We start from the raw sequence: 468,259 nt of genomic DNA, 5'->3' as shown, positions 1-468,259 counted from the left end.
GCCCTAATCCCGCTCGCTGTCCTCCTTCGGTGATGTTGATCCACTTTCCCTCCTCCTCCCCCAGCCCCCCCCCCCACCCCCCCCTTTACCCCCCCTTCTTCCCGCACACCCCCTCCCCGAAAGGATTATTCAGCCAAAAAAAAAAAATCACAGCTGCTGACTCCGAAAACAAGGCGGCTGCAGCCCTCGCCCCCCCCCACCCGCCCCCCCAAAGCCCCTCTCCCGCAGAGATGCTCCGGGTGTTGTCCGCAGAAATGCTGCCTTTTAAAACAAGGAGCGACCCGCCGGGAGAGAGCCCGCAGCCCTGCCCAGCTCCCCCCCCACCCCGCAACCCCCCCGCACCCCGTGCCCGGGGAAAGGAGGAGGAAAAAGAGTGTGGGGGGGGGGGAAGCCCCTGCCCCGGCCTCCCCCAGCCCCGCTGCTGCTGCTGCTGCGGAGAAAGGATGCTGCAGAGCTGGGTGCAGCCTTGCAATAAAAAAAAATCAAAAAAAAAAAAAAAGAGGAAAAAAGAAATCAAAAAAAAAAAAAAGCAAGCCCGGTTTGGGATGAGGCTTCGCTTCCCCCCCCCCCCCCCCCCCCCCCCCCCCCCCCCCCCCCCCCCCCCAACACCGATGGTTTCATGGCTGCGCTACTGTAATTATGAATTCTTCTTCTTGCGACTTGTGTGCGTGTGCGAGGGGGCTGGGGGTGGAAGTGGCTGTGTTTTGCGGCTGACATCACTGCAGTGGCGTGGAGCTGACAGCTCCCAGGGCTGCATTCGGGCTGCAGTGGCTCCCGAGCCTTTTTTTTTTTTTGCAGCCTCTCTGCTGACGATCGCCAGTGAAGCGGGTGGGTGGGTGGGGGGAGAATAATAATAATAATAAATAATAAAAAAAAAATGCCAACAGAACAACAAACCCACCCCGTCTCAAGGTGAATTTCAAGGAGAGGAGCGTGGGTTTTGTTTATGGTAAGGTCCTGATGTATGCCTGTGGTAAGCAATGCGCAGTATGGGTATCTATACGTCTACGCAGGGGGATATCTACGTGTTCCCAGCATCACCAGTCCTCGCTGAGCGCCCCATGAGACCCCAGAACCCTGTCGGGGCACCGTGCAGAATAACCCAGGCTAAACCCCTGGGCAAAGCGGGGCTGCGAAGACAGGAAATCCTTTATTACTCGCCAGGTGATTTCGCACCGAGGGCATGTGCCCGCTGCTGGGATATCTGTACAAGCCGCAGCTACTGCGCTGCTGAGATCATTTCGGCTACGTATGGCGCTGCACCGCGCGTATATTCCTTCCGACTGCGCGAAGAGAGATGCTTGCTGCTTTTTTTTTCCTTTTTTTTTTTTTTTTTTTTTTCCCCCAGCCGAGGCCTAGAAGTCGCTGAGAAAAAGCCGCATGGAAGCACGAGTGCACGGCTCGTGCCCGAGCGTGTGTGCACGCCGAGCTCTGACCAAGCACAAGGGCCCCGACGTGCTGGGACCCCCCCCCACCCCGATGCGCTCGAAATCTTCGTGCTGAGCCGGCTGAGAGCCGCAGCCCTTTCTTCTCAGTGCTGTTGAACAGCAGCAGTACCATTTTGTTTCCATTACGTTAATGACATTTCATCTAATGCACCAAATCAGAGGAGTTTTCAAGGAAATACTTGAAATTAGACGGCGAAAATCGTTGCAGAGGGTCACCAGCCCGGGCACAAAAATCCGCCAGCCTGCCCTTTACGCCGCCACCCCCCCCCCCCCCCCCGAAAAAGACGGCGCAATATTATTTGATTAAAGAAAACCCCACCGCAACCCCTATTTACCCTGAATGAACGACTTCCCATATACCTGCTCGAAACCCTTTGCAATTCAAATAAGCGATCGTATAGCAGGGATTTTAAAGGTCTCGCTGACAGGAGCCAGCAGCGTGAGCATCCCTCTGAGACCGCCGCGCCGCAGAGCGCAGCTGGAGCCGCGGGAGCGAGTGGGCAGCGCGCTAACGGGACCTGCCCGGCAGGCAGCCGCCCTGGTGGGATCACGCCAGGGCCAGGGCCTCAGCATCCCGTTATTTATCTCCTTGTTTTTTATTTTTTATTTTATTTTATTTATTTTTTTTTTCATTTTTAATCTTTATAGGTTTACAGAGAGCTGAGCTATTTGCTCCCTAAATAAATACATGCCGTATGGGAGATAAATCGAGGGCGAAAAGTAGTGGTTTCAGCACCTTCCAAAATGATTTCGGCTTTTCTTTTTCAATAGGTATCGGTGCTTCCTCTCTCTGTAACACCTTCCTCTGGAGGGTCCCAAAGTGCTGTGGGAGCACAGACCCGAAGCGGCAGGCTGGAGGAGGCAGATGCCATCCCTCCCTTTTCACAAATGGGGAAACTGAGGATCCGGACTCGGGGAGATTTTGGGGCTTCGCGTGGAAGCAAGGTGCCTGCGGAGCCAAGGCACGGAGATGGAGCCACTTCTGAAAGCCCTGGCGATGGAAACAGCCCGGCGGGGACATCTCACCCCAGATGTCTTTGGCCATGGGGATTTTCAGCTGGAATTTCAGCCCGCTCCCTTTTGGCCCCCTCCAGGGGCTCTTTCTGGGTCTTTTCTAGTTCACGCTCTTGCCCGCTCCCCATCGAGCTTGCAGAGGTCCTTTAAAACCCACCTCAACGTGCCTGAAAATACATCATGCTCACTTAAAACCACAAGCCCTTGGGCTTACCCGGTGATCCGCTCCCTCCCTCTGCACTATTAGCACATTAAGAAATTAAACGATAAAACTCCTAAAGATCCGATTGACCAGGAGCGCGGCGCTCCATATGGCACAGCATATGTGTGCGGCCCTCCTGCGCGCCCCGCGCGGCAGCCTGGGACGGTAAAAGGGTTGCGAGGCAAATTCAGCTGGGTTCAGAAATGATTTTTTTTTTTTTTTTTTAACATTTCAACCCTCCTCTGCTCCACCTCCATCTGTAGAGGGAAGGCCAGGGAGGTGTTGAACGCCCCTAAACACGGATCCAGAGCTTCGCCTCGCAGGGAGGTCAGGTGAGGCTATTTAACACTTCGCAGCACGGCTCCTAAAAGGCGAAGGGCTTTGTAAAACAACCCCTGAACCCCAAGCTCCATCCCTACAACCAGCTCACAGAGATGCCACTGGGAGGACAGGTACCCGCAGGGGCGAACGTCCCTTTCCTGCCCGTGAAAAATCACCTCACAGCAAACAAGGGGAGCTGGGCCCCGTGCCCAGCTTTCCCTGCAATGACCTCACGGTTTCTGAAAGCTTTGGGGAAAGCAAATCCTCCTTTTTGGGTGCTGGGTTTGCTGGGGTGGCAGAGCCAGGGCCGCAGCACCGCGCCGTGTCTGTCCCCGTGCTCCGCACTGCGGGGCGAACGCACAGAGCCCACACCGAAAACTTTACCTCTAAGCACGACCTAAACCCGATTAGCTGGGATGTACCACGAAGGAAGGGATTAACCCCCCCGTCCCTCCCATCCAGGAGCACCAAATCCCATTAACTCCCCATCCCTAGGAGGGGAAACCGGCCCCCGAGAGAAGGACTGGGTGCATTTCGGGACTTATTTCAAATAACCACCCCCCAGCCTGCAGCCATGCCTCCCGCGGGAGGACCGTCCTGAGAATTTGCGATGGTTTCTGCGGGAAGCATCAGCATCGCAGCGAGCCGCCGTCGGCTGCTCGCCTCCTAAACGGTTAATTCCTGGAGACTGCAGAAGGTTAAACACGTATCGCCCCCGTCGCCTGCCTCCAGCCGCAGTCACCTATAGCTCCCCTTCCCGCAGGATTTCTCGCCAAGAAGCGAAATGCGGCGGGAGGGGGACGAAGCAGCTCCCTCGTCCTGCCAAGCCGGCTCGCTCCCCCCGTTGCAATTTGCTCTCAAGCCGGCGAATCGCTCCCAGGGGCGGTGGGTAGGCACCGCGCAAAATAGCGGGGGGAAAAAGAAGCTGTTGGAGACAACAGCAGAGGAACAACTCCGTTATCTATGGTAACAGTCTGGAGGCTGATTTATACGGCATATAAATAGAGCGGCAGGAGCTCGCTGGGTAGACACCCTGTGCGGGAGCGAGAGTTGAGATTTTATTTTTTCCCCCTTCCAGGTTCAGCTTAATACAGAAATTCCCCCTCCGTGGGGCATCTCGGGCAGCGTTCATGGAGGCTGCCGTCGGAAATGGGCCCAAACTTTGTCCCCTCGAAGCTGTGGGATGAAAACATGGCCCTTCGTTTTAACTAACCCCCCTCCTCCCCTGAGCATCCCTCTCCAAGCCCCCAGCCATCCCTGCTTTGTTTGGTTGCGGATGGAAGCTGACGGACCATAGCCCCCTTCCACACTTTGAATAATATTTCATCTGCTGGGGAGAAGCTGAAAAGAGGGGAAAAAAAAAGAAAAAAAGAAAAAGAAAATACTAACAAAAAAACCCTCCCACCCCACATCTCGCTGTGATTTATTTCTGAATTTTCCTCGAGGGGGGAAAAAATCATCTGAAGGTCTCCAAGCTGAGGGTTTAAAATAAAGCATCGTATTTAAGCAAATTGTATCGGAGTAAACAGAGGAAAAAAGGGACAGACGTCCTTTGGAATGATGTTAAGCATTCCGAGTATAACACGTATTTTAGAGAATAAAACGTGGGGGGTGGTAGAGGGGTTTCAGGGCTCTCCTCCTAAGTATACCTGGGCTGCTCAAATCTGGGAGCCACAAACCCTTCTGCGCGGTTTGTCCCCTCTGCATTCGGTGCCTCCGTCGTTTTATGACTATTTGCAAAGCAGATTACATCTGAAACTCGCCTCGCCTTGCTGGAATTTGCTATTTATTTTCCAAGCTGCTCTGGTACAGCAGCGCCGGCCTTGAAACCCCGCGGCTTCAGCTTCCCGGTGACATCTCTGGGTGTATACATTATCTCGGCTCCTATTGTTCTATAGGTCAGTGAGGGAGCCCTGAAGCAGGTAAAAGCACTTTTCCTATTCCCTTTCGTGCCGGACGCCGGAGTCTGAACGCCTGCCTGGTGCGCGCTTCCCGCCCGCAGATTCGGTGGGCATCGAGCAGCAGATGGCCCAGGTAGCGGGTGGAGAAGCGCTTGCACCCGCCCGCAGTCCTGCCCCGCGCCGCGGGACGCATGCCAAGCATACCTCTGCTTTTCCCTACCTCAGTCCTATATCTGCACAGGTTTTTTCCCCCTTCAGCTGATTAAAAAAAAAAAAAAGGAAAAAAAAATAGGACCTGCAATACCTTCCTGGCTGGTATTTACACAAGTGAATATTTTTTATGTGTATACAGTCAGGACGAAATGATTTTTAATGAATTATCCGTGAGTGAAAACAGTTCTGTAAATCAGCAGGGCTGCAGGCAATTTTTACCATATGTCGGCTCGCATTTGTATTACAGAATTTGTTTTTTGTGAGGACCAAAGATCTGCTTTTCTTTCCTTGCTTATGTGCTAGAATTAGGAGCTACATAACTCAGCGCATGTAAGCAAGAATACTGTCTGCCTTTATTGGGCTGTTATTAATGCAAGGGAGAACGTATCCTGCACCGCACTGCACGCCGGCAAGCAGGCAGGCAGCAGGAGCTGCATGTTAGCAGGGAGAAGCTGAACAATTTTAAAAATCCTTTTTTTTTTTTTTTCCCCCCCCATAAAGCTGTCTTCCGACCTTTCTCCAGTAGGATTCCGCGAGTAAACCAGCAACAGCACAGCAAAAAATCTGCGAAATATCAGCTGCGCCACACGCATCCCCTTCCTTCCCCCGCCATAAAATAGCATCTGAATTTGTAATGGCAATAAGGATGAATTGCTTAACGTATGGAGGGGGTGCTCAGGCTAAAAATGCGCTCCGTAATAACCCCGAGCTTTATTATCACTGTATTTACCAATAGAAGTGCAAACCTCGCTATGAGTGTTATTCTACACAACAGAAGCCGCAGCCCGAAATGAGAAATTGCCGCCGTAATGCCCTGCAAAATGAAGGCTTAAACTTGTGCACGACACAGGTTAGGAACAAATCGCCGTCCTAAATTTGGTTACGAAACCAAAATGAAAAGTAACCAGGGGGAAAAAAACACACACAAAAAAAACCCACAAAACAAAATTGCTATGGAGATCTCTTACTTGGGCTTTATCCCTGAACTCTGGGGATTTTATTCCTGAGCTGGTAACGCCGAGGAAACATTTTAATTATCTTTAAGAAATATTGCTGCGGTAAAGAAAATAAAAATAAAGCCAGCTCCTCCTGTCATTGACCGGGGGGGACCTCGCGCAGGTTGCGCTGATGCTGGTGGGAGGAGAAGGCCTTTGGCAGCGGCGGTCCCTGAACAAAGAGAGGTCACCCCGGTTGTGCCCACCGGGGCACGGGATGCTTCCCGCTTGCCCATGGGAATATTTGTGGTGATGCCGTCTCGGGCAGGGGGAGGGAGGTGGGAAATATTTCAGTAAGAGGGAAGGGGGGGTCAAAATAAAAGGAAAAAATCCCAATCCTTTCTCCTCTGCCCTCGTCTCCATCCCCTCCCCTTCCTCTCGCTGCGTGCAGAGGGTGCAGCCGGGAGGCAGGGGACGGCGATCGTGGAATAACGTAATGCTGACAGGAAAAATGTCAGCACCGTTTGTCACCAAATGCCCCACGTACCGAGATGAAGCAAACAGTGTGAGACTGACAGGGCTGATGAAAAACAGCACTTAAGATAATTTTTTCTGCTAAACTCTGTTGTGCACTATGCAAATATGATTGCAAAAGTGGGACATTATCAACACTTTAACGCTAGTTAACTTTCCGAGATGATGCTCGGAGCAATCAACATAAACTTAGCATACAGTAACTTAAATAACAAAAATGTTTCGCCGCTCGGCGCTGATGTTTGGCTGGAGCCGGTGCGAGGCGGTGTGATGGATTGCACCGTGCCTGCGAACCAAATTAAAAATACATTGCTTCAGATCACTTGTGGCAGCATCGAAGAGGAACTGGTTTTAAACCGGAATAACAATAATAGCAATTATAGAACAATCTGGCCTGAATCATCTCACCCTGCTAGCAGTTATTGATTATTAATAGGATAATATTTGCTCGAGCCCGCCTTAGACCCTATCCCTCATCCCACTGGCTTCTGTGCCCGCATGCAGCAAGAAGCAGCGTGCTCCTGGCGGGTTCACTATTAACTTATCAAGCTCCCCACCAGCCTGCTTTTTTCCCTAAAGCTCTGGTTCCTAACACCATGTGACCTTGCTAGAATCATGGTTTTCCTTGTACCTTTTCCCTCTCCTGAAAAATAAATTTATCTCTTTTTCCAGAAGAGCTCTTGCGTTGTGAACCCTAAAGGTCACCCTCCGAGAGAAAGGAAGAATAAGGCGCAATTTGTTATTTTAAAAAGCTCCTGACAGCGGGAGAAGCGGTGTATGAAAAGCTGAATGGATTTGCCATGTGAGAGAGGATGGGGTGCTGAGCATCTTCGTTAGCATTCACCCCCTTCCCCGCAGCAGTGGCTTAATACCTCCCAGCAGCACTGGAAAAATAGGATTTGGGGTGCTAGCTTGGGAAAAATGTGCTGCAGCTGAACGTGGGGAGAAAAGATGAAGCTGGATTTGATGTCGTGGGATTACCGATGGGGATATTAACAAGGCCGGGGAGCACAGGGAGGTCCAGGCCTGGAAGGATGCCTGCTCAGAGGAGGCCAAAATGCTCCGTGGCCTAGGGCTTCTTCAAAAATGTTAATTAAGAGTAGCACACTGAGTAAAGTACAGAGCATTAGCCCTATTTTGCATATGCAGAATAGATGTGGGGAGGAGAAGCACCTTAAAGAGGGTGGCCCAAGGAGTCCACCCAGAACTGAGCCACGTCTCCATGGTCTGAGTCCTTCTCTTCACCCATCCTTTTCTGTTCTTCTCCTTAATCAAATTGCTAGTGATCCTATCTAGTTCATTAACAAAACACAAGAGTCCATAGCAAATATAGACTGGAGGAACAAATCACACCTTTTCCAAAATTCAGGACGTGTGCTAACATGTGTGGTTGATGTAGGACTGGAGAGATCGCCAGTCTACCACGGGAGTTCTGGTAGAGGAAATAATTATACTGAAGGAAAAGGCTTCCTTCTTGTCTCAAGGATTGGCTGTTCTGTCCCTTTCAAGGCCAGGGCAGCCATTTTATGTGTGAGGAAACCAAGAAGGACCCAACTCATCGTGGTAGATCAGCTCTGAATTCACACTAGCCCCATGGAGCATGGGCCCGGCCTGCTGCTGACAGCATCACTAGAGAGAGCAAAGAAGCCCCCAGCTAGGCCATCCAGCATGACTTTATTCATTAAAAATAGTAAAATGTGCTTCACAGTTTTGATAGCACTTCTCCAATGAAGAAAGGATGAGGTTATTTAGCCCGGGGAGGAGAAGGCTCCGGGGAGACCTCCCAGCGGCCTGCCCGGGCCTGAGGGGCTGCAGGAGGGCTGGGGAGGGACTCTGTGTCAGGGGTAGGGACAGGACAAGGGGGGCGGCTTTAAACTCAGAGAGGGGAGGTTTAGATCAGACATTAGGAAGAAATCCTTCCCTCAGAGGGTGGCAAGGCCCTGGCGCAGGGGCATATATGATTTATCCCAGAGGGCCTTCACATCTGCTCTGGTCCCAGCCAGGGTGAAAGAGAGATGGGAAATGGAGTGGTCCAACATTTTGGGTCTGGGATGGGGCATTTTAGGTTCATTAGCTTGTGCTGCCTCAGCAGCTCAGCTTGATGCTTTACTCCGTGTCATCTCCCTGTGCTCTGCTGGAAGGGCATCACCAAGGCAGTGACCACAGCTAGGGTCTTGCAACCCCCAAGGTATCACCAAGATGGGTGTGCAGCTCCTCCCGCCTTCCCCCATACCCCAGATCTCCCTGAATTTAACCCACTTGCAGCTCCGTACCTCCAAAGGGACGATTGACCCTGGGAAGTAACCGGAGACAACCTCATCATGGCAGAAAGCCTTCTTCTGCAGCTGCGGCTGCTCTGGAGGGGAGCTGAGGTCAGCCAGCATGCTGCTGTTTGATGAGAGAGCTCTCCTCGTTCTCACCCAACGCAAAGGCACTTCACTGCTGAATTTCTGAAGCTGTAACAAGCCCAGTCCTAGTCCCCGGCTGCCTCTCAGGGCCATCAGCAAGTCCTGGAGTGAGAGCATAAATGCACTTGTTCTGCTGCCTGAGTGCAAGGAAACTGTCTCAACAAAGAGGATGAAATATTTCTGGTGGCTTTCTGTAAATGAAGGGAGAGAAAGCAGGGCAGACGGCAGCTACTCGAACCTCTCCACCCGGCAATTCGTAGCCTACAAGAGCTTTGCAGGACCACTGGGACAAGACTTTTCTGCCGCGGATGAACCCTCTCCTTTATCATCTCTGCCCAGATTCCCCTTTTTGCTCTTCCAGCTCCTGGTTCTGTAATAAATAGCAGCCAGGTCTGTGCAGGGTGAGCAAGAACAGCACCAATATCCCGAAATCCTCACCCCTCTCTACAATGGGTTTTTCTTTTGCCAGAAGAATTGGGATGCTGCTAATCTCAAATATTGGGAATTGTGTTATTGGGGTTTCACCTGGTCACGCTTTCAATAAGGCAGAGGTTTGGACACAACAAACTGACATCCACCCCAAAGAATCTCTTTCAGAGTCCCTTCCTGCACCTGTAATACAGGCCAAGGAAATGTCCCAATCACCCCCACACTGTCTCAAATTGCTGGTTTTTTTTTTTTTTTCACTTTGAACAACCAGCATCCACTCTCGTCTTGTGCTTTATACATGGTCAGCAAGAGACAAGTCAATGCCTTTGATAACAGGGCAGTTGCACATCCAATTATGCTGGCAAACAGTATTACATTTTCCTATTACTTCGTGGAGAACATCCTTTCTGGTAACCCAGAGGTTATAGAAATTTTAAGGATTTCTTTTTCAAACTTTTCCATGGCTAAACCTGTGATCTCAAATTGACCTAGGCAGTCCCTGCTGTTTGGGCTGTTTGTTGTTAGGTGTCACCGGCGATGGTGCTCCCAGAAAGCCTTGGACGCAATAGACTCAAAGGGATCTGAGGTCAAGGGTAATAAAGTTTAAAATGCAACCTCTTCTTGTTTGGAGATATTTTTATACATATGTATCCTGAAAAGAAAACTCAGAAGAATAATCCTTTCAAATGTGATCTGAAGAAAGTTGCAGGGAGAAAGGCAATATATTTTGTAATGAATTCGTTTAAGCAACTCAGGTGATATAGTTGATTTGCTGCTCCCTGGATTGTAATTTATTAGAAATTGCTTCTGATGTTTACAGGATGCATAAAGAGTAGTTCAATGTAAATAAGGGGCTGCTGTATGTTTAAGTGTCCCTTCTGGTGAATTAAATAACTTTGTGAGAAGACTTCTTGCATATATTTATTCCACTTGCCACTTCAATGTCATCTTGGCTCAGCTAACTGGAGGAGAAAAACCAGACTGCACGTGAATATTTTACCGTTCCTGACGGCCCCGCACTTCAATACAGCTTGGAAAACCCCAAATCAGGGGGCTGCATGCCCTGGGTTTCCCCCTAACCCTCTTGCCCTGGGGACTGGGTGCTGCATTCTGGTGGGGTGGGATGCCAGAGTGTGCAGCAGGAATAAATGTGCTGTCTGCTTCTCCCCTTGCTCTGGTTGCTTTGCCTGTGCTGAAATGCTGAGACCAGTGGAGGAAAAGCTTGTGCTGCCAGCCAGGGGGACTGTGGCATGCAGCCGCTGCTGCCCGAGTACACAGTGCTGTTCAAGAGTCACCTTTTTGGCATGGTGATTTGCTTCATGTGAGGGTTGCTTTCATAGTAGAAATAAATCTGAAAATCTATATATGACCGTCTCCAATTGATCAGACAGATCTTACATAGCTGGGGCTAATCAGAAGGAGTTGTAATGCATGGATTCCTTAAAGCATCTTACAATTAATGGCAGGATCTATCCCTGGGCTATATGTATATATATATATATATATTTTTTTTTTTTCTGAGTGCTTAAAGGAGGTTATGCAGACATAACTCAGCTGGATCGAACGGTCTAATCTGAGATTTACATGATTGGAAATGCTTACTTCTCTGGTAATCGATTCTTGCCGTGCAAGACAGAGCTCTGAAACACGCAGCCCTGGTGTGAGGGAGATTCATTCTTTCTGACGGCTTTATTCCTCCACCATTTGTTTGTGGAGCAGGATGTCATGTTATACCCCTTGCAGACAAACCCAACAACGCAGCCCTGCTTATTTCAAGGATTTACACCCAAACTTTAAACAGGCATTTTAGCCTAGAGAAGGGGATGCTCCGGGGAGACCTCACAGCGGCCTGCCAGTGCCTGAAGGGATTCTGCAGGAGAGCTGGGGAGGGACTCTTTGTCGGGGGGTGCAGTGATAGAAAGAGGAGTAATGGATTTAAACTAAAAGAAGGCAGATTTATATTAGATATTAGGAGGAAATTATTTACCATGAGGGTGGTGAGGGTCTGGCACAGGCTGCCCCGAGGAGCTGTGGGTGCCCCATCCCTGGCCGTGCCCAAGGCCAGGCTGGATGGGGATGGGGGCAGCCCAAACCGTCCTGTGATTCTGTGATTCTATGATTTGCTTCTCCTATTAACCATGGCCTTAATATAAAAACACCTTGCAAACTCTGAGCAACGTCCCGTGTTTTCTCTCAGCAATGGTGCCAGTTCCCTCGAGCAAGCCCTTGGCTGGTCTGCCGCATGTGGTTGTCCCCACTGTCACCCCCTTCTCGGACCAAGGCTCAGCCCCTCCTATCCTGTGTGGCCTTCAGCACCTAGATTCTGTGTAGGCGACACGTTTTGTGCTTTTCTACGGGACTACATTTTGGTGGTCACCCATACAAACAAAGGAATTTTTAAGCACCTCAGGCTCCTGTTGGTGGTGAGTCTCCCAGCACATCCTGACCTTGGAACATTTGGGTTTTAAAAATAAATACTTGTACTAGCTGTGCTGTTTTCACACTAGGTCATTTATAAGCCTTCTTCCTGATGCCTCTGTGGAGGTTTTACTCCACACTGGCACTGTGAAAGGGACTCAAAGCAGGAGTAAGCCAGGGCTGAATCCAGCTGTGACTGCACTGTTGCCGGTGGTGGTCGAGCAACGATGCTGCTCCATCTTCTTCCCACTATCACATGTATGATGACATGGCTGCAGGTTCTGCGAGCTTTCTTGCAAGACTTGCATTTTCTTTTGAAATCACAGCTTCTCGTGCTCCCTTCCGAACAGCTTTCTCTCTGAGGGTGACGATTGCGCATGAGCAGCTGGTCGAAGAGGAGCATCATGTGCAGAGCACTCTGCGTCAACGCAAATGCTTCTTCGCTCCAAGCTTTTGTGCATGATGAGAAAGAAAAAAAAATCATTTCCTCCCACTTAGCAGATGCATCCAAAGCTGATTTTGTCCTGATTTGTCCCCGTGCAGGTATTACAGAGAAGCTGCTGCATGGATGAGACGGGGGGGGACTTGTCACCAGGCTCCTGCAAGCTCAGGCTTGAGGGTCAGAATGCAAAGCAGCCTCCCCGGTCAGTGCTCAGGACAATTCTTCATTTAAAGAATGATATAAAATGGTTTAAATCAGACAACAAGCTCCAAAAATGTCCCCTATTTATGCAGTTAAAACCTTCTTTGGTATTTCAGTTTCCTGGCTGAGATTTCCATCCCCAGGGGGTGTTTCAGGAGTTGGCCCCCAGCATGGTTTACAAGCTGGACTGGGAGTGCACATGTCCCCCAGAAGAAATGTTTAGCCAGAGGCTGTTTAAAAAAATGAGAACCTGCAAGGTGGCGATGTGGGAAACATTGAAAATGTGTTCTTAAACCAGAAGAAAATGTGGAGTTGTACAGTTATGGTCTGGCATCTCCTCTTCTGCTGGTCCGGTGGCAATGGCAACATGGCTGTGTGTGCCCTGCCCAGGGGCGGGCGCGTCTGTTTGTGGGTGATGTGCTTTGAGTTTGCTTTGGGTTCACAATGGGTTAAGAGCACCGGTTTGGGGGAATTCATTGTACCAGGGAAGCTTGATCATGTCGGAGTTCAAAATGATGCTAAAAAGAGATCCTGGGGTTTCCCGGTGATTGTTCTGTGTAGTTTCAGATGAGCTGAATTCAAATAAGCCCCCTTATAGATACAAATCTTTAAACTCTGCTTCAGGTCATATGGAAATCAAAATCTCCTCTCTTTCAGCCTCTTCTATCCTCTGTGGTCACACGCTGGGTTTGAATTCAATCCCCAGTGCTGACACCTGAAGCAGGAGAGACTCCAACTTCCTTCCCCCTCTGTATCTACACAAAGGGATGTTTATGCCACAAGCTGAGTTAGAATTACTTATCCATATTTCCATTTTTCTGAGCAGAAGTGTAGAGTCGCTTAGGTTTGATCTCGTGAAATGCTCGTCGGTTTGGCCCAGATCCATGAAGAAGTCACGCGTGGTAACTTGTGGCATGTCTGGGGGATGTTCACAACATGCATATACAGTCTGGAAAACACAGAATGCATTGCTAACATGAAGCCACTTTTCATAGTGCTTGTGCTGGCTCAAAACCGGAGCAGGAGCTGTCTCCAACCAAGGAAGGACCATGCCTAAGAACAACGTCATGCTTGTGGAAGAGGGAATGCCAAAGTCAATCATGTGTGCTGTGAAGAAAGAGGAAGGATGACATTTGCCACTGTTGATGCTAATGAGCTTACACAACCTCATTCATCTGAAATTAGTGCTCTTTTGTGACTTTGTAAATGATCCGTAGTGACACAGAAAGGAAAAGCGGTGCTATCCCAGCAGGATGGGGAGAAGCATTTGGACCTTATTGTCTCTCCAGATCCTCATCCTCTCCAGATCCCCATCCTCTGTGTGCAGCACTTCTGCTGATGAAGCCACGCTTAATGGCAAAAGGCATGATCTTAGCTCTTAGGAGCTCTTAGATTTGGCTTTTCTGGATTCTCTGGTGGGACAAGAGAGAAGAAAGCAGAGAGAAATTAGAGAGCGAAGGAGCTCATTAGCAGGCAGAGTGATCTTTCTCCCTCCTTTCTTCTAAATCCTGATGAATGCCACACACAGGAGAAAAAAAATCAGGAATCAGCTCCAGGAGAGCTGTAAATACCTTGGTGTTATGCTGGGATCCTGCCATCCCACAGCTGAATGATGGCACCACGGAGCAAGGACCAGCAAGTGAAGACTCCCCTCTACCCTCCCCTGGTTCAGCTGAGTTGAGCCTGTCAGCAGGCAGCATGGAGAGTTTAATATTTACAACGTTTTGACCAGTAACATATTCAGCCCATTTTTAGGCTGCGTGGTTCTGCACAGAGGGACATTTCGCATCTCTGAGCCCTACAGAAAGCTCCTGGTTCCTGGAGGCAGCCGGAAGAGCTTTGCAGGTGGTGTCCGCAACTGGAGGTATCCAGCCTTGCTTTGGTCATCCAGCACCTGGGAAGAGAACCAGGGTCAGGGATGGGATACTGCATGGTTCCTGGGGTGGTAGAGGAAAATTGCAGGTCCAAATAACCATCAAATCAAGATTTTAATGCCGGAGATTATTTTCCAGCAGTGACAAACTAGTTAACATTCTGGTTCCGACGAGAGGCCAGAAGGAAAATCTATAGCAAGAGATGAAACCTGTCTTGTTTGGATTATGTGATTAGAAGTTTTACTATTTTCAGTATCACTAATCTGAAAACGTAAGCAATGTCAGCAGAAAATTAGTCAACGTGGGAGGGAAATTTGTTGGATATTCTGGGTTTTATTTCTGCATTGAAAATCAGTTGTTAGCTGAAAAACACACAGGGAAATTCAAGCAGTTTATGTTTCACTTCTTCTGTTGTATGCAGAGCCAGGAGGAATCAGTGACTTTTTGGATGTGAATTTGCGTGGGACATGACAGCAGTCCCTTTCACACAAATTCTGACGTCTGTAAATACAGATTTTTAATTTTTTTTTTTAACTTAAATTTTTGGGGCCTGAAAATTTTTCATAATTAAGCATGTGAAAGACAAGCGACTGGTGATGAGGAGGTTTTACTTCATGTCTCCAAACGGGCCCTCACTGAAATGGGAGTTGTGTCTACATGGCTCTTCACAAATGCCCATGCATTATTTGAAATATAAATGATCAGATAACTGAAGGGAGGGAGAGAGCAGTCAATGAGATGGCCAAATTCATGGCTATGCCAGAAGGCGTGAGCGCAGGTCTCCTGGCTTTCTGTCCCGTGCCTCATACAGCATGCAGGAAACAACAAGAGATTGGGGAATTGCTTTCAAAATAGAGTCATGAAAGCTTTGAGATCAGAGCTCTTGATTTGTGTTTATACTGAATTATTTCCCATCCTGGTAACAACATAAAAACAACATAAAATGACTGTGCAGTATTAAATTCTCCCTTTTTTTCCCCAGCAGTGTGAGGTCTCCAGGGGCAGGCCACTGAGTGAACGTGTTGAGCAAGGACTAAAGCAAAGCCTGGGGATTTAGGCTTTATCTCAGAAATAGCATTTGAGTGCATCACCCCGAGTGAACTGGTGCCGGAGCTGCTGGCAGGTCACCGAACCTCAGAAACAGGTGAAACACCAGGCAGGGCTGGGAGCATCGTTCAGCCCAACTTTGAAAATAGCACTACCCGTAACGGGATTAAACGGCGCCCACCAATACGGGGGAAGGCTTGAAGAGATTATGCCAGGCATACGAGAGGAAGGATTAGCGGGAGACACAATGAAGATGGAAGCCAGGAGAGAGCACTTAGGGCCAAGGGTGAGCAGTGCCATGTGCTGTGCACGCCTGGGGTTAACCTCTCCACCTCTCCACACCCATGAGAACGGTGCCTGTGACGTGCCTTGGGGTGCCCCACCATCGCTTGGACACCAGCTCGTGCCCTGCACTGGTACCAGCAAGGTCCGGGACTCCTGGGTCCCCCCTGGGACTGGGAGCACGGACAGCTGCATGCACCAAAAATACGGTGTTTAAGGCCAATTCTCTGTGTTGTCTCAACCACGCTTAGCCTTCTCACCCCAAAATGCCCTAGCAGCTGTGGCATCAATCTCAGGCAATAAGAACAGTCATCTGATTGTGGCACCAGAGTCATCCTTTAGCTTCCCCTTTACCTTCTGAAAAATGAGTCTGTTAATGTATCTGTTCTCCACGTGATACTCTTAATGGACCGCATGGAAAACATCCTTTCCCTGGGCGTCCTCACGAGATGGAGATATCCACAGTACAACAATCTCAGACGTGTAAAGTTGCAATTTCTAGAGGTAGGGTTTTAGCTGCTGCCGCTGAACTTGAGTAAGAAGTGCACGCCTTTCCTGCTGTATGGGGTGTGCTTGAATTTCACGGTGACTTCAGTGACTCAGGGTGGGTGAAGTCTGAGTCTGCACCTTCATCCCTCATCAGTCCTTTTGCCGTACAAATACGAGGCTTTGCTACGTAGCTTCAGGCATTATCGTGTATTGTTTCCTGCAGAAGATGGGGTTTTGTGCTCTAGGAAACCACATGGCAAAGCCTCTTTCAAATTCAAGGAATGTGGGGGGCTTTTTGGCATTCTAATTTGAAATATAGTTGCCAATAAGCAGAACTTCCACTATTTTAAACTTACAGGTTTTTTGTCTGTCCTTCCTGCTGGGTTGGGGCCAGGATGTTCTTCTCCATACCTCTGAAAATGTCTTTCCAGCTTCCCCAGGGCTGTCAGGGCAGCCTGACTGCAGCCTTCTGCAATCTCTGTGCACCTGATCCTCTAAAACATTATTTCCCTTTACTGATCTAATGCATGCTCTGTACACTTGTCCACCAGCCTGGGACCTTCCTGGTGACACGACTGTCACGGTGACAGCTAACTCCTGACATGCAAAGCAGCCAGCAGGTACTTTGAAATATCTTTCTTTGTTAATAGCATCAACAGCAGTATTGGTATGCATCAAAGTGCTTTACATGAGTGAATTTTAATGACTGATGGATGAATGCTCTGCAGCACTGGGTCTTGGTACTGATCTGTATTCACTAAAGAGACATGCGTTCGTATGTGCTAATGTTTTTATTTATCTGCTGCATCTCTGGGCCTCTGCTATGCCTGCCCTTAGATGTTTTCCCAATACAGACATTTCCAATGGAAAATGAAATGATTACATTTGCAAGGAGCCTTGGTGTGGATGCAGATATAACGGCAATTTGTATGGAGTAGTTTCTCCTTTTTCTGGTGTGCTGCGTGCCCTTAAAGATCACTCTAAAGCCCGCTTATATGACACATGTGCATCTGTTACAGAAAGCTGCAATTTTCTGCGTATAGCATGCAGTAAACACTGCACTGATCGCATGGTTATATATTTCTTATCAACACGTGCAAAGCTTTGTACGCTCTTGGGCCACTTAGAATTTGGGCTGGCAGGGACCTTAAAGCCCACCTGGTTCCAGCCCCCTGCCATGGCAGGGACACCTCCCACCAGCCCAGGCTGCCCCCAGCCCCATCCAGCCTGGCCTTGGGCACTGCCAGGGATGGGGCACCCACAGCTCCTCGGGACAGCCTGCCCCAAAGCATCCCGCACCCCATTAGCTGTCCGTGCTTCAGCTAATGGGCTGCAAACATGAAGGGAGCCGCATCTTTAGCTCCTTTTAACTAAATCCATGATCTCCTGTGCACTGAGCTATCCCTGTGTCATCCTCTCAGGCAGCCTGCCTGCAGCGTCAAGGACAGCTTTATGGGTCTGCTGAGGTCACATCCGAGCATCCCGAGTAATCTTCGCCAAGGCACTGAGTGATGCAGGGATGCTCGCCTCTCTTGGAAAATCGCTGCAAGGGCCAGTTACCGTGGTTTAAGAAGTAGATCTGATTTCACCTCCATACAAACTGTAAGCAAGACTGAGTCAGCCAAGGTGCTGTCACTAAGATTGTATTTTTTATATAAGAATATATGTATATATATATATGAGATTAATGACCTAAGGTGAATTTCCATGGAAAATATTTATTTTGGTAAAAACAACAACCCTATTCTTCAATGAAGACACTGGGGAGAAAGAGAAAGGAGAAGTGCACATGAAAAAACGAAAAAAATCCCTCTTTTTTTTAATGTAAAGAAAGCCTTGAATACCCACAGAAGCAAATGGTATAAATTACATTTTTGTTTGTTTGTTTGTTTCCTTTTGAAATGGCTTTGGAAATATGTCTTGGAGCATTTCTGACAAGCTCAGAAAATTAACATAACTAACCAAAGCTTAAGTCGGTCGTCTACAGAGATAGGAAATAAGGCAGGATTCCTCAGTCTAGATCCAAACTTTTCATTTTTTTTCAGTGAATAGAATGAGATCCTCTGGTGACCCATTAATATAATATGTGAGCTTCAGCTTGGTTCTGACTAGAAGCTGAGCATCACTGCAAGAAGCAGAGACTGTCCTTCCATAGCATTTAAACAGCTCGCATTCCTCCTAACAATTCTTCAGCATCTCATGGAAAGTCACTTATTCAGACTGTTTTCTGCCAACCCACGTCTCTCTCTGAATCCAGCCAGGAGTCACAAGACGAGGTTTCCAAACGTCAGGTGAACACGCAATGCTGACGACTTGTGGGAGGTGAAGAAGAAGCGCGGTGGTACCCACACGAGGTGCTCTGCAGAGAGGGGTGATGGATCTGGCTGGCTGCTCCTCCGGGCTTCTGCTGCTCCATCACTTCGTGGGATAAAAAGGCCTTAAGAAGGAAAGAGCTCTCCAGGTGAGCATTGATTTCCTTCCTAAGGATGTGCTCATAAATGTAAATTGGAGGGATGGGAAGAGGAAGCCATCCCAGGAGGACAGAGTTGGCTTCTGGAAGCTCCTGATCGCCTGAGTGCCATCCCTGGATGTCCCGAACCCATCCAACACTGGGAGCAGGGGGTTTCTTCCTGACCTCGAGGACAGCACAGCCATGTACCCCACCTTGGCCCTGCTTATGGCAAGGAAAAAAAAAGGGTTTCTGCACCATGCGGCTCCACAGGTTCTGGGCTGGGTTGGGGACCAGTGATGACCTCCAGAGCTCTCACCGCGTGTGGCTGTGCTGAATTTCAGAGGTTGATTTCTCCAAGTGCTTCTTGTCCATGGCTTAATCTTCCTTGCAGACTATTAGGGAGGGAGGGACTGTGACATATAATAAGAGCTTGATGCAGGCTGAAAGGCAGTCGCGTTTTTACTGACGCTTATTTAAATTGAATTTACGCATTACTGCACGTCCCATAAGCGAACAGCTTATTTTTACCCGAGTCTGAGTGTTAGCCAGAGGAGTGGCAAGTGGCCCTGGATGGCTGATGGGTCTGCTGGCTGAGATGAAGCCCTGCCATCCTGAGACCCTCCTGTTGCTGCCGATGCGTGGGCCATTGCACGCGGCCGCAGTGAGATGCTTATCTCTCCTGCTAAACCGGCTCTAACATAATCTTCTTGGCAACTTGGGGCTAGGGGCAGGAGATGTCACGCAACTCTTCGCTGCTCAGGGAGCCTCGCCTACAAATTGGCTGAACGTGGATGCAGCTGGCAGGCCCTCGTGGTATGCTCTGGGTTATTTCTGGAAGCTGAGCCACGGAAAAATGCTGAGGACTTGTTTTGATCACTGCTGCTCTACCTCATTGGCCTCGCCAAGTGCAGTTTTGCGTCTACAAAAGCTGTCCAAAATGTCCCCCATTGCACGGTGATGTTTTCCACGGTGTCTGCCTTGCTTAGAGCCCCACAGAGTTCGTCCTACTCCACGTTAGGCGCAGGCTCCTCATCCACATCTTAGCATCCTGCTAACCCCTAATTATCCAACAGATTTATCCATGTGGCCACCCAGCACAAGACCTCTTCCACTCCTACTGACGATATAGGAGACATGAATCTCCTCTGAAATCAGAGTTTTGGGCATTGATGCTTTATCCCCACTCCTCAAAAAACCCCAAAGTACCCCCAACCCCCACAACTGTGCAATCTGAGTGGAGGCAGGTAGACCTGAATAAGAGGGTGCAGCTGCTCCATGACGGAGATGAGTCGCAATCCTGGCTTTTTGGCTTTTTGGCTCCCTTTTTTGTAACTTCATGCCTAGGTCTGGGAGCCAGCTGGCACAGTCGGGCCACGTCCGTGTCATCAGCCTCTCCAAAACCAGGTGGGCACATCCAAACTGCCTTTTGGGACTGGCACTGGTCCTGCTGTACTGAGCAAGCCCCTGTTCTGCCACTGTATAATTTACCGTATAGAGATGGGGTTTGAGATGTTCGTCTCCATCCTGCATGTACCGCTCCTGAATTCCTGCACTGTCTCCTACAACTGGGATTTCTCCCTGTCTTTCCAGCTCAGTTTTCTTCAATGCACGTTCCATGTCACTTCAGCCTCTATATATGGGTACACATCCCCAAAAAAATGCCAGTATAGCAAAAGGGAAGAAAAAAAAAAAGAGCTGTGAAGGTGCACATCTCTTAATGACTTAAAAAACCTTTTTAAAGGACTGCAGTTGATTTAATTTTTTATTATTTTTTTTATTTGTATTTATTTTTTATTTATTTATTTTTAGTATAGAGGCATTTCTTTGGGACCTACACTTGGTATAAACCTGTGCTGATACAATCTGTCATCTGAAATAAACCTAAAGTTGAGGTAATCCTTTCGAGCTCAATCTTATAAAACACAGAATCCCATCTCCACCTGGAAGGATTGTGTTTCTTTATTCCAATTCTGGGTGCAACAGAGGATCTTCCTGACCTTTTACATATGGCTAAACACCATGTTACCATCTTCATTTTGCTCCTGTTGTGAACCTTGAAGGTGGCTCTGACACTTGTTAGTAACCTCTCACGAGAAACACAGGCTACAAGCTCTCTCTGAGCAGCCTCTTCTTATAAATAAATACTTTATTATTTTTTTTAAACAAAATTCCTTTGAAATGTGGCAAGTAGAGTACTTTCACCTGTTTACTGAAGTGCATATCATATTACCTGTATCAACATTAAGGTATAACTTACATATAGTAAAGACCTCTCAACACGTATCAAGGGTTTACTCAGTGCCTTCTGTAATAGTCGAATGAGCCTTAGCACATTTTAAAGTGGGAAGGCCTTATCAGCCTAAATGTTAATGCTAATAATTTCCCCACCAAGCAGCCCGACTGAGCTCCGTGCTGCTTGACTCTGCTCTCCCATCGCCTGCGGGCTCATGCGGATATGGGGTCTCCATCTCCACCGCCTTCTGCCTCGGGTAGTTATTCAAAAATTGGGTGCGAGACCCAACTCTCACGTCCCCGGACATGATGGATCTGATGGACCGATGTCCGTTTTGCTTTAGGGTCTGCCCAGACTAGCGAATTTAACGGGTGTTGGAGCCCAGTGGTCACTGGTAGCACGTCCCCAGCATGGTTTTGATATGGGACAAGTAACGTTGACCTAAATAATCCCCAAACCCAGATTAGCGCGGGTTAGAGATTATTCTTAATAGCTTCTCTGGGAGCAATATTCCCACTTGCTGGAACAAGGGGTGGCTACACCACCCCAGCTGGGCTGGGGCCAGAGGACAGACCCCTCTATTTTACCAGGATAAATGCAGTCTTAGCGTTACCCTTCCATGTGCTGGCATCCCAGCCTGTTATTAGAGTAGCCATCTTCCAGTGCTATTGTGCATTTATTCCATGATGGGCTTTGGCTGTGCTTTCTAAAGCTGTGCTGTGAGAAAGTTGTAATTGGACTCTTGAAATTTAATTTAATGGTTGCCTGGTTGTCGGGCAGTTTTTCTGCCCGTTGTACGCCAGACGTAATCATATTCCATCAGAGGCAGAATAAGCTAGTACGTCCTGTATTATCAAGTGTAGCACGAGTTTATTGCCTGATGGGTTTCCTTGTCTTTTTTTTTTTTTTAATTATTATTTTATTATTTTCCGTGTTAGATGTACACATTTGTTTTTGTAGCTCCTGTATGCGGACCTTGGTGTGTTGAGTTATGGTGGGTTATTTGTTACTGGGGGATATATTGAGAGAGGATTGTGAAAATACCGAGTTAGAAAGGCCAAGGAATGGTTTAGGTAAGATAAAAGAACTGAGAGCCCCGACCCTGGGGTTGTCATATTGCTAATAACATAGATTCTGCCCAGACGAGGAAAGGGAGGGAGGACAGAGCTTGGTAGGTAGGAGCTGATGATAGAAATGAATCTGGAGCAGAAACAAAGTGATTTAGTGTCTGTCTACATAGCTAGTCTTCACTTTGCCAGTACTCTGGAGGTAAGATCACCTCCAGGGGACGTGGCAGCCCTTGGCAAAGAGGGACATGGTCACCCCTCCTGGCCACACCAGGTCGTCCACGGCTGGGCTCCCTGCCTGGTTCACATCAGCTTGGAGCAGCAGTGGGTACATCAGTCTGCACCCACCTCTGTCCAAATACCCATAGAAACCCTACACACCCACATTGGGAAGTTACCTGGGCTCAGGCACGTTTTCCAAACCTGCAGAGGAGGGAAAACCACCGTGCTTACTCTGTTCCTCTTTTTGCTATGCATTCTGTAGCTTTGAGTAAAAATGGATAAAACTGAAAGTTTAAAAGGAAGCACCACTGAGCCAGATAAGTTCAGTGCAAGTTTTCTAAAAAGCCATTAAAAGTGAATTCACTGTTCTCTCTGTCCAACTTAAACTTTTCAATAACTCCTGAAATTACGAAGCAACAACAAACAGCATCGTTTAAGCAGTGATTACTCAATGAGCTGCTACCAGGGAGCATGACCCAGACTCAGGGAAGTGTGGATTCAAGTTTTGACAAAAAAAAAAGAAAAACAAAACAAAACAAAGCAAAAAAAGAAAACAACAACACCTTCTTCTGTGGGTGCAAAGAGCATACTTTCTGCGCTCACTGAGGTCAGCACTGGAGTACCATGGGGAGATGCTCCTGGCTGAAGAGCTGCTGCAAAGCCGGTGGAAGGCATCTGGATCCCTTGGAGAAACTCGGCTGTGGTCCCCCAGCAGCTGCCTGCTCCTGCCAGAGGTTCTCGGGCAACGTTGTCTGCTGGGCTTTGCTTCTGGATGCTTCTCTGCCCTCTTTGTGCTGCCCGTTGGAAGCCCTCTCCCTCTGGTTAGCAGGGTTGTCCCCGGTGGCTGAGCTGCCGTCTGTCCCCACACCACCGGCACAATCTGGAGACGAGGACACTTTGGGATGGGTTCCCCAAGTGCTCCCAGGGGATGGTTTTCCCTGTAATGACTGCTGAGCGGAGAAAATGTCTCTCTTGGTGGCATGAAAGGACCCGAAAACGATGCCCAACCATGGGAGTCCTGCCCATTTAATCCCCAGCGGATACAGCGGGGCTTCCCCTTAGCCAGAGGGTTCGCTCCAATCTGTTACAAGAAAATAACTTGTCCCAGAATGATCCGCTCCCTGGTTCCTCTTCTGGCTTCATCTTTATCCCTCCCCGTGGCTTTTACATCCCCTGCCTGCTGCTCATCAGTGAAGCAACTGCTGATCTGAGTGTGTAGGGTGGTGGGCATCTCCCGGCATCTCCTGCACGGGCTCCTGCAGCACCCAACCACCCCCTCGCCAAGCTCAAAGCCTCCGTGGCAAAAACACATCAACCTGGTGCACCCAGCCCTGCACCTAAGAGAAAAGCTGTTTCTCAGCAATTGCAATTTAGGTAGAAAAAAAAAAAAGTATTTGTATATGTGTATGTGTTTGTGTGTGCGTGCGCCTGTGTGTATATAAATACATATATATATTTTCCCCTCTGAAACGACTCGCTTCCCTTTGGGAATAAAGGGGATCTTTAAAAATGCAAAAAAAAAAAAAAAAATCCTTCCAGACAGTTTGTCATGTCTTACTAGAAACAGCCGACCCTATTAGCAATTTAAATGATGCCTCCTATTAGCATAATTTTTAATGAAGCTGAGCACGTGTCTCACATTTGTGTTTCCGATGAGGTGGGGAGGAGGCACTCGGACACTCGGTGAACGTAGGAGAAACCGGCTTGGGGAAAATAAGGAGTGATGCCGTGGCCTCGAGAGGATTTCGGCACTGACCCAAGCTGGTGCCATGAAATTCAGTGTCGAGGGGGGGTGCACAGACCCCTGCTAAGGGCACTGATCGTGCCCACGGGGCTGCTGTAACACAGCTGCCTACAGACAGCACATCCCAATTCAGCGTGGCACCACGTAGGTGCTTGTGGAAGATTCATACTGCATGCTCTTGACCTCCTCTCGTGGTTTCCACGCCCTGCCCTGACTTTATTTTAGATAGTTCTCTATAGGCGGGTTTGTGCTTTGTGTATTTTCTCCCTTATAAATATGAATTTGGTGGAAAACCTGCACTGACAAAAACGTCCACGGGAATAAACCACGACAGCTGTGCCTTCTAGGATTTTAGGTACAGGTGGGGCAGACGAAGTAGAAGAGTGAATGTGCATGGGGTGTGTGGCTGTGCTCCTCCAGCAGCAGCTGGGAGTTATAGGATGCATGCCCCAAAGGTCTGGGCGTTATTTCTGCACGGGCTATGGCAGGTGAAGAGATGAGCAAAGTCATCTGCATGGTGTGGCTGGCCACACTGGTGAAAATACAAAAAAGGTCTGCTGGAATATTTTTAGCATTCAGAAAAGTTTGCAAATCACCTACTGTACTACGGACAGAGGAGCCGTGGTTTTCTCTTATGTATTTTTTTCTTATTGTTTTGATCCCAAACTATTGGGACTAGTAGGATTTTTTTTTTCCCTGCTGTCATTGATAAAGCCTTCGGTAGCTTTTAAGTACGATCCTGAAGCTTCCTCAGGACTTTGCCCTACAAATCAGACCGTGGTTGCGAACCAAGTCCTCCCTACCCACTCGGCAGCAAGAGTAACAAGCACAGAATGACTGACAGCAATAAATGCTAAATAAAATTGCTTGCCACCCTGGATCTGTTGTCATCATTTCAAATTCTTGTTTGCTTTGCAGTACCCTTGTGGCAGCGCGCAGGAAGGGAATGCCAACGGGTTTTCAACTCGATCAAACATCAGATAAAGCAGGGCTTTTTGGTGGGAGCTAAAAACCTCCGTGATTTCTCAAAGACGAGATGGGAACTGAGCTTTGCCCGCATTTTCCTCTCCGTGGTTTCGCCCTGTTTTTCCCACCTCTCCCTGCTTGCAGTGCTGATCCCATGCACAACGCCAGGTCCCTGCGCACGAGCCATTTGCGACGATAGAAGGGAAATTGTGCGTGGGTGTGAAATATTGTGTGCACACATGTTCCACATTTTGTTTGCTTAAAAGCCCATGCAAAGCTTTTTTTTTTTTTTTTTTTTCCCCCCATTTTTTCTTAATGGGAAAATCCTCCTGGGAACCGAAGTTGCACAGGCAATAACACCCCACACAAACCAGTAACTGACCCCTTATGGGGAGGACAGGAACGCCCTCGTGCAGGGCACCCTTTGGGAAAGCAGGAGGTCACTTGGAGCATCCATCCCCTGTGCCAGCTTCCCCGGCTCATGCGCGAGTGGTCTGCCACGATACGGAAACATCCTCATTAGGGTAATAGGCAGATTTCCAGGATCCACTTCTGATTCCCTCGTCCTGGAACGGTCCCAAATATCACAGATGTTTCGACGGCTCTCCCAGAGGGCGGCAGCAGCTCGCTCTCCACTTTCGGCATGCTGCGCCCTGGCACGCCGCGAGCTGCTGCCTTGCTCCCTGTTGGGGACAGCAGCCACCGCGGTGCTCCCAGTGACCCCCAACACCTTCAGCTGGACAGACCGAGGTCCCAGCATGGAGTAGTGTCAAGCTGGGTTCCTCAAAGCCCTGCGTCATCCTGGGAATCCAGCCTGCACATGCTACAGTGGCTTTTGGGGAAAAGCACTTTTTTTTAGGACACTCTGCATGAGTGCTATTTCTTCAGAGGGACCTTGATGATAAAAATTTCGGAGGAGAAGTGAGGTGAGAAGGACGGAGGTAGGGTGGTGACTCCTTTCCAAAGCAAAGAACTGAGGTGCATTAAGGACAGGTTGAGCATTAGGAGAAAAAATAAGAAAAAACCTTCAGCATCAAGGCGACCTTCAGCAAGACGATGACCTTCCTCAGTCCGCCCTAGTGCAGAGCAAACACCAGCCTGATCTCCATGCTGGGCCCCATCCTGGCGGCTACAGGGTGGGATGGTGAGTCAGGAGATGTGAAACCACATCTCGATTTGTGGGTAACCTCAGGAAATCATTTCCCCTCCACCTTCTGTCCTATCCTTCCCCACCTGCCTCAGAAGAGGCTGTGAAGCTTATTTCACTCTGGATTGCAAAGTGCTCGGGAAAGTTCAAGTGAAAGACAGCATGGAGCTATTATTGTTGCTGATCTTTTATTTCTCTCTGCCAGTCAATTAAGGGGGAAAACTTGACAATCAGAAGTTATTCACTGTGCTATATAACAGCCTCTTGTAGGGTATATCTTCCCCGGGAAGGAAACAAGAGCTGCCTGTTTATGAGACGACTGGAAATATCAGACAATAAAAGAGAAGCATCTCTGCGCATTGCTTACCTGGCCTGTCTCCCACCTGGTGCCCTCACGCACATTTGCTCGAAGCGATCGCAAAGTGGGTGCAGAGTGCTCTCCTGGCAGGGTCGCGGCGCTGGCTGGCGCGGCACTGACGTCAAGGTGCCGGTGAAGTCAGACCCCCAGCCAGAAAATGTGGGGCTCGTCCGCATCTGCAGGCAAGCCCAGGTGGGACAAGGCGGCATCTGAAGGGCTTTATGGCTCCCAGCCTGAAAACCTGGTGCTGGGGAATGGGGGGGAACGCAGCTTGTGCTGATGCGGTGATATGGGACTTGCCACGGGTCAGGTCGGAGCGGCAGGGTTGGAGATGTTGTTCAGCTTTTTTTTTCCCCCATTCATCGGAAAGAAGTTAAAAAAAAAAAAAAGTTTAAAAAAAACCACCCAAAACCGTGTGCTGCTCATCTTTGCTGCACTCGGTTGACGTGTCCTGGTCAACGAGATGCCTGCAGATTTTGTGGCATGGAAGCACATTCAAGGCTCTAACACAAATAAAAGATAACTCGGAGAATAACCTTCCGTAGTGCTGCATGCCTCACGCCCTTGCTGCGCCTTTATTCATAGCCCTTCACAAATATTAATCAAATAAAGAGCGCTGAAGTGCCCTGTGAATTAGGTCAGGGAGATGAGGGCTGCGTCTCTAACGCTGTGCAGAGCACTCACCGCTCCCTGCTCCTACAGGACAACCCATCCCCAGGGCAGTCCCGGTGTTCCTGCGGAGAGGTCTCGCTTGGTCCCCAGGTTGTCCTCTCACCTGTGCTCTCATTGCTCCTGGACCTCGTGCTAGCCCTCAGAGAGCTTCTGTTGCATTTATTAACTTGGAAAGCGCTGTGTCCTATGGCATGGACTCGGACATAAAGACTCCTCGCTGCCTTAGTGCTAGGCTAGAGCTCTGTGCCTTCCTTCTCCACACAGCTTTTTGCTTTGAAAGAGGTTTTTCTGTAAGAAAGCCTACGGTCATTCATGACGGGGAGGTGGACATAAACCCCATGACTTGGGATCCCCAATCCTCAGGAAGAAGGAGAGCCCCTTAGAGGTCTGAACTGAATTACAGTGCCATAGAGGAATTCCAGGACAGACCACAGTAATTCAAGTCAGAGCTTGGCCTGAGCACTGGAGTTAAATCTGTTAATCAGACCATGTGTGCTGGCACCGCAAGGGAGAAGCCAAGCTTGGTATCGGCTTTGGACGATGCTGCCATCAGCAGCACAGACCTTCCCAGGACTGCTCAATATAAGGTGTCAGCCAGAGACTGCAGATCACAAAAGGAGGTACAACCACCCAGCACAGCCCAGTGAAATGTCTGAACTCTCTCTTGCTTCTTGAGAGGCCAGTTGACCTGAAGGGATGTGGTTCTGGCCAGCACAGGGATCTCCATAGGTACTCTCTGAAGCTAACAAATTTCGACAGTACACTCTGCCCCAAAAGGATGCTTAAACAGGAAAACATCTTTGATATTGATAGCGCTGCCTTGGTAATGACTACGTAGGTGAAAAAAAATAATAAGGATTAGCTAACAACTCAAAATGGGAAGAGTCCTTTCTTCATCGTAGCTTGAAACAGTTCCCGTTGAAACCACTGTTAAGAGTCTGCCTTCTTCCCCCAGAGACCAAAACAAGCCTTTCATGAAGATTTGATTTATATATCCCATCGCTGAAGGAATGGCTTGGATTTCACGGAACTAGGAGGGAAAATGTGGAGTTTTTGCAGACATCACCTGCAGATGTCTGGAGGTACCCATGAGGGATGCTTATAGGTACAAGAATATGGGTTTAGCCTTCGTTGATAAACAGGTCTGTAGCAAAGATTCATCTGCTTCGTGTCATCAGTCTCTCTGTCCTGCAAACGCCATGCTACCAGCTTGCTGCTTATGCCAGGCGAGACAGCACAGTCCCACAGCTCCCAGTAAGGCACTGGGAATGGCACAACAAGGCCAGTGTCCTGCTCAGCCACAAACACCCAAGAGGGCCATGGCGATGTGCTTGGAACTGGTGGAGAAGTGGCTGTGGTGGTGATGGTGGCAGTGTTCACGCTGTCCAGCTGTGATGAACACATCTATAGTCTGAGTTTCAGCTCAGGACCACAATCAGGTCTCCAGAAGACCTCAGCAGTGGACGAGGACACATCACGCTGCCTGTGCCTCCTGGTCCTTGCATTTCCAGGCTTCTCTTGGCTCTCTTGCAAGGTCTGGCACAGAGAAAAGCCTTCGCTTTCCTCCCACAGAAGCTGGGCTGGTTTATTATCCCTGTTAGACTAGCTGTCTCCCCCATCACCTGCGCAGAGCTTTGGGGAGATAAGTGTTTTGAGAGCAGGAGTGAATTTCATTAATTTCATTGTCCTCATTTTATCTGCCGGGTGGAGGTCAAGTGGAAATATTCTACTTTATTTTGGATTTTAATTTAGGAATATCTGAGCTATCTTATCTGATTGAAGCTGACCCCAGCAAAATGCTGCCTGCTAAATATTTCAGATAAAAGGTGCAAGGAGTCAATCAGCAGGTGAAGATGAAATTCCTTGGCTGTCAGTAAAGTTTTTGCAAACCACTTGATCAGAGCTTATCTTACAGCTGGATGATTACTTAGGTGGGGGCTGTAACTAGCGCTAGTGGTGCTAGAATATATTTATCCTGCTGCTACATTCCCCCAGTTGCTCTCCACTTTCTCCCAGTGTTTGTTTGCTATTGCTGTGCTATGCTTTCATCTGGAAAGCAAAATTATGGCAATTGTCCTTTTAATAACATCAGCACGTTGTCCAGCATGACCAAGAGCCAGGTCTGATTTGGGCCCCTAACAATTTATTATCATGCAATCCTCCAGAAAATGAATAGCTATCCCTGTGAGTGGTAACCCGGACTCTTGAAGATGAGTATCTCTTCCTGATTTAGATAGCAAACTTACTGGAAGAAGGGTTGCCTTTTGCTTTATGATGGCATGTTGAGAGATTCTGAGTCCAGCAGCTAAGTGGTAGCACAGTTTAAAAAGTCACGTTTCAAGAAACAAGATTTAAGTCGCGCTAAGGAAGATCAGTGTGAATGAGAGTTGAATTTCAGAGGATGAAAACTGTTTTTTTAATACGACTTTTCCTTCCTTCCTTCCTTCCCTCCTTCCCTCCTTCCCTCCTTCCTTCCTTCCTTCCTTCCTTCCTTCCTTCCTTCCTTCCTTCCTTCCTTCCTTCCTTCCTTCCTTCCTTCCTTCCTTCCTTCCTTCCCTCCTTCCCTCCTTCCCTCCTTCCTTCCTTCCTTCCTTCCTTCCTTCCTTCCTTCCTTCCTTCCTTCCTTCCTTCCTTCCTTCCTTCCTTCCTTCCTTCCTTCCTTCCTTCCTTCCTTCCTTCCTTCCTTCCTTCCTTCCTTCCTTCCTTCCTTCCTTCCTTTCCTCCCTTCCTTCCTTCCTTCCTTCCTCCCTTCCTTCCTTCCTTCCTTCCTTCCTTCCTTCCTTCCTTCCTTCCTTCCTTCCTTCCTTCCTTCCTTCCTTCCTTCCTTCCTTCCTTCCTTCCTTCCTTCCTTCCTTCCTTTCCTCCCTTCCTTCCTTCCTTCCTTCCTCCCTTCCTTCCTTCCTTCCTTCCTTCCTTCCTTCCTTCCTTCCTTCCTTCCTTCCTTCCTTCCTTCCTTCCTTCCTTCCTTCCTTCCTTCCTTCCTTCCTTCCTTCCTTCCTTCCTTCCTTCCTTCCTTCCTTCCTTCCTTTCCTCCCTTCCTTCCTTCCTTCCTTCCTTCCTTCCTTCCTTCCTTCCTTCCTTCCTTCCTTCCTTCCTTCCTTCCTTCCTTCCTTCCTTCCTTCCTTCCTTCCTTCCTTCCTTCCTTCCTTCCTTCCTTTCCTCCCTTCCTTCCTTCCTTCCTTCCTCCCTTCCTTCCTTCCTTCCTTCCTTCCTTCCTTCCTTCCTTCCTTCCTTCCTTCCTTCCTTCCTTCCTTCCTTCCTTCCTTCCTTCCTTCCTTCCTTCCTTCCTTCCTTCCTTTCCTCCCTTCCTTCCTTCCTTCCTTCCTTCCTTCCTTCCTTCCTTCCTTCCTTCCTTCCTTCCTTCCTTCCTTCCTTCCTTCCTTCCTCCCTTCCTCCCTTCCTCCCTTCCTCCCTTCCTCCCTTCCTCCCTTCCTCCCTTCCTCCCTTCCTCCCTTCCTCCCTTCCTCCCTTCCTTCCCTTCCTTCCCTTCCTTCCCTTCCTTTCACCCATCCATCCATCCATCCATCCATCCATGCATCCATCCATCCATCCGTCCGTCCATCCGTCCATCCACAAAAGACAAGTTTCCCACTGAAGAGAAGGCTCCAGGGACCAAATCGGAGCCTTTGCCCCAATCTCTGCCACGTTTTGGCTGACGATCCCACACGGCTTCAGAGGAGACCCCACGCACCGTGTAGCTCCTGCGTATAGGTTCTGCGCTGGCCGGTTTGTTAAATGCACGGGGAATGCCTTTTCAAATGTGCTACAGAGTAAATGTTTTTTCTTACTCATTTGTTGCTAGGCTAATGTTGTGAAACACTACAACAGGCCATTTGCAATTGTAATGCTGAGCAGTCAAGCACAAGCATGTTAGCATCTAATGCTGGCTGCCGTGCCTGCAGATTGGCAACCGGCACTTTAGGTATAGCCCTTAAAGCTTATTAAACTGAACGGTCTCTGGAGGTTTTAAATCTTTCCTGCAGTGTCGTATTTATGGGAACTCATGCCTACCAGTAGCTGGGCTGAGAGTAATTGACGTGTCTTTATGGAAACTTAGACTTTGGTCCAAGCCATACGCAATATTGCCATCTCCACCAAGACTTCTGAAGAGACTTTGTAGTTAATAAACTAATTATATTATAAGTTCCTATTTTTGACCTCTCTTGTACAGTTATCAAAAGAGGGAGAGACTGGCTCAGGACATTTCCATGGACTGTGTATCCAGAGCTTTAAAGCTCCATGCCACAGCTTCAAATTCAGAGTCAAGTTGCTAGGAATCAAAATTTTCACTGAAAAAATCTCAATGGAACAAAATATGAGAAAAGAGCTGGTGAAGAAGTCTTTTCTTCACAGATAGGTGCCCACGGCAGCAGACTGCCGGAGGAAAAGTACTGTGCTGATGACCCGTTCTTGGCAAGGCAGATAAAACTGTTAATTTGAAGTTAAATGAGTCCAGGTTGGAGATCCATCCAAACCCAACAGTCTCATGGTATATGGCATGCTGATGCGTGAAACAGCCATGCGGTGGCTTACAGCCAACAGTGAGCCTCCATAATGGTGGTCCTCCAGAACATATATTGTCTGACTTGATGCCATGAGAGGACCTCAAGTCTTAAAATTTGACCTACATGTATTTTTCTTGCAGATGTAATACAATAAGGTCCTTAAAAAGCCCTTTATGCATTCTCCGGACTTCCATTCCATATGTTTTGACAGCTTCTTAAGCTTTTTGAGTACCACAGTTGGATGTTGTCTCCTTCCCCAGCAGAGGGAGATTATTTCTCTTTCTTTTTCTTGTTCCACATTGCTGTGGCCCAGAAAGAGGAGAGTCACTGGGCTCTTAAAAGGTTTACAGGGGATTGCCCTGCACGGTGATTTTAGAGAAGCAATGAGAAGATTTAGGGGCCTCATTCGAAGCTTCTGTGCTGTTCATGGGGGACGCAGCACTTGCCCTGTGAAAGCTGCTTGGCAGGAGTGCTTCTTCTCCTCCACAAGGAAGGTGGGAGGCACATCGTCTTCCTCTCCGTGCAGTCACTGGTGATGCCAGTGAAATTAATTTGACCATATGGAAGTAGGCTGCAGATCTTGACTGTCTATCACACTCCAGTTTCCAAAATCATGCTCCTGACACAGCACAACCATAGGCTGCTCCAAACCTAAGGCTTGTAGCAAAATGACATTTTTGTTCCTCTATCTCCGCCAAGGTACTCTTAGGTGTGAAAGATAAAGGTCTCTAGCAATTTATAACTGCTAATGTTCTGGCCCTGAAATGATCGTGGAAGACATTTTATTTTCTGTTTATTCATCCTGACTTGAAGTGAATCAACTTCTGAGCTCACGTCATGTGATGGTGGCACTAGAGCATGTGTTTTCTGTGCGAGGAGAGAGTATCCAGGCAACTAGACCAGATATCAAAATCTTGTCAGATTTTTCCCACCCTGTATTTAGTCTGTCTTGCAGCCCTTATTACCACTGAATTTAGGACCTTGTGATCTCTAATGAATTTAATCTCGCAGCCACCTTTTGCAGGCAGAGCAATGCCTCCATCTTGCAGACAGAGCTGGGTAGGAAACCCTGCTGAAGTAGGGCATGAATTGGGGATGTCCAGGTCATCAAAGTCAACAGAGACCTTTGTTTAAAGGTGAGAACAGTTCTCAGCGTGAGGGATTCAAATCCAGAAAAGGAAAATTAACAGCAAGATGGTGCTCTCTTGCTGGACCATAGCAGTATTTAGGCTGGAAGGGGCCTCAGGAGGTCTCTGGTCCAACCTCCTGCTTGGAGGTTCAGACCTGCTGGTTCAGACCAGGTTGCCCAGGGCTTAATCTGGTTGGGTCTTGAAAATGTCCAAAGACAAAGACTGTATAACTGCAACCCGCTGTTTGTACCTTTTGCATCCATCCAGAAGACTTCCTGCCTCCGTCTGCCGTGCATCAAGCCAGTCAATCCCCACGGCTAGAACCTGAGAGAGGGACCAAACTCACTGGAGAAAGGCTTCTGCTTTTTCTGCTGGAACCAGGGAGTTTTAGTCCTGGTGACAAAATATGGATCCCTGTGGATGAGTTAAAAGATTGAATATACCTAATAAAGGCACCCAATTTTCACTCATGTTTTATTCATGTCCTAAAATACATGCGTACTTGCTACCTGCTCAGGCCAGAGAGGCAGATACTCTGAAGGTCTCCCCAAGAGGATCTTTAGACTGTCCATAGCTTCGCTTATGTCTGTCGCCTATCTATTCCTTGGCAGGAAAACCAGATCTGTTCACCTGTCATTTTAGTTACTCCCCAGTGAGTGAGAAGCAAAAGCCGAATCCTACAGTGTTAACTTTTAATTCTTATCTTTTTTATTCCTGCTTTTTTGTTCGACACTTCGTTGTCAAGAGCAGAAATTGAGGAAGACAGGAATCACTTCTTGTATGATCAAGCAGCCAACGGAATATCCAACTTTTCCCCTAGTCATTAGGAATATGGAAGTCAGTCATGGACAGTGTCACGGCACAATGGTGGGTGGATACAGAGCTAAACTATAATTTACATAACTGGAATTTTGAGACCTGAGAATTATTTATTAAGTTGCAGTGATTCATCTTCCACTCCTGCCTAAATAGGGAAAGAATAAAGTTTCTTGTATTTTAAGTTAAAAAGTGTTGTTGATGACCCAACAATCTCAAAATATTTCCTGGGGGGTAAAATCAGGAAAATCATGCATTTTTAATTCCTTGTCATTTTAGGTTAATGTCCTAAGGTTTTATTTCTTTAGCAATTCTTCTTAAATGTGCTTATTCCAAAGCCTATGTCCTAATTAAAAAGCACAGTGCCCTGAAATAAGAGATGGCATGCGTGAATGTCCTAAATAAAGAAAAATAAATAAATAAAGGGCTTGTTAAATTTTCTACATAATGTCCACGAATGAGGAAGCATCCCCCTCTTGCTTTTTTTACCTATGGATATCATTAATACGGACTGTTCCAGCACAATGAACTGGAAAGAATGGTAATATTTTTAATTTCCTCTCCTCGGCAGAAATTGTTGCTTTAACATATTAATGTCCACATGGGTAATACACTGACTCCTGGCCGATGTGAAATGGGACTTTATCTTGGATTTTGTGGGTACGTCAGAATAGAGTCTGATTATCTTGGGAAACAATTTTCATGCTGAAAATTCTGATGGGGCTTCCAGAGACAACAACTCACAAAGTTTCTTCTCAAGTGACCCGGAGTGAGAAACAGCTCAAAATTCCCACGAGCAGCTTGGCCACCCTCTTTGCAGAAGGTGGCCACGTATTTAAGGACTGAGAAGTCCGCAGTTGTCTCAATTTGGTAGCAAGAAAATGATTTTGCAGTAAGCTCTAAGTGTAATTCAGCACTGAGTTGAGCTGGACCACAAACCCAGTCTTCCCCAGGGCAGCTGTTTTTTCCTCAGTAATAGTTTAGAGAGAACTGCAAGTGATACCAATGAGCTAGAAATCAGCTATTCAACTGCCTTTCTTTGACCAGAAACACTGCAACGGGGCACAGCAAAAGGTGTGAAGCAAAGTGGATTCAGGAGTTCGCAAAGGAGCCTAACTGTACTCTTAGTGCAGCTCTCAGCCTTTCATTTTCCTTCTTAAAATTATTTTGCTAATAATCTTACCGAAGGAACACAAGAATAACAACAAAATCAATAATCCTGTTCCCTTTTAGTTACAGGATTAAAAGGAGCTGGTCTGTTATCTCGTCACTTTGTCCTTTCAAAAGAGAGGAGAAAAACAGTTGTGCCTGGAGTTTAGTTTGTATGCAGAAAGACACGGTGTAAGTAACACAGTGCAATCTTCAAGGCCCCAGTGGACACATTATGTTTGATCTTTCTTTGTTATATTTAAAAAAAAAAAAAAAAAAGATTTATACAAGGAATTATTTGGGCTGAAAAAAAAGCCTTTTGCTGCCCTGCAAGGCTTCAGTGGGGAAGGAAAAATGGAAGAGCAAGAGCACCGCTTCCACGCAAGCCAGGAAGGGAGATTTGTGGCAGGGTCCCCAAGGAAGATTTGCCCAGCCCCATGTCTGAGCTGGGCACTGAGCTCCTGCGATGCCTCTGTGCAAAGGCATGGCTGTGACAAGAACAGCAGTGTGTGGACTGAAACCCAAACCCTCAAACGAGGGTACCCCAAACAGGCAGGAAAATTGCAGATGTAACCCAGGGTGGGAGCTCGGGCTGAGGATTGTTTTTCTACGGAAGAGAAAATAAGATGGTGGGACATTAGAAGAGTATGCACTTGGTAGAAAGCTGTTCTGGAGCAAATGTAGGTAGTTCCCCAGGAAAAGGACTGAAAGAAAGAGGCTTTGTTTAGGGGAAGGAAGATTTATGTTAGATATTAGCAAAGCTTTTCCACTCTAAGGGTGGAGGGAGGCCTTTTCGAAGGTCTTGAAAGAAAATGCATTAGTATGACCTCCTTTTCAACATGAGCCTTTATAGCTTGAAGGGGGATCTTCACAAGCCTAACAGGGCTCGTGTCACGTTTCTGACAGGCCCTGGCCGCAGGTGATCGCCTGGGACCATGCTTCACTTCTGGTGTGTGGCCTGGGGAAGGCCTCGAGAGCCCCACGTGGGCTGAAGGCCCGAACCAGACACACATTAGGTGTGGCTTGAGCTAGCTTTGGTGCGCGGGGAGGCCGAGCACCAGCCAGGAGAGCCTCTGGAGGAACATCCCTCGGGCTCCCAGCTCTTGGAGCAGCACCGAGAGCTTTCCCTGGCCGCCCGGCCGAGGCACAAAGCCGGGGAGATCTAACACCAGCGCACAGAAGGGGGCACGGCTGCGAGCATAAATGATCAAAGGGCAGAGCAAGCTGATGTGCGTAAAGAGGCCCTGCTACAGCTGAAGAGATCCCCTCTAGCCCTCGCCGATGCTAATGCATATATTTACCTCCTGATTGACTTCATAATTAATTGGCTACATGGGGGTAGATCCTTCTCTCTCCTCCTTTGCTCTAAGTGAGGCTGCAGAAGCCCACAGACGGACCCGGGAATAAAACAGAGCCACACAAGGCCTTTGTTCTTTATTTGCTCTGAAAGTATAAAAGAGCCTGTATAGATATAAATGAGGGCAAAATATATATATTTAAATCCCCAAAGTGCAGCAGGCAAAAGGCAGCATACGGCAGGGCTTAGGCAGTTGTTAAAAAGAAGAGGGATTGTATTGTTGACTATAAGGTGGATATATTTAAAAAAAAATGCAGTAGAAAGGTAGGGGAAATTAATACTTCTATCCCAAACAGAACAAGGAGAAGAAGCATTTGTTATGCAAATCTTTTCATTATTGCAAATCCCGAGTGCTGATAAGAGATAAGCGTTGTTCTAGCTTTATTTCAAGTAGCTCCTGCACAGACGTGGGTACGTGATTATATTGCTGCGAAAGAACGAAACAAACACACACATTTTCCCTGTACATTTATTTCTGTTACTGGAACATGAATTCTGGAGCCTGCCTGAAAAGGCATTTGGTCCATTGAGGCTTGTTCATTTTACCGCTTTGTTTTCCGCTAAGGTGACATCTGCTCCTGAATGACCTTAGCATCCTTTCTCTCCGCAGCCTGGCCCGGGTGGCCGCTCCTTTTATGCGCATACATTAATGTTCGGGTGAATCGCAGCTTCATGAGGTCTGTTCTTTATTCTTTTCATTGCCACTAATCCTGGAGTCTGCGGGGAACAAAGGGCTGGATCCTCGCGGTGTAAGCGGCCAGACCCCACCATAGGGATTTACACCTGCCACGGCACGACACCAGTTATCTCTGAACCCCATTCCCCACTTTGCCATCTCCGCCATCAAATTCCTTGTGTGGCTGCTGATAATAAAGCAGCATGGGATGCTTCTTTTTGCAGCAGAATGAGCCCCAGTGCAGGATCTGCCCCCAGCTGCTGCTGCCTCCGCAGAGGAGCTCCCATGGAAATCAGTGAGGTTTTCTCAGACCTGCGTTTTGCTGAGACAGAGCTATCTGTCTGTTGGACTATTAAATTATTTCCCCACGTGACAATGAAGCTTCCAAAGTTTGCAATATGATTTTCAGTTTCTTATGCAGCTCTTTGAGCCTTTTTCCCCCCTCTCCCATTGTTTTACTGCTCTCTCCCCATTCAGAGGCTCGGTATTGCCACAGGAATATTGCATTTGCCCTGTCTCCTTTGTCTGGCACCTTTGTTTTTGCATCACCATCAAATGAAATCAATTCTATAACTGATTTCTCCAAGCTGGCACCAGAATGACATGCCTACAGTTTCTGCTACCAATTCTTCTTGCTGCCTGTAATAAGTTACTTAACCATTCCATTATTTCATGCCGGCTCCCGATGGGTTTTAGCTGCACAAGACATCTTTCTGATGAAATTGGCAACAGCTTTGAAAAAATCCAAATCAATTATATCTCCTGGGCCCTGCTCAAGACTTTAAAAGAGGTTAGTTAGGCAGGATCTTCATTTTACACATCTGGGCGGAAAATGCACAGGCATTTTTTTTTCCTGCCTGCATGTACGGACGGCTGGCATCGTCTCTTTGATAAAATTGTTTGCTGTTCAGAGAGTCAGGGGCTCGCTCAAGGAGGAAATTTGGCTGGTATATATGGCATGGCTCCAATGGCTTTAATGAATGCAATGTTGATCACTTGAACAACAGGATCAGCAATATGGCATGGACGTGATAGCCCTTTTTTCCAGTCCTGGTTATAAAGTACCAGATAACACTGTTGTGTCAGAGGGCAACTCCCATTAGCGGGGAAGAATTACGACCCGCTGGCTAAAACACCAACCTGGGTGTTAGATCTGGTTTCTTCTCCCATCTCCTTCCCAGCAAGGCTTGGTCCCTGGGGTTGGTCCAATTCTATTTCCATTCAAATTGATATCAAAATCCAGCATTACCTCTTCTGGCAAGCTTTCTGGCAAGGAAACAATTAATGCCAATGAACTTTTTAAACAACAGTTTTAACAGATTTCTCAATTTCCTCAACCAAGTCTTACTTCAACAATTTTCTAAATGAATACTGAAACATTCATTTATGGAAAGGAAAAAATTGACTCTCTCACTCCTTTGAGGTCAAATCGTTATGCAAAAAAACACATGTGCACAACTTCCCACCTTTTTAAAAAATCAAACCTAAATTTGACTTGTTCTAAGTACCTAATGGGAGCTGCAATTTCTTGCTAATTATATAATTACTCCAGATTGTTATGTAGCACTGGCAATTAAACACTCGAAATACTTTTAGCTTGAAGAAAGTAATTGCGTAATTCCAGCGGATCCGTGCAGACGAAGCTGCATTGGGTGCTGCTCCCTTTCCCCTGTGACTTCATGGCCGTGGCCGCTCACACGGGGACGCGATGGTGAATTCCTCTGCAAAGCAGCAGGGCTCGGCCAACCTCAGCCTGACACTTTATACCATCTGAAGGCCAAATTGTGTGTCATGTATTGGATTAACATGAACAAACATCTTATTTATACACATGGACAGGGTGATATGGATGTGTGTGTGTGCCTCTATGTATTCCATCCTGTTTTTAGAAGCGTTTTCCATTTTATGTCCTGGCAAGGCCATGCTCAGGAGAGCAACCCATCATTAGAGCTCCCCAGGGGACTTCCCCGTCACACTACCCAATGTGGTCCCACTCCTGGGATGCCCCAGTAGGTATTTGCATGGGAAACACTTGCCCAGACCCAAGGGGTACATTTCATGTTTCAGCATCTCCCATACAGATGCAGAGACAGCTCAAGAGTAGCCGGATTGCCATTCACCACCTTCTGTGTGCCTAGACCAAGGCCCCACAGTGCTACTTGTATGGCCAACACGGGAAGAAAAATGTCCTTGTCCCCAACGTCTTGGTGTATTGTCCCTTGACTCCTAATGCTTTCAATTCAGGTGACAGTTCTGTCTCTATATTTTCCTCAGTCCCTGCTCTCTGTGCCAAGGCACTCAGAAGGCCCATCAGTCTTCAGTCCTACACTTTAATTTCTTCCTCCATAACAGCAATGATAATAATAATAATAATAATGAAGTCTGGAGTGTCTTTTAGGTCTGGTCCTGGAGGTTATGTGGTACAAAATCCAACTGCAAGTAGCAATGCTACTTGCCAAATACTGTGACTTTTTACTGCATCCTTCACAGAGAAAGAAGCTGTATTTGTGTGCAGGGGAGCTGCATGAGATCCCAACATTGTGTTAACTTGTTGGTTTAGACTTTAGGTAGGTTTTGAAGACAATTGTGCGGCTTCTTATAGGGAGAAGGGGAAAGGAAATGTGTTAAAAATGAGTAATAAGAACAAAAATAATTAGACAGGAGGCTGAATTTTCCACAACCCTCCAGAAAGTAAAAATGCTGGCACTTGGCACCATTCAGCTGAGAAGAATTTATTGGTGTCCATGGATTTTCAACAAGAACCTTCCTGCTTCATCGCATATATGGAAGCTGTCATGGTTCAAAGACAGGATTTTTCATGGATTTTGTTCTGTCTTTCTTTCTGTCCTAAGGTTCAGGTCACTTTTCCCTTCTTGCTTAGTACGTATGCCTTTCATGAGAATAAGGGATGAGAGCAGAACCTATAAAATATCTAATCCTTGGCCTTTTTTGGAAGAGGACAGCATGGACTTTGTCCAAATCCCAGCCTCTCCATGCCACCCTCACATGGATTTACCACCTCTCCCCTTTGGGAAGCCCAAACTCATCCAACCTCTTTCTGGACCTGGAAGGTAGAGCAGTGGCCCCCAACTTCAGAGGGAAAAATCTCATCCGAACCTTGAAACCTTGATGTGATGTTTTCCTGTATGCCACATGGGGACCACAAGAAGGTTTCAAGCAAGTAACAGGAAATCTTCATCCCAAGTTCTTTGTTTCGAGGGAATTATATGGCTTGACTCAGGTCCAGCAGTCTTTGATTAGTCCTTGGATTATACATACATATATACGTATACATACATATATGTATATATATATAAATGTATACACTGGTATATGTTGTGTGTATATATATATTTATATTTATGCATATACATGTGTACTACTGGTTATTTCAGAGCCCTGTCTTGCTGCTTTGATGCAAATAATACCCTCACTGAAGTAGAGTAGGCGCAGCTTTACTTGCTTGAAAACCAAAAAGTTTAACCCTGACTTTGCTAGAAAGCATTTCCAGCCAAACCCAGCTAGCGCAAATTGACCTGGAAAAAATACCTCTGTCACTGAGATGATCAGAGATGGTCTGTTTTGACTTGAAAGAAAAAAAAAAAAAAAGCAAAACCAAAACCCATAACCTCTTTCATTTTCCTTGCCCCTCCTAAGGCAGGGGCAGTCCTCTGTTTAGTCATTCCTAGAGCTGAAACCAGCATGGAATGCTAAATGGATTAATTAGTACTACATCACTCTAAATTTAGACAGCTTCCTTTCAGAATTAGATTTCTTCAGGTTTATGCCATTACATTTCTTAAATGTACATTCTCAATCACATTAGCAATTATGAATACATTACATTTATTTTCTTTTTGAAATATTTTACTGTTGTACCTTAGGATATAAAATACACACACTGTCCTGCCCAGGCAGAAATGTGAGGTCAATATAGCTCATGATTTTATCACAAATCTCAGTATTTTAAGGATAACCTTGAGACCTATCAGTATCCTCTTGCCTGAAAATACCAACTTTCATCTTTCATGCAAGTTTTTATCTCGTAGAATTGCAGAGCATCTGCACTGAGCCAGCTCAAAAGGTGAGGGGTGAACAAAAATGTATTTGCTATTCAAACTAAAACTCTCTTTATTTAAGGTGATAATTCTGGGCACTAATCTTATGACTTCTCAAGGTTGGAAGTTAACGTTGCTGAAAAGGATATAAATTATTATAGCTTTCACATTAAGTATTTCACTTATACTCAAAGTCAATATCATAGAATCATTGAAGTTGGAAAAGCCCTCCAAGATCACCTGGTCCAACCATCCCCCTGCCACCAATGTCACCCACTAAACCATGTCCCTAAGCACCACGTCCAACCTCTCCTTGAAAAACCACGGGGATGGTGACTCCACCACCTCCCTTGGGAACCCCTTCCAGTGCCTAAATATAAGGTCTGGTGTCTTCTTCTGGCTTTTGGGATAGAACACAAGCCTTGTTTGCCTGGTTTTCTGCTATCATGGGTAGAACAGAAAAAAATTAGTAATGACTTTGTTTATCAACAAAGAGGCAACCCCCTTGTTAGCCTGGACTTTTTTAGGTGCTATGCAAAAATAGACCTTGATGATAGCTGTTGTCCCAACACCACCATGGCCTAACGGTGCGTAGTTGAGCACAGATCATGGATATCTGCCCTCTTCAAAGAAGCTGCCTTCAGTGGGGGAAGCAATATACGTGCTGGGCAACCATTCAAGCCTGTTCAATGCTTTCAGGTAAAACAAACAAACAACCGAAAAAAACAACAACAGGTCTTTAGACTGAACATTATATAAAACACGGAGCCAGGGCACAGCAAATGAATTTGGGATGATCTTGTGAGGCACTTCAATGGTCAGCTGGTGCCAGCTGGGACAATCTCAAATTCCACATTTTTCTTAGGCACACAGGGTGGACCATCATTGCCTGGCTATCAGGGTGGATGCAGAAGCACTTGTTCAGCTTTATCACACCTAATGGAAGGCTTGCTATGGGTGGGATTATCTCCTCCTACAAGACACCGTGGAGGTAAATCATACCAAACAGACAACAACGTCGTAAGGTTTGTCAGCAGGCAGTCAATGCCAAAAATGAACATTGCTTTTTGAGTAAGTGCATTGTCCTTGGACTTCTGTAAAGCACCGTGTAGTACTACAAAGTCAGTGAAATCTGTTTTTAATGGATTCAGTACAGGAAGATCTCACAAAGCGCTCTGCAGAGGAGAATTGCTGTCAAAAGGAGGGATGTTTATGGAAGATTCACGCAGATCAAAACAAGGTCCGACACCATCCCACATTTTTGTAAGTCACCGAGAAACAAATATAGAAGCACAGCTGATGAATGGGGCAGGCATCCCTTAGATTTACGGCAGAATGGTAAATCATGATGATGAGAGGAGAGCCATTTTTACTGCACCCTAATCCAAACTTGAATATGTTATGAACAAGAAACAGAAGATGATACCACAAAAAGGTGAATTGCTCTTGGAAAGCACAGGCTCCAGTGAGATGTCAGAGGTTCTAACAGTTGGTGAATGAACAGCAGCTGTTGTGCGATATACTGTTGTGATAAATCAGTAAATGGGAGGCACACAAGGGAGGCGTGAAGGGATCAGCTTCTCCCCATCCCCCTGCATGCAGGAAGCCTGGACATTTGGGATAACCAGAGATTTTCCTTTCCATGGTTGTGTTCCTGCTACATTGCAATGCTCTGGTTTGAGTGAGAGCGGTAAACACGGCTTCTCTTTTTGTACCATTTAAAGGGCATAAAGCAGATAAATTACCAACTTGGACAATGATGTCAGATTTCCAACAAAATGAATGTTTTTTTACTTTTTAAGCAAAAACCAGTGTGTGAGTGATATCTGGGTGTATTTTCAGTGCAAAGGTGTTTCTGCATGGTACATCCTGATTTTCCCTGTGCAATGTCCCTCTGCCACAATCTGTCCCCCCAGGGTTCCTATATTTGGCTGTCCCCCAGTATCAAGATGCAGAAACTGTCCCAGCTGAGCAGGATGGCAAAAGTCTCTCCCCAAGCCAGTGATCACTTGCAGCACCTTGAAGAAGGAGGCACCTGGCTGGATGTACGGAGAAATGCAAGCCTGCTTCTGTAGGCAGGAAAAATCACAGAATCACAGAATCGTCTAGGTTGGAAGAGACCTCCAAGATCACCCAGTCCAACCTCTGACCTAATGAGGTAGAGACCTCTAAATGAGGCAGAGAAACATTAAAAGCAAGAGTGACATAAGTATTTGGGTAGATCTTATGGGTCTAATGGTGGTGTTAGATGATAGATGTTCCTTAATCTGGCTCATCAGAGTCCCAGCCAGGTTGTTGTATAACGCAGGAGGCAGATAATGTTTGGAGATGCTCACGTTGGTGATATTTGCATTCTCAAGCACCTAAGGGGCCTCTGCACCAGCACAGTAAACAGCGGGATGCCAGGGGATGCTATTAGGCACCGAACCTGTCATGATCCATACTTCAGGTTTCCTCCATCAATCCTGTTTCAAAGGTTCAGTCTGGTAGGAAGACTTTACTAAGTCAGGACCAGCACAAAACAGACCCATGGAGGACTGGTCTTCCTTCATTGATTCTGGTGTTAGGGCTCTCTGTCAGCAAGCCTGATACCATGTTTTTCTGCCTTTCTTTGAAGTTTTTTGAGCCCCCATCTCCCAGCAATGCTCTCAGGCCTCAACCCTGGGATGGCGTGTAGGTGTGTTATAGAAGAAACTTTCCACCTTTACTTGCCATTAAACACTAATTGCACCAGTGAGAGGAAGAGAAAACACGATCCTTTAGCCTGACCCTGAAAGGAGGAGGGTTAGGTCATGCCTGTAGCAGTGGGCTACCAGGGTGCAAGGGCAGCACTGAACTGTCAGCATGCCTACTGGCATAGCTTTGGTCTGTGCCAAAAAGCATCGACCTGAACAATCCCCACGCACAGCAGAGCGTATAGCACAAACCCAGTGAGTGGTGTGGACATGGCCACCCTGTTCTGGGACTGAGAGCTTCGCCGTACTGCCTGGCCTCAGGGCAAAGAGACATTCCCTCACCCTCGCTATGCCTCATTTAGTTTGTTAGTGTGGAGGAAAGTTGGGGATTAATTTATGGAGCAAGGTCCGGGTCACAGGTCTCTTCCAGCAGCTCAGTGAACATATGGCCCATTAGAGACCCATCTCAGCAGCTTCAGCAGAAGGAGGCAGAAGCATCCCCTCCCCAAGAAGAGTCTGGAGTGGGGTCAAAGAGGAAGGATGGGGGACAAGCCTGCTCCCTGTGACAAAGGTCTTGCTTGTCCATCCCAAGTGCTGTGAATGCTCTGAGAGGTGTATGCCGCTTACTTGCTGTGTTTGGAAAGAAGGACCCTTCTTTCCTGAAAGCAAAGTCTTGAGCACCTGAAGTAGGTACAGAACAGTGAAACCTATAATGGGGAAGGCCCCTCTAAATTATATGTTGTAACATGTGGTTTTATGATGCCATGGACATGGTGGCAGAGGCTGACGTTGCCCAACCCAGCTCTACCTCACTGGTGGGGTACAAGCCATCGCTGCTGTCAGAAGGGGATGAAACAACCCTTGCTCACGGTTCCTGGTATAAACGTATGCCAGGCCTCCTTTGAAAATTTAGTTGTGTTCCAAGAAATTTTAGTTACAGGTCTGTGGTCAAAGAAAAGTGGTGGTCCAGCAAGGAAATGAGTTGAGTGCATATGTCCCAGCCATATGTTTCAGATCTCTTTTGTGATAAGGCTGTATATGGAAGTACATATGCATGTAAGTACATTAATATATTTATACATTTTTCTACATGGGTGTATGTAAACAGAACTACACAAACTCATTTTCACACACACACAAAAAAATCATTGAAGCTTTAAAGTTATTTCATAAAAAGGGGTAAATAGGGACTTCTGTTTTATTCAAACCATCTAATATAGCAAAGAACTTCAGGACGCAGCAACTTCACCATGGTTTCACTAGGCTCACACCCGCCTTGTGACTAAGGCAAAAAAAATGGAACCCAACACCTTGCCAGACACATGGAAGTCCCACGTCAAATACACCTACAATGCCCTATTTTTTCCAGTCTTGGACCTGCTGTTTTCTACATCATACTTAGGGCTTGTATCTCTGGTCAGCTTTAGCCAGGGTCAAAACCTTGTTTCCCACTTGAGATTTAATTTTCTGTCTCTTTCTTACATCAGTAAGTGAATCTTTGACGTTCTCTCTGCCAGCCATTGTGCCTTCCTGCAGCTTTATATTTGGCTTGATTGTACTATCTTGCAAACGTGAGTGTCTTGAAACAGAATAGCATTGATGCACAGACTGTCAGTCAGAGAGAAGTCAGTCTTGTTCGGCTTTTAATCATGTGGGCTTTCCCCTTTCCAATTCTTGGTGACTTTCCTCCTACAGGAAATGAGTAGGATCTTTTGGCTCTGAGTATTGTAACATTTTACCGCATGTGTTCTCTTTTGTTCCTAATTTTTCTCCAAAGTGACTGCCTGCATTGCTTTTCCGATGTTAATGCCAGCAAAAAAAAAAAAAAAAAAAGGCTTTTATTTCTCCCTCAGCAGCTTGTAACAGATCTTGAAACCTGTGCTCACTGTGGTGCAGTTAACCACTGCACTATGTATTGTTACTCATATTATTGTTGTATCTCCAGCACGGATGAATTTTATGAATTTTATTAATTGCCTTTGCAAGAGAAAGAATAATTAGTGCTTGCCCACACTTCATTGATGTGGTGTTAGGCACAGAGAGTTGGGTCTCACCCAAAGAGCATGGGAGAGGCATCGCAATGCCAAGAAGCACGACTCCAGTGCTCGTCTTGGGGGCATCACCCCAAGATCCTCTCCCATCACTGTTGGCTCTATGGAGCTACCTAAAGAGGAACCCAAAATGTGGGCATGCCGCATTACCTGTAATACTCCGCACGGTTGTACGGTTTTAGCAGCTCATCATCTTACGGCTGCTGGTAAGTGCACGTATCAGAGCGATAATCAAGGTAGGATTCTGCTTTTAATTATACCCTTCGCGACACATTGAAATCAGCAGCGTCGCGCAGCCACGTCTGAATGCGCAAATGAGAAAACGGGAAAAGTGTAAATGGAAGGAATTTGGTAAAACTTTCATTTTCTGATGGAGTAATCAGGAATTGAGTTTGGTTTTATGGAATGCTCACGGAAAGCAAAATTTGGTCTTCTTGCTCTCTTTTTCTGCTTTTTCTAATTAAGTTTTTTATCATTTTGGACATGCAGGTTTAAAAAAAGACCGAATGTCAAAATTACTAAGAGATAACTTTGAAAACCAAGTAATAATTCATTTAAAATCAGCATCAAACCAATGCCTCTCCCTAGTGTTCTGTATAAACTCCTCAAAAAGTAGGTGTTTCAACAAGAACGGTTAATTATACAGACATAATGTGGAGAAAGACATCTATAAGATCTTCTAAAGGCTGATAGGAAGATCAGAGAATCACACAGCATTTGCAATTAAACACAGAAATAATCTGGATTTCTGGTCGTGAGTTGCACCATTGGTGGTAATCCTATAGTGGCATATAATAAAACAGTTGTAAAAGCAAAAAAAGCCCCCCTGGAAGATCAGGTGATGAAAAAACACATTGCGATTCTGGGATAACAGAAATCTGCATTGACTCAACGTCAGCATTCGATGAATTAACCATTTCCTTCCTTATGCACTTTCCTGAGTTTCTCATTGAGACAACTGCATATTGTCAGGCAACATTGCAGCTTAATAGAAGACATAAAAAAAAAAAACACTAAGTATTTGTATCCAAAGATACTTGGCATAGAGTAAAAGAGATGTCCCACTTGAAAATAAGTGTTTTGTTGTTGTTGTTGTTGTTTCATTTTTCTCTTTGTTTTTGTTTTTCCTCAGGTAGAAATGGCTCTTTTCCTTTGGAAAAGTGGTCTAGGTAGTAAGAAATACTCATGCCTCCTCCCCCCCCCCCTTTTTTTTTTTTGATAAGGATCTCACATGTTCTCCATGTTTAGTTTATAAATCCCAGATTAACATCAACACAGATAGAAACTGACTACGAATTTTGGGGAAAACGTCCTTCTGTGTGAGCTCTGGGAGCTGACAACCTTGTTTCTACAAGATTGTGAGGAAGTCGAAAAGCTTTCACAATATCCCATGGAGACACACAATTTATATTCTGAACAGGCTTCAGAAGTGACAGCAAGATTTTCCATCGGAGATTTCCTCAATTAACCCCAAGACATGCAAATTGGCATTTTCACTAATATTCTCCCAGGTCTCAGGCTGGTGATGAGCAGAGCGCTGTCTCTCATTAGCACACCTGTAGGAGCACGCACAGCTCCCCGCATCCCAATGTTTTCCCACTCTATTTCCAAGTCAGCAGCTCCACTCTCGTGGGAGGGAGAAAATGATGCTCAGGCCCCAGCAGAGCCTTACGCTGGTCAAGAACGTCCAGATTGACAAGGCCACCGGGTTTTGGTGGCAATCATCTCCAACGTCTGTTAGGAGAGGGACTGAGGAAAGATTTTACCCTCTGAAACATGAGCAAGGTGCCCGTTAGGAAATTATGGCCCTTGAGCAGCCCTGCTCATCCAACCAAGGGGCTGTCTAATCTTCAAGGAACCTCAGCTGGCAATTTGAGTAGTGCAGCCATCTGTACATCAGCTTTTAGAAGAAGCAGAGGGATGACAGGCAATAGTTTCTGTTTAATGAAGAACTGCTGAAAAAATATCTCTGCTAGCTCTTTCCCAGACTCCATATTTTTACCTTCTAGCTGCTGCTTCTCTGTGGTCAGCACCTGCTTTATGTGGCCATGTGGTGAGCCAGGATGAGGCCCAGATCTGTGTTAAAACTAACAATTAAGTATATATTTTCACAGGGTTTATTTTATTCTGGTTCAGCTTTGTGGTCTGGCTCAACCTGTGGCCACCCAAATGTTTGGGGTGGCAGAAAGAGAGGAATGATGCTTCTGTGGGAAGGAACAGCCAGAGAAGGAGGGGCAGCTTTGGTAAATGATTAAATTTGTGATTAAATATGTCTTTCACAGGGCTGATCTGCTCAACAGCTTCTTTGAACCTCACAAGGAATGGGGAAAAAAAAAAAAAAAGCTACTCTGAGTTTTCCTGGTGGGCTCTGTTTGGGAGCAGGTTTCAAGGCCCAGCTGCAATCTGAAGTCCCCAGAAAACGCGGCCTACCCTAAGCTGGTTGACCTCTCTACCCCCTCAAGTATTAAAGAAAGGCAGAAATCCCTCCTTTTCTCCTTGTGCTTTCAGGGGGTGCCTTTCCTTAGTGGTTAGACAAAACAACACATCTACGTGTGAGGAAGCTTCCAGTCTGCACATCACGAGGGTATGGGAAAGGCCTGCAGCGTTGTATGAAACCTCACTGCTCTGGAAGAGAGAGACATGGCTTAAGGCCCCTTTTCCACAGGAAAGGTCTGGATGACGGGCAGACCAGGCCTATGGGGCATGACAGAGAAATATGTGCAGGTGTAGCTATCGGGGTATCACTGGAGAAGGCAGGCCTCTAAAAGCCGGGTGCTGTCAGATGGGAGGGGAGTCTTGTGCCTCTTGATTTTAGGTGTCCTTAAATGAATTTCATAAACAGCATCAGAAGCAGGAACTCCCACCCCCAAGGCTGTGTCCTTTTCTTGCCATGAGACGGTATGAAGCTGCCAGCCGTGAAGTTGCTCTCTTGAACTTCAGCTTGTCCTTTTTGGTTGTACAGTGGCCCAGTATGAATGTAAAGGGTGCTTTTAGTCTGGAAACTGGAGAATTGTGTATTCTGGCCAAGAACTGTGTATTCTGGAGAGATGGATAAGACTGAAGGTGAGAAAGCTAGAAGAGGAAGCAGTGAAGGTCTCCTTGGGTAATTCAGATCCAGTGGGTACATAAAACAGGCATTCGGGGCATACGCTGACGTGCTTCTCATATCAATACAGCCAGTATAAAAGACAAGATAGCTGAACTGGGCAATCTGCTGTTGAGTGCAGATATGAACATAATAGGCATCATAGCAAATTACTGGGGAGAAGATAATCAGGACACTATCAGAGCAAACTACAAATTGCGCAGGAGTAATTTGCATTCCTGGAGGAATCATGCCACAGTAAAGAAAACTTAAGTCACATCAGATAAGTAAGTTAGCTGTATCAACCAGTAACACTGGTGACAAAAAAAATGAAATTCCACCCCAAGAGGAGACTGTAACAGTTGTTCCTCAGTTCCTTGACCAAGGTAGGGACAACATCCAAGATGTTCTAAAGGAGAACAGAGACACTGTGGGAGTACAAGATGCAATATGAAGAGGAAACATCACATACACTAGGTAAATATAACAGCAAAACACAATGCCTGAGGCTAAATTTTTAGTCATCTGTGAACAACTACTTCGTGGAGACATGTAATCAGGGGAAAAAGAACTCCTTGTGCAGCCCGGGTTTGCTATAGTGCTATCAAAGAGCTGCTTTTTATAAGAAGGTGTATTACACTGATATTCAGTATTGTTGTAGGAACAAGAAAGCCAAAAATATCCCCAGCACAGTCTTGGATTTAACAAGTGGCCCTACAAAAAATGAGGCAACTTGTTGAAAGGAAATTAGTAGGAGCCACGAATGGGTGAAATGTTTGCAAGCAGCACAGATATTGTTTAAAGACACCATATTGAAGGCTCAGAGAAAATACATGGTGTGTATAAAAAAAGACTTTAAAAAGACCAGAAGAAAGCTACTGTAATTAAGGATCAGAGCGAAGGAGGCTATTACAAGTAAGAAGACTTCATGTTCAAACAAGGCAAAAATAGAGAACACACATTCTATTAAAAAGGTAGGCTAAAAAGATTTGAAGAACAAATTTCTAAGAGCGTGAACAAATTATCAATCCCTTTCCAGACATGACCAGATTAGGAAGCTGCCAGGCAGTATGAAGGGCCAGCAGAGGACCAGGGTGTAAGATGAATAACTTCAGAACTGCAGGCTGCAGCGCATGCATGGAAGAACACTGAATGAACCTGAATATGAAACTACCAGGCTGGCAAGTATGGCGTTGGACTTCTGCTTACCGTGACATTTCACAGAATCACAGAAGGGAAGGGATCTCTTGGTACACCTGGTCCAACCGCTGCACAAGCAGGGACACCCAGAGAGGGGTAGCCAGGACCTTGGGCACTCCGTTTGAATGGAAATGTGACACCAGGCTTTTTATTTTTTTAAAGTATTTGAGGAAAAAAAAACATAATTTTAATCCCTTCATAAAGAAAATTGCTAATAAATAGAAACAGTGAGTGCATGAACATGGGGAAGAATCTACATGACTTTTGCAGGTTGGAATCTTGCTTAACAAAACCACTAGCACTTGTTGCTAGCACCAATCATGTCAATCTGGTTGGTGTTGTCTATGTGGCCTTCAAAAGTCCAAAGACTGCTGAGAAAAGCAAGGAGCCATGGGCATGAGAGGCTATAGGAGCTATCTTTTCACTGATGAAAGAATGAGCAGCAAAGAGCAAGACAGGGACTGTTAACAGTATCCTAGTGCTGAGACGTGGACTGCAGAGCACGTCTGATGATGCCGGGTTATTTGCTGGTGCTGTGGGATTATTTGAGGATGTGCAAATGAAAACCAGTTGCAGAAACCTCAAAACACTGAGAGGGCAGGCAATAAAATGGCAGCTGGAATTCAGCGCCTGTCATGGCAAATTAAAGTGCATGGGGAAATGCAGCTCTGAATCTCTGACAAGTGCTGGTGCTGAGTGAGGCGTTGTCAGCGGAGATGTGGTCTTACAGCTAGGGCAGATAGGGCCATGAAAATGCCAGAAAACTACTGCCTAGTTGGAAATAAAAAGATAAAAAATTATTTCCTCCTGCAAATGATGAATTAAATGTTAGGAAATGTCAGGAACTGTAAAAAGAATAAAAACAAGCCCATCATTTCACATGTGTAAGATCACATCTGGGGAACTGTGTCCACATTTTAGTCTCCCCAAGAAATACAAGAAATATGCTGGCAAACTGGAGAGAGTCCATTGGTGTCATCAATATGTCTAGAGAAGTGAAGCGGGTGAAATATTTGGAAAAGGTGAAGGAATTGGGTCTGTTCAGCATTAAGAAGAAGAGACTGAGTGGAGATTTTATTGCCACTTTCAACTATCTTAATGGAAAATGCTCAGAAGATGGAGCCAAACTGTTCTTGGAGGTGCACAGAGAAAGGATGAGCTTGAAGTGCACGCAAGCTGCAGCGAAGGAGGTTCTGGTTAGATACATGGAAAAATATCTTCCCTATGGGGTGGTCAAATATCAGGACACTGAACCAGAGAGGCAGCGGAATTGCCATCCTTGGAGATATCAAAAAGACAGGTGAACAAAGGCTACGAGCAAGCTGGGCAAAACTGGTCCTACTTTGAGCATGGGATTTGAGCAGAGACCTTCAAAGGTCCTTTTGCTCCAAACCCACTCATAATTCCAGGATTGCTTTGCACCTGTGGTGACCCCACACCTCAAAAAATCTGTCAATACATTGTCAAAAAGTAAAAAGTGTCAATAAAAGCAGTAAGGATGCTGGAGGCTATGGGACCACACCGACACGAGAAGAGGTGAATTTGACTGAAATGGCTGGTGGAGCCTGGAGAAGGAGGGAGAGATGTCTGCAGACTGACAAGTGTTGTAAGGACATGAGCACAATTATCATTTCAGGGTTCAAGAACAAGCTGGCATCTGAGGAAATGCCTGAGCTGGGTTCACCAAAAGCCAGGAGGGCCTGGAGAAGTGGCCGGGCACATTCCTCCCTCCTCAGTTTTTTTCCTACAAGTGTTTGCTAATGGGATCATCAAAAAGAGTGGAGTTTGGCCTCTCCTGCCTCTCCAAGGCTGGAGCAATGCGAGGCTTGGCCTGGCCTAGCATTTTCTTTAGGTTGTTACTTAGGGGAAACAGCGAGCTCAGTCCTTTCTCTGTCCTCAAACGCTGCTTGCATGTGTTGGCACATCTCTCGTGTTTCTGTAGGTGAAGTCAAGATTAATAAAAGTGTTCAAGGTGGAAGCTCACGGCGGGTAAAAGGAAAAGCTGCTGCCAGGGCCTCTGGGCCTTGTGGCCCCGAAACCTCCTCCCTTCCCCATCTGCCCTGTTAACTAACGGAGCACTCTGCAACGTCTGTGGTCTCGTCTGGCAGGTTGTGCAGGGCAGAGGGAGGAGAAGTGGTGGGTTTTGCACCGGTTATCTTTCTATCTAATAAATGTAATTTACTTTGGGGAAAGATGACTATTGCATGCTTTTGTGACATCAAGTTAGAGCTCGGAATGTTTAAAATAATAGGGAAAATGCATTTCCCGTTGACTTCTCTGGGAGCAGCTTGCACATTTCTGAAAGCAGATGGCGTGATGTATATTAAATTATCACTTATGTCGGGGGGCTTATTTTAAGGATGGAAGTGTCGTCTCTTGGTATTTGTGCCAGAACTGCTCATCCCCAAAGAAGGATTTTTGTATCCCTCCAGCTATCCTGGAAAATACTTGAAGGAACATGTCCTTCCCAAATACAGGTTAAAAATGTATCATTTTGTTACTTGTTTTCCATTTTTTAAGGAAAAGGGAAAGCAATTTTAAAATTCCACTTTAAATAAAAAAAGGTCCAGACTGGCATTAACTGAACCAAAGGCAAAAGTCCCCCAGACTTCATTGTAAATCTCCTTCACTTAGGGTGAAGGTTCACGCTGACAGCGACAACATGAATAAGCGGTGCAAAATGCCTCGTAAAGGCCCAGAAGTCTAAAGCAACTGCTGAGTCATCAACAATATTTATAACCTCCCACACTCAGAATAGAAGATACCAAGGGACTGCAATTACTGAGATATGACAAATGTTGAATTTTTAATGTCTCCAGCTGTAAGACCCTTCATCGTCCGAGAGCGTTGCTGCTGAAAGGCATAACCTTAGTTTAATCCATGAGCGTTGGCTGTAAGTTATACTCTATACAGTGTCTCCATTAAAAAATATTGCTGTTGACTACCTAAGGAGTATTCCTTTTTTTTTTTTTTTTTTTTTTCCACTTTGTTCTACTTGTCTCCATAATCTGGGCTCATAATAGACGATATAATAATACTCTTCTGTTCACTTGCAAGGCTGCTACACTTCTTTTGATGCCTTACACCATATGATTGTTGAAACACTCTTCTGTGAATGAACTGTACTTTAATCCTCTTCATGACACTGTGCCTAAACTCGTCTAGCAATTCTACCCCATCTACATCCGAAAAATGGCTCCTGCATGGGGCTCATTATGGCTGTGAGATATTCGCTCGCGTTTAGAATATGAGTTCCTCGGGGCAAAAGAAGTGACTAGGTCCCACTGATTGCCCTAGGACCTAAATATCTTGAGATCCGACAGAATTCCAATGCCTAAGTGGCTTTGGAGATCTGAACCTGTGCCTTCCTGTACACACTGCATAGCAATCTACTGCACGGCAACCCCAATAAAGAATGGAATTAAATAAAGCATGATAAGGATGTATGATAAGGATGATAGATAATTTAATAGGTGGTCAGATATTTTTTAAATATGCTGTTAATTTATTTACTTCCAAATAAAATACTACATGGTATTCATTTTCTCTCAAGGATGCTGGTGCTGACAGAAAACGTTCTGCTATTTTTATTTAAAACCAATCGTTTCAGGGGTGTCTCTGTCCATTTTATGACGATTTCCCCAACGAAACGATCTCGGATATGCAACCTTTCCGTTTACATCAGCACCTGGGTGCTTTCGCCGGGCTGCAGCTCCCTTCCCACGGGCGCTCCCTGCAATGCAATCCAACACCCACTGCTCTCGCTGGATGCCGGGGCAAAAGAAGACATCTGCGGGCAAAGCCCCGACAATTTCTCATCGCCCTTCACGAAACCCCAGCTTGGTTTTACTTCCACAAGCCGGGATGAGGAACCGGCTCGCCTGTCGCTGCGGCCACCCGGCGGCTGCAGTGGGGGCAGGAGCCCACCAGGGGGCTCCGGGGGGCAGCAGCAGCCCTGGGCCAGCATCCCTGCACGGCTGGGCAGCCAAAAAGGGTCCCCCGGGGATGCTCATCTCTTCTCTCATCTTCACCGCACTCCTTCAAACAGGCTCACGCAGGGTAAGCAAATAAACAGGCAGCCCCGACAACGTCGGTTATAGCACCGCGGATAGCACCATCCATGTATTTTTAATCTTCGCCTGGGTATTTTCTTACAAACTTCATTAATAAGGGGGAGCGCTGCTGTATGGTAATACACGATAGCACTTAGAGCTTATGAAGCTCCCTTTCAGTTTTATAGCATCAGCACAGCAGGCTGTACTGAGCACCACATGAGCACATTTATAAAAAGCTTATTACAGCGTATAGCAGGAGAGCCCTTTTTTAAAGCCCTGTATGGGGAACCAGCGCTGTTAAATGTGATTATTTCCTTTAGTAAAGGCAGCGTAAACAACTCTGTCATTTGTTTTTATAAAGTCATCAGTGCCACTGCATACAAACCAGCACCGGCTGACAAAGCCAAGGAATCTACTAGACACTGTGCAATGCATTTAGAAAACATCATCAGCCCGTGTTGACGTTGCAGAGGCCTCCAAGCATTTCTAAGGAACCACATCTCGTGAATGTGATCGATGCAGAAGCTTTAACCTTCCACTGGCAGAATTTTCCACGCAAAAAGCTGTAATCGATTCCATTAGCTTTTGTTTGTTTGTTTGTTTTGTTGTATTTATTTTATTTTATTTTATTTTATTTTATTTTATTTTATTTTATTTTATTTTATTTTATTTTATTTTATTTTATTTTATTTTATTTTATTTTATTTTACTGCGGAGCTTTAATATCAGGTGAAAACAGAACCACAAAGCCCCAATATTTAGACCAAGTACATATCTACGCATATAAGCAACACAGGCTGCCAAACACGCACGTCAGTTGACATGCAATACTTTTTCCACTATCTAATCTATTACAAGCCAGCCTGATAGGAAAAAATATCCTTGCTTTATTGGTTAGAGAAGTGATGTTTTTACAGATTTTGAAGATATTCTATGTTATCTGCAGAATTTAAGTGAGCCTTCCTTGTTACGGAAGATTATAACGGAAATCTAGTTATACACCATTTGTCTGCATTTGCAAGACAGATCCTATCAGTAGCTCTAGCAGAGCAGCTGCCTTAGCACAATGTTACCCTAAAGTATAAGGACAGCTTCCACGTTGGCATTGCTTATTTTTTTCACTATCGGCAATTTAAATAAGTAAAAGTCCTTAATATACTTTAGCCACTTGTATGGATTTCTGTGAATGGAATTAAGACTTTCAATGACTTGGAAGAACATAGAAAAGACAACTACTTTAGCAAATACTAATTTGGGGTTCGGGAATTAAAAAGGCCTTAGGAGGGAGGAAATAGAAAGACCTGGAGGACTGAGATCAACAAGGAAAAGCTGGAGTGGGGAATGCAAGATACTAGTTGTGATGGGGAATATGAAGGATAGTGTGCTAAATGAGGCAATTTATTTTGGAATTGCTAATCAGCGTCTAATACAAGTAAAGTTTTTATGGGGTTGAAATTTGCTCTAAAATCCTGCAGCTTTTCCTAGGTAAATAAAGGAGGATAAACTTGCCTCATTTCAGTTATCAAAAAATCAAGCTTTCTATTCTAAGCTACTCACGAGGGCACCTTCTGCTGTGGGTTGAATGAAGCAAACCTCTCTGCAGAACACGCCAGCCTATCTGCTCTATTTTAAGACGAGATGAATCTAATTAATCTAATATCTAGATGCCCAGCTTGGATGGGATGCCACAGCTAAAGTTGGGTGATATCAGTCGCACCCAAACTATGTGTTTCTGCCCCGCCTGCAGCAGCAATTTATTTCTATCCATAAAGCCCATCCTGCAAAACGAGCATTCAGGGAGATAAAAACACAAAAATCCCAAAGTGAACCGTACAGAGGATATTTATTGAGAAATCCTCTACTAAAGTTTTACCAAGGGAAGGGCTGCGTCATGGTGGTTTCTAGTGAAATCCGTGTTGAATTTTCAGATTTTAAGTAGGGAAAGATGCTAACAACAATCTAAACTGATTTGTGCAGCACAGGCCACCGAATGTACCCAGTAATTTGTCCTCTCAGACCAGAAATTGGAACTGACCTACAGAGTATTTTGTACCACAGCTGGAAATCGTGATTTAAAAACCCCAGGGCTGAGCCTCAGCTGCTGGTAACTTCATTTAAGCCCAGTACGTTTATGGAGCTGAGAGAAGCCACACCATTGAAGGAAGTATCTGCAAACTGGCCAGCTGCTCACTCTTGGGCCACCAGCTACCTGGCTGCAAAGTGTTAATTCAGTGCTGGCAGGTGGTTGCTTCACCGCAGGACATGAGCTCGGTGGTGAGAGCCAACCCTGAGCAAAGCTGTGTGACAGCTAAAGCCTTTGACTCTTTGTGTCTGGGTAGGATCGGGATCAGGAGGATCTGGGTCAGGATCCAGAGATGTTTTAGGTGTCTGCATATGCACAGGGGATCTGAACTCCAAAGACGAGCAAGGGTTTTCTGTTTGATGGTCACTGGAGTGAAAGAGCTCATAAACTGGTGATGATTTCTCAACAAAACTGCTCTCCACACGCTGCTGTTGGTAAGACTTAATCCAGCCGCTCCCACACAGGTGCCGAGAGCCCTTTGAAATGCTCCGCAGCATCTGAGATATACGCGTGGAGCTTAGAGATAAGATATAGGATGTTGATGAGACCAGTGCCAGGCTGGGGAAGCACCTGAAGCGCAGGTGGTGCACCCCAGGGCACTGTGAGTGGCATTGTGCACCCGTGTGCAGGCAGCCGCACCAAGCCCTGCACTGACCAGCTCTCCAGTGAGTATTTTGAGAGCTCAAAACCCATTTCACGCAGAAACACTGATGGACAAACCCCAAAACGCATGTGTAGGCGTCACCTTGGCTTGTGTCACCATGTGGGTACCACCTGTAGATGCATCCTGAAGCTCCAGTGAAATAAAGAGAACCAAGGTTTACGCATGCTGATAAGAAGACTTGCAGGTAGCTGGCTTGTTGCATTAGCTCTTTTTTTCTGTATTTGGAAAACATAAAGAACAACCTGTATAAAGAGGCTGCTTGTGTCTTGCATTTTCACCTCCTCCCTGGCATGTATGGTACTCTGTTCCATTAAATTGCCCATTGTTTTTGACATTCCTCTGTAAATCCCAAATCACCGCATTATTCCGAGGTACAGTGCTGATGGCTCTTCTACGTCAGTTCCATTTTTAGCGTAATTTATGTAGCTTAATCTGTATCTAAATGCTCATCTAGATCCCAAATGGAAGGCGGATGAATGACTGATTAATCTTCTCTCCTCTCTCTAGAAACCGTCTCATGTAGATTGCTTTACTGTATTACCGTCTTGGCTGTCCTTCTGGGGTAACAGATACAGCTGTTGATACAGGAATTCAGGTCTGTTGTTTCCAGAAAGAATTGGGGCACTTAAAGTCTCCAGTTCCCTTGATTATAAAATCTCCTGAGAAGCAGTTCGTGTCTTTTTGCTAAAATTGGGGGAGCAGCAGGATTGTTCTGATGAAAATACGTGCTGTTTGCAGAGATCGTTACCTGACTGGCCACAAAATGTGATTGCAAAGAAGCAATCATGGCAGGGTTGGTGTGTTTACAGCGCTGTCATGTAGGCATCAGTTCTGAGCTCCGTGATTTGACATTTGTATCAATTACGGTGAAGAACATGGACAGCAATTTCCAGCTGCCAGCAGCTGGCCCCAAAACTGCAGAAGTGGTAGCGACGAAGATTGGGGATTGGTGCAAGTCTATACCAGTAGTTTAAATGGTGCCAATGACGAGGCACCGAATACCATTTTCTATATATTTGCCATAATCTATGTATTTCTATACATTGGTAATAAATTCCTGAAGAGCCCTTGGGAATCACAGCGGTGAACCTCGGAGGCTGAAAGGTCTAATACTGCCCTGGAATATACGAATGCAAAACCAAGCAGGAATCAGGAAACCCTATTACACCTGTACTTGCTTCGCTGTGACCCGTACCAGAATTCTCTACTAATTACTCGTATCTTCACCAAACTGGGCAGTTAAAAAAAAAAAAAGAAGGATCAGAAAACACGTCAGCTGAAAACCCGGAGAGATTCAGAGAAGGGCAATGACAATACTTACAGAATTAGAAAACACACTTCACTGTGATGAACTCCAACAGTCCCGTTTATCTGTCTTGAGGGATGACCAGTCTGTAACACTAAGTGTGAAGAAGAAAAGCAAGAAAAGCTGGATAGAAGAAAATCTCTACGTTCTAGGAAAGATATGCTGGGATTTAATGGGAGCTGAAGCTAAGCTAAAAATAAGGTGCATATTTTTCACAGTAATTAAGCACTGAACAACCCACCAAGGCCTGTGGAGAATCTTCTATTGCTGTGTATCTTAAATCAAAAAGGGGAAAATAAAGGTTGCTTTCCAGCAGATGCACCCTGCAACACAAACCTGACTTCGTATTAGTTTCAAGACACGGCAAATCTTGTTACACTGGAAAAACAAATCAATGCAAAACCACAAGGGCTAGCAAATCCAACCCCAAATGAAAGGACGATGTGTTGTGTTAAAGGGCATCTATCAGAGTCCAGCGTTTCCCTGTTTCAGAGCAGCAACCTCTCACGCCAAGCCTGCGGGCCTCCACCCCCAGTTTGTACAGGAGAGAAACAAGAACAAGCTGCTTAAATCCCCTCTGCTCAAGGCTGGCGATTATCAGAGCAAGTCTGACTGTTCTCCACACTATGTACCGTAAATGTCAAGTTCTGGAAAAAAAAAAATGTATTTCGCTTAAGTTCCTAAAACTGTATGACTAGGAATCTGTGTAGAGCCCTGCCTGAAAGGACACAGGTAAGCCCACGTCCCTTTTCTTGCTGTTCTCTCACTCAAATCCTTTTCCTTTTTCACACTGGTTTCTTGAAGGTTATCCACATATGCTGTGAAATTGCTGTGCTGGAAATACTGTGATTATTAGATGGGAATCCAAGCACCACGTAGATACCTTAACCCAGGCTTTTTTCTGTTATCCAACACTTTTTGATTCAATCTGTGTGTTGGCATATATAAAGCCTATGTTTAAATGCGAAGCACACGACATCACAAATACAAATATATCAGTTTCTGTTGCATGCTCAGACAGGCAAATCCTTATCAAGAAAACTTTAAAAAGTTAGGGTGTGATTTTTACTCTCCCACACAGATATTAACCTCTGGAACAAGAAAAGAGGATAGTCCACATTTTCCTGAAAGGTAAGGAAATGTAGTTTTTATTGAATTAAAAAAGTATTCTGTTTCCACGGAGCGAAGAAGCACAAAGCACTTCTGTAAACCAGCAGTTTTTGTTAAGTGGCATCATGGCTTATTACTATTTAATACTTAGGATCCAGTTACGAAGCAGGAACACAGTGTGTGAAGTGCCATACAAACACAGAATGAAAGACTGCTTCCTGCCTGTAATAGCTGTAATTGAAATGCATCAACAGCCCTGCTGTCTGTCACTGCTCTAACCACTGTTTTGGAGTCCCACCGCCAATCTCTTAGTGCCCTGCTCTGCTGTTGTCAGCCTCACAAATGAGGCAGCTGAATGCAACGGGTGACAAAGCAATTTTTCCTGTAAGAATTAATGTAACAGAAAGCTCACCTATGATTTAAGACACAATTTAAATCATGGGGACAGCATACATGGCGTGGAAGATCACTGGGAACTGAGTGGAGGAGATGCTGGCTTTTCAGCTGCTGGCCTTTCAGAGCACATCAGGGCTCTGAAACGTTTTAACCACTTCATCTGCAAGACCGAATTGCCCAAACATTAGTCTGTTTTTCTGTCCTTCACCTCTGATTGACCTTGGTACACGCAAAGAAGATGGCAATGAAAATGGAACCATTCACAGAGGCAGCAGGAATGCTCTCAGTAAACGATTCGGGTTGAACATTCAGCCTCGCCGGTAGAAATATTAACTCTTAGGGGAAAAACTGCATTGCTGTCCATGGTAACATTAACTGCTGGATTTTTTAGAAACATGCTCTTGGCAGGTAGAGGAGTGAGTATAGATATATGTGGTGAACCGAAGAAATGGAAACAACGGTGGAAGAAGAGTATTTCACTACCAGTCTGTATAAAAACAGTGGATGTCATCATCGCTAGAGGCTTCTTATGAAGGAAGCAAGAGTTGGAAATCGTCAGCATGGATGATATAAATGAGAAAACAGTAATGAGGTGAATATGTTTCAAATGAAATCCACACTTTATTATTGAGCATTTCCACTTTTTAGTAACTTGTATATTCAAAATATCAGTTATATGCTGTATGCATCTCTATATTCACTCCTTTATTTAACCGGTTTTCTTCTGGTTATTGCAGATTTTTTAAAAGTCACTTGAGGGCCTCTCTGGTCTTGTTTCTCATTGATCTAACTGTATCTACCTCTCCTTATATATATATACAGAAAAAATGGACTGTAATCGTGGGACTACTTGTGCTCAGATGATGTTGTTTGCCTTTCATGTAGAGGAACAATGGTAAACCTGAAGACAGAGAGGACAGCTCGTCTCTTAGGTTCCCATGTGAGCTTTTCATTTTACGGGAAGCCTGGCTCCTACAACATGGATTTCCTGCTTCTCCAGATTCTTTTGTGAGCATCTGGGAATTCTTAATATTGCTGTAAACACACAATTCCTTTATAAATCTGAATAAATTGTCTCTCAAGAGTATATCCTTGCAAATTCCAGTTTGATTAGGAGCTGAATAGAACTGCATTCCTTTGTCATAGAGTATTTCTGAGAGAATTATCTGGCCTTCCTCTCATAGACTAGGCATTGATCTGTCATTTCAACACATTTTCTCCTATTCAGCCAACAATCCAACTTTTTCAGGCCCCTCCAGATGAATTTTGTATTGAATTCCTTGTTTCCTTTCTATAACCTTTGCGTCCTATCTGTGCATTATCTTTTCCCTTGCTCTGAAATCACAGTGCAAGACTCACGTCTAGTTCACATGCCTTCTTTGCATTCTACAGTTTTTCTAAGAACTTCCCTTCTATTGACCATGACTTCACAAATAGATTGAGCTTCTATTGTCTGAAAAAGAAAACACCATTGTTCTAGCTTCTGTATGTCTTCTGTGTTAAAAACCCATACTGGTTGATGGCTTATCTTCAATATGCAGTGTGTGTATCACTCCCCAAAATGTGGTGGCTTTTTTCTACAAGTACTTATACTCCGTTCACTTTTTGTTTCTTTATTTTTATTGCAAACATACATAGAGACACTGGTATCTGGAGATGCATTACTTACAGCATCTTCTTCATACATATAAAAAAAATCAAAACTCTGCATGATTGACATGAGGCAGTGTGATGGCTAAACATAACAGAAGTGACTGCTACACATAGCCATAAACTCTGGAAAAAAAAAAAGAGATTACTGGATTAGGTTGTATTACTGCATGAGGAATCTGTGTAGCACATTTTCCCGAGTATGTCTGCACACTTCTCTCCCCCCTGGCCCAACTGGGGGCACAGCCAAAAACCCAGAGGGTGGTTGTGGTGCGTAGGCATACCCCAAGAGGAACAGGCATACCAAAATCGCCCCTGAAGCAGCCCGCTTTCAAAACCACCGTGTATTAAGTGCACAGAGAGAGCAAACAGCACATCACACGGGTGTTTTATGGTGCTCTGAGCAAAAGGCCAGGGCCAAAGTGCAGCGGGCAGAGCTAACGTGGGGTCGAGCCCACACAGCACACGCCTCCAGAGCGCAGCAAGCCAGGGCGGCCTCAGCGCCGCCAGCACCCTTCGGAGCACCCAAGGGACACCCGTGAGTGAAAGGAGAGGGGGCTGCCCCCCTCAGGGCGCCCTCCCAGACCTCGCAGCACACCAAGGCCGGGCGGGAGGCAGCCCCTCAGGGCACGGTGCCCTCGGCGGCTCGGCAGGGGGCGATCCTCTCACCTCGCCGCCTCACGCCCGCCATTTTCTTCTTCCTCCTCCTCCTCCTCCTCCCGCCGGTCCCAACGCCCCGCGCGCCGCTCCCGCTCCCCGCCCCGCCGCCATTACCCCCCCCCCCCCCCACGACTCCCCTCAGGGGCGATGCCAACGGCGCCGCGACGCCCCCTCTTCTTCCTCTTCCTCCTCCGCAGCTCCACCTTCAGGATGGGCGAATCGGCCTCCCGGCTGCCCCTCGAGGGAGAAGCGCTCCCCGGCAGGAGCCAGCGCGTCCCGGTGGCAGGTAAAGGCGATTCCCCCCCCCCCCCACGCCCCGCCGCCCCTCAGCCCCTCATGCGGCCCCGGCTCCCTCAGGCGGCCCCGCGCATGCGCGCTGAGGCGGGACGGGGGCGGGGAGGGAGGGAAAATGGCGGGCGCCGCCTCGCAGCCGTGTGGGAGGGGCGGGCGGGACGCCCTGGGAGGGGATTCGTGTTCGTAATTCAGCCGCGCAATGGTGTTTCCTGGGTGGGCTTGGGGTGAGAAGAGCAGCTGATCGATTGGTGGAGCGGCCAACGGGGCTGGTTTTCGTTTGGTCGGACGTGGGTTTTGTGGTTAATTTCTGCTGAGGGCTGCAATAGACTTGTGCGGGGTTTTAAAAACATTACCTAACCCTTAACGTCTCTGTTACATAATGCCTAATAATGACATCAAAACGTGGTGCGGGTGTTCTAACCCTAGTGTTTGGAAAACTTAACTTCGTAAAAGATATTTCAGTGGTTTTGCAATGATCTTCCCTTCATTCTGCATAAATGGGAGCTGTTAGGTAAGCAAAGTAGCAACCTCGGGCTGATTTTGCCTTCTGTCAGCCGTCCTAGGAACAGAAAACATCGCAACATCATCATCACTGCTAAATAGGAGTTACAGGGGCACCCAGATGCTGCAGTATTTGATCATTCCTCCCTTTTACAAGGCAGTTTTACAGAAGTATTTTTGTGCCAGGCATCTTAAGGTCTTTCATGAAACCTGTGAACTTTGGAAAAAAAAATAAATACATAAGGTCCATAAGTGCTGGAGGGAGAATTATAAATGTCTGGTGGTGTAATCTGAGTGGAAAGAGTGTTCAAGAGCGTAGAAAAACACTGGATTGTACAGGTGCTTGGTAAAATCCTGGAGTTGGCAAGAAGGTGAAGATGAAATTAAAGGCAGCAGGAAGAATGTTTATGTCTGATGTGGAGAAGTTGTAGTCAAAGGGGTGCAGAGAGGGGCTGATGTCGTTAGGGCAATGAACTTCAGAAATAGTACCAAGGGTAGCGTATTGGATAGATAAAATCGGCACCTTCCTGTTGCTTGTTGATAAAAGCTTGGGCAAAAGATAACACCAGACCCTGTTTATGCTCTTCAGCTCTATAGATAGAATACTTTTGTGCTGTCATACAAAAAAACGTTCTCATAACGCCAATTACAATTTCTTTTGGCATTTTTATTCTATGACTAAGCATGGTATCATGTACTTAATAACAGCTCGGAGCTCCACTGAATTGCAAAAGTTAAAATAAGATGTTAACTACTTTGCGAAAAGAATGGCAAGTTAAATTTTAAACATTGTGTAACATTTCCTCAGAAATATTTCCTCTGTTTAAAGTGGTTTTAGACTGCGGATCTGGAGAAACATGTACTGGAAGGGATCTTCAGTCCAGCTCCTGTTCCAGTGCTGCTCTGGCTTCTAGTGAGCGTTTCCTTATATCTAATGTGAACCAAGGCACAGTTTGTGGTTGCTTCCCTTTCCAATACTGGTGCTACTGAGAAGGGCTTGCTCAGCTGTCATTCTCACTTCTGTTCAGCTGCTGTGATATAGCCCCTAAGTTTTCCCTTCACCTGCTGAAGCAAGCCCAATTTGTGTGCTGTAGGCTGCTGACCAGCTTGACCGTTGACCTTGCAGATCCCTGCCAGTCCATTAACATCTGTTTTGAACAGATGACCCCAAACCAGATACAGTATTCCTGGTGAATTCTTACCAGTACAGCGTAGAGGAGAATACTTCTTCCTCGTTTTGCTATCTGTGCTCCTTGTAATGCAGCCCAATACAGAGCTTTATTTGCAATGAGAGCACATTGCTGGTTCATATTTAACCTGGCATCCAGCAGCATAATCCCAAGTCCTTTCCAGCAGGGCTGAGATTATTTTGCAGCAGTGCAGAACCTGCACTTCTCATTGTTGACCTTCACGTGGTTTCTGTTGGCACAGACCTGAAAATTTTCAAGGTCTCATTGGACTGAAGGTCTGTTGTTTGGCATGTCCACTCTCACCTTCAATTTAGTGTCATCCTCAAACCTGCTGAATGTGTTTTCTGTCACATCATTCATGTTCTTGTTTAAGGTATTGAGTGATATTGGCCCCAGCATCAGCCCCTGGCATAACCTGCTACACACAAGAAATCAAGATATTGATCACTGCCTTCTGATTTTGGTGATCCTGACAGTTTTTGACACGTCTAGTGTCTAGCAATCTGTTCTTCGAGCCTGTACTTTCACAGTTTCCAAATGCATATACCGTAAGAGATGGTGTCAGAAGCCCTGCTAAAGTCAAGATGTATTCCATCCACTGCTTCGCCCTAATCTGCGTAGCCGTCATTTAATTGTGAAAGGCAGCCTGTCTGGTCAAGCATGACTTACCTTTGGTAAATGTGTTGACTATTCCTGATTACTTTCTTGCTCTCTTTGTGTTGGGAAATGTTTTTTTGAGAGGACACATTCCATGATCTTTTCTGTGGCTGAGCTGAGGCTGACCAGCGTATAGTTCCTCAATCCTCTTTTTGCCTTCCTTAAAAATGGCTGTTATTGTAGCCCATTTCTAGGCATCTGAAATCTCTCCCAATCACCTAGATTTTTCTAGATTCTACTACTACTACTATTCTATAGATACCCTATATCTGTCACAGCGCTGTGACAGTCACAGCAGTGAGTTTGCTCCACAACCTTGGACAAACTTCATGTGACTCTTTGGATTTTAACACCTTTAGCTTCTTTAAGTAGTCATAACCTGTTTTCCCCCCACATTGTTTGCTGCTCTCCTTTCTGTGTGTGCTGGTGCATGGGAGGATTTGGAACAGTCTTTGTGAAGACTTAGGCAAAAGAAGTGTTGAGTACTTCAGTCTTTTCTGTACTGCTTCTAGGTTGCCTTCTGTATTCATTAATGCACCTAATTTTTTTCTTTTTTCAACTGTCATTTTCTTGGAATTGTTTCTTACTGCTGTTTATGTCCATAGTTAGTCTTAACTCCAGCTTCGGCCTTTTCGATTTCATGTCTAAAAGCCTATGAAATGCTTTTCCATCCTTCTTTTGTTGCTTGTTATTGTTTCTACTTCTTGTATGCTCTCTCTTTGTGTTTTAGTTCACTAAGAAGCTATGTGCTTCTGATGAAGTTCCCAGTTTTCCTCCATGCTGTTTTATTCCTTAACTCTCTTAGAAAGTTTTCATCAAAGACCATACAGCTCTGGAGGGCACCTTCTCCCTTTGGCAGCCTTGCAGGACCTTCTATATAGCAATTACCTAAGTAAGCCAGTCTGCTCTTTGAAAGTCCAAAATGCTAAATCTGCTGTTTGCCTTTCCAGCCTTCCTTTGGATCCTGAACTCCGTCATCTTGTGGTTGCTGCAACTCTCTGCCATCTATGGCTGCAATGCCGCCAGTTCTTCCCTGCTTGTGAACAGCCGGTCAAGTAAAACATTATCCCTGGTTGGTCCTTCTGGCAGTTTTGTCAGGAAATTGTCACGAGTGCAGCTTCCAGAATTGCTTGCACAATTTTGTGTTACCCTCCTAGCAGATGTCTGGGAACTGAAGTTTCCCAGGGGGACCAGGGGCTGTAGTCTGGAGACTTGTGTTGGCTCGTTGCGGACTTCCCTCCTCTTGGTCAGCAGCTCTGTAATGGACCCCAAACCACACCATCTCCATTGTTTCTTTCCCCATGATCTTGACACAGAGACGCTCAGCAGACGTGATTCTACGTTCACACTGGAGCTTTGTGCCATCAAGGAGCTCTTTCCTGTAGAGTGCAGCTCCCCATCCTAGCCTGCTGTGCTAACTCTTCCTGAGAACCCCATTCCTATCCATGACACAGCTCAAGCTGTGTGCGCTGCGCCACATCTCCAATTCTGATCACATCGTAGGTCCGTGACCACACTTGGGCATCTAAGTCGTCTTCTCTGTGAGCCCAACTTTGTCTTAGCGTGTGGACGCTTGAGGAAAACGTTGCCAGACCTTTCTATGAAGCAGGAACTGGCACTGGTCAGTGACCTGAGGTGTCCATCGTGTTCAGCGGTGATAAGGGCAGAGATGAAGAGCTGCAGCCCCTCGACCATGCGTTCCCTTTGAAGATGCTGTTGATTTGCTCCTTCTCCCTCATGCGACGTAGCCTCTTCACCCCACTGCTGCCATCCCCGTGGAGGAGGTTGCGTTGCACCTGCTTGCACGTCTTGGTCCCGATGCACCAAGCTCCTGCTGCCTTATAGGCGTCTGATGGGCACGGATGCGTTCTGCCCCTCTGGGGGATTTGTTATTTTTGGGGAACATCTTGGCTGAGGGCTCCTGCTTGTGAGTGCAGAGAGCAGCTCAGGCTGTGCTGCAGCCCAAACGAGAGGAAAAAAAAGCCAAGTGACAGCTTCAGCTTGGAAGTTGCATTTAATCCAGCCTTGCAAAGAGCTACGTGGCATTCCTGTCTCTTTAAATTGCTGACCACAGGATTATGTGAGGCTTGACCTTGTCTGCCTTTTTTTTTTTTGTGTTTTATCATAAGGTTGTTGCTTATTTAGGGTCTGAGTCTAAGCAAATTACGGAGTTAAACCTTTGCTATGACGTGTAATTCTGTGAAGTGACTGGAAGTAGTTGGTTTGTGATTCAGAGGATTCAGTGGTTCGGTTTGTAAAAGTGAGTGAAAGTTTGATAAAATACCGAGCTGTGAGTTGAAAACAATGCAAACACTAAACTTCACTTTTTTGTAATGTAGTTGGATTTATCTGATCTTCAACAAATTTCATAATCTGGGAATGATGTTGTGCCTTTTCTGTCCTTGCAGTAGAGCTGCTGCATTCGTTTTTGAAAATTATGTCTTTCATAGGATTTCTATGTAACGGCGCAGTACGATGTCATGTTCCATAGTAAAATTGCATATTATTTATTGCTTCTGCCTTTCTAGTAGAACTCCAGTTTTCAGAATTAATTTTAGTTGCAGTGTCGTTGAAACATTTTCACGTTTTTGTGAGTATATATTGCTCGCTTTATTTAACTGGCTGTTTTATTTTATGATAGGGGTAGGAGCACTAGTCAAGGAGCCCTAATAACGCAGAGGGAACCCCCTGTGTCAGACATTATGTAATCCTATATGTATATATGCACACGGAGTTTTTTCTCAGCTACATAGCCTGAGATAGCAGAGTACTGCTAATTTAAAGGAGTATTTTGTCCTACTGGTCCAGGTGAGCAGTGCCAGGATGTATTTTCTGCCCGGTCTCAGCCGTGCTCCTTGCAGAGACACTCAGGTACATCTGGGGTGGGTTAACTTTTCCTGAGGCAGTAGAGGTACAACTCAGGGGTAGACAGTCTTACAATTATTTAAAGCTGTTAAAACTTTTAGCTTTATGTTTGTAGATTAATAGAGCGATAATTACACATTTTGGGGGTGGTCATCGTGAACTTCAGTCTGACCTGCATAAAAAAGAGCACAACATTTCCATGAATTAATTCTCACTTGAATCAGATCATGCTCTTTAGAGAAAATGTCCTCTGACAGAGAACCCACTGCAAAATTTCATAAATTGCTCCAGTGTTTCTTATCTCTCTCCATTAAAAAATGCATATTTTGAATTGGTTTGTTTTGTCTGATCTTCCAGCTATTGACACTTGTTACGGTTTTCTTCATGAGGATGAAAAGCATGGTAGTATGTGTTTTCTGGTTTTCCAGAAGTACATTTAGATGGTAATTAAATTGCTGGTCAACCTATTTAAAAAACAAAAAAAAACCAAAAAAACAAACACAAAGACTTAATCAGACATAAACCAAGCAAAGTAAATTCTTCTATTCTCTCAGCAAAAGGCATGTTTTTTTGTCCTCTGTTCATTCTTGTTTCTTTTTCTTAAGCTGTCATCACTTAGTTAACATCTTTCTTGACTTGTCACTATCAGCAGCAGTGACAAAGATTTTAGTAGCGCTAGCGTTGGTGTCAGCTGCAGTCTTGTTACTACCCAATATTTTCCTGTTTGCATATCAAAGGATAACTTACATTTTAGACCAAAACATTGCTCTGGGAGCTCTGTGTACCTAAGAATTCTTAAAGTCATTGGTACAGTGTATGGTTCTGTTATTAACTGTTTAATTCCAAGTCTGTATATTTTACATAAAATAAAGAGGTGGAGCAAGACTCTTGCTGCGGAGAGAGCTGAAATGCAGGAAATTCCATTTAAACTTAAGAAGAAAACTTTTTTTGTTTCGATTTTCTCCAGGCTGAGCAGAGATAGGTCATTCTTGTAAACCTCCTGGTGGAGGTACTGAAGTTTTACAGCCGAGATCACTTTCTCTTCCTTCAGAGAAACACTTCTTTGTATTTACATTCCTGCACAGCATGGACAGGTATTTTATGGGAACTCCTTTGCTCTTCTTGTTCTGTCCCCTGCCTCTGGAAGTATCCTATGCTTTTCACAGGATTTAGACAGATTGGATTCCACCCTAACTGACTCTATAGGCATGAAGGATGGTAGATCTTACATTCTTACAGGGAGTTTACTTCACGAGAGGTTTTCAAATGAGACGATATATCCCATCAGGACCCATTTAGCTGATTTCTAATACAGCATTTAGTTGGAGATCTTTTAAAGATTTATACTTTATGAACAGTAAAAATAAACGAACATTCAGAAGCAGAACTCGCCCTTTGAATTGGTTGCTTCTATACCCGTTTGCTTTAGAGGAATTTCAGTCCACACTGAACTATTTTTACCGTTCTTTAAACGCTAACCAAATTATTGGGGTCAGACTGGTTCTGGTGGTCCTGATGCCATCGCCAGCACCAGGAGGCAGCCAGCAGGACTGCCCACGGCAGTGAGCTAAGGCTGAAAGTGTGTGACTTCTCACTCATGTTCATGGCCTGGTGGGAAGCCCCCCCAGTGGAATTAAGTCGTTAGGGGCATGGCCATGGGATCATCCAGTCATTTTCTCAGCAGCCGGTGAATCCGGCATCATTAAACTTTAAATTGTGCTGAGTTGTAACGACAGAGGGGCACTGCACTGGCAAAGCATGCTGGAAATCATCGAGTTGGGATCATCAGCTCTCTTATTCATAAGTCATCAATACTTTCCTACCAAGGGTGAGTGGCAAAAGGGAGATCAGCTGAATGGGACAGCCCGATCGCTTGCTGCTTGTCACTTAGTATGTCATGGAAACGTCCGTGTTTCTGTAACCTGTTTGTCCTGTCCAGCGTTACGGAAAAATCTGGTACCTCATGCTTATTGTGTGCCTAAATATGTACGCGCTGTTAGTTGGAGAAGTTTTAAATAGATTCTCCCTGATATTCTGACAGTTTGCTGAATTGTGTAAGATGCAAGATTTTGTAAGAGAATTGCAAACTATTATGTATGCTTAAGGTTTTTTAGGATGCTTTTCAGTAAAATATAAGGAACAAGCGGAAAAACGTTAAATGTTTTTTCCTTTAATGATTTATAAAGTTTGTTAAGCATGGGCAAATATAAAACTTATTTGTGGATGCAAATTTGATACCAGTGTACTTTAGACTGAAGGTCTCAAATTCTTCAGCTTTAGACTGAAAGTCTAAAATAGAGAATATTGAGTGAGATTATGCCATAGAACAAAGACTACAAGTGAAATACAGTTTCTCTTCAGGTTTATAATGATTAATTTCATAAAGTTTTCCACCACTTTATTTACATGATACGGTGTGTTATATACAGAACCAACTGGTTACCCATTTTTTACTGAAATTTAGATGGAATGTGGGTTAAAAACAATGAGATCTGTCTTTCATCGAAGTACAGTTCAGGACCATGTTGAGTAACAGTGTCGGATGTGGTCTAGCATTTCTGAAATTTCAATTTACCTTTCTTATTCAGCAGGGTTAATTACTTATTTCTTCATTGTAAGAAACGATCTTTGCCTCAAATATGCTCAAGCCATCAATTTCCATAAATTATTAAATTTCATTACAATTCCACTCCTTATGCCAAGATTCAAATCAGAAAGGATGTAAAACAGAGTATGCTTCCTCGTGGAAGCACTTCGCATCCAATAGCAGTTTATTATCTGAAAGACAACTTCTGAAATTTGGGGTTACCACTTCTTTACAGGTAGACATGGGATGAATTTGTTTGGAAGTCTTGTCGTGATAGCGTACCATGACTTTTTCTCTTTCCTTTTTCTTTTTTTTTCCTTTTTTTTTTTTTTTTTTTTTTTCCCTTTGTCAGGTATTTATGCCTAAACACTAAACAGCTTGTATGCAGGCCAAGTGTTTGGCTATAAATATTGTACTGTCATTGGAAAAACAGGAATTACTTTTGAACCACCCATTGCATTTGCATTTTGGAAGGTGTTGCAAGGAGAAGCAAAGGTTAAGTCAATCTAAAGGGATTTTTTGTTTTGTTTTGTTTGCATGTGCTTTTTGCTCTTGGCAGCTGGAAAGCAACAACAAAAAACGAAGTTAGCATGCACACACAATGCTGGATAGATTAAAAACATCCAGCAAATATGTTTACAGAGCTGCACATCCAGCTGTCAAACGCTGCTCCCAAGACAACGCCGCCCCGATGAAAAAACCCCGCGCTTCCTTATCACCTCTAACTGCACCGCGGCATGAAGGACTACGTCATTCATCAGTAAGCCTTCTCCAAAAAAAAAGAAGAAAAATCAAAAAAAAAAAATCCAAAAATCCCTTGCCGAGTCCCCGGAGCTCCTCGCCGGCTACTTAGCATGCTTCTCACGGGCGGCCGTGCGTCGACACGAAGCGGCGCCGCACAAAGCGGCACCCCCAGGACTGCAGCGGGGCTGGTGCGCAGGAAGCTCTCCCCGGGGTTTCTCCTGGCAACAGCGCGGGTTGCTGGGAGACAGAATTACTGAAATGGGAGAAACTTTCCCCAACTGGCAGCCTCTTGAATGCAAATCAGGCTTGAAGGAGACTCCTCTTGCCGATAACCGCAATTTCCCTCGCTGAAATGAAAAATGAATCCAGAGGTTCGTTATGCAGGGGATTATGCGTGATGCCACTCTGAGGAATCACTCAAAGTTGTGTAATAAAAGCGGATAATTATTTCTAGGGAAAGGTAGTGGCGTGGTACATGGGATTCAACAGCTTCTCGTTGCTGCTACGAGCTGCTCTAGCTTCTCGTTACATCCCTACATAGAAAAGGGATATAATGTGTGAATTTGCTATATTTGTGTCGTTAAATAAACCTGTCAGAAGCATGATGCTTGTATTTACATGGGTTATTTTTTCACGTTTTTCACTATTCACAAAGTAACATACAATATTATTGTGTGAAGCCTGGGATACTTTGAACTCCTTCAGCTAATTGTGGCCATTTTATCTTTAATGCAATTTTTGCATGAATGGCATTGACCTGACATTTTGGTAATGTTGTGACTTTAACTCAGAAAAACGGACGGTGGAGAGAAGCATCTCACTTTCTTCACTTGCCTCCACGCTACTGTTTAAAACCTTTTGGACTTAGATGCTAAAGATCTGTGGAGCCAGTTGTGTCTTCAGTAGTGTCAGTGTAATTTGAATAAATGAATTTTCTTCTTTTTAAATACAGTGTTTGGCTGACTTTGCCATAGTCACGTTAGCACAAAGTTAGCGTATATGGGGAATACTAAGTTGGCTTTAAATAATGGGCTGTCGTGGCTGTTCACGTACAAGTAGGCATTGCTAAAATGGTGCTTATCACAGGTAGAGGCGCAGGATTGGGCTGCCCACTGCTGCTTCTCTTTCTTTATCAGAAAGGGGAGCATGGGGGAAAGGCCGTGGTTTGTCACTACATGGCACCAAGCACACAGCAGGGACGGAGCACTGAAAGGGACGGTCGGGATCATTGACATAATGGATGTCAAAAGACGTCACAACCAGGTGAACGGCATCCCCAAAATGCCTCTTTCATCCCACAACCACTGATGGGGTGAGTCCTGCCTTGGCTGGCTCATGCAACCAGGCAGTGCACACTGGGCACAACGGGCAACCATGGGCCCATTGGCTTGTGTTTCATCAGCGTAGCTCTATGCTGCTGGTTAAATCGTGGACGCTTCTGTCCCAGTCTTCCATTTCAAAGGGTTTTCCAGAAATAAACTGCTTTGACTATTTAAAATGTTTCAATGTTGACCCTACTATTTATTGCTCTTTTTCTCCCTTTGTTTATTGTGTCTACCTAGTCATTTAGCACCTCCGTTTTCTGTCATTTCCTTAATGAGAGAAGAGAGAACTTGTCACATGCCTTTGCATCCTGTGCTCTGTTAAAGAGTAAAGCTATTTTAATATCTTCCTACAAAATAGGTCACTTTTCAAAAAATATAATTACACTTTTCAACATGGTTGAGCTCTGTTATATATGGCATTCTTAAAGCAAAGGGTAACTGGTATGGACATCCATTCAAACCAGATCTGACCATGATTTACGTTACGGTTACAAGAACAGATTAGCATGGTGTAAGCCAGGTGTGGATTTACAGCATAATAACTACTCCAGGTAACTGCCTATGTGCATGCCTTTGTTGTGCACCAAACTCTAAGTAATCTGTCTGGTTTCATGGAAAGGTACATGCTTCGTTACATTTACTCTGGGGGTAAAAAAAAGTGCAGATAACACGAAGAAATGCTCTGGTATTTTGAGAATTTCGTTTGTGTGAGTCATTTTTGTCTTCCCTGTTTTTCCCAGAGCACCACAACCAAACTTAATTGAGGGAATGTTATTCAATGACCTATTCCTGTAGTTGGTGTAAAGCCTTGAAAATTTTGTGTTTGATGGAGTCAAAGCTGTCTTATTTTTTTTTCTACTCACTTCATCGTATGCCGGTTCACAGAATTATAATTTACTCTTTCTTTTCTTTGATTTTCTTGGTTCATGTACATGTACAACACTTCCAATAACGAAGAACAGAATTTCCAACGTCAAGTTATGCTGAAAGAGAGTTCAGTTGTTCACATATGTAACTGCAGAAGTGCAGCTTTAGTTCCCTCAGAACCTTGTTATACGGTGATGCTATAAAGAAAAAAGGGAGTACGATATTAAAAAACCTGCATACTTTAATTGATTTGAAAGTAGGTGAGTGCAAAATAGACCTTGCATTAGGTTACCAAAAAGCAGTTTTAAGGTTGTTAGAATGTTTTAGTTATTAATCTGTATCTTAGTCCTTTTGTGTTTCTTTGATATGTAGTATTTACTTCCATTTTTTTGGGGTATGAAAAGCTTTCTGTGCTTTAATTAAAGTCTTCTTGTCAAATTTATACCTTCAAATTACAATGATGTACCTTGCCTTAACTACCATTTTATGTAATGTTCATTTAGAAGTTTATTTTTTATTTGCAACTCTAGAATTGTTTGCCTTGTAATTTGTTGTGTGATAGGTTCTGTTTTATCTTGCATGTTAATATTTTATTTATTATGCATAGGCTTTCAGTGGTATGGATACATTTGTATATTGCTCATTGTGATATTTGCAGATTTTTATGATCCATATGAAACCTGCATTTAAATTTCTAGTACAATTAGAATAATACATATAAATAACTCCTAAGCTCAAATATGATAAAAACCCATGCAATATATAATGATGTTTATTGCAGTTTCTTATTTATTGCTCATAGTTCCTTCTTGTTGGAGATATGCAAAATTATCCATAGTGGAGTTTCATCTGCTTGGGTAAGGAGATTATCTGGGTCTTAGTTTCAAAGATGGGATCATATTTTCTATTGAGTCGTGTGGCCAAGTCGATTGTATCTATTTTTTTACTGTAGTTTGGGCTTGCTTTTTCAGGAATTTGACTTTCTAGGAGCCTCTGAGGATGGTGTAAGGCCTGCCCAAATTTCAGGAATGGCTGAGAAGCAGAACTCTGGTGGGAAGCAGTTTTTTTGGTGCCTCTCAGTGTGAGACAGAAAGCTGTGATCATGAGGACAGAAGCTGTTTTTGCAGGTCAGAGCTTTGGTGCCTGAGACACTGGCTGTTAACTTCTGCTGGGAACCCAGTGAGAAGGCAGCAGTATCCTGCAAGGGAGGATTATTCTGATTAGACAGTGAAGTGGTCATTGCAAGCCTGAAGGTTAGCAGCAAAAGCATGCCACATTGTGGGCTACTGCTTTGTCATCAAAAATCACTTGATTTCCTTTCCATTTCCATTTCTATGCTCAATATTTCCCGTGAACTGTATCCATCTCCATCCCTTGGGTAGAAGAAATGTTTCTGTATCTCACTGCTTGCTCTCCAAGGGAAGCATGGGTTGGTTCTTCTTGATGACAGCAATGTCCACTTTTGTTGGACATCCAAGGCGTAATCCAGATTATGTTGATGGTTCTTCAAAGCTCCTTCTGTTTGATGTTCCCCATTCATCTTTTCCTCCTTACAGGCTCAGAAATGCATTTTTTGTTTCAACATTCAGCATCTACAGATCTTAGCCCAGAACCTGGTTCTATATCTGTGGCTACTTCAGTCCATGCTCGGTCCACTCTCCCAGCAGGAACAGGAGCTGGGGAGCACAGTCGGTGGAGGGAACAGGGAGGAGAAGGAGGGCTCCAGCAAGCCCTCTGGGACAGCAACACAAAATGCAGTGGTGTAGGCTGTTACCTGCTTGGCTTGGAAAGCAGTGCCATAGGATAGTTGAGGTTGGAAAGGACTCGAGGAGATCGTTGGCTCATGAGATCAGCAGATTGGTGGCTGATCTACTGGTCTTGTAGAGGACAGATCACAGATATGAGGATGGCTGGTACAGCACATTGCACGAGAGGCAGTCTCCCACAAAGCTTTCTAAACCGCCTGGCTGACACTAGAAAAAGTCTGCTCACTGGTCATCAGGAGAAAGGAAGACTTAAGAATGTGTTGTTTCACCTACATACTTTGGGTATAGGGATTAGAGCATTGCCAGAAGTGGAGCATGCACCTCTGCAAAGTACCTGTGTTACAAATGGAAGTGGAAAGCTGCTCTTGCTCTTTGGTACTGTGAGTTGTAAGTCACACAACTGGCACTTCTAGGTCTGACTGTGGAGCCTTGCTACCCTTGGCAGACTCCTCAACATTTTGCGTTTTTCCTGGACAACCTCTCTAGGTGGCAGGCGGTTGGAGAAGATGACCTCCAGACATTCCTTCCAACATTGACCATTCTGTGATTCTCTGCTTCGGTCATCCTTCCGTTCAAGAGCTTTCCTCCAGATGATTTTCCTAGCCCTCAAGTTTGCCAACTCTCTCAGCTTGTGATTTAGATTAGCGTGATTTTCCCGCTCTACTCTGCGCTGGTGCGGCCTCACCTCGAGTACTGTGTGCAGTTCTGGGCACCACAGTACAAAAAGGACATGAAACTGTTGGAGAGTGTCCAGAGGAGGGCGACGAAGATGGTGAAGGGCCTAGAGGGGAAGATGTATGAGGAGCGGCTGAGGTCACTGGGCCTGTTCAGCCTGGAGAAGAGGAGGCTGAGGGGGGACCTCATTGCAGTCTACAACTTCCTCGCGAGAGGGAGTGGAGGGGCAGGGGACCTATTCTCCGTGATCACCAGTGATAGGACCCACGGGAACGGTGTTAGGCTGAGGCAGGGGAAGTTTAGGCTGGACATCAGGAAGAGGTTCTTCACCGAGAGGGTGGTCGCACGCTGGAACAGGCTCCCCAGTGAAGTAGTCACTGCACCAAGCCTGTCTGAATTTAAGAAGCGATTGGACTGTGCACTTAGTCCCATGGTATAAAATTTTGGGTAGACCTGTGCAGTGCCAGGAGTTGGACTTGATGATCCTTATGGGTCCCTTCCAACTTGGGTTATTCTATGATTCTATGATTTTATGATAAAAAGGTACAAAACGTGGTCTCAACGTGGAGATGCCTACGTGGGTAAGGTTCAGTAGTGTTCAGACCACAGAGGGTGATGTTGCCCATACAGAATGGGGATGAGAGCCCTTAAGATTTTTCATAGACACTGTGTGCAGGCACTGTAGTTCGATTCCCGGGATAGGCACTGAAGGTGCATGGATTTTTCTTGACTTTAAATATTACCTGTTTTCTTAAACTAAAAAGATCACAACCCTGAGGTGGGACTGGATTATTTCCTCGTAAATGTGGCTTGTAGTTTAGAAGAGGGCATTTCAACTTTTGTAATCATGCAGAAAGCATTCAGCTATGAATTAAATAAATGCAACACAGAGGAATTTTTTTTTTGTAGTAGGTATGTAATCATCTGCTATTTCTCACAAGTTGTGCTTACATTTTAAAAAAGGACAAAAAGCTACGTTGTGGAATCATTGGATGATGTCCTGATATGTTTTACCAAACCGTGATAAGAATTCTTCTAAGAGTATCAAAAGCAAAGTATTTGCACCAGAGATTCCATTATAATACGTAGAGTCTATGGGGGCTATTTTTATTGCTTGCTTGCTTTAGTTTGAATTCCTCCCCAAGGACTCACCCTCTCGCCCTGCACTTACCAGGGCTGACCTGACGTGCGATGCGAGGAGCAGAACTGAACTTGTACAGAAGCTGCATGCAAACAACTTCTAACAAATTCAACTTCACGGAATAATAACGCTTAATTTTAGTAGTATCTTGAGTGACGGTTTTCAAAGTTACTGCTCAAAAGGGAATGGGAAAGAGGAGGAATTAGCAGGTGAACCAAATGTAGAGGGTGGATTCTTAGGCAGAATGTACTAATACATCTTTGTATGAAGAAGAGAAATATCAATAAGATGACCCAAAGATATGTTTACAGTTAGTTCTTCTTTAGGATAATAATTTAGCCAGTGATCTTTTCTGTTTCCTTTTAATGATTCTGGAATGCTATGCTTTTTTTCTTTCTTTCTTTCTATTTTTTTTTCCCCATCATATCTCCCTTAAATTCATTTGTAAGTTCAGCATTTTGGATGTAATTGCTTGCTCTGGAGTGCAGCTGCAACCTATTGGGGTTGGACCCGATGATCTCTTGAGGTCCCTTCCAACCCCTACAATTCTGTGATTCTGAAATTAAGCAGTACAACTAAGAGGGTATCAGGTTTTCATGTTCATTTCTTCAGAAATTGAACATTCTGTTTTTTAAAAGTGTCTCTTGATGTTGTTAGCAACTGCACACGATTCCCATTAAAACGGTGTTGAGCAGAGGAGGGATTTGGCGTAGGACTTTATACCTTGCTTCTTAGTATTGAGTGGGTTAACAAATATGTTTTTGCATCAAGTTGTCTAAATTCTGTACTATTTGATTTAATTTGGTCCCCTGTGCTGTACTGTGTCATCAAATTGCTTTTCAAAGCACCTGAAGGATGTTCTGTTTTGTGGAGTAGGATACCATCCCACTCGGTAGGTTGGATTCAGACTCTTGAGTACCAAGCATGGGCACTGCAGGCTCTTTCTATGCCAATAAATTAAACTATATTGGGGCCCTGCCCTGTAGATGTTGAGGACTGTAGGTGTAGACGCCATCCTTTGTGGCATACAAGCGTGGTGTGGCTGTGGCTGGGCTGGTGGCAGAGGTTCAGAGGATGGGACCTGCGGCCACGAAACACCCATCAGCGGGACTTTGGTGTCTCCACGCATTGGTGGTGCAAAGTGCAGACTTTCTGAGCTGTCCATTTAAATGACTAAATTTCTGCTTGAGGCGTCATTAAGGAGTCACAGGAGTCATCGTTGTGTTGAGCATTTCACATGCCAGTATTTAATTTAATTTACAACAATTAAAAGTAAGCTTTTTGAATGAGAGAGAAAAAAGAGACCATTGAATATATATCCTATGTGTGTGGATATATGTGCACAGGCATTCCTGGGTACTGCTGTTGTAAAAATAAGTCATTCTAGTTTCATTAAATATAATGCCGATTTAGAAGTGGAAAATGAGTAAAAAATTGCTCTCTCAGGGCTGATTACTGGATGCAGGTGAGGAATTGTGAGATACTAATCTCTGTAGAACCATTTAAAACATTTAGATTGTGAGAATATAATTGTTGAAAAGAATGTTGAACACAAAATAAAGCCCTTTGTACTTGAAATTTACAACAAAGCTCTTGCTCAGTGCATAACAAAGAATATGTTCTTATTCCTTACACATGGACTGGCAATTATGAGAGGGTAACCTGACCGCATTTTGGAAAAATTCTCTGTCTTGTTAATTTGATTTTTCAGAGAATCCTTCTTCATAATCGCTGAAGATATTGAGACTTTCTATCCACTTCATTACAAGTCTATTTTCAATATACCCAAGTTAACTGTAAGTGGATACCATTACGAATAACTACCTCTACCTAAAGTGCTATGCATATATTTTTCATGTTGCACACTGTAATTGCTTTTCTAAATGACAGTCACAAATGCCTGTGAAGCTGAGTTCCTAACATTTTGATTTTTCTAAGTATCTGTTTTTCTCCTGAGATATGAAGGAAAATTATAAACAGTTAAGGGTACCAATGATGTTTAAACTTCCATGTAGTACTTTATAAATATGATGCATGCATCTAAAGTGTTCTGAGTGGCACTGGACAAAGAGAATGGGAAGACATTTTAACCTATGAACACAAATTCTCTTAGATATACTCAGGAAAAAAGAACTATCCACATTGCTGGAGAAGAATACACATAGTGAAGACTAATCCATGTATTCTGCACTTTCAGACTGGGGCATCATGCCTGCAGATGATGAGTTGTTGAAGTCTATTCCCACACTGAAATATTTAGGATGTTGTTGATAGCTTCCCATAGGGTTTGGACTTGCCATCTGTTTGCCTTGTGAAGCTGAAGAACACTCACCAGTGTCACATTTGGCCAGCCCTAAAGCCACCGCACTGCAGTGCTGTCTAGGCATGCAGATTTGTTGTGTTGGGTTTCAACGGGATTTAATTGGAACGATCCAGTTGTAGCGTTAATCTTTTTCCACGGTGTCGCTTGACTACTGCAGCCTCCCACAGAAGAAGCTCCAATCGCGCATCCATTATGTTGTCGAAATGATAAATGAAGGTGGTAAGTGGTCAGCTGCCAAGGAAGACCGTCTGTCCTCTAGGAAAGTTAATTGGGTGCGTGCACAACGATGCAAAAGTGGCTGTCACAGAATCATAGAACGGCTTGGAAGGGACCTTAACGATCCCCCAGTTCCAACCCCCTGCCATAGCAGGGATGCCACCCACTAGATCAGGTTGGCCAAGGCCCCGTCCAACCTGGCCTTGGACACCTCCAGGGATGGGGCATCCACAACCTCTCTGGGCAACCTGGGCCTCACCACCCTTGGGTAGTCATAGGTTGCCCCTGCCAGGAACATCTCATCAGGCAGCTGATGGCTCACACTGGGAGCCTGAGGACCTGAGGAACCCTCTGGAGGTCCACATGGGTCTTGACCTTCATGCTGGGATTGCTCATGCATTCAGAGGCCTTTTCTCTTGTTTTCTTTAATATTTTTTCCATTTTTTGTGGTTAAACCTGGAGATGTCCACTTACTTCAGCTGTTGCTATCTCCATTTGCTTGTTCTGCATTGTCACTATTTTTTTTTCCACATACTTCTGTCAGTATTCCTTGTTCTTTCATATTGTTCTCTGTTATAGCTACATTCACTTATTTATGGAATCTTAGATCTTTACCAATGTTTGGCTATTTAATAATAAATGAAAACAGAAAAGAGGAGAGTCATTAGGCAATTGTTACCATCTCCCCATAAGAACGGCCCAGGCAAAAGTAACATTTTTCCTGACACTTAATGTATTTCACCTTTTAATAATACATCAAGAAAGCATCTGGCTCCAAAGTCAGACTCCTAAAAAAATCTCTGCCTTGTTCTCAGAAGAATTGTTTCACTTATATCTAAAGGGAATGCCTAGACCTGCTAACAGAAGTGTGAGAGCAGAAATACTAGTAGAGGTAGCCCTGACTTGACAAAAGTGCCATATTAAGAATGTGTTTATTCTTAAGAATAAAGTGTCCGGGGGAATATCATGCACATGCTGCTTATGAGCAGTGTTCTCATTCCAGGTGTTCAGAGCGACGTTCATTGATTCACAGTGGGTAGGTGGGCTGCCAAGGAAGACAAAAAGGGAGAGGGGAAATGCACCCAACATTTTTTTTTTTAAGTAGCTGTTTGGGATTAAAGTGTCTTGATGAGTTTTCCAATGGATAAAGTCTGCTTTATGTGTACAAATACTAATTAGCATTTGTAGTTTATATTATCTTTATTTAGGCGTGCATTTACTGTGTTTCATGTGAAAATGTAGGCCTGTGTTTTTGACTTTTGTACAGCATTCCCATACATTGATTTTCCTCATAAAACTTGCCAGGTAGCCTGTATGTTTGCCTTCTCTGCAAGCAAAGAAAATAAGTGTACTTCCTTCCAAATGTGACAGCTTAAGTGAATGGCTTATTTCTACACGTAAGTTTTCCACTTGCTCATTTGACAGGTGTACTGCTATGGGTAGCCAGGTGTATGACTTTAGTGAGACACAGGTGTGCTTGAGTGAGGTGGAAAAATAAGTGAATAAAGGAATTTTGAGAAAAGACGGAGTAAGAAGACATCAGGAGGCTTTGGGGAGTAGAATTTTACGTGAGCAAATTGCAAGGGGACAAAGTGAAAAAGACAGAAAAAGAATTTGAATTGAGTGATGACCAGGGCACAGATAAATATATATATATATATATATATATCTAACAAATTCAGAGAAGAAAATATGAAATTAATATCTAAGATACTGAAAAAGAATAAAGGTGTGGATTTTTCTTTGAGCGTGTGGATTTAGATGGTGTTGAAGGACAGAGCTATGCGTTGTTTTGTAATGGTAAGCCTGAAGATGATCAAGTTTGCACTGGAGATGGATAGGAGAATATTTGGGAAGAAAGATGAGGAATCCAACTTTATATATTGTGCACTGCAAGAGGATGACATTGAAGAAATATCAGGAGGATAGCTGGAGGTATGAGAATGTTCAAGAGAAAAATGTTGGAGTCAGAGTACTTTATACAGTCCCTAATGTAGAGCCTGGTGGCATGGGAGTGGATCAGGTTTCATGGGACTTGAGTGGTGTACCAGAAGGGAAGAGGAAGGGGCTGACATTAGGATGGTGGGAAGCCAAGGGGCAACAAGGAGAAAATCGAAGAAGCCAGTGGTAAGGCAAACGACTGGCAAAGAACATTGAAAAAGTCACAAAACAAAATGTGTGGAGAAAGTTTTGCAGTTTCTTTCCATCTGAAGGTTATTGGATTTAGTGGTACGCTAGATAAGTTGGGGCTGGGAGCTTATTTATGGAAAAGCAGAGGAATTGTTTGTGTTGAGAGCTCAGAGATGAGGAAGATGCATCTTGGAAGGTGTTACTGAGGGTGGTGTAAGCAGTGCTGGTGGAGTGGAGCAGAAATGCAATCGCAGAGTATTTAAGAGACAAGAGTGGGAATTAGGAGAGTTACAGTAAAGTACACAGTTGAAAACATGCTATACGACAGGAAGAGGGTAGTCATTTCTGCAAATGAGACCCCTTGTGTTTGGAGCAGTGCATATTGAAAGATAAAATAAGGCTCTTCATCATATTAGCAAGGCTGTCCACTTCTGGAAAGTACTTGGCTGCTGGGAAATACATTTGGTTTTCCTGCCTTACTTTCAGCAAAAATAATGTTAAATAGTTAAAATTGTTCATCTCGACTGGAATTGCATACTTTTTGGAACATACCCAAAATACTGTTGTCAATACATACAGCTTTTGGAGGAAGACTAATTAAAAGATGAGTTTCTAATGATGACTGTTGGAGTAGTGTAGCCTTTCAAAAGTAATCCCACTGACAGTAATTTCTGTGAGATCTTTTTGTTCCCATGTTGATGCCTGACGGTCTTTCAGTAGAGGCGAACTGACATATTAGAGTTTTCTGTCAAGTTCACAAAGAGAAGAAATAGAAAAATTATATATAGGTGTTTTTTTTTCCAACTTGGCCTGTCATAGTGATGCTAGATGTTAACTAAGTTGATAGGATGTGCAATATTTTGAGACAAAAACATTATTTTAAAGTTAACGGTGATTTTTTGGGAGTTGGAAGGCTACTGGGAATAACATGGGTAGATCTGTTATGGTCATTGGAAACTGGGAACTTGGCAGGATGTCCCATGTATCCACCTGTCTGCAGGTTGGATAGTTTTGCCTAATTCCTTACAGATGTTTGTTTAACGTATTTTTGAAAAGTGCCATTAGTTCAGAGTACACAACCTCTTGTACATAGCAGTTGTTCTCTTTATAAAGTTTTTTCTTAAGGCCTAAACTAGACCTGGTTTTGGTTTAATTTATTTTGTGTGTGCTTTTCATGGTAGTTACATCGAACGAGTTATGTTCTCCCTTTTAGTACCTTCTTTGTACCTTCGTCTGTTCTCTTGATAGGATAGGGGTAGTGCGGGATTTTGTTCTGCTTTCAGAACTGAGATGTGGGTGTCTTCGTATGGGTACCTCAATGTGCTCTGGGTGAGCTCCCGTCGTGTTCCTCGTACTACGGGCTTCCTTGGGCTGCTCCTTGAGCCAACCGAACTTCAGCTCTGAGTCAAAGCCTTGGGAAGACTGGAGCCTTGCATCCCAAATAACAACCGAGCTCAAAACATCCGGGACTCTATACTGAGCCTCTTAACAAAAACCCCACTGGTATCCATAAACTGTAAAAGATGCACTGTTAGGGAAGTTTATTTTGTGCATAATTTATTGTGCTCGTGGATATAAATGCATGTACTTAAAATCTGGCATTCTGCCTTGGCAAATAGCTTATAGATAAAGGAAAGTGTATTCCTGTAATTCTCCTCGTACGAATCCTAGTCATTTCAAGCATCTTGAATGGAGCTCGAAATATAATTTCCTATCCTTAAAGTTTTGAAATGAATCGAGTGATTTTCCCCCAAAGGTAGCTGTCCATGCAGAGCAGTTTCTCCTGTGCATGCCACAACAAGAACTTGTGCTTTCGAATTGACGGATGACATCATTGGCATCTAGAGGTGTGGGGAGTTTGCAAAGCATTGCTTTTGTATTTGCTGGCTGGGATCAGATTGAGTATTAACTTTCAGCTGATTTTTAATAACGTTGGCATTTAGAAGGACAAGTAGTTTTCAGACTGGAGTTCAGAAAGTTAAAACGTGCACGACTTTCGAATGTGATCTTAATTCAAATCTATACGTCTCCTGCTCCTGGCATCTTCCCATGATTCTCCGGAGGAGAGAAGGAAAACATATTATTTTAAGGAGTATTTGGTACTTATTAAAATTACACATACGCCCGCCTTCAAAAGAATCTTGATTTACTGCAGGTTGTTCATGTGTCGCATGCGGACATTTTTAGAGAACAGATTTCTTATCACTGTGAACAGTGAATGGCTTCCGGAGCTCCACGATCAGGGAGCAAAAAACGTTATATCCCTTGTAAAAGGTAGGAAACCATGAAATCTATAAGCCGATTTGGCAGAAGCAGCGCGTGTTGGTGCCAAGATTTGGTGACTGACCCACAGTTTCCTGTTTTTAAATCTATTAATTGATTCGCAAAGAGCATCTTTTGGAAACAAGAACTCCGACAGCCTGGCACAGGCTGGAGCTCCGCCAAGACTGCGCGGGAAGGTTGCCATGCTGGGAGCGAGCGAGCGAGCGAGAGAGCGAGCAGCCGAGGAAAGAAAAAAAGGCAAGACTTGGCACGGCTCAGTCAAATCAGCTTCTTTTGTCTGCTTTCTCGGCTTGAGCTTCGGGAAAGAAAACCGTCCTGGGGTACAGAAAAACTCAGAACTTTCTGGTTTTCAAACTTAGCTAGCTTTTTAAGTCTCTTGGGCTGTCTGAAAGTGGTGGTACATGAAATGATGCTCAGTTGCCAGTGATAAGAGAAATAAAAGACTTCTTTAATGAAGCCTCCACAATGTCAGTTTACACATATGGGAAATGCGATATTTGATTTTTTTTTTTTGTGTGTCTGATTAAACTGTAAGGGAGCCGAGTAACTTGGAAGATTACAGAGGGAATACCTCAATAAAGAGGGAGAATTTTCGTTTTCTGCAACAACAAAAAAGTTTTCATCGACACGAATGTGCTTTAAAACCAAATCTGACCTCCTTCGGAATATGTTCAGAATGGGAATTTCGGCGTTTCTCCCACGTGTGCTACAGATGCTAACTTTTAATGGAACGTCCTTAAAGATTTCATCTGACCCAGCAGTGGAGTAAGAGTAGAGGGAAAGTTGTGACATCTTAACATAAAAGTAAGTATGTTCTTAAAGCAACAATATTTATTTTTGCTGCTTCATGCTGTCCTAGCTCCATCTCCCAGCTATTAGTGACAACACTGAAGACCAGCAGGGCAAGCCGAAGACACCCAGACTACGCCTGAAGGGCAAAACAAGAAATGAGAGCCTGGTTGTTTTGTTGCTGCTCTGAAGCATCTCTTCCAGAGCATCTCAGTAGAGAGCACAGGAAATTGCTGAATTTTCTTCTGTTGGAGGAAATAAGGGGTGGAAAAATATTGACTTCTGCCAAGTGAGGAATGTTTGAAGATGACAGAGCTGGATTTGAACTGATGACACTGGATATAGAAACTTCAATTTGTAGTTACAGTACCTGTTTGCTGTCAACTGTGAAAAAATCTGCTCTTTTTTCATACGTGGATTAAAAAAATCTGTGACGACTGAAGCGTGGATGTCTTTTGATTTCAATAAAATTAAGGACCTAGAAATCCATTGTTTGTTTTCTCCAAGGGTGCCTGGATTTTCAGTGAGACAGGTACCTTATTTCTGATTTCATAGGAACAAATACGAGTATCCTGCCTATTAGGCCTGGATGTGGTTGGATTACACTACTTCTGCTGTGACAATCAGCATTATTATTTCAGAGAGTAACTGTAAGGCATAGATTTTTATGGATCGTCTTCTCTTATAGTAAGTATCATACTATCCTTAAAGAATAGATTGTTCAGTCTGTAAGATGTGTAATTTCTAACGTGCTGCAGAAGTACATTTCCCTAATTCTTCTTGTATGCTGAAGAAAAGTAAGAAACAACATTAATGAAAAGCATTTTTGCAGTGATGTGTTTTTATTTTAACCTGTACATCATGGGATTTTGATTATTAGACGACAGAAATAATTGGCCTTTTTGATTATGGGAAAGAGCTTACTTAATATTAAATTAAATTGGTTTTATAGCAAGACGTGTCAGATTTTTACTACATCAGTGAACCTTTTGAAAGATACTATAGCTAAATAGTGGTTAAGATGCTGTTGTGATTGCCATGTGATTTACTGAAGCCTTTTAATATGGTTTGTTAGTGATTTTTGAAGAAAGTGTCTCCATCAAATGATCTATCTAGCTTATAAAAATAACAATCCTGTCTTTCTAAATTGTTGTATTCTACACAGAATTGTTAAAATAGGCATCCGCAACAGATTGCAAATTGATTACGCAGTGGAAAGGAAAGGTTTGAGTGAGTCCAGTTTTGCTTTCTGTGTGGGTAGCTAGTGTGTTGTTCATTCCTGCACAGGCATTAACATGTGATGTGATCGGGGAAACAGAGCTGTGATGGATGCAAGTTTGCACTCCGAATACTATAGTAAGTTTGTCTATCTGTGTACTTATTCTGAAAGGAATTTCCTGTATTTCTCTGAAATACTATGTAGTCTCAAAGCATGTGCTATTTTCTTTAATTACCATATGTTACAAGAAATATTTTAATGGATATTCCTATTAAAAGTAAAAAACAAAACAAAACACCAAAAAAAATTGAAAACAGTTATTGTGGTTCCTCTAAGTGAAAACAAACTCTAAATATTAGAAGAATATCCATATTTTCTTTCCTGAGGATTTGTATAAATTTCATAAATGATTTCTCAGGTTTTAAACATGATCAACATGTGGGTCTTTGCAGTGCATTTACAAACGGTAATGTTTGTGCAAATGCTCGAACACATACTGCCACTGAAGTTATTTGGAAAGCAGATACTACAGTTTTGAAAATTTTATTTTTCTTTGAAATGTCCAGTCAGGGCACTTTGTTTTCTTAAATGAGATGTACACTATTGCAGATTTCTTTTGGCTGGCCCACATAATGAGGAAAGTATTTTTTCTTTCTTTTAAAGGTACACCTAAGTCTTATTTTCATAAAATATCCCAATTTGGCAAATGAAAATCAAAATTTGAACTGCATAGCTTGAACTGTTGGGTTTGGAATGTTGATGGAATTGTATGAAAATTTACTTTGTGGGCGTAATTTGATGTGGTTTGTCATGTCTGTGTATTTTATTTAGGAACTATCATAATTTGGAGATTTCCGAATACTTGAGTCAGATCATTCATTATCACAGTTCATTTATGATCCTTAATTTTTGGTTAAGCTTAGTAACTTCTTAAAGGAACAATTTTTGTTTAATTCTTAAAAATCATTAACAGATTGATTAATAGTATTGAGTTGAATAATTAAAAATTAAAAAAGTAAAAAATTAAAATGCCTTCAGGTGATATATTTCAGTGTGGAGGTGAGGATTAAGGTTTAGGATTTTATTTGATTTCTCTTATTAAATTACAGACGCTTAATATTATTTAACGTTTCATACTGTAAAGGGCCCGTGTCTCATCCCCATGCATGGTTGCAAGATTGAATTGAGCGCTTACTGTGAACCAGTGTGTTTATAGGACAGGGAAGAGAGAGGCAGTTCCTCCATGTGACTATAGATTTTGCCTAAATATGGCCGTAGGGGAATAATGGAAGTGTTAAAGTACAGTGTATGCAGACTTATCATATTGTTTTACATAAAATGCCTAAATCCATGGAAAATGTTGAAGATTGCCTCAATATTCTGTGCATGGTGGGACTCCAGATCCTGCCATTGGTGAGGTGCTCTTGTCCTGGTAAATGGTAAAAACCATTAGTGCATTGCTAATATTTTAACCGTAATTGCAGGAAATCAGGGGAGGTTCAGGTTGGAAATGAGGAGACATTTCTTCTCAGAAAGAGCAGTCAGGCATTGGGACGGGTTGCCAGGGAGGTGGTGGAGTCACCGTCCCTGGGGGTGTTCAAGGGAAGGTTGGACGTGGTGCCTGGGGACATGGGTTAGTGGGTGACGTTGGTGGTAGGGGGATGGTTGGACCAGGTGATCTTGGAGGTCTCTTCCAACCTTAATGATTCTGTGATTCTGTGAAAGTCCAAGCTGGAAAACTGCAAGGAACCGCAGGAAGAAGGCTGTGGTATTCTCTTTCTTATCATCTATTCCTTACCATAATTTGACATCAATTTCTTCTCCAGTTGTCCAGTTGTGTTGAAAGCAAACACAGACCTTTTGTTTATTTTCCTTAAATCATTTGCCCAGTACTGTATGTGCATGTGCTGGTTAGATTCTCAAGACTGCAAACGTGCGTAGGGTATTGACTTTGGTGTGATTCCACTCGTTTATTCCAGCTGAAGGTATAGGCCACAGTCTTTATCTGTGCAATAGAAATGTTGAGTGAAATCAAAAGTCTTTTAGCGCGTAAGTGGGTTAAGCCACTTTTGTAACGAATGGGAAGCCATGAGCATCCTTAGGTGATTTAGAGACCTGTCAAATAGGTCATGTAAATCACTCTCTTTATTGACCATTAAAGCAACCCAGGGCAACTAGTTTAGACTAAGACATCTGAAGTATAGATCTTTAACTTTCAGCGAGGTCAGATACTTAATAAGATAGTTTACATAAAAGGAAGACTTAAAAAAGAAAAGTGACAGCAATTATCTATACAGGCTTGTGCTCCACTACAATGCAGTATTTGCTGCGCCCAATTTCAAGGTTAAGAAAAGAGGAAGCAAGGACACTAAATTAAAAGAAGACGAAAACACTAATTCGTAACATTTTAAAGTTGTTGAAATGAGAATTTCCTTGGCTGTCTAAACTCTGTAGGTCCTTCGTTTGCCAACGGTATCACTTAAGTCTAAAGGAATACTGGAGAAAGTAGGCAGCTGCTGCTGAAGCTTAATGCCAGGAGCACTGAGGCAGGAGTTGTGAATCTCAGCATCTCTCCTACCAGACTGCTGCCATTTCGGCTGAGCGTGGACATATCATAAAACAACAGCACTGCAGTCTTTGCATTGCAAGTTTTGATATCTAGGTGGAGAGACACCCTCAAAAGCAAAATAAAATAATTTAAAAAAATTGTTCCCTTCTCTTTAGTATTTTTTCAGTGAAGGTAAAAAATATCCTTGAAGATGTGAAGGAGTGGTGACACTTCTTATGTTTTCCGTATTCCTAAATATCTTGAAATGAATTAGTTTCTTTTTTTTTTTTCTAGTTAGAAGCCTCATACACCATATAATTTTCCCAAGTATATATGAAGGGGATACTTTACACTCAAGGCCATTCCTCCTCTACCCCAGGTGTTTTTTCTATTTGATTTTGTGTTACAATTTGATTGTTTTAGTAGTGGTAAATTCAGACACAGAATAGCTTTGAAAGATTGCTGACTTCTTTTGAGAACAACATGGCAAGCTCCCTCCTTTGGCATTCAGAGTCCAGGCGGTCTTCTGCAATCTGCTGGTCCCGTTTCGTTCTTAATACCTATGTGTAAGTCCAAATGTAGTCCTCTATGAAATATAGGCCTAGATCTAAGGCCCTTGTAGAGGCTGAAGGAGATATTCAGGTCTTGACACCTGAGTTGGTCTCCACCATTTCTCCTCTTCCACTGCCCTCCTTTGCGACTATTTCTGACATAGCTTTAATATCACCTTATTCCCAGCACTGATGCTATTATTATGGTGTCATGGGTGTGAAGGAAACTCTGTCTTTACAGAGAAATGGAATATCTGTTTTTCAAAGAGAATCTGTGCATTGCTTTTCCACAAACCCTAAAGTACCAGCTTACCAGAAGTTCCTCTTGGTGCCATCGTCATTCTTCTGAAGAATGGTGGATAGGACAGGATAAGTGGATAATGGTGGATATGACAAGAGCTTTTGAGGGAAATCACTTATGAACTCTGGGGAATTCAGGTGCCGAACAGCAGTATCTAGTATCATTTTAGACATCCTAGGCTCCCTGAGATGTCTCCGTGGAGCTGGCAGGTATGGCCCAGGGCATGCAACAGGAGAACTTTTGGAATTACAGCTGAAGCCAGGTGAGATGCCGTGGAGCCCCTGAAATGGTACAGGGCATCTGGAGTTGTGTTCTTCTTTGTCATTTCACAAGTGAAGACTAGATACATTTTGTAAACATTATTATTATTATTATTATTATTATTATTATTAATAATCAAATATTTGATTCCCAAAGTCAGTTTATGTAACACAAAGGACCGTGGCCTTACCAATAAGGTAATCTATCTCCTGAGACAACGGCAAGAGGATTCATGAGTATAGGATCAGGATTCCTCGTGGCATGTCCTCTTAGGCTTATATTTTTGTATCCTAACACCAGCCTTAACACTATTTGTTCAAGGAAGTGCATTAATTTGCATGTCTCAGATTCTTTTTTCTTTCTCTTTTCAACATGTCTGCTTTTCTCTAATCTCTACAACTTTCAGTTTCAGGAAGACTGATTTAGTTTGTGGCAATTGGTTTAGCTAATTCTGCTGTGTCTCCAGTCTTCCCCCGTTCCTTTTCAGTTATTCAGCAGATAAAGAAGTTTGTTTAAAAAAAAGAATTCCTTTCGCAGTGAGGGACTCAGAGAGGGTTCACGGGGTGACCAACGCATCCTCTACCTATTCCAGGTAAAGAGTTAAGTTGAAGAGTTCAGTCTTGGGCTTCAAAAATCCCAAGAGGTTGGTAAAGGTATCTGAGTACACTGTGCTTGTATTAGGACTTCTGTACTCTGCAGCCATTCTTTGCCAGCCTCCGGAGGTGTTTGTGTTTCCAGGGCAATTGGTGGTGTGGTACACGAGAGCACAAAAAGAAAATAGGGCTTGAAATGTATGTGTTAATGTGTGTGAATTAGGATCATTTTGGCCAATAGCACAAGAAATTGCAGAAATAGCACAGAAGTGCACAGTGTTGCAGAAAAGTGGTGGGCTCTGATTTCCCCAAAATATTTTGATTCAGCCAGGACAGCGGGTACTGCCTGCCTGTGCTGTCGGGGTATGGTAGGAAATGCACTGCGTACAACTTCTGGCCTAAATTAGATACCAAGAAGTATGTGTCTCTCCACCTTGGCAACCTGTTCTGAAGAACAGCACGATCTGTCCTTACACCATGGCCACTTGTGATCAATGTGACTGCTAATTTGCTTAGGGAAATTGTCCCAAACAGAAGACTGTCATCTCTTCTCCTAACCTCTTATTTCTGGTGACCTCTTCAGCCTACGTAAAAGTCTTGCCTTGTCTGAAATTGAAACCTCTGTAGTACTGATTTTTTTATTTTTTATTTTTTATTTTTTAAATCAGAAAGTATAAAGCATCTGTACGACACTGCTCTAACAACTTGCTTATGAAGTGTGTTGAGAAAATTAGAGAATAGTCATGGAACTGGAACATTACTATTTATTCCTTATTTATCAGAAGACTGGATGGAACATCTGCGGGGACTTTAGTTTGCTCTTTTCTCAGATGTATATTGCTGTGTGTAAAGCAGTTGTAACAGGTAGAAGTTTCAAACATGGGATCCCATACTAGCAAGCTGTTATTGGGGCTATTAATATACATTCATCATAGTATTAAACACAGAATGGTTTGGGTTGGAAGAGGCCTTAAACATCATCTAATTCCAACCACCCTGCCACGGGCAAGGAGTTTGATTTAATCTTTCATATTAATTACTATTAGAGGAATGAGAGGAGAGGGATACAGAAAACATTGTCTATGATCTTGCATCAAAACGGAGCATTTCCTTACCTGTGCCTGTAGACAACACACTTAACAGTTTTCCTGATACGTCACAGGGGTTTAATCCCAGTTTCCCTACTGCAAAATGCCAGCTTTTGCTTTCCACACTGATAGATTTCCATTGGTATTGATTTTACAAAGCAAGCCATCATCCCCGTTACATCTCAGCACAGCACCAAACGTGCAGGGGAAGAGTGCTTATGCGAGATGAAAGGCTTTTATGTGGATTTTGTTTTGGATGCCCCACAGCTGTGTTTTTTTCCAGTCCCACACACAGGAATAGGAATGAGGTCTGGTTTGCTTGTTCATCTAAAACGTAGCCGAGTACAAACGGAGAAGTCTCCGGGGTCCTTACTTCTACGTAGGTAGTACAGTGATGTGATGTCTCAAACTTTTATTTTCCAGTGACAGTGATTTGGTAACGTGGATTGCTGTCCATTTAACATTAACGTTTGCAAAGGCTCTGAGGAGAGGACACAGACAAACGCGTATAGTCAGGAAAAGCATATTCAGAAAACTCTTAATGATGTGTTTGCAGCTCTTTGATAGAAATATTTGGAACTGAGCATCAGAGGATAGGAAGTTTCGCACTGAATTAGGCAGTGTCCACTGATAGAAAAATCTTCTCCAAGGAATGTATTGCAGCATAGCATCAAAGGCTTGTTTTGGGAAGTTGCCCTGTTTGTAAAGGAGCAGGGTAGAGTTTGCTGCCTGGCTTGCCATGAATTTATGTTGTATCCTGTTCCTAGTCGGAGAGCGTTGTGTTGTTCCGTCCTTGGTTATGGATTTACGAATTATGTTCACCGTCTTTCAAGGAGAGCACAACGTGCTGCACCCCATATTGAGGAAGCAGGGTGGATTTCAGAGAAGAAAGAGAGGACCTTTTCTTTACTTGTAGCTATTATTTTAAAAGGCTTGCTACGGATAATGTCAGGTATTTGCAGTGTGGGAAGTGGAGTAGAAGCAGTGGATGCTCTTGGTTGTTTGCTTGTCTGTTGTTATACAAAGACAACGACACCACCTCGCACAAAGCCTCCCCAGTGCCCTGTGCTGGGATGTTTGTGGTTCCATGTGAGGTTGAAGCAGCCGCACAATCCTTGGTTGTGAAAGCCAGAGCAAGCCAAGCTCCTTGGCTACAGCCAGCTGTGATTCCAGGAGACAGCCAGTGATGACAGAGGATTTGCCTTCGGAAGGCAGGTGTTTCTTCAGAGATTTGGTGGTGGTGGTGCTTCAGGATAAGAAAGCAGAGACGGGATCGTTAGCGGTGTGCAGGCGAATGCCGTATGGAGCCTGCTGCCAGCAGCGGCACGTTGCTGCAAGTGCTCTGCTCTTTGCACGACAGCTAACACTGGCTTATTTCTGCCGTTAAAAGAGGCCAGCACATGTAGTACTTTGTCCAGAGCTTTATCTAGCAAGCGAGAATGTTGTAAGAGTAATCCCGTATGGCTGCATGCTGACCTGGTGCCAACGTATCCGTCTGTGGCACTATCCAAGGAATTTGGGCATAGGCACCTGGTAGCAAGCTGGGAACCAACCATTATAACCTATAGACAAGAGGTTTATGGTCTCCAGACAACATGAAATTACATATAGGTGCCTTTCTATTAAATTTAGTACAGTTGTGATGCCTTTGAGGATCTTGAGATGCTTTCTTCTCACACGGTTACATTTACGGTTCTTGTTTTCTGTTTTTGAGCTCCTACATTTTGTACTACCCAATGTAGTAACTTTTTATAAAGGAGTTTATGCAATGTCTGTATTCTTTTTTTTTCCTTTTTTAAGCTATGATTAAATTTGTAACCTCTAGCATTAGTGTAATTTTGAATTTAAGATATATTTTGCTATTGTAATAAGATACATTTTCTTAGTGTAAAGTTTTTCCTTTCATATGGATTCACGCTGCACAATATAATTCCTTATATGCTGTAATAACACTTTTCTGTATAAATTAATCTGAAAGGGCAATGTTAAAAGTTGTTATATATGTAGTGAATGAACAAGTTGGAGGAGAGAAAGCAATATGATTCCCTGCAATACTGTCACACTATCTCTTCTTTAAATTGCTGTGTTGCGGGAGGCTATTGTGCTACTTACTTTTGTAGTTGGGAAACATTTTATTCAGATGCTGACATAATGAGTGCTCTGCTGTAATGAATATTTGATGTGCTTATGTTAATGTAAATGCACAACTGGCTTGCCAGTTCTCCTCAACCATTATAACTTTTCAGAAAACAATTTTGAGAGTGATGCAGTTTGTCTGCACGATGCATTTTGATGAAAAGGGAGAATATTTTTATGGACATCTAGTTAACAACTTTTAGAATTCATTTTCTCTTGTGGTCTTGGCTGTTATTCAGAGAGATTTTAACTTGAAATAGTCTCTTTGGGCTCTCATGAGAGAATTGGGCCAGGATCAATATCTACAGCGTAGGTATGTGGGACTCATTACTCTCATTTTCCTTCATAGTCAGCAGACAGACGTAGGCACTTTCAGGCAAATTTATTCATTATATAATACAATGCTATTGGAGCCTCAGGTGGAATAGTTCCTGGTAAAACACAGTATCTTCTCATTAATTTGCTTGTGGAAGTGCTGAATTATGGCTGAGGTGCTCATAAGCAGTGAGTTTGTAAATCAAAGGCTTTCTTTAGCTTTCCTAGTCTGGACCAAATAAATATGAGTAGTAACCATGATGCTTTGTAGGCACATAACTACAACTAGCCCGTTGTGTGCCCATGTGTGTGCACGAGCGCGTGCCTGTCCCCTCTGGGTGATGCCATCAAGACGCTCTGTCCCATGGGAGACACTGCAGGAGATGGTCTGTGAGCAGATCTGGCACCTTCTCCAGGTCTTTGCCCCGTTGTTCCAGTGCCCTGCCAGTGGTAGGGCACGCTTTGGAGAACTGCACATTTTTTGGTTTGGGTTTTGGCACCGAATTTCCAGAAAAATACGGTCCAACTGGAAACAGTCCAGAGGACAGCAATGGTAGCGATCAGAGATCTAGAAAATGTAATCAGTGAGAAAGCAAATTTGAGTTGTTTAGCCTAAGGAAGAGAAGACTGAAGGAGAACATGGTAACACTATTCAGTTATGCACGAGGCTGTAGCAAATCGGAATAATCTGCTGTCTGTGCCTGTGGTGGCTAAACCAAGGCATAGTGGGTTTAAACCGTGGTAAAGAGATTCGGGTCAGATTTTAGGGAAAATGTTCAAAAGATACGGGCAGAGCAGTACTGGACTAGAGGATCTCAGGGCCTTTGGAGCATGCATCTTTACCAGTCTTTAAACTCAGGTTGGACAGACAGCTGTCAGAGATGACAGCAGGTTACCCTACCTTGAGACAGGTCTGCATTTTCTCTTTAGAACCTCTGGATCTGTTTTTTATAAAATACATGAAAGACGAGAGATAAAATTAGGTCAACAAGGATGCTTCTTCAACAAACCCTTGTAACATTTCTAAAACTGCGTTCCGCCAGCTGGACTCGCTCCCAATTTGTTCTGCTTCCCAAATGAATCCCTTCGGTGACTGTTGCGGCTGCCGAACGCTGCAGCCCAAAGGAGGCGAGGCTGGAGCAGCTCCGTGCCCGGAGGCACAGGCAGCACCGTGCACACGGGTGGCCACACCACGCCGATCAGCAGAGACAGAAGTGCTCAGCATTCGTGCAAACAAACGCTATCGACGGCCTCATCCTGCTCACTTCTGTTGAGAAGGTGCATTAATGGGAATCCTGCACAGACATAAAACACAGATCCCTGCAGGAGCTAGCACAGACACGCAGTCTATCCAGTATGAGGCCAGTATTTCCCATGCAAACTTTCAGTCTGTTTTCTTACTCTAATTTGCTTTAAAAAAAAAAAAAAAGTTTATTCTGTTCTCTCTTATCCTTTTCATACATGAAACTCTGTAGCTCCTGCTCCTGACTATTATATTGACCCCTATCATGAATGCAGACGTTCTCAGTGATCCTGACCGCACACATTGCTTCCTTCTGGGCTCTGTGTTGGAAGGTGTGAATTTTGCATGTTTTATTTTCCCTTGACTGTTTCATCCTCTGCGATCAGGCTCAGTCCCAGTGGCAGGAATTATGCGTGATATTACTGGAAAACGTTATGACTGACCGTGTCTCGTAATGAAAGGGCACGGTGTTGTGCCCTGGAGTGGCCAGGCTTATATTTGCTTTGTGAATTCCTTTATAAGAAGCTCATTGAAACTAATCTTCTGGGTATTCAGCAGCCAAATGTAGTTTTCAGATGAAAAATTATTTTTAACATGATCAGGTAGTGAGAAAAATCAAAGAACAAGACATAAAAGGTAGGAAGAAAAAAAAAAGTAAAGAAAGGAGGGATACGAACAAATGTTTTTAGGTGAGGTCTTCCGAGAAGTGCCTACATAGATGTTTTCTGTGTTCACCTTTCTCTTGCTATTAGGAACAGAAATCTGTTGATTACAAAAAGTTGCGTTACTACTATAGCATTGATTTCCTTTGCCCTGCATGCCTGTGTAGCAAATGAGCAGCCTTTTATGCTGACAGAGAAAGAAGGGTTTTTCATCTTTGTCCTCTACTGCTGTGGTCTGAGGGAATCTAGCCTATTAAAATAATTTAATTTTGGATGACATTTTAAGTGTCAGTAATCCTAACTGTATTGTTATTGCATATCAGAGTTACTTGCACCCTTTACTTGCTTGGCCTTGTAGCATATTTGAAGTTTTCATTTTGTTTGGTATAAACTTGTTGTTTGTTTGCTTTGGGGTAGCTGCAAAATACTTCTAAGCATTTCTGATTCCTCACTTACTGATGTGTGTTTTTGAACTTATCTTTCGCATATATTTTTTTTTTTATAAGAGGAGGAGTGTGTGTGTCTGTACAAATGTATAAATATATGTGTCTGTGTGTAGTGAAAGTAAAACGTTCTGCTTGTGTGCCTCTCTGAGATAATTAAATCAATTACAGTTTTCTTTATCGTCATCGGATATCATAGAGCTTGTTTGAATAATGTTTTTGGTCGTAAATTTTCCAGACGCTCCGGTATTCAACATAGCTTGTATACTTGTTTAAGTTTTGAGTGACATTTGCATCAAAGGCTCTGTAATTATTTTATTGTAAATCAATGCAGTTTAATTAGTAATAGATAAAAATGAGACAAACGAATTTGGAAAGTCCTTGTCTGCCCACCCTGTAGAAATATATTTATGCTGGAACTTGGAGTTTCTTACGCTGTCTCTAATTCACTGTTTTCCTAAAAAGTCACTTCTCTTTTATGTATAAAAAGTTTATAGATTTAGTTAGCTAATGCAGTTATTGGTTTTAAAATGTGCTTTTAGGCTTCACACAGCCTTTTGTGTAATGCTGTTATATATGCGAGTGGGGAGCATGCTGCATGCTTAACTTGCCTTTCAGAAGGATATGTGAAAATAAGACGTGGTATTTGCATACCTTTTAGGATGAAACCAAAAATCCTGTGAGGCACAAGTGTCAGATATCTGATGGAAAACTGAACGAACTCCCTATGATCCTAAACATTGATGAACTGAAAAGCAGGACCTTGATTTGCCTAAGAGAATCGCTAGCCCCTTTGAGTACCAGGAAGGGGACAATATTTAATAGGGAACAGCCTGAGAAAAGGCATAATTTCTTTTGGCATTTCAACTAAAGTGGGTGGGTTTCATCCTACCTTTTTCATTGGATATGTTTGTGAGTGTGCATATAGGTCTGTGGCGTGCTACTTAGCATGCATGAATTGGAGACTTCTGGCTGTGGTTTCATCCATAACTTCAGCTAATGTCATGCCTCCGAATGCTTCTCATCCTCTTTAAGGGTACTTTGGGATACCAGCAGCACGAAAAAGTCCTTCCTGCTACTGAATAGCTGTGAAGCTTCACTATGAAGGTCTCTCCTTCCATCCTGCTTGCATCTTTCCCCTTTCAGAAACATTTACATTACACCCATGTAGATCCACTTGTAGCCCTGGTGCCTAATGCTGTGGCATCGGGAACAAAAGCAGTGCGGTTGGTACCAGCAATATGACAGATGATACGTAGCCGTGGATTTATGTCGAAATATTTTAAATGACATTTATTTGCTCTTTCATTGTTTAGAAGGTAAAAGGAAATCTGTCCCACACGAAATTGCATCTAACTGCTACTAAGAGCTTTTATTAAATTTGTGCTTTATTTAATCTCCTTACGTCTCTAATTTTCCTTGCTTCATTTGTACTGGCCACGATAAAGGAGGTGATGATGTTTGTTTATTGATCACAGTACCACTCTCCCCTTCACTGTAACGAAACTCAGTAGACCTTCACTTAGTAGCATCAACATCTGAGTTAATTTTTCTCTTGCTTTCCTTTTTATTGAGAATTTAGGTCTTCAAACATTAGTGAGGTGGGCATGGGTCTCTCCTCCCAAACACCAAGAGACAAGATGAGCGGAAATGGCCTCAAGTTGTCTCAGGGGAGGTTTAGGTTGGATATTATGAGACATTTCTTTACTGAAAGGGTTGTGCGGCATTGGAACAGGCTGCCCAAGGAAGTCATTGAGTCACCAGCCCTGGAGGTCTTCGAAAAATGTGTAGATGTAGATGTACAAAGCCAGTGATACACCTGAGAATAATACAGTTTTATGTGTCACCTGCAGATTACTTATGACAGCCTTCCACCTGCTTTGGTGGGTCCACTAGTGGTTCCACATGGTTTGGGGGCCATGATTTGGAGAACCTCAGGGTAAAATCCTTGTCCAAGGAAGTCCAGTAACCCCGTGTAATGGTACAAGGACTTTAATATTGGTGCGTAGGCTTCCTACAGTATCATTTAAATATTTTTATTACTAACTTAAGAATACCGCTTAGCAGTTTTGTATAAAATCGGCTTTATATAAAATTAAGTGGCTCGGAAGAATTTTTCCAGATGTTGATAACGCAGTTTTGGCCGAGTCTAAACTTGCATGTCACAAGTCATGCCGCGACTTGACTGCAATAGTGGCACTTGAACCTCTTCTGTCCACACACAGCTTCTTGTTTGCTTCTGTCTGTATTACACAAAACTTCATCTTGTTTGCCAATAAGTGAGATAAAAACCTTCTCCTCCCACTCGCAGCCTAGAAAGCATCATCTTTCTTTTAGTTCTTGATCAGAATTTTTGTCAACTGATTGCACATTTCTAATTCACAATATTCTTAAATGGACAGCTTATGTTTAACATGATGTAAGGATGATTAGAGATATTTTGTGCAATTCAAATATTTTGAAATCAAGCTGTAGTTTTTCCATTGATGATAGTAATTACTCTGAAAATACGTTCATGAAGCAGTTGGAACCCAGCAAGTTCCATGCCTTAGGTAGCAGGAACATGCTTTTGGGGCTTTCCAGATTTGATTTTTGCAGCGTGGCCAAATTTCCAAGCACATATGTTTGAAACTGGGTTTCTAAATCTGTATTCAGGCTTTGATGTTATTGGAAGGTGTAAGAGACTTGTCTTTTTGAAAATCAGGCTCCTCTAATTATCTAGGTAACATATTTTAAAATGTTAGATTCTGTCTATGAATCATTCTCTCCCATTATTAGAGATGACATTTCCATTTAATTTCCCAGTGGGATTCCATTTAATGTTTTCAAAACAACATCAGTTGAAATCATATTTGTTTTGGTTGTTTGCCTTTATAAAGAATTTTTTATTAGAGGAATTGCAAAATTTCTAAAAAAAGAAGAAAGAAATGTATTTGGAGATGAAATATTTGTGTAAGTCCTACTTGTTATTTTCTTTTTAATTCAGTATCTTGAATATATGTCAAACTTGTGAGGCAGCTGTGGAACATCTAAACATAATATTGGAAACAATTTGGGAGTTTGCTGAATTTTCTTATTTTGATCATGTTGTTATTTAGTGAATCATATATATTAGCTACTATGCGTGAAGCTAATATGCTGGTTTTAAGTTACAGATGATGAAGTCATTTTTGAATGATTTTCAAAGTTATTTTTGGCCTTGAGACGAGGTGGCTTGGACTGACTTATGTCGGTCAGGCCAAGGTGTGGACTCAGGCATCGAGGCACGATGCTCTGAATTCCCCACGCGTTCTGTTCGCCCACAGTGCTGGGACCAGTCCTGGGCCCCCCAGCACAGAGAGAGCTGGGCCCAGCGGGGAGAGCCCAGGCCGGGGCCCCCAGGGTGCTGCCGGGCCCGGAGCCCCCGTGCTGTGAGGAGAGGCTGCGAGAGCTGGGGCTGCTCGGCCTGGAGCAGAGGAGGCTCCGGGGGAGCTCCCCCATGGCCGTCAGGACCCGCGGGGAGGTGCGGAGAGGCCGGAGCCGGGCTCTGCTCGGCGGTGCCCAGGGCCGGGCCCAGAGGCCCCGGGCCCAGCCCGGAGCCCCGGCGGCTCCCCCTGCCCCTCAGGCAGCACTGCTGGGCCGGGCGGGTGCCGGAGCCCTGGCACAGGCTGCCCCGAGAGGGGCCGGGGGCTGCTCCTTGGAGAGCTCCCCGAGCCCAGGGCCGTGGGGCTGGGCACCCTGCTGGGGCAGGGGGGGACAGGGGCACCCAGGGGTGCCTCCAGTTCCAACCGTCCTTAGAATCTGAGGTTCCTTGTTCTCTTGGAGATGAAAAGGGTTAATGATATGGATGGCTCAAAGCATTGGGAACCATCACTAATGTAATTCTCCAAGATATTCGAGTCTCTGCCCTATTTTGCATTTGGTGAAATGTGGTGTGTTGACTATAATGTGTTAGGAAAAAGTCTAGATAAAGAAATGCAGCTTACGCCTTCAGGAGAGTGTGAAAAGGGAGAAGACTATCAGGGAGAGGAAACAATACATGAAAAACAAGAGATGTAAAATATTAGTATGCTGTTTATTAATAGGATTTATTGCTGCCATCTGTAATAACCCTGATCAAAACTGTTTCTTTTATATTTCTTATGTGATACATTTTCTGGAAGTTAGAAGAAAAAATTAAATGTGTTCCCTTCTACTCCATATACCTTTTCGCTTCTCCTGATCTCTTTACTTGTTAGGTTTTAAACATTTACGGGGAAAAAGCATTTTAAAAAGGCATGTAACACAAAGGTAGTAATCACAGTGCCATGCTGTTTTATGGGGCAATAATCCAGTTGCCTTGTTTGAATAAACTGCTCGGCCTTCGTTCTCCTAGGCTTCACCTTAGGGAATGGAGCGGGATTATTGCCTTGTAAAACAGCGCTGCATTCCTGGTGTTGATTAATTATAAATCTTTGCCTATCACTGGAGTCATGGAGCATCTTACGGCGTTCCTGTTCCAGACCTCTGAAGTAGCAAGAAACCAGACGTAGACGCAATCTCATGGTTGCTGGCATGGCACTGTTTGAAGTGCAGGTAGACTAGCAGGATGGTCAGTCCGGGAGCACTGCTGAGCTGCAAATTGGCAGACACTGCCCAAATTGGAAGATTGTAAGATTTGTAGCATCATTTGTAACTTGTGTGCTGAAGAAGAGTCTGAATGAGAATAGTATTCTAAATGACATCTTTTGTGGGGGAATGACCTACATGTGTTGGAATGTTTGCTAGTGTACAATGAGTGAATGGGTATTTTCTGACATAGCATTTGTGATTTGTGCTTGGCTAAATGGCCATTACCATTCCTTACATATTTATGTATCAGCTTGGATGCAGTGGCCTCTAGTTTAAAATCATTTGTAAGTTGAAGCTAGTGTTATGCATGACCACAAGGTTACTAAGTAGTATTTGATACAGAGGATTTATCACACGTACTACTCAGACATCAGGGATAACTATCAATTGTTGTCTTTGTGAACAGCAAAATAGCAACAAGGAAGAGTTTGATTGCACATAACCAAAAAATTCTTCACAGTGAGCGTGAATTGCCATCCTTGATGGAGATGACCCTGAACAGACTGATCCAACGTTGAATTTGTTCTGCTTTGAGCAGGTGTTTGTGCTTCAGACCTCCAGTTGTCCTTCCAAGCTACATTTTTCTGTGATTGAAAATAGGAGGTGCTGTCTCTGTGTTATTATTACAAACTGCACAGGAAACCATGGATTCAAGCATTTTTCTTCTGCGTCTGACTGCTTTTTTGGCTCTCACTGGCTATCACGAGCCATGCTCTTTTCTTATACTCCTATTTTAGCAGCTCATAAACTGTGCGCCTGAGTGGAGAAACTTCTTGTTTCTCCTGGATGCATTGGAGAACATTGCCTGGAGGGCTGGTTACTACAAAGGTCTTCTGCTACTTCAGTTTTAGGCATGCCACTAGAAGCTGGTGGCATATATCCTCATGTTAGTCAGCTGCTTTCAAACCATACATCACCAGTAGGTTTAGGATTGAAGTAAATAATATGAAGGATATTTACAAGCTTTTCAAATTCATGATAGAAAGGAGCTCAACCCATGCATATTCGACCCATTCTAGGACTGCACCTGAAATATATTTCTACATCTATAATAGGCTACGTTTATAGTAGTAAACCTGATAGTTTTTTGGTCTTGAGGCCAGCTGGTGCAGCCTGTCCACATCCACACTATTAAGCTCTTTCACCTGACAGAACATGACAGCGACATTAAAAATGTCTGTTGGAAAAGTTCTTGGTCCCTACTGACACTAATTGAATAGATAAACACACCAGTCTGCAGGGCGAGGGTCTTGGATCTAGTGCGTACAGTACATCCTGTTTAAATTTGCTTAAATTAGAATTTTCCTCCCTTTCCTTTCTCACTTGGCTTCATGATTTCTCGTTTGTCATTTGTTTAGGAGGCAGTTCCTACTTCTGTTCCTGACAGCTAAGTGACCTTACATGCTAAGATATGCTATTTTTTTGACACACCATGTGCAAGAATCGCTCTTTCTTTGCCTGAATTAGAAGGAGGTTATGAACTTTCAGTGAGATAGGCTCCTCTTTCTCACCCAGCAAGGCAGTATGCAGGTTTCACAGTGAAACTCTTCTGTGCACTGCCTTTTATCATTTTTATAAATACATGCACTGACAAATATATGTTACAGGCATAGGAATGAGACACATCACTGCACCCCGCTACTGATTTTTGTTTGAGATCAGACATCTTGACCTTTTGATGACAGTGAATTTTGGGTGCCTGAGCCTCAATCTTTTATTTGAGGGAAACAACGATACTTCTTGAAGTTTTCAATGCTTTGGATGCTGACAGCTTAGCAGTGTTAGTATCTCTTTGTCTGAAATGGTAGCAGATGTGTCCCAAGAAATTTGAATTTTGCAGTTTTTACCTTTAAGGGATCAATAACGATGGCTACTCACTTGTACAAAGGTCTCCAGTTCTTGAATATTATACATTTAAGTACCTAAAGGTAACTTTTAGTTTATCTATGTAAAACAGTTAAATGCTAGTAAGATCAAGAGGATTTTTATGGACTATATATAATGATGAACACTGTTAAAATGAAATTTTGTAGTGAATAACAATTTTTTTTTTAAAAAATGTGTATTTTTATTTTTACTGTGTTTAAATTTGGAACGTAGTAGATGAAGATACTTAACTATCAAACAGATTGTTTATTAGTGAGGATAAAATTTGAAGGGAGAAGCACAAATACAGCAGGATGAGTTTTGGGAAAAACTGCATTTTGAGATAGCTGAGCTGCTGCTTGTGGCTGCAGCAAAGCTGTGTAAAAGCTTACAATGAAGAGCCAACTTAATTTTGGAAAAGAGGAGTCCTCATGTGCTAAATCTTTTTATTTGGTACATGTGGCTTAATAAATGTCTTCCCTCTACATATACTCAAGAGACACATTCCTTAAAAAGGAATTCTGCACCCCACATCCCATCCCCTAATTTCTTATTGTTTTGTGCAAATGAAGTCAGAACAGAAGTGTATTTTAACTTTGCTTAGAGCAATGTAATTGGTAGGATATATAATCCAAACAAATTGGCTCAAATTTTCACCTAATATACCCTCTTGTTGCCCTTACGAACTGTAGTTATTGTTCTTGCATTGTAGTTATCTTTGAAGAGGCAGGGTTGCCTTTGGCAGTAGAGGAAAAATCAGAAGAAAATTTAAATGATTAATTAATGTAATCTAGTGTCTGTTTTACCAAAGGCTTTCAGGGACTTATTTAGCTCGATTAATGAGAGAAATTCCAACAGCAGGTTTTTAGAATAGGTTTCTGAAGAGTGTAAATGACATAGCTGCTGGAGGGAAAATGATCTTACACCTCTTTATATTAAGCCAGACACTGAATTAGTAGTAAGGAAGAATATTTTTTAGAGCTTTCATTTTCTATTTAGTTGTTATTTAGTATTTGTAAAAATCAGTCTAGCACACATTTTCTTTGAAGTCGTGAAGGACAGGGGACATAAGTCACAAATACAGCTGTCAGCTAAAAGGGTACGTGTTCCCAGAAATGACTAGGCAAAATCATGGCACACAAGTCCATTGAGGGACGGGGAATACAGGTACCACCTTTGGGCCAGGGATTTTCTGAATCCCTGGAAAATATTATAGGAAACTGTCGATACGTGTGTCGATATGTTCCCCTATTTCTGCTCTTCTCTGCATCTCTTGCTGGTAGCTGTTGGAGGGAGAGCAACTCACTGACCTTTAGTTCAGCCTGAGTCAGCTGTTGTACATCGTATGTTTTAGGTCTCTAAAATGTCCGTAACCAAATGAAAAATTTAAAAGAACTAAAAATGTTGAGATACTTAAAATTTTGGAATATTTTATATTTACCCATTTCAAATTCTTATTATCATGCTTAAATTTGGAAACAAACACTCATAAACTAAAATATTATTATTTCATACTACTGTAGAACATGTCTGGTTAGATGGGATTTTGGGAGTTTAGTTAGTCCAATTCCATGCTCTGATCATGGCTAACTTCAAAGTTAGGACCTTGTTCATTTGAGCACTGAAGATCGTAGAATCACAGAATATCCCCAGTTGGAAGGGACCCACAAGAGCCATGGAGTCCGGCTCCGGGCCCCACACAGGACCACCCAAAACCAGACCCTATGTCTGAGAGCATTGTCCCAACGCTTCTTGAACTCCAGCAGCTCGGTGCCGTGACCGCTGCCCTGTCCCAGTGCCCGACCACCCCTGGGTGCAGAACCTTTCCCTCACACCCAGCCTGACCCTCCCCTGTCCCAGCTCCATGCCGTCCCCTCGGGTCCTGTCGCTGTCCCCAGAGAGCAGAGCTCAGCGCCTGCCCCTCCGCTCCCCTCGTGAGGGAGCTGCAGGCCGCCATGAGGCCTCCCCTCGGCCTGCTCTGCTCTGGGCTGAACAAACCAAGGTGCCTCAGCCGTTCTTCACACACCTTCCCCTCCAGACCCTTCACCACCTTTGAAGCCCTCCTTTGGACACCCTCTAGTAGTTTTAAGTTCTTCTGATATTGTACCACCCAAAACAGCATGCAGTGCTTGAGGTGAGGTGGCAGCAGGGAGATCTTTGAAGGTGTAGACTCCATACTGTTTTCAGGCAGGAGCAACTTTTAAAATGAAAAATACAAAGTGAAGGTTTCATTGTATTATAGAATCATAGAGTAATTTGTTTTGGAATGATCTCTGGAGGTCTGTGGTCCAGCTTCCCACTCTGAGTAGGACCAGCTTATGTTGGTGAGGTTGTTCACCTGTCAAAATACAGGCTGCTCAGCCATCAAAATAGTTTTATTGGTTGAAAGATAAAAATAGCTTGTGCTATTTTTCAGAGCTCTCTCCATTATAAGAATTCTTAATGTCCCTAATAGCCAGAAATTCAATGAGAAGATGAAAATACTAAAGCAATAATATTTTGTCACTGTACTAAAATGTGTATGTACGTGTGACTATAAGGACTAAAACTAAGATTGTATTAATTTAAAAGATTTGGCAATTATTCTTCCTCTTTCAAGAACAAGGGCAACAATATTGTACTCATCAAAGGTGCAGCTGACAATCAGGAGGCTAATCTGACAGTGACAGCATACAGAATTTATGGTAAAGTGATAAAGGAGTAAGAGAGACATAAAATGGAGGGATAAAAATGAAGCTCCTGGCACTCTGAATGTCTCGGTCTGGTAAGGGAAGGATGGAGGATGACTTGCACAAGACAACTAAAGGAAGGGATGCGAATGTGCGGCTTTCACTGTGAAAAGAGGGGTTGAGAGACAGAGTTTTGCTAATTTTAAGGTTGTGAGGCACAGAGGAAACCCCCCCCCCAAAAAAAAGAAGACAACCATCAAACTGCTTCCTTGTATCTGTGGACTACAAAATAAGCAGAACTGTTCGCAGGGGAGGCAGTCAGCCCTCTGTGGGTCTCCATGTTACCAGTGACCCCAGATTCTTAGTACATCAGACCTCATGTGCTAGAAAGAGTACACACTAACAATTTGTATAGTCATTATCAGCAGCAAGCTTTTGTTTTATATCTTGCGTTAGTACATAGCTTTGCCAAATTAGAGCATGTGATACGCGTACACATTTAATATCAAAAGGTTTCAATAAATGTGAAGAGAAAAGAATCTTGCAGTTCTAAAGCTTGCATAAAATTCTGCATTTGAATAAAAAGCAACTGCTTCCATGAACCATAAAACAGCCCCAATGCACCAAGGAGCTTCATTATTCAGCCCAGGAACACTCATGTACAGCTCACAATTGCAAGCACAAATGGTGTCCTCCTATGGCTTTTATTTTAGTGAAGCTTCTGGCAGTTAAGAGGTCTTTTTCTTCATTAACTGTACATACATCTTGATTTATACTTGCTGGCAAGCTAGATCACCTTATTCCGTATATTGTGAAATGTGCACGGTACCTCAATTACATATATGATGTTGAAGATGTGACAGCTTAAACAGCCCTTAAATAGCACTATCATATCCATAAGTGGCAAAAGGTTCCTTCATCACCTTTCTGTGCTTTTATTTAAAATGTCTGTTGTCCTCTTAATATGTATCAGGATAATATCTACCAGGGCAGCAAATGCTGCTCCATGTTACCTAAACGTTTTCACTGGTGTATATCTGCCGGTGATAACTCTGTTATTGCTGGGGTGTTATAGCTGTGAAATGTTTGACACTAATGCTTATGCTCAGTCTTTTGACAGAGAAGCTTATGGTTCATCTGTGAGAGAAACGTGTAGGTTGTGTCCTAAAGCTGGTGGAGTGAAACCACAGCAGTGCTCCAGTGTGCTGATACTGAAATGAGCCTCGAGACTTTTTCTTCTGACAGAGCTCCTTTTGGGAGCAGTACGGCTGCAACAATATAGTGTCTATGTCGACATTTACAAGGCAGTTGTGTAGCAGTTGGTTATACTACCACACACTAGCTTTCACATAATTTGCCTGGGCTAGAGTGCGGTGAAGACCACGTCCAATTTCCACGAACAACGAGCATCTGGAAAATGTTCCTGAGAGGCAACTCTGCTAGATCGGTCGCTTGTTGCCACTGCAAGCGAGAATGAAGCATTAAAATCCTCAAACTGTAAAATGGGAAGGGTAAGCTGGTGGCATTTGAGCTTGTTAAGGGTCCCCAGCCTCTGACCACCTAGAACCCTTGATGGAAAGGGCAATGCACTCTGGTGTGGTATTAGCAGCTGAAATGAATACCTTCTATCCCCTATTTGTGGCAGCCCCGCCTTTCAGAAATGGATATCACAAGCGTGTGGTATCGATGTGAGTGTGCTCCTTGCTTTTATCCTGGAGCTTTTAGTGGCACTTCCAAGAAGGCTGTAGCACTGTGATTGCTTCTGGGTGCCACAGCCAGGTACCGCACCGCCACTGGAACTGGTCACCTCTGAAGTTCTTTGGAGTGAGATGCAACGAGTGACTGAAATGTCGGTCCTTGTTGACTCTAGATATTTCTGGAGGGTGAGTTAGTGCTTCTACATGCCAGCTATGCCCATTAGCTTCCTCCTGGGTTTGAGAAAAAATAACTTAGAATTACTCAAATTGTTTTGGGCTTTTGATTGCACTTTGTGGTTTTCGCTCTGAGTGGCACGCACATTGAACTCATGGTATGGTGTTTCTTGAATTTCACCTGTAAAGCTGAGACTCTCCTGAGCCTGATTTTGCCACACATCCACGCTAGTTCTTACTGCAAGAAGAAAGCGGGAAGAAATTTAAAGACAACCGTATCCCTGCTTTTAGTCTTAATTGCTTTCAGTTGGATCAAAGACTGTCTACTAAAAGAAAGAGAAACTTCTATACTGAATTAAAAAAAAAATCTTCACAGACATATTATCAAACCCCAAAGAAACATCAGGTCTCTTATTTTTACTTTCTTCTATTTTCCCAATACCTGTAATCCTTCTCATGTTTCTACTTACCTTTTTTTTTTTTTTTTTTAATCTGTTCATTCTTTTTGATGCTTAGCTGCAGAAACGGACTTTTCAGAAATTGTGGCTTTGTCAGTGAGTTAAAAATATTTTCGTTTTAATACTGTAGCTACACCCTTAATTTTAAAATAGCTGTATATAAATGTGTAGCTTGCGGTTTTTCTGTGCTTTTGTACTGAAGGAGCAGAAGTCCAGGATTTTATATTGTTATTAAAAATGAAAATTTAAACATCAGTCTACTCTGCAAATAAAGAACCCTGCAAGGCATGTGATGTTGTTTCCAAAAATGTGTCAGTACAGTACCGTATTCAGAAGAGCATTTTGTGTGTTTCTCTTTTATGATATATAACACTGAGTTCTTTAGTTCTTTTTTTTTTTTTTTCAGAGCTTTCGTTGGATCCTACTTGCTGAGATTATTTAGCAACTTGGTCTGTCATGTTCTTGTAGATGCAGAATGACACTTCACTGCTGCCTATTTGAAAATTGTCTTGCATCTCATTTTCATGATCCTGTAATCCTGTTGGATCAATGTCTGATTCTGCAATAGTTGAACACATGGATCATCTGACTCAGTCCGCCTCTAATGGGCAGAAGCAGATGCTTTATTTGATCAAGGGTGATATAAACCTTTCACCCATTTTTATTATCTCTCTTATTATATTTTTGTATGGTAAATACGCTGCACCCTTTTTGATATACTGCTGAGCTGTGTATCACACATCATTTAAGCAGTTACCAAGCCTTGAAGATATTGAGTTACTGTGTTAGAATTTGCCTGAGTTAAAAGATTTTTGCTTTACACTGTTTTTAAGGTACAAGTTGTTTTTATCGTTGTTTCTTAAAATACAGATAAATTTAATATTATGTCATTCATCATTATTATTGTCACTTTGTGATTGCAGTCTCCTAGCAACAGAAGACAATTTGAAAAAAATAGCTAAGAATAGAGAAATATACTTCTACTTCTTCCTACTTTCTTATTAATTTCAAACTTGTAGTAATTGGGAGAACTGCAGCCAAATTTGAAAAAAAAAGAAAAAGTCTTCTGACTAATTTCTGTATTTTCTCAATATTTTGGAATGGGGGAGTGGTCAAAGTGGTTGTCTTATGATACCTGCAGTCCAACTGTGCATGAGGAAATGGTGAATTTTGCTAAAAAGGCTGAGCTTAAACAGTTTTTATCCACATAATACCAGGTCATCCATGCTATTGGGTCATCTTAGATTTGTATAAGGTGACACGGACTCCGAGAACTACTGCTACCTCTGTGCTGGGGAATACCCCTCTTTAGTGGTCAGTGGTGGATGTAGGTCAGCTCATCCATCGCAGCGATTCCCCTTTGTGGGTGGCTTAACTTTGGTCAGCATTCGACACATTTTTAGTGTGGAGTGGCAAGAAGTTGCCATCCCCAAAGCTACGTGAGAGGTCAGCCTTGCTTCCATCTAGGTGCCCAGTCCACGCAATCAGAAGTCTTTAATCTGTAGGTGATAAACAACATACTGCTTTTGAGATGCTGACATTGCTCACAGTAGGGTTTAGAAGTTGTGTCACAGGTCCACTTTGTTGGAGAATAAAGGATAATTTTGCCCGTGGCATGGTACTTAGCCAGTGCTGGTGTCCATCGGTCTGTAAAGACTCAAGGCCATTTGCTGTGAACCATGGATTTTGGATGATATGTAGCTACCAGTGCATTATTGACACTATTGTAACGACACAGTTCTTTGTATATAAAATACATTTATTTATTTTTTTTTTTTTTAAAAAAATGAAACCTATGCACAGCTGTGGAATTCTTTTTCCCCAAACCAGCGTATGATTACATAGCACCTTTTCCAACATCATTTTCTACGTATTTTAAAGAGAGCTTCTACATGTTCTTTTATCCCTATGAATTATAGCGTCCCCATGCTCCTGGTTCCTAACCCACTTTATTGGCAGGGGTCTTGATGTTCGCTTGTTTCATTCCTACTATTTCATTTATCAGTTATGATTTTAGGTTTGACGTAAGCAGTGTCATTTGTTTTCACTCAAGTCTTACCAGTACGTGATCCCTGCATCATGGACGCTTGTAAGCATTAATATTAAAACTAAATTAAACGTGAATTTACAAGCTAATACTATTTTAAAGTACATAGAAGAAGCAGATAAATAGCCTTTACATTTGATGTCTGTAGTTACTTCAAGCTTTTGGTAAATGATGGTAGTTAAAAAGTTACTGTAAACTGGAATAGTAGCATCATGGCCTTGATCTCTCAGCTTCGTATCATGTCATGTCATGTTTGGTTTGAGTGGTTTTTTGGTCTTGTTTTGCATATTTTTAAAAATAATGACACACAGCCTACTTCTTGCTGCAGAGTGAAGTTTTTAATTCATGAAATGTGACTTTGTCCTTATTTACACTTTATACGCTGATTTTCTCTGTACCAGTGTAAATTCTGTTTTTTAAAGATGTTTTTGGTGAAGGTACCAAAGTTATAATGTTAAAATTGGGACAAGATGTATGAGAATCTGTTCTGTCTGCTTGTCTGTTCAGTTAAAAAATCTTTCTGCACTTTATAAGATGCTTTCTTGAACCATGAGAGACATTTCAAAGAACTTTCCCCTTCTCACAGGGGTATTTGCGTAATCATCTTTGCTGGAACAAGTTCCTTTGGCATGCTAATGAATTCTCAACTCCAGGAGGTTCTTTCTACAAAGTTGCTCTACATCAGATTTGATGCTGTTAAAAGCACACAAGAAAATTTAACCCACAAAACACGTGCCATAATAGTTTATGCTGCTTCACGGAAATGTGACATGAAGGACATGAGGGGATGATTGACTAAGATAACTGTCTATGTAGGGTGAAGCAGGACGTGCTAAGCTGTAACTTTGCTCTGATGGCTATATGCAGGGCCCTGGGATGATGCTATTAGAGGTCTACATTAATTACTCATTAATTATCCAAGAAGAGAAACAGGGAATTTGTGAGAAAAAAGGATATTGGGTATCTGTGATTTTAATTTTAAATTTTTTAAATTTTAAATTCCAAGCATTTCTGTGAGCTCTTCTCTTTCGTTGCCCTTCGTGAGCTTTCCCAGTTCTCCTTTTACTGGGTCAGGTAGGGTATCTGGATTCCCTGGTCACAATGCAGATGCAGAGTGGCTTGAAGACATAGGCTGTACTGGAGCACTAGGAGCTGACAGAGCCAAATTAAAATTGCCATAAAACCATGATTCTAAATTTGTTTGGTGTCTTCTCGTCAAATTTCTTCTCTGAGATACCAGGAAAAGAGAAAAGTCTTCTGGCCGCTCTGCTACCAAGTCCTAGTCCTTGTTGTTCCCCTTCTGGCTGCGTGACTCCTGCATGCCTACGATTTCAGCCACAGGTGTTTTTTTTTTTACAAAGATGTAACAGAAAGGTATCTGAATCCTCTTTGGATCCTGCATAGAAGACTAAAATCAGATCTGTCAAAGCATGTGATAGGCCGGGTTATGTGCGTTAGCCATGCAGCCTCATGGAAATTTGTATAGTGACAATCGTGGTGAAGTCCGCAGCTTGTCAGTGGTAAAGCCTTTTGCTGATGTGAATAGATTACTTCCAGCAAAATACTATTTTTCAGCAAGCCCTTTCCCGTGGACATGCTAGGGGCATTAATAGAATGCTGCAGTATTCAACAACATGGTTAAGAGCGGTAAATACAGTGAAGGCTTTGCCTTCTGGATTTTGAAAGGCATGTAAACACCACCTGCCATCTTGATTCTTATGGAAGTAATGCATGCAAATACTTTAATGCTTTGAACATCCAGCCCATATATATAAATATATAAATATATGTTAAAAAATATATATATATATATAAAATCATCAAAAGCTTAGTTTCAGAAATAATTAACAATGGAGAAAAAAAAGGCAATAGTGCTACTCCATCATGAGAAATAGTACCTGAAACCATTCTACAACATTGGTAAGAGTGTGTCAAGAGTGATACCCCTGTTAACGATTACAAGAAGGATTTGGAAAGAGTGAAGAAACCTAAAGGTCAGCCACAGGAATTATTCTGAAGCTGAAAAACAAACCTTATGATGCGGGTCTTAAAAAACTCAAATTATAATTCTTTGTGAAGAGAAGATTGATTGTCAGTTCTTGTTGTAGGTGCTTGTATATGGAGAGTATTCCTGCTAATGGGTGGCATTTTAGTTTTGCAGAGAAAAAAGACTGAAGGTAATGATAGATAAATTCATCTCTTAAACCAGGGTTGGTTTGCTAGCTGCAAAGGTCACCGAAGTTTGGAGCAACTTCCCTAGGGACTGTTATAATATGTGGAGTCTCTAAAATGAGTTTAGGTTTATTTTTTAAGAGCTTAAAGCCAATTTGGGGAGAAGTTATTTGACCTGTATGTGCAGAATCTCATAGTTCTCTTGTGAAACCCTTTGCGTGATAGCTTTTGAGTACAGAGAATTGCCTTTATTACCCTCAGTGTGTTAACAGCATCTATAGGACTGCATTAAAACAATTCTTAACTATTTTTAAGGGCTGTTGTGGGTCGTCTGTGCACATTAGGACTTGCTCTTCAGTACACAGTTAGCTGTGTTTTTTCTGTTGTGCTTTTCTGGAGGGAGATTGCACCTAGAGATGGGGTGTCCGAATGGCAGAATGACGTCTGCAGATCCGCAGGTGGGTGCCTCTGGGGAATTGAGCAGAGTGAGGATGGTTGAGGGCACAGGAGCTATGGGGATGTTGCTGAGCATGTTATAGGGCAGGAGGAGGCAGCCACGTTGTCTCCTTGGCTCAACCTGCAGGAGAAATTAGTGCAAACCAATAATTTTTAGATTTAGACGGTGTTGAAGGTCTGATGTCTGTACTGAAGACGTTTCACGTTTTTACAACAATTCAGTTTTATCGAAAAGGAATTGGTTTCATGGACTCTGAGACCATTCCTCTTATGAAACAGAGCAACGAAGTGGAGATTATCACATGATTTGCCTAAAAAATTTACTCCTCTGAGCTAAAATGCTTGCACCATTTATTGCAGCCATAGGAGTGAAACTTTGGGTTGAACTGTCACCAACACTTCCTGCTTTGGACAGAACTAGTCGTGTTCTCTGAGAGAAAGTTCAGGAATAAGCTAATAAAGATGAAGTTTTGACAGGTAGGAGAACAAATCTGGGGGCAAACCGGAGAGCTGTATTATATTGGCAGTTTAAACATTCCAGTAACGCTGTACTGTGGGGTGAGTGACGGTCTGTTCACTTCAGTGATCTGTCAGGTGTGTGCTGAATGACGGAAGATCTTTGGCAATGCACACACAGTAAATTTGACCCTTTTGCAAAGCCTTCCTGCCTAAATCTCACCTCAACTCTCAATACAGTGAACACGGGAAAAAAATTACCCGTGCTAAAGAGCAACACCGATCCCAGAGCGATGTCGCAGGTCATGCCATAATATGGCCAAGAATAAGGGTACCTGAAAAGCAGAAAAGCATTCGTATTAATTAGAGACATCGGTTTCTGGACCAGCTTCCCAATGGCAGTAATAAGGCAAAACACCGGAATGGGTATAAAGGAAAGGATCAGAGTATTGCTGAGAGCATGGGGCTGGATGCAGTGACCCTTCCAGTCTTATATTCCTAACTTAAACTGTAAAATGGTTTCCAAAGTGAATCGTGTTTATCTCAATATCTGACTTTTTTTGAAAATGATTTGACTATCTAACCTGTACAAATCGTACAACTGTGGGCCGAAGATAAAATTTGAAGTCATTCAGGAAGGTGCACCCATCCACACCAAGCCTGAGACATGCTGTTCTGTCTTGTAGTCTCAGAAAAGTTCCTTGGTGAATAAAAGGTTTTTTATTAAATTCACAGTATTGTACCTTCTTTTTTTACGTTTGGTGAGGATTAATATTCTTCAGTCATTTAGTCGTAAAAGAACAGGTCCTTATACTGAACTGTGACAAGAGAGATGTGGAGAAGAACTTTGATGGACAGATCTGATATAATGACGCAGAAGATAACATACAAACTACAATCCTGGTGTCTTAATCTTTCATATATGTTCAACCGCAGGAAAAATAGGGGAAAAAGCTTTTTATTAAAAGAAAAAAAAAAACAACAACACGCTACATAGTTTGCTCACAGGCAGCATACTTGAATTACTGCTGTGTAGGAGTAGAGGAGGTGTGTGACCATCCAAGCCTCTTTGCGGGGACATGGTAAGTGTGTCTCATGGAGTGACGGAGCCTGACGGTGTAAATCCCTTGGCTAAGGTGTCCCAAAGCTGTTCATTTATCCTGCGGTTCCTTTCTCTGGGTGAAGACTGAGAGGACTTTGGAGAAGGCGTTAAATATCCAGAACATTGTGGACACGTGATTCTCTCTTCTTCTTCACCTTCATCTGGCCTCAAGTTGTGCCAGGGGAGGTTCAGGTTGGAAATGAGGAGACATTTCTGCTCAGAAAGAGCAGTCAGGCACTGGGACGGGTTGCCCAGGGAGGTGGGGGAGTCACCGTCCCTGGGGGTGTTCAAGGAGAGGTTGGACGTGGTGCTTAGGGACATGGTTCAGTGGGTGACGGTGGTGGTAGGGGGACGGTTGGACCAGGTGATCTTGGAGGTCTCTTCCAACCTTAATGATTCTGTGATTGTATGAAAGGGAAGCAGAAGCAGTCACAGTGGGGGCAAGTCAGGGTTTTGTCAATAGTCAGGGTTAACGTCATGCCAACCTGTGTGAAATCACACCGTGCTTTCCACGTTAACTACGTACAACTCTGATATAACCGGCATATGGAGGCGTACTCCTTTCTTCGCATCAGTCTCCAAAATGCATGTTTTCCCCTAATTCTCATACACTGTAAAAAAAAGAAATGTAAAAAAGTCTGTGAAGGTGGAAGTAAAAATAGGTTGATGCCTAGCCAGTTCGACATTGTTCTTCCAAGTAAATATTTTCCGCTCAAATACTGTCTGCATTTGTTCTAGCTTAGCACCGCTTCTACATATTAATTTTATTGTAGCTGGAAGTGTCACCCTGAATCCAAATAACTGCCACGTTTTCAAGACACCGAGCTTGTACTTGCTTGTAACTTTAATTTCTCAGAAATGACTGAAAGAACGATCTTAACTTGGTAGTCTTTGTTTCTTTTGTTTAACAATGTGTTCAATTCTTCTTAAAAAACTTTTTCGACGCGATATTATCATTAAAATAACTGCATTAAACTCAACACCATGAATAATTCATAATGCAATTTTGAAAAAAAATTGCATGCAAAACTACAATAATTAGTTTTATGTGATAGGAAAAGCATTATTTTCTTATTTAGACAGGAAGTGAACATTTATTTAGATACACTATTCATGGTATACTAAATTATGGCATAAACTAGTGTTTGTAATTTAAAAAAATGACAAGTTAATTTGAAAACCAGCCCTAAGATGTGAACTTGTACATTGCCACCTACCTGATAAAATTGATTACTTTGTATGTTTATGCATTTGCTGTAAAGTGGGTGGTTTTAAAATGTGATTGCACATTTAAAATTAGTCTTAAACCCTTGGCGTTGCCTTTTATGAATTTGTTTGCATCTTATTCATAATATTTTGAGTAGTAAAATCTGTAATTTTTTGAGGACACAATGACAATTCTCATCAATTGCTTCCAGGCTTGTGCACAACTTTAAGGAAGTTATGGGATGGTTGGAGGGACTTTAGGCGTATGCCTTAAAGTATTACTTTCCTGGGCCTGGAATTGCATGCTGCCTAAATGCTGTCATATGAATACTAACCTACATCTCCCCAGAGCAGACTGTCCAGCAGTCTTGAACCAATTTGTCTTCTTTTCTCTTATTGACACTGAAAAATCTGCTCCTTCTCCCAAACATGGAGCAAGGGACTTTGCCGAGTAAGTGCCCTAAGCTTGTGTCCTGCCCCAGGCCCTGCATTTTGCAGAACCCCAAATTTCTAGTTATTTGCTGAATCAGATTGAATAGCTTTTTTTCGAGTTATTTAATCACGGTGAACAACAAATATGAAAACAAAGATATTTAATTTGCAATTTTCAGGGCATGTATAAGAAGAGGGGCACCGGTATTTTCATAGTTTCTGTTGGGCTCAGTCCTTGGGCTGGTGGATGTTGTGTTTTTCAAGAAGCTAGTAAGATAATGTAATGGTAGTTGGAATTCAGATATTGGGTATCTGCTGTGTGGTCCAGTTACTTATTCACGGAGTCCAGCTTTACATCCTGTGCCCGGGAAGGTTTTGGTAAGCTACTTTGACCCTCTTGGCACTCTGGGGGACCAAACATTTTTAATAAAACTGCTTGAATGATAAATACAATAAAATAAAATGTTTTTTTAATAATTTTTTTATAATAAACATAGTAAATTTAATAAAGCTGCTGGGTTACTTTTCTGCATTGGTGCTAATTAAGCGTTGCAAAGATTAATTTGGGCTGGATGGAGGTGGCTGTTGGGAGCTGTGAGGCCAGGAAGGAGAGGAGGTGAGGCAGAGACCTGCAGCTTTGGCAGCACTATTGCTTGGGTGCAAGCAGCTGTAAGTCGTAAGGAGTGTATATAGTCTATTAGGTAGAGCCAGGAACCAGGAGAAAATGAAATACTTTATAAAATAATGTATAAAAACAGAGCTGAGGTCCTGCCAGAAAAACAATAATGGCATAATTATGTGTGTATCATGATGCGTAGACAAAAGCAGGATAACCGTAATGGATATGGACGGTCGTAATTCTGGCGTTTCCACACTTTAGAGCACCTGGTTTTGTGACTGTGGCATGACTTGAGTGAAATATTTGAACAGAATAATGCTGGAGAAAGGGCTTGTTCGCATGCAGTCAATGGCTCGGAGCAGCCGCTAAGAGTTTTTATTCACATCTTATATACGTTTAAATGGCAAGCGTGCCTCTTTCTCACAGCACGCTTGGAACATCGTGTTCAATGTTTTTAATGTGAGCAGTGGCAAGAGAATCGGGCCTTGTCTTTCCGCGTGGCTTTTATGTACCTTGAAACCTTTCAACAGCCTTCCATCAAGTGAAGAGGTCAGCACAGCTCTGCATTCATGGGATTTTTTCCCCTACTCCCCCGAATTTGAGTTCCTTTTCTACTGGTAGCTGTAGAAGTCTTCTGGCTGCGTTTTAATGCTGCTGGTAACATCTCGAGCAGCACCTGGACGTTTGGCATGGCAAGCAGGGCGGAGGTCTGCTAGATGAAGGTTAGTACCGCGAGCGTTGAGCACAGCAGGGGTCTCTCCAAACTATTCCTACGTATTTGTCGGCCGTGTGTTTGTTCGCATCTGCATGATGATTCCGGAACCGCCTCATTAGCGACTGGTTCTTGGCTCAAAGACCCGGAGAAGATTTTGTTCTGCCACCGAGGAAGATCCACGATTGTTCTTTGTGCCACGCAGTTTTCTCGAACAAGGAGAGGATAGAAAATGTTAGCAAATAATTTTTTTTTCTCTGTTCCATTAAAGGCATCATCAGAACAGTCTTCGCACCAGTTTTGACACCTTTTGTAACTTCATATTCCGCACAGAACAGTGCATACTCATTTCATCAAAGCTTATATATGCAAACTTTTGTTGTGCTAATGTAAGCTCCCTCAGGGTTCTCTGTGGCACTAGCACAAATTTTAACATTTTGACTTCTGCACTGCTGGATTTTGTGTATGTCACCTAAAAGCAGCAAGGATTTTGTTTCTTTTTTTGTTGTTATTGCTGATTCTTTGTTCCTTCAAAGGCTTTTCAAGATGCTTTTCTCTATTTTTGTGGATGCACTGATTTCTTTCAGTGATTTAAAGTCAGAAGAAGATTTTCTCTGTTACTTTTTGAACTGACAGGTTCTTTTTGAGCTTTCAAAGGCACTGCAAGATACAGGGTTACGTCGTTATCAACACTGTCAGATTCTTTCTTCAATAACAAAAGAGCCCTCCAAAGACTCTCTATAGCAAGATGAGAATTTATTGTGGATGTGCAGAAACTCTGCCGAAGGTTTCTTCTCGCTGCTCCTGGTGTACCAAGTATCAACATGACAATGGCATTGTTATAAGCAGTACAAAGCAAAAGTCACACCGCCTATGCAAATAAACCGCCATTAACCAGCGCAGGTACGCCAGCCCCGGGAACCGACACGCAGCAAAAGTTAAAAATCTATAGCAGTACCAAAACCAGTTTTCTTTTTCACTGCGGAATTGCTGCCATATGGCTGTGGCAGCTTGCTCCAGCTTCAGCTGGGTTGCACGTGAGCCGTTTGTGACAGCCGGGTGTCAGCGGACGATGCGTTCCCGAAAGCTGGGGTCACGTGGCAGTGATCCTGCGTCGGGCTCAGGGTGCCTAGTGCGGGGGAAAAAAAGAAGCACTGCCTCATCAAAGCAGCTAATAGCAAAAAGAGCGAAAAAATAAGGGATTTGCAATGCTGTTCAGAAGATTCCCCCAGTTAAAAGGGAAAAAAACCCACAATATTTAAAAAAAATAAAAAAAACACAGAGAAAGCACTAGGTTTCTGCTATGATAAAAGCTGTGAGCACACCATCCTAAATGATATTGCAGCTATCGTTTAATATCTGATATCTGCAATATCGTTTATGAGATGCGAGAGCAAAAACGTATGAACGTGGATATCTGCTGTAATAAAAAGAAATTTTCAGATAAGCAGAAGGTTTAGAAAATGGCATGCTCGGGGTGACATCAGTGGTTTTAGCTTGTAAAGGTCTGTGTCCCTTTGCCAGAACGTAATACAGAATCCTGTCTTCAGTATGAGTTATGGAGGAGGAGAACATTCGGAGTGTAAATTCCGCGACCAGGGATCTGATTTGACTCTTCACTTTATCAGTTGTGAATTTCTGACAGCTTTCAACCTTATCGCGGAGGTTAAGTAAACCGACAAGATACAGCGTCATATTACAAGATTTAATATCAGTAGAATGAAGATCGTCTTGTTCCTTCTGCTAAAAACGCTGATATTTGCAGTTTAGTTTCTTAAAGAAATATATATTAGTTTCTCTGGGACATTGAGCACGTCATTCTCTAAATTTGACCCAGTGTAATTATGGAGAAATACTGTATTTCACAGAGAAATGTGAGGTGCCTTAATTTTCTGTTCCACTGGCATCTTCTGTTTACTTTGTCTAAATAATAACTGAGAGCAAAATAATTGCATTTTAAATATGTGAAAACCCTAATTGTTCTGTATAGGAGGTAAATACTCACTCTGCTATATTTACAGAATTATATATATGTTGTTTATATACCATTTTCTTTTGGAAAGAAAAATATTCATTCCTTTCATAATATTTAACAGTTTTCTCATAGGCTGTGCTGTGCATATAAATGTTTATTTTTCTGGAAAGTATTTGAAAATTAAATCTCACTTCAACAAAGTCAAGGCAAATTTTCATTTTAATTCTAACATGAACAGGATTGGGCCAGTATATTTTAGATTCCTTTTAATAAGGTGATTGACATTTTGAATGAGTTGGAGGTTTAAAAAGATGAGTTTGAGGACTGAAATTGAGTTAATTGCAATAGGTAAATAGATGAACAAATGATTTACTAATTTTATGAATTTCACAAAAACGACACCTGTAAAGTCACGATAGGGGCCTCTTAGCACATGTATTTTAAGCGCTGTCCCAGACAAGAGGAGCAATGAATATGCACCGATCTTATTTTTATAAATATAACTAGATAATTTGGAAATACATTAATGGTAATGATGTAGGAAAAATATTTCTGATATAGATTGCTATCACTTCATTGCTTTCTGCATTTTTTGTTTTCACTTTTCAGTTGTAATGTCATCTTCTGAATAACTTTAATTAGATTTATGCTGGAGTAAAGCATTAAAATGCTATTTGCATTTTTTTTTTCACGGCAGAAATCAATGAGAAACAATATCTCATTTGCCTCTCCGTATCATTGTCTGCAACAACTATACGATTCCAAACTAAAGGAAAAAGTGTTCTTACATGAGATCCTATAGTCAGGTGGAGCAGAACGGATTACGTCAAAACTGTGACAAAAGAGGCAGAACTTGAAATTCAGGGGGCGTTCCCAGGTAACTTTCAAATAGGTATCAAAATAAAGTACTTTTTATATTTCGTGTTGCTCACAGGTTATGTTTTTAACCCACATAGATTATTGTAGTCATTTCTGTACTCGTGTTTATCTGAATTACTTCCTGGGATCACACCGTTCACTCAAGTGATGGTCTGGGAAGAATGAAGAGAAGATATTTTTCCGCTACACCTTAGGCTGTGAACTGGTGTCTGTGTTGATCGAATTCTTGGTAAAATATTCAAAAACAAGCCAAAACAAGCCCCCTAAGCAAATTACCAGAATATTCCAGGTTATTGGTGGCATTTGCTCTGTATTAACAGCAGTCCTGCACAGAAGCATTAAGAGCATTTCAGGCTCAGATCCTCCAGAACGGGATACAAGAAATATCTCCTTCCAGAGCTTTTATCTTACCTATTCAGCTAAAATCTTGCTACCTTCCTGGCCAAAGTAAATTATTTCTAAGTTCTCTTATCTTAAGGAGATGAAAGTTGTTCTGCTGCCGTACGGGTTATTGAGTTGCCGCCAGCCCATAGCTACAGCTCTGTGAAACTGCTGCTTTGGTGACTTTCCCAGCACTCTTTTCTCCTGAATCCTGTGATTTCTGTCGTCCTGTGCATGATCCCTGTGTAGATCTCAATGATCTCATGTCCGATGGAAGGGACTTCTTGAGGTCATCAGTCCAACATGCTCGAGCAGGTTGCTCAGGGCTTTTAGTATTCAAGGACTAGAACAGGTCCCAACGTCTTTCCGAGCCCTGCCCCAGTGTTTGACCATATCTATGGCAAGTTTATTATTCTTTCTCATTTTGATTGGAATTTCCTGTGTTTCATTTCTTGTCTGTTGCCTCTTGTTCTCGTAGGTCACACCTACGAGAACAGCCTGGATTTGTCTTCTGTAATCCCTCCAGTTAGGCAGACAGCAACAAGACAGCCTGTGAGCCTTCTCTTCTAAAAGCCAAACAAAACTAATTCTTTCCACAACCCCGCATATGGCCTTGTTCCAGTCCCCTAGCCACCTCGGTACCCTACATACAGTTCTGTCCGTCTATCCCTCTGTGTACATATGTACCCTCTGTGCATCACCTGTATGTCAGTAGCACTGTATATAGGTGCACGCAGGCGTTGTAGCAAATAGCTGATTCCCGAAAGCAGTGGGTATTATGCAACTTCATTAAGCAGTTCTATAATAACAACTTCACAAAGTCAAACTGAGTTTACATGGGCAGCGACGCTGGAAATGCACATTTTTTTTTAAGTCCAAGGGTTATGTTTAAACAAAGCGATTTTCATACATTTTGTAAATGATTAGTATATAAGCTCAAATTCAATTTCTAGGTGCTATTTTCTTCCTTTATAGTGCACATCTTCCTTGGTTACAGTATTGTCCCCATAAGCAATGCATATGAAGAGGGCAGTGGCAATCATATGTTTCACAAATGCAAAAAAAAAAAATTGCTTTTGAAAACTGAGGTTATGGAAATACCGTAAAAGAAACATAGAGCAAATGAAAAGAAAAAAAAAAACGTATAGGAGCTTGTATATTTTTAAACTTTTAGGATCTGGAATGAGCTTTCAGTTCCTAAACACCATATTGTCTTCTTATTACTTTTTATTATTCTTTTACCTGGGTTATTAGAAGAAAAAAATGATGATGGAATTCAGAGGATGAGAAGTGAGGATCAGGAGATTGGAAGTAATATCTGCAAGTCTTTAAACATGAAGGCAGCAGAAAGCCAAATGGTTTCCGAACGGGGACATATCATGGAGTGATTTATCTGATATGGCATTGCCATTTGTTGTATAATTTCAGCCCTGTTGCTATGGGAACCCATTTTACTGTTGCAGTGATTGTTAATCAGGATCTGTAGTTATACCATTTTTACCACAAGGCCTTATATCCTTACAGATTAAATCATGGTTCCCATTGACAGTGGTGTACATCAAACATTATTGCCAGAAATAAAATCTGACCAACCTTCCTGTCATTTTTCTCACCGTTACCAGAATTAGGGAGCAGAAGCTTGAGTTAACTTTTACAGGAACTCGAGGATTCTGCTTCGGTTACATTTGTCATGCTTGTGCAGTTCCAGGAAGAGGGGGGGAAAAAAAAGCTTTTGCCTTACAGTGTAATCATTTTATTTTTCATTTAAGTGGAAGTGAATTGAGTGATCTGGAGTTACAGTTTCTACACGCTCCTTCTTTGAGGGTCTCTTAAGGTAGGATTAAAGCTCGTGGCCATCTTTACTTTAGGACTTGTCTCCCTGCGTTATCGAGAGAGAGGGATTTGTGTTTATGTAGGGAGGATTCAACACTCAACGTGCAGGTACCTGGGCAGTGTCAATATTCTGCATCTCTTCAGTCTTCCCTCTACAGCCATCGCTGCGGAGAGGATGTTGGACGGAATCAGGACGAAGGGGGAGTGCTGTGGAGATTGTATTATCCTTTGCTCCGGTTAAAGAAGGACAGTAGGGTCAAAGAGCGTGGCTTCTGTGGTCCTGATACCGCTCTGGCCTTTGGGAGGTGAATAGAAAAGGGAAGAGGAATTCTTCCTCTATGACTTTACTCTAGGATGAAGAATTCGTCGGGGCGCTAACAGCTTAAAGTAACCAAGATTGGATTTTTTGCACAGTATTTTAATATATGGTACTAGTTTCTTTGCTACCAAAAATCGTTTAAGTTCTGAAAACAAGCTGTTAGTAACTTGTGAACTGATGAAACGCTACTACTCAAAAGTCACAGAAAACTTGAAAAATCCCATGAAAGTGGTGAACTGCCCCATTCACCTCGATGGGTGTTTTAGGCTGAAATGTAGCGATGGCCAAATACGTGCCAATGCTGTTCATTGTTCACCGGTGATCAGCTTAATGGAATCATTAAACAAAATGCTTGTCTCCGAGCCCAAACTGCTGACCTCTAATGGCAGAGCTCCAGTTCTTCGCTGCCCCGGTCAGCTCCTTTAATTGAGCAATGAAAAGTTGTCAACACAAACCCCGTGATCGATTGCGAGATGAAATTATGTGGATCACATCATATGAGTACAGACCGGGCCGGGGACTATTTCCATGATTCCTCTGTTATTTAAGTGGAGTTTTGGCAGAATTTCTCAGGTGCTAAACCGGACGGGTGCAGCATCGCTAGCGCCGTTCCCAGATTTATGCTCATCTGACGGTATATCACTCAATACGAGGCAATCAGGTAGCATTTTGTACGATATCTCACTAATAACCCGGGTTGTTAGCGTCTTTCCCGATGTGCCAAATCCCCAGCTTCTTTAATTTCAAGCCAGCCCCGTAGAGCCAGGAACAGCTCTGTCACAGCTTTGTTTTCACTTCATTGTAGTCCAAGTACGCAGAAGCAAAATATTAGCGAGGTGCTAGCCGCGTTTTCCCGATCCCTTTCCTGATTTTCTTTCTCCCTTCTTTCTCCTTCTCCACGTTCGCCGCTGCCAATACCCAGCCCCCACTATAATTCTGATTGGCTAAATTAATTCTGCAGCATCCTGCTGTGAATAATTATGTTCATCCAGTGTGGAGCTGGATGCCTTTCTCTCCCCCCCCCCCCCTTGCCTAAATTATAATGTGACAATTGAAGCTCACAGCTGGCTCATCAGAGGTGGCCAGTTTGGGAATTGGCACATCTGAATGTGCCTCTCCGTTAACTCCCTGCCTTGATTGCTTAAGACAAGACATATGTAAACCCCATGATTATTACCATTTTGTGCGTTTCACAAAGATACTGCTTTAAACGGCAAAGCTGTTGTGTTTGCTGGGGGAGGGGAAATTACAGGAATTTTTCTCTTCCCCTCCCCACAGTTCCTTCCAACAATAAATAGCTGTCAGACTTATGTCAAGAATGAAATTATAGGAGCATATGAGGCCTTGATTACATTGTTTTGGATAGATTGCTATTAGCATACTGAAATGAAGTCTAATTTTTCAGTGCTTTAGCTCAGTCAAGAATCAAGTGACACGGGGGGAAGGGATACCAGCTACAAGAAGGGAGTGATGCAATTCTGCTCAGCCCTTCTCTAGCCTGTTTCTGTTATCAGCGGTTAAAAACAAACAGTGAAATAAATAAATATATTCTGCTGAGATGCGTTATTAGCTGGGAGGTGAGGCAGGGCTGGTGTACTACCGAACAAAATCTTCGGGTCAGATGTCATTCTTTGTGAACTCATTAAAGGCATCTCCAAAACAAATCGGAATATATTTAATCCATCTTCGTGCAGCATCGAGTTCACTCGATACGCTTGTATTTTATCGTTGAAGATATACTGGTTTTGTATTAGTTGTTTGCATAATTCATAGCGCATTGCCAATTTCGGCTACCGTGCGTCCTCTGATGATGCATGCTTATTATCCCATAATGTGCAGGGCAAGTGCCCTTGTTGTGGTTTTGTTGTTTACAGTTTCTGATGATGTGCACACATTGCTTGCTTAGTTTGGAAATCTTTCATTTTGCATTCCGTGAGCGTCCTAACCTTTCCGTGTTTTACTATCTGTGGCTCCTAAGCTGGTACGTTCCTTAGTCACAGACACATTGCTTTAACTACCTCTGTTTCGCTGGGCTGGAAACAAATAAAAGTTGTTTTGACCGCTTCTTGAAACAATCAACCTGGAGTTTGGAAAGGGTCAAGATTCATTTGGGTTTAGCAGGACAGCAGAGAGCTGCAAGGAGCGAACGGGAGCCTGATGAGGCATCAAACTTCCCTCTGCCCGGGTCTGGTTGGCAGCAATGGCTCTGAGCAGCAAGGTGCTGGGTGAGAGGCATGGGAAAGGCTTTGTATCAGAGCACCACAAACTTGCTGGGTGACCTAGACCCTACAGAAAATTGGTAATGAAAAGGCAGACGTTTTATCTTCCTAATTTGAGATGCCGGGTACTTTATTATAACTTAAATTCATATGACTGCATCAGCCGCAGAGGGACAGGGTAATTACAACTAATTCGATCTGAAACATCCCTAAAATGAAACAAAATGCTATGCTTATTCATTAAAAAGTCAGCTATGGGATCTGATGTTTTGGAGACCTCTTTATACTCAATGAAAAGACTTTATTTTTTGGAAAGCAGTCACACATTTCCCCGTTGGTAAAGCTTGGTGCTCTGGGTCCAGTGGCTCCTGCAGCTCAGGCTCCTGCAAATGCTGGGAGTTTCCAAGAGCTTTGAAGGCTTTTAGACAAATTCAAAGGAGAAAAATCCACGATGAGCTGTTAAACAATAAATATTGCTTCTGGCTAACAGAGGCCTATAGTGCAGGTATCTGTAAATGAGAGAATATATTAGAAAATACCACGGTGTGCTTATGCTGACACGTTCTTCCCTGGGCAACATCTGAAGCACTGTCAAAGAAAGGGAGCAAGATCTGCCTTTGGTCAGATCTGATGTGGGTGTTCTTACAATATTGAACATTGACCATCTTGCATTTTTGTTAGTATTTACCTAGTGTTTACCTGTTGTTATTATTTACCTATATTGTTAGTATTTACCTATATGTTACCTATTCCAGGTGCTTGGAATTAAGCTCTAAAGCTTGGCTTGGACTTACTCAGTAGGTCAAACTTTTTTGAACATTTCTGTATAGAGATGAAGAGACGATTTGAATGACAGCTCTTACCGAAATAGATGTTATTCATTTCCATGCTTTAAGTGATTTCAGCTGCTTCAGTAGTAGATGCAGAGATGGAGAGAAAAGGGAGAGGAAGGGAGTGTAAGATGTTTAACCAAAGGGCTCTCCGGGTCAAAGCTACCATCTTCCCTTATGCCCGGCGCTCTATGTGAGCGTGGTCTCATCCCTACATTTTTCTAGGGAGGTGGTGAGAGGCTCCATCCACGATCAGCCAACTAACTCCCTTCCTAATCTTAGTCCAGATGGGGCATGGGGCTCAGCCATGCTGTCCTGGGCAGATGGAGGAGATGTGAACCTTAACACGAGTTTCCTGAGATCCTGGACCAAACCACAACCACCTCAGCCCTTGCCTCACTACTTGCCTTCCAAAAAGCCCTCAGGTGGTCTGATAGAACCTCGTGGTGTACCACTGGACCAGCATTGGGTAGTATTTATTTCATAATTTCTAAGCTGTCTTGGCTAATGATATTTCTTGAGGCCAAAGCATTGAACTTAACACATGAAAATTTACTGTGGTGGGCTTGAGGAACATATAAGATGTTCTGTGGCTTATGGCTTGGAAATCACATCTCTACTGTGTTTGACATGGGAGCCATGGGAAAAATGAAAATAATACAACATGGCTTGGTTCTGTGTTTTGCCTGAAGCTTGCGAAGTGAACCCAGTAGTTTGGAAATACACCTTTTGTATCCACTGTAGTGAATTCGTGATTTTTTGGTACAACTTCAAAAAGCATGTTGTGTTGTCCCTGTGTTGGTTTACTAAAAAAATATCTCTCTCACAGTTAAGTGAATAGCACTTTTGAAACTGCTGTATGAGAATGTCTCGAAATGACGTGAGGGTAAAACAACTGAAGTTACTGTTACAACGAGCAATATTTATGTTCTGTTCAAGTCAGAGCTAAAAGCAAGATTGCTAAAAGGAAAAGGACAAATTCACAGAGGAAAATGAATTTGGATTTTAAATGGCAAGACAAACTCAGTTAAGAAATAGAGATCAACATTTATAGTAGGTATTTAAGAATGTTTTAATATTTTAAATATGGTTGTGTCATTTAGAAAATCCTCATCCGATGAATAAGGAATCTTAAAAATTCCACAGAACATTCCTAATTTCTATAAAACAATTACAAATATTTTTAAGGGCTAAACAACATTTTTTGCCGAACCATGACTTCAGGGATTAACTCCACTGAGCTGTTTGAAACTAAAATTCTTCTCAATAAAGGCAGTGGAGCCACGTTAGCCATGCTGAAGCTGATGGGAATGGTGGTTTTGATGATGGTAGGTATCGAATGATGGTCAGTTTGAATAAACATTTCACAGTCTAAGAAAGCAAAACAGATTTTGTAGTTAGAAATGATGCTAGTTTTCCTGCTTCTGGTGTCTGAATTTTTAATTTCACTTGCAATATGATGTGAATATTTTGTATGAGTACTTCTTGTGAAGTCACTGGATTTACAAGTATAGAAGTTGATCACACTTACAAATCTGTTAGACATTTCAAGCGCTTTACAAAAAAAGTGAGAGAATGCAAACTCATGTTAGTATCTGCGTGACTTAATAAAAGAAGCAAATGATGTGCTAACGCAGCCAGAGAGAAAATTATGTCACTTATTTCCTGAGAAATGTGAGTTTCAGTCATAATTAACTCAGCATTCATACACTTCTGACAATACTATTGATTAGCTAATCAATGATAACTAAATACACACCTCTAAATTACATAGTTTAAAACACATTACATTATATCAATGGAAACAAACCAATTAAAGTACTTTAAATGCATACAACTAATCAGGAATTTAATACATGCTAATTGTGACCAAAATTTCAATTAATGTGTTGATACATTACATCATATTCAAGGGCATAAAAAAACCATGAAGTAATCATGTTCATCACGATCATATCAAATGATCTCTGAAACAAACTATCAAGAAGCAATAGCAATTTTCTGTTATTTCTCAATATTTTCTGGCTAAGCATACAGACGTCACCTCTTTCTGTATGTGTACAGTGCCTGGTTTAGTTTGTCCCAGTTCTGGGGAGGTCTCATGCTGATATTGCCAAACAAATATCTCTTTTAAATGTTGTTTCTATCATCTCCTTTTGCAAGGCATGGTTGAACATTTTAACGTGTGATGAGATTAGTGCTGGAGAGGATGAGATGGTGAATTGTGAAAGGCTGACGCCAGGATAAATATGCTTGTGTGGACAACCTTTTCTCTCAGTAAAGTAAGATTTTCTTCTGAATTATTATTTGGAGAGCACTAACAAATTGCAATTTTCTCTTTGGAAAATGATTTGCTAATAATAAGAATTTGTGTCAATATCCCTATTGTTGCATTCCCTTTATTTTACCTGTAAACTAAGGGAAATGTCTTTAAATATAAAAAATTAAGTAAGTATGTAGCTTGCAAAATTAAATGAAAATTGGACACATATAACTTTAAAAATATCTTTCTGAAGTGATTAGTGTAAAAATAACCTGTAACGGCTCAGTATCAACTTGATACTTATTGGAATAGGCGGGAAATACATGGGGGAAGAAATGCCAAAGATCCAAAGAGCAGCCGAGAGATAAAAATGCACATCAGGGGTTGGATTCAGTTTGAAGTTAAGACACCTAAATTCGGATGTCTCTAAATGCTGCTCGCACGGGACCAGTGATGGCTTTCCCAGCTCCAGGCTGGATGTGGTGTAGGTAGACTCAAGGACATGGAATCAGGGCTATGCAACTAATTAATTCTTTGGACTCATTAGCAAATCTGATTTGAAAGAGGTTTTGATGACATAATTTAGAATTTGCCTGTTGAAAACAAAGGAAACTAGGAAAAAGAAGTCCTTTGCTTTACAGTCAAGTAATGTAATGCCAAATAAAACATTTGGGGCACCTCTGGGAAGACACAAAACAAGAAGGAGCTGGAGTTTACCAAGAGTGTAGGGACTTGGGATCTCTCACCAGATGCGAGAAAACCAGCTTTCAGCTCCCTCATTTGGCTAACCAGATTTTAATGTATTATTCCCCCCCTCTAAGAAATCCCTTAATCACCAAACAGTATAGGAATCATATTTTTTTCAGGTAATGACCTTGACACTTTGTCCATTTTATATAAGTAAAGAAGTGTTCATTGTAGCAGGGTGGTGAACCCAAGTGTCCCATTTCCAGAGGAGTGCACTAAGTGTCCCAAAATCCATCTTAGGTACGGTTTTGAGTTATTCTTAACCCACTGCAACTACAGGTTGCTGCCAGAAGAGATTATCACTAGATGAGCTAAAATACATTTTTCAGTGAGTGTACTCATGAGAATTTGCTGGTAAATAGTTGGGAACATGAAAGCGAACAGGAAAAAAAGCTTGAGATGCTACAGATGTATGGAAAGGTAAAACGACAGCTGAAGTACACATAAACTGTGAGAGGTGTATAGAAAATACGTGAAGTGCTAGAAGTTTTGTCATAAAATGATATTGTTATTCCCTGTGCTTGAAAGTTGCAGGCGAGTAAGCAATGTGATCCTGTTAAAAATATAAAAAACACATAAAATAAGGTCATCGTTCTGCCCTACTTGCCTGGTTGGAGTACTGTGTTCTATTTTGGACATTACTTTTTTAAAAATAGCACAAATGAACTAGGTTGACTCTTTGTGTAATCAATAAATACATTGAATTTGGCAGAATGAAGCCTGATAAGAGATTTCAATAAGATTCAAAATGTTCTGCCTCGGTAAATAAATGAATAAATAAAGGTGAAAGCTGAGGGACTGCAATCAGCAAAGAAGGCAACTTTTCCACTTAATGAATAACAGAGCAGTAGATAAAGCAATGCTCATTTCTCACTTGAAATTCGGAACACTTAACAGCAGTTTAATCTCCTGTATCAGTTCTGTGCTTGTTTCACAAGAGCCCGTCACTGAGCAAGGCACAGCAGAAACTCACAGCTAGGACTGGAAGAACTGATGTTCCTGAAGATGCAGGGTAAATGCAGTAGTGCTCTTTTACTTTGAAGATTGGCAAGAAAATTCAGCCGTCTGTAGAACTTTGGACAACTAAGCAAGATTAAAAAATAAGGACCTGACACACTTACTGGAATATCACATCCAGTCTGAATATTCTTTGAATGAATAACTCCATTCTGTCCTTGATTCTTCAGATTGTGCGTGCTCAGATGCTGATTTTTTAACGGTGTTACGAGGAAACTGATAATCGAGTCCATTTTGCTTGCCCCAGAGAAAGGCATTCACAGAAAAAACTTCCTGGAAAAAAAAAAAAAAAAGTTGGAATGCATTTTCTAACTTGAACATGTTTTAGGACTCTTGCACCCATTGCAGTTTTTCCAGGGAAAGAGGGCAGTGCTTGAGCCCTTGCGTAGAAGGAAGGACAACATCCAGCCCACCAACACAGTGTCCTTTAACAATAAATACTGGAGTATCAAACTTGAGGTGATGATTATTCTGGTATGTAAAGTTCCAGGAAAGATTAAATTCGTTGAAAAATAGTTAACAGGGAAAAAGAACTAATTCGAACGGTGGGTATTCACATAACATAAAAAGAGATGGAAGGCAGTGGCAAGGTTTTCTCTGAAGAACTGAAAATGCCAGTCCTCCCAGCCAAGCGAGGAGGTTAAATGTACCTGTTACAAGGTCGTGCAGAGTACAGGAAGAAAAGGCAGTCTGTTTTTTTCCCCGTCTATAGAAACAGATCTCTAAACCCTCCTGTGTGAGAGAGACAAGTCTGGAGTTGTTCACTTATGTTTACTGGTTTCCTATGAGCATCACCATAGGGTCATACCGATGCTTTCAGATAATACCTCCGGTTCACACTCCAGAGGCTGAAGAACCTAGCAGAATACTTAAAAACATCAGCCAGATCCTGAGAACTATGGAAAAAACCACTGAAATATTTGGAAAAATTAAACATTCTTGCCCATCTCCCCCAAATTTAAAGCAAGTCGTTTCACTCTTAGGTGGAAAGAGGTGGTCAAGAAAGTTTACGCAAGAAATCGCCATCTGTTGCAGCAAGCAACAATCCCCAGTAATCCAACAGTTTCTATTTCTATTAAGCATATAAAGAGAATTCTGTGATCCATGGCAAATAGGTACAGATAGATTTTAAATGCCATCCGTGAGAACAACAACGTTTCCAATAGTAACAGAACCCAACGAAAAATAAGCTTCCACGTGAAACTGAACAATTTGAGGAACTGACTCAGAAGGAGCCAGATTGCCGCTCTGCACGTTTTAATGGTCTCAAAACCTACTGATGTCTGTTTTGTGCTACAACATAGATGTCTAAATAACTACCAGAAATACTCCAGATTGTTTGAGGAGGCACTCTGAATGATTTATTTCACTGTGATACTTTTAATTGCTGGTAGTTTCAGAGAAGACTTCCCGAGTTTTTCATATAGGAAACAGCATCCTTTCATTTATTTTTTTTTTACGTTTACCCATTTCAGACCCAGGTGACATTCTGTGTAAAACTATAAAAAAGGTAGAAGTACATAACTAGGAAATGGATCTCTGAAAACCATCAGAGGATCCATAAGATTTTCTCCTGGGAACAAATAAAGGAAAGCATGAGGAACACAGAACTGCGGGCTGGCGGGGAGGCATCATGAGGTAAAAGTTGTTCATCTGGGAAAGGAAAACAAAATTGCAGTATTAAAACCAATGAAAGAGAAATAAACGAAAATGATATGCTTCTGTAATTAGAAAAAGTAGATAATGGTAAAAAGATTTAGGATAAATATAACCAGAGGAGGTTTTCAGCAATGGATTTTTAAAATTAAATTTGAAAGTTTGATAGCATTTTCCAAAAAACGCTGAATGTCTAAAACCACCTGAGTTGGTTTGAATCAATTCTTAAAGTAAATAGAAATTAATCATCTCAATTAAATACACGGAGTTAAAATAAAATCTTGCTTGGCTTCAGTTTCTTTTCACCTTGTGAAAATGTAAGCTTCCGACAGGTACGGCTTTCTGGCACCGTAAGCAGCATTTCCCTGAAGGTGGCGTTGCTCAGAGCGAGAACACCATCGCTGCAACTCTTCAGAAGTCCTTCCTGTTGGGTGCACATCATGCAATAGGTTTTTAAGTTTTAAGGACAGAGATTCTCTGTGGGATTTAGACAGATGGACAACTCCGTTTTTATTTGGTTTCACTTTGCAAGTTTCTGACTGCTAATTTTGCAAAGACGCAGAGGTTGCACAGATATATGTAATCTTCCACAAGGTCAGAGAAATGTGTTAAAAGAAGCAGAAACATGAACTGGCCATGTATACAATACCTGCTTGAGCAAATCCCAAAGTTTCAAGGTCTTTTTTGCTTAGTATGAACAATGCATTCCAATTTTTAGAGGAGCAATACAGCTTGTTTCTTAGAAAATAATGTTAAAGCATGGGTCAAACTATCACATTAATTACCTGGAGGTCATTTTGAGAAAATTACTATCAAATGTATTGAAAAAAGGTTTTATATTCTCGCAGAAATTATGATCTGCTGTTTCTATGGAAACTGCAACAGTAGTTCATAAAAGCTCTTTAATGGAGGTTTACAAAAGCCTAACATCCCAAAGTCTAGCAACATCTACTGAAAAAACTCAAGCTCATACACACATAGGGCTAATTCCACCACTGATGCAACTTCTGGTTTCAGCCCGAGTTACATCAGGCGTGAATTGAGTCCATAGCATTTAATAGTTTTTTAAGATCTAGGGATAAATATTATAAGATAATATTTGAATTGTAATCCTCAAGTCTTTCTCTGTTGGACGCACATGCGCTGTCACGCTGTCAACCTGATGAAATGGAGCAAATCTTTGAGGAATAGAACTATTTAAAAAGGAACGTTATTTCACTCTGCAGGACATTCTGGCTTTGGGTTTTATTTTTATATTTCCATATTCCATTAACTGTGCTTTTCTGGTGGCTTCAGTCTGGAGTGAGGCTGAACATTCTGCCATTTTACACACGCTTAACTTTAAGCACGTGAATAGTAATAGTGGCTTCAATGCATAAAGATAAGAAGATGCTTAAGTGCTTTACTGGCTTAGAGCCAGATTGCTCAGCTCCCAGCAAGAGCATGCCCAATATCAGTGATTAATAATAATGAAAACTAGAATTTGCATTTTCTTAGATAGTTTATTGATAACTACTCCAAAATGAATATTCCTTTTATCTACCATGTACACACACAGTCTGTTTCTGCACTGAGATATCATTGTAAAAAAATTGTTAGAGGTCTCTTTTTTATTGGGAGGACTAATAAATGTGAATCTTGTACAAAGAGGAATGATGTGATATTTTAGTTCAAAGTGCAATCAGAATTATCGCTGTGATTTTGGGAAGATTCAAAACATTGTTGATTTGCTGACAAACCTGTCATATAAATCTTCAAAGCTCAGGAACAGTCCCAGGAAAAAAAATGTGGGTGGAGTAGTGGTGAAGAAGAGGCCATGACAGAATTTAATGGAAGTGATAGAAGCATCCTTATAGCATTTGCCTGCAAGTATTAGTTCTGTATGGTTTTTCTGCTTTCTGCTGGGACTGCTTAACAACTCCTGTTTGTTTAGGGTAATGAACGACCTTGTGGAATTGAACCACAGGCTGTGCACTAACTATCGAATCATTAATATTTTTCTGTTCGTGTTTGCTAATGAACATGTAAGCAATTTGGGATGGACTTAATGAAAAAAAATTGCTCATCTAGATAAAAAAAAAAATTGAGGGGTGAGCTAAACGGGTATCGGATGAATAGGATGAGAAGAGAATGTGTAAAATTTGTGTGCAGGATTAGTATCATTTTAAAAATCAGTGTCGTTTTAAAATTTGTGTTCAGGATTAGTGACTGGAAGCCCGTGCTTGGAGATGTTGAATAACGATCTTGGGTGCCTGGAGTTTGGTCGGTTCCAGCTGTGAACTCAGTTGAAGGAACCTGGGAGACATTGCTGGTTTCTGTATCAGGCGTGCATTAGGGAACATGAGTAAAAAACTTACACACATTTAGGAGAATATCCTGAAATATTATTTGCACCAAAGCTGTCAGTTTACTTACATGATTGACTGCCAAAGTGGGCATGCCAGACTCTCTGACTGCTCAGCTGTTGCTGATGGTTAATGCTACTCATGGTTTGGAAGCGCTCTGAGAAACCAAGCGGTGCAGCAAGGCAGTCACGAGTCAGTAGAACCGGTATCGTGCTTTTATTGGTTTTACTGTTAGAATAAAGTAAGGCCACAAAGATGATCAGAGGGCTGGAGCACCTCTCCTGTGAAGAAAGGCTGAGGGAGCTGGGGTTGTTCGGCATGGAGAAGAGAAGGCTCTGGGGAGACCTCACTGCGACCTTTTAGTACTTGAAGGGGTCTTATAAATAAGATGGAGAGGGACCCTTTACTCGGGTAGATAGTGGTAGGACAAGGGGGAATGGTCTTAAACTAGAAAAGGATAGATTTAGATTAGGCATTAGGAAGAAATTCTTCACTGTAAGAGTAGTGAGGCACTGGAACAGGTTGCCTAGAGGGGTTGTGGCTGCCCCATCCCTGGAGGTGTTCAAGGCCAGGCTGGATGGGGCCCTGGGCATCCTGATCTGGTGGGTGGCATCCCTGCTATGGCAGGGGGTTGGAACTGGATGGTCTTTAAGGTCCCTTCCAACCCGAGCCATTCTGTGATTCTATTATAAGATTCTATGATTAAATTGAAGTCCATGACAAAAACACCATTATCTTCCACGAGAACATCATTTGTCATTGTCTAAAGTGTTTTTTCTCCATCTCACTAATTAAAATAAAACAATAGTTAAAAATGCACAGTAAATATAAATGAGCTCTGTATGTAATAATGATATTAAATATTTTCATTTGTTGTATTACATATTTTCATTTGTTGTGAGAGTCCTTATTATAGATTTTGCTACAGTCTTTTTCCTGTTGAGGGTCCAAGACTACGATAGATATAGAGGAGTACCTTTTAATTTTAACAAAATTTTAATTTCTATTGTGTACATTCACTTCAATGAATCTTTGCATGGTTCTGTATCTGCAACTCCTCCATCACAAGGCTCAGATGTAGTCAGGTGAAATGGAAAATTATTTTCAGTCTTGCCTACCTCACAACCTAGCTTCCTTGTCAGTGTTCTGTACTGCTGTACTATTCCCATAGTACTTAGAAACAGCTCATTTTAATAAAAAAATACTAAATTGAGTTCAAAATTAGTAATTCTTAAAATTCTTTAGCCTATTATTTTAGGTGTAGTGTTTAAGATTATGTTAGTATTGTAATAATTAACTTGATTAATTGTTTCCGTGGAAGGAATGAAAATGCTAGTAATAATCATAAATATAGAGTTGACAAAAATAGATCTTTTTTTTTCCACAAAACTCCTAATTAAATATCGGTAGAGAATGTGTGATCTTACTTTGCTTTTCGATGCCTGATTTCTAAGAAGTGTCTATTTGTCTCTTTGATACTTTCTATCAGTAAGAAGAAAAACAATGAGCAATTCAGTTTAAGTCTTAGTAACCTGCTTCAAAATTTGGTTGTCCAACACTCATATAATTTCATTCCTTGCAGCATTGCTGAGAATATTTATTTAATTAAATATCATCTGTTTCCTCATTAATACGTAGTTCTTCTTGGCTATTTTGCTGTTTCCTTTGTGCAAAAATCATCCAATAAATTTGCATCAGCCCTGATGTATTTTCTTCATTAGATGCTTGGGATGATGAGTCCCCAGGCAGGCCTTAATTTGATTTACGGTGTACAAAGAATTGAACCTTTTTACAAATTAAAAACAAAATGAAACAAACCATAACCTTCACCGAAGCTCTGAGGAGTGCTACCATTTGTTCTTTCCCTTTTGAACAATCATGCAGAGAAACGGCAGTGGTGCCATAGCAGACTATTAGGACAAGTTGCATAAAGATCATTCTAAATCTGTTTGTACTCCATTAAATAGTCCTTACCAAGGCAAAAAAATTCACCAGCTTAAACCAGAAACTTCATCTTCCTTCTGTTAGGTGTTTTATTTGTTTAAAATCTTCCAAGTTAGATTGTTGAGTGGGGCGTTACTGGGCTTTAAGGCAAGACAATCATGTGCAAGAGTGAACAAGTGCAAGCAAGGTTCAAAGCTACGTGTGCTTGAGAAAGCTGAATGAAATATTTGGTAGGGGTGTTAGATTGTTGTGTGCTGTGCAAATCCACCACTTCATTGAGATAGACCCACTGGTAGTGGATTTTCACAGTTACTTCATTGAAGAAAGCAAGAAATTTGGAGGCTTCTGCTTTAAATTCCAGATTGAGAAGTACCGAAGGAAGAGATGTTACTCTGAGCAAGCCAGGATCTGCAATCAAATTCCAAATTGCAAAGCAGGGAAGCTACTGGAACTCTTTAATTAGATATATATTTTTTTCAAACGTGGGTAAAAATTGCATTTTTTATCTAAAATGTATTTGTCGAGTGTCTGAGTTAAAGCTACCTGGAATTTATAATATCTGAATAGATACAGACATTGGTCTGGGACAATTTTCTAGCAGTGGAAGTCTGGCAGTGTTATAGGCAATGTGAAACAAATCTACTGTGAGCAATGGGCGAGCTTAATTATATGTGTATTAACACTGCAGCTAACATGCTGAGTTTCTAATTGAAAAAATCATGGTCATTGTTTTCATATTTTCCTCGTAATGAATGATTCTGATTTCTCAGAGTGATTTCTAATATTTTGCCACTTGATCCTAGTTTAAAGTGTGGTCAGCAAATATAGACATTAATTTTGCAAAATATTGCTCATGTGGTGCACCTTTTCCTGGTAGATTATACAGCTGAATAAGATCTTCTCGTGTGATTAATTTGCAGGAGTGCGCGATCTCAGTTCAGGAGCACATTTCTGCAGAATAAGTGCTGCCTAAGCATAAATACAGCAGGCTCGCAGGTTTTCATCTTTCCCAAATCTCAGCCTAATTTTTCTTAGGAATATGCTTTGAGATCAGCCCTGTGTAACGCGGGACGGCTTCGTACATAGCGGCACTAATGAGAGCCATGCTGGCCCCCACGAGCCTGTTTGTTCTTCGGTGTCCTTCACCCAGCAGAGAACCTGCTTTGACATGCGCCACACACAATGGAACGACACCGGAGTAGTACCTATCGTGACCCTATTTCTCCATCTATAGTTATTACCTTGAGATTTATAGTGATAGAAATGGGTCTGTTTAACGCATCGAATACATGTGCTCTACAGCGTAGTTCGTTGGGGTTGGAGAAGTGGCTTGGTTCAGTTCCTATGTCCAAACCTAGATGCCCATCTTACAGATTCCCAGTTCTAGGGCATACGTGTCCTGGAAGCTTTTCCCTCTGTGTTCCTTTCAGGGCTTTTGTCTCACACACTACTGAAATATTACCCCCAACGGGAAGTATCTAACAGGGGATAATTTACCTGCTTATGCCAAACTTAGGGGCTGAATCCCAATCTTAGGAAGCTGACCTCGACGTATTTACAGTTGCACACCGCTTAGATCCGTGATTGTAGCTACTGTGACTTCTTTACTTAAGTCATGCAATTTCCCTGTATTAAATTTTTTCCTTGTCAAGAACTAGCACTAATTCAAATTATATCTCTTTCCGTTGCTGATTAAGTCATTAACATTTAATACTGATTTGAACATCAAACCCACTAATCAAGCACAAATATTAATGGCTCTGTTTTGTAGCTTTTCCTCTGACCTGGGTTGGGGATGATGCAGATCTGCTGTGGCCATGGAGTCCTCCTGGTGGGATCTCTGATGGGACAGCAGCTTGGCTGTAGGGCACCAGCCTTTCCACCTTTATTGTCCTGCTCCTTTCTGGTGGTAATGTGGTTTATGTATGGTAATGTGAGTCCTGTCCCTTCCCAGCACGCTCATTTAATTGCGATCTGTCCATAGTTTTCCCTCATCGTTCATCCATCCTAACCGTCTGCCGGTGGACTTCTCCTCAGGAAGGTGGAGGGAAGGCATTGTGGTGGCAGTAAAAATTATGCCGCAGGGTTTCATAGACAAAAGACTGTGTGAATAAATGAATACAATGTAATGGCCCACTAATTAATTAGACTAGATGATCTTGCAGTCCTTCTTATCTATCCTATCTATCCATTTATCTAGTCCTTTATCTATCATGAATCTTTCCGATCTGAACAGGACTTTCATTCATGGTCTTTTTTTCTTGAGACTGAATATTATTAAATTGGTGCTTTTAGTAGTTTGTCTTTACTTTAATTTTCTTCAATAAGGTCTCCTCTTTCTGGTAGCACTTTGATGCTGGGAATGCAAAATTTGTTTGTGAACAACGAACCATAATAACCACAATATCACTCTCAAGATGTCACTCTTCTTGTACAATTTAACGCAGGATGTTTCAGATATATTAAGCATTTAAAGTAGGTATATATTTACATACCTGAATATTTCCAAATGTGTCACGAGAGTACAATAACTTACTTGCATTTTTTTTTTTACTGTATTAATTACACTTTTGCAAATGTAGGTACCAACAGCATGAGCCCCGTGGCTTTCCTGACTGATGCCCCCAGCAGGGTGGGATCTTTGCTGGTGCTTTGGTTTGGCATAGAGCCGCTGAGCATCTTGCCCAAATTCTGAATTAACGCTGAAGAGGAACTGTATGCAGCAAGTAATTTTAACTTCATGATTCTGGCCACTTTCTGTGCCTTCCACCTGGCAATGTGTCTTTTCGGAGGTTACGTGCCCATGCCCAGCCTCTTGGATGGGATTGCTGCTTCTGAACAGGATGAATATGAGTTTACCAGTTGATCTCCATTTTCTCCTGTGTGAGGAGAGCTTATTCGGCACTCATATGAATGTGCTAGAGGTGATAAGCGAACAATCAGTTGACTTTTTTTTGGGTGGAAACTAAACAGAAGGGAATCCAAAACACTTGGAGGCTTGTGAGAATGCCTTCAATGGCTTTTGAGCTACTCTTTTGGCTGATAGTGAAAGTGATGACCCTAAAGGAAGCTTCTTACAATCCTCCTATGCCTATGGTAATGGTGATGCAGGATTAGTCGAGAGGAGGGAGAGAGATTAAAGGAAGGGGTATTTTTGAGAACAGTTCCCAAACCAAGTATTGCCTGTTACGTTCTGTAATTTATCAGCAAGCTGACAGCCTATTTCAGATTTGGAAAGCTCCCAGCATTTTAAAAGGAATCAAGTCACCCTTCTCAGTTGAAGTAGTACTTTGCCCCTTATCTTAGCCGTACTGTTTGTGGAATAGCATAAGGGGAAGGTGGCATAATGTAGCTCTAAATTAAATGGCTTGGCGTTGCTCCAGTGCCTAGTTTTTTTCCTGCTACCATGAACTGTGTCAAGATCTTTTTACCTCTCAGCTGACTGTAATCAAAATGTCATTCTGTTGTTATTGATCCTTTCTTATTAGTGTCTGAAAGTGCTGTGTTTGAAAGTGCTGCTTCCTTGCACAAAATTTGCAGTCAATAGACAAAAGTTTCCTGGTCCTCAGCTCTCTGAGTATCTTTTGTTACACTTCCCTTATCTTTTCATATTTTACTTTTACTGAAATGCATGAAAAATGCCTGGTCTGGACGAGGGAGGCGGAGGGAAGAAGAGAAAAAGGAGGAAGGACTTATGTAACCTCTCTTCGTGCTCATTTTTCGTATTTTTTTTCCATTTTTAATCCTCAATAACTGTGACTACTCATTCAAACTGTCAGCCCCCCCCTTTTTCTCCGTGATAGGATATTGTGATACATTTTCACCTTCTGTCTTTTTAACGCTCCCTTTTCTCTTTGCTGCCATGCCACTGCAGTGGTGAAATAAATGATCTATTTCTCTTACCGGTGACTTACGTTTCTGCCATCAGATCTCCCCTTACAGAGCTCACTTACTTGGACATTCCCCTGGTGAACTTCAGTCCAGAAACTTTCATTATTGTTAATTTTTCCTTAGGGAATTTCTGATTATCTCGGTAAGAGATGAGACTTCTGCTGCGCTCGATGACAGGACACCTGGCATAACTTGTCCTGGCTTAGACGAAGTTAAAAGCTTTCCTTTTCACACTTTTTTCTGCTTCTGACCATTTTCTTCAGCCTGGATACTTTTCATACTTTATACGTAATGCAATTTTTATTTTTTATTTTTCGTAAATTTGTCAGAACAGGATCTTTGTCCTCTTCAGCAGTTCCCTCTTGGTTCCTTAGAAATTGCCATTGATGGAGAGAGTTTGTATTAGATTTGTTTGCAGGACAGGTCTTTGATGCTCACCTCTCAACTATTGCAGTGGTTTCATTCTTCACTTGTTGATTTCCATGCTGACGTGTGCTAGCAGCTTTGTGGCAGAAATTCGAAGCACCAAACTGAGGCAGAGAGCAGGAAGCAATTTTTGATGCTTTCCCACCTCCTACTACACCTGTTTTTCCATTTGCTCAACCAGACAATATTCTGGTTGTCTTCCATGCCTACTTTTAAAATATGTATTTATATTTGGCTATATAGATAAATGCATAATTTATTCTTCTATATACATGTCTATATTTGTATAAAGCAAAATAAACCTTGAAATCCTTAGAGATTATTGTGTAGGCATGAGTACTGCTATATGATTACTTAATATTTACGGTTTTGGGAAAAAAAAAAACACATTAGAAGAACTTTTGATGTTTAGGCTGTATAGCGAGTTTTCTGCCCGTATTGAAAACCATGGATGACAAAAATGATTTTCACTTCCAAACGTACTCATCACAGTGATCTAAATCCATCTTTGCTTTTGAAATAGAGGATTTACAAGCAGATTTCCAGTTGGATGTTCCACGCTAGCTTTGGGATAAAAGGTGTCTAAGCTAAACTTATGGTCCAGGCTGGTTCTAAAGTCAGTGGAGTTGGCTGCCAAAAGGCATTTCTAGATTCCTTTGTTAAGCAGATTTTAAGTAGAAAAGGGGAATTTGTCTGTTCAGACGTCTTTTGCCCTCCATTGCCCACTGAGCAAATTTTGTATGTTCATTAGAAAGGTTTTAGATAGGCGTGTGAGCTTAGATAAATCTCACAGTTCATATTTACAGATCCTATTTTCCTGGTATTCCATTAGGTGATGATGTAGATTTTTTTTTCTTAAATAAAGAAACAAAACGAACCCCTGTACTTATGACACTTAAATGCAGATATCTTAGCAGGAGTGAACTTTCTCCGTGTAATTAAACCAAGTTTTAGCCCTGCTCTGTGGCACAGAAGAAAATATTTCAGTGTTTCACTGTAGTTTCAAAAGGGTGTATATTAAAAAACACCTTGCACTCCACTTTCTGTATGAAATATAAGAAGGAAAATTCTTTAATTGCATTTTGATTTTCAGTTCATTGTCCAATAATTTAATGTAATTGTTTACTAGACATTATTTTAGTCTCTACTACAATAATTAAAAGTTGTAGAGCAGCAAAAAGATGCTATCCTGTTGCACAATGTAGCTGCTAGATTTTGTGTATTTTCTTTTGCAATTATTAATGAACAAAGATATTTTTCTAGTGAAAGACATTTTCAAGAATTGCATTACCAGCTAAACAATTTCAAAAGCTGCATTTAATAATATTGTAAAATAAAACTATTTCCCATGGTTGACTGAATAATGTAGTTTCTTCAAATAGTACAATCTTTAGCTAATTAACTGGGTGCTTTCATATCAGTAGCTGATTATTGCTTCTGGAAACAATCATTTAGCCACTGAGAGAAGAACAACACATCTTAATAAAGACATTTTTCCTTACAGATCAGCTCATTAAAAATTTTCTAATGCATGCCATCAGCAGGGCTGCAAAGTACTTTTGGCTGATCCTATAAAGTTTCACGGGCTTCTGTCTGTAAAATATGAGGTTTACTTTCCTCTGGAGTTCTTTCATAGCCTGATAAACTAGTAAAACTGGCAAATATGTACCCTAGCAAAGATGTTTGGGAAGTGCACTGTTATTGGGGAGCTCTGCTTTTTGTTTGCAGATGTTTAAGGGACGAGACAGTAGGTATGGCAACAGTTGTGACTCCAAACTTTCATGAATCTTTGGAGACATAATTGTATTTTTTTTTTTTTGTATTATTTACGTACTTAAAAACTGTAAGTCAACCATGCATAAGAAAAAATGCAAAGTAGCTGTGATTATTCTCATACACAGCATTCATTAAAGACAGATTAGGGTAAGCATGGGCTTCCTAAATTGTCTGTGAGTTCAGCAGCAACTTAGATAAATGTATGAATTACCTATAGAATGAAAAAAAACCGCTTTTAAAGTAATAGTCTCAAGAATAATTCAAAATTCCTTACTTAGAAGGGAGTTTCTTTCTTTTAGAAAATATAACAACATTTTAAAAGTATCTCAAGATTCTCTGATTAATGTTTTTGTAGAAATTCTTGGAAGATGTTGGTGCTTGAGGTAGCTACATTGTCAAAAGTTTTTTTTCTTTCTTTGATGAAAAGAATCTGCAAAAATATTTTTGTACCTTGATGAGCACTAAATACTGAGATTAGAAATATCCTATCTCTAAACGTGATGGCGAACCTGTGATTGACCTTGGTTGTTTCAGAAAAATGCAATTATAGGCTAGCATTATTAGTATAACTTCTATTTTGATTTGAAGAAACACAGTTCAAAAAAATAAATGTTAATCATTATATTTACTTAAACTAATGAGCCAGCTTGCACAGAGAAGTCAAAAATAAAATTGCCTGTGTAATGAAAGGTAGCCTCCTCCCAACCAGGCTGTGTTCTTTCAAACAGAAGACTGCACTCTGGATATTGACGCATCTATTCCAGGATTTGGTTGTCCTTTGAAATGTGGACACTTATCTGGTATTCCTTATGCTGTTACCGCACTCAGCAAAACCGCCTAAATCCTTTGTAAATGTTTTGTTGACAGTTATCTAATTTTAATTCTTTTATACCAACATCAGTAAGAGAACGAAGCAGGGAATCACAGGGCCTGGTTATGCTGTGACATGCAACCTTTCATACAGGAGATGGGATTGCAAATTCTGCCTGGAGTTCATTACCAAGGTATTTTGTTTTGACGCTTGGTGTTGCGTATACACTTCTACTGCAGGCTGACAGAGATGGCATCTCGGTCACCTGCTACGGTTTCTCTTTCCGTAACAAATCCTGTTGTAGAAACTCATTCGGGCTGGAAGGAACCGCAGGAGGTCTCAAGTCAAACCTCCTGCTCCAAGCAGGTTCAGCACTGAATTCAGCTGTGATGACTCCGTCAAGTTTTATCTTGAAAACCTCCAAGGAAAGCATCCCACAACCTCACTGTACAACCTATTGCAGGGCCCTAGTATCTCCAGAATGAAAACATGCCCCTTTGTGTGCAGCTGGAACCTCCCCCTTTCAGTTTGTGACTCTCATTTCTCCTGATGTGTTCTCAGCAGCAGACCTGGGCAGACATCAGCTTTCCGTAGGTCTGGGTGAGATCAGAATCAGGCAATTCAGGGTAGAAAGCTACGGGTGTTCAGCTGCCCAGGGTAGCTCCTGGTCTTCAGAGAGCAGAGCCCGTGACTTGCACAGATAAAACTTTGGGTAGTCTCTATTATGCTTGGATTGGAAATAAATACAGGTCTTGTGTTCCTCTGTAACATCCGAGTGAACAGCTTTTATATCTAGCCGCACGAGGAAATAAACCACTGAACTTACAAAATTCTTCTACCTTTGATCGTATCAATTTTATCTTATTTGCACATTTCTCAGTAAACATAGCAATGGGTCATGAGTTACAGCTGCAGCATTTTCTCACATCACTTTCTGTTCTTTTATCAGCTTTGTGCTCTTCATTTATTGCCTCCCCTGAGTCATCAGTATTGGTCTAATGGACTGGAACAGCCTAAGGTGAATGGTAATTACTTATTGAGTTGCTGATAGCCCAGATGAGAATAGGACTTATTAGATCAGTAATAATGGAAATCTGTGTTTAATGCAGAAATTTTAGAGTCCAAAAGAAAAGTGTCTGAATTTATCATCTTTTTTTTTTTTTTTCTTTTTTCTTTTTTCTTGCAGGAAGTGAAGATATTGTTATACAAAGGTTTAAAATTAATGATATGAATCATATTGTCAAAAGAAGACATTCCGAGTGGTAAACAGAGAAAAAGTGCACGGAATGTGGCCTTTCCTAACAAAACAATTCAACGAAAATTGTTTCAAGGCAGCCTTTTTTATATGACAAAATGGGAAAGAAATTGTTCTGTTCCCTAGCAGGAAATGTTTACAACCTGCTTCAGTCTACCAAAGAAGTGGTTCCCCTAAATTGTCTGAAAGCCATCCTCAGAATCGCTTCTGTCCCTGCGTTGCCCCCACTGGGATGACGAGGGCTCAGCTCCCTCTGAAGTTTCAGGCTGGCTTAGTGCTTGGATGGGGATTTAGACGGGAACACAACCTGGATGAAGTGACCGCTGATACTTTGCTTTTCTCTCTCCTTTTTCTGTTCACATGAATATGCTCTTCTGTTTTTTCTTCCAATCTTTACACTTTAGTGTAGCATTGCAGACATAGATTTGGCTCCCTTTCAGCATCCACTGAAGTAATTTTCTAATTTGCAATCATGGAAAGTCCTTTATTAAAAAATCTATAGCTGTGTTGTTAAATCAAATAGCAATGATAGCAATAATATTTTTTATTAGCCAGCACTCCCAATCAGGAAGGTAGTGCTCCACTGTACAGGATAATGGAGAACATCTAAGGAGACTTGACCCCTTGCTCGGAGAGCTTGTAATCTGCTTTAAGAGCGGATACAACAACTGTGTATAGTAAAAAATAGGAAGGAAGATTCGAAGGATGAGGATGAGAATAATTGCAATAATATCCATCATCTACAGATGTACACAGCCTAATGCTTGCTCTGAAATTTTACCAGGTTTGCTCTGATATTTTTTTACCTAGTGAGCTAGGTGTATCTAGTGAACAGTCATAAATAAGACATCAGAGCAAACAGTATGAGAACCAAGAATAAACCAGATATATCTTACATGATCACTAAAAAAATGAACCATACATCTCTTTATGCTATATTTTTCTCTAGTAAAAGAAAACATGGGCTTTAAAACCAAAGGAAAAGTGTAAGTGATGACACTTCTTAAGAATCTCATATTTTCAGTAAATAATATTTGAAATGTCATTTTTATTTTTTATTTTTAAATAATGGAGTGATCCCCGTAGATTGTCCGAAAGACCCTTGAACACTTTTTCACTTGTAACAGAAACCTTGCCTTTAAGTAAGCCAAGAGTAGGCTGACTTCTCTTGTGCTACCTGATCCTTTAAGGTTTAATATTTACCCTATTTAAAATTTGCCTTGGTGCTGGGGCAACCTGATAAATTCCTGGCTAGGCTTGCCTAAAGTAGTTGGGATTCAGAAGGTCCGTTCCACTGTTGCAACCACGAATATTTTTTTAATGACAAGTAAATCCCAGGGCATCTCAGCTCACTGGGGGATTCTTTGCCTTTTTCTTTTCTCACCTTTCGAACAGACTAATCCTTCAAGGCCAGTCATGCAGTGGTAGATATGAATTAATACCAAGACTGCGTCTGCTGCGCTGCTGGAATCTACAAGGCAATATCTGCTATTGTACAACATCTGTGTAGAAATGTTGAATGAGTGTATCATGGGTCTTGTTCAAATATCGTGTATTAATTTTAAAAACATTTTTACATCCAAGCCACATTAAGTGTTTGCTGGCTGTAATAGGCAAAAAGGATGTTTTATCTCACTAAGCATATAGTGTTATAGTCTCTTATAGTCTGGATGAATTGGCACATTATTTCATTGGCTTGGCTTTTCTTTCTGTCATGTTTTGGGTTAATACTTGTGATAATCCTAGCCAGGGACAGATTAGCTAGTTGGATTTCTTCTCTATCGCTCTTGAGTTGTCAGATCAGGACACATCTGATATTTGAAGGCAGTTCATTGTCTACTTTGGTGGTTATTGGTCATTGCATTTATAAATATTGCCTTTATTTTTATTTTTTGGCTTTGGGGAGGTTGTATAGCAAAGCATTGCAGTTTATGATAGCTACTGCCATAACTTCCTTTCAAGCCAAGAAATTTGAATTGCCTGTGGGTAGATAAGTTTGTGTTGATATAGCCTAAACAAGAAGGTCTGAACAATATGCTGTAAATCAGTGTCTTATTTTCAAAATTACACAGTTAATCATATTTCTGTCAGGAATTTGCAACTGAGATTAATTACTGAAGTTTAATTATACAGTCATACATGAATGTAGATATATGAATATATGCAGGGCAGTTCATTTGAATTTGTGAGGTTGTCCTGTTTGTACTTGCATTGCTAAATACTTTTGTCCTTGTTAGATATTAGTCATTGACCCCCTTCCTATCAGCTTACTCATTGTTTATGGTGATTTGAAATAAAAATTGTAGTGCTTAGCTCTGGCTATTTCCTGTTTCAGGTTTCTTTACTGTGGACTGTGATGAAGCTGATGATATTGTTAGGACCATTAGCTTAGACCCTAGGACATACATGTAGCCAGGGGTATGTCAGGTAGCTCTTAATTCTGTCTTTTTGAGGGTTGTGAGAATAATTTCATTAAAACCTATCAAATATGAGATACTGTGGAGGTTTTCACAGTAACTGAGACAAACTGGAAGGATGAATTTTAAATTCAGCTTCTTGAATGGCCACTTATGTGGTTTTGAAATTGGTTTTCCTCGAACAGTTATAGCAGGAAAATTCAATCAACTGAACGTTTGTACAAAGCAAATACAAAAGTGAAGTGAACATAGTCAAAGCAAATTAATTTCAAAATGTGAATGATTTTCATTAGAAAATGCTTTTATATTATTGCCAGTAAGTATCCAACCAACTCTACATTGGAAGCATTATGACAAAGTTTTTGTTTCACTTTTGGGAAGGCAGTGAAATGTGAAAAGTCGAGTGATATATATAACTATTAAGTGTTATAAAATTATTATTTTTTTTAACATGTCCACTTGGCCATCCTCTTTCTGGATAAACCACTCGGAGTTCCTGATCCCACAGAGGTCACTACTGACCTTGTAATTGTTTTATTAACTTACATATGCCTACCTGGTAAATCATCATCTATCTATATATATATTTAATATTCTACACATAACTTAGATTTCCAATTTTCAAATACCAAATAAAGTTCAGCAGTAACCTTCTTAATAAAGGCAGCAATTACATTTTCATTATTCCCTCACTGCTTGTTAAACTGGGTCTAGAGTGTTTTATGAATCTAGAGCAATAAACATTATCTTACTTTGAGAGGTATTATAAAGTGTGGAGAAAAACATAATTAATTATTGTTATTGGAAATGTTCAAGGTTTTCATGTGAGAATGTCAGAGTAGCTTAATTATAGTTGTTTTTTTTTTTTTCACTGAACAACTTGATATTTTGGAGCTCTGGTAATGTCACACAAAACCTTTCATCTGTGGGTGTTCCCAATGAATCTTCCATAGTCAGTAGCAGGCAGAAGTTTCCACCTGATTCTTGGCAGCACCTAAACCCTATTCCATCTACATTTGTATAAAGACAAAGATTACTTCTCTTTCCAGGTGTGTCTTTTATTAAAAATTCACACAAAATTAAGGGCCATAATTTCCAAGTTTTGCACATGGCTCCATTTGTGACAGGTTATAGCTTCTTTGAAAACTACTTGTGCCTCATCAAGTCTGCTCATTGTGGCGGTCTTAAACAGCAGCGCCCAGATTCCTCAGCCCATGCCATCTGAGAAACCTCCACAATGTGCTACAAGACCTTCTAAGCCTTAAAGCAACGTCTATGTAGGTAAGCTAAGCAGACGAAGGGCCGTGGCTTTGAGGCTCCCGGGATGGTTTGGCCACCTTCACCTCTGTCGCCGTTAGTTTATTTAACAAGCAAAGCCTTGGTTGTGATCAGAGGAGTTAAGGAGTTAATCTCATGTCAGTTCTTACTGTCCAGATACCTTCACATCGAGCCGGGGCATCGCTTGATCTTTGGGTTGGCACTCAGGAGAAAAGCCCAGACTTGGTGTGGCCGCCCAGGCTGATTTGTAGGCGACCAAGAAGAAATGGGGCAGGTTCTTGAGGATATGTGATTAAATGCACACAAATTCTTTTTAAAATCCAATTATGTTTCTTTATTGCTAGTTGAAATTGTACAGGACAGTCAGATTTTTGAAATATCTTCCAATATTAAGTGCCGAGCTCTTATGAAAATCTGCCATCAGTTTGACGGAAGCCACTGAATACTTTTGAAAGTCTGTCCTTGCACCCTAGTTGCAGCTGGTTATAATACATGTGACAAGACAAAAACAGTGACAAATTGGAGACATTTGCAATGCTATTTCAGCAATATAAAGATAAAAATACTGTAGAGCTGTTGTAGTTTTCTGCAAACTAGGCATTATAAACACGGGATACTTGATGTTATATTTACTTCTTGTAAATAAAGACATATTAAAGTACTAAAGCCATGATTATGTTCTGTCATCTTATGAAGGGGAAAATGTTTAAAAATTCGACATCCATTTTATCTATCAAAAATCTGCTTTGTCTACCACGAAATCACAAACGTTAGCAGGTATTACTCATAAAATTGTATGAGAAGCGACTGGCAAAATTATAGGGCAGGCTTTCCCAGCAGTTCTCTTTCATTTCCTGGTTTAACCGAGGCAGGAATACTGCGGGCAGCCACTGAAGTAGAAGATACACAGACATGGGACATTTCAGAATCAATGAGAGCTGAACAAACTCATCCAGGAACAAAAGGATTGAAATACGGGCAATTTTCCCATGTCCCTCATTCATTACAGCCCATAAAATAGTTACATGAGTTGTAAAGGAATGATGGTGATGTACACACTGAGCTGTTCGTCATACCATAACCATGGGGTGGAAGCCTGGCCTGAGCTGGGGATGAGAGCTCCAGATATTTATAGAGAACATGTGAAGCCATAACAGCTAAAGTCATTACACCCCAGATTATTCAATTACAATGTAAGCTCAATATTTCAGTTAATTTCAATGCATAACAGATCTGAAGATTCTGTTGTTAAGATTCTTCAGAGCAAAAGAAGACTGGAAAGAATGCTACATTTCTAAAAAGATGCAGTTCATTAATTAGAGTTTTATTAGCTAACAGAGGAAGAAATTGTTAAAAAATTCCTTTTGTATTGAAAGGAATGTGTTGCGTATTTGGATAACAAAATATAAGTTATTTAAATATATGTTATTTAAAGTATATTTATCTTTCCTCATTGGAAGAAGGGTTCAATTCCCATTATGTAAGGAAAGTGCATGTCACTGTTAATTATGGAATTGCATCAGGTGACAGAATAGATATCGAGGTACAATTAATGCTGCTGTAATAGCAGTCTGCCCCATTACTAGGCTTGGTGTGTTTGCTTTTTTCCCCTCACAGGAACGACATTCTTTAGAAATACAAGATTCACTGGAAAATTATGTTGAACTAAGGTTCTAGCAGCAGCGATGACAAATCACTTCTATTCAAATAGTAAAAAAATAAATAAATTCTAGATCCGTTTGTCCAAAATTCAGATTTGCACAGGATTGGTGCTGCTGTTTGAGTTGCTGACCCCACAGCAGTCAAGGGGGAGATAAACATCCTCGAGGTATGGCTTGAATATTTCAGATGACTGCATTAGGGTGCGATGAATCATGTTGGCATTACCAGCCTGTTCTGCTATGTGCTTTATTTATTTATAATTCTTGCTATAATAAGTTGAATTGATAATTTTCAAAATAAATTCTACCTTTGAGATGAAATTTGTTGCAATTTGCAAGGCTACTCCCACAAACCAACTTTAGCATAAGGAAGCTAACTTTAGTGCAAAGAAGCTAACTTTAGCATAAAAGATCTCAAATCTCCCATTTCTTCTTCCAGACAACTGAGAGACAGCGAGTGGGCGGCAAACTCCTTCAGAAGGCAATTCAGAGCTGAAGTCTAACTTCAGGTTGTCTGAATTGCTCTCTGCAATGCCCTGTCTCCCTGTTGATCATACAGAAGAATTTACAGCGTTTAACCCTGGGGAATATACCACTTACGCCTGCCAAAATAGCCGCCAGGTTCAGTTTCCTTCTTTTCAACAGAACTCTAAAACCTGGCATGCCTCGAAGGCGAGGCTGAACGTGCCGTGGTCTGCACAGCCCGTGCCCACCCGAGCAGGGCCAGGTTCATTGTGGTCTTTGGGCTTTTTGAGGAGCAGCCTTTTCCTGCCGGTGTGGTGAGACTCGGGCACTCCTGTCCTCTTTGGCTGCCGTCAGGCGTGCTTGTTGCACTCCTGATAGCCCTGGGAGCATCAATTTTCCTGGGCCTAACGCGTAACAGTGGTGACAGTGAAGAAACTTTTCTGTTTTTAATAGGGTTTAGAAACAAACCCCTAGCTGTGCAGCTGTTAGCATTAATAATAACACCCCCCTCAGCTGATACATTCTCTTGATATGTTCTTGATATATTCGCTCTCTTGATATACTCAACAATTTTTTAATTTTAGTATTAACTTAGGTTACCAATAATTAGGTATAGTGTTGACAATCCCTGCTCAAACTTTTCTATATGTGTAATGTCCTTTCTGATCAAGCTCTCTCCTTTTTTCCTGGGTGGCTTTGTCAGGCTACGTCCTTCCTTGTCCACTCTTCATCCTTCCTGCACGGTTCTGCTAGAGCACCTGCGACACGACCCCTGCTGTTCTGTCTCTGGATTTCCTCTAAGCTTTCACTACCAATTATATCTAATTGTTCTGGATTCAGTAGTCGTTTAACGGTGTGTACAATGCTCACAAAGGGAATGCAAAGACCACTAAACATGTTTTCGCTCTTTAAAGCTGTTGCCTTCGCTCTACAGATGGTATTTTAGTAAAGTGCTGCGTATAATCTGCTTGTTAGCAAGATTTTTCTGAACACCTAAAGGCTGTAGATATTCCATCTACTTCAAGATCGCAAATTAAACAATGCAGTACCTTTAATGGGGCTTGCTTTGGACCAGGAAAGATGGCTAAAGATCCCAAAGGAGGTGCCTTGCTCTTTCCAGGACCTGAAAGAAAGCCTGATAATCTCAGTCAAGTGATTCAGTGCTATAAATGTAGATATTCTCGATGTGAGGCTTTACAAATCACTATGAGAAGGCGTAGTTTTTTACAGGTAAATAAAACCAAATAACTCCCAGCTGTGCACTAGGTTCACAAAGTCAATAAAGCCTTACCTACAGTGAATAAAATCTCTGTAGTGTTGAGGAAGAGCTCACCACTCGGAGAATGTCCGTCTGTTCCACCCTCCTATCTTTGTCCTGGGCTGTATCTCCCTTGGAAGGCAATACTGGACAGCCTCATGTGTAAAATAATTCAGCTGATTCTCCCGAGGTTGATTTCAGAAGGGAATAAAGCCAGGTGAGCAGGGCAGAATCGAACTGAGTTTGCTCCCTCTGCTTTCAGCCGATGCAGTTTCTCCACTGTGGCTACAGTCTGTTCAGCTGATCTCTCAGTCACTAAACAAAGGAGTTTCTTTTTACAAGTATATAACACAGGACTTCATACTGGATGCTCTTATCTAATGCTTCTTGAGGAGTTAAGTCCACTTCTTAGCTCTGTGTCTCTAAGCATGGCTTTGTGATGGTCTGGTGGGAGGTGTCCCTGCCCATGGCAGGGGGTTGGAGTGAGATGATCTTTGAGGCCCCTTCCAACCCAAACCATCCTATGAATCTGTGATACTCCTTGGGAAACGGTTGAGAGCCTTTTTTAAATGAAACTTTGGTCATCTAAGAGGTGAGTAAAGATGAAGTGAAACTAACCTTATGATGTCCATGTAGACACCAGACGAGGCTGAACAAAGCAAACAGATCGGTGCTAGCCCTGTTATCCTATGGGAACTGTGTGCCTTATGCTTAGGTACAAATGCGTGTTCATTTCAAATCCTCTTATATCTCATCCTAAACCACTTACATACTTCGGAAAGTACAAAAATGTGAGCAGGAAGTTTGCTGTGGAGCTTCTGTTTGCCATGGGTCCTTTAAGTGTGGATATGGTTTTGATATGTGATATGGTCAGTGGCTAGCTTTGTGATCAGTGGTCACTAGGTCCAGTAAAGAACCATAGTTTGAGCCTCAAATTCTGGGCTAATATATTTTAGTTAAGATAAAATTGAAAAAAATAGTTTTTACTAAGTACAAAATATTTTATGATTTTTTTTTCTAGTTGCTAAGCAGTAGAGCATCAGCCTTAAAGCGCAGTATCTGTTCCAGACGAAGTTGTAGCATTTTTGTAGTTGGAGTACCTACTTCTCGTTTCACTTTTAGAAGTCTCTGTTTTAGAATCCCCTTCCCCATCCCCTCTGCAGCCAACGAAAGACACAACACCACGTCGTTGTTTTGCAAGGACAGCACTTTGGATAGAGAAGGCCGAGGTGCGTTTCCGCAGCTTTGAGTCAGACCCATCTGTTTTTTAAGGAGGTAGTTAATCGACGCCAGAGCTGGTTGTGCTGGTTTGTGACTCCATCCTCGTCTTTATTTCTCCCATCAGATGATGAGCTTCTTCGAGGAGCAAAACCACAGCGCCCCGTTTTGAAAGAGAAAAGCCCCTTGGCCTCACCTTCGCCCTCCCGGCTCCTGCCTCTTGCTGCACCAAGAGGGGATAGGAGCAGAAAAAGGCTGATGTTCATCTGGAACAGATTGCGAGGGGAGGCCTGGACCCGTCAGGCTCAGCTGAGCATTAGGTCTGGTCATTTATCACTGTCAGACGGGGGGGAAGAGGCACTGGACCGTTCCTTCTCGGCTGCTGACTGACAGCTGACTGAAGCCTAATGCAACCTCCGGGCAGATAATCTGCCATCAAGGGGGAACGTGTACGAGCGAGATACTATATCACAGGCTGCATGCTGCTTCTTGCTCAAAGCTACTGACATCTTCACAAGGAAGAAAAGAAATGTCAGTCGTGCTTTAAGGGACCGCGGTGCATTGTAATGCCTCGCTAAAGCCGCGCTGCACCTCATTTCCATGGTTTCGTGTAGATCCATTTTTAAAAACAGATTAACGGCATCGTGGAGACATGCAGTCGGGCACAGAAATGATAATGTGATGACAATGTTCGGGTGAGAAAAAGCGCTGTTTGTTTCACCTATCAGTTTAATTCACGGGACCGTAGATATGCTGCAAAGCAGTGTAATTATTTAAAAATAGCAAAACCCGCCCTGACAAATATAGGCCTCCGAGTAAGGCTGGATATTCAAGGAACGTGAAAAATATCTTGTGGTGGAAAACTGCAATTAAACCAAGAAAAACGTAATAAGTAAGGATTAAAATCATTTCCTGCAGTGTTTTGTGCAACAAATACTTCCTGTGGGTGCTAATTTAGAGCAATGCTCCGTGAGGGAGGCTCCCAAACCAACGTGAGGATATTCTGTTTTCAAAAATTCTTGCTCTGTCGCCTAATGAACAATTCTGCATCTTTAATTTTGTCAATCTTAAACTCTAGGTTTTATTGTTTTTAATTTGCTATTATTTTTATTAACAGTATCTAATTTTGCTATTCATTACAAATCATATGCATTAACTTAACTGGGGAACATTTTAATTGAGCACTGCTGGAGATTTTCCAATAAATTAACATTACATACTTTTAACAGATGTCTGAATTAGACATTGTTATTAGACATTGTAATTAATAGAAGTTTTACTCAAATTAAAATCTCGGGGCCTTAGAAAAATTAAATTGTAGGTGACTGAATGATGTTAACTCATTAATAGAAAGTGACTACTGAATTCTCTCCGTTGGGTTTTATTAACCCAATAAACATACTTTTTTAAGTAGCTGGAGAGGGAGTTAGACAAGCTCTTGGGAATAAGGGACTGGGAATCAAGACATGGTTTATCGGTGATATTGTGAACTTTGAGAAGTTATTTGACCAGCCATTGTGTTATTCCTCTAATGAACGTCATAACTTCTTGGGAAGCTGTAGTTTTAAAAGTATACATTGGTTAGATTTTTTTTTAGATACAAAAATTACATTAGTACGGGTTGCCTGCAGTCTTGGATCTTGAAAATTATTTTTTCTGTTTGCATGGAGAACAAATGCAAAGCTGGTATAAAAGAGTACATTTGTGCAAGGAGGAATCAAGCCCCTGAAGCAGACAAACTATCAACGAGTAGACAGAGGAAGGCAGGAGAGCAGCTTTTCTTTGGGATTGCCTCACTAAGTGAAGTGAGAATACATATTGTCGTTGGAAAGACTTTGACCAAATGTAGAAGTCTTCATCTGAGCTAACCGTCATTGGCTCCTTCATGTCAGTGAGGTAAAAATAATCACCTGTAGGATAAAATCAATTTCTTCTGAATGCGGATGCCTAAAAGTAGATGAATTGCCCGATGCTGCATATTTCTTCCCATTAGCCCAAGTGCTGTAGGTGAGAGGAACCTCTCCTGGGTCATGCTGTATTTCAGAAAAAAAACACAAAGAAGTTACATCTAGTGTGATCTCATTTGCCCAAATGTCATGTTTTAGTGCAATATTATAAAACTGTAATGTTAGTCAAAGAAGTGTATATTGGAGAAGCAGTGTTTCTCTGTGATTCCCTCCACAGGAAAAAATATGTCTGAGTTATGTCTCTATGTAAGTAATTAACAACTTGAAAAAACACTGCTCTACTATTTATCTACAAATTCATGGCCAGCCGTGAATTTCAAAGGGATTCTCCCACTTTGAACATGTTTTATGACCGTCCAGCAAAAATTATCTTGAGTCTCATTTTGAGAAGCTCTGAACATAAAAAGTCAATAACAGCTTGTCAGTGCTCAGATGCCCAGCATCAGCTGGCATAAGAGCTAAGTAACTGCTCTCAGGCTGAACCCTCAGAAAGCGAGCGTCCCAAATCCAAAGTCACATTTAGATGATTGTTTCTGTAAATATTAACATGCAAGAGGAAACTAGAAAAAAAAAAAAAACAACAATGCCAATGTATTTAAGCAATTTGGGGATTTTACCATTAGGTCTGCACTGTTTTGTGCAGCTAGCGTTTCTGATGACAGAATTTGGCATTGCTGTTGCTGATTCACAAGCAAGGAGATGCTGAGGCAAGCAGTGGCAGGAAGCAAACCGGCGGCGATTATGTCCTCAGCAGCAGTCTCTTTAGGAGAAGCTGAGGGCACGTGGATTTCCACAGTCTGGCCATTCTAAGAGTTTATTTCTCCCGTGAATCTCCTGTCCTTCCCTCAGGTTCTGCTTCCTGCCCCTTTAGACAATTTTTTTTTCCTCCAGAAAGATGAGGACGCAAGCTCCTTCTCTGTAATAAGAAAACCGTACTATTCCTGGAGCTACTTTGCATCTCTCTGTGCTTCACTGCAGAATTTCTGCCTAGAGCTTTGTGCTAGTTTTCATTTTTCATGGTGTACACATGATGTCCCAGTTGAGTATCCAGTGCATGTTTTATTCATGTGCTTTTCACCCCGTCTTTGAGATCATTAATAAAGCTGCTAAATAAACCCAGGCTTAACAATCCTCCTCGCCACACCCCACTGGACATCTCCTCCCAGCCCGGTTACACCGTGTTTATCATCACCCTTTGTTCGGATCTCTTGGTTTTCCAGCCTGTCTGACAGTATTCTTACCCAAGCTGGTTCAGATAAGGCTCTCAAGTGGGGTTTGGAAAGGCATTGTCTCACGTTCTGAAATACGGTCCAGTCGTATTTTGTCGGCGTCACTCAATTCCTGCACTAACAACCGGATGCTACTGGCGCTGCCTGAAAGCAGCAGTGGTAGGAAGGGCATGGGCTGTCTGCCCTACGGCGATAACTCAGTGCCACACTCCGTGCCTGTTTTAAGGCTTTTTCTGTGCATTTCATGCACTGCTGAGTTTTACAGAGTGAAGAAAAGATAGTGTGCTGCTATATTCTCCCTTATGATGGCATGCCGACCTGTCCTTTTGTAGAAGGGGATAATTATCAATCCCAGTTACCTACCAGCCGTGCACTAAGTCACACACAGTGAATGCAGTACTTATTTAATTATTTTTATTTGGGTTACCGTACAGAGCTGGCAGCTGAAATCTCTGTAGGTCAGGAAAGGAGGGGAAGGATCTGAAGGAGATAAGGAGGTAGCTGAGGCTTTGTTTATCGGGAGCTCCTCCCTAATACACAGAGAGGTACCAGAGAAATCACGAGGAAACTTGTTAGCATCAAGAGTGCTGGCTGGCATCGCTGCGTGATCACAGGTGGAGTGAGACATGCAGCTGGACCATGAGAGATGGTTGGACCTCGTGGCCCCGCTGAGGACCTCGCAAGTAGACAAGTGACTTCTGCTTGGTGCGGTGGAGAAGGGATTTGACAATGAGAGTGTCATTTGAACTGATGGACTCTTTGCAGCAATGTTCTTTGGGGAGTTGTAGTCTTCCAGAGAAGAATATATTGCATTTGTCAAGTTGCAAAGAAAGCAAATTTTAGGGAACAAAGTAGGGAGATAATCGAACCTAAACAAAAGATTTACATGTGCATGTGATAGCCGAGTACCATCTAGCAACTCTTGTAGATAGGTTCATTTTCCTCTGCTATCATTTCCTCTGCTATTTTGATCAAATGCTTTACTGTTAACATTTGTCTGGTTTATATATATTTGTCTGTTTTATTGATTCTAGTTTATAACCCAGAATCTCCATTGGTGTCAAGGCCCTGCTTTGATGAATATGTATGTATACACAGGCTTAATCCTCCCACTGCCTGGATCGTAAATCTCAGTGATAATACTGCAGGTGATATAGGTGGAATTCATCTGAGTTGGTCACTGGTTTCCTTATAATTGGCACTGAGAAATTGACACTTTTAAATATGATTCATTTTATCCTGAAGAAAACATCCAAAATTTGTCAGATGAATCACAGCAGAAGTAGCTGTTTCTATCCGGAGAACAGAAAGATCCAAGGCTGAATGCTCAGATGTAGATAACCATTGTAGATGACTAAACGAAGAGGCATGAATCCCAGTTGGAGCACATTTAATTCAACCTTAATGTATCTACCCGAAACCTCAAAGGTTAAACTTCTGGTCTACACACTCAGAAAATGCGTCAAGCAGCACATGTAGGTACAATTAGGATATGTGGTATCAGGTATTTTGTGTTTGAAAGTCATGTAATAGTACATGGCTTTGTCTCCTTGAAAGCAGGAAGGTGTTTATTGCAGTCTGTAGGGTGCTTTCCTCTGGCCATACACCCTCTATATCCTTACATTTCACTCGCACACCCCACCGCCCCCTGCCCCAGCTGCTACGTATGCACGTACGTATTTACATCTGCTCTCTCTCTGCTCTTATGCAGGTTCCTACAGCTGGCTTTTCCCATTGCCCTACCCATCTTCCCACAGCCTATCTTCCCCGTCACAGATGCGATCCCCGATGACCCCGCAGCCCTTCTACCCTTTCACGCCGCGCCGTCGGCTTCCCTTGTGGTCCGTAGCCGCATGACATACTGCTTCCTATTAGCACAGTCACACAGCTACGGGCGCAGCTGTTCAGCCACTAATCTGCAAACCCCAGTAGATTGGAAATTTCAAAATCGCTGTTTCTCTCCCTCTGTACCTCCGCTGCCCTCTTCTAAGAAATGAATTCATTTTCATTTTTGAAAAGTTATTTTCCTGTCATTTCCTGTCGGTACTTTTCCCGGTAAGAAATGCAAAACAAAATCAGTGTGTGATAATCTTGCCTTTGTTCGTTAAAAAGAACCTATGTGTTTTGAGGAGTCCATGTGTTTTGGGTTCAGAAGTGACACACTGTGCTAGGACACATCACATTTTGTAGCATCAATCAGTTTGCGTGTAATAATCTGTTTGATAGAATGGATGCAGCAGAACACAGCATGTCACATTGTGAGACATCATCTCCAGAATACATTTCAAAACTATTTTCAGCTACCATTCTTCCTTTCACGACTGATTTTAATAAGTGAACAGTTATTTATTCTCCAACAAAATTTGTAATCTAACACTTTCCATTAAACATTATCATGCTTTTTTCGTAATAGTTGTGAACCACCAGTGTGAACAATAACGCACTACTACAAGTAGTTGTAGGCAGTGAATTACTGTTACGGGGCTGACCTCTCTTTTTAATTGCTAGTGGGTTGACAGCTGATCTCTACTGACTGATGGAGGATGATGGAACTACAGAAATGAGAGGTGAAAGAAACCCAGTAGATCATGTATGCCATCTCTCTGCCAGTGCTGAGAACCAAAATGACTTGTCAGAATTGGAAACTTAAATGGCTGGATTCAGGCAGCAATGTCCCCGTGCTGAAAATATCCTTTGGGAGGCAAAGTGATTTGAAACACAGCACTTGGGAATTCATCTGATATGACATTAGATTTTCTTATTACACGGGAGCTTGCAGAACTGACAGTTCTGCTCATTGAACTAGACCTGAAAATAAAGAAGAGCTTCTATTTCATCACCAGCTATGAAGAATTTATGGACAAAATTCTGCCATAAATCACACAACTGATATCACTATTAGCTCTCCAGAGGCCTGAGGTAGAGCAGTCCTCTCCCTCTTGTGCCTCACTTCAGTCCACTAAAAGCGTGCCCCCGGTGAAGGTGAAGCTGTGCTTGCACGGAGTTTTCCATTGAGTAGCTTTTTGAAATTCCTAAAATGATGAAAAGAGGCTCCACCTTCAGGGACAAGGATGAATGTGGTTTTTTTTTTTCTTGTTTTTTTTTTTCTTAGCGTGTGTTGGAAATGGAGGGATTTAGTAGATAATTCCTATTCCTTCAGCAGCACTACCTACAATCTTTCTCTTTCCCAGTCAGACTTCCCTCTGTCCTTTCCCGATCATTGTGAAACCATCTCAAAGGCATTTTCTGATATCCAGGAGATCTCGGGAGAGGGGAAGGATATAAATAAGATGAAAGATTTCTCCTCTGTCTGAAGAAGTAAGGATCTGGTTCAATATTAATGACTGGAAAAATATTATCCTTGTATAATTTATAAAATCCTCATATATGACATATTTCAATACATAGCACATGCATAACTCCTCTTGGCATATACATCAGATACCATACAGGAGAACTAAGACCTTTTTAAAGGAAATATCTTCCGGATAATGAAATAAGCAGATGGTGAGAAGTTTTGCATTTATGCTTTTGTCTGTAAGAGCTATCAAGCTTACTCCTAGAATAACTGACAGAGTAATCCAAATAACTATTTTGATCAAGCTATCAGCCATGACTACTGAGAATGATAGGACAAAAAAAGAAAGACTCTGGCTCTGTGACAACCAGGCTTTCAAACCAGAATTTAGTCAGATTGACTTCAAATGAGATGAATCAATTGTTAAAAGATTTATCAGAGATTTAGCAATTTAAAAAGATTTAACAATTACTGTTAAAAGATTTAACAGCAGTAAAGTACAGTTAAAAAAAAACACAGAAAAACAAAAAACTTCTTAGGTTTAAAAAGTCAGGCTTCAGAGTTCATATTTAAGTATATAGATGAATAACCTGTTTTTAAAAAGTGCTGTCCAGTTGTGGTTTTCAGTGAAAGTAATAGAAATTCTGAAAGTCCAGAAGTTTGTGAAATCAGGGAATTTATTCAGATACCTCATTTTAGGCACATTTCCAAGCCAGATGAGTAAAGTGCAATGAAACTCTCATCAGATAACATGAAAATGTACTGAAATGGAGTTCTGTTTTAAAGATACTGAGTAAGTATTAAGCTTGAAAATGTGAATAACACATTTGTTACTGTATTTTAATTCAAAAAGCCATGTGGCGTAAGGGACGTGTACATTTTAGTAGAGTTAGTTCACTTCTAATAACTAAGTACTGCCTATAGAATTCAATATAATTACTGTAAAGGAGGGGACTAAAACAATGAACAGGTATCTAGTTCATTAGAAAATATTGCAAAGAAAATAATTTGTTTGGAAAAAAATGGTAAGTGAGGCTAATTTTGCTTCCTCTGAACTGTGTTTTCATGTATAACCTGTTTTAAAATGTTTACGCATGGGCAGTGAATTCCTTATTGCTACTACTTCATCTTCTTTCACTTAGGATTTCTTGTCTTTGGTAACATTTACCATTTTACTCATTAGATGTTAAATGGCAATAGGGCACTGCCAGACCTCCACCATTTTTTCAGACTTTCACTGGAGATAAAAATTAGATAATTTCTTGTTTACAAGACTGAAAAGAAACCCACTGGCCTTCAATTATGTACTGTATATTGATGGTGCACAGCAGTAAAAAGTGTTATATGAAAAAGCAGTAGGGGATGAACAGGCCTGATAGCCCATGTATCTCGCAGTGGGTTACCAATCATGCCACGAGGAGCTTTTTCTGAATGTCTTACTTCTCACAAAGCAGTTCACTTGTGCTGCGGGCTAGATTTGTTGTTGTGTCAGCTTTCAGACTGCTGATAATTCTGTCTTCTCCTAAAGCAGTAAAGCTTTCTCAGCCATCACAGGAGCAATGAATCTGACGTCTTCTCACCGCAGCATTCATTTTACTGTGGTCTTTCTGGAGCGTACAAACTCAGACACTGAAATTAAACTTGGGCATTCAATGAATTTTCAAATAAAAGAACATACCAGCTACGGGTCACAGTGAAATGCCATCAGTCTGTCTCCATATTATGAGCAGAGATTTCAAGTGGTGTCTGTCATCCTACTTTTCATTACTGTGCTGGAGAGAGGTGGAGTTGTGACTATGGATGACATACTCCTCTCACAGCCAAAATTTAGAAGAAGGCATTTAAATAACTTGCTTATTCAGTGCTGAACGTATTTCTTCACCCCTCCTTATTTAGGTGAAAGCATTTTTTTTTTTCTTCACACAGCCCTGGCTCTAAGTTTTATGCCCCTTTATTGCCTCTAAACTTTTGCTTAAAATGAATATGGCAACTGTACTAAATATTTGATGTGCATGCCATGTTCAGCTAACACTTCGTAAAGTGAGCAGTGCTTTTATGTTTCTTTGGTGCCCACCTTGAAACTCTTATGATATATATTGTGACTTACAGACCACTTTTGCAAATGCTAACCACTTAGCTATTTTTATAACTGCTTTATAAACTTCTTGTACCCCCTGACCTGCTGCTTCTGTCATCTGTCAGAAATTTCCAGCTCCTCACTGACCTCATTGCCACGTAGACAGCCAAGTGGGTGTTTGGTGTAGCCGGTGCAGAAGAGACCTCCATGGCAGTGGTGTGAAGGGAAGTGTAGGAAAAAGTGTCTAAGGCAAAACAGATGGGGGAGAGGAGTCGTTCAAGCAGCCTCCTTCACCTCATCACTGCTTATCCCTTTTCCTCCTCGTCTCCCCACGCACCCATCGTGCTTGTGCTGAACGGGTGGCGTAGCTGTGTTCCAAGTCCTAGCCCAGAAAAGCTGGTAGGGATGGAGGAGGCTGGTGGTAATTGGTTAATCAGCTATTTTCAATTCAATTCCTGGCTGTGCTTACCATGGAAAATTAACAGTCCTTGTGTATAAATATGACCCCTATTCCTGGATTAATTTGATTATGTGAGAATCTCAGTTTTCATTTAAAAATAATAACTTTCTGGCCACTCTGATAAAACAAGTGTGGGTATGTAGTCTAAATATTCCCTAATGGCTTAAAAACCAGAAGATAAATATGAAGAACAAATGAATCTCTTAAGGAAAAATATGTTTTTAAATCTCTGTTATGATTGCTTGAGATCGAATGTTTTGAGAGCAGAAAATTTCTCATTTTCACCCAGTGCTGGATCAGCATTCTGTGAAAGCCAAATCTCTTTAAGGCTGCTTCATTTGGGTCCGCAAGTAGAGAACTCATCTTCTTTAATGACATCTGTTATCTTAACGTAGGGTTCCTCTCAGATATCTTTGGTTACGCAAAATGCCCTCCATAGACATTCTGCACTGCAATTTCATTCTTGGTGTAACTTTAATTTCATCTGTATTGCTGTGAGAGAGGATTTTGCCTATGAGTGCCTGTCTGCTCTGCAGTAGACTGGTGCTTTAGTTTTGCATATTTAAGAAAAAAGCACAAACTTAATTCTCTAGTAATTACAAGTCCTATTCTGTTAAAGGTCTGATACATGCTATAAATGCTGTGGCAATTACTTTATTAGGAATGTAACTTAAAAGCAGAGAGTTTTTACTTAGTGGAGCTTTGATTTTCCTCTGGGCTTATATGTACTAGCAGAAGAGTACATCTGTTTAGAGCCCACGTCATGTTGGTCTGCAAGGAAATATTTTTATAAAAGTTTCTCATTTGAACATCTTCTGTTGTTAAATTTATGTATTACTGTTGAGATACCATTGACGTACATGGAACTGTGAAGATAAATGAAGTGTATACTAACAAATTAAAATGTGCTAGAGAACAGGTCTAGGCACTGGAACTTGATTGTCCGTGCTGGTAGATTGCGAAGATAGGGTCTAATGTGATTTCGGCTAGGCTAATTAGCACTCTCTCAAATAGTTTCTAAATATGACTTGTTTATTTTACTAGTGCAGATATAGCCTAATCCATGAATTTAACCTGTGTGGATAGAACTTTACTTAAATTCAGTCAATCTTTAGCAAAGGACAGTTGTAAGACTTTTAGAAACTGTTCGAAGACTGAATAATGCTAAAGAAATGCTGAAGACCTGAGCAACTTCTGATTATTCTACTGAACTACTTTTGATTATTTTTCCATATATTATGCTGTTTCTCAGACAGAGGGAGAGGAGTCTAAGGATTATTTCTATAAAAATCCAGAGCATCTAAGGAGAAAGGGCCCAGCACTTTGTACATCTAAAGTAGATTTTGCCTAAAGCTAAAGTTGAATGTCAAGACCTCCAGGATATTTGTTGCTTTCAGTGCATGCTATTTCTGTTCAGCAGGGAACAGAGTATGTTTCAGATATCTCTCAGGCTTAGTTTGAAAAATGGTAAAGAGAATTCTTGCAGTTGAGGCTGGAGCAGCATTTGGCAGTTTTGAGAGGAAGTCCCACGTTGTTTGGTTGCGAAGCGATGTTCACAAAAATGCTGACAGCCTAAATATCAATTACATAGAAAGAAAAAGTTATTCCTTACCCATTGGCTTTCTGTTGAAGCTGTAAGGGCCAAGAGGATCAAGAAGATGATTTAAAGACAACCATGTCCTCCCAGCTCTACTTTTCCAAGGGCCTGGATAATGTTGTAGTCCACTGAAGCATTAACCCTGACAAATACTGACAATATTAGGGTGAGATGTTGTTTTCAACACTGGGAAGCTGCAGTTAACTTCTCGTAGCCAGTTCAGTGTTCACTGATAGTCATTCAACGTTTCTGTAAAAGTAGTTTTTGTCTTACATATTATAAGCCCTTGTTTCTGGAATGAAAATGACTTGGAAAAGCCATATATTGTTTCTGTTGGCAAGTTACGGAAAGCTTGTCTAATTTTTTTTCTAGTTCTATCAGGCCAAGGTATTGCTGATTTTCTGGAGCTCCTCAATCCAACTCATAGGGGAGAATTAAAGCTAATTATTTTCAGACGAAAAACTGTTACATAAAAAACAAATAAACGAACAACAAGCCTGCAACATTGTTTGAATGCTGTGCTTTTTTGAGAGGCTCTTTATACTTATAAGTTCTTTCTTTCTTCGTAAGATAGAATGTATGTTTTGTGAACACCCTTGTAAATTTTATTTTATTTTTATTTTTATTTTACTATTTACTGCATCTAGGCAGAAGGCAGGGAATACTGGAGAAAATGTAAACCAAATATAAATGACAGGAAAATTAATTATTTTATTCAGCTAAGATCTTTGAAACAAAAGTATGAAAGCATTGGAGGATGACTTGAGAACTCTGAAAATATGATTTTCTTTCAAACCCTACTAGCCTCTAAAAGTTTAATACTAATTTTAATATATTGAAAGCCTCACCATTTGAAATGATAACTACTTCGTACATCATGTATGTCATTCACTTTTTAAATGAAGGCAGCTATCAAGACCAGGGCAGGGTTAGTTTATTTGATCTTGCATGATGTTTCATAATTTTTCTGACTGTTCGCTCATCTCAGATGGCTATAGATCATGTTGGTAATACAAGCTATAGCTAACGAGGTTGAAACCTTGTGCGGCACTGGCCATATTACTCCCACTTTGGAACCTCCCAACAATTTCCTTCCTGAAGCCCCTCTCTTGACTTGTGTGGCACAGGGCATTCAATCTTCATAAATGCAAACAATTGAGTTCACGGGACCTCTTGCTCCCATTGCAGATAACCCTGCCTCCCCCCCTCACTCTCTGTTGATAAATGTTTGATGCCAGCTGGGATTAGAACTGTGTTATGCCTCCCTGCTAATGAAAAATATTGCTTTCAGGGAATTTGTAAGGCAGTCCTGTGTTCTCATTTTGACCTGCTTTATTCCCCACCAGGTTCTGTACTAAAGGAAGAAAAATAATGCATGTACTGAGAAAATCTCTTGGCTTTCTCCCTGGAAAGTATTCTGTGGACAGAAACCTGTATTTTCAGTTCGGGCGATTTTTTTATTCATTTCCACCACTGTTGACAGTGACTCTTAGAAGAGTGTGATCAGGAAATGAATGTGAGGATGCTAGTGAAAAGGATTAGGAATACTCTGTTGTGGATCTGTATATTTTATTTTACTTAGGGCTTGGAGACCTCTTTTCCAAGTTCTGCATACAGCCTTGATCATACAGTAATGATAAGCCTATGTTATCACAAGGAGTAGAATTTTCTATATGCTGAGGAAAATACATTGGGATGAAAGAGAAATACATTGGGATGTCAGCAATAAGTTATTTAGAAGTTTGGAAACTGAGTTTTTAGCCCCTGGGAGCCGTCTTGTTGCAAAGAGAGCAAAGTGGGCTTCTACTATTTTCTTGTTTAGCAACCACCACTGTGAGCACCAGCAATGCCAGAATATTGCACTTTTCTTCATGCATTGTATGATTGGACATCTCAGTCTTTATGACAGCAGTAATTTAAGTGTCCAGTGTGTGACTACTGTACAGGAATAACTTTGTGTGGTCTGTCACAATGGACGTAGCATTACAATATGGCACCTAAATATTCAATTTAGGTAGCAGATTTCTGGTTGAATTGGGTGTAAAGGTCCAGGTTCTGGTAGCACAGTTGTTGCAGAGGTGGCCTCTGTTAGAAGAGGCTGGGCCCACCCAGTGCTGGATACAGCTGGTTCCAGCTGGTTCCAGTCAGTTCAAGTTAGTTCCAGTCAATTCCAGTCACTTTCAGATGGTTCCAGTCAGTTCCAGATGGTTCCAGTCAGTTCCAGCCGGCTCCAGTCAGTTCCAGTCAGTTTCAGCCGGCTCCAGTCAGTTCCTGTTGGTTCCAGTCAGTTCTTGTTGGTTCCAGTCAGTTCCAGCTGGTTCCAGTCAGTTCCAGCTGGTTCCAGGTGGTTCCAGTCAGTTCCAGCCAGTTCCAGTCAGTTCCAGCTGGTTCCAGTTGGTTCCAGGCAGTTTCAGCCGGTTGCAGCCGGCTCCATTGGCCCAACCAAGCTTGTCAGTGAAGCTGGTGGATCCCCTGTGAACGTGTATATAAGACAGGGCAAAACATGGCATGATCATGAGGGGAAAAATGTCAGAAACAGCCTCACGAACCCAAGGTGAGGGTTGGGAACGAAGGAGCAAAATCAAGCCTGGGACGAGGCGAGGGTGAGTGGGTGCTGTTGTTCTGATCTGTCTGTGCTTCTTCTCACTATCTAAACCTATTTTGGTTGGCAATAAATTCATTTTCCCCAAGTGGAGCCAGTTTTGCTTGTGACAGTGTCTGACTTCACCTATTATCATCCTATTAAGGGTTTTCTCCTGTTAAGGAGGGAGCATGAGCGAGCGGCTGGGTGGGTGCCTGTCAGCCAGCCAATGTCACCCCACTGCAGCAGGGCGGAAAATACAGGTAGTTCATGCATGATCACATCAAAAAGTGTCGTGCTGAACACAAGCATGTCCTAGCAGCAACAGACAACTGTCATTTCCCTGCTTTGTCTGCTTGCACAATGACTGCTACACCTGTGGCAGTCATAGCTACTGGATAATGCTCTACGTGCATGTGTTACCTTAGTATCAGCTGACTTGTCCTAACCACAAAATTGAAGTGCAGCTCTGGTTTATGTCCTGGGATCTGTGGAGAGCTGTACTTTTGAGAAATAAGCTCAGAGAATATGAAGTCCCAGATATTAGTGAATTGTGCAGGTGAGCTTTGACAAAACAGACTTCAGGTTTCAATAGAATTGTAAGTAAAAACAGTTGTGTTTTCATGCAAAGTATATATTCTATTACATTTTGACTTTTTTTTTTTCTTCTAGATAAACATCATGTCAATGGAAACAGAATGGTAGAACCTTTCCCAGAGGGAACACAGATGGCTATATTTGGTAAGATGTCGACTTTAGCATAAAAGCTTTAAGCTGTATAGTTTTACTGCATGCTAAATTTCTTATTTTCAGCCTGAGTTCAGAATCAGGGCTGCTATTGCCATTTTCTAATCACTACAATTAGCTAGAGCCACTGATCATCTTGGGAGATGTCCATGCCCTAGAAGGAGTATACTGAAAGTATTTTGCTGAGTTATACAAACAGAATATTTAATTTCTTATTTTGTATCATACAAACTCCCAAATAGTAGGTTTTTATGTATGTTAAGTTCTGTAAGATTTTTCATTAGTTTAAACAACACTGAAGGTGTTGACTCTCCAGACCTTAAGTCATACTGTTGGGTAGAAAGCTTTATCTACTGTGCTTGCAGAGCTGTTACCATTTACATGTTACCAAACCAAGCCTGCTGTTGTGTACTTTGTGAATAATCCCATAGGTTTCCTACTGAGTGACAACAGAGCTGGAAAAGTGGACAGTTGTAAATGAGAAGATGTTTAATTTCATTCTGTTTGTGCTATTTTGCATGAATATGTAATTCTCTGAGCCCTTTTGTAAAACTTGAAAAAAGTATTTCTCTGGAGAAATGAGGAATTACTTCTGGAAGAAACAGACATCCTAAAATAAGTCAGAACCACTAGCTTTTTTTTTTTTGCCAAGATATGGACTTCATGCAAATCTGGAAATAGTCAGAGCTGTCATTTCAGAATGTGCTAATCTTAGGCCTTAAGGGCGAGCCTATGGAATTTACCTGGGAAAAAAAAGTGGATTCCTGTGACAATTATTCTTAAAACTTACTGTGGTAGAAAATGAAAAATTTCCTAAACCTGTTTTAAGCTATAAGAATAGGTTGTTTAGAAAAGACATAATTCTCTGTTAGTTTCTACAGGATGGTACAAAAGTGCCTTAGAAAATTTATTATATCCTCTTAAATATTTATCTATCTGTGATGTTGTAGTAAGTCTTGATACTACTTGATACACCTGCTATATCATCTAGTCTGACTGAGTTGTGAATTATGTTAAATACAGGGCAGGTATATAAAGCAGTCAACACTATTTTTGACCTGGGCCTATTCTAATAAAATAAATATAAATATTGTCACACACTATGTACAAGAAAAACTGGAAGATATACATAAAAATGGAGGATGTAGCTATGAAAGGAGTTATTCTGAGAAGCAATGCTATATAAATGTCCAATATGATATAACAAAAAGAATAAAGATAGCCTTTAAATATGTAATCAGGGGTATAGTGAGTTGGAATTTAACAGGCAATTTTACACCCATATGCAGCGTTTCCAAGAGAGATACTAAAATGTATTTCACATTCTATTGAGTAATTAGGTAAAATTTATTAATAACGGCAACTAAAAGGTGAAACGCTGAAGCAAACCATCATAGGAACCAAGAGAATCTGCATATCATCCTGTCTTCAGACAAGGACTGAGAGATTTAGCTGGGTGCCTAGCCACGGGCTTCAGATGGTTTGGCATCACTAGGCTGCCAGCTGCCAGACCAGGTGGATGGAGGTCTCCTACAGTTCTGTCGTGTGATAACTTGGAAGTCCTTGGGCACCCAAAATGGACCTAAACACTTATCAGGCACCCCACTCGCCCCAGCTGCTTGCTGAGGTTATACATCAGTAGAAACCACGTTATTCATCTCTATAAATGGAAGAGTAGTATAAATTATCTTCCCTACATGATACGGAACATAACCTTAGATAACCTGATCATCCGTACTGTGTTAAAGGTTATGAATCTGTATTTTGCAGGAGAAAGTAGCTTATGTCTGTATGATGTTTTCTCAGTCACTGAGTTAGGCAATAGTGATCTATCTGGTCTAATGTACAAAAAGAAAAGACTCTGTGTAAGTATTTCAAAAAACCTGTGCAGTGTCTGAAAGTTCATATATAATAACAGTTTATGTATCTGTCTGGAATGAATTGATGATCTTAATCTACTTTCAAATAACAGAGGTGTATTCACATCTGAAATATTTAGCAATCCCGTGTGGAATTCAAAGGGCTAAGTTAGTCATAGGCACTAATTTATCACCCCAAAATTATCTTTTCATTTGATTATTGCAAAATATCACAGTAAACATTAACTTCTCTGTAGTGCTAATGTTGCTGTAGTTACCATGGTTAAAGAGGAGAAATGGTTTGTGGGTATTGCCATTCAGTTATCAACATGACTTCTTGAAGTCCTCTTCAACGTTCCTCTAATTCAGTATTGTCTTCCTGCCAGTATTCCCTTGTCTGTGGATTTTGGGAACATCAAAAAATTCTTGGAATGGTGGAATGACAGATTGTTTGATAGTTTTGTTCGAACTAATGGAAAAAGGATTTTAAGTTGCCTTTTGAGTTCTAAGGTTAAGATGGATGTAGAGATTGTCCTCTGAATAATTTCTTATAGCAGGCAGGGTCAGGGAGTTCTGGTGCAGTCTGATGTTGATATAGTCCTCACTATTTATATTGTTAGAGCTCTTCCTTTACCTCCTTTGTGATGCTTAGATCAATTTCCCAGTGTTTGTGCGGGTTGTTGGCATGAGTGCTGCTATTGATTGTATGACGGTTGATTGTACATAGTTTGTACATTTTCATAGAAATTAATATCCTACCTACAGGATTTCATTGGAAGAGCTCAAAATCTTATTAAACACCCTAGCTGTAATCATTCCTGAAGAAGTCTCTTATATTCCTATCAAGCCTGATAACTTATATCATTTTTAAATTGCCCTACATTTTCCACAAGAGTGTGATTGCAAATGTTGGGATAGGTGCTGAAAACTCATGCTGCTGCCATCTGTGCTGTGAATAAATGGAAAACCTACATGTTCTTAGGTTTACTATTAGACCTGAAATATACTAGTATACAAACATGACTCTGATAATTGTTGTCATTTGTTGGCATTGGCATCACATTCTGATAAATGATGCTATAATTCATTTTTGCTACCTCCGAGGGGGCAGTGCTTGCTGGCCCTACATGAATGGGGATGAAAGGAAGTACTCAAAGAAAAATATTGCGTGAGTAATTCTTCTTCTCAGATTGTTACTCATCCTATCCATCCATTTTATTCCCCTTAACAGCAAGTTTTTTATATTTTAGGACTCTGTAGCTAGGAGGAAAAAACTGAGCGAGTTATTTGTAGGAGTAGTGTCTCTGACTCTACCTTAGCAAGAGAGTGCTTCTTACATCTCTTCTGTGAGATCTCTTCCTTTAATCCTTTAATTCTGACTGCACAGGGACAAGTCTCAAAAAGCGGTAGTCACTGAGAAGTAATCCCTCTTCCATAAAAATATCTAGAAAAGCTGAAAGATGGTAAATAATCTTATGATTTTATCATAAGAGCAGTAGTTACTAAGAAGTAATCCCTCTTCCTTAAAAATGTCTGGAAAAGCTGCAAGATAGTAAATAACTGTATGATTATCCTCACTACTCTCAGTGAATATTCCTACTACTTGGATAGTTTCAGATTCACCACTAAAAATACAATATAAAATGTAATACTGGGTTGTAAACACTAATCCTTTTACCTGCTAGCAAAATGCAGTTAGATTGCTTTATATAGCTCCATCTTCTGCAAAACCTCCTTAGAGATGCTCTTAGTAATGCTATGCTATTTGCTTTATGATATGACTTCATGTTTTGATCAAGGTACAGGGTGAACGTACACGGGTAATTGTTCCTGCAGCTTTCCCATTTATAACAGAACCTCACAGTTTTCAACAGACTATTTAAATGATCTTGAGATTCTCGGGTTGTCTGTTTAGCATCACTCAGCTGCCTAAGATATGCCTATTGTCCATTAGAATAAAGAAATGTGTCCTTGTTTCTACAATGGTGAAAAAGCTAGATTTCAAGGGTGCGGGTGACTCTTTAATGGAAATGTTTTAAGGCTAACCATCCAGTGACCTCTTAATCCAGATTCCAGGTAGTAATGAAGCACTAAAAGCACAAGAGGTGCGTAGACACTGCACAAGGTCTCACTGAAAACACTGTAGAATTCTATATCAAAATCATTTTGTCCCTTAAAGTAAAGAGGGGGGTGTATTCCCAGCTTCAGCTGACATAATGCTGGGTATTAGGTGTTTGAGTTTTAGATGGTAAAATAGAAGAGATTCAATAAATGCCTGTAAAGATTATTTTCCTATCATTTTTATGGCCACAGATATTTTCAGATAAAAATATTTTGCCTATAGTGACTATTTTTGACCAAAAAAAAAACAAACAGAAAGAGAAAACCTGAACATAGATAAGGGGATTGATAATGTTTGGAAAACAAGTAATTTAAAGTCTACAGTCAAGTTTTGGATGGAGATGTATGCAAATGATAAAAGTGCTTCAATGCTGCGGAACATATGCTTTCAATGAATGAATACTTCCATCAATGCCATTGAACTGATATTTTACACACATTTAAATGCACTGCTGTATTATGCTCAGCAACATTTCTGGTCAGAGTTTCTGACGTTTAAGTGTGTATTTTTCTTAAACAACTGCTGCTATTGCAAGACTCCAGTTTATCACAGACCAACTACATATTCCCTGTGCTTTATGCCATGTATCACATAAAATGAAGCATTGTGTGTACATCATAGAAGAACTCTTACTTACCTTTACTAAAACCTGGCAATAGTTCAGATTTCTAGTTATTGCACTTTTTAAATACAGGACTATGTTATGTTGTATTTGCTTGACATGTACTGGCTAATAATGGGGTAATTGGTTTCTTGATGTAAACAAAATATAGACAGAAGTAGGATGTTAAGTAACTGATAAGATTTAATTACAGACATTTCAGAATTGGCAGACAGATCCAAGCTTGTTCACCTTCTGCTCTGCACTTAATAGACAGCAGCATGTTCCAGTAATTCTGTGTAGCCGTATTATTGTTGTATTTTGCCTGAGTTTTTATGACCTATTGAGATTCAGATGAACCCTACGCATTCCCACTGCTTCCAAAGGTTATTTGAAAACTAAAATAGCATTACACCAAGGTTGTCCTTTCTTAGCCTCCACATGTGGCCTCTTCAGCTGCCTCTGCAGCACCGCACCGTCCAGCCCCGACACGGCTCAGGCTGCTGGGGAGCTGAGCTCCGCACACGGGACCTGCCCTTGGATGGTTCAACCTCTCCCAATAAAGGTTTCACCAGGACAACTGTTCAACTGAGGGGAAAATCATTTCCATTTCTTATTGATGTGTTTCTCTTGTTCAGACAGTCCAGAATGTTTTGGCTACTCCTTTCAGCTGAAAGTCATAGGACTTTTTAATTAAATCCCGAGGACGTACTTGGCAACCATTGCAGAGAATTCTCTGGTGTAAGCCATTACATGGCCCCATAATTGCAAGATTTCTGAAAGACCAGAGCAGAATTGGATCTTTGTATTGGGTCTTCAGACTTAAGGGAGCTACTTTAAACCTGTGATTAACTATTTATTGTCATTCATTTGCACAAACAATTTTCATAGTTTCTATAACCTCAGTGAAGAGAATAATCTAGGTTGAAATTTTCATGCTCTATAGATCTGATGGATATTTGGGAAATCTTGACCAGTAAAGGAATATTTTTTGTGTGTGTTCTGCTTTAAAAAATTGATCATGAGATTCAATGAGGTTATTATCAGCAGATAAATATAATAACAGACGACAGTATTCATTATTTATTTTGCTGATCACTCGGAGGTGGGATGATGTATTTAAGATGTATTTATTTATGATCACTGTATATAAGTTTTCTTTACTCGTTCCTGAAACAGCTACTGATAGCCGCTGTCAGATAAGGAAGTGTGTTAAGGGTGTCCTTTGGTCCGACTCAGTTTTCAGTTACTGTGGTTTTATAATGAGTTCTGTTGTTCTCACCATGAAAAGGAAATCATAGGAAACAACGTTAGGACCTCAAGAGAAATACCGTTATTTTAGGTGGTAAGAAAAGATCAAACAGCTTTTCTCTGTTGCTCAGGAAAGGAAAAAATCTTTAAACCATGCAGCACGTCAGAAGATATTATATCTCTATCTGAAGAGAACATAAGACTTCATGATGTTGAAACAGGTGTGTGTGCTGTGACCCAAATTGTAGGAGAAATATCTACAGCGATATTACCAGATGTTATTAGGTTCAGATTGTGGAAGAATTGAGAGCCAGAGGGAGCATCTTCCAGAAGGGATTCATGTTGCTTATGCTAATTCTCTTTCAACATCTTGGAAGAGTGAAGGAAGTGTACTAATTGGCTGGATTTGTACAGTGTTGAAGTTTTAAAGCTGTCCCACGTTCACAAGATAGTGTAAAAATGGACGCTGAACTTTCTGGAGTTCTAGAATGAGAAAATAGACCTGTGAAGATATTGCATAACAGAAAGGGATTGTCTAAAGGGACGCTGCTGTGTCCCTAAGCAAAAATATGTTTCTACTCTTACCTTCAAAGTATGCTTATTAAATAAATATATGCTTATTTCCCTTTATTTTTTTATCTTCCAGATACTGATTTATGGCCAGTGTCTTTGCAGTGCCTCTTCCAGAGAACTGTAACAGAGCCCAGTTCCCTGCCTCCACTATCTGGTCCTGGTTGCCACTGGCACTTAAACATCCTGTTCCTCATAATCTTGCCCGAAGTACAGTGCTCTGGTTTGCTGGTCAAACCTTCAGGGGTTGTGTCAGCTGTAAGCAGTTGCCAGGGAATGTTCCCTGTTTAGGATTTAAGGCTCTAACCAGGTAGCCTTGAATTGAAAATTTTCCTCTTAGGTGATAAACACAGAAATGACCATAATTCTGGAACCCTTTGAAAATAAAAACTTAATATTCGATTTCTGTTGTGCTACAGCACATCATTTACCTTGTGCGTTAAGTGCCGGCAATCTGATTTGATAGCTCTGTGCCTCGCAATTGCAGAGCACTATGCGAGACAGACCCAGATAAATACAAAATGGTACAAGTCTGCTTAGTCTTTGCCAAGGATGTTGCCTGACATATATAAACACTAATAAGGGACAATAAAGTATCCTTAATGCAAAGCGAAAACTGTCCTTGATCAGCACAACCCTTCATAACATTCTTTTATTTCAAAGGATCCACGACTCTTTGCTTCTGAAAACAGAAGTAATGTGGCCTTCAAACACAATATCTGTCCTTTTCCATCAGGGACTTGTTTACCTTAATTTAGCTTTCTTGAGGTAATGAAGAATTTAGCTTTGTGTGGATTTCCACTTAGAGTGTGTATTGCACATTAGCGAAGATCTGGAGGTTTTTAAGAGTAAATCAGATGCAGCTTTTCAGTCAACATCATTCACCTTAAAACAGACGTTTTAGATTTTTGGGACTTTCTCACTGAGCCAAGTAGAAAACCCATAGTTGGTTTTCATGGGTTTTGGGGTAAGGCTCAGTGAGCTGCAGTGGAAGGAATTGCCTCTAATGTGTTTGATTTCCTATGCAAAAAGCCAGCAGAGAGCACCTAGATTACTTTTGCAATGCAAAAGCCTTGCAGAGAAGTAATTTCTTGCCAATGATAAATAGGGATATATCAGTGACTGGGATGAACATATGCTTGGCATCATTCTGAGTTGGTTTAAGTTTGAAATAGAAGTAAATTATCCTGTTAATGACTAGGGGATGCCCTCATCAGATTTATGCTGCTTTGTGGGAGATATATGTGTGTGTGTTTATGTGCTGGGATATACACACATACACATTTACAATCAGAATTTATCCTTAGATTCCCGTTCATAAAGCACAGAGCATGGTGACATGACATAAAACACATCGAATAGTGATGTTTTATTCTATTCAACCATGAAAAATGTGATGCTAATTGTCAGTAGTTACAACAGCAGAGGAAAAAAAAAATACAAGGAGGTTTTTGGAGGCATGAAATTGTGTTGTTTTTTATAATTTTAGACATACTGTGACATTCAGTGCATTTTACATATTGTAGTGGATTTATCCTTACAATGGCATCGTCACAGACTGACAATTTTAGAACTGGAGATACAAGACAGAGCAATTAGGGTCCCATATTAAAAAAAAAAACAACAGACTGCTTATTATTGAGTTACTCGGTCTGGGATAATTTAGTGTGATTTTGTTGATTTTAAGTGTTTCTCTCCTGATGAAGTTATTGGTGATCTCAAAAAATATATCATTATATATCTTGCTTAAAATCTGAGACATAAAAATCTTCACATACTTTTGCAATACTTGCTCAGAAACACTTCTGAAGCTCAGGGGAACCAACTGGAATCTTTATATTGATCTCATCAGTTCTTTGAACTCATCAGGCTTGAATTAATCTCAATAAATTTTAGGCATCTAATCCAAAGTGGTCTTCAGGAATCCCTTCCTAGTCAGAGATATCACATCTGGAGGTCAGTTCGTAACAGTTTCTGTCTGAGAAAGGAATGAATCACCCTCTGTTGGTGCCTCCTTCTGTCAAAAGCTATCTAAACAGCTAGCTTAGACCAGAGGGAATTCATTCATTTGCATAAATGTGTTGCAAATATTTTATCCTAGGGCATCTGAGACATCCATAGGGGGCTGGCAAGGATGATACAGGTCTCACAGGAGATCTGTGCTCTTCTGAACTAGCAGATGAAAGCCAGATAGAATTATCTAAGACGTCCCAAATGGTATCAGGTACCCAAGTTTAGGGATGCCATCTGCAGATGAAGACCTCTAGAAGTAACGTGCGTGTGTCTGTGTGTGAGACAGGTGTCTGATCTCCTGTTACAGCCCCTGGAAAGCTGGTCAGCAGGGCAGGCAGGATACAGTTGCCCAGATTTGGTTTACAGTGCCACTTTCTGTAAATTGTCCTTGACTTCTTGCTTCCAAGGACACAGGTTGGACGGTGCCACTCGTATGCCAGTCCTGTGCAGAACTGCTTCTGAAGGCATCTCAGGTGCCACCAGATGCCTTTATTTGTCTGTACTGAGCCCTGGATCCCCACCGACCACAACGGGGGGCTTGGACACTTGTGTAACTCATGAACACCCAGCTCTAGAGACCTAAATGCAGTTCAAGTCTGCATGCTGAAGCCTAGAGGCTTTTATTTCATGTGTGAGGTTAGCAGAGAACTGCTTCTAAATTCTTGAGAATTTCTCACAGAGCCCCTTGTCTTCCAGTACATGTCAGGTGCATTATTTGCCCTTGTATTTAGGGTAATTCCACATTATTAAGATTACCTTCAGTGACAACCTGTGCTGGCTAGTACCAGCTCTCTGCCTCTTCTGGACAGCACACAAAAATCTGTTGTCTTCAGAAGAGAGTGAAGAGTCCAGCATTTTAGAGGGTCAGACAGAATTCTGTTCCAGGTTTTTCTTGCAGAATACCACCTGGCTTTGCTCTCTGCACAGGAGATACTTTAGAGAAAAAAAAGTAAAAAGCAAGCAGAAAAAAGAACACCAAAAATCCCATCAACATCTAAAAGAAAGAAATAATAGGATCGGTTTTTCAAATAAGATAAGAAGCACTAATCACCAAAAAAAAAAAATCTGATTTGAGCTGAACTGTAAGTAATTTTGAAACAGCCGTAGTTATTTGTTTGTGAGCCAGGGAAAACAGCATGCAATATGTCAAGCTTTGAGATAAAATTTATTGGTGTGTCATTGGCTTAAATCCAACATTATGCTCATAAATAATATAATCCTAGTGTGACACATTTCTGCTTGAACCTTGACTGAAAATTATTGAGAATCATGTTATGAATTATGTAGTAGCAGTCACGCATTCAAGTCAAAAGGATATAACTTGAGCGAAATGTTGAAATGTATTTGTAATTAGGTACACAGTCTAAAGACGCATAGGTGCAGGAAGGACAAGGTGTCTTTCTTCGTATCCAAAGGCATAACGTGGAGCCTTGCTCATGGCTAAAGGTCACCCAGCTTTTACAGACTCATTTTTTTAGGATGGAAATCTAGGATCTGTATCTCTTGCATGCTATTAGCACCATCTTTGGTGTCTTATTTATGCTAGCTCGGTGTGACCCAAGGCTCCAGACAAATCCCTGACAGCACCTCTAATACAGACCAACTGCACAGCAAGATGGGAGCAACTTGGTGTATTTCAGTGAAATGCATGTGACAAACCAAGAGAGGACAAACTTGTGGGTTTAAGCATCAGGATGGTTGTACTCACACTGATCAAGTGTGAAAGTGTTATCCTCTGTGTCAGATAAAGAGAATAACAATTGCTTTGCTTTGTGGAGACCCATAAAATCAAGATCGTTTTACTGTGCTACCACCTTACAGATCTGGGCATATTTTTAGGTGTAGAAGGACTTAGATTTTAGTAGCTAGCATAGTCCCCCTCAAACCATTGTGTAGCGTGCTGCTTGGCTTAGTTAGCAGTGGCTATTTCTAGTTTACTACAGAAATTCATACTCGGCTTCTTCTCTTTTGTTCACCCTTACTGCGTGTACTCTGTTCCCAGTCTCTCTTCCTGTGAGACCCAGTCAGTTCCTTTGCAGTGAGACCTGTATGTGGCTATGGGAATAGTTCATCCTGGTACCACACTCATCACGCTGTGAGGCAGAATGAAGTTTCACTCCCTCTTTTCTCTGCTGCCCTCAAAACCCTCCTAGTGGGCCTCATGGCCTGTAATGTCCTGATGTGCTCTTCTGTCATGCGCCAATGCATTCAGCCCCCACCTTTTGTCCTATACTATGGAAACACTGCCCTTCTGGTCTTACAGGGGTTTGAAACAAAACCCTGAATTGAAAAAAATGTGTGCATACATAGGCATAACCCAAATTGTGCCTTAGTGCCATAGGTAAAATGTGTTTTGCATGGTAATGGAAGAAGAAGGCTGTTGACCGTGTTTTCCATCTCAGAGCTTTAGACATATTCAGCCACCTGGAGCTGACTATAGTGTGAGAATTTGGCATCTGTGCAGAATTCATGAATACGTCTGACTGTACTTGTTCTAGTAGTGTACCGTCAGACAAAGGAGACTGCATATAGCTGGAAACTTTTCATATGGATTTCCTCTTACTAATATCTCCTATCTCCTTTGTTTTTTGCTTTCATCAACAGACTTTAGAGTAGGTCACCAATGCCTCTGCGTGTGAGACAGGGCCAAAATTTTTATTTTTATAAGGTTTGTTTACACTATAATTTTTTAAATCTTGAGCTTAAATATTGCCAGTTACCTCATTTTAAAATAAATCTCAGTCCCCTGTATTTACAGACTACAATTATTTGTGCTTTATTATGCTGTAGACCAAACCCAAGGGTAAAGCAAAGACATTTGTAGCCTTGAGGCAGTACAGTTGCTTTAACGGGCTTATTGATTATATACAAATAACTTTCCCCAAATTCAAGGTACTGACTGTGTGGATCCAAAATGTTTTGGAGCATGTGCTGAAACTTACAGAAGTATTATGTTGCTTGGAACCCGAGGCTATGAGAGTCTTTCAGATCTCAACCAGTTGCATTCTCTCTGGCTGCAACTTGCTGTGAGCCTGGGACACTTTGCTGATGACTCCATCAGTCATAGCTTGTCCCCAAATTCCCTGTATGTACACAGCTTCGTGGAGGAGAGTAATATATGGATTTTTAGTGATGGCTAGTATGTGTGCAGTTCTTTTCCCTGTCAATGCATTGTTGGAAAGTGGAATGGGAAAGGTTTTCCCTCATGATGAGTACTGTATGCATTTCTGCACCCCATATGTCAAAAGAAATCTAGCAGAACTGAAAAAAATAAATAAATTAGAGGGGGCAAAAAGGGTGATCAGAAGTCTGGAGCATTTTCTGTACAAGGAACAACCGGGTACACTAGAACTATTCACTATGAGAAAGAGATAAAAGTGGGGTAAAACAAAAAGATAAAAAGAGACCTACAACGTGATGACATGTATGGGGAATGTAAAAGAGACTTGATTTTGCAGAATATCTTCCCTTAAAAGAAATAGAGGCTGTCAAAAGATGCATGTAGGAGCCAGTTTTGAAATGAATCAGAGAAGCTGGAATCAAATAAAAGACTGGATCTCCTTGCCAACGGATTTTATGTGTACAAAAGGTTTCTCACCTTGAAGTGAGGCCAGGAGATGTGGTTGGAAGACAGATCCACTGAGAGTTATTCAAACCACAGAAAGCACAGGAAATCCTGCAAATGTCAGAGACAAGGACAGTAGTAATGGTAATGGTAAGTACTGTGTGTATTTGTGTTTTACTTATTCTTCCCTCGGTGCCTGCTGTTGGAGACAGGCTACTGGGTGAGATGCATCCCTATTATATCATGCACTGTATGTCATTGGTCATAAATATCACATGTGTATGATATTACCTATCATATCACATCAGCTTTTCTACCATTAATTAATTTAAGCTGTAGGGAGTCACGTAGTGAGAACCTGTGTGGTGTTTTGAAAGTATGGGAGTCGTTCTTGAAAACGGTGTTGAAAACCGTACAAATGCAAGTCACAGCTGCCATTAGCTCCCTGTTGAGAAAGATTTGTAGTGAGAAATAATAAATAGATGCACGAGAATCCTTTTTTGCTGGACAGTAACTGTGGGAAAGTTTTCTCAAATGATGTTCATTCTAGCCTCACCTAATCCTCTTTGAAGTTGTATATCAAGGAAAACAACAAACCCCTGAAATTGTTTTTCCTGTTTTTCCTCAAAGGAGGCAAAATGACTGATTGCATAGACAATGCCGCAAAATAGGCAGGTCTTTCTGGATGCATGTCTAGCTTGGCATGGGTCCGAGAGCTGTCTATGCCTCTGTGCTCGGGAAGCAGGTGGGCAGAAGGCACAGCATGGAGGGGGCTCGTGCAGCTTCCACCCTGGGGCAGCACAGCTCTGTCTCTGCGGCTGCAGTACCTGAGTTATCCAGGCCTGGTTGGATAGTTGCTGTTATCCAAAATGCAGGGGTCTCTGACTATGGTTTGCAGGAACTGATTGACTTCAGTTCAGCATTCACTCTGTTGCATCTCAGGTTTGTCCATCATGTACCACATAAGCTGTCAGTGTTGCATATTGCATTGCTATTATTTTTTAATACTTGTTGATTCAAAACCTGTGGAAAAAAAAAAGAGCAAAGTTCTGCTGCATATAAAAATAAGTCTCTCTCTGCTTGTTCAAAAGATTGCTATCCTACTTCATGACAAAGATGGCCATTGCCACCTTAGTTGGCTGCTGGCAGCTGCCATGGTGATTCCTTAAAAAAAACACAGTGTGTATGTCCATACCACGTTGGAGGCTCTCCCAAAAGCCAGCTTCACCATTAGAGAGGCTATTTATTATAGCAAAAGCATGCTACTACAGCCCTTAATACAGCCTGTGTGCCTCATGATGCCCTCTAGCTTAATATCCTGGCAGGCACATCCAGAGTGCATGGGCGTTTAGAAGATGTCTAAGAAAACCAGTGGGCTGGACAGCGAGCAGGTCATGGACTTCGCTGTGCTTGATGGCAACTCCTTTGCCAAGGCATCAATGGAGTGGAGACGCTGCCTCACTATTACAGTTATTTTATTTTCAACAACGACATGCCATGTTTTCTGCGAATGAGTGCACGTCATGTACTGCATAAATGGCGAATGACTAACCACATATCCATTTGGCCTCTCTTCCTCTGGATATAAATTACTTTGTCTATAATAATCTTCTCCAGTATTTCCAGGTGTTTGTTTTTTTTTGGAGTAAATATCTTTTTGGTGCTGGATAGGAAAGAGGTATTCTATTTTGCAAGTGAGAATGTACCAAAATTCTATTGGCTATAAGTCCTGGAAATTCTGTATTTCTGTTAAGGCCAGCTGTGGTTCAAAATAGATTAATTTTAATGATCTTCTAGGTACACTCAGAAGACATTTATTAGTTTGGGCTTTTATTGGAAGAGGGTTAAGGGTATGTTTCCGTGGAGCTGGGGAGAGGAGGACTAAAGGGCTATTTGTTGAATTGGCTTGTTATTGAATGTAATTATTTTTTGCTCCTGAGCAATTATAGATTGTAATTTTAAATAATTGTCAGGGTGCCTACAGCTTTCTATTGTAGTCTAAAATCTAAGGTTACAGATAAAATAAGTAATATGACATTACTTTTTTCTGAATGTGTGTGTTGGCAGTTAATTTAACTTAGCAATAGTTATCCAAAAAGAAAAGAATAAAGCAAGGTTTCTATTCCTTGCAGTAAACAAACTTTGTAAACAAGTTATTATTTTCTGCAGTGTAGCCCTAAAAATGATTCTTATTTTCCCTGTAAGAAAATGTTTGTGGTGCTTTGCTTTTATAATAGTGGAATATATTTTGTTTTGCCTCTGTATATTTCAAGCTCCCTGAGGTTGCTGAGAGATTACAGAGATTTTCACAAGACAAGGGTAAGGCTTCGCTATTATTGCAGAGATGAATTTTTATGAAAGATACAGTTTCAAGAGAATCAAATGGATTACACAGCCCTGATGACATCTCTTATTTTATGTGTACATCAAGTTCTACTTGAGTAGCAGAGCACTAAAGTGTGTCAAATGACCGAGGATGATCTAAAATGAATCTCTGGTGCGAAGTGTTGGAATGCTTAGAGCAAAGGAAGATCACAAAATGATTTGAAAGCCTCGAATCAATGACTGAACTAAAGATGTGATGCTTTGCAATGAAGCAAATAATCAAGTTGATGATAGGACCATGTAGCTCTATCTCAATCTCTTTCACATATTATTGTACCAGGGGTTCCTTTTATCCCTAACAGACTTTCGAAAGGTAATATATTAAGAAACTACTCCCTTCTTCAAAGTAGATAGAAAAGTGGCTAGACTGAATTTATCTGTGCACAAGCTGGCATAATTAATTAACTGTATCCTTGGATATTCTGTTCTGTTAATTCAGATGAAGATTTTGTTCCACTTTTGGACACCTCAGAGATGTGCAAAGAGCTTATGATGCTTTTATTCATACATATGGCATTTTTATTGATCCAGTAATTTATTTTTTTAAGAGAAAAGAGTAAATAGTTAATGCTGTCAGAATTTTGGCCATAAACCCTGTTGCTCTTTTTTTCTATCACAAATTCCTTTCTGGGTCTTTGGGACACTTCAGGCATCATCTTTGTGGCCAAGAAATATTGGGTGCCTACAATACTTTGTAAGACTGCCCTTTAGCCAATTAGACATGGAAGACACGCAGTGTTAATCCAGACATTTTGCACCTAAGGACTGACTGTTGTTACTTTGTGAATAGCACTTCTTTTCTGCAGATCATATCCATTTTTGGTGCAATATTGCTTTATATGTGATCCAGTTGTTCATATGAAAATGACACCCAGTTGTTCCCAGCCTTGAACATTCACTCCATCATATTCCCAAATCCGCAAACATTAAAGAAATCATGTATTTATTGGTTTCCATGATTTGTACGATTTGTGACACTTCTCCTTTATGTGTATGGAATGGCCCTGTAAATAGAAAACTAAAATTTTGGAGAGGTTGCTGAATTGTTCTGCGTTTTTACCCAGAACCTAGCACAACGGGATTCAAAACTGTGACAAAGGCTGTTATATGATGTGCTATGGTACTGAAAACAGCAATGCCACTAATGATGGAAACAGGCCTTGAAGAAATCTTTTACAGTCTGCATTCAGGCTCGAATTCCTGGAGCCTTCTCATCTCATTTTCACCAGATCTGCACATCTAAATATAATGGAATCGATGACTAATACAATACCAAGAAAACAGAATTAGTTCCATTTCATGAGTGAAGCTCAATAAAAGAACAAGATAATTTTTATGAGGTGGAAATCTTCAAGAGTGAGACATTGAACTTTTTTTTTTTTTTTTTTTTATGAATCATCTATTTATTGTTAAACACTTTTTGTCTCTTTTTTTGCCCCATGCCTAATATTGACTGGTTCTGTCCTCAGCCTAACAAATGCCAAGATCACCAGTTGGTATATCTGGCTCAACTTGTTCAAGCAGTCAGAATTTTCAGATGCATTTTCTGTACTTTTGGAGGCAGCTCTTTATTTTGTCTTATTTTCTCCCTTACTGTATTGTAGGTATATTCCACTGCCAAAAGATGATTAAGATGAAAGTTGCTACATTTTATCTAGATCAAGTTTATGGAAGAGTATAAATCAACAAAAATATGGCAAGGAAAAAGTTAGAAAATACATCATTTTATCCAAGGGTGTTTCTATCAACTAGCAGTCATAGCATGAAAAAGAATTAGTCTAAACAAAGACCTGTTAGTTGGGATTCTTTGGTATTTTTCCAAAAGGGATTCTTTGCTTTGCTTTGGGACCACTCATACCTCGGTTGTGGAGTACTTAAAGTAATAATTCATAAATTATGGTTCATGTGAGGCTTAATTATTGTGTGCGAAGTGCTTTGATGTTTTTGGATGAAAGGAGCTAAATGCATGTGAATTAGTATTTAAGTATTTGCTTTCTAGAGGAGGCAGGAAACATGGTTCCCCAGGTCCAAACGGCTGCTGCCAGGCTTCCTCCTATGGCGTATTCCCAAGCTGGTGTCCTTCTGGGAGCTGGGCAGTAGAGCCCGTGAATTGTATGTATATGTTTGGGCCTAATGAATCCTGCGTGCTTTCCAACTCCTTTTAACCTTTCTCTCCTAATTAAGGAAATGCTGAGCATGATTAACGCGATATAGATGCAGAACAGCCACTAGGAACAAAGCTTGTACCCCAAGACTGCAGGAAAAGGCAGCACCATGGAAGTTGTTGGCTTTCTTCACTCTCCCAACATCTACTTCTCATCCTACTCACTTTTAGAAGCAATTTGCACTGTTAACTCTGATGATTTAGACCCACGATGAACCTCCTGAAGGGTTCATGTGAAGCTGGCAGGCAGAAGCAGTGTTGCACAGTTGTCCTCCCAGATCTTTAGGTTCAGGTTGGAAATGAGGAGACATTTCTTCTCAGAAAGAGCAGTCAGGCACTGGAAATGGTTGCCCAGGGAGGTGGTGGAGTCACCGTCCCTGGGGGTGTTCAAGGAAAGGTTGGACGTGGTGCTTAGGGACATGGTTTAGTGGTGACATTGGTGATAGGGGGGTGGTTGGACCAGGTGATCTTGGAGGTCTTTTCCAACCTTAATGATTCTGTGATTCTGTGAGATCTACATGGTGGAGGAATGTGGCATGGGTGCAGGGACGTTCTGGTGCATCACTCAAAGCTCAGGAAATTTGGCCAGTGTTTTAAATATTCTTTAAATATTTTTTAAATATACTCATTCCAGTGTGTGATGCCAACCTTTCAGATCAGCATAAGTGATTTTTTTGAGTTGTCCATACCTTCCAGTTTCTGCAAACTAGAGGAAAGGAGTTTTCATACAATCATAGAGTCACAGAAGGATTCAGGTTGGAAGAGACCTTAAAGGTCATCTAATTCCAACCCCCTGCCATGGGCAGGAACACCTTCCACTAGACCAGGCTGCCCCCAGCCCCATCCAGCCTGGCCTTGGGCAATGCCAGGGATGGGGCACCCACAGCTCCTTGGGGCAGCCTGCGCCAGGGCCTCCTGGCCTCGTACTGAACAATTTCTTCCTCATGTCGGATCTAACCCTCTCCTCTCTGAGTTTAAAGCCGCCCCCCTTGTCCTGTCCCTACCCCTGACACAGAGTCCCTCCCCAGCCCTCCTGCAGCCCCTCAGGCCCGGGCAGGCCGCTGGGAGGTCTCCCCGGAGCCTTCTCCTCCCCAGGCCCAACACCCCCAGCTCCCTCAGCCTGGCTGCAGAGCAGAGGGGCTCCAGCCTCTGCTCATCCTCGGGGCCTCCTCTGGACTCGTTCTACTATGTCCAACAGAGGATTTTGATGATGGAATTTTCTTACTATTTGGATTCACCAGGGAGCAGTTTTGTTAACCTTCAGGATAAAATTGGTTTAAATATTCCTGTCTATTGCACGGGGAAAGAATAAATACTGAGGCAGTGAATAAGGCCATCTTTGAAAGTATTTTAATAAGCTGAGATGTGTATATCCCTGCTCTCTACTGGTTATGATCAAAATTGCATTTAAATTAGAAAATCTGAAACCTCTCCTACTGTAGCTGTAAAGTTCATGGCAGCTATGGTTTGTGCCTTATTAACATCCTTGATATTGGATTCAAATTTATTAAAATCCTATTGATTTTACATTCAATATAACTTGTACCATTCTTTTTTGATGGATCAAATAAATAAATTTTAAGAATTCTTTTCTATCTATCGCTTTTCCCAGTTTGAGTGCTGTTGTCTTATAGGGTCTTTGAAAAGTCTTACTTATGAGATGTTATTCATATTTTTCCTGCTGAAAACATGGCAGTTTTTCTGTTGACAGTAAAATACTCCCTTTCTATTATGGTATTCTTCTTTTGCTCTTAAAATAATCTGTTGTGCACGTTTTATACAAACATACATACATACGCACACATGTGCCCACACGCTCTTCGAATGTCAGCAGCTACCATACTGGCATAAATGAATTGCCCGGGCATTTGTTAATTTGAATGAACATGAGGCTTCTGCTTCTCCTATGGAAAATGAAGCAAACCCAACAGTTTCTCTGGGAATTCATGCAGTGTGAACAGAACACATCTTGGCAAAATGGTGAGCCAAGAAATTCCTCTTTAGTTGCTCTGTTAGGCAAACTGCATTTTAAATTTCTTGCCGAGGGCTTTGTTTGACTTGCCCCAGGCAAGCTGTTCAACATATTTATCAACCCTGTTGTAGCATTAGAGCCAACGCTTATCTGGGAAGATCATCCGCTTAATGCCATCTGTCACCAGGAGTTTTATTTCTTTCAGCTGAGCTTGTTCTCCATTTCAGCTTTTTTTTTTAGTATTCCTCCCAACCATTTCTTAGTTGATTGTTTTCCAGTGATCTCAAATATTCTGTGATTGCTCAAGTATTCTGTGGTTGCTGCATGGTAAGCCCCTAAAGACATCAATAATACAATTTTATTTTAAATTCTGATTGATAACATTAATCCTATATGCATCCAGATGGCTCACCAAAGTGCCCTACATATTGCAGTGTTATGTAAAAGATGATATTACATTTCAATTTGAATCTGGATTTTTCTCCAGATTTTCAACAAGAATTTGAGAAAATTCAAAACAAAGACTCTCAGGTAATTCATGCGGTATTTTGATCTTGGTGCGTATTAGGACGTAGCTTTGATCATTTTAGATTTTCAAGCCCTTATTTGCTGTTGTGTAAGTACGTAAGCATGAATGTATTTGACAAAGCTGCATTCACTCACTTTACATGTGATTCTGAGAGCCTGTGCTACTTTTGGATTTGTGTCTGCAATCACAGTGAAGCCAAAGGGACCGGCATATTTGCCTGTGGAGAACAAAATTTAACTTTCTGGATGTCTGATGCTTTTGAGTTATATAAATTCAAGAAAAAATGTTGTAACCAGGGATACAACTACTGCATCTAGACTAGAGAGTGGACATTCTTCCTGAGGTACCAGGACATTGTGATCTCCTGGTTGTCTGAACTGGGAGATCTGCTGGGTCACATCACAGCTCCCTTGTTGCCTGCATGCCCATTGTCTCTTTGGGGGAGATTGAGGGAGTGGGAACATGATGGTGCCTACCGAGGTCCCCTACTGACCTTTCAGGAAGCCAAAGTACCCACTTCAACCTGTGAAGTGCGAGAAATTAATGTTCCCCACAGTTTAGGTGCACACAGCACAAATAAATATCTCTTTGGCTCAGTACTTTGAAATATCAGTACTTGGACTGACTTCAGTCAGAAAGCTGTACCAACTGCACTGCACAATTTTTAAGAGAAAAGGCCAATCACACACAGTTAGTGTTTGGCGGAAATCTATGTAATGAGCATTATTATATAGATATATGACTTGCTGAGGTTCAATTTATTCTTTCCAACTGGGGAAAAAGAATTATTTCAGTTCAATGCAGCTGAGCATTTCCTAGGCTTCTCCAGATTTTGTAGAGGTAACTAAATAAATCGTATTCAAAATTTGGGCCAAATCCTATAGTGGCCAAGAGAAGCAGGGCTACTGGCAGCTGTGCCTTCAGCTCCCGGAGAGATGCTGGCTAGAACAGGATGCATTGAGGTAGGCCGGTGGGATGTGCTGTTGGCTGTCCTTTACTGCTTCAATGTATAGGAGCAGCCTGTGCCCCCAGCTACTTTTGGCTGGGTACTGTAGCATTCGAGCAGCTGGCAGAATCACTGCTTCTAGGGTTTCAGAACATAAGCTGGCACAAGAGCCGGTCTCCTCTGTCTAGTGTGCTCCTGAGCTTTGGATAGATCCTGTCCTGCCACTTGTTCTGAGCTGGGGTTAGGGAAGAGGTTTCCAGGGCACGTTGCTCTTTGTTCTCTCAGCATAGCAGCACATTTTTGTTTTTCTGAGTGTACACTTAAAACTGACATTTCCCTCTACTAAGTGGAATCATACATTCTAAAATCCCGTTAACAGAAGGAGGAGCAGGATCCATATCCTTTGCAGTTCATCTTCTGCAGTGAAGCATTGCTATCAGCCTGGCATTGAAACAGCTTCTTAATCTGCTGCACGGAAAAGCGCCTTGAAGTGTGGGTGTAGGGATTGCAGGCTGTGGGCCAGAAAAGCCTTGGCATGCCACGGAAGTAATGCATTCATTCTTCAGAATAAGACAAAAAGAGTCTTCTGATTCTCTGGCTGTCCTGCTGGACTGCTTGGAGGGCAGGGGAGAGATAATGCTTCTAAGTAGAGCTGGCAGGAGCAAAAGGTTGTTGGGTTGTCAGATAAAAGCCAGGTTGTGTATGAACCTGATGCCCAGAGGAGTGGGGCATACCACAAAGGTAAAGGACAAAGGCATAAAAAAATCGTTCCATGAATAAAAATACCATATATGTATACATGTTTCAGAGAAAATATGAAAATTAGCCCGTATATAAATACAATACACCTGCTGTGAGTTTCCCTAAATGGAAAGCTGGCAGTCCCTGAAGCATCAGCCTCCTTTAACATCCATGGAGCTCAGAACTTAATAGACTTTAATTAGTACAGCATGGGTGCAGCTTATTAGGTTTTAATTTGGATCAAGAATGCCCTTCTGATGCAAATGTTCCACTTGTGCCGATTTACATCATGGAATCCTGAATAGGGCTTTACATCAGGGAACCTGCATGGAAACTGAATATTCAAAGATGTGATAGGAAGAAATGTAGGAGAAGGCGATCGCAGTGAGGGTGAGTAAAGGTTACCTTTGCAGGATCATGCAGTTTCTTGTATGAGTGGAGAACACATCTTGAACGTTGCGTAATTTTAAACAAGTTTTCCAATTTGGTTTTGCGACTGTGTGATGGCTATTGCATGCAGTACAAGAAATAAAGAATTTAATAATGCTACAAGCTACGCACGTTATTATCAGGATAGATATGAAATAACTTTGCAGTTACTTTGCTTAGGATTCATCTGGCTTATGTGTATAGACCTGAAGCACAGACTTCTACAACTGAGCAACTCATGGTAGATTCTTTTTATAGCCATGGAAGAGAAACAGTCAGCTTCCAAACACAGTCACTAAATTATGGGGGATTTGTTTCAACCAGATTCAAAAATTCCATGTTTTCATAATGTCTACATATAAGACAGGGGCTTGTTTTTCCTGCCTTAAAATATGCAGTTACATTTGAGATGTCCAAGAGCATTTTGCCTTGCCTTTCAAGAAGGGCACGTGTCTCTCTTGAGCCCTGTGTCATGTGTGTTAGCCTTGTGTAGAGAGATGTCTTGGCTATCCTAAGGAATCTCAAATGACCCTGGATGTCTCTGTTTAGTCAAATAAATTAATCCCTACATGTATAAGCTCCTGTTACAGTCAGTGGAGACCCTAGTCAATACAGTTAACGTCATCTGTACAGCTATTCATCTCACTAGAAAGTAAACACCTGGGGTTCAATTTTGCTCAGATTATCTTTGTGAATATTTCGAATTTATTACAGATTATCTTTAACAATGGGATGTTTATCTCTTCTTATCAGGGCAATATTTTGCTTTCATTATTTTAGAAAAATACTTATGCTAACTCTTTTTTACAAATATGCTAATGGTCTGGGTTGCCTATGGAAACACATGCTTCTTGACTGAGTGTAAGGCTGTGTAGAAAAAGAGTTGTTCAGAAGATATATATGTGTGTACATGTATAAAGAGAATAGTCTGAGAAAAAGGATGTGGATGCTAGAAAGGAATAGGAGTATTAGCATTTAGTCTCAAATTGTGTGATTAATATTATTTATAGGGATGAATGAACCTTTAAAGACTGCCATTTGAATCTGTTTGTTTTTGAAGTTCAAAAGCGTAAAATCTTTAAATGCCTTTTGAAATTCCAATTAAGAGTCAGTCAAAACCCATCACTAAAAGAATAGTTTTTGTTTTACAAATTAGCAATTAAAAAGTGACAAATATCTTCAATGCTTAAATACTCTTCTGCAATACCCATTATGTTCAAGTTATGCTTTTTTTTTTGGGGGGGTGGGGGCATAAGAGTATTTCCCTTAATAAATGGGTACGGGTATTTTCTTTATTTTTCTTTCTCTTAGGAATGCCTCTGGAAGCTCTCTATCTAACTCTAAAGCTCCACTCACTTAACCAGTACTGGGGATTAAGCAAATTATTTCATGAATAGTTTAAAATCACATTCATGTTTGCTAGTTTCAAGTTATAGTATGGGCTTATTTCCCTTTTATGTTCCTTTCCCTACTGTTTACTGATTTTTTCCCTCTGAGTTTTATCTAATTATTTGGAACATCTTCAGCTTTCTAACTAGAGTAGTAGTAATTAGGGAAAGTAAACTTCTGTTTACTACAAGAGCATACGAAGTCTTTAACTGTGGTAACTTCCTGATTTCAGTAATTATTGTTCAGGTTAAACATGGCTTAAGGCAGTCAGTGCTCTGAAGAGGAGGCAGTCTATGAGCTCCAGAATATTATGGGGGTTTTATTCTTAATATTTCTCTCCTTGTGACAGTTCCTCTGTAGAACATGGCACCGTTTTAGCAGAATAACAAACATCAACTGCTGAATGTATTAATACTGTGGAAAGCAATTTAGTATTGTATTGTTGTAAATTATGTCCCTTTACTAGCAGGTTGTTTTCTTATGACAAAGGCTTCAATTTTATCTGTTCTCGTGGATGTGAGGATTTATTGTTTGTGCAAGGTGCCAGCGTACTTGAGAAATGATGAGAATAGTTTGCTGAAAGAATAAAATGTCTGTCTCTGAGAGGTGGGAGAACACAATGAATTCAGACATAAACTGCTTGCAGAGAAGAAAAAGTGAAAGAAACCATGATGAAGTTGTAGGTCATTGGTTCAAATCAACAGGTCAGAGAGGGCGATTGATGAGAGAACCCCAAATAAAAGTTATTGATCAAGGAGAGCCACCAACCTGCTGATAGGTAATTTCAGACATTTCCGTTACATTTTAAAAAATAAATAGGAAAACGATGAGCATTTCTGCTTTCCATTTGATCTTGGGCCTGTGTTTGAACTCAAGCCTGAATTTCGTTTGTGTCCTTATCTTTGGGATATACCTTTGCACTCAGGTGTGGGACTAGGAATATGTTTGGGAAAAAAAAATGGGTCTGTACTATTCTGTAGCAAGTATGAAGTACCTCACAAACCAGCCTGCCAGCTGCCCTTGTCCTGCAAATGTTAGTTTGGTAAACTGGCTCCAGATTCCATCCTACAAGAGTCTGTAGGATGCCCTGCCCCAGCCCAGGCTGCCCCCAGCCCCATCCAGCCTGGCCTTGGGCACTGCCAGGGATGGGGCACCCACAGCTCCTCGGGGCAGCCTGCGCCAGGGCCTCCTGGCCTCGTACTGAACAATTTCTTCCTCATGTCGGATCTAAAGCTCCCCACTCTGAGTTTAAAGCCGCCCCCCTTGTCCTGTCCCTACCCCTGACACAGAGTCCCTCCCCAGCCCTCCTGCAGCCCCTCAGGCCCGGGCAGGCCGCTGGGAGGTCTCCCCGGAGCCTTCTCCTCCCCAGGCCCAACACCCCCAGCTCCCTCAGCCTGGCTCCAGAGCAGAGGGGCTCCAGCCTCTGCTCATCCTCGGGGCCTCCTCTGGGCCCGCTCCAGCAGCTCCACGTCCTCCTGGTGCCGGGCCCGGAGCTGAGCGCAGGGATGCAGTGGGGGTGTCAAGAGAGTGGAGGAGAGGGGGAGAATCCCCTACCCCACTCTGCTGGCCACGCTGCTGCTGCTGCTGCAGCCCAGGGGGCGGGTGGCTTGCTGGGCTCCAAGCGCACGGTGCTGGCTTGCTACAGAACAAGGAGCACTTTCCAGCTCACTGCTGTAACAGAATCACAGAATCAGAATCATTTAGGTTGGAAACACCCTCTAAGATCATCTAGTCCAACCTTTAACCTAGTACTAAAGTCCACCTCTAAACCACGCTACTAAGGTCTACATCTACATGTTTCTTGAAGACCTCCAGGGCTGGTGACTCAATGACTTCCCTGGGCAGCCTATTCCAATGCCGCACAACCCTTTCAGTAAAGAAATTTCTCCTAATATCCAACCTAAACCTCCCCTGGTGCAACTTGAGGCCATTTCCCCTCATCTTTTCTCTTGATGCTTGGGAGAAGAGCCCCATCCCCACCTCGCTAATGTTTGAAGACATAAATTCTCAATAAAAAGGAAAGCAAGAGAAAAATTACGATGTTGACATTACTAAATGAATGTCTATTGAGTTTCGTTACAGTGAAGGGGTGAGTGGTACTCTCTGTGACTGGACTCTTTGGGAGCGAGACCTGTATGTTCATGGCACTGTCCACTTTATACGTGCTCTGACTTCTGCAGGAAGAAAATAAATCATCAAACCATAAATCGTTAAACCAAAGCTGCTGTTTGGAATGTACTCAAAGTGATGAGTAAAAACTGTCTTCCTCTACACTCTCTATCAATTGGCTAGACTTGGTGACATAAGTACTGGAAAGCCTCCCAGAGTTAATTGCAATAAAATAGTGATGTCAGCTACAGAAATACGTTCTATTTTAAATCACCGTTAGATAGGCGAGTACCTGAAAAATTCCTCTCAAATAAGAATTCTCAGTTGTTCTTTCTGCAAAGCCTGGAGGCTTTGAGAGGTCCTACAACAGTTTGCCACCAGCCTAATGTAGGTGAGAAACCCAAGTCTAATAGCCTTAGCTATCGCTCTAGTCTAGGAGAATGGCTCTAATTTGGTCAGCAGTTTAAATCTTCTTTGAGCTGAGTTGTCCTCAGGAGATGCCTGCCTCTTTCCATGGTCTCCAGGAGCAGGCTAGGCTCCTAAGTTATGTGGCTTGCTTGAGCATCTGAATTAGAAGAAATCTTCTGTATTTTTGTATTTTTGTGCGTTACTTCAGGAGTTGGTCAAAATAATTTACTTTAGTTTGAAGCTAATCTGTGAAGTTTCAAAGAAAGAATATGCCTTTGTGAGCCATCATAGTTGTTCTTCTAGTTGTTCTTTGAAGGAACATTTCTGTAATTTTTTAACCTGTCATATCTGCATTGTTATCAATAGAAAACCCATCATGGATCATTGATTTATAAGTGTACCTAACATTTAGCTTATTATTTTTACTAGTTTTGACTTCAAATGCTTTAATTAGGGAATCAGAAAAGGACATATGTTATCACTGAGAGAGAAGATGCATCACTTGTAATCAGGGATGAGCTAGATAATAGTACAGTGTACGTGACATGTTTCAGCTTTATGGCTTTATGGAGTCCTTCAAATCATAACTCTGAAGCCATCAGAGAACTGTGGATGTTAGGCTTGTTTATTTCTTCCCACTGGCTTTCATACAATGTGCTTGATTCCATGCTACCAGGAGACTTTTGCTAATTTACACCTGTTGACAATCTGCTGTCCTTAAATAATTGGCCATGTGGGTGAATGAATGCCGAAATTTTGCCTGAACATCAAATATGTGCATACATAAATTGTTAAACCAAAGCATTTTTCCTTCTGTATAGCGTATAATTTAATCCATTATTACTGCCACCTTTAAAGACTGCATATGCCTGAAAGCAGAAAATTAAATAACTGTTTGCCATTAATACAAATTATTGTTTTGACAACTTGCTAATCAACTAAAGTAAAAATGGTGCTGTACAAATAGTGCAATTGCCTTTTAAGTAACTTTTTTTTATGTGCATGAAAATTCTCCTTGTTTGGGCCTTTGAACCCGTATAGGATTTATCCTCTGTGATATTCAGAAGCATTATAAAATAAAGTTTTATTTGAGTTGTGCACTGATGCAGAATGGATTTTTCAGTATAGTTACTCCATGTATAGTCTTGGGAAACATTTGACCATCACATGCTGACTATAGATGTTACTTCCAGTATGGACTATATCAATTAATGTGCAAATGAGTTATTTAGCATTGAACAGATTTTGACATAATGTTATATACTTCATGTAATATTCAGGTATGGGCTGTTTCTGGGGAGCTGAGAGGAAGTTTTGGAGACAGAAGGGAGTCTACTCCACTCAAGTGGGTTATGCAGGAGGGTATACTCCAAATCCTACCTACAAAGAGGTCTGTTCAGGTAAGCCTTTCTCTTTGCTTTTTAAGGACTGTGAGTAGAATCCTATCAGATTATGAGTGACAATGAAGAGTAAATGAGTGACCGCAGTAACTCATGAGATGGGTTATTTACAGAACACTGGTACTTACCTTGTATCCTAAACTGTAATGAAATCTATGGTATGTCCATCCCATTGTCATCTCCTACTAATTAATGAGTTAGTGTATGTACAAATACTCCGAGGAAAAAGAGAAAAATAGAAAGTTCAGATTTTCTTATTTGACTATTGTGTTTTAATACAATTTCCTCAGGAAATAGATTCTGTTGCAAATTATGCAAATGTGTCTTTTAGAAAACATATGAGTTTTAATTTAAATTGTGTCCATATTTGAGTGTGGAAAAAAATCAGAAAGAACACGTTCTTTCCTTTTCTTTCTGTATAACGGGAGAATATATGAAAAAGTCTACATTTCTCATTTGTGTTTTTATTATTATTTTGTTAAAGTTTTATACAGTTCAATGAACAGCATCCTATAATTTCCAAAGCAAATCATTGCATTTATTTTTTCATTGCACTCCAATACTAATCCTTCTACAGTACTGATAACCCAATGCAGTTTCTTTCTGTGATCCAGAACAGAACCACTGGCAGCCAATTGACTAATGTTGTTGTTAAAGCATATTCTTGCTTTCCTATACTCACTGGTGGAGAACAACTTGAAGGTTTGATTTTAGTTTATTTTCGTGTTAACACTTTTTATGCCAAATGCTGAAGCTGATATACTGTTCTCAATAACAATCTATCATGTAGGCTTGATAGAGTATAATAAGTTTAGTGACACAAACAAATAATGGATACTTTAGAAGCTATGGAGGAGTGCTGAAAGGCACCCAGAAAAGCAGAAACTTTATGGAAATAGTAAAAAATGTGGAAAGAGATGTCTTAAAGTGTTATTTTAAAGACAATTCTGAGCGCATAAGAAATTGCTATGTAAGAGCTAAAGAAAACATAGATTAGGGAGAATTTCTGCTGGTAACTCATAGCAGTATGCATGTTCCTGAATGCAAATGTTTAGTCTGTAGAAAATTAAAAATAGCTAGAACAAAAAGAAGGACACCCTGCCTTTAGCATTAACAGATGCAGAGTGACCCAGAACTCCTGCAAAACATAGAAATGGTAAGTATCACCTATGGATGGATCAGTGATACCTGTTTTATTAATCTGTATGATCCATTGGTTCCTAAGTTTTCCACAGTCTTGTATATGTATTTTCATAATTTGCCTGCACTATCTGTAATTTTTTATTAAAAAATGCATGATAGCATGTATATTTGCAGGCCTGTCTTGTATTTTTTGTCCACTCTGTTTAATGACCTGGACATTAAATAATTAGATTGTTTATATCGATAGTGATGTGCAGTACAATTTTTCTTTCCCAATGCACTCATGGTTCCAGTACACTGAGTGTAGTTATGATGGACTGTTGAGTGTTTCTCCAAAGACAGTGAGGGCTGGCTGTTGGCCAGAGGGAGATTTGAACACAGGACAAGGTGGTGTAGTAAGGGAAGTAGAGATATCTTTTATTCCTGCACGGTGTATGCTGGTTTTCATATTTCAGAATGGCTCCACATTATTGCATGTTTTGCATGTGATTCAGATGCTTTGAAGTTTTTTGAAGCTACTCCATATGTGGTAGTTCATCAATAGTGAACAAAAATAACAATCATAATTTAATAATCAGAATCGTGGAATCAAGAAATGGAAAAAAAAAATCTGTGAAGTCTTTTCTGACAGTTTTTTAGTTAGATTTGTAGTGTAAAACCACAGCAGAAGTTATTTTTCTAGTGCTTGTTTTTTTTCACATTCGCATTATGGATGTTTATATGCCTCAAGATACTGGACACTGGAGGATTTTTTGCTCAGAGATGTCTGGAAGGATAAGCACATATTTCACAGCCTTGTCTCTGTGAACATAAATGGGATATGTATGTGCTACACATTTGTGTTCTCAGCTGAGCATCTGAGCTGAATTGGAGAATTTACTGATTTTTGCATGCTGATTTTTCATTCCTACTTAGCTTCCTTTAGCCATGTTTTATTCTGATTTTCTTCCTTTTTTTTTTTTTTTCCTGGCAGATTTTTTTCATCTTTGAACATACTTTTTGGAATTCTCTTTAGAGAGAGTTCTCACAAGCCCCCCTAAGACATTGCCATCTGGCTGCTTCTAGTTGCCATAGTTTTCATTGGGAAGAACAGTACTTATGAAATAGTAGACTTCAGTTTTTCATGGTGTGATTGCCACTTTCTTCTTCATCTGTTCTGACAAGGTCATTTCCATGGTAAACACTTAACAGTCATGTCCTCTAAATCCAGCTCTAGAAAGAACATTAATGCCAACTAAAAAATATCCACTTGGCAAGTATTTGAGCTTTGCTTTCAACCCATGCAGGCTTGAGAATCTGTGCCGGAAAGGTATTTTATTCCAACACCTTCCTGGCATTCTGCTCTGAAGAAAAAAAGCAACAATTCCTTGGATTAAACAAGTAGCACTTCTTCCAAAAGCATCATCAGCTAGACCCCAGGCAAAATGGTGCGGGTTTACTCTTTTCCCCAAGCTAAAGTCACTCAAAACATATCAGCCAATGGTGCTTTTTTGACTCTGTTGCCTAAATGTAGGATTTAGTGTTTGAGATGTCTGGGCATATCCCACCTGCCACGATGTAGTCGCATCAGATAGCTTTCTGTGGTTGTCCCAGTTGCCCTTGGACATCTCAAAAGTGATTGGATGCCATCAACTGATTCATATCTGTGGTACCCGTGTGTATATTCACTATTCATACTTCTACCTGGAGCTAAGGACACGGGCCATGCACTGTCAATGTATGTGCACATATGTTGCCTACATGATGTGGAGGCCAGGGAGTGTGTGCATGCTGAGGCACAGGATTTTCCCATCTCTTGTTCTTGGGTGCCCAGTTCCAGTCCTTGACCATGTAGCTGGTTTGTGCATGTTATATATGTACTTGGAAAGCTGATCTCTCTTACACTGCAAGAATAAAAGTTCCTGCTTGCTGATTTACCAGCAGCCAAGAGGGACAAGAAAATTTTCCATGTACACTGGAAAGGTTTTTGTTTTCTTGTGTACTTAGGATGTTCCATAATGATCTTAAATAACATCTTATTTGGAGCCCTCTGTGGAGAGCACTACGTTAAATATAATTGATCTTAAGGTCCACAGTAACATGGCGCTAACATTTGTATTTACATACTTGTATGTTTAGGAATTACTGAGATGGAGGCTTTGAGCATATTGATTGCAATTTGATATGCTGCTTCACTCTTCATACTAGATCTTTTAGCATTAGTAAGTGTCTTCCATGGGAAACAAGAAAAAGCTTAGGATTTCTTCATGGTTGTTGTCTTCATGGTTTCAGTATATATTCTAGAAAGAAAGTGCTGTGTTGCTTCAAGTGAATGCAGGTCTGTTTTCCATACTGGTGGCTTTCCAATCTTCTGTCATGATTTTCATCTGATGGACTTTGCTGGGAAGCAAAAATGATCTGCAGACCTGGTATTAAGCTATGGGGGGGCACCATTTCCTTTACAGTAGACAGCTGATGGCTGTGCTGCTTCAACACTGTTGGTGTCTTATGAAAACTCAAGGCTGTAAGATCAAACCTCCAGCTTCATAAATCTTGAAGAACACTAATATTCATCTCTCTGCTGGGGAGGTAGAAATGTGATGATTCAGCTCGTGTTAAATTAGTGTTATTCTGTTCAGATGTAGGACAGGTCATTTGAAGATTCTCCTATCAGATGGTGTGGTATTTCCTTGTTAAATTGATGTTCAAGAGATAATTGAGTTATTTTGCAGCTTGTGAATACAGTGCCGGAAAAGTATTTTTACATTGTATGGTGACAACTATACAGATGAAAATCTGAAAAGGCATTCTGGACTGGGTAAAGGGTTTGAGCTATTTTTGGTGCATTAACCTAGTACATAAATACACCAGTTTTGGCCAGCATTAGACAGCCCAGGATGTTCATTCACAATAAAATATCTTTTCATATTTTGCTTACAGATGTTCAGAACAATTCTGTGTTTGTCTGCGTATTCATAAGCTTTTTGAAATCTGCATAGCTCAAGTGGAACTGGAACCAGAAGGGAAAAACTCTTCTGTTGTTATTCATAAACTGGTTGTGTACAATTACCATATAAAATCTGAAGTTAAAGATGGTTTTCTCAAAACCAGGCAGTATATAGGCTTATCGTCCAAGCTGTTAACATGTAAGCAGGTCATTTTATTTATTTATTTATTACCTTTGTTTATCTTCTGTGATTATGATGTAAGATAAATAGACTGAACATGCCTGTTTATTATCTTGTATTTGTTATAAGGCTTAGTGAACATAACTATATTTATTTAGTCAAACCCATTTATAATCTTGTCAATTCTCAATATTTTTCTGAAGCATATTCTCTTGTACACAATTCTTAATAATTAACAATGTAATATAAAATCGTGCCACATGGAATTAGTTCCTCTGTTGAGTTACAGAAAATAACTTGATTGTGAAGTTGTTTTACATTTTGTATGCAGCAAAGCCTTTTTTTTTCTTTTTTTTTTCTCGGGAATACTGTTGCCTTTTGTGTACCAACTTGTCTTTTGACTGATTTTTATATGTAGGAGTTCCAGTTCTCTTTAAGATGTCTAGACTTCCAAAGGTCACCTGGAAGACTTCTAAATAGCTGATGGAAGAGAGTGGAGAAAGGCAAAGCTAATTTCTTGCTCTGTTACCTCCTATCCCTTTGGTCAGTTGGTGATTTACAAAGTTAATTCCATCTCTACTTCATCTTAGTTATACATGAAAGAGAGGGCAAGGCCACCATCAAAGTCCACCACAGGTTGATGGTTAGTTTGTCTTTGCTTTAAGAAAATGCATGCAGAGGGCTTGACTCTGTGACGTAGGGCTTATTTGACATACTTGTGTGTTAACAGCGGGATCATTAAAGAGAGAAACCAACAGCAGAAAATCTATCTAGCATTTTCACAAGTTATTATAGCAATCTAGAGGAAATGTAATACGGGGAAATAATTCTTTCTGTCTCGGATTTCCCATTCTCTACATAATACAGATGAATGCGCTACAACAAACAATCAGTATATTGAGACAGTGCCTTATATTACTTGAAAAGCCCTTCATTTAGACTTCACAACACCATTGCAAAATGGGCCTGACTCTCTAAAGTGTTTAAATGTATAATTAAACTACAAATATTCCCTTCACTTTCTGTAGCTTATAAAGGGATCTGAAGGTTTTCATGAACAGAAACTAAGTCCACAAGATTAAAGTTTCCAAGCAGTAATGAGACTGGCTCAGAACATTTTCTTTTATTATTAAATCTCTGTCAAGAGAATAGATTCCTGTTGTGCCTTTGTCTGTTCCTTTTTTTTTTCTTATAAGAACAGGATATAGGAATTTTAATGACTTATAAATTCTGTGAAGAATATTGGTGTTCACCATGGCCTTGATCTGTACAACGTGCCTCAATATGATTGGCCTATTGCTCCACCTCTCCCCTTTTTTTGCCTAGTTCACCTGTAAGGAAGGAAAGGTCAGGCAAAGTACAAAATACTGAATTGATCAAAGTTAATGACATATAATGTGGATATAAACGTTTCATGTAATTTTTTTGTAGCAATCAAAGAACAGGATGTAGCAGAAAATACATAATTTTTAATAACTAGGTCACAGTTAGAGTAAGTTGTGTCTCTATAATTGTGAGATTATAGTCCTGGAATCCTCCTACATGTGCAGAAAAAACCTTGATATAACCCCGTAATCTATAATTTGTCCTCAATGCAATTGCTAAGTCATGAAATAAAATGAATGTACCAATTCGCTTCAAAAAAATCATTTGGAAAGGTGATAGCAGATGCTGCTGCAATGTTAAAACCTTGGCAACAAGAAATATAACAAATGCATTGAATTTCAGTTACCTGCTGTATTGCATCTCTACCTAGAAAACTGATGATGTTGACAGGACTGACATGTTCTTTTTCAATAAAAGAGTTTCTTGTTGACTCATTATGCCTTAGTATACCAGGATACAGAAATATGTTCTGTGAATTCATCGTTTAAAAATAAAATGGAAAATAAATATTTTTACCAGTCATTATCTGAAAAACAAAAAGCTCCCTGTCCACAAGGGATGGTGGCCACTGTTTAGGGAGTTCTGCTGCACCTTTACTCAAGGTTAAGTTAACATTTCCATTTCAGAATTTGACTTCTCATGGTTAATATATTGGCCAATTCAGGCTTGAAGAAATTAAATTGATATTTATTATTTAGATACCTGCTTGTGCCTTGTGGCAAATTTAAAATCCTAATAGCCTCACTGCTATTCTCTGTTATTTTATCTATTTACTTCAGCATTGCCTATAATCACAGGCTTAGGTAGTAGAAGCAGTATAAATACTAAATATATTATTTATTATTAACAACTTTATTTGAATTGTATTCCACTGAGATGTGTTGTTTCCTTCTTTCTTGTCTCCTGGTTTTATTAAACATATATATAAGATGAAAATGCGACAGCCCCAAAGGTTGAAAGACACATTACAAAACAAGTCAAAGACAAAACCTGCAGCCTGCACTAAGCTCCCCAAAGACCTTCATTTCCAGAAAAGACTCCGTGCAGGTTTAGATCGTGATGTTCACCATGTCACTGTGCCTGAAAGCAGGATGCACCAGGAAGCTGCTCCTCATTTTAGGCACGGGAAAATGATGACGGTTATGGTAACAATTTTTGTGAAAAAATGATATTACAAAAGTGCTCACCTTTTCTATTATGGTTAATGTTTTTTTCTTTGTGTTCTCTTTTTGCTGTGGAGACATTTGAAAAGAAAAAACAAAGACTAACTATTACACTGTACTCCCAGAAGTACCGATTACTACAGGTGGTAACTCTATTGAGGTTACGTGTGGGTGTTCCTACACATGATAACCATTCTTGGTATGTAATATTTAAGTATCATGCATAAAATGAGACTACAAGTGAAAAGGAAGATTAAAAACAGGCAAGAGAATGTCATGGGAACAGAGACTGGAGATTAAAGAAACCAGGGAGAAGCTACAGCTGTTGGGAGAGTAAAGCATATGGTAGAAGGGGGTTGCATTCTCCCTGTATTTCTTGTCTATTGTGGTCAATTTATTTTATTTTACTGCTCTTACTGCTCTTTCCCCAAGCTGAAGCCTTCATTCTTTTAGTGGCACGTGGCTGAAATGCTGTGGAGGTAACACGGGTGTTCCTGAGACTATATTTTTCCTGAAATTGAGAGAGTACTGAAATTACTGTGCATAAACACAACCCCCCTTGTCTTACTCCCTTAATAGACCGTGTTCCTACGCTGACATGTAAAGGTTTGTAAATTGAATATTGTCTCACTCTGATGATTCAGATTTGGAATAATTTTACAAGGGACCTGCACAGTTTTTATGTCTCAGATGAATGAAGAAAATCTAATTGCAAGAGTTTAGCTTTGTTCTTTTTGCTCAGCTGTGCCCAAGAAGAGTATTATATCTCAGTTTATAATAAACAAATTTATGATCACTGAGTTCTGCTCTGTCCAGCATTTGTGGACTCAAGCTCTCTCTTACAATGGTTTCTCAGGATGAGACAAGAATTTGGTCCAGTAAATGGAGAGGCAGAGCCCTTGGGGCTCATAGCTAGCTGTATTGCACCGTAGCCTCATTTTCTGCATTTGAAGTGAAGTAACATCATGTAAAGGATGCTCTCTCTCTGAGGAGGTTGGACTTGATGATTTTGAATGTCTTTTCCAACCTAGATGGTTCTATGATCCTAAGGATTTTGGAAAAGCCAGAATGCAAGGGAGTTCACAGCATTGCTCACAAAAATTAAGAAAAAATATACAATTTTTTAATATTGTTCCTAAGTTTTCAGGATGGATTAAAGAAATGGAACTATATTTTACAATGGCAACCTGGCTTGAACAGAGAAAAAAATAATCAAAAGATTTAATTTTGAAAAGGACAAGGCCATACTTTTCACAGTTCTACAGTGGCATCCATTAAATGGAATGATCAAAAAATGTCTAATTTTTTGGGTCTGCAAAAAACTCTGGCTGCATTTTAGGAGAAAAAAGCTCATAAAATAGGAAAAGATTACAACTGCACACAGCAAGAAACATTTTCTGAGAGAGATCAAGCAGTCTGTTTACGGAATCCTAGCTTATCTTGGTAAAAGCAAGAAACGAAGGCTCCTTCAGGGAAGCCATCTTTCAATTTAATTGTGACGATTTGCTGTGGGTTAGGACTTGAGTATGTCCACTGCAGGTGTATTCTTTTTAGGAGAGACAAAAATGTCTGAAATAGTTTGATGCACTAAAAATGCAGAGATGGTAAAGCTGGGGTAAGCTGTAAATTATGATGGAGTCACACTTCTGGTGTTAAAGGAGGTGCAGGATGCCGACTACAAATTTCTACACGGAGCATTGGAACTTACTGCTAGGTAGCATCTTTACATTTGTATGCTGTCTGGTTGGATGCCCGAAGTACTACGGTAATTACAGTAGTAAGCAACAAAGCCCAAGCTTCTGAAAAGATTATTATCCAATTTTTATTTGAAGACCCAAAGTGATGAAAAATCTGCCGTTTCCATTAGTAGGAAACTTCCCCACGGTAATAGGGTGCAACAGCCCTCATCACAGATCAGCAGAAGGACTCAGCTGGATCTATTTAACACTGCAGCAGAGATTTTTTTACCGCCAGAGCTCAAGGGATAGTCCACAAACCACACAAGATGCTTCTGACAAATGTAGCTGAGCAAAATTGATACACAGGCTCTTTCTGCTTTTTATTCATTGACTTCAAGATCAATGTACAAAAATTGCATCTTGCTGCGTGGGACCTGCTCCTACAGCTTGGGCAGGGAGAGGCTGGAGCACCCGTTCTTGACTCAGGGATCCAGGATTTGTTTAATGAAATACGTTAGCCATTGCCTGACTAACTAGGTCACTCCAACTCTTATTTGGGACCCCAATCCGGAACGAAATCTCCTTTAATTTAAACTATCCTGTGGAAATTTCTGAGATATAAAAACTCGAAAAAAGGGAGAAAACTGGAAAGTATTTGACAAGTTGAGATGAGACTCCTGTGTTGTTTCACACCAAGGATCCATTTAATCGAGCAATCTGCTTCAGCAGAAGTAAGCATGAGTTTGTCTTCATGTACCTCCCAGCTTCCAGGTATTAGTGATTTCGTATCAATAATTGCTGATGACCTTTTCTGTAGTAATTTACCTATCTATTCAATATGATTTTATTTTTGGCATTCACAAATAGAGGGGAAAATCGTGGTTTTATTGACTCTAGTGCTCAAACTGTTCGGGAAGTTACAAAGTGAAATTGCTGTAGGTAGCCAAGATTTTGCTAAAGGTTATTTCTTAGCAGCTAGTCATCAATGTGTCTGGGAATTAAGTATTTCTTCTGAGGAGTATATGCAAGTAAGAAGAGATTTGTTAGCTTTACAAACCTTCTGCCTTGTTAATGAGTATTCCAGAGTGACATGCTGCATTTCTGTACTATCAGCAGAGCACAAAACAAGTTAGTTAGGAAATGGGGAAAAGCAAGGTAATGGGGAAAAAATAAAGAACAGATCCTTTGTAGGGGATCTGAAAATACTAGATTTTTTTGATTTTTTTCTCTGAGCAGTTCCTGCTTTGAAAGACTTCTGTACGACATCTGTACGACATTTCCACATCAAGGAAATCTCTTCAGCCTGTTGATATGGACAAAGTGGCCCATCTAAGGTATCTGGCCTTAAACCTGTACTTCAAAAGGAGAAGCAGCTGCCTGCCTCAGATAGACAGTCCACTTGGAGCTGCAGACGCTCTTAAAAACATCAGCAGGGTGAAGTCTCCTCAAAGGATGTCTCCTCTTTAGCTTCTAAAGACGGATTCTTTGTTATCAACACCAGTGACATCCCTGCAAGAGTTGTCATGGCTACGCACAGGCTATATTTATGTCAGCAAACTGAACAGGGCACAGGTTTGGGCATCGGTACGGGATCAGCCATACCACCAGATTGCTTTGGCTGTCCCTGACGTGGTCGCAGCCTCTCCCGGACAATTCCCAGGCACAGCTGATGGTTAATATGGTAGAGATGTTCAAACCCAAAAGCAATGCAGATGCACAAACCCTGTTTTGGAGCATAAAATGTTAAAGTGCTTAGTTATGAGGTGTGTTCTGTTGTGCAGTTGACCTTATGGCCAGAGAGTAATCCTAGGCTTTTTCTATTTACTAGCAATTATTTTACACTGAGAAAATTAGTGGGCAATTTGGACTGCCCCACCATATTTTTCTTCTTCTGATCTTTTTTGAGGTGTGTTGTTTATACTGACAACCCTTTACATCCAGTCCCTTTCACTCCAGGGATCCTAGGAGTTTTCTGGCTGTGAAGAAGCAAGAAGGAATTATCAGCTTTACCCCTTCGACTCTGCATGTGGTTGCATGCCTGGAGACACTTTTGTACCTATTACTGAGTGCAAAAATATACTGCGACAGTGCTTGCATACACATGTGCCCACAGTGCTAATGCACAGATCAAATCTGTCTAGGAAAAAAAAAAAAAAGACGTGACTAACCTTATTTTTTGTCTACGAGTTCCCCACTTGGCTTTACACAAAGTTTATTCAGGGAAGCAATTCAATTAGAAACTATTTTTATTTTCTTTGCAAGGAGTGAAAAATGTTAATTGTAGCTGAAATGCCTTTGAGTGATTCTGTTCGAATGTCACATTTCCATAAAGTCTGTACAGTTTACTTTCTGCTATTATAGTACAGCAGTAGAGCAAAAATATTAAAAAAAATGTCATTAATGTTTCGAATACTAAACTTGGCACAGACTATAACCTTGTTGGGTAAAGCACAGAGAAGAAATAAAGTCCTTTATCCCTAAAGCTTTCATATAAACTAAGAGAAAAGACAACAGATTGCTACAGACAGTTGGAGAAATTAAAGGAAACAATAAGAGAACTGTAATCACTCTGATAAGCTGTCATTGCCGTCTATGATAAGCCAGTGCCCAGAGAAGCTGTGGATGCCCCATCCCTGGAAGTGCTGAAGACCAAGTTGGATGGGGCTTGGAGCAACCTGGTCCGGTGGGAGGTGTCCCTGCCCATGGCAAGGGTTTGGAATGAGATGGTCTATAAGGTCCCTACCAACCCAAACCATCCTGTACAGGCTGCACGCCCGTCTCTAATGCTACTTGAGCCTCTTGTGCACTTGATCACATCAGCTGTAGCACCTCTGGGAGAGGCAGGGAGAAGAGGGCTTCTGTCACCGATAGCCTGAGTTCAGCTGGCTGGGTGCAGAACGTGATGTCCCAGTGGAGGGGTGGCTTTGCCTGTCATTAGGTAGTAAGATTTCAGCATGAAGAAGTCAAAGGCTTAGAGGCTTAATGTAGAGGCTTAATGGGTGGCCTTAGTAGAGGCTTAATGGGTGAAACTCAACATATTTTTGTTAGAGGTATGGTAATTATTCCTTTGTTCAGTTCAGAAACTTCACATGGGCAACTGGATGGAGATGATAGAAGTTTTTCAGCACAGGTGAGAGGCTGCTGGGAGCAGGGAGTAGGTGTGCATGTTAGGCAACTTACGGTGCTCTCTGGGGAGAGAAGCAGAAAGGCTGCATTGCCTCTGGGCACTGCTGAGCTCTTCGTGACCCCATTATAACAACTCTGCCTCCCCTGTTGTGCCTGCCTTCAGGTTCAGTCTTTCTAGAGGCAGAGCAAATGGAGATCCTTTCAGCTGCTTACAGATACTCATGCGTGACTGCTGCAGGGAGCTGTAGCAATTGCTTTACCTTGCTTCTCTGCAAGGAGAGTAGCTGTTCTGTTCAGCTTAGGAGCCAGCGAAGCAGTAGAAATGTGCATTGAGGCTAAAGCTTGCATCATAGCTGGCGTTCTTGGCTAAGATGTACCTCCTTACTTATAAAGGTTGGAAGGGATTGCAAAAAAGCTAAAATGTTGCCATCAGTGTGAAGCTTTAAATTACGATTTGTTTACCTTTCGAAAATATGTTAATCTTAGCCATCAGTTATTAGGTTTGCAACTGTGAAAGAAAACTTTTCTCCTCCGATAGAGGTTGTGGTTTAAATTCTCAGGTGTGTGTTATTCAGGAGGTCATAATTTGTTCTGGCTATAACATTTCTTTACTCACCCTGGGAAGGTGACAGGTACTACGTACTAAACCAAAAGTTTGCAATATCATCAACAATCATGATTACACGTTGTTTACATCTTTCCTTTTTTTTTTTTTTCTTTTCTTTCTTTCTTTATAGTGGTTTAGATTTCCTGGAAAGGATACAGGGTTTAATCATGTCATTATGTGTGCTGAATGCTGTGAAAATTCTTTGTTCCAACTTAAGTGGAACACCATTATAATACTCTTATCGTCTATTAAAAAAGTAATAAATTGGGCCAGATTGATCCTAGACATAATTCTGCTGTTGTCAATGGTGTTACATCAGGAAAAAAATCTGTCTCAGTCTGTTAACGTAACGATAAAATAAAGGAGAAAAGTGGATACCAAGTAGCAGAAAATCTTGGAAAAATAATTTACACTCTTGATTAAGTCCTATTTGTGCAATGTTTTGAAGACACACAGCGTTGCAAGTCAGTTAAATACTATTATTACTATTATTAATTATTATTATTATGAACTATGTATGGTGAGGAAAATGGACAGGGTTCTATTGCATTCTTCTTTTCAATTTTTGGCAGTGCACTTTTCTTCAACAGAACTGACCCTGAACCAGTGGTAGGTGCAGATGGGACCATTATTTTTCACTGCTTCATTTATTTTGATTTAACAAATGGCTTCATTTTATTTCTTTCCTCATCCCTCTTTGTTCAGGGACAGTTTAGCCCTTCTGCAGGTCTTCAAAGGTGTTCAAAGACAGAAGTAATGTGTAATGAGTTCTCCACTCACAGTGCAGTCTCCCAGCCTGCATTTGTGATCCATTCAGAAGTCTTTAAGTGAAGCTAAAATTAGATGAAAAAAATACAGATTGGGATCTGGTGTACTTAATCTGTGGGCTGAATTTAGGCACCTAGCTTGAAAGCACACAGACAGTAAGATCTAATTTTCATGAATTAACTAGGTCAGATTTTGGATGGGGAGAGGACCTCTACTTTCTTCTGCCTCTGAACATGCAGCAACATGAAATCCAAAATAGAAATGTGATGGGTACAGAAGCAAATCATATAATCACAGAATGATTTAGGTTGGAAGGGACCTTAAAGATCATCTAATTCCAACCCCCTTCCATGGGAAGGAAAATCTCCTACCAGACCAGGTTGCTCAAAGCCCCATCCAGCCCAGCCTTGGACTCTTCCAGGGATGGGGCATCCACAGCTTCTCTGGGCAACCTGTGCCAGTGCCTCACCACCCTCATAGTAAAGAATTTCTTCTTTATATCCAATCTAAATCTCCTCTCCTTTAGTTTAAAGCCATTACGTGTTGACCTATCACTACACCCCCTGACAAAGAATACCTCCCCAGCTTTTTTGTAGGTCCCCTTTAGGTATTGGAAGCTCGCTATAAGGTCTCCCTGGAGCCTTCTCCTCCCCAGGCCCAACACCCCCAGCTCCCTCAGCCTGGCTCCAGAGCAGAGGGGCTCCAGCCTCTGCTCATCCTCGGGGCCTCCTCTGGGCCCTCTCCAGCAGCTCCACGTCCTCCTGGTGCCGGGCCCGGAGCTGAGCGCAGGGCTGCAGGGGGGGTCTCACGAGAGCGGAGCAGAGGGGGAGAATCCCCTCCCTCATCCACCAGCAACCCCAGGTCCTTCTCCTCAGGGCTGCTCTCAATCCATTCTCTGCCCAGCCTGTGTCTGTGCTTGGGATTGCCCCAGCCCAGATGCAGGACCTTGTACTTGGCCTTGTTGAACCTCATGAGGTTACACAGGCCCACCTCGCAGGCCTGTCCAGGTCCCTCTGTATCTCATCCTTTCCCTCCAGGACGTCAACTGCACCACGCAGCTTGGTGTCATGAGCAAACTTGCTGAGAGTGCTCTTGATCCTGCTGTCTATGTCATTGACAAGGATGTTAAACTGTGCTGGTCCCAGTACTGACTCTTGAGGAAAACCACTCATCACTGATCTCCACTTGGACATTGAGCCGTTGACTGCAACTCTTTGAGTGCAACCATCCAGACAATTCTTTACCCACTGAGTGGGCCATCTATCAAATCCATGTCTCTCCAATTTAGAGACAAGGATGTCATGTGGGACAGCGTCAAATGCTTTCCACTTGTCCAGGTAGATGATGTCAGTTGCTCTTCCCCTATCCACCAATACTGTAACCCTGTTGTAAAAGGCCACCAGATTTGTCAGGCATGATGACATGAGACGAGGTTCTCACCTAGGAAAAGGCAGAACTGAGGTTCCAGGTTTGGCTCTCCACAGTATATCTGGCATGAAGCTGTTGTAAAATAAAAGGGTTAGGTGTTAGATTGTCTTAATCATCAGAACAAAAAACAAGCTTCCCATCTAGCTCTATGAATCTTGCATTTGTGGTACACACTGGCCTTGCTTCAAAAAGACAAGTAATTAAAATGTTTCTTGAGCATATCCTCTAGGCTGGTATGTAGGATGTGCTTTAGAGATGTAGATCCTTTATTTTGTGGGATGTTTGGGATCCAGGTTTCAAACTTCCTAAGCAGGCAGTTGATCTGAGGGCTATCACACCAAAGGTGTGCAATGTGTTTGCACCAGCTCCTATTGCTTCAGATTGAATTATCTAGGAGGAGCAAAATACGCTTCGCGGTCTTTCCCAGAGATTCACGCACAACAAACCCTACCATAGTTTGTAATGATTAGCAGTATCTTTTTTACAGCAGTGTGGCTTTGAGGAACTTCACAGAAAAAAGGAGAATTATTTCTAAAGCCTGATGGAAGGATGATTATTACAGGAAGCGATGGAAAATAAAATAATTAATTAAAAAGGGGAAAAAATTGCAGCAAAACTTCATTTGTTGCTGCTGCTCTTGTAATGGGCCATTTTGATCTTATATTAAACGTGCAGAAATAGTGTCACAACAGATATGGAAGGCAAATTCTGCAGACCTATTTACTACAGAGCCAAGTGTCTTTCTGCATATTCATCTATTTACTGCCTTGGATTCTTCTCTAATTCCTTTATTTTCAATATGATAATAGACTTTTCTCCATGCAGACTCATTGTTACCATGAAATAGAATTTGTCTACACACGATATGTTCGTATAACGTGTGAGGGCAGAATTCATCAAAACAATTGAACTGTGAGCAGTGATACCACTCAGTTGCTTTTTGCCTCTTTTATTCTCATCTTTCTGCATTAGAATTGGTAAATAGGAGATGCTCTGCCAGAGTGTCAAAGAGTATCTTACAAAAGCAGTTGCCATAGTGTTATACCTGGATATGAATTCTTTTTATATCACTGGCGCTGTAAGTGGTTATTTATTTGTACTTAGGCATATTTAATAGCTCTTAATTAGAAGGATGACAGAGTTTGAAGGAACATCTTGCCTAGCAGAGCTATTGCTCCCATTGTATCAGGTAAAGATCACATATAACTTTTTCAGATAACTTTTTAAAGAAAGTTATGAGAAGATAACTCCGTCTTTTCTCACTGCTTCCAAGAATCCCCGAACTGCCACTGCAGTTGTCACTTACACCCACAACACAACCTTCCTCTCCTCTTTTGGAACCTCTCCCACAAATGAAACTTCTTCCTGAATGCTGCAGGGGAAGATCTTCCCATTTAATTAGCCTCATACCCCAAACCAGGAATGGAAGTTTCACTCGTGCAGCACCACAGTCTTGGTCGGTGTGAGCTTTCTTCTCTTTTGTTGCTCTTGCCTTTCATATTCCTCAGCAGTGGTTTGAATGCTGGTCTTGAATGCTGGTCTTGAATGCTGAGACCTGGCAGCTCTCTGGTGCAGAACATATTGCAGAAGGCAGGAGCAGCGCCTCAGCTGGGCTGTTACCTTGAGACTCAGCTGATTTTGTTCTATCCCTGGCTCCAAGGTTGACTTGGGTGACCTTCAACTCTTCCTGCCTATTGTCCGTGTTTTTAAAAAAATGAATATTTTATCTTATCATATAAAGTGCTTTGAAATCTACAGCTATGTGGATTTTTCTGGTACTGAGTGTTGGAGGAAAGAGTAGGTAACAAGAAGAAATACGTATTTTTTTCTTTAATTGCCTTTAGTAATAGAGTATTTAAACTGATGCATGTACACATTTATATATCTACATAGTTTTATTCAGCTGAAAAGGAACTATGTATCAGAACATTCATTTTCAATCTCTGTTTTTAAATTCTGATTTCTTTCTAGTCTTGTAGGATGCAGAAGTAAATACTTGAGTGTATTGTGTAAAATCTTCCTTGGGCACTTTTTAATTGTGCAAATTTAACAATAGGTGATGATACCTATGTACCCCCTTCCACCTCTCCCCCAAGTCTTCTCTGGTTATTTCATGAAAAGAGGAAATTTAACCTGAAATACATTTTCAGACAAAGAATTTTACACATCTGCAGAATGCAACTTGATGGCTTAGTTCTGTACTTGAACGTATTCTGCAGATGCACTAGCTTCATAGGAGTTACTGTTTTCATTTGTAACTGAGCTACTGAGGAAAAGATCTGGATCTGCTCCCCCAAAGTTGCAGTATTTTCTCATATGAAATATAGGAAAAATGTAATTACAAAGGAAAAGTAACACTTTTTTTCCCCGCTGGAAGGTCTATATCATATTCATTGTCTCCTTCATTAAAGACCTTTTATGAAGATTCCATATTAAAAAGATCCTTCTGCTGCAGAAATGTTCTAAAACACCTAATTCTCCTACGAAGGTTTTTATTCCCCTAGAAGTATTAAAAACACTATTTCTTTGTCTCTTTAATTGAATGCAGCAGTATTGCAGTGCTCCAAGACAAGGTAAATCTTATTTCATTGTAAAACTACTACTTTGACATAACCAAAATAATAAAAAAAAAAGAACCTCAGGGAAAAAAAAATGAAGCCAGAAATTACTGCTTATGCAAGGGTAGTGTTAGTGGTTGTGCCATTCCCTTTTAAATAATTCCTCTCTAATTGGTAACCCAATGTAATGGGTAAGTGAACATATTTCACAGCAGCAGCTGTTGGATGTTCAATGACTGGAAAATACAGTGATGGTTAAGTGTATGGAGTACTCATCCCATCAGTAAGAGTAAGTTAATCATATACAATTCACTGAACAGTAGAGTTGCATTTGCAGAGCAGTGGGCTGCCTTTTAATTGTTGTAGGTCTTTTTCAATATCTTGCAGTATCTTTTGTCTCAGCTGTAGCAGTTTTGGTTGCATCCCTAAAACTGTCAGTCTTCCTTATTTTTGCAAGGGCCTAACAATTCCTCCTTCACAATGCAGCTTAAATTGGACCAGATGCTGCATCAATAGAACAGTCTGCCCATCTCAGAGGCATTAGGCCCAAAATTATTTAGAAAATTGAAGCCTTTAACATACTTTGGATTAATGTGATTAAGTAGAGCTTGCTTTAATTCATAGCCATCTATTCCTTTATTAATAGCCATTTCATCAACAGGAGCAGCACATATGGGTACAAGATGACTGAAAGTTAAATTGATTGCTGTAAGCCTGTAAGAAAAGCATTTAATGTTTCAATAATAACTGATGTAAGACTTCACTGTGGGGCATTTTAGATAGATTTAGACCAGCTTATAGACGCAGTATTTATTAACATCCTTTAATTTTTAATATAAGCTTGCTAAATGAAAGTCTTTTTTTATTTTTTATCCCTTCCTTAAGTCAGCATTTGATATACAAGATCATTGTATTTATAAAGGAGAGTCTCTCATGTGAGTGATAACAGCTGGTCCAGGGCATAGTGCAGTTGGAGTCTAGACTTCCGTCAGGCTTAGGAAAAGATAAAATTTAACAGAGGTTAATTTTATATGAGCATACATATCCATACATCCTCCAACAACATACATCTCTGATCTTATAATCGTAATAGGTACTTAAAGCGTGTGTGCTAGCTCATGTACCTACAATGCACAGAGTCCATCATTCGCACAGTTATACTCCGTTTTTGGGTAGGGTTCATGTGGTCCTTATTTATTTCCCAGCTCAGTAATGATATATGTACTAATGTACACATGCACACACGTATAGAGGAGAGAGACATTAATAGGAGGTATTATTAAGACTAATGAAAGAATGAAAATCAGTAAGTTGCTCTTCTAAATGAATTAGCTTTTTATTTTTTTATTTAAGATTTGATTTTGGCAAGCTTATGATGTAGCCCTAAAGGAATGGGTACTTTTCGACAAAGTAACAAGACTGTCTCACAGGAGGGTAAACTGCCAATTAAATTGTCACAGTGTTTGTTAACAAATGTCATGGAAGAAATCAGAACAGGTAGATTGGAGTTGGAGAGGTTTTGTAGTCCAAAATACTACAGATAAGGCTTTACTGAATAGCATTTAAGAGATATATATCTAGGAGTCTAGGTGACTAGCTTTTACTGCATGCCTGATTATTAGACCTTGGAAGTTAGATGGGGTGAATCCAAAATGACATAACACATCGCATCCTCAGTTTGGGCAGAAGGCAGTCAGGGGAAACAACATGGCCCCAGCCAAGATGTTGACACTTCTAGACATGGAGGTTAAAAGAACTTTCGATATTTCATAGAACTTCAGATATTTCGTATTTAAGTGTGTTTTGCAAATGAAATTACAGGTATATATGGATGCTGAAAAACCTAAGTGGCTAGAAAGAAGGTTTTATTATTGTTTATATATATATATTTATTATTGTTTATATTTTATTTTTTTTTTGATTTGTACATTGATAAATTAAATATGCCTGGGACCATATTGTGGCACTGAGGCTGGCTCACACTGAACAGCAGGTATCTGCTTATTGAACTCTATTACCCTCCAGACCCAAATGGCTGCATCTGCAGGACACGATCCCTTACCTATACTTCTCCTTGTGAATTGCTCTTTTCATTCCCTCATCTGCTTTTTGGACCATGGTAGCCAGACGCAGAGCACCAGGCCATCATGCTAAGGGGAGCACTCTGTGCTATGGGGGAGCCCGTGCTCCAGTGGAAGGCAAAAATGAAAGAAAGACAAAGAATACCTCTGGCTAGTTTTATAGAGGGGCTGGGGGGATCCTACTTGCTGAGCAGTTGAAGCTCCAAAGTGTGAGAGCTGACTAGTCATTGCTTTTATGAGAGCTGGAAACCGTTACGAGTGTTGGATGTTACAAAAACAATCTTCTCTGTAAAGCTTGTACAGGACAGGAATGATGGGCAGAGCCATAGGTTCATGGATTCACCACCATGTCCAACTCTGATGGCCTCCTGCACCTGCAGACCCCAGGATTCACCCCAGAATCTTGGATTATTGTATTTTAGGAAGATAGATAATGTCAGGGATTTATCCTTCGCAGTTAGGAAACGTCATTTTATGCCAGGTTGAATTTATGTAACTTGTGCTTTCAGCCACAGGATCGTCCTGTGCCTCTCTCCCTTAGCAAGCCTGGAAAGCTCCTCTCAGAATGAGGAAAAATCTCTCCAAGGAGTGTTATCTGTAAGAAAGAAATACGTGCCCCTCATTGTGCCAGATTTGAAGTTATTAAATCCAAATAGATCTCACAGTTGTAGGTACAGTGCAATAAACTTAAATGTGAGCACAGTGATTCATATTATTTGAATATATGACTTCCTTGAGTTTTGTTTTTTAATAGATATTAATGATTACTATTTTTTTCCCCTCATTGTCTTCTAAGTCCTTTTGGGCATCCAAATTGGGCGTTTCTTGTTGGATGAATTAATATCAAGGAATACCAGTTTCATTTGAATTAAAATAATTTCTTTGCCTTTCTTAAATGCTCCCATTTAAATGGGAATTTTAGAAAGGATACAAGTGACCTGTAATTTAAAACTCTTGATTTGTGAGTGGTTGGATAGAAATAATGGATAGTCTAATACAATGAATGTTCATTAGGTTTAAGCAGGAGGTAAATGCTTTCACTGGTCTAGTGTGAAGTATGACATTTACATTTTAGCAAAAATGGCAAAAATGATTTTGTTACGTGCAAGTAGCAGTATAAACAGTAAACTGTGTACTGAAGTCAATTTTAATTAATTTAATCAGTGGCTGAAATAAAGGTTGCTCTTATTGGTCTATTATGGCATAATTAATCATCAGTAATAATTCATTTTACATGGCTTCTTAAGGTTAAGCATTGGCACAGCCATTCATTAAAATTGGGGTGAGAATTAATAGTGTCTAAAGGGTTTGCCACAAAAAAAAAAGGTGAAATATCTGTAAAGATTTATTAAAGGCTAATGATTGATCTACTTGCCTTTATTTTTTAAACCTGCTCTCAAATATGGGTCATGCAGCTGTAGAAATATATTAGCTGGTGTTTGATCTGTTTGCAGCGGTTAATGGTCTTTGTGCAACCTCTGACACTAGGTAGCATATTTTTCACGGTGTCCTTAAGAAGATGCTCGTCATCACTAAGTGGGGTTTTATGCTTCAGGGTGAGATTCTAGGGGTGAAAAATTCCCACTTACCGTAATCAGAAGTGAGATACTCTAAAATGTTCGTGTAGCTTTAGATGATGCTGGCCAAAGAACAAGCTGCCTCTTCACATTGCAGGGATGTGCATGAGGAGGGCTGGGAAAAACAAACTTGTAGTCTAGGAATTGTTAATTCTTTCCAGCAGCTTTCGTGGGTGACAGGGCTTTTATTCTCTATTTAGACAGCACCTTGTACAGTGAGATGGCAGCCACAATTTGCAGTGTAATGTCCGGGCATTATAATAATGAAGTAAGGCAGTAACGGGAGCAGATGTTGTTTTCTAGAAGGACAACCTGTTGCTCCAGTGCACACTCAGCAGGGTCCCCAGGAGGAGCTGTGATTGCAAGGAACCCCTTGCCAATGTCATTGGTTTCTGTTTTATCGTCATTACTAAAGAAAACATTTTCCTGCATGTGCCTCAACACCTTCTACAGTTACTGGAGAACAACTTGTGGTTCCCTCCAGGTGGATGAAGAGCTGCCCGGAGCCAGCTGGTAGAACGGCTGCTTCATCTTCTGGTTACCAGCCTGTCGGCTCTGCCATCATTTGTCAAAAAGCTTTGTGATGTTGGACATCAGACCAGGTACAAGAACTCCATGGTTTCTGTTCCTCACATGGGGATTCTTCATGAGGGAGTGCAAAACTTCGATGGCAAGCACATTTCTGTGTTTAACCTAAAGCTGTAGTAGCTAACCTGTTTTCGGCAAGCCCTTGGCTCATCCTTTTCCTTCTCTTTGTCTCATGGTTCTTCTTTACGGGTTCTCAGCCAGTTCGGTCTTCTGCTTTCAAACTCATTTGATTGTCCTTCTCTTAAGTCCTTGAAATATCTTTTTTATCAGACAGCCGACCAACTTTCTCATTTGCATTCACCTTTCTCACTGTTCAGAGACAGTTACACCACCCACCACCAGATTATTGACCTGTCTCTGACCTCACCGCAATTTTTAGTACTTATACTGGGCAAATTTTAGCTCCCTCCCTCAACAGTCCTTCAGGAGCATCACTTTAAAATAGGCAATACCATAGTTTATGTCTGAAATAAATCGTAGGATTTCAAAAGCTCTTAAAGGGAAGGTATAGTTTCACCAAGGCACTGGAAAGGAAATAATTCTCATGCTTTCGGTTAGAGATTTTTTTTTCTTGATCGTTAAGGTACTTCTCTGCAGTTCCTCTGTCACGTCTGTGTTCAGCTTTCATTTTGAAGGATGCCCTGTTTTGCCTCTTTCCCAGTCACTGGTCTTTCATCAGTTCCGTATGGCATATCCAACAGAATAACATGGATTTTTGTTATTATTGAGCTGTCGGGAATGACCATCAGCTACACCTAATGTCGGCTTGCTCAGTTTTTCCCAGCATTCTCATAGCTGTATTCTAGATAAGTAAATTGTCAATGTTTTATCTTTTTAGCCTCTTATTCACTTGCAGTTTGTTTCTGCTAAAGACTTTTGCAGAAAACAGGTTGCTTGGCCATTTTTAGAACTTTCTGGAATTCTATTGTTAGCTTTCACGGACTTAAAAGTATTTGTCTAAAGCCTTTGGCTAGCATAAATTAATTCTGAATTTTCATCCTAGTACCTTTTTCCCTGGAAACCGTCTGAATGTCTGTCTGTCATCACCAAGGTCTCTGCTCTGTTGCTGTTTTCAGTTTGATGTCTGTGAGAGGTCTCTGGTGAAACCAGGTTGCCTGAATTGTTTTTGCGTGTTTGTTTGGGGGAAATAATGATCCTAATCATATTTATGTATATCATATAACTGTCAGATCAGTTTAATAATAGTTATGTATGAAAGAGAAGCTTTCAGAGTACTAATACTGCAATCTATCTTTTTCTTTATTATTATTTTTTTCATTCCAGCCTGCAATTCTCAGGTGTTAAGCATTTAGATACGTGCAGCTTTCTTCCAAGGGCTATGTTGTTGTTCAGATTCACAAAGAGTGAGAATTGGCATATTTCAGAAATCTAACCTTGTATTCAGAGAACTCCTCGGAGTACTAACCTCTTACTGAAATCACTCTGGAGAGAAAAGGGATAAAACAACCATTTTTGTTATTCTAGTGGAAAAGAATAAATCTTGTTTCTTCCTTTTTATCTTCCAGATTATTTAACATTTTCCAACTCCTTACGTGGAACTTGCTATAAATAAATGTCCCTAGGCATTCTATTTACCTCCATTTATTCCTTTTTAAAGTTCTCAGTTCATGGTATATTCTTCACATCTCTGTAATTCTTTTCCTTCCATTATGTCCATTTATTTAAGGAAATGCTGTGTATTGCATAACTCTAGTACAGAGCCTTTGCAGATAAAAGCTGTATTTTTTTTTCCCAAAAAATCAGTATTTTCTGCTAAATTGACACGAGAAAAAATATTCCCATTACAGACTGAAGTTGGATCACAGTACTGAGTCCGGGCATTTTCCTTAGACTTAACTTTTCCACTTTTTCATCTCTGCTTTTTCAGTAGTGCAGCAGAGACCTGTTCTGAGTTTTGTGAATATTTTTGTGAACAAATCTCTCATTAAGACTCTTTTCTGGAGACTTGGGTCTTTACAGCTGCTTACTCCTGATCCTGCTCGCAGTTGTCCTGGAACATCACCCCCTTCCCAACCAGGGTATTTTTGGTTTCCATTGGCCTTTTCAGGAACAAGTCATAGTTGAAACAAACAACTAAAGCTTTATATGAGACAGCAGCACTCAGGCTTTTGTAGACTTACTCTTTGGCTTTTTTAAACACAAGCTTTTTTCCTTGCTTTAGGAACTACAAGAAATATAAATATTCAGGAAAAATAAAATGTGATCGGGAAATAATGGCTTCAGATTCCTAATCATAGAATCACAGCAGTCTGTGCCACTAGGATGGGCTCTGAAAAGTTCCTCATTTTGTTTCTTGCCCTCTGTGGTCAGCTCTCTATCCCTGGCTGGTTCAGTGGTCAGAAGGTTCCTGCTCTTTGAAGACTTGGTCTTTGTGTCTCTGCCTATTGGATCTTTCAGGGGATTGTATTAACATTTGGTTTATTCACTATTTTTTAAGGAAAATTTCAATGTTCCAACAATCTCGCCTCATTTTGCAGTCATCTTCTGGTCCTGCAGTACTTCACTTTGCATGTTCTTCGTGTTATGACTCTGGATTGTCTTTGGTCAGAGAAAGCCAAGACACAAGTCCCGAGGAGACTGTCCGACTTCCATTCCACCAAGGCAGTAACTGAGGAAGTATTTTTATAATCAGTCAGGATTCAGTCATTATACCTAATTCCATTTCTGAAATCATCACAGTCTCCCACCTCACACACAGAAACAGACTGTATCTGGAGCCAACTTCACGCCTTACAAACAAAATCCCGAGGGACACATCAGGTTATTTGCTTAAGGTGACACAGGGTATCTACGGCTGGACCAAAGCTGAGCCAGACGGCTGCAATTTGTGCCTGTGGATTTTACAATAAAATAAATAGGGAGGAGTTACTTAGTTGCTTGAACAGAGCCATTTAGATGATGAAAGATATCTGAGCCATCCAGGCAGGGCTGACAAGCTGTCACTGGACCTGTAGGAGACCTTCTGCTTTCTGGAGCAGCAGCTGAAGTCCAGATGATTTGTCCTAAGTCATCTCAAATGAGCTAGATGCCTTTGTGGCACAACTGAACTAGTGGTAGTAATCTTAATTTCATCTAGTTGAAGATAGCATCCTTTTTATTGAGCTTGTTAGAAAGGATAAGTGTTCTGGAAATGGAAGCCAGTATAGTCAAATTATTCCCATATGAAATTCTTACCTGAAGTCAAAATTTCATCACCATATATATTCCACAGATCATGACATAACTGATTTTTTTAATTATTATCTAAGGATGGTAATATTGCTTCCCTTTGCCCAACACTAAATATTGATACTAGGTACGGCTGTGCACTTGGGTTTTTAATGAATAAAAATGCTGTTGGCAGAGCTTATAGTTTTCAAATAAATTATGTTGCATGTTTGGAAAATTAATTATGGAGAAGACAATGTATTAGCGGGTTTCGCTCTGCAAAATAGGGATAATGGAATCAAAATTTAGAAAGTACTTTGAAGTCTTTAGGACAAAGGCATGGTGCAACTGTGACGTAGTATTAACCTTTTATCCTCAAAGTTTTTCATGCCCATGGATAACAGGATATATTTTCTGGGCTGGTGTTTATTCACTGTGTTTATCTATTATGATAAAAAATGTCAACATCATTTCATTAATTTAATTTTTCAAAGGAGCTTTGCAATAAGACTAGCTTCTGAGCTATTAAATTCATAACTGTGTGACAGCAGAAACCAATGATACCAGACATAAAGTTGCATGGAATGTAATGCGGTGGGATAATGAATCTCGTGCTTTAGTTACTGGCCAAAGTTGGAGTTGCGGTTCAGCTCAGGTCCTGTTCACATAGCAAAGGGCAATGTGTTTAGGTTGGATGCCCCAAAGTCTTACCCTGCTGTGCTCTGTTCCCAGTTCTCTTCTATTTCCATGCATTTTTTTCTGTTGTTCAGGAGTGTCCTCTATACGTAACACTCTGTATATCGATCAACATATATCATTGTAATAATATGTATATCAATGAATGAATGAATGTGATTATTGTTTATAAAAAGCATATATATCAATTAAAAACAGTCTTTTATGGTATTCCAGTATGTCGCAAATTTGGTACAGGAGCCTCATTATGTTTCTCAAAAGGCATATTCTTACCTGATCTAATAGGCACAAATGCGCCAGATAAAGAATGAATTCAAAAGCAGTGAACAAGCAGGGTTGTAGAATACAAGGACTTAAGTTCTGAATGACAACATTTTTTCTTCTGAGGAGACTAAATTCACTTAATCCAAAGTACCCAGTAGAAACCTAAACTGAGCAGTTTGAGATTGAATTCTCCCCAAACACATAATCTAAAATTACAGCCCATTAAATCTTTCCTGCAATATGAATAATTTTAATCAGAGGGGTACTTTTGCATTTGTGATATGTTTCCAGAGTCAGGACTAGAATTTTTTACCAAAAAAAAAAAAAATTACTAAAAAAAACTTTCCAGGAATTTCAATTTCTCTTAGTGATGTTGCTCTATTGACGTCTGGCTCATCACATGAGGACATGCTTTTTCCTAATGAGACTCTCTGTTGAAAGGTGGAATTCTTTCTTCCCTTTTTTTTTGATATATATTTTTTAATGTATGACTGTTTATTATCTAATACAGGGCAGAGAAGAACACGCATAATGTAACAACTTTGAGAAATATCAAAGTAGAGGGTGATAAAATCAAAGAAAATTCTTGTATTATCATAGCATGAGTGAGGGAAACAAATCTATTGTGGATTTTAGCTCCTCTTATAAATATCATCTAAACAAAAGATGGAGTGTTAACATACACTTATATCAAAACTGTATATTGTGTTGTTATGAAGGCTTAGGAACAAGTAGTAGGTTTTCTTGTGCTTTCTTTGAGGAGGTGGAAATAAATTTATCTGTAATGAAAAATGATGGACTCTGTCTTGTAGCCTTCCATGGCTTGGATCCTAGTCGAGGAAAGAAAATTCAATGATTTGTACTGTTTTATGCTATTGAGTGTTTCAGTCCCAGACAGGAAAACGACACATTTCACACATATATTTTGAAGATATTCAGTGACAGTTTTCAAAACCACCTGTCTTCTGTGCAATATCTTCATTGTGTGTTCATATGACCATATTTTTGACCTTCTTTCATTTTTTTATAACTGTGCAAACTGCTTTTCATGAGATATATTGCAGTTTTTTGTTATTTGAAAGTGTATGAAATACATTTTTGTTTCCAAGAGCAAAGTTTCTGTTAGAGCAATGGTTATTTTAGCATGCCATTTCACAGAAAGCTCACATATAAACCAGTTATGCCTGAACTCTTGACTCTACAGCAGTGTAAGATGCTGTAGAGAATATGAGGTTGCTGCTAGTTATGAAGCTAGTTCTGCAATTCCCATTACTTCTTCCATATTTAATCTTTCATTTTATTACTTAACTTTGTAATTAATGGGTCCTAACTTAAAGCCAGCATTTCTCACTCTAAGATGTGCACAACCACTTGGTTTGTTCTATATTCACCTAGTGTAGTGTTTAGTGTCACACAGGCTAAATGTTAGAAGCCTGGAATTGCATTTCCATGGTGCCAAGTATAACTGGTTTGTCAGTAAACATAATTTATTTATATGTAAAGGCTCTGTCCATCTAATGTGTAAGTTTAGAGTTAAATTTGGGCTTTTAAATAAGAACTTTGTAAAAACAGCAGTAAGGTGTCTTTCTGTTCCCAACACTGTAGCTGAAAGATGTTAACTCACCTATATAAAGATAATATAGAAATCGTAGTTAGATTATAGTCTACTTCATCGACCATGATGAAAAGAAGATAATACGGAAGCCCCGACTCTTTGTGCAGTTTGGAATAGAAAGGCTTTATTAAAGTTAAGTGAACAAAGGAAAAGAGGGGCAATTCACTCATATATTCACAGCATTTAAGGCTGGTAAGGGCTCACTGCATTATTTAATTTGATATCTTTTATATCATAGGTCATTACATTTTATCCATTTACTATTTTATTAAGCCGTATAACTTTTTCCTTTAAGTTTAACAGGTATTTGTATGAGCATCTCTCCCAGAAGGAAATCTGACTTCATTTGAAAGTATCAGGAGATGAGGAATACACCACTTCCCTTGGTTTATAAGACATAGGTATATAGAAACACCGAATGGTCAAATGGTGTAATTCAGTGGTGTAATGTTTTGTAGCAGATAATCATCTTCAGTATTAAAAATATGTGCGATCTAGTCCATTTGAATTTCCCTGGTTTCAGCTCCTACCACTGGCTCTTGATGCCTTTTTCTTTCTTGTTCAAAGACCCTCAGTCATTCTCTTCCTGAGAAGATGCTTATATCCTTTAATTAAAAACCTCTGGATTTTCTTTTTGAAAGCTAAACATTTCATGCCTTTTGAGGCTGTCACTGAAACTATTTTTCAGGGTCTACTTAATGTCAGGATTGATCTCACCAGTGCTGTTCCAACCAACATCATTTTTACGTAGGCATCCCAATGCAGGCACTATTTTTTTTTTTAACATTGCAAAGGAATTCTATATTTACTTGCTTGTCTACTGCCACCCTTGCACTTTCCTCTAAGATTGTTCCCTGTTTGCAGGTGTGGTGTGTGTCACTTGTTCCCTTAAGTACAATTTTAAATGTGACAGTTTTTAACACATTTTTGATTGAATGGGCCCAGCACAGCAAGTGATCACTTTCTAAGACCATCCTCTCAGCCTCCTCATCTGAGTTACAGACAGATTTTGTAAGTTGAGATTTTTTTATTTCTTTAAAATTACTGATGAAAGCAACAGGCTTTGTAGCAGTCCCTGCAGAGCACAGATAAAAATGCTCCAATTCAATGTGTGTTCCCTTTAGACAATTTTTTTAGAACTGTCATTTAGACAATTCTTAATCCATTTAACACGTGCACTATTGATATTGTATGGTGCTAATTTTTTAATCAGACTGTCATGAAGTAATAAGTCAAATGCATTAATAAAGTCTAAGTCTATTACATCCATGCTATTACATTCCACATTTATTACAACTAGACTTGTAATTTCATCAGAGAATGAAATCAAGTTTGGCTGACAAGACCTATATTCCATGCAACCATGTTGACTGGCATTAATTATATGCCTATCTTCAACATTTTTTCTTCAGTTGAATGTCATATGAGATGTTCTGTTCTATTGTCCAGGAAAAATGTCAGACTAATCTTTAAAGCAATGCTGCTCATCCAGTTCATTGATCTCTGCTGTGCAATACAACTCAACCAGAGATAACCTGTATCACACACCGCAACCAGATTGCCTTGGAAATCAGATGTTCCTCCCAACACACACGGTGAAGAAGCTTTCCACTGACATCTATGAGAAATCACTGGAATATTTTTTGACGCTGAGGTTCCTTTTGAATGAAATTAAATCAGAATATGCTCTCCTGGAATCCACTTTCTGCACTCCAGCTGTGAATGGCATACAGTCCACCAGAGTGACTCTGGTCTGGTAATCCCTCCTGAAGTGCTGGTAGTGTAGACGTCTGCAGGTAGAGTGGACATTCAGCCTAACGAGGACATAACGTATACAAAGTGAACAAGATAGTAAACTTTTGCTGTCTCCTTTTGTCCTACAGGCTATAAAATTTTAATTTATTATATTTTTAATGGGTTCTTCAATGTATAATTGAAGGAAGGAGGGTCAGTCAAGAAGGTGCTGCCGGGCCCGGAGCCCCCGTGCTGTGAGGAGAGGCTGCGAGAGCTGGGGCTGCTCGGCCTGGAGCAGAGGAGGCTCCGGGGGAGCTCCCCCATGGCCGTCAGGACCCGCGGGGAGGTGCGGAGAGGCCGGAGCCGGGCTCTGCTCGGCGGTGCCCAGGGCCGGGCCCAGAGGCCCCGGGCCCAGCCCGGAGCCCCGGCGGCTCCCCCTGCCCCTCAGGCAGCACCGCTGGGCCGGGCGGGTGCCGGAGCCCTGGCACAGGCTGCCCCGAGAGGGGCCGGGGGCTGCTCCTTGGAGAGCTCCCCGAGCCCAGGGCCGTGGGGCTGGGCACCCTGCTGGGGCAGGGGGGGACAGGGGCACCCAGGGGTGCCCCCAGCCCCAGCCATCCTGGGGCGCTGGGGTTCTGTGAACAAAGTGCCAGTAATAGTGGATTTGCTGCTAAAAGGGTTTAGCAAACAAAGTAAGAACTTATAGCTACACCACGTGCATTTTAGATACTTGCAAATAAGAAACAATTTACTAGTTGTTTCATAGATTTTTAGAAAAATATGCTTTTTTTTTTTTTTTTTTTTTTTCAATCTGATAATCTATATTTTAAACATATTCAACTAGTTCTACTTAAAACCACTACTGAATCTCTGGGAAGAAATTACCAGTAACAGCCTTTTAACCAGTAACAGCCCCAGTGCCCTTTTTCACTGTGGGCTCACTTCTTCACTTTCACCAATTTTCACTGTGGCCTTTGTTCTCTTTATTTTGAAACCACAGAGCAAAGACTTCAGTAACCGTGATAGTCACCAGAACACGTTTCACAGCAGACTCATTGTTCCATTAGCAAATTTTTTTCTTTTTAAATTTTCATTTACTGTGTCATTCATCTGTCCTATCCCAAAGCAACTAAATAAACTTTTAGAAAATTCTCTCTTCGGATGTATGTACCGCCTTGTAGCTGCAGTACTTGCTACCTTCTGCAGGCACTAGAAGAGGCCTTGGATCTTTCGATCTTTTTCAGGCAGAAGTTTCTAGCAGTTAAACCAATGTTTATTTAGATTAACAACTGCAGAATTGGCCCATGGTGATAAACCAGTTTCTTGCTGTATAGGACTGACATATATTTTAGCACAGCTGTATAAAACAGTGTGGATCACACTGAGGAAGTTAAGCATTATGTTTTGTAAAGCAGTGAATCAGAAATTCACAGTGGATAAGGAGCCAAACATAATCTCTTATTTCAATGCTGACAAAGTCATTAGTGTTTTGGGAAACATAAAGAAGGTGAAAAAACAGTAGCCACATGTTGGTGCCATTTTATACCTGATATATTTTATTATCTTCCAAACAATAGGACAATCACCCCAAAAAAACTGAATAGTGGCCAGAAAATGATGAGTTGCAGAAGGAATGTGCAGGGACTGGCTGCTCACCATCTCTTCACGCCAAACAACCACAGGCTTTTCAGATTACTAAATATGAGCCTGCTCCAGAGAAATTCCCTTGTCTGTGTTAGGTGGGAAGTCAAATAATATTGCCATAAAGGACCCTTCTCTTAAAAAAGTCTGTTGGTGTATGGTTATTTACATTCTTTTCACCTTCATTACTTTAAAGGTAAAAAAATAAAAGTTAAAAAAAGAAAAGATAAAAAGATCCCCAGACTGTGGGTTCTCGGTGTGTTCGTGTCTAACCTGTTTGTTTATTTAACACACCGCTATTTTACAGAGAAGCTGGAGATGTTATTAGCGATATCTACAAAATAAAAATTCCCAGGGTGGTTTGGAGAAGCAGGTGCTCAAAAGAGCTATTACTTTTTCATGTAATACTTTGCATATTCACTAGGGCCTAGGCTTTAGCTAGCGCAAATAGTTTCAGCTCCGAAATCGATAAGCTCTGAAATGTGCGTCAGCTGAAAATCTGCTGCCCGTTCCTTTCAGTTATATTTAGACATTCACATTTGTGTCAGAAAATATGAAGCTGATGAAAAGTGTGTTGTACAAAAAGGGAAAACTGTAGACAAGTGCTGAAGCTGAGAGTCCAGTTCTTAGCTTCGGTGTTTGGGCTGCAGTCGCCTCAACGCCAAAGTGCTTGAGCCATAAAGGTGCTGCCTGCAGAATATAGGGACTGAGGGGCATGGGCTGCCCGCAGCCGTGTGTCCAAGCAGTGGCTCATCCCAGCTGCCCGCTGGGGATTTGCCATGGACGGTGCTGAGCCTGGACACAAGTCTGGGAACTGCACGGGCCAACGCTTGGCCGGTACTACGCTGACCACGTAGCGGTGCGGGTGAGGAAATCCCAGCGCCCGTGCCTTGGTGGGATTTATTGGCGTGGAGCCGCGGTGGAGTCGGCAGCAACGAGCTGGGTTCCTGGATTACCTGTTGTTTGGGGGAAGGGACGGATGCTTCAAGATGAGATTCCAAATGGGTGGTGCATCAGCTATTACTTCTAAGAAAGCATTTAGAAACCTCTGCGGGAGCCTGGTAGCTTTGCCCTTTGCCAAGCTCTGGTGCCTTGTGCTTTCCAAGACTTAAAACCCTGTAGAGCATCTCCTGGATTTAGGCCCCTTATTTCATTGGGTTAAGAGACACAAGCCCTTTTTATTAAATAAGTGGGACGTGAGGGAATAGTTTAGGCATTGGTTGAACTTTCTAACCTAATTCAGCCAGGGCTGGACTAGCTGGAGAGGCCCATGTGCCACGTGGCAGTGCCATAGCAGCTGGGTGGCTGGGTATTCACAGGTGAAGTGCTTTGGAGCCAGCCCTTTGAAGTTGTTCCACTTTGCAGGTAATAATTAAATGCTTACTGGATGCAGCAACTTGAAAAGAATGAGTTCGCTTCTATAATCCGTTGGCTTGAGCACTCACCTGGGAGATGATTAAGAAGGTGAAAATCTAAACACTGTTAGGAAGAAAAAAATTGAAAAGAAGCACCGATGTGTCACTCAGATGTCTTTTTTCCACTGCTCTTTACAGGAACGTTTTTGCCAGAGTTTGAATCCCCACTGAAAGAGCTCGCTGTAGCTAATCCTCTGAGAGTGGCTATGTTTTCTAAGTGGGAAATGGATATAGGATAAACAGACAATCTGCTGTTGGCACACAGCCCTCTCTGCTATGGTGTAATAAAGTCTTATCATCTGCAGCGAGGTTCTTCTATGGCTAAGCTCCTTCTAAAGCTGAAGGAGAACTGAGCACCATAACTGGAAATCCGATAATGGCACCTATAAATAAAGGATTTCTATTTGCCCATTTAACAGCAAATTAAATTATAGTGAGTGATTCGATAAATTATTGAAAAAACATGGTTCAAAGTTTGAGTTTTTTTGAGAGGGGGCTTCTAGAAATATTCATACTTGTTAAAACTTTTGGAACTTAAAATGAAGCATGCTTTTACTGTGGAATATTAAAAATCAGCTAATTAAAACCAATAGGTGATCTGAGGACACCATGACTCTGGCTTAATATAAATGAACGTTTCATGATAAATTCTGAGAGCTGGATATTACTGAGAGAATAGCATCCATCACTGATCAGTTTGAATTGTTTCAGCTGTTCAGTGTTAGCTGGTTCAATTTCTTGTTGAAAAATGTACAGCTTTTTTGAGACTAAATGGGTTTATTGTTTTTCTTTGATTACTGCCTCTCCATTTTAAGAAATCTTACAAAGAAGATTTGATTAGAAATATTTCCTTTCTTTTCTTTTTTTCTTTCTTTTTTTTTTTTTTTTACAATACAGAGGAGTGGTTAGATCTTTTGATGCCTGCTCTGTTCTTTTGGTGCTGCAGTGTAGCAAACGTATGAAATCCAAGCTAAAATGTGATCATTCTGTTTTTGTAGTCAAGCTTAAGCCTAATGCAAAAAGTGAACTAAGAAGGCAAACAGGGAGAGCCCAATTTTGGTTTATTTTCGTCACTTTTCCTGCAGCTGAGTTGTGTTCAGCACCCGTGGGCTGCCAGTTTCCATGTGCTGCTCAGGGTAACGTTGGGCTATCGATTCCTTGTTGTAAAGCACACTGTACCTGAAGAGAGATTGTGCCTTTTCTTTTCCTCTGTCCCCTGATACTATTTTCTATCCATGCTTCTTCCAGGAAAGCTTGTGGTTAATCTGTCCCACATGAAGCCTTTTACCTCTCCATTTGCTCACGTGTACCCAGTTGATCGGTATGGTTTCAACTAAAATTGTTGGGAAGTAGGAGTGCTCACCACAAATGACAAAGATTGTTCTTTGTGGAAATAGCTGCGCCATATTCTGAAAGAAAATCCACTGGGTTGTGGAAAAGCTTTGAGGAAAATTAAAGGTGAATCTGATAAGACTAGCAGGTATTAGCTCCTTGCTTTTCCTCCGAGAACGAATATTGATTTTAAATATGCTCTAGGTTCTAACAGTCTGTTAGCCACACATCTGAGGATTTTTTTTTCTTGAGGTCAGGCTATAGTTCTTGGAGTAGCACTGTTATTTCCTTATTCAGAGGAAAAGAAGAAAGCTGATTCTTTGAACTTCTGGATTAGTCAGAGCAGACAGTGTTGACAAGATGTAATTGCTGCTTCAACTGAGAGGAAAGGTAATGCTTCTGTTGTTTTGAAGTTCTTGAAGAAACTCTCTTGTGATCTAAAGCTACTCATCTTAGACAAGCAATTTGCTCCTGAGTGGTAAGAACCTTTCATAAGTTTCACATTGGCTTAAAAGAAATTGAAGTCAGAAGCCACTCCTTAATCTCTTTTTAGTTACACAAAGTAGGTTTAACAAAGCTGGGCAATCCACTGTCCATTTGCTCTCCTGCTTTATCTCAAGCAACAACAAAATTCCCAGCCTGGTCTTCATCTAAGGCAAAATACATTATTTCCCCTGATAGTCTATAACCAAAACCATAGAATCGTCTAGTTCAAACCATGGAATCTGGAGTAAGCTCCTTCCCTGACCTAAGCTGGCCGTCAGTTCACACCATAATATAGAAGGACCATTTCACTTTATTATCAAGCGAATTACCTCTGACTTTTACTTTTGTTCTACTAAATGTATGATCCTTTTCTGTTAACCTGCCATCAAAATTTGCCTTCAGATAATGAGTTGCTTCTACTGTCTTCAATAGGCATAGTGCATATGAAAAAGGAATTGGGCCATTGTTTGCCTGGATTGTGTCGTGGTGGACAGTGACATGGCTGTAGCTACGGGTTACATATAACTCGCACGTTTTTGCCTTTTAATCTCAGTGAGCCTATCTTTGTTGTGTTGTGAAGCACACTAGATAGAAAGCAATTTGATTTTATCAACATTTTCTTTACAGGTATCCCAGATGTGTCCCCTTTTACTCCTCTGTGTTCTAGGCTAAATTTAATCCTACTCTTCAAAATCTCTTTTGATTGCTAGCCCACCCCTCTGTGCCTCATTTAAGTTTTCTTCATTTCATGTGGCCCAATTAACTGATAAAATGCTGTCATACTTCTCCCTGATACATCTCTCTAATATGTCCTAGCATTCTTTTTGTTTCTTTGCATTATTTTTTTTTCCAAATTTCTCTTGGTACCAAATTGGTATTTTCACTGAACACTCTTCAGTTACTCATAGACTCTGATTTTTCTTACTTGGTGACAGCTAATTCAGAACCCATCAGTGGGCTAGATTCAGCTGGTTGTTGCACTGCATGAAATTCCAGTCAATTCTATTGAAGGTGGTTGAGTAAATCCAAAATTTATGCCAGTGTAAATGAAATCAAAACCTGGCATAGTCTGAGCAAGTAGTCTATTATATCCCCACCAAAAAGCAAATCTCACTGTCCAGTTTACTTTTGTTGAATATTTCCTTGTTATGATTTAAATGGAGAATAGGATATATATTTTTTCCCACCCATGGAGTTATTATGACAACCGAAAATAGCTACATTTATAAATTCTTCATGTGTGCTTTTGTAGCACTCGGTACCATGGACTCACCCTGCGACGTCTGAGCGCTCATCAATCTAACTTAATTATAACTGAAGAAAATTATGTGGCCAGATCCTTTATATTTTATGAAGCTGGATCTTTCAATAATAGTATGTGTTTAGATAGATAAAGAATGAAAAAATCGGAGCCATAAGGTAACTGAAAAATAGGAATAATGTATTTGAATGTGATGTAATACTTGATGATTTTGCTTGAACGCCTCTGCTGTCATAAATTCCATCAGGCTTTCTCTGACTCTTTTTAATGCCCGTTGGCACCAGTAGGTTGGATGATGTGAAATTTTGATTTTTTTTGTGTGTGTGATCTTGTGTAAAAACACTCTTGAATTTTGCTTTTATAAACAATTATTTTATCCATATCTCACCACATGCCAGGTGAAGCCCAGTTTCCTATGAAACAGACAATGTAGATGTTTAAGTTATAGATGTATATGTATAATTATGTATAACGGTTGAAGATGTAGATATATAATTCTTATTTTAATGTTCCATTTAGAATAGTTAATAATGTTTAACTAGTTGTCAGGTACAAATATTTAAGAACTATTCAATTTTTTCTTGAAAGTTGACAAACTACTCTAATAAGATGACTCTCTTACGTTGCCTTTCTAGCTAGTTTCTTTCATGATGGCCTTGTCCAAACTTGCAGATGTCTTAGAGCTGACACGTATATAAAACATTCTATATAAAACATTCTGTAAAGAGGCTTAAATGCAAATGATGGTAAATCAAAATTTGTTTAAAAAATAAAAAGGGAAACAAAGAATTGTGCTTTGGATCTCAATATAGAAAACTGGGCATGCACTAGCTAATTCTTGCTAATAACATCTGATTTTATTTTGTCTTTTAAGGTAAAACTGGTCACACAGAGGCTGTACGAGTAGTATATCAGCCAGAAAACATCAGCTTTGAGAAACTGCTCAAGGTCTTCTGGGAGAATCATGACCCGACACAAGGTAGAGTGATGAGTGAGCCAGTATTTAATTATCTTACTAATTACAGCTGGGATAATTAGTGTTTGAGCTGCATGGAAGAGATGAACCTTGAAATCACACTGGAGCTCAAGAATATGATTGCAGACATTTATTGACAGAGAAAGAGAGGAAGAGAGAGAATGAGAGTACAGAAACTCACAATACCCCTCCTCCTTTACAGCTGTCTGTGCTGGGAAAATTCCCACAGAGAGGCACAGTAGACAATAGAATTTTTTTCAGCTTTGATTATGACAATTTCTTCTGTAATACTATCTTTTGTCTCTTAAATTAAAGCATATTTCTTTGCAGCTTCAGAGCTGACCATTTTATCTGTGCTGAGGACCTTTATCCTTCATAAAATTTTTTGTTTGTTTGTTATATTTTCCAGTGGCAGTGACTATCTTTTATGTTTAGAAAAAAGAAAAAAAAAAAAAAGATGTAAGAGGTGGCATGTTGAGGCACCAGCAGAGCATTGTAGCTATTTGCCTTATTCAAACCTTTTGATTTAATTTATCTTTCTTGGAAGAGGTTTTGTGATGCCATTATACACATCTGTGCAAACATAAATGGGAAACTGTGTTGAGAAAACGTTTTACATGTTTATATAGTTTCAATAAACATCATGCTTTCCAGCATTTTCCAGAAATATTACACACAGTAACTCATTTCAATATTTTAACAGCTATCATAATTATGCCACTTGTTACCACATCTGGGAACAAAAAATGCAGATGATACCTACAAAATACAATACCATCCGGGGAAGCAGTACCTCTGAGAAGGATCCAGGGGCTGTTGTAGATAAATGTCTTCCACTGAGCCCAGAGTGCAACGGAAAGACAAAAAATGGCTATTGCATCTCCTGCCTATATGAACAGTGAAGCCTTAGTCAGGGGGAAAGTGTTTCCTGGGGGCAGCCAGTAAAATCTCAGACCATTTTGTGTAGTTTCTGTGTTGACATGCTAAGAATTATATAGAGATATTGCTGGGGATTCAAAGAAAAGACATAAAAAGGATGTAGAGCCTAAAATACTGGCCTGGTGCTGTGAATAAACACATTCAACTCATTGAGATATCACACTTGATGCCTCATAGTGGGGTTGACAATCCAACCACTGGCGAGCCAGGATGAGATTCAGTAGCTGGAAATTGAAGTTTCAGAGTTTCGGCATGATAAAATAGTTTTGCAGCTAGCGGTGTAATTAAGCATTGGAGTCTTTTTCTATCACCATCATTCTGAGGCTTTAAGATGAGGTCATTTATCATCTCACAAAAGGTGTTTGATTCAGTTCACGAGAAGAAATTCAATGTCTGTGTATGAAACATGATGGCCTGTACTGGGATCTGTTGATTTATGCACCTCCCCGATCAACCCCTTCCTTTACACTTGTGTCAGAACAATTTGCCTGCACCATCCTTGAAGCTCTCGCAGCTCTGCTTTAAGACTGTCCATCATGCTTCAGGGCCTTTGTGGTTTGCTTCTAGGGATCAGGAGGGAAGTTTTACTCCACCTTATCATTGGTTGGTTTTTGGTCTTTTTTTTTTTTCTTTTGTTCTTTTCTTCTTTAGATTGTCAGGGATTAGCCATAACCAGATGCTGGCATCTTAGTAATGGGCTGCTTGTTTTGAAGTAGCACAGAGAATCCTATTTCTAGGTAATTGGTCCATGTGTCTTGTTCACATGCTGGGATTCATCCTCATTGCCAGAGCTGGGAGCTAACAACCAGGGCTATAACAACCAGCAGCATGAGGAATGGATTTCTGCTGCAATGATTTGGGAAACTACCATTCTCTGTCATTTTTGTAGTCTTGGCTTTGACAGCATATGGTTAGTCTCTGCCTGTGGCACACATGCGGTAGGTTGGTCTCTAGAGGACTTCAGTGCTTTGCATTGATTGAAGTACTTGTGCTGGACTTAATGGTATGTGGGCGAGGTGTAGTAGTTGTTACACATAGGTCAGACCAGATGAACTGGTAATTCCTTCTGGCTTTAAATAAAGTAATATGATGAGATTATATCTTTGTATTCACTTTGAATCCTCACATAACTGAGGTTCTAAATAGTTCCAGTCCGTGCTTTCAGAAGAAGGTTGGATGCTGGCAGATGTATGATTCTCTTCTTGATTTCTGGCAACTAGGGAAACATCACCTAATTAGCCTGGGCACAAAGCCACACTAATGTGGCTGTATTCCTTCTGGGATGTAAGCTAATATCTCCACATGACACTGTGCTGTGTAGATACCCAAGTCATTCACAGCTACCTCAGGCGTCTACGTGGCACTGCACTGCGTGGTCTAAACATGGCTAAGCCTTTATCTAAGCTTGGTTCTGTAGAATTTCAACATGGTTCTTCAGTAATAACTTGGAAAAAGTGAGAACATCACTTTCTGCATGGAGATGTTGGCCGTCACTAAAGCTTTTGTGTCCTCCAGACTTGGCTGATGTGGACAGATTGCTTTACCTATGCATGTTTATGGTTACTTAATGCTAAATTCTGTTCAAGGCCTTTGTAAAGTTCTTTACATCTCTACAGCCTTTCTTCATTTGAGAAAGATAAACCACAAGGTCCAAATTTCAAGTTTCTTTGTTCTATAAGATAGGGATGGTATGCTTATATATGTTTTTCAAGTTTGCACAGTTAGCAGTAGGAGATAGGTAAGGTGGAACTGTTTCTTCACCTTGATTTATACCTACTCCCTGCTTGTATCTTGCTATGGGAAATGTGGTTTTATGTAAAGATACTGAAAGTGAAAATTATCTCCCTGACCTAAGATATTTTTTTCTTTCCTTAAATTCAGCTGTGTGCAAAGTCTTACTTAGCCAGCCTAACATGAATGCAGCTCAGTCTGTCAAAGAGAAGGTGTTTACTAAGCAGTTAAATTAGGGAGATTTCTTATTCATGAAATTCAGCACACTCTTTAGATGAATCCAATGTCTCATACAGCCAGCAAATATTGGACTTTTTGAGAATAGTGCTCACTCAAAAGTATAAAAGCTTTGTCTGTGGCACTGCCTTATCTTTCCCCCAGAAGTCAGGTTAATGCCATCTAAGCCCTCCTACCCCCTGCAGAGACAATGGACTTGTCTAATTGTTATAATGTCATTAAACATAAAATATGGAAATATTCATATGTGTTGTTTCAGATTCTGTTGCAATTAAAGACCTTTCAAATATCAATCTAGGTGGTACCAAGTTGCTAAAGAGTGCAGACTGGCAGTCCATTCATTATTGTAGGAGCATATTAATATTCAAAAGTTCCTGCTTTCCAAGCAGTTGGACCTCCTGCCTTCAAAATGAGGCTGACATCTCACTGGGATTCAAAGTTTCTCTGGGAGGCAGCCTGGCTCTTGCTTTATGAAGCTCTCGAGTCTGAGTATTATACAGAAGTCTACTGAAAAGCAGGAACCTTTGATCAAGTCAAACAGTCTATGAGTTGAAAGAGATTCTCCCAGATGAGCATCTCCTAAGTGTGGGGCCCTGATAAAGTCCTCCTTGACTATTAATTTAGGCTGTATTTTATAATTCATTACATTTGGGATACTGAAAAAGCAACAAACAAACCCCTGACTTCTGCCAAGTGACATATGGTTGTCATCTCTGTTCAGCCTCTAATGCACAGACCAGAATTCCTTCTCTCCTAGGAATAATCTTATCTATAAGAGGATTGCTCTGTGTAGCTCTAGAAGTGCTTGAGGTGGTTGCTTCTTTGTGACCGATACTAAAAAAAGGAATGAAAGTGGTGTGCTGAAAATACTGCGAAAGAATCTTATGGCTATTCGCTTTGTGCATCATGTATCTTTGTAAAGTTTACAGAGGCATAGGGCAGAATCGGTATTGCCCTGTTTTTGCACTAAAAGGGCCATTCTCAGAGTCTTCCAGATTTGTAAGATATAAGATTGTCTCCTTCAAACTGCATCCTTATGGTTCTGCTGCGTGTCTAGAGGGATGTGGACTTTCAGGCCATCAGTTTGTCTGCATTGTGCCTCAGCCTATGGTTTCGTGATTGCTTTAAGCCAATCCTTGTCTTAGCTTATGGGAAAAAGAGCAATTTTCTTCTGTCTCCTTGACCTGTCTGTAGGATGCCACCTCTTTCTTTGTGTGGACACTGGCAGTCACAAAGTTCTCGGATCAAGCTGAAAGCTGACCCTGCACGAACTGCAGTGTAGCTTTCAGCCAGGACTCGCATTGCCAGGAGCAGGGCTGCTGGTGGGACAGCCCTTCTGGCACTAGCACTGTCCGGCGGCATGTGAGCCAATTGGGGAACCCAACCTTGCTCATGTTCGGGGAAGAAGATATCATATTTTTTCTGATCAGAAAGTTTGGCCACTCTGTGGGGAGTCTATTTCTCCAAGCCTTTGGAAAAATCTATCTGATACCAGAGGAGTCAGTCATGGTGCAAATGTGATTCCCGTTAAGTGTCCTATTGTTCATAATTACCCTGATCCTGTGTGAGGTTGAAGTCCTACATGTGTCAGAGATTTCAGCCCTATCCAAAGCAGCTTTAAAGATTCGTTGCTGCTTGCAATAGCTGAACTTGTCTTTTTAGCAGAACACAAAGCAAATACTATTTCCTTCTCTTTAAAACATGTTTGGGGCAAAAGCAAAATCCACTCACATCCTTAGCTCTCTCCTGTCTTGAATATAAGCCAAAACTGATGCTCGTTTTGGTAGTTCTGCTCCCTGTCTTTATCAAGCATACTCAGTCCTTCCCACCCACAAAAAATAACAGCTACACCTACAGTTCTTTGGGGTGAGCCTCTTTATACACAGGTTGTATCCTTTCTCATTGCTGCTTCTGGCTTTTTGGTTATAATTCTGATACAGCAGAAGGAGCTGAGGGGAAGGCAGGACTCCATACCTTTGGCAGTGGGGTGAAGAGCAAAGATATTCATGGCCACTATGGCCGAGGAGATTATGAAAAATTATTTATTATGAAAATTATGAAAAATTATTGCTTTTAGCCGTATTGATTCTTTGAGTACGGGCACGCAGAAAACCAAAGTTACTAGTAAGTAATCTCATTTGTCCTTTCCATCATGAAGTCCTTATCTTGCCTGTGTTTGTACAGGAAATGTAAGCAGAACTGGTATTTTTCCAGCAGTTGAGGACCATCTGTACTACAACAAACTCATCACCCGCCAGATTCATTCAGAACACCTCTTAGTCCATATGTCTTGTGTATCCACGATAAAGAAGAGATGTATGAGCTGTTTCTCCTCCCTGTGACCTTCCAAATAGTTTGGCATTTAGCCTTAGTGCTGATACATGAATTCTCCAGATTAATATCTGGTTTTCATTGTGCTGACCCATTTTAGTTGCAGAGGGTATATTTATTTCTCACCAGTTCTGAAGGACTGTACTTTTTTTAGACATTGCATAAGGAATCTATCATCTGCAAATAATTAAAATTAGACACTAGAAATGACATTGTATTGCTAATGAGCAGATGTGTCTACTTATACCAGTGGAAGAACAGCTGTACACATAAAAAATGCTATAGCGACCCTAAACCAGCATTATGCATTCTGCTACAGGCCTGTAACTTCATTTAGAGATTAAAGGGAAAAAATAATCTCTCCATGTAAAATATAACCTTTTTTTTTTTTTTTTACATTTCTGTGAGTCTCTTCCTTTTATAATTTGAAAGAAATTTGCAAGTCTCAGATTAAAGCACAAAACACCTTTGTCTTGTATTTCAAATGTTATTGAGACCTAATAGTTTCTGCATTATTGCAAGGTGTAACAAAAATACAGTAGAAATACAAATCTATTGCCACCAGACATATTAAATATATTCAAAATAGGATTACAGACCCCTGAGGGAGCCATTCCTGGTCCCATACTCTTCAATATTTTCATTAATGACGTGGAGGATATAGTGGAGAGGATACTAATTAAATCTGCGGTAAAGATAATGCTAGAAGGCTCTTGGAGGAAACAAATAAAACACGGCTCTGTGTTGATAAATTAAAAAAGCCATGGAAATTGATATACTGAGATAAAAACAGATAAATGTATATTGGTTCATGCAGAAGTGAATACTCAATAGTAATACGCACTCTATGAATTGTTTGATAGAAGAGTCCTCTATTACCTTCACATCCTTCTAACTCCTGCTGTTAGCAATGAAGTTTCAATGGTGCTACACAGTAGACTGGTTCCTAACAATCTCTCCAGCAACCAATTTAGTGGACCCTTGCCCATAATCAGTTCCTAAATACCTGTGGTCTATACTTTTTGCAAAGTAGTGAAGATACTCTTTGCCGTTGGTGCTTCACCACCACTGCATTTTTTGGATGCAATACCCTTTATTCCATGATCTGAAATACCTAATGTTACATTGCTCCCATTCTTTGCCCTTTCTCTAGAACTGAATATGCATTAAAAATAAATACTTTTTACTTGGCGGTTTTGCATCCCCAGGAATTTCAGCTGTCATGACCTTATTTGCATATTAGACTCTTTTTATACATACAAATTAGAATGGACTTTTTCTGACCTAAATTTCCAGTTAAGGAGCTGTTGTTTTTCCATGTCGTGGTGAAAAGCTGAGATTTGACTTTGCGTCTTTTGCAATGAAGGGGAGTCTTAGCCAGTGCAGCGGTTGCTGAGATGGCTGAATAGTTTGCATTACGAAGTGAGTGTTGCTGAATCAATTCTGGCTCAAGGGCAAAATTCTTTCCGGGCTCTGATTCCTTCTTCATTTTAAACCACTTCTAGCTTATTTATTTCATATATGGCAAAGATGTGTTATTTAGTTCTCCAGAAATACTGAAAACTAACTTTACCTTTCAGTTTTGCTAAGGTCGGGACAATGGTGACTTGATGATGAGAAAAGCCATGGCATCTGTCTTTTATTCCACTGAAGATGACACTGTGTCTGTTATGCTGCAGTAAACATGCACCTACCACTCACCTGAAGGGATTCCTTTTGTTCATAATTTCCGTACTGCTAAGAACAATTGGAAAATGCTTTTATTCTGCTACAATCTTCCTTGGGGTCACTTCTGTATTATTTGTCAATTATAGTATAGCTATGGTTGTAGTAGATGAAAGGAAGAAGAGGAAGGGAAGAGGAAGGGGATCTTCATTTTAGTGCAGCTTTGTTCATTTGTTCGTGAAGTTCTGAATGAAAATCCAGACTTCTCAATGCTTGGCTGTCATCAGGAGCTTTCAAATATCCATGAAATCAAAGGGTATGTGGTGTGAATAACAGCAGCTAGATTTGCATGAGCATTTACACAATTAGAAAAGAGCAACATAAGAAGGTCTTTTTCTGCAGAATTTTGTGATGGACTGTTCCAATCTTTATACTAGGAAAGCAATACAGAAAGTTTAAACAAAATAGTACCAAACATTATTTTCTTCTTCAAATAACCCACTAGTGAATTTACTGTACATGGGTCTAGAAATCTGAGGCACTGAAGCATGACATCATTAATCATAGTTTATGGTGATTATTAGTAGGCTTTTAATCTTTGTTTTCATGTATAATTAGGTACAGGAGGTCAAAGCTGACTCTCTTCTAAACAACAATATTTTCAGTGAATGACTGTTTTTCTCTGCCTGCAATTTTCTCTTGCATATTTATAAGAGCATACTTGTCTGTGTTTTGAGAGAGCAGTGTCCCATGAGTTTATCTGCTGATAAAAGCAAATGACAACACTGTTACTTTTATTATCTCTAATTATTTTTATTACTATCGCAATAACACCTGGTGGATCGTAGTAGGTTTGGATTCATACTGCTAACACATGCCAAAATTTAGGCATGAAATTAGTGAGTAACAGATAAATGAAGAGAAAGGAGAAGGCACATAAAGAAAACAATAAGAAATCTGTGTGATTCCATAGCTGAGCTCTGTATAGTGTATGATCAGAATTTCTGCGGTTTTTAATTATGTTTTCTCACATGATCAGTAGTTGTCTAGCTTTTTGTAAGCACTGCAGCAGAGCTAATCTCTGAAGAAGAGACACAATGAGGGCTCGACACCAATGCCTAACGAGGAACATATATTGCCACATTGGATTCTGTGTGGACTTTGCCTATCTTCCTACTGTGCTTTAGGAAGTGTGGGGTTCCCATATGCTGTGTGTCTCGTCCTCCAGTCTCTTACAGGTATCTGTGCTCTATGCATTTATTCAGTGTTGTATACTATCAGTATCTTAGATCAGATTTCTCCGACCACCATAGACGTGTCAGGTGAGATAAAGCTTGAGGTAAAGCCACCTAAATGTAGATGTTTCCATAGGCACGGAGTGTCTCATCTTCCATGAGAGTCAGTGGAAGTCTGGTCAACACAGCTGACTCACCCCAAATTAGGCATCTGTGTTTGGGCAGCTTTTGGTTGCCTAAACCTGCAAGCTTAATTCCAGCTGTATCAGTTGCATTCAGTACTGTTATAAGATACTACTTTCACTTCTGTCCCAAGTTCATCCAAGTCTAAAAACTTGTCAAAAACTAATCGTTTAACTTTTGATTAAAGTTAAGCAAAAAAATAATAAAAAAAATCCCCTACAGTAAAATTGATGCCATTAAGGATGACTCATGTACATATTCACCATTCCATTTGCCTGTTCTATCCACTAGTGGTAAAGATGTATTTTCAATTAATAATTAGAAATGGATTAAAATTCCCATCTTCCAGTAGCATTTAATACTTTGTGACATTCATAAAAAAATAACTTATGGTTTTATGTGGGCTCAGGTAGATCATGCATTTCATTCAAAGTTCAAAGAGCATTCCAAAATGCATTTAAGCAATGTTCTGTCTGAATTAATAAATAAGCATAGAGGGAACTCTTCTTTCAAAGTCTTCTTTCTAATTGCGTAAAATACTTGGACTGTCTTGAGAAGCAATTTGATGCATTTTATAACTATAGAATAATAATGCTAATAACAAGTGAAGAGAATTGGTTAAAGATAGAGCCTCAGTGGATATACTACCATTATTTCGCTTTTGTTGTACTAGTGTGTTGGCCATCTGTTGTGGGAGCAGACAAGATTTCTTGTTGCAGCAAATTTGTAGCAACAATTCATCCCATTCCCACAAAATGTCATTAATAAAAAGTGATGGAGTGCGTTCTCCTGTGTGTCCATCAGTACTCTGGGGTGTGTTATGGCATTAATGAATCTGATGTCTGAAAAAAATCTCTTTACTTCAAGAGCTTCTGGTATTTCATCGAGTGAGTGTTGTATTGACTGTCATCAACAACTCTTATTAACACTAGTGTTGGCAATGTGAAGTAATTATTTTGTGATGTCTTTGCCCTTGGTGATACTCAAAACTGAAGAGGACAAGGCCAGCCTCCTCTAGCTGACACTTCTTTGGGCAGAGGGGTTGGACTAGAGACCTCCACAGGTTCCTTCCAACATCTGCAAATCTGTGATTCTGTTTTACCTTCCAAGCTACACCAGAGAACTGTGTAATCTTGTGGTTTGATGGAGATTAAAGACAAAAAAGTACTTTTCATCAGACATTTTTGTAGCTGAAGTAAATTTTTAAAAACGTTGTTTTAGCCATGATGTTCTAAGAACATATGCAAGTCAGAAATTTTAGGGAAAGCTGGTACTTTGTCTTGATTCCAAGGCAAAAGGGGAAGAACAAAACTGTAGTACTTCTTGGCACTGAAAACCTTCAGTATTGAAAGCTTTGTAAACCTTGTTTTCTATTGATAGGATGAGTTTCCTTTAATATGTACAAACTCATTATTGTATTGTGACCTTCTGAAGAAATGCTTTTATATTTCATTTATCCTTCCTGCACCCCAGCACCTTGAAAATCATCAAGAACTCTCAATCCACAGCACTGTAACTAACTCTTTTTCTATTAACATTTTTCTCCGTTAATCATATGCTATAAAGAGTTTTACTTTCCCTTGGCAACTTTTAAACTGTATGGATGTAATCATTACAGTGAGTGATGACATCAAGCCAGGGTGACATGGTGCAATTGATTTTTACTAAATAATTATATGATGAGCTGAAGGAAGGAGTTTTATTAGTCTTAACTCAGCAAGCATTGATTGGGGAAAAGAAGATGACCAATCAGTACATCAGGTTTCTGTGGGTATAAGAAAATAAGTGACAGCTGCAGAAAAGTCTATAAATCACAGAAAAAAATTATGATAAAAATAAGAGCTATGAACTGCCCTTTAAAATTTCACTGGGTGGCACAGAAGAGAGTAACAGACTTTAGTCATTTATCTCCATTATACTTGGGATCCTCTGAGAATAGCAAGGTTGACGAATGATGCCATTACATTTTTTTATTATTTTTAAATGGAGAGAAGATAAGAAGTGTTGTATAAGTATTGCTTTCAAGTCTTTAGAGGGTTGAGTCTTCAGAAGAAATTCCTGATTTAGCCAAAGAAATAAATAAAGTATATTTTGCGTCAGCCTTCTGTAGGAAATATATTCAAAAATCACTCTTTGGGAAGAATCTTCTCGTATGCAATGAATTCTCCATTTCTAAAGAAAATAATAATAATAAAGTATTGTTCTGGGAAATACGTGCTTTTATTAATGCTTTGGATTTACCTATTACTTATTGACCTTAAGATACCCTGAAGTTAGATAGGAAGGACAATGACCTACCTAAACAGCAGCACAATAAAAACTCAAACTTAGCATAACAGCAGGATAGTTGCTTTAAAGGAGCAATTCTTTGGCCCCAACCAAGAAGACACAGTAGCTTTCACAAAGAATAGAAACTATGAAGGAAAAAGCACCGAGTAGCTGCATCAAGACAGGGAATTTTTCAGTTGTTCTGATCATTCGAGTCAAAGAAGAACTAGCATTTGCTACTTTGATACCAACAAGATCCAGAACAAAGTCATTCCTACGGAGGTGCTTCAGTTGATATCAAAGTGTTGGTAAGAGGGCTTTCTAGAGCCATTTATTTCATATTATCTGTTATTTATATTATCTCTATTTTATTATCTATATTTTGGCAGATAATAATTTCTCCAGTGGCAGTCTGTTTGCGTGTTTGCATTACGCGGCACTCTCAGCGTGGGAGTTGTTCCTTTTGCAGAAAATGTGATAGCATCACAACTCCCTGTCCTTTCCACCTACCATCCATTTTGTGGCCACAAATTTCTGTTTCTCCTAGTTATCACATGAGACAGAGCAAGCGCTTGGCTCTTGAGGGCATTTTTTGATTAATTGGTGTTCTAATCTCTGCTGGCAGAGTGAGGAAATTTTATGGTCTCCAGAGTGGTCCAGGCTGCGCAGCACTGAGTTGCTTCGGTCAACCATAGTGAAATTCCCAAATATGATCCATCTCCAAGACCTAAACACACTTAGAGCTCCAAATGCCCTCATCTACACTGGTTCTCTAGAGACAAGAGCTTACAAGGACTGGCCAGTGCTCACACAGGCACTGTGCTTTGGGCTGACGCTCTTTGGCACCACACAGCCTTATCCAAAACCACATATTTGTCTATCTATCTATTTTATCCTCTGATTTTCTATCAGTTCTGAAATCAGGCTATCTAAACGTCCTTATGACGGGAGATTTTTAAAGCTATCTTCAGCATGACAGCTGATTTTCTCTGCCTCAGGTATCAACACCAAGTGCCAGCCTTTTGACTCCAGGGTGTGTTTGTTCCTGTTACTGACAGGTGCGTTCCTGATCATCAGGTCAGAGAGACAGATACTTACATTTTCTGCCAGTTATTGTCTTGCAACCTTTGGCATTTGTAAAGTACAGCCAGATGAAACAGGGTGATCTTGCCAACCCCAGGCTGGCCATGGGGGTTCTGGTTTCGGTCTCTTGTAGAATCCAACACAGGGCTCAAGGACGTTCTTCTGTTCTCGGTCTTCTTACAGCAGATAAAAACCAGGTAAATCACCTAGGCTTTGGCTTCCTCTGCCTCATGGCAAGGACGTTGGGTAGCCCTTGAAACACTGCCTGGTTATCTCTAGTTAAAGAGATTCTGATCAGCACTGGGAACAAGTCCTCCAGGTGGGCTTTTGTGACCAAGTGGCCCAGGTAGGATGGGACATGTAAGATGACTTTATGCGTTCAGGCCCCTGGAAGCTTTTCCTTAAATAACCTGTTGAAGAGAAATGGGCTTGAGATCAACATATCTAATGGTTACAGCTGTGGATGAAGGGTTTTTTAGTGTTTCATTCTCTCATTGCAGTTCCTGAAAGAGTGGGTGAAGATCTTTCTTCCTGTCAGAGGCCTTATCTCCCAGTGTAATACATTTTGTTAATATCTTTAAGAAGCAATCTGGTTATCAACTCAGCCTAGAATGAAAGTTGAGGAAGGTCAGGCCCTACTGACACATCTACCCATATATTAAATGCTTGAAGGAAAAGAGTATCGACTATAAATTCCATCCCTAAACCGGCAGATTTTGCAAACAGAGTGACTTTTAGATATCTTGCAGAACAGTTGGAGGCAGTCAGCATTGCCCTGCGTGGAAGATCCTGCTGCTCTGAAGGTGTTCAGCTGATGTTCTGTAGGAATATTCCTTCTTCCGGTAATGAAGATTTAGACAAACCTGATGCACTGTTTTGATTTGGAATTAAAACAAAATTATATGTGTCTCTTGAAAGTGGAATCTGATACAGGTGAAAAGAAATAAATTTCTTCAAGAAGGCAAGTATTGCATTCTGATAAAACTCTTTGTAGAGAATTTTTGCAGGAAGTTAGATACTGAAATGCATCCAAGGTCATTCAAAGTCCTTCGAAATCTTGATGCTTTTATAATGTCTGTTTACAGTTTGCAGTAGATGTCAATTTTGAAGGTGTCAGTTTTGTTTATTTACCTGGGAACTTGAACATAGGGTGAATAACTTGAAGCCGATGGAGATTATTTGTGTTTTCAGTTGTATTATTAAAAACTTTGAACAAATGTTGTGACTTCAGTGGAACCATTTTGGTACACGATAGATAAGAAGTCAACTCGTCTCAGCATAGAACGTTTTCAGAATCTAATGTGTACCCAGTTTAGCTAGAATCAATGGCAGCAAAGTTGACAATCCCTGACAAGAATGTTTTTTGATATAGCAGTACACAATACCTTCCAATACCTTTAGCATCCGTACTAAATTAATTAGTCATATTTTCTCGTTCTTATCTGAAGCCTAATGTGTATAACTGTGGTATTATTTTAACACAGAGGGACAGAATAATAATAATTAAAAAAAAATCAGACAAAGTAAGAATGACATTCCAGAAAAGGAAAGAAAGCTAATTACAGATGACATTGTGGAATTTTTAGATAGCCAAGCAGAGATCATTTTTGATTTAGTTGACTTTCTTTGAGACAAAGATGAGATTGTTAAGCTCACTCATCCTACCACTGTTGTTTTGTAAATTGAATTTCCTGCCTTGTTTGCTACTCATTGAGTTAGTGAATCTCAACAAGTATGAGTTGCCAGAGGGTTTTACAAAATCAGTGATGGACCCTTGAGAAGTAAGTTTGCACATATGAAGTACATTATAAATAACAGCAGTAACAGTGGTAACTTGATTATGTCTATACACATGGAATTTATTTTATTTTAGTATTTTGTAGTCTGTGTGTCTTAGACAATGCATTAGCTACTTACTGTGGGAGATTTAGGTACAAATTGATTTAAGGAACAAGTGAAAATAAATGACATTTTAGCCTAGCTGATTGATCACAGTTAGGCTACACTTTTGGGTAATTCTTACACTACCTGTTCAGTCTTTTTCGTAGCTATTGGATGGTGTAACATTGCAGCCAACACTTCATTGCTAGGAGGGGCCATTATTATTGCACCATCTGACCTCATCCTTAACTCTATGATTTAATCACTGAGCTCATAAAGCTATAGTATACTTTGGGGAAAATGTATAGCCTTAATGTAATGCCCTCACAAGAAAGGGATGTAGATCTTGGTACATTGTTACGGTGATGAATGCTCTTCGCTGTTTCAGTGTCGCCTATTTCCCATCTGGATTTTGTGTACTTTGGCTTTTAATTGCCCTACATAGTTATGCAATTTTGGCAAGACTGAAGAGCTTTCTTTTCAATAAATTAATTAAGCTGACCGCTTCCTATTGCTATGTAATGGTGGCACATGCATATATTAAATGTTTGCCTTCAGCATGCACAGGAACTCATGCTAAAATATACTCTGGAAATGCTTGCATTTCTGGCATTTAATATAGGAATCATCCATTTATAGAGATTTTTGTAATCTGCTCCCCAGTCAGTTGTTAAGTAGTTTGTTAAGCAATAAATAGATTTGTAGAATGCTAATGCTTAAGCACAAACATCAATCAGCATTAACATATCCTGGCAAAACTAATGCTTTACTGTCCTGTATTCATTTTATGCCTAACTGTTCAGTAGCACTGACTTGTTAAGAAGTCTCTACTACCCTAAAATAACTTGCAAAGTAATGAGCAAAATATTGTCTGCCTTGCAGCCCATGCTATTAAGTATTGATGAAGAAAGTAGTTGTTGTTCTTACATATAGTAATGTAACATTTTGGTGTTTAAAATGTAACCCAAATAACGTGAAAACTCCATAATATTTTTCAGAATCACATTCAGTCATAAATATTTCAGCCAGGTTTCATTTGATATTGTACTGTCCTTTAAACCAGTTTTCTGTTCCCTTTGAAAGTACAAAAGGGATAAAAATTATCATATTTTAATAAGCAGTATTATGTTGATAGCATCTTTTCCTTCCCCCGGTATCACAGGCTCTTTCTCCACCCTCTGCCCTTTGCTAGGGGGTACTGGGACCTACAGCTTTCTTCTATTTTGTCTCCGTAGTCCTGACAGTTGATGCTAGTCTTCAGTGGGATTTCTGTAGCACAGTGATGGTTGGAAGACTCATCCTGATGATTTCCATTTTGCCTTGGGTTGTAGACATTTGGGAGGAATCAATTGCTTTGAGTCTACTTCAGAAATATTACGTCACCCAAGGTATTTTACTCACCCACGTTCACAGAAAATGTCAGACAAACTCAAAAATAAATACATTTTAGTATAGCAAAGCAAAAAGTTATTTTTCCAAATGAAAAATTGGAAATAAAGTTATGAAAGGCTGAAACTGAAAAACTGCAATTCCAGATTAGTCTTAGTGTTAAAGCTCCTCTCTAAGGCTTTATGGAATGAACCGCAGCAGAACTGGCTCCCAGTATTGCTGCCCGAGGGAATGGGAATGGGTAGCGATGCCAGGCAGCGTTGCCTTTGGGCAGTGTGGCTCCCTAGAACTGCACCAAGCCAAAGCATATCTGGGCTGTCCACCGAAGGGAATAGCAGCCTTCCCTCTACTTCGGCCCATTATTTTGTACTTTTGAAGGTAGAATCTAGCTTTGAATTTGGAAATACGTACATAAGCAACTTCATACTAGTCTTTTGGAAGGAGTACATACATCGGCAATAAAGGGGCTAATCCTTGTACCAATATAATTCATTTATGGTATGGTTTCTAGGAGTTACTGAGTATGTACAACTAGGGTTTTGTTTTCATAATGTTAGATGTAAAAAATATTAATATATTCCTGACATCGATATTATCACATGTAAGTTACAAATAGAATTTAGTGGAGTATGTACATGTCTTTGTTTTCTACTTCTGCCAGACTCTGAGAAAGTGTGTAAGGGTTGCTATTACTAAGCATTACTCACTGTAAAAAGGTACAAAAACAGCCATACTTTCTCCAAACCTTCTTAGCACGTTTCTCTATCTGAGTCCTTTTTGGAGCTCAGACTCCAAAAGAGTCATTTCTTCTCACCATAAGTAATGGTGCTGATGGTAGGAATTAATAACTTTGTTCCAGCCTTAATTCAGCAGTACATGCATACCAGTCTTTTAGCAGGAGCATTGTTTGTGAATAGAGGAGAATGGCTAGTTATCTCCATGGGTATTTTGAACCTTTCTGTCATTAAGGTGTAACCCTCCAGCACAAGAAAATTTTTAAGCAGTTGGTAAAATCAAAGTTTTTTTAATAGCATTTGCATGGTTCAAAATAAGTATTTTAAGAGTACCTTGATTACAGTAACTGCAGCTTGATTATTTAAGGTTTTACATCTGTGACTACTGTGTGATTTACCAAAATGTAAAATGTTCACATCTTATTTGCATGTCATTTAAAAAGAGATATTAGAGTTGAGTATCTTAAGGACTATTCAACCAAAGAAAGGCTTGGACTTCATAAACATACACAATGAATATGCACATAAGAGATTGTATTAACCCAGGTGTAAGGAAAGTCCTAAATTTAAGCCCACCAAATTTATGCATTGCAACCCAGTCTGCCTGGAGCATGATCCTCATGGTGTGGTCTATTTTCTCTCTCTCCAGGAATGCGACAAGGTAATGACTTTGGCACACAGTATCGCTCGGCCATCTACACATTTTCTCAGGAACAGATGGAAGCTGCCTTGAAATCTAAGGAAGAATATCAAAAGGTAATGCTGGGCAGGGTGTGGAATTGCTTCACGTATGAGTGGAGGTCAAAGAAGTTGCCAATAAGCACAACATCACTTTCTTTGCTATGTGTTTTCTCTGTGTTGCTGTTGGAGCTCCTCATCCAAATATTGAAATTGGATCATACTTGCTTTAAATTCTAGTTTTTCTGAAAAGGTTAGTGTGAATATGTGTGAATAGTTTTGATAAATTTATGCAAAAAGAAAATACCTTGTTATTTGTGCAGTGATAGATTTAATCTCTTTTAGAGATTTTTTCATGTGGGTGCACCAGAGTAAAAGTCAGTGATCTTAAAGCTACCGAAGTAAATCTAGGCCCCATATTCTGAAGGGTGTAGCCAAAGTCTGAGACCCGAGCTCTTGAACTTTGGGGGAAAGTCCTGATCAATCTGTGAACTTGGGAACTCAGCATCACTCACCTGCTGATTATAAGTTGCTTATACTCCATAAATTCCTTTGTTTAAATGTAGCAGTCAGTGACTTAACAAGACCATTTGTTTTGATGCTAGGATTTGTGGGAGAGAAGATTGACTTTTTCCTTTCAATATGCAGTCCTATTTTTCTCTGGATATGGATTCTGTCTCTGCTATGTAAGCTATTATAGACCTGGCTTTAACTAGAGGCAGAGAGGTAGACGTGTCTTATAGTGTTGTTGCATTGTAATTACTGTCTGATCTGCCTTGTGGTCTTGCAATGCAACATACAGATTCTACAGTAGAAACAGAAATTCTTGTAGCTTACTTGAAATAATCTACTCACCTTGGGCATTAATGCAATAGGTAAAGTAACTGTTAGGTGGTACTAAGACTATATGAGCTTTCATGCATTCACTTGTCCTATGACTCCATTAAAGTGTTGTTATGTTGGAGAACCAGGGATTTGGTGAATATCTGATGTTAAAAATAAAAAGCTGTGTTTTGATAAGGGTGTATCAATCAGAAGTGTGTACCAGGTATGCAAAGGAAGTGCACGTAGTAAACTCTTGTGCAGCAGCTTGGTTTTTGTAAGTGCATGTGTGGCATCAGTGGGCTGATCTAGGTGTGCACTGGTGGGACTGGTTTGTACATCCAGTGGTTTGTACATGCATATCACAATATATGTAAGTTAAGTATTCAGTGGCATGTATGTTTTCTTCTGAGTAACTGAACACAGACATAAGTCAGTCTTGCAGGTGCACATCTTTGTTAACAGCGGTTTCTGAAGACTTGGTATTCGTATTTGTCATGCAGAACTTCTTTCTACTCATTATTTACCTTAGATCCATTGCTTTTCCAAATTATTTTTAGTTGCCTTTCATTAACATCTGCAGACCAGTATCACACTATAAATCTTACAGCTTTCAGTTTGCTTTCCCAACTCTATTATTCTCAGCTGTTATTTGTCATTAAATTAATACTGACTTGAAAGCAAAATTGCAATGCAGGAGATTGCAATATGATATTACAGAAATTTCCATCATCAAATAGATTTTCTTAATGGCACAATTTAGAATTTACCTACTTTGAAGTCTATCACCATTTGAAAAGTGTGTATAATCAGTGCATTTATATAATTAGGCACAACTCTGTAAGTGATCACATGCATAGTTTGTTTTTTGCACTAAAGTAGGAGGAAGGAAGGGACTGTGTTGCCAGCTAAGGAACCACAGCAAATATGTACTGGAATTCCTAGAGGAAATACAGTTTCCAGTATTATCAACAGCAGTATCTACAGTATTATCTACCGTGGTATTGCAGTAGCAGTAAAATGTTTGTGTTGGAAAGACACTGAGCAAACTGTATGTTCAGGAATCCCTTTTCATATTAAATATTTTGCATTACATTATTTTAAGGAAATGCAATTCTCTTATTATTGTGGTAATATAAAATAAATACCAAGTTCTTGCAGGAATACATACATTTATTTGCACCTGATAATGACAAATAAAAACACGTGGGGATGGCATAAAACTTGGTTTTTCCTTCATAGTCGGTGGTGAATACCTCAAATGGGGGAAGGACTAGCAGATATTAAAAGTACAATAATGTAAATACATATGAATGACTTTATGGTTTTCTGGTACAGCAAATGAATAAAAGCAAAGGTAGTTTATTTGTTGCTGACTGAATAATCAAGCATGTGCTCTTAGAGCTGAGAACCTGGAAGAGAATGAAGAGTGGCCTCCAAATAGAACACTACGGTTTTGCTAGATTTTTTTTTTTTTTTTCATAAAGCCAGGTATGATTGTTAATGTGAAGGAAACAGTTCTGTTCACTGGGGGTAGAAACCATCCAGCTCCAAGGTTTATGTCATGAATGTCTGCCTCTTTTGCAGACTAGCCTGAAGTGCCAGCTCCTCTCTGGAAGCTGGACAGCTGTGTTCAGCCCTGCCTACATTTAGCAAGTGGTATGGGTGGAGAGGAGCAGATGTGCAGAACAAAACAGTTTGTGCTGAGGTCCCAAACTACCCTCTGTGCATTTCAAGAAGGTTTGCATTTCGCTACATGTAGTTTGGCCCCCAGAACTGCGTGCCATTAGCAGGTCGAAGCCAGTGGTGCGTTTCTGGTTTAGCTCCATCTAAAGGAATTGGGTTCATCCATCCCAAGACCACTCCGTGATGTGAACCAAAGCGTGGTAGGTGGTGATGATCGGGAGATTTATTACAAAAGCACACTTCTGCTCCAAACTGAAACTCTAATGTAGCTTACACACTTGGAGTAGTGCTATGCGTGAGTGGTGAAATACTGCAGTAAGTGCACCACGTCCCCAGCTCCTACCAGCCTACCAGTGAGAATCGTAATGAGCATCGAGCCCGAGTATCCTGCAGGGTTACATCTATTTTAAGTTGTGAAACTTGTTGCTGATTCAGGCAGCTGTTTTAACAGCTGAGAAATGGCAATGCAGCAATGAATATGCATTGAACCATGGGTTTTTAGCTGTCAGTGAAGCTGAATGCATACAGTCAGAGTCAGCTAGTGCTAATATATATTATAATACAGTACTGCGGCTGATAAATTGTAGCACAATGTATGCATAATCAGAAAAACATAAAATGAGAGCCAGAGCTTGGTGAAAGTGCTGTGAATGAACTGTTCCATCAGTTTTGCCTGAAGCTGATGTTTTTTAATACAGTTGAACCTGAGGTTACTCAATTTTCAAGACAGTTGCTTGCTTGGATTTGGTTTTCATATGAATTATCTGGGCAATAATCCAAATAGCAAAATTAGGGAAGGAAGAAATTTTGTATTTTTTTTTTCCTGAATCACAGGCCCGCATTTGTTTTGTAAAGCTGCTAAACCATGCAAGGCAGGGGTTTCAGGTTCCAAGAATATACCGAGTCCCCCCTGCCACAGTTGGCTTAAGGTAGCACCGCAAAAACACCTCCATCTCTGTGTCCTCATGTAGGACAGAACTGAGTGAACGCTGCACAGAGAGAAAAAGGCAAGTCTAATAGTATGTTACAGAAGATCCTCCCACAGAGCAACTAAAGGGCCTCCCTGTGAATGATTATGAATTAAATCCTGAGCTCTTGACAGAGGTGCTGGGTGATGGGAGCAGTGATAAGGTCCTGATTTGTTGCAGCCAAGAGAAGTTGGTGGGGAGAACTGCTCTCATTTGCTCTTGTAGCTGTAACCTCGACAGACTTATAAGGGCTCAAAGAGACAGTAGAATAGAAATGTTGAGGTTTTATGAAAACATTAAATTTGTGGGCTTTACTGAAGCCCGGAGAACTGCTTTTATTTTTTTTTTTATTATTATTTTTTTACTGACCTTATAGGAAATATGGATAAGTAAAGAGGTAATTTCGTTTGTTTGTTTCTTTGCTTAGAGGTGGATGGAACTTTGCTAGAAGTAATATAATGCATTGGTTTTAGTATTTGGCCTGTAAAGGTATGATTTTGGAAAGTTTCTCTGCTGGAGTAGGTTATGATACTGATAGAAGTCCTCTCTGAAATCTAAACCAGTTGGTCAACAGATTGAGAGAACAAATGAAGTAAAACAATAACTGTACCAAAGCCAGAGTTAGAAAAACATAAGAAAGAAGCAATGCTAATTATTTGCTTTGGAGCCTGCAAATGTGCTTAAGAAGTGTGAAAAGCACTGTAACTAGAGGTGAAGATATTTAATTAAATTAATATATACAAATATATACATATATTTATGTATACATTATATTAATATATACAAATATATACAAATATATACAAAACAATGTAAGCATAAAAGATCCAGACAACTGAAAGTAACCCATTGGCTAGGGTTGGAGTATAAAACCCAATCAGCTAGGCTGGGGAATATTCTCCATGTGGAAATGTTGGGACTCATAAAGCCACAGATGGGGAGATCCCGAAGGTCTGTGTATGATGGTGCTCACACCGCAATTTTTGTCTTCAACCTTAGCAGCTAAGTTTTGCTGAAGGTCTGAAGAAGATGCTCAGTTAAATGACTGAAACTCTCTTGTTCAGAATCATTTTGTTTTTTCATTTCATCAAAGGGCATTTTCAGTTAATCTAACAAATGTCTTGTCAGGCTGAACATGAATTTGACCAAACACCTAAAATTTATTTTTAAATCAAGCAATGAAAGGTTTTATATGATGGAATAAATTCCCAATTGGTGTCAATCCGCAAGATCTAATTTAGATGTACCATGGATTAGTTTTATGTAGCTGAGGAAGGAACCCTTCAACTGATAACTTCAGATCCTGTTTGGTTTCACCAATGTACACATTGGAGCATCTGAATGTTGTTTGGTTTTGTGTGTCTGTGTGTGGAGGGTGTTTGTACTTCTGCTGGTCTTGTTGTTTTGTTTGTTTTGTTGGTGGTGGTTGGTTGTTAGTTTTGTTCTGCAGTGTTTTTACAGTGACGTGCTTTATTTTTTAAATTGTATTTATTTATTTATTTATTTATTTATTTGTGGGAGGGAGTCTGAATTTGTTTTGTTTTGCAATTTTTTAATTTTCAAAGCCCAGAATACTTAACATAGTAAATCATAGATGACCATGGGAAGAATGTGGATGAATATTATTTTACACAGACGTTGACTACAGGGCTGAAGTTCACTTGCAATGGTCCACCATTCAGCATTGTCTACAGTCATAAGGTATTCCTCTTGCTCCTGAACTTGCTCACAGGAGGTCTGGGATGGCACTGAACTTACACTGAGGTTGGCTTTGGTAGTTTGCATGAAGCTTCTCTGCAGTGGGATAGTCAGGTCCCGTGCCTTAGCCAAGAGGGGAAAACTAACTGCTGGCCGGAGGCTGAAGCTCCCCCAGTGCCTTGTGAAGTAGCGGTGCTTGCATGAGCAGTATTGCCCTCCTCTGGATGGACTCAACTTCCAGCTTCCCCGAGTTCACATTTACCCAAAATGAAGCGTGTGCTCAGCCATGGAACACGTTCCCAGGGCCTGATTCAGTTGCTCACATCCAACAGCGTTGGAGATGTCCTAGTGTAGTCCAGCCAGCCTCCAGCTGCCACCCTATAACACACAAATACCCCTTAGGGGCTTTATCATATCTGCCAGTTCTGTGTAGGTATCTGAGACACCCTGCAGCACCTCAAATAGTGCTAAATGCTTACATTTAGGTAGCTGATTTTAAGCGTAACCCAATCTCTCGTGACTATAATGGAAGCTCATATATCTAACTCAGATGTGGACCTGGCCAGGTATAAAACAGGGTGTGATGGATGGGTGCGTGCTGCAGAATAAGAGAAACATTAGGTTAGCATGGCCAACAGAGGAGGCAGCAGTCTCTGCAGCTCAGCAGCCTAACAGATCTCCTGGACCTTTCATTATCTTGCGGTGGGATGATGTGGGAACAAACCACCAAAGTCCTCAGCTGCAAAAAAAAAAGTGGCTGGTGTTAGCTATGCTAGAAAAGAGGACAGATTAAAAATCTGGAGTTTCTTAGCCAACACAGTGAGCTTTGGAGCAGCAATCTGCAAAGAAACAAAAAGTGTAGCTGTCGAGGCAAGGAAAGGCTATTTACAGGTCTGCAGGATCGAGCAGTTCTGAGTCTTAAGTTTTGGTTGCATGAGGGAATGCCTCATGGAGTGAATTTACAACATTCAGCTGTGGTTTTATATAGCGAGCTAGGTGAATTTAGAACACGCTTTCACTGGGAGACAGTTTTTCACACGCTTTTTTTTGGCTGGGAGAAGTTAAATAGGTCTTTTAAAAAGTAGATTGTTGTTAATAAAGCCGCACAATAGACTCAATAAAAAAAATAACACCTGCTTATTCCTCTTCAAATTATGTCTATTTCAGAGCTTTACGTATCGAATTATCTTTGCTCCACTCTGAAGTGAATAGTAGCTACTTGATTCCTGATTGATGGTGGTAGTTCTTATGAAAATAAGCAAACCTGATCTGATAAGCTAAGCCATTATTTATTTTGTAATCACTCATCTGTGCTACAGAGATACCCTTTTTATGTTCATCCCTCTCAGAGAAAGCCGCATTCAGCTATGGATGAGGAGGTTTTGTGTGAACAGTCGCTAACTCTTTTCACATTGCCTTAAACTGCAGAAAATTTGACTTCTGTATCACGCCAAGAAAATGTTGTCACCGTGCAGCAGGAAAATAGTCCAAGACCAATACACGCTTTTGATTGCATTTCTTGATCACCACCATGATGACTTTATTTTGAAACAATGAAATGTATAGGACATATGTGTCCCTATTAAACCACAAAGGAGCAGCCCTGAAAGCACAGGATGGAGTTTTGGACACCTCCCCAAACTCACTGAGGCAGAGAAGTGCCACCAACCTCTGCCGAGTGCAGCATGTTCTCAATTGCATACTATTTCTGTTCTCTGGGACGTGGCGACAGCACATGTTCCTTGCTTTTACTGATGCTGCACAAGGCACAAGATTGTTTTAGCTTTCCCTTCTGCATATATGCTGCTCATTTGATCAAAGGCCGGGCATTTCACTTAGCCCTTTGACTGTTGTGAATGCAGTTAATCATGGATTCGAAGTTAGACCTATGAACAACATTATTAAACCATACTTTCTATTTTATAGTCATTTTTTTTCAGCTTGGAGGTCATGGGGTTTGTTGTCCTCTGAACATGAAGCCAGTGCTTCAAGCTAACACTTATATTGGGCATTTAAACTAATATTAGAAATTGCCCTACAATAAACCAATGTAAATATCAAATAGATCTGAATCCAAGAGTGCTTTCTAAATGAAATATTTCCTGCTTTGCATTGCTTGCTCTGTTCAGTTTGTCACTAATGTAAAAACATCCTAAAAATGTCTAGGCATTGAGTTTTCATATGCTTAGGCAGATGAATTCTCAATTTTCAGAGCAAGCCTGCGTGCTGAGCCAGAAGATGAAGGTTTAACGGGCTCAGCTGATTTGCCCACAGGAGCCTGGTGCCATAGGAAATGTCCTACCCTATCTGACCTGGCCTCCAGCTGCCACTCCAGATTCCGCACAGATCTCCCATACAGAGCTCATACTGGTCATACTGGTGGTAAGGCAACGTAGTAAGGCCTGTAGTGATACCAGCACACTGAAGCTAAATACCTTTACATCAGCCTATCAATGTGTTCCCGCATAGCTCGGTGGCATCAGGAATCATTCTGAAGGGCTTCTAGTTCAGGCTTTTGAATTTCTTGATCTTGATTATGCATCTGTTAGAGCACTCTAAAAGTTTCACAAGCGTATTAAATGTCAGGAGCATAATTTTAATAATGGTATTAATAATGATGGGTTAAGTGTACACGGTGCTTTACAAGGAACAAGATGCAGTTCGTTCTCTTAAGGAAGCTCTTATGGAGCTTAATTTAACTAAGAGCTTAGTTCTGTGGAGGAGGTGATAAAATAGTATAGAGGAAGGTCGAGGCAAAGGAAAGAAAGGGTTAAAAACTGGTTTTATGATTAGCTCTTGCTGTTCCGTGTTAGACCTTCTTATCTTTGGATTGAATATAGCCCTTGAAACTTGACTTAAGCACATTTTCCAGGAAACAAAACCTGATAAATAGCCTTGAGAATGCAGTGTCTTAAATCTGCTCTGACTTGTGAATCCTTCCGTGTCCAGGTGAGCGATGAGACTTGTAGTGGGACGTCTTGCATTGATCTGGAGAAGGTCCAGTGACTTGGCCTGGTGCAGAGTTTCCATACAAATTTAAAAAATGAAACAAAAAGCCTTTCTTTTTAAATGGCACATGCATTTTTAATGAATGTAGTGAAGACTGGCAGCATTACTTCTGCTATCCAAGCAGCTTGCTTATCCTTAGTGCGAAGCTGTGTGATTCAAAGAGTACTTTGGCTATTCAAACCTCAAGTTTTCTCAGGGACAAAAAGGTGCCCAAGCCAGGATTAATTCAGTTAAGAATTCAAGGAAGCACTCATGGAAGATTTTTCTACTCTTTACCCAACTCTAAAATAAAAAACCAAAAAATTTTCTGAAACGTTTCTTTTTTCAAATGAGATATAAGAACAGAATGGCACTTCAAAAAGTTCCCAGCTCCACAAAACTCTCACATGGAAAGGGCAGATACAGAACATTCATAAAATATTCTGCTTAGATACCTGGATATGGACATAGGAGTGTCTGTTTAAGCACTCAGGTTCCAGCAGTTTTATAACTGGATGTGCTACAGCATGTATCAACAATTGTCATACCCTGATGAGGTTGCTTTCTAACTGATGTTAACGTCTGCTTAAGCATCTCTCAAGATTTCCTCGCAGGACCAAATGCAAATCAGCTGCACAGCTGCAAATCCAGAGCAACACCATCAGAATCAATGGAGTTACTTTGGATTTCCAGTAATGCAATTGAGATAAAAATCTGGCCCGGGAGTTTCTTTCATTTCAGCATTTTTGTTCCCCAATGAATTGTTGGAGGATTCTGTGTATTATTTGCTGTTTGAAGTATGCCACTCAGTCAAATATAGCTCTCAGCTTTTGGGAAAACAAGTCAATACTTCCTGGAAAGAAAAATCAGAGTATGCTTTAACAAGCAACATTGTCATGTCAGTTTTGATCTTGTGATCTTTTTGCATCAAGATCTTTTTTTCCTTTAATAACTTCCGCAGATCGCTTGTAGACTAATCTCTTTTTCTTTTAGATCCAGGATGTCTACTGATTTCAGAGCTAGAGTGCAGAAAAAGGACAGGATGGTGCTGCCCATCAACCACATTATTAATCTTGTGCTGGAGCTTTATGGGCTTGCAGACATTACAACCAACCCAGCTAGGAAAATCCAGGAGATCTCTTTTTGGGTTCCTGTATATCCATCATTCCCAAGAAAGCAGGGAGTTATGACAGATACCACCATATTTTCTCAGTGGTGTATCAATGGGCTTATGCCTGTGTTATAAATCATTATTTGTACACAGATATATAGGAATATACAGAGATATTTTGTTAAGAACTGCTGTAAAACACAAAGAAGAAAACACGCCGGGCAGATGCTGCTATCCCCAAACATTTGGGTATGTCTCAGGATGTAGAAGGGTTTGCATGAATTCAGTCCCATTTTACACAGATTGGAGTTCAGGAATCTCTGCTTCTATCATTTTGAGTGATGTCAGGCAGTGCTGGTGTAGCTAGTGCTTTTGTCATCTTATACCGCAGGGCTCACAAACCTAACTGGGGAGGTTCCAGCTCGAAGGATGTCTGCATTCACACTGCGCAGCGCTGACAAGCGAGGTCTGTCAAAGCCCACATTATAGGTCTCCATCGAGCTGATTGAGAAAAATCAGTTCTCCCATCTTTTTCTCTTTATTTTCCCATTCTGTGTTTGTTTTAGCCTTTTACGTGCTGTTTTGTTTCTTTCCTGCATTGTTTGCTTGCTACTTTTTCTTTCCCGGATCTTCTGGCATTCGACCCTGTCCCACACCCCTCCATTCCTAGTCCCACATTTTCCCCAGGCTTCAGATCTTGCACTGTCTTCCTCAGGGCTATGTTTTTGAAAAACAATCTCTTGTCTTTAACCTTACAGGCAAGAAATCATGGATATTTGGTAGCTGACCTTTATTATATTCCTGTTAGCCACAGGGACTAAGTCTAAGCACCCAACATATCACGGTGGACAAAATGTTTTGTTCCCTCTTCGTGCTGCCTAAAGTGTCCTAAGATACCTCCTCTGGTGTGTGCTCTGCAGAAAGTGACCTCAGAGACTCAGAAATCATCCTCAGTGACACAGTGCTCCCAGTCCCCGGGACTTTTTGTTCTGTAGTTTTGGTCCTGACCTTTCCCCAAGCAACCAGCTTCCCATGGCTTATTGAGGTTAATATATTTCCATTCCAGAAGCTCTTTCTCCTTTGCTTTAGTTATTTTTAGGTGACTCAGTTAAATCACAACTTTTTCCTTTTTTAAAGGAACTGTATTTAAGGTGTTCATAGAAGAAAACTTCCTTTATACAGAAAAGCACTTTGTAAGCTAGAGGGAAAGACATAATGAAGACCCACAGCCAGAAGCTTAAACTAGGAGAAAGCAGATATTTGTAACAGCAGACGACTGACAGTGAAAACTATGGATCCGCCATCTCTTCAGGACAATAGTTAGTATTCTTCTACCACGTATTTTTTATCATGAGATGTGGGTAGTCAGAAGTGTAGCTTTACACACCAATGTGCTTCTATCAGTGACTTTCACCAAAAAGATTTTTTCTAATTTAGTTTTGAACTTTCTTAAAGTTTGCATCTTTTAAAGTCAGCTTTCAATTTTCTGTGTAAAAAAGGATGCCAGAACTGGACACAATACCCCAGAATGAACATAACCAATGACACAAATGCCAAATTAAATCCCTGGGCACAGTTGTTTATGCATACTTGTTTCTGTAGATGTGGCCCTCATTCTTTGTTCCTAGATGAAGAATTTGGGATTTAACTGTGTTAAAATGATCTCATCTGTGCTGCTTGAGTTCCCCGGGATTGTCAGCGCTTGCTGTAGCTGACTTCCATATGATCTTCCAATTTTACAACACTAATTTTGTGCTTATTTCTAAGGCTCAGGTAAAGCTCAATCACACTGTGCTTCATAACGATTGCTGCTGAAGTCATCTTACTTCACTCATCGTTTCCTGTATGGATACCATGTAGCACTTTTGTTTGTTTGTTTGTTTGTTTTTGTTAATTAAAACGCTTATATGGTACTAAATCAACCACAAAACATTAACTGTATTATACCTACAAATTTTCCTTTAGCAGCTGAACTCATAATACCATCAAAGAAAGACGTTGGGTTTGTTTGACCTATTTTCTACAAAAACATGTTGATTGGCACTAATTATATTCCTTACCATTTGAATGCTGCTCCTTTTTTTGTTGTTTGTTTTTGTTTTTAACCAAGTACAAATTGGCACTGTGTTGCCTGCGTTGTCTTGTCCCTTTTGAAGTGCTGCAGGAAACTGGTTCTCATTCTCTCTTTTATAATATTCAGTACTAAACAGCCACTGATTGTGTGCAAAGCACTTTTTTTTCTTTTTTTTTCTTTTTTTTTTTTTCTAAAAGTTGACAAATTAAACAACTTTGGGTTTATCAGCTAGTTCTGCATGCTGAGGATGCCTAGCGGCAAACTTCAAGGCTCAGTTTTTGCAAGTTTTGCCTGCAGAAAGCATCCCAGATTTTTTTTTTTTTTTAATAGAAAAAAAAACAGTATTTTCCCAAATTTTATTTCTCAGGAACGTCAGAACAGTTGTCCTAGAAAATCTGGGAAATTAATTGCCTCCAGCAAATAAAAATCAATGAAACAGGCAAAGTGCCGTGAAGCTGAAAACATCAGAGGAAAAAATCTGAACAAGGAAGTGTTAGAAAATTATGGTGAGGGCTTGTGGCATCCCTCCTCCTTCTCCACAGACAAAACGTGCACTTTTAATATCATCTCCCTCGTTTTGCTTTCTGTAATATTTTTTATTTTTATCTCAATCAGCTAATTATATCTCGGATGATTATTTTTTCATCCAGCACTTCTTGCCGTTATACGTACGTGGTTGCTATTTTATGTGCCAACAATCATCGGAAATAAATTTCCCCATTATCCCGTGACAGATTATTAGAGGAAAAGCCTTCGGTGCGAGCTGGGGATTTAACGGGGCCGGAGGAAAACCCGATTTGTTTCATTGCCCTCTAGTGGCCCCGCAGCACGGCTGCAGCGGGATGAAACGAGGGGCTTGTTTGGCCCTTTGTGTGCAACACCAAACATCACGTTTCGTCTCACTCCGGTCTGCTGAAGTTATTTGTCCGCGTTCGTGTAAGCTGAATTATCCCGCTGCTGTTTGTAAGTGATGACAAGAAGGGATCGATTCTGTGCTTTTAACATTTCGCTGTGGAAGAGGAAGACGCACGTTGAACTGTATCGGTATTATTTATCAAGGGAATTTGGGAGGAGCGCTGATATATGTTGACCCACAGTAATATACAGTCTATACAGCCTACAAAAGTAGGCATCATTTTTTAGGCATGGTTTTCTGCTGCCGGTGCGGCGTGTAGTCGTGAATTCAGCACACAGCCCAGCTGAAGGAGGGCCTGGCAAACATTTCATCCCGTGTACTTGAGAATGACCCTTCATCTCCGAGTGGAAACCCTCCTCGGGACCCGCGGGGGCTGATCTTTGTGCCCGCGTGGCTTTTGTGTCGTGAACTTCATGGGCGTCTTCAGCCGCACTGACAGCCGTGGAAATCGAGGGTGCTCAGCCCCGTCCTGAGCGAGCTCTTCACGGTTGTCACGCTCAGTGCTTGACACTGGGCAGAGACCGCAGAAATCAATGGGAGCTAATACTCATTTGGCAAATAGAAAAAAAAAAAAAAAAAGGTGGCCTTTTTCTTCCCCCCCAACCCTTAATTTCATTGCCAGATAATGTTTGAACAAATATATTGGTACGGTGCATTAGGCATGGGGAATTAGATATTTACAAGACGCACCGAGGGCAGGAGGAAAGGGGAATAATGCTTGTGTTGGGAAAAGATTAATATATTAAGAATGACCTTTCGTGAATGTGGCGGGTTAACCGTGGCTGGCTGGAGGCAACGATGTTCATTTTGAACAGTAAGATCAGAGGAAATCAAGCGCTGCTCCAGAGTCTGTTAGTATTTTTTTACCTTGAGTTGAAATGCGACGTGCTTCTGAATTATGGCTTGTTAGCCTTAAAAAATGGAATGACTTTTTGCCGTAAAATGCCCGTGCAGTATATATTGATTTTATACAGTGTCATATTTCTGCGCTGCCGTTGGAAGGAGAGAGGAAGCGAAAAAGCTTCGCAGGGCATTTTTGAAATGACAGCACAGTTCTGGCTCGGCTAGTTGCTTTAGGTCAGGCATTAATTTAGCATCGCGAGAAAATCACAGCTTTCATTAGAGAGCGGAGCACGGGCGACTCGAGCACCTGCGCGAAGGAGATGAAAGCACATTTCTTTGTACCGCCGTGCTTGCGGATGCGCCTTGAGAGAGCAAAAAATAAAAAAAAAAAAATAAAAAATTGCAGCTTTGCACTTCAAAAATGACTCACTCCCTCTGGTGGGAACATTTAATTCTGAGCGTGTGATGCTGCTGTCCCTCCTCCTCCTCCTCCTCTTGCATCCACCCCCCTCGCCACGTCGCATTCATCTTGCTTCGCGTGACATCTGCTCCGTGTGCTGCAGAGCAGCGCTCCGGTTTCTATGGTAGCTGCTGTAGCCAGAGGACCCGTGGACCGGGTGGGGAGAGGAGGAAGAAAAAGCCCCAAATGTCCGGGTTTGGGTGCCCGGTGGCCATTTCCCCCGGTCAGCCACCTGGGGTGCGTTTGGAGGGGGTGCCCCAAGGGCAGGGGGCTCCCCTGGATGGCTGCTGCTGGGGTATCAGGGGCCAAGGGCATTTGCTTTCTCCTCCAGCGCCGTGGCTGAAGGACAATAGTCAAGTGGAGGGTGTGAAGAACGGCAGATTGCGGGTTTGGTTGAACTTCGCTCCCTGCTTCCTTTTGTCTTGCCGAGGTCTCCAATTTGGCAGCAAACGGTCCTCGGCTTCTGCCTTTCAGATGGTGAAAATGCAGATGCCAGACCTAAGATATTGTAATTAAGTGTCTATTTATAACATAATTTGTCATTAGAATTACCATGTCATTTTATGAACAAGAGGGGATAATGCCAGTTCACAATCTACACCTGTAGCTCTTTTTTATTTTATTTTATTTTATTTTATTTTATTTTATTTTATTTTATTTTATTTTATTTTATTTTATTTTATTTTATTTTATTTTATTTTATTTTATTTTATTTTATTTTATTTTCAGCACAGTTCTTCTTTGATTTGTTCTAGCTCTGAATTCATTAATAGGCCTGAATTAACATCCTGCTATATCGTCTGCAGCTTCTTCGCCCCTCTCTCCGCCCCAGGTATAAGCACCGGGGCCGTGGGCGGGCTCACTTCAGCTACAGTGAGTCGAATAAAGTAAACCCCACTCCTTCTTTTTTTAATTATTTGTGTAATGGAATCAGAATATGGGCTTTGTTCCTCAGACGGAAAACCCGTGAGGATTTTCAGTCGGGTTGCAGCATCATGGCTCACGTGCCACCACTTAACACAGGGCATCACTGCTCTTAAACCTCCAAAGTTTGGGATCAACGTTACTGTGTTACAAAAGATTACGAAGATATATTTATCTTTCACAAAGATCCCTTTGCTTGGATCCATTGTAAAGATATATTTATTTTAGAACAGTTCGTGCATAGGAGACTAAGCCTGCACGAGCCGGGATTGTCTAGTAAAATTAACATGAACTTGGAAAACGTGAGAGGAAAGGTTGTCAGAGATTAATATCACTCCTGGTTCCCGTATCTGGCATAATAAAGGGCATCCATCAAGCTCCAGTGCGGTGTGTGAGCTGGGCTCCCAGCGTGGGCTGGGGTTGGGCTTTGACGTGCCTTCAGCGAGGCAGCCACCAGCTTGGTGGAGCGAAGCTGGTGTTGGATGTACTTTAGAGAACTGTGAATAGTCTTTTTATAGCAGAGTAAAAGTCCCCTTCATGTCCCTGCTTCTTTCATTCCTTTTCTTTGAAAAATCTTTTCTTATTTTTTTTTTCTTCCGTTTTCTTTAATGTTTGGAATTTCAGGAAGATAAGGGCAAGCGTTTTGTCTTGTGTGAACAACATTTTGCATCTTCAGGCACGCCTGCTGCACTTTATATGGCTGTATTATCCAGCTGGGTTGGTACCTTGCATCTTTTCCATTTCCTTGGTTATTCCCATTCAATCCTGTATAATCTTTCCCTGAGTCTCTATCAGCGTGCCTAATCTCAGCTCCCCCTCAGTCTGTTTTCAGTAGCTGTCAATGGCACGATACGTTCCCTACAACTCAGTTGTTGCCCGTTGTGTGGGCGTCTAGGGTGCTGTTCTGAAATAAAATAACATATTTTATGGCAAAAAAAAAAAAAAAGGAGATGGAAATTTGCATCAAAAGAAGAGGAAAACCTTTCGCCACGCTCCGTAGGATCTCTGGTTGTCTGCCCCATTTTAAAATGCTGCTTGGACACCTGACCCACCCGTACACTTCTGTTTCCATCTATTGTGAGTGGAGCCTCTTCCAGTGGAAATCCCATCCTAGTCTTCCATCTTTAAGGACATTTCAATTCTATTTATTATCAATTAGTCCTCCTCATAAACAACTTATTTTTTTTTTTCTTCGTGTCTAAGAGCAGACATCAGTGGTAAGCTTCATATCTTCTTGTCCTGACCAAGTGTGTGAAATCCCTTGAGTTGTCCAGAGGTCACATCGGGCAGCTAAATCCCACACTGGCCTTCTAAAGGCAGCTGTGGAAAAGAAGGTTGGATCTCTCTAGGAGGTGGTAGAGCTCATGTTCTCAACTTCCAGTTGCTATTTTGGCTACCACTTCAATATATATAGTTCTTACTATTGCTACTAAAAAAAAGGCATACTGAAAGGCTCTTTTTTATCAATGCTGCAGTCCTTGACAACTTGGCTGTAGGTGAAATGTAGTTAGATTTATATTTTTGTACATTTCTTTTGTACCAGTTTGTTGTTTTCTTGTCTCGGGATCGGTCAGTTTATGCCTTGTGTGTCTATGTATTGATCAATGTTTAAAGATAATATTGTAAATGGGATTAGCATGTAACAATGATATATTAATTGGTGTAATTCATCATTCTGCGGAAGCCTTCATTAATTTAATTTGTTTAATTAAAATAACCATTAAAATGCTGGTGCTGGATTTACTGGCACAAAACCACCGCTGGCTCCCTTTTTGTTAATGGGACGTAATATTACACAAGGTCTCAACAACTTCAACATTTTGCTAATTGAGTCAGCAGTTCAATTTGAAATTAGTGTTGCTGGGAAGGAAAAACAAATCAAATATAGAACCTAGTTAGCATTTAAAACTTAAAGCAGGGGGTTCCCTTATTTTCTTTTTACTGAATGTGAGCAGGAGGTCAGGTTGTTCTGTGAACATAAAAAATGTCATCACCCGACCTGCTGTATGTATGACAATGCGTCATGTTTATTCTGACAGAAAGAAGCAAACAAAACCCAATGAAAAGGTAATGAGGTAGAGCACCGAGGGGCTGGGAAATGTTACCCTCCGAAGGCTCTGAAGTGTTTATTAATGCTGATGGTTCAATATGAAAATACAAACTGCAATAAAATGTCATTGTATTTTTTTTCCATTTCAACTTGTACTTTTGGAATTTGCCCACGATTGAAAGGACAAAAATGAAATAATTCCATATGCCAGCATAAAAGCGCTGAATACACTGATGCTGGTAAGTAGGTCTTATTTCCATTGTGGTTTTGAAACGCTGTGCACAAGGTGGAGAAAGTCTGGTTTTATCCCTTTGGTGCAGCTGCCTTTATTGTCAACACTATAGCACTAACCTTGCAGGCTTTGCTTCTGCGTGACTGCTCTGGTTTTGCTTTTTCCTGCAATCTTCCCTCTTCAGTCTGAGCTTGTTCTGCCTCAGAGTGAAACACCCAAAGCCTTTTTTCTGTACATAAATACAGCAAGTGCCTTTGCTTGGGGTCCTGAGCCTCCCTGAATGACCTCGGCCAGTTCGTAAAACTTGAACAAAAGTTCTGATGGCTTGGTAATCCTGTGGTGGATGCTGGTTATCTAAATTTGGTTATCTAAACCTAGCACCTGGTGCAGGATGAGATGCTTCAGGGTATCTGGGACTTTTGTATGGGGCTGCTAGATAAACCAAGGGACCTGCAGGAGTCCGACACCCTTCGAATCATCACCCGGAGAGCAAAAGAGAGTGTCTGTGTTAGGCAACTGAATCCGAGCTTTGGTTACTGGTAGACATCTCTCTTGTGGGTTTGTCCAGAACAGGACCACAGAGTGAGCTACAATTAACCTGTTTGCTTGGGCTCTTTTATTCTGTATTTCAGGTGCGTGCCAACGCTGTGCTGGTAGTGACACGCTGACCATGGCCATGGCCCGGGTCCAAGCACTGCCCTATGACTGTGCACACTCTTCAGGTGTTAGCGTGGTCCTGGCACGCTTTCAGCCCTGCCCCACTCTGACTCTCCAAAGCAATGCCCATGACAGATCTGAAGGTGAAGGGCTGTTCTCAAGAGGCAGTTTCAGCGTGGCCAGAGCGTTGGGAGTAGGGGAGTCTGGTTGCTTGGATGTGAGCCCAGCTGCACTGCTTGGCCTGAGGACTGCATAATGAATAATGAATGATTCAGCACACTTTATTTTCCAGTATGAATGAAGCCATTCCACATCAAGAATTGCTTCTGTGAATGAGAAAGGCTTCTACTGTTGCCTTTGATCACAGTGAATTCAAGGAATACTCTTCTTTGCAGTCGTTTTAAATACTGCACTTAGGTGGATGCTGTTCTGCTTGTTGAGGAAACGGATGGAAATATTTAAAAAAAAAAAACTGTGCCATAGCCTTCTCTGGTGGTTGGAGATTTTCAGATGCTCCAGGCACTGAGAAGAACCTGGGAGCACTACTGGCTGACACTGCGAGGCACCAGGAGGGTGCAGGGTGGTGTGCCTGGGACTTACAGGCCATGCTATTTTCTATAACACTAATGCACAAAGCACTAGTTCAGACCCCTCTGCAGGATGGTGTATGACTCTGATTACTCATCTTTATGGCATATTAATTGGTACAGGTGTAGAAAAGTCTTACCGGGGTGGTTGGGGAACATGGAAGTATTGTATGAGAGAAAGCTGGAAGAGCATGATTTGTTATCTAGCAAACAAGCAGAGTCAAAAAAGATTTGTTTTTCTAGAAATAAATCTGTGGAGTAAATTTCAGGAGAGCAAGAAAGTTATTTAAGGTAAAGAACAATGTTAGCACAAATCCAAGTGGGTATAAATTGGCCATCTTTACATTTAGGCTGGAAATTAGATGTTTTCTAATCATTAGAGTAAGTGGGTACTGAAACAGCTGCCGAAACAGAATAGAGGAGTAAGAAATTCAAGTGTTTATGCAACAGTGCTTGCAAAGTTCATGAAAGGATGTATGTGAGTTTCCAATGGCAGGAAGCCGAACTTGGTAACACAGGAGAAGGTCTTTCAGACCTGTGGCCATGTAAGTGCAAAGTGCTACAATTTTATAAGCTAATGTAACCTCATTTTTTCCTTGTTTTGAAAGAGCTGGGACTGCATTAAGCCATTATTCTCCATCCCGTGCCTTGTCTTTATGAATTTATAGATTAATTGGGAGAACCATTACTTTGTTCATCAATATTCAATTTTCTGGACCATATAGTACACTTGTTTTGTGTGTCCTACTATTTACAGCAGTTTGTGTAATGTTGCGAGCTGCAAAGCCTGGTGTAATGAAAAGACTTGATGTACAGCAAAAAATAAGCAAGTCCTATGGCCAGAGAGTACTCTAATGATGGCTGGAAAGCTAGGTTTCCCAGGACCGTGTGCTGACAGTCAGTCAAATTTCAAATGAGTGGTTGTCACACTCCTCATAAAATACTTAACATTGTCTAAAGTTACCCGTGCAAAACTCTTAGTCTGGGCGCCAAACTCCCATCATCTTAATGACAACCATACACAGAGAAAGCTTAACGTATCTCTTTCTAATCACAATGTAATATGGCTTTTGCTCTTTGCTAAACATAACTGACAAATCTATCACTGTTGCATATACATACATATATATAATTATTTCTTACATGTTTACCGTTCCCATGTGTCAGTTCATAAAAGTGGGTCTGATAAAAGATGAGGTAGAGACCCCTAAAGCTGAGAGGGACTTCTCATGCATGTAAGTTCATTTAGATCTTGGGTAATTGATATGTGAACTTGGCCAATAAAAAAGAAGTTAATGAGTGTGAAAATGCTCTTCCAAATTAAGCTTGCTCACATAAACCTAAAGTCCTGGCTTTAACGTTTAGGTGTTTTGGTTGTCAGGCAGAAGTGATGTTTTGTCCTGATGAGCCAACTTGTTCACCAGCACACAATACAGAATTTAGAATTTATTTGCACCAGTTGCTTTTACATTGAATACAGATCTCACATAAGTAAAATACTGAAGTAGACGTGTTCACAGATATTTAACGTGTGGAACAAAAAGGGCTACATGCATGGAATCAACTGTGCAAGCACTCTGTGACTGGACATAATCGGTATTTTAGGTCTTTAGAACAGATCCTCATTGCCACTTTCAGGCCTCCTTTTGCTAGATCTCAACACTTGAAATAAGAACTAGATATTGCTGATCCATGGTGTTTTCTGCAGGACCAGAGGTTTCCTGTGAGTAACCATATTTAATTCAGATGATCAGTGCGTACGAAAACACTACTGAATACTGCAGAGTGTCGCTGATGTGGAGAACTGATTTGCAGTGTGGCTTGATTTTTTTAAAAACTGCTAGGTTAATTATTGCTTTGATTATGGAACTAGAATTGCCATCTGTCACAAGCACTGTGGGATGACCAAGCTTATTTTGGCTTAGTGTTTTCCTACATATAATGTTTATTATTCCCAAAATAATATAATGTGGGACAGATACTATCATCCTGGGGCAATTTGTCATGTGATGGCTTTACTCATATCATCATATTGTACTGTGATACAATTACATTTCCATGTGACACTGTTAGGCTGTGAGCTACACGATATTGCATGGTACACAACTTAGAGTTGTGACACAGCTATGGAAAAGTGCATCTGACTGACATATCTCATCCGTTCGATTAAGGTCACGTCCACCTAACGAGTGTCTAGCGCTTAGCCAGTAGCTTTCCTGAAAGTCGAGAGCACTTGGGCAAATAAGATGTTACCTTCGGATTAGAGTATCTTCATTTTGTCAAGGATCCTTCTCAGATCTGTCACAAACTGCCCCCCTTCTCCCCTGCACTGGGAAGCTGTAGGATCAAGTCTTCTGGCGCTGACTGCTGTTGCTGTATTACAAGGAAAAAGGCACAAACACATCCAGTTTTGTTTGAAGCTCTGCAGATAAAAGTGAATATTTAACTATCACCTTGAACTCAAAATACTTCCAGGTGAGAAAACACAAATCTGTGGAAATACCACTAAATAAACAGGCAGATGTATTATCCCCTAGCTCAAGCTTCTTAGTGGAGCTTCAGCTCTGATTCTGGGAAAACACACTGCTGTAACCAGCCTCATCGTGAGGGCTGCAGCTTGCAGGCAAAGTTTCAAGCTCTGTGCCATATAAAGTTGGGGAAAAACTCACATTCTGGGCCAAAGCTAGATTAAAGGATCATTTTACACACTGGCAAGTTAATATAGTGACACCACCAAAGCCTCTTGCAAGTATTTCCCCTGAAAAAAATGGGTAGAGGAAAACTGTGGAATGTGTCACTTTTCCTATTAGTTGCTAAAAAGATACCTCCATGTCTTCACATGCTATTCCGCCCTGTCACTTACTCTCTGCTTCTTCAGGCTTTTCCTTGCATTCTTTGATCTGGGAACAATAAAGGATATTTGAACCCAAGATGTGTGCGAGGAATAAGTTCAGAATTAGTGGATTATTTCAAATGTTTCGTATTAAGCTAATCACCCAGAAAGGAGAGGGCCAGGGTGTTACCTCCTTTTTCACTTTATTGAAATGATTCTGATGGAAATTCGTATGACCATTTCTAATCACATGAAAAAGAAGAAAAGAAAAGAAGAAAAATTAATTGCCAGCAGCCTGGCTTTCATGATGAGCTGTACTGACAAAATGCAATGTCTGTCTATAGGCAGTGAATACAGTGCGTGTGATTTCAGACTCCAGGAGATGAGAATGTAAAATCTGTAGCAGATCTCTTGTCACCACCTCTCCTGGCCGACCAGAAAAAAACTCCCTTGCTTTTTTGTTTTTTTCCACAATTTTGCTGTGGAACCTGAGTTACTGAGTTTTTCAATTAAGTTCCCATCAAAGCCACAAACAGGAAAATCAATACAGTTCATCTAACATTTCTAAAGTTGCTCGAGTACTGCTTGAAAGGAACACGTTAGCAATGTTTTTCCCCGTCTTGTTTTGTTAATAATTCTTTAAAAAACTGATATTTTTAGTGTCTTACCTCCAAAGCACGAAACAAACTCAGAAGCTTGTTTTCCTCTCCTTCAGACACTGAACATGACTTCGTAGAAGCCTCTTGTTTATTACTGTGGGTGGGCGGTTTTGTGCCAGCCATATTGCCAGTAAAACTGAATTCTCCCTTGGGCAGCAGTGCTAGGACATGTCACACGTCCTCGAGCACGTGGCTCCGCTCTGAAGGACACCCTGCAGCCATGCCTGAGGCAGCGCTTGCAAGAGCCGGCGGAGGGCAGAGCTCTTTTTGAGGCTGAGCCTCAAAGGATGCGCCAGAGATGCTTGAGGAGATTGGTAATTTTGGAAGAGATGGCAGGATTGGGCCCCTGAAGCATTTCAGACGATTTTGCTGACAGTCTTTGCGAGTGGGTGCAAAAGCAGCGGCAAATTGTGAACCTAGCTGCCGTGTCAGCATCATTTTAATTAAATACATATTGCTTTAGTTAGCTCTATGGATAGCATCAGTGGTATTATTTCTTTAAATGAAGGGCTGGCATGAAAATGGAGTGCATTTAAGTGTAGAGAGCAAAGGACGGTATTAGAGCAGGAGAAAACATCTAAATGAAATGCAGAGAAAAGAATTGAGTCTCAGAGATATTACTGCTTATGGCAAACTTGGTTGAAGTGTGCATTCACCCATTATCTTAACTCCTCATGTGCACACAAATCGCATTCCCTGCTAATTCGGAGCTTGCATACTGTTAGCACAGTCACCGGGGTGTTTGGGCAGCATTATTAAAACAGCATTAGTATGCAGCAAGGTGCTCCTCGCCCTGCTAAATCACTTTGTAAAGTGGGCCTACAAGCTCTACCTCTCTTTGTTATGACAGCATTACTCCTCGCGCTTCTGATGCAAGACTAATAAGACTTAAAAGTAGAGAGCTAAATTAGGTAGTCAGGAAATGAACGCAGGGTTAGAGACTGAACTGGGCTGATAGAGAAGAGCGGGCTGGTGGGAAAGGCAGGGGAAGAGTGAACACAGAGAGGGGGAGACCCAGGGGAGCAGGGCTGTGTGCACAGGACACGAGAGTCCTGAGCAGGAAGGGAATTGAAGCTTCTTCAGTACCATTAACATATAATAATAATAATTTATGTATATATATGTATTTGCAAGACAAGATGATCCAGTGAAATGATGCATGTGAAAAGGGAGAGGGTGAGGAATAAGGAGGACAAAATACACAAAGGAATTAGAGAGAGAAATGGCTGGGAAATGAGAATATTCCTGCTCGAAGGAAAGAACATTCAAGTCATTTTTCTTTCCTAAAGACTTTTAGTTCAAGAATGCTTTTAACCAAACAGAACGCCGTATTCCTGGTCCTATATGGTATTTTTTAACACTTGCCAAATGGTGTCTGCTAGCTTGTAACAGATGTAAAAGATTATTTCCCAAATCTGCAAGAATTGTCACTTTACACTTGCAAAGTGAAGACGTCTTGACTGGAAATACAGGAAGAATGAATTATGCATGGAAAGTGCTTCATGCCTATTTTTAATGGTGCATAGGCATAGTCTGAAATTTTATTTGTTTCCTTGGCGTACGCTTCAGAGGAGTGTGAGTAAGGAAAGAATGAGAAGGTGAGCAAGGGAATCTGTTGGAAAACATGAGCCGAGATTTCCTGATTACAGAGATGCCAGTCCGGCCCTGCAGAGCAATGCTGCTCTGGGAGGATCTAAAATTAGTCTGTACAAAGCGTCAGTAACTTCATGGTACCTTTGTCGCCATCACTAATCAAATGGCATTGCAGCTGCAGGGCAATGGCAGCATTAACAGTAGGCTCCCTAAATCCAGGCTGGTTATAAGGTTTATTTATTCATCAGCCCAGCAGAAGCAATCCTGACTGGAGCAGGATTCCCCTTGCAGCGTGGAAGAGGAACGCACGCTTCTTCCCATTGTTTTCAAAGTCACAATTTGGGACATCAGGTGAAAGAAGTTACAACCTCCCCACTGTGCTGGCTTGTCGCGGGTGATAGATGGCCTGCTCTCCCCGTCAAAGGTCTTGCACATCCATTGTTTACATCTGGTTGTAAAGGACAGGGAGACTGAACAGCTTGCACATCAGAAAGTTTGTGTTGGGGGGTAGATTAATGAGATGAAGGCGTGCTTGCTACAGCCATTTGGATCCTTAGAGGAGTCTGAATGAAATATTTCCAAACGGAGGACGTGTTCAGGTGGTAGCTTGAGTACATCATAATGTGGATAAGCAGGAATGATAACAGAGGTAAAGTTGTAACTCATTTTTCATTCTAGATTGAATTTTGACTCCCTCAGTTAAGCAAAACAGATTTCTTTCCAACATCCGACATGAGAAATGGGCCCACGTGAACCTAATGAGGTCCAACAAGTCCAAGTGCAAGGTGCTGCAGCTGGGTCAGGGCAACCCCAGACATGAGCACAGACTGGGAGAAGAACTCATAGAGGCCCCAAGGACAAGCAGAGGCTGGAGCCCCTCTGCTCTGGAGCCAGGCTGAGGGAGCTGGGGGTGTTGGGCCTGGGGAGGAGAAGGCTCCGGGGAGACCTCCCAGCGGCCTGCCCGGGCCTGAGGGGCTGCAGGAGGGCTGGGGAGGGACTCTGTGTCAGGGGTAGGGACAGGACAAGGGGGGGGCTTTAAATTCAGAGTGAGGAGCTTTAGATCAGACATTAGGAAGAAATCCTTCCCTCAGAGGCCCTGGCGCAGGCTGCCCCGAGGAGCTGTGGGTGCCCCATCCCTGGCAGTGCCCAAGGCCAGGCTGGATGGGGCTGGGGGCAGCCTGGGCTGGGAGCAGGGGTCGTGCCCTTGGCAGGGGCTTCAAACTCGATGATCTTTAAGTTCTCTGCCAGCCCAAACTGTCCTGTGATCTCTATTATACTTTGTAGACTACACAGGGTACGTTAGAAAGCAATTTTTTTTAGAAAACATCAAGGTAATCAAGCTTTTTATACTTGCGTTTGTTTCATGTTAAATTAAAAAAGAAAAAAAGCTTTGATTTTTTTTTGGGTGTGAAAGAACAGAGATACCCTGTGAGAGGGAGGATGTGTGCATACTGCTCATTTTGTGATGGCTGTGAGATTGGTCCCCTGGGACGGGGTTGGTTTTACCGTGCTAATGATCCAGGTGAGGTGGGATCTCCTGCTGCATTGCCCCGACACCCCGACACTGCGTTATCTTAGAGGTGATCCCTACCTTGAGAAGCTGTCATGGCAAACGGTGATTATTTCAGTTCTGACCTAATGAACGTGGACGCTGTAGTGGAGAGTTGTAGGAAAGAAGAAAGTTGTCTCAGGCAGTGTAAAGAGCAGGAAGCAAAGAAAATCCCTGGGGTAGGGATTTCTTCCCAGCATCTAGCGGTGAATGTGACCTAGGTGGGCGCAGTCTGTGTTTCTCTCAGCTAATTCTTCCCGTCTATGGTTTAAGAGGCTGCTAATTCTTCCCTTCTGTGGTTTAGGAGACCACAATGGCCTCTCAGTACGCTCTCATTTTCCTTTATCTATCTATCTTTTTTATTGGCTTGGCCATTGAGAAAATCCTGCTTGACAGTGATCTTTGTATGTGGTGGTGTTGTGTTGGTACTTTGCTGTTTAATAACTGATAACTTTATTACAACTGCATAATGGAGATGGTCATAGTTGAGAAAATTCGTAATAGAGTAGTTTAAGAGGTAAATAGGCCCTCAAGAATACAATCCCCATGCTCTGTGGGAATACAGCTACAGAGCCAGCAGTGCACACATGATGCATGTTTGTGTTCTACTTCTGTAAGAAACAAGTCATTACAGAGTAATGCTCCCTCCTGGCACTGCCTCTGCCTTTCAGAGGGGAAGGGAAATGTGCTCTGCCTCCAGTAGATTGGTTTGGCAGGTGCCTACTGCTGGCAGGACTTTGGCAGCTGTCAGACCCAGATGCCCAGCTCTGACTAATTTATCAGTGGCATCTGGGAGTCAGGTCTTATGTGACCTGGCTTTGCCAGCTTGCTTCTTGAAGAATGTGGTGTAAAGTTATGGTTAGTACGCTGCTTTCTGCTCTGTTGTTGTTTTTTTAACCTGATTTATTCATGGCAGTCTTGGAACTGTGGGTAGAGTATCCATCACTACAGTGGAAGAGTAACAGCAAAAACTCTACATCGTGAGCAACACCCAACTATACTGAATATATACATCAATCAATATGCAATGCCTCCAGCAAGTTTCCAGATGACTATACAATTTCTTTAAGAATTGTGTCTTATCATCTTTTGCTGCATATCACACTTGAGACTGTAAAATCACCAAAAGTTGTAAGGAAGTCACATTCCAGGCTGAAATTACAGTAAAGTTTTGGCATGCTCAACAGTTTTTGAGTGAACAGTGAAATCAAGATTCCTTTAAAGGCTGGGAATGTGGTTCCTGACATGTGTGGTGATATCGTGACTTTGTGTCCCTTAATTCCAAAGGAAGCATTAATCCATTTGGGGGTTGTAGACTGGGGGACCTGGTTTTCATGTGCCTCTTGGCTTCTTGGGGAAAAACCTTTCATATATCATGGTACTGTAATGTTTGTTTTATGTGTTTTGTATTCTCACGCAGTTACATCTTGTGCACTACATGTGTAAATCACGGTGACCCCATGCGGACCGATCATTAGCTGGTAGAAATAATCACAGCTCTGGTGGTTTCCAAGCATTCACTTTGTTTTCTGCTAGCTGAGAATATGACCCGCATCCTTTCAAACCTGCTGTGGTAACGAAGTCGGTGCCCAAGCCCGTTTTCAGCAAACCCAGGAGGTTTTTTGCAAATGGCTTAATGGTGCCTGAGGAGGCCCCAGATCTTATAGTTTTCTTTATGTGCTGCTTGCAGTTTTAGGGTTTGGGAATATGTTAACTTAGCTCTGATGAGAAGGGGGAATGGCTCCGCAGCGCTGCTCTTCATCTGTGGCAGTACATTTGTTGGGTAGGCTGTGTTCTTTTAATGCTTTCCTCAAATGCCATTTTGTAACAGTAAAATGCTCACTAAAAATACTAAAATATTTTTAGTTGTCGAGTACAAATCAGATTGAGCTGCACATTTCCCTCGTGAGTAAAAGTGATGAGTTTGTGTTCATTAACTCGGGGCCATCTGGTGCAGACATGCTGCAGTCTGTGAATCAAACATGCATCAAACTCCAGGGATCAGAACAACCGCCAGACCCAATGTTTGGGGGGCCTGGGGGTGGAGGGAGGAGGAAGAGGGCAGTCAACTATAGATTTTGCTCCTTTTAAAAATCATCTCTGCTCTACAACAGGTTTCAGGGTTTAATGTAACGGTATTGTAAAACTGCTCCAGGCTCATCAGTGACCATTCAAGTAGCCTTCAGGGTGCTCGCCTGCCGTTGAAGTAATTGTACCTGTTGTCCCTACTATTTTGTGTACAAAATGACTAACTAAATCGTACTGTGTTTCTCTGAGATTTTAAATAATGCATCTTGACAGCGCAGCTACACAGATGCATGAAAGAAATAAACCCAAACAGCCTTTCTCAGTTTTTCTGGGTTTACACTGATGCAAGTCAGTGGCGTTTTCACTTACATGGCATAACTGGATCAGATTTTGTTGCGTTTCACAGAAAACTTTCGAGAAAGGAGTTGTAATTAGAGGCCCTGATTCCATCTGAAATCCTCTCTGATTACCAGCCTGGCAGGCTTCATACGCTTCTCACCCAAATGTCTCCAGACTTTATTCCTACCTCTCTGTATATGTTTTTTCTAGGCTCTCTACCTTCAGCCCTTCCAGGCACACGTCTCTCATGGGTTGCAGAGGCAGCTGGGTGGTCCCACAGGGTGGGAAGAGCCAGTTTTAGGTCTGCACATGTTCTGAGGTGATCCAGAGTCACCCGGCTCCAACTGTGAACCTGTGTCGCCTTGTGAGTTCATCATCACACGACTCCTCCTCCTCCCATCTGCATTGCATTGTTTTCATCATTTTTCACCTCTTAACCCTCGTGTAAGCTTGAGAATAACATAGAGTGGGGGCTGTGGGAAGCATGGCAACACCTGTTATTTTTCTGAAAATATACGTATGACTTGATTTCCCTTATTTGCCTTTTTACTGGGACCTGCAAAGAGTGAAGGGGTGAATTTCCCCCGTAGAAATGATGCATAAGGAGTCAGCACACACAAGGTAGGTTTGACCAGGCTGAACACAACCAGTGTATGAATGGCATTACGGCGGGAGGGTGACGACAGACCAGTGATCACACGTGGATGTTGCAACTACAGTCCATGGGAAGCAGAGCATATAAACCCAGCGAAGCTGGAACGTGAAACAGCAACAGAAGAGCTATTATTAAATATTTTTTGGTCCTGAGCCCAAGTGGCCACATGGATCATGTTCATGTAATTGCTCAAATGAAAACAAACCAGAGGGGCCATGGCCATATTATCTTCTGGGGTCAGTCCTTGGCCCTCTGTGTCCCTGGTACAGGCAGTGCTGGGACAGACACCTGGGGTGCCATGGGCCACCCAAATGCACCAGTACCTGAGACTGTCCTGATCCTGCTCACTTTACTCAGGTAAACCTAACCTTTGGGGCTAGAGGAGTATTCTGCACAGGCAAAATGGATGTGCATTTAAACATTGCTTTTTCTTTCCAGCCTCAATCCCTATAATAATATATTACGCTATTGTTATACAAGGTATCTTGTTTTGAATAGGCCATCTGTATCACTGTAAACATCTGCTTATTCCTAGCTTATATAAGTTTTCCTTTCCCTGACATCAGGAGGGGTAAAATTTCCAACAGGGAGCTGAAATTATTGCGAGCTTACAGGAAGAGCTATATATCTAGAAAACAGAGAGTGCTGTGGCTGCTGTCCATACCATCAGATTGTTCCACTGGTCTCCCATGGGGTTTTGCCCAGGAGAGCAAAAGGTACCCGAGTACCTCCTTAGTTGCTCGATGCCTGTGTTTGGACATCTGAATCAAACCCTTGCAGTCAGAGGCTCCAGAGCAATTCAGCTGACCAAAAGTGGATAGATGTTTACTTTAGGAGTTGATTTGCTCTCTGGGCTCCTCTGGGCTCAATTTAGTTGCCCACACATATATCTCTGGTGCTGTTAACGGTGATCTGGGATACCCGAGATGTTCACATAGAGCTGGCAGACGTGACTCAGTACCCACAGGAGATGCGAGGTGTGGGAATGGCAGTCAGTGGCTGGACAAGATTTTCTGTGGCACCTCAAGTAACGCATAGGGATGTCTGTGTTTAGACAACCATGTTCCGCAGTAGATCTTTATTGTCTTCAAAGGGAGCATAAAAACCTACTTCTAAACGCTCAAGTCACAGTTTCGGGAGGAGAATCCCATTTTGTCTGTTTCGTTAAATTTACCACGGTATAGGTTGTATTCTCAGAATCTGTGGTGCTCTTTGGTGGTCCACTGGCTCGTAGTCTAAAAGCCCACACTTGCAGAAGACAGGGTACTGTGTCTCCTCACTGAAATGGGCACAGGCATCGGGGCTGGAGGCCTCTTTTTGTTGTGGGCCGTGTTAGTACTTGTGGGCCGCTACCTCTGTCTATGTATAAATGGGAAACAATGCAGCTGAAAAACAGGATGAAATCCATAGAGAGAAGATTCAGGTCCATAGTCTGTCATGGACTTAATAACCCCCACAAAACCCTGTTATTAATATATGAAGGGAATGAGAGCAGGAGTAAGTAATCGCTTCTGAGCAAAGATCAAGTTTCCATGACGATATCCCTATCATCAGATAATCCATACAGCAGAAGCTTGTCTGTCCTGCTGGGATGTATTTTGGCATATTTGGAAATAAAAGTTCTGAAACTCAAGCAGAATGACACCTTTGAAAAAGTTGCTTTTGAAAGATTTCCACTCTTTTCATCGCTCTCTCACACGACGTGTTGTGTTAATGGGACCCAGTCAAAGGAGATAACAGTCCTGCACAGCCCCCTTGTTTCTTCTCTGTTCTCTTTGAGTCTTCTCATCAAAATGACCATCCCTGCTCTGTCTCTTAATTTACTGCCTGGATTCAGTCACTCTGCTCTCCCATTAAGGGCAGTTTTGTGAATGACATCTTTGAAAGCTCATCTTTTCTTTCATTTGCCTGTGAGGGAAATGACTGCTTACTCACCCCCTTTGGGAAATCAAGTTTACCTTCCAAGGAAGTCTCTTTTTTTCAGTGCTTTGTACTGGAGTCTTTGCAAAATTCTCAGTAAGCTTGTTGGCTCTGCCTTTGTGGCACCTCTAGGAAGAGAAATGCATGTTCATGCTCATTTAGGCAAGAAAGCTGGTGACTTTCAGGCTCTAATAGCTCATTTTTTTCGAGTAACTTTTTCCATAGGACAAGGTGATTCTCTGTCATCCTCTATTAAAGGATGTTTCAAAGTTGCACCTATTTCTTTCTCTACAGGGCTGATTTCCCCCCTTCAGGCTCATGATGTTTCAGAGTTTTGAGTCTTTGGATTTTGGTTGCTAATAGAATTCGGGTTTCTGATTCTCTTTGTATTGCCTGCCCGTTACTTAAGCTCCATTTTTACTCACTTCATGGCTTCTTTGCACAGCGAGTGCAGGAAGTTCACAGCAAGCCTTAGCTGAGATGAAAATGAGGTGCATAGTTTTAGTTCAAAGATTCATTACAGCGCTTGACTTTGCATTGCCTTGACGGGTCTAAAGCTTCCCCAGCCTTCAAAGTGGGTTCCAGCACACGGAAACCTGACCCAGCACAGCTCCCAGTGTCCAAGCAGAGTGCCGTTCATTCACCACAACCAGCAGTTCTTGTGATTTGCTCTCCACGCTTGCCATTATTGCCATCTACAAGGCAGTTATTTGGAGTATCGCGGAAACTATGTGATTGGGTGCAATTCTAAGTCAGGTAGCAGCACCTCAGCAAAGCAATTTTCAGGTTTATTTTTTGTTAGGCTAACTGAGAGAGGGTCACTTGTGCTTTCTGAGGGAGACTTTATTAAGTATTAATCTCTAGGAACGGAGATCTCTGGGGGCTGTGGCGGATCAAACAAGGTTATTTTCATAGATCTGCACTTGTCTTTCCTCTGCTCCTATTTCCTTTCAGAAATTGCTTCTTGTGTGAGAGGATAAAAAGAAGGAATTTTATTCAGCACTAAAGTGTCCTTATTATTACTCTTATTCCGTCTTGTCCTTTTTTGTTTTCTGGGCTCTCTTGTTTAGCTATATGTGTACCTTTCAGAATAGGAGACAACATTTTCTAAAGCCCCTCAGTGATTTAATAGGCTCATTCCCAATGAAGTCAGCAAAGTTCAGGCTCCTCAGCCACTTCGGGGATTTCAAATATGCTGCTCTGAAAGCTATCAGGGGCAATGACTGTCACATACTATGCCAACGTGCTGCATCTAGAGCTATGCCAATGTACTGTGTCATGAAGCTATGGCACAATATTAACTGACAAGGAAGAGCCAGCTTGTCTCCTTTATAAATATGAGTGCAGTACAGCTGTGCACTCGCACTGGGGTATGTGGGAACAGGATTAATTTAAATGCTTTAAATCCATCTGGATCTTCTTGGCTCTGTTCAGCGATTCTAGAAGAGCTCTTTTTTGAGGCAGTGTATCTGAAGAATTCCATTTAATTCGGATAAATAATCCATTGCTATGTGTTGATCAGAAAAGAAGGGTGAAGAAGTCCTAATTAATCAGATCTCTTCCTAATTACCTATGGCAGAGATTTCCAAGTATGCCAAGTGCATAAAGTGGCCGAATGGCTGGTTTTGCCGAATTTTGAGAGACCCTTTCTGAAACTGTTGTATTGAATTTGTTTTGATTTGTGCTGAGGAGACGGCAGCAGCAAGTCAAGTAGATTAACCGTGGCTTTTGTACATCCCACCTCGGAGTGTCATCCCTTTTCTTCCCATCCACTTGGATTGGGACTTCGACTACAGCATTTTTAGCCCTAAATTTTGAATAGTTCTGATGAAGCTTTTATGAAAAAAGTCCAGTTGTTGACTGTGTGTCATTAAAGAGAGAGGGATCTGTAATTTTAGCCATAAGGTTTCTTGGGTTTGGTTCATGCAGCCTTTTAAAAACAGCCTGTTCGGTGTGTATACGGAGTGAAGCTTTACAGCATTTCCAAGCATTTAAATGTGATGTTCACTCTTTCTATGGGCTCTTGGTACTTTTGGACCACCTCACTGGCCTAAATCTGCTCACTTGGTGGGGAATAGTACAAACCAAACGTGCTAGGTGGGAGTCAGTTGTCAGCTGCATGTACGCTGGATGAAGAAATCTGCGTGCCGTAATGGTGTGTGATTTAGAAAAAGCTCCAACCCTTTGGCCTACGGAGCTTGGGCAGGTCAGAAATCACCCCAGGAAGCACTGAGTTGTGCCCAGATGTCTCACAGGAGCACTTGCTATCCTGTTTGCTGGATATGAGCCACTGTTTAGCACGGCCACTAACCCATTTGTGTCAAACAGGTCCCAGGTAGATGTAGGAGAGGAGGACGGGGTCTGTTGGAGCCCAGCGGCGTGCCCAGCAGAGCCTGTAGCTTCCAGTGAGACATCGCTTTCCTCCCAGTATTAGGGCTGAAAGGTACAAGCTTTTCTTCTTCACAAGCAGCAGGAGAAAAGGCAAGATGGGTAAAGTAAAGAGAGGGAGATAGCACCGCTGTAAGAATGGCTGCAATCAGGTTACAATGAGATTGTATCAAATCTGCTGTAAAAGTTCTAATAATTAATTGTTTCTTAAACTGTGCAACCTATTTGTTTGATCTTTCTTCTGCATTTCTAAAGCAGTATATCATTTATTTTTCTTCACGCTTTTTTCCTTGTGAACCATATTTCTATACTTCATACTTGATTTAGTAACCATAGCAATGAAATAAATGCATTGTCTTCATTTACAATGGTGTCTAAATAGGTACTCATCTCTGTGTAAGTCCTTTAACAAGGGATAGTTCCCTACCACCATAATGAGAAGGCTATGGGCTATGTTACTGAAATAATTTTCACTTTGATTTTGTGACATCAAGCCCAAAAGCCTCTGAAAATGCATTTATGTCTCCTTCATTTCTCAAGAGTATACGTGGAAATATATAACCAGAACTTTCCAGGGGTAATTTTTCTGTAGAGAGAGAACACGCTTAGCACTATATTTTTCCAGACACAAAGAGATACATTAATACCTTTTATTTTCTTCCACTACCTTCACTTTATCAGTAACCCACAAGTTCCTATAGATTAACAAAAAAGCATACTGACTTGTTCCCTAAGAAGGAGTAAGAAAGACTACATAGTCTTGTCTGTTAAAAGACGTAAACTGTTTTCAGTTCCTGAGCTTAAAAACAGAAGCTGCAAAAAGAAGGAAGGAAGGAAGGAAGGAAGGAAGGAAGGAAGGAAGGAAGGAAGGAAGGAAGGAAGGAAGGAAGGAAGGAAGGAAGGAAGGAAGGAAGGAAGGAAGGAAGGAAGGAAGGAAGGAAGGAAGGAAGGAAGGAAAAGAAAGAAAGAAAAAGAAAGAAAGAAAAAAGAAAGAAAGAAAGAAAGAAAGAAAGAAAGAAAGAAAGAAAGAAAGAAAGAAAGAAAGAAAGAAAGAAAGAAAGAAAGAAAAAACTTTTTGTGTTCTTAACCAATTGTTTTTGCAGCTGCATGACAGATACATGATTCCCTTTAACTTATTAACCTCTTTTATATTAATTCTGTTTATCATAGACATATGAGAACACAATTTAGTCATTTTTATGGAAAACAGACATCGATTTTTATATATTTATGCTCCAGTCACGCTATAGCCTCACAACACCTGTAAGAGTTTGACATGTTTGAGCAGCAGTTTGCAACTGTTTTATTTTGTTCACATCTTATGGCACAATCAGAGAATGCCGTGGTAGATTTGCACCGAAATTATAGCAGTTCCTCTGTGCACCACACTCTTTCCTTACCTCTGCCATGAGCAAGAAATACTCATGTCAACACTGAATCCGGCTCAGATAAATGCAAACTGTGTGTTGCTACCAGTAACACCGTGAGCATCTCTTGGATGGAGTGGTGTTACAGCTACTGAGATTTGAATTTAAATTTTTCAGCTCCAGGCGTATTCTTTAAAAGAAAAAGCTTATTATCTGTTTTACATATGGAGCCTCAATTTCCAGGAAAAAAAGACTGGAAAGGATTTGAACTGCTAGCAAATTAGAGACCTAAATTAGACTTCACTGAAGATTTTATACAGAATTTTTTCTTGACTAAAAGTATGGTTTTAACTACAGGAAATTTTCTTCTGAGGATGAATTTCCTATTTTTGGATATTGAAGCTTCTGAAAAAATCCATTTATTCTGTTGATTGTGTATATATATGTTGACATATGTATGTGTGTACATGCCATATAAACAGACATTATCTAGATTTTTGCTTTTTCACGAAAGCTAAATAAAATCAGTGGGGTAAGAACAGATGAAAGTGCAGCGCTTCCATTCTATTTTTTTTGGTTTTGTGTGAAAGGAAAGAAACCTCCTGCTAGCTCTGCTTTTAACTGTAGGTCTTAGCTTCTGGCCATTGCCTGTGCATTATAAATGCCCAATTGCAAAAGCCAGCTGCTGACTCTGGACTTTTAAACTCTGTGCCTCCCTAACAGCCTAAATCAGGAAAAAGTCTCTCGCGAGTGCATAGCATGGCTAGCAGCAGGATAGGTAATTTGTACATTCCCTGGGGTTTGCAGGGAGTCTGAAAATTGAAATTGAAGCTTAGCCCTATGTCCTAGTAACATCACTTCCGTATCACCTGCACATATGTTACTTAAACAGCTCTCACCTGTGTCCCCACTGGGGTTTGAGCTTTGACTGCTTGAACTAAAGCTGTGCCCTGGCTAGGGCTGCAGCAGTTGTACTCTGCATTTTGGGCACAGAACAGGGACTTCCAGCACACGGGGCACAGGGGGGGCTGCACTATGTCTTTTCAGACGAGACAGGTGTGTGCTGCCTTTGACTCAGCAGGAAAATCTTTTTATCTTATGAAAACCTTCTGAAATCCTCTTTCCTTTTACTCCTTGCAGTGCTGGTTTAGGTGACAGCACAGGTAGTTCTTGCAAAGGGTAATGAACTTTGGGAGCTCATTTTATAGGGAGGCTGGTAAAGGCAGAGACTTTTCCTTAAGGCTGCAGTAAAATACCAGTGAAGCCTACTGGTGGACAGATCACTTAACCCTAAATAATCACAATAGCAAAACAGAAAAAAAAAAACCACACAATATTCTGGTGATGATCAGTCCTTTCTTTTATGTATATATCAAAGTGATAATGAATAGAGAGGTTATGGTAAAACAGGGTGTTCATCCTGTCTCACCAGAAAATTCATGGGCTTCTTTCACATAGAAAATTGTTGTCTTAATCTTTTTGATGTAATTGTGCTGCCTTCTTCCTTCATCCCCTTCCTCAATTCTTTGTCCCCTTAGGAAATGACTTGGCCAACTACATCCTGAGTTCTGACAAACAACTTTTAGATTTTTTTAATTTAGATTTTTAAATTTTGAAACTCTGCATGTCCCAGAAAGATGAGCAAATACTCTCGTTCTTATAAAACATTTTCCTTCTCATCTAATAACACCCTCAAATAAGCCCTAAAACAGGCAAATGTTGATGACAAAGCTCCGTGTTTTCTCAGCACATTATTCAGACTGCCCATATTTGTGAGGTTATTATGAATTATTATATCAACGGGCCAATAAAAAAATACAATGAATATGGAATTGGAAGGGGTGTCCTGTGTCTTCAAAGTTCAGTCTTATGTTACAGAAGACAATATCATACCATGTGGTCCTTTTCCTATAGATGATCCGACTTTGCTTAGAAATGCCTCCTTTTCCCAGTTTCTCTTCCACATGTGAGTCTCTTTAATGGGTAGCTCCATAATCTTATTTTTTCTAAGAGCAGAGGAAATCAGATTGTTGCTTTTAGAGTAGCTGGTTATGGAAATATGGGATGTAGGGAAATTTACTCTTCCATCATTCAGAGCTTCTGAACAGTGCAGGACTGCCAGAGTGAAAATACCAGTAGTCAAAAAATGATGTTGCTATGGGGTCTTTCAGAAAGAAGCCCAAACTTGTCATTTTGGGGGCTCCTTATGGAGTGCCTAGCCCTTTTGCAGCATTGATTTCCCATGCAGGACTCCACACGTTGTCACAGGTCTTCTGCAGTGGTTCTCAGCAAACTTTAGGGGGAAACTTCACGTGGACTTTGGAGTGGGGATTCGGCAGACTCGTCTCCTCAGAGGAAACACCTACTCTCCCAAAAGTAGCAAGGCAGATCAAAATAATTCTGGTTGGCACTTGAGAATGCTGAACCCGGAACCACTGACTGATGCTATTTACCAAAACAAGCAGATCTGATCAGAAATCTCCGCTTGCTACAGGAAGGTATGAGTATGAAGGTGTTTCCAGAGAGGACTTGATCTATCAACATGGAATGAAATAGACACCATTTATACATTTCTTTCACATTTTCATTTTTCCAGGGTCCTTCAGGAGCCTTGACCTGGGCGATATTTGTCATCTCAAGCTTCCTTCGGTATTTGCACCTACTCTGGTTTCCTTTGGGTGCAATGTCCTGTTTTTTTTTTTACCCAAGTGCAGCGTCAGAAAAATTGATTGATTATGTATCAAACATTAAATGTTTACTTTCCTAACTGGCATGCTAGGTAGGAATATCTAGGGACAGATGCAGCTTCTGCATTAGACACTTGCATTTAAGTGTTGCGGACAGTGGCTAACTGTGCACTAGCCAGTAGACCCAGTAGAGTCTAGAGATCTACGCAGGTGATCAGATGTCTACTTAGGGAGAGCAGAAATCTTCCTGAGTGACATTGATTCAGTCCCCATTAACTGTACAGGGCTCTTAGACACCTAATGCACATGTAGACCCATATATGTAGGCACTTAAATGGAGGTGTCGTACTCTCAAACAGAATTCTTCCCTTAGGACCAAATGATCTGCCTTATATTAAATGATGTAGTGTCGTTGGAGATGTCCCAACGTATTCCTGCTGGCTTGTAGCAGACTGTCCAGGTAGGTGCAGGTCCCCTGTAGGGCGTTCATCATACCTACCAACCCTGTGTGGACAGTTAGGATGCTCTAGGGCATCACAAACGACGTTGGATTTCAACATATGGTAACTGAATTCAGTCCATGTAGCTACATAAACCTACATGTCCGATGCTGGTTGTCACTCCTAGTTTTCTAGAAAGAGATTCTCTGAGGTGTTATACAAGGGTGCAAGGGAATTTAGTCCATGAATGTGAAAGCCTCTGTCAGTGCAGCACATGACAACGTTCCTGACACTCTCTGGTTTCCTCGGGACATTTAAGGAATTCATTTCAGAGGCAGTTTCTTTTCATGTACATAATTTGATCCTAATCATCTTTATACACATAACATTAAGTTTTTCATTTGCCTCATTAACTGTTGCTTTAAAATTTAAATGGTCAAATATTGATGAAGTACCAAGCTCAGGGACAGACCATATCCTTATTCACCACATTCAACTGGTTTTTTTTTTTTTCCATCTTATGCATTTTTCATCAATTTCTCTCTATGCACTGATCAATCACTTTTCCTTTTGCCAGAGAAAAATGTAAAATAGCTGAAAATAAATGTCCCGAATTACCCCAAAGTGCTGCTCCAGAAGGTGGGGTTCTATTTTAGATCCCATGTCATCTCTACGTCCTCTGTGGATATCTCAGATGCTGTAGGGGCAGCTGGGATGGCATTAGATGATTGTCTTTAGGCAACTGAATTGGTTCCTGGGCAAGCTCTCTGCCTGCCAGTGGAAGTGTTTTCCCTCTGAGGCATCCAGGAACAAAATATTATCTAGGATCAATGTCAGCGGTTGCAGTCGGCGGTCCATGGAAAAGCTACCCGTAACTCTTATAAAGCTGAGCCTCATGCTTGTGGATGTTGCCGTTTCGAATATTGAATTCTAACAGAAGAAGTTAAAAAGAACCCATGTGTTTTCCTGACAGCACCACCTAATTGCTGTGTTTTCCACGAAGATATGATGTGCCCACAGGTAGGAAAGACCAATGGCAAGGTGGTCAGCAAGGAAACTGGGGTTAGAAAGTAGACCTTACAGTTAAAACACTGGCAAACAGCAGCTCCCTTGTATTTAACTAAGCAAGTATAGACATCAGCTGATATATTTTATTTAAAACTTGTGCATCACAGCTGCTCCAGACTGCAAGCCTAAAACATGTCGCGGTCATTCTGGGAATCCTTTTCTCACTGGCTTGAAAATGTCCCTGTCCTAGAGATTTAAAAATGCTGCTGACCTGTGACATGTTTTTCTTCAAATACATTTCAATGGCAGAATTTGTTCGTTGCTTTCTAATGAGGAAAATGATTTGAAAGGTATGTGATTTGATTAGCTAAAATTATCTCAGAGGACATGTGATACTGCTAGATGGGCTTATAAAAACTCAGTTATGGGCACGATCTCTATGTGGGGAATATATTTGTTGTTATTAAAGAAGCGAGAAAACCAATCAGTTGTGCACTCCTTGTGCAGTTTTACTGGGGCTGAATAAATCAAAGGTTTAGGTTTTAATACCCAGTGGAAAGCGAAAATGAAGTAATGGGATAAAGCGCATCAAGTCTTTCATTCTCCGTCAGTAGTGCTCTCCACGGTCAGAATAATAATGTGGCAAACTCTCGCTTTCTAAAGTCTGCTTTGTAGGTTATACCTACTGAACAGTTTGTCTCATGCTTGTCCCCATTCGCATCAGTTGGTTCAACATAAAATACCCGAAATATTACAAAACCCGGATGGTGTTTGTATTTCTGGAGGCAGAGGATGGGACAATCAGGCCAGTGGTGCAGAGGTTCTGGCAGAACTGCTGTCTTATTTCAGAAGTTGACTATTTTCAGGCTCGAGATTTTTGGTGTAGCTCAGCCACTAAAATTCACTTATGGCTGCTCAGTCAAACTTTCTACAGATCTTATGAAAGCTCATATAATTATCTTCCTAACTAACATACTGCATTTTATGCATTCTTAAGAAATCCGTAGTTTTATATATGCCATAATATGCATATCAATAAGAAGCTCTTTAGGAAAACCTATGGGTTGGCATAGCTCTTAGACCACCACACCATGATTTTCATGTAATAAGAGTTTGCGTTTCCTGGATTTGCAGGGTTGGAAGCCTTTCAACTGGAAACCAGAGGCATGTTCTCCAGTCCTGAAATTAGTATTGTAGATCCTTCTTACACCATCCTCAACTTTTCAACATACTTTTAAAATGGGGTCACCAGAAGTGGATTTAATATTCCAGTGTTAGTCTCGTTGCTGCTGTAAATGAAAATCAAGTCACTCTCTGCTCCTGCTCCTACTCTGCTGTACGCACGTCTTTGGATTGCATTAGTGCTTTTCATCGCGGCATCCTAATGGGAGCTAGTGCTAAGCTGTTTGGCTACTGTGACCCCTAAATTACTTTCAGATGCTGTTTTCCATTATGTAATCCTTTGTTCTCACTGTTCCTGCTTTCCTTCTTCCTAGCTGAACACAGAGTCATATGTCTATATTAAAATATGGTTTTGCTGATTGAGCCTAATGTACTAAGGCATCCAGGCTGATTTTATGGCCGCCTCACTCTCCTTAGTACTTATTATGATGTCAAAATTTGTGGCATTCACAAATGTTATCAGCAATGATTTTAAGTTTATTTCCAGATCCCATAAAAATATATATTTAATAGTATTAAACCTAAGACAAGGCCTTTAAAAGGTAATGCAACATTTAAAGAGATGGCTCAAACAGTTCAGTTTATACAGTGTGAAACCCTCTATGTTTAGGAGTAATTCTCAGGTTCAGGCAGCGATGCAGGTGAATGGTGAGTAGCCGCTCTTGTGGTATTAAGGGTCAAGATGGCGCAATAAAACCCTGCTTTGCCTTCAGCCACACACACAGGAAGAAGCATTTTAAGGGTAAAAACGAGGCAAACATCGGCAGCTAACGTAACCAGCTGGTCTCCTGCAGTTAATGGGGAGAGGAGGGCTCCTCTGCAGTCAAGCTCCAAGCAGGACCGGGGTGCACAGAAGTGCCTCCGCTCTCTGCGGACCAGAGAAGGATGTCAGCCTCAGTGCCTGGAGCTGGGGGATGTGAATTACCCCTTTCCCCCAGCTGTTAAATAATAATCTCGGCTTTTTATGGCTCCCTAATTTGAGGTGCCGAGCACCTATGAAATTCCCTCAATAAATAACGTTCAGAACTTGCATTAACATCCTAATGTTCAGAAGCCATTTTAGGCATTAGAGTAGTGACAGTGCTAACATTTCACGAGCAGTGCTAATGCTTCCCCTGCCTGTGTTTGTTTTACAGGGTTCTTTAATTTCCTGATTGCACACTGGTTTCCAAATAATACAATACAATGTGTAATCATTTTCTACAATTCTTAGAAAATGTATAGCATGGTATAAGCAAAACAGTGCAGTATTTCTATATAATCTTCTACACGTGCAGTGTTATAGAATAACAATCCACATCAGAGGAAATAAACAGCTCTCATGCATTTTTTTCATATAAATTAACTGTGTATCTAATTGCCTCATCTGCCAGTCTGTAATTTGCATGTATTCACAGGTATATTGCTTTTGTGTTTAACTGCTTCATTTCCATGAATTGTATGCATAAAGGTGTTGTCGAGCTCCGTGTAGTACAATGTTGCTCGCTAAAATATTGAACTACATTCCTTGGAGAGAAGAAAGATCATTTAAAGTTGATTAAGATCGTTTTGAGCAGAGTAAGCATGCAGTGAAGGAATGCTACCCACATTTTGTGTATAAACAAAACAGTACCGGAGGGAGGTCTATGAAATGAGAGAGTGTAGATAACAGCAGAGTCACCCCAAATTCTCCTCCTCCAATGAATAACCTTGTTGACTTCAGGGGAGTCAGAGCAGAATGAAATCTGTGCGAGATCTAAGGAAGGCCTTGCCATGTGCACTGTCTAGGGGGCAGAGGGAAGTGTGCAGGTGCAACTCTTCTAGTGGCACTACCTGATTTTGCTGATTGCTTAATTGTAATGTGCTCAATACGCTTCTTTCAGAGTGGAATTTCTTAAATGAACACCACTTAGAGCTCATTAGCACCCACAGGTATAGAGCAGCCAGTATTGTCCTGGTTAAAAAAGTACCTGGAGGAAGCCTCAAGGCTGAAAATGATCACGTATGAAAACTTGAGCCTGGATGTGGAATTTTGGAGCATTGGATCAGTTAATTCTTGTAGTACGTCTCAATGACCCACAAAGCCATGTGGGACTCTTCTTCTGTAAGGCTTTTTCTGTGTTCAAGGACGGGAAGAATCCATGAGTGTGTTCCATACCAGTTTATCCCCCTCTTTGTGCTATTTACATGTGGGAAGGTTGAGGTTAGGTCAAGGCTGGGGGTTGACGGTGGAGTAGCCCTCCAAGGATCCCTCCTTTTTTTTTAGGAGTTTGTAGGCATCTACCTCTCAGACTTGCTGCCACACTGCTGTGGACATGCATTTGGGAGAGCCTGGAGTGGCTTATCGGGATGCAGCCTGTGGCTATGTCTGTGCTGATAAGCGCTGCCAGGGCACGGGCCAGGGCACCGGCCTGCTGCCATTCTTACTCCTGTGGTTCTGGCACAGTTTTGGCTCTGGTGAACTTCCCAGATACTTCCCAAGCACAGTTTGGGAGCTAGCACTTGCCAGAGACAGCTCCCAAAAGACACTTTGGATGCTGCTACCCTGTTCTGGAGCGTAGGAAAGCACGGGCACAGCCAGCCCCTGCCAGCTGGCCTCCAACATGGGGTTAGTTGAGTTGCGGAGGCGTAAACTTTCCATCCTCAGTTTGAACAAAGTTCTCTTTTGGAGCTCCCATCCCTCCTCTGGGGAGGATCCAGCACAGATACTTTTAGCCACCACGAAGCGAGAAGGCTCATCTAAGCTTCCAAACCTGTGGGAACACAGGGAGCTGGGCTCCTCCGAAGGGTGGCTCATCCCATTAGGTACCGATTTGGGAATGCCAGATGGCATGTGATGGATGCTCCCCTTGCTGCTGAGTGCATCTCGGTGTCTACAGGAGGGCAGACACCGAGGGCACAGGAGGGCAGGATGCTAGCCAGCGACGGGTGCTCCACCAAAATGCAACAAGAGCGTGAGCGCCCGACCCACGGTCGCTCGCTAGGATGATGTGGATGAAGTTCATCCCTCTGCAAAAGGTTTTATATAGTCACAGCCTTCGCATGGGATGCAAATCATGCAAAAGCTCTCACGTTGTCTGGGTACGGCTCAAAAAAATAGCTCAAACCGAGCCTCAGTGGCCGAGTGGTGCGTACGCATTGAATTGCAATGGGCTCTCATCTCCGATAACTCGCATCCAAAAAGTGCTGATTGGAAGAAGAAAACTTTCAGCTAATTAGCGTCTTTTTTTTTTCTCGTTTTTTTTTTCCCCCTCCGAGCTCTGACTACTGTTCTTAATTTCCTGACCAGCTTGTGCCCTTCCCCCGCGCCTCTCCGAGCATCTGTGGTCGTTTCAAATTGAGCTGTACTACCTGCTGCTCCGACTTTCTAACATACCATACCAGTTGGTTTGCCAAACAGTGAACTGCCAGCCATCTGCCATCCGAATCAGAATTTACATTGTTTCATCTTAAAATAACGCCTTCGGAATATCAAGTAACTCTCTGCATCAGGTTTTTGAGAACTGAAAATCGGCCAGGATTAAAAACAAATACCAAATGTGCCTCCGAAAGGAGGAGCGGTGAGGGGAGAGGGGGGAAGTTGGAGAGGTAAAGTTTTTCATTTACTGTTTACCTGATCTGGACTGAGATGACAACGCTGATAATTTTAACTGTGTAAATGCAATCTTCTTAACACGGCATCATTTTCACGGTAGCTGGTAAAGTGGAGTGGAGGAATTGGGACTGGTTTCTTTGCATTGTATGGGACTATGTGACTTCTGCTCCAGTCCAGTCCAGCCTGGAGCCCAGTTTGTCTCTCTTCAAATACTTAAAGCTGAGTATTCACCAGTTCATGGAGTATTTCAGCCTTGGATCTACCCTTTGGGTGCAGTGTTTTCATAACGAGCTGCAAATAAATGAGTCAGTTGTAGTCAGAGTGCTAAGGTAGTGGAGAAATTTGCCTGACTCCTTATTCCCATTCATTGAGAGGAAAAATAATAGACTTACTAAAATTGAGAAACACATTCTGCAGTTTGACTTTAAGCACTTTTAATCAGGAGGCTTCAGGATACGTATGTCAGGCAGTGATGTGCTGTAGAACTTAAGCAAACCCCCCACTGTACTCTGGTAATGGAGGTCTCCAGAGGTGGTGTTTGCTTGTAAAATTTGCTGAAAGAAAGAGGAATCTCACTGACTGATCACAGCCCCTCCATTCCTGTGATATAAACCATAACACCGTCCAGTATTTCTGCTTACAGAAGCCCACCGGCATCTCCAACCTACTGCCTGCTATGAAAGGCAGTAAAACAGAAAGGGATTCAGATGTCACCAACAGACCTTAACTCGTTTCTCTCTCCTCCCACAAACCTTCCACGTGGTTCCAACGTCTCTTGAGCCCTGAAAATGCTGTAGTATCTTGGTTTCTTTCAGGCAATATGTTGCAAATATCCCAGTTGCTGAAGAATCGTGGATAGTGTGGATACATTCACAGCGACACTTACATGAGTTGCCTTTAGTAGCGGAAGGTGGAGGAACATAGACTAGTTATAAATGTGTTGAAATGCCAAACCACACGATGAATTTCCAAACTATTTAGCTCGTAGGTACGGGGAGGACGGATGCATATTCCAGCATGCGGTATAATGGCAGTCTCAGTTTTCTCATCTTCCAGGACTGATTTCTCTGTGTGGAAGGAGTACTTGGAGCAGTATCCACCTATTAATAGCGAATTAATTCCTTCAGATGGAATCATCACAAAACTGACACGTATGTATGTAGACCCAAGGCACCACATAAGAGTCAGAGTGCTTATCTGTGGTGCCTAATACATGCTAAATACCCACAAACACTTCTTTCCAGCAGCATCTCCTTCAGGATCTGTAAGCTCAGACGGAACATATGTTTTGGGCCAGAGAACAGAAGCATGTCAGTTTGATTACTTTAACACTCAGAGGGAAATTACTCTTATCTTGCTTTAGTGGTTTAAAATGAATGGCCTTAACCTATACAAGTCGTGTAGGTTCCCTCCATTATCAGTGTGAAGAGACCGGTGCCTCTGAGGACAACTGACCCCATCTCACTATAGATCTGGAGTCAGTATACCTCAGTGACATATTTTCCCACTTTTCTCTCTGCTGAACCATAAGAATTAGCTAAAACTACATGTTTACATTTTAGGTGAATCCTACTAGAATATATCTCACCTACTATTTTGGGTTCCTGTTTGTTGTTTATTTTTTCCCCAACTGCTTTCCCATATGAAATGCTTAAGCCTCTTACGTGGAGCAGAAACTGCAAACTAGGTCTTTCTTCTGCCAGAACCTGACAGCTGCTCTAGGATAATATTTTTTTTTTGGCTGATTTTTGAAAGGCTGAGCCTTTCTCAGCTAAACATTTGGCCTCAGGAGAGCACTTAATATTCTGAATCTGGTTTGGACATTCGTAATGCGAACCCCTCATTCAGATGAATTAGCTTCAAATCAAGTGGATTGACCCATCTTTGTCCTTTGAGTTTAAAATGGGTAACTATAAATAACCCTGTGGAAGCACCTAGGGTTAAGTTAGTACTATTTTGTTGAAGCAGAACCATGACATGGGCACTTGCAGTAGAAGGTCCTTCTCCACATTGCTATAATGTTGTAAAGGTTTCTGGTACAGTTGGCCTGTTCTGGTCCAACAGAAACTCTCCTGGGTAGTGACCAGGCATGGTTAGAGAGCTTGGACAGATGAGGAACTATTCCCAGTTGGCACTGGGGATGCAACCAGTATGTTTGGGAAGTATGAAAGCGTAGCCGTGCCATGTCAATCGGGCTTCAGGGCCAGAAAATGGGACCTGGCACATTTTATTTGCTAGTGTAGATGGTAGCTTGGGTCTCTGCATTATCTGCAGAGTGCTTAATTGAAGTACTCTGAATTAATGCCAGGCACCTGCATTTTAGGTGTTATAAAATCTAAGTAGGGGCCTGAAGCAGCCTGAATCTCACTGCACGTGCCTTGGTTTGCTCAGACCTGGGCAAGGACCCAGATGCTGTTTTGGGAGCTTTCTTTCTGCATTATTTATATGCTCGTATTTTAGTAGCCACTACAAGCCCCAAGCCCACTTATGCAAAGTGTTGCGCTGACATGTAACAGCAAGATTGTCCTGCCTCCAAACCCACTTATGATTCATGTATAAGATGAGAGGGAAGTATTTTCAAGAAACAGATGGTGGGAACACAGGATAACAAAGAGATCCATTAGTAGAGGTATTCAGTGAATTTTCTTCATTGCCTCTTCTCCCAGAGGTCTCACAAAAGATGGTTTATGATAAAACTCAAGAAAATAACTTCAGTCAGGGCTTGAGGGTGGTAAGGTTCAAGCTGGTAGATATGTCTGTACTGCAGCCCCAGAAAAACTGACGGAGCGTATTGATACCCAAATTACTTTCAAAATGATTCTGAGCAGGGAAAATTACCCACGTTGAGCTTCATGCCTCTACATTCAGCCTGCTGCTAATAGGCAAACCAGCTAGTTTAAAGCTATCTAAGGTGCGTTAACACAAAAGCTTCGTTTTTCTGGTTGCTAATGTTTCGTGTCTCCTCTCATTCACACAGAGAAGCTCAAGCCCTTGCTAATCCTTTTACCTGCAAGCTGTGATTGAGTATTAGCAGAAAACTGTTTCCACTTGTCCAAGGTCGCTGAGACATTTCTTCGGAGTAGCAAGCCTATTCACCTAGTTAGTGCTCTTCAGCTCCCACAGGAACATTTGGAAACAGTTACCTTTAGAAAATCAAGGATGAAGTCCTAGATCAAGTTCTGTGATTTGCATTTACCAGTAAATCATGTTTATTGGCAAATCTTGTGCTTCCTTCGTACCTCGGCTGAAGCTTAGCCACCCCAAAATGCTGTTCCCAGGGTACCATGGAAGTTGTCAGGCATCATGCAGCCTTACAGAAAGAGAAAAAGCAGTTAGAAGTAGCACCTAGCAAAAATGACTCTTTTTGGGGGGAGGATGGGCTAGGATGGGGAGGGGGCGGGCGTTCACTTGATCTGGACTTTTTAGGGTGGGCTCAGGCTGTGAAAAACCAACTGTCTTCAGGTTTGTGGAAAATTTTATACATCTGCATTTGGCTTTCAATGTCTTTGATTTCTGTCCTTTAAGGTACCATTTATAGGGTAAAAATCATGAAAGTGAGTGTATTTTAGTAGTATTTTTTTGCCGACAGGGATTGAAATATCCACAGAAGATCAGATATGCTTTTTGTTTTTCAATTCTTTAAATATCTCCAAGCATTTAAAGCCCCAATAAATGTATAAACAAAAATATTTGAGATATAAATATTAGTGTCCATAATACCCGTACTGTTTATTTATAGGAAACCAAGGAAACACAGGAATGGTAGGTGGATGAAATGAAAAACACACTTTACTAAAGAAAAAGGCAGAGTGAGCAAACGTACTCTGCTTGGTGTTGTGCCCAAGTTAATTCATGGAAGACTTTCAGACTGTGTTGTCATCTGAATTATATCATTTTTGAAGGAAGTGCTGCAAAGGATATAATTATTAGGAAGATCATTTCTATCCTGATATAAATGGACTCTTCCATTTTGCGAACAAAAATAAAAAAGTCCATCAGAATTAATTCAAGGTCTTTATATTGCCCATTTATAAGACTAAAATAGAAAATACTTGGGCAGAGGAACAGTGAAGCTATGGAGGTCAGAATTAGACGTGGAAGCAATGACATTACTGAGCAGCAGTCAGTAGAAACGTTCATAAAAATGATTGAGAAAGGATCACCGAAGGACAAAAGCTGAACGGAGACCTGCAACAGGCACAGATGAGATGACCTGCGCCATGACTTCCACAGCCACCTGAAAACCTACGTGCATCCGTCTCTGCATGAGTCAATCACTTGGGCGAAGGTTTCTATCTGAGCTGAGCCCAGGCCGTTGCCGCAGAGCTGTAATGGTCCATCGGTTGGAGGGCTCAACACCTCCCTCCCAGAGCAGCCCATTGCAAGCATTTAAGGGGAAGGCAGGTCGGATCGGGAGCCCCGGGAGGTCCTGTGGTCCTTACACCTTCCTGTAAAACTCAAAAAAGCAAACTCTTTTTTGAGTCATCACTATTGCCCAGAGAAAGCACCCTTTCCTGGGAGCCAGCTCTCGAACTTTCCCCAGGTATATTTTCCTGCCTGATGCAAACTTGCTTACCTTTCTCACCCTAGACAGCATCTCTGCTATGTGTAGAAAAGAATGTTCTGAGGACGAAGAAAAGCCATCTTAGTTTATCTCCCTCTGAGAAATACATGCTCAGAGAGACTGCATCCTGCATAGCCTGCTGTCTGTGGGCAGGATGGAATTCAGAAAATGCTCGACTCGTACTGAAAGCAAGGGCTGTGGGTTGAATTCCACCTCGGTTTGTAGCCGCAGTGGTTCCAAAAGGTTCTGTGCTATTTATACCTGACAGAGTTTGACCTTCTCTGTATGAATGGGGTTGTTGTCATGTAAAGTTTGCTGAGACAAAGCTTGCGCAGGTATTCTTTCATGAAGAAGGAAGGTTACGGAGACAATCTCCTGGAAAAATGGCCAAGAGCTAGCAAAATATGCTTTAGAATAGCAAACTGCTACTTTATGTCTGACATGAAGGTAATGGGCATAGTGTGAGTGGTGTTTTGAGTAGGAACAGGTAAAAGATCTGATCTTTGCAAGTGATTTTAAAACAGCGATATCCGCTGTTCAGTACTGATTCCATTTGGGTATGAAAATGATGGCAATGGTTTGTTAGAGAGAACCAGAAAATAACCACCGGTTGTAAACCAAAGGTTTTGAAGCTCAACATTTCAACTTACAAAAAAGGAGAGATGATTTAAGAGGTAATTTTACCCTTTGTCTTAAATGCTTAAACATGGGAAAGATCTCATATAAGGGACATTTCGGCCTTTTGACAAAGAGATGGGAAGAGACAATAGCTGGAAGTCCCCATTGGGCAAAATCTAACATCGTATTTCCTGACAGTGAAGAACAGTTGAACATTAGGATTGCAGAAACATGGAATAATTTAGACTTGAAGGAACCTCTGGAGGTCTCAGAATGGGTCTGGCTTAGATCAGGTTGCTCACAGCTGTGTCCAGTTGAATTTGGAGTGTCTCCAAGGATGGGTGGTCTACAGCCTCTCTGGCACCCTGTTTCAGCTCCTGGCCACCCTCATGGTGAAAATGCTTTCCCTAGGTCTACATGGAATTTCCCATCTTCCAGCTTGTGCCCATTGCCTCCCATCCTTCCACTTTGCACCTAGAAAGGAGTCTTGTTTCATCTTCTGTATACCCTCCTTAGGTAAGATCTCACATTAGAAGGAACCCAGTTCTCAGCTGCTCCTTGTGTATCCCAAGCCCCTTATCATCCTGATGGCCCTCAAGGCAGTATATGAGGGCAGATGATGGATTTGTTTGACATTTTTAACAGGAGAACAGATATTCTTCTGGAAAACCTGCTTTGTAAAATGCAAATTACTCCTTCTGTAATATTTCAGCAATAGAAGTATGGCATATCCCTTCTGTACGTAGCAACTGACCATGATTCAATCATCTTCACTTAAGTTTTCATGGTAAATACTAGTTCTTTTGGCTCTCCCATTTTACAAAGGAAGGCCAATAATTAGGGCTCACAAAAAACTGTTCAAGGAGCTTGTCCTTTTTTGGTCACTTGGGGGTAAAAGAGGAAGGCTGTAGTAAGTATGTGTGATTTTGTATTGTATAATTTAAAATTGTGTAAGAAATTGTAAGAAAACACAGGAAACATTGCTCTGTGCAGTATGTTTCTTATAAAATGAGTGTCTGCCATTATGAAAACTGCAGATCTCAGTAACTATTAACTTGCTCCCCATTTATTGTCCATGTCTTGTGTGGGACAGCCACAGCTTTTGGCCCAGTGAATTGTATATCAGGATAAGATGTACGCCGTGGCTAAGACTTAGGCTTAACTGATCACAACATCCCTCTTGTAAAGGCTTGTTTTTGAGTGATTTTTCCTGTTTTTGTTGTTGTTGTTTTAATTTGAATCAATTTCCTGGTGTGGTTCAGGAAACACTGATTCAACCCTTGCTTCCTTGGAGATGGTTCGCGCCATGCTTTCCTTGAAAAACCAGGGCACCTGCTATCGAGAGATTCTGCCACGCTTTCAAGGCCATTAAATTTCTGAAGTGAAGTAAATTCATCAGCCTAACAATAGAAAGAGACAATTCTCAGCCAGAAACCTGGGGATGATCAGAAATAATCAGAGATGCTCAGGAACGTTCAGTGTATATATTTATATTTTCTGCATATTCGGTATATTCTGTAATATAAATCTTTTTAATCCACGAGTCCTTAGTTGAGCTATTGGGGGAGGAGGGGGAAGGAGGAGGAAGTTCTGAAAATGTTAGCATTTTAAATTTATGTTTTTACAGAAATGAAATTGAATTGCTAATTTTTCCATTAAAACATTCACAAAGCCATTTTCTGCATTTCATCATGCCTTTACCTTCTTTTTTTTTTTCCTCATTTTGCCCTGAAATGCAATAAAAAAGATGTAATTCTTAGCTACTTTTTCAGTGTTTCACTGTCATCTTTTATTTCCTTGACATTATTTTGGATGGTGAAGGAGGAAAAATGGGGAAAAAGAGCTAGACAAAGGTGAACATTATTCTGATGTATAGAGGAGACTAGAAGAACCATAAAATGGAGTTTAAAACTAATGATTTCTTAGAAAAGCCAAATTATTTCAAGAAAATGCAGCTTTCCCACTGAAGTTTTTATTTTCAGACAAAATTCATTTTTTCCCAAGAAAATACAATGAATTCTAGCACTTACGTACAGTGATGCTATCGCTCTAAAAACCCTGTGTTGATTGTTGCTATAGAAAACCTTTTGATAAATAGGTGTATATATAGTAAGCTTTTAGATAAGTGCTTTCTTCATAATTTTTTTTCCTTTCCCATTCCTGCATGATCTTGACGAAACAGATTTACAGATGGCCGCATCCCAATGTCACTTTAATTAGGGTAGATCAGAAGTACTTGGTGAGCATCTCTGAAAAGTATGCTGACCTGAAAGTGGGCCAAAAGAAAAATCTAGACCCTGTGGTGCATTTAGTTTATGTTTTTATTTCACATGTTGTTTTTTTTTTTGCAATTATTTTATGTTTGTTTTAAACATCTCCAACCTTAAGACGACACAAAGCCTCATTTTAAATGTTTTTCCATTACAGTCCGTCTAGTGCCCAAAGCATAATTTGGCTCGCTGAGCACAAGATACTTTCACACCCCTCTAGCAAAATCTTCTATCAAAGAGTCCTGAGCCCTGAGAGGACTTCGAGAGAATTTATTACATTATTAATAAACCAGCTGATTAAAGGACAGTTTCCTCTGGCTTTTCCTAAACTGGTTTTGTTCATGACTTTGGTGTTTTAATTCAGGCACATTCTGTAATTAAGACATTTTGATTCCATTTCTATTAACAGTGGTGAGGACCCAAGCCACCTGCAGATAAACAGTCGAGGAAGGCCTGAGGACACGAGCCTTAGGGAGTGCCCAGTACCCTGTAGTCAACGATATGATATTTTCTGTGTGAAAGGAATCAAGTGCTTTTAGCTGCCCAATGTCTCTTTCAGAGTTAGAGAAAATAAGGATGGAGAAAGACAAAAGTAAGGCATCTCAGCGTGGAGTGCAGTCTGTGTCTCACCCCTAGCTGAACACCTTACTAATACAAAAAAAGATGTACAGGCACAAGAGCTACACTTGCACAAGAATGATACCAGCCATTTGCAGATGCATTGCTCTGCATTATACTCAGATTTGACCAGATTCTGCCCTATTAGACAAAGACAAAGGGTTTAATTGAAGAAAAAGGCTTTAATTATGCATAGCATATGCAGCTCATGCTGGCAATCCCCTTCCAATAAAACGGACATGAAGACCCAGATGAGCTGAGCTGACCACTGGGAAGGATCACCGACGTCCAGCTGCGATGAGCTGAGCCCGGTTGTGAATCGGTCCCGGTGAGCACGTCCTGGCAGAGCTGACTTCCACAAACCCACGGCGTTTTAGGAAGCTTTAGCTGTTGCCTCATGAATGACATCTCTATTAGTTCACTAAATTCAGCCAGGGCATGGGCTCAGATGTTGGCCCAGAGTTTTTAGTAGAGTCTCTGACACAGTTTTGGCCAGATTAACTGGTGCGCTCACTGCCATCCCCAGATGTGGTCTGAGCCAGCACATGATAGGTACCACACTGAAGTTTGGATATGGCCTCCTGTTTTGTTTTTTTTTTTTGTTTTATGTACATAAACAGGGCTCTGACAGCTCATCTCTAACCCAGAGACCAGTCCTTTACTCTTTACAGAAGTGCTCCAAAGTATGTGGCTTAGGGCCAGATAAATAAAATGCAGGAGGAAGATATTCACATATATTCTGTATTAACCCAACACTTCTGTAGAAGTGTTTGATAGATGTAGGGCAAGAAATGCCTCCTGCCTACATTTCTGTGTTTGTAAGAACCTGTTACAGAGTCTTCACATGTCTTCTTGTAGTGACTAGGACGTAGCACTCGCTGTATGGGTGTACCACAGCTCTTTGCTGACTCAAATCACAGAAAACTGTTTTCTCTGCAGCAGAGCTGCCTGAAGACCCGCTGACAACTCTGACTGCAGGAAATGTTCGTGGCTTCATACCTGCAGCAAGGGATGGAAGGCAAACACTGATGTTGTCAAATAGCTGCCTACAAGTGCAGAAATAGGCCAGCCAACCTGGAAACCTTTGAATTATTTCCAAACGAGAACTGGCAGGTCAAAGATAGTATGGGAATGTAAGTTTGGTCAAATGTTTCAGGAATTAGTTGATGCAGAAAGCCAGGAGGCAAGCTATATAAATTAAAATGGGTAATAGTATTGAGGACTCGGGGCAAAAATCTTCTGTTTTAATTGGTGTCTGGTCATGTCCTACTCATTTAGAAGAATCTAGAATACTTTAAGTTAAGAACTATCAAATTTGTCCTCCCTTGTATTTGTCACCTGCACTCTGGTATGTCAGAACAGGCCGACCTTTGCCTACAGGAGATGCTGTCAGTCATGTATTATATCTTTTTGTGGCCCCTTTTTTCGTTTTGTGGCACTGCATTGGCATCAGCGAATTACGCCAACATTAAATGGAGGATGTGGTTTATGCGGCAGTCCCAAGTCAGTCTCCTCAGTTACTTTGTGATTGTCTTGCTGTAGTGTGAGGCAGACACTGTTAAGGTCTGAAGCTGAATTCGGGTGGCATTTTGGTCCTGACACAGGGTGAGCTTAATCTTCAAGCGCCATGCCTTTCCGTTAGGGTGTGGGGCAGTGGGTTGGCGGTCTTTCATTCTGGCCCACCACTGGCTCAAGAAAAGAGCTATTTTTCTCTCCCTAGTGATCAGTGATCTAAGCACTAAAAGAAGACTGTGTATTGTAGGTCACCTACCCACACTTCTACTTTACAAGTTTTAAAGTGCTTCTTCAGATGTAGCTCTGTAATTTTCCAGCCTATCATAAAAGATAGACTCAAGCTATCTGTCAGGGTCATAATATGAAGACCATTGTGTTCTGTGTCTGATCTGACGGATAAAGCTGGAACTTGCTTTCACACTGATACCTGAAACAAATAAGTCGACCCGTTGAGATCTCAGCTCAAACCCACCTTTCCCTCCCAACTTCCATGATGCTAAATACATTTCCAGAGTTCTTGTATTTCTGTATGGTATTTTGGAGCTCTTCTAGAGGGATGTGTAAAACAGAAAAATATTTTAATTTTGTATATAAGACCCAGTTATTCACTATTATTATCTCTTAAGTATTGCTGCTAGCTGATGTAATGAGCATATGCTGTCTCAAAACAAGCTCAGAGGAGAATAATATTCCAGTGCAGAGACACTTTTGGAGAGAAAGCAAATACCTTCTTTCCTAGCCCCCTCCCAAGCCCCCCGAATGCACGTAGTCAGCTCTTTCTGTTTCACCAAGGGGTTTTTATTCCTTTGCAATATGGCAAGCTGTTTCTCCCTCCTTAAATTTAGTTTAATCAGCAGTTATGGCACAGTGTGTGGCTTTTCATAATTCTACTGATGTTTCTGCAAATGATTACTTAGTGCAGTGCGTTATTATTACTGTGGACGATCACTTACAAACATCTGTCGGGATTGACATAGGCAAAGCTGAGCCTGCCTTCAGGCCGAAGGATGGGTTAGAGGTCCTTTCCAGTCCCTTTTTTTATAATATTCTGCTTATCCAGTTGTCTGGGTTTCTCTCTTTCTCTCTCTCTCTCTTTTTTTTTTTTCTTTTTTCTTTTTATTTTTATATGCCTTCAGCACTGGATGTCATTATCTGCCCCAAATCATCTTTTTCTTTTTTTTGTGTGTGGTGCCCTAATAATGAGCTTTTGTCATGTACAATGACTACATCTTATTTTTTTCCCCTTTTTATCATAATATCATCTGCTTGGGATGTTCTGAGAAAAATGCAACAAGCTATGATAAATCACCTTGTCAAGTTACAAGGTAATTCAAGCTGTTGCTGAAGTTACAGATAAAATCCAGCAAGAGGCTTTGTGGAGAAGGAGGGTGGGGGAAGGAATCCAGTTCCTCAGAGCCTGCATTTCTGTGCTTTTGGTAATGAAGCTATGGGTGGGATGAAATGTGGGGGTTGTGTCAACCTTGCTGTTGTTCCTAATGAGTCAAGGAGCTATTTTGAAGACTTTCTCCATCTCTCAGGAGCTGTTTCCATGTTGCAACGTCGGATGTGCATTTTGAATTGCTCTGCCTTTTCAACCTGCACCTGCAGTGCAGTAAAATATATTAAGTTCAGTACGGTGCGTATTATCGGGTCTAAGGGCTGGGCAGACCTGGCTGTGAACTTTACAGAGCCCTTTGCAGTCTGATGTTTTACAGCAGTCGCAGAAAGTAGAGACGAAGGCGTGCGGTTTTGCAGATGTCTCTGTATTTGTCGACAGGGACCTCAGAGGGGAACGAATAAAAGCTTTCTCCTTTTCTCTTGCAGAAGATAAGCAGGGACACAAGTATTCCCAAGATGTTAGGACCAGTCAGTCTGTAAGTAACGCAGATCTTTGGGTTTCTCTTTGTAGTTCCTTCAGCCAAAAATGAGTTCTGGTGGAGCTGGAGCACACTCCTTTCATAGCTCTGCCTCTGCTCGCAAATAAAGGGCAACTGCATCCTTTGAAAGCAAAGGACTTTGCTTTCAGATGAAAGGAAAAAGACGTAGAAAGTCCAAATAGAAGGGTAGGACACAGTATGTGTTTTTCTTTCTGTGAGAGCAGCCATCTTAAACTGCAATCATTCTCTGAAACGCAGCTCCTGATGACAGATGGGTAGGAATGCCTGGATGCTGAGATATGTACATGGAAATGAAAATCCGTGCATACAGGTAAAAGAAATAGCAAAGTTTTTAAATAGCTTTACTCCCTTTTTTTTTTCCCCCTAGTGTGGAAACTTTCCAATAGTTTAACACATTAGTAGAATAAACAGCACTCAGGAAAGACATCGTACAGAGGAATTAATATGATGTTATTTCTAATATCCAGAAATTGTTGGGGTGTGAAGAGTGTCGGATAAGCCCAGTGTGTTAAATAGAGCTGTGCAACGTTTGCAGGTGCAGAAGCTCCTTTGTCCGCACTGGTCACTTGTTGGCACCTCCTTGGCACATGTGGGGCTAGTGCTGGCCCTGGCAATCCCTGGCCACGGTGTACACGCTAACACAGGCCAAGAACCGTTCCCAGCATGTAATGTGCACGTGGAAACCTGTCTTCAGGGCCTAGGAGAAGTTAATAGGATGGATGTGAGCTGTGTCATAACATCTGGCCTCCGGGCCACGGAGCAGTCTCAGGTGCATTTTGTGAAATGTAGAGATTGGTGAGCACAGGGCCTGTGAGTTCCCTGACAGAAGGGGGTTTCTTGTAATAATCCTGTGCAGCAAGAAAATATATTATTAGATTACCTTTCCACATAGTATTAGCGAGAATAGTGTTTTGGTTGAAGTTCGGCTGGGTAATAGATGTACTTTGAGCTGTGAAATAGCAGAAGAAATGCTTGCTATGAAACCCAATTACAAATCCCAGCTTTGCACAGATGCTCGTATGGGGCCTCTGTTGTGTATTGCCAGATGCGAAAATATCCCTTTGTTCAACAGTTCAACACAGTTTGTTCAACAGACGGTGACAATTTCGTATCCGATTCATTCAGCTGAGCTCATGTATAAATTATTGAAATGGCCTGGGTTTTCCCTGCCTGGGAGAGAACCTCTCCTACCCGTGCTGCGTACCCGGGGCGGAGGGCAGTGGTGCTCCTCGTCTGTCTGTCTGTCCCTTGGAAGAAAGCTACAGGCAACGCAGTCCCATCGCTTTTGAAATCTCCAACTAAACCTTGCTGTTGGGAATTTGCCATCTTGAGGACATTCTGCAAGACTCAGCTGCTTATGTGGGGCTTGGGGGAGGCAGATGTCATTGATCAGCATTATTTGGAGGAAGGGAAAAGTTTTTTTTTCTGCTATTTTTCCTGTTAAGAGATAAGAAATCACAAATGTGTACTGTGGTTTCATCCGGCTGAGTTTTTAAATCATTGCAGAAAATATTCGTGGTCTGTTTTCCACCCTCAGGTATGCCCTCGTAGCTGTCCTTTATGTTCTTGCTCTGCCCTGTTGTGCCCTGCTCCATTTGTACGATCCTTGGGGCAGAGACCCATCAATCCTCATTATCCTGACAAGAGCCATGCACACCCTTGCTGCTATATATATAAAACCATCCTGCATGTAAAAACAGGGTTGTCATGGTGATTTGAAACTCCCTGAAAGCTTGCTGTAATGCAGTTAATCTTATGCATATATCTTCACTTACTTAAAATCAGCCATACGACAAGTCACCTTATATGCAATGGCATCCAGCCCACCCCTGAAGGAGCACAAAATTTGGCCAGGCTGTGCTGCTGCTTCTTTGGGGAGCAATATTTGGAGCACCTAGCTGCTTTTGACCTCACCTGGCGGCCGGATGCTGCCAACTATTCCTACAACCATGCAAGCAGTCTTCCTCATTTATAATTTACAAAATGTAAACCGTAGCTTTTCGTCGGGGTTCAGGGCTCACGTGGATTTGGGTCGAATTCTTAATGACACCTCAAAGTTCAGCATGACGATGGGAAGCTGCTGTTTTCTCCGTGGGGTATATTCCCTAAATATTCAACGAAGAGACAGCTAGACCAGAAAAAATAAATAAATAAGAGGGATTAATATTGCCATCCCTGCAGAGATCCTCTGTAGGGAGCAGTTCAGCTCCTATGGAAGTCAGTGGGAATGGGATCAAGCCTTGAGAAGTCCCTGGGAAACAAAAAGGAGGTAGAAGTTAAGTATTAATATTTAATTTTCAAAGACTGTAAGTTACGTGACCTTCCTGAAGACAGCCCCTTTTGTACCCATCGAGTGCACGGTCCTTTCCACGTCTGTATGGACACACAGTCTGAGGATGAAGACAAGATGTTCCTAACAGTGCACAGTGAGAAGCAACTTGTACCATCACAGAAGGAAATTATGACTTCATCCTAAAAACAACTGTACTGCCGTCCAGCTCTTTGTTTTTTTGGCAGCTGCTGTGTCTGATACGTGCTGAAATCCCCAGCCGCCGTGGGTGATTTAGCGTTGCCAATCTTTATCTGCTTTGGTTAATTTTCTATTGACAGAGGGATCTCAGCTGAATGCCACTGCATTTAAACTGCTGCATGTGCAGCAGCGATTCGCTTCTCAAACGGTAGTTGAGAGAGCACGAATAATAGTTAATTTGGGGCATTTGCTTCAGCCGAAAGCTGTACTGTGCTCAAGTTTGGAGGAGCTCAGCAGCAGAGTGAGGAATCACCTGAAATGTCCTGTCCCTCCTATTTACTGGCTTCCCACGGGGCTGCCGAGCCCATATTGCTCTCTCCTTACCCGGTCTGTAGGATCGGCCTTCTTCCTCCCTCATTAAAGACCAAGAAATGCTCCATCCATCTCTACTACGTAGTCACTGTGCTAATCCTTCAGTGGTTATTTTAACCTGCTGCTGGCAGTCCTGAATCTCTTGCACACATTTTGCTACCAGAAGCTGTCTCAGCAACACGGAGGACCAGTTTCAACACATGGTGTTGGGCACAGGGGTTGAGCATTTTTAGGGATGCACATTTTTAGGAACAAGGGGAACAAGGGGAAGAAGGCGGGGATGCTTTGGCGACCTTTATTTCTGGCTCTGGCTGCAGTTCTGGTGGCTGTGCATGGTGTGGTGCTGATGTTGGGGGGTTTTGCTTCTTTCTCTGGTGGCCTGGAGCAGCACCGATGACTGAGGAATTAAAGGAGCAGATTTTATCCCTCTTTTAATAAGAAAGGAGAATTAGCAGCACTTCTCTTAATTATCTTCTCTGTAAGAAGAGTTATACAGAAAGAGAAAAAATAATATAAATAAATAAATAAATAAATAAATAAGGCTTGCAGGATCAGGTCAATTTACGTAAGAAAATCCGTAGATTCAGAAATAGCCCCGTAACTCTCAGGGTAACACTGGCCTTTCGGGATAGGACTCAGGTGGGTGGGTGCGTTGTGCATCTGTTTGCTCCTGCACCTGCCAGAGGAGCGGCTTTTAGCCATCACCAGGGGCAAGACACTGGGCTCTGGGTTGGCGTGCTCTGGTTTTCTTCTGTGAGGCTGCTGGGGACAAAGAAGGGATTAAATAAATGAAAAAAAAAAATCCAAGTGGGAACAGGCTGCTTCTTGTTCACTTCTTTTCCTTTTTCTAATTTGAAATATGGATTTCTTCTTGATGGATGCTGTAGTATCTGGTCCCCTTTGCTCTTGAAGGGATTATCTACGGGGAAAACTAACGCAAAAAAGATTCACTTTGCAGCGCAGTGAGGCACAGAGCATACAGACACCTGCACCCCCATGCCACCCTGTGCCCCTTGTACCTCCTTTATAGGGTCTGCCTTACCCAGCTGGGCTCCCTGGCTCTATCTATACCGGTAGCCCTGAGAAGAGCAATGTTCTGAGGTCTTCCACACCATTCTGTTGTTCTTGGTCTTCCTCGTCACGGTTTTGGCCCAAGGCATCGAGTACTCTCCCCAGAAGGTCTGCACGTATAGCTGGACCAGCTGCCTCCAGGATCACTGTGTTTACTGGTAGAAATCTGGGCCATTCGTTTAAAGCGGTGTGTTATACGGACTAGACTATATTTTTCTCTATTCCTTTCCCATTCTTTTGGTTATGCTGTACATTTCTTGCCTTTTGTTCGCCAGCATGTCTTCTTCTCCCTTCGTCTTCCTCGCCTTTGTTCTTTGCTTGTTGCTTGTTAACACTTGTTACTATATATATAATATTTCTGAACTGAAAAGCTTTCATGCAGTACCTTTATTTCTTGACTAGCTAAGTGCTTTCACTGTTACTTAGTACTGAGTCTGACAGACACATGCCTCTGGCATATTAATCTCATAGAGTGAGGTTCATTATGAGTATGTGCTATTAGCAAACAGGAAAGTGCTTACTTATAATTGCTGTTCTCTAAAGGTTGCCTTGTCTGTGGATTCAGATTCATCATCATCTTTGCTCTAGAAAGTGAAAATCTGTTTCTACTAATAGGGCTGGCCGTTATTAGGCTGAGCAGCAGTCAGCGGTGGCTTTGGGGGAAGATCTGCGCGGCTTTTTTTCAAGAACTTGTAGGGATTGTCCACGGGAAGGTGGTAGCCAGGGGCACCTCTACATTCGTACTGCAGACCCAGAGACTGGATCCTCAGCCCTGTCCGTGCTGCACCACAGCTAAAGCACTCGTACAGATGTGATCTATTGCCACAAACTCCTGCAAGGGACTCCAGCAGCCCCATCCTCCCCTATTTCCATACGTTTCTGCACTAAGCATAACCCTCAGCCCCAGGCATTGCCCTAGAGAAGCAAGGCCATCTGCTGTGATTCCTCCACAGCCACTGTGATCTTGTGGCCTCAGCATGCTTTGCTAAGTTACATGCATGGAGTGAGAAAGCCAAAAACGCAGCAGGAAACTCAAAAGAGGTCAAAAGGGGACTTGCCATAGTGGTGTAGCACTCTTATCCTGCTGAGATCCAGCACCAAGGGCGCTTCCAGCCTAGCTCCTGCTGCACGTTGTCCTGCCAGGCACACCTCACTGAGAGCATCGCATTTGGGTGTCACAGGTAGGATATGTAGGCTGTCATACATGGGAGGACATGTAGGGTGGCCTCGAGTGGGCTGTTTATTCTTGATGTTCTGCTCTGCTAGTGATAATTAGGGAGTGGCAAAGATCTTTCACTGGGTTGGCAGGATCGGTTTTGTAGGGGAACCAGAGAGAAGGGGAGAAGATGGCGAAGACCAAGTCAATAGTGGGAGAGGCTGGCTGTCAGTGGATGTCTCTGTCAGGGAGAGATACCCAGTCTGGCCTGGAGAGAGCCAGCTTGTTGTTAGGTGTTGGATCTAACCGGCCTTGTGGGTGAATCTAACTGGGTTTGAGGTCTCCCCGTAGCTGACAGATCAGCCCCATCAGATCAGGGGCCTGTTGGCAGCAAGTGATGACCCACCCAAGTCTGAGGGGCCCTCTGTGGCACATTTTGTCTTTTCTGGAGGCAGCTTTCAGAGCTATGAATGTCCTCAGTGTGCAAGGTGTGAGATCCATAATGTATGGACTTGTTCGTGAACAGCCAGAGATGACCGAGGACTTCCCAGGACTTCCCAAACCCAACCCAATTTGCTACTCTGGTTTAGCCTGGACGTTTCAGGTGGCGACCAGGCAAGAGTATGGTCTGGGTGAATTCTCTGGGGAATGCTTTTAGGCCTGGGAAGTCTCGTCCCCAGGGTACCAGATGAGGGAGCTCCTCCTGCCCTCTTACAAACACCCTAAAATTGTCTTCATTTGAATGGCTGGGGAACACGGTCTTGCAGATGTTATTGGGGGTGTTATTGCAGGACAATTCAGACGCGGTGTGAGTATGCTCGGAAGCATGTCTTCAGCCATGTTAGTTTTCCTAGCAGAAAAAGGTCAACCCACATGAAATAAGAAGTCATTTTGCCTCACGCTGGGAGCCAAACAGCACAGAAGTAAAAAGAGGTTGCAGAATGGTCACTAAAATGTTGCTGAGAAGAGGGTTTAAAGAGTCCGGTAACTTAAAAGCACCCTGTTTGCTGCCTTGTCACACCCCTGTAACAGTGGAAGACCAGGTGAAGGCATAGCTACATTTACATTTATGTGATGCTGAGATAACTGGTGACTACTTCTAGTGTTGTGAGGGAAATCTGAAAGTGACTTTTCTTTAAAAACTCCCATTTTCAGTACAACTCACCCATAACAATCAGCCTGTTCCCCCACATGCAGGGAGGCTCCTGAACAAAAAGGATCTGATGCCTTCACAGCTTTCTAATCTACAACATCAGGGCCGTGACTATGCGGAAGCACTACCCGAAATTTCTGCCTGGTGTCCGAGCAAAGGATCAGCAAGTGTGAGCAGAGAGAATCACCGCACCTGAGGCTTTCGGAACAGACAGGAACAGATTGCAGCACAGGGCACGCTGCTTCCACCTCGAGATGAGCAAAAGTGAAGTGCAAGCTGTGTTTTAACATCTTGAGTTGCACATTTTAACTCCGGGAAGTCAAAGGCAGAATTTAAACACGAATCCCTCAATCTGGGCTCTCATTATTATAAATTGCTGTGGTCTCTGGCAGCGTGATCCCGGGCTGTTCTAGGATGTATAGATGTGTGAAAGGTTGCAGAAAAAGAATATTTAAGAAACAGTATGCAATGATCTGATAAAAGATGACAACATAATTAATATCCTCAAGGAGGCAGAGTTAAAGCTCTATGAGCCCTGCATTTCTCATTTCCTGACTTTTGAGTGCTTAACTGTGCATATTTAATGTTATATTAAAATAAAGGAGAGGTGCATATTGTGAGCAAATAGTCCCTTTCCTGCTACTTGAGGATATTGAATTATTTCACGGAAGATGCATTGTTTTGATGATATCTGCACAACACGAATTGAAGTGACATCAGCTGTGATCCACATTTATAATTCTAATTTATAATATCATATTAGTAAATTGGGCCATGTATTATTCTACCCAGTATCAGAGTACGTGCTGCTTTTTTGGCAGACATGAGCTAAATAGGAAATTGAGAGAGTTGTTCTGATTGGAAACAAAAAGAGGCCAAGGCTGTTTTGCTGCTCTGCAACATGCTGTTACACAGAGCAACTGGTTAGGACTGGGGAGGAAAACATGGTCTGGGGAAGCGACCTAGAATGTATTTATAACTTTGCTGCTGGGGAGGTTGGCGCTCGGTTAATGTAAGCCATCTGAAATGAGGTAAAGCTGCTTAGGAACAGATTTCCAAACAAAAGGCTAGGCAGCGACTTTTCAAGCAGTGGTGGGAAGGGGCCCGGTGGGTATTATTCCCAGAGATCTCGCTGAGACACACTGCAAATGTTTCTTCTTTTAGCTTTTTAAAGGAAAAAAAAAAATAAAAATGAGCGACTTCGCAGCAGGCACCTAGGTGGAGTGTCACCCGCCTGCTCTTTCGTCTTCGGTGCTGGCTGTGCCACCGTCTCCCAGCTCCGGCACCTCAGGTGTAAAAGTCACAAGTCTGCACAGCCGTGCAGATGGGAGACCCGCAGTAAAGAACAACATCCTGAATCCATGCGCAGCACTTGGCAGGGGTGGAGAACCGAGGTGTTGCTGCTAACAACGACATGGCTGTCGCTCCCGGTGTCCGTCGCCCTGTGCTTGCTGGCAGGCTTGGAAAGCTGCTTTTGGGCTGTGAGCTCTCTTCTGGGCTGCAGGAGGGCTCTCTGCTTAACCTCGGAGGGAAAGAGGGGACCACGAATTATGGTGGCAGCTCTGTTCCCTTCTGAATTGGTAAACCGTGCTCCCATCCTCATGCTCTCACAGAACCAGGGCTTTTTCCTCGCCCCCAGGTCTTTGCATACCAAGCACCCCTGAAGAAGCTATCAGAGTACCAACCTTTTCTCACCAAACAGGGCTGACCAAGAGACTGAAGTGCCTTGGCTGTAGGCAAAATATCTGAGAAATGATTTCTGGGGAACTTCACCAGATGTAAGGCATATATTGCATTGAAATTTGCACAAAAGCATGAACCCACAAAAACATATTTGCATCTATCTCCCAAAACTGCTCCCTATAATTCTTACCAGATCAATAAAATGTCTTGATAGGTGAGGAGAGAAGGATACTGGAATGAGCACAAATGGTTTTTAATACATATTTAAGGCATTTTCATGGTCCCTGGCTTTTTCTACCTATGCAAACCTGGAAGGATGCTGTTTATAGAGGTGGATCTAAACCAAGCAGGAATCAGATCAGAATTAGGTTCTGTGGGCAGGGAGCTGCAAAAGACTTTCAACCATCAAGTGTCCAATTTCCATTCACCCAACCTGTTGATCTGGAAGACTGAAAATTATACAATCTGCGTAAAAACACGTGACTAGATGTGTTGGGGCTGAACAAAATATCCACCTAAACATGATGTGATGTGGAAAAAGCGTGGGTCGATCTCTTTTGCTGTGGTCAGATACAGCCAGGCAATAGATGGGCACGGGGATAAGGTGACTGGAGCAGGAGATGGGATCTCCAGGTTAGGAAGGGAGCTGCGTGCCCCAGCTGCCAATCCTGCCTTTCCTGTGGATATTAGGAGGAAAAGGGTGAGCTCAGGTGGTGAAAGGTCGTGACATTTGGCTTATCTTCATTCTTTCTTCACTGAACCACGTATCCTACTCCTTCAGGAGGTGAGTCATGAAATGCACTCTTGCCACACCTCAGAGAAGAAAAGCAGCCCTGAGAAATGTATCGCCTGCTTTCCAGCAGAGAAAAGTTCCTCTATTAGAGATTTGGAGCAGAGTCAAGGAGTGAGGAACCCACTGACCCCAGCACTTCTCAGGCACGGTGGGACAGGCTTTGAGGACCCACCTGGTTGACCAGAACATCTTGGAGAACTCTCGTTCAGGCTAAGTGAAGATAGTGAGATATGTGCTCAAGTGCCCACTGGCAAGTCCCAGCCATTGAGGGGCTTGGTCTGGTGTCTTTCTGCTTGTGCTGGCACATCTGGGGTTCAGGGCTTATGCTAAACATCAGTAACCTCCGTGATCTGAGGACCTGGTGCCATTCCTCAGCAGGGTGTCCAAGACCTCGCAGTGATGGTTTGGGAGCAGGAGAGATTTAGGTGCCATAGGGAAGCTTGGACACACTGGAGGAGGATTGTTTGCCCTCAATCTTGATTTGATGTGGCAGTGGCCAGCAGAGGAAAAAGGTAGGCTTTAGGTTTACTTTGCTGACACAAACCTTTAAAGGCAGGTTGAGAGGCTAAACTATCAAGTGAGAAAAAAATAGAGTGAGAATGAAATGAAACACCCCACTATTAGTAAATTCTTTCCATTGAATACAATAAGAACAAACAATAAGGCCAAAAAGCTGTCATGTGATGTAAACTTTGGAGGAGAATTTTTTGGGGATGTGCAATGTCGAGGCTCTGAGTCGGGACTCTTTGGTACTGTCTCTGACTGCCAGCAGTCTGCTATGTAGGACACCAGGCTTGTTTACCCTTCTCGCCTAGTTTGCATCAAAGTAACTTGGCTGACATCAAAGGCCTTACATCTGAGTTGTGGTGCAGAAAGGAGGAGGAGGAGGAACAGAAGCTTCAGGTGCAGTCGCACGTTGCAGTCAAGCAAATTGCACAGCCACCTGCTATAGAAAGAGGTGATCCCAACTTCTCCCCTCTTCTGCTGTGCATTTCCATCCCTTCTTTTTCACCAGCAGTCATGTGAGACCGTGTCAAGCCACTTCAAAGAACTAAACTGGCAGAAAATGTTGTACCTTTTTTGGGTTAGGTTCCAGCGATGCAGTTCCCCAGACATGGTGACCACAAGGTAAGAGGAGCGCAAGCAACAGCCAGGAGTGCTTGGCCAGGAGGGATGGGGAGAGGTCCAATAGGACTGCCCATTGCAGCAGCAGCTGCTTCTTTGTTCAGCTAATGTTAGCACCTCAGCTTGTTTTAGACATTTTTATTTTTTAAGTAACGTGGCGTTTCATATAACGCCTCACTAATTTCCAAGGGTATTGAGGCTCAGTTACTTCCTGCAAGTCAGAAGTTAAAAAGTGTTTTTGCTGAGATACTGTGGTGGAGAGAAGCAATCTTTGTGTACATGCAAAGTCATTGTGTCATCAAATGTGTCATTGATCCATGCTACTGGTAGGGTGCACTGAGACTGTTCAAATGACCCGATGATATTTGCTATTGACTAAGAGCCCACGAACAAATAGTCAAATACCAGCTGAAAGTAATCCATTTCTTTCTGTGTGCTGAGCCTGGGAAAAGGTGATACCATTAGCTTCAGTACAACTGCGTGAATGAGATGAAATCAGAAGTATGAGTAGATTTTGGAAATTTGACCCAGCTAATAGGGCCAGCTACTGAAGTCCTCACTCAGATCTTGACAAGCTTTTACTGTAGCAAAATGGTCGCTGTGCCAAGCAGTATGGGCCTTATCCAGAATTTCCTAATTGAAACCAATGGAAGTTTGCCTGAAAACCATTAAGTTTGTTATTTGGCATGCTGATTTCAGTGACAGCTTTGAATGGGTGAGATCTAAGTCCGAATTCAAGACTTGGCCCTTCATGCTTTGTTTTGTAAGAATATACACTCTCCAGCACTGTAAACATCACTCCTTTCTTGTAAATGCAAAATGCCTTTTTTTTTTTTTTTTTGCTATGACAATTCAGAAACACCTCATGCATTCACAGAGCTGAAGTATTAATACATGGTACTTCACAATGTGTCTGTTCAAGGAATTGTTAATATGTTGAAGAGCTGCTGCATGTATCTGACGTAAGAACTTGCTGTCCCTTTAACGAGTGGCTAAATAAGAAAGACTGAGACTGCCATGTAAAATTTGCTGGTGTCGCAAGGAAAGCAGCAGAGCATTCTTGAAATAATTACAGGTGAGTGGACCAATGTACTCTTACAAATGTAGTTCCATTAAGACATTTTCCATCACATTCGCTCTTATAAATCTGGATGTTTTATTGATGCAGAGCTAAATCAAGTATCTGCCATCACTACATTCTCTTCTTCCACCCCCAGCTGGCATTTCATGCAGCACATATTGCAGTTTTCTTTTTGAACAGAAGCCTTTTCATCTACTGGAAAGCAGAAAAATGCCATAGGTGACATAGTTTAGCAGCATTTAACACATTGAATAGCTCTCTGAACTGCTGCAGATGGGAAAAGAAGAGTCCTGTGTGCATGTCAAAGCTACGGAAAAACATGTTTTCCTTTCAGAAACGAGCACGGCATTGTTCGTGCACATGGTTTAAAGGGAAGAGAAACCTGGGTCTGAAAAGGGTTCCCTAGGTCATCTAATCTGGTTCCCTGATATTCTGGACAACCATTTCTTTGAACCCCTTCCATAAATGAGTCAAGTTCCATTTGCCATCTAGTGAGGTTTTTCTCTTAGCTATTTCAATTGGGAGGCTATTTCCTAACTTCATCTATCTGAGAATTAAAGATTTTATATATTTTTTAATTAGCTTCCTACATTTCTTTCTGGCCAGTTTAGCCACATCTGATTCAGATTCGCTCAGAAACTCTGTCCACATCTGCTGGTTTCTCATTGGCCTTGGACACTGTACAAAAATGCTGTGGAGGACTAGGATAACATGGGATGGCAATTCTTCGTTGCCAGATGGTACAATTTTTTTAGAAGAAAGCTGTCAGTCACTGCCTATTGGAATAAATTGCTATGCCAACCACTACAAAATCACAGCGCTACAAAGCTGATCATGGAAGACTGGGAGACTGAAACCCAGGAGGGTTAGAGATGTGCTTACACTGGGTGCTTGAGTGAGCTTCTCATCTGTCTTGGCGCTTTGACTAACACATCCTCATGTCCAAATCCATGGTAGGGTGCTGTACACCACATTGACAACCAGGGCAAAAGTAAGGCTGCAGTTTCCTGGTACAGCACAAACACTTGAAAGGAGCAACGAAGAGGGAACAAGATGGGACAAGAAAGCCTGGTGAGAAGTATAACACTGCTGCCAAAGGCAGGGGGAGAGGGGCCGTGTCAGGAGGCTGTGCATGCAAGGTCCTCAGCAAGGTCCATCTGGCTTGCCAGCAAGACTGGTTTTGATAGCCAGTTTCATCCCGGGATAGCTGGTTTTGATAGCCAGTTTTATCATCGGCACTCTTAGTTGGGCCCGTGTGGGCTGTGGTTTGCTAGCACACCTTAACAGAGAAGATCAGCTCGTAAGACATACAGAGGCAGAAATACATCAAGGAGGTAGAAAACATTGTTCTGCAGGCTTTAGCTGCAAGTATTATTAGTAGGCGATGCATGTAAATAGCAGAGCCAAAGTGTCATCAAATGAAAAATGACTTAAGATTGCTTACTCAAGCTCATGTCATCAGCACAGATAAATTAATGTAATAATGTTTTAGGCCACTTAATAAGGTACAAGTGAAAACAAACAAATAAACAAAAACTAAAACAAACAACAACAATAAAACCATGGCGCTAATATGGAACACCATGAGAGATGCTCCAAAATAGCCTCTGAAGTTGAGCTGAATAAACCACATGCGAAATACTCTAGACGGGCACACTAGCAGGCTGCTGTGGTATGCCTTGTCACGGGAGGCAATAATTAACCTATGTCTGTCTCTCCTGCAAATATCTTGAATGATTTCATCCCTAAATTGCACTTGACACTGATAAGTGCATCGTGTCAACGGAGCAAAGGTGTCATGGAAGAATCTGGCCTCATCCCTGTAAGTCTTTTACTTTCTGAAGCAAGGTAGCCACTTGCAAACTGCCTTTTGGGAATGGTTGCTGGCCCACACTGTCTTAGAAAGCACGGACAAGAGAGTTCTTTGGTGTGTCATAAAAGTATGCCATGGGCTGTTACACGGGTTTAGCTGTGATCATGATCAAGGTCCTCTGCCCATGCCCTGGCACAGGTTAATTTACTCGTGTGGCTGTAGCCATGTTATGTTTTATTAGCTCTGTGGATATAACTGAAGAAAACCGTCCTTCAGGAGCTGATGGGTTCTTTGGCTAGAAAGTATGCTTAAAGATAAGTATAGGTTGAGAACAATATCCTTGAGCGTAACATGTTTGTGTAAACTAATGAGAAAATTTGAAAGAGATGGTGCTTAATTCCCTTAGAGCAGATGTGGCTGATAGCAGAGGAAGTTGTGATAACTTCAGTCATCATATCAAATGCTAACAAACAAAGGGTTCTCTCCTTCTAAGCTTTCTTTTCCTTTTTTTTTTTTAACTCCCGAGCAGAAAAACTTGCTTTTTATGTCTGGATTTTAAGTCTTCCATTTTAATCCATTTCCAAGTGCCTCATTTTTCAAGATCAATCGATTGTTTTTCTGTGTTATTCCAATTCTCGTTGTATTGATCTCAGAGCTGTAAGCACTTACAGTTAGGCTGGAGCTTGCAGGGAACAGGTGAGGTACTGGGGGACTGGAAAAAGGCAGGTTCTGTGCCTGTTTTAATAAAAAAAAGGGAAAGGAGGACCAGGCTATGCAGAAATCAGCCACTCCAGGTTAATTCCTAGAAATACACTGGAACAAATAATCACGGCTTTTGCAAGCACCCAGAAGGTAACAAGGAGCTGAGTAACAGTGAACATGGACTTGTCAAGAACAAATGACATCAAAGTAATCTAATTTCCTTCTGTGACAGGATAAAAAGCCTTGTGGACAGAAAAGTAGTAGGTGTCATATGTCTTTGTGCAAGAAAGCTTTTGACACTGTCCCTCATGACGTTTTGTAAGCAAGTCAAGGCAACAAGGTCTACATGAAACTACTAAGAAATCTGTATGAAATTTGCTGGAAAGCTGTAGTCAGAGAACTTAACAATAGTTTTGACATTTATTCTATGTCAAAATAGAAAGATTCATTGAATGGAATTACACAGTGCACTGGTTTAAGCAAGTGGAGTTAACTGCATGTGTCTGGAGTGGAAAACAGCAAGGCTAGGAGGCTAATTTATAGGAATAGATTTAGGATGAGTATGGTGAATGGGACCCACCGATGCCCTGTTCAGGGGAAAACGTGGAAATACATCCTGGGATATATATTTATGAAATTAGCCTGCTAGCTGTATTTAGTAATCTTGCTTTATCAGCTCTAACAAAACTGTAGCTGGTTTGCCATGCATGGTTCTGGGTGATGCCCGTCAACAAAAACATAGATCAGCTGTTGGCGATGTAGAGGATAGCAATAAGAATGATTGGAGATTAGAAAAAGTTGGGCAAATATGTGTCAGAAAAGCTGGACATGTGTCTGCTCCTGTTGTGGGACGTTACGATGACCTGAAAAGTCTATGCAAACAGTGTGATACTATGGTGGCTTCTGGCTTTGTTGGCATGAGCATATTTCATCAACTCATTTCTTCTGTTCTGTGTCAAAGGAGTGAATGAACATATGAAAGAGGATTTGTCCTCAGGATGTTCCTTGAAGAGCTCTACTTTTAATCTTCCTCCAGTATAATCTCACTCTGATTTAGGGTGATTTTCTGCCATCTTTCCTTTAGCCAGAGTCCTTGTGCTAATTAGAATCTTTACTTTTATCACAAGTAGTTTCCCATCTGACACTAAATCAAATGCTTAAGTTTTTCTAGTATTAAAAGTCACAACAGAGCTGTTCAGTTAAGAATATTTAGAAAATTAAGAAGGGCTGCTAACTCTGTCCAGTCTAGGGAAACTCTCACGGACACTAATGTTGCTTAAAGTGATGTATTGTGGCAGTCTGTCAGATGTAAGCGTTATGTCTGCTTATTTATGCTGAATATTCAGGGACTCAACTCCTCGTTCGGTAGCGTGAATTGAACTTAAATGTCACAGTAGCCATGGCAATTGTGTTAGTCACCTGTAATATGGCAGGGCGTTTTGTATTTGCTGTGACTTCCTCTGCAGCTGGGCTATACCGAGTGCAGAACACAGTTTATACATGTAATATAAGGAATTTCTTCAGAAAAATAAGATGAAATGAATGTTAATTCCAACATTTCTTCGTTCCAAATGTTAAGGAGGCAAAGCCTACATGAGCCATTTATTCCGTGCTTTGTGAAATTTCTTTACCAGAATTGGAATCTTTTACAGGAACCTGATGGTCTTGTTGCTAGAAGTCTGTCCAAGATCCAGAAGAAACTTTTTTTTGGGTTCTTGTCTTTTCCTGTTTTACTGCACTGGAAATACAGAGGCAGTTAAATCTCTTTCTCTCCATCTCGTGTGCACACACGCGTGCACGCAGGCGAACACACCACTTTACACGATGTGTCTGCTTGGCAACTTGTGAGAGTTTTGCTGGCACTTGGGAGAGACCTGAAGGAGTCAAGTGCAGCATTAATGTAAGTTCCCAGTGGCTTAGAGGGAAGCTCATTACTGACCTGGCTTGTGCGTCTTGTTCATTTACAGTAACACTTTAAATATTTAATCGATCTCTCTTTCTTTCCTGTCATGGACCATTTTCCCTCAATTGATTCCTTTTTGGGGGGCAGGGATGGTTGGAATGCATTTATGTTAGTGGAATTCTATCAATTACGCTCGTTAAGAGGCCAGATACAATAGGCCAGTGTGGAATTAGGCTAAGCTTCATGTTGTATTTTTTGTCCCAGATTCTCAAAGCACCACAGAAGTACTAACTAGATAAAGGTGAGGAGCAAAACTCTGCTGAACGTTAGAATACCTCCTTAGTGCCATCTGTTCTGGGTGTTCTGTCAAGGTGAGGGACGGGATGCATCCTAACTGGAGGGAAGGGAAGGGTGCCATGAGAAACACCACTTTTTCAAGCCAAAAAGTGGGTGGTCTTCTTGGTTTCCATCTCCTGAGTCTCCTCACCAGGTCAGGCGATGCTGAGGCACCGTGGTTGTACAGAGATCTTGCACAAGTTTGGCTTGTTCTTGATGAACACGATATTGCCATATAAACCCTAAAAAGAGAGAACTGCGGGTTGTTTGCTTTTCACCTAGTAAGGCTTAGAAAAGATAGTAAGAAAACTTTGGTAGCTGAAGGCAAACACTTCCAGTGGGCAGGCAGAAGGAGGTTTCAGCAAATGTGCTTTAAGATGAACTAACAACACGAAGAGCTACTTCTGGGCCTGTCAAGTTCTTTGCCATTCCTGGTGAATGTGGAAATCACCTTCAAAGTGCGTAATGCTCAAATGGGATGAAATCCACTGCATGCTTCCTGAGTTGCTATTGATTTTAATTTTATTGACCAGCCAAGAAATGCTCGGGTACCTCAGATATGCACTTCAAGTATTCCTGTGTCATCTGGTTTTGTGCTGTCAGTCTTAAATCTAAATGTCCTCAGTTACCCGAGATAACAAATACACATCAAACCAACCCAAACTTGTCCTGTTCCCTGGTAACTTAGCATGAAGTGTTATCCAATAAGTGTTTTTCTTCAAATCGCAGTGACATAGTACGTAGGAAGGAGAAAGGCAGGTTCACGCTCTATGGGAACAAGGTATTTTCACGTACAGGTGTATTTGCTTGTCAGCACAACACTTTGTAATGCTATCCATTATCATACAGCTAAAATGTTCAGCCTTTGAACTCCGAAGCTAGTATCGCCTAACTACAAGGACCAGTATCTGTGCGACTCCATTTATGTTATTACTATTTAAGTAACCATTTAAGTAGCAGGCTCTGAATGCAGTTAAACTGCAAAGACAAATGCTGCTCTTGTCATTATTGATGGTATTTGTCCTTGATACAAGTGCTGTATCTCGGGGAGAGGAGTATTCACGCAGTCGTCCGCTGCTGACTTCCTTGGCACCCTTCATTTCAGTTTTGTTTGGTAAGTGGTGGAGTCTTTGAATGAAGATGCAACATTTCAATTACTCCTCTTTTCTTTCCTGGAAACTGCCAAGGGATAAGAGCTGTGACTGTAATTGAAAATATCACTGCAAAGCCTCAAAATTATTACCACTGAAATTAAAATCTTATTCTTTTACTACTATTAGGCTTCACCTTGAAAAATCATGCCTGAGTTTCAAAGAAGGGAGCATCATGGCTACTAATAATCTTTGAGAACTTGTCAGATTTACACCACTCATTTTCCTACATGTCCACAAAAAGTGTATTAATTGCAAACTTGATTGGCTTTGACCTGGAAACACCACCAGAAATTTTGGCACCCAACTGAGGCACCTAACACGGGAATATAGATGATGGGTTCTTCTGCAGTCATTGAAGCAGTACGGGCACCTCTGGATGGCAAGGCAAATTTTAGGAGGACTGAATTCCTCTCTGGGGTGAATTTCTCTTGACATCAACTCTGGAAGGGATCATGCTCCTAAGGTCAGGTTATCTGGGAGGTTAGCGTGCAGCTGTTCCTACAGCTCTTGTAGAGGTTTTAGATGGAGCCATCCTCCCAGCAGCCACCCTTGACTCGGAGAGACATTACAAAAATATTCTGCATTCACAGAAGTTGACTGCTGAATTAGTGAATGGGTGAAAGAGGAGAAATTCCTTCCAACCTCAGCCTTGCAGGTGGAGCTGGATGCTCCACGTTTCAGGGATGTCTGTCAGTCCCTCTCAGAAGCCTTTCCCTCAACTGACTGATGCTTCAGCAAGCATTAATTTGGGGGGTGAAATCTTCCATGCCAGTTTTCTGCCTCCTCAGACTGATATTTGTAAAGATCCAGCCAAAATTGTTCAGAGGAGGAAGCTGGAGAAAAACATGTTGTTTTCAAAACTAAAACATTTCTCCCAGCCTGTCTACGAGCAGCTCCGGTACCTCCCTGCTGCAGAGCGGGGACCTGAAATTCGGTAAGGAGGCGTCTTCTGCGCACGTTCTGCTTTTCTGACCTCCCTGTGGAAATTTCCCTTACCTTTCCTAATCTACAAGCATTTAAAAAAAAAAATCCCACACATTTGCAGAGATGTCTCAGCATTTAACAGCCGAAGCCTTCAGCATCGTGCTGCTCCGGCTGCGTTGCCGCAGCTTGCTTTCCACATCTCCCCATCAGCAGGGATGCTCCTTCCCTTTGCAGCTGCTGTTTGCTCTTTGCAAATTTGGGAGCTGGGTTCTCCTGGGGCTTTAAAGCAGCGGTACCCAATGCGATGAGGAGGGACAAGATGCCTGGCTAGAGCACAAAAAGGAAAGAAAGCAAATTTGGTACAGGGAGAAGGGAGCAGAGGGGGGATGAGGAGAGGGGGATGAGAGAGCTAATGGGATTGGCATTGCTATGGGCAGCTTGGACACATCAGGGAGGGAGCTGGGAGCAGGAACCTGATGGGAGGACGCCCCTGTTACCTGGTCTGGGAGTCTGCAGGCTTGGAGAGGGACTGGCAAGGTAGGCAAGGAGACAGGCATGAGGAAGGGTCCAGAGGGAGATCAAAACCACCTGAGGATGCGAGGGAGAGGCATAGTCTAAGCATAATTCCCAGTGTTCATCTCAGTCCTGGGTGAAACCCCCATCATAGCACCACAAGCCTGCACAGAGCCTAAATGCTGACCCCCAGGCTGCAATATGCACAGCTGCAGCCCTTCTCTTTTTCCCGGTGCCTCATTTTAAGGTCCTATAGATCCAGCACATGATCCCACACCTCTTTATTTCCCAATGAACACACAGCTTTAAAAGCAACAAACGTGTTAAACTCGCCACAGCAAAGCACTTCTTGCTAGACTTTAACCCAGCCAGTCCAGTGAAAATTCACTTTTTCTGTGCTAGGTATTGGAAAGGAACGAGATACACACGCTTCCAGAGAGGAGAAAGAAAGGAAATCAAGCTGCTTTCATGTAGTCTTTGTAATTATTTTTCTCCTGTTGTTCAGAATTCAAGTTAAAAAAAATAAAAAAAAGAAGGGGAAAAAAAAAAAAAAAGAAGAGGACTCTAACATTTACTGGCAGTAATCATTTCACCATCTGCTCAGGCGTGCTGCTTCCAGAACACACGTCCTCAGCTGCTGAGCAGTCAGCTCTCTGCTCCCCTTCCTTTTGGAGACAGGGATGCCAGCAGTTCCTAAACTGTAACAGCATGAACAAAGCTTTTTTTATTATTATTTCCACCCCCCCCCCTTTTTTTTTTTTCCAATCGCTGGAATTTTTGTCCAAAGGCAGGAGAGTTAGGACTTTTCACCATATTGTTTCAAAGACTGAGCTGTTCCCCCTCTTGCCAGCTCTTCATCTGAGGCCATATCAGCGGCGGAAGCATGGAGAATATTAATGCTTAAATATTTTGGGGTGCCCCAAGGGGGTTTGCTGTGTGGTGGAACCCAACTGACTTCTGGGCTGCTCTCAAGGGTGGATTTAGCTCGTGTTTCTGTAGCTGTACATAGGCGAAGCTTTCGGGGTACACTCAGACCTGGGCATTGGCACCTCTGATTTCTGCTCCCCTGAGCCCTAACGCAGGGCTCAGCTCCCCTCTTTCTGATGGCTTCTTCCTGTCATATTTTAGGTGGTATAGCAAAGCCGCTGCCGAGCTGTTCGACCTCTCTGGCAGCCCAAATCCAGTGTCGGAGCACGGCGCAGAAAGCAGAAGGAGGTGCACCTAGCTAGCAAACGGGCTTTGCTGGCTCCAAGCAGCTCGCGGTGCCGCCCTGCGTGCTCCCGCAGCAGCGCCCTTCAGCTGATGCTGAGCAGAAGCACTTAAGTAAATATATGGCTAATTTAGAGGGCAGAGGGTAACATTAATTAGCTCATCCTGTCCTTGACTGTTTCTGTGTCACTGACTCCCTAATCTATGGCTCTTGCCTTTTCTGTTGTTGTTTCTCGTGGCAATAATAACCCGCGATCTCAGTTTGTGCATTTAAATTCAAAATGAAAAAACATCCATCAGAGAAAGACCCTATTCAATTTTCCCACTGTATAGCCAATGCTTCACAAAGAAATGAGCCAGAGTGAATTCCGAGCCCATTAGGCATGTCCCAGGAGGCACGAATCTATATGCTTACAGATGTGCTTACAGATATAACTCTGCATTAAGAAAAGAACAAAACCCGCTTGACCGAAGATATTTGTTGTAAAACACGATTTAAAGTGCAGCTTTGTACGAAGAAGTGACTCTGTGGGATGGCTGCATGTGATTTTATGTTTGTTTCACGGCATCAAGATCAAATTTGCTCCTTTACAAGCAGAAGAAATGTTATTTGTCTGTCAGCCTCACGCGCTTGCTCTGCTCTCCGTGAGCCAGGCTGGATGGGTCTTTTCCCATCCAGGAATCGGGGTTTCTGATCAGCGTTTGATCCAGCTGAACTGTAATGCGGACTGCAGAGGTAATGGGCAATTGAGGCTGGAGCCTCAAAAACGCTTTGGGAATATCCCTTGTTTCCAGCACGGTGTCTGTGGATGTGCATTAGCTTCCTTATTTTCACCTCCGAGCACGCTGTGATGCTCGGATCAGTTCTTTGCTGCCATTTAAGAGAACATCAGTCCCTGAGATCGAGCGAGTCGGACGTGCTATTTATAAAAGGGTTTTGTGAGCCAAATATTTATCGTTCCCACAGCGCAGGGGTGTGACACGGGGCAAGTCAGAAGATAGGCAGGGAGGACGAAGGGGCTGGGAAGGGACGAAATGGAGGCTGGAGGAGAACACGAAGAGGCAGAGAAAAGAGGAAAAGGGAAACAAGGGAGACGTTCAGGCCTGAAGGAGACCCTAAATATCAGCACCTATTACAAATTTTCCCTGTGCATTGGAAACCCATCCGCCGACCTCGTGTTGCTGTCACCTAGACGTAGATAGGAGCTCCTGTAGGGCCATCGTACCTCCCCTGATGATTACTGTGTGGTGAAGGGGATCATGAAAACCCCCAGGAAGCTTGCTGGGCTTTGAGAACAAATCTTTTGTGTGCTGGGGCGGGTGGGTGCCAGCTACTCGGGGCGAGGTGGGCTGCGGCCCCACGTGGGCTGCGCAGGACGAGCTCGGCCGTGGGGCACAAACGCTGCATGCACCGGCTGAAGAAAATTCATCAGAAACGGTCTGTGCTTGGAGGATTGGGAGAGAGCTCTCTGAAGAGCTTATTCCTTCAATGGCAACAGGGATATTGCAAGCAGGGGCTCAGGGCAGCAGCTTTGAGACCATCTGTGGTGTCAGGCCTGGTGGGAGAGGCCCCGCTGACCCGTGGTGTTGGGAGCATCGCTCCAGGAAAGGGGAGAGGGCAGAAACCCCGACGGACACCGAGGAGGGGGATCAGGGTACGGCAGGAGAGCCCCATCGCTTCCCTCTTGCTCGCTGCAATAACCTAAATGAACAGTTCTGAGATTTTATACCGCGAGCCGCTTCCTAATTAGGACGAGCTTAAAAAGGGCCACTTGGCATCCTTGTCGCCGCGAGCCATGTGCTACCTGCAGCAGGCCAACTCCAAAATGAAACTGATTTTTTCTCTTACCTACATTCTGCATTCAAGCAGCTGCTCCTAACAGGTGCTTGCTCTCTTCCTAGCAGATGGCAACAAAAAATGGGTTTGTTGGCAGGTTTTGCCACAAAGCAGCCTTCTTATCACACATATTGATGTGTATACAAACATACACGCGCGCTATCAGGCTTTCAGTTAAAAAGTAATTCTCCTTCTGATTTAAGGTCAGCCACGTGGGGTCCTAGCGAGAACGGCGCCTACTTTCCTCCTTTGTTGCCTGGGTCTAAAGGCATTCGTGGCTTAGCTGCCACATCGAAACCTGGCAAACATTTGCCCATTAGTTTGCCTCCTCTGCTCTATCCGGAGGACCTTGTGGGAGGAGGAATATGTTAGGTTTAACTGCATTCCTCCATATTTATCAGCGCATCTTTAATAACTCGCACTGGCTTAAATAATGACGAACTAGAAAGGCAGCAGGTTTGAGGCAGGGACTGCCCTGATGTTTTTCTCTTTGCCATTGTTTAGCGTAATATAATAGAAACACAGAAAGCAAATTATCTCTCTCCTTAAATAAAACAAGCAACTGAAAACTAACAGTGGAAGAGAGACGGAGTAAAACGGTTGAACAAAGAAATATAACTGCAGCATCTTATCGCCAGGAAACGCACCCGGGGCTCGGAGTGCTAAATGTGTTCAAAGCTGCCTTGGGGAAGTGCACGGGGAGAGCATTTGTTCCGCGTTCCTCACCCGAAGAGAGACAGCTGTCAAACAAATCCTTACATCCCGCTTGTTAGCTCGGATCCCACCTCCCAGATTTTGCCTGGTAAGGGCTGTAAGCTCGACAAAACGGCGCAAAGCGGTGCCAGATTCGGGGGGCTACAGCATCGCCCCAAAGCCCTTCCCTAGCGCTACTGCTTGCCGTGGGAGTAGCACCAGGAAGACCCCATACTCGCTCTGTTTTGCTGTTCATTTCAAACAAACAGCCTGAGCCAAGACAACCAGATGAGGATGACATCTGGCTATCAAACCTCTGCCAAGTCACTGCTGTTCAGTAGCTGGCAGGGAGATGATGTGCTGCAAATGCCAGGTTCTCACTGAAACACGAAGTGCATTCTCTGCATTTTCTTTGCTTCCTCTCCAGCCATGATCAGTTTGGTGTTTTGTTTTACTAATGGCCAAATGCAAATCTCCCTTCCAGGGGCATAAAATCCACTTCATTGATGCCAGAGGGCTTATCCAACAAGTGGAATTTGACCCCAAAGTCCAAGTTGGTCTCGTATTTTCAAAGCTTGCTGACATTAACTTGTTGACTGTGTTGCCCTCATTCAAACATCCAAGCTCCTACTGTGGGGTGTGTTTGTGGGGAGGGTTGTTAATTGCTTATATGTGAGCAGTTTGTGTCTAACCTCTTGCAGGAAGGAGTAGGTAGAGCTTGGGGCAGGTGGACAAGCTAGAGAGGCTCTGGAGGGCTCTTCCATTACCATATTTCTCTAAGAAGTTGCACCCCTTTCGCAAGAAATCGCAATAGCTTGTAAAAAAACATACTGCAGCATGTGAGAGGAATCAATCACTAATCACAGGTGCACAGAGTTAGAAGATAGCTCACAAGGCTCCATGTCCTACATTGCTTTTTATCATGCTCGGGAGCAATTTGGTCACAGCGACGCAGGGGAAGCTCATTCTGGGCTGGTGTGTGAAGGAGCTGGAGCTGCGTGATGTGACCTGTTCCCTTATGAAGGGTTTTGTTTTCACCCATCCCTCCACGCTGCTGTACTCTCAGCATTTTTGGCAGCTGCCAGAGGGCATGAAAGAAATAACTACACCAGTTTTTGCAGCTGATATTGTGGCCGAGTGTGTTTTCCCCCCTCTTCTGGTAAAATACTTTTGCTGCAGGCAGAAGTAGCCAGTTTGCAGAACTGTAGAAGGAAAGTAATTGTATTAAATAAATATGCAGAGACAAAGCTGAGGCTGTTGAAATTAACTTGCTTTGCAAAGCGTGCAAGTCATATTTATGCTTTTCTAGTCAGCAGCCAAAGTTCAACTTCTTTGCCGCGTACATGCAGGCTTCAGGAGCATTGTGCTTTCAGTCTGTGGGCTTGGAAGCAGAAGCCATCTGCTTTTGAGGGCCCTCACACAAGAAGTGGGTATTAATGCTCGAAAAATTACTCAAATCTTTCAGGTTGCCTTTGGTGAACCAGTTTGCTATGGAAACTAAGTCTAATTTCCATGGTCCATTACCAAAATCTTCAGTGAGGAGTCCACGGATGGGTAGGGATTAGAGAAATTGGATTAATTGTGGCTTGTTTTGGCAACTGCAGCCATACTGGTAACTTACCAGAAGTTTGATCTTCCTAGATAGCTTGTATGGAGCTGATTTCAGAGCAGTGTTCCTTGAGATATGGCCCTAGTGAGGTGATGCAGTGAGTGACACTGGATTTAGTAGATCTCCTTGACCCCAGCTGTGTCCATTTCCCCTTAGCACTTTACAAGTTTTGTCCGTTTTGAGACATGGGCTGGCTCCTGGGGTTTAATTCTGTTGTCTGACAGGCAAGTGTCCCAGGGACATTTGGGGTGTCCTGGAGAGGCATCTTCTGGCTTCTAGATGCTGCTCCAGTGGGATGGGGGCCCCTGTTAGTCTTTTGTCGGATCTGCCAACCTCCTGAGCACGTCTCAGGTACACCGGGCTCACTGCGGGAAAAATAAAGTGTCGAGCTAGCAGCGTTACTCTCCCTTCTGCTCTGAGATCAGTTGATTTCAGCATCAAAAAAGCAAAACCAAACTGATCTGTATGGAAATTCAGGATGGTACAAGCTTATTCAATGGTGATTTCATCTGCTGGCTCCAGTGTAGATCTCATAAAGAGTAAATTCAAGCCATAACAATTTTTTTCCAGTCATCAAAAATACTGTCTGTCTGTGCTAGAGTAATAGATCGGGATATTTTAAATTAAAATCAAATTTGATCGATGATTTGTCAAATATGGGGGTGTGTCTTTGCATTGAAAGGTATGTGTGGATGCTGGTACTTAGCTTGAATCAGATTTGATGCTATGTAACTGCTCAAAGTGAAATGTCATTCTGAATATCTAGCTGAATCTATGCTTTATATATCTTTAGGAGAAGTCCTTATAACATGTCCTTATAAAATATCATGCCCTCATAACACTTTTCAGGTTTGAAATGAGGAGACATTTCTTCTCAGAAAGAGCAGTCAGGCATTGGAGCGGGTTGCCCAGGGAGGTGGTGGAGTCACCGTCCCTGGGGGTGTTCAAGGAGAGGTTGGACGTGGTGCTTGGGGACATGGTTTAGTGGGTGACATCGGTGGTAGGGGGGTGGTTGGACCAGGTGATCTTGGAGGGCTTTTCCAACCTTAATGATTCTCTGATTCTGTGATTCTTCTTGTAAAGCAATCAGTTAACTTCTGGAACTATCATGGCTGTATGGTATATTCATGTCCCCACAAAAAATAATTTTCTTGATTTTATTCAAGTACTTGAGAGCAAAACTTTTTCCGGAGAAGATAACAAAAAGCTAATCCAGGTTTCCAAAAGCATGTGCACAATTATTGTTAGTAAGCAGCTTAACCAACCTGAAAGCAAACGCTAAACGTTCCAGATCTTAGTCTTATTAAGCTTGTGTGTTTCCTACCACTTAAAAGTCTATCAAAAACCTAAAGATCTGGGAAAATGAGATTTTCTGGAAGGCAAGCTTTAAAGTTTACCTCCTTCTTTTCTTAAACAAGAAGGCGATGCCTCTATTTACATGCTGTTTCTGGAACTCAGACGGAGTGAGTACATCACTGCTGCAGTGTTTCATGGAACATCCTTTGTTTATTCACACTGTGCCACTTTTAAACTTCAGATGTAAACAACAAAGGCTTCTTTGTATTTCACACTATCTCATACTCACTACCTTATGAAGTCCAAAGCCAAAACACTGTGGAATTTTACCCTCCTCACACTTTCTTCTGCTTGTTGGATGCGTTCTTCCATCCTTTCCTATTTATAGTAGCTGCAAAACTACTTATCCAATTAAAATGTGCTCTGTTCATTTTCTCTTGACTTTTCAGTCCTTGGTATGGGATTAAAATTGTATTCCCTGGTAACCATTTCAAATATAATTTTAGTAGTAATTATGCATATATTCAATAACAGAAACAATTTGTCATTCTGAAGGATCCAGATTGCTTTAAAGTGGTCGACCTGTCTGTGATCTGCTACACAGATGAAAATCCAGAAAAAAATTCGCCGAACTCAGTTGGTCAGACAGAGAGGTCAGTTGACCCAAGCTGGAGAGGCAGCAGATGTCTGGCAGCACACAAGAGAGTACAGTTTCCATTTCGAACCAGAGTGGGAAGTTCATTTGGAAATTTCACAAAACTGGAGCAGCACTGACTCTTGAGAACATCGCGCTTCTGCTGCTGAGAAGTCCCCTCTGCCTTTTTCACCATGGGGAAGGGCCTCAATTTTACGTTTCATTTGACATCCAGTGGCCAGGCTATGAGTTGTGTCTGCATGAATCTTGTGCTGGATCCAGTTCTTCTCTGCTTGCAGATGCCTGGGGGTATGGACCCCTCTTCTCTTCTCTTGTCTTCTGTCTTCTCTTCTCTTCTCTTCTCTTCTCTTCTCTTCTCTTCTCTTCTCTTCTCTTCTCTTCTCTTCTCTTCTCTTCTCTTCTCTTCTCTTCTCTTCTCTTCTCTTCTCTTCTCTTCTCTTCTCTTCTCTTCTCTTCTCTTCTCTTCTCTTCTCTTCTCTTCTCTTCTCTTCTCTTCTCTTCTCTTCTCTTCTCTTCTCTCTCTCTCTTCTCTCCTCTCCTCTCCTCTTCTCCTCTTTCTCTTTCTCTTTCTCTTTCTCTTTCTCTTTCTCTTTCTCTTTCTCTTTCTCTTTCTCTTTCTCTTTCTCTTTCTCTTTCTCTTTCTCTTTCTCTTTCTCTTTCTCTTTCTCTTTCTCTTTCTCTTTCTCTTTCTCTTTCTCTTTCTCTTTCTCTTTCTCTTTCTTTCTCTTTCTCTTTCTCTTTCTCTTTCTCTTTCTCTTTCTCTTTCTCTTTCTCTTTCTCTTTCTCTTTCTCTTTCTCTTTCTCTTTCTCTTTCTCTTTCTCTTTCTCTTTCTCTTTCTCTTTCTCTTTCTCTTTCTCTTTCTCTTTCTCTTTCTCTTTTTCTCCTCCCGTTCTGTGCTTATCTCCATTGGAAAGGCAAGGACAGGTTATTCAGGCACTTTTAGACACTTTGCTGTGTTGCATACAGTCCTGATCTATACATATAATCTAGATGGAACCTTTTGAAGACAACCAGCGTAGCATGGTGGTCAACTTTTCTTTTCCCAGGGATCAATATCTTCTTTTTGTCATGCCATCCCCCTAAGATGAATTTAAGCACAGAATTGAGATCTGATGAGTCCATCCATTTAGGTAGAAGATTTAACATATAGCACAGGAGTGTTTAAGCAGGTTTAATCAGAAACTCAATCTAACTATATTTGTTTGGGACAGAAGGTGACATTGGTTGAAACCTCTGGCCAAGACAAATTGTTTTGCTGTAAGTTGCTAGGAGTTTTTGTTCCAAGTTAGATCCCTTTGAGAACAGCCTTTCCTTATGTAAGAAACCAGCAATTGAGACTGAAAAAGACTTTAATGGTGACAGCACATAGTTTAAAGGGGGAAACTAGTGGTAGGTGTTTTAAGAGAATTGTTGTTCACTCTACGATATCCTCCTGTGGCTGAGAGAAAGCTTGGCTGAACGAACAGTATCACCCAGATCCCTTTGACCTCAGCATGGCCAGAGCTTCCCTTGCAGTCTCAGCTGACTTAGGAGCTGTGGGGCATGTTGTATCATAACTTTCTTCATATCTGTGGTGACTGCGGTAGCTTTGGTCAGGATCCTCATCACGCCAAGCAGTAGTACCGGGATCCTCATCATGCCAAGCATATGCTCATAGTGAGAAACAGCGTGTGCCCCACAGAGTGGGAATTAAAAAAGATGAGTAGCATTAGTGCCACTTTGATAAATGAGAAACAGAAGCAGAAAGAGAGAGACTGGGAGAGCTTGTTTTGCTGAAAGTCACCAGGGCTTTCAGAGGAGAGCCGGGTGATAGCTCTGCTGCTCGAGGAAGTAGCCTCTGGGCTTTCACCACGAACAACTCTAAAGAGGGTGGACAACACTATCCAAATCATCTCCCAGCTTTCTGAGGAAGGGATGGTTTAGCGTTACATGGTCTTGAGAGGCTGAATAGAAAAACAGAGCTTGTTATTAGAGGCACAGTAAATGGCAGAGATGACAGGTTGCTCAACGATTTCTATTATAAGTATCTTTTTTCAGGCATTCTGATATACCAATTTTTCGGATTTCAAAAGTAAATTTTTGTGCTTGGTGTCTGAAAGTTTTTCTCCCAATTACAGCTGAAGTCTCTTCTGTATTTTTCAGGATAAGTTTAGGAAGACATAGATTGTTTATACATCTTAAAAATTCATCTTTCCTGAGAAGCCGTCATGCCTATATATTGTGGAAGAAATACTTGATATAAATCCAGTGTTGATTCCAGTGAGAGCAATAAAATGATAGCAATGTAAGAGCAGAGCTGAACCGAGCCCTCTACCTTAAACATGTGAAATGAGCATTTTTACTTCTACATTGCGACTCCCCTTAAATGAAAAATAATTGGAGTGCCTTCCATTTATTGCAAGGGATATGTACACAAGAGAGTACCTTGCATCATGCAGGCTGGTCTGCACTTTGCAGCGAAGCATGGCTTGGAGATAACAGAGCTAATGGAAGTGGTAAAGTCAACACAGCGTTTAAATGTGGAGTGTTTTCCTCTGCTCACAGACAGCACGGACTTGCCTCATCTTAGCATTACATGGCTTCTGGACCTGAGTTAGCTTCTCAGCATCGTTCAGGTCTGCACGGCATGGAGATACCAGCTCTGGTTTGCACTGGCCTGGTAGATTCTGCACTAAGCTTCACTGCTGACATGTGGGCTGTTATCAGTGGCCCCATCTCCGTTTGGACCCATCCCATTTTTGCTTTAGGAACACAAGAGTAATGGATGAGCGTTCAGTGAAGAAGAGTCTGCTGTCTCAAACCGCGGAATAGATTTCAGCTTTAGATCACTGAAAGTCAGAACAGGGCATGTCTTTTCTTAGCCATCATAAATTATCCATGCAGGATGTACAGTAAAAGGCTGTTTGGCTGCGTTAAAATTGGCTAGACAAACAGAATTTCCATCTCTCTCAATGGCTCCTTCAACACCTAATTAGTTCCCAGATGCTAGTTGAACAAGATGTCTTTTATCTTTGCTAATGTTATCTTCCTATACCTCCTAAATGCCCCCTGGTGCCATTCTTCACTTTCATCTCTCGTCCCTCAAGAGAAGGCCGGACGGGTGTTCAGGAAGCTCTATTCTGAAGGTCAAGCTTGTAAAGACTGTGGGTCAAGTTGATCCTGTTATACCAGCCAGTACCTGGAGCAAAAGCTTTGAATCCAGAATTAGACTGATGTGATGGAGAGGAGGGTACGACTTCCTTTCCGTGCACGTTTCTAGGATCAGTATCCAACAGGAAAAAATAGAACCACGAATTTTATTTCACTGTCAGTTCCATTTAATACAATTTAGGACAAATTCGATGTTCGTCTTTTCCCGTTGCTAGAAGGTGCAAAGTCTGTATAAATCTGCCGTTTCAGCTGGCATAACTGCTTGTTGTGGGCAAAGAGAAAGCACACTCAGATGTAAAACAGCAGGAAATATCAGACTGCACCCCTGATCCTTCCTGGTCCCTCAGAGCATTACCACTCGGCACCTCAGTTATGTTAATACCCAGGCTATCGGCCAACAGTGATTTACCTTGGCAGGTCTGATTTATATCTGAGCCCAGCAATTCTCTCCCCTCTGGCAGGAATGAGTGACCAAACAGCCTCCTTCAAGCTAAGTATTTATCAGAGCAAGCAGATCTTCAAACCAACAGAGCAGACTATATATATACATACAGCTTTCCCCTAAGGCTCGTGAAGCCGTGTCTCTAGCTCGGTTCAGTTTACTCAGTTCAGATGATGTGCTCTGTTGTGTGTGTGGTTTTTGTCAATAGACTCAAAGCTCCGACACAGTCACTTTTGCAGTTTTATAGATTAGAATCAATCTGTTCTTCAGCTAAGCACTTTGCACCATCATCTTTTAAGTATCTGTTGTATTTCTTTCTTATCTGCATTTTCCCTGTGCTGCACTGGAAAAGTACCCTCGTATAAACAATTCCAACAGACTCGTGTAGCAGCATTTCTCCACTTTGACCAGGTTATGGGTGGTCCCTGTAGGATGATTATGTCTCCAGATTTATCCTGTAGTCACACCGCAGCTAGTTTTCTATCGCAGAAAAGACCAAGGCAAGTTGTGAAGACAGCAAATTTCACCGTTTCTGCTCTTAGATCCATATGCCCACACTACGGAGCATGCAGAATTTGTACCAGCGCATTTGGATCATTCCCAGTTTCAGTCTTGCCCAATTTGCAGCTGCAAAGTTCTGAGTTTCGACAGCTTCCCTGCGAGGGTATTAATAATACTTACAAATTACACAGCACTCCAAAACCCTGTGCAAGCATTAGCTAATTGTGTAGCACTCCAAAGCCCTGTGCAAAACATTAGCTAATCAATTCTTGCAGCACCTATCGAGTGTATCAATATCCTCCAGTCCCTTGTGCAGAGAGGTAAATGGAAGCAGAAGAATGTGGACACCTGCTCGGAGCCACGTTTTCCTTTGCTCCCACGTCTTCCTTGGCAGTGCCGCCCGGCTGGCTCGCTGTGGGTGAACACGTGGTTTCCAAAAAGAGGTCACCTCTGTGGATGTGAATGCAGATTTTACCAGCTAGACATGATTTCAGCCCACTGCGGGGCTCTGCTGAGGTCACTGACATTGATTAGATTGGGAAAACCAACATCAGTAAGTGACATAGAGAAGGCTGGGCCAAGCACAGCAAACTGTTAATGTTAGCTAGAATAACAGCCAAGTGTTTACCGGTGTGGTGATCCAGCCGACTGAAGGCAGCACAAAGGAAACACTTTAAAATAATATATCGGTGAGGTGATGCATCTAGGAGGCACACCTGCTGCCGTCCTACAGAGGACTGGGTCCGTGCGACTAATTCCTGCAGGCCTTGTGAAATAACACAGCTCCTTCACCCCTTAGTGCTTCCAAACAGAAGAACCCAGCTTCAGGGTTGCTGATGATGATAGAAGGTTTTGGGTAACCGATACAATATGGGGGAGCCCTACACATTTTACACAGGCTGGAGCACTTAGCATCATGAGGTTGCTTTCCATACAGTTTGACACCAAGGATGGATGATGATCCAGAAGCACGGGCTGTCACAGGTGTCAAGGTTCCTCGCGGCATTTTCAACATCAGAGATTTTACAGGGAGCATTAGAAATGCAGTAGCTCGGTGGAACTCGCTGAGACACGAGACAAACTGGGTATTTCGGCTGAGCACAGGCTGTAAGCTTGCTTTTAAAGTGCATATTGAATCAAGCGCAGGATGATGCTATTTTTATTAAAAGCCACAAAATGCTTGAAACCAATTAATACTCCACTGCTTTACTAATGCCTCTGCTCAGAAAATTAAATGCTTGCATTTAACAAAACCAATTCTAAAGCTTTTTCTGTCAAAATTATAAGTGGGTTCAACCCCTCCTCTAAACTTCATGAACTGTGCATTTTCAGCACAACATACCAAAACGCCAATGACTTCCAGTCCAGTCCTTCAAGTATTTGGAGGTACAAGGGAATTGTGCTTTTCTGGCACAGTTCATTCCCAATTCTTAAGGCACTTTATGAGCACTAGCTACTTCCGTCTGAATATAAACAAGGAGCCAAACACCTTGAATGTGTTGTTGCCATGCTGTAATGTCAAATGATTAAATATTTTGACAGACTTTGGCTCAATATAATCAGCTGGCTACAAAAAGCTGAAGCAGCAATTATTGTCAGTTCAGAGGGCAGCAACAAATCCAAGCGCAGGAGCACCGCGTGCTAAATACAGTTGCTTGGGAATAAGTGAAGGACAACCCTCTGGTTACACCGGTTTGGTTTATTCCTTGGCAGTCTACCATATAAATTCCCCTTCTGAGGACAGCATTTCACATCACCTAGCACAACTGAGCTGAACCAGTGGAACGAACTGATTTCACTGACATGCAGGCTGTGCTGCGTCCCAGTGACTCGATGCATGGCCTTTGGGTGACAAAGCGAGAACATCTAGAAGATGGTACCGTCTCTGCAAAAGACGAGGATGTCCCTTAAAATCTTTCTAACTGCATCTGCACGTCGTGGGTACCCCTCATGATGGCTGAGATGGGACTGGGAGTACTGTTTTAGGTGGCAGATGGTTGGATAACCAACTGGCAAAGTGCAAATGGAAGAAAAAAGTAGGGTTTGATTGCTGCAGTCCATGGTGGTGAGTGTCCAAAGTCATGTCTACTGATAGTTTGTGCCACTTGGTCGTCCTGTACATGCACTGTACGGCAGCAGCTCCGCTCTAAACAGTGCCTGAGAGCACACCTCCAGCCTTGGTGCCACCAGGAGGGAAACTGTTTCTTGTCCAGTACGTGCTGCAGAAGTCCAGATATCTTTATCCAGGAGAACTGCTCCAGTTCACTGACCCACTAATGTATTTTCCTTATGAAAGCTGAGCATTTTCAGAATTGGTTCTAAGGCAAAGCATCTGCAAAGCTTGAAGCATCCATGAAGGACCTGACACAGGCAATACTATAGCAGGAAGCTTCATACTGCCCATGTCTGTGTTCACAACTGAGGAATTTGGGATTTCCCTGCACCAAGTCCTGGTCACAGCTTGGCGGAGCTGTCTCAAGAGGTTCAGAGCAAATCACTGAACAGGGGCAGGTCACCAAGGTGGAAGTTGTCTACGGGTAGGGAAGGAACATAAATTGGGAATTTCTTGCACACCAGCATCTTGGATAAGCTGCGGTCTAAATTGGCCTTGCTGCTGAGGGAAGGGAAGGTGGGCTCCTTCTGTGTTTAAGACGCCTCCAAGATGATCCAGCAGAACTAAAGGCATTTTGCACTGCAGGCTGAGTATCACAAGTTGGTAGACACGCACAGAATATGGTGTTTCAGAGAACAGTTGATGTGACTTTAGAAGAGGAAACTCTTGTCTTGCAGACGTAGTTTTCTGAAGAGATCCAGTGAGTTAAAGGCAGCCAGGTGCTGTGGATTAAGAGGAAAGTTTCCCTTCTGAATAACTGGTTATAGTCAGGAAGTAAAAGACACAAATAACAGGGCAGTTTTCACAATGAAGGGAGATTACCAGGTATCTGTCTTGGGAACCCGTGCAGTTCAATATCCTCATAAAAGAGCTGGAAAAGGGAGACAGTTGACAGTGACGTGCTGCAATCTGCTGATGGTATAGAGTTATTCCATGTAAGCAAAAGTAGACATGACTACAAAAAGTTGCAGAGGAATCTGACAATATCAAATGTCTGGGCAATAAAATAGCTGCTGAAATTCCATGTCGATAAAAGTCAAGTGCAGACACAATGATAGGGTTTAAATTAGCCCGCAAAAGAGGTCCTGGCATCATTGCAGATGGTTCTTTGAAAACGTCTGCTCAGTGCTCAGCAGAGGTCAGAAAGGCAAGTGGAATGCAAAGAATTTCTGGGAAAGAGATGGCGAATAAAAGCGAAAATGTAAGTACACCACTGAGTAAATCCGCAGTGATCTTGAATAGAGTGCAATTCCAGTCACCCCACCTCAATGAGGCGGTAAAATAGAACCAGAAAGGATGCAGAAAAGGGCAAGAAGGCTGACCTGAGTTATGAGTGGGGAGTCTAAACAGCCTCAAACCCTGAAGCCCGCAGAAGAAATGACTGAGCAGGATTAAGGCAGAGGTGTAAAATCAAAATCTCCATGGACAGAGCGAATAAGGAATTAGTTTCTGCAGCAGGTGATGTAATGACATGGTCAGGCAACAAGCTCAAAGCAAACAACAGGGATAACAGACTTTTGCAGGTTATAGTAAATTGGGAAACTCATCAAACAAAATATTTTACATTCCGGAAGCACAGGGTGTTTAAAAAAGTGGTAGCGCTGTGGTTCCCAGTGCTGGCTCCAACATGTTCATGCTCTAGCACCTATCCTGATGTACTGAGTTGGCCGTGTCCCCTTTGTCTTTCTTGGCTGGGCAAGACTTGGGTTCTGGTTTGGTTTGGCCTCTGTCTGCTGAAGCCTGCCAGGTTTTTGGGGGCTGGATTATAGTCTGCTAAAGGATGGCTGTGACCATGCAGTATGATCTCTTGCATGACAAAAGCCACAGAAGTCCCTTGAATGAATTAATGAATTAGTTCTGTTTGAACTGTAGTGGAATATTTGGGTAGAAAAAAGATCCAACAGTATTTTAAATTTTTTTTGCACTGTGGAAAAGGTCCCAAGCATCGATTCCACTCTCCCTCATTTGGTCCTTCCCATTTCTTCCTGCAGATGCTGCAGTAGCCCTTTTGGCTGCAGCATCTTATTGGGAGCTCACATTGGATGGCTCAGGAATCGTGTGGACTAAAAAGCAAGGACTAAAAAGTCTGCTAGAACAGGATTGTTGTCAAATTATGTCTGCCTCAGTGGCAGGAAATCAATCAAGAGTGGGCTGATTTACACCTGCCAGAGCCAGCACATCATGAACTTCATCATCTTTCCCAGTGATGTTTTTATCTTTGCACTGACACAGTAAGTGCGAGGAAAATATTTTCCCATTTAAAATCAAAACATTCAAGGTAGTGTTTGGCAAAGTGTTGGAGCCTGGGGTTCCCACTGCCTCTGAAAAGAGTGCTGGTATCTTTTGCTAATGACCAAAGTGCAATATAATGAGTTGTCTTGGGCTTCTGCTTTATTTAGCGTGCAGTGTTTTAATAGGATGTTAGTAATTCTGAAAGGGATAAATGATGTTTATGCCCTCTTGTGGTATGTTATTGAACAGAATGGATTTTCTAGCTGACAAAATTAGGCCAATGATGGAAAAGTCCCAGGTAAAAATCTGTAACAAATACTGTTTTGCACAGTAGAAAAATATCCATCCCTCCAGCAGCATCCTCATGACTCAGACAAGGGGGGAAGCCAATTTTGCATGCATTTACAGCAGCAAGTAAATGACTAATGCCCATGATGACAGAGTTTGTGCCATCTTTCTGCAGTGAAGATAATGTTAAAAGTGCTTTTCTTTGCTAGAAATGTTAGAAAGTAAGTGAAATACTGCTTCTAAAAGCAGCTGTGTTGACACCTCATTGTTAGTGGTTGCCAACCTGTTGTGATACATACCTTCATATTTTTTATCTTCTTTGCTAATACATCTGACAGGTAAGTAATCTGCTTCCCCTGGGACAAAACCTGTCCCAAAGATGAAAAACATGGTTCAGGGATGTTATGTGGGAAAATATGGCCAGATTCTGTGAAATTGGACTTGTTATCCCTCTGTGTTCAAATACAGGATCATACCATGAATGAGCTAGTCCACAGCTTCCTAACCATAGAATCATGAAATGGTTTGGGCTGGCATGGACCTTAAAGACCATCGAGTTTGAACCCCCTGCCATGGGCACGACCCCTGCTCCCAGCCCAGGCTGCCCCCAGCCCCATCCAGCCTGGCCTTGGGCACTGCCAGGGATGGGGCACCCACAGCTCCTCGGGGCAGCCTGCGCCAGGGCCTCACCACCCTTATCGTGCCAAATTTCTCCCTAATGTCCGATCTAAACCTGCCCTCTTTGAGTTTAAAGTCTTCACCCCTTGTCCTGTCCCTACACCCCCTAAAAAAGAGTCATCAAGTATGTAGAAGACCATTATAAAGAGGAAGGGAATAATTTCCTTTCCACATCCATGATGAATATGACCAAAAGAGTGGGTTTAAATGAAAATTGTGGGCTTAATCCAGGCTAGGCTTTAACCTTTCTAAAAGGATGGTAACTATTAGAATGGGCTCTTTGAGGGACTTTGAGTATCTGAAGATCTCTGAGGAACAGCTAAATGTCTGCTGGGAGTAAGGTGGCTATTGTGAGTTGTGTCATGATGAAAGAAGTTGGACTAGATGACTTACTACAGGTCCTTCCAGGTCTGGTTTTGTGCCGCTGTGTGATGGTTTCCTTTTATTTGCTTTATTTTTCAGTTTGATAAGATGACACATATTTGTCTGGTAATCAGTTTATATGCTAACCCTTTGTTCTTAAAGTTGATCTTGCTGTCAAGCCTGGCTGACAGCAATGCAGCTCTACCTACGTCCAGTGCTTCAGAGGTGTACTTTGCAACAGCAAACACTGTAGTCTGACACCAATTAAAGTGCTTATTAGATTATCATGGACTGCAGAGAACATGAGTTATGTCCCCACTGAGATGAGGACCAGCTCCAAAATGTTGGTGTTCACCAGTTTCCTTAGAAAAGAAAAAATCAGTAGGTAAAATGTATGGCAATTCATGTGAAAAAAGAAGTTCCCTCCATCAGAAACCTTTCAGGAGTTTCAAATTCGGTTGAGGGATATCAGAAGTTAAAGTCTAATTTAAAATCCCCACCCACATTCCTTCTTCTCCTGCAAAGTGATTACTGCTACTGGTCCACGCGTTGGCAAATCTTCTTTCAGAGATGAGCCATAATTTGCCTTAAAAGTACCTTCTGGCCATGGTGGAAGCGTTCGTTTTGAAGAAGGGGTTTGCAGCAACTGTGAAAAGAGCCCAAATGTTCTTATTTCCCACTGACATCAGTGGGGCTCAAATTTCATACCGAAACTCTTCTTGGCATGAGCCAGTTTGGGCTGGAAGAGACATTTCCAAACAAAGGCACCTGCCAGGTAAAGTCCTCGGACCCCTGCAAGGCAGCTCGCCAGGCTCGATCAAAGTCTGCTCTGCTGCCTCTCACATCTGTTTTCCACTTCTGCTGATGGCACCACATCCTTGCCTGGTGTGGCTGATAAAGAGGAGAGAACGAATGTGTGGCCAGAGCAAATTAAACAAATGAGCCATTAAAACTGGAGGGTGCACTACCTCTTCTCGCTGACGTGTGCTTTGGTGCCTGCAATGTGTCCTGCTGAAATTATGTGTGAGTGAGGATAAAGGGCTTTCAGGGATGTGCTACAGCTGTGGTCCAAGCACTGAGAGATGTCTGTGGCTGCTGCTGAGAGGAAACCTAATGTCAGGCATCAGCAGAGAAGCCAACAAACCACTAATGGCTCTCCATGTTGTTTCTTGACAGGTATTGACAGAGAGCGGTTTTGGGACCATCACAACAGAAATCCGCGAGGCTCCGGAGTTTTATTACGCCGAAGATTACCATCAGCAGTACCTCAGCAAGAACCCCGACGGATACTGCGGCCTCGGGGGAACGGGGATTTCCTGCCCGATCGGGATCAAGAAATAGCCTCTGCTCATGCCACCACCTCCACTTTGTTCTAGAGGGTTGTTTGGAAAAGGTCTGACAGCACCAATAGGTCTTTCAGTACGCCCACAGCACCAGTGCATAAAGATTTGGGAACCCTGATGGGGCGTGGCTTTCTGTAATCTGAGTAGCTTCCAATTCACTGGCATTAAAAGCCAAAGCAGAGTCAGAAATTGCACCTGTTGGCAAGCACAGCTCCTTGCTCTGTGCAGTTCCCTGGGTTTCCTTGCATTCTCGTAATCTGGAGAGGAAAGAAACTTTTAAAAGTTTGGCTTGAAATGCTGCTAAAGTGATGAATTAGGGGGTGGCTGCACCTGTTATCCACTTTGCATAGCTACTGCTTATAGAAACCCTTATTTTCTTGAGTTAATGAATTTGCTCGTGCTGGAGCTTTGACTTCTGGAGACATGGTTGGGCTCATCTTAACTATCACAACTCTGTAGCTTGATGTCTTTGAGAATGATAAATTTATAAGATCCATAATTCTCTTACAATTCCACTTTCACAGCAACATGTAGTATCACCTATAGTGCCTATTTTCAGGAGCAATTTTAGTACAAAAAAAAAAAAGGTAAAAATTGTAATGTGATACTTCTTTTTTTGACAGTTCCAAAAATGTATAAACACAAAAAGAAATCAATTTTGTTTCCTGCGCTACAATAAATTATAAAGAAAGGAGAGAAAAATGTTGTCTGCAATGTGTTCCATGCCTCTAAATATATGTCTGGGTAGATCTGGAAAACATATCCAGTAGTATAAAAAGCTGCAACCTACTAATTAAACTAGGGCTTTTTTATCTGTATTAAATGTGCAAGATAGTGCAGAGGAGTATATTGGCCACACTGTAACTCAATTATTCCTATGATTAATTATTTGTACTTCAATAACTTGTGGAGCCAAGGGGGGTGGGGGCTGTCCATGTGGGGGGCTGTCCCTACCCCAGTGTACGTACAAATAGCAGGACAGCCAGAAAGAGGCAAAAACATTCTTTTTATGGATGGGGATCTCAAAAGACTAAAAGCTACAGTGGAAGGACTTAGCGGATGTAGGCAATATACTATATGGATGCTGGGTATAATGGGATGTATCTTATGGAGTAACCTATGAGGATGAGCAGCTTCAGTAGGAGAGATGGGGATGGGTTTGTCCCACCTGCCCAGCTTTTTGCTTATGATACTTCTCAGAGCAGTGGGAGATGTGGGCTCTCGGGCATTTCCCGTTTCGGAGGCTGTCCTAATCACCGTGTTTGAAGGTCATGTGCCATCGGTGCCTCCTCAGAGGTGCATAAAGGAGCAACTTTGCTTTTCTTTGGGGAAAACGTGCAGGAGCCTACTTTGATGTGGCACTTCAGGGCAGAGGAATGCACAAAGGTTTTTTTGAGGGCCAGATGATGGGGATGTGGAGACACACCCACAGCATTTCCCTTTGGCTAGGTCTCCATCGCACTCCATATCATGGTTTGGTGTGTCTTCCTGCTCACTAGCTCGGTTTTTAGGCTCAGAAAGACCCAAAACAACTCCCTGAATGTCTGCGGCAACTACCCAACAGTCCAGATCCTGTCAAAAGTCTTCAGGCTTGTAAATACACTGCTGCAGTCCTGCATGCTTTGTCCAAAGATGGGCAACAACCCCATGCCAGAGAATTTAGCTCTCCATCTTCCCTTGCCCCTTGGCTGGTGCTTAGTCCATTCTAGCCTTAAAAGCCAAGGAAACTTGTCCTTTCAGCAGACTTATACCTGGGGCAAGCTTGAGAGGAGCTGCCACTGGCGGGATCACCATGTTAGGCTCTTTCTGGAGGTGCCCCAAAATGTGCTTGGGATGCACTTGGGATTTCCAGCCGCTAGAGTAACTGATCGCCTGTTGTTAACATTGTGCCACTGAAATGTTTTGTTGCTCACTGTCAAGGAAACCAGCATTCTTGTCCAATTTCCTAGGCAAGGGGTAACATAAAAGCAAAGAAGAGAGGAAAATAAAGTCTGACTTTCCTCCTATGCATTTTTAACCTTGGTGTAAGTCAGACTTCGGTGGGATAACTCCTGATTTGCTCCCATGTACAAGGCAAAACATTTCATGTTCTGAATCATCTATTGCTCATAAAATATTGCTTGGTTCCCTTCTGTCCTTTCCCCTCCCTTCCCTCCTACTCCATGCAAGTTCTTGTTTTGAAACAGACTGGAAAGTCTTTGGAGGAAGCACTGCTCTGTCCTTAATAACTGTGCTCAGGCCTGAACTTGGCTGAGTTCTTTTCAGTCCTGTCCCTATGGAAATAATACGTCAGTTTAGAAATCAGCATAGATGGGTCCACTGATGCTAAAACTGGTGCAACCCAAAATATTATGCCCCCCCACAATTAATTATGGAGATATACTAGAGTGGAATTTTGGCCTTGATGCCTTGCAGTTGCTGCTGGAGGAACAAACAGCAGCAGGGACAAGATCAGTAAAGGTGAAATGATTCAGATTCATGGATAATCTTTCTAAGCTGGGTTTGGCCTTGTAAAGAGTTGCCCACAGTTCTCGGGGAAGAAGGGAGTGTCAGCCTCAGCATCTTTGACACAATACTTTTGATTTGGCACTGTTTGAACCTTGCCCTACAACATAGCTGCCTCTTTCTTCTGAAGATGTAGAGATGGTCTAAACAAAATTCATCCAAAGTTTGATAGGCTTCAGCACTTCTCAAAGATGAAAACTGATGCAGGACCAGCAGGTAAGGTCTTTGAAGAGAGAAAGACGGTTTGAGAGCCGAAAAGGGCTACAGCACCCAGCCTGAGAAGTCCACTACTGCACCCAGTGAAATCCAGTCCAGGATGCCTATCATAGCTATCATAGCTGAAGCAAATCCTCATGGGAATCACTAAGTTGTTGGCCAGGGCAGTGTGAGCTTTCCCTCATTGTCTTAGGAAGACTGGCATCTGACTGTGATGTCAGCGAAAGAGAATGAATTGTGTGAGGTCACATTCCCGTTGCCCCTGGCAGAGGAATGTGTCTACAGAAGCATAACTGCCCCCAACATCATCCAAGAGCTTTGGTCCAAGTCTGGGATGAAAATGCTGCTCCTTACCTTCTGGATTTTAACTTCTCTAATCAGCAGCATCCATGCAGGCGTTTCTTCCCCAGTTTTTATGTTCAGCAGTGAATGGAAGAGTAAACCTGTTGGTAGCTTCAGAGGTGGACAGCAGAGAGAAACTGGTAGCCCTTTTGGATACACACACATCGGTAAATGAGTTTGGCCTGGGTTGATTCCTTGTGCCTTATGGCATACATGCACGGCTTGTACTACACCTGGCACTGAACTCTTCCATTCTACGCCCTCAACAAGGATTTCATCCAACCTGCTTATGGGAAACAGTCTATGGCCCTATTAGCCCCCAGGTTGCCCAGGCATTTTGGGGGGAAGTTACAACAGTGCCGGGGCTTTGGTAGAGAACAAGTAGCATGGATGGTCCTGGACCAGTGCTTTAACCTACATCCTGCCCTCCTCATTTAGTAGCACAGGCAGTGGTACAGCCATACATGAGCAATGTGTCTCATTTTGTACCCAGAGTGTGGCCTTCGACCATCTTATGAGTCCTTTCTGGAGACTGGCAAGAGGATCACAGGGGGGAGATACGCCAAGGCTGGGGAGTTCCCGTGGCAAGTGAGCATCCAGAGCAACGGGAAACATATCTGCGGGGGCACCATGATCAGCGCGCTGTGGATTTTAACTGCGGCCCATTGCTTTGCAGATGAGGTGTGAGTACTTACGTGTCCAGAGGAGGGCAGCAAAGCTGGTAAAAGGGCTGGAGGGCATGTCCTGTGAGGAGAGGCTGAGGTCACTTGGGTTGTCTGGTCTGGAGAAAAGGAGGCTGAGAAGCAACCTCACGGCTCTCTTCAGCTCCCTGAAGAGGGGAAGCACAGAGGGAGGTGCTGGCCTCTGGTTCCTGGCCACTAATTACAGGATACATGACAGTAAGCTGTTTCAGGGGAGGTTCAGACTGGACATTAGGAAATTCTCTTTACTGTGTGGTCAAATGCTGGAACAGGCTTCCTGGAAAGGTGGTTGATGCCCCATGTAAGTTGGTTTTAAAGAGGCATTTGGACAATGCTCTCATTAACATGCTTTAACTTTTGGTTAGCCCTGAAGATGTCAGGCAGTTGGACTAGGTGATCTTTGAAGGTCCCTTCCAACTCAACTCAACTCAACTCAACTCAACTCAACTCAACTCAACTCAACTCAACTCATCTCAACTCAACTCTTCTATTGTATTGTATTGTATTGTATTGTATTGTATTGTATTCTACTCTACTCTGCTCTGCTCTGCTCTGCTCTGCTCTGCTCTGCTCTATTCTACTTGGAGTAAGTGAGGACAGCCCAGGCATGATGGGGTGATAACACTGCTCCTTAGACTGTAGGGTATGTATGTCCTTGGGATCAAGTGCAAAATATATGTGATGGAGCCAGAAAGAGAGCACTGAGAACCTTTCCTCCTTTAGGAAAAATAAAAATTAAAAAAAAAAATAAATGCAGAAATCTGCATAACCAGAAGATCGAAGATCTAGAAGGGGAGTAAATCTGCATAACCAGGGTCCAGAAGGAGAGTATTTTGAAGGACTGTGTGAGGAGCCTTGTATAATTGGCCATGATGTTATTCTGATGGCCCCCAAGGAGCTCCTGTACATTTACACAGGTTGTGGTACCTTGTAAAAAGAGGTATATTCCATTTCAGTTTACTCTAACTCCCAAATTACTTTTGCTTTCATATAGCAAACACCTTTACCTTATGTGTAGTCTGATATTAATCCAGCAGCTTCTGGATAAATCAACCCAGGGACAGAATCCAGCAGTTCATGAGTCCTCTCCAAAATACGGCAGCTCCAAGAGCCAGGGCTGCTCGGTGACAAATGACCTGTGGCATCAAAACCTGGAGCAGCTGGCCAGGGACAGCGTGGTCTGGAGCAGCCAGCCCAGGGCACAGTGATTCCGAACACCCAGCCCGCTCCATCTGTTCGTTAGTGGCTGGGCTATTTATAACTTGGTTGCATTCATGTTCTACCTCTGCTCCTGCTTCCCCTGAAAATGAGCTTTGCCTGGGAGTGAGGGCAGGTTTCTGTGGGTTTTGTAGCTAACCTGCCTCTGCAATTTGCTGCTCTGGGGAAAGAGGCACCAACCTTTATAACACAAAGTCTTCATGTTTGCTCATGCATATTCTGCTTTTTTTTTGTTGTTGTTATTTATTTATAAGGCCACCAGATCTCACTGTTGCAGTAGGGGGAATCGACCTTGACCTCCCTCTGGAAGAACATAAGCCAGACAGCTTGGTTATCCATGAAAACTTTGACAGAATAAGCATGAAACATGACATTGCCCTGATCATGCTCAGCTCTCCCATCAAGTTCAGCAATGAGAAAATCCCCATCTGCTTGCCCTTCATGTATGACATTGATACATGGCAGCACTGCTGGATTGCTGGATGGGGAACCACAGGTGCAGGTGAGACACCACTGGGAGATGTTATGTATCTGCTAATGGAGGCTGTTTTTTTACCCATTTAAAGTAGATATTCTCCCCTGGCAGGGGTTACCCATACTAGTGGTTGCTCCCTACCTCCTTTGTAAACACATCCAGACCCTGGCAGCCTCTGCACATCATTGGTTGTCCATTCAGAGCAAGAAACTGTCACTCCCAGAGAAAAGTCTTCGATATTCTGAGCGTGTATGTTCCAGATGAAACCTTAGAGCCCACCATTGCTCTGCAAGGACTCAACCTTCTTGCTTGCTGTTATGAGCACCCAAAGTAAGATAATCCGTGCTGGGCAAGTTAGGATGGGTCTAAAGTGATCTGGCATAAGGGAAATGGAGATTTAGGGTTGTCTTTGGCATAAAGCCTCCAATTAAACACATTGATTTGATGGTTCTGACCACCCCCTCCTCTTCCTTCATATAGAAAAGCAGATTGCTATTGCTAATTGCTCTCATTCAAGGTCTAATGAAAGTAGCTCCGGTACTGACTGTCACCCAAAATGTCTATCCCAAACAAACGTCACCAAATGGCTAATGAGCTATTTAATTATTGGAAAGGGGTAATCAGGGCGGAGTGGGCAGGGTGGTGCCTTGGGGCTTTACCAGTTCTCCTTGGCATGTAGTAAGTTAACATCCCGTTTAATCCTAGCTCTTGTACCCCATAGGGTTACCATCTCCTTTCTGAACCTCTGTATTTTCCTTCTTATGCTTCATTCACATCACGTAACAGTAAAACACAGCACAACGCTGTGTTTTAGTTGCGAAAGTCTTCCATTTCACCAAGGTAACACGCTCTTAGAAACAGAAAAGCAGGGGCAATGCTGCAGAGTCGCTCTGCAACTTGGCAGGATTTCTCTTTCGTTAGTCTCTGCAAAATGCCTGGTGTGGTTCTGGGAAGGAGAGCCTCATTTTGCTGCATGGTCAGGGTGACATTGCCTCTGCAATCTGAACTGCACCCCGCGGGAGCTCAATGCACCAGCCCCGGCACACAGCCCTTCTGTCTGGGAGATGTTTCAGAAGAAAAACAGGAGAAGCCGAGTTTGCTGAGAGTGATGTGTGATGGTGTGATACGGTCCATACCAAAAAAGTATGATGCACTGTTCCTGCGTGGGAGGAAAGATGGGTCATTTCTCATCTTTTGGAGGTGGACATCTCTCAAATGGCACCGCAGGTGGCACAGCCTGACTCCTCTTTGACTGCAGTCAATAAAACCCAGCTCACATGGAGCCACCTCCTTGGAGATGCTCACATTAATGCATTTCTGTATGCAGACACTTCCACGGAGGGGCCCCGTGTTAGTTGGGAAAGGAGCATGACAACTTTCTGTCTTTTAGATGTTACCTTCGAGTCCCACCTTCCTGAAGGTTCTGGGAGGATTTAGCTCAGTGAATTATGCAAGAAGGAGTGAAAAGCTGTGACATCCTTCAAAAGACAGCTTTATCCTTCAGACTTAGGCTTATTTTGAAGACAAATGTGGGTGATGAAATGAGTAGGCTTTCCATGCAGCCATGAGTATTCCATGAATATTTTTAATTTTTTCACTGCTTCCTTGTGCCCACTGTGATTTCTGCTTTTCCATCTCAAGAAGAGGAAAAAGCAATTATTTCTGTTGTGTATGGCCATCCTTTGTGAAAGATGTCCAGTCCCCTGGTTGAGGCATGGCCTCACAAGCACCCCAGGAGAGCATGTGGTCATCTGTTCTGGGGAAAGCTCAGTGGAAATCACTCCACAGGGCTCACACAGGGCTCCATGGAAAGTCTCTCAAACTGGGTACCCTAGAAATGTGAGTGGGAAACCCAACAGCTCACCTCAGAGCATCACCAAGACCAGGAGGATAAGCCATCCTTCTGGGGGTACTTCTGGCTGTGCCACATTCCAGAGTTCATTTATAGGAATAAGTGATTTTTTTCAAACCCTATTTAGCAAGCTTCCACTCCCCAGGATTTTAGCTTTGCCCATCAACATCTCCCATCTCACCACCTACCTACCCATCGCCTAGGCTGGCATTTAGTCAAGAGCACAAACATATCCTAGACAGCCCCTGTAAGCCTCCATGACCCCCAGAGCATCTGGTTGTGCCCTGAGCCCTTCCTACCCTGAGTTCCTTTACAAATTCATCTGAGAGCAGTCCCAAGGGTCTCCGACAGCGCTTTCACCCTTACAAGCTCTTCAGGGTTTGCTAATCCTTCTCTTCTCGCTTGCTGGTTAGCAGCTGAGGTATCAGCATCCCACGTGCTGCAGAAAGCACGGATGAAGCTCATCAGCAAGGAGCAGTGCTTGGAGCGCATCCCGCAGCTACCAGAGAACATGCTGTGTGCTGAGCTGGAGGGAGGAGAAAGAGGCACCTGCCAGGTAAAGCAAACACGCCCCGGTATAGCCACATTGCCTATTGGGGAACAGGGACCTTCAAAGAGAGGTGAATTCAACTTCAGGAATGAACATCCACGCTTCCCGTGGTTTTTTAGGGCTGATAAAGGCTCTCTGCATGAGGCAAGAAGCTCAGGGGCTGAGGACCTGCCTGTCTGGTGCATAGCAAATGCATATTGACCCAGGCAGGGCTCTCAGAAAGCAGTGGTGGTTCTGGAGATGTGTCCCTGTGGGGACCAAAACACCTCTGTGCAGTGGTGGTGGGAGTTAAATGAAGGCTGGAGACGGGAAAATCTGACCAGGAGGGTCAAAGCAAAAGGACTGGGTGGGGAAATGATTCAAGGAGTGTTTAGTTTGAATGTTAGAAACCTTTCCAAGGAACTCTTTGTGCTGGCACAAATGTCCTGTAACAGCACGGCAGGTAAGTCTGTGGGTGCCAGAACTAGTCACATATCACAACAGGTTAATGATATGGGATGGTGGAGCTTTGAAGCTGAATTATAGAGCATGATATTTGATAGTAGGGACTGCTAAGGGGAAAGAGCTGAAACAAACCGCTTGGAGCAGATGACCCCCAGAAGTCCCTTCTGACCTCAACCTTTCTGTGAAATGCCCAGAAGTGGGAAAACCTCACCCAAACTATGCCCTCAGAACATGTTCTATGCACACGATTGCTGTCCTGGTGTCAAATAGTCCGAAAGCCAAAAAACACCTCTGCTTTCACAGCATCCAACCTCCAACCCCATCTCTGATTGCTCAATGAGGGCTGAGCTCTCCCTGCAGCCTCTCCCATGGTGAGAACAGGGCTGAGGTCTCTCTCCTCTGCTGAGCAAGGGTTTTTTAGAAGTGTGCCTGTGCTTCCAGGGGAGCAGTCAGACACATGTAGGCACAGCTTCATCCTGTAGGAACCCTTCCTTCTAACCCAGAGAGCCAGGACTCAGAGAAGTCCCTGAACTTTAGGTGCAGGACTTGTGGACTGCAAAGCCATCACAAGCTGGGGCCATACCTAGGCAAGGAAGGGAAAGCTTTGCTTTGCAAAATCATTTTTTGATTAGCCAGAGAGCATCTGCCTGTGAAGCCATTCATCTAGAGACTTTCACCTCCATTAAATTCAATCAAAAAATTTAAAAAGAAAACTGCCACAGGATAACATTAACATGATTAAAGAATGCACTTCCCAGCCCAGCCTTAAGTTCTGCAGCTGAATTATGCTGGTGAAACAGCGAGAGCACTTGTACCCAGCAAAATGAATCTCCTGTATTCAGAAAGCTGATGAGGGTGCTATTTTGATCTACAATAATGTTAGCGTAGACTGCAAAATGAAATAGAAATGTGAGCTTTCCAAGCAGGGAAAGTACACAATGATTATATATGTATGATAAAGCTCATAGCCCAGCAACTGCCCACTTTTAGCAGAAGTTTGACCAGGCAGAAATGTCTTGCAACCTGAAATAATGAGAACAAGGCAAAAATGTACCCTAGGCTAGTAGTAAGTCTGTTCAGGAATGAAACAAGTGACATGACTTTTCATCAGGATTTGCTCCTTTGCTCGAGGGGAAGCACTGATTTTGCTGATGGACAGTTTTCTGGGATTGAGTTTGGGTGGGTAAGCAGTCATATTTTGGCCTTGCTGGGCTGGTTCAGAAATCTGGTGGCGTGCCTGCAGTAGGCTACCAGGTAAGGAACTGGGAGACCAGGCCCCAGACTGATGCTTGCTCTGCAGCAAACCCTCAGTTGGTGGCAAGGCACATTGTACAAAGTGCATTCTATTGAGCTACTCTTCTCCATAAAGACTGGGTTTTTCTCTGGACAGCTCTGCAGGAAACGTTATCTTGTCACACCGGCTTGAATCTGCGTGTCTGGGGCACCTGGATGGGATTAGAAACTTTACTTGTGGTTGGGGGTTAAAGGTTGTTGAATGGGCTCAGATAAATTCTGTGTGATGAGATGTTAAAAGAATTGCTTTTATATTTTAGGCTCCTGGCCACCTTTCTAAGTTTAGGATCCTGCCCATGTGCCTGGAAACAGACATAGGAGGGAGGAATATTTTTTTCTTTTTCAGTCATACTGGTAAAGGAACGAGCTCAGGCGATGCTGAGTTGCTGGTGTAGATGTGGCCACAGTAAACCTGGGAGCAATGCCTGATGATGCACAGATGCCTGATCTGTCTGGACATAAACCAGATAAAAGCCTTACATTAACCTTTCCTAAGCATTGCTGAGAACAGGATACATTTTTTCATACCCAGAAACAGTTTAAGATGGCAAGTTGCATCTAGACCACAGGCTGTAAGCCCACATGATCCTGATCTGGATCCGAAGGATTACCATGCTTGGTCTTTGCACTGTGTGCCATTTGTGCGCTAGATTTTCCTCACTGCAGCAAGATGGTTTTATCTGAGTCACCAGTCACTCAAATATCTTCACCGAGTCATGTAAAAGTTTTATCCTACTGATCGCTGCCTTAATATCCACATGTGGCAACAGGTCATGAATAGAAAGGCTCAGACATTTCAGTAGCTGCCATCATACTAGTACCAGAGCATGACTAATTTGTGGATCACTAACTGTGTTCCTATAATAACTCAAGGAGATTGAATAGCAGAGCTCCTGAGTATTTGTACTTTAAAAAAAAAATCCATTCACTTAAAAAGAAAAATCTATTGTATACCAATTCCCTAGCGGTTCTTCAGACAAGTATATAGATTGACTGTGAATTAACACTAACAGGATCTGTAATTGACTTATAGTTCTATTTAGTCATAAACATTAGCATTAATGGATGTTCGTGGAGTACAAGTGCTAAAGAACAGACACTAGAGATGGCCTATGTGTTATTTTTTGTGTGCTACATTTCTTCCATGACCCCATGAACCACAACTGATGTCTAATTCCTTGCTTTCTTAAGCACCTTTTGTTAGGCCCTGATGCAATGGTAACTCGAACAATAATTAGAGTAGAAGGGACTCACAAAGCAAATGCCTCTTCAGTGCCTTGCTTATCCAGACAAAACTCAGTAAATGGCCCAATTATATTTCAGAGAGTTTCTCTGAAATATAGGACAGAGTGTTTTGCTGGAAGTCACAGTTCACGTTCAGTTCAGGTCGGCAGCAGATGAAGGGGGGTCCGGGCCCTGGCCTGACTTTGAGGAGAATGAATCATTGTGTGGCCACAGACAAGTGGTGGGAGCCTTGCAGCTCAGCTTCACCACACTCCCCTCACCCTGGTGTAGGGCTGATCTGAGTCACCGGCCAAAGGCATCTACCCCCTTCCACTGAATTATACAACAAGAGATTTTGTCCTTCTCCGATAAATGACTGAAACAATGCTAGGATGCATCTAGGGCTCTGGGTTTTAATTTATTTAGTTGAGTGAAAAAGGCAGAGAAGGACTACGTTCCTTCATGTGTAATACGACCTGCCCACAAATACTGTCAGCAGTTTGGGAAGATTGAATATGCCAGAGGGCTGTGCTGCCATCCAGAGGAACCTGGGCAGGCAGGAGAGGGGGGCTGACACAAACCTGCAGCTCAACAAGGAGAAGCCCAAAGTCCTGCCCCTGGGGAGGAACAGGCCCAGCACCAGGACAGGCTGGGGGCACCCAGCTGGAAAGCGGCTCTGCAGAAATGGGCCTGGGGACCTGGGGGGCACTGAGGTGAACGTGAGGCAGCGATGGGCCCTTGGGCAAAGAAAGGGCTGCGTTAAGCAAAGCATCGCCTGCAGGTCGAGGGAGGGGATCCTGCCCCTCTGCTCAGCACTGGTGAGGCTGCACCTGGAGTGCTGGGACCAGTCCTGGGCCCCCCAGCACAGAGAGACCTGGGCCCAGCGGGGAGAGCCCAGGCCGGGGCCCCCAGGGTGCTGCCGGGCCCGGAGCCCCCGTGCTGTGAGGAGAGGCTGCGAGAGCTGGGGCTGCTCGGCCTGGAGCAGAGGAGGCTCCGGGGGAGCTCCCCCATGGCCGTCAGGACCCGCAGGGAGGTGCGGAGAGGCCGGAGCCGGGCTCTGCTCGGCGGTGCCCAGGGCCGGGCCCAGAGGCCCCGGGCCCAGCCCGGAGCCCCGGCGGCTCCCCCTGCCCCTCAGGCAGCACCGCTGGGCCGGGCGGGTGCCGGAGCCCTGGCACAGGCTGCCCCGAGAGGGGCCGGGGGCTGCTCCTTGGAGAGCTCCCCGAGCCCAGGGCCGTGGGGCTGGGCACCCTACTCTACGGTTGGACCAGATGGGCCCAGAGGTGCCTCCAACCTCAGCCATTCTGGGATTCTCTGAGTGGCTTTAGCACCTCTGTAGCATCTGGGCTGCAAAGAGCTCTCACGCCATGTAGCTACAGCAGTAGCAGTAGCTGTTTGGTGAGATTTATCTGGCCCCATGCAAATGCCTTTCCTGTAGCTATTTGCATCTACCCAATCATCTTTCTATTAATGCAGAGAAAAAAAAGTGCTTTTGAACGTGTGATTCATTCAGGCTGTTCTAACCATCTATTTTAAAATGAGATAAATCTCTGTATGAGTGATCATCATTCCCATTAACTAGAAGCAAATCCAAGGTGTCTAGCTCACAGGGACACACATGGATCTGAGGCAGGACCGTTGCCTACAAGTCTCACGTGTCATTTTAGATGTCTCAGGGCATCCCCATGGCACCCAGCTGTCCCCTCTTAAATCATGTCCCGTTGATGGTAATGTGACTGCACCGGGAATTTGACATTTGCACCGGAACCCCCTCAGAGGGGTGATCAGCCTGGAGCTCAACTCACCCCTCCTACCCTCCTTCTGCGCACAAGAGTGAGTGCTAAACCCATGCAGAAGTGACAAAAACTCTTGCATCCTTTTACAAGCTCTTGCATCCTTTTACTGGTACTATCGAGGCTCAAAAACTGCAAAGGAGGACTTGTGACAGAATTTTTTAAAGAAAAGGTCTGCAGATGAAAATCGGCTTCACGCAGGTAAATTATCACAGAGACAAGGCAAAGGCCACAAACCAGGGAAGCTTGCTCAATCCCTCCAGCTGTTTAAAATATGTAAACGGATTTGGATAGATGATGCTGTGATTGCAGTCTGTAGGTATGGAGAGTATCTGTATGAGCTCTGAGGTTACAGGACCTTCTGCCTATCAGCCAAAGGTCTCCTGGGGACTAGCACTCGAAGCTAACCACATTTCAATTCAGAATTATTACTACCTGTACAAAATTACTTAACTATTGCACCTTACGTTTACATTGAAGAGAGTGACCCACTCATGAGCCTTGTGATAGATTCTCACTCATTGAACAACTGCTAACATGTCAGGGTGTGGTGGTTGTTTTTTTTTTCTTTTTTTTTCTTCCTAAGATTGGTTTAAATAGGAAGGTGTCCTGGAAAGCTCCAGAACGAAGCATTAGAAAGACATTTTTGCTTTTATAGTCTGTTACATTTGCTTCTAAAGGATGCTTTGATGTGCAGCTCATAAGAATTAGAATATTTTTCCTGTGTCCTGTGGCTTTTTAGAGCTTTCATCATTTGATCATTTTATGATAGGGGCAGACAAGTGAACACATGGAAGCTATGGTGGCTTAATTCTTTAATCTGTGAAAAACATTCCTTCCTATTGCAAGGACCTGAGATGTTGATGATGCCCCACACCTCTTCTGCTTTATTCCTTTGGCACCCCAGAGTTGCAGCTTGTAGTCCCTCAAACTGAAGCTGTTTGCTTTGTGGTAAGGGGGTCTGGTGTTATTTTGTGTGCCCGGTGAGTGAAGATCTGGGGAGCAGAACATCTCTGGAACCAGCTGAACAAAGAAACCTACTGAGTGCCTGCCCTTGGAGTGGGAGAAATGGGTGTGATGACTCAGAGCAGCCGCTTCTCATTCAATTACAGTGAGTCAACACAGCTTTAAGGGGAAGTCATGACTCACAGATAGATTCAGATTCTTTGAAGGAGTTGACAAGCATGTGGCTGAGGGTGATCTAGCTGATATAAAGCGCTGAGATGCCCCAAATTCTTTTAACAAGATTTCTCACCAAAGGCTCATACAGAAAGTGAGCTGTCACGAAGTAGAAGGGCTTCTGTTTGAAAGGGAGGCAGCACAGAGGAAAGATTTGACAGGAGAAAGGGCTCACAAGGGGAGTCTCCCTGGGATCCATGCAAGGAATTGTGCTGTTCAAGGAGCACAAATGCTGAGATGACAAAGTTGGCTGGTGCCGTAACGCTGTTCAGGGTGGTCAAAATTAAAACTGACTGTGCAGAGGTGCAGGAGGATTTCATTATTCTGAGTGTCTGGAGGTTAAAACAGCAGATGCAGTTCACTGTTGACAAGGGCAAAGTAATGAATACAGGGAAAAGCAACTCCAGCTGTACACATAGAATAATGGGCTCTAAATTAGCTATTACCATGTAAGAAGATCTCAGAGTGATTGTGGATAGTCCTTCAAAAACGTCAGCACGAGATTCTGTGGAGGTCAAAAAGGCAACAAGAGCATTATGAGTTATTAGGAAAGGAATAGGTAGCGAAACAAACGCATGTAATGTGAGGGCTCTAATCTGGGAGGCCTACATCCCATGCTGTGTGCAATTCCTGCCCACCCCATCTGAGAAAGGAGGTAGTATTAGAAGAGACTAGTAGAGTGGGAAGGATGAGCAGGAGCACGGAAAGGCTTCTTGTGAAGCGGAGAATAGCAGAGCAAGACTCTGAAGCTTGTAAAAGAGATGTCTGATGGGGATATGGCAAAGATTTCTAAAGTCATGAATGCCAAGGAGTGGACAGTCAAGAGCTGTCCTCTTGTCACCATTGTTCAAAACACATGAAGGAGGGGGGATCCAATGGCTGTATCAGGCAGCAGATTGGAAACAAAGAGAAGGAAGTACTTTTTCATCCAACAGATAATTAAACTATGGAACTCACTGACCAGGATGTTGTGGGTATTTATCCTAAGGGATAAATGGATTCAAAAAGCAATTAGATAACTTCCTGGATGAAGATCTCTCTAAGGCTATTAACCACTGTGATGTAAATACAACTCTGTAAATACCTGCCCTGCTTTTCATTCTCCTTCCCAAGCACTTGCTACAGACATCTGTCAGAGACAGGAGTCTGGGCTGCATGGGGCTTTGGTCAGATGCATTATGGCCACCTTTAGTGGCTGCCACCATGGCTACTAATGGACCCTAGTGACTTCCATCTGGGAGGTGTAGGGCCATCCTGTTCACCCATTTTCCAATGAGGAGATGGAGGGAAAGAGTAGGTGAAGACTCTCAGATGAGACCTCAAAGGGATCCCATGAAAGGAGTCCAGGTGCCTGTGTTACCTGATTCATCTTTGACATGTTAAAAATGGTCTTAGCCTCCTTCCTTCTACCTTCCTCTAAAGATAGTCTATTCACAGTGAAATAACTGAAGAAATCATCTCTTTGGAAAAACCTTTGCTTCCTGCAGCCAGGGCAGCTCTAATAGCAGATGTTGTTATTCACACGCTGATTCTCTCCAATTTACACAGAGCTTACCATCACAAAAATGAAACCAGCAATGACTTGCAAGGACTGTGTATCCATCTAATGAGGATCAGATGGGTTGTTCTCCCTCCCCCCGAGCTTCTCGCACCTAAAAAGATTTATGTGGCTGAACGTGTTTGTTCTGATCAATTACCATGTTGCAGACAAGAATACAAATACGAACGGAAGATTACACTCGTGCGCCAAAGCTCACTAAAGTCAGCAGAAAGGCTCCTGATGTTCACAAAAAGTCTTTGGCTGTGGTTAAAAGGATGAAACTTTTGATCAGCTTTAGTGAACAAAGTGCCTTGCTAGTCTGTGACAATTTTTATACAACCCAGAATTATTTGCCAGCTAATATATCTTTGCTCTCACTTCTCCTAATGGGAGGATTAACATGTAGTTGTGGAAGGCATGAGTTCAGCAATGAGCTGATTTGATGTAGTTGCTTTTCACTCATCCTCCAGTTGACAAGAAATGTGTAAGAGAAGCAAAGATGCTGTTTTCAGCTCTTTCACCGTCCAGAAACTTGCCACTCGGACTGAACAGCAGGAGCAAGCATCTGGTGTGTATGCTGACCAGAAGTGTTTCACCACCAGGGTGCAAGAGGCTGAAAGCTGAAAGCAGCATTTAATAAGTGCTTCAGTCTTCAGGGTTGTTGACCTGAGCGTTCATTAAATTAGTACTACTGGAGACATCAAAGAGCTGAGGCGATTTTACCAACACTCAAACCTCCTTCTTCCCACATCGTCTCCTACACAAGGATGGAAAGTCTTGGGCCAACAGTTTTGAGACCTTAAGGTGGATACAGGGATATTCAGAAGTGTCGTAGAACTGAGTTTATTTTCTCTGTCTTTAGCCCTGTGACAATCAGGTTCCCGATTCACATGGGCTGCTATAGTTAAGTGGGAAAGATCATGTGGAGAGGATGATAGACATCCAAGTTAAATAGAGGAACTTAAGAGAAGAGGCACCTTTTGCACCCATGAAGCAGACCATCTCAGCTCACATGCAAAGGCATCTGGAGTAGGATTTGGGTCTCAGGGTTTGTGGATTTGCAGCTGCTGCCTGGGTCTTCACAGCATTGCCCAACTCCCTTGCTGGGCAGGTTTTAAATCGCTTTCCGCAGCTGACAGTCCCCCAAGCCCTGCAGACAGCTCTCTCTTTCCTCTCCGACTGGGCAGAGAACAAACGCAGCTAAAGAGATAAACAGGGGAAAACATCTGATTTGAAAGGAAAACCACATGATCTATAGCTTTGAATTCCTGGCTCTGGCTCCTGGTTCTGCCATACCCTTGTGCAAATCACATCCCTTTTCTTCCATGCTTTTCTCATCTACGAAATGCGATAAGAATTTTCCCCAAGGATAGCCACAAGGTATCAGGAATTAATTGGTATTGAAGCACGTAAGTGCCCTGGGAGAAAGGTCCATCGCAAGTGTGGATGGCCTCCAAAATGGGATCTGTCCCACTGATGATGGAAGCACTTCTGTGCTGGGTGGGTGCCGGAGCCCTGGCACAGGCTGCCCCGAGAGGGACCAGGGGCTGCACCTTGGAGAGCTCCCCGAGCCCAGGGATGTGGGGCTGGGCACCCTGCTGGGGCAGGGGGGGACAGGGGCACCCAGGGGTCCCTGCCAACGTAAAAGATGCTGCAGTTCTGTGATTCTGTGGTTTAGTGTGCAGAAGCTCTGCCAGTACTCATGTCTCCTGTACTGGGGAAAGCCACCGTGCTGCACCCCAATATGCCAGTGCTGAGAGATCACCAGTAGCTGCTGCGTCACTGCCTCAATAACAGCTCCAGTTCTCCCAACTTCATTTCTTATCTTTCTGTAGGAGGCTCAAAGTGCTTTCCTTTCGCTGCCTGGATAATACGTTTGGCCTGTGCCTGCCCTGAGGGAATTAGCAGTGAAATTCCCAGTAATTTAATTGTGCGCACAGCTTAGAAGATGCTCATTCATTCAAAAAGGATGGCATCACCAAGAGCACTGGTAATGCATGGGTCCGAGGTCAGTGCAGGGTCACTGGTGGGATTCACACAAGTTCTTGGTCGAAACAGGGTTGGGAAATGCCTTCAGATCCTGCCTTTGAAGGGGCTTTACCACCACCGTTGTGTAGTTACAGTAAAACCATTTCAGCACAAACAGTACTGGATGCTGAAGCAACATTTTATCTTCATTTTTCTCTCCTGTTTACATGTTGAGCCAAAAAGAATATTAAAGAAAAAAAAAGCGATAAGCTCATTAGGGGCCTTGAGCCTCCATCTCAGGAAATGAGTAAGAATTCTGCCATAAACTTTTGTGGGTGTTGATGAGTTGCATCACACAGCCAATTCCTTACTAGTTGATGTTTTGTTAGGTCAGGGTAGCTGCTGGGAAAAGGGGGTTCATACATCGATGGCAAAGATATTTCTCAAACTAGGGCACAAAGATGGAAGGACAACAATTCCCGGGAAATCTGGCTGCATTAGGAAAAGTGTTTGTATTACTTCTTATTTGCCATATAAAGGAGTGGAGAAAAGATAGGAAAATAAAAATGGAACCCTCTGTGGAAGGAAACTGTCTTATTTAGAGCAAGGGCTGAACAGCACTTAAGACGTACATAACAGTTGAGAGGAGTGCTGTACCTGGCTGGGTGCACTTTGTGCTGATTGTGCGTGGCTGGGTGCACTTTGTGCTGGTTTCTTTTCTGCCTGGGGTTGTGCTCAGCGACCGCACGCAGAGGTCACACAGGAAACTGGACGTGCTCTTGGCTTTCAAGCCAGGACATTCCTCTTCATCGGATGGCTGCAAAGTGCATTTGAAAGCTTGCACGTTTTGGGTGAGTAGAAGTTGCCCTTCAAGTAGCAAGCAGATTTTCGGTGAAATTAATGCATTTGCAAGAAAAGCTTGTCAGGGTTAGCGTTCATCTCTTGTTCAGTTTCTGTATACTGGTCCCCAAATTAACAGCAGCAGGTACCTGGCACCTGTATGCACTGCTTTTACAGGGAAGCCAAGAACTGAATGAACAGTCACAGCAAATGTCCCTTTTTACTCTTGGGTCTTGTCTCCTGGTGACAAGACTCAGGTATCCCTCCAGGGCCCTGGGAGGATGTGGAAAAGACTGAGAAGGACAGGGCATTGTCCTGAGCTGGAGACTGTGACCGATCTTCTTCTCTTACCTTCTTCTCTTATCATTTATTCTGTAGACATCTCAGACCTTAGCTGTGACACTTTGAGTCCCTGCTCCCCCAAGACCTCATGAACTTGGGATGGAGTTTGATTTTCCCAGTCAGCCTCTGGGATGCAGCTGCACTCAGAGACCCGAGGTTTGATCCTGCTCTAATGTCCTCCTTATGCCGTAGGTGGACAGTGGGGGACCTCTGGTTTGCAGCTACTGGAACACCATGAAGTGGTTTCAGGTCGGCATCATCAGCTGGGAAGAAGATTGCACAGAAAAGCCAAGTCACGAGATCTACACTTCCGTTTACAACTACTATGGCTGGATCATGACTGAGACAGCTGTAAGGGGGAAACCTTTCTTCATCGAAGGCGTGGATAACCGTGAAAATGCCAGGGAGGTTCCTTCCAGGGCTCAGGCACAGCTGGTGTTTCTTGAGTATTCTCTCCTTTTATTTGCCTCTCTAACAGCAATTAGATTACTCTAGAGAAAATTTTTCAAAACATAATAAAAGTCAGAACTACTGTCTCCTTCTTTTGCTGCTGACCCATAAAGTCATGTCTCAGGTCAGCCTGCTCCATCTCACTGATGTGGACACAGACGCCAAAATGAGACGCCACAGTGAGACAGGGGAGTGATGGAGAGGCTGGAGATCTGAAATGAGGGAGTCAGGACCCAGAAAACAGAGTTCGTAATCCTCTGAAAAGCCTGGATTTTTTCAGTCTGATGGGTCACATCAGGCTCAGCCGTTTGCTGAGCTCAGATGCAAGGTCAAAGGTGAAGGAGCTGCTCCCCTTCGAAAGTTGAAACCTTAAAAAAGGTCTTAGTTCAGTTGGTTGCAGATTAGCTTAGCTGTGGGTGGGATAGCTCTGGGTTAATATATCTTACAGCTAGTTATTAGTTGGGCTAATATATCTTGTATCTTGCAGCTGGACCAAACTAAGACCATCTTCAAGAACCGCAGCATCTGCTCAGGTGGTATGTCAAACTGCTGGGACATGACTACACGTCAAATTCATCCATACACTAGAAAAAGGGCAAGAAAGCTGTTGGCCGGTGTTGGAAACTTTAGCTTCACATAACTAGTCATTCTTATTTACCTGGGTTGCAAATGGTGGGTTTTGGTTGTTAAAGACACTAGAGAAAAATCTGGCTGGCTGGACGGAGCTGAGCTATCTATGAAATGCCATCTACAGAAACCCCTTGGTTTGGTAATTAGCCAAAATGAATCCCTTACAAGTAAATGGTAAATCAAAAGCATTTATTATTATTATTATTATTATTTTATTTCTTTTCCCTCTGCTGGAGACCTATTTTGTGCATTTCTGGGCTGTGCAGTTCCCAGTCTGAGCCGGGACTGAGCTGGCCCTTGAAGCAATGCCATCCTACACTGTCCAGCAACAAAGTGCATCACAAAAACACTTTCCACTTTTTACAAGGAGGTTGCTTTTCTTGAAAGTGATGGGGAAGGAGGCAAGCGGTAAGGTCTCCTTCATGTCCCACCTTTGCAATGGCATAAAAGTACCTGTAATTGCAGCAACGGTAAAACTCACTGAATGTGCAATGGGACAGAACCTCACAAATTGGTTTTAATTACCTTGATATTTTCTGGCTAGCTGGTGGAGAAGCCTTGTAAATGAGAATTAATTCATCTACCTTAAGCTAATGCAAACCCATCTTGGCATAAAAGTCAGACTTTATTTTCTGTGTTATCTGAGCAGAAAATAATGCTTAATTATTATTAGTTCTGAGTAATGCTTATGAAAATTGCTCCACATTAATTTCACATGGCTGACTGGCTAATGGATGCATAAGGGTCTTGTAACCCTTTGCAAAAAGACTAATAAAAGCTAAAAACAAGGGGAATATATTACTTTAGCAGCTATTAGTAGTAGACAGTGTCTGCTGGCATTAATACCTATATTTATTTTCCTTTCTATTAATAATATATCAACAGATTCTAGAAGCTATGGCAGGGGCTGGACATCAGGAAATATTTCCTAATGCTGCAATCTATTCAGCTACAGAATTGTTTCCCCCAAAGGAAATGAGAGATGTCCTCCCGCTTGAATTATTTTAATGTAGGGATTGTATAAAGCACTCTCGTCTGCAGCACAAGGCATGGAAAAAGCCTGCGCTTACAGGGAACTGCAAAAAGACCCAGTAGGTCTTCTCCATCAGTAGCGTTTGCAAACTGATAATGATCTGTGTTAAAGGAAGGCAATGCTACTTAGTGGTTACAGCAGGACACTGCTGCGGTGGGTTTTGCTCTGTTCTGCTACTCGTTTGCTGGATGGCCTTGGGGCAATTCACTGTGTGCCATGTGCCTTAGTTTCCCCACTTGTAAACTGAGGTAATGAAAGTGATTCACTTTGCTCTTTGTTTCAGAAACATGAGTTCTGTGAGTAAAGACCAGCTATGTAGCTGTAAAGTTACAAGCAGCAGAGACTTTTTCCTCCTTACTTAAAACATTAGAGGATTCATTAAAGTGAATTCATCTTAGCCACTACATACACTGTTCAATGATTAGGACAAGAAAAGAAATGTTTGCCTAATATTTCTATGCCATATGTAGGTCTGATGAAAACATGCGGACGTATATATTTCTTTTCAAGGTATTTGTGTTTTGAGAGCACATCAGCTTTGATTATGGTTTTGATGGGGATGTGTTGGAGTCACACGAAATCAGAATGCAATACAGCTTTGTCATTAACATTTCAATGTGAGCCATTAATTTTTTAAGTCTTATAACATTTCTGTACCGTGTTTCGTTGAATTCCTCATTTCTGGGTTTAGATCATCAAAGTGAAAAGTTTCCAGACTGAACCATCTCAGCTTTTATGTTTCAGGCTATCATTTGGGATGTGGATTTTTTATTTGCTGCTCATTTCCTATTGCCCCTTCCCTCTTTCCAGACAACCCTCCCTCATGTCCAGACAGCCTAATGGAGAGCATAGAGTGGGACCAATCAGTCTGGGCAAAAGAAATGTAACTTTTGCTCAGTGTGCCAGAAACCTGTAGAATAAAAATTGTAGACCTTAGTGATATGGTTTACTGGAGGACTTGTTAGTGTTAGGTCAGAGGTTGGACTAGGTTGGACTAGGTGATCTTGAAGAAGAGAAGCAGGTTATGGGGATGCTTAAAGCTCTGGGCCACCATCAATTAGAGGATTCAGGGGAAAAAAATAGACCAGGGCACTCACAGGGACAAAGAAGAGGTAGAATCATAGAATCATTTAGGTTGGAAAAGATCTCTAAGATCATTAAGTCCAGCTGTTAATCTAGCACTGCCAAGGATACCACTAAACCATGTAGTCAGAGCCTGCTTGCACTTTCCGCTAAGGAGGTAAGAACAAAAGCACCTCCCACGAGCACCAAAGGCAGCAATTTAGAAGGCAATATACAAAAATATTTTTTTCTCATCCCAGTCAGCCATTTGCATGAAAGTTTGAGCACAGAGGTGGAAGGATTGAAGCTGATGATGTTTATGCAAGTTAGGTGGCAATAGCTGGTTGCATAGAAGTAGGGATGGCTGCAAGTAGGGAGAACTTGTGTGGCTCGACAATGAAAATGAGGGTTGGAAAAGCATTAGTTTGAGGTTGCAGATAACCACTGACATGAAGCCACTATAGAAATCCAACCTTTATTCAGGGCAATGCCCCCAAAGCTCTCTCTCCAGGTTCATCCTTGATAGATATGACATGGGTGTTCTGAGGACAAAGCAGCCCCACTGCGATCCTTTTAGGGGGACTGAGGTTTCCCATTTTCCTCTTCTCCAGCCTGTGCTTTCTCACGGGGGTGTGACAACATGAAAAGCACAGACTTGTCTTCTCCTGCTCCCTTCAGCAGGATCCTGGGCAGCTCTCTGTCCCTCTGATGGGAGGGAAGTGCATGGGCAGAAGGCACACATGGCTGTGACCGTGACTGCTGGCATCCATTTGTCATTTCAAATGCACTTCATGAAGTGTTTTGACTTGGTGTATGCATCTAGCTGCCTGACTTCAATGCAAGCAAAATGGTCGTTGCGTAAGCATAGTTATGATAAGAGGGCTTATTTCTCTCCTATATGAGAAAGAGTTTTGTGTGCCTGGCAGGCAGTGGCTGAAAAAGCACCTGTGGTTATGGTAAAACTACTGGTCTGCTCTTTAATTGCGACTTCTGTTGGTAATACATTAGATTAGAGCTGCAGACTGGAGGATTCAGAGGATCAGCATCAGTTCCCACACTGACCAGCAGCTTCCTAAGTGGCCTTATGGACAAGTCTTTTTTCAAACTAGGGACTCAGTTTACCCATCTGTAAACATGAGAATAATTAAAAGCCAGGGGTATCTTTTAAAATACACCAATTGTGACAGTGATTAATCACTGTTATTAACTAAAGTGAAGATGTGGGACAGAAAACATTACTGAATAGTGCTGGACTACCTGAGGTGTTCAACAACCACAGAAAACCTTTGGTGTTAAACTAAAGACTTTCTTTAAGTAGGTGGATCGAAGTTTGGAGGAGAGCTTGGCTTTGGGATTAGTACAGGCTGGAAGCTGACAGTCCTTGGTACACCTAATTAAGCCAATGACCAATTAAGCCAATCCCTAAATACAACCCAGAAATAAAACCTTGCCTTTCCCTGCAATGTGGGAATGCTCAAATCTGATGGATCTGTGCTGAGCAACACTTGCATGATGGTTGTGCTTGCTGACCTTGAAGAAACACCTATTCTGCTTGGAGGATTTTGCCCAGTTGCTATCTTCCCTTTTTGATCATTCTGTTGCCAGGGTAATTCCTCTGTTTTTGGCAATTCTGGCAGTCCCATAACAGCCCAGTCACGCTGCTGATTAGTGGCTTTACTAAGGCATGCTTGAACTGGCCCTGAACTTCAAGAGCCCTGGCTTGGCTACCTCTGGGCAGGTCATAAGCCTTTGCTGTTCTGACACTGGTGTGCACAGCTCCTGGTGCCTAGGAGGGCCTACAAAATGAACCAGCCAGCAGCAGTTGAGTTCACAACATCCCGCACCATCACGCAATATCCTGCAATATCCATCATGCAATTTCCTACTGTCTGGGTTCAAAGTATCTGCATCCCATGTTCTTCTCTCAGAGGTGTCTTGCGCATGCTATCACTTTTTGTATTCACAACTAGATGCTTTCTGCATGTCTCATCATGACTCATTGCTACAAGGGCTTTTTAATATGCAATGCATTTTGCTCCCGCAGCCCAGACCACTAAATGATTTAGCATGTGACTGCAGAGGAGAGCATTGTGCTTGACTCCTCTGCTGGGAAGGGTGGGCTTCAAGGTACCACTGGGAAGTACAAGTTCATCTTCCTCAGGGCTTTTGAATTCATGACATGTATTAACACTAACTGCAGACATTAGTCACAACATAAGCAACTTGAGACCTAAGTCACCTGCTTACAAATTAGGGGAATGGGAAGGAGAGGAGGATCTGATGGCTTAGGCATGGAATGCAAACACAGGGGCAAAAATTCAGCTCTAGGATCCTGTAAGATCCTAGAGGAGCTCTGTGGGGTTGCAGTTGAAGAGGACAAATTCTTGAAACTTTAAATAATCAGTTGTGAGCCATCTGAAATTCCTTTGGAGAGCTATTCAGAAAAGAAAGCTTTGGGTTTTATCCTCTTTTCTTGATCACAGTGGAAGAGAATTTGAATGGCCTTGTGCCTTGGACGTAGGTGGGAATGCATTTTCTAACATCTGATGTGAAAAACATTGCTTCAATCTGAGTTTCTTAGGAATTTGCAAAAAAAGAAAAGAGCATTTCACTGAAGAGGTCATCTAAAGCAAAAATTCGTGGAGCAACCTTGATCTGAACAGGATCATTGAAAGGACAAAGGGAACAATAAGAGCAGAACTGTTGACTACGAGCATGAGTTTACAAAAAATCCCTGAAACAGTGTGATGGGCTGATGGTCTACACATTCCTGTATTTCAAGCTGCACTAATAATTTGCCCTGTTCTACAACTTATTGGCCAGAGACTCAAGTTAAAAGTGATGTTGTGCAGAAGAGAGGCCTTTGTTAGGACAGGAGGGGACCCAAGAGTGATGCAACTCAGGGGCACTGGGGAGGTGTTGAGAAACCTCCAGGCATTTGAGCGTCAGTGCCCAGACACGCTCGCAGCAATCTCTGAGGAGGTAGAATGCAAACCTGGAGTAGGATGTGAAGGGGAACATAAATAATCACAAAGTGTTCATTCAAGGCGGGCCCGATTATGACGAGAGAGTTATTTTACAGATGACTGAGTGTCTGTCGATCTGTTTGCACGACTGCTAATATCAGAATGAAGCCATTCGTGCAGAGCGGAGCCTCCCAGCAAATGTGTGTTATCACATCCAAGGTGCCTGGGGTAAGGGTTCAGGGTATGCTGCCACTTACAAATGCACCAGCTTCCGATGTCCCATGTTTGAACCTGATTCCCAGAGGAACCTGGCACACCGTGTCCCTCAAGGGAATATAATTCACTCCAAAATTCTCTGCGTGCAGCTCAGTGATATGGTTTAGTGGAGGACTGGTTAGTGTTAGGTCAGAGGTTGGACTCGGTGATCTTGGAGGTCTCTTCCAACCTAGATGATTCTGTGATTCTGTGATCTCAGTGTATCATCTTTTGCTGTCCTTTTTGGCTGTTCACCCAGCATCAGGAGGAGCCAGACGTTGGGCAGGACCTTTTTACTGGGTCTGGTATGGGATGGAGTTAGTTTTCTTCATAGCAGTCTGTATGGTGATATGTTCTGGATTTGTGACCAAACCTGTGTCAATAACACATTGATGTTTTAACTGTTGCTGAACACTACTTGCACAGCACCAAGTTGTTCTCCGTTTCTCAAGCTGCCCCCCAGCAATGAGGCTGGGGGTGCACAAGGAACTGGGAGGGAACAAAGCCGGGACAGGTGACCCCAATAGATCAAAGGGATATCCCATACCACGTGGCATCATGCTCAGCAATAAAAGCTGAGGAGAAAGAAGGAGGAAGGGGGAACATTCAGGGCTATGGCATTTGTCTTCCCAATTAACTGCTACATATGATGAAGCCCTGCTGCTTTCCTGAAAATGTCTGAACATCTGCCTGCTGGTAAGCGTAGAACGAATTCCTTATTTTGCTTTGCTTGCACACACCACTTTGCTTCATGTGTTCAGCTGTTTTTGTCTCAACCCACGAGGTTTCTTCCTTTTTCTTTTCTGGTTCTTTCCCCCATCCAGCCTGGAGGGGGAGTGAGCAAGCAAGGCTGTGTGGGGCTCAGCTGCTTACCAGGTTTAATCCCCAACACACTGTCAACGTACTGGTCCTTTGAAAATGGCCATTAAATTTGGGTTTACACTGGGTCTTCCAGTTGCATTTTGCTGTTATTGTAAAGGCATCCAAAACTCACGTACCACCAAGGAAGCATTTAAAGCTGCTCTTGCTCGCTGACCTTGCATAAGCTCCGGGCAGTTTCACTGCATCTCCCCTTCAGATGGACGTTATGGCTTCCTATCTCCAGTAACCTAAATGGCACCAAGGCCTCTTCTCTGATCCTAAAACCAACTGGCTGGGTCCATACGTTAAGCTTTCAGCCTCCAAAGCAGGGCAGCAGATCCAAGCTACCTCCTGGCAATGGTCTTGGCCTGTGCTAAGCTGGGGATGTGTTTCAGTTAATGCTTTATGGTTTGGGCTAAAGCGGAACCAGGGTTATCGATGGATTGTGTGGGTGAGCGAGTGCCTGTACCCACTCGGCACTGATTTACCAGCACAGAGCTATAGGCTGTGCATCTCTCCTTCCCCCAAAGCCTGCTGCTTTTCCAGCACTTCTGCCAATGACTCCTGCTCGCCGGCTATCTCAAACATCCTCCTACCAGCCTGGCAGGCTTACTCCAGACATAAAGCCATTATTCAGATCCTCAAATGGGCTCAAAAAGTATGGGTTGGTGTTCTGTTTTTCCCACCATGTTTAGAGGCACACTGAGTCACTGCTGAAAAGGGTTTTGAGCGATCCGCTGCCTGCCGTTATGGGAAGGGTTTGCATCACAAACTTTTCAATACCACCTACGCTTCTGCTCAGCTGCCAGGATTTCAAAGCAATCACTGCACAATTGCAGGCTAACTATACAATAAAAAAAGGGAATGGTACCATCCCACTGTGATCTTGCAGAGAACCACTGAACTGTTCTTTAATAAAGGTAAATCGTTTTCTGCTTTGCTGCATAATGAGCCTCTGATGCTTTCAGAGGAAACCATGGGTTTTCAGGAGAAATCCCAATTAGAAATGGGTGGAAAAGGGGTGTCCCACCTTGGGAGCTGTGTTGGAAAGCCTGAGAATTTTTCCTGTTGTATTTTATGGTTAAACTAATGTTTTACATGGAAAAACAAAAAAAAAAAAAAAAAAAAAAGACTCTGAATTAGCCAGGCACAAAGTTGTGAAACATGATTCAAGCCTTCCTACCTCTTTTTGACCTATAGTCTGGTGGGAAGAACTTCTCACCAGGAGAGGTCGTGGAGTCTCCCTTCTTGGAGATATTCCACCCCGGTTATGATACAGAGCGTCAGTGTATGAGCTGTTTGGTGGTGGGAGTCTCTGTGGGAGCAGTTCTGTCTCATATAAATTACTGTTCTTGAGGCTAAAGGGGGAAGAGATTGACACATTTCTAACACAGTTTTAAAATAAATTTGGAAAATCCCCACCTAGTTGCAGTGGTGAAGGAGGAGCAAAGGCATCTGCTAGCTCAACTTGGGGGAAAAAAAAAAAAAAAAGAAAAAAAAAGCAGTCTACTGCAGACTTGCACTGTACCAATTTTGGGTGTATTCTGTCACTAAATACTGAATGAATACTTTTAGGTGTATTCTATCACTTGCGGATGATACCAAACTGGGTGGAGCTATCGACTCCATCGAGGGTGGTGAGGCCTTGTAGAGAGATCTGGACAGGTTGGAGGGCTGGGCATTCACCAACAAGATCAAGTTTAACAAGAGCAAGTGTTGGATTCTGCACCTGGGAAGGGGCAACCCTGGCTATACCTACAGTCTGGGGAACGGGGTGCTAGTGAGCAGCCCCACAGAAAGGGATCTGGGAGTTTTGGTTTATAGCAAGCTGAACATGAGCCAGCAGCGTGCCCTGGCAGCCAGGCGGGCCAGAAATAGCCTGGGGGACATCGGCCCAGCACTGCAGCCTGTCATCCTGCTCTGCTCTGCCTCAAACACTGGGTGTGGTTTTGGACACCGCAATAGGGCACAAGATTTATTAGAGAGCCTCCAAAGGAGGGCTACGAAGGTGTTGAAGGGTCTGGAGGGGAAGGCGTGTGAGGAGCGGCTGAGGTGCCTGGGTTTGTTCAGCCCAGAGCAGAGCAGGCCGAGGGGAGGCCTCATGGCGGCCTGCAGCTCCCTCACGAGGGGAGCGGAGGGGCAGGCGCTGAGCTCTGCTCTCTGGGGACAGCGACAGGACCCGAGGGAACGGCATGGAGCTGGGACAGGGGAGGGTCAGGCTGGGTGTGAGGGAAAGGTTCTTCACCCAGAGATGGTCAGGCACTGGGACATGCTTCTAGGGGCAGCAGTCACAGCACTAAGCCTGCTGGAGTTCAAGAAGTGTTTGGACAACACTATCAGACACATGATCTGATTTTTTTGGGTGGCCCTTTGGGGACCCAGGCATTGGACTTGATGATCCTTGTGAGTCCCTTCCAACTCAGGATATTCTATGAGTTTATGAAATAACGACGATGTGAGTCAGGAAGCAAACAAATGGCCAAATGGCCTGTTTTGGCCAACCCAAAGGGTTGCCCCCATCCCAACTGCCTCTTGCTTAATGACAGTATCAAAGGGCATGGGATGCAGGTGATGAGCTAAATGAACCTCTCTTATGTTTTGGGACTCCACAAGCCAAAATGATCTATCTGTGCCTGGATGTGGAGGGAGAGGTAGACTATGATAAATATGAAACCTTGTAGGACATCTTAACCTGCTTCACTTATACTGGGGTGAATCCAGACCAGCTCTGCTAGTGCTGGTGATGGTACATAAGACCAGCGTGAAGCTAAAAGGATTACAAAGTCATTGAGCATGAAGATGTTTGGATGAGTATCTGCAGGTTTAAATTGTTTAAACCTGAAAGACCTTCATTTCACCTGACTTTCAGCGTGGTAAAACTGGAAAGCGCCGTTTTCTTCTCCTGGCTCTGACATTTTTGGGAAAATAAATATCACCTAAATCTAATGAAGCAGACAGGCTATGTGCTACCCCCTGACACATGCAGTCAGCACCTGGCTGTTATTTCCTGCAACAAGACCCTGATGTCCCTGTGCTCTTGTTTCCGTTATGTATACTAGTGTTGGCAAGTGTGTCTTCTTCAAGTCTGGTTTACAAAAATAAACTTTACTGGTGCCTTTCTGGGACTCAGAGAGCAAATATGTGTCATAGAGTGCTGTGAAATACAGAGAAAACAGAGCAATATATAAAAATATCCCTCCTGCAGTGCAAAACCCAAAGGTTCAGGCTTAGAGCAATGAATGTCCTCACTTTCTCTACTAGGAGAGAGCTTTGACAAGTTGAATTTACATGTTTCTCTTCAAGTTGAAATTGCATACCTAAATTCAGTTTATTGCATGTTTTTCTGCCCAACATTTTATGTGGGATGGCTTGGAGGCTGGAAATCTTCTGCTTTGGGAAGTTCTGCTCAGTTGTTCAGGCAAGGACAGCAACAAGATGGGTCAGCTGAGCTCAGAGAGAACAGAGAGCCTGCCTGATATTGTCTTTTTTTTATTTTTGTCTTTTGTTTCATTTCGTTTTTGCTTTGATTTGTTTTCTGGCATCATGCTATAAGGAATGGGGATCTGGATGACCTTGGATCCCAACCAGACCACCTCTGGCTGGATCAGGACGTATTTTCCATGAGATAGGGCTGAATTCTTGATTTTTTTCCTGGCAGATGGGGCAGAGCCTCCTCTGCAACCAGCTACGGAAGCATACAGCAACCCTGTTGTTGTTACTTGGATAGTCTGAGACTGAATTCCCTTGGGTGTTTTAGGCCTAGAAAGGTGAAGTATAGAGTCTTTTTAAACAGGTTTAATTTTATTTTTTAAACAGGCAACTTTTTGTGCAGGTATTATGGACACCGAGCACTTGAAAATTCTTATGCTAAAGATCTTCTGCTTTCTGGCCTGTGGATCACATGTGGAACACATCTTACAGTGGCCATTTTGATGTAGAAATTAAATGTAATGAAAATAAGATGTGTTTTTCCTGTCCTTCCCAAACTATTAGACCTTTATCAGCCAGGTAAGGTGACAAACTTTCAGCAACATGGGATGAAAATAGGGAAGCTGTCTCCATGTCATTGACTGAATATGTTGTTTTTTCCTCTGTAAGAGCACATTCAAGGATCCCGTTTGCACTCCTGAATGTGGTGGGTATGAACATTCAATGGAATTTCATTGGGGACTTCAAAATGTGGCATGCTTTCCTTAAAATGTGGTTTTTCAAAGACTTTCAGAAACCACAGCCAGATTATGACCTTCAAAAGAGTTTTGTTCTAACTTTGAGGGATTTAAAGGCCACAAGAAACTCTTGTTATCATATAATTTGGCCAACTGTGTAGCCCAGGTCAACATAAAGAAATAAAAATATTATTCAGTTATTACATTATTAAGTTTTTAAAAACTGCATCATAAGTGGAAGGCAAAGAAGAGTCCCACACTTGAAATATCAAGCCGTTGCTTTGCTATTTAAAAAGAAATTGAGAAAAGAAGAAAAAAAAAAAAGGACGTCAAAAACTTTCATCCCCTTCTTTTATAGCTTTTTCTAAAGGCGTTCCTCTCTGTCACCAAATGAAAATAAGCTATAGTTTCTCATCTGTGTTATCCAGCAACTTTCTAATGTAAACAGCAATGAAATTTTGCAGGAAGAATAAAATAGGAATTAAATGGAATTTGTTGCAGAAAATTCAAAGAGAAATGGGAGTTACTTGCTCTTTTGCCAGTAAATGTTTATTTTTGAAAAAAAATATATATTTATATATGGATACAATGATATTTATATGCACATATAAAAGGCAAATTAGGGTTTACCTTTTTTCAGTCTTGGTTGTAATTGAAAAAAATGACCTCTAGATGGCAGGAACTCCCTCTTTTTTTCTCCTTTTCTTTTCTTTTCTTTTCTTTTCTTTTCTTTTCTTTTCTTTTCTTTTCTTTTCTTTTCTTTTCTTTTCTTTTCTTTTCTTTTCTTTTCTTTTCTTTTCTTTTCTTTTCTTTTCTTTTCTTTTCTTTTCTTTTCTTTTCTTTTCTTTTCTTTTCTTTTCTTTTCTTTTCTTTTCTTTTCTTTTCTTTTCTTTTCTTTTCTTTTCTTTTCTTTTCTTTTCTTTTCGTACTTTTTTTTAAAGTACTTTTTTTTTTTTTTTTAGCCTTATGGAGGTTTCAGGCCTGATGCAGGATCACCTAAACTTTAAGCCACGGTGCGTTTGCCTGACATATACAGCAAATCTTATGCCATGCTACAAATGTCTGTCCCCCTATCTAGACAAGTCCAAATGCATTCTGGTGGTCATTTGACCTGAGTGAAATCAGGAAGAGACAGAGAGGTGACAGGGACATTACAGAATTGCATGCACAGTCTAGCTGGTATATTTATCAAGAAATTGATTGGTTGGGGGTGTGAAAATTGCTTTCCTGTCTAAAAGTTTAGTAACCAACCCGAGGGATTGCTTAGCTGTTCCCTGCTGTCCTTGGAGCAAGATGGGTGATTCTTTGTCGGAAGACCACTGCTGCTGCCTCACCCCTATATCCTTGCACCTCCTTCTGCTGAAATTTATGGCTCTTCACCCTGACTTCTGAAGCTGGGGACCTCGCAGGCTGGGGACTGATGGGCTGGTCTGCAGACGAGTAGTTCTCCTGTTATTGCCAGCAGAGGATTGCTGACTGGGCCACATGGCGTGCAACAGGCTTTTACATAACTTCCTTCCCATGATATCAAGACCAAAATACACCTTGTCCTTCCTCTCTCTGGGCTCTGGGTAACAGGCTGGAGTTTTCTTCACCTGTTTCTCCCTCTTTCTATTTTTAATTGCCTTTCCCCACCGCTGTTCCCAGCAAGGGTCTCTGGACCTTGGTAAAAATAATGCTCTTCTAACTTTGATGTAAAGCTTCAAGGTTTGTGGCCGCCTCATACCCTCCAGGGGCATGTCCTATATTAACAGCTAGCTACCAACCCCCTGCCTCCCTTCTGTGGGGGAGATGGGGAGATCTGAGGGATCTGAGGCAGCAATTTCATTCTGTAAATCAGAGCACATGAATGTAGGAAGCCGAGGACCAAAATCTTGAATAGCTCAGCATTGACCAAAGAACCTGGGGTAACCCTTGGTATTAGTGTGAAGTCTATGTTAAAGCGTGGAGTGGCTAAAACATATCAATTAGTAGGTGACTTGGATTGCTGTGATGGATTGCTGTGTCCACCCTGTGACGGATTGCTGCAGGCTGCATGAAGGTGTCCTCTGCTCTCTGAGGAGACAGGAAAGTGCTGGACCCCAAGGAAAGCTGACTCCGTTTCACCTCACCTCCCTTTAGGTCCCTGTGGGTCTGATGAGATCTTATATCTGATTAGGTCTTTAAGCTCCTACTATTGCCTATAAAGACCCAGTAAATGATCCCAGCCAGTGATTCACCTCACCCTAAATAAGAAGCCTACATTTGGTCCGATGACTCACTTCATTGGCTGTGCTGACTGGGTTTCTGGTGTCGTTATCAGGCCAAACACCTACCTTGGACGTAGGCGTCTGTGTCGTAGACAGGAGCTGTTTGACTCAGCTGCCCACACGCAGGCACCAAGTGCCATCTGAGGTGTCCTGCAGCACCTGAGACATCCGTATCCCCTGGCAGGTGTGATATGGCAGAGCTCTGCCTTCAGGGCTTGCACCTGGAGGCCAGGCGGCACAGCCGTGGGCATCTCTCACGGTACAAGGTGCTCAGCGATGGAGACCTGAGCTGAAAATGAGGTTTCCAGCAGGGAGTCCCCCACATGTTGACTGAACAAACCTTCTAGGACACTTAAATGGGAGATGCAGTTTTAATTCCCCATTGTGCCACTGTGTACAAAGACCAGAGATATAAAAAGTGGGTTTAGCTGGGGCATGCTCAGCCTGATATTGATTCTTCCTCCACCTTTCACGTAGCTCTTCAGTGGAGCAGGAAGGACTTGGCTGATGAATGACGTGACCACCAGGCATGCCTTCTCCTCTCCATCGATTGCTGCCTTTTTCTGGCTGAAACGGTGATCAAGTTAAGGTCAAGGGCAGGGAAAAGGTGACAAAATAAGGAGATTTTGAAAAGCTAAGCCAGGCACATTTTGCAGTGTGGTGATACAGGTTTGGCACTCCCACTGCAATCATTTCTGTTGTGGGAAGCACGGACTTGGACAAAACCGAATGGCATCCACAGATGTCTGATGAACCAAAGCTGCTTGGACTGAAGGATGTGAACACTTGCTGTAGAGATGTCTGTGGGTAAGGAGAATTCCACTGATGTGCAAGCTGTATGGCAAAGAGGAGAAGGAGCCTGGGTGAGGTTAGGTTTCACCTGGTCACGTCTAAGTCTCTGACATGCTAATAAAATCCCAAACCCATTAAGAAATAGAAATATGATCTTGAAGGAATCAATGCCTGAAGCCATAGGGAAAGAGCAGTGAGTTTAAGGGATACAGGACATCATTCTTGAATACAGCAAGTCCCAATGCTGCTGGAGCCAGGGGCACCCTGAGGGACAGGACCTACCGGAGGGGGCTGCACCCAATTCTCCTCCATGCTGGAACACATAAGAGGCTTCATAAAGTGGGATGGGAAAGGAAAGATGTTACTGTGAAACAGATGTAATGAAACCTCTGCCATCATCTCTGAGGGTCATCACAGCTTGGTGACACTCAAACCAGAGGGAGCTTCTCATGGTCTCGGCAGCCACGTGACACCTCAAGCAGGGACCTTGATAGCTCTGTAAAGTAAAATGCCCTGAAAACTGCTCAATTCTTGGCTGGGAAGTTATCAAGCAGCGACAGAGATCACCAGGGGCCAGTTAAAAGACGAAACAAGCCATAATCTGGGCCTTGCACTGAAATACCTCCACGCAGCTGGCTTCATCAAGAGCAGGTGCTTAGCTGAAAAGCCAGGTCCTTCGAAGAGGGCTTCAGTTTGGCTCTGAAAAACTACAGGCACTTAAGCAATCTTTGCCTGGATGTTTTTATTTCCCAGGAAAAAACAGCCTTGTGTGTGAGCTCTGTGGCTGTGCTGCTGCATGGGACAACCCTTGATCCGGGGGGAGAGTGGGGCACTGTTTAATGGTGGTGGCCAGAGGTTGGTTTCTGTTCTCCCCTGGGACAGGGACTGTCTGGGCCCCAGAGGTTCTCAGCAACCTCAGATCCCATGGAAAGTGAGCTTGGTGAGGTGTGGGGTAAGCAGGATCAGGATCAGGCCCTGCGTCTCGTACGCCACTCTGTGACTTGGCACTTTCATCCCAAGAGCCGCCTGTCTGGGGATTTGGAGAATACTGCGGAGATGGAGAAAGGAAGGAATAGAGTTTCACCTTTTATTCTTTTATCTCGACAACAATGCGTGGTGGGAAAAAAAAATATGAAGAAGTTGTGAATGGCAGAATTAACAACAATATACGGCCCCCCCATCCCTCCTCCCTCTCCCTCTGCCGTCCATTCAGGCGGCTGACAATAAACAAGGTCATTTGATTCATTCGGCTCGGGGTGTAAACAAGGTCTCACAATAAAACCCCCGCCACGGCCCCCCTTTTCCTCTAAGAATAGATGCCCCCCCAATGCCGGGGCTCTCCTCCTTCCCCCCCCCCCTTTTTTTTCTCCTCTCCTGTCCCAGCATCCCTGGATCGCAGGGCGTCCAGCCCTGCTGCCACATCCGCAGTCCCCGTCCCAGCTCCGTGAGGCCCCGCTTCCTACTTGCTGTGGGAACCTCGGCTTCCCCGGGCAACATCTGCACACACAGCCCCGCTTTCTCATGCCGGCGGCAAGCTGCCCCACGGCGGGTCTCTGCTCTGGACAGAGAGAGAGAGAGAAAAGAAGAAGGAAAAAAAATATATGTAAATAAAAATAAACCCAACAATAAAGGGATCCGCATCCCCTCTGCAGTCCGTGGGGAGAGGTTCCCAAAAGCTTGTGGTCAGCTTCCTTTTTTCACAGGCTTTGCTGCTGGAGAACTGGCTGTGTGTGTGTGTAGGTGTGTGCATATGTGTGTGCACGGCTCTGGGTTGGGCAAGGCAGGGTGTGCAAGGGGCCACGGGTGGCATCAAGCCTGGGATGGGAAGTGGGGTCCAGGGGGTGCATGAGCCTCTGTCTGCACGAGCATGGGTGATGAAGGTTATAGGGTTTTTCTGGATGTGCTGCTGTGTGCTTGTTCCTGGGGGGCTGGATGTGGGGCCAGGTAGTCCCATGTTGAGGGTGAGATGATTGTAACATGGTGATGGTGGTGGACATGTAGGGTAAGGACCACCAAAAATGGTGGGTCTGAACTTGCTGCAGCCCTCTGAAGGTGGATGGCTTAAATTATTTCTTCTGGTTGGGGTCTGTTCAGGCTGAGTTCATGCCAAAAGGCAGGCTCTGGGACCTTTTCCACCCCGTGCCTTGCTTGAAATATTTTCTGCAGAGCGCTGGGTGGGTGCTGAGCCAATCACCCCACACCAGGAATGTATCCCCATATAGCCTGTCCAGTTTGCGTCTCCCCTGCCACCTACACGTGCTGAGATGTCACTTAGGGGTCCTGCCTGTGTGTTTCTGCCCCAAATGTGAGGATACCTTGCATCAGAGGTGTTCAACAGAAGCTCCCTTTGCCCTCAGGCTCCCTTCCAGTGCCTCACGATAGCCCTGGGCCATTGCATGGGGTTGGAAAGGGAGATCCCAGTGTGCACATGGCCCATAAACCTCATACTTTGGTGCAGATGGAGAGAAGTTAGCAGGAACTCTCCTAACCCACCCAGTTTTGCTTTCCACGTCTCAGCAACACAAATGCACGGCTGGATGTGAGCACTGTGACAGCTGGCTCAGCTTTTGCTCTCTTGAGACAACCACAAACTTTCCCAATGTGACCTTGAGCCGTCCAGGTCCTCAGAAGCACCTTGAGTTTCCTTCTCAGAAGCACTGAAATAACACTGGGGCAAGGCACCTTCGCTCCCTGTGCCTCATTTTCCTGGTGTTCCTCAGTTTTCTTGGTGTTCAGTGACTCAAAGTGTAAACGTACAAAGTCAGGGGTTGTGTCATGGTGTTTCTGCATCACCTGGTACAACAGAAAACAGCTCTTCTTTTACAGTTTATCTAATATCACAACACTTTTACAATGGCGTCTTGAGCTCTGCAATAATAGTAAAAATAATAAAAAAGAACAAATTGTCCTTTCTCAGGGGAGGAAGGTTATTTTCAGAGATGCACAAGCTAGGGGTTATAACAAATAATTCTAACACAAAGTCTATTTTTTGTTTGTTTGTTTGCAATTCAGTATTCTCAACACTGCAAATCTGGCTGCATTTTTACCTTTTGCTTGTCCACTGGACTCTTCCACATTTTTTTGCTGGGAGGAGACGATGAATGCAGTTTCTTTTCCTGTATTTCCTGGGAGAGAGAGTCTCCAAAATACAATTTTCAAGAGTCCGAGCTGCAAGAGGGAGGAAAACTGTCAGACAAACCATCGGGCAAATGTATTGCAGGAAAATCTAGCCCACGACAATGAACTCTTTTGCTTCAGTTATCAGCTGCACAACATAAATATGACTTCTAGGCAAGGAAAATGCTTCTATGCCTCCCTCTCCCACACACCTGCTCACACATGCGATAAAAACTCCCATTTCATCTGCTAAAATGTTGGCAGGTGCATTGCAGCCCTCACCGACCGATCCACTCCAGAAACACACCCAATGTAGGCCAGCAAGCCCAGGAGCATCTTGCAGCAGTTTTGTCTCTCTTCTTTCAAGGAGTGGATTTGTGGCTGTGTGGTCACCGATGGAGCGGGGAAGACCTGTCTAGCACCACCGAGGGGCTCGTGTTTTCCTGAAATTGCTGGTGATGTCCCTGGGCAGAGGAAAAGGGAGAGGGCTGAACCTCTGCGTAAGACCTCCGTAGCTCTTGGGCAGGAAAAATAAAAAAAGGAAATTTAGTAGGGCATCATTTCTGAGCTCATGCTACTCAACGTGGTATGTAAGATCCACTCAGCATCACTTTCTTGAAGTTCAATGTGGTAAAGTGTCATCCCACCAAATAGCAGAAGGCAGAAGAAGATAAGAGGACAGTCAGGCAGTGGGTCGAGACCCTGCCTGCATGTCACTGGGATTTTTCTGGACTCTGTCTGTCTATATAAATACCTAAAGAAAGCCTTCTAAGCTGGGAAATAGCAAAAGGGGCAAAAATCCATTTTTTTTTCCCTAGTGGGATTCTTTGAGTAAGATTAATCTAGGTCTGATTTTTCAAGATCCACAGCCCAGATTTTCCGCAGGCTGGGCACCTGTGTTTGTGGCCCCTCAATGGGGCAAGGAGAAGGGAGGGAAATTCCTTTTTTGAAGCTATATGAGGGGATTCATTGCAAGGGCGAAGGAAAATTTCAGCTCTGTCTCTGGGAATTCTTCTAGAGCCAAGAAATCTGCATTGTTGGAAAGAGTCTCCCAGAGGAAGTGATTGAAATATCATCGTGTGAATCATATCTGTAACAAGGTTGGGCTGTAGGAAACAAACCTTTGCTGAACCCTGGGAATAGATTATAAATGAATGACCTAAAAAGACTTCTTTTCTTTTTTTCTTTCCTTCTTTTTTTTCTTTTTCTTTTTCTTTTTCTTTTTCTTTTTCTTTTTCTTTTTCTTTTTCTTTTTCTTTTTCTTTTTCTTTTTCTTTTTCTTTTTCTTTTTCTTTTTCTTTTTCTTTTTCTTTTTCTTTTTCTTTTTCTTTTTCTTTTTCTTTTTCTTTTTCTTTTTCTTTTTCTTTTTCTTTTTCTTTTTCTTTTTCTTTTTCTTTTCTTTTTCTTTTTCTTTTTCTTTTTCTTTTCTTTTTCTTTTTCTTTTTCTTTTTCTTTTTCTTTTTCTTTTTCTTTTTCTTTTTCTTTTTCTTTCTTTTTCTTTTTCTTTTTCTTTTTCTTTTTCTTTTTCTTTTTCTTTTTCTTTTTCTTTTTCTTTTTCTTTTTCTTTTTCTTTTTCTTTTTCTTTTTCTTTTTCTTTTTCTTTTTCTTTTTCTTTCTCTTTCTCTTTCTCTTTCTCTTTCTCTTTCTCTTTCTCTTTCTCTTTCTCTTTCTCTTTCTCTTTCTCTTTCTTTTTTTTCTTTTTCTTTTTCTTTTTCTTTTTCTTTTTCTTTTTCTTTTTCTTTTTCTTTTTCTTTTTCTTTTTCTTTTTCTTTTTCTTTTTCCTTTTCCTTTTCCATTTCCATTTCCATTTCTTTTTCTTTTTCCTTTTCTTTTTCTTTTTCCTTTTCTTTTTCTTTATTTATCTATCTATCTATTTATTTATTTATTTTCCATGCAGGAATGGCCTTTAGCAGCCCATGTTAAATGAAAGATCCTGGTTTGGGGGGGGTCCAGCAGATCTGGGCTGTCCTACCACATTACTTGCCACTAATTGTGCTTCACAAGGTCGTTAAGGACAGCTGTGGGATGGTTCTCCTGCTATTTTGAGAGGGCTGAGCCACCCAGAAGGATGAGCCTAGGGGTATGAGGAGGGGATGAGCATGTGGGGTATTCCTATGGTGTGCTTGTTCTGTGGTGTTGGTTGAGGCTCAGAGGAGCCATGGTAGAAGAACTGTCCCCATCAGGGAATTGATGGGGCCATGGAGACAGAAGACACAGGGGAGGGTGAGGATGGCAGGTGGGCTTGGGGTCTGCTCTGGGGATAGTTGGTGGCCCGTGCAGGGTTGGAAGAATAAATATTGGGGAAGTGAAGGGTGTGCTCTGGGCTGAGCCATGACACAACATCTCTGGGAGAAAATGTAGCCGTGAACTCATTTGGGATCTGGACTGCAAGTCTTGCTTAGGGCTGAGCAGGAGTTAATTCCAGACATGATTTCCATCATGCATCTTGCCCGATGTTATTACTTCTGCCATAATTTACCTGTCACCTCCATCCAGACTGTTGTGTCAGGGACTATGTACACGGACAGCAAAAAGACAGTCTGCTCCAAGGAGCTTAAAATCTCCACGTGCCTCGCATGGAACTACTGAAATGGTTCACAGATACCTGAGGAAATCATCAGATACCCCACCAACCTTTCTATCCATCTTAACAGGTGGAGGGAAGAAAGCAAAACCCACCTAAACCACTGTTTTTTAGCTGACTTTAACAAATATCTACATTTTAAGTAGTTGCTTCATCCTGCCAGACATTTCTTCTCTGCTTCAACTCAGTCCTGCTGCAGCAAACACTAATGGCTCATCCAATTGCCTATATTTAACTCCCCAAATCTGGCACAGATTTACACCAGCACTGGTAACAATGGCACTGAACACCTGTCTGTGACTGCATTTGCCCAGGGATTCGCTTCGTTCCATGCTGTGTGTTTAATAATTCCTGCGAACAATGGGACAAATAAACATATTTTTACCGAGCTCTTACTCAAGCCAACGCCACCGTCCAAATTGTACATGAGAGGCCTGCAGAGGCTGGTGGTTGTTTCCTAGACTTGTTGCCTCTTTCCCTCAGAAATGACGCTGTCAGCAGCTCTGTGCTCAGAGAGGGCATATACCGCTTGTATGTAAGGAAGGAAGAAGGAAGAATGAGCAGGAAAGGGGCAGCCGTGCAGGGCTCTGAAGGCAAGGATGATAAATATGAACTTGAAGCTCTGGAGCACAGAGAGGTCTTCTAAGACAGGCCGACGTGGTCTGAGCAAAAAGGATGGGAGATGCCTGTAGTGCATGGCCGGGGATGGAATAAGGAAGGGTTGCAGGAGTTGGTGTAGGTGGTGGGAGCTGTTGGTGGTTGATAGTAGGGTATATAACACATTACAGCTGTGTGGTGGAAGATGTAGGAATGGGAGTGGGCAGGGTAGGTGGAGGCTGGCAGTCCTGTCTTTGGGTAGGGAAAGGCTTGTGCTTGATAGGGAGAAGTTGGCTTCTCCTGGTGTCATCTCCCAGGAGAAGGCAACTGGAGAGCTGTTGAGAGTAGAAGGGACTCTGACTCTCTGCCCAGCATGGGCTGCTGCATGCTATAAGGGCCACATAGCAGTTTAGTCCTCTAACTAATGGTTTTCCAGGTACCAACCAGTGCTTAATGTTTCCTCTCCAGGAAGATGGGCCATGCCTCGTGAGGTTGAGGAGCTCTGTCCCCACAGTTGCAGCTAGCGTCCTGCTGGAAATGTGTGGACGCACAAGAGTGGGTGGCTCAGCAAGATGGATGGGTGGTTTGGTTACAGTGAAAAGTTAGGGCTTTCAAGCCTCAAATACATGGGGAAACCTTCTGACCTGAGTGCTGTGCTTGGCCCTTTCTACCTGTCCCATCTGGGAAGGGATCTACCACACAAGCTTGGTGAAGTGTTGCTGTTGACCGTGAGCTTGACAGTGGTCAAGGGGACAAATTTACCTTCACTCAGATCAGCTGAACTCTGGGTTTACAAAAAAAAATTAAAAAAATAAAAAAAAAAATTGGCAGGCTGTGTCTGTCCAAAGTCTGAATGAATAGAAACTCTGAAGGAAGCACCTGCTGCTAAAGGAAATCCAGGACAAGTTTTATTATCCTTTTTCACAGGTCTATTCAGGACTACATTAGGGGTTTCCTCTTTCCTTTTCTGGTACTTCACACTCATTCACAACAAAAAACATATTGTGCTTATGAATTATATTCCAGAGAATATAGCTGGAGCTTATAAAGGTCCTGGCCAAAGAACTTTATTTTTAACTTCACTCCCTGGCGAATTAATTTCTCAAATGAAAGCTTTGCAATTGTTTGGGGTTATTTTTCTCTCTCTCTTTTTTTTTTTTTTTTTTTTTCTTGGACAGGGCACAAGGGCAAATCCTGCCTGCTCTGTGTTCACAAAAATGCCTCTCAAGGAATAAGGAGCAAAGAAGGTAAGTGGGGCTCTCGATGGCTACAGGGAACAAATGGAAAACATTAGTGCAATCCCTCCTAAACCAGCAAAGTATTGGAAGGCCTCCTATTAACACTACATGCCAAAGCCTAAGGCAGTTTTTCTATTTCAAACGTGCAATAGATGCACAGCAGGAGAAGGAGAGGGAAACCCCCACTGGCTGCTGAAGGAGGTGCAAAGAGCTCCTTTGGGATTTGATCCTGAGACCATTTGAGCCAGTGATGAGGGACCCAGGAGGCACCAAGGAGTTTGCTTACCAAACACAGCTGCTCAGCTCAACATCTTCCAGGCACAAAGCACATAGACTGAAGGGCTTGCAAACAAACCGAGTGTAACGCATAAGCCACTTGCGAGCCAACGTGTTTGCTTTAGTGGGTCACTCTGCACCTGTGCAAGATGGATATGACCCAATCCCTCAGTAGCCTGGGAAGACTCTGCACCCTTTTTCCCCAACAAATCCTTTTCTCATTTTCCTTCTGATCCCTCCTTTAAAAGCTTTCACTTTTTTAGTTTTAAATGCTCATGCTCTCGTCCACCCCCCTGCCTCCATGCCATCAGGAGGTGATGGCCCTGAATGCTCCCTGGTGTTTCTGCCACCTTTGCCTTCCCCTGTGGGTGCTGGTTCTGCTTCTCACATTCTTTGGATAAAACCTGCTCTGCTTTTGAGCAGCATCCAGCACAAGGGTTTCTTGTTCAGCCCGCGGCTCCTTGCTGCTACTGCAGCGGAAATAGTAAATTATAGCAATTAACGGTGGCATAAATCAGAATCTGTGACCACACAAGGTCACCAAGGACTTGAGGGCTGCATCATACCAGTAAATTACCCCAGACAGGAATTCCTTCATCTGCTCTGCTAAATCGTTTGAGTGTTTCTTGACATGGTTTTGGCCCAGGCTGCAGCTGCACTGACCCCAGGAGCAGATCAGGCGCCATCAGCACGGGCCAGCGATCAGCTGGGCAGTTTGTGGGGGCCTTGCCTGAGGGGTTAGAGGGTGACCAACATTGGGGCATGACCAAGCAGCAAGATCTGGCACTGGATAGTGAAGATACAGACCATTATTAATGAGCATGAGGCCGTTTTCAGTGAGTGTGTTAGCCCAGAGGTAACATTTCTATGTGGGTGCAATATGCACTAGATCCCAGACTGGCATTGCAGTTTTCACTGCACTTGATGATCTCCACATTTCTTCACTCGTTTTAAGGTATCACCCCAGGGTCAAGCTGTTGGTCTTTGTGATTTCCAAGTGGTGCCAGACACCGGAGGCATTTCAAAGCTCCCTGCCCTAGCAGCAGTCTTGGCTGGCTGCAAGTTGCAGCCTGGAAGCCCTGAAACTCCTCGCTGTGGGGTGTTAACACAGCAGGGACTTCTCTGTCCCCTGGGAGGGAATTTTCTCTTTCTCTCTTTGGTTTTCAGGAGTTTTCTGAGTGTTCTTGTTTTCTTTATTAGATGGCAGGAATATTTCCAGATGTTACTTAATACCTTGTAATAAGAATACTGAACACAGATGAATATATAGCTCATTTTCTACATTATTGAGCTGTAGTACTCCTACCACAAGGCAGCTACACTGTTTTGGAAAATAATGAAATGTAATAACCAAAGCAAATGTCTAATTTGCATCTTATCCAGTCAGGCTAGGAAATAATAGGTTCAAATCTTAGCTGCTTCTGACATGTTGCCCTGTATTAATATTTCCATTTGAGGGCAGCCTGGACTTGGGCAGCCAGTGAGTCCCTCTTGTCCTTGCAGGGTCCTTCCTGGCTGACTCCTTTACCACCTCTTGTGGCCAGTGTTCACACATCACCAAAAAGGACCTCCATTCTTTAGACCTTTAGTTTTTTCCCATCTCTGAGCCAGTCACCCAGGAACGTCTGTGATGATGCAGGATGTTTCTGGAGTCAGCAGATGTAGTCCTGCGCCCATGCTTGACCACCACATATGGATGGGAGGGTGCAGACAGGAATTAGGGTCACAGCTGCTAGATGCTGCTGTAATATGTGAGGAAAACCTAGTACCTGCTGGAGGGAATCCCTGATTAGCTAGAAACTGAGCTAGCAGTCAGAGCTAGCAGTCACACTGGGAGAAAAATAACCTAGGAGACTTGTGGCTAGGAAGAATTATGCTCTAAGAGGAAAGATACTTCAATAAATATGTTTGCAGCCTGGGCTGTTTTCTGCCCTGGATGTAGAAGTCAAAAGCATCAGTAATCAGTCTCTCCCCGTATAAGGCATCCATAATTTCCGTGTTCTTCAGGCACCCCAAATTTCTCCAAGACCATTCCTCTGGTGCTTGGTTTCTGCATGAAATGTCTGCATGGTTTGTCCAGAATCCATCCTGGCAAACCATGCTAGCGAGGCACTCCCCACCTATCCCACTCAGTGTGGGGCCTGAAACAGTGGTCTCCTCAAAACACATCCTGACCTGAAAAAGCTCTTTGCAAAGCATGGTTGCTCCTATTCACACGTCCCTCTGCAACAGCAGTGGTGGGTCATACACACAGCAGACCCAAATGGCACTAACAACTGTGTTAAGGTAACTGAGTCTGTCCCCTAATTTGGAGATGAATCTCACTCAGACATTGTTCCCCTCCATCCCACTGTCTTACTAACCAAGAGGTGAAAATGTGATGGTATAGAGCATCTCTTTTACATGGTTCTCCTGTTTCTTGTCCACTTTCACATCTTATATATTACTGACAGTGGGGTGTGGGGAAAACAAACGATGGGAGATCTTCATTTTACACCAGATGGTCTTAGTACAGCATAAAATTATTTTTAAAAGTAAAAAGACAGAGCTGTCATGACAAACACAGCTCTTTGTACACCTCTCTGCCAAAGGGAGATTGATATCCACACCTCTCTCCATCTGACCCCATGCCCAGCAGCCCTCCTGCAACAGGTTTTGGTTGTCAGTCCAGGCAAAGCAGCACAATGTGAAAAATAAAGGTGCCCTGGTATCAGACCCCAGCTCCCCAGACTGCCTGGCCTTGTGGTGATGTGCCAGAAGTACTTCAACCCTCACGGCACACAAGTTACCCCCTGGACAAGTGTCTGGCTGTGGAGCTATTGTTTGGAGGAGAGGGAGTGCCTCCTCCAGCTGTGCTCTCAGAGAAAACAATGGTCCTTGCTTCCCTTCAGAGAGACAGGGCAGAGGCACTGCAGCTGGTGGGGGTCGTGGGCTGTGCATCCCCACCTCGCATCAGCCCTCCTTGGCTGTTTTGGGGCACTGGGATGAGTTCTTGCCTTGGTGTTGCCAATGAGCTTGCTCCAGGGTGCTATCTATGTGTGCCTCAGCCACCAAGAAATCCTCCTTGAGACAAATTCCTCTCCCAAAGCGTGGCAGAAAGAACTCGAATACCTTCAAAAGCTGTACTTGCAATATTAGTGCTACCTCTGGTCTGGTATTGCATGTGGGAGGCAGCTTGCCTGCGCCCAGTTTGCATGGTATGATGTCCACCCACCTTCACGTCTCCTTCTAGAGCTGCTCTGCTGGGATGGGGACACTGGTTTCAAAGGAGGCTTCAAAGGAAGCTTCCTCGTGAGCAGAAGAGGCAGAGGCTAAAGGAACTGAGCCATAAGCCCAAGAAGTGCTTCAAAATTTTCCATCCATATAGAGCATCTCCTCCTCTTTACAAAGTTTTCTACCAGCCAGAGAGAGCCTGTCCTTTCTTTGAAAGCTCAAGAGGAAGATTTGGATATCTCCCTTCCATCTTTGCTGACTAGGGGGTATCCATAAAGCTGTGAGCACACAACAGCTAAGTCTTCCCTACTTTCTGATAGCAGCCCAGAGCAGATGCTCCACTGAAGTCTGCTGGAGTTTGTGGAGGGGCTGGCAAATGGCTGAAGACCTTATAAAATAGAGGAGCTGAGTAGCAATTAAGGACATTACCCTCTTTTACTTTGCAGATATTTTTATGATGAGGGACAAGCCTGCACCCTGTGCTTATTTGCTGAGGTTTTACTATTATCTGATAATTCTCCTGCAGCCTCCACAGTGGGGCTCAGAGCACCACTGTGGTGGGGGCTGTATGGAGCCAGGGAGGAAAATAGGCAGCATCCATTACCAAGGTCAAGGAAGGGGGAAGAAATTCCCACTATTTTCTGTTTTGCTTCTGGAATTGAATTCAGATCAAGGAGGTGAATTTGGGGACAAGCTAGATGAGTTCAGCAGCTGTGGCATTGAAAGGCAGGGACCGTAAATGGCAGGAGGAAGGGAAACCCAGTAAACAGTTTTCAGGATTCAACTGAGCGTTGCCTCTGAACTACAAAGACCTGCTAGAAAGTGGTATCAAACACCCAGATCCTGCTTTGACCCCTGCCTGAGGGGAAGTGAATCAATGTTGGGAAAGCAGGATGAGATTATCTACTGTATAAAAGAAACTGGAAGAGATGGCTTGGGATATTTGTGTATTGAGACTCTTTCCATGTCCTATTCCTTTATGGGGGGGGTGCTATTGTACCTATTGTGGCAGATCTTTATCGGCCCTGTTTATCACGTTGGGTGCGGGGAATGTCAGATTGCTGAATGTCAGGTTGCTGGCTGTTTTCATAACAGGAAGCTGCCTGCTGTCTTGCTGTGTTAAGGAACTCCCGCATGCACAACATTTTCCAAAACAACAAAAAAAAAATCTAAACATTCTGCTGTGGTTGGGTGGCTGCATGGATTCAAGTTTCTATTGTTCCTTGTAAGGCAAAATCCTGTATAGATAAATACACTTGATACACATATGCCTGTTACTTCTTTTGTCTAAAGATACAGGAAATATGGCCGTTGTTTTGTCACGATGAAATATTTCCCAAAGCTAAAACTTAATCTCGACACTCTCATCAGTGCTTGGGAGCCTGGAGAGCTGCCATGCTTGGTTGCAGGTGGGACGTGGGAGAGAGCAGCGCAAGAATTGGTTAGTCACTGCAACACCGAGCATCGCACGACCCGGCTTATAAGTGCCTACATCCCTGTGAGCCGAAGTTAGGCATCCGGCTTCCCCCGAGCACGGCAGAGAGGGGATGGCTAATTCAGATTTCCGAGCAGAAAATTGTTGCTGCCACTCCTTGTTGAGGAATCAAGGTCTGCCCACGCTGCAAAGGAAAGTGACCCAAATACCAAAGGCAGGGGACACACTTTGTAAGGTGGGACACATCTCAGCTGGTAAGCTTGGGAGCAAAGTGTGGAAACTTGAGCGAGAGGAGGTCCTACGTGTCAGGGACCTGAACTTCCTGCTCGTTGTGGGCACCTAAACCATTCATTGGAGCAAGGTACTAATGAAGCTCCTACACATGGGCCCTCCGAGTGGTAGTCACTCTGACTGGTCCAGATGGAATGCAAGAGTTGTGTGGTGCGTGTAGTATCTCTGATCACAGCCTGACTCACGCCAAGGTACTCTATACCCTAGGGCAGTTAAGAGATATTGGTCTCAGTCACCTCTAATATGAAGAATTTAAACCTGGTCTTCCCTCAGCCTTCTTTCTGCTTCAATCAATGAACAGAGGCAAGAATAAAGCTATTTTCTTGTAAGAGTGAAATAGCCAGACAGAAAGGGCACCTAAACCTTGGGTGCGGGGCCTTCATTCCCCAGGGGTTTCTTTTCAGCTACCAGACAGCAAAGTGTTGAAGCAGGGTCAGCATGCATTCAAAATTTGGTCAAAAACAGCCTGGCTGCTCTTTCTGGCTCCAAGCCTCCAGAATCAGGTCTGCAAGATGTATGTCTTCCCACGACACCCCACGAGGATGGCTCACACGGAAACGTGACCTCTCAGACTGCTGCCTGAAATCAGCTGGGCTGTAGGATCACGGTGCAGCCACAGAGCAAGAGACATTGAATAAGCAATGGGGTTTCTTAAAAATCCCTGCAAATTACAGAGTATAGGTACCAATAGAAAATACGAGGCACTTTCTGTGTTTGCATATAACCCTTGTGGTCAGCATATTTTAGCTCAGCCTGGGCAAAACCCCTCTGCTCACTCTAGCCTGTAGTCTAACCAGAGTTACAGTCAGTAATGCTGAGCCTTTGTGCAAAGTACAATATATCTTTTTAAGAACATCCCCCTTTCCTGTGCCTAGGTAACCTGTTCAGGAGACATTCACAGAAGAACTGTCAGAAACCATGACTGGTTTCTAATTGGAACCTCTGTGGAAAACCAGATGGTCCCAACATGCCATCAGCCCCTGTTGCTGGTCTCCTCCCCCTGCTGTTCGTCAGAAAAAAAAAGATATAAGCTGTCTCAGAACAAAAAATGTCAGTTCTTGAAAGAGGAAATTGTAAAATCTGCAACTTCAATAGGATTTTGAGAATTTTGGAAGAAAATTCATCCTGAGAGGTCAGCTCTGCTTCCTCAAGTCTAGCTGTGCTCTCCAGGGGTGGGAAAACTTATGGTCCTGGGAGCCAAAGCTGGGCCAGACACTAGAGATTCAGAAACCCTGTAAGACATCAGGTTGATGGAAGTAGGGACCTCACACCTTCCACATTAGCTCTTAAGGAGCCAGGAGTCCATGGCTGCATCTGTACTGTCAGGGCTAGAGATGCTATAAGTTGACTGGCCATGATGTTAAACCAGCAGAGGAAAGGTAAACACTGACAGAGCGGGGAAAAAAACTTTCTAAAGAAGTTTTAAGAAGACAGATTCAGTTATATAAATCAGAATTTAAGCAAAGCTGAGTTTTATTTTGTGGGAGGACACGACCAAGAAGTCCCTCCCATCCCATCTTTTTATTATTTTATGACCATGTTGAAACAAAGCTGATAAGACCCAGTGACCGGGGCCTGGCTTTGAATTACAGCATTAAAAAAAAACCACAAAAACAACAACAAAAAACACGATATACTCATATTTATCATATAGTCAGCAGAGGGCGTCAAATGCACGCACGTCTCATAACTCCTGCAGAGAGTTGGAACAGCAAACCCATTAGTGGCCAGCTATTCCTCCGAGCGCGGCCGATGCTTCCCCGCCAATTGTGCAGTTGCCCCCAGGTTTCCTTCCCCGCTCGGCCGTGTGCGGTGCCATACGGTGGCTGCAGACCTAATTGTTCGCCCGGCGGCCCCTGCAGACAGGATACAAGCCCAGTGCCAGGTGTTGAATTATTTTCCTGCTTGGTGGTATAGTGCATGGGAATTGTTGATAACGCTAACAATACAGCAAAGGAAAAGTGGGAGTGGGGGAGGACAATTAAGCGGCCTTTGAAAGCCCTGGGGGCATGTAAAATACACTCCCTCTATTCATGTGTCACCAAGTTCAAGTTCTTAAGTATAGAAACGTGCCTGTAGTTACTATGTGAATCCCTCTTAGAGCCTGAAACCTTTCAGTGAGACCTGGGGAGTCTTGGGGTACTGTTCACCCACTGGCTTAGTGGAGCTGAATTTGATTTATCCCAGGAAGCTGCCAGTCCTAGGATCCCAGAATCCTAGAATCACAAAATCCCAGAATAGTTTGGGTTGGGAGGAACCTTAAAGATCATCCAAATTCTAACTTCATGGCAGGGACACTTCCCACCAGATCAGGTTGCTCAAAGCCCCATCCAGCCTGGCCTTGGATGGATCAAGATGGGTCATCTCCCCAGGAAATGGCTACTTATTACTGCTAAATTTTGGTAGTGCAGGGCGCTGATTTAGGGTTGGGGTCCCAATCTGCTGGACCAGAGGTCTCTTAGTTAAAGGTAGGTGGGGATAGGTGACTGCAATAAAGTAGTGGGAAGTTTGGGGAGGATAAGTTTTGTGGGTAAAGCAGACCCAGGATGTTGGAGATCTGGGCACAGGCCCCATTTTACGATGTTGAGAAAGCCTCTAGTCCCTTCTCACTCCTGAATGCCTGTACAAATTTTGAGATTTTAGGGTTGAAACTGTGTACTCTGATGGAGCACCCATAGTAAGAAAGTGCACCTGCTTCCCAGGGACGAAAGGTGCTACCAGAGCACACGTAATGGCAAATAACCCTGGCTACTGCCCTTCTGACCCAGCCATGCATGCAAGGAACTTGTCACCACCTTAGGCAGCATCCTGTCAGTCTTTCAACAGAGCATTAAGGGTTGATTTACGCAAGGATAAGGGCTCAGGGACCTTTCTCCTGGGCTCCTGAGCAATCCAAGGCTCAGGGTGAGCCTTTAGCTTTTTCCAAGCTTGCACACAGCTCTTGCAGAGCTGGTTGTGCCACCAGCCGTGCTCACAATACCGAGCTCCTGCACTGCCCAAGAGGTTACTGCATCCCAGCGAGCTGAGACCCCTCAAACTCACAGCTGTGACGACACCTTCCCATTGTCCAGTGTGCAAATCCCAGCATGAAACACTGTCCCTTCTGGTTAGGGACTGTTTTGTCAGCATTTGGCACTGGCCCAGCCAAAGCGACACCAATTATTTGTGTCAGCTCCCCTCTGAAAGCCGGAGATATATGAAATCTCAACCTGAGACAATCCATCACGGCTTGCAGTGGGATTTAGGACCTGTCACCCTGATGGGGTATTGACTGAGCACGGCTTCTTCCAGGACAGAGAGGTTATGGAGAGCATTATATCACCCCCAGCAAGGCACTGCAGACTGAAACTGAAAAATGAGCCTCGGAGTCTCATGACTTGGGTAAACGGACCAACGAGAGCGACCGAAGTGAAACCAGCCAGCTCCCGGTTTATGGTTATTGGAGGAGTTTTAATAACTGATACATGATTAATTGACAAATGTTTGTTTTAAAGCGAGCTGAGGCCAAGCCTTATTTGTCTGTTTGTTTTAACATCGGCTTAGGATAATGTTAAAGCCTTTCCACCAGGGTAAACAGTGAGTTGTTGCTTTGCTCAAGAGCCACTGGAGTTTCCCAATAGTCTTTTTTCATTTTATTTACTTTTTTTTTTTTTTTTTTAAGCTGGGGTTTTGTACCGATATGAGGCATTGCTTGCAGAGGGGATGGGAAAAAAATGTGGACTTGGGGTCAGAGTTGGGCATTCAACTTGGAAGGCAGGAGCTGTGTTCTGCTGCTCTCTGGGGTTGTCTTGTTGCACCCACAATGCTTTAATGCCTCTTTGCTGTCTAATGAGAACAATATTAAAAATATGGAGTTACTGCTTGAAGATCCTTATAGCAGCTAAGGGTTAAATAAAAACAACAACAACAACAACAGCAACAACAACAATAATAATAATAATAACAATAATAATAATAATAACAATAATAATAACAACAACAACAACAACAACAACAACAATAATAATAATAATAACAATAATAATAATAATAACAATAATAATAACAACAACAACAACAACAACAACAATAATAATAATAATAATAATAATAATAATAATAATAAAAGGTTTCAGCAATGTCCATAAGCTCTAGCTTGGTTTCAGCTGGGTTTACTGGGGAGTGTAGCCCTGTACACTACTACTATATGCTCTTCCTAAAAACTTCTAAGCATTCCAGAGACATGGTAAGGGCTAGCATGACTTCTGGTCAGACCCTGTAGTAAATGCTTCCCTATACATTTTTCATTACTATTTGGTAAAACACGTCCATTTCTGTTTTGCAGTGGTCGTTGCTTTCTAGTTTTCCCTGTGACAAAGTTTGCCTTGCCTTGTTAATACCTAATAGCATGTGTCAAGCTTTCCCTCTGTGTGCCACTCTCCCCTGTGTCTCTATTCATCAAACAACTCACGGGGCCTTGGTCCTGGGCCTTATTCTTCACATTTTGGTGCCTGCAGCTCTACTTTTCTGCTGAAGAGTCACCTTGGAAGAGTGCAGGACAGCTGTTAAGGGCCATCCTTTTCCTCTTTCTTTCTAGCCTTGTGCTGGGATAGTCCAGGCTGAGGATCTGAAGATCGCAGCCACAGATGAAGAAAATAGTTAGCACAACCCATGTCCTGAGGAGTAAATCTAGAAACTCAGGCCAGAGGGCATTGGTCTTGTACCTCTGATAGAAACTTGCCAATATCACTAAGAAGCAATCCCCAGGTAACTCAACCCCTAACCTCACCAGCACCCATTTCCCAGCCCACCCAAACCCAAAGCAACTAAAACTAAGGTACTGCTAGGTGGAAGCATGCCCCCTGTGATTGCACTAGGCAATGAATGAGCACCTACATACACACTCCTGCATTAAAACTATTGACAAATAAAGCTCACAGAAAAGCATTGAAGAGGAGAGGAATCAGATCAGGAGGTATGCTTACAGAGCAGGTTAAAAGTGCATTTTCCCACTATTCAGAATATTTATTCCGATTGTTTTATTATTGTCCCTCACCAAACAGCCAGGAATAGATGCTCTGCTCACGGAGGAGAACAGTAACACAATAACCCAACTTCCAAACTCTCCGTTTCCTCAGCCCCATGCCTACGTGTGACCTACAGGCTTCGAGCCTCCTCCTGAGCCTTCTCGCATGCACTCTGATGCAGTGGTTATGGGATGCCTCAGTAAGTCCAGGGAATCACAAGATGTCCCAGCTTGTAAGGGACCCCAGAAGAGTCGTGCCCATGGCAGGGGGCTGGAAACAGACGGGTTTTAAGGTCCTTGCCAGCTCAAACCATTCTGTGGTTCCGTGATGCTACAAATCTCTGACTGTTCACTGGCTCCGTTTGTGGCCGCCCATCAACCTTCACCCCTCTCCTTGTGGTTTTGGGGTGACTCACTCCCAGGTTATGCCACGGCCAGTACAATCCGTTTGGCTTTCTCCAGAGAAGATGTGTGTGGTCGCTGGTGTGAGCGCAGGTTCTTACCATCGGAGGAAAGGGATTCGGGGACAGGTGGATTTAGGCACCTCAAAGACACCGTTACCCACCTGAGGACTGCCCCTCGGAATGAAGGTGTGCTACAACCAAGCACACATCCCAGAAGGAGAAGAGAGGGGGGAAACCCAAGAGATGATGCTGAGATGCATTAAGGAAACTGATTACAGTGGAAGATCTGCAGTTTTATCCCCCCATGGATGACACACCATTCCCTCTGCCCCTCCACAGCCCTGGATGATGAGTCCATGTCTCAAACAGAGGAAATGTCCCCCAAATTCATAAGACCCAAATAAAAGAGTTCCCTCTCACCAACCAGCTAAACATTGCTTCATCAGCTCACTTCATGGGAGGATGCTAAAGCCAGGGCTCTGGCAGGATTTCTATTCCCAGTAGGTTTCCCTGGATTCTTCATTATTTTCAGATGGAAATAAACCCCTTGACCTGTGAAAATGCTGCAGTGACTATCAGCAGAACTGCTCATTCATGGTGGAAAGGCATATGGGATATTTTAAATAAGAGAGAAGTGTTTTTCTTCTTTGCTTTTTGCTTCAAGTACCACATACTCTCTCTGTGTTGGGAGTGCAGAATTAAATCCTAATTAAAGGCTGTAAAAAAACAGTGAGTCTGAGAGGCTAGGAACAGATACATATTATTGCTGCTTTCATAGATCATATGAGCACTGTGGTGACATAATAAATAATCCACCCAAAGTTTTTAAAGGTAAAAACCAGCAAATCATTAATAATGGCTCTGGCACCATATATCAAACTGAAGCCTTCCTCTTACAGCTGATCCCCAGCTATTCCCAGCTGCCTTTTTGCATTGCTGTGTACATTTCTTCCTTCTTTTGCATTGCTCTTTCTGCCTCTATTCCCTGCTGCCGTATTTCTCTGCTTTGTCCATACACATTGGTTTCTGCAGTCCACTGAAAGTAAGCAAGAATAACCCATGAAAACCTACATGACACTGTTTAAACCCTTTTGCTCAGGGGATTTTAAACTTGCCCAGACAAGAAAACCCTGGCAGAAACTATTTTTCAGGGTAGGGAATGGAACTGGATGGTCATATGGTAGTCTTACTTATTTCTGGCATGCATGGTTTATTTGTAGTTGTGTCTGCAATGGTGGAGCATTTCACTCTGTAATTTGTGCATTTTTTCTGAAGGGTTGGGATACAGTCAACCATTTCCTTTTTATTCAGCCACACTTAGCAAAAGTGAGTCCTTCCAGGTTGTTGGGCCTCAGGGGTTATCTTAATTAGTGATCACCAAATACCATGTGATTGATAACTGGAATTCCTCCGGTGACGCCTTCGTCCAGCTGCCTAATGGCTCTTCTGTCCAAAATATTTTTTTTTTTTTTTTTTTTTTTAGGCATTGAGGGAAAACTGGTTGTAGACATCTCACAGAAGAGGAGGGGACTGCAAACACGGAGGAAATGTGGTCTTGTGCTGGATTCCCCCACCTGGAAGATGCACCACTAGATGCTAGCTCAAAATTCTTCACCTTTTTCCTAGAGGGGGCAAGAATGACACGGAACTAACCCCAGCTGCCAAACCTCATTTTCTGTACTTACGTATATATTTTTTCATAGATCTAGGAGTTACTGTAGGCATTACACCCTTCCTGGTACAATACCATTCTCTATCAGTTCTATGGGATACCCTAGAACAGTAAAAGGTGAATTTTCTCATCAGATAAGTGAGACTGCTCTCCCTAACACCTATGTCAGGGTTCATCACACCTCTATTTATGGATCTCTTCAGTTTGTGGGCACCTAAAGGTAGGATACCTGGATGTTCTGGTATACAAAATATTCAGGATACAAAATGTCGTCATCTGCTGTAGGTTGAGTTCAGTAGCTCTCCAGGCCCCGCTGTCTGCATTGACTGTATTTCCATTGACTGTAGTGACATCTCATTCACATGGAGACACCTGCATTTGGATACCCATGATCTGGAAATGAGCCCTATTCACTTGCTTACATGCCCACAGGTAGCATGAAGTGCCACCCAGAACATCCCAATTAGTCCTCTCTGTCTCTCACTGCCTGCTCCAGAGGCAAGTGTGTCTTGCAGAAGTCCTACACTTTATCTGCCAGTCCCGTGCGGGTATCTCAGAGACATCTAAGAGGTGATTTGGGGCACTGAAATCAAACCCTTTCTGTATCATGAGAGGGGCTGCCCTGTCTCACGTCTATGTGGTTTGTACATGTGGCACCAAGCTAACTCAAACTGCCTGATACATGCCATCGCAGCTTTTAGGGCTGAGCAAGAGCCCGAACTCAAAGTGAAATGGGAGGGTTGCAGACATGCTTGGATGAAAGGCAACAATGAAAAGTTGTTGCAACTCTCAAAGCAGCTAAACTGCAGAGATTTGTATAGCACTGAGGTGACACACATCCCTCCAGCTGGCAAGGAAGAGAAATTTTTTGCTCTTTCCTTACTCTGTGTGTGTGCATGTGTGGGGGTGATTCCAGCAGGGTGACAACATGGGTCTCCAAAAGGCATGGTTGAGTTTGAGTTCAGCATCAATCAACATTTCGCATCGTGCTCTTCCCTTAGTCTTCAAAACAAAAGTTCAGTTGCTTTTGTACTTCTCCTTATGTCTACTTCTTTGCTGTTTCATTGTCACAGGAAAGTCTGATGGGCCTGCCAGGACTTGCTGTGGTAATTTCTGTGGCCGTCTGAGAAATCCATGAAGAATTCTGGTGAGATATCTGTATTCAGAAAGGTATGTAGGGTCCCATGTCCTGCTGACTTCTGTTGGACTTAGGCTCCGACACGTATTTCTAAGTGTGGATGTAAAGCTATCTGATAAGGGAAAGGGTTCTTATTTTAGATACTGCCTTTATTTTTGGTGGAAAGTCACCACAGATGCTCAGCATGGTACTTGCCTCAAAGGACATCATAAGCTTACAAGTGTAGTTTCCACTGTGCAACCACTTAGCATATTCTACTTTGTGTCTATTCATAGGAACCAGAAAAAGGTGCGGGTAGCAAAATCAGTGTTTCTACCACAAAAAGTTGCATCCTGTATAGTTCTGCTAAGTAAGTTGCTTCTGCACCAAGGATGAGGAGAACTAGTGGGAGTGACTCTTCAAAAAAATCAATGTTCTGGATTCCCTGAGCTTAGCAAGGGCTCCGTGCTATCTGTCTTTCTTAGGGTTTCACACTGCTGCAAACCTTTAGAGAAGTTAATTTCCAAAAGCAAGAACTATGCACTAGACAGACCTTGTAATGGGGATCATATAGGGATGTGTATGGGAGTGCCAAGAACCACAGCATAAAAATCTTTCACAGAGTTTCTGGATGCCTCATCTTACTATCAGGAAGGAACTTCTTTGAACGTCCACCTGACTTAATATCACCACTTATAAATACTATAACAACCCATGCTCACAAATGACTTGGAAAGCACTAGCAGGCACATCTCTTTCTTTGGGTGGTAATTGCTGGAAAATCCCATTTTCAGATATGATGAGTGGCCTAGTTTTGGAGCACAGCTTGCAGAAGAAAACTTATCGTGTCTTTATTGAGCTGGGAAATCCTGGCAAAGGGTCCTGCCGCATGTAACCATGCCTCTGGCACCAGCACGGTACTGGCTGTAATTCAGATGGAAATTGTTGCATCTTCCTTTCTGCTAGCACTGAAACAACCCCGAATCTAAACAATTTCTGTAATACTCTTGTATCCTGATGTCTCTCAGGAAAATTTTTGCCTGTGTCTTCAGTGTTTCTAGGGAGGAAAATTTATCCCACGGAGTGCTATTTTCAGGATGTTGCTTGTTTCATAGCCACACTAATTGAATTTTTTTCTGTGTCCAGAAAAGGGATTCGACGATATCAAAAGGCTTCAAGCAGAGATCACATCAATTGTTTGTTCCACCTGCTGCCTAATAGCATTTAACAAGCTCATTTCTTGGGCAGTGAATTTTTAATGCCCAGATGATAACATCCTCCATGGAAACTGTTTCACTACCTCACCAGATCCCTTAGGCCAATTTTTCCTCCAGTATTCAAGATTCATTTCTAATTTTCATCCTGATATTTCTAACCTTAACCCACAAACATTGAGCATCCCCCAGTAATCCTCTGCATTAGCAGTCCCTGCTCACTGATACCATGTCCAGCCCATCCTGAGCTCACGGTGGTGTAAGTCAGAGGACACAGTAATAGTTAGGAGGAATAAAGGGGTACAAAGATTTGGGCAGCTCAATCACTGTTGCTCATATTGACTGATCAGTAAGAAGTCTAGAAATCTTTCGGCCTCACACTGGAGAAAAACAACATAAATATCTGAAAACCGTTGCTTTCATCATCAAAATTTAAATCTGTGTAGAGAATACCAAAGGGCTGTGGTATTTTTTCTTTTAATTTGTTTTGATATGTTGTCATTTATAGGTCCACCTTCTGGGCTCGAGCTTTTTTCCTGTGCATTTCACATACGATCCCCCAAACACTCAATTGGCAACAACCTACCTCTGGATGCACCAGGTGCTCTTTATTTCCAAGTTCCCATCAGTCCAGTCCCCACAACATATCGATGTCTCTGTTTCTGGACATGTTTGGAGCTGCCTAAATCTTGACAGCGATGAACAGCGAGGAGCTTACTCATGTCCAAACCCCGTTGGATTCACCAGCTGAGCATGTCCTTACCTGCTTAGCTCTGGGGGTTGATTCAGTGGGTGTTTACAGAAGATGCCAACTCGTTCCTTGCACAAATTGTGGCTGCAAGAGGAAGTAACCTCTTGCCTGTTTGTTAGACCTTCTCTCTTAACTTTCAGGAGGCCCTCGTTCAAATAACTCTATGTGGAGCCTGAGCATGTATTGCCCACGTTATAGGGAAGGGCACCAATGCATAGGTACTCTGACACTCCTCGCTGTTTCTCTTCCATTAAAGCTACCCAGTGGCGTATACCAGTGATTGCACAGTTCAGCAGTAAGCACATTGCTCTGAAAGACCGCGTTTTGCTCTGTCCCTTTGATACGCTGTGCAAAACAAAACACAAAACAGCTTCCCACAGGGAGATCTGACCACAGACCACTGTGGACCTCAGTCCCCTGCTGAGTGAAAGACAGTGGTGGGACTTGAGCAAACATTTCTCTGTGCGTTTTTGCTGACTGTGTGTGGCATAGCCTGTTCTGAAACACTGGCCAGACCACAGCCAACAAGCATGAAATCTGAAGAAGTACCAGCTTGTAAGCACTAAATTTCTTGGTGTGACCAGGATGGGGTCAGACTGTGTACGTTCAATAGCAGAATACAGGTACGTGCAGAGTTAGTTGGCCAGCCGTAAGTGCTAAGAAAAGGGCTGTGGTTTAAGCACCATCCCTAAATGTCTTTGCCTGGGAAGGCGGTGTGGTTAATTAAAAGTTCCTCTCAGGGTTTGTGCAACCCATGCTGGAGGAAAGTGGGGCTTCCTCTCTCTGTGGCTGCTCCACGTAAAACGATAAGAAGCTATTACAAGGCCCAGGTCATGGTGTTATGTCTTAAGATCCTGAGGATCATGGCACTGCAAAATGTCTCCTCAGCTTAGTGTCATCTGCAAATATAATTAATGAAGACCTGACTTCTAATTTTTGATTATTAATGACCCTAATCCCAATCTCTCCGTTTTCCACAAGTTACTGTGTTCCAGCATGGCAAACACCAGGAGCAGAATTGCCTGAAACACTCCTGATTTGGAAAAGAGACTCCAAGGCAGCTGTACTTGTTCGTACACCCAGAACCCTGCTTGGGGGTGGATGCTCTGCTCCTCCTCGTGTTGCTGGGGGTCAGGGATAGACGATTTCTCAGCACTGCGTGGTCCCCCCCTGCCACCCTGGCAGGCAACAGCCCTAAGTGAAAGAGAGGCGTTGGGTTCCTGTCATCCTGCTGGGAAGAGGACAGTCTCTGCCAGGATCACCAGACAGGAAGAGATACGGGGAAGTGACAGGAAGCTGAGGGGTAGTGGGGGCTCAACTTTTTCCCAGCTTCTGTCCTTCCTCTCCAGCAGCAGCACTCCCACACGCGGAGTCAGTCCAGGGTGCGGCCAGAGATGCACAATCCTCTTTCCTTGCTCAAGGGATGTCACAGGAAGGTGAAACCTGATGAGATTAGATGAGGTACCTCATTGCGACTGGCTGGCAGCTCCAAAAGACATCTGATGTAACCAAATCCTTGAAGTTCAGCGTGGGCAACCGCTGTGGGAGATAATAAAGACCTCACAGAGCATGTGCGTCTTCCTCCACATTATCTCTCTCCCTCCTGGCACACGTTGCTGCTTTGGACTGATTTTGCCAGGAATTGCAGTCCTCATTGGCCTTCTCTCTTCCATGTGGCCTCCATATTTACCAAATGCCTCACCAGGGCTGTGGCTTGGGAAACTGAGTTGCTCTACAAGAAACTCCTGAGTGGTCCTTTGCTGAGGACTTGTCTTCCTGGGATGAGATTCTCAGGCGTGCAATAAGGTGCAAAGTCTGAATGTAGCTTTCCTCACCTCTGGGGCAGGCATTAAGCTTCTGTCCCCAGCTTTGTAGTGCCATTCAATTTTTACTCCTCATGTTTGTTAGAAAGCCAAGCAAAATAGAGGACTTTGGGACTGCTTTCAGGGTTAGGTTTGGGGCAAGGTGAGATATTGGGGAAGATATAAAGGCTTCTGCCATAAAATATAATCCGGGCTTTTCAGAAGCATAGGGATGGTTTCATTAGCAGAAAAATCCTCCTTCTTCAAATCAACGTGGATTTTAATGTAGAATCCTTCTTCTTTTGCCTGTTCCATCACCTGACTGCCTTTGAAGTGCAGCCTAGAACAGCCTTGCAAGCCCATCTCCCCCATAAAAATGAGGGGAAGCCTCAACGCTCCCACACCATGCTTGGTGCATGGGGTCAGTGAGCAGGATGGAGGTGAGGCAGCAGCCAGGAACCCTGCAGGGGATGCAGCACGGGGCCGTGGCTGCCCTCCATGATGCCTGACATAGATGTTTGGTGAATCACATCTCTGACACATGGAGGCATGGCAAGGGAGAGACTGCAGCACAGGGCTGGCAGACAAGTGGGAGGCAGAGGTGGCTGCATCCCTTGCCTGCTCCTGAAGCAAACTCTTTCACGGGGTGAGTGCTGCTGCCCAGTGACACAGCCTGTCCTTGTACCTCGATAGCACAGGAGCTCTGGATGACCTGGGGAAAAAAAATGATGCTTGAAAGAGAAATAGGGAATGTTTAGCAGCCGGCAAACTGAGAGGTTTTGCATGTTCCAGAGATTTTCCCATGTATTTTTGAAGCTGAGCATGGAATTAGCCTTGAGTGGTCGAGGTTGCTGCCATGGACAGGAATGGCACTGCCTCAAGACAGCATTGGGATGGGACATGAAAGGATGATGCTTAGTGAGTCTGGGACCTGGAGCTGACAGCCTCCATAGCTGTGTGCAAAGGACCAGACATGCCAGAAACAGAGTCCTAAGGCAGTCCTGCCACCTGGGACCATGGGGAGCTCCCAGAGCAGGGACCGGAGGAGGGGGAAGGTTTCTGTGCTGCAGGAGACTAATTAGGCACCACGGCAAAGCATTTCCATCCACTTAGGAAGCACTGTCCTGACCTTGCTCCTACGCCTACTCCCTCTCTGTCACAGCACTGAAAGAGCCTTGCTCAGCTCTTTTAGAACTGGAAAAGGAGCCCAAGCGCCACCCTTTATGCAAGAGCTGAAAGGTTAATACATGTCACTTGTGTTGGCCTGCACTCTGCAGCAGGCTGAGGAGGAGCCAGCCCTCTTTTTTACAGAGGAAAAAGAAACACAAGCCTGTCCCAGCCTGCCCTCTCAGCCCTCAGAGTTCAACCTCATTTTCACACCACAAGGCTTAGAATAAATATATCCTTCTCTGAGCAGGGCTGTGTCTTCTCGGTGGCAACAAATGAGAAATGCAAGGCAATATAATGCAATATAATGCAGTGCGAGCTGTGCACGTTGCTCTTAGGTGCGGGTTTTGCTGTGGATTGCAGGGATAAGCAAGCATCAAGCTCCTGAAATTAGAAAGGTCAGCCAGGGTGCTTCCTGCTGGAGCTGCACAAACCCTGGTGCTCAGCTCAGAGGGCAGGGAGTTAAAATTAGAAGCGTCTGGAGGGTTACAGAGATTGATCCTTCATCCTGACACAGGGAGGGGGTCTGTGGCTTAGGGGCATGAGAAAAATGGCATCGCCAGCCGTTCTGAATATGTTCTAGGGGGTCATAGGAAATACCATCCCTTCTGTCTCAAATGCAAGGCTTGGGACACCAGGAATGCCTCCCTAAATAGTCCTTCTCTTTCCCAGCCTATAGAGGAGATGTATACACCTCACTGCCAACACCCAAATAATTGAGACTCAAATAAATAGGGAATCACCAGCCTAATGGCTTCACGTGAAGGCTGCACTGTCTGGGCACAGCTCAGAAGACGTCTTGGTGTCTGGCACTTCCCTGGGATATGAAAGACTGAATAATTCACTATTTTGTAGCCCAGAACCTGAGCCCGCTTCCCTGCCAAGAACATCTTGCATTTCCTTCTGATCCTGGGAATATTTGTTCTCCAAAAGTGGGACAGGTCCAGCAGAAGAGACAGAGACAAACCGCAGCTCCAAACATCCTACATTGCAAACCTTGGATCCCATTCACCAGATGTATATCTCCCATGCACTCAAGCCATCTAACTTGGAGGAGGGCACATTGTAGGCTCGAACTGCTCCCAAGGATGGTCATATGCAACACCTACTGCAAAGGTTTAAACCAATGTAGTCCTTATGTCCTAAGCACAACCAGCTCCTCCTGGCTCCAGGAGGACATGCTGATCTGAAGGAGTAATGGGGCCGATAGGCATACCACCAAGGTCTGTCTTGCTGCAGGAAAGTAGTGCTGTACTTTTGGGACAAAGCACTGCAGCTTCTGAATGTCTGATTTCAGGGGCAGATGGGTGCATGGATTTAAGTTTTCGCAACCCATTCCTAACCCTGTGCTAGGAGGTCTACTTATTGCTGCCACTTGCCAAGAAGCCCCCAAGCCCTGTAGTGCAAGTTCTCCCCCTTCTGATTCAAGAAAAGGAGAGGGAGTTTGCAAGGCAGATGCACAGCCAGGTTGGAAAATCTCCCTGCCCTCCAGACCAAAGCCTACTGGAGGAACCTGATGCCCAGAAATCACAACAACCAGCCCCTTCCTGGAAGGCAGCTGGGATTTCAAAGGGCCGAGCTAGATTAGAAAGGACCTAGCAGGAAAGGGGGATTTTTGCTCTCACTTAGCGATAGAAGTGTCTCTTGCACATATCTGCAAAGACCTCACCTTTAGAAAGCAAATTTATTTTATTTCAGTGGCTTGCACTTTCATTTTCCACCATGCTCTTCAATGTCTTTTACTGAATATTTCCTATTAAAAACACACACACACAAGCAAACAAAATCAACATACATCAAGAGGCAATTTGTCTGGCTGGTAAAAATAAATAAATTAATCAATTAAAAAAGCAAAAAGCGAAAGACAAATAGAGATGCACAGCAAAACAAGCCTTACAGCTCTGTGCAGCTGTGCAAGCCTCGCGCTGCCTCCCTGCCCTCCTCCTCCTCCCCGCTGCTGAAAGCCAGCAGCTGTAATCCCCTCCAGGTGGTGACAAGCATTTTCTTTCCAGCCGGTACAAACGTGACAGCTCTGGAGCTGGCTGGCAGCACGTGTTCCCGCTGCTGCGGGAGGTGGAGGGGAGCTGCAAGACCCAACTCGTGGGTGAGTCACGGCAGCCAAGGGGAAATGCAAACTTTGGAAGCAGTGCAAGCACGAGAGATGGAATTGAGAGGGATCCTTTTCAGCTGTGTGCCTTGTTCACAGGCAATCCCGGGACAGACTGGCTCTGGGACTGACATCGAGCTTTCTCCCCAGCCCCTCTGCTTGGGTTTTTTTGGGAGCAGGCTGTGAGAACACACAGCCCTCACTTCTCCAACGACAGCAGGCACACGCATCAGTCGCTGCCCGAACACAGGTGACAATCACAGACATGAGCACGACAGGTTGAGACCTCCAGTGACTTCAGTTTTCATGCTGCAATGATGGCATTTCGGTGTTTTATTTGATTTTTTTTTCTCCCTGCTGGTGCTGGGTGAGACACCCAGGGAAGCCGCTGACTCAACGCGGACAGGGTGTGCTGTTGACTGTGTGCAAGCAGCTTCAAAATGAGCAAAGTCAACTGGCTGGAGGAGAAATCATGGGAAAGGGTTGGCCTCTCACTAACCCATGCTGTTCCAGCTGTGAACGGAAGGGTGATCTTGGAGCCAACAAATGTCTTTAACACTTCCACGGGATGACTGGCTTGAGCTGCTGCCTGGCAGAGCCTGCGAGTCACCACTGCGAGCACTTTAGGATGCTTTGGGGCAGTCATGCTGGGATCAGCTCTTCCCACACTAGACATCTCCATCTGAGCAGCTTGTCTAGTCTCCGCTTGCACTCAGAGAGAGAGAAATAAGCCTGCTGAGAGTGCAATTCATCTCCTCCTAACAGATGTCTGCAGCAGCTGAATTGTGCTCTCCTTTGCCTCTGTCTCCTCGTTGGTTATAACAGGAATCGGGGTGATGGGCTCAGGGGGAGGCATCTTCACTGGAAATGTATGAAGTGACACGAATATGTACCACTTCCAGTGTGTCTCATGCCAAGATCAGAGCTGTGACTACCTGGCTTGGTGCCTTTCTGAACCCTGAAGGAATTGGTGCATCAGAAAGCAGAGGTTTTGCTTTGGTCCCTATGAAACCCAAACGCACATGACACGGTCCCTGCTAGTCGCTGCCAACACGGCGAGGGGAGTGGAGAGAGGCTCCAGGCTGTGTTTTGAACAGCATGGAGAGCTGTGTCTCCAGCATGGAGAGGCTCCAGGCTGTGTTTTGAACCAGGTGGATTGGTGGTACCTGACCAACTTCTAACTTGCAAAACTGGAATTCAAACATTTGCTCCACATGCCAATATTAGGATGCTACAGTTGAAGTGCTTCACCCCAACAGATGAGAGTCCCATGTCCCTCTCTGAATAAATGCTGGGAGACCCCGTCTCTTTGCATTGCCTGCAGAACCCAGGAGGACAAAAAACCTCATGCGCATGCCTGGAATTAGTGGTGTGAACCTATTCCCACTGTTGCCCTCAATTTGGTGCCTCCTTCTTCATTATAAATCAGTGCACATAACAGTATTTTTTTACATTTCTCACTCTGGATACCTTAAAGCCTGCTTTTTGAATTGTTTTGTGGAAACCTTGTAAAGTTTTCATACAGAGTCAAAAATATTGATGTCATGGGACATCACTGCAGAAGGGCAAACTTGCCCTGGAGCAATGTTCTGTCTCTCTGACCCAGACAGTGAACGCCAGAGGGATCACTGACACTGTGTGGGTGCTACCTTTAACCATGGCCATAAACCTAGGCAAGGAGGACTCAGGAGGTCTATTAAGGTTGTGTGAATGGTGGGTGCTTGGAGGCATTGTTGGAAAAGAAACAGCAGTTGCGAGCAAACAAATATGGAAGGGAATAATGAAAGACTACAGATTAGAGACCAGCTTCTGTTTGTCCTTCTAACCTGTCGGCACAACCAGCATGCAGTGCAAATAGACATACGTGATGTTCTTCCCTTGTCCTTCTTCTCTTGCCTAGGCGAAAGTGATGGCCTCAGGCTTGCAGCCAGCATATATGTGTATATAGAGATGATATTCCAGCAGTCAGAGCTAAATGGGGCCACTGCAGGGACTGGGCAAGAGGGAGGAGCACAGTGGCTTGATGATGTCCCACCATGCAGCCCAGGGAACACAGTTCACCAAGTGGAGATACAACCCATTTTGTCATGCACACTTGTTCCCAGGTCCTACAAGGGCACCTTGTAGGTAAGCTGAGTTGCTCAGCTTAATCACAAGATTGGGGTATCTTTTGGTTCTGACCTGGAATGGTAAAGAGCAGTTTTGGACAACAGAAAATCCATACCTGCTGTATTTCAGGATGCTTGCACAACATCTGCCTCTGTCTGCTCATTACCTGAGACCTCAAGCTGGAGGTTTTGCAATCAAATCCCACTCATACAAGAAATATTCACTTCTGTGTGAAGTCTAGCACTTGGCTTATGCAACACAATTTCTGCTTAAAACTTCAAATTGCATCCTAAAGACAGCTTTAATGGGACGAAGGCTACTGAACTGGTATTTGGAGCAGGTATGATGTTCATCATGTACTTTAGGTGTGACAGGTCAACCTGTCAGCCTGTATCTCTGTGCAACACTGAGACACTAGAAAATGCATGAGTCAGAGGATGCGCTGTGTCAGATAGGAATAAGTTGTCTTATTCCCGTACTTCAAAGCCAACAAGAGTTTTAACATTTAGTTTTAAGCCTGTACTTTAATCCTTTGAGACAGGATTTCATCTTACACGTACAATTTCTTTACATCCATGAATTTTAAGATACCGTGGAGCATCCCTCATATCTACAGGGAGCTCTGGACCTACAGGAGATCTGCACACCTTCGTACCAGCACTGGGACGTGAGACTCGATTTCCTATGCCTTCTCAACTGGCACTAAACATCTATGTTTAGGCAAAAAAATGGAACCCAAGCCATCTAAAAACTAGCAATCTTAGGTCTGACGATGTCTCCAGTGAAAACAGGGAACTGAGACAGGCAGATGAGACAAATGTTAAGACAGTCAGGGTTCAACTGAATTGTACCTAGAGAGAGGTCTAGTTCCACCTAGGGTGTCCTAGGAAACCCAAGACATGCACATAAATCTAACTTTATGATGGAGCTGCCCTTCCCCTTCTTAACTTCTGTGTCTTGAGGACAGTGCATCTGTCTTGGACTCCCTGGAGGATCTCAGCTGGCACTGTGAGCCTCTGGGAGGGTAGCTCAGCTGAGATCTAGCTCTCCATTGCCTACTTTACACAACTCCTTATGTCACATGCACCTCACATAAAGGATCCACATCTGGAGCTGAATCTTACTTATTAATTGGAGTGAAATGAATTTTATTTGTGGAAATCAATATATAGTGTATGAGTTTAAGAAAACGATTCTTGAAATGATAATATTAATTATTTCATTGTGAATATTGAATATTTCAACATGTCTACATGCATCATCACAAACCTGGCAAAATACTACACACATACTTTTTTCACCACACAGTTTAAGGCATTTTGCTTTTACCCTCTCTTAGATTTTTGCTGTTTTTATTTCTCCCTGTAAATTGTAGATAAACAGTTTCTCAAAGAGTTGTACACATGTACGCAGCTGAGGCATGGTCAGACTTCTGGCATTAGCTGGACATTTATTCAGAAATGTATACATTGCCCCAGTGGGGGAAAATAATCCAGTAATAGAAATGGTTGTTATATAAGGTTCCCAGTTCTATTGTGATTTGTATAGTCCAACCTCTCCAGTAAATGCTTGAGCCTCTTCCAGTTGTTTGCTGCAGCACAAATACTCTAACCTTTTCCATGTTAAAGATAAAATTAGTTAAATTTTATTGGTTGACTGCAAGGGCGAGGCACGGAACAGTTTCAGACCTTATTAGCTTTGGAACAGGGCCTCGTACAAAATTGTTTGAGGGATCCCAGATGATTGTAAAGTGCTTAAATACCAGCATTAGCATAGTAAAGGTAATGACAAGGAAGTAGATTTTACCCACTTCTGATTTCATCAATATTGAATTCAACCACTTCCCAGACACCTGACAGATCACAGATTTCTAGGTTGGAAGAGACCTCAAGATCATCGAGTCCAAACTAACTGACTAATCTAAACTAACTAACTAACTAAACTAACTAACTAACTAAATGAACTAACTCATCTTTTTCATCTACCACTGCATCACCATATACTACAGTGATGAGCACAGTACAAACAGATCGGTGATCTGGAAGAGGAGAGATCTACTGGGATGACCCTTTTGGATTTGCAGTGAAGTGAAGAATGATCTCAACATCTAAAGAAAAATAGGGAAAATGGGGAAAGACTTATTTCAGACCTGTTCTCTGTGTGCAGAGAGGGTAGATTAGGGTACGTCAGGGTAGGGTGGGTGGGGGGAATGAGTGTACACCTCTGTGGGCTCTGACCAGACTTTGGCAATGAATCCAGATTTTGTCACATTTCTGTGGATTGGCAATCTTTCCAGGAAAATGGCATGCAACAGACAAAAGGCATCCTGAAGTTACTCAGACATGATGCCCAGCAGAGCCACAGTTATTCAAGCAGCAACCAGCATGGCTTAAAGAGTAAGAATAAGAAGGTATCATAAACAAAACAGCCTTCCCTTTCTCCAAACCACCTTTCTATTGCAACCACTAAATCTTAATGAGTTTGCTAGCCCTCTAGAAATGAGGGCAGGTAATTGCAACTTTACTCACAAGATTCAAGATCAAGTTTAACACATTTAACTCAGAAGAAAAGCCAGTTACGATGGCTCAACTCACTGGAGATACTGCAATATGTAAATAAAATATACTTCAAAAAAAAAAAAAGGAAAGAAAGAAAAAAGCAGTTTTTTGATAAGCAGTTCTAGAAGTCCAGGTCATCCTGGTCAATCTCATCAGAGTCTTCTTTCTTTTTAATAGCCTGAACCTCATCAGTATGTTCATCCTCCTTTGGATCTGCACCTTCAGCATCTGCCTGTTCCTCATCTCCCAGAGGATCAGTGCATGAAGATGCTTTGTCCTCTTCTTCCTCCTCACTATCAGGATACATCTTTGAAGGTTTGCTGCTCTCATCACTTTGAACCTCTCCATTGGGGTGGTTGTTCATGGATTTATTATTATCGTTGCATTCCTCTTCACTTTCATCATCGGACCCCTTCTGGGATTGCTGTGAGAACTTTCCCACAGAAGAATAATGGAAAAATACAACTGCTTTGCTCAGAGTCTTTAGCCTTTTGCTGGTTTTCTTGCCTCTGGCTCTCTCAGAAGACTTGCTGTTGCCATTCTCTTCATGTTTCTTGTTTACCTGGTCAGGATCATCACCAGTGGGTTCCTCATCATTTTCCTCATATTTGTCACCACCTTCACTGTTTTCTTCCTCAGCTGAGCACGCCTCATCTTCTGACTTCAAATTTGCATCTTCCACTGCTTCAGCCTCATCTTGCTCAGCTTCTTCATTTCCTTCTGCATCATTTCCTTCAGGATTGTCATCAGTCACGCAATCAGCATCTCCTCTACATTCAGATGTCTCCTCCTCATCATCAGCCCCAATGTCCTCACCCTCTGGCTCCTGTGTTTCTTCAGCTTTGTTGTAAGTTTCATCTTCAACTTTGGACTCTTCTTCAGCTTCCTGCACTTCAGACTCTTCTTCAGCTTCCTGCACTTCATTTTGCATTTCTTCTTCTTTCTCTTCCTCTTCCCTGTTTGCTTCCTTCTCGTCTTCCTTTGTTTCTTCCTCATCTTTTTCTCCCTCTGTTTCCTCTTTTGCTCCTTCATTCTCTTCTTTCGTGCTTTCTTCTTCTTCCACTTCCTCCTCCTCCTGTTTTGCTTCTTCCTCATCTTCTTCTGCTTCTTCCAGCTCCTCTCTTGCTTCTTCCTCATCTTCTTTTGCTTCCTCATTTGTTACTTCTTCCTCTTCTTGCTTTTCCTCTTCTTTTTTGGTTTCTTCTTCCTCCTCCTTCATGTCTTCTGCTTCTTCATTTGTTTCTTCCTCTTCCTCCTTCACTTCTTCTTCCTCCTCCTCTTTGGTTTCCTCCTCATCCTTTCCTTTCTCCTCTTCCTCCTCCTTTGTTTCTTCCTCCTCCTTCACTTCTTTCTCCTCTTCCTCCTCTTCCTCCTCCTCTTTCTCCTCCTCCTTTGTTTCTTCTTCATTCTCCTTCCCTTCCTCCTCCTCCTCCTCTTTTGTTTCTTCCTCTTCATTCCCTACCTCCCCCTCCTCTCCTTCCTCTTCCTCCTTCTCCTTTTCTTCCTCTTCCTTCTTTTCTTCTTCTTTTGTTTCTTCCTCTTCCTTCCCTTCCTCCTCCTCTTTTGTTTCTTCTTCCTCCTCCACTGCCTCCTTCTCATTTGTTTCTTCTTCCTCTTCCTTCATGTCTTCCTCTTTTACTTCCACTTCCTCCTTTGTTTCTTCCTCTGCTTCCTCTTTTACTTCCTCATCTTCTTCTTCCTCTTTTGTTTCTCCCTCTATCTGCTCTTTTGTTTCGTCCTCTTCTTCTGCCCTCATCATTACTTCTTCTTCTTTTTCTTCCTCCTCTTTTTCTTTCTCTTCCTCTTTTTCTTCCTCTTCTTCTTCCTCCTCTTTCACTTCTTCCCCCACTTCTGTTTCTCCCTTTTCTTCTTCATTGGTTTCTTCATCCTTAACCTCATCCTCCATCTCACAGTTTTGACTCTCTGATTTTGGTTCTTCTACATCTTCATTCAACGTTGAGCCATCCTCTTCATTTAATGCTGCCTCCTTTTCTTCATTCCCTTCCACTTCCATTTCACCTAACTGAAGTTCACCCTCATCAATCTCCTCATTTGTATTGGTGTTTTCTGCTGCTTCCTCCACATGACTGCTGGCAAGTGCTTTGCTGTCCTGGGCTGCTTCTGAGATACAGGCTTCCTCAGGATCATTTTTCTTCCCCCTCAGGATCTGCTGTAAATCAAATGCTTTCATGACTGGGGCATTGCTAGCTGCCACTGGGGTTTTTGCGGGCTTGGAAGCCATTTTTTTCCTCACACAAGTGTCGCATGGGCAGTATTCCTCCTCGCTTGGTTGTTCACTAATACTGGCCTCAAAAGCTGCACTAAATACTGTATCTTCATCTGCATCAAATGATAAGTCTGATGTGTCAGCCAGCCTACTCTGGGTTCCAGTCTTGTCACTGAAGAGTGATTTTTTATGCATAGTCTGCAATCGTCGTCTCCTTTGCTCGGTTTGGAGTGTTGACTCACGCCTGAGTGGTTCATCTGGAGGTCTTGGCATCTTGGCCCCAGCTCTGCTTTTGATCTTCTTCAGCTCCTTCTCTATGCTTTTTTGTATCCTTTTGCTCACTTCCTCCTTCAGCTCCAGTATCATTTCATCCATCTGCTGGTTGTTCTGCAGGTTCCACCTGACTTTGAACTCATTCATAGCATTGACATAGTGAGCCATGAACTCCTTTTCAATTTTTTTTAGTAGTCTCAGGACCCAGATTGGGTCTGGATCCATTGAGTTCTGCTGGGTAAGGGATGTGCCCACACTGGTGGCCATATTGACCTTGGGCTCTGGATCTTTTACAGACTCTTTTCCAAGATGATCTTCCAAATCATCTTTCAGTTTTGTCCCACAGTCAACATCACTGACATTTGCACCAATGTTAGTAGCTAGCTGATCTACTGTCTCTTCAAGATTTTCTTTTGGGAGTGCTTCGTTTACAGCTTCAACTTCTTCAACAAGAACTTCTTGCTCTCCATTTTCAAGTAATTTGATATTTTCCTCGTTTTCATTTTCTCCCCCTTCCTCCTGACCATTTTCACAGTTACTGCACTGATCCTCCTTATTCTCTTCTGCCTCCTGATTTACAGAGTCCTCTCTAGTAAATTGCGCTTTTTCCTCACCTTTTGATTTTGAGCAGGCTGTTGAAGGTCGAGATGAATGCCCTTCCTTTTTACTCTGCTCCTCAGCCTCTGTCTGCTCAGTGGCAGTCTCTACATTTTCCACTTGCCCATCTGATTTTAATTCAACAGTTTTCTGTGCCGATAAATTGCAGTCCCTGGCACCAGCTGTACTCTCTTCTCCTGAGCCACCAGAACCACTGCTAACATCCACCCCAGAGGAGGACATGGGAGTGAAGTCATCATCTACAGATTTGGGGGCTTTAAAGCCACAAGCTGTCCTTTCCTGCTCACTTGCTTCTTGGCCTGAGCTTGGACCACTTTTTTCAGCTGTGTGTCCAAACCACAGGGCTTGAAAAATGTTTAGCAACTCCATATACCTTGGCTTATTTAAACATTTTGATTTATTTGATGGATCTTCTGACTCTTCATCAAGGAGTTGGAGACTGGCAAGACAAGTAATCAAGATGTTGGCAGAATTACTCAGCTTTCTCCCCATGGTGGGGGATACTTCGGGCAAGCTGTTTGATCGGTCAAATTTTGCTTCGTGTTTTGAACTGAGCAAGGCCTTCATGATCTGGACAGAAGTCTGGACAGAGACTGGCAGGTCTCTTCTGCTGTTATTATGGCTGGATGTAACTGACCGGCTGCATTCTGCTTGGTCGGCCTTGGCAGCTTCGGACAACATCTCGGAGTTTTGTTCCTGATTCACACACTCTTCAGCCCCTTCACTAATAGCTGTGACTTCTGCTGTCTCTTTCTCCGCTTCATCCGCTGCCTCATTTTCAGCTTCCTCCACATTCTTTTTTTCAGCTTTTTCATCCTCTGAGATTTCCTCAGCATTTGTGCAGTATGACACCTCAGTGGCTGCTTCTATGCATTCCTCTTCTGCACCATCCTCCATTTCATATTTCATAAGCAATGTTTCTGAAGGGATTTTACTTAGCCATTCTTGCACAACTTCTTCTGGAGATGTGTTTGGCAAAATAGATGGCATTAAATCACTCCATTCCTCCTGTATTCCTGTGTCTTCTAACACTTCCTCCACTTTTCCATTGCAAGAATCAGCAAGCTCTTTATTCTTCTGATCGTTTGCCTCGGTTGCAACTGATTTAGATCCAAAGGAAGTTGGTTTGGAGGAATCTACAACATCTTTCTGTTGTCTTCCTGTGGTAAGCACTGACTCAGTACCTATGCTGCTAATGGAGGAGTTCTTCAAGATGGCTGATCGTATTTTTTTGCTGTTTGGCTTCCCTTTTGGTGGGGCAGGGCAATGCATACTGCATATTGACACAGTCTCTGACAGTGAAACTCTGCTGGAATTTGACGTCTTCACATGAAGATTTCTGGTTTTAATCTGCCTCGATTTTGAAGACTGAGATATGTTTGATTGTGAGTATCTGTCATCACTTTCCTGGGATATCTGTGTCAACAAGCATTTGTCTTTTCCTTCTGACTTTGAAGAGATTCTTGAACTGACACTTGCAGGATTTCCATTCCTAATCCCAGTCTCGGCTGAGTGGTCACCTTTTGAACACACACTCTCACTTATACTTCCATGTCTTGAAGAAGCGGCCTCTGAATTCATCTTGTAATGACCCTCTCCAGCTTTTCCATTAGGGCTTGAAACACTTGAGCAGGGAGATGATGGCTTGCTACTTTCGTCTCCGTGACTTTTCTTCTTTGAGCCTTTTGAGGATTCACTGTACCCCTTGGTGGTACTTTTTGAGCTTTTCTCCTCAGTAATAACAGCAATTGCCTCTGCTTCACTAGTAGATGAAATGTTTGAGTGAAAAGACCCTGAATTATGAGACACGGGGTCTGCAATAGATTTTTTCCTGATTTCACATGAGCTTTTGGAGTAATTAGATACCCTGCTGCATGATCTTAGATCTTCTGCATGTAAAGAATTCTTTTTATTCTGAGTGGATTCAAATGAAGACACAGACATTTCAGATCGTGCATCCAAATGAAGATGGCTGTGTTTGCTCTTTTTCGACCCCCTGGAAGAGCAAGAGGCATTGCACTGAATGATCTCATCACTATCACTTTTCCTGCTGTTCCTGTCACTAGCTATGGAACGGGGAGTGCCTCGTGTAGAGCATTGTTCACCTTCACTGCTCTCATCTCTAACTGATTGGCTGCGCTTTGTTTTTGTTGAAACGGAGCTGACTTCATTGATTTCATTGTCTTCTTGTTCAACCTCCTCAGCTTCTTTCTTAGGGCAGGACTCACTGGAGAAGGAGGAGACCACTGCATTGTCTTCTGAGTGGTCATCCTGTTCACTCTTTGCTCTTGGTGTGCTACAGTTAGTAGACCTGCTGTGCACACTATTGGCAGGAGTGGAGCACATAGCGTTATCTTCCTGATTTGCCTTCTGAAGGCTGGAGGAGGACATGGTCCTGCCCACGCTACTTGTTTCCTCACATATATTCTTGCTCTGTCTGGACTGCAGAGATGACTTTGATATGACACTCCCAGCCCTACTGCTTTCAACCTCCTCTGCATCGTGCTTTAAGCACTTCACAGAGGAAACTTCAAAACAATTTTCATCTTCCTTTTGTGAGTTGGTTTTACTGGCCTCATAGTCTTCGGGGGCTTCTTGAGTATCCAGGTTATTTTCACAGCTTGAATGTGATACCAAGCCCACAGATGAAGGCCTCTGACTATTGCTTGTGCTAGTCCGGGTGTATTCTTGCTGGTCTTCTCCATTGGAAGCACCTGTAGACAAATCACTTCTACAAGTACACTTTCTAATAGATCGATATGCCACTCTGTTCTCTATAGTTTCTGAGTAGGATGAGGACTCTTGCACAATGTGCTCAGAGAATTCTTCACTGGATGTGGTATGGAGACTATCCACAGAAGCCTTTTTTTTGTGGATTACTCTCCTCCGGGAAGATGTGCTGGAGCATGATGACCGCGTGTGCCAGGTGCTCCGTACACTGGGCTCTTCCCTCTGGGAAGTGTGCATAGGGTTTTTCCAGATGTCGTAGTCCTGGTGTTTCTTGCCACAGCTATGACAATGAGCCTCATCACATTCTGATTCCTCAAGTTTTGACATGTAAGAATCGACATCACAAGGGTATAATGAATCATCTGCTTCTGAGCTGGCTTCTGGGTTCATTTTCTGTATAGGGTCTACTCCACTGTCCTCTACACCTGACTCTTCACAAGGCATCTGGTTCATCAGATTTGACTTTCTGATTTGGGTGGACCATTGCAAAGTCTCATCATTTAACAAGCGGAAGCGGACTTTCATCTCAACGGACAAGCTACCATCCTTGTTTACATGTACCCGTTTCTCTATGTCATCATTGACCAAGGAATGGACCAGCTCACCAGGCTTTGGATGTGAACAACTGTTTGAGAAAGACGCGCCAGTATCTGGTGAGGCAGCGAGACCATTTGGATATGACTTTTCTGATGATAAAGAAAATCTCATTGACCTATTGCTTGATGCTGATCGTGGATGGATGACACTTTTTTTGGCTTTCAATCCAAAGTTCACTGGAGTTTGAAATAAGAAAAGAAAGATGGAAAGAAATGTTAATTCATATAAAGATAACATAAAATACATAGATTGAATCCTCAAATTAGTGAATACTGATATTAGTCCATTAAAGCTATGCCAGTTTACATAATTTGAAAATTTGGCTTTGACATGGTGATGGCCATAAATGTTAAGCTAGAATAAAACAGAATAGTTTGGAATTAATAGTCTGTAGCAAAAGCTTCTAAATCTTAACGTCATATTTTTGAATTTAAATTGGAATACAAACATGTTTTTTGCAGCACTCAGTACTGCAATACATGCCAGTAAGGAAAACAAATAAACAGAAAAATAAACCAAAAAAAACCAAACCACCAAATAGAGCAATGTAGTCTCAGAGCTACGCTATTTATCACATTGCAAATATTTTCGTATTAAACTGTGCATGTTTTCATTCTTATTCAAGTGGGCGAACGTCCTAGGAGAAGTGACCCCCTTCTTTAACCAGCAGTCAAGTGTTACACATTTATTCTGCATCATCCACTTCTCCACTCACGTACTGGGAAACATAGGTATGGCCATGTAGAACAGATCCACACTCGGTACATGCAGGGATGTGTCACTATGAATAATTTTAATACTTATTAAAACATAAAAGGCAAATGGAAGTATAAGTTGGTGGTAATTAGAAAAAGTTGTAGTCATAGTGTGATAGTGAGGGAATTTTAAGAATTTTAATCCAAAGCACATCTCTGTGGCCCAATGCAGTGATCTGCACAGATTTATTGAGGTGCCAGACCCTTCAGTACAAGCAGAGTACATTGCTATCATGCTTTCTTGCAAGACATGAATCTATCATGTTCCTAACATATCCATTATTTTGTTCAGAACTTACTTGCATATACCTGGACAACCTTCATGCTTCTGAGGGCATGTGGATGTGGAGCCGAATGGAGGGCATTTTAGGAAGGGAGTACGTAACTAGGAACACACCAATCAAGATTAATAACACATGAAATAGCTGCTGACTATCCATCTTCATGCATTTGAACTGGCATGTTTTTTCAGTCCCTTGATGGACAAAGAGCTTCAGTTTGTTCTCACTGTTCTCTCAATTTTTTATGACTCAGAGAGTGAGTATTGGAGGTCTCTGTCCTTAAGTTTCTACAGTTAGTAGTCAACACACAAGTGAATGTATTCCAGGCTACTGCTATTGACAATGGGGAGAGGAATGGCCACCTCAGGGCATACTTCATTTCATCCTAAAACAAATCCCTAATAGAGGTGAGATGAAGTGCCCTCTAGAGATGGGCAGTTTCTCTTCATCTACTACTGAAGGTGGCTGGGATAATTATCTGCATATATTAGATTATCTGCATATATTAGATAACTCATATGAGGTGTATAAGAAATATCATCCTGAATAATGCATAACATACTCCTCCCTGAACATCACCTTTCCGTAAAAACATGTTTTGTTTCCAAAGGGCTACACTGCAGGTAGTTTTTAGTTCACACCCTGAAAAGTTATAGGTCATTTAAAGAAAGTATAAGAGAGTCTGAGAAACCAAGTCTGCTGACAAATACAGGGCATCTGCTGGTCCCGGTGCAGAAGTCCTAGTGTTATCTGACTGACAGACAAGGAGACAGAAGATTCGTGGGAAATCTCAAGGGTTTGGGGAGTCTCAGAGGCAGACACAGGAAAGGAGGGAGTTCTGGAAGGAAAAGGAGACACAGAGATATGAAAGAGGAAGGGAAGTCAGCCAGACACGGGGAGCATGTAAAAGAAAGACTGGAGGGTGTAGGGAGGAAATCCTAGAAGGAAACCAGAGAAAAAGAAGGGGAGGATGGAAATGCCTGGGAGGCAGAGAGAGGAAAGTACATTTTGCAAACGAGGCAGTGCACATGAGATCTGCACATTGGGTCAGTACAATAGGTGCCTGTAATCTCCATGTGGTGGGACACAGGCCTGGGGATGACTGCATAATGTGCCCCAGAGTTTTCCTTACTTTCATTGTTTTCGTTGACATTGTTGCTGTTGGAACGGGGAGCCAGGTCGGGCAGCTTCTCCACCGAGTGTTTCCTCAAATTCTCCATCGACACAGGTTTAAATGGCTCTCGGCCGACGCACACCAGCACGCTGGGGCAGTGAAGCAGAGCCTGCATGCTGTCGATCTGGAAGAAAAGAGAAGGAAGATCACCATGAGGTGACAGAGCAGACCTACATTTTACCTTCTAGATCTGGAATCAATTGACATTTAGATGCCACTTCACATAAACCTGGTTCTGGAGATGTTACAAATAGTAGAGAACTTTGGAGTCTATCAGAGGCTGTCGGCAGGCTCCCTTGCACTGTTCTTCCATTGAAGGAGAAGCTCTGTTTTGTTTTAATTAGATCACACAAGATAGGGAAGAAAAGGAAGAGATTGACTAAGGGAGGAGATATCTCATTTATCGGAAATTTTACCTCTTCTGGGAAAGAATTAAGCATAATAAATATGGCATTGAGGAAGTGGGTGGAACTGGTGGCTTCTCAAGTTCTCTTACAGATAATTATATTCTCTAATTCTTCTAAGTCCTGCACAGGACAGTAATTATCACCTGGCAAATGCTGCATGCCAGATTGATCATTAGTTTTCTCCCTTCCACTGCTCAGGAAGAGATGAGAACCGTGATTTTCCCTAATACTACCTCAACTATGGTCTCAAACATTACTTTAGGCATTGCATCCATGATGGACAGTGTGGGACACTGCTCATCAGCGTGGGACATCCCTGTTAAGGACTCGTTCCTCATGAGGACACAGGCTTACAGACTGCCTTGTCATCTCCACCTAATGATCTGTTGCTGGGTTCTGCACAGTCTTTCTTGGCATCTGCAGCTAGTAAGAGAGAGCAGGGTTAGAGGTGGCAAAAAGTCACTTTTAACCAAGCACAATGTTTGCACAGGATGTAAAGTAGCAGGACTTTTTATTTGTGCAGTAAGACTGAATCTGAGCTCTCAAGTAAAACACCTGATGGCTTCTTAACAGGGTTGAGAGGGTTCCCTTGCTGTCTGAGAGGGCTTCAGTGGCCAACATTTGGCCACTGTTCTGTCAGAGGTCTTATAGCCATGCTGTGATGTCCCTTCCTCCTCAGACTGCTACAGCAGGAGTACATCTCTGGAGCATATGGGGACATTCGATAAGAATTGATCGTGCAATGGGCTACCAAGATGTGAGCTGGCACTGGTGGTGGGCTGAGCACTCCTTCGCCCTTAAGATGCACCCTGACCTGACTGCATCACTAAATCATCAGCTCTTTAGTTAGCGACTGAGTACGGAAGAGAACAAGTCTCATAGGCACTCTGATGACAATTCTGCAATTGTCACACATGCATGGCACAATGGAGCATGAAGAAAAGCATCCCATAATTTTTTCTGTAGGCAAGGAATGCAGAATCAGACCCCCTTCAGAGCTCAAGCCCTTAGTTTGTGAAATGCTTCTGAGGTTTTTTGAGATTTGTTAGACAGTACAACTAGGGCTTTGAGAGATACTAGGATAATAGTGTTGGATGTTGTGCAGATAAGAGAACGGGAACATGAGCAGAGGGTGGAAGAACAAGCAAGACATGTAGAATTACACTGAAGGTCCTGTTGAACATGTCTAGTAAATTTTCTTACAGTAAAGCATATGGCATCATTTTTTTTTCCTGTGCGAATACACTGTAATCCCATCATTCTCCCATTATCTGAAACTTATGTTAAACATCACTGTATGCGAAGCAGCAAAACTTCTGAATCTACATTATTAGTATCATGAAACAAACAAAAAAAAAATAACCCACAAAGCTCAATTTATGTCTATTGCTTGTCATTTGTCAATAAATCCAATTTTGCTCTAAAGGAACACTTTCTAGCTAACTCAACAGGTTTATAGAAAGTCTATAATCTAATAAATGACAATATTTTGAGTAGGCTCTTGCTGCCTGTATATTTATTTTCCTTCTTTACTTGCCATTCCTTTTCTGTTTTCTTATTTATTCTGTTAGTGAGCTCTTTCAATGTGTCCTCATACAAGTAGAAAAAAATGGGGGGGGAGGGGGAGGAAGAGAGAAAAGGAAAAAGAGGGAGAGAGGGAAAATAATTAGAAATGAAATCCCTTCTGATCCTGATGTTAAACAAACTGCCTTTAAAGCCTCACTAGATTCAGGAAATTATTTGTAATTGTAAAAGACATTTTTCAGTGAAAGCTACTTTTTGCCCAGGTCATTTCCTTACCTGGTACTGTGCCTGTATACAGATGCTTCAGTTTCACTCATCACCATTACACTCTATGTGCAGAAAATAGATGGTGCTAATGACACATCTTCAGCAATCAATGGAGCTGAGCCAGCTGAATTATTGAACTTATGTTTATTGCACAAACCAAGTCCTTTCATATGGAATACACTTGTGTTGTGTAATATTGAATAAAGGGCCTGTCATGCAGTATTTCTGGCATCATCAGCTCTTTAGCAGTGTTTATGCCTGTAAAATAGACCTCCTTCTTCTTCCTACTATTTTGCAAACTTAATCTCTTTGAATTAATGATTGCAGAAATTCACCTAAGTTTGGAAAATCAGTACTTTGCAATGTTTTGTTGTTAAAATGATTTAAATAGTTGTAACTACATATGAATATTTTATAAGGGTTAAATAAATCATTTTTCTCACATTGATCTGGTTTAATGCAACATCCATTCTGCCGGGGAAGTTGAGTGCTGTGGGGTTTGGATAAGAGTTTGTCTCAATTTGCTTAGCAAAAACCTTACCCTTGTTGCTGTATGAATCACATCCTCCTAACAACAGGTCACTGCCTGGACTATACGGAGGCCAGACGTCTTCAGGGCAGTCAGCAGGACATCTTTTACTAGTGTTAACCCTCTTGGCCCTTTATAGCTACTTGCAGCTCTATCAGAGTCTCCTGGGATGAGGTCCATTCATTGCTTCTCCACCTTAACTCTCTTGAAGGCATTCATAGGAATTATTTCTGATGTGAAGTGATCAGATTCTGATCTTGTAGGCATGCCCGTGCCTACTGTTTGCTACTGAATGTGCTGAGAGAAATAGCAGCCCCATTTCAACCACTGGCTGTTCTGGAGACTGTGTCACACTGCTTACAACAGGAAACAACGTGGAAACTAGGAGCTTTCTTTTCCTATCCCAAAGGAGACGCAATGGTGTTCTTCTGCTTGGATGTGACAACCATTGGATAAAGAGTTGTTGCAGCCCTTTGAGGCTGTATTTTCCATGCAATTTTTTTGTCATTGATTTTCATGCTGGGGGGAGGAAACAGAATATCAAAGGGAAAATTGGTAAAATAGTTTGAGATATAGGATTACAGGAATTGGCAATAACTCTATGGCTAAAAGCAGACACAGTAGCTATTCATATTTCAGAAGCAAGTGATCCCCAGAGAAAGAGATGAAATACTAGATCTGATTAAATTCAATTATGGAAGAATAATCTGATGTTGAATCACTGTAAGAGGGGGGAATGGAGAGGAGAGGTTTTGCAGAGAGGACAGTGCAAATTCCAGCATATGGGAATCTGCTGTCCAAGGCTGAGATGTGCCTTCCTAAGCAGGATCCTAGGTTAATTCTCGGGAGTTCTCCCTGCAGTGACCTGTTCTGGGTTCTAGGCTTTTCATACAACAATTTGTACAGTGCTTTTCATAAGCAGCTTCTAATAAAGGAACATATTACCATCATCTCTTGCAGACAAGTTGTGAAGGATGCCTGTGAAGGAAGGGGCATCCTTCTGTAAACGTTGAAAACAAGGGACCGGAAGATAACAGATTTTGCCTCACATTTTTGACATATAAAAGTTAGGTGCCTAGGACAAAGTTAGTCAACCAAGGCTGTACAGTCCATGTAGAGAGGGCAATTCCAGAACTGTGCATTGGACTTCTCTCCCACTGTGAGACAAATCATCCTCTGGAGATGCCTCTTTCTCCTTTGGTATAGGAACAGCTTGGAATAACTAGGACAGATATAGACATCTGAACTAAGACAAACTCCAGCTAACATGGCCATGCAAAAGTCACACAGGAAGTGTGATCTGAGTTGAATATTGAATACTGGCCTCCAGGCTCCCAGCCTTGTGCTTCTTGTTGGAAGTCTTATTATTTCAATGAGTTGCTCCTGTTAATTGTGATTTTAGGAATACAGTCACTATTAACTTCAGCTGTATATTATCACGTGTAGTATAATCTCAGTATAAGGAAAATCAGTAATAAAACATGTCAGGCCAAAAATTATAGATGTGGGCTGAAGTAGAGAGAGACGATCCCTGCAGTAAAAATTAAAAGATTTTAAAAGGCTCTTTAACTTCATTGCAACAGGTTAAAACCCAGGACATTAACGGCTGTTGTCCGACCTGTATTGGAGTGGATAATTTATTTATTTATACAGGAAATTCCATTTAAGCATAAGAAAAAAGTAATAATTGTGAGGGCGGTCAAACACTGAAACAGGTTGCTCAGACATGCTGGGGAGTTGCTACCTTCCAGATATTCAAAACCCAACCGGACAGAGTCCTGAGCAACCTGCCCTAGCTGACTGTGATTTGGAATTAGGGGTTGGAGAAGATCTCCAGAGACCCCATATCACTTCAGCAATACTGCGATTCCGTGATTTATCATTGAAGAGGTGGTTGTTGTTTTCATAAAGGCACCAGACTGAAGATTAATGTGGTGGGACTGAAGAAAGTAAGAGGTTTTGTTTGCCTTAGTGGTCACAATCAGTTAGGAGAAATAAATGCCATTAGGGTGGGATGTGTTTCAGTCTAAAGCAGTCACCTAAAAAAAACTTAAGTATTTGTTGTTTTCTTTTAACGTAGAGGAGAAAGAGGGAGAAGATTAGAAAATGCCCCAGTGGTTACTGAAAATGGTGGTTACTGATTGGCCTGCGCAGAGATTTTCCAACATGAAAATTTTCTTTGTTTGCTCAGAAATGCCGTTTCCTTTTCTGAGCAGGGGACTGTTAGGAAATCCTTCTGGTAAACAAATTTCTCACTTCCCTCAGGCTGTCAAATCAAGATTCTTGAGTACCCATGGCAGGATACCATATTACAAGAAAACAGTACTGGATCTCAGTTCAACATAGCTTTTACAAACAAAAACAGCTGACCACAGACACTCAAAATCTGGTTATCACCTGAAAGAATTGTGTCGGGGAAGGGAATGCCCTGCCCTACAGTTTTTCCATTAGTTCATTACACTTGATTGTAAAAGTCATCTTTTACAATTTAGCTTTCTTGTATATTTGGTGGAGAACAATCAATATGCCTGGGGGACTGGTTGTTTCACCCCAGGAAAGCCACCTGATACAGGTGATACACCCCCCATTAGACATGCCTGTCTCTCTCTGACTAGAAAAAAAGGCAACCATCTCAGTGCACTTGTCTAAATGTAGATACCTAGAGGAATTTGAGATGTTCTAGGTTATCTAAGATGTGTGCAAAGATGGTAGACAGGATACTAGATAAACATGAGACCTTTGCTCCACCAGACTACCACATGAAGCCCAAGCAGGACACTTCTAACACATTTATATGGAGATGGGTAGAAAATTGTCTTCTTGTTCAAGGTGAATCCAAAAACACGGTAACTTCAAGAATATTCTAGTCTATAATAAATGAACAGTCAGGAATAAAGTAAAAGAAAATGAATGGCTTGTGATAAATATATGTGAGGGGTTAGGAAAGAGTTCCTTTGGATCTCTCAATGCCCTGCTCAGGCTCCATTCAAGCCCTCCTCTGAGTTCCCTTAAAGTAATTACCCCATCATATGAGCTTGTGGGAAGCCTTGCTCACAGTTAGAGGCACTTGCAATTCAGACACAAAAGCCACTAAACAAAATTTACAGGGAACAGTCTCTAGCAGTTTACTCTCAGTGGGCTGAAATAGACTCCCACTAAAGTTTTATTGCACAACTCCTGAAAATGAAATGATGTCTCTTGGTTCTACTGTAAGGCCTGATCCAAATACCACTGGAACCAATTGGGACAAACATATTGACCTCTACATGGACCAAGATCAAAGAGAATTATGGAGGCTGTGAGTGCAGTTCTGGACCAGGAAGCAGAAAACTTGTTGCCCATACTTATCTCTGTTGAACAGTCTTTGTTCATATCAGTCAACTTCAGGCCCAAAAACTCTGTGGTATCTTAAACATCAGGTGTTGTCATGTGAAAATATAAAAAAAAAAATAGCTGTGCTTTAAATCTGCACAGACTCTTCCAAGGAAATGTTGGCAATGTTCTTAAGTTTTCAGTGAAGTCTTTGCACTTCTGACAATGTAACTATGATTTTACAAAGCAATAAAACTTCTGTTTTCTTGTGTGCTTCATTATACTATAGCACAAGAACTTCCTTTCACTATGAGGTATGTCATATATGTATCACCTATTGTGTTATTTAAAAACAAAACCAAAAAATAATAAAATAAAATATAAAAAAACAAAATGAAATAATAATAAAAAAATGAATAGAGATTAATTACTCTGAGCCCCATTGTGAAGGTGACCATGTGTGAGGCAGAAACAAAAAGACCTCATCTCTTCTGAACTACATCTTTTTTCTCAGCCTGGGTTTGGTCAGTTGGAGAATGGACTGTCTCCAACAGATGTTACTGTATGGTACCAAGCACAAAGGGACTGTGATCTCAGCAAGGACCTCTAGGTGCTACTGCAACACAATTAATAATATAACAGCCATCGATATGTAAAGCAGAAGAAAGACCAGCATAACATCTCTAAAATAAAGAACCTTTTGCTTATTTTAGAGAACATGATGTGCTCTGGCTCTTCCCAGATAAGAAAGGCCCTGTGGAAGCTGTACTCATCTCAGAAGCTGAATAAAAATACCAGTTCCTGATGAAGGTAAAATGTAGGAGGTACCCTTTGCTCTCCCTCTTCTGGCTGCCAGCCAACCAAGGACATTTGAAAGAATCGGGGAGAGAAAGACAGAACGGGGAAATAATGCAAGACATGGTTGAGATCACAAGTCCATAAACTGATCCACCTTTCAAAGGAGTGCAGAGATGCGAGGGAGAAACAGGAAAAGCTTGTAACAGACGTGTCCAAGAAAAGGCTAACGGGCTGAGTTCATTGCCTATCGTGCTGACTCATTGCCTCATTTCCTTGATCTCTTTCATCTGTTGCTTTTTGGGTTTAATTCAGATTTACAAACCCTTTGGGGTGCGAATAGCCTTACTGTTTTGTAGTTGTACTGTGTTCAATACAGGAGGATACAGGCTCTGAACTGGGGTATCTCAGTTTAACAGTAATAAATTTTGTATTTTGTTAATTTGAAGAACTCATTTGCCAATTTTGCACTGAAGGAATTAGAGAGTGGTTCTTCTGGGGAGTGGTTTTTTAAAGCTATGCTAATCCGTTGGTCAGAATGTGAGTAATGGGGTGTTGCCACTCCATGCCCACATACATATTAGCAAATTAGCAGAAGAAAAGAAGATGAAAGGTACAAGAAAGAGCATTAATTGACCTCGCTTTCTCTAACATCAGCATGGGCAACCCCTTACACACCCTGCTTCAACAGAACGCCCCGTTTGCCACCTGCGGAAAGGTTGGTGGGCCTCGTGGACATGGCATGGGTGTGGACTTGATGAGCAGCCAGAAGGCTCTCCCGTCACATGAGAAGAAAGGCAGAGCAAGAGCTAATATTGAACTTAAAATGGGGAACTGGAGTATAGAAATGGATCTAATCCTTTACAGACTGTAGCACCCACCTGACTAGTCCAGAAGAAACTACAGAGCATCCATTTCTCTCCCATGGCACGCCAAAATTCATATGATCTCCTACAGGCTGTATCAAACCTAGGGTCCTAAAATCTATATGCAGGAAGCAGGACAGATGCCAGTGTCTCAGAAATAGCAGATAATTTGCTAAGCATATTACATGCTGCTACACTTATTTGATAATTATGTCATGGGAATAGAAGCCTGTCCGTTATTTCAGATGCTGAAATGCAGCAATATTAGATGATTGGTCATACCAACACTTCTCAAAACATCAGTCTACTACAACTGTTCAGACATGAACTGCAGGAACATTTTCCTATGAGCTGTCCAGTTTTCTGTTTTGACCAGTGTGTAAAACTTCATGAAAAGTGATAGCTCTGGGAGTTGTGATCTGGAAATCAGGCCATGAAGCGTTCAAACAGCCAAGTAAAATATGTGAAAGATAAAGTAATAATGCACTTCACTGCTTTCTCTGTCAACCACAGGCAAAGATCATGTTTACCTAATACACTGCTGGCAGCTTTTCCTTGAGGACTTAAAGATGCCTTTTTCCTGCACGTGGCACTTTGCGCAGGCATAAAGAAAATGTTCTGAGTTTGGCCCTGGACATAGTCTGGACAAACACATCCTTCAGCAGGCCAGGGGAAATACTGCAATCAGGAGTTCAGTGGCCAGTGGAAACTGTTTGAGTAGCAGCAGCAAAGAGGAAGGAAGAGTAAAGGATGAAAAAAAAGGCATTAAAAAAAAAAAGAAGAAAAAAAAGTAGAAAAGCTTTAAAGAAACAAGTGAAGAGGATGACAGTGCGAAGAAAACTGATTTACAGCTGGGTGCATCTCAGAGGACAGGCTGCTAGGATTGTATGAGAAGTGCCACGACTACTGCCTTTGTGGAAGGTGAGAATGTTTCTGATGAAGACTATGGGTGTCTTTCTGAGGATTTCCACTAAGTGCTGGATTGAGGCGGGGAGGTCTCCACACCAATCAAGTTCACATGCAAGCTTTTGATGACCTTTTCCCTACCCAGTCAGCCCATAAGCTCAAAATGAGACTGAAAAATTTTCCGATTGTGAATCAGTTAGAGAAACAGACACAAAATTGCTGTTGAGGGTGCAAATTTCAATGTAAAAGAGAAGAAAGTATTTCTTAGAAAGTTTCTCTTGCAGATATTTTCCACCTTCGGACATGCTGTGATTCCTTCCTTGAGTGTTTGCCACCCGCTTCTTTGTCACTGGATTCATTATATCTGGTCCATCCAACATCAACGTTTGAAACTCATGAGTCAGACTAATATCAACCCCACCCCAAGTACCTGGCCTCGTCCTCTCTGAGGGCAGGATTAGCCTAAAAATTGACTAGTCTTAAAAAATGCTAAGCATTTGGTTCTTGTGATTAACCTTGTGGTAGCTGAGTCAGTGGGAAGGATATGGTTCATGAGATTAAGCTTTTCCCTGTGAACAGAAGTTCTCAAAGCTTGCTCTTTTTATATGGGGAATACCTACACAGTTGGTGAAAAGTTACTCCAGCTGGAAGCTGTGGGGGGAAGAAGAGGAGTACAACATAGATGCATTACAACTACCTGTACGTAGACACACTGGGACTGAGTATACAAACCTCCTGCTTCTAGATCAAGTCCATAGATCCGTCTGGCTTTACTCTATGGTCTTACCATCCTGGGCATCTCTTACATGAAGTATTTGTACAATAGGCTTCATTGAGTTCCAAGGATACAGCCTACGATGGTCAATAATAGTATGATTCTAGTAGCACAGAGCATAAAGAAAAAAATATCTGGCTGGAAACTCTGCTTTAATTGAACAGATTTCTTTATTGAGACCAGGGCTTCACCCCCCAATTTGCTAAGTTTTCTGTACAAATATGAAAGCTGGTAACACAGTAGAAGTAGCTCCCTGGTACTAGGGAGATTTATTTCAAAATAAAATGGCCATCAAAAGAGAACTAGACCTTGCTAACTGAGTTGCAGCAGAATCCTTTGGACTTTCTGCTCAGGGCCTGAATGAAGAAGCAAATTAATGAAAATGCAAAAGATAATTTCTTTTTTTTTCCATTATTGGTAAAAATTCAAAAATCAGCATTTGGAAAACTAGGTATCTCTATAAAATAATGCTGCTTTTACTTCAAAAAAAGTATTTCCATAAACAGTGATTTCTACTTAAATTACTAAAAGCAAATTCACATTTATTCCAGGAGAGGGTGGAATTCTGCTATTCTTGGTACTCTAGGTAAATGAATAAATAGAAGCATCATGTTAACAAATATTACTGCGTATACTCAATAACATTATTGGAAATGTCTTCACCCTGGATTAAATTCAAAAGAATTAGAAAGTAATTACACTTTGCTACATTATTATTGAAAGAACAAAATCTCCTGAGGCTAAGGGAGTCATTTGCATTTGGTGTATGTTAGATAAGAAAGTATTAGATTCGGTATATGTTAGATAAGAAAGTGGCTAGCGCACAGAGTCCATTTAACTACATCTTGTAAGGCAAGGGGCCAAATGATTTCAGGGCATCTCTCAAAGTTTCATAAAACACACCTGGATATGAGTCTTCTTATGGATCAGGTTCATGGAAAGTTTTGATGAGGTTTACAGATCACTTGTGTAAATCTCATTGGAGTCATTGTGGTTTTGGCACAGAATCAGAGAATATTGAACCTGAAACCTGTGGTTTGTTTTTAGACTATGAGTCACACACATGGTGGGTGGAAAGTGGTACGGCTCACTTGATAACAACGATTCACACCAGATGAGGGTCTGAAATTGGTTACAATTATTCATACCTGAAGACAGCATGAAACCAAGTGTCACGATGAATATGACAACACGCAATGATAAAATTAACTATCCCAAGAAAGGAAATTATCACCTTTCTTCTATCATTGTTTATATGTGCACCACATTTTAAACCAGATCATTTACCTTCATGTATCCTATTTCCCTTTTCCATCAGGGTCTTGATGACACCTGTCATTAAGACAGATGAGCTTGGTAGACAGCCCAAACGTGAGTGGCCTTGAGGATGCCTGCGGGCAGTCTACAGATATCCTAGAAACGGCTATATGGATGTGTAAATCTGAGTCAGGAAATATGTCAGACAAGCCTGTTTCCTGGCCTTGCACCCTAAGGTCACTGTAGATACAGTCATTATCAAGAATGATTTAGTAATAATACTTAGGCCAATACCTTTACTAGTAACAACTAAAAATAAAGGTTCTATCTTTACCACTAAATGAAGTAATTCTGGATCCAGAGCACTGGAATACAGTTGCCTGTACTGTCGAATTCCTAGAATGGTCTTTGGTGCCTTTAAAGCCTGGATGAACTGGTATTCTTTCAAGCAATTTTTAGGCAGATCTGGGTGTTAACACAAGGGAATGTTTTGGAATATACATAGTACGGGTATGGCCACATAGTGCCGTTTGGTCTCAAGGCCAGAGTAGGTGCCCTGAGACTATTCTATTTACTGGAATAGCTGTAGCCCATAGTGCTACTTCTAGTTTATGAAGATCTGGATCTACAGGCTGCTGGAGGCTGGGATGATAAGATGGGTAAAGAATCACTTCATATGTGCCCTTCTATCTTTTCTCCAAGTCTGCCTATCTTTCTCCAGCTGGCCACTGCCAAAGATGGCTTGATTTGAACCAGAGTGGTTGATCTTGACACAGCTCCTTGTGTCTCTCATTCCAAAATCTATACAAACACAAAAGCAAAATGAGGGTCCCTACCCCAAGGAGTTTCTAATAGCTAACCCTTTACATTCTCCAGTTAGTGGTGACTGGGGAAGCATTCCTTCATTCCTTCAGTCGTGATTGTTCCCCTTATTAACTCATGCAGTAATTCTCTGATCCCTCGAGGAAATATTGTTGTATTCAAAGCTCATTCTGCAATGTTTTCTCTTTTAGAGAAAGAGGGTCTTTCTGGTTATCTGCTCTGCCTTTCTGCATAACAGACTCCACTCATCAAATATAATAACTTACGGTCAGCCTTGAGTGCGCCTAAGGAAAAAAAAAAAAAAACAAAAACAAACAAACCAGCATCTAAGTCTTGGCTAGACTCCAACAAACACAAAACTAGCCACATCCCTTGGAAAACTCTTCTGACGGTTGATAAATCCCATTTGAGAAGCTCATGGTAATTGCCACCAGTAGCCATAAACTATGTAGACTATTTGCCATAACACAATGTGGTTTCAAATGGCATACAAGAAAGAGTATTGGATTTTAAGGAAGAACTTGTTCTTGTTTTAAGTAGATAACCAGTAAAAGGATGGCCTAATGGTTCAAGTAAGTGCAGAAATCATGAGATCTTGGACTAGAGACACCTTCGTGTTGCTGGCTTCCCGTGACTTAGAAAGTCCTAATGACCATGGAGCTGGTGGATCCTGGAGGACTGCCATTTGTAAGTGAAATCCTCTACTAGTGTGTAGTTGCTGTCATGTAATACTACACATAATTTCTTGTATTTTAAATGTCTGTGAGGGTTTCTGGCCTTTCTATGATCTCCCTTTCTTTGCCTCAAGAGGCATTCTTCCCACTCCAGAGGAAGGTGGTAGGGATATGCACATAGGTGCACTCTTCTGGGGTTTGACCCACGGAAAATGGACATCCACCAGAGTGGATAATAACTTCCCGGAACAGAGATGAATGTCTTTCTGATGGAGAAGATAACCTAGAGGTTTTACTCTAGCTCTTGTTACTGAGATATCTGTTCTTAGTAGCACATCTGGTTCTTTTTTAGGGAAGAATTACACTAGATATCCCTAGTAAAAATGAGGCAAGCTGCAATTTTCAACAGTATCATCAAAGAGATCTTTAGATGTAGAGTTCCATGTCTTGTGTTTACTAATATTTAAATATATACAGTACTTTAAAACAAGTTTATGAATAATTGGGTCTGGGTTAATTTCTCCTGATTTTATGCGACTAGTATGAGACAGTCTTCTCATCTTCCTCTCTAGTTAACAAAATGAGGCAATTACCTCCTAATGAGCTGATCAGATTTAGATGAAAGATCCAAGTCTATCTGCTTTTAGTACACAAACTTACTTGCACACAGTTTCACTGTCAAGTAAATGGCAAATCAATGTTAACCTAATTAACAGATTTCTCTATGTGGGAACTAAAAGCAACGCTCATCGAGTTAATGACCTGTAAACCAACAACTAGAACCTTTACCTGAAAGGACTTACACTTGCTGAAAATTTAACTTCCTTTTTTATTTTTTTTTTCCTAAACTAAAAGCAATTGATGCTTAAGAGTATTTCCCCTTACATTGGCACAAAATCCAGTCTACTGTTACTGTACAACACATTGAGTTTCACCTCAATCAAAGTTTCAGGAGATAAAGTAAAAATTTAAATTTTTTTAATTTAATTCTAATAGAAATAATTAATAAAATTCTAATAGAACCACTCTGGAATTATACCAAGATTGTAATCAACATCTTTCAATTAATATTTCTACTGACCTGAGTTTTGTATAACTATAAAGGCTAATTCTGAATTCATAGCACTGAAAGACTCTCAGACCTAAGAGCAATCCAGGCCCCTTAATCAAGGCCATAGAAGAAACAACAAGCAAAGAGTCTGACCTTTCCCATAAAGACCATAAAGTACTATTTTGAAAATGTGAGAGGTAAATAAGCAAACAAATTGGAGCAATATAGGACAAAATAACAGCAAAATAAATGTGATCGTAAAAGTAAGATCTCTGCTGGCCTCCAATGGATCTTGAAGCTACAACAACACCCTTAGCTGTACTATGTATTAGTATTCTGCATAGCTACCCCTTCTGATTTTGTTCAGTGGGAAAAAAAAAAAAAAAGATAAAATATTCAGCTCATTGGCTTCATGAAATCACTGGCATTTCTTCTTTTTCAGGTGAAACCTTAGGCTAAAGCCAATTAAAAAAAAAAAAAAAAGGAGAAAAAAAAAAGACAACATAAAAGTTATAAAAATAAATGAGAAAAGTTTTGTCCAGGGAAGAAAAAGTACTGATGCGCAAAAAAAAAATTAAAAAAAAATTTGCAGTCTGAAAGGTATATTTCACTGTGAGTTATGAGTGAATTCAACTTCAAGGTTTACTGTAAACATTTGTGGACTAGGTGGGCTACAAAAGGAAGAAAATACTTTCTCTGCTTTTTCAAATCAATACTGCATGAAAGAAACACATAACAACAAGATTCTTCCTTGTGTTTCTCTGTTTATACCCACAAAAATGTATAATGGGAAACCAAAATATGTAATTTTGAAGTGTTCTGGGTTTACTTAACAAGATGGTAAAGAAATTAGAACAGCAGCACTGGGATAATATATGCTAATCATACATTTTCTTCCAGAGTTGATTTAACTTATTTTAAGATTGAAGTTTAGATCTGGAGTTATAGCAGTAGAAGAAAACAAAAGCAGACTGAAGGGGCAACACTCACAGGTCTATGAACAGCACCTTCGTTGATGGAAGAAGAGATTGATTCATCTGCAAGAGAGATTTTCCTTTTTTACGTTCCGTTTTCAAGAGATTAGAAGAAGTGGCAGCAAAAAAGGCAGTGTGAATCTCCTATTAAATGCTGTGATTTAGATTATTCTAAGCCAGAATTAAGCAGTAGTCCAGGTACATTGCTAGGGAATGAATTTCACTGTTATTCAGCTCATCTGTCATGTCATGGGAATGAACGTTAAAAGTTACTCTTCTCCCCTGTCCTCTTTCCAGGAAATAGTGGTCTCTGCAATAAGGTTTGCAACAATTTACATAGACAAAACACATAGATACATGCATACATAGATAAAATAATTAAAATATATATATTAAAAGAGAATTTGAATCATTATTTGAAGAGAGAATTGTAGCAGAAAGAAGGAACTACCCAAGAAATATGAAATATCTAGACATCTTTGAATAGTCATGGAACAATAGAGGCATGATTTCAACGACACTAAAAGAAAATAAAAATGGAAGCATAATGGTAAAATTTATAGTCAGAATTAATCTTAAGCACCAGCGAAGGGAGATCATATCAGAAAATCCCCAAAGTGTGATATATTCACCATTTTCACTTCTCAAAGAAGCCATTAGTATCTAATGAAAACTCTGGGACATAAGCATAGGGAACAGAGATCTTGAAGATGAGGTATGACAAGAAAACTCGGACAGAAAAGCAGAAATTGTTTAGAGAATCCTTATGAAAGGAAAAGATTTGAAAAACCCAAGACTGAGTGACTTTTGTAGTTTGAAATGCTTTGCATCCAAGACTAGGGTACAAGCTCTGAGAAGTTCTAACAGGAATGACCACTGAATAAACAGCAAAGAACAGTTAAAAAGCAAGAGATAAGTGATTAAGACTAAGAATGGCCAAAAAATAAAAAAAATAGAATAAATAAATAAATAAATAAAACCAATAACAACACTTCAAAAGATTCCCCAGTAAAGATACTAGAAGTCACATTTCCTAGCTATGAATTAGCTAACCACATTGATAGTGACCTATTGTGGAGACATTCTGCACAGGAATAAAAGTGGTGCAAATGAAATTAATAAGTACTGAAAATTAACTTCTAGACTATCAACAAGATGGTTATGAAAATTTTCATATCTGCAAAACAAATCTCATGGGAACATGGATAGATTATGTGGTGGTTCTTGAACCCCACTCACATTTCTCCAGATTAAAAACTTGGGGGAGAAGAGAAGGGGCTGACCAGGGGGATTTGGTGCAGGTTGGTCTCTAAGGGAACCCTGCAATTTATTGTTGAAAAGAGCATTATAACCACATAGAGGATAACCTTAAACTCTTTCGCACACACCAGAGAAAATAATCCATCTGCTACAAAGAACATCGGTATCTTTCCGGTTGACATTCACATGCAGCTTGGGCCATTTCCGTGAACAAAAGTCCAGATGAGAATGGGGATGAGACGAACGCAAAACAAGTGACAAAGTTGTTGACTCATTGTCTCCTGAAGAGAACTACACAGATTGTCACTTAAACTGTCAGCAAATGTACAGCGTAACAGGTGCCCATCAGCATCAGATAGTCCACAGTTAGGACCTGTGTCATTCTAGCCATGCCTTGTTGGCTCTTGGCATGCCGGAATGACATCAGGCTCTGGAAGAACAGAGAGCTTTAGACAGGATGACCAGGAAACCACCAGTTCAGAGGTGAAAATAAAGATAACTGCATGTCTTTAGGTTCAAGTGAAGATGGAGGTAGAATAACAGTGAAGATAGTATGTTGATAGAGAGGGTATTTATTATATAGCCTAGCTAAAGTATTGTTTAAAATGACCAGGAGGAAAAGGGTTTATAATGACTAGAGGGAAAACTGTTGGAAACTCATTTGAGAATCACAAGGAGAACAGTAAGACTGAACTAAGAAGCAGGAGGCAAAACTTTTCGTTAGAAAACTGGGTGAAAATTCCTAAAACTTGAAGAAGAGTTACTACCACTAAGCAAGGTAATTATTTTCATGCAGGCTGAACAGAAGACCAAATCTTGAAAACTGGAGAAATCACTGACAAAATATAATGCTTATCCCTCACTTATAACAAATCTTGGCAGCAGGGTGGTTTTGTTGCCTTTTTTTTTTTTTTCCTTAATTCACACTTCTAGTAGTAAACCAAGCAGTGCCAGACCCTGTTCTTCAGCACAGAGACCAACTGAAGCAGTCTGGCTGCTCTAACATAGGGTGCCCACATCCAAACTTTCTACAGTTAATGATCCCAGGCCCTAATTCTGAACCAGGGAGTATGTTAAGAATTTAGCAGAATGGAGAAAAGATGGATGAAATGCTGCTCTGGCACTTTTTTTTTTTTTAAAGTAATATACATATTACTATATATATAGCAATATAGATGTAGCTGTGGAATGTAGAAAAATTTTCAGGACTTCATTTTGCAAATAAATTGGTGAAAGCTAGAAAACAAGAACCTAACTGCTTCCTTGGATCCTCCAGATGAGAACAGAAGGCTCTTACCAAAGTAGTAGACATAGCAGAAAGCATTGGGATATGACAAGTTGCCTCCAAGGGGGAAAGCCAGCTTAAGGTCCTGTCCCTTTCCCAAGTCAACATGATGTGTGTAAAAAATGCTCCTCCAATTTTTCCCCTCCTGAATAATGTGACGTTTTAGCCCAAATCATTTCAGTGGGTTCAGAAAGATCATTTCACTAGAGTTCAGAACATGACACCACAAAAGGATTTAATATTACCACTGTGCAGGTGGCACACTGTACTGTAAAGATGGAAAATGTGGCAAGGAGTGGGGTGACTGCTCCGCTTGGCTGCAAGGTGAGTCAGGCTAACATGTGAGACCTCTTCAGAAGAAGCACAGGTTACTCTACATTATAAAGAGATGAAGAAGAAATTGGGAGAATCTCAGGTTTGTCATAAAATTCCTCCGGGAACAGAAAAAAGGAGCTGTACTTGCCCTGCATTTAGTACGAGTCCACCCCAATTAGCACATTCACCAAATCATCAACAAAAATGTATCTCCTGATCCCACTCATACACTAATCATCTATGCATTTATTAGTTACATTTTCATAATGCCGAGGATCCCACATCATAACAGGATCCCATTCATTAGGAACTATGCAACCAAGAGGCATAACCTATGAGCTGTCTTATGCTGTTGAAATTCCTGTTGTTAGATACAGAAAACTTAAGTCAGCATTGGGACATACTTCCTGGGAAAAGGTGGGAAACTCAATTACTAGAGTTTTATTTAGGGCTTTATACCCAGCTGCAAAACATTAAGCTCCTGTACATCTGTCAGAAGTTGTCTCCCATTAACCCAAATAAGTGTCTAATACATGAAGTTCTTGAATGGCTGACGGGATTGTTCTACATCATCCCTACATGTAACTCATGGAGAAGTAACTAATGTGACACTAACTACACAAGTCCAAAGGGTCAAGGTTGTGTGGGTAAATTTTTGGCCCCAAGAGCTACAGGATTTGCATCACTGAGGATGATGTGATAACGCCTGTTAGATTAACTGACCAGCACCAGGAACCAGAGACACTTGCCTTCTTCCCATCAACAGTGTAGAGCTTCTTCACTGGGAATTGCAGGATCTCCGAAATCTCATCAAGGAGTGTTTTGAAACTCCTAGCGTTTCTGCGGTTCAAGATAATTGAGCGCCGAAAACTGGTTTCTCCATTCTTAACAAGAGTGATTTTCTTTGGTATTCTGGGGCCATGCTGAGTGAAAGGCGTGGAATAATCTTCAAACCTGCCCTCTTGAGCTGCTCTTCTCAAGGTACTGGATGGACGACTATTTCGAGGAGGGCCTGGCCTGTGTCCAGCAGAAGTCATGCTAATAGGCTTGACGTATTTCTTGTCAGAGCAAAGGTAGCATCCTCCATCCTCCAGCTGGTCCAGCTCACTAATGCAATGTATTCCTCGTGGGGTGGTGATGGTCCGTACCCCAAACGGCAGTGGGACCCGATGAGAGAGGTCATCCATGAGTGCGTTGAAGCTCTTGAAACTTCGCTGGTTGATGGCCATCTTCACTCCCCCAAACTGAGGATCCCCACTCTTGAAGAAGGTTATTTTTTTGGCCGGGGGTACCTGGGTGACAGTGCTTGTCCGAGCCACGGAGGGAAGGGGTTGATCATAGTTGTAGGAGCTGGTGGTGGACTGGTAGTCAGCAGGCACCTGAGTCATCCCTCTTGCTTAAAGTTAACTGCAAGAGAAGAAAAACGAGATTAGGGTTTGTTGGAATCATGGAAAATCAATGCCTGACTTGCATGGGAGAAAAGTTTGTTTTCCTCACAACTGTTTTACTATCTCTGGTTCATAAAGAGCAGATTCTGACACACGGTTTTCTGAGGTAGATACGAGGAAACACAGCAGCAGGAGTAGCCATAACCCTGCTCCTCACAGTTAAACCCTGAGGCACAAAAGCCATGAGTCAGACCCCAAGCAAAACCCACAAAAAATGATATTTGTGTAATGGTGTCATTTTGAGCTTTGTGTTTTGCTTATATTTTTGAGGTTTTCTCTGAAACTGTCAGAGACAGTGATTACTCTGGTTTTATTTTTACAGAGCTGAAATTCTCATGCAACCCTTTAACCCTGTGAACTGGCACACAACAACAACAAAAACACTGAATTTGTTCATGTAGTGATTGCACATTGTAGCATACTCATGATTTTACCAAGAGCCAAAGTAACCCCGTTTCAGAACAGTTGCACATGGCCATGCCATCCTGTACTAAGACAAGGTATGGATGTATGGATGAAAATCCATACCATGTATGCAACCAAATAAGGTATGACAGATCTCAAGACATCAAACAGAACTACAAATTTGGTTCTGCTAAATTTTGGGAAAACTTGAATTCAACATGATAAGCATACCTTTGAGGAGAACAATCTGTCCAATTTCTATGGGAGCTCCTGGTGTCCTTCACTTTTAAAGCTAAGGTGAATTCAGTTCTTGAGTCTGGAAGTTGAAATCTACCTTTTGGAACCCAAATATTTTCAATCTATTTGCTAGGATGTAGACAAGTTGAAAAGAGAGTGATCTCTACTGTTTCTTGTTTACCCTTATCAAATGCATTGTCTCAGAAGACAATCACAAAAAAATTCAGATCACACATGGGATGAAACTACCATGCCAGAAAAAAAACGCTTTCTTTTTCAAATGGAAAATAATAGTAATAACAATAATAATAACACTATTTACAACTGCTGAAATATTGGTCATAATGAATATGATGAATGACAATTTATGAACATGAAGAGTGATTCTACAGTTCGCTTTGATTTAATAACTCAAACTTAAGTGGAGGGTCTCAAAATGGCATTTAGAGACCTTATCTTTGGTGGTGGTTTCTGGCTGCACCTACACCCAATTTACTTTCCAAATTATGTTTTTAGTTGATTGCAGTTTTCTATGGCAACTTCAAAAAACACACAAAATAATTTTTTTAGTGCTCATAAATGAGAAAGCAATAAATGTATTTCTAATGACGTGCTTCCTTTATTTTTTTTCAGGGTTACAGTACTTTGAGCAGCTGAATAAAGTTCTAGTTTCTATAAAAAAAGTTATCCTAATGGCAAATTATTCATTGGAGGACCAGTTCTGTGACCACTGAAATTGATGAGAATTTTGTCATTCATTTTCAGAGATGCAGCATTAAAAAACAAACAAACAAACAAATTGTAAACACTGATTTTCACCACTTTTTAGAGCAAACCCATTATTTTCTTACTTTGTTACTCTCAAGTGAAACATTTGTGCACTTTGTACTACAGCACATTCATTTCTGCAATAGATGAAATTTAACCTGGGCTAGGTGAGAAAAGACATTAGGTGCTATTTGAAAGATTATTATTTTGACAAATCTCTTGTTTTTGATATCCTTACACACTGACAGATTTCAGCAATGATTTATTCTTTCCATGTACGTTTCACCAAGCAATTATTCAGTTATTTATTTCCCAGTTAAAGGTCAATCCATCACTCTATCTTCCAGAAAAGAAATATCCTATTTCTCTGTTTTTCAACAGCTTTCATAAAGTTGGCTCTAACCTTTCTCTATGAATCCCACATTAGAGCTTTCAGACACTGGCAGCATAATTTCCAAACAAACCCCTTATCCAGACAAATTGTGGTCCTGGACCAATGGTGATCCACAATACTCTGGCTGTGTTCCTAGAAATGTAACTATTTCACTGTGATTTATTCTACTTTCTCAAGCTGCTGAACTATATTGAAAGAAATATGGAAAAAAAAATAAAAAAAATAAAGAAAAAAATGGGACGAATCATTAGACTGTCATGAGACAGGTTAGTTTTTTCTATAAAATATTTTCCTAATGCTAATTTTCTTTGGGAATAATTTCATGAGGCGGTTAAGGGATCACTAATGTAAAGAAATACTGTCCCTTAAATTTTGGGCAAGTTGGTCACCCACCCAAGCCTAGATGGTCTGTCAGACAGCCTCTTATGAAGCAGTATGTGATGTGGAGAAAACTTACTATGAATGCCCTGCATGAAATATAAACAGCTCCCACAGGGAGAAGTGTTTTACTGTCAGTTTGAAGTTTCAGAATGAGAAGGAAATTCTACTGAATATCTGGCAATGCAACAAAAATAGTAATATTGCCCAAATCTACCTTTTTACAGATACATAACAGAGGAATCTCAATACATACTTACATTGAAATACTTCATGCTGCTTGCTCAAGATGACTTTCCTCATTGAATATCCAATAGGTTAAAAATAAATCAATAAAATTAAACAACAACAAAACAAACAAAACAAACAAAACAAAAACAAAAAACAACTCAACCACCCAACCAGTTCCGGGATCTAATGCACTGGACAATGAAGGGAAAAGTGCGGGCTACATGCTGTCAGTCAAACTGTCCTCAAAATGACTGACTACAGCTCGGAGGGTTAATCAGGACTGTGTTGCTAATGATAGAAAGAAAAGCTACCTAATCTTCTGGAGAAGGCTCTCAAATCCACTGGGGCTTTAGGTAAAGTTTGCCCAATCCTTCTCTTGCTTGCGCCCATGTAACTGGAGTGTAAATCTGACTCGGTGACACTCCTCTCAATCATGCCAGTATAAGTGAGAATGCAATCAAGGCAAAGTGGTAATATTGCATAAAGGCCTCTTGCGTAAAGACCTACAGAGATCTGGATAACTTTCCTCCATCACCCCACCAATCAGTTCATCAACCCACCCATTCAGCAGCCACACTTTGGAGTTAAATTCATCTTATGAGTAACACCAGGGAAATCAATGGAGTTACAGTAAAGACGAACATAGCTCTTAAGGATTTATTTATACGTTAGTTACTTTTGAGCTGGCTGATAGTCACTTATTTAGGACATAGAGGGCTGAGAATTGAAAAATTTTTCAGTGAATTATCGTCTTAATAGGAAAGTCCAGTGAATCCTAACCCAAACATTTTCAAATTCAGTGCAGATGTCAACCTCGGGTTCTCAGGTGAATGTTCAACAGTTGGATCACTGAGTTTTTGGCATGAAATAAGGACAGATAAGCAACCTGTGAAAGGTAAATGTTGGCAAGTGACTTGTTCTTTCAAAATTCACCTATAAGAGACTTTCTGTTGCACTTCCTCTTTGCAAAGAAAACACATCAAAACAATCAGTCAATCTGTTGGATTCAAATACAAAATCACTGGGAAACCCCACTTCTCTATGAACTGGAATTGTTAGTTTCTAGCAGTATTTGTTCCTTACTTATGTAGACTTGTATCTCTGAACTGATGTCACTTACAGCACTAGGAATCTTCTTTTGTAGAAAGCAATTACTTTCAGAGAGACCAGTCATAAAAGGCTTTTATTGGAAGTGCAGGGATTTAAGTATCTTGCAAGAATATATTCAGTGAGTTTTACATCTCAGATCCCTAATGTGAGTCTTCCAAATGTAAAGTTAGTGCTTGAGACACTATGCAGCTATTCTTACACAGCACTGCTTTTCCCTCTGTGGGCAGCATACCTTTCAGGATACAGAGACCATTGCTGTGGGGGTGTTGACTCAGAGGATCATGGTCATCTCTCTGTTGGTTTGTATTCACTATAAGAGGTCACCAACTCTACAGGAAAATTTGTAGGAGTCCATCCATGCAAAAGATTGAACCCCTTTTGGAGGCCATTTCACCCTCTCAGGAACGCACCAGGCAGGCTGGTCCCTATTTTTCCATTTCCAACCACAAATCAAATGACATCTCAAAATCTTACATCTCATGTCAGCCCTTAGCCAAAATCACCTGGGATCCCAAATACGTCTGCAGCATGTCTCCACACATCTGCCTTTATCTTCTATTCTCTCACACTCAGCTTGTTACCTGGGAGATTTTTGTAGACTTGTCTCTGTTGAGGACATAGGACAAGGAAAGGAATCCAGGTCCCTCTCTAGAAAGAGCCTGAGCTGACGCACGGGATCTGTCAAAGAACCTGACTCATTGAGCTGAGCTTATAGTCCGTAACTATGTAACTATCTTTGAGATATGAGAAAGCCTTTATGAGAAGCATCAAGATTTGACTTTAATACTTAATAAGTCATCAGGAATATACCTTGCCTAGAAGACACAGTTCCAATGGTTAATCCCACTTACTGCTAAACAACTGTACCTTTTCTCTAGCCTGAATATGCCCAATGCTATTATTATTTTTTTAATGCTAATAAATAAACTTGCAGTTTCTCTTCCCACTCAGGTACCTGTAGCTGCCATTTTTACAGTCATTTACATTTTTACAGCCACTTCTTCAGACCAAAGAACAATTTACAGGTCATCATTAACATTTGGAATGGGGCTGGTTGAAAAATCCAGGTGTGCATTCTTGGGAAATGATGAGCGACATCATTTCATTTGAAAATTTTCCCAGAAAAGGTGGGAGTTTCTGGCAAGAAAGATGAATCATCATTTTGTAAGACCTAACCATGTTCCTTTAAAAAGGCTCATTTCAATTTACTTTGCACTGTTTATGAGAGAAAAAAAAAAAAAAAGTGGCAAAATGATCTGATTAACAAGGAATATTTATGTTCTGACCAAGTATCACATTGAATTGGGAGTATATACATTTGCCAGTGATTATGTAAGAGTCCCCTGCAGACAGAGTAGGTAGATTGTGTATTTTCCCCCCAATTTATTTGTTACTTAAAATTAGTTGAAAAGAATCGTCAAACTCTGTATAGTCAAGTAGAAACTTGAAGTGTTTCTTTGTCTGGAAAAGAGACTTCTGATAGCCAGCATTGTCATTCTGTTCTATGGCTGACTGAGCTTAGAACACACTGCTCATCATCACCCAGGCCCTCACCAGAGCTGGTGTCAAGCACACACAAAACCTCTTGATAGGAGTAGTGCATTTGTAATTGTACCCACTGCAGCCCTCCCCTGAAGCACATCACTGCACCAGTAAGCCAGAAGGCATGCTGGAGTTGCAAGCCTCTATCTTCTGTGCTAAAACACAACGTTTGCTTCTCTTAAATCCTCTCTTGGAGTATGCACTCACCCAAGCTCTTACATTGGTGTCCATGCCTATGCTCTGGATGTTTTATTACTCAAAGCAAAAGAGTAACAGGCAGGTTGATCTTTGCAGAGCCCTAGGGCTGGAAGAGTAGAGCAGGACTTGAAATGGATACTCAGACATCCTCATTAGTGACCTGGATAGTGGGACAGAGGTTGCCCTCTGAAAATTCACCAGTGACATAATACCGTCGGGAGCAGTTGATATGTTGGAGAGCAGGACTGCCATTTGGAAGGACTTTGAAAAGCCAGAGAAATTAGCTGACATGACTCAGAATAGGAAAACACCAAGTATACATGAGGGACAGAAACCCCCTCAGGCTGATAGTAACCTTTCTGAAATGGATGTGAGTGTCCTGTTGGACAGGAGCAAGCCCTTGTTGCAAAGTATGCCATTCACTTATGAGACTCACACTAATGTAGTGCAGTAAGTGGGTGAAGAGATTTCATAATTCCCTTCTGCTTGGCACTTTTGAGACCACATCTGGGCACCGTGTCCAGGTTTGCGTTCCACAGTGTGAGAAAGATAGTGGCATACTGCAGCGAACCCAGCAAAAGCCACCAAGATGATAGGATGTGATAGAAGCACGTGATGTGCTGGGGAAGCATGAAAGCACTAAAATAGTTCAGTCTGGAGAAAAGACTTGGAGGGATTCATGCCACTGTCCGTAACCACCTAGGACATGGTTATAGAGAGGAAGACTCTTCTCTGAAGTGCACAATGAAGTGTTAGGATGCAGTAGATAAAAGTAACTACCTGCAAAATGCAGTTTAGATATTACAAAAAAAAAAAGTTTTATTTTTTAAATGAAATAATGTATTGCTTTTTCTTTACTTGAGTCCATATAAGTTTGAAATAAGTCAGTCTTTTGAGTGCAGGAGTCTGAGTTTTATTTCCAGCTGCAAGCTTCAATGCAAAGGATTACATCGCTCTTAACCTAGGTAATCAAGAAGCCCGGCTTTCTGAAGGATAAGAATTAGTCTCAGGGATCAGATTCACCTACAGTAAATCTCCCTCCTATTCTAGATACATTATCTAATTAGTTTTTCAGCAAAACCAATGGTGCAAAGTAAGAAACCCTTCTGAAATTGCCATCTTTTCCCAGTTCTCTTTACTTTTAAAAATATTTATTCTGTAGAAAATATCTCCAGAGATGGTATATCAGTCTTTGAATTAAGTCATGAACTTAAACTATGAACTTGAGTCCTTTCATCATGAAATAAAATATGGTTGAGAAGCATCATTATTTCACCAAGAGTCACCCTCACCATGCAACCTTTGCATCCCAGGTGCCCCGTCTCTGGCAGAGCCCAACACATCCCTGGCAGTTCCTCAACACTGTACTAAAGCTTGGTTCAAACTCCTGAGATGTGGGATTGATTTCCTTTCCGCTTGGGACGAAGCATGAGGAGAGGGGAACTCATGAGTACAGCGCAATAAAACTAGATAATAGACTGCACTTAGAGCATCTGATATGCTCTCTTTGTGAGCAGAAATAGACACGAGCATGGTGGTCGCCAATTCATTATTTCTTCCCCTACACATCCTGTTGTCTTCCGTCAATCAGTTCTCCAAGTTCCTCAGTACAATTTATTTCATTTCTAGTGCCATACTGGGCATTCTCTAAAAATACTGTTGTGTTAGAGAGTCAGGTATTGAGGTAACTTGCACTGCCCTTTACTCACATTTCTGGTAATAATGGGGAAAATAACTTTGCATTTCCTTTTGAGGGGAGATTTCATGTGTCATGTCCAAGCCAATCTGGATCTTTGGGCCAGGAAACTGATCAGCAGATGGGCTATGTGTCACTTCAGACGGAGTGCCATCTCAGCGTGGCAGGATCTGAGCAGCTTACAAAACTCAGAAACCTAGAATTGATGTGACTGACTACGTGAAAGGAACAAGAGCACATGAACATATGTGCAACAGCAGGATGCTTGTGCAACACAGCACACACTTGTATCCCAGTGTCTTCATCCTCCATAAAGCTCATTTCCCAGTTCTACCTTTCTCAATCTTTTATTTCCAACACAAAGTTTACTTGAGATTACTATATGTGACATTTACATTTTTTTCCAGCATTGATCTATTTTTTTCTGACCATTCCTAACTTCTCTAGGCCTCTTTATACCAATCCTTTCCTTTCCAATGCCCACAGTTCCTTCTAAATGTTTATCAGTTATGATTAATATTTTTGCACTTACAAATTTATTTCAAAAGAGAGTGAACAAATCAAATCCCTCCACTATCAAACATGTATACTCTTCCCAGATACACTTGTTCAAATATGTTTCTTATTGGATCTGTGGACAGCTTTTACTCACTCCAAAATGTATCTTTAAATCCCTTTGAAATAATTTTCTAAGCAAAATTAGGCAGTATATAAAATTTGATAAGTGGTAGAAGCAGTCATTTTTTCTCTGGCATTGCATATTTATTTGGCCTTTTGTCTATAGTTCTTGTGCCATACAGCTGTGGAGTTATTTCTGCCTTAACATTTGTTCCATTCTACTAGAAGACACAATGTCTCACCTGGGATGACTCTCTCCTTTTGGCTTTGATTTGTAGGAGAAAAACAAAACAAAACAAACAAAACAGGGATATTATCCAAGTCCTTTCTCCTTTATTCATCCCAGTTAGCATCAGTTGTCTTTGGGGAGAAATGTGTTGGTTTCTTAACTCATTCTCTAACGTCCAACATGCCAACATTATCAGCCCAGCTGATCTGCGAGCTTTCCAATTTTTCCAGGGATTCCTGATTCCTCCACTTGTTCTTGATCAATAGGGATTTTTTGTATAGTGACTTCCTTCCTCACTGAAAATCCTGTCCAAGTTACTTTCCTATAGTTTTCTTCTTCAGGAGAGTTTTTTTTTTTTTTTTTAAAGGAGTTCAATAACAGCCAGTTTTGAGCCATTGCCCTCTTTTTTTTTCATTTTTAATAGACCTGCTTTTTCCGTTACCTCTGCTTTACCCCCAAGATTTAACTTCTTCCAGTTTTTCCTTATTCTCAAACTTAATTCATTTCAGTGGAACTTTGACCTTTAATCAAAGGGTTAACATTGCTAATACTGGTACCCTGGCCAAAGCCTAAAACTGGTGATTTCTCTGTCCTTTGCTTCCCTACACTTTTAAAACAAACTGTTCTTTCTTTCCCTTATGCATTGAACCTAAGCGCCAGATTCTCAGATCGGATAAGCCAGCAGGACTCGGTGCAACTCAAGTGATCTCTTGGAACCAGCACTGGCCGAACACCTGCTCCTTTTGGGCACTGTGCAGGAGCAGAAGGGACAATGCCTTCTCCCCACCACCAGCTGCGTTACAATGATGGCCATTTCCTATACACATGCTCTTTCCCAGGTGTGTTGGTGCTGGAGAGCTTGCGCAATAGCAGGGGGCAGGGATTGGGATGAGCCAAGGCCTGGGCACCATGGCTAAATATATCCCTTTTGATTGGATGTGAATCTCTGTAATGTTTCCATCTTAGACAAACACTTCTGGCCCCCTTCAGCGTGATCAGAAAAATTCTGTCTCTTTTAGTCTGTATAAATTTCATCCTAAACTGGATGTCTCCGATAAACTCTGTCTTAAAACAATTATTTCTATCCATTGTTTGGAAAAGAAGCTCAAGGTGATGAACGCTGGTGGCGATGACAGAGATGTTTTATCAGATGCATCTGTCATCCCTTGCGTCCTGACTCTGAACTGAATATGTGAAATGCTAAAAACAAAGAAAATTAATATCTGAAATAGCAGGGTGGGGGTCAGATTTTTTCCTGTGCTGAGCCTTAAAAAAAAAAAAAAAAAAAAAAATTTTGCACTGAAACAATCTAAACTTCATGGACAGAAAGGTTCAGATTAATTTCTAACCATAAAAATCTCAGAGTGGTAAAATACGTTTTTTTTAAAATAACAGGTTGAATTTAGCATTAAAAGCTCAAAAAAGCCACCTCCTTCTGTTTCTCCTGTACTTGAGCTGTCCTTGAGACATCCAGCCGCCCTCTGCAGCACTGGTCACCACCTCTGACAGCCTCAGTTTTCTTTGTGAGATACTGGCCATCTTCTGCTGCCTTCCCTCCTCTCCTTCTCTGAATGCTCTGGTGCTTCTTCCCCATCCTCCTTCTCTCTGCTGTTGACATCGTATTCCCTTGATGTCATGAGACAAGCTGACATCGCTTCTCCCATCCATGCTAGCAGGTGCAGCTCTCCACCGCTGGGCCTCTCCTGTCCTCCCTCTGGGCTCTTTCCCAGATGTGGGTCTGCCAACACTTATCGCGGTTAAAAGAACGCCTCCTTATCTTTCACCACAAACTCTTCCCTCCCCCAGCCCTCCTCGCTGTGAATAACCTGCTCTTGTATGACACTCAAGCTCACAAGCTCTGCGTTGTATTCAACACCTACATCTCCTTCACACCAAACACTCGCACCTGGACTGTTGCCAAATCCTACGGTTTCTTGGCTGTAATCTCCCCAAAATCTCCTGCCATCCCTTCTTGCTAAAACACCTGCCTCTGAGTTAGCTTATCTCAACCTTCACAAACCTCACCACCTTTCAAAATATTATCCTGGGTCTCTTCAAAATCCTTCTGATAAGGGTCTTTTCTTCTGCAGTCTGGTGGCTTCCCTCTGTTTCTCCATGGCATTCACCCTTGTCACCCTCTGCAGCTCTGAATATCTTTACCTTCTTTCTTGCTCCTGCCTGTACTGAAAACTGCTAGGGTTGGCCAATTCAGCTCACACCTTGCAATCCGCAGAGCAGGAGGCATTCGGATGTTACAGCTACATGTGCCTTGTGAAAGCCTAGGGAGAAACGTAGTCCTTGCAGTGCACCTCCCTTCTCTGGCCTCATACCCATCCTCAAAACACAGAGCTTCTAAACCATGTAGGAGTTAATGCAAAGCTTATACAACACCGCAGTCATCACTCATCTCCTCCTCACCACCATTTCCCAGCCTACATCTGATCCTGACCTGGATTCAGATGTGAACGCTGTCCCATTTGTCCTGTCTCTCACTCAAAGGCAGATGTGATAAGAAATAGAAAGATTATTTATTAAGAGGCTTTGCGTGCCTTTGAGGAAGCTTAAAGCAATAGCGTGTTGAAGCGAGTAAATGAATCCCCAGCAAAAACGGAATAGTCTGGAAAAGTACTGCAAGATATACCTAAGATTCCTTGTGCTAGTTTTCTCATGGATCGGCCAATTGCCACATTTGTCCGACTTCGGTGTTCACTTCCCCTGAGCCTTAGTGGCAAGAGCATCTGCCAGTTGTGCTCATGGGCTTGCTGAGTTGTTCATGGAGGCAAGTCAGAACCACCTCCCTGCAAGACCTCATGGCCAGCTCTCAGTGGCACAAGACTGGCTTGTGCAGTCAAGACGTGAGGATGACATCAGGTGGCTCTGGTGACTAAGCCCGGTCCACTAACACACAAAGAATGCAGAAGAAGAAACCAAGCCACTGAGCAAACGAAATCTGCGAGCAGTTTGCACAGGGTAATTCCAAACAAACTTTGATGCAGCAGGAACTGCTCTCTCAAGCAGGAAATAAAAAAAAATCAAACTGTAATTTATTGAACCAGCTGCAGGGTCTGTCAGTTACCTCTTACATTAAGGATATAACTCATTATTTTATGGAGCACAGTTAGTATAAAAAGTTTCTGGATACATAAGTATTTCTTCCTATTAATCCTAGGTGGAATATTCCAAATTTTTTAAATCTGCAGGTTATTTTTGTTACTTGCCAGAGCCTTATTGCTTTGTCAGGGCTCTGAAAGGCATGCTCTGCTCTTCTGTCACTCCCAGTGCAACCCAGTGCAGCAGTGGGAGCTCAACTGGCACCTGAATGTATTCCTCCATAAGGCAGCAAACAACTTTATTGACTGCACCAGGCTAGCAAAGTCTAAAAACACATTCAAGGAGCAGAACTGGCACAAAGTGACTCTGGGACACGTAATGGATTTGTTGAGCAAGAAGACAGTTTCTACAGATTTATTGCCTCCCTGGATTCCAACAGTGCTCCGAGGCTGCTGCTGAGATGACTGACGGCAAATGCACGTGTTAGGACATCCACGCTGCCAGTCAGCACGGGCCCAGGCTTGCTGGCAGGAGCAGGCTTGCCCATCTCCATGCTGTGATCAGGCATGAAGAGGTCACCTCAGCTCTCTGGGTGCTGTAGTGTCAGCCAGCTGCTCCTTGCTGCGGCCTGGCTGGGCTGTACCAAGGTGGTCCTGCACCAGGCCATCAGTAAACAGAATCAAAAAGGTTGGCAAAGACCTCCAAGATCATCTGGTCCAACCATCCCCTACTACCAATGTCACCCACTAAACCGTGTCCCTAAGCACCACGTCCAACCTCTCCTTGAACACCCCCAGTGACGGTGACTCCACCACCTCCCTGGGCAACCCGTCCCAACGCCTGACTGCTCTTTCTGAGCAGAAATGTCTCCTCATTTCCAGCCTGAACCTCCCCTGGCACAACTTGAGGCCATTCCCTCTAGTCCTATCACTAGTTACCTGTGAGAAGGGGCTGACCCCCAGCTCCCCACACCTTCCTTTCAGGCAGTTGCAGAGAGCAATAAGGTCTCCCCTGAGCCTCCTTTTCTCCAGACTAAACAGCCCCAGCTCCCTCAGCTTCTCTTGGCTCCTTCCAAGGGGGCTGTGAAGGCTGAGGCCCAGCTGAAGCCCATAGCACAGAGGGTGGGTAGGAAGCAGGCAGGCTAGTGAGCCTACAAGCGCTTGAGCTTTCAGGTTTGTGTAGACCCAACCATGAGTGATGGTCACGGTTCCTGGAGCATCAGATGGTTTCTATTTCACCTTTTGTCTACCTTTTCTGAGTCCTTTACCCACTCATTAGGCCATTGGGGCAGCACTAGCAACACCACCTTTGTCTCTTTGATCCTGACACAGATTTACGCTGCCTCACTAAAGCAGAGAGAGAGAGATAAGGCCTATTTCTGACAAAAGCACATTGTTTCTGAGCGAGTTGATCTGAAATCAGCACAGAGGGATCGGCAGTGCCACCTCAGTAGCCCACCTGGCCCGCTAAGCCTTTAAGTACATACAGGGCTCTGCTCACGCAATCCAGGCCACCAACGTCAGCAGAAACACCTCAGGAAGTAAAGCAACAAACCTAACTTCCATGCCTTGCAGGGGGAAGAAGGCTGAGGATAACATCAGAGAGCCACAAGCCTGCAGGATGCTGACAATTTTTGAGAGGTTTTGGAGAAAAGCAGCAAAATGATTAAGGGGTTGGTTAGATGAGGGAGGGGGGAAAGAAAAAAAAAAAAGATTGAAAGCACTAAATATACATTGCCTGGCCAACTAATGCCTGAGGGAAAATAAAAGAGCTGGCAGGCAGGAGGGAGCCGAGAGCCAAGGAAGAAGTAGAATCTCCATTGTTAGGAGCTCTCAGCCCTAGTAAGCGAACAATGAGGAATGAGTGTGTGCTGCAAGCCAGGAGATAAGTTAAGCATAAGAGGGGAAGCTGCTGAGCATAGGCACTACACAAATAGATGAAATCAAGACTCTTCTGAACCAATGCTTTGGCACTGGCTGCACCTGGGTCTTGATTTTCTCGTGTGCTTGTAATTCTCTCTGTGGTTGAAATGTTAAGGTGCTAATTCTTCCCAGGCATGCAGAGGGATTGCTCATTGTGGAGCGAGAGGGTATAAATAGATGTAATGGGACAAAAATGTGTAAAGGGGGAATTGAAGTCATTTAGGTTGGAATAATCCACAAATGAAGTAGTAGAAGGCCCTTATCAGAGGTTATTTAAAATTAGACTGGGAAATTTATTTTTTTTAAACAGGAAAAGAAACTTTAGGAAAAAAAATGCACTGTAAAAGGCGGAGAGGAACTATTGTCTCTCTCCAAAGTATTTTATTTTTAATACAAAAAAAACACTGTATAGGTTGTGGAAGTCACATTTTACACATTAATGTGCAGTTTGTCCTTTTTTTTATTTTACATGTAGTGGGATCAAATTTATAACAACGTTAATTTATAGTAATAAAACTCACCTATCTGACCAAACAATTCAAGCTTCTCCAAGGCACAGTGAGAACACAACCATGATTACAAGGAAATAAATGAAAGAGATGAGAAAAATCCTATTAAAGCTCCAAAGGAGAGCCAAGAGAGATCCAGTGAAGCAGGAAAAAAAAAAAAAGGCACCAAAAAAGGCACCAAGAGATGGAAAGATTATATTATGTCTTCAGCTGCTCTAAGGAGCAATTTTAGGGAGCAGAAGATGTCCAGTGATAAATACTAATGAGTTGTCATCACAACCAATAATTTGTAGTGATTATAGACAGGTCAAGAACCTATTGTATTTTCAGATGTTGGGAAACAAATACAAGTACTGATTCCAACCTACAGAAAAAGTCACAGACATATAGAAATCCCCAGATCAAGAGTGTGGCCACCAGGAAATGTTCTTCCAAAACAGACAGATGAAACCAGGTGGGTTTTGAGCAAGATGCAACTGAACATTGATCCTCTCTCCAAAGGCTCAATAAGCTGCTGACCTACAGACTTATGGTAAATTTATATCAGTACTCTATCTTCCTTCTGTTTTAATTCAGCCCATAAAGATGCAGGGTCCCGACTTTACGAGTTTCCTAACACAATGTATAAAGACTGTACAAAAAAAAAAAGCCAAGAACAACAGGATGAAATTCAGTGTCCTGTGCTATTGAAAGGGTCAAATTTTAATTTTACGCTGTAAGTGATTCTTGTGTCATCAACTATACGAGCCTCTGTTCAACTTAAGACTTCTTAAAAATGATAATTCACTCAAAACCAGAAATGGGTTAATGATCTGAGGCCTGTATTAGCCAAAAATAGCAAATTGCAGCCCCCAGGTGGGGTTGTGGTGAAAGTCACAACCTCTGCTGTCAGGGAGCATTGGACTAAACCTGGGAGCAGCCTGGCTCCCTGCCTGGGCAGAACTGAGTAAAACAGGCAGGAGTCCCCTCTGTGCACAGGAGTCTTTATCTTCTTATGGGCTTGATCCGCTCAATCTCCTGCTCTCCCTGAATAGCAAGAGAGACTTCAGGTGGCCATAATGAGTTATATCAGGAAAACTGGAATCCAGCTCCGGTCAGAAAGGAACCCCTTTTGCTTGGGAAATACCTCGCCGAAGATTGGACTTGGAGCCTGTTGTAAAGCCTCCCAGGAAAACAAAAAGCCAGCCTTTGGAAAATTTCCAGTGATAGCGTCTGCATTGTTTTACAGAGCAAAACACAGCCACTGGCTATGGTTTGACTGCATCAGCAAACTTTCCCCCTAAGCATAGCTCTTAATTATCACGGGCACCTACTTCTCCCACATGAAGATCAACTGCTTCTTGTTTTCTTAATAAGAAATGAAGGATATATGAAAAGAGGACAGCAGAACTACCAAAAAAAAAAAATGTAATCAATACTAACACCAAACCTCCTGCTGCTTCCTGTTTTCCACTGGTCCAGTGTCTCCCTTATTGGCTCCTACATAATTCACACGTGTACAGAGGACAGAAAGAGGAAGATTCAACTCACCACTCCAAAGGTAATCCAGATACATAGCTTTGCTCAGGTCAGTAATCCATCCCAGGTCGGGCCTCCCTTGAGTGCTCACAAAGGAGATCAAAAGCCAGGCAGAGAAACCTCCCCTCTTCGCGTTGCACGTCCCTACAAACGAAAGGTGGAGGAGCACTCCTGATCGCTCACTGCCTACGCAGGGGGACAGGCCCCCATCTCTCTTCCTAAGGCTTTACATCGCTCCCCTTCTCGCAGCTTTCCCCACAGCCGAGTGCTCCCGTGCTCAAGCGCTTCTCCTGAAAAAGAACCCAACGGGCTATTCTGCCTAGGGTAGCCACTTGGAATGGGATTAAGATGAGCAGAAAGGAGCTTACAGCTGGGCACCATCTGCAGTGACGATAATTAACTAATGAGCTTTTAAAGATGTTTTTCCTCATTCCTCGTACAGATCTGTTGACTAAGAAATTTGCACCACTGTGAGTGTTGTGGTCTCTGCTGCTTGACAAGCATGACTCAGTGCCTCCTTCTCCTCTCTACATATGTATTCGAGTGATGAGCCTGCACGCAGGGGAAAAGACGTCTCCCTTGCATAAAATATCTAATGACAAATGTTTTCTTGCCTTTTCTGATCACAAAGCCCGTGTTTTAGTCTCCAGCCTGCAGTAAATCATGTGAAACGATTACAAAAGTCCCTCCCAGCCAAAAGAAAGTTAACAAGCAGTAAAAACAAAAGCTGAGAATCCAGGACAAACTTCCATATATTCCATCAAAGGGTTTTAAAGGACATCTCTAAATGGAATTTAAAAAAAAAGGAATGAAAGAATTGTAACTCCTGAGGGGTGAGGGAAAACACGGTTCCTTGTTCATCAGTGCAAAAAAAGGCTTCTTCAGAATCAGGGAATATTTTCTGCGTTCAGGCCAGGTGCATGTCTCGATGCCTAGCTCAATCCCTTCACCCCGGACCATGCTTCCTTACCAGAAGTAAGCCCCTGATAGTGATCATTCACCCCAGAACTTGCCAGCTTATGCTGAGGCTCCCTTTGGGTTCCTAAGGGCTTCCTTTGGGTTGCACCAAGAGCACGTGGAGAAAATAGTGCATGGCTGAGTGTCACCCTGACACTATATTGGGACACAGCACGGGTGGAGATCTATCTGACCGATTGTGGGTGTCTACACTACAAACCCCATAAGTTAGCAGCCCACACTTTCTGCTCAGCATGCTCCCGGGGCAAAATTCCTCAAATTTTGCAAATTTTTCCCAGAAAATCTCAAAAAGGGGTCCTAAACAGTTACAACAGTACCTAAAGACACTCTGTGAATACTAGTGGAATAACAGATTTCTGCTGAAGAGCTAGCACAGTTGCCCTTCTACGTTTTTGGGGATTCCCCTTTTTTGGAAAGGTGGGGAATAAAACTGCAATTTTTTAAATTTTACCTGGTGGAAGACAGACATCTCTATACCCTGTGCATTAGGGTAATTTGGAGGATTTTTCAGGCTGTGTTGACCACATCTCCACTGGCTGCTAGGAGGCACAACAACATCATATGGAAAACACACAGATCATAAGCGTGAAGAGTTCAGGCTCTGAATTCTTACAATGAAACACACCCTTACCCCACGTGAGCTGCAGCCCTAGATAAGTATTCCTGGCAATTACTATCTAACTTCAGGTGCTTGTGTGGCTTCTTCATGAAGGGAGATCAGAGAAGGGAGATCAGACGTGCTCTGAACTACCCTTACAGGTGACTATTGCACCAGTGACTACAAACCAGTGACTGATTGCAACACGTTATTCAAGGGGCATAACTACAGCAGAATCTAATTCTGCATGATTTACCTAAAATAATACTCCAAAGGGCAAGCATAACGCTGTAAAAATTATTCTCCTTTTGTGTTTTGTACCCCAGCATCTCTCCTTATCCTGCCCCATCTGAAACTTAAATCACACCTGCAGTGATGTTCAGACTGGAGCAGAAAGCAGGGCTGACTCCAGACATGTGTGAGGACTCCACATGCTGCAGTGTGCAACTTCAGGCAAGTGTCATATTAAATCTCTGGAGGGATTGCTTGCTGTTTACCATCAGAACGAGGGGAATCTCTCAGGCTTTAGCCTGTGCAATGGCTTTACAGGTTAAAGCTGCACAAGATCAGCTTGACCTCATGCTGCAGTTGTTGACCTTTTTTTTTTTCCAAAAGAAGATTACCTGTCAAGTTGCTCAGAGTGGGGATTTCCAGCTCTTTTTTTCCCCAAGATTGTCTTAATAACCGATCATTTATTATCATTAATTGCACCTTGGCAATCTCCATGCTCTATTTTACCTGTAAACTTCCATGCAACTTCAACACGTTAATAAAAATGGACTCATCCGGAAAGGTGACTGAGGATTTTTTGATTAAGTTAATTTTTTTAATTAAACTAATTTTTTTGATTAAGTTAATTGGGAATTCTGAGTGGGGTAAAGGGATTTTGGAAAACCAGTTACTTCTTAAAAAAAAAAAAAAATCTTGTCAGGAATATTTACAAGGTAGAGAAAACACCCAAAGAAGATAGCTATTAACCCAGATTTGAACGATTTATTGTTAATTATGAACCACATTGTATGTTACATCTCCACATGACAGTGGTTGTCCTGACCTTGTCTCCTCTCTAGATAGAGTCCTGTAAGATCTTGAATCCAAGAAAAAGCCACAATGCTCCTCTGCAATAAGAGCAAGAGAAAGATGCAATATTATACTGAACACCACAACAAGTCACGCAATGAACCCAAGGGCCTCCCTTTCCAGTCCAATATTAATATTTGCTATTAATAAACAATCCTTGCCCCACAGTGAGAAATCAGGCTGGTTAGCAGAAGACTAGAGAAATTTGCTGACTGAAAGATAGAGAGAACCTAAGCTCTTTGACTCCCATAAACCCTTCCTTATGTTTGGATATTATTAGCACCTGTTTCTAATCCATTACTTAAAGGTTTTACACTTAACAGCTGAAATTGCCAAGGGTGTTAGGTCTCACTCAGAAAAAAAAAAAAAAAGTAGAGTACTATTGGGATTACTTTAGGCAAATCACTGAGTCCCTGTTCACAAAGGAATATAAACTTGCACCTCATTTCTAGCAGGTGCTTAACTTCCTCCTAGGTCATCCTCCTCTGAGTAGGGCCTCGTTTTGTCGATATAGCCCTATTTTGCATACAGTGAAAGGATATCTGTCCTAGCCTCCCTGAGGCTATTCATCAAGAGATAATCCTGCTGCCCAGTCCGTACAGCAGAAAAGAACGATCACAGACCTCCCTGTTTGTCTCAGCATTTACAGTTCTCGACCAAAATAATTTCCAGAACTGGTAATGCTTCTTGGAGTCCCCATGTGCATGATGATATATATCAATATTGTGTAATTTTAGACAAATTGTCTTTAAGGAACAGTTTGCTCAGATGAGACCAACTGTGGATGATTTCCTTCTAGGAGCACTGTGAAGCCTAGGCATTGTCAAGAGTATATGAAGACCTCTGGAGAGTCTAGAAACTTGGAAAATCCAGCTGCAGGCAGATCTCTGTTCTAGCTACAGCAGATCCCAGCAGACCTCTCCTTCCCATTTATACTAAATTTATTTCTTTGCCAAATCTCCCACATTTCTTCACCTAGCTCACATTCTACTTCAACATGGCAGGGTCGCTTGAAAAAGCTTTTCATTCTTTCTTGTGTTTTACAAAGATAGAAACACCTGAAAAACAACAACAAAAAAAAAATAGGAAGGCCAATTCTGTCCTGAAATACAGCTGTATAAATGCACAAAACCATCAGGGGCATCAAGAGTGAAAATGAAGTCACTCAGTTGCTCTCCGCTGACTTTCATAAAATGCCTTTGGATTTGCAGTGCTGGGGGTGATGGAGGAATTTAGCTTCTGGCATCAGAAGGCATCGTCATGTTATTAGCTCAGGCTGGAGCCAGAACAAATTAAATTGTTAAAAGGGCACAGAGAGACTCAAGCATGTCGGATGAAGTTTATTACAAAGGTGTTACTACCCCTAAGGTGAGAAGCAGGGAGCAGCGGTCTGTATCCATCTAGCTGGTCTTTCTCAGCCAGGCCACAGGCAATGGTCAACAGCACCAAAATAGACCAGCAAGGTGGATAGCAGAGAGGCCAAAACCACAGGCCTGAGAACACCGATCGCCCTGGAGGCGTTCAGCTCACAGGATGGTGAGATTACCTTGCTCTGGTCCGTTACAGAGATAAGAGGTGGCTGTGGGATGCTCAAGCGTCTCCCCCAGCTTTCACCTTCTGCCTGGGCCCCTCTCGAAGAGCATCCCAGCGGGGCAGTGACCACAGGGGGAGGTGTGAGCAGGACCCTCCATCACCAGCGGCATGTCTGGGTGAGCCTAAAGGAGAGCTGGAGCTTTGCCAGCCTTTGCTGTGCTGATCTTATCTCAGCTGGAGCACAGCCTCTGATATATCTTTGCAGGTTCATCTCCAGCGCTGCAACACCGCCGAGACAGAGCCTGCCAGCAGATGCACGGGGTGATAGCGCTGCCTCGCTCCAACACCCCTGCCCTTACCACGCTCTCTCTGTGTGGTGGGCTCTGAGATTAGGATCTCAGGTCACCGTTGCGAGGTAGCTGAGGTACCAGAAGCCTTGCTGCTGACGTAAAGCCCTCCAGCCTTATGACAGTTATACTTGCAGTGGGTGAGTGTAAGGATTTTCAGGACTGGTGGTGCTTTTTCACCCTCCAAAGTGCTGCTGTTTCTTGTGCTGGGACAGGCTGCATGACAGAGCGATGGGTGCGATGCACAACACAAGGGCAAGAGATGATAGCCCTTCCCTGCTAATCTCCTTGTACCCAAAATCTGTATAACAGAGAGCCGCCTTATATGCTAAGGCATTAATGTATTAGTACTAAGAGCATTAGGGGCTCAAGTAGTACTGTAACCTCCACGCCCCCACCCACCACGTGACAGCATTTTAAAGAGCTCCATCCTTGCCTGGTCCTTGTGCCTTCCTGCAATTTTTTGTTGTCTTCTGCTGCTGTGATAAAATGCAACCATGCCTCAGCAAGAGGCTTGATGTCCCTTTTCTCCCTAGATGATGCAAGCTCCTAGCAGGAATCATCTGCTTCACAAGCAGTTTTGACTGATTCTGATAGCCATACCATAATGCTTCTACTTTGAGATCTTGCCCTTGGTCCAGAGGTATTTTCTGCAAAGCAGAGCTTTTCATGATTAGCTTGTTTTCACAGTCTCAACTGCATAAGCCCGAATTCATGCAACCAGGCTTTAGGCATTTGTGTAGTTGAGATGAGCATTCCTTAACGAAGGTTTAGCTCTTTGCTGGAAAGAATTCAGGCCATGCAGAGGAGGTAGAGGTGGGGCACATCCAATGTGGAAAGCTCCTGTATTCTGGGGAACAATGCTTCTTTCTCTAAACCTGAACCAGAAGATTTGGCCCCAGTCGTATCCACCCGTGGGGAGATCTCTCCCTCTCATTCCAGGAGCTCCTTTTTTTTCTTTGTGCATTTTGAACCCCAAAAAGCAGTGATAGAGATGATACAGCTGAGCAGGACTCCAACATCTCTGGTGCTCTCCTGGGACGTGAACTTTTACTTCAGCTCACCTGACCACCAGCCATGGTTAACCAGGGAACACAGGACATGAACAGCACCAGGTAGCCTTTGGATAAACGTACCTTCTGGAGGAGTCCTGTGTCCTCGGGTGTACACACAAATGAGCAGAGGAACAGCTCTTTGGATATATGTGCGGACTGGGAAGGCAGAGTCAAAAATGGTGAATAATCTCATATTTCAGACAAAACAGCCACTGATTATTCAGTTTAGAGAGGAGGGGTAACGATAACCATGATAGTCTCACTCCAACATTTTCATTCATCAGTTTTGGAGATGCTATACGGATATAAACATCTCTACTAGGAACTTAAATGGTGCTTGTAGGCATTTTGTGGTCCTGAGGCCCATGCTCAGAGCTGGCAGTCTCCACAGTATTATTGTATTTCCTCCAAAACAAGGTGAATACTTTCTAACTGCCTAGGAATGGGGATGGGCTTTGGGCCATGATTTTTCCCAGTCTGGGCCTGGGACTTGACCTGGACCAAAGCCAGACCTGGGACTGTGTATTACCAAGTACATAAATCAGGTAGCCCACTGCCTGTGCCTGACTGCTGATTTTAATTTCCCATCCTCAGCACAACCACTTTGCTAGATTCAGAGAGAATAACAAGATGGAGGCTGAGAGGAAAGCAAGAAACATGAGGCAGAGTCTGGGAAGGCCTGAGCCTTGAGGAAGAAGAACGCTGACTATGGTAAGGCCCTCAAGTGCCAGAGGGGTGTGAAATAGTGCAGAAATGACTCCTGAAGGAAATGCTGCCGTGTCCAGGCTGTGAGATCCTGGGTGGAGGCTCCTTGTGCCCATAAGAGCCCTGACATTTCCAGGCAGAGAATGGCAAGCAGGCCTGCCCGCCCCCTGGACTTGTCCCTCCCAGGAAAACTTTTGGAGGGGAGATTTGTTCATAGCTCTGGGGCTTGGGGCATGCAGGGGAAGTGACCTGGATTTCTCCAGGCTTTGCTGAAAAGGGAAATGGCTTTGAAGACCTCAGTGCTACAGCAGCACAGGATGCATCATGTGTCCTTTCAGGACTCAAAATCCACCCCTCAGCTGCTTTGTGGAGGCCCTGCACTTCCCAGACCCCCTCTTCTTTTATCCCCTCTCATTTTGCTTTCAGTTTTCAGGGATGAGTTTGGTTGCTCCTTCTTTTCCCCTGGAAGAGCCTTTAGTGGGAGTCAGTAGTTTTCTAACTAGGAACCAGATCTTGGGTCTGGCTTCACAAACCCTCCTGCAGACCCCAAACCCCCCTTAGATGGTGGAGGAGCTCCTCAAGGAGAAGATGAAGAGCAATGGAGGGCTGAGCTCCTTGCCTCTTGTGTCTCTCTAGGGTGGGAGGAAGCTGAGAGGAGACCAGCACCCTGAGACCAGCAGGAAGAATAACCCAAAAAGTGCACTTTAAATGCACACTATTCACCTGAGTATTCAGTGCTTTACAACACTTACAGAATGGTGCCTAGTGGGCCAGATCCAGCCTGTGAGATGGCCTCGGCTCAGGCCCCCTTTGGCTGAGGAAATACGGGATTCATTTAGGCCAGCACATGAAAACCAACGTCCCAGCAGATGCACAGGCTCGCACTGACCCCATCACAGGTCCCATGCCTGGGCTCCCTGCAGCACCGCCATCAGACCTCTGCAGCCTGGTCATCCCCAGGCTCATCCCACATACATTCCAGACTTTCCCAAGGTGTGTAAGTAGGGAGTGATGCAATCTTTACGTTTTCTTTGCCAATGGAAAGGAAAAAATACCTCTAGAAAGGATTTACATAGAGTATGGGATGGTTAGCACAAAATCCAGGCCATAGCAGGTGGATGTTGTTTCAGAGAGGGAATACAAATTGCATCGCTTGTAAGCAGAGGCAGAAAAGTCCATGGTGGTCTGAGACTTGCCTCGGGCTGGGAAGAAGCCAGGAGGGAAGGGTTTGTTAAAGCTGTGGTTACTGGGGACACCAGGAGCAGTCACGCTCTGCTTTGCTCTGGGCGAAATGTCTGGGAGCGCAGCCCGGCAGAACAAGTCTGGTAGGGTTGCTGGCATATTCATACCGGTGTGATGGGTATGAAATCATGCCCTCACCCTACCTCCCAGTGAGCTGCTGAAGAGCTTCCCTGTTTTGTAATAAGGATGACAACATCCATCCTTCCCCTGCCAAGTGGGGATGTGAGCGAGGCAGGTAAACACCCCTGAGGCCAGCAGGGAAGAGGGGGTCCTGCCCACAGCTCCCAGTGCTGGGTGAAATGGGGCTCACCCTACGTGTGCCTGTGGTTTGCCGCAGCCAGAAGCTCCGCTCGATGCACACATAGTTGCAATACTGAGGTGTGCGAGAATCTGCTGCTTTGCAAAACTGGCTCAAGGGACTGCTGTTGAGCTTGGACAATCAGTCTCTGTGCTCCGGTCTCAAATTCTGTCCAGACATTTCCATTGTGCTAGTTTTGTCCTCCCCTTTTCCAAACGTACAACAGCAGAAAAGTCAAATCAAAACCTGAGGCTTCAGTCCCTTGCATGGCAGCAAAAGACATGACTACTGGTGTTACTTACATCTCACATCACTTTGGAGTTATGCACATTCTTGGGCATCACATGTAGATACAAATTTTCAATTACGGAAGTGTAAGCATAGTGTAATGACATTAAAATTGAAGGAGCTACTATGGGTTTATACCATTGAAATTAAGCCAAAATTCAACCCCTCACTTGATGTTGAGCATTATAACCACATTGGGTACAATATTCTGGCCAAGAGTGAGAAACTGGCTCTGCTAAAGGGAGTTTTGCAGATACCTGGCTATGTCACCATGGCAAATCCCAGTGCAGGTGGATTTGCCCTAGGTACCAGGAGAACCTTTGCACTTGTCTTCTTCCAAAATCGCCATCTCAGTATGTCAGCCCTCTATCCCTACTGCTGTAGGTAAGTCACCATCTTGTCCAGCTTTGACTTAACTGGGGTGACCCAATCTACTCCTTAATGAGAGGTATGAAAATTATTATTAGGATCGGGTTTTTTTTTTTTTTTTTTTTTTTTTTACTTGCTTCCACTAATGGAGTAAAAATTAATAAATTAACCCTAAAGTGTGTCTGAGTGTGCATATGGATGACCAGACCATTTGAGTCACTGGGAACTTTGGCTCCTTCTAAAAGTAAGGTCAAGTCCATTGCACGGTTCCAGCATGACCACATAGCACCCTCCCAAATGACTCCCAGGCATGGTTCAGGAGTTAGCACAAGACCACCCTTGTTTTGCAGGCTGCACGGACGTGGCCAAAATACATCAGGGGACAGAACGCCAGAGAACGGACCAGGCATTGTTTGATTTACAGGTATTGTAGTACCTTTTTGTATGTTGTCTCTGGTGGTTGTGGCTTTGTTGGGTATGAATATATTGGTATCCTGAGGGTTTTACCCTGAGAGTCTCAGTTTGCGCTGTTTTAGAGGTTTTGCAGAGGGCAAAACCACTTTGGTACTTTGAAGTATCTGCATTGTTATGGCCACTTATAAACATCATCAGGCAGTTTATTTCTCTCCCCCGCTTGCTGCCAAGAAATAAATTAGAGTTAATACTTCCCTTGTTTGCTTTTGAGATAACAGAGTCGCTTCACACCGCTGGGTGTGTCCCATGTGTACTCAGCACAGCGCTGAGCAGTGATGGGCAGTCACCTCTGACTGCGGAGCTCGGTGTGAACTTCCTCAAAGCTACCTTTATATCCAGCATTGGGAAAAAACACCTGCACTTGGGGCTTGTCCTGGGCTCTTCACAGAATTTCTGAGCGATGTAGTTCAGAAGGGAGCTTGGGAGGTCTCTGGTCCACCCCCCACCAAAGTAGGGTGAGGTTGAAGTTAGATCCAGCTTCAAAGTTTTTACATAACGCTGAGGGTCATATTCAGCTATGTTTTAAACACCTCTGGGCACCTCTTCCTATTTTTGATCATTTTCATTGAGGATTTTTTTTCTCCCTAATGGCTAACTGGGATCTCTGCTCTTACAGTCAAAATCAATGTTGTGTCTTTACATTTCACTGTGGACATCCAAGGAGAATCTGGATCTATCTCCTCCCATTAGGTGGTTGAAGACAGCAGTAAAATCCCTCCTTAGACATCTCTCCTTAGGACTGAAGTCACCCATTTCCCTCAGCCTCTCCTTGTAAACCCTGCACATTAGCCTCCTAACCATCTTGGTGATCTTCTGCCCTGTTCTCTCCAGTTTGGCAGTCTTGTTATTATGGAGAAGCCCCAAACCAGGTACAGTATTCTGGATGCACCTTACCAAATACTTCCATACAAAGGAGAATAGGTCTTCTCTATTACACTCCATAAAGTGGAGTAAGGCTTATTCTCCTCTTGGGCTATTTTACCATCCATCTCCTAGGCATTTTGAAATACTTCCAACACACGTGAGGCAGGAATCAGACCTAAGCTAAGCTAGGAGAAAAGCGTAGATGTTAGATCCTTTTCTCCTTCATGCCTCCATTGAGAATGAGAAGGATGAAGCAAGCACTGAGGGAAACCAGCAGCAAAACCACACAGTTCAGCAAGAGATGTGCACCTAGCAGCTGATTGAAAGACCAGTTACATGCCTATCTCCTGCACCGGCTGGAAAGAGAGCAGGGAATGGCACTATCTCAGAGCACCATGTTTTGTAGGATATGCTGGTTGGCTTCCCATCCCACTCATCTTTTGGAGGGGGTCCATGTCCACCGCATGGGCAAAGAGAGATAACAGGGATTTGTGTTGGTGATGCAGTAAACCTGCGTGTCTGTTGGGGTTTTTGGGGTACCTGTGAAATAAAATGAAGATGTCACCCGTGCACAACTCATCCCAGAGCTGGTGCCTGCGTCTGAATCATGCTTGGACACCCCACACCTCTCCAGGCCCCAAACTCTATATTGAAGGTGCAGAGCAAGGCTGAAGTGGATGGAGTAATCTGCCCTGGATTAGACCCTGCACGGGGAAGCCAGAGATATTAGGTATTTTGGCACTTAGAGAGATGTTTACTCTTAAGATAATGAGCAGCCTGTTCACACAAATTAGGGTGGGTCACGTTTGCATAATGTTGATTTCAGAGGTGAATTAATCTCACAGACAACTTGTTTCTACTGCAGACTATCCATTCAGCATATTCAATACAGGATCAGATCTCAGCCTGATGAAATTGCTGCAGGGTGGATTTTGAGGGGAAGGAAGGAGGAAAGGGGAAGCACAACCAGAAAAGTAGCTGAACTTTACTGTATAATTGCTCTTGGATTGCTAGGTTTAGGCTGTATTTACCCAAGATGTTATAATCTGCTTCTTGATGGCCCTTTTGACTAGAGGATGAGTTTAATTATAATTAATTCCTTATTTTGTAAAAAATATTACTTTAGTCATGGAACAAACATCCCCTCAGCCCTTTTGTGCTTCTTGCCCCACAGACCTTACAATCTCACTGCCTTCCTTACAAAAATACATCCATTCTTTACTTTCCCAACAGTACATGGGATCTGAGCACCAATTTTCATCCATTCCCTTTGAAATAAAAATCTATTCAGGACACCCATTGCTCTTTAAAAATTAGATTAAATTTTAATTAAACATCACTAAGAAGTTAAATTTCTCTTTGCAGTCAGGTGGGTTGGGAAGGGCCATGGGGCATTCTGACAGAGTTGCAGGTTTTCTCAGCTTTCGAAGGGGAGGGATCTACGCTGATTCATTCATAATCAGCCCACTAAATAATGCATGGGATGCTAATGATGGACTGAAGTCATGAGAAGGAGCCAGAGTGTACCTCCACAACTCATTTTTTTTGGAAGGAAGAAGTGCAGAGGGGAATTTAAAAAATAATCTCATTTCAGTTTAAGAAGTCAGGGTGAAAAACAAAGCTTTGAGGGGTTTGTGAGTGCCTGGCTAATATTCGGAGGTATATTTTCATGGATATTTCAGAAGCTCCCTTCTGGGCTCTCGCTCCGTTATAACATTTTTCTCCTGTCCTGAGACTGCCTGTGCTCTCACACAGCCCACACAAACCCAGAGACCAAGGAAGGAGGAAACCAGAGATGTGGGCTACTGAGACAGAGAGAGGAAGCTACGGGGGATCAGGGGCAGTGAAACACTGGGAGATGTAGGGATTTGAAAATAACTTGTTCTCATATTACCCCTACAAGCCTACAAATTATCCCTGATTAGAAGGTTTTTTTGTTCTGTTGTGTTGTGTTGTGTTTTGTTTTGTTTTTGACAGAAACCCTGAAGTTTATAACTGTAACCACAGCATGTGGCTTTGGTTAAATTGTAATTTTAAACCAGCCTAAATTACTCGGTATTCAGAAAGCAGGAAGGCTCTTCCTGCCTTGCCCCATTGCAGGGCACCTTCAGCGTAAGGAGCTGGAGAGGTGAAGGCGTCTAAAGCACACAGAGATCTAAGCTTCTCAGCATCTAATGTCTGGAAAATAAATAAATAAATAAATAAATAAATAAATAAAGTGTCTGAGTGGAGGAATCACAGCTCTTCTGGTTTGTTCCCTGACTTTTTTCACTCCTTTACTATATTTCAGCAAAGAAAAGGCTGGATTATATGTCTCTGGGATGAAGCTGTGAGGGTTTGAAGGAATTCATGGAGGTGTGGAGTCAGGAGCTCTGCTTCTTGCCTTGCTCTAACCTTGGGAGCAGCAAGCAAAGGTGGCAGTGAAACGATAGGTGTTTAGTGGTGCACAGTGAAGTCTCTTGGCTCTGAGGTCTCTTCTTGTGTATGGCCACAATATTAAGCAAGAGGGAGACTGTACGAGACCCACAAAAGCCCATGGAGGCCATTTGGCCTGGAAGAAAAAAAGGAACAATGGGTTCAGATGTGGCCCACAATTGAAATGTCTTAGTGGAGAGGTGCAAGAGAGATTGAGGAGAACTTGGAGAGTGGGAGAGAAAAGTGTGCTTGTGACTGTCAGCCAAAGGGACCTACCAAAACTTGCTTTTGCAATATGGATGCTTGCTCTCCTCACCATTAAATGGTAACCATAATTGCCATAATCCTTGCCTTTTTTTTTTTTTGGCCTGAATAAGTAAAGGCATGGCCAGATGGTGCCCGCTGGCCTGAAGGGGAGACAGATGGTGCAGTTGCAGTTCCATTTTATAGCACAGATGTAGCCAGAGATGTGTCCCAGCCTAGGACACAGCCCACAGAGAAGTGTCCATGGTCCCACTGGCCCACTGCTGAAATGAGAGGATTGGCACTGGTTACCTCCACCCAGCTCTGGCTCTCCCCTGGGAACTTTATTCCTGCTTTTTAAGATATGAATAAGAATTGCCCATTCCTGTCTATCCTCCAGCATGGTTGAGCTTGTTTCTCCAATGTTTCCTGCAGTTTCCCACTCACCCCAAGAATTCTCCCTGCTGTTACCCTGCATGAGGCATGTTTCCTAGCCACCTTCTTCTGTACGATGCTACAGCTGTTCCTGAACTACAAACTACAAGTAGGTTTAAACACCATGGGGATCAGCTTCTCTCTCCTTTTTTTCATAACTAAGCAATTTCACTGGCTTTCATCCATTCTGGGTTTACACCACTACATCAGGATCAGCTTCTGTCTGGACCAAAGGCACAGAAGATACCAGCTCCTCATCAGGTTTGCAAAAGGTTGCATTCGAAGTGCATTAAAATGCATTAATGCAATTTCTTTTTACCCTAGTGAGAGGAATGGGTGTCACAGAGCAGAATTTGGACCTTAGGACACCCATGGGCTGTGCTCTGCCTTCTCAGCTGCTTTTGCAGTGTAGAAAGGTTCAGGTCCCTTGCAGCTATCTACCAGCAAGTTTTGTGACCAAGCCCATGTTGTCTAATCACTAATTTCAGCAGCTGCAGGGAGCTCAGGACTTTCAGCATCAGCTTGAGATCTCTTTCCGCTACAGCTGTCCTTTGCATTCAGCGTTGGGATGCTGCTCGTATGTAGGGCTACAAATAACGTTCCCGTGCAGCTGAACTTTGGTGTCCCCTCTGCCTGTTTCTTTCCTGCAGGTCTCGGGGCAGAAATCGCAGCACCTCATTCCATGTTGTGTGACGCCGCTGTAAATCGAGGGGAACTCCTGGTGCTTCGGTGGTGCTACCTCACATTGACGTGGGTGTGATGAGGTGCTAAGGGGGTGCAAGAAAAGGGTGGAGTAAGCTACAGCTGGTGGGCCAGAGCTTACCGTGAGGCAAATGAGAAGCGGTTGCACTGAACCTTAGGGGCTAACACTCAATGAAACCAACATGTGGTCGGAACGAGGCCGTATCCTAATATTAATATGTTAACTCAGAATCTCAGCCTCCTGGATCCCCCGTTTGTAAGATGCTCGGGGTGAAGGACTTTTTCTTTGTTTTACCTTTGTGCAGAAGCTGGCACTGGATATTGCTGGGCCCCGGCTGAAGTCCTCAGGCAATTCAGTGATGATGAGACGACTTACATAGGCAGTAAAACACCGGTGGTGAGCTGGGGAATCTGGGTGCTCTTGTCTACCCTCCTCTTGGCTCTTCTTGTGAGGTTGGGATTTATTTAGCAAAGCCTAAGCACACAAAAAGGAGCCAGCTAAAGCCATCCTCACCACTCTCACTCCCCCTTATGTAGAAGACATTGAAGAATTGGGTATGAATGAAGGGCGTTTTTACAAAGGACAAGTTGTCTTATTTTAAAATAGATGTCTAAAATTTCCTGACCACCTCTGAAGGGGCTCAGCCCTCCCGCTTAACTAAAGGAAACTTAATGAAATTAGCTCAGTCCTGGATTTTTAGGCTGTGCCTCTACCAGCAAATTAGAGAGTCACAAAACACCAGTGCTGGAACACTACTGTCCACTCTGTTAAATACTTCATGTAGACCATGGCATAGTTTTTGCTTGGCCAACCCAGGCAATTCCTGTGCATAACTTGGGAGTTAATACTGATTGGGGACATTCCCAAAAGGCAATATATGTGTATCACTCTGATAAGGAGATTAATATTATGGTTATGGACAGATCATGGCAGCTTGGCCAAGGAATGGGCCAGCTAGAATTTAGATAACTAATGCATTTACAGTCCCAAGTGCCTAAATTCAGGTAGGATAAATAGCACCCTAGTTCTCTTCTGTGATCCTATGGTTGATGATCAGTCTTCTCTTACCAGTTCCACTAAATGGGCATTCCCCGATGATGCAAACAAGGCTGTGCGTAAACTGGAAGGTAGTGGTGGTGTCTCTGGCCTCCAGTTCCCCATATTAGCAATAATGATGATAATAAATAGTGGTGAATTCTTTCTGCTCTTGCCCCAGATATGGTTCAGTGCTAAGTGCTGCAAGCCTGGGGTTGTACAGGGCTGTATTGCACTGGGTTGCATTGCACTGTGCACCTGGAACAAAGGCTGACCCTGAGCCTCTCTGACACTTGTGGGTCACTGTGGCGTTGATAAAACACACACTTGGTCTCCTCTTTGTTGCCCTGCTGAGCAATGTGTGCAAAGCTGCACGTTATTTATTGCATGGGTTCCCCTGTATCATTGCACAAGGGATGTAGCCTCCACTTCTGTGTATGAACTGATATTTGTGAAAGGTTGGTGGGGTGCTCAGACACTTTGCACGGTGATAATCCATTCCCATTCATCCTACGGGATCCTGAGGGATTTGCATGCCCAGATAGGTTGAGGCGTACATAGCTAACTCTTGGTCTCTATCCCCTAATACCCTTCCTGTGATGTGATTCATTCATGGACTTCAAGCTTGAAGAAAGTCTAGGAGATGTGCCTCCAGGTGAGATGAGTGGCATCAGGGTCCTACATACCCCTGTAATTAAGATCATTCAGACATTTCCCATCAAAGAACATCAAGGGAATGGTCTGCTTAATCACCATATCAGTTTATGGAAATCTTTTCTCAGATTTCCCACTGGGCTTGGCTGTGCTTTTGCCATGTCTTGCTGTGGATCTTCCTTATTAGCCAAATATTTTTGTGCCAACAATTTCATCTCCCAGGGCTCAGCCTATTACTACAGACATTTCTCCCAAAAGACACCAGTCTCTCTCCAAGTCATTTGTGTCACCCTGGGGGAAGCTAACAGCAGTATGTGTTTGCCAGCTCTTTAGGATTTTGCAGAGATAGGATTTTGCAGAGAATAACCGATGCTAAATAACTAAGCTTCCCAATTCCCTTAAGGGAGGAATTGTCATTTATGTTCTGCAGACAGTCCAGCCAGAGCTCACTGAGGATAAGGGGCTTGGAAAAGGCTATGTAATGATTTGGTGGCAGAAGCAAGTCTGTAATTGTGGAGTCCTAACTCACTCCGTTCATTCATTACCATCTGCCATTAATGTAAATCAGACTTCAGGGGTAAGAAACAGATCCCATTTCCCATCAGCCTCCAAACTTATGTAACCCTCACACCCAATTTTTAGAAATACTCTCTAATTTTGTAGATGATATTCTGTGGTTTAGCTGAAAGATACAGGCAAAATCAGCAATAAACAATGTAACAGTTGTTCTTTCAGTTCAGATTATTCATAACTTTTTCTTCGCTAAAAAGGTACCTTTCTGAAAAGAAAATATTTCTGCATTAAATTTTATTTTTGTGGAAAACATCTCTGCTACAGTTTTGTTTTGTTTAACTGAAAATAGTAATCTGTCTAGTAATAGTAATCTATCAATCTTGCGTTCTTATTGAAAAATCTCATACTTTAAGGCAAAAAAAAAAAAAATGCACCTGACTATATTTAATGCTAAAGCAGAGAGCTCTCTGTTTTCAGCATATTTTTTAAATTTGTAATGAAAATGCTTAAATACAGTGAAACAAAAGACATCTTTCTACTTTGAATATTGCAAAATGATAGTAAGGTGGAAATTTGTGAATTTTTCCTCACAAAGCTTCACTGGTTGTTGTTGCCCCCAGCTGCCGCCTTTCAGACTGGAAAGGGATTATGTGAAGGAAACCCTGTCTCTGCCCACCTTTGGTGCTATGACACCATGTTTTGAATCGCACTTGGGCGTTGAGGTTAGGAATATTATTATTTTTTTTAATTTCCTACTGCCGTGCCCCTCAAATATTTCCCATTCAGACAGCATGTGGTAGGAACACTCTCCAATGTTAGAAGATGGTCACATCAACAACGTTGGGTGGGGTATGATCATTTGATCTCAATCAGTTTATGAGATAGCTGTCCCAGTAATATCCTTGCATCTGTTGCCTACAACAGAGTCTTCTTCCTAGGCCATTGACTGTCCACTTTTTAGACGGTACAGATGAGGTGCAGCTCACCTACATTTAGGCGTCTCCATTGAGACCAAATGCCATTCCTAAGCTTGAGGAGACAACATACCTGTTCATGATCTTTCCTTCCTACCTCTCAATAAACCCCAATCCTTTAATCCTGTAGCACCTTTCAGTGCAGAAAGCATCCCCAGTTTACAGGTTGAGAAGCAATGGTAAGAAAGATGCTATGATTTGCCCGGAATTCCACATCACAGAGATGTTGTGCTCTAAGGAGCTCACCTCAAAGCTCGTCCTGCAGACCAGGCACTGCTAACAAGGGCATCTGTGTGTGTGCTGTGGCCATATCTTCAGAGGGAAGAAGTATTATAAGAGTCTGAATTAGATGAATATCATTGAAATTATCTGAACTTCAGCTCTTTGGGTCTTCCTCCCTACCCTCGGATGGGATTGAAACTGGTCATAAGACTTGCATGTAATGGGGTAGGGGGCAATAGACTTGGGTAAATAGTGTGAATGCAAAAGTCGTATTTCCATGATATTTATTGTTTTATCTCTTTTTAAAGGCTGAGAGTGTTTATGAAACCAGAAAAGTCAAGAGTTGGATGTTTTATATTTTCTTTATGTTCTTTTTAAACTGCTAAAACTAAATAGGCCTCCAAACTGATAGAAACTGATTATTAGTATGAAACCTAACCAAGAAACTCATCACTGCAGATAACAAAAAGAAATAAGTATTGTGCATGAAAAAAGAAATTTGTTTTCCTATTTCCTATGAATGTTCTGTGGGAGCTTGGGTATTGCTATGAAAAATATTATTTTTAAAAATATATGCATGGTTTCTTTAAACAAAAACAAACAATTTCACTCCGATAGGTTAGTCATCACTTTTCCTTTATGTATGTAGGTTATTAAAGAGAAAATAAAAGTGAAAAAATTGTGTAAAATGCATTTTCTTTACATTTTTTGAGGAGAAAATAAGCTAAACCTAGAATTTTCTTCAGGTTCCTTTTATTTTTTTCCTCAGAAGGATGTTTTCTGCAAGGAAATCATCAATGGAAAATATTTGACCAGCTGTACTCTTATCTTTAGATCTGGAAACACATGCAATACATGGAAATCCCCACCTCACTTGAAGTTTCAAGGGGGTGACTGGATTTTCTGCTAATACTTCTTTCGATATGAGTAAGTGTTTCAGCATTTGCTTTTGTTTGCTATCCATCCACTCCAGTCCAAAGAAAAATATATGAAAATTTCCCCCTTTACCATTACAGCGCATGATCACTGTGCAGGGATCTGCGACGCCTGTGCCTGTTGATTTTTTTGCAGTCCCCTGAACGAGGCCCCCCTCTTGGCTCCCTCTTTCATCTTGAGGGAATTTTAATCTGGAAATTAGCTTCCAGCTTGCAGGAAATAACAGAGACCTTCTGGATATATCTCGATATGGACTGGCCACCAGATCTCAGTCATTTGCACTGTTGTTAACACAGCCCTCGGCTTGGCTTTGGCCTGAGCCCACTGGCACGGACCCAAATGGTCCCCAGCCATGGCCCAGGAGTTAGCATGAGCCAAGAGCCATTCCTGGTAGGTTGTTTAGATGCAACCACTTCACTATGGAGAGATTTTAGCTCTAGGAACTTGATAAATCAGGCCACTTGGCCACCAAGGGTAAGCATGGGCCTTGGTCTTAGTTAGTCTGCCTGTAAGCAATTAGTTTGTTCATCACAGAGTGGTTTATATTCCCTGAGATTAACGACAAGTGCATCTTTGTGCTGGAGAGGAAAGTATGAGAAAGGCATTGTCCTTTGATGAATGTTGTCCCATCAAAATGCTCGCCTGACTGCTTTACTTGTCCAAATCCTCTAGGCAGAGGTAACTAGGTTACCCTGGAGGGTCCTTGGACAAGACCTGGTTTAACAGTTCTGTGGAAACAGCAGCCTCCCATCCTCTCTCCAGCTCAGGTAGGAATTGCAGGAAATAAAATAATAATAATAAAGGAAAGGAGGAGGTTAAGTTACTTTTTCCAGCTGAACATCAGCTCAGCTCATCAAGGTCCTGAGTAACCTGCTATAGCTGGCCCTGTTTTGAGCAGGGGAAGTACCAAAATAGTGTGTGTTGATAGCTGCAGGACTCTTACAGGCTTGTTTAGGTTTGCATTGTGCACCTTTGGGGACATAGCTAAAGTCCCTAAATTGGTATTTTAGCTGATTAGTCTCCCTCAGGAGTCCATGAAAAGCTGGCCACTTCTGGAGAGCTATTAAAATCTCAAAGCAGGAAGACCACCGTGGGAAGAGCCTCTTCACTGGGCTCAGGACCTCTGGAGCCATTATAACCGCTTTCCAAGTCTAATAATCTCCCAAGTCCTCCAGGTCTTCTGGGATGAAATCTCAGCCTGCCAGCCAAAGCCGAGGCTGCTCAAGCTGAGCATCTTGTGCAATCACTTACTCAACACAGGCACTTCCAACACCTCCACCTCCACCCGGTCTGGCTGTGCCATGAGAGAGCGGTGGCAGCAGAGCCACGCCAATCCTGGGGGTCTCTGTCCCCATACCTGCTCCCCCTGGGAAGTGGCATAGATATTGAGGTTGAAAAACAGCATCAGCACATTGCTGCCCTGCTGGAAACTGACAAATGCACCAACTTGCTGCTTCTGCAGAAGACATGGAGGGTAGAAAAGAACAGCATAGATAAAGTGTACAAAACACTGGAAAATCCAGGAAAGGAGTTAACTGAAGAATTAAAGCCCTGTGTACTCAGAGATGGGGTTGGATCAGCACTGGGAGCAGGCTAAGAGGTTGGAGATGACTCTACTTCTCTGCCACCATTCCACTGTCTGACCCTTCTACCTCCTCATTTTTCACCTATGAGGCTGAGGTGGAGGATGAGATATAGCTGTTGATATACAATGAGACTTTCTGATGTAAAGAAATCTCTCTCTTATTTTTTTTTTTCCATCCAAAGCTGTTGTGAATTTCCTCATTTTTTTTTTTTCCACCAAGTTTTGACAGTGGGAATTAGTCTAAGGGTGGCTATTCCAGTTCTTGGTTATTCTACCTCCTGTCTCTGTGCCACTAAGGGTCAGTTGTGCAAAATCCAGTTGCTCTTCCAGGAGAACAGTGCTCTCAGTAGGAGTGGATGTAGAAATCTGTAAGATCTGGCTTTTCTTCATACAGTCTGGACTGCATTCCCACTACTGGTTTCATTTCATACCACAGCCATGAAGTGTTGATAACACATTGGAAAAAAAAAATCACACGTAAATAAATAAATAAGTAAAAGAACACCCCCAAAAACAGACATACACACACATACAGATGCTACAGATGCAGACCTGCTTTGGCTTGCATTACAGGTTCTCAGCCCAGGAGCAAATCACTTGGGAAATTTAATTAAACTTTAATGAGGTACTTTGATTGTTGGGCCGTACGCCTAGTGAAATTAATGTACAATGAAGGGGAGTCTCGTCATGCTGCTGGCAATAGCTGGCAAGTTCAGGTAGAGCAGAGTTTGTCATTCTAAATCACCTTTTGAACTCGGGAGAGCAGCGGGGAAGAACAACCAGGAAGCTCTGGTGGGTCATTTAGTTACAGAAGATCCTTTGCATGTCAGTCCCATGCATTGAAGGAGCTCTTTCAGGGTGGCCTTTGGGGCTTTTCGGGAGGTTGGAGAAGGGAGGGCAGGCAGTGGTGGTGCTCTGGTGGTGGTGGTCTGGGTTGTGGGCTTCCTTCTCTTCCTTTCACTGAGTAGGCAGGAGTCTGGGTTGGAGGGAGCTCTGACATGGGGGATCCTGGGGGGAGATGGGTGGTAAGCAGGTACCGCCATGGGTTCTCCACATGCTACCTCAATTCACAGCTACCCACCAGCCAGAGAAAGACCTTTTTTAGTTGCTAGTGGAGCTGTAGCTCCTGTTTTGAGTGAAGGGCCTATTCAAGCTCTCCCAGACACCGGTGGAAGGCTGGTTTGTAATGTAGTACATGGAGAGGGACATTTGACCTCATGAGAACTTTACAGCCAGGCTCCACTTCCTTCTGCCTCAAAGCTAGGCCTCCATCTTGGAAAAGATCTGTTACAGATCCTCTCCTGTCCCATATGGGATCACCAGGTATTTCTTCTGACCAACAACTCTGTGATCACCCTTGGCTTGTGGGGTCTTGAAGGGCCTGGGTCACTGAGTACTCACCATTATTACACAAGACCCTCTGTGGAATGAATCTCTTTTTGAAAGTGATAGCCCTCTGCTCAGAAAGGCGAGTCCCACGTGCTGTGAGAGAAAAGATTTGCAAGGTTTACAGAGGAGAACCACAGGATAGTTCAAACTGGGAGTCCCAACTTCTAATCTCCACGTTTCATGCCCCCTGCTCAAAGCAAGGCCAACTAGAGCAGGTTACTCAGGACCTTGATGAGCTGAGCTTTGAATATCTCCAGGGACAGAGATCCCATGGCTGCTCTGGGACCTTGTCCCCAGGGTTAACTACTTTCAGAATTTCTCTTGCTGCACCTTGTGTCCCTTATATTTTGTTCATTTTCTGACAACATCTCACAGGAGACTGTCTTCTCTACAGCCTCCCATTAGGTAGCTGGAAGCAGCAAGAAAATCTCTCCTGAGCCTTGTCTTCAGCCTGAGCCAACCCAGCTCTCAGCCTCTCTCTTCATAAGTGTGCTTCTAGAGGATTACCAGGAAAGGGAACTCCCTGCTTGGACTTGGTTCATTTTGTCAGCAAGAAGCAACTTTAAAAGGTGAAGCCCCAACCTTTCTGTATCTCTTTTCTTTTTTTTTTTTTTTTTTTTTTTCCCCTGTATTTTCAGTTGGAGGCCCTTATGAAAGAGATAATCAACATCAAAGTAGATACCATCCATAAGATCTTCCAGGTTGTTATCCACACCACCTGGAGCTGAGACTCCAGAAGAAGACACTAGCCTTAAAGCCACCTGTTTCAAGGCAGTTCTAGAGATCCCAGTCCAGAAATACAATCCTGCTTAGTGTCTGCTCAGAGGTGCTGATGGGAGAGACATTTTCAGCTCCGGGCCTCACTTCTAGGATCCGTCACCAAGGTAGGGAAGGGTAAAAATTAAGAACTCACACTGAGTCTGGGTCCTGGGTGGACAACTGTGTTTTCTTGGAGACTTGACTATTAAGGGTTCACAATGGACTTGTTAATCCTCTCTTCATCAGGAAGGTCTAGGCATGCTCGAGTCAGGGCTCTGGTGTTGCAAGGAAACTCCTGGCCACTGGCAAGTCAGAAATGGGTTAGGATGTCTCCACACCTGACTTTCAGCTACCACAGGGATGTAGGGATTTCAGCATGTCTCAAGGTTACCAAGCTGTAATGAATGCTCTGCAGCCCCACCACGTCCTTATGTGCACGTTATCATGGATGAATCGTCTGCAGTGCCAAGACAAGGTCCTTTACCTCCTCTGGTCCAAAAGCAGTGCTGGGAGCACATCCCTGAAACTGGTGCTTGACTCAAAGCACAGCATAAGCTCTTGAAATCTAACTGAGCGAGCCAGACAGGGACAGAACAGAAAGTGATTTCTATACATGCCAAGTGATTGTGTACTGTGTTCTTGGAAATCTGGAGGCCACCTAGCCAACAGCAGTGTTTCTTGGCCTTTCTGTAACACCATCCACCCACTGTCTTACTAAACCAAGCCATCAGAGCACTGGTGTGGTATAGCTAGGAGGGATGAATCATTTTGTGTTCTCCATCAATCTTTCAGCAAGACTTGTCCTGCTCTTCTCAGCAGCTAGAGACAAGCCCACTTCCCCACTCTCTGGGAAGTGAAGGATGTGTGGGGTTCTGCCATACACCAGGACCCTGCTGTGCAGGGTGCTGGATGAACACAGAACCAAAAGTACCTGCCCAACCTCTATTTCTCCTCCTGGTGCCAGATTGCTCCACCGGGTGGACCAGACGTGCAGTGAAGGAAAATGCTGTTTCTAGGATTCCTGTCTTGTTCACTGGCAATGCAAGAAAGTATGAAGAGAATGAGGTAGAGGTGCTGGATAGGCATGGATGTCCTTCCTCAATGTTCAGATGGGCACAGGTTGACCTGAGGAACCAGTTATGTCTTCACCTCGACTGTTCAGACAGTCATCAGGGCTGCTAGGGGACAGCAGGTATTTTATTTTCCAGATGCTCAGCTTGTGACCAGGGGCTATGGTGCAGATGGACTCACTTGGTGGTGCAGGTGAGAGCTGGGTGGCCCAGCAGAAATTGATCAATGGGCATCCACCATCCCAAACTGAGGGGAAAGTCCTTCCTACCTCCAACACCTCACCTCTCTGGAGTCCAAGGAAATGACTGAGCTTATGAAAAAACAGGATATTGGCAGGACAAACATCAGGAAGACCCAAATCCTCTGCTCTTGCAACAGGGCACAAAGACTAAAGAGAAAATGCCCAGAGCTGGGTTTTGGGTGGTGAGAAAATAAATCCATCGCCCACTCATCACCAGGGGGCTGTGATCTAGGTTTGGCCATTTAATTGATGCCTCTGCTGAGGTGTTCGAGCTGGGAGCGCTGCTACCCTGCGGTCTCACAGTGGAGACAGCTGGGCATGCCTGCGAAGTTAAATCCCACCTTAAATCACTGATCAGACTTGCCCAAATCTGTGCAATCACTGGGGAGGGACCTGGCAGGCTCAGGTAAATGTTAAACACTGAGCAGATGCCTCCAAATCTGCCTGAGAGCTGAAAAAGGCATGGGTCCAAGGGAAAAAAAAAAAAGTTCACATGTGATCTTGCAATGTGATCGTGCAATTAATGCCTCTCACTGCATGATCACATCACAGGGTCTCCTGGAACTCTGGGTCTCCTGAAATGCCTGGACTCTGCAGGGAGCCAAGAGTTTGCACAAACACGCTTGGGTCCAGCATTGGCTAATAAAGGAGCTGTTAAACACTTCTTCCATCAAAGCCTTCATGGAGAAGGGAAGCGGGTATGTTTTCTAAGGTGAAGAACCCAACAGACAAATCCACCCAAATTCCACAGCATAACATTACCCAAGGGCCCCAGTTTGCATCTATGCTCATAAATGAATAGGGTTGGGATCAGGGGCATGCACCCTCGTGTACCCTCTAGTTAATAGTTGCAGCATGCTCCTGCTGTGATTTTGGCACACGTCAAGTAGCCCTGGCACAACCAATGCCCAGGTGAGGTGAGGGAAATCTGGGGGCCATTCTCAGCAGGCTGTTTGGGTGCTGTCATCATCCTTGAGAGGCTGAGAGATTTCAGTGGGAAGGATGAGCTAGCTGGGCTAAGCCTGACCTGTTTGTTTTCCTGCACAGCTGCCTCCACGTGAGCCATCAGGGCCTCTGGAGCGACCATGCCACCAGGGCACTGTAGAATCACAGAATCATTAGGGTTGGAAAAGACCTTCAAGATCATCTGGTCCAACCATCCCCCTACCACCAATGTCACCCACTAAACCATGTCCCTAAGCAGCACATCCAAAGTCGTCACCTCTCCTGAGCCACATGGAGCCACAAGGGAACATGTGAGATGTTTGCTCTGCGGAAGCCTTCACCAGTTTGTGGTGGCAGCTGTGGAAACGGAGGCTGTGGAGTGCCACGGTCAGTCTGACCCTGATCATTTGATCTCTGCCTCGGGCCATTTGTCCCTGTCCTGTCTCTTTTCCGCCAGCAGTCCCTGCTGTAAGGTCTGTCATCCTGGCCCTGTCCAGTGGATCCTGGTGTCACTCCTGCCCTTTCCCAGCCTAATGCCCACTCCAAAAGGTGTCTTCCACTAGCCCACCCCTTTTCTCCTCCATCTTCTGGTTCCTCATCCAACATCCATCCTTCCAGCCGTGCTCTTTTCCTTCCCAGCCCTAACTCTCATTGCCAGACCGTGGTTGCTCACACCCACCCCTTCCTTCCTTGGCTGCTTTCTCCAGCCTCTTTCATTATTTAGTCCTGCTCCTTTCCCTGGCACCCAAGCTGCTTGTGTCCATCATGCTCAGACCACCTCCCAGCCTCCTGCTCTCCACTCCCAGCACTCGTTGCCATTCCCATGCCCACCCAGCACCCATGGGTAGACTGGTACCCAAAGAGGAAGATTGAAGCTCTTCAGGCTGGAAAAGAGGTGGCTGGAGCAGCGGGTTATGATATATGGTAACAAAATCACGTGTGGCCCAGAGAAGGTAGATAGGGAATAATGCAACTGGGGAAATAAGGCTCCAAATGGACCCGGCTTGATTAAAGCCAGAAAAAGGGGGTGGTCTTCTCATGGAGTGGGGATGTGATGGGTACTAAAATTTTAAACCCACAACCAAGCAAATATATGGAGAAAAATCTCACTGAGGGCAACTCAAGACAGAGCTCACCAAGCCCCAAGCTGCAGATAGTCCGAAGTGGGGGGGGTGCTGGGACAGATCATTCCACTTACCTTGTTCTTACACGTGTCTTCAGACGTGAGATCCTTAACCCCATTGGAGCCTACATCATGGGCTGCACCAGCCTTTGGTCTGGTTTGTATTTATATTTACATCTATATATCATATCTTTGTAAATGAGAGGGGTAGAATTGGGAATCCAGGACCCTCTGGACCAGAGCTGATGGTGGCCCTGGTTTCAGAAACAAATGAAACCTTGGATCTTTGCTGCTCAGGGGGAGTTTGAGTGGTGACAACCTTCGTGGTGTTGTCTGATGCCCAGGGCAAGAAGTCTGTCCTTGACAGCAGAGCCTCATATAGCTGGTCAGGGGTGCCAAGAAACTTGTTTTAAACAAGGGCTTTCTGTGTCCCTCCCTGCCCAAAAGGTCAGCGCGGAGACTTCATGTGACTCTTCACACACCAAAGAAGCAAATCCAGCTCTTCTCACTCAAGCTTTAGAAAAAGAAAATAAGAAAAAAAATAAGAAACAGAAGTCAGGAGCAGCGTTTTATTTCTCAGAGCTCGAAGACAAGGTGGTGGCAGCGGAGAAGGATTTCGGTGCTTGAGCAGCACCAAGCAAGCAGCAGAACCCCAGGCTATGGGGCCAGACCCCAGGTCTCCCGGCCAGGCAGTGGGAGCGGGATCTGCCATCCCCTCGGTGCCTCCCAGGTCCCTGGGATGCCGGGAGGGAGCAGCGGGATCGGGACCGTGACTCAGCCCCCACGTGAGCGGGTTTCCTTCCTGCACGGCCAGCCCCAGCTTCTGATGTTTTGTTCGCCGCGAAGCTCTGGGGGCCAGGAGCTGCGAGCGGCGCGGGAGCTCGTGGAAATCAAAGGGAAAGAACAACATCTTGGGCTTGCTGGGGCCCTCCTCGCCGCCCCGCTGGGACGCGTGGGCTTCCCAAGCTGCAAGGAGGAGGAAGGGAAGGGCCGTCCCCTTCTCCCCTTTCTTCTCAGGGCATCCTCGGCGCCTCTCTGCTCACAGGGTGGGGAACGGGACCCCGGCAGTCCCTCGTGTATTGAAACGGGAGTAAATGGGTGGGGAGGCAGCTTGGTTCTCACAAACCATGCTGGACAGGAGACTGCCAGATTTTCTCTATTATCACACTTTTCCCCATCGATGCCAAAGGCAAAACTCTCAATCAGAAGTAGCTCATGCTATCAAATAATAATAATAATAATAATAATAATAATAATAATAAATAAATAAATAAATAAATAAATAAATAAAAACAACCTACAGGCTCTCTGATACTGCCCAAACTCAACTGTTTGGCCCTGAGACCCCCACCTGGGCTGGTCCCCCTTACCTAAACCCTCCCCGGTGTATCTGCTCCCCAGCCGTGGGGCAGGACTGGGATGCCTTCACAGTGGGTGGTTGTGGTTGGGAGATAGGGAATCTTTCCTCTCCGGGTTTCTCGACCACTGTAAGTCCAGTGCAGGTGTCTCTCTGTCCCAGCTTGTGCCCAGAGATGACCCTAAAAACATGCAGGAAGTGCAGAGGTTTTGGCTTGGTGGTGCCAGCAGGGCTGCAGGAACACCCAAGCTGTACCTGAAAGAGGAGGGTCTGGCCATTTTACTCATTTCCTGCAAAAAGATGGCAATCTGTCCCTGGGAGAAGATTCCCTTTTGTCCCATTCCCTCCGTACCCACTGCACAACTTCTCCCTCCCCCTTGATGAGCTGGATCCTGTTGCGCTCATGGACCCAACTCTTCCACCTCCTGTTCTCCTTCCATGTCTGCATGGCAGAGATGGGCAGGAACCAAACTGGGGCCTTCA

The 468,259-nt window shown here is 42.5% G+C and overlaps 3 protein-coding genes and 2 long non-coding RNA genes across 12 annotated transcripts; 4 read left to right on the top strand and 1 right to left on the bottom strand.

The window, feature by feature from the left end:
* Positions 1-58,876: 58,876 nt before the first annotated feature.
* MSRA (methionine sulfoxide reductase A) lies at positions 58,877-334,519 on the top strand. Of its 4 annotated transcripts, XM_080587436.1 has the most exons (8): positions 58,877-61,523; positions 61,843-61,931; positions 164,760-164,828; positions 191,168-191,287; positions 226,982-227,086; positions 243,409-243,515; positions 260,160-260,216; positions 333,651-334,519. In XM_080587436.1, exons 2-8 carry the CDS (start codon positions 61,856-61,858, stop codon positions 333,813-333,815), a joined length of 699 nt encoding a protein of 232 aa, XP_080443562.1. In that variant the 5' UTR covers positions 58,877-61,523; positions 61,843-61,855; the 3' UTR covers positions 333,816-334,519. The 4 variants fall into 4 exon arrangements, with proteins under 4 accessions (XP_080443562.1, XP_080443563.1, XP_080443561.1 ...); XM_080587437.1 differs by lacking the exon at positions 260,160-260,216 and having other exon boundaries at positions 59,003-61,523; XM_080587435.1 differs by lacking the exons at positions 58,877-61,523; positions 260,160-260,216 and having other exon boundaries at positions 61,705-61,931.
* On the top strand, positions 61,942-84,435 carry LOC308193157. 3 transcript variants are annotated; one of them, XR_013949421.1, is made up of 3 exons: positions 61,942-62,219; positions 68,120-68,246; positions 70,299-84,435. It is a non-coding gene; the product is annotated as an uncharacterized lncRNA (long non-coding RNA). The 3 variants fall into 3 exon arrangements; XR_013949423.1 differs by having other exon boundaries at positions 61,942-62,450; XR_013949422.1 differs by lacking the exon at positions 68,120-68,246 and having other exon boundaries at positions 61,942-62,450.
* A 133-nt stretch (positions 334,520-334,652) lies between the features above and the next one.
* On the top strand, positions 334,653-353,597 carry LOC308193679 (serine protease 55-like). The gene is made up of 6 exons (XM_080588614.1): positions 334,653-337,047; positions 337,374-337,563; positions 339,054-339,301; positions 341,459-341,850; positions 345,108-345,350; positions 352,489-353,597. Exons 1-6 carry the CDS (start codon positions 336,753-336,755, stop codon positions 352,789-352,791), a joined length of 1,671 nt encoding a protein of 556 aa, XP_080444740.1. The 5' UTR covers positions 334,653-336,752; the 3' UTR covers positions 352,792-353,597.
* Positions 353,598-398,342: 44,745 nt separating this feature from the next.
* RP1L1 (RP1 like 1) lies at positions 398,343-445,119 on the bottom strand. The gene is made up of 5 exons (XM_080584942.1): positions 441,358-445,119; positions 425,841-426,498; positions 408,031-408,196; positions 398,811-406,038; positions 398,343-398,711 (listed from the first exon to the last, which is right to left on the bottom strand). The coding sequence occupies exons 2-4, from the start codon at positions 426,477-426,479 to the stop codon at positions 399,539-399,541; spliced, it is 7,305 nt and encodes a 2,434-aa protein (XP_080441068.1). The 5' UTR covers positions 426,480-426,498; positions 441,358-445,119; the 3' UTR covers positions 398,343-398,711; positions 398,811-399,538.
* A 29-nt stretch (positions 445,120-445,148) lies between these two features.
* On the top strand, positions 445,149-448,739 carry LOC308191958. Of its 3 annotated transcripts, none has more exons than XR_013948418.1 (4): positions 445,149-445,369; positions 445,568-445,710; positions 445,800-447,647; positions 448,278-448,739. It is a non-coding gene; the product is annotated as an uncharacterized lncRNA (long non-coding RNA). The 3 variants fall into 3 exon arrangements; XR_013948419.1 differs by having other exon boundaries at positions 445,149-445,710; positions 445,800-446,021; positions 447,531-447,647; XR_013948420.1 differs by having other exon boundaries at positions 445,149-445,710.
* Positions 448,740-468,259: the final 19,520 nt, after the last annotated feature.

This window comes from Anser brachyrhynchus, assembly GCF_964034855.1.
Source record: "Anser brachyrhynchus genome assembly, chromosome: 3".
NCBI classification, from domain to species: Eukaryota; Metazoa; Chordata; class Aves; order Anseriformes; family Anatidae; genus Anser; species Anser brachyrhynchus.
Note: the sequence above shows the minus strand (reverse complement) of the source record. Positions and strands in the feature narration are given on the sequence as shown.

Excerpts from the sequence above, each read along its gene's own strand:
- MSRA (XM_080587435.1), top strand. The coding sequence starts at position 61,793 with ATGCCAACGGCGCCGCGACGCCCCCTCTTCTTCCTCTTCCTCCTCCGC. Across the intron at positions 164,829-191,167 it reads AACACAGATGGCTATATTTG|GTATGGGCTGTTTCTGGGGA; the intron begins GTAAGATGTCGA and ends TGTAATATTCAG. Across the intron at positions 191,288-226,981 it reads CTACAAAGAGGTCTGTTCAG|GTAAAACTGGTCACACAGAG; the intron begins GTAAGCCTTTCT and ends TTGTCTTTTAAG.
- LOC308193679 (XM_080588614.1), top strand. The coding sequence starts at position 336,753 with ATGTCAGCGAAAGAGAATGAATTGTGTGAGGTCACATTCCCGTTGCCC. Across the intron at positions 341,851-345,107 it reads CAGGGGCTGAGGACCTGCCT|TACGACCTGCCCACAAATAC; the intron begins GTCTGGTGCATA and ends CTTCATGTGTAA. Across the intron at positions 345,351-352,488 it reads GGGACCTGGGGGGCACTGAG|GTGGACAGTGGGGGACCTCT; the intron begins GTGAACGTGAGG and ends CTTATGCCGTAG.
- RP1L1 (XM_080584942.1), bottom strand. The coding sequence starts at position 426,479 with ATGACTCAGGTGCCTGCTGACTACCAGTCCACCACCAGCTCCTACAAC. Across the intron at positions 408,197-425,840 it reads ACACTGTTGATGGGAAGAAG|ATCGACAGCATGCAGGCTCT; the intron begins GCAAGTGTCTCT and ends CTTTTCTTCCAG. Across the intron at positions 406,039-408,030 it reads TGTCAACGAAAACAATGAAA|TGAACTTTGGATTGAAAGCC; the intron begins GTAAGGAAAACT and ends TTCAAACTCCAG.